The 490,778-nt window shown below is 43.7% G+C and overlaps 7 protein-coding genes, 2 long non-coding RNA genes and 1 pseudogene across 14 annotated transcripts in view; 2 read left to right on the forward strand and 8 right to left on the reverse strand.

Moving 5' to 3' along the window:
- Window positions 1–28,056: 28,056 nt before the first annotated feature.
- Window positions 28,057–28,237, reverse strand: LOC138773607 (U2 spliceosomal RNA; annotated as a pseudogene).
- Window positions 28,238–37,983: 9,746 nt separating this feature from the next.
- LOC138772691 (deoxynucleoside triphosphate triphosphohydrolase SAMHD1-like) lies at window positions 37,984–88,240 on the forward strand. Its single transcript, XM_069953269.1, has 15 exons — window positions 37,984–38,070; window positions 46,489–46,649; window positions 47,867–47,982; window positions 48,582–48,652; window positions 50,092–50,265; window positions 52,029–52,129; window positions 64,037–64,145; window positions 66,470–66,561; window positions 70,450–70,568; window positions 74,512–74,651; window positions 75,511–75,588; window positions 79,873–79,977; window positions 83,125–83,238; window positions 85,870–85,896; window positions 87,984–88,240. The coding sequence occupies exons 1-15, from the start codon at window positions 38,020–38,022 to the stop codon at window positions 87,993–87,995; spliced, it is 1,470 nt and encodes a 489-aa protein (XP_069809370.1). The 5' UTR covers window positions 37,984–38,019; the 3' UTR covers window positions 87,996–88,240.
- On the reverse strand, window positions 51,379–115,947 carry ERGIC3 (ERGIC and golgi 3). Of its 3 annotated transcripts, XR_011359799.1 has the most exons (15): window positions 115,809–115,947; window positions 111,533–111,603; window positions 110,753–110,840; window positions 110,017–110,136; window positions 107,483–107,579; window positions 107,239–107,404; window positions 107,097–107,154; window positions 103,785–103,816; window positions 102,760–102,856; window positions 102,237–102,301; window positions 100,182–100,318; window positions 100,038–100,093; window positions 98,742–98,885; window positions 95,876–95,948; window positions 51,379–51,393 (listed from the first exon to the last, which is right to left on the reverse strand). XR_011359799.1 is itself a non-coding variant. In XM_069953271.1 (13 exons), exons 1-13 carry the CDS (start codon window positions 115,894–115,896, stop codon window positions 98,815–98,817), a joined length of 1,146 nt encoding a protein of 381 aa, XP_069809372.1. In that variant the 5' UTR covers window positions 115,897–115,947; the 3' UTR covers window positions 98,565–98,814. The 3 variants fall into 3 exon arrangements, 2 of the variants coding, with proteins under 2 accessions (XP_069809372.1, XP_069809371.1); XM_069953271.1 differs by lacking the exons at window positions 51,379–51,393; window positions 95,876–95,948 and having other exon boundaries at window positions 98,565–98,885; XM_069953270.1 differs by lacking the exons at window positions 51,379–51,393; window positions 95,876–95,948; window positions 98,742–98,885 and adding an exon at window positions 98,937–99,558 and having other exon boundaries at window positions 115,809–115,945.
- Window positions 115,948–122,389: 6,442 nt separating this feature from the next.
- On the reverse strand, window positions 122,390–163,047 carry LOC138772999 (CMP-N-acetylneuraminate-beta-galactosamide-alpha-2,3-sialyltransferase 2-like). Of its 3 annotated transcripts, none has more exons than XM_069953857.1 (7): window positions 162,959–163,047; window positions 148,078–148,890; window positions 146,398–146,591; window positions 138,384–138,563; window positions 137,857–137,902; window positions 136,666–136,785; window positions 122,390–122,604 (listed from the first exon to the last, which is right to left on the reverse strand). In XM_069953857.1, the coding sequence occupies exons 2-7, from the start codon at window positions 148,369–148,371 to the stop codon at window positions 122,437–122,439; spliced, it is 1,002 nt and encodes a 333-aa protein (XP_069809958.1). In that variant the 5' UTR covers window positions 148,372–148,890; window positions 162,959–163,047; the 3' UTR covers window positions 122,390–122,436. The 3 variants fall into 3 exon arrangements, with proteins under 3 accessions (XP_069809958.1, XP_069809957.1, XP_069809959.1); XM_069953856.1 differs by lacking the exon at window positions 162,959–163,047 and adding an exon at window positions 159,224–159,286; XM_069953858.1 differs by lacking the exon at window positions 162,959–163,047 and adding an exon at window positions 149,616–149,637.
- A 34,396-nt stretch (window positions 163,048–197,443) lies between these two features.
- On the reverse strand, window positions 197,444–322,548 carry LOC138773000 (arf-GAP with SH3 domain, ANK repeat and PH domain-containing protein 2-like). The gene is made up of 28 exons (XM_069953859.1): window positions 322,106–322,548; window positions 270,431–270,503; window positions 253,240–253,385; window positions 247,493–247,567; window positions 244,440–244,489; window positions 243,216–243,345; window positions 242,924–243,009; window positions 241,411–241,486; window positions 238,609–238,695; window positions 229,212–229,312; window positions 223,962–224,031; window positions 223,018–223,105; window positions 218,179–218,227; window positions 217,329–217,492; window positions 215,909–216,042; window positions 214,882–214,973; window positions 214,160–214,346; window positions 213,394–213,479; window positions 212,832–212,947; window positions 210,274–210,341; window positions 208,469–208,576; window positions 206,211–206,436; window positions 203,571–203,729; window positions 203,311–203,377; window positions 201,416–201,471; window positions 200,970–201,115; window positions 198,584–198,706; window positions 197,444–197,880 (listed from the first exon to the last, which is right to left on the reverse strand). Exons 1-28 carry the CDS (start codon window positions 322,367–322,369, stop codon window positions 197,806–197,808), a joined length of 3,102 nt encoding a protein of 1,033 aa, XP_069809960.1. The 5' UTR covers window positions 322,370–322,548; the 3' UTR covers window positions 197,444–197,805.
- A 9,558-nt stretch (window positions 322,549–332,106) lies between these two features.
- LOC138773029 (uncharacterized) lies at window positions 332,107–333,194 on the reverse strand. Its single transcript, XR_011359870.1, has 5 exons — window positions 333,170–333,194; window positions 333,034–333,066; window positions 332,503–332,541; window positions 332,343–332,387; window positions 332,107–332,147 (listed from the first exon to the last, which is right to left on the reverse strand). It is a non-coding gene; the product is annotated as an uncharacterized lncRNA (long non-coding RNA).
- A 1,105-nt stretch (window positions 333,195–334,299) lies between these two features.
- Window positions 334,300–406,538, forward strand: LOC138772637 (uncharacterized). Its single transcript, XR_011359791.1, has 4 exons — window positions 334,300–334,506; window positions 344,709–344,783; window positions 405,228–405,335; window positions 406,458–406,538. It is a non-coding gene; the product is annotated as an uncharacterized lncRNA (long non-coding RNA).
- On the reverse strand, window positions 382,661–421,182 carry LOC138772635 (fer-1-like protein 4). Its single transcript, XM_069953166.1, has 34 exons — window positions 421,099–421,182; window positions 420,792–420,975; window positions 420,316–420,502; window positions 418,862–419,229; window positions 418,617–418,725; window positions 416,797–416,998; window positions 415,713–415,833; window positions 415,397–415,497; window positions 414,142–414,229; window positions 413,723–413,839; window positions 412,295–412,447; window positions 411,513–411,696; window positions 410,196–410,320; window positions 409,968–410,102; window positions 408,390–408,590; window positions 407,846–407,959; window positions 406,375–406,536; window positions 405,188–405,356; window positions 404,306–404,403; window positions 403,427–403,552; window positions 401,553–401,601; window positions 400,268–400,365; window positions 399,456–399,587; window positions 399,268–399,378; window positions 398,780–398,907; window positions 396,575–396,745; window positions 395,706–395,860; window positions 395,023–395,198; window positions 392,659–392,744; window positions 392,375–392,473; window positions 387,819–388,060; window positions 385,762–386,045; window positions 384,393–384,493; window positions 382,661–383,094 (listed from the first exon to the last, which is right to left on the reverse strand). Exons 1-34 carry the CDS (start codon window positions 421,143–421,145, stop codon window positions 382,914–382,916), a joined length of 5,004 nt encoding a protein of 1,667 aa, XP_069809267.1. The 5' UTR covers window positions 421,146–421,182; the 3' UTR covers window positions 382,661–382,913.
- Window positions 421,183–423,927: 2,745 nt separating this feature from the next.
- LOC138771802 (fer-1-like protein 4) lies at window positions 423,928–454,531 on the reverse strand. The gene is made up of 11 exons (XM_069951809.1): window positions 454,453–454,531; window positions 443,170–443,225; window positions 438,296–438,384; window positions 435,306–435,405; window positions 430,933–431,024; window positions 430,409–430,450; window positions 429,055–429,213; window positions 428,908–428,965; window positions 425,765–425,896; window positions 425,348–425,410; window positions 423,928–424,023 (listed from the first exon to the last, which is right to left on the reverse strand). Exons 1-11 carry the CDS (start codon window positions 454,529–454,531, stop codon window positions 423,928–423,930), a joined length of 966 nt encoding a protein of 321 aa, XP_069807910.1.
- Window positions 454,532–463,347: 8,816 nt separating this feature from the next.
- The window catches only part of CPNE1 (copine 1), a 33,523-nt gene continuing 6,092 nt past the window's right edge, over window positions 463,348–490,778 (reverse strand). Inside the window, exons 2-16 of one of the 2 annotated variants that reach the window (XM_069953167.1) lie at window positions 483,523–483,651; window positions 482,027–482,206; window positions 480,151–480,225; window positions 479,294–479,365; window positions 475,254–475,337; window positions 474,097–474,186; window positions 473,052–473,150; window positions 472,297–472,383; window positions 471,900–471,959; window positions 470,012–470,145; window positions 469,130–469,184; window positions 467,397–467,448; window positions 466,581–466,714; window positions 466,049–466,285; window positions 463,348–464,213 (exon numbers count right to left, since the gene is read on the reverse strand). In XM_069953167.1, coding sequence (XP_069809268.1) covers window positions 464,097–464,213; window positions 466,049–466,285; window positions 466,581–466,714; window positions 467,397–467,448; window positions 469,130–469,184; window positions 470,012–470,145; window positions 471,900–471,959; window positions 472,297–472,383; window positions 473,052–473,150; window positions 474,097–474,186; window positions 475,254–475,337; window positions 479,294–479,365; window positions 480,151–480,225; window positions 482,027–482,206; window positions 483,523–483,651 — 1,605 coding nt within the window. In that variant the 3' untranslated portion in view covers window positions 463,348–464,096. Of the gene's footprint in view, window positions 464,214–466,048; window positions 466,286–466,580; window positions 466,715–467,396; window positions 467,449–469,129; window positions 469,185–470,011; window positions 470,146–471,899; window positions 471,960–472,296; window positions 472,384–473,051; window positions 473,151–473,194; window positions 473,291–474,096; window positions 474,187–475,253; window positions 475,338–479,293; window positions 479,366–480,150; window positions 480,226–482,026; window positions 482,207–483,522; window positions 483,652–490,778 lie in introns of both variants that reach the window. The other variant, XM_069953169.1, reaches the window with a different exon arrangement.

Below are 490,778 nucleotides of genomic sequence, written 5' to 3' on the forward strand. Positions count from 1 at the left end.
AACGTGGCACAGTATAGTGGTGTGCCTGGGGCATTGTATGGAGCAAAAGGGGAATTGTGCCTCTGTACAGCCTACATACATATGCCAAAGAGCTTTAAAGCAGAGATGGAGGATCCTGTGGCCATCCAGCTGTTGCAAAACTACAGTTTCCTATTATGCCTGGACAGCTAAATTCAAAGCTCTGGCTGTCCAGGCATGATGGGAATTGTAGTCTTGCAACAGCTGGATGGATAAAGGTTCCCAATTCTTACTTTAAAGTGTAACCTAAGTCTTCTGTGCTAGATTATATACCACAATAAGTATTATCAGGTGGATCTACAGCTGTAGCTCATTCATATGTCCCAATGTAGAACATCCTGTACTTTTTTTTTATTTTTTGTATGGCTTAATATGTGTGTGGTAATGGCATATTGTGTACAATCTTGTTGTTGATGTTGTAAAATTGCGCTTTTCTGCAGTAACTTAACTATAAACCTTCTACCTGTACCTCTATAGAAATATATAGAATTTATATTTGTTATAACAGTTTACAGAGGAAATGGACTCCTAAAATGTTGGTTCTCTTCTATGACTTTATATTGAAACAAAGACATTTGATTGTAGCCAAATAAAACGAGGCCCTTTACCAAACCATATGCGTGCTGTTTGCTTTCTATTCTTTTGGCCTATGGGTAATAGAGATAATGGAAGCTAGCATTGTGTTTCTGGCACTGCCCGTTCAAACATCTGCTGGAAGTAATGATCATTGGCTGTATGGGGTGGTCTGGAGCTAGTGCAGTGCTCTGGCTGCACCAGGAGGAGTGTCGGCTATGAAAAATGCAGTTCCCAGAGCCAGGCAGTGGGGTGTTGGTGCCAGATTTAAAACGTTAGATTTCAGGTTCCCTTCTACTGCAGCATTGCTTCTACATTGAAGAGGAGTACTCCTGCAAAATGCTCTACTGAGACTGAATCTACCACCTAGGGTGGCATAAAGGGATTTTCTATCCCTGGCCTCCTTTTTGGGGGGGGGGGGGGAGAGAATCATTTCCTCTACTGTGGGGAGAAATCAAAATCTCATGCAATTTTGGGTGGTCTTGGAACTGTCGTATTTGCAGTTCATGAAAACATTCAAAATATTTAAGGGGTACTCCACTTAAAAAACCCCACCCATAATCTAAACTTGTGTGTAATAGGTTTCTATTACATTAATTGGGCCATTTTGTCTGCATCACATCATTAAGTGCTTTCTGGTCCACTCTATCTCCACCCTTCTGAGGCCAAAGTCACATGATCTGTCTCTTCTGTTGCCAGGCAAGCTGTAACTCCTCATCTGTAACCCCTCCCACTACTAACATCACACCGCTTGGTGAGCATCTGGCCAAGGGACAGGGAAACACAACAGTGACAGCCTCCTGAGCAGTATAGGGGAAAGGAAACAGTAGGTGCATTCACATGTAAAGGATCTGCAGCAGATTTGCTTTGAATCTGCTACTTCAAATCCGTGCCATGAAATCTGCTGCCCATCCTAAATGTGTGAACACACCCTTAGATGGATAGATATTTTGTTTATAGTGTACAGCAGAATAGAAAAACAGGAAAGAGCAACAGCAACCTACAAGTGCCAAGACTTGCCACACTTCCTCCTGTGTACACACGATAAAATCCTCTTCTGTTGTTTTTTTTTTTTTTTTTAAATGAGGTAAGCAGCAGTCTATTTTATTAGTGTGCCATCTCACCAAGCTGAGCAATGGCCTCTTTTGGACTTGCATTAGGCCTACAAACAAGGTATTCACCCACAGTAGATGAGTGGCATGTAAGCCAACAGTAGGTAGCCACACACCCCATGTAACGCAATGCAAACAGTAGACAGTACTCTTAACACCTCTGTTCACATAACGCAGTTTGCACGCCACTGTGGCTAAAATACAGACAAAAACTGGAAAGTGCAACAGCAACCTTCAAGTTCCAGGACTTACCGTTAACGCACATACTCTCTCCAGTGTACACACGATAAAAACCTGTTCTAACAATTATGGTTTATTGAAGTGTGAAGCAGATACTACAAGATGAGGCCCATACTTGGCAGCTGCTCTGGGATGCAGTGCATGCTGGGAAATTTCTGGCCGGCAATATCTTTGATATAGACCGGCTTTTAGAAAAACTTGTAACTTAGGCTGCGTTTACACAGAGATTTATCTGACAGATTTTGGAAGTCAAAGCCAGGAACAGACTAAACAGAGAACAATTCCTAAAGGGAAGACAGATTTTCCCTATTTTTAAGTCCATTTCTGGCTCTGGCTCTGGCTCCAAAAATCTGTCAGATAAATCTGTGTAAAAGCACCTTTAGCAATGGCTGCAACTAGAAAGACTGGCGACAGTTCAAAATAGTTAGGGATCTTGGTAAGATGAGCTAGGTTTGGAAACTGACGGCTGCATTTAAAATGCTCCTTTGCCACTTTCCTGGTGTCTAGTGGCCACACGATCCCCGCATCTGTTCCCGGCCGGGGTCTGCGCCATAATGGCGCTAATCCCGGCTCAGCACTCTATTGCTTTTGGCTGCAGCAGCCGAACGCAGTAGAGTGCCTATCTCATGGATCTATGCAGTATATCTATACTGCATAGATCTCTGAGAGATCAGAGCAGTCATACTAGGAGTCCCCCTAATAAGTTTGAATCGCCCCCCTTTCCCCATTTTATAAATAAAAATAAACAAGCATATTTGGTATTGCCGTGCACGTAATCGCCTGAACTATTAAATTATGACATTTCCGATCTCGTGTGGTAAATGGCATAAGCGCAAAAAAATTCCAAAGTGCAAAATTGCGCATTTTTGTTTGCATCAAATCCAGAAAAATTCTAATAAGCTATCAAGGTACCGTTAAAGTACAGACAATGGCGCAAAAAAGACACCGTAACCAGCCCCATCGACCAAAGGATAAAAGCGCTATAAGCATGGTAATAGAGCGATTTTTAAAGGAACATTAATTATTTTAAAAGGTTTACATTTTTTAAAAGCCATCAAATAAAATTAATTATGCAAGTTAAATATCGCTATAATCGTAACAACTTGAACATGTATAACCCTAGAGCAAACTCTGTAAATACAAATACTCCCCAAATTGAGAAAATGCGTGTTTTTTTTTTTTTTTTCAATTTCATCACACGTTAAATTTTTTTTTTTTTTCAGGTTAAATGTTTGTTTGGACCAATTGGAAATGTATTTGCAGAATTATACCCCTAGAGAGCAAATTTAGAGGTCTCTGTGTCTTATTAAAATGCCCACTAGCTTTTTAGCTGGTGCTTCCTTAACCCCTCAACGACATCGGGCGTAAACTTACGCCCTCGCGCCCTGGTACTTAACGCATCAGGGCGTAAGTTTACGCCCGATGTTTCCCCGATCGCTGCGTGTTCGCACACAGCGATTGGGGAAGATGGCCTGCTATAAATCATACCAGGCCATCTTAGCTTCTTGGCACGGGGGGTGGTTAACACCCCCCGTGCTTACGATCGCCGCTATTGGCTGATCAATTCAGATCAGCCAATAGCGGCGATCGGAACCTTTCCAGGTCATCGATGACCCGGAAAAAAAATGGCGGTCGGTGCTGTCCGAGGACGGCACCGACCGCCATTACTGTAAAAAGTAATGGTGGTCACGGTGCCACCGGCCCGGACGGCCGTTTACGGCGATCAGGCTGGTGGCATGGCGATCAGTCCCACAAAATAAAAAATACCTGCCCTGGACCCCCTCAGCTAGGTAGCTATTTGTACATTACTCACCTGTCCCGGGGTCCTGATCTTCCGGGTTCGCGGCGTCCTCCGTCATTCCGTTCGGCCTTTGGCTCTTTCCGGCGGTCCCCATTGGCTTTTATCGGTTTTTTTCGGCTCCAGCCTCGTCTTTTTCCGGATTTTGCGCTCTGCTGCACTCTAGCGGCTGATATGTGTAATACACTTATCAGCAGCTACAGGGATGTTTAGAATGTTAAAGTTTTTTTTTTTTTTTTTTTCTATTTTCCGCACCCTATCGCCACTGAGTGTTGATCAGCATTGCACGAAAGTGCGCTGCTAATCAGCAACTCCTCCTTTTTGGCGTAGGGTGTTTTTTTTTTTTTCTATATTCTACTGCCACGGTCTGCTGATAAGTGCCGCACATAAGTGCGGCATTTATCAGCAACTCCTTTGTTGGCGTAGGTTTTTTTTTTTATACTTACTGTAAAAAAAAACAGTAAAAAAACACTACATTACACCACACTACATTGAATAAAGTTTGACACTACACAACTACATACCCCATATACCAATCCCCGTATAAAGATGACCCCCAGGGTGTTTTTGGCATCAGAGGGATACGTTATTATTGCCTCCGACACCGAAACAGCCAGTGAGGATGAATGGGGGGGGGGATTCTTCTTTCCTCATCATCCAGTGACGTGTCTGGGGGGTACGCTACCTCCCAGACACGTCTTTTCCGCTAGTACCGTCCCAATAAGAGATGACGGTATGGTGTGAAATTCTACAAACTCTGTGAGCGTATCTCAGGGTACGGGTACGTGCACACTGCAGAATGGCGAAGGATAACCCTTTGTGCATTCCGCAGCTGGCACCCGCCGGTGGACTGATGTGGGCGCATGTCTCTACCCGTGTCATAGACTCCATTCTATGCACGGGCGGATTCCATCGTCCATCCAAAGAATGAATACGTTGGACGGAGAGCGGAATCCGCCCGTGCATAGAATGGAGTCTATGACACGGGTAGAGACATGCTCCCACATCAGTCCACCGGCGGGTGCCAACTGTGGAATGCACGAAGGGCTATCTGTCGCGATTCCGTAGTGTGCATGTACCCTTAGAGTGTATGTAGGAAGGGACACCCGAATGCAGCAGCCCCCCCCCCCCCCCCCCCCATCCTCGGAATAAGTGGGAAGATCGTCCGGGAACTGATCTTCCCACTGCTGGATAAAGGTTACCACCACCTGTACGGGGATAACTTTTATACCAGCAGCCCCTCTTCCGGTCCGTCACTGCCCGAGCTACTGTAGCTTGCGGCACAATCCGAAAATATCAGAAGTAGTAATAGAGCCCTAATATATAGCAGCCATGGAGCGGACTCAGCACTTCTGGATATAAAGGACCCCATATCGCACCAGGGCAACATTTTCCAGGTGACGTCCCCCACACTGGAGAACGGGAGACCCCAGAAGAAGTGCAGAATGTGGCGTAAAAGAGGGATCAAGAAGGTCACCTGTCCTGATCCCCCCCGGCCTCTGCATACTGGATCGCTCCAAGGCGTACCACACATCATTGGGGTTCTACATTATCTAAATTCTGTCCCTTATTCCTATTTCAGGGGTCACGTTGATCCGGGGATTATTCTGATCGCCATGATGGAGTCGGGAAGGATTTTTTCCTCTGTGATGAGGCTACTGTCGTCAGTTTGATGGACACCTGTCATTTTCAACCTTATAAACTAATAATTCGCCTAATACCCCCAAATAAATTAGAATTGTCCCTTTTCCCCAGCTAAATAGGTATGGCCGCCATTCCCATTAGAGGATGCCATGATGCAATTACAAAGCCTCTGTGCGGCCAGGACAGTAGAAACCCCCCACAAGTGACCCCATTCTGGAAACTATACCCGATAAGAAATCTAACAAGGGGGGCAGTGGGGATATGGCCCCCTGGTGACGGCCACATTAAGGATGTGAAAATGAAAAAAATGGTATTTTTTATTTTCTCGGCACATGTTCTACGTAAGTGCCCGTCACCAGTGGGGTCCATATCCCCGCTGCCCCCCTTGTTAGATTCCTTATGGGGTGTAGTTTCCAGAATGGGGTCACTTGTGGGGGGTTTCTACTGACCTGGCAGCACAGAAGCTTTGTAATTGCGACATGGCCTCCATCCTCCATTCCAGCCTCTAAATGGCGCCTTGTCCCTTTGGTGGCTTGCCCTGTGCCCATATGGCACATTATGCCCACATGTGGGGTATTTTCGTACTCAGGGGAAACTACCCTACACGTTTTGTGTTCATTTTCTTTTTTTAACCCCTTATGGAAATGGAAAAAATCAAGGCTAGACCAACATTTAGTGTAATTTTTGTAAAATTTTTACTCTAAATCATTAATCTTGTCATGATTTTTTCATTTTCACAAGGGGCTAAAAGATAAAAAAAACACTAAATGTGTAGCGCAATTTCCCCTGAGTATGGAAATACCCCACATGTGGACATAAAGCGCCATGCGGGCGCAGGGTAAGCCTCCGAAGGGAAGGAGCGCTATTTGGTTTTTGAAGGCTGGATTTGGATGGAATGAATTTCGAGAGCCATGTTGCATCCAAAAGGCTCCTGTGTTGCTAAGACAGTTGAACCCCCCCACAAGTGACCCCATTATGGAAACTACACCCCTCAGGGAATGTAACAAGGGGTGTAGTGAGCATATGGACCCCACTGGTGACGGGCACAAATGTGGAACAATGTGGCAAGAAAATGAAATATTACATTTTTTACACTATAATGTTGGTTTAGCCTTGAATTTTTCATTTTCACAAGGGGTTAAAAGAGGGGGAAAAAAAAACAAAATGTGTAGAGCAATTTCCCCCGAGTCCGTAAATACCCCACATGTGGACATAAAGCGCCATGTGGGCGCAGGGCAAGCCTCCCAAGGGAAAGAGCGCCATTTGGATTTTGGAGGTTGGATTTGGCTAGAATGGATGATGAACGCCATGTCGCATTTACAGAGCCCTCTTGCTGCCAAAACACTGGAAACCCCCCACAAGTGACCCCATTCTGGAAACTACACCCCTCAAGGAATCTAACAAGGGGTGCAGTGAGGATATGGACCCCTTGATGACGGGCACATTTGTGCCATGAAAGTGAAAAAATTAAAATTTTCCCTTTCACGTCACATTGTTCCACATTTGTGCCCGTCACCAGTGGGGTCCATATGCTCACTGCACCCCTTGTTAGATTCCTTGAGGGGTGTAGTTTCCAGAATGGGGTCATTTGTGGGGGGTTTCTACTGTCCTGGCAGCACGAGGGCTCTGTAAATGCGACATGGCCCTTGAAATTCAGCTTCCAAAAGCCAATTGGCGCTCCTTCCCTTTGGAGGCTCGTCCTGCGCCCGCTTGGCACTTTATCGCCACATGTGGGGTATTTCCGTATTTGGGAGAAACTGCGCTACACATTTTGTGTCTTTTTTTTCCTCTTATCCCTTTAAGAAAATGAAAAATTAAAGGCTAGAACAACATTTTAGTGTAAAAAATAAATTTTTCTTTTTTCACGCCAAAATCTGTGAAGCACCTGTGGGGTCCAAATGCTCACCGCACCCCTTGTTACATTCCTTGAGGGGTGTAGTTTTCTAAATGGTGTCCCTTTAGGGGTGTTTTTTAGGTTTTGGCACCCCAGAGCCTCTGCCAACCTGAAGGGGTACAGTCAGAAATGACCAAATATAACGGAGCCATTGAAATTCACTAGGCGCTCCTTTATATCTGAGGCTTGTGGTTGTGTCAAATACGCCACATATGGGTTATTTCTATAAACTGCAGAAACTGGGCAATCAATATTGGGGTGCATTTCTCTGGTAATAGGTTTATAATTATGAAAGATATTGGATTACAATAAAATCTCTGCACAGAAAATTAAAATTTTCAAATTTCTTACATACTTAGCTTTTATTTCTGTGACTCCACTAAAGGGTTAAAAAACTTTCTGGATGTGCTTTTGCAGAGTGTGGGGGGTGCAGTTTCTGAAATGGGGTGCTTTGTGGGGCTTTCTAACATACAGTCCCCTCAAATACACTTTAACCCCTAGACGACCCTGGACGTAGGGTTACGTCATGGAAGTCTGTCCCCAGACGACCCATGACGTAACCTTACGTCCTGGGTGTTTTTCCCGCTATGAAGCGCGCTCCGGAGCTCACCGGTAATGACACGCTGCAGCGATCGCGCTGCCGCGTGTCATTAACCCTTTAAGTGTAAGTGACAGGGGGAGTCCCCTGTCACTTACCGATCGGGACCCCCGCAGTGTGACTGCGGGGGTCCCGATCGTTGAAACTGACTGCCGGAGGTCTCTTACCTGCCTCCGTGCGGTCCGATCGGCGATCTGCTACACTGAGCCTGCACAGGCAGGCTCAATGAGCAGATCGCCGATAACACTGATCAATGCTATGTCTATGGCATAGCATTCATCAGTGTAGAAATCAAAGTACTGTATGTAGGTAGAAGTCCCCCAAAGGGACTTCAATAGTGTAAAAAAAAAAAAAAAAAGTTCAAAACACACACACACTACCCCAAAACCCCTCCCCCAATAAAAGTCTAAATCACCCCCCTATCCCATTATATAAATAAAACATATAAAAATGAATAAATAGATAAACATATAATATACCGTAGCGTGCGTAATTGTCCGATCTATTAAAATATAACAAGCGTCATTGCGACCGGTAAACGGCGTACACGAAAAGAGGGGAAAAGTGCGCAGATTACCGATTTTATGTTACATTATATATTTTAAAAAAATCAATAAAAAGTGATCAAAACGTCCGATCTTCACAAATATGGTATTATTAAAAACTAGAGATCATGGCGGAAAAAATGACACCCCATACAGCCCCGTAGGTGAAAAACTAAAACTGTTATAAGCGTCACAATAGTCCCATTATATTAATATTTAATTGCCAAAAAAAAGGATTTCATAAAAAAATACATATATAACATTAGAGAATCTGTGTAACCTGCATATGGTTGTGTTCGGGCTGACCTATAGAGTAATAGTATCATGTCGCTGTTACCATATAGTGCATTACGTTGACACAGGAACCCCCCAAACGTTACCATATTGCATTCTTATTTACGATTTCACCTATTTATATCTTCATAAATAATATATTTGGGTTCCGTCATACATGTTATGGTAAAATGAATGACGCCATTACACAGTACAACTATTCCTGTAAAAAACAAGCCCTCACATGGCCCTGTAGATAGAAAACTGAGAGTGCTAGAGCTCTTAGAAGGGGAGGAGGGAAAAACGAAAGCACTAAGATCAAAATTTGCGCGGTCCACTGGGTCATTTTGGGCCTGGTCCTCAAAGGGTTAAACCTGAACAGGTCCCTAAAAATATCTGATTTTGAAATTTTACTGAAAATTTAGAAATTTGCTGCTAATGTTTTAAGCTTTCTATTGTCTAAAAAAAATGAAAGATCGTTTAATAAATGCCGCCAACATAAAGTAGGCATGTTGCTAATGCTATTTAATATATAATTTATGTGGTATAACAACTTTCTGTATAAGCAGAAAAGTTTCAAAGTTGGAAAAATGCAATTTTTCACGTTATTTTGGATTTTTTCATAAAGATTTGTTATAAGTATCGACTCCATTTTACCAGAAACGTGAAGTACAATATGTCACGAGAAAATAATCTCAGAATCAGCAAGATAGGTAAAAGCATCCCGAAGTTTTTAATGAATAAAATGACACAGGTCAAATTCATAAAATTTGCCTCGGTCCTTAAGGCCATTTTAGGCCCGGTCCTTAAGGGGTTAAAGTGATCCTGTCGCCCCCTTTCTGTATGAGGACTCTACACAGCTGTAAAGCCGAAATTCTGCAGTTTTCATACCTTACTTTATAATAGATGTTTTGGTGCTTTATCCAGTAAAAAATGCTTTTTATCATTGATGGATTGTGCCACCTGGGCACCTCCATTACATCATCACTGTCTAGGTCCCTGCCCCATCAGTGGCCATTGGAATTGGCCGACCTAGAGGGGTGGGGCCTAGACCTTTAGGTCGACCCGTTCCAATGGCCACTGAGGGGGTTGGGCCTAGACGGTGATGACTTCACGGAGGGTGGGGCTAAGTGGTGCTGTGGTTGTGAAGCCCCGCCCAGGTGGCAGAATCCACCAATGATAAAAAAGATTCCTTGGTGCTTGGTCCACTGAAAAATCCATTATAAAATAAGGTATGAAAACTGCAGAATTTAGGCTTCTCAGCTGTTTAGAGAAGGACTCATGCAGAAAGGGGGGAACAGTGTCACTTTAAATCTAATCAGCCGGGAAGAAGCAACTAACCTGCTGATATGTCCCTATAGGGCACAGGGCACTTAGGATGAAGATTTATTTAATATGCTAATGAGCTAAGTTTTAGTACACCTGGGTTGGACTACTGCCCTCAGTACACAGATACACCCCTGGCCCGCCTCAGATCGGTGTACTGAGAGCAGCAGTCCCGCCCCCAGTGCTCTAAAATGTCTAATTAGCATATCAAATAACCTGCAGATACCCCGAAAACTGCAACTAAGATGAAGGTAAGAAATTTACCTTCATCCTCAGTGTCCCTTGCCCTATAGGGACATAGCAGCTGCTGTTTCCCTTTAAAGCGATGCTGTCGTTTGCTGTAACCTTTGTGTCAGAAGTTACTGATCCCAATAGGTCTCACCCACAATACCTGCTACAATCACAAGATACAGTTGCCAACCCGCCCCTACCTGCTTTATCTCAAGATTGCACCAGGTCTCAGGAGAGAGATCTGAGACTGTCATTAGCATTTGTCTGAGGACATGTCAAAAGTATGCAGTACCACTATTTGCACTGGGTAGATAGCTATTTAACCCCTTCAAGACAGAGCCCTTTGATTCACGGATGTCTGGGTCAAATGAATGCAATGTTCCTTCTCGCCTTTTAAGAGCCATAGCGCTTTTATTTTTCCACCTACAGGGCTGGTTGGAGTAATTTTTTGCACCATGATCTCTAGTTTTTATTAATATCATATTGGTGTAACAGAAAAATTTTGATCGCTTTTTATTAATTTTTTTCTGATATATAATTTATTAAAATCAGCAATCCTGGTGTTTTTTTTTTTTTTCTCATTTACGCCGTTCACCATGCCGGAACAATAATGTTATATTTTAATAGATCGGACAATTTTGCACGCTACAATATGCAATATGTTTATTTTATTTCTTTTATATTTTTATTTTTATAATGGGCAAGGGGATATTTTAACCCCTTAAGGACCGGGCCAATTTCGATTTTTGCGTTTTTGTTTTTTCCTCCTTGTGCATCAAAGGCCATAGCACTTGCATTTTTCCACCTAGAAACCCACATGAGCCCTTATTTTTTGCGTCACTAATTGTACTTTGCAATGACAGGCTGAATTTTTGCATAAAGTACACTGCGAAACCAGAAAAAAATTCAAAGTGTGGTGAAATTGAAAAAAAAAAAGCATTTTGTTTATTTGAGGGAAATGTGTTTTTACGCCATTCGCCCTGGGGTAAAACTGACTTGTTATACACGTTCCTCAAGTCGTTACGATTAAAACGATATATAACATGTATAACTTATATTGTATCTGATGGCCTGTAAAAAATTCAAACCATTGTCAACAAATATACGTCACTTAAAACCGCTCCATTCCCAGGCTTATAGCGCTTTTATCCTTTGGTCTATAGGTCTGTGTCAGGTGTAATTTTTTGCGCCATGATGTGATCTTTCTATCGGTACCTTGATTGCGCATATACGACTTTTTGATCGCTTTTTATTACAATTTTTCTGGATTTGATGCGACCAAAAATGCGCAATTTTGCACTTTGGGATTTTTTTGCGCTTACGCCGTTCACCGTGCGAGATCAGGAGTGTGATTAATTAATAGTTTGGGCGATTACGCACGCGGCGATAGCAAACATGTTTGTTTATTTATTTACTTTTATTTATAACCTGGGAAAAGGGGGGTGATTCTGACTTTTATTAGGGGAGGGGGCTTTTTATTGACAACACTTTATATATATTTTTTACACATATACTAGAAGCCCCCCTGGGGGACTTCTAGTATATACACTCTGATCTCTCATTGAGATCTCTGCAGCATAGATATGCTGCAGAGATCCATGAGATCGGCACTCGTTTGCTTTCGGCTGCTGCAGCCGGAAACAAACGAGTGCCGAGCCGGGGACGGCGCCATCTTGGAGCGGTCCCCGGCCGGCTTCAGAAACGGAGATCACTCCTCCGGGATAACATCCCGGAGGAGCGATCTCCGCCACTAGACACCAGGGAGACGCTGGATCCGGCAATCGGATGCAGCTGTCATGTTTGACAGCTGCATCTGATTACTGTATTAGCGGGCACGGCGATCGGACCGTGCCCGCTAATACCTACGGTCCCGGGCTACATGCGGCACCCGGGACCGCCATTAGATTGCATGTACTGATCTATGCTATGCCATGCTATGCATAGATCAGTGTTATCAGCAATCTATGCATAGAGCCTGCCTGAGAGCAGACTATATTCATAGATTGCCGATCCGACAGAACGGAGGTAAGGGAGTTACCCCCGCCTGTCGGCACAAGTACTTCAGTGACAGATGCTTGTTCTCAAGGCTGTACAATCTGTGCAGGTCCTGCAGCACCAATCGTCCCTGTCGGTCCCTTTAATTAATCTTTTCTGGATGCACGCTGGGTCGCCCACGTTCCCCAAGTGGGTATAGTATGATCATGCAAGAGAGGTCCAACAGCATCCACGGTTAAATTTCCAAACCTTTATTGGTGTCCAAGTCACATAGATACGACGTTTCGACCTCTGCTGAGGTCTTTGTCAAGTATACAGAACCCTGGTGACAACAGACTTAAATGATACAATAGTGTGTAGCCCTCCACCAATGAGAGACATGCAGAGGAGTGGTCTGGCTGATACAGTTAGAGCTAAAACATGGTAGAATGATCCAGAGCCATGAACAGATGTAACACGGGTAAAGTGATAATAACATATACAACGAAATAATGAACAGAGTTACCTCTCGGTAGATGCCCTAGTACCTGTAAATGATCCCAGTAAATGTTCCAAACCGGGGTTTCTCAGGAGCATGAGGAGGAGGGAATGCTGCTGCCACGAGGAGAAGCCCGGAAGTGCCGTGCTGGTTCATTATTTCGTTGTATATGTTATTATCACTTTACCCGTGTTACATCTGTTCATGGCTCTGGATCATTCTACCATGTTTTAGCTCTAACTGCATCAGCCAGACCACTCCTCCGCATGTCTCTCATTGGTGGAGGGCTACACACTATTGTATCATTTAAGTCTGTTGTCACCAGGGTTCTGTATACTTGACAAAGACCTCAGCAGAGGTCGAAACGTCGTATCTATGTGACTTGGACACCAATAAAGGTTTAGATGCTTGTTCTGTCACTGAGTACCTTAAACGCTGTGATCGCTATAGATCGCGGCGTTTAGGGGGTTAATGAGACGCAGCTGCCTCTCATTACCTCCGGCCCCGAACACACTGATGCAAGCGGGACTGCTCTCACTGCAGTGGTCCTGCACACATCAGTAAGCCCCTCAGTCAGGAACGTGTATATACATTCCTACTGCAGGGGGTATGTGCAGTAGGCACGCAGGGCCGGCGTCAGCACCTGGCATACTCGGGCAAGTGCCGGAGCCCACGGCCGCCCAAGGGGCCCCCGACACTTGCCCAAGCAGTGAGCCAGACGCCCGCCGCATCACCGAGCCCCGGGGGAGCGAGTGCTGCCGACACCAAGTCCGGGGGAGGGCTGGAGGGGCTGGGGAAGGACCTGTGGTGACGTCATAAGAAGGCGGGACTGAAAACGGGAGAGGCTACATATGGATGAAGGACCTGTGGTGACGTAATAAGGGGGCGGGCTGAGAACGTGAGAGGCTGTATATGGATGAAGAACCTGTGATCATTGTCATGTGACATGAGGAGGCGGGGCTCACTAATACCTTCCCTCTGTATGCTGTGAGTTTTAGTCCTTCTCTTATATCTCCTTCTGTAATGGCCTCTGATCTCCAATAATAACAGGCTGTCCATGCTGGTAGTTGTAGTTCTCTTCATATCTCCTCCTGTAATGTCCTCTGATCTCCCATAATAACAGGCTGTCCATGCTGGGAGTTGTAGTCCTCTTATATCTCCTCCTGTGATGTCCTCTAATCTCCCATAATAACAGGCTGTCCATGCTGGGAGTTGTAGTACTCCTCTTAAATCTCCTCCTGTAATGTCCTTTGATATCCCATAATAACAGGTTGGACACACTGGGAGTTGTAGTCCTATTAAATCTCCTCCTGTAATGTCCTCTGATCTCCCATAATAACAGGCTTGACACGCTGGGAGTTGTAGTCCTATTATATCTCCTTCTGTAATGTCCTCTGATATCCCATAATAACAGGCTGGACATGCTGGGAGTTGTAGTTCCCCCTGGTATACCTCATGTAATGTCTCTTATTGTAACTCCATTCTAGCCTGCTCTATGGTAAAGAAGCTAGAATACAGACTCCAGGGGGACGACCTCCTTCTAGCAACTCCATTCTAGTCCATTCTAGCATGGATGCACTCTCACCAGCAGGCGCAGAGCGATGACGTCATCACGCCTGCTGGTGGATCCACAAGGTGCACACAAGGGAGAAGAGGACCCGCCCCCCGCCCGGATTAGTGAGTATGTTTTATTTTTTATTTTCTTGTGCTAAGGGAGATCAGGGGGCATTTCTATGGGGCAGAGCAGGGGGCATTGCTATGGGGCAGAGCAGGGGGCATTACTATGGGGCAGAGCAGGGGGCATTACTATGGGGCAGAGCAGGGGGCATTACTATGGGGCAGAGCAGGGGGCATTATTACTATATGGGGGGCACAGCACGGGACCCACAAACCTCCTTATTTTACTGCACATGACACCAAACAGTGGAGTTACTACTGTATGGGAGTCTATGGGTGGGAAAAAGGGAAGGAAGTTGCTGGAAAAGTGCGGAGTCTAACATGTTTGTCTGACAGGTCCCGAAGAGATGAATTGTAGCTGGAAGAAATCATCATGGAGGTCTGGGCCAGATGGAGAGGAAACGGAGAGCGATCGCCTCAGATCAAAGAAGACGTCACCTGTGAGTTACTGAATTACGTTTTTTTTTCGATATTTTGTCAAACTTTATTTGGAAGGTGTGCCCCGAGGTGTGCTATACAAAGGGGCCCGCTGAGGCCCTTTTGCCCAAGGGCCCGAAAAAACCTGGAGCCGGCCCTGTAGGCACGTATATATACGGATTACTGATAGGACATGTTAAAGAGGCTATAACTAGGTGATTTTAACTCCTTCCCGTCAGGAGAAGGCTATGCTTTAGCTCTCATATCTTACCATCAATATAGCTCTTGACAGCTGTCCAGCATGTATATACTTGTGTTCTAAGTACACAGTGCTTCCTCTACAGTGAAATCCATTCTCTCCTTTCCATTTAGTCTTCATAATCAGCAGCAATTCCTTGCTTAGAATAAGGGCTTTTTTATGTAACCCGTTCTTTTTGGTCACCCTCCTGCAATTTCTTTCATTTCTGCTAACACTGAGCCCTGCAAACACAATGCCTCAACAACCCCTTCTCTCTCCACATCCAATCTAATGTAGTTTATCGTAGTTTCATCACCCAGCACAATGGCAGCCTATTCAGTCCAGTACTAGGTTAGGGTGGGTTCACACTACGGGTTAATTCAAAACTGTGAATTTTACACAGGAAATAAATCAAGATTGATTCAATAATTAAATATGTGGTATAAAATCAAACACAGGCTATTAATGTGATATGACCTAAGTTGTGGTTTTCTGAATGTCCAAAGTGGTAGACACATCTACCAATATGCGCCCCAAGTTTATGCCACAGAAAAGGCGCAGATTTTTGCCTTTTCCATGGTGTGAGCCCTGCTCGCCTGATGGGTGGGAATGGGGGCTGCGGAAAAGAAGGGTGGAGGAATGGCCTTCTGATGTGCCTTATTAAACATGGCGTAAACTATTGCAGAAATCTAAACCTGCTTTGAAGTAGGTATAGATTTCTTCACCTGCCATGCGGCAGGTGCAGGTTCCGTGGGATTTACTAAGAGGCATAAATTCGGCGGGATAACCCATTGGTCCTATGTAAATTACTTCTAAATTTTCCACCTAGAGTGATGAATTTTTTTAAGTGTACCTGTCGTTATAACTTTCAAAATCTAAATCAACAGTAGATGTAATATAAAGCAAGTTTGCAATTTTCCTTTTTTTTAATTTTTTTTTTTAGTTATGCCTTAAAACAAATCTTTACTTACTTGTGTTCAGATCCAGTTTCCTAAAGGCAGCTTTTAAAAAAAAAAAATTTGGGGGGAAAAATAACAATAAATAAATTAACAACCATCTCCTCAGCAGAGGAGTAACATATAAGTTACAAAGACACAATCCTTTTCAAATACCGATTATTCCAATAACTTTTCGCCCAATCTTAAGGCAGCTTTTTAGTTTTGTATTGGTTAAAAAAAGAGACTAAACACACAGGGGGGGGGGGGAGATTTATCAAACATGGTGTAAAGTGAGACTGGCTCAGTCGCCCCTAGCAACCAATCAGATTCCACCTCTCATTTTCCAAAGAGTCTGTGAGGAATGAAAGGTGGAATCTGATTGGTTGCTAGGGGCAACTGAGCCAGTTTCACTTTACACCATGTTTGATATATCTCCCCCAGGAAGTCCTTTGTTTCCCAGGTCATCTGCGCTCACAGAGAAGGCAGTCTTAGGGTACAAACCCACTTGACGTATTTGCTGCGTGAATCAGTGTTAAAAATAAGCAGGCAAAACGCAGGTTGGCTTTATACGATTGTTCTGCGTTAAAATACGCAATTGCGTATTTTTGAAGCGTGAAGCTTGTTGTTAGCAAAGCATCAGTTGTTAACAACCTGTGCGAAAATCGCATGTAGCTTTATGCTTCAAAAATACGCAATTGCGTATTTTAACTCAGAACAATTGTATAAAGCCAACCTGCATTTTGCCTGCTTATTTTTAAGACTGATTCACGCAGCAAATACGTCAAGTGGGTTTGTACCCTAACAAACGAATTATGCATAAAGATTCGATGGGATATCAATGTCTTATGTTTCTATTCTCAATTCATTTTAAATGCAAAATGTTAAATTATAATCAATTTAAAATACTATTTATATTGTAAATTACTAGAACTTATGTTCATGGTACTAAATGTGGAACAAGATATTAATTTCAAATTTTATGTTTTACATAGTGTCAAAATGGAGCGTGGCAATGATGATTTTTTGCGCGAATTCATTGAAATTTACCGATCTTTCCCATGCCTATGGAAAATCAAAAGTCCTGATTATTGCAACCGATCAAAGAAAAGTGCAGCTTTTCAGGCCCTTGTAGAATTTTCTAACAAAAAGTACCCCTTGGCAGACATTAAATTTGTGAAGGGCAAAATTCAAAATCTACGGACTGTGTACAAAAAAGAGTTAAAAAAAAAATGGAATCTTCAAAAAAGTCAGGGTCTGGCACCGATGAAATTTATACACCTCGTCTATGGTACTTTGAATTGCTGTCTTTCACTAAAGATCAAGAAATTCCACGAAATGTATCAACCATCATAGGGGATGAAAGCAGCGGGTTGACAAATAGCCCAGAAATTACAGAGTCTACACTCGACACTGTAAGTAATTTAAAACATTAATGTTCGGCGATGTTGTCTTTCATTATTTTATTTTTTGCACAATCAACTGGGTTATGTTTGAAAAAGCATTGCTTGCTTTCTTGGACACTTTCTATGATAGCCATTCTCAGTATTTGACCTTGAACTTAAAATTAGTCTTATAATTTAAATTAAATTACATAATAATTTATTATAGAGTAACATTATTGTATTGTTCTCTTCAAAGTCAACAAGTGAAACTCCAGATCAAGAGGACACATCGAGAGTTGTAATGAACTCAACAACAGCCAATGTTGAAAGGGCTGCACTGCCCACCACCTCTGTACTTGCTCGGAAGAAAAAACAAAGGCAGAGTTTTGATAAGGCGAATGAATTAATTACAGCTGCCAACAATCTTGCTGCACAACCAAATGATGAGTTCAATGCCATTGGCATGAATTTGGCAGCAAAAATGCGTCGCAAGATTGTAGAACAGCTTACAACATTTAACTTGATCATTGCAAAGCAGGAGGTAACAGAAGAGGCGGAGTAAAAAAAAAAAAAAAAACACCTATATTATCATCCGTCATAGTTTATATGTATTGAGCTTTCTGTAAAAGTACCAGTCAGAGATCTCCTATTGCAGTGACAAGACAGTTCCCCATTCCAGTATCTTGTATTTACAGGTAAGTATTAAGACAACGGTTACAAACGAAACATTGCAGGACTTATGGTGCGTTTACATAGAGAGATTCATCTGACAGATTTTGGAAGCCAAAGCCAGAAAAGAGGAGAAATCTGGGTCTTTCCTCAGACCTGAGTCTGTTCCTGCCTTTGGCTTCACAAATTTCTCAGATAAATAAACACACCATAATTCAATCAGATACATAAAAAATCAGATATATAAAAAATATATCTCAGCAGCTGAGTTTATCAGCTGAGCAGCTGATGACGTGGCCGCGTCATCAGCCGCTCAGCCGCGATTGGCTGAGCACAGTTATGCTCAGCCAATCGCGGCTGAGCTTCGGATGACGCTGCAGGCGGCCGGCACTCGGGAAGATCCGCCGGCCGCCTGAAGAAGACGTCACTGCTGAGGATCGGAGACCGTGGTCGGCACGTGACAGGTGAGTATAGCGCACCACACTTCCGGGTACACGGGTGGGGGTGGTGGGACACGGAGAAGGGGGCCATTCTCAGACATAACATACATTACAAAGTTGTATAACTTTGTAATGTGTGTTATTCTGTGAATAATTTTTTAGCACCGGACAACCCCTTTAAGTTCAATGGACTTTTCAATTAAAGACACACCCAAAGGCCAGTTAATAACCAAACTAGAATAATGTACCAACAGCCGTCATTGCACTGACAGGCGGCCAGATAGCTAAATGACATCCATCATTTTAGACTCAAAACAATGGACACCATTTTAAACGGAAATGAAAAAACTTTGTGTGAACATAGCCAAAGAGTGTTAAATATAGACTGGCGTAAACTGCCCACAGCAGCCAATTACAGCTCAGCTTTCATTTCACCAAAGCTGAAAGCTGAGCTGTGATTGGATGCTATGGGCAATTTACACCAGTGTATATTTACACCCTTTCATAAATCTCCCCCTAGTACATGTGTACATATAGATATTCTAGGTATCAGTGTGTGTTGGTATAGATATATATGCTGTTTTTGCGTTAGTTTCTATATGTACATGTACTAGTGGTCAGCTGTTAAATGTGGCTTTGATAGTAAGTATATATCCAGGACATGGTATAGCGTTACAATCTGGATATATATTATACTGTGTGTATGTGTGTGTGTTTATAGTATATGTATAGTGTCTTTTTATCTTTGTTATTAGCAAAGTAGTTTTATATATATCTGTGAGGGTTGTACGTTACTCCTTTGGTGTGTATATATAACACAGCGTAAGCGGCCTGTACAGGAAACAAAGGTACTGGACCAAAGGGATTAAATATCCACAGCCCAATATCCCTTTATTACCCCCTTGCCGGACCACCCCTTCTAATGATAATGAATGAATGGAGTGGGCTGGCCAGGGGCAGGCTGGATTGGTGCTTAGAGGGCCATATCCCCACCCCCAGTGCTCCAAACATCCTAACTACACACCAGATTAAATTGAAAAGTGCACGGAAACGGTGCCGAGGAGTAAGGTAAAAGACAGATCTTCATCCTCATTGCTTTCGTCTAACTTGCAATGGATTCCCCTTACGGTCTACGTTTAAAATTAGGGACCTACTGTCATTAACTTTATAAGAGGAAACATTCTCAAATAGTAGTTTGCACTTCTGAGACAGAATGTTTGGGATCAGTAAGAGACAGTAACACTTAATCAGCATATAATACTATTTTATGATAACAACCTACCTGTATGCCATGTATGCCTTTATTCTGCCTTATCCTTTTTGCAGTGGTTGCAAAACCACTTGTTAACACATTTTTCTTAATAAACTATTATGATTTATGTTAATTCTTAGAGTGTAAGAATTATTATTATTTTTTAATAAGAGCATTACTAACATGGTAACCTTACAGTAAAACACTCACTAAAGGGGTTTCAAGGGGGCGGAGAGAAAGAAATGGAAGCAGAAAGGAGGCGCTGGTGAGGAGAAAAAATACTTGTTGAATGGCCCATCTGCAGAAGGAGGTCCAACCTAGGGAGGTTAGTTAAAGGGTGAAGAAGGAAACTAACTCTGTGGGGGTATAGATGGGATCTTAGCAACCCGGTAGGTATCCATAGGCTGTATCCATGTTTTCCAGGCAGCCCTTGGGCAGCATCAATCTTCTCCAGCCACCAGGAGTCAAATGCTGAGAATGCTCAGAATTTCCGACAATTTTACACCAAAGCATACAGTCCCTGACAGAAATTTTGTCGCTTATCCATGTTGTGGGAACAAAAGCTAATAACCTGACTTAAAATTCATCCATTGGTTTTAGAAATGGCTCATATGAAAGCTGAAACCCTCCCAAATTAGTTTTTTTTAACGAAAATAATTTGCTTCACTGCTGAAATATTTATTGTTTAACCCCTTAAGGGTGTTCAGAGAGGGGCTGTGCAGCGACCCCTGCTTTGAACTGCCGCAATCCTGGGTGCTATATGCAGCCCGGGACCACGGCAGTTAGAGGGGAAGGTCCGATCGCCATGTCCGCTAATTAGCCTTTTAAATGCAGTTGACAAAGTTGACAGTTGCATTTAAAATGCTTCTTTTCCCCTTCCCTGATGTCCTGCATCTTTACCGGGCCGGGGTCTGCGACGTAATGGCGATGATCCCAGCTCTGCATTCTATTGCTCTCAGCTGCAGCAGCCGAGAGCAATAGAACACTGATCTCATCGATCTATGCAGTATATCTATATATCTATATTGCATAGATCTCAATGAGAGATCAGAGTAGTCATACTAGAAGTCCCCCAGGGAGAATAACCCTAACTCCAGGGGGGAATAACCCCAACCCCAGGGGGACTTAAGCCCCCTCCCCTAAAAAAAGTCTGAATCACCCCCCTTTCCCCATTTTATAAATAAAAATAAATAAACATGTTTTGTATCACCGCGTGCGTAATGGCCAGAACTATTAATTTTTTACAATCCTGATCTCTCGCTGTAAATGGCGTAAGTGCAAAAAAATTCCAAAGTGCAAAATTGCTCATTTTTGGTCACATGAAATACAGAAAAATACAGATAGAAAACTATAGAAAATACAGATCATGGTGCAAAAAAATGACACCTCTCAGGGCCCCATAGACCAAAGGATAAAAGCGCTATAAGCGCTGGTTTCGCAGTGTACTTTATGCAAAAATTAAGCCTGCCATTGCAAAGTAAAATTAGTGGCACAAAAAAGAAGGGCTCATGTGGATCTCTAGGTGAAAAATTGCAAGTGCTATGGTGTTTTATGCACAAGGAGGAAAAAACAAAAGTGCAAAAATGGAAATTGGGTTAATGAACACAGGTCAGATTTTGGCAAGACAAAAGTTTTGTCGCCCACAGAAAGTAATGTGAAAATCAAACAAATAATTCACTTCTAATACAAAGCAATGTTTCATAACATTGTGAATGAAGTTGTGCTGCTATTAGAGCCATTTTTAATATTTTGTGTGACTTCCATGAGCTTGAAAGACGGCATCCATGCGTTTCTACAATGATTCATACAACGTATTGATGAAGTCATCAGGAATAGCAAAGAATGCAGTCTTACATGCCTCCCAGAGGTCATCAAGATTCTTTTGGTTTTGTCTTCCAAGCTTCCTCTTTCATCCTACCCCAAACATGTTGAATGATGTTCATGTCTGGTGACCGGGCCAGCACCTTGATCTTCTTTGCCTTGAGGAACTTTGATGTAGACATGGATGTATGAGATGGAGAACCATCCTGCTGCCAAATTTTTAACCCTTTCATGATTGGTAATGTAAGAGGTAGCTAATATCATGTTTCCCCTAAAAAAAAGACGCTCTTAAAATAAGACACCCCTAATACTCTACCCTAAAGCGTAAAGTAAGGCACCTCCCCTGAAAATAAGGCATCCCCTACCCTAAATTAGGGCACCCCTGAAAGTAAGGCCACCCGCCGCCACCCAGGACTCACTTAATCCCCTCGCGGAGCTTCACTGCCAGCGTCGCAAGCAGCTTGTTCCATGACCCCCCAACGTCCTCCACGTGTCCCGTTTCACAATGGCACCGCACATCCCACCGGCACCCGGGATGTCTTATTTCTCTCCCCCTGGTCGGGGGAAGAGAAATAAGATTTTCTCCGAAAATAAGACATAGGGGGAGATTTATCAAACTGGTATAAAGTAGAATTGTCTTAGTTGCCCAACCAGATTCCACCTTTCATTTTTCAAAGAACCTGTGAGGAGAGAAAGGTGGAATCTGACAATTCTACTTTACACCAGTTTGATAAATCTCCCCCATAGTGCCTATTTTGGAGTAAAAATTAATATAAGGCACTGTCTTATTTTCGGGGAAACACAGTACTTCTTGATATTTTAAGCTATTGATATTGCCTTACAACTTGCAAATATTGTGCACCCCCCATACTGAATGTAACCCCAGACCATGATCTTTCCACCACCCAACTTTACTGTTTTCTGGGTGTATCTTGGATCCATTTGGGCTCCAGAAGGTCTCCTGCAGTATTTGCAGCGGCTGTGGTGTAATTCAAGTGGAGATTCACCTGGAAAATCCCCCTTCTGCCACTTTTCCAGCGTCCAACCGTTTAGCAGGATGTGGGCCTTGGCAAATTCCACACGGTTTTTACTTCCCTTTTGTTTAGTGCTCGCTTCTAGGCACTGATTACACCTCGGAGGCCATTTCCAGACAGAATCCTACAAACTGTTCTAGTTGACTCAGGGACTTGAGGTGACCAGACCTGTTGGAGCTCGGCTGCAGTGGAAGAGGGTCTGGCTTTTGATTTTCAAACCAACAAACATTCCTCCTGAGCTGTTGTCTTGCGGGGTCTGCCGGACCTGGGCTTGTCAAAAACATCTCCAGTCTCTTCAAATCTCTTTTTAATTCTTTGTACTTTACGCTGAGACACATTAAAAGGTGGCAACCACCTCGGCAGTGGATCTGGTCTTCAGCCTCTTGATAATCCAGGCTTTGGTCGCAGGGTGGATTTTTGGCATGGTGTCAGAGGTCAAGTTGCAGTTCCAGTGAAGGCCTGGGGTGCTGGAGTACTTTTTATACACACCCAGTAATTTTTCAATCAATTAGTGAGCGCAGGTGAGGCTGTAAACTAGAACGAGGTGCATTATATGACAAGGCAACAAAATTTTTGTCTTGCCAAAATCTGACCTTTCTGTGTTCATTAACCCCTTCACGTCAGCCATCTGTATATATACGTTCCTATTGCACATGCCCCGTGCAGTAGGAATGTACATATACGTTCCTGACTTGAGGGGGCTTTGTGATGAGAACGGGATCGCTGCAGGGACAGCGATCCCGCTCTCATCTGTGTACAGCACCGGAGATAATGAGGATCAGCTGCGATTCCGCAGCTGACCCCCATTAACCCCTTAGTGACCGCCGAAACGGCGGTCACTAATGGGCCGGTGCCGCCGCTGTATTTCATTTCCCCCCACCGTGGATGAAATAAGTAAAAATCAGACCCCAGATCAGCCCCCTAGTGCCCCAGTCACTAACCCCCCCTCCCGCGGCGGCCATCGGATCCAAGATGGCCGCGGCGATCACTGTGAACAGACTAATGTCTGTTCACAGTGATCAAAAAAGAAAAATGAATGAAAGCCCCATGCTCTCCGCCACCGGAGAGCATGGGGCAGTCATCGGGACCCCCCCTGTGGGGTCCCGGTACAAGCGATCAGCGGTATATACTATATACTGCTGATGGCTTGTGCCATGTGCCGCCGGCACTTTTTATCCCCTGTCACCATGAATGATTGGTGACAGGGGATAAAAAGTGATGTAGCCCCCCCCCACCCCCCAACTTCTTCAGCAAAATCTGCATTGAAAAAGCTAATTGGCGCTCCTTTCCTTCTGAGCCCTGCTGTGTGCCCATGCAGTGGTTTATGCTCACATATGAGGTACCTTTTTACTCAGGAGAACCTGCGTTACAAATTTTGGGGTACTTTTTTTCTCTTTTTCCTCGTGAAATTGAAAAATTTCAAACTAAACGAACATATTATTGGAAAAAATTAGAGTTTTTCATTTTTACTGTCTAATTTTGAATACTTTCCTCTAACACCTGTGGGGTCAAATTGCTCATCCTACCCGAAAATGAATTCTTTGAGGGCTGTACTTTCCAAAATGGGGTGACTTATGGGTTTTTTCTCTCTGCTGACACTACAGGGGCTCTGCAAATGCACCTGGCGCTCGGAAACTTCTTCAGCAAAATCTGCAATGGAAAAGCTAATTGGCGCTCCCTTCCTTCTGAGCCCTGCTGTGTGCCCATGCAGTGGTTTACGCCCACATATGGGGTACCGTAGTACTCAAGAGAACCCGTGTTACAAATTTTGGTGTGCTTTTTCTCTCATGTTCCTTTTGAAAATGAGAAACTTTAATCTAAATGTATATATTATTGGAAAATTTTAATTTTTCATTTTTTTACGGCCTAATGGTGAATACTTTCCTCCAGCCCATGTAGGGTTAAAATGCTCATTATACCCCTAGATTAATTCTTTAAGGTGTCTAGTTTCCAAAATGGGGTCACTTATGGGGGTTTCCAGTATACAAACCTCCTAAATCAACTTAAAATAAGAACTGGTCCCTAAAAAAATCAGTTTTGGAAACTTTCACGAAAATGTGGTAATTTGCTGATAAATTTCTAAGCCCCGTAACACCCTAAAAAAGTAAAATATGTTTATGAAATGAAGCCTGAATAAAGAGGACATATTGGTAATGTGACTTAGTAACTAATTTATGTAATACAACTTTCTTTTTTTAGAAGCAGAGAATTTCAAAGTTCATAAAATGCTAATTTTTTCAATTTTTCATGATATTTTGATGTTTTTCACAAAAAACACACAAAGTAGTGACCAAATTTTGTCACTAATATAAAGTGCCATATGTGACGAAAAAACAATCTCAGAATCGCTAGCATACGTTACAGCATCACTGAGCTATAAGCGCATAAAGTGAGACAGGTCAGATTTTGAAAAATGAGCCTGGTCTTTTAGGTGCAAATAGGCTTGGTCTTGAAGGGGTTAAATAATCAATATTTCAGTAGTGAAGCAAATTTTTTTTGTTTTATTCATTTGGGAGGGTTTCAGCTTTCATATCAGTCATTTCTAAAACTGATGGATGAATATCAAGTGCGGTTATTAGCTTTGGTTTCCACAACATGGATAAGCAACAGAACTGCTATCAGGGACTGTACCCTTAAATTCGAATGATTTAGCAATTTTTTTTTTGCATGAACATTGGCCCTTAAAGCAAATGTACCATCAGGTACATTCGCTTTTACCTGACCCACGGATAGATCAGCATCGGCGCAGGAAAGCTGGTGCCGAGGTCCATTTTTGAACCGCGGCCCGGTTCCCGTGTACGGCACCATTCTATACAAGGATTCTAATGGAGCCGCGTCATAGAGGGGCGGGGGATTCCTCCCACTGGGGGCGGCCCGGCCCGCCTCCAGTGCTTCAGCCCCACGGTTCAAAAAATGGACCGCAGCACCAGCTTCCCTGCGCTGGCGCCGATCTATCAGTGGGTCAGGTGAAAGCGAATGTTCCTGAAGATGTCTCTTTGGTGCAGACTTTTCATCTGTAAAGTGCAAGATCCTAGCATACGAAAGGTGATAGCCAGGTTGGGTAAAGAGAAGCCAAATATACAGTTTATGCCATTATTAGGGGCATTGATTTATTTCTTCACCTAAAAACCACATACAGTCATCTGAATAGAGATAAAAGGGGATATTGCACATTGGGCTACTGCTGGCAAAACATAGTACTTCTGGGTAACCCAATATGAAAGTATGTAAGTTCAGCTTTAGAACTTGTGTTACAGTGTTACATAGTCTCCTGATGTTTATAATAGGTCATCTATCTTAACTAATTATTTTGTTTAGATGGAAAGACATGTTTGAACTTGATTCCTCTAAGGACATAAAGAACCATTAAGCCTGTAATTTTGAGACCACGTTGTCCTCATTTTTCAGATGTTGATAGTCTTATAAGAAAGCAGAATACTTATGTAGTTTAAACTTATTTGTGGGTTATGGTTTTTCTTTTTATTATGTCCATAAAAATGGGGGATAAGAAAATTTGTACAATAAAATGTCACATTACGTATAGTCACATTAAATAAACTGAAAATCTCACAGATATATTTGCTGAATATTTTCCCAACATAGTAATAAGGTGCAATTAAAGGATAACAAATAACTAGCGATGAACCTTCGGCATTGGACAGACGAAGGTGTTAGATGCAGCTCTAGGGGAGTCCTGGAAATTTCCTGACATGGTGGCTCTCCCTCTATCTGCCCCACCCACATTTTTCATGCGTTATATTTTATTGCGATTCACCTTTTGGGTTGATTTTGAGATTTTACATATATCTATTCTACTGTTATAGGAGAGGAATAAGGAAGAACGGTGGTGGGAGTAAAGAAGTAGTTAGAGGGGAATTTCAGTGCTAAAAAATATTATTTATATATTATTATTTATACAAAGTTATATCATTTTGGAATGGCTCTCTATTACTGTTCTGACCTGCTTCACCCTCTTCCCACTCCCATTGTCACCAGCCTCACCACCATTTTGTGATAAAAATGTTTAAGCTAAAAGCTGGTAAAACTTCCATCACTTAGTTAGGCCAGCGCTAAGTCATCTGTCAACACATGTCGCTGCTTGCTCAGCTCTGATTGGCTGATCAAGCTTTAAGCCTGGAGGTGCGGGGTGTGAGCGGGAGTTTATTCAGAAAAAAGTTTGAGACATCATGGGAGATCAGCACCATATGCTGTGCTGCCAAACCAGGAAGCAAAGAAGTACTGAAGGCACTGATGCCCAGGCTGTGTGTGGACCATATCATAATGATTTACATGTATAGCTTGTACATTGATTATCTATATTAATGGAACATGGACTGTGATATATGCTTTTTTCTGTATTTGAGAATTGATAATACTTCTACTTGAGCAGTGCATTTTCCACCTCTAGCCCCCCTTTGTGTGTTAGCAGTTGCAGACCATCATTCATGACATTTATATTTTTATGTTTTTACCAAATAAAGCTTTCAATTGTTTGGTACTTATGGAGTGGTCCAGTTCTCTATTATTGGTGGTATAGTTTATAGTTAGTTAATGGTGTAAACAGTGATACATTTTTTAAATATTTTTAGATTTTAAATATTTTTCGTCATACAAACCTGAGAAACACTGCTAAAAACGTTCCAATACAATGAACTACATAAAATTATCCCCCCCTCTCAAAATGTACAGTTGCATTTTATTTTTAATTTCACCTTACAATATTGGTTCTGTTTCATAGTATATTTTATGGTAATATGAAAGATGTTATTAAGTACAATTGGTCCCACAATCCCACAAATGGCTGTGTAGGTAAGTTATAGCTCAAAGTAAAAATGGAAACCCCAAAATGAAGATTTCCTGCATCATTAAAGTGACACTGTCACCCCCCTTTCTGAGGACTTCTCTACACCGCTATAAATGCTGCAGTTTTCATACCTTACTTTATAATAGATTTCTTGGTGCTTGGTCCAGTGAAAAAAAGATTTTTTTATCGTCAACGGATTGTGCCACCCAGGTGGAGCTTCATGACCACTGTGCCACTTTGCCCTGCCCCCTCAGTGACGTCATCAGTGTCTAAGCCCCGCCTCCCCTGTAGCCATTGGAATAAACCAACCTAGAGGTCTATGCCCACCACCTTTAGGTCGGCCGATTCAAATGGCGGGCCGGGGCCTAGGCAGCAATGACATCACGGAGGGCAGGGCCTACAGATATGATGTGAGCAGAGATATGGGGCACCACAACCCTTAAGCCTCACCCCTACAGCAGTGTCCACCAACAAAAACATGCGGTTTTGAAGGGAGAGTCCACAAAGAAATCCTTTATACAGTAAGATATGAAATGTCCATAATATAAGCTTAAGGGTGCTTAGAACTCCTGATATGGAAAGAGGGGTAACAATATCAATTGTAACACAAATGCAACACTTTTGTGCTCATAAACCCTCACATTTTTATGATTATTTTTTTTTTGTGCACTGAACCTGGAAACACTGCAATACAAGGCCAATGTCTGAAGAGGACAGAGCAAGGTCTTTTTCCATCGCCCTGCTCTAAAAATCCATTTAATATATGGTCCTCAGATAGAGGACGTATCAGATATTAAACTGATACTACACTTGATCTTAGACATAAGGCTAAGAAGTGATGGGAGTCCTGTTTTGATAAAAATATTATAATCCTCTATGCAATAAATTTCAATTTCATATGTATTCTGTTTTCTTGATAAGCAACACCTGTCAACTCCAGTACAGTGCGATCGTGTAATTATGGGCTGGAAGGTTCTGACTGTCCTTTGAGGAATCAAGATAAAACATGTCTTTCCATCAAAGCATATAAACAATGAAGATACCTTCCTATTATAAACATTATTCTACGTGAACGATCAAATCTTCAAAACATCATAACTAGATACTGTAACAAGCTCACAAAGTGAACAAGGCTGCAGTGTCCCAGGGTACAGCAGTTATTGAAAAAAAAAAATTGGGGTGTCTACCCAGTATGCAGCATACTGGGGTTAGTGAATCGGCAACATGATCATAGGGCCCAAGGCTCCTTTTTTGCTTGTGGTTGGAGTAAAGGTTAGCCTGTCTGCTCCCATCCCATTGAACAACTAATATAGTGCAAATTGCTATTATTAAAAAAAGTTAATGGCTAGATAGAAAGGTGTCAGAGTATGACAATTTCTTTTGCATTACTTGGACAGCCAAGTGTCTTTGTTGCTTACCTACAGAAAAGAGGGCCCCCAACTTGTACCCCTGCTGCACACCACAAAAACATGGTGTGAAAAGGTTATTTCCATTAAGCTTAGTCTAATGTTCCATTGTGTAGTCTATGTAAATGATGCTATAACTCAAAAGGGTTAATATAATCAGGTAGATTTCAGAAGCAAGTAAACAAGCCTTATTGCAGAACGGCTTGCAACATTTTCATTGCAAAGCAGGAGGTAACAGCAGGGGCGGAGTTAAAAAAAACAAAAACAAACCCTATATTTATTATTATCCGTCATAGTTTATATGTATTGAGCTTTCTGTAAAAGTACCAGTCAGAGATCTCCTATTGCATGACAGAAAGTTCCCAGTTCCAGTATTTACAGGTATTAAGAAAACTGTTACAAAGGGAACATTGCAAGACTAATTCAATCAGGTAAACCGTATTGTGCCATGTAGTTAGCTCATTGGCTTCCATCAACATTGTTGGCTGCTTTTTTTTTTTTTTCCACAAAAATTTTACCAGGTCATAATCCATATGGGTAGTGCCTATTAGATTTAATTGTGTGTGTAATTAAAAATATTTTCTTTTACTGTATTGTAGTATAAACCTTGGAATTCCTCTACAGCCTACCCTGCAAATCATTCTTCTGATACTACACAGGTATGTATAGACATTAATCCCATTATATTCTCATATCCTCTTACCCCGTATTTGCAAAATAGGTGAAAGACTTTGCTATTTTAATTTTTGTCTATATTTCTCATTACAAATTAAGCACTAACTATTTACTAGAGGGAGGAGTTAGGGCACATTAATGGATGCTACGAAGCATGAAGCTGTGAACCAGCATCGGGAACTCCTGGCATCATGTATCATTTTTACATCACTACCGTAGTGACACAGCCGCACGGCTGTGTAATGTTTTACTACTTTTCCCCTAGTCCTTTTAGCAGCATTGTAGTGGAGTTTTTTTGATGATGGAATTTTTAATGAGACAATTGTAGGGATGATCTGCACTACAGTCTATGCGGAGATACCTATAACGTCTGTATAGGTGGGGAGTATGTGGTGGTGCCAGCTATATATAAAGTTCCTCCTGCACATAAACACAATAGAAGATCGTTGAAGCGCACACTTGCGCGAAACAGTCTGTAACCTGCACCCTGCTGGTGTCTGCTCGTGTAATGTTCACGTTTAGTAAATAAAGAACTTGTATCGGATTGGTGAGTGCGACTTTCTATTCTTCTGTTGTGTTTGTGTAAGAGGAATTTTTAATGACTAAGCCATACTGTAAAAGGAACCACAAATCTCCATCCCCTTGTATAATTTTATTGAAAACAGGCTGCCTGGGATAAAAGGGAAAGTCTTCTGCTGCTGAATGGGCTAAGGGAAAACATATTTAAATTCGTCTATACACCCTTCACCTTGTGTTTAAACTGACATGTTATCTATATTCCTCAAGCCAGTACAATTACAACAATAGGCAATTTATATAACCTTAAAATGTTGTTTTATAATTAGCGTATCTAACTCTCATTTATACTTGATACGATTATTAATTCATTCATAAAACATTAGTGATTATATTTTATCTTGCCTTACCTAAAAGTGTCTAGCCTTGAGGGCCTTTTTGAAATATTATTTATCCTAATATTATATGTCCAGGGTATAGAAGACTGTTAAGTGTTACCTCGGCAGACAATCCCTATTCTTTACAGTTGAATTCACGCAAACTATCTTTTGGTATTTTAAAGACACTATTACAGAGTTTGTTCCACAGGACTGGTGCATAGCTAATGTGGTACCAATATTCAAGAAGGGGTCAAAGAGTGATCCTGGAAACTATAGGCCTGTAAGTCTAACATCTATAGTGGGTAAAGTATTTGATGGATTTGTAAGAGATGCTATACTGGAGCATGTTAATAAAAATAATCTTATAATGCAGCACCAGCATGGATCGATCCTGTCAGATTAATCTGATCGGCTTCTATGAGGAGGTCAGTTATAGACTGGATCCGGGGGAGGCTGTGGACGTTGTGTATCTGGACTTTTCAAAGGCATTGGATACTGTGCTGCATGAAAGGTTGGTCCATAAAATGAGGATGCTGGGACTAGGGGAAAATATATGTAAATGGGTAAGTAACTGGCTTATTAATAGGAAACAGAGGATGGTTATCGATCGAACATACTGAGATTGGGTCACAATTCCTAGTGAGGTATCGCAGGGCACAGTATTGGGATCACTTTTTAATATGTTTATTAAAGGGGTTGCCCGGTATTCAGCATTGTTAAATATATTGCAGCTGGTGCATATAGAACATTAAACATTTTATGCTTACCTGCCCGCACTCATCTGGTGTCGCCAGTGTCCCCCGCTGGCTGCAGATTCTCCACTTCCGAGATGAACTCATCTGGGGAGTGACAGTCTGCTCAGCCAATCACTGGCTGCAGGGCTGTCCTGTCTCAGTCATTGATTGGCTGAGGGGGCTGTCACTCCCGAGATGACTCTGTCTCAGAAGAGGAGGCTCTGCGGTCAGCGAGTAACACCAGCAACACCAGAGGATTACACTGGGGGAGCGTGAACAGTTAAGCATAACATGTTTTAAGGTTTATATGCACCAGCAGTGATATATTAAAGCGTAACTGTCATATTTTTTTTTTTTTATTGCAGAAATCGGTAGTATAAGCGATTTTAAGAAACTCTGTAATAGGTTTTATTAGCCAAAAAAGCCTCTTTTTGTACTCTAAAAGCAATTCCCCGGCCTCCCCCCCTGACTTCTGTGCATTATCAGGCAAATCCGTCTTCATTACAGAGAAGCCAGTAAAGACAGGCTCTGCTCTCTCCATTCTATCCTTATGGAGGTGGGAGGGGCCGAGGGAGATGAGGGAGCAGGAAGAGGTGACATGAAGGTCAGCTGTTTGAAGACTCTCTGGGCACCTAAAAGGCTGGATTCAGGGGTCAGAAAGGTCAGTGGTTATCTAGGAACTTACTGAGAGAAGATTGCAGGGTGTTGTGCTGTGCAAAACTCCTCCATGCTCATTTACTCCTCTCAGCCCCTCTCCATAGCCACATAATGGGCACAGAAATCCTGCTTCTTCTGAAGTGACAGGGAAGCTAGGGAAACTGCTCTTTCAGTACAGAAGGAAACTGTTTTGGTTAATAAAACCTATTACAGAGTTTCTTAAAATCACTTGTACTGTTGATATTTAATGTTTAAAAAAAAAATGACCCTGAAATGACGGTTACGCTTTAACCCTTTGAGGACCAGACCCAAAATGACCCAGTGGACCGCGCAAATTTTGATCTTAGTGTTTTCGTTTTTCCCTCCTCCCCTTCTAAGAGCTTTACCACTTTCAATTTTCTATCTACAAGCCATGTAATGGCTTGTTTTTTATGTAATGGCGTCTTTCATTCTACAATAACATGTATGAAGGAATTCCAAAATTATTATTTATGAAGATATAAATTGGTGAAATCGTAAAAAAGAATGCAATATGGTAACTTTTGGAGGGTTCCTGTGTCTACGTAATGCACTATATGGTAAAAGCGACGTGATACTATTACTCTATAGGTCAGTCTGAACACAACCATATGCAGGTTACACAGATTCTCTAATGTTATATATATATATATATATATATATATATATATATATATATATATATTTTAATGAAATCCTTTTTTTCGGCAATTAATTAATAATATAATGGGCCTATTGTGACGCTTATAACAGTTTTATTTTTTCACCTACGGGGCTGTATGTGGTGTCATTTTCTCCGCCATGATCTCTAGTTTTTATTAATACCATATTTGTGAAGATCGGACGTTTTGATCACTTTTTATTATTTTTTTTTTTATATATAATGTAACATGAAATCGGTAATCTGCGCATTTTATTCCCTCTTCGTGTATGCCGTTTGCAATGACGCTTGTTATATTTTAATAGATCGGACAATTACGCACGAGACGGTATATTATATGTTTATTTGTTTATTTATTTTTATATGTTTTATTTATATAATGGGAAAGGGGGGTGATTTAAGCTTTTATTGGGGGGAGGGGCTTTGGGGTAGTGTAATAGTGATTTTTACTTTTTTTTTTAAATACATTTTAAGTCCCTTTGGGAGACTTGTACATACATTTCTTTCATTTTCTACACTGATCATTGATCCATGTTATCGGCGATCTCCTGAAGGCTCAGTGAAGCAGATCGCCGATCGGACCGCACAGAGGAAGGTGAGAGACCTCCGGCGGTCCATTTCAACGAACGGGACCCCCGCAGTCACACTGCGGGGGTCCCGATCGGTAAGTGACAGGGGACTCTTCTGTCACTTACACTTAAACACCGCGGCCACGCTTCATAGCGGGAGAAACACCCAGGATGTCCTGAACTACTCACAACTAGACTAGATGGAGCAGGTGGTCTTTTCCTGCTGACAGTCTTCTATGTTTCTAGAAACACTGCTTACAATGCCAGATACCTGTGATACAGAGGTCATCCATAGTGATATAGAGAGGTCACACATAGTAATATAGAGGGGTCACTGTGGGTGTGGGGGCATGCCATAGCACACACACACAGTCTGCTGCAGTCATAGCACACACACACAGCCTGCCGCAGCCATGGCGCGCACACACACACACAGCCTGCCGCAGCCATAGCACACACACAGCCTGCCGCAGCCATAGCGCGCACACACATACACACACACACACACACAGCTGCAGCCATAGAACACTGAAGAAACACACCACATTGAGGACAGAGGTTACTGCTACACTACTTAGGTCTTCTCCTTCCTATATTACACAGGATATCTTCATATTACACTGCTGCTCATATACAGTCATCCAGGAAGAGAACAGCACAGATCTCCCCCCCCCCCCCCCACAATGGACTTTTCCAGCTCAGAAACAAGCTGTTAAATAGTGACTGACAACTTTTCCTCGACCACCCTTATCTAATAGGGCCAATGTCCTATTAGAATGTTGCTCATAATATATATTGATGAGCAAAACTTATAAAATTCATATTAAAACTCAATTTTAAATTGTTCTAAGATTTTTTTTTAAAGCTGGTACATTTTTTCCAACTCTGACTCCAGCCAAAACTAGTTCTGACTCTGACTCCACAGCCCTGGTTACAGCTATGAAGAGATTACCTCCACAGTCCTGTCCCCTGATGCAAGCTCCAGCCTGAAGTGGATCTGCTATGATTTGGAAGGTGAGGGAGACTTCCTGGGTCAGAGTACAGTAGTGTAGACCCCGCTATGCAAACCATGCTCCGCCCCCACTCGCGCTCCCACTAAGTATAGGGAGCTCTTAAACCAAAGCAATGCTCTTAAAGCAAGTTACAATTTTGAAAAACTGTGAGCTCCTCCTGCAAAGCGCTGTCAATTCAAGCTACTCTTAAACCGAGGTACCACTGTGTGTGTGTGTGTATATTTAAATAGATATCACATATACAAAATCAACAAAAACATAGGGGGAGGTTTATCAAAGGGTGTAAAATATAGACTGGTGTAAACTGCTCCCAGGAACCAATCACAGCTCCTCTTTCATTTTACCAGAGCTGAGAACTGAGGCGTGATAGGTTGCTATGAGCAGTTTACACCCTTTGATAAATCTCCCCCTTAGTGTTCTCACTTAGTGTAATATTCATGATCTAAAGTCCATATTTCTCATAAAGTGATAAACAAAAAATTCAATGTCCAGCATAGAACTGGTTGTCTGGTGGTCACTAACCCACTCATAACTCAAACATATCCTGCTGTCAGGCATCACCATGCTGTATAATGTTTGTAAATAAAGGTACTGTGCATGTATGGAAAAAGTTCTCATGACATGACTCAGTTAAAGTTCATACTGGGTTCCCTATGTTGTTGTATCGCGCATGCACATAGATGTTGCGTGTCATCTGCCTGCCATCTTGGAGTAGGGAAAATCTACTCTTTTGTGCCAGTCATCCATCATAGGAATGGACTATAAATGCATCTATGGCAGTGATGGGCAACCTTTTGAGCTTATTGTGTCAGTTTTCGGCAAAAAAACGCGTATAACTCGGTTGGTGTGTCACTTCGCAAAAAAACACCATAATTTTGCGATATTTATAGTTTAAATAACTATTAATAATAATTATTACTATTATAATAATTACTGTGTGAAATAAACTAAAAACCACAAACACATACTACCCCACCTGACCTCCATCCTTTCACATACACTACCCCCACCTGACCTCCATCCTTCCACATACACTACCCCACCTGACCTCCATCCCTCCCCATACACTACCCCACCTGACCTACATCCCTCCCCATACACTACCCCACCTGACCTCCATCCCTCTCCATACACTACCCCACCTGAACTCCATCCCTCCCCATACACTACCCCACCTGACCTACATCCCTCTCCATACACTACCCCACCTGACCCCCATCCCTCCCCACACACTACCCCACCTGACCCTTCTACATACACTACCCCACCTGACCCCCATCCTCACACACAATACCCCACCTGACCCTCATCCCCACCCACACACCTGACCCCCGGAACGGTCAGCTACAGCCCCGCCCCCTGGAACCGGTGCTGACAGTGACGTAGCTTCCATAGAGGCAGGGAAGGCGGTTGCTATGGGTCCCTTGGAGGGAGGGGGCCCAGGGATGCACAAGGAAGATAAGAGCCTCCTGTGTCCTTTTGCTTAACCCCTTATGCACTGCAGTGTGTAAGTGACCCAGTGTTCTCTTACATGCTGCAACACAAAAAAGGGTTAATAAGCTCAAGACAATTAGCTCTTTGCCTCACTACTCTGATAACCTCTGACCTCTGTTCTCTGAGCTCCTGCAGAGGTCAGGGGTTATCATCAGTGCAGAGTAGTGAAGCAGAGAGCTAATTGTCTTCTGTATTAACCCTTTTTAGTGTTGCAGCATGTAAGAGAACACTGGGTCACTTACACACTGCAGTAAATAAGGGGTTAAGCAAAAGGTAGTCTGCTCCTGAACCTATGTATATAACCATGAGGCTCCTAATATGCTGTTATAGTTAAATACAGTGGATGTACAGAACAAGCAGACATTGGCTTTCTGCTCTGCCAGTCACTGTTGTGGCTGCACCCAGGATTCTGCCACTGGCCACAAGAGAATTTTTTTTGGCCACATCACCGTGTGTGTGTATATATATATATATATATATATATATATATATATATATATATGAAGGGGAGGGGGGGCCCCATTAATCCTAGCTACGCCCCTGCCTCCGGACCCACGCTGGCAGGTATAGCCTCCCCCCGGAACCCGCATGGACGTCAGCTACAGATCCTCCAGGCATTACTAAGTGGGCATTACTGGGGACTTTTTTTTAGGAGTTTGGCATGCTGGTGCTAGTTTTTTTTAAAACTCAACTTTAATAACTAGTGTTGTGCAGTCAGTAAAAAAAAAAGGATTTGCAGAAATTTTTTGCGTATTGTGCGGGAGGACTCTATGGACTTGAAAACAATACTGAACGTGTGAATAAGGCCTAACAGGTAGGTATCTTTGCCTTGTCTCTGTGATAATGCGTCTTTGGAAAAAATTATTTTTATTTGGGCTGACTTTAACAGAAGCAGGTCTGTGTCACTAACTGTGCCCGCCCCACTCTCCGACCACAGCTTTGTCTTCAGGCTGTCCCTGCCTCCTCCAGGAGTGATTGACAGCTGGCTCGTAGCCGAAGATAAGCAGGCTGTCTGTCATTCCTGGAGGAGGCAGGGGTGGCCTCTTTTAATAAGTAACAAAAAAAGCTACCCCTAAAATATAGCTTCTGTTGTTGAATGCACAAGGGAAAAAGTTATTGTCGCCCCTACACAATCTGTCAAAAGTTAATTCAAATGGCAGGACCACTTTAAGGGTGCATTCACACATAGTGTGCTCGCAGTAAATTCCACGCTGCAAGTTTCACATAAAATTTGCTGCGATACTTGGTACGATTACAGTCTATGGCCCTGCATTCTTGCAGCAGATTTTCATTCAGTTGCGAGAATGAAGTGACGCCCCTCTTAACTATTTTTAACTGCAGTGGAGTTAAAAAAATAATAATCAGCCCATCTCTACCTTCTTGTTATCTCCCAGATGTGCTCCTGCTTTAGGGCCCTATTCCACCGGACGAATATCGTTCAGATTATCGTTAAATCGTTCGAATCTAAACGATAATCGTTCGCTTGAAATGCAGTTAACGATTAACGACCGAACGAGAAATCGTTGATCGCTTTATAAGACCTGGACCTATTTTTATCGTTGCTTGTTCGCGAATCGTTCGCATTGAATAAGACATCGTTCGGTCGTTCGCCATAGATACGAACGCAATTGCGAAGGAATAGCGAAGAAAAACGATCGCAATTACGATCATAAGTAACGACTATCGTTCCATGGAAATGAGTGAACGTTTTCAGGTCTTTCGCAATAGCGGTCGTTTGAGATCGTTAATCGTTAACTAATATGCAAACGATAATCGTCTGGTGGAATAGGGCCCTTAGTCTTCGGGTCCTGGCTCACTGACAGCCCACTCAGCCAATCACTGGCTGGGACAGGACAGCGCACTGATTGGCAGAGCGGGCCGCCAGGGAGCCAGGAGCCAGAGACTGAAGAAGGAGCACACTGGGGGAACATGGGAAAAGTAAGCATTGTTTATTTAATATTTTTAACCCCACAGTAGTTAAATAGGTAACACGGCCGTACATAGCTGAAATGAAAATCTGCTGAGAAAATGCAGGGCTGAAACTTGCAGCGTGAAATCCGCTGCAAACTTACTATGTGTAAATTCACCCTAAGAAGAAACTGGAAGCGATGGCAATGTGTTAATATAATCATATAAATACTAAAAGCAAACAAACTAGTTTTGGAACAGTGTTTGACAAAACAAAAGGTAAGCGTCAAACAAAAGGTGGAGTCAACAGGTATAAAAGCTTCTATTCCATCAACATAGTTGTTGGTTCCAGTATCTTGTATACACTGGTAAGCATCCTAGCAACCCTCACTAAGACAATATTACAGATGAAAGGGAATGCACAATGCACAGGTTTTCATCAATATTACCATTAACCATTACCATAAAAATTTAACCAGGTCATAATCTAGAGAGAGGGTAATTTAAAGGGTCTTGTCTGTAATAAAATGTATTTTTTTTTTCTTTTCTAGTTCTCTAGGATCAAACTTGGAATTTCTCTACAGCTTCCAAATGGCAGAAGAAAATCCTCAATCCTCAAGTTCTCCATCTGTAATGACAAAGGTATGGCTAGATATTAATGCTCAGCTTATACTGTTATACCCTTGCAGATAGCAGGTTCCTACTCATGGTGGGTTTTTAGGAGATCTCTACAGTATAGTGTGAATAGTTCGGCTACTGTTGAGCCGCTAGTTAAGTAGAGTTTTAGTCTATAGTTGTTTACTAAGTTTGGAGGTCTGGAGAATGAAATATGAGGGTATGACGAAAGTAGAAGGAGAGGGAGGTTTGGGACTGCCTGATTTCCGATTATACTTTCTGGCTGGAGTTGCCCATAAGATGGGTCGTTGGAAAGATTCCCCAATCATTCCTTTTTTATTGAATAAACACTATAATCATGTAGAGGATTTTTTTGTTTGGTTGGAGGCGGGTCCCTGTAATGTCAGGAATTTGGGACACTACACATTTGTGGGATTATATGAGAAAACATGGAAAGCCCTTAAAAATATTTGTGGAATTAAGGGCAGCCTAGACTTTACAACTATTTGGGATCATGTGAATTTTAGGGATGTATCAGTTAATAAAGGGCTGGCACAATTTTGGGTGAATAAAAAGATAACAAGGGTAGCCCAAATCTGTAAAGAAGGGAAAATGTTGACTTTTGAGGAGTTACAGGGGAAATATAATTTATTAGAAGCACATAGGTTTTTTTATGTACAATTTCACTATGCTATACGTAATATTAGGAACACAGAATGGAAAAAAAATGGACACTCACGAGTTAATAGAATTGATTCACAATGGAATAGATGGTAGAAGTAGAGGAGTACTTCCTAAGATTTACAGGTTGTTGTTAAAGGAGAGGGTTCTTCCACAGTTACAGAAGGTGAGGGGTAGATGGGAATCCGCACTAGGGGATATTCATGATACACTATGGGGAACAATATAAGTTATTCTACTGGCTTTATATAACCCCTAAAAGGTTAATTACATATGGGAAAGATGAAGTAAAGTGTAAGAAATGCCAGGAGGTTGGTGTGGATTTATTTCATTTATTATGGGGATGCACTGAGATTATCAAGCTGTGGGATAGAACCTTGGAACATATTGATCATACACTCCAAAGTAAGATAAGACCCAGCCTCTCAGTGGGAGGATTGGTGGATGATGGGACTCGTAATACATTAATTAATAAATTGTTGGGATGCGTGAGGGTCGTAATTGTTAAGAAATGGGTAGAGGAAAAGCCTCCCGATGTTCGAGAGTGGCTGTCTCTGACCTATAAGATCAAAGAATACGAACGACTGCTGGCTATTAAATCATCCAAAGCAACTATGAGATGGAATAAGATATGGGGAAAGTGGATTTAAGGTTTTTTTTTTTTTTTTTTCTCTCCACGATTTCTTCCAGGGGGGTGGGGGGTTGGGTGAAAATGCTGAAATATTGTTTTTATGATGGGTGTTGTATTTTTGGATATGCAACACTAATTTTGTCTACTTTGGAAAAATAAATAAATGAATGAATATAAAAAAAAAAAAAAAAAAAAAAAAAAAGAAGTTTGGAGGTCTTCTCTCCACACATTCCTATTGCTATGTACATTTAACCGTTCTCTCTGACCACAATGTGCGACACAGGGATGCAAGCATTTCTGGAGGAAAATACAGAAAAAGGAGTGGACTCATTGCAGACATAATTGTTTACTCTTATAGTTATATATGATGCCTTTGTATGCGCTGGTTATCCTGGAATTGTACCTTGTAACCTCTCTCTAATGCTTATATGTCTTTTTGTCCGTAATGCAATGAGTTGGATAATAAAAAGATATCTGATTTAAAAAAAAAAAAAAAGATATTAATACTCAGATATTCTGCTGTCCTCTCACCTTATGGTTTACCCCACAGCCCATGTACAGAGCAGGATTTTACCTCTACTCTCAAGGCAGTTTTAGAAATTTAAGGGCTTGGAACTTAATGCTTTATTACAGAAGAGAGAACGGGTGAAGGAATATTTGTTTTTGTTATTTGATTGACAAACAAACCAGTGTAATGCATTGTACAGTGGTACCTCGGTTTAAGAGTAACTTGAACTGAGAGTGTTTTGCAAGAAGAGCTCACAGACATTCAAAATTGTGACTTGGTTTAAGAGTATTGCTTTGGTGTAAGAGCTCCCTGTACAGGGTGGGAGGAGGAGTGGGGGAGGGACATGGTCTGCACATGGTGGGTCTACAGCCCTGTACTCTGACCCAGGAAGTCTCCCTTACCTTCCAAATCATAGCAGATCCACTTCAGGCTGAAGCTGCACTTACAGTCATGGCCAAAAGTTTTGAGAATGATACAAATATTAATTTTTACAAATTCTACTGCTTTAGTTTTCAAAATGCCAATTTGCATATACTCCAGAATGTTATAAAGAGTGATCAGCTTAACAACAATTACTTGCAAAGTCAATATTTGCCTAGAAAATTAACTTTATCCCCCAAAACACATTTCAACATCATTGCAGCCCTGCCTTAAAAAGGACCAGCTAACATCGTTTCAGTGATTGCTCCTTTAACACAGGTGTGGGTGTTGATGAGGACAGGGCTGGAGATCAATCTGTCATGATTTAGTAAGAATGACACAACTGGACACTTTAAAAGGAGGCTGGTGCTTGGCATCATTGTTTCTCTTCTGTTAACCATGGTTATCTCTAAAGAAATATGTGCAGTCATCATTGCACTGCACAAAAATGGCCTACAGGGAAGAGTGTCGCAGCTAGAAAGATTGCACCTCAGTCAACAATCTATTGCATCATCAAGAACTTCAAGGAGAGAGGTTACATTGTTGCCAAAAAGGCTCCAGGGCGCCCAAGAAAGACCAGCAAGAGCCAGGACAGTCTCTTAAAATTGTTTCAGCTGCGGGATCGGGCTACCATCAGTGCAGAGCTTGCTCAGGAATGGCAGCAGGCAGGTGCGAGTGCATCTGCATGCACTGTGAGGCGGAGGCTCTTGGAGCAAGGCCTGGTCTCAAGGAGGGCAGCAAAGAAGCCACTTCTCTCCAGAAAAAACATCAAGGACAGACTGATATTCTGCAAAAGGTGCAGGGAGTGGACTGCTGAGGACTGGGGAAAAGTCATTTTCTCTGATGAATCCCCTTTCCGATTGTTTGGGACATCTGGAAAACAGCTTATTTGGAGAAGACGAGGTGAGCGCTACCACCAGTCTTGTCTCATGCCAACTGTAAAGCATCCTGAAACCATTCACGTGTGGGGTTGCTTCTCAGCCACGGGAATCTGCTCTCACAGTCTTGCCTAAAAACACAGCCATTAATAAAGAACGGTACCAGAATGTCCTCCAAGAGCAACTTCTCCCAACCGTCCAAGAGCAGTTTGGCGATCAACAATGCCTTTTCCAGCATGATGGAGCACCTTGCCATAAAGCAAAGGTGATAACTAAATGGCTCAGGGAACAAAACAGAGATTTTGGGTCCATGGCCTGGAAGCTTCCCAGATCTTAATCCCATTGAGAACTTGTGGTCAATCATCAAGAGACAGGTGGACAAACAAAAAACAACAAATTCTGACAAAATGCAAGCATTGATTGTGGATGTATGGACTGCTATCAGTCAGGATTTGGTCCAGAAGTTGATTGAGAGCAGCCGGGGAGAATTGCAGAGGTCCTGAAGAAGGGACAACACTGCAAATATTGACTTGCTGCATTAACTCACTCTGTCAATATAAGCTTTTGTTACTCATAATATGATTGCAATTATATTTCTGTATGTGATAAAAACATCTGACAAACACACATAAAAACCAGAGGGCAGCAGGTCATGTGAAAATATAATATTTTTGCCATTCTCAAAACTTTTGGCCATGACTGTACACTTGGCCATTCACACTGCTGTATAGAATAGTTTCTGTCACTCTGTGATTCTCACGTCCTGATTAGTCCAGACTGAACACCCCCTACCTTTCCCATTGCTGTCATGTGACTGCACAGAGCTCTGACAGCAGCCCTGCTTCTCTATTCTAGGATATTGTACTACACTTATTCTAGCCTATTGTATCTATAAACTGCTGCTGTTTTTTCATTCTTCATGCACTTACTATACATTATACACCACATGCTGTTTGCTATACTGTACAATGAAAGCATCTAGGGACAGTTTTTAATTTTTAATTTTTTTTTGTGTAACAACAAACAAAGAACAAAAAGTCATACTTTCCGTATGCAACAATCAAAATCACAAAATCCTAAAGAACTTGAACATGCCAATAAAGAGAGCCATCTTTTACTTTTCTGGTTTGTGTCTTTTTATGGTTCTGTATATCCCTTTGTGTCCGATTTTGTTTAGGAGATACCTGCCCACGCTTGCAATGGGTTTCGACAAGTTATTAATAGGGTTTTCTTTAAGTATACACCTCGTTCCAACCTTATCACTAGGTTCATTCTATGTTTTAACTCTACTATGGTGGGCAGTTGGGTCTGAATCCATTTGGAGGCTATAGTTTTCCTAGCCTGGTATAGTAGACGTTGCACCCATATTAGGGTATAATCGTCCAGGCTTAAATTGTCTAGTATTCCTAGAATACATTGTTTTGGGTGTGGATTTATGGCTACCCCAAATACTTTCCTAATGAGATCCAATATCTCTTTCCAGTAGGACTCAAGCTCCCTCCAGTTCCAGAGCATGTGTAAAATATGCGCCTCACTTTCCCCACATCGTGGGCATAAGGAGTCAGATCTATATCCAATTTTACATAATACCAACGGGGTACGGTACACACGATGCACTAGAAAGAGCTGGGGTACACGTTGTGGCTCACACAGAGAGAGCATAGGCATTAAAGAAAGCAACTCACTCCACTGCTTGTCGTCAAATGCCCCAACCTCATCCGTCCATTTTTCCCTAACTGACAAGGGAGTCTCCGTAACGTTGGCAGCAAAAAGGGTATCATATATAGTAGATATAGTGCCTCTTAGCGTACCTCTGTTCACTTTCTCTACTAACAAAGTATGTGTCACAATATGTAATGGTGAGGACGCACGCTGTGTCTGGAGAGCGTGGCGTAATTGTAAGTATTGGAAGAACATACTGTTGGTGAGTAGAAAATCCTCTTTCAGTTTCTCAAATACTACCATCACGCCTTCTTTCCAGACTTGATCTATATAATGTATACTCTTTTTAGCCCATGGGGAGAAGACTTCTAATCTAAAAATGTCTGGGAAATCTGGGTTGTTCCATAAAGGAGAAAATATATTGAGGCCCGGAACTCCCAACAGTGTCTTTACTTTATCCCAAACTTTTGAAGTTAAGACTTGGAGCTTAGGAAAGTGGGCTACCATGGGGTCTTGCCTATATAATGACAAAATTCTGCAGGGGTGACCTGACTGAAGAGGACTTGGTAAAATAACCCGTACTCGTGATTTGGAGAAATACTGCTTATTGCCAGTAGAGGTCAAAGAGTGCCAGGACTGGGAACACAGGCCCCCGGCCTATACAACCAGGGAACAGCTAACCCCTCAAGATTACCCAAGTAGGCCAAGCGAAGATCAATGGAGTCCAGGGCTTTATATGCACTTTGCTTCTTTGTGGATAGTGCAAACAGTAGAACAGGGGTGTCAAACTCAAATACACAGTGGGCCAAAATGAAAAAATTGGACAAAGTTGCGGGCCAACCTTGATAATTATTAAAGCGCGAATGCCGCAGTGCTGGCACTGTCAGAGCAGCGTGCTTTGTTCCTGGCACTGTCAGTGGTGCACTATGATAAATGACATGATAAATTGCTATGCAGTAAGGTAGAAGACGGAACTCCAGACAGTGAGTGGTGCTCGTGGTAGGAAAAGGTCCCACACAGTATAGTAGATAAATCCCGGCACTCACGCCGAAACGCGTCCTCTCATGTACCTGCTTTGTTCACTTAAATTAAGAAGTGTTATTCAACTGTGAGTGCTGGGATTTATATATGATAAATTGCTATGACATGATTAAACCCCAACCCAAATAATAGCCAATACCCCAAAAATTGCCTCACATATTAACTGGCACTTCAAATAGTGCCCATATAGTAGCCAGCCCTCCCCAATAGTCTCATATAGTAGCCAGCCCTCTCCCATAGTCTTATATAGTAGCCAGCCCTCTCCCATAGTCTCTTATATATTAGCCAGCCCTCTCCCATAGTCTCTTATATATTAGCCAGCCCTCTCCCATAGTCTCTCATATAGTAGCCAGAACCTCCCCATAGTCTCTTGCATAGTAGCCAGCCCTCCCTCGGTGTCTCATATAGTAGCCAGCCCTCCCTAACAATCTCATATAGTATCCAGCCCTCCCCAATTGTCTCATATAGTAGCCATGGCAGGCCAGATGTAACCCTTTGCACATTCCGCAGCTGGCACCCGCCGGTGGACTGATGCGGGCGCGCGCGGGCGTCTCCACATGTGTCAGACTCCATTCTATGCATGCGAGGATTCTGTCCTCCATACAAAGAATGAACGTGTTCATTCTTTGGACGGACAACGGAATCCGCCCGTGCATAGTATGGAGTCTATGACACTGGCAGAGACGCGCGCACCCGCATCAGTCCACCGGCGGGTGCCAGCTGCGGGATGCACGAAGGGTTATCCTTTGCCATCCCGCAGTGTGCATGTACCCTAAATCTGTAAGTGTACCCACGCCTAGGTGAATATTCATCATCACTGGATGATGAGGAGGAGGATGAATGGAAGAAAAAGGGATCCCCCCATTCATCCTCACTGGCTGTTTCGGTGTTGGAGGCAATAATAGCGTATGCCTCCCCCGACGAAAAAAACCCTACACCAAAAAGGAGTAGTTGCTGATTCGAAGAGGACGCCGTGTGACCCAGAAGACATCGCTCCGGACGCCTGGATCAGCTGAGGTGTTCAGAGCCGGTATTTAACTTTTTTGGGACACTTATGGGGACCGTGGCACTGTGGCCACCATTATTTTAACAGTAATGGCGGTTGGTGCTGTCTCGGACAGCACCGACCGCCATTGCTTTCCGGGTCATCGATGACCCGGAAAGCTAATGATCGCCGCTATTTGCTGATCTGAACTGATCAGCCAATATCAGCAACGTCGGCACGGGGGTGTTAACCAGACACTCCAGACTTAAAGGGGAACTCCAGCAAAAAAAAAATGTTTTCCCTTATAGAAACATAGAACTGTGCAGAGCAGGAAAGGTTTTTTTTTATGGGGATTTGCTACTTCTTTTGATGACCAGTTGTGGCAGCAGACAGCACTGTGTCAGACTGGAAAGAATACACCACTTCCTGCAGGGCATACAGCAGCTGATAAGTAATTAAAGGGGTAGTGTGGCGCTAAGCAATTATTCACATAATAACACACATTACAAAGTTATACAACTTTGTAATGTGTGTTATGTCTGTGAATGGCCCCCTTCCCCGTGTTCCCCCCACCCCCACGCTAGACCCGGAAGTGTAGTGCATTATACTCACCTGATTCGTGTCGACCCCCATCCGCCATCTTGTGTCAATGACGTTGTCTTCGGGAGGCCGGCATGAGGACGCAGCAGAGGGGGGCCGGCATGAGGGACGGCTGGGTCGGTCCGATTGGCCGGAGTGCCGAAGACGACGTCATTGACATAAGATGGTGGACGGGGGTCAACACGAATCAGGTGAGTATAATGCACTACACTTCCGGGTCTGGCGTGGGTGGGGGGGGAACACGGGGAAGGGGTCCATTAACAGACATAACACACATTACAAAGTTGTATAACTTTGTAATGTGTGTTATTTTGTGAATAATTGCTTATCGCCGCACTACCCCTTTAAAGGCTGGAGATTTTTAAATAGAAGTAAATTACAAATCTATATAGCTTTTTGACACCAGCGGATTTAAACAATTTATTTTTTTTTGCTGGGATTCCCCTTCTTTCAGAATTGCTGCTGCTCCTGCTCCCTAATGCAGTCATGGAAGTGGAAAGTGAGCCCCAAGGGTCACCCTGCCAATCTCTTTGTGCTGGAGCCGCATCATGCTGGTAGGCTATGACCAACTCCCTGCACAGTGATTGGCGGTAAGAATACTGTCATTTTGTTGTGGAGCCAGGGGTATACCAATGTTGCCAGCCACTATTCATGCCTCTGCTTGAATCTGTATAATGCGGCTGCCGCTGTGTAAGCATGCCAGCAGGTACTGTGTCATTTGCTCATAGAACTCGATGTGCCTGTCTTCCCCACTGTCCACCGAATACTGCCATGGTATGCTGGGGTCATCCTCCTCCTCTGTGTTCTCCAGCTTCTGATGCTCCTCTTACGTCCTTTCCACAGACAATAGAGACATTGGTGTCATAAGATTCTGGGCATGTAGCTCCTCGTCATCCTCCACATGCTCCTCCTCCACCTAACCAGCGCTCATTTACATTACTGATCAGACCGCCTTCGGCCCGTCTAATGGGGCCCTAAAACCTAGATTTTTTTATTTTATTTTGTATTATTGTATTAACATTCTAATTTTCCATTTTAGGTCTTCAATGATCCAGTACATGGACATATTGAACTTCACCCCTTGTTGGTGCGCATCATAGACACTCCACAGTTCCAGCGCCTGCGAAATATTAAACAGCTTGGCGGCACTTACTACGTGTTCCCTGGAGCTTCCCACAACAGATTTGAGCACTCCATTGGGTATGTGATTATCTTTATTTGTCCTTCCTTTTTTAGATAGTGTTCTTCATGATGAACACTGACTTAGGCTAGGTTCACACTGCGTTTTCATATCCATTTCAGTGTATCCGTTTTAGAACGTTTCATTTTAACATACATAAAAATGTGGTAAACCACATCTTTGTGTGCTTAAAAAAAATTTAAAATCAGTTTTTCATTAGTTTTTTTTTTTTTTTTTATAAAGTAAGCCAATGGAGAACTGATGCTGCGGCATGGCAAACAACTACACCTATTTTTGTAATTGGACAGCAAAAACAGCCTAGCCTTATTGTTTCTGTCAGCAAAGGTTGAGTTGGGATCTTGTTTTTTGTGGTTTATTTACTATGGGCCACATGTATCATCCGGCGAACGGATGATTTTCGGCGGAAAGTGACGATTTGCGTATTTTTTTATACGCAAATGGCCGATTTGCGAATAAAATATTTGCAAATCGGCACTTTCCGCCGAGTACGCCAGTGGGCGGAAAAGGGGCGGAAAGTGGGCGGAACGGAGGGCGCGGACTCAGAGTCCGCGCGATTTACCATCCGTTCTGCCAAAATGTACGCCGAAAACCTACTCCAGTCCTCAGCTGGCGTAGGTTTTCGGCGGTGCGCAACGGCGCGCACGGGATTTATGTAGAGGCAGTCCGCCTCTACATAAATCTCCGTAGCGCCGGAGCTGCGGGGGCATTTTTACGTCCGGCGTAAAAAACGCCGGACTTAATAAATGCCTCCCTATGTGCTTTTCTCATATAAAGACAAGGTTCTGGCGTCTGTGCTAGCTTGTAGTGCTATACTGCTATTGCCATCTATGGAGAAAAACTTGTTTTTGGCAAAAAAAAAAAAGTGCAGCGTGCTACAATTGTGCCCCAGAAAAAACAATACCTATATGTAAGCTTTATGCGTTTAATTCTCTCATTCCTATCCCTGCTTTATTGATACTCAGTTGGAAGCTGAGCCCTAAGTGGAAATAGTAATGGGAGAGGAAGTGAAGAGGAGCTTGGGAAACTTGCACAGAAAAATAAGTATAACAGCCAGTCTAGGGCTCAGCTAAAAACTAGACATATAGAGGTGAAGCAGGAGACAGGGGGACAATGTATGGTAACACTGTGGTCCCAGATACTGATACTGCTTTATACTTTCTGATGGCTGATGGATATAGATTGCTGTTGCTGATATTTTCTTCATTTGTCTGCACAGTGTCGCCTACCTGGCTGGATGCCTTGTACAGGCCTTACGTGATAGACAGCCAGAACTCGGAATAGACGCTCAAGATATATTGTGTGTCCAGATTGCAGGCCTATGCCATGACTTGGGTAAATATGCACTTAAAGTGATCCTGTCACCCCCTTTCTATATATGGACTTCTCTCCACAGCTGTAAAGCCTAAATCCTGCAGTTTTCATATCTTACTTTCTAATACATTTATTATTTATAGATTTATATTCTTGGTGCTTGTTCTGGTAAAAAATGCTTTTTATTGTTGGCGGATTGTGCCACCTGGGTGGGGCTTCACGAACCCTGTGCCACCCACATCAGCGCCATAGGTTCCACCCGTCTGTGACGTCATAAGCATCTAGGCACCACCCCCTTGGTGGCCAATGGAATGGGCTGGCTTAGACAGCGATGATGTCACAGGGGTGCCAATGTGGGCAAAGCAAAAGGCAAGACGGTTGTGAAGCCCCGCCCAGGTGGCACATTCCACCGACGATACAAAGCGTTTTTCACTGATCCAAGCACAAAGGAATTATAAATTAAGGTATAAAAACTGCAGAATTTAGGCTTTACAGCTGAATAGAGAAATCCTCATACAGAAAGGGGGGGGGGACAGTGTGACTTTAAGTAAACCTTTGTTTCCAAGTGAATGAGTGAAAAATGTCACAAGGCCTATTTTTTTTTTTTTTTTTTGTTTCAGGTCATGGACCATTTTCTCATATGTTTGATGGAAAATTCATGCCTCTGGCTTGTCCGCAGAAGAAGTTTGAGGTAAGTTACCGCTGATTGCCTTCTATACTTGCTGACTGTTGCCAACTAATTATGCAGTAGAGAAAGCATGTCCAACTCTGGCCATGGTACTATTATTGATTTCCTAGAGCTGGCCCGCCGATAGGACGCCACAGCTAATTATAATATGGGCCATCCAGACTACCTATATTATATCCTTCTGCGGGCAGCATTAGGCCTGCAGCCTAGAAATGAGTTATGATAAAGGCAGTACCACGTCCTAGCACTGTCAGTGTGGTGACATTATAACACACACTTCCAGTGCCACGTGCTTCCTGCAGCCGTAAGAGCTAGGAAAGGTAAGTCTGGCCCATTTGCCTACAGGGGAGAAGCAAACTTCCATGTTGGGTCACTAATGGGGGAGGTATGTACTATTTGGGGCACTATTATGGGAATAAACTACTATATGGGGCAAATAATAGAGTAACTATTATGTGGGGGCAACTACTTTATAGGGCAGTATTAGGGGGGTACTATTAAAGCAACTAATACTGCATTGGCTACAGAAGGAGCCATTATTACCTTTTTGGTCACTATGCATGGGGAGCTTGTATATAGGTGGGTGAACTATAGACATGATATGGGGGGCGGGAGTTATGTGAATAGCCCAGGGGCCCATGGTACAGTTAATCCTCCAATGGCATCCAAGTCACTGCCGTATGTACCACCCATGATGCTAGATGCTTCCTGCCATGGAGGAGCCAGCATACTAGGCCGCATCCCAGCCATCCCCATAAGACACCAGTACCTGTGGCAGTCACTTGGACGCTTCTTTGACAGTGTCAGGAACACTGCACGTCTGCTTCAATAAATATCAAGGTTGATCATGCAGGTCATGTAGACAGGAGGATCCCCAACCTGTTATTTTACTTTCTGCTGCTACCAAGCTCCACATTTTTTGCTTCTGTGTTTGTTTTTTGTTAGTATTCTTTTCCTATATGTTTCCTTCTTTTTTTTTGTTCTATGTTAGGATAGGAGGTGGGATATATATATATTTTTTTTTAGAAAAATAGAAGAAACAGCAGCAGAACAAAGAAGGGGTTATAATAAGCAAGAAGCCAATTGCCGCTGAAGCCTTAATTTACCCTTCAGGGACAGTGAGGAACTTCTGGAGAATGTAGTACACAGACTCTTCCTTTGTTCTGCACATAGCACTAGCTAAGCCGAGCCCCCACTTCCTGTATTCCATCCTGGTCCCTCTACTGCTATAGATGAAATTTCCCTAAGATGCTGTTTAAAGTAGTTTGCAGGGAATTGAGACACCTAGTGGCCAAGAATTTGCAGCTGTTTCTCTGACGTTAGAAATTATTTAAGTTGATGAAGTGAGTTACAAATACGCTACACAGATCACGGAGGCCATCAAATGGAGGGAAGTTGATGGATAAAACAGTGATCATTTATTTCAATACTAATTTACATAGCATGAAGAAGCTTCCGTAAAGATGTTTGACCACCTTATTAAATCCAACAATCTGGAGGCAGAAATGGAAAAATATGGCCTGGTCTTAAAAAAGGACATACCATTTATAAAGGAGCTGATAATCGGACCTCCTAAAGAGGAGACACATAGCAATTCCAGTGCAAACAAGAACTCTGTAAGTATTACATGCATAAGATTATTTTTTTAAAGAGTCAGAAAAGGATTGCAATCACCCAGCATTTTAAGGCTCCTGAGTAATCTATACTATTTGGAAGAATCATGATAAGCAATATAATAATTAGGGTAAGACCAGGGCTACTGACCAAGAGCCAGAATGGGGAAGCAGCCGCCCTTTTTGGGACAAGTGCACCAACATTACTTGAGTGAGTATGGTTATCTAACACTATATTCTAGGGATATTTCAGGTTCAGTATTGCAATAGCACTGTGAGATCTAGCTGGGCCACTCTGTGTATATGAGTGTCTAAGGACTGTTTGTCCCATAGTATGTTGTGGGGTTATTTTAACCATATTTAGTAAAAGTTCTGTTTTAATGCTGACACACCTTTACTAAATCTTTATAATATATATATATATATATATATATATATATATATATATATATATATATATTATATTAGGGATGGTCCGAACCTGCCGAGGTTCGGGTTCTTACGAACCCGAACTCTCGGCAATGATTCCCGCTGTCTTCCACCTCCGTGGGCAGAGTGGATACCGCCAGAGGACCGCCTGGAAAACTGGGATACAGCCATAATATATATATTTATATATATATATATATATATATATATATATATATATATATATATATATATATACATACATGTATACAAGTATTAATCCCGCTCAAAGATAGAAGTCTGGGAACTGTGAATATTTATTTTATTTTCTACAAAATAAAAAAATTTGACAAACCTATAGCAGACATCAAATAGTGCACATTCACTGTCTCTTGGACAGAGAGCTAAACATAGAGAAAGAGAGACTTCAGGAAACAAGATCTATATTACTAGGGGATATCTTGGGGAACATCCTCCAAAATAGCTAACAGGCAAAACTTAGGATGAGTTAGTTTATACACCCCATACACCCTGTAAATTAGACCCAAGGCCCCCTTTGTATGACCTTAATGGTTTTACAGTGCACACAGACAGCCCATGTAGTGTCATCTGTGGGCCGCCCACAATCACAGTATTAGTTCTGAAGGTTGGGCATTAGTTTTGTTTTCTGCCTCTGTTTCTTTTTCCATTGATGCTGTCCATATATCCTCCCATAACAATAGGCTATAAGTAAAAAAAATAATAATAATATTAATTGTGAGTCTTGTTACCTGTATGGCATTAAAGGGGTACTTCACTAAAATGTTTCTGTTTCAAATGAACTAGTGTCAGAAATTTGTAATTTACTTCTATTAAAAAAAAAAAAAAAATCACAAATCTTCCACTACTTATCAGCTTCCCCATAGAAAACCTCTCCTGCTCTGGACAGTTCCTGACATGGACAGAGGTGTCACATTGAAAAGAATACACCACTTCCTGCAGGACATATATCAGCTAATAAGTATGGGAAGAATAGAGGTTTTTTTAATTGAAGTAAATTACAAACCTCTGGCACCTGTTGATTTGAAAGAATTTTTTTTTTTTTTTGCTGAACTATCCCTTTACACACCCATGAAGGAGCCATCAGCCACATTCCAACCTCATCATGCACAATGAAGGAATATTCTCATTTTAAAAATTTTGAACACAAAAAAAACCTTTATAATACATTTTCGCCACAGATGGAAAATAGATGCAGCGTCTGACCTAAGACTGTCACCCATTGGTCCCATTTGCAGACTACTGTGCCCATTCAAGTAACTATTTCTAAGTTTCTACCATTACGTATTCCCATTACAAACTCCAATCTTTACTTACAGTGGCCGTATAAAGGTCGTCCGGAAGACAAAAGATTTCTTTATGAGGTTGTGGCCAACAAATCTAATGGAATTGATGTGGATAAATGGGACTACTTTGCCAGGTAATTATTGTCTTTAATACATTTTTCAATCTCTCAGAAGAGCTCATCCAGGAGCAGAGTGTTATGTACCTTTTATTTAGTGTTTGGCGAATAGGATTTGTTTCAACCTTTTTAGGCTAGATACACACAGGACCGATCCACAGTGGATTTCATGCTGCAAATTCGCAGCTGCAGCTGCTGAGTATCCCTTCACTGTCACTTTCAATACAATTACATACTCACAATAGAATTTTCATCCAGGTGTAAGTATGTAAAAGGCAGCCCCCTTAACCCGCCGCAGGGGCTGTAGATCCATCTTGTGTGAATCTAGCCTTAAGGGAAAAAAAAATATCAATCTGTTTAATCACTTAAGGTGTACCTGTCACAATGACCACTTCTGGATCATAGTAACCTACTTAACAAGGTTAAAAAAAAAAAAAAAAAGACAAAGGTCCATCAAGTTCAACCTAGAGAAACCCCTCTGTGTTGATCCATAGAAAGGCAAAACCCCTATAAGGCAGATGCCAATTGCCCCAACACAGGGAAAAACTTCCTTCCCGACTCCAAATGGCAATCAGAATAATCCCTGGATCAACATATCACCAGAAATCTAATGCCCATAACTTAAAGAAGTTTGGAGTGATTGACACTACGACTCCCATCCTTCATCGGGGAACTTGTGAAAGACTGACGTCTGAATCTTCCACACATCCTGCCTTTGATGAGTGATACTGTTTGCTGATTTCCTAGCCGAGTTTCTCGGATCACCAGACGGGCAGCGGGCGATACCCTAAACTCCTACCAAGCATCTGGCGGTGTCAGGCTCGTAGCACAACTGCCGAAGGTGAGCAGTACCAATTCATTTGGTATATCTTACATATAGCACTGCAGATTCACACGATGTGCGCCGGGCGCTGTGTTTTCTCTTTTCCTAGAATGCCCATAACTTGTAATATTATATTTTTCAATAAAAGCATCCAGGCCTCCCTTGTACTTATTTAACCTCTTAAGGACATAGGACGTATGCGTACGTCATATGTCCTCACTTGCACTTCAAAGCGGGGCCGCGCGGCGGCCCCGCTTTGGAGTGCCGCGATCATGGGTGCCGCGAGTAGCCCGGGACCGCTGCTATTAGCGGGCACGGTCTGATCGCCGTGCCCGCTAATTAGCTAATCGGATGCAGCTGTCAAAGTTGACAGCTGCCTCCGATTACCGGAGGCAACGTTTCCCTGGGGTCTAGTGGGGGAGATTGCTCCTCCGGGACCTTGTCCCGGAGGAGCGATCTTCGTTACTGATGCCGGCCGGGGACGCGTCCAAGATGGCGCCGTCCTCGGCTCGGCACTCGTTCGTTTTCGGCTGCAGCAGCCGAAAGCAAACGAGTGCCGATCTCATGGATCTCTGCAGCATATCTATGCTGCAGAGATCTCAATGAGAGATCCAAGTGTATATACTAGAAGTCCCCCAGGGGGGCTTCTAGTATATGTGTAAAAAAAAAAAAAAAAAGTGTTGTTTATAGTAAAAAGCCCCCTCCCCTAATAAAAGTCTGAATCACCCCCCTTTTCCCAGGTTTTAAATAAAAGTAAACAAATAAATAAATAAATAAACAAACATGTTTGCTATCGCCGCGTGCGTAATCGCCCGAACTATTAATTAATCACATTCCTGATCTCGTACGGTAAACGGCGTCAGCGCAAAAAAAATCCCAAAGTGCAAAATTGCGCATTTTTGGTCGCATCAAATCCAGAAAAAATGTAATATAAAGCGATCAAAAAGTCGTATATGCGCAATCAAGGTACCGATAGAAAGAACACATCATGGCGCAAAAAATGACACCTCGCACAGCCCCATAGACCAAAGGATAAAAGCGCTATAAGCCTGGGAATGGAGCGATTTTAAGGAACGTATATTGGTTAACAACGGTTTGAATTTTTTACAGGCCATCAGATACAATATAAGTTATACATGTTATATATCGTTTTAATCGTAACGACTTGAGGAACATGCATAACAAGTCAGTTTTACCCCAGGGCGAATGGCGTAAAAACACATTTCCCCCAAATAAAAGAAATGCGTTTTTTTTTTCAATTTCACCACACTTTGAATTTTTTTCTGGTTTCGCAGTGTACTTTATGCAAAATTTCAGCCTGTAATTGCAAAGTACAATTAGTGACGCAAAAAATAAGGGGTCATGTGGGTTTCTAGGTGGAAAAATGCAAGTGCTATGACCTTTTAAACACAAGGAGGAAAAACCGAAAATGTAAAAACGAAAATGGGCCATGTCCTTAAAGGGTTAATGAATCAGTCATGACAACATCATGTGGCAGAGAGTTTCACAGTCTTACCGCTCGTACAGTGGAGAATCCACGTCTGTGCTGGTGGTGAAATCTTCTTTCCTCTAGAGGATGCCCCCTTGTCATGGAAACAGGTCTAGGTGTAACAAAGCTCTGTTAATTCAGAGGTTTGGGTCTTCATGGATCAGGAGATGCCAAGAGACTGTAATGAGCATGACTCAGATTGGATCCAAAGGGGGTTGCATGTATTATGGTCTCATTGCGTTTCTGTATCTTTGGTGACCTTAACATCTGGATTAACAGAGCATCTCGTCGCTGATCCAGAAGCGGACCATTGTGACAGGTGCAATTTAACAGTTGCAATAACACTGGAAAAACATTCCCAAAAATGTCACAGTGCCCATGCAAGTGCTGCGTAATAGTTTGTTTCTGCTTACTCTGCTCATGTACCTCTTGTATGGTTTCTTCAGGCGGTGCATGGTACTGCAGGGTTGTTTTATTCAAGTTAATTGCAAAGGACTGCAATACCTTACAATTTACAATTTGTCTTAGGGGAGAAATACAATTATCCACTTTTATCTATACACTAAAGCATATAGTGCTACTGTCTTAGGCTAAGTTTTTAGCAACGGACAGTGTTATACTGCCGGCTGCCGAGTCATTCCTGCAGCCGATACTGTTGTATCGGCTGCAGGAACATTATTTTTTTTACAGTAGACTTGCGGGCACCGTTGGGTGTGCCCGCAAATCAATTTACCAGGTACTATAATGTTAAAGGGATTGGCCACTTTATAGTAAAATTGCTCAGTGTACAGTATTAGTAACTGTACTCACTGTATATACTGACAGCAGCTCCCTGTGTACTCACTGTATATACTGACAGCAGCTCCCTGTGTACTCACTGTATATACTCACAGCAGCTCCGTGTGTACTCACTGTATATACTGACAGCAGCTCCCTGTGTACCTCATAGAGCTAGAATCAGACTCCCCTCCTCCAGGCTGGGCTGCCCTGCTCTGTGGTGTTTTGGTCCATAAGATTGCTTATATGGAGGAGAATGTGACCATGCCCCGCCACCCAGTGTCTACCACTGAGCCTGTATATGTCTATGGAGGATGCAGGGGACAGGGCCTGGTCACATGCTCCTCCATATCCGCCATTTTATGGACTGAGACAAAACAGAGCAGTGCTGTGCTGCCTGGTGAAGGGGGGGGGGGGGGTCTGATTTTTGCTCTATGAGGTACACAGGGCGCTGCTGTCAGTATATACTGTACAGTGAGTACACTTACTAATACTTTGTACTGACCTATTTTACTATAAAGTGGCCAACCCCTTTAAGTACAGCTGCTGGCAGTGAACAGCATCTGGAAATAATAGGCATGTTCCTTATTTTAATCCCTTAGCGTCCCATGATGTACCTGGTATGTCATGGTGATGCGGGGGTAGTTCAGAGAGGGGTCCCACCGGGACCCCGCTCTGAACGGCGACGCTCCCCTCTGTTATCTGTAGCCGGGGAGCGCCTCTATTAGCCGGCGTGGGTCCTGTTGCCGCACCGGCTAACTAAGCATTTCAATGCAGCAGTCAAATCTGACAGCTGCATTGAAATGCTTTATGTTTCATGTCCCTGGTGTCTAGTGGGTCGGATCTGTCCCCCGTTATCGCATTGCGGGGGGAGGTCGTTCTTCTGGCTGGGCCCGGATTCAGCGTCGCAATGATGCTTATCCTGGCTCGGCAATATATTGCTCTGGTCTGCAGCAGGCCAGTGCAATGGATCACCGATCTTATGGATCTTTGCTGTGTATATACACAGCATTAATCTCTATGAGAGATCAATGCTGTGTATATAGAAGCCCCCCAAGGGGACTTCTAGTTAATGTAAAAAAGTGTTTTTATTAAAAAATCCCCTCCCCTAAAAAAAAGTCCAAATCATCCCCCTTTTCCCATTTTATAAATATAAATAACATGTTTACGCACGTGGGGATAGCAATCGCCCAATTACGTTATCTTATTCCTGATCTCGCAGGTAAACAGCGTAAGCACAAAAAAATTCCAAAGTGCAAAATTGCGCATTTTTGGTTGCATCAAATTCAGAAAAATTTTTATAAAAAGAGATCAAAACGTTGCATATGCTTAATCAAAGTACCAATAGAAAATACATATCATGGCGCAAAAAATGACAGCTCAAACAGCCCCATAGACCAAAGGATAAAAGCGTTATAAGGATGGAAATAGAGCAATTTTAAACACATTTTTTTTTTAAGGTTTTAATTTTTTAAAAGCCGTCAAATAATATAAAAGATATGCACTGATGTGAGGAACATAGATAACATGTCAGTTTTACCATACGGCGAATGGCGTAAATGCAAAACTCCCTGAAATCAACAAATTCTTTTTTTTTTTTCAATTTGACAGCGCAAATGATTTTTTTTCTGGTTTTGCAGCATATTTTATGGAAAAATAATGCCTGTCATTGCAAATTACAATTGGTTTTGCAAAAAATAAGAGCTTATATGGGTCTCTAGGTGAAAAAATGCAAGCGCTATGGCCTTTTAAACAAAGTGGAAAAGTCCAAAAACGAAAATTGGCTTTGACCTTAAGGGGTTAATGCTAGTGATGAGCGAGCATGCTCGTCCGAGCTTGGTACTCGGTCGAGGATTAGGGTACTCGATGGTACTTGTTACTCGGACGAGCATCTCGCGATACTTGAGAAAATCTATGCTGTTTCCTGTAAGTTTGGGCACTATTTCTCATCCTACGATCACGTGGGACCCATACATGTCGATAGCAGCGATTGGTTGGCCAGATCAGATGACCCTGCCATATAAAACTCGGCGCCAGTGTTGCTCGCTTCAGACATATGGTGGAAGAGATTAGGGACAGAGCTGCTGCTTCTCAGGGAGAGCATCAGTGTAGGATTTAGCATTCCAGTAGGCAGGGTATACTATCAATACAAACAAACAGCCCTTGTAAGGGCTTTAAATCGTTTTTTAATAGTATTACTACAGACTGCTGGCTGGGACTTGCAGTGCTGCTACCACGATTTCACCAGCACACTGTGATGATCGGCTTCTGGCAGAAAGGGGACATTAGGTGTTGCATACAGACCCCTAAGAAGTACTCAGTGTACTATTTTTTTTTTTATTTTGTGGCTGGTGGTGCTGCTATACTACATTGTATTGCTGGGATTTGTAGTACACCTGCATATAACTTCACTGCTTATAGTAAGGGGGTGTCACAGAGTGTGTATACTGTAGGTGCAGCTACTATCAGATTGTATCCCACAGCCCCCCAAAACTAGTGGGACCACAAGTATTTTTTCTGATTTCTGTATTTCATATGCAAGGCCTATCTAAGTTCTCAACTGCTTGCACAGAGTAAAGGTGGTGTCACGGAGTGTGTATAGGTCCAGCCACTACTGGATTGTATCCCACAGCCCCCAAAACTAGTGGGTACTACATTGTGTTGCTGGGATTTGTAGTACACCTGCATAGAACTTCACTGCTCATTGTAAGGGGGAGTCACGGAGTGTTTATAGGTCCAGCCACTACCAGATTGTATTCCACAGTCCCCCAAAACTAGTGGGTACTACATTGTATTGCTGGGATTTGTAGTACACCTGCATAGAACTTCACTGCTCATTGTAAGGGGGTGCCACAGAGTGTGTATAGGTCCAGCCACTACCGGATTGTATCCCACAGTCCCCCAAAACTAGTGGGACCACAAGTATTTTTCCTGATTTCTGTATTTCATACGCAAGGCATATCTAAGTTCCATACTGTGCAGTGTCCATAAAATGGTGAACCCCCCAGGGTAAGGGTTGAGGACGAGGCCGTGGGGTTCCAAGTGATGCTGTTGCCAGAGGCCGTGGTTCAGGGCAGGGTGACACAGCAGCACCTGTTGAGGAGGGAGCAGTGGCACACCGCAGACGTCCACTCCCTAGCTTCTTTGCCCAACTAACGGGGTCTCATGGTAGACCGATTATTGAAACCGCAGCATTGTGAACAGGTGATCACATGGATAGCAGATAATGTGTCCAGTAACTTATCCACCACCCAGTCTTCCACACAGTCCACCCACGCTACCCAAGGGAGTGGAACCCTTGATCCATTAGCTCAGCCTCCTTCCCCACAGCCTGGCCCCTCCAGGTAAAGAAGGGATTCAGATCCACCACCACCACCATGCTCCCAGGAACTCTTTTCTGGACCCTTCCCTGAGTCTGAGCAACCGGAGCAGTCGATCTGTTCCGATGCCCAAAATATGGAGGTCATGCAGTCAGTGGGTGATGAGAGTGGGGACTTGCAAGCGGGGTTGGAAGAGGTGTCTGATGATGACGATGAGACCCGGTTGTCAGACAGTGAGGTTGTTGTCATGGATGTAACTCAAAGTAAGGGGGAGAGTGAGGAAATGGAGGAAGAGCTGGTGGATGAGGACTAGGTGACTGACCTGAGCTGGGTGGACAAGCCTAGTGAAGACCGTGCTTCTGAGGGGGAGGCAAGTTCACCCGCAGGACCGGTTGGAAGAGGAAGAGTGGTGGGCAGAGGGAGAAGCAGGGGCAGAGCGCGTAGATCAGTAACTGTTTCACGGAGTCAAACTCCCGTGGCCAGGTCTAGATGTTCCCAAGTCTGGAGGTTTTTTTAAAGAAACTGCGGATGACCGATTGACTGTAGTGTGCAACGTGTGCCACACCAGGATCAGCAGGGGAGCCACCACTACCAGCATGCGCAGGAATATGAGTGCCAAACAGCCCACTCAGTAGAACCAAGGCCGTTCAGTGACTGCAAGTCTCACCCCTGCTCCTTCCGCTGTGTCACGTGCTGCCTGTCAGTCCCCCCGCCCAGGCCCCAGGCACGAGCGCCTCCTGCCCTACACACACCCCTTCACCTCCACTATGCTCCACACCCTCCAGCAAGGTGTCCAAGCGCAGCGTTCAACTGTCCCTGCAGCAGACCTTTGAACGGAAGCGCCACTCACCCGCATGCACAAGCCCTAAATGTGCACATGCTGAGCTTGGAGATGCTGCCCTATCGGCTGGTAGAGACAGAGGCTTTTAGGAACCTCATGGCGGTGGCTGTCCCTCGGTACTGTCCCCAGCCACCACTACTTTTTCACGGTGTGCCGTCCCAGCCCTACACCAGCACGTGTCAGATAACATCATCCATGCCCTGACCAACACGGTCAGCGACAAGGTCCACCTAACCACGGACACGTGGACAAGTGCTGGCGCGCAGGGACACTATATCTCCATGACGGCACATTGGGTCAACTTGGTGGAGGCTGGGACAGAGTCTGACCCTGGTTCCGCTCATGTGCTGCCCACACTGAGGATTACGGGGTCTACCTCGGTTGCGGTCTCTCATGAGTTGTACACCTCTTTCTCCTCCTCTTCTTCCTCTCTATTACCCTCCACGAGCATGTTGCCTCCATTTCGTAGCGCTAGCTGCATCAGCAGAGCGGTAGGTAAGCGCCAACAGGCGCTGTTGGAACTGCTGAGCTTAGGCGACAAGAGGCACACGGCCCAGGAGCTGTTGCAGGGCATCACGGTGCAGTTCGATTTTTGGCTCGCACCACGGAGCCTCAAACCAGGCATGGTTGTGTGTGACAACGGGCGGAACCTGGTGGCGGCTCTGCAACTCGGCAGCCTCACACATGTACCATGCCTGGCCCATGTGTTCAACCTAGTCGTGCAGCGGTTCCTTAAGACCTACCCCAATTTGGCTGACTTGCTCACCAAGGTGCGGCGCATCTGTGCGCATTTCCGCAAGTCAACCACGGATGCTGCCACCCTTAGGGCAGTGCAAAGGCGCTTGCAACTGCCGGCTCACAGACTGCTGTGCGACGTGCCCACAAGGTGGAATTCCACCTTTCAGATGGTAGCCAGGGTTTACCAGCAACGCCGAGCCATTGTGGAATGCCAGATGTCAACCTCAGTGCAAAGCGGTAGTCAGGTCAGTCAGCTACCTCAAATCTACAATGAGAAGTGGACGTGGATGTCTGCTATCTGTCAGGTACTGTGCCCCTTTGAGGGGTCAACACAGATGGTCAGCGGCGATGCCGCCATCATCAGCCTCACCATCCCGCTGCTGTGTCTGCTTCAAACCTCCCTGCTCAGCCTGAAGTCTGACACTTTGCCTTCATCTCAGGAGACGGGTGAAGAACAGCCGCCGCTAGATAGCCAGACCACCCTGATGTCAGTTTCTCACCACGGAGTAGAAGATGAGGAGGATGAAGAAGAGCAGGAAGAGGAGCAGACTGCTGCCGCCACTGAAGAGGGTACCCATGCTCAATCCTTAGTTGTTGAGCGTGTATGGCCTGAAGAGGAGGAATTGGTGGAGGAGAAGGAGGAAATTGAGGTAAGTGAGGAGAGGGAGTTCTTGTGTGTTGGGACCCTGGCGCACATGGCTGACTTTGTTAGGCTGTCTTTGTGATCCTTGGGTTAAAATTTTTTTTTTTACAACAGATTACTGGGTGTTCACCCTCCTGGACCCTCAGAACAAACAGAACTTTTCCACTCTCATTCCTGCCGAGGAACGCAGTATGAGAGTGAACCAATATCAACAGGCCCTGGTGCAGAAGCTGAAAATGTACTTTCCATCTGACACTACTAGCGCCAGAGAACGTAGTTCTGTGGGCCAAAGGGTGTGTCAAGGGGCAGGGGAACACTCTCCAAGGCCTTTGACAGTTTCATGGCACCCCAGCAAGACTATGTCAACCGTCCCCAGTGTAGACAGAGTAGGGGGGAACCTTGAGGGAGTACCTTGCTGGCCATACCGTCCTTCCCGATCACTCTGCTACCTACGTGGCCCGAACTGGTTCTTTACGCCTTGGAGGTGCTGTGCTGCCCTGCCGCTAGCGTGTTGTCAGAGCGGGTCTTCAGTGCTGCTGGTGCCATCATCACTGATAAGCGCACCCGCCTGTCAACTAGCAGCGATGACAGGCTGACGTTTATAAAAATGAACAAAGCCTGCATTTCACCTGAATTCAACTGTCCACCCGGGGAAAGCAGCCCAACATAAGGATTATTGGTATCTCCTCTCCTCCTCTTCCTTCAATTCTCAGCCAACAGCCAAGTCTTCTTCCACCATGCAGTGTCTGGCATAATTATTGGGAGGCTCAATTGCTTCCTCACTCACTTCTAATGGTTTTCTGTGTCATCACTGCCATGCTCTGACGTCACACTACGTCCACAGAGGAGCGGGTTCGTGTCCACTAAATATCCCAGCCCCTGGACTCACTACAATTTTTGGGTGGGCTCACTTGCTTCCTCACTCACTTTTAATGGTTCTCTGTGTGCTCAATGCCATGCTGTGTCTGGCCTAATTTTTGGGATGCTCACTGCCATGCTGTGTCTGGTATAATTTTCGGAAGGCTCACTTGCTTCCTCACTCACTTTTAATGGTTCTCTGTGTGCTCACTTCCATAAGAGGAGCCTGTGGAGCCTCATTGAAGAGTCTCAAAACACAGGACTAGCCAGATATCCCTCCGGGAAGGACCCAGCCAAGGGGCAGCTCCTGTTAGGAAACCACCATATTAAGTGGCCCTATAAGTCAATGTAATGACAAGGGATGAACCAAGGCTAGGTAACCATCCACATACAGCTGTTTTGGGGTGTTGCCCCTCATCAGTGTGGAGCAGAAATCTGGCTAGGTGGGACCAATGCCTAGTAGAGCCATAAGAGAAACAGATAGCTGAACTCAGGGAGACCAGCCAAACGACAACACCGCCGGCTGCTAGTGAAAGCGCTCAATGCAGTGAAGTCCTAGGTGCATTGCCCCCTGGCAAACATGAATATGCAAAAGAGCAATGAGGCTCCACGGGCTCCTCTTTGGCATATTCATGTTTCCGAGGGGGCAATGCACCTAGGACTTCACTGCATTGAGCGCTTTCACTAGCAGCCGGCGGTGTTGTCGTTTGGCTGGTCTCCCTCAGTTCAGCAATCTGTTTCTCTTATGGCTCTACTAGGCATTGCTCCCACCTTGCCAGAATCCTGCTCCACACTGATGAGGGGCAACACCCCGAAACAGCTGTATGTGGATGTTTACCTAGCCTTGGTTTATCCCTAATCTATCATTGACTTATAGAGCCACTTAATATGGTGGTTTTGGTGGTTTCCTAACAGGAGCTGCCCCTTGGCTGGGTCCTTCCCGGAGGGATATCTGGCTAGTCCTGTGTTTAGAGACTGTTCAATGAGGCTCCACGGGCTCCTCTTTTGCATATTCATATTTCCCAGGGGGCAATGCACCTAGGACTTCACTGCATGGAGCGCTTTCACTAGCAGCCGGCGGTGTTGTTGTTTGGCTGGTCTCCCTGAGTTCAGCAATCTGCTCAGTTCCATGCTAGGTCTGGTATAATTTTTGGAAGGCTCACTGGCTACCGCTTCTACCTTGTTCACTCTGTCCTCACCGCCATGTTGTGTCAGGCTGAATTTTTTGGTGGTTCATGATATGATACCTGTTTTAATGGTTCCCTGTGTTCTCACTGCCATGCTGTGTCAGGCTAAGTTTTTGGGTGGTCCATATGCCTACCTCTGTTTTAAATAGGCTGTTGCACAGAATTAGGCATAATGGTGCCATTAGGCAGCCTCATAGGCATGCATACATGCTGCCCCTGCTGTTTCCTGTCCATTTCCGTTGTGTTTCCATGAATTTCTGAGGTTGACAGGTTTTCACACGACAAGAGATGAGCGAACCGGGTTCAGGTTCGAGTCCATCCGAACCCGAACGATCGGCATTTGATTAGCTGGGGCTGCTGAAGTTGGATAAAGCTCTAAGTTTGTCTGGAAAACATGGATACAGCCAATGACTATGTCCATGTTTTCTACATAGCCTTAGGGCTTTACCCAACTTCAGCAGCCACCGCTAATCAAATGCCGAATGTTCGGGTTCAGATGGACTCCAGCATGCTCCAGGTTCGCTCATCTCTACACACGACCTTCCCTCTACCGAACTTGGGTCCCCTGAAAAAATGCTAGAGTCTCCCATTGACTTCAATGGGGTTCGTTACTCGAAACGAGCACTCTAGTATCGGGAAATACTCGTCTTGAAAAACGAGCACCCGAGCATTTTAGTACTCGCTCATCACTAGTTAATGCCAGTTCTACAGAACAGACATTAAAATAACAGAGTGTGAACACAGCGGGCGGCATTGTATTAAATTAAATGCAATGCCAGCCCCGCAGAAAAGAACGGGCACTGATTTCATTGCAAACAGCTCCCGTTCTTAAAAAAAAATAATAATAATAATCGTTGCGTGAACATAGCCCTATAGGTATATAAAAATGAACACATATTTACCTTTACATTTTAAGTATCAATTCATTTAAACTTTAAATTTAAAGGTAAATATGTGTTATGTGTTCATTTTACACCCTCTCAGAGTGCATAATAAAATTGTATATATGTATTGTATTTATTTATTATATATGAATGCATTTATCCTGCTGTAAGATGCACTGTACTTGCATATGGATTCCATGGATGCTATGTATTTTTACTTTGCATGTATTGTACGGAGCATTTTATATGTGTACAATGTGTATGCAAATGTTATAATGAACCATTTCAGGCTGTGAGGATATGTATTAGCTGGCATAGCTGTCCATATTTCTAATTTATATTTTACATCCACTTCTGTTTGTCAGGGACTGCCACCATCTAGGTATCCAAAACAACTTTGATTATAATCGGTTTCTGAAGTTTGCCAGAGTTTGTGAGGTCGAGAATGAGAAACACCTATGCACTAGAGAGAAGGTAAGGTTTTTTTTTTTTATCTTTTTACAAAATCTAGGCATCATTGTTGGAGTGAGAAATGCAGGTTTTTGTCAGGAGCCTAAAACTTAAAACTGGCTACTATGACGTCTTCCCTACTCAGGAGCACTGAATCCTCCCCTTCGTTCCACTCTTCCAGTACTTATCAGTTGCTGCATGTCCTGCAAGAAGTGGTGTATTCTTTCCAGTCTGACACAGCGCTCTCTGCTACCACCTCTGTCCATGTCAGGAACTGTCCAGAGCAGCAGCAAATCCTCATTGAAAAATACACTACTTCCTGCAGGACATCCAGCAGCTGATAAGTACTGAAAGACTGGGGATTTTTGAATAGAAGTAAATTAAAAATCTCTGGCACCAGTTAATTTGAAAGAATTTTTTTTTGTTGCTGCTGGAGTACCGCTTTAGGGTGCCTCCACACCTAGCGACTCGCAGCGGTCGGGTAGGTCCTGGCAGATCACTTTCACTACATACACGCAGCGATCTGAACGACCGCTGCGGGTATGTAATTCTGCCGGCCCCTTAACCCCTCCAGCTGCCGCCCGGCTCCTGCTCCGCTCCGCATACATTACCTCTCCTCGTTGCACGGGTCCCAGCGTACTGCTCTCCCGCCCGGCCAATCAGTGTATTGCCCAGCCGCAGCCACTGATTGGCCGGGCGGGAGAGCAGTATGCCGGGACCCGTGCAGCGAGGAGAGGTAATGTATACAGCGAAGTGGGAGCGGGAGCTGAAGGGGTTAAGGGGCCGGCAGAATTACATACATGCAGTGGTCGTTCAGACCGCTGCGTGTATGTAGTGAAAGTGATCTGCCAGGACCTACTCGACTCGAGCGCTACAAAAACATGGCCACTTTTCTCCCTACTGTTGCCTCCAGTTCAGGTGTGGTTTGCAATTAAGCTCCATTTACTTCAATGGAACAGAGTTTCAATCCCCACCCAAACTGGAGACAACAGTAGGGGGAAAGTGGCCATGTTTTTGTAGCGCTGGATAACCCCTTTAATCATATTTGCTTCTTGAGAACTAACATTATGGGGGAGATTTATCAAAGGGTGTAAAATTTAGACGGGTGCAAACTGGCCACAGCAACCAATCACAGCTCCTCTTTCCTTTCACCAGAGCTGGAAGCTGAGGTGTAATTGGTCGCTGTGGCCAGTTTGCACCAGTCTAAATTTTACACCCGTTGATAAATCTCCCCCTGTGTCTGCAGAAACCCACCTCCCCTACAACTACAGATGGCAAAAGATTTTGACATTTTACATGTTCACATTCCACCAGTCGTCACCTAAATTTCAATTATTTTTTTAATAGCGACAAAAAGGGTGTTAAAAGCGGACAGCATGAAAGTGACACTGTTACCCCTTTCTGGATGAGGACTTCTGTACACAGCTGTAAAGCCTAAATCCTGCAGTTTTCCTACCTTACTTTATAATAGATTTCTTGGTGCTTGGTCTAGTAAAAAAAAATGCCTTTTATCCTTGGTTGTACCACCTGGGCAGGGCTTCACGACACGCCACTTCGCCCCGCCCACACCGCCGCCTTAGGCCCCGCTCCTCAGTGAAAGGGGGGGGGGCAGGATCACTTTAAACCTAAACTTGAATAATGTGCCAACAGCCGTCATTGGAATGATGACTGCCAAAGTATGCTAAACAATGGCTGTTATTTTAGACTCACAACAATGATCGTTGAAAATCATTGTGTGAACATAGGGGGTGGTTTATCAACCAATCACATTTCACCTTTCATTTTCCAAAGAGTCTGTGAGGAATGAAAGGTGGAATCTGATTGGTTGCTAGGGGCAACTGAGCCAGTTTCACTTTACACCATGTTTGATAAATCTCCCACATAGTCTGTAAGACTTTACAAAAGCAGTGCTGTTCTGCCAAGTCTAAGGCTATGTACACACAGTGTACTTTTAAAGACAAGAATGGCTGTTGTGGCTTTAAAATAATACACTGCATTGCACTCTATTGGAAACAATGGCCGTTATTCACACACTGTTTTGCTGCCGGTAATGCAGGAACAATCCCATTCTGTCCACACAACGTATGGCCATACATTGCATGGACATTAATGATTAACTCATGATTAACCCAAATGTGGCCGCAATCCAAATAAAATAAAATGATGTTCCTGCAGCTGATATGGTAATATCAACCCTCCAGCTCCACAAGAAAGGGGTTGAGTGGCATCTCTACACAATGGTCATCAACATGTACAGTATTATCCGTGCATATGCAATAATACATACACTATAATATTGTTTCTCCATTTCATAACCTTGTACCCCCCCCCTCTTCTCTCCTTTGCAGGAAGCTGGGAATATATACAATTTATTTTACACACGTAATTATCTTCATCGACAGGCGTACCAGCACAGAGTTGCCAACATCATTGAAACAATGTAAGGCTGGTTACTATAACCTAAATATTCTAGAACAGAGAGTGTAATAAAAGAAAGCATCACAACCATTTGTATTCGCTTAAAGTGACTCTGTACCCACAATCTGACCCCCCCCCCCCCCCCCAAACCACTTGTACCTTCGGAAAGCTGCTTTTAATCCAAGATCTGTCCTGTGGTCTGTTCGGTAGGTGATGCAGTTATTGTCCTAAAAAACAACCTTTAAACCTACAACACCGTGCCCTTTGGCTGTGGCTTGGTTTGTTTATGCATTAGGCTGGCACAACCTCTCCGTCCCTCTTCCCCGCCCTCTTCACCATTTTTCCTATTCCTCTGCAGTGAAAACTACACAGGTGCCTTAACGATCCAGACCATGTTCAGTATTCACACAGGTGGAGAATAGTAGGCAATCTGCCTGAAGCAGATGAGGAGGGCGGGGAGGAGGGACAGAGAGGGTGTGCCAGCCTAATGCATACACAATCTAGGGCACGGGGCTGCCAGTTTAAAGGTGGCTTTTTAGGACAATAACTGCATCACCTGCCGAACGGACCCCAGGACAGATCTTGGATTAAAAGCAGCTATCCGAAGGTACAAGCAGTTTGGGGGGGACAGATTGTGGGTACAGAGTCGCTTTAAGTAGATGTAGTAGTGTAATAGAGAACTCTTATGTAGCGGAGCTGAATTTTTAAGGGGTTACGTAGCCTTGTAAAACGGATTGTGAATCCTTAGCTCAGTGCTGGAAGTCGAACCCTGTATATCAAGTCATGTCAGGGAAGGCTGGGCTCTCTTTGATTCTTGATGTAGCACTGACAGCATCACTTTAAGTTAATACTTTCCTAATGAGCCATTCTAATGCTGCGTTTACACGAAACGATGATTGGCCCGATCGTAGGATTACCGATGTCGGAGTAATGATTTTTTTTTCAGAACGATCAGCGTTTAGACGGTACGATACATCGTACGGAAAATTCGTTTTGCGATCTCTTAAGCCTATCTCGCACATAGGAAAAATTGGTGAACGATTGTTTACACGAAACGATCTGCGAATTTTTTGCAAACGACTATTTTAGAACATGTAAGATTAAAATGAACGTTTTCTCATTCGTTGTTCGATCGTTCACTGCGTTTACACGTACGATTATCGTTCGAATTCAATCATTATTGTGCAAATTTGCATGATAATCGTTCCGTGTAAACGCAGCATTAGGTGTTTATCAGACAGCATTCCAGATATGGTTGGGTTTCCAACTAGTAATAGTTGCAAATGATTTGATTATAACGTCAAATAATAAATCTCTTGTCGAGAGATAAATGACTGCTTCATGATAAGTTAATTTGACTCCATCCAGACAGTGGTCCTTGTCCCTGAAGAATACCTTATTGTTGAGGATCTCCTTTTTAATAATTTAATTGCTGCCTAAGAGCCCTTTTACACAGAAATTTATCTGACAGATTTTTGAAGGTGAGAACAAATCATTAAGAAAAGACTGAGATTTCTCCTCTCTTTAAATCCATTCCTGGCTTTGGCTTCAAAAATCTGTCAGAAAATCTGTGTGTGTAAAAGGACCCTTACACTTTCACTAAGTGTTGGCCACATAAATGTTTGCCCAACAGTTATCTCTCTGTCTTCCCATGCACAGCATGTGTTCCTTAAAGGGGTTAATATAGCGCTACAAAAACATGGCCACTTTCTTCTAGAGACAGCCGCACTCTTGTCTCCAGCTTGGGCGGGGTTTTGCTGCTCAGTTCCATTGAAGTGAATGGCGCTTAATTGCAAGAGTCGTGTTGTCTCTGAAAGAAAGTGGCCATGTTTTTGTAGCACTGGATAACCCCTTAAGGAGGGGTAAGCTGTGTTAGACACTATTAGACATGCCTTTTTTAAGTAAAAACTAGTGATGAGTGAGTAGTAAAATGCTCGGTACTCGAGATGAATATTTCCCGATACTCGGGTGCTCGTTTCAAGTAACGAACCCCATTGAAGTCAATGGAAAACGCGAGCATTTTTGCAGGGGACCCAAGCTTGGCCCAGAGAAGGTTGTGTGAAAACCTGTCAACCTCAGAAAATGATGGAAACACCACGGAAATGGACAGGAAACAGGCTGCCTATTTGCACCATTACGCCAAATTCTGGGCATCTTGGTCTGGGTCAGCACTGGTGGTCAATAGTGCTGACCCAGACCAAGATGGGCAAGGCACATGCGACCAAGGTCAAAGGCCAGATATTGTTCAGACTAGTTTTTGGAGGTTGTCCTTTTGAGTCTGTGTGTAAGTGGTGCTTTATGGTGTATAGCACCTCTTAAACAGGACAATGAGAAGTGAGGTTGGATATGGCTGCAACCCTGTAGACTGGCTGCAGATGACAACAGATACTGGTCAGACTGTTTTTTGGAGTTAGTTGTATGGAGTTTGTGTGTAAGTTGTGCTTTATGGTGTATGCCACCTCTTAAACAGGATGATGAGCAGTGAGTTTCTATGTAGGTGTACTACAAATCACAGCAATACAATGTACTACAGCAGCAGCACCAGCCACAAAAAAAATAAAAAAAAATAGTACTGAGGACTTCTTTGGGGTCTGTATGTAACACCTGCTGTCCCCTTTCTGCCAGCAGCCGATCACCACAGTGTGCTGCTAAAATCGTGGTAGCTGCACTGCAAGTCACAGCCAGAAGTCTGGCGTAATACAAAAAAAAACAACCTATTTTAAGCCCTTACAAGGGCTGTTGGGTTCTTTCATAGTATTCCCTCCCTAACAAGCAGCAGCTCTGTCCCTAATCTCTTCCAGCATGCATGTGAAGCGAGCACCGCTGGCCCAGATTCTTATATGCCCAGGTCATCTGATCTGGCCAACCAATCGCTGCTATTGACATGTATGGGTCCCACGTGATCGCAGGATGTACCAAAGAGTCTCCTGCATGTTTATTGGCTGAGAAATTGCGCCCAAACTTGAAGGAAAAGGATGATGCCATTTTCTCAAGTATCGCGAGATGCTCGTCCGAGCATCGAGCACCTTCAAGTACTTTAATACTCGAAGGAGTACCGAGCTCTGATGAGCATGCTCGCTCATCACTAGCAAAAAACCAACAGGCCCAGCACTTCTCTCCAACTCTCCCATAACATCTGTCAAGAGAGAGTCAGAAGGCCCCCTACAAAGTTGCCTTTTAGGGCTCTGTTACATGGAGCAATAATGCTCAGAATCAGGTCGATTATAGCTCAGTGTAATAGAGAAAACAATCATCCAATGACAATGATCATCAGCTGATCATGTGATTTTGGTCCTGGTCTAAAATTATCGTCTGCCAACCGTGCATTACTATGTGCAATAGCTATGCACAGCCGACGGCTGATGATTGTAGTATAAAAAAAGAAACTTTATACACTACCTCTCCACGCTCCCAGTGGTTTTCTGCCTCCTGCTTGCTTCCTGGAGCAACCGCGCGCTGTAGCTTAAGAGCGGGTCTGTGAACTGACAGGCCAATCACTGTCCACGGCAGTCCCGCCAGTGATTGGCTGAGCAGCCTGACAGCTCAGACTGCTCTGAAGGTGCACGGCGGCTCTAGGAAGCAAGCAGAAGGCAGAAAAACACTGGGAGCGTGGAGAGGTACGTATACAGTTTAAGGGCAAGAGCTGCAGGGACATTGCTAACAATATATATACACAACACTTGCTAAACGATTGAGCCATGTAAAAGGCTCAATAAGTTAGCTCAGATCAAGCAGATCGACGCTCGCTTATAGGAGGCATTGAGCCTTTTATTACATCCCTTGGTCGTGTGAGTTGGTTCTGTTGAAAAGTTGGGAAGACCGAAGTAGGAGTAAATAAAAGTTTCCAAAGAGGAAAGCCATAAGATGAAAGTTTTGTTTTGCTTTTACTTAGTGTTTCTTTTTGGTTCAGGATTTCAGATGCTTTCTTGGCAGCTGATCCACACATAAAGATAGAAGGAAAATCAAAAGATAAGCCGTGTACAATCTCTGAATCAGTGGAGGACATGGTCGCCTATGCCAAGCTTACAGGTGAGTTTGTATGTGAAAATCGGTAATGTTTCCCACAGGGACCAGAGTGGAACTGCTAACATCTGGTAATAGTACATTGTTATGTGGCCATTTGTGCCAAATGCATTCTAGAGGTTTTCCTCTGAAGTAAGAATGGAACTGTAGTTTTTATCTAGTTAATACTGTTACGTAGTATTTCTTTTCCTTTTTTTTTTCCAATATAATTTATTAAATTTTTTAGTAATATATGAATCAAAGTATACAGTGAGTCCAAGAAGTATTTGATCCCTTGCTGATTTTCTTTGTTTGCCCACTAATCAAGACATGATCATTCTATACTTTTAATGGTAGATGTATTCTTACATGGAGAGACATAATATTAAAAAGAAAATCCAGAAAATAAATCTAGGGAATATATATTAATTGATTTGTATTTCATGGAGTGAAATAAGTATTTGATCCCTTAGTATTCATTAGCAGTTCTGGCTTTTACAGACCAGTTAGACACTCCCAATCAACTTGTTACCTGACCTGAAGCCGCCTGTTCTCACTAATCACTTGTGTGTAAAACAACTGTCCACAGAATCAGACAGATCACACAGATTTCAAGTCTCCAACATGGGTAAAACCAATGAGCTGTCACAGGACCTCAGAGTCAGAATTGTTGACCTTCACAAAGCTGGAATGGGCTACAAAAAGATTAGTAAGGTGTTGGATGTGAAAGTAACAACTATTGGTGCAATTATCAGAAAGTTTAAAGAGTATAACATGACAATCAACAGACCTCTGCCCGGTGCTCCAAAGAAGATTTCGCCTCGTGGGGTGGCAATGATGCTGAGAACAGTCAGAAATCGTCCTGCAACCACTCGGCAGGAGTTAGCAAATGACCTGAAGGCAGCTGGGACCACAGTTTGCAAGGAAACAATTGGCAACACTTTGCGCAACAATGGATTCACATCCTGCAGTGCCCGAAAGGTGCCCCTGCTGAAGAGAGCACATGTGGAGGCGCGCCTCAAGTATGCCAATGATCATTTGAAAGATGAACCAAGTTATTGGGAGAAGGTTTTGTGGTCAGATGAGACCAAAATTTAACTTTTTGGCCTCAACTCCACCCGCCATGTGTGGAGGAAGAAAAATGCTGCCTATGACCCCAAGAACACTGTGCCCACCGTCAAGCATGGAGGTGGAAGCATAATGTTTTGGGGGTGTTTCTCTGCCAAGGGTACAGGGCTACTTCACCGCATCACTGGGAAGATGGATGGAGCCATGTACCGCACAATCCTGAGGGACAACCTCCTCCCCTCTGCCAGGGTTCTGAAAATGGGCCGTGGTTGGGTCTTCCAACATGATAACGACCCTAAACATACAGCAAAGGCAACAAAGAATTGGCTCAAGAAAAATCACATTAAGGTCATGGAGTGGCCCAGCCAGTCGCCAGACCTCAATCCGATGGAAAATCTATGGAGGGAGCTGAAGGTGAGAGTTGCCAAGCGACAGCCCACCAACCTTCATGATTTAGAGAGAATCTGCAAAGAAGAGTGGGCCAGAATTCCCCCTGGTGTGTGTGCTAAACTTGTGGTTAACTACAACAAACGTCTCACCGCTGTGCTTGCAAACAAAGGCTTTGCCACTAAGTATTGAGTGTGTTTGGCAAGAGGGATCAAATACTTATTTTCCTCATTGAAATACAAATTATTTAAAATATATTCTTTAAAATTATAATCTGGATTTTTTTTCTTGATATTCTGTCTCTCCATGTTAGAATATATCTACCATTAAAAGTGCTGAAGGATAGTGTCTATTAGTGGGCAAACAGAGAAAATCAGCAAGGGATCAAATACTTCTTTGACTCACTGTATGTACAAAGCAAGGGATACATACATATCTGAGTATCACACAAATACAAAGTATTTCTTAACCCTGCTATGTAACCAACAAAATATAATATAATACTTGGAAGTATATTAGAAGCTGTACACATGTGGGAAAAAATGGTAGTGGAACTGGGTGCACACTGCTTAAAGGGATTTTCCTTGGCTGGTTTGATCAGCCATTTTGCTGCATGAATAATACATCGCTCGTACAGTGTGGCCACATGATTAACCATGCCTTGGGTAGGGACTGCAAGCGAGCACCAATCTCACTAATAGGCGCTTGTTTGCCACATGTCATGTAGTGGAGCCAATGGGGCAAAGCTACCATCTGTGGGATTATGACTGAATGCCTCCAAGTCAGAATCCCCCCTAAAAATGACATCTTCTCTGATTGGAGTCGTTCACTTTTCTTTTCTTCCCCATCTGGCCCGGCTATCATGAAGATGTCTCCTGACCACAACTCATATACGCTGAATCTGCCAAACATTTTAGGCTCCTCACTATCCTCCCCTGTATACAAAGTCCCCATCTGTAGTGCTTACTCTCTGCGCCCCCATATGGTATACATAACCCCTTTGTGACCTCATATAGTTTATGTAGGCCTTCTTATATGTGCCCCCATATGGTGTTTATATGCTCCCCTATGTGCCCAGATTACTTTTTATATGTACCTCTGTGCCCCATATGCTTTTATGCCCCCTCTGTGCCCCATATGCTTTTATGCCCCCTCTGTTCCCCATGTGCTTTTATGCCCCCTCTGTTCCCCATGTGCTTTTATGCCCCCTCTGTGCCCCATATGCTTTTATGCCCCCTCTGTGCCCCATATGCTTTTATGTCCCCCCTGAGCTCCCATATACTTTTCTGCCCCCTCTGTGCAGCTTGCGGCACATACCGGCTGCGGCTTTATACCAGAGAAAATAAAATTTAATCTCCTCTCTGCCTGTCAGCATGCTCGGTGGGGATGATTGACAGAGAGGGGCCAGGATTGGGATTAAACTTAATTTTCTCCCTTACAAAGCCGCTGCTGCAGCCGCGGCTCGTACTTGCACAGCAGCTTTATACAGTGATGCATGGACAAATCAGCTCAATTGGGCTGATTGATCGCCTTTTTAAAGGGAACCAATGAAAAAAAAAAGCATTTAAAAAATACAAATTAGAGGGGCCGGCTGTACCATTTTAAAAATGACAAAGAGCTTAAAAAATTGTGTAAAAACATAATAAAAGCCGCACAAAAATCACAATGAAAGGCAGGTGGTCACAGAAAAAAGAAGAAAAATCCTCCCAAATTCTTAAAATTTATAAATGCAACAACAACAACAACAACAACGACGATGTGAGAGTTCTGAATCAATTCTTACATCTGTATACACAAAAGAAGAGGGGGCCATTGCTGGTAACATGTCATGTAATGTACTGAACTGTCTCACTGTAGATATGGTCCAAGATTAATTAAAGGGGTAGTGCAGCGCTAAACATTTACAAAATAACACACATTACAAAGTTATACAACTTTGTAATGTGTGTTATGTAAGTGAATGGCCTCCTTCCCCGGGTTCCCCCACCCACCCCGGAAGTGTGGTGCATTATACTGACAGCATTCGTGTCGACCCCCGGCTGCCATCTTGGGACAATGACTTAGTCTTTGGGAGGCCAGCCCCCCTCTGGCGCGTCATCAGCTGCTCAGCCGCGATTGGCTGAGCATAACTCTTAGAGATGTCGTCATTGTCCCAAGATGGCGGGCAGGGGTCGACACGAATGCGGTGAGTGTAATCCAATATTCTTAGCATATTAATAAAATATTCTTAGCATATTAAAAAAAAAAAAAAGAGCAAATTGCACAAACAAATTCACCTGAAATCCCCGAAATCTAAGATGATTTTTCGGGGTAAGAAAGTAGTCTTATACGCCGGAAAATACGGTATGTCTTTTTTTTTTTTTCAACCGTATTAACTATACATAACTAACTTTTTAAAATCAGATTTGTAAACCATAGAAACAACCTTTTTTGTGCCTGTACCCTCAGGAGATACCTCTTAGGATTGAAAAACCCAGACTTACAGTGAAATCTTCTTCCTTCTATCCCTTCCCAGATAATATTTTTGACCAGATTTTATACTCCAGTGATCCTAATCTGTCTACAGCCAGAGAAATTTTAGAGAATGTACAGTGCCGGAAACTTTATAAGTTCGTGGGAGAGACAAAACCAACAAAACATACCAACATGAAGCTGGTGAGATCTCAATGTGTATTTGCCTTTCTCATTACATTAATGTCTTTTATCAGTTTTGTTCAACCAGTCTATGTGTTACAGAATGAATATGACAAATTACAAGGTGACCTGGCAAACTTCACCCCTCAGCTTCATATGGATAATGTAATAAAAGATAATCCGATCAACAATGGTTTTCAAATCAACTGGTGCCAGAAAGTTATACAAATTTGTAATTTTTTTCTAATTAAACATATCCAGTCTTCCAGAACCTTTCAGGTGCTGCATGTCCTGCAGCAAATGGTGTATTCTTTCCAGTCTGACACAGTGCTCTCTGCTGCCACCTCTGTCCATGTCAGGAACTGCCCAGAGCAGGAGAGGTTTTCTATGGGGATTTGCTGCTGCTTTTCTGGACAGTTCCTGACATGGACAGAGGTGGCAGCAGAGAGCACTGTGTCAGACTGAAAAGAAAACATTTCCTGTAGGACATACAGCAGCTGATAAGTATGGGAAAACTTAAGAATGTTAAATAGAAGTAAATTACAAATCTGTATAATTTTTTAAAACCAGTTGATTTAAAAGAAAAAGATTTTTGCTGGAGTACCCCTTTAAAATGAAAACAAGTGCTTCCCCAGCATGTGTGACACAAACGTGTGTCGTCAGAGGTTTAGGGCTAACAGTGGACCTTCAAAAGGGGTCTTTTTTGCCTATGTAAGACATGTTCAAATGCTTCATTTTGCTTTTCAAATACACGAAGGGTAAAAGCACATGGGCCACTGGTGACTGGCTGGTGCATTCCAAAACTCCACCCTAAATTAATAAAATAAATTGGATGCAAAAAGCGGACATTGTATTTGATAATGATCTCCTCTGTTCACAGGAAGATTGTCACAAACTAAAAGAAGACCTGGCAAATTTAAGTGGGAACAAGCTTCAAGCAGAAGATTTCAGAGTGGATGTAAGCCTTCATTTTTTAGTTTTGTAAAGTTTATTTATTTTTTGCTTAAAGAGAGTGCAATCATCACAAAGCTCATTATAAATGTTTACCCATTGTGGGTGGAGCTGTTTTAGGGCTTGAGGGCACAGCATTTTCTTTTATTTATTTATTTATTTTACAGGAGTGTTTTGTGTTTTGGGCCTTTGCATTTACTGTGCGGTATAAATAACATGTTAAGGCTATGTTCGCACACAGTAATTTTGCAAAGTATTTTGATTAGTATTTTGCAACCAAAACCAGGAGGGGATTGAAAATCACACACTGTTGAAATTGAGTGGATGGCTGTCAGTTAATGGCAAACAATTGCCGTTATTTTAAAACAACGGCCATTGTTTTAAAATAACGGTTGTCATTAAGAGACGGCCATCCATGCAATTTCAACAGTGTGTTTTTCAATCCCCTCCTGGTTTTGACTGCAAAATACTGACTAAAATACTTTAGCAAAAATACTGTATAGGAACATAGCCTTAGCCTAAAGGATTTTTCTCTTTGAAAAAGTAAGTAGTCTAAAAATTGGGTAAAAAGAAAGTGAACCTTTTCTCATTGAACATATTACCTCTGCTTCAGTGTCAGGTGAACAATGTACACTGCATAATTGAAGAGGTTGTGCCTGGAGTGATAGTGAATTACCATTTCCAGCCTGTACACAGTTTATTAAAAATAGCAAAAAAGTCTTTAGTAGAGATGAGCAAATATGATTCGATCAAGATGGTATTCGATCAAATATTGCGGTATTCGAAAGATTCGAATTCAAACGAGTACTGTGACGAATACGCGGGTAACATTCGAAAGCCCTCCCATCACACTTGGCGCTTTTTTAAATCCAACGACCATGCAGGGAGGCCGTGAGGGACCCCGGGAGTACACACGCAGCGCGAAAACGGCGTCTACCCTCATTGGATGGCTGAACCACATGACCTCAAATATTTAATACTTGGCTCCCGCCTCTCGACTGCAGATGCGCTTTCAACCTAGCCAAGGGAGAGATCTTGCAGCAGGGAGAGATAGGTTTTTAGTAGTGATTTGGTTAGGCAGGCTTACTATAGAATTTAAAAGTCCTTTTTAGGCATAAGAAATAGATGATATAACAGCAGCAGGTGTATTTATTCCAGTACCCTGTATGTACAAGTGACTTAAAGTGTCCCTGGTTTAGCCTACTAAGGGCACATTATACATATTGTTCCAGTAGCCCAGTAAAAGGCACGTCATACATACTGTTCCAGTAACAGTCATACAGCATGATGCGTGATACGCGCAAATAACATGACGCTCTACGGACGCACATTGGAATCATGTATGTAACGCTGCGCAAGAAATACGAATGAAATGTGTGAACATTGCCGTAAACAGTTGTAAAGTGTTCGTAAATATTTTTCCTCCCAAATGCGGAGAGTGGCATTATACTGCGATTTTGGGGTGTTGGGTGCACCCAGGCATGCTCCCCCTGATGTCCCAGTGTCATTCCGGAGGTGTTGGCATCGTCTAGGGAGGTTTCATGGGGGACTTGGTGACCTCCAAGTGGTCAAATTTTGATTTCAAAGTGTCGCAAATATTTTTCCCATAGACTATAATGGGATCGAATATTCGTTCGAATAGTCGAATCTCGGTGCCTATTCGATTCTAATTCTCGAAAGTTGAATATTTCACTACTCGCTCATCTCTAGTCTTTAGCTTTATTCTGTTGGTCAGTTTTATTTTTTCATCAATGGTGCATTGTGAGGGCTTGTAGTTTGGTAGCTCTGGCCTTTCTGGTACAATTTTGGTGCACTTATGAAAGCCATGTCTTTTACTTTTTGTCGAGACAGAATAAACAAAACTATTCAACAATATTTTTAGTTTTATTACTTATTTATTTTAACCCATTCATGTCACAGCTAATTTTAGTTTCTGATTTTTTTTTTAACACGAGGAAAGAGGAAAAAACTATAGCGCTTTCATTTCTTCACCTACAGACCCAGACGAGTCCCAGTCCCAGATGAATATTTATTTTTAGTGACACCCATTATACTTTCTCATGATATGCTTAAGTTTTCCATAAAATCTGCTGTAAAATTGGAAAAAAAAAAAACTTTTATGCTGTTCACAATGTTGTAAAACTGACATGGTACTGTATCTCGTTCCCCAAATTAATACAATTATAGTGATAAGCTTATCTAGTTATAACTTATATCACTTTTATTTTAATGCTTTTAAAATATTAAAACCTTAAAAAAAAAAAAACTGAATGTGTTTAGAATTGCTCTATTACCATTCTTTATTTTTTTTTTTTTTTTTTTTTTGGTATATGGGGCTTTTTGAGGTTTTATGTTTGCGCCACAATCTGTACTTTCTATTGGTAACTTCCTTACGTATATGTAACATTTTTATCACTTTTTTAAAAAAATTTTCTGTATTTAAGGTGACCAAAAAGCTGCAATTTTGCATTTAGTGGGTTTTTGTTGCGGTAACATCATTTCCTGTGTAAGATCACTAGTACGATAATGTAATAGTTTGGGCCATTCTGCACAGAGCGATATCAAATTTTTTTACAATTAATTTAATTTTTATTTATAAAATGCGAAAAGGTAGGTGATTTAAACTTTAGTTATGGTATGGGATTTTTATTAATAAAAAAATTCTATAATAACTGCACTGATCTCTCAGAGATCAGTGCTCGACTACTATGAGTTGCTGAAGCCCATAGTAAATGATTGCCAAGCCAGGATCAGCGTCCTAGTGGTGCCTAGTCCCAGCCTGGGCAAAAGGACTGTTCGTCCCTCAGTGATCGTGGTGATCACGCACATGGGGGGGGGCCCTCTTACTGGCACAGAGTAACTGTACGTCATGGTGCCAGAAGGTGGTACCATTCACCACAAAGGATAAACAACATATTAGCTTCATGTAAACTCATCAGTAGCTTCCAATCACAGTGTTGCAGAAGGCACTGATGGGATGATAAAAGGAGCCTCCTCCCTTTGTCTAAAGGCCCTATTACACAAAGCAGCAGACTGCCACTATCTCCTATGGGCTGCCCAGACGACCGCCCAGGCAGCCCCCCCCCCCCCCCCCCCCCGCACTTACCCGTTCGATGTCGGCGCCTGTAACGGCACCAGCAGCGAGCGGGGAACGAAAGGCAAGTGAGTGCTGACCTGACAGGTCAACGCTCACGTGCTCCTTTGAATTGCCTGCCCCTTGTAATAGGGCCTTAAAGGGATAGTGCGGCGTTTCAAAATTATTCACTAAGGGTACAAACCCACTTGACGTATTTGCTGCGTGAATCAGTCTTAAAAATAAGCAGGCAAAACGCAGGTTGGCTTTATACAATTGTTCTGCGTTAAAATACGCAATTGCGTATTTTTGAAGTGTGAAGCTACATGGGTTTTTTGCACAGGTTGTTAACAACTGATGCTTTGCTAACAACAAGCTTCACGCTTCAAAAATACGCAATTGTGTATTTTAACGCATTCAAAAATACGCAATTGCGTATTTTAACGCAGAACAATTGTATAAAGCTAACCTGCGTTTTGCCTGCTTATTTTTAAGACTGATTCACGCAGCAAATACGTCAAATGGGTTTGTACCCTTAATAACACACTTTGTAATGTGTGCTATGTTCGTGAATGGCCCCCTTCCCCGTGTCCCCCACCATCAGAAGTGTGATGCACTATACTCACCTGATTCGTGTCGACCCCGGCCGCCATCTTGGGACAATGACGTCATCTTCGGTAGGCCGACCGGACCGTTCTAGCCGCCCCCCCCCCCTCTGCCGCGTCATCAGATGCTCAGCCACGATTGGCTGAGGATAACTAAGCTCAGCCAATCGCGGCTGAGCAGCTGATGACACAGCAGAGGGGGGCCGGCATGAGGGACGGCTGGAGCCTCCCGAAGATGACGTCATTGTCCCAAGATGGCGGCCCGGGTCGACACAAATCGAGTATAGTGCATTACACTTCTGGGGGTGGGGGGGACACAGGGAAGGGGGGCATTCACTAACATAACACATATTACAAAGTTGTATAACTTTGTAATGTGTGTTATTTAGTGAATAATTTTGAAACTCCGCACTACCCCTTTAACCACTTAGATGGCATGGTCATTGTAGGTTGTATTAAACAGCCAACCTCTGTCATTGCAGAAGACTGTCTGCTGTAATATACAACCCCTGCCCATCTGCGCAAAGAGGCTAATTATATTGTTGAGTATACACTATTCCCATCTGTGGTTTCTAGGATGTGTGATCTGTGTTTGTGCTCTTTATTAATACAGATCATTAATATGAATTACGGAATGAAAGATAAGGATCCGGTTGAAAATGTGTTCTTTTACAAGAAGTCTGATCCAACAAAGACTGAACAAATCCAAAAGGATGAGGTAGGACTGTAGTCCTGATGTTGTTTTTTCATTCTTAGGCCAGTTTCACACACAGTATCGCAGCAGATTTCACAGTTTGTTTCAATCAGCCCTATAGACAGGCAAATGCTCAGTTGCTGCTACGTTCTAAACCCTACAGAGTAATGATGGGACCGAGACTTTTCTACTGATCTGTGAAGGTTTCTGTGATTTCTCTCCTATTCTGTGAAAAGGTGATAAATGTGCATTGGTGGACAGACTCTTTTAGAGTTCTTCTGCCCTCTGCTCGCTTTCAGAAGCCGCTGTTATAGCTTCAAACTGGGTCTCTGAACTTACAGGCCGCTCAGCCAATCAGTGGCCAAGATGGGACTGCCATGGTCAGTGATTGGCTGAGCAGCCTGTCAGTTTAAAGACCCACTCTGAGGCTATAACAGCGGCTTCAGAAAGCGAGCAGAGGGCAGAAGAACTCCGGGGACCGGGGAGACGTAATGTATACAGTTTTATTTATTTTTTTTAGACCCTTTTTTTAATAAGATAAACATACGAATGGGACTGAGCTTCCTGTGCATATTTACGGGGAGTTTAGTCAACACCTACTTTAAATCTATTAAACGAGAATATGAGATTATAACATGAAGTGATGTCACTACCCTTTAATATTTTTGTTGCATTGCCTAAAGCTTAGTTACTGTATATACTTTCAGTGTACATTATATCCCAATGGACACCAATTAATTGATAGTGATATAGTGCTACTGAAGCACAGTAGGTAGGACCTGGCACCACTGACCGCTACACAACTTTATTAGGCATTAAAGTGTCGCTGTTATAACTTTCAAAATCTAAAATCAACAGTAGATGTGAAATGTGCAAGTTTGCCATTTACATTTATTATATTTTTTTAGTTATTCTTTAAAACAAAGCTATAATAAAGCAAATACACCTTTTTTTTAAGGTGGCTTTTTAGTTTTGTGCTGGTCTGTACAGTACAGAATGTCACAGGTCAATGGGGGAGATTTATCAAACTGGTGTAAAGTAGAATTGTCTTAGTTGCCCCTAGCAACCAATCAGATTCCACCTTTAATTTTCCAAAGAATCTGCAAGAAATGAAAGGTGGAATCTGATTGGTTGCTAGGGGCAACTAAGACAATTCTACTTTACACCAGTTTGATGAATCTCCCGCCAATGTGTGTCAATCATATGGCTGTGAGCGCTCAATGAATAAAAAAACAAAAAAAAAAAAAAAACTGAACACAGGAAGTGTCAGCTCTATATCACGTTCAGAGCTCAAGTGTGAAGGAGGAAACACTAAGGGGGAGATTTATCAAACATGGTGTAAAGTGAAACTGGCTGAGTTGCCCCTAGCAACCAATCAGATTCCACCTTTCATTCCTCACAGACTCTTTGGAAAATGAAAGGTGGAATCTGATTGGTTGCTAGGGGCAACTGAGCCAGTTTCACTTTACACCATGTTTGATAACTCTCACCCTAAGAGCCCTATTACACCAAAAAATGTCTGACAGATATCTGACAAATTTTTTCAGCCAAAGTCAGGAAAGTACTATAAACAGAGAACAGGTTGTAAAGATAAAACAGATTTCAACTCTTTTCAAATCCACTCCTGGCTTTGGCTGAAAAAAATTTGTAAGATAATCTGTCAGACATTTTTTGGTGTAATAGGGCCTTAAAGCGTAACTGTCTTTTTTTATTGCAGAAATCAGTAGTATAAACAATTTTAACCCCTTCCCTTCGCAGGACGTACCGGCACATCCTGCAGGGGGTGGGGAGGTTCAGAGAGGGGCCGCAATCTCAGCTACTTACTGCAGCACGGGACTGTGGCTATTAGCGGGTGCCACCGATTGGCCGCGCCCCCTAATTAGGACAGTTAGATGCAGCTGTCAAACATTTTTTCTAGATCAAATGTATTGATCGCTTTTTATTTTTTTTTTATACAAAAAAAAAAGCAATCTGCGTATTTTTACAGCTTTTTTTCACGCCGTTCACCGTGCGGGAATAATAATGTTTTATTTTAATAGATCGGACGATAACACATGCTACAGAATATAATATGTTAATTAACTTTATTACTTTCTATGTGTTTTATGTATGAAATGGGAAGGGGGGTGATTTACACTTTTATTGGGGGAGGGGCTTTGGGGCACTTTTTAAAACTTTTATTTATTAATTTATTTTCACTTTTATAGTTCCCTTAGGGAACTATCACTTACATACAATAGATCAGTAACACTGATCCCTGCTATGCCATAGCATTGCAGGGATCAGTGTTATCTGCGATCTTCTGATAGATGCTCCGGTCACTTATACTTAAACGCGGCAATCGCGGTGTTTAAGGGGTTAATGGCAGGGGCCGCGCAATCGCAACGGCCCGCCATTGAGATTGAGGGCCTGGCTGCAGATAGCAGCCTGTCCTCACCAGCTATGGGGCGGGCTCAGCTCGTGAGCTCGCTCTATAGCCCAGGACCGCGCCAGGGCGTACATTTACATCCTCCTGCGATAAGGCCCAGGCAGTGAGGGTGTAAATGTATGCCCTTTGTCGTTAAGGGGTTATTACAACTTTAAAAATAAAGGTAAACTTGGTTTATAGAATATAAAACTAAAAAATATTTATATATAACAAATATTATACAAGAAGACCAAAACCAAGGCTTACAGCTGAAATTCATAGTTTAATTTTCACATAAAAATTAAAAATCACATCTCACATAAAAACAAGTTACCAAAAGGTTATGAGAAAAATGGCGTCCTACAAACACACTGCTTTAGATCATGGAATAAAAATATAAAATCCTCTGTTGTCTGGAGTCAATACGTATGTTGCTGTCTCTAATGCATCATAGCATGACACCCAAAATTGGACTAAAAATTGTTTAATTCCGGCCGCTATCTCTAGACACATCTAAAAAATACAATCTAAACCGATCATATTGACTCACCCATGGCAGTGTGGTAGTGCTTGGGGTCAATATAGGTTTTATAAAAGAGGCTTTTTATTGGAGATTTTTTAGTGGGTTTATAAGGATACAGGGGTAAAGGAATAGACCCCTTGGTGACAATTTATTGCCGATACCCATTGGAACGTGTGTTTCTAATTATATATAACAAATCACTGTATAAATAATATACACTCACACATATTTGCATTTATAGGTTTCACTCTTTCTCCCAAAACATTTCGCAGAGCAGTTCATCCGTGTCTACTGTACACAATTGGATGATGACAGTCTGAAAGTTGCGAAATATTGTTTTGAGGAATGGCGCAAGGTATTGTTCAGACAGTAGTTTAATGCATTATTTTAACTAAGGTTGAAGTTTTGTTGTTACGAATCTAAGGCTGGGTTCACACTTCGTTTTGGCAATCCGTTTTCTTCATCAGTTTTTGCAAAAAATCAGATGAAAAACGGATGCATTTGTGTGCATCAGTTTTGATCCGTTTTTTCATCGCATTCCACTATAAAAAGAACGGATCAAAACGCATCTTTTTTTTTTAATGTACACAAGGTCCGCTACGTTTTTTTTAAAAAAGGGATGTGTTTTGATCCTTTTTTATATTGGAAGTCAATGGGAAAAGGGATCAAAACATTAACACAAATGCATCTGTTTTTAATGGTTTTTTTTGCAAAAACGAATGAAAAAGACGGATTGCAAATATATCTATAAACATGTACTCATGCACTAAATAACGGAACAAAACAAACAACAAATATATGTTCAAATAATAGGATATTGATAATACAGTTTCATTAAAAAAAATTCAGAAAGCCTTACTATTTTAATTATTAATAAAATTCTGTAAGAAAGTTTGAAATTATAGATATATAATTCACTAATATACTGTTATCACTGATAGTACTGGCTTCAGTGTGCATTTGCGTGTAGCATGCAGCCACGATAGTGGGGAAAAAAAGGTCAGCTCACCCTCGGGACAGTGTGAACTGGGTCCTGTCCTTGAAGCACAGCAGGAGGGGAAAGCGGGCCGACTCCCGTATTTAAGGTAGTTGTAGAGATATGGAAAAATCCTCCAAAAATAAGTTAAAATCAGAAAGTCTTTATTGGGAACATGCAATACAAAATAAAAAACATTGATGTTCAAGGGAAAAAATGCCAACATGTTTTGGACTATGCGTCCTTACTCATGGGTAGGGTAACAAGGTATGAGTAACATGTTATATTGTATATGTATATTATATAGTATATGTACAAGTGCAACAAATTAGCACCATCACATGGCATCAGGAGGAGGATATCCTTTTTTGCATCTCTAATTAACATTCTAGAGGGGGATGGGCATATCTCTCCCCCTCCTGATGACATGTGATGGTGCTAATTTGTTGCACTTGTACATATACTATATAACATGTTGCTCATACCTTGTTACCCTAGCCATGAGTAAGGACGCATAGTTTCAAGGGCTGCATGAGCAATACAAGGATCATTCATACAGCCCATCTGCTCGATTTCTAGATCTCACTGATCAGCGCTTGTTTGCGGCCCCCAAGGCCAAGAAACCTCTACAACTAAAAGGACCATTACTTACGTGGCAAAACAAAGCACATAAATACTAAATGACATATACGTATCAAACTTTGGTGCACAAGTGGACAAAAATGTGGCACATGAGGAATAGTTAATTTGCCCCTATGGAGGGCTTTAAACATATGGGGGGACTTTTACTAAGGAGTGTAATTTGTGTGACTATTATAATGGGGATTGGTGTATATTTTGTTCCAATATCTTGTAACTGATTTATTAAAATGTAGCACTGCCACGGTGAATGCATCTAAGTAAAAAAAAGTCACAAAAACTAAAAAAAAAAATTGTGCAAACAAATTCACCTGGTACTGATCAGATGTTGGCCTGCACCAGTTTTTGTGACTTTTTAAAAAGTCGCAAATGAGAAATTGGGCGCAAATCCCGGATTATGTGAATCTTAGGGTGAATACTCAAAACAGGCAGATTAATTAAAAAAAAAAATAAAAAAAAGTTGCATCTAGAAAATATTCACCTGTTGAATACCGGTTCATAAATAGGACTTAGACCAAAAATTTCCCCCATGGTTTTTACAGTCATTCGGGCCAAAAATGATTCCAAAGATACTAGAATCGCAACTAATCCCCTCTCATCATGGCTACAAAAGCATACAAGACACACTTCTGAACCTTATATACAAAAATATTTTCATTTTTTCTATTTATTATAAAGTTGACATTCATTTAAAAAATAAACATTATAAAACTCTTTATCCTTCGCTACTAATATTAATCTAACAGATGTGTTAACGGGAACCTGACACATCAGTCCCTCCTCATCATTAGGAATGTCCCTGGGACATTTTCTCCTATTCATCACTTGTGTGAACACGGCACATGGGCTGGATGTTAAGGCAATGTTCAATGTGCAATGTTCAAACAGGTGAAGAATAGGAGAAAATGTTCCAGGGGCATTCCTAATGATGAGGGGGGCGGGGAGGATGGACCGAGGGGTGTCTCAATCCTAATGCACAGACACTCTAGGCCACGCCAATTTGACACCGGGCTGCCAGTTTAAAAGTAGTTTTTTAAGACAATAACTGCATCATCTGCCAAACAGACCCCAGGACGGATCTTGGATTAAAAGCAGCTATCCAAAAGTACAAGTGGTTTTTGAGGGTCAGATTGTGGATACAGAATTGCTTTAAGTGTGTTCTAAAATAAGAGGCACCCACATGGTGCCCTGGTGTTTCCCCCCCCCCCCCAACATAGGGGCTATATTTGTTTACTTCACATAAATGTATATTAGATACATTTGATTACATTAGTAGAACTTAAATATAAACTTGAATGTTTTGAATGCTATTAAAAAAAAAATATATAATTTTCATAAAAATCACAAAACCTTGTATATATGTTTCCCCAGGAGAATAAAAGCTGCGGCAAACCATCGGTAAGTGAAAAATGGTTACTTACTTTTCTTCCGGATCAGGTGCAGATATATAATATATATATATATATATATATATATATATATATATATATATATATATATAATGCATTCCAAAAAAGTCGGAGATATGACCGTTTCACGCTGTAGCGCATCATCTGGCGCAAAATGAACATGTCATCATGGCGCTGTTTAAAACTCAGCAGTGGTCATGCCTATGCAAATAGTATAATTTAGAACAGACAACTTTTACAAATATTTACACACACATGCCATCACCATATTAAAAGGTGTAAATATTTACAAGAACGCAATCATTTCGTTTCTATCATTAGGTCCAAGTGTGTTTATTGCCCCCTGTACGGATAAATCCAGGCCGCTTCTTTTCTCAACAGTGTTTTGTAACAATCTCCCCCACCCTCCTTGGGGCTGTTATTGTTAAAAACAGACACATTACCACTATTCATTTCCCTAACATGAGATATCAATCTCTAAATCTCTATTTCTAGAAGTTCTCTAAGGGTATAAACCCACACACCGTATATGCAGCGTATTTACTGCTGCGATACGCAGCAAACTCGCAGCAAACTCGCAGCAAAATCACAGCAAAATCGCAGCAGATTAGATCTAAATAACTGAACACAGCATCAAATCTGTACCAACAAATCTGCTGCGTATTTGTTGCATATCTGCTGCATATACGGTGTGTGGGTTTATACCCTAAATCTGGTTTGTGAGTCACGTATGGTCTTACCTATATAAAAAAGACCCACACACACAGGATAGCATAGACCAAAAAACTAGATTTACATGTAAAGAACGGTCTTATTTTCACATCTAAAGTTACCTTGCAGAAGATTTTTCTTAAGCCAATTTTTGTGGAGATGAGGGCGCACGTGCCCACGTCTCCACCTGTCCTCCCTTCCCTGCTGCAAACTGTACCCGAATTAAAATTCCAGTTTCTCGGTGAGTGCCCGTATCTTTTTCTACGATTTCCAAATCAAAAGCTACAAATTGTTCCTGTGTCCCTGACCAATAGACAAAAATATTGTCCATAATTCTTAGAAATGTAACAATGAACTTAGAAATTTTTGAGTAAAAATATGTATTTACTGCAGATAATTTATTTACTAAGAAAATATTAGCTAGGGAACAAGCTACAGGGGTCCCCATTGCCATCCCAGATACTGGTTTATACCATTTTCCTCCAAGCATGAAAGCATAAACTCAAGTGCCTCTCCCACAAAATGACTAAAGGACTCAGTTTTCTCCGTTTCTCGGAGAACCTCCAGGATCACCTGTACACACGCATCATGTGGGATGCAGCTGTACAGGCTCTCCACATCAATGGAGACTAGGGATTAACCCTCCTGCCACACAATGTCCTCTATGGCTCTCAAAAATTCCCCAGTATCTTTTAGATATGTCGGAATGCTACTGAGGATTGGGCGTAACAGCCAATCCAGGTACTTCAAAATTCCCTCAGTCACTGAGCCGATCCCTGTCACAATGGGGCAGCCAAGAGACTGGCTCAGTGATTAATGTATATTGTTTATATATTACTTTTTTTTTTTCCTTTCAAATCAACTTGTGTCAGAAAGTTACAGATTTGTAATTTTCTTCTATTTAAAAATCTCAAGTATTCCAGTACTTATCAGCTGCTGTATGTACTGCAGCAAATGTTTTATTTTCCAGCCTGACACAGTGCTCTCTGCTGACATTTCTGGGCAATATAGGAACTGTCCAGAGCAGCAGCAAATCCCCATAGAAAACCTCTCCTGCTCTGGACAGTTCCTGACATGGACAGAGGTGGCAGCAGAGAGCACTGTGTCACACTGGAAAGAATACATCACTTCCTGCAGGACATACAGCAGCTGATAAGTACTGGAAGACTGGAGATTTTTTAAATAGAAGTATATTACAAGTCTATATAACTTTCTGACACCAGTTGATTTGAAAGAAAAAAAAAAAGATTTTCGCTGGACAACCCCTTTAAGAGAAAGCAGAAGTAAATAAAATATTTTTTTACATTTATTTTCATTTTGTAATAAATAGAAAAAGATATTTAATGTGTTTTTTTATTTTTAAAGGAAACGCAGTAGAGCTGCATACCGGAAATTTTCTAAATACACACATGGAGACCTTGGAGCAAATGTTAGGAAGCCAAATCCTTCTTGTGTTGTAAATCGTATAAGAGAAGCTTTTCCTGATCCAGATGAAGACTATGAGGGTTTTAGAGGGAAGGAAGACTTTCCTGCTTAGGACATGACTTAAAGGGAATGTGTCACCTAATCTTTATTTTTTTTTATCTAGAGGTGAAATGTATTCTTCATATTTGTTATTAGAGATAAGCGAACCTAGAGCATGCTTGAGTCGATCTTAACCCGAACTTTCGGCATTTGATTAGCTGGGGCTGCTGAACTTGGATAAAGCTCTAAGGTTGTCTGGAAAACATGGATACAGCCAATGACTATATCCATGTTTTCCACATAGCCTTAGGGCTTTATCCAACTTCAGCAGCCACCGCTAATCAAATGCCGAAAGTTCGGGTTCGGATCGACTCAAGCATGCTCCAGGTTCACTCATCTCCATTATGTATTTTTGGAAAATATTTTTTGTTTATTGCCTTGTCAGGAAATATGAAAAATTAAATACAAACTTTTCTTATTTCCCACCCTTGACCAACAGAGGGAGCTAACATGGTAAACTGGTGAAGGCAAGCAACATGTAACTTGACTGCTGCAAATTTAAGCCTTGCCCCTCCTGCTGGTGAGGGGGTGGATATTGAAGCCAGAGGTCACTTACTTCCCAGGCTCCAGCCCCGGGTCCCGGATGGCGCTGCCCTGTACTCCATTCCCGCGGCAGTTCCCTGGTTAAAGCTGCTGCTTGAGACGTGACATCTCAAGGCAGCTCTGCCATTCAGTGGCCGTGGAGGGACTCCGCTACGGCCGCTGAATGGCAGAGCTGCCTTGAGACGTCTCAAGCCGCAGCTTTAACCAGGAAGAGGCCGCGGGATGGATGTACGGGGCGTTGCGATACGGGAGTCGGCACTGGAACCGGGAAGGTAAGTGACCTCCAGCTTCAATTTTCACCCCCTTCCCAGCAATCCCTCAAAATACCCCTCGGCTCAGAGTACCCCTTTAAGGCAAATTATCAACTGCATTTGGCAGATTAATGACCATTATGGCCAATAATCGCTTCATGTTATAATTTGCAACGGTCAGCCGACATGCACAATGTCAGCTGATCGTTGCCTTTCAACATGTTGAAAGAATGACAGCATAGTAACAATCTGCTGTCATCGCTTCTCATTACAGGAGCAGCGGCAGCAGACCGCCGCTGTGTCATAAGGGCTCCATCTCGGCTCCCCCTGCACGTACCCGCTTACTGCTGGCGCGTGTAATAGTGGCCTATTACAGGTCTATTGAGGTCTATGCACAGGGAGCTGCCATAAAGCAACAGTGTAAGTGTGGTGCAGGCCCCATTACACAGATGCTATTACAAATGGCAGCCCCCAGTGCAGCACATTGATGATTACATAAAAAGGAACTAGAACACTGATAAAAGTTTAACAATTTTTTGAAGCATTGCTGTGACAGAAATTATAGTGAAAATGTGAAAAAGTGACATATTCCCTTTAAGATATGTAGACTCAGGTTTAGTGATGAGCGAAACTCGAGCATGCTTGGATTTTTTCTGAACCCGAGTGTGCAGCATATGATTACCAGTGGGTGCAGCCTGGAAAACATGAATATAGCCTATGGCCATGTCCACACAACGGGCGTGAGTTATAAAATACATACATTGTATGTGAATGAATGGAATCCCGGCCAGAGCATATACACATAGTATACGCTCCGGCCTATGACTGTTTCCATGTTTTCTAGGACTTCCTAGCTGCATGCAGCATGCAGCTTCTTCAGCCACTGGTAATCAAATGCTGCACACTCGGGTTTAGCCAAACCCAAGCGCCTCATCACTACTTGTTTTTCATTCCATTAAATAGTTTCTATAATAACTGATTGTGTGTATATTAGGGCTGGGCGGTATACCGTCAAAATACCGATACCGTCACTGGCGTCGGTTAACCGACCTCAACTCTGCCAGGACGGTATCTGCGGTATTTCACCCCCTCACCCGGCGGCCGCATGCTCTGCATCCCTCAGATCTCTCTCCCTGATCCTCCGATTCACCTCCCAATACCAGCCAGGGCACACATATGCAAGGTATGGAAGATCCTGCTGCGGGGGGCTGAAGATGAAGAGACTGACAGGCTGCGCACAGGCGTGCTGTGTGCTCAGCGCTGCTGCTGCCGCCGGCGGCTCATTTCTCCTAGCTTCTTTGAAAGCTGCACCGTGTGCCCTGCCCCCCCCTCTCCCGTACATGAAGTGGCTGCAGGAGGTAAGCTATAGGTCGGCATATCCTCGCTCCCATGGGCACCGCACTCTCTCCCGCACAGGAATCCTCGTCGCCCGTTATCTTTTGCTGGTAGCAGCCATGCGTGACGCTCAGCCCGGGACACAGATACATGTGCTACATCACTGAGTGACAGGGGCCGAGGATTCCTGTCGGGGGTGCGGGGGTGGGTGAAGAGAGAGAGAGAGAGCGGTGCTCGGGGGAGCACGGAGGTGCCGACCCATACCTGACCCCAACTGTGTGTGTGTGTGTGGGGGGGGGGGGAGATGGGGGGGACAGAACAGCATGTGACAGTGACTGGGGGTAGAGAGATGGATAGATAGGAGGTAGATAAAGAGATAGATAGGAGATAAATAGATAGGAGTCCTATCTCTCTCTCTCTCTCCTCTCTATCTATCTCCTCTCTATCTATCTATCTATCTATCTATCTATCTCCTCTCTATCTATCTATCTATCTCCTCTCTATCTATCTATCTATCTCCTCTCTATCTATCTATCTATCTCCTCTCTATCTATCTATCTCCTCTCTATCTATCTCCTATCTATCTCCTCTCTATCTATCTATCTCTCTCTCTCTCTCTCTATCTCCTATCTGTCTATCTATCTATCTATCTCCTTCCTATCTGTCTGTCTATGCTGTATAGATAGATAGATATAGCTAACAATATAGGCAACACACTAAACGAACTGTGGGTGCCAGCAGACGAATCCCAGACCTTGGACCAAGTCAGCTTGTAAAAAAATACTCTGCAGCACTCTGATGGTAATACAAACGTGAAAATGTGAATTTATTCCATATAACAATGTGCAGCAAACTTCACAAGTAATATATGACATTTTGGTGTCTCCTATGCCATTTTCAAGTGCCACTTGAAAATGGCGTAGGAGATGCCAAAACATTGTATTACTTTTGAAGTTTGTTGCACATTGTTATATGGAATAAATTCACGTTTGTATTACCTTTGGAAAATAGGGTTTTCAAAAGGGGTGTGGCTTTTAAAAGGGGCGTGTCATAATTATCGTTCAATTTATCGTCACCGCGACGACATGTACGATAAACCGCGATATTCATTTAGGCCATTATCGCCCAGCCCTAGTGTATATTTATATATTTTATATATTATATATATATATACATATATACATACACACACATATATTTCAAATTAAATTTCTTTCTATAATTGCAAGTGTATTTTAATATTTTAACATTATAACATTTTTAGTTAATATTGTTTAGGTTAAAGGGCAACCTTTTAAGTATACATACACACACACACACTATCTACAATAATAACTATTGTATGTCACTTACTAGAATATAGGCCTTGCACTGCAGCAGATTGACATGTATTACCCAATGCTCCCCATAGTCATCATTATTTTTTTTTTTTTTACAATGACGAACCCCTTTAATTCTTGGAGAATATTTTTGGTATCACCGTAACAACACCCGCAATAACCATGTGGTGGCTGTAGAAAATTCAAAGTTAGAAAAATGCTAATTTAGGTATTCTGTTTTCATGAAGCAGGCATTTTTCACAAGAAAAATTAATGTATATTGAAATTTACCACTTACCTAAAGTACAATGTCACATAAAAAAAAAAATCTCAGTAACATGGATAAGTTATAGCATCATGGAGCTATAACCACATAAAGTCACACAGGTCTGATTTAAGAAATGGGCTCTGGCCAATATTAGATTGGGCCTGAAACGGTTAAATAGAAGCAATTGCTAATTGGCAAATGTCCAACTGTAGTGGTACGTATATGTATTACCAATTCTACAAAAAGGGCATGACAGGACACCACAGTGCACAATAACATTCAAGCTTTATAAATTCATAGAAGCAAATATTGATAATTATAAAATCCACTAAAAACAGAGATTTAAAAAGAAAAAAGGTGGGAGTACTGGGTACACGATTTAAAACTATGCATAAAAAGGTCTAAGAAGGTTGTTGTCAGAGATAGCGAAGCAGTCCTGGGACATGCACCGTGGGTGCGGGTGGCTACTGTGGTGCTGTGTATGTAAACCCCTGGTTAACAGGTTCACTGCACTAATTCTTCATCTATTGTTTTCTTATGTTCAAATCCTGATTGTGTTTACTTTTTCTTAGATTAAAGAGATGCAAGCGTCTAATGGTGCGTTTACACAGAGATTTATCTGACAGATTTTGGAAGCCAAAGCCAGGAATGGATTTGTGAAGAGGAGATCTCAATCTTTCCTTTATGACCTGTTCATAGTCTGTTCCTGGCTTTGGCTTCATAATGCACACAGGTTTACGTGTATCATTTGATGGTTGTATACTTTTTTTTTTTATAATTATAAATTGTTACCTCTATGAAATAATAAAGCTTTTCAATCTAATCTGCATTGTGTTGTGTCATTTTTGTAGGATTGTGTATTTTTGTATTGGTTGGCTGTAGGCCCAAAAATATATTCTGATTTGTGTATAGATTTTGTAAATCAGCTTTCCTAACGAAAGAAGCTAGGTGTAAGGGGCAGGTTACACATTTCTGATGCCACGATTTTCTTGACCACATTGCCCAGCTCCAGGTTCTGTCTACTCTTAAAAAAAATAAATAAATAAATATGTTTTTCCTTATAGGAGAAACCTTTTTTCAAATCAACTGGTGCCAGAGATTTGTAGTTTACATCTATTAAAAAATATCAAGCCTTCCAGTACTTATCAGCTGCTGTATGTCCTGCAGGAAGTGTGTATTCTTTCTGTAGTCTGGAGAGCAGGGGAGGTCTTCTATGAGGATTTGCTACTGCTCTGGACAGTTTCTGACATAGACAGAGGTGGCAGCAGAGAGCGGAGAGAATACCACTTCCTGCAGGACAAACAGCAGCTGATAAGTACTGGAAGACTGGAGACTTGTTAATAGAAGTAAATTATAAATCTCTGTCACTTTCTGACACCACTTTTTTGGTAAACAACCCCTTTAAGGCTTCCCCCCCCCCCCCCCCCCCCCCCCCCCCAACGTTCCATGGATTATGGATTATCAGAACTCCTAGTATCATGTATCCCTCCGAAACAGTTTAACCCCATAAGGACACAGACATTTTTAATTTTTAAATATTTGTTTTTTTTCCTCCTCTGGTTTAAAAGGCCATAGCGCTTGCATTTTGTCACTTACAGACCCACATGAGCCCTTATTTTTGCAATTCCAATTGTACTTTTCAATGACAAAGAATTTTTCCATAAAATATGCTGCAAAACTGGAGGAAAAAAACTTGTGCAGTGAAACTAGAAAAAAAAAACAAAACAAACAAACAGCTTTTTGGGGGGTTTCGTGTTTACTCCGTTTGCCCTGTGGTAAAACTGACACATTATCTATTGTTTATTAAGTCAGGACACTTACGATAGGCAACATATATAACTTCTTCTATTTGCTGACCCATAGTAAACAATTGCTGAGCCAGGATCATTCCTAGAGATGAGAGAATTTACATTACAAACAAAGTGAAGTGCTTTGTTTGATCGGCAGTCGGCCTATACGCCGGCTGCCTTTAATCTCCCTGCCGCTCCTCCCCGGGTGCTTGGGAAAGCTGGATCCGGTCCTGGGAAACTTCTCGCAGTTTTCAAGGATTAGATTCTGCTTTTCCAGGCACCTGGTGTGAAGCAGCAGAGATCAAAGGCAGACATTGTATAGACCGACTGCCGAGCAAACAAAGCACTTCACTTCGTTTGTAATGTAAAATCTATAATTCGTGCCATAGTGTCACTGAGGCCCGACATGGCCATTGGACCAACACTGATAGTGTTTTAAAGGAGTAGTGCGGCAATTTACTTTTTCTTCTTAATTAAAACACATTACAAGGTTATACAACTTTGTAATGTGAGTCAATAAGCTGTCTACTAACCTAATGCCCTTGTGGATCATGACAGCAGGCACCCTGTTCCATTGCCCCCATGCACCATATGCCCATCCCACTGCACTACGTCCTAATGTCCTGTTTGTATGCTGAGGGGGGAGGCCGGGGAACAGAAATAAGACCCCCTCCGAAAATATGACATGGTGCCTCTTTGGGAAGAAAAATTCATTTAAGGCATTGTCTTATTTTCGGGGTATATAGGGGGTATGGTTAATGGGCACCAAGCCCAGATGGACAATGAAATCCCTTCTTTCCTTTCCATTTAGTCCTGATAGTCAGCAGCAGTTCACTGCTTAGATCAGGGGTGAGGAACCTCCTGCCCTCCACATGCAGCTGCAAAAATATCTGTGAGTGTGGCGGCTGCTTAGTTTAAGGCCCTCAAATGATTTTATATATGTCCAAATGGCCCTGGTTTACTGTAGTTTCCTCACCCAGCACAGTGCACTCTCTCTAGTACTATGTCATAGCAGGGAGGAGTAGGTGATGCCTGGTGGTGTTTTTGACAGTACTGCTGGCAAACAGCCCAGCTCTGGTCTCACCTACTGAACTTGAGAACATGAGATGTAACCGTGCGTCATGTAGAAGATTCCCAGAGGCGCAACAGCAGTAAGAGCCAAATAAATATCACCTGTCACCATTAAGGGTTAATGTAGGAAAACCATGATGGTTTTTAATAGAGATGAGGGCAAAAGGTGCATGCTCGAGTCTGATTACCGATGGCTGAAGTAGTAGGATGCAGCCCTAGGGAGTCCCGGAAAACATGGATACAGCCTATAACAGGGATGGGGACCTCCAGCTGTTGCAAAAGTACAATTCCCTTCATGCCTGGTCAGCCAAAGCCTAGGGCTGCATACAAGTTCTTCAGCCACTGGGAATCAAATGCCAAACAATCAGACTTGAGCATGTTCCAGCTGCGCTCATCTCTAGTTTTTAAAACACATTTTGGAAGTACAAATGTGCTTTAATTCAATTTTTTTGTCAAAATAGCAAGCAGACATATTTGTGCATTGACAGGCACTGGCTCCATTGATTTCAAAGACCCGAACATAGGGTCATTTTATGGACCTAAAAGAGTTTTGACTTGTCCCCAAAAGCAGAACACACAGTAGTGTCCTTTTCTACAAACTCAGGGTAATCAGTGGGGGTAATGGTATATCTGCTAAGAATGAATGTTTACCGTCAGGTCAGTCAGATATGCAGCCAGTGAGGAGTAAGAATGGGTTACACCACACTCAGAGAGTAGCGTCCCTGAATACACTTAAAGAGAGAGAGAGAGAGAGAGAGAGAGAGAGAGAGAGAGAGAGAGAGAGAGAGAGAGAGAGAGAGAGCGAGCGAGCGAGCGAGCGAGAGAGAGAGCGAGCGAGAGAGAGAGAGAAGACCTTCCCATTCTTTAGGACTCTTTTTCACACCATGTTTTTTTTTTTGTGTCCTGGTTGTGTTTATGTCAGGTGACTTTCCGATTGTGCCCCAAAATAAACATTGCATGCTGCATTTTAAATTTTTTATTACTGGGTTCTGCTCTATGGAATAATGCATTGGGAAACCCAAACGGAAAAGAAAATGTGTAAAGCAAACAGGTTAGAGTAGTTACACAGGTTCTTCATTAGTAATAACAGTGTCTGGTATTGCTCCGCACCATATCGGTATGTAGTCCGGTATATTGTGATAAATGAAAAGGTTACCTGGTTGTTGTACGGTACAAAATCTGATGCTACTTGCTGGGATCATCTAGGGAAGCAAAGGACTGCAGAACAGCTGTAGAAGAAATGTAGACACTAACAAAGAGCCTGCAAGCTATCGTAAACAGCGGACTTTCAATACTCGGACATTTTCAGCTATCCTTTGGATTATTGAGGCAACTACTATAACATATTAGGACCTCAAAAGGTGGCGCATACTGTTATGGGTGGGTTCACCCAGTTTTCCTCCTAGGTTTATCATGTACAAAGGGCTCCCAATGTAGATACAATGGGAGAGATTTATGGCACAGTCTTATAGTAGGATTCTCTTTGTTGCCCATATCAACTAATCACAGCTCAGCTTTCATTTCTCATATTGCTCTAGTAAAATGAAAGCTGAGCTGATGATTCTCCCCCTAAATGTCTCCATTGGGCTTTTTTTGGCCTCTGTCTGAATGAGGTATGGAATCACTAGTACACAATAGTTGCTGGTGCAATTCCCATAGACAGAACCGCAGAGAAATGATTACTATGATTACAAGTGACACTCGATGGTATCTGTCACAGCCTCCGTTGAGTGAATGCCATGAACTATTAATCATATATGTTAAACAGATGCCAATAAAGCCTTTTACACAGGCTGATTATCGGCCAGGGGGTTGTGAGATACTCTCCTGCAGACGATAATGGGCCTGTGTAAAAGTGACAGCAAGCAATTGAGGTGCAGGAAAATGACTAATCCTCGGCTGATCAGGCTTTAAAAATGTATCGCTATCGGCCACACATCTCCCTGTGTAAACAGGGTAATGTGAGGCAGAAATTTTTTTCTATCCGCTGGCTGAAAGCTTGACATAATCTCACTCACTGCTATTTTCAATAGAACCTATGACATTCACAAGTCTTCATTATACCTGATTAAAGACATAGACTTACGCTATTACACGCACCAGCAGCGAGCGGGTAAGAGCAAGGGGGCCACAGGGAGCTGCCCAGGTGATCGCTAGGGGGCATTATTATATGGGGGGGGGGGGGGGTTGTACACTGCAGGGGCCGTTATTACTATAGATGGGTGGGGGGTGCATAGCAGGAGGCATTATTGCTGTGTGGGGGTGCACAGTAGGTGGGATTATTACTATGTTGGTGGGGGACACAGTAGGAGGCATTATTACTATGGGGGCACAGTAGGAGGCATTATTACTATGGGGGCACAGAAGGAGGCATTATTACTATGTTTGTGGGGGACACAGCAGGAGGCATTATTAGTATATTGTGGGTACAGAAGGGGACGTTAATACTATATGGGGCAACCAACATACCAATTCACTTTACTGCATACAACACCAAACGGCAGAATTACTACTGTATGAGAGCCTATAGGTAGGAAGGTGAAGGAAATGTGCAGAGCCTGAAATGTTTGCCTGGCAGGTTCTGAAGAGATGAACTGTAGCTGCAAGAAAACTTTCTGGTGGGATGAAGATAAAAAAAGGAAAATGACACCTCATATTTAAGACAACATCACCTGCAAGTCACTAAATGAAGTTTTTTGTAAATGATTATTTGGTGGGGGTGTCCTGAGGTGGAAAAGTTTGGCAAACACTCTTGTATCACCACCCTCCCCACCAGAACTAAGTATATTAGTCTGCACCTCGAAATCCATTTCAATCTGTCATGTGGCTCTATGGGAAAATTAATTGCCCACCCGTGGTCTAAAGTGCCATTTTCAGAGATCCGGAACTCTGCTCTGCAGCAGCTCAAACATTGCTTCAGTTTTGCCTGGAGTGTTCCCTTATTATGGTTGTCCTGAAAGCCCCAAACCTGGTACATTTTTTGAGCAAACAAACCAGCAGCTGTAGTTCAAGACAGTGACAAGTACATGGCAGAAACACATTGAGACAGATTTATCAGTGACAGATCACATAGATCACCTTTTATTTCCTTACTCCACCTCTTGCTTGGTTCCTTTAGAACACAGAGCCAAGTAAATGGTGTAAGCCATTAATAAATCTGATGCTTTTCCCTTCTGTTTCCATCTATCAGGCCTTGGAGCTAACAGCAGAATTGGCGTCTGACTAAAGTCAGAACTAGCAGAAGGGTTACTAAAAGATTTAGTGTATATGAAAACTTTTTCGTAGCTGATATCAGGGATAGGGATCCTACAGCCCTCCAGCTGTTGTAAAACTACAATTTACAACAGCAAGAGGGCCACAGGTCCCCCACCCCTGGCTTATATCTTAAAGGGTCAGTTCACACGTACCCTATCACAGCGGATTTAACACTGCTAGTTTCTCGCTTTGAAATCTGCTGCAATACTGATTACTATTAAAGTTTATTGCACTCCATTCTTGCTGCAAATTCTTTTTTCCGCTGTGATAATGGTGTCCATAGGCTTGTAATTGTACTGCTGGTACAGTAAAAGAAAACCAATAAAGCAGCCATACTTATCAGTATGCAGTCCCATAATGCCCTCTGGCTCCGGTGCCAGCTCCAGCCCCCTGCTCAGTGATGGCACAGTATTCCAGCAGCACAATTTTTTTAGGTTTTACCAGCCTATGGAGTGCCATAAACTTCAATAGTATTTGCTATCACAGCAGATTTCACAGCAAAACTTGCAGCATGAAATCTGCTGCGATATAGTATGTGTGAATTGACCCACAGTACCTGTCACTAAAAGCAACTTTTGACATCTCATCAGACATGTATAAAGTTATTGATCACAGCGAGTCTCAGTAGACATCAATAAATTTTTACATTTCTGATGACATGTTCAGCTGGGCTGTCAGATGTGTAAATGTTAGTAACACTTTAAAGAACAAAGAGGAACCTAAGATTAGCTTGCATATGTATGAAACCATGTGATGTAAGCACATACCTGTAATAGGAGACATGAATCTGATGCCGGACACAGGCGAGGCTGACATAACTTTGTTTTTAGCACAGTTTGCCTAGTGTCTATGATATCCACCTAGGTTCTCTATAACAAAGCGGCTTTGCTGACACACGAGAAGTAAGAGCCCTGTTGCAAACATTACATATAAGCAAAAAATAACCAGATCCATACACCAACTTAAAAGAAACATTCATTCTGTTAATTTAATGGCTGTACAGTAACAATGAGATCCACAATCACAGTCCCCTCAGTGTTGTAAGTCATCGGTTTAAAAAACTATGGTATATCTGGTTTGATATGAATAGATGCTTCTTGTAACCCACTGAAAAAAATAGCAGGTGCACAGAGCAGTCGCCAAACCCAAGGCAGAGGTAGCTGTTCTCAGAGGGGTCGGATAAGACAACAAGCTTATCATCCACCAAAGACGTCACCGGGGAGAACTGCGGTCACCTCACCCTTGGTGTAGCAGCAGTGAGGGATAAAACAAGAGAAGACCCCACCATCGATACAGAATGAGCCGGCTGTAAGCTGCCTCAGTTCATTGTATGTTAGGCGTAAAATATTTCCGTGGGAAACAACGCAGGCTCCAGCTAAAGGCGTTTAAAATCTGTTTCATGGTGTTTTTCCCAGAAAGACAACACGTCCCCTTCCCAATTTCCATTGTGCAGATATCCCAGTCTCTGGCCTGGAGATAGTAGGTAGTGTTTTTTTTCCACCCATTATGTGGTTTTCCCGAGTTCAATTTTCTTCTGAATGGCACGTGTGGAGTGGTAGATGAGCGAATCAATAAGTCCTGCAACTGTGTTATAAAGAGTTAGACATCAGAAGAGACAATACACAGTGCCTGTCCATGTATAGCAGGGATGGGGAACCTTCGGCCCTTCAGCTGGAGAAAAACTACAATTCCTGTTGTGCGTGCACAGTCAAAGCCTTAGCTTTGGGGTTCCCCATCCCTGATGTAGAGAATGTAATAACATCCATAACAGACTTCAGATTACAGATGGTAAATTTGAAGTTGACCAGTCAAAGTTCACTAACCCAATCAGCTGCTGGAAGTTTGGGTATTAATGGATACAACCAAGCCAGGTTGTTACTGTGCACGAACCCCGTTCTGATCTAATTGGGCTCAAGCACAGTGTTGATCCAGTGTGGTCATATCCATAGATACCTGAACTTCTGGTGGCCAAATGGAATTCACGCCAACTGGGTCAGATACGGTTTAACTAGTAGCTGTATTCATCAACTGTTTGGTGTACGACCAAAGAAAGTGGAACCTACCTGTAAACACTCCTCCGATAATGGCACACACTCCAGTAAGAAAGTGGGTAAATGATCTAGAATAAAGAAAAAATATAAGCGTGAATTCTAGAAAGAACACATCATATTACAGGGCAGAAAGAAGCCTCAGTGATGGTTTCTCACCTGTGCTTTTCTGTGAGTTTTACCATCATAGGCGACAGCTCATAAAGGACGAAAACGCCTGGTAAACCCTGATCACCAATCAAACCGTTCGCTATCTTCTCATGTCTGGTGACCGAAAACTGATTGGTGCGTAATACCTGGAAGAGAGTAAATATTATAAGTAAACATGTTATAAGGGCAAGAAGGCACATGTATGTAAATTAATCGCTCGCTGATCGGCATGATGTCAACACCGTATACCCCTGCTGATCCCTACACCGTGACGGAGCTGGAGATAGATGGCTCTATTCCCCGCTTAGTGGGCAGGCCTGGTTCCTGCAGCTCAACTACTCTACACAGTGAATAAGACAAACTTCTTCAAGGCTTTAGCTTTGGCTGTCCAGGCATGACGGAATTGTAGTTTTGCAACAGCTGGAGAGCCAAAGGTTCCCAGTCCCTGATTTAGAAAGACTGTCTATCCTTAAATACCATTTTTTATCTAATCACAACCCTTTTGTGCTTTATGTTTTTTTTTATTTTACATTATAGTCCCTACATACATTAAAAAAAAAAAAAAAAAAAAAAATACACCATGCCATCTACTTTCAGGCAACACTGTAGAGAGCTTACTGCTTTATACATTGATGTCAATAGCACAGCATGTTGTAGGGTAGTGATCCCCAAGCTCTGCTGACAGTCTTGCAAGTTGTTGTTTTGCAACAGCTAGAGAGGAGCAGGTTAGGGATGGCTATTGTATGGTCTTGGGCTCCCTCTAGTGGTGGATACTTTTCAAGGAGGAAACTATAGTCCTGCATTGACATAAATGGCTGCAGCCCTTAAAGCGACTCTGTACCCACAATCTGACCCCCCCCCCCCCCCCAAATCACTTGTACCTTCGGATAGCTGCTTTTAATCCAAGATCTGTCCTGGGGTCCGTTCGGCAGGTGATACAGTTATTGTCCTAAAAAACTACTTTTAAACTTGCAGCCCGTGCCAAACGGGAGTATCTGTGCCCTAACTGCACCACCCCTCCCTCCCTCCTCCCCACCCTCTTCATCATTACGAATGCCACTGAAACATTTTCTCCATGCCGAACATTGCACAAGTCCTTAACGATCCAGCCCATGTGGGGAATAGTAGGCAATCTGCCTGGAGCATTCCTAATGATGAGGGTGGTGGGGAGGAGGGACGGAGGGGTGGTTCAAAGTTAGGGCACAGATACTCCAGTTTGGCACAGGGCTGCAAGTTTAAAAGTTGTCTTCTAGGACAATAACTGCATCACCTGCCGAACGGACCGCAGGACAGATCTTGGATTAAAAGCAGCTATCCGAGGGTACAAGTGGTTTGGGGGATCAGGTTGTGGGTACAGAGTCGCTTTAACAGGAAAAACCCTGCATGCAAGTCAGAGATCTGATATTCTTTACTACCCCTTTATCCACATTCTGTCTATAGACCCAACTAAACACGGACTTCAACCTACTTCTACTAGGTCCTCTGCAGACAGACCAAGTCAACACTCGAGCATCCTGGTTGGTCATGGAGGCCAATGCTAAATTTAATAGTGAATCATAGGGGGAATTTATAAATGGCTTTTGTGTAAGTTTTGTTGAAAAGTTTTCAATGATTTTCTACCAATAGCTTCCACAAAAAATGTGCAACTTTTAATGGATTCTGTGTAAAAACAGAGTCAAGCAAGTGACTTTTTAACGCCTGTTTTCTAGTGAAATGCATTGAGAACCTCCCGCCCATGTTACTAAACCAGAGGCTGCTGCAACCACAGAAATGCCTGTGTGGCTTATGGTCACTTCTGTGAAAAACAAGAATTACAGGGCAGATCACACTTTGGGAAGCACTGCTGCAGAGAGTTAAATAAGGGAATAATCTGAATATCACAGGCTGTATCCATGTGTTCATGGACTCCCTAGAGTAGCATCCAACTTCTTCGGCTACTGGTAATCAAATGCTGAACGATCAGACTATAGCATGCTCCAGTTCTCATCTCTACTCTGGAGTTCCATCCTACAAGTATCACAATACATCTACTTTGTATCAGGAGGAGCAGCCCGCTTTTCTTACCTCTCCATCTACTTTCACATATACTGTTGGCACTATCTTCACAAAGTACTGGAACATCATAGATGCTGTAAGAAAGGCGAAGATAAATTATCAATTCCTTCAAAACATTCTGACGTCATAACAGGAGTTACACTTTGATAGGAGGTTTCGCTTGACTTTTCTATACCGAGTGGGTTCACAGCCTTGCCCTGTCTAACATTTTCAAAATGGCAGCCCTGGTTAAAAGGGGTTATCCAGCACTACAAAAACATGGCCACTTTCTTCCAGAGACAGCACCTCTCTTGTCTCCAGCTTGAGCGGTGTTTTGCTGCTCAGTTCCATTGAAGTGAATGGAGCTTAATTGCAAACCGCACCTGAACTGGAGACAAGAGTTGTGTTCTCCCTGAAAGAAAGTGGCCATGTTTTTGTAGCACTGGATAACCCCTTTAAATATCTGGGAAGCCCATAGACACTACTGTGACAAAAACAGTAATGGAAAGCGATGGCAATGATGAGGAGATGACCCATAAGAAGGTTTACTTACCCTGTAAAGCAGACACACTTGTCCCATCAAGAGGATTCACTAGACCTGGATAGTCTCTACCAAAGGAGAGATGTTTAATATGATGCGTCATATTAATCTATGGAGGGGAAATTGTTTATGATTAGGCTCATTCATTTCAGAAAATACGTCTGAAAAGGGTGTTACTGTGATTTTTTTTTTGTAGCACTACATTAACTTTAACTATTAAGGCTATGTTCACACATGGCGTTTAATTAACATTATGCTGTATTGCCATGATTTTGGCACTATTTTGCAGCAAAATTGCAGCAAAAATAAGGCTATTACGCAATTTGTGGCAAAACTGCATAATTAAAATGCCATGCCATTGCAGACTGCAAACAAGATTAGGTAGCTTTCCTATGTGCCAAGGAAACTACGTCGCCAGGTGTTCACCAAAGACTGTGCGATGTTACAGAAAGTCAAGGCAATATTACACCATCATTAGCAAATGTGGTTTCAGCAGCATCCATTCATCACAATGTGGAAACACGGCCTAAGTTTTGATTGGTAGAGGTCTGGGTGTTGAAACCCCCACTGATCCCTTAAGCTAATATATCTGTAAGGATTTAGAGCCAAGGATGAAACAGTTCCCTTACAAGAATACCTTATTATCCAAACGCAGGTACTATACAAAACTATGGTAACACAGGATGAGCGAATTTACAGTAATAGCCAAGTGCTTCACTAGTCTCGGCGTCTGCTTGTCAGCCGGCTGCCTCTGAACTCCAGGATGCTTTGCTCCCCATCCCTGGAAAAGCTGGATCGAGTCCTAGGAAACTTTTCCCAGTTTCCCAGGACTGGATCCAGCTTTTCCTGCCACCTAAAGCAGAGCGGCACTAAATTCAAAGGCAGCCGGCTGACACCGAGACTAAGGAGGCACTTCACTATTACTGTAAATTCACTCATCTCTAAAACACACGTGCAGATTTCAAGCCTGTGCTTAGTATGAATGCACAAAAATGTACTATATTCTGTATACAAGTCTATAGAAGAACAGAACTTACATTGTCAAGTCCAAAGCTTTGCAGGTCGTGGACTGTTGAAGAAATAAAAGCAAATAAAATGAGCACATTTATAATACATAATACATAAGTCTATGCTTCAGGTGTAGCTTATATCAGCAGTGAGGAATTGTTTGTTCACAGGGTTCTTAATCAGAAACGTGTTAGGCCGCCTTTAATTTTTGGTGCTATTTTTTCCCAGCTAACTCAGGTAGGGAAAGTACAGAGTAAGGGTACTATTAAATCGTCCCTATCCGGCCGATTATCATTCCGTTTAATAAACACAGCGATCATCGGCTGATTGTTGTCATCGGCTGATCGTTCATACAGGTTTGGACCTATAATTGTCGGGCACCGACATCGCTATGTGTAACAGCATTGCGCGGCCGGCGGCTGACAATATGCAAAGAAGAATACATTACCTATCCATGCTGGAGGGCTCCTCTTCCTCTGTGCTTCTCCCCGGGTCCAGCACGCTCAAGCGTCAGAGCGGCCTGTTTCAGTTGACAGACCGCTCAGCCAATCACAGGCCGGGACCGCCACAGCCAGTGATTGGCTGAGCAGCCTGTCAGCTGAGACAGGCCGCTCTGAACCTGGGGCGCGGGACCCAGGGAGAAGCAGAGCACCAGAGGAGCCCTGCAGCATGGATAGGTAATGTATACAGTTTAAGCGAGGGCTGCAAGGATATTGGTAACAATGTCCCTGCAGCGCTTGATAAATGATTATCGGCGCTCGTTTACAGTTATTATTGGACCCCCATCGGCCTGTGTAATACCACCCTTAGGCGACATTCACACGTTCCATAGTTTTGTCCATTACTGCAGTTCCGCAATTACGGACAAATTTAGATCCCATTGTTTTTAATTGGGCTCTTTGCACGGTCCGGATATTTACGGATCAGTAAAAATGACTGACAAGCTCTAGTACTTGTTCTGTATTTGCAACACAAATTCTCCCAATGAAGTAGCAAAAAAAAAAAAAAAAAAAAAAAAAAAAAAAAAAAAAAAAAAAAGTTCTGCTTCTCACTTTTCCCCCTACTGTTGTCTCCAGTTCAGGTGCAGTTTGCAATTAAGCTCCATTTACTTCAATGGAACTGAGCTTCAAAACCTGCACCCAAACTGGAGACAACAGTAGGGGGAAAGTGGCCATGTTTTTGTAGCACTGGATAACCCCTTTAAACAGAGAAGGAAACTATGTAGATAGTAGGAATATTTCATCCAGGCTCAGACCTATTCAAGTATATAAGGCTGAGCTAGAACACCAGACACAGCTCAGGAATAGCACAGGCGCCATTTTTAGATAAAAGGCAGCCTCGTTTCTGAAATATCAGGCATCCCCTTGTTACACTTGTTGAGGCTCACAATCCAGCTCACCAGATACACAATACATGACAAAGTAAAAATATACAAATGGACTGACTAATTTTACACCAACTTCATAAAACTTATACGAGACACTGTAACCTGGTGGACTATGTGGACTGAGAGAATAAAAACCACAATACAGCAACACACAACAAGCACAACTGTTATCAGTGTAGAAGCAAAGTATACAAGAGAGAAGAACTTACTCTCAACAGCGTGTACTGCACAATGGAGAAGGCAGGAAGAGAAGAGAGAAATGGATTCTTTATTATACAGCGGCACCTGCTAGCAACACACAGAGCTCTCCCACAATGTACTGGTTTAGGCCGGGGGCGGGGGGTCTCTATGAATATCCAGAGCCCTATATCATACCTCGACTTACTTTCATAATAAAAGCAGGGATGGGGAACCTTCAGCCCTCCAGCTGTTGTAAAACTACAATTTCCGTCTACAATTACTTGGTCTTCCTCTGATAAGTCAACACACCGGCACCTTTACATATTATAGTCTAGCATGCAGGTAAGGACAGTGCCATGTCCGTGCAGACACACGTAGACCATATAGTCTAAGAAATCTTCCTTTAGAGCAGGGATGGGGAACCTTTGGCCCTCCAGCTGTTGCAAAACTACAATTCCCATCATGCCTGGACAGGCAACGCTTTAGCTGTCTAGGTAAGACGGGAATTGTAGGTTTGCAACAGCTGGACGGCCGCAGGTTCCCCATCCCTGTAATAGAGCATCACATTTCTGAGGTAATTATAATTTCTTCTAGGTATGATAAATCCATTCTATGAAATTTTATGACAATGCCATTCAGTTTTCTAGTGCTCTGTAGTATGGAACCGTAGGGACTGCTGTGGGGTCTCTCCAGGAACGATTACGGAAAGAGTCACTATCATTTATACGTTTTTGACATGTCAGAGGAACACGTAAAAAGTTTTTGGCCAGAGTCTGGGCGCTACTAGGCCTATTTTCACAGCAAGGAGATCAGCACTTTTTCTTGCTCATTCTAGTGACCAGTTGGGAGGGGAGGGGAGAAGTGTTTTTTAGTAACACTTTAAAAAGGTACAAGCGGTCATTTGGAAATAGAGCAGGTTGCTGATTTTATCCTCCACCTGCTTTTTTTAGTGTGTGTCAGAATGATGACAGAAGAGGGCTATGCCAAGGGGGGGGAAATCATCTCTGAGGCGTACATGGTTACTAGAGATGAGCGCACCTGGAGTCCGATTGTTCGGCATTTGATTACTGAAGAAGTTGGGTGCAGCCCTAATGGAGTCCTGGAACACTTGGATACAGACTATGGCATCAAACTTTTTCAGCCACCAGGAATGAAATCAGACTCAAGCATGCTCCAGTTGTGCTCACCTCTAGTGGATACTTATATGTGACTATGGCAAAGGAAAAGTACTAACTAAGCTCTTTCAGCATCTAACAGATACACTGTCTATTCTGACTAGTGATTTTCTTCTTTTTTTTTTTTTTTCTAGAACTATGAGTTTGGAAGAAATACTTCATTTTAAAAGGGGAAACCCTGACGAAATATAGCAGAAAATTTTATAGAAAATTAAAAAAAAAAAAAAAACATTTTCCCCACAAATAAAATTGCAAGACACTCACACTGCAAACAATATAGACACAACAGGCGCAAGTTACACAGAGAGTGAAAAAGTAAACGAAATGCAAGCATGCACATGAAATCCAAGTTGCATAACTTTATGTAAACCTTTTCTAAAAACAAGAAGAAGATGCCCCTATTCTCCCAGCCCACATAGTCTTCTTGTGTAGCTTCCTGCTTAACCTATTACTGTGCTGTAGACATTCAACCATGCAGTATATGTGTCATATGCACTTGGATCTAAAGAAGTGTGATCCATAACTGAACTGCAACCACAAGATGAATGACCTGAAGAAAAACTCTACTCATCTCTTTCCCTAAGGGTGACGATGCTTACCGTGAACATGTGACTGCTGGAAACTTTTTCCAGGGGCAAAATGAAAGTTTCCAGCCACCTGTACGGAAAGAGAAGTTAGCTAAGTCACTGCCTTCCAGATATGAATACCAAAGTGGTGAATGAAATCAGGAACAGACATTACCTTGTTGACTTCTAAGAACCCATAGACTTCGCACCCCTCATTCTTCTGCTCCTGCATCCTTTGGCTGAACCCTTCCCGTTTACACTGTTCTATCGAGTCTGGCGTTTTAAAGGCCCATCCTTTCCTCCGGTAAGCCTCTCGCACATCATCACATGTGTTACAACACCTGCAGGGGATAAGGTGTTATGCAAGAAAAAAAAAACATCAAACAAGCAATAAATATAAAAATATTCTACACAAATACCTGATATCTTCGGTTTCGGCACCATAGCAACTTTCACAGCGATTTGGATCTAATGTTTTTGGATCAAATATTACATGTTCTTCTACTTGTCCCATATCTGAAAAACACCAAATATTCATTCCAATGCTTTAACAGATTTTGCCAAGTTGTTTAGTAAAATCAAGAGTACAGAACACGTCATTTACACATTAGGAGTGCCACAGGAGCATGCTTGAGTCCAATCGTGCAGCATATGATTACTGGTGGCTGAAGAAGTTGGATGCAGCCCTAGGGAGTCCTGGACAACATGGATACAACCATAGGCCATAGATTGTATTCATGTTTTCCCTGGACTCCCTAGGGCTGCATCTAACTTCTTCAGCCACTGATCAGACTAGACCATGCTCCAGTTGCGCTCATCTCTAGTGATCACTAGAAGCCCGACTGCCAGGAACAGAGGTCCCTTACTGTTCCTTGTAAAAAGAGCAGTAACACTATTCTATAGCACTACCAGGGACTTACAGTGATAGCCTAGAACTATACCAGTCAGTCCCATAGCAAGGGGCAAAGTGTTACCTCCATTCTGTTATTTAGAGCAGTGCACAATTAATGAATATTTTAAGTGGGCCAACCCATGTTTAGACATGTAGTCATCACATGGAGATGTGGAGGGATTGCTATAATGACTGAAAAAAATTCTACTGTTTTGTAAAGGTTCCCACTGAACAGAGTAATAGGGAAGTCCGGCCTGTATTATGGTCATTTTTTTTTTCAATCATTCATTAAGGGTGCCTTCACACGTACCGGATCCGCAGCGGATTTCACGCTGCGAGTTTACAGCCAAATCCGCTGCGGATTCATGTAGTGTGAAAGTCTATGGGGGTTACATATCCGCAGTGGAATATTCATTCGACAGTGGATATGTAAGCCGGCCCCTTTAACCCCCCACAGCCCCTGGCCCGGAGCATACATTACCTGCTTGGTGCCGCGCTGTGTGAGGCTCCCAGCTCCCGTCGGTCCCCAACAGCCAATCAGTACTGCCGGGAGCCTCACACACAGCTGTGGCACCGAGCAGGTAATGTATGCTCCGGGCTGGGGGCTGCAGGGGGTTAAAGGGGCCGGGTCACATACTGGCAGCAGAATGAAAATTCCGCTGCAGGTATGTGACCCATTAACTTCACACTACCAGTGAAATCCGCTGTGGATCCGGTATGTGTGAAGGCACCCTAAAGAACACTACGCAGCCAGGGCCGTCTTAACAGCATTATGGGCCCCTGGGCAGAGGTGCGAATTGGGCCCCCCCCCCCCCCAACCGCCGCCATCAAATCCCCCACATCTCTGCATATAGTGCCCCCCCCATAGTAGTCAATTCCCCCATATAGTACCCCCCATAGTAGCCAGTGCCCCGTACCACATAGTAGCCAGTACCCCCCATAGTAGCCAGTACCCCCCATAGTAGCCAGTACCCCCCATAGTAGCCAGTGCTCCCCATAGTAGCCAGTGCCCCCATAGTAGCCAGTGCCCCCCATAGTAGCCAGTGCCCCCCATAGTAGCCAGTGCCCCCCATAGTAGCCAGTGCCCCCCATAGTAGCCAGTGCCCCCCATAGTAGCCAGTGCCCCCCATAGTAGCCAGTGCTCCCCATAGTAGCCAGTGCCCCCCATAGTAGCCAGTGACCCCCAAAACAACAAACCAGTTACTCACCCGTCCGGCGGCCCCAGCAGCTGATGTCTCCCGTCAGCGCGCACTCCCGACATCCTCCGGCACAGGCAGCGGGGTACAGAGAGACTGCCTGTGCCGGAAGTGACCTGCTGCATGACACATCCAGGACACAGGCAGCGTCTCTGTACCCCGCAGCCTGTGCCGGAGGATGTCGGGAGTGGCGCGCTGCCGGAAGAGGAGCTGCTGGGGCCGGCGGACGGGTGAGTACCTGGACTGCCCGCCCCTTCTATCGCCGCTTGGCTGAGCCTATCAGAAGCCCAGGAAAGTGCTGCTCATTGCACTTTCCTGGGCTTCTGATCGGCTGAGCTGAGAAGCGACAGAAGGGGCGGGTGGGCGGGCGGAGGTGGTCGCTCAGGGCCGCTCACTATGCATATGCTTAGTGAGCGGCAATACAGGGGGCGGGCGGGACGGCTTCCTTGCGGTGCTCAGCACTGCTTGGAAGCAGTCTTCGCTTTATAGGACGCACTTAGTTTTATAAGTGCGTCTTATAAAGCAAAAAAATACAGGTGTGTCCCAGAGGGCAGGGGGCCCCCTAGGATGCAAGGGCCCCCGGGCAGCCGCCTACCCTGCCCAATGGGTAAGACGGCCCTGTACGCAGCTACTTTCACATAGTGGTGTGTGTGGCTGCTGGTCAGTGTTTTGCACCTGTGTGACCTCCAGCATTTCGCATAGTGGTTTGTATACATCCTGCTGGGTACTGGTCTTGCCCTTGTATTTCTAAGCACGGCCCTTTTTCAGCCAATGATTTATTCACAAATATTTTTCTGACAGCTTTTAACGTTTCACATTGATAACTGCAGCGCATTCGTACATCATAGATCCCAGAGGCATTTACCGTGCTTCTCGGCTTCTAAAGTCACCGGCTTTCCATCCTTATCCAGCCTCTGCTTGAACAGATTGTGCTCCACATCCAGCTGCTGCTCCCCAGCTACATCCATAGCATCTATGCTCAGATCTGTCATAGAAACAAAAGTCACTAAATCAGGGGGAAAAAAGTGCACAGTGCAAAACAGTAAAGTACCTGGCAGCACTTGGCCTTACATGACTAATCTCATACATAGATACAAATATCATACATGAATACCACTAAGTAACTGTCACAATCAAATTCAAGCATGTGATGATCCTTTATCTGGGCAAATCTTAATGATGAACTATCCACAGGACAGCTCGCCAATCACTGATCAGCAGGGTGCCGACACACGGCATAAGTGAGCGGCTGTATGCAACTATCGAGTGATCATTTATGCAGCCCTTCACTTCTGACAACTGCCCCATGTCAAATGTCTTTCCCACTAGTTCCAGATTGTATAAATTTGATCAGCACTCGTATTAAGGTGGCCATATACCTTCAATAACTGACTCCCTGTTCAATCTCCAGCACAGCTCTGGCTGCAGCTTCTCTCTCTCAGAACAAAGGGGTTGTGCTGTGATTTTCCATCACACCCGACCGCTGTCTACATGGACATCATCTGCCAGTGGTCGGTCAGTAGATGCCCCAAACAGCTTATACCAAACAATCCGATAGAGCAAATTACATAATAACCTAAAGTACAGGAAAATTTACTCACAGGCGCAAGGCATATGTGGAAATACAATATCGATGTTAATCTTTAACTTGTCTCCTCTAGATTTGTCGACAAATAATTCTGGGTAGACCTGAAAAGCAACAAAAGGGTTTTTTTTTTTTTTTACAGAAAACGACAAAAAAAAAAACCAAAAAAAACAATTGAGGAAACAATTTCCTGCAGGGAAAACAAAGTGCCAGATGCCACAGGTACTTCATGTCCTGACATTTTAACTAGAGACGAGTGAAGCACGCGTCATCAAGATTTCTACATGGCAGCATACTTCAAATTTGAATCCCGCTGTTTGGGTTTACCTTTTAATTACCAAGCAAGTAAATGGGTGTTCAAGCCTTACAACATTCATGACTTTTTGTATCAACTTTACAAGGCTGGAAAACCTATTAGCGTGTTGTACTATTTGTAGCAGTACGGCAGCATTGTCCCATTTAAATGAATAGGGTAACACAGCAGTGCCCTCCACACTAGCTGCTAATAGTACAGCAATGCAGATATAAAGAGCGCCCGCTCTGCACCGCTGTCAGTGTTCTCATAACATCTGATGATGTCCCGTTCCCACAGGACACGGCTGGTCAGCGGAGAGTTTATGCTGAACGGAATCACTGACAGCAGTGCAGCTCAGGAAGCAGCAGCTGCGGCAGGTAAACTGACATGTCCCCACAGCCCTGGCAGCATGGCTAAGTAAGACTCCAGAACAAAGAACAATAGCGAGTTGTAGTTTCTTGCAATGCAGGAAGTAACAGGCAGACACCTGAATGCACTTACTTCTTTAGTGAGAAAATACTGGAGCTCAGAGAAAAATAATATCAGCATTATAAGTCCACTAATCACCGTAACTAGAAGAAAACAGAAGGAGGAAAAGGTTATTTCAGCAACATACAAGGAGTACGTGATCACACAGTGTTATGTCCAGTCCGGACCTGACAAACATTTCTGACACTTATACGTCCAGAGTCTGCACCAAATCCAAAGCAAGGTCCATGTGTTACATACAGATTATATTGTGGATGTTACAGCAGAATTCACCCTGACACATGTTCAGCACATACACATCATCATTTGGCATACACTTATGCACTGACGTATATATATGTTTGTTTTTTTGGTCAACTATATGGAATGGCACAGTACGTGGTTACATTGTGTATGTGTTACAACCTTCTGTCTGAAATATCTTCACAAGACACAAATCTATGTGGAAAGATGATTGTTAGAGCTGCAGAGACGGATGAAACAGCTGCTGCTTCTCTAGACTTTGTTCCTTGCAGCCAAAAGTATAAGCAGGGCTACAGAGAGAGTTGGTCGTGTAACACACAGATTGTGCAACATTGCCTCTGGGGGAGCTGGGCAATGACACAATTTATTTATTTTTTGCAAAATCGCAAATACGATTTTCAAAATAAATTCTGCTGTCCTGCAGGGGGTCGCTCAGGATGTGCTGGACCCAGAGGAGGTGCCAACCCATGTCAGCTACAAGGTGCTATAAGGAGACAACACGCCGCTGCTACTACTATCCGCAAAGACCGCTGCCTCCTCATCTGGCACCAACTTCAAATAGCCACAGCACCTGCCACTCCCCACCACCACCAACAGCCTGGCGGGACTGAGGGGGAAAAATCTCCAGGCCACCACCGCCACCTACAGCCTCCTGGCACTACCCGCTGCAGGGGACAACTCTCCAGGCCACCACCGCCACCTACAGCCTCCTGGCACTACCCGCTGCAGGGGACAACTCTCCAGGCCACCACCGCCACCTACAGCCTCCTGGCACTACCCACTGCAGGGGACAACTCTCCAGGCCACCACCGCCACCTACAGCCTCCTGGCACTACCCACTGCAGGGGACAACTCTCCAGGCCACCACCGCCACCTACAGCCTCCCGGCACTACCCACTGCAGGGACACCGCCGACAGATTGCCAGTTACTCAGGGCGACACTTCTTCATATATATAGTGGCATCGGGGCAAGAGGGGAGCGGGTTTATATACAGCACAGTGTACATGAAGGAGACTGCCACAGTATATATAGACTTTGGCATAATATACACAGATGGCACTGATGCTGGTTATACAGACACTGCCATAGTATACAGATATTGGCAGCTCCCATCTCCTTGCCTACAATGTGTGAGTCACAAAGAAAGATAGAGTCTAAAGGAAACAAATGGTTAAACGCCACGAGTACAGCAGCTCCCCGCTCCATGGCTGTGTGTTTGCTGTCTGTGCGGCCATTATGTACTCAGCCTCCTCGCTCCACATACAGTGATCCTGGAACCTGACACAGGCTATGGGGGGAGGGGGTCTGAGCTGCATGTGGGAGGCTGATGATAACAGCGGCCAATCACAGCAGCCAATCACAGCACAGATTTAACATTCTAACCTAAACTACAATAATGAAAGCAAGGACCTGATTGGCTGTCGGGAAATACTAAGTGACCTGCCTGCATGAGATCTGGCTGTGTGTGGTGCAGCTTGTTACCAGGCGGCTATTGGTTTCATACTGGAGCTGCCCAGAAATCACAGCAATGGATAAAAGTACGGTATTAGAAAATTTAAAGGGGCAGCACAGAATTGTTATATTGTTTACCTATCATACATAGTACAGTGGTCTATTTAGTGACATGATTGTATACACAGGCTCCTGATATTACTGTATACACGTAAAGGGCCCCAAATATTGTATTATATATAGTGCAGGGCTCCTGATATTCCTGTAAACATAGTGCAGGGCTCCTGATATTACTGTATGCACAGTGCAGGGCTGCTGATATTGTATTATATAGATTATATATTATATATATTATATTATGACCTTACTGTATACATGCTCCTGATATTCCTGTATACACAGTACAGGGCTCCTATCAGTGTCCTTACTGTATACATGCTCCTGACATTGCTGCATACACAGTGCAGGGCTCCCGACATTGCTGCATACACAGTGCAGGGCTCCCGACATTGCTGCATACACAGTGCAGGGCTCCCGACATTGCTGCATACACAGTGCAGGGCTCCCGACATTGCTGCATACACAGTGCAGGGCTCCCGACATTGCTGCATACACAGTGCAGGGCTCCCGACATTGCTGCATACACAGTGCAGGGCTTCCGACATTGCTGCATACACAGTGCAGGGCTCCCGACATTGCTGCATACACAGTGCAGGGCTCCCGACATTGCTGCATACACAGTGCAGGGCTCCCGACATTGCTGCATACACAGTGCAGGGCTCCCGACATTGCTGCATACACAGTGCAGGGCTCCCGACATTGCTGCATACACAGTGCAGGGCTCCCGACATTGCTGCATACACAGTGCAGGGCTCCCGACATTGCTGCATACACAGTGCAGGGCTCCCGACATTGCTGCATACACAGTGCAGGGCTCCCGACATTGCTGCATACACAGTGCAGGGCTCCCGACATTGCTGCATACACAGTGCAGGGCTCCCGACATTGCTGCATACACAGTGCAGGGCTCCCGACATTGCTGCATACACAGTGCAGGGCTCCCGACATTGCTGCATACACAGTGCAGGGCTCCCGACATTGCTGCATACACAGTGCAGGGCTCCCGACATTGCTGCATACACAGTGCAGGGCTCCCGACATTGCTGCATACACAGTGCAGGGCTCCCGACATTGCTGCATACACAGTGCAGGGCTCCTGACATTGCTGCATACACAGTGCAGGGCTCCTGACATTGCTGCATACACAGTGCAGGGCTCCTGATATTGGAGTATACACAGTGCAGGGCTCCTGATATTGGAGTATACACAGTGCAGGGCTCCTGACATTGATATATACACAGTGCAGGGCTCCTGACATTGCTGCATACACAGTGCAGGGCTCCTGACATTGCTGCATACACAGTGCAGGGCTCCTGACATTGATATATACACAGTGCAGGGCTCCTGATATTGGAGTATACACAGTGCAGGGCTCCTGATATTAGAGTATACACAGTGCAGGGCTCCTGATATTGCTGTATACTCAGTGCAGGGCTCCTGATATTGCTGTATACACAGTACAGGGCTCCTGATATTGCTGCATACACAGTGCAGGGCTCCTGATATTGCTGCATACACAGTGCAGGGCTCCTGATATTGCTGCATACACAGTGCAGGGCTCCTGATATTGCTGCATACACAGTGCAGGGCTCCTGATATTGGAGTATACACAGTGCAGGGCTCCTGATATTGCTGTATACTCAGTGCAGGGCTCCTGATATTGGAGTATACACAGTGCAGGGCTCCTGATATTGCTGTATACTCAGTGCAGGGCTCCTGATATTGGAGTATACACAGTGCAGGGCTCCTGATATTGGAGTATACACAGTGCAGGGCTCCTGATATTGATATATACACAGTGCAGGGCTCCTGATATTGCTGCATACACAGTGCAGGGCTCCTGACATTGCTGTATACACAGTGCAGGGCTCCTGATATTGCTGTATACTCAGTGCAGGGCTCCTGATATTGCTGTATACTCAGTGCAGGGCTCCTGATATTGCTGTATACACAGTACAGGGCTCCTGATATTGATGTATACACAGTGCAGGGCTCCTGATATTGCTGTATACTCAGTGCAGGGCTCCTGATATTGATGTATACACAGTGCAGGGCTCCTGATATTGCTGTATACTCAGTGCAGGGCTCCTGATATTGGTGTATACACAGTGCAGGGCTCCTGATATTGCTGTATACACAGTGCAGGGCTCCTGATATTGATGTATACTCAGTGCAGGGCTCCTGATATTGCTGTATACACAGTGCAGGGCTCCTGATATTGCTGTATACACAGTGCAGGGCTCCTGATATTGCTGTATACTCAGTGCAGGGCTCCTGATATTGCTGTATACTCAGTGCAGGGCTCCTGATATTGCTGTATACACAGTGCAGGGCTCCTGATATTGCTGTATACTCAGTGCAGGGCTCCTGTCAGTGTGCACAGCTGTCAGTAGTCCCCCTGTCTGCCGACTGTCCGGAGCTCTGCCCTCTCTCTGCTCCCCCCCTCTTCTCCGTACCCAGCCCCGTCCTCACCCACAGCTCCGCCGCACGTCTTCACCCTGAAATCTTCCAATGTTTTGGGATAAGCGTCAAATTGCCGGAGCCGGTGAAACGCCTCCATCTTCTCCACCGGAAGCAGACAGCCGCCTCACAACTTCCGGGTCCATTTACCATACGTCCTAATTCCATTGGTCAGACGGACAACCAATGAGGCGGAAGCTTTGATATGACGCATGCGCACTTGGAGGAAACCAGCCTGAGGGCTCAAAGTTGATACGTCACCAGTCTTACAGGACGGTGACTGGAGCGCATGCGCATCTTTGCTTCGTTTTGACGAAAATCCTGGCTATGGTGCCACCTGGTGGCTAAGATGAGAATCATCGTCTGTGATTTTTGACAAACAATAAATAATAAAAACCTACAAATAATATTGCGATAAAAAAGAAGTCTTAAGTGACCCCAATTTGCAGGAACTCGAACATACATAATTATATCTGACCCTACTCCTCTCCCTCTTCCTTCAATAGTGTACAATTGTCTTATAATTACCACATACAGCTACCCACTAAGAACTTGTTCACACAGTGGGATTTTACATCAGAAATACCTGCTGTGGAATCTGAAATAAAATTTGGAAGTGTTTCTCCCTCAGACGTTCTCATTTAATGGAGCTAATCCACTGTGAAGCTCCCAGTGTGGTTTTCTGTGAGGAGACTGTATGAGAACTGGATTGTTAAAGGGAATCTGTCAGCTGCAATTCACATTACAAACTGCTGATACTGTTAGATAGGAGCTGGTACCTTTCCTATATCTGTCTGTGCTTCCAGACTGTAGACATGCCTTTATTTTATAGTATGGTCCAGGACATACCTCCCAACTTATGCCCAGATGAAAGAGGGACAGTCACGGCAATGTGCCATGCCCCATAGCCACGCCCCCTGTAGCCACGCCCCTCATAACCGCATCACCTGTTACCATTAAATAAGAAACAAATAATATCACCAGATCTTCACCACATAGTGACTTATCCCCCCTTATACCATTACTACATAACATCCACTATACACAGAGCAGTACTCTCCCTCAGCACTGACCATATAGCGGTAGATGAGGCCGTACACCTGCTGACCTTATAGGTGATTGTATTGCAGGTATTCGGTGACTCACAGGGGACTAAGGGACACAGTATGTCCCTTAGAAGGCCCCTATGTTGTATGCCTCTTAGTATCCCTTTAGTATACCCCTCAGTACCCTCTTAGTATGCCCCTCAGTACCCTCTTAGTATGCCCCTCAGTACCCTCTTAGTATGTCCCTTAGTACCCCCTTAGTATGCCCCTCAGTACCCTCTTAGTATGTCCCTTAGTACCCCCTTAGTATACCCCTCAGTACCCTCTTAGTATACCCCTCAGTACCCTCTTAGTATGTCCCTTAGTACCCCCTTAGTATACCCCTCAGTACCCTCTTAGTATGCCCCTCAGTACCCTCTTAGTATACCCCTCAGTACCCTCTTAGTATACCCCTCAGTACCCTCTTAGTATGCCCCTCAGTACCCCCTTAGTATACCCCTCAGTACCCTCTTAGTATGCCCCTCAGTACCCCCTTAGTATACCCCTCAGTACCCTCTTAGTATACCCCTCAGTACCCTCTTAGTATGTCCCTTAGTACCCCCTTAGTATACCCCTCAGTACCCTCTTAGTATGCCCCTCAGTACCCTCTTAGTATGCCCCTCAGTACCCTCTTAGTACCCCCTTAGTATGCCCCTTAGTACCTTCTTAGTACCCCCCTTAGTATGCCCTTTAGTACCCCCTTAGTATGCCCTTTAGTACCCCCTTAGTATGCTCCTTAGTACCCCTCTTAGTACCCCCTTAGTATGCCCTTTAGTACCCCCTTAGTATGCTCCTTAGTACCCCTCTTAGTACCCCCTTAGTATGCCCCTTAGTACCTTCTTAGTACCCCCCTTAGTATGCCCTTTAGTACCCCCTTAGTATGCCCTTTAGTACCCCCTTAGTATGCTCCTTAGTACCCCTCTTAGTACCCCCTTAGTATGCCCCTTAGTACCTTCTTAGTACCCCCTTAGTATGCCCTTAAGTACCCCCTTAGTATGCCCTTTAGTACCCCCTTAGTATGTCCCTTAGTACCTTCTTAGTATGCTCCTTAGTACCCCCTTAGTATGTCCCTTAGTACCCCCTTAGTATGCCCTTAAGTACCCCCTTAGTATGCCCTTAAGTACCCCCTTAATATGCCCCTTACTACTCAATCTCGTGGAGCTTCTGGTGCAGGCTTCCATAGCTGCCAACAGTATGACCCAGTAAGCCCCGCCCCCGGCGCAGTAAGCCCCGCCCCCGGCACCCACCGCAGGGCTAATTAACCAGCAGAGTACACAGGGCCAGAGGAGGAGAGACGCCATGGACAACTGGAAATATGGTAAGAGACTGACCCATTGTACTTACCATATTTCCTGTTGTCCATGGCGTCTCTCCTCCTCTGGCCCGTTGTATTCTGCTGGTTAGTTAGCCGTGGGGTGGGTGCAGGGGGCGGGGCTTATCGCGATGGGGGCGGGGCTTACCGGGTCATACCTGTTGGCAGCTATGGGCTTCCTCTTCCAGCTCCACGGCGCCTGCACTCTTCTCACATCATCTGAGCCAATCAGGAAAGGAGTGCGGGCGCCGCGGGGCTGGAAGAGAAAGCCTGCACCAGAAGCCTGTGCATCACCTCCTCAGCGTCAGGAGGGACATACGCCCGGCCAGTAGGTGTCGCTGTGAGCGCTCATTAGGAGCGCTCACAGTGTAAGGGCTGCAGCTGCCGGTACGAACGCCGGGGCCCGGCCGGGGTGGGGGACAGCGGGACACATGGGGGCCGTTCCGGGACAGCGGGACATGACCCCAAAACCGGGACTGTCCCGCTGGATCCGGGACGGTTGGGAGGTATGGTCCAGGAGCTCAGGCCCCGGACCTATTATAATCCACTATTGCCCATACCTGACCCTGACCCCACACACTTACACAAGACCCTAGGGCGAGGAGCTCTGTGCATCCCCTATGTAATAGATGCCCCCTATGTAGTGGCTTCCCTGATCCTCCTACTTCAGCCACCACTCCCCATCCTCCAGCATCATCACCCCAGAATCACTCCCCTCAGCAGCATCACTACCCGCATCCTCCAGCATCCCCCCTCATGTTCCAGAATCTCTCCCCTCATCCTCCAGCATCATCCCCCCCATCCTCAATCATTACTCCCCTCAGCATCCCCCCTATCCTCCAGCACCCCCCATCATCCAGCATCATAACCCCCCCCCCCCCCCATGCTGCAGGATCACTCCCCTCATCCTCCATCATTACTCCCCTCATCAGCATCACACCCCCAGTGATAGATTAATAAAAAAAACTCACCTCCCACATGCTCCCCATCACTGCAGGTCGCCCTTCACTGCTCTCCTCTCGTCTGACTCAGGCAGCATCTGTAACACACGCTGCCTGTGATGGAAGAAAGAACAGGGGACAGCAGTGACAGGGGAGCATATGGAGCCCCCATTTTAGCACACTCACTGGCCCTGTGGCTGCACATCACTAGGGGGCTTGGGAACGCCTCTTTGACTCTTTGTACCAGAGAATAAAAGCATTTTTCTACATCCTGGAAGCACAGACGGATACATGAAAGGTACCATGTATCTCCATGTCCTAACAGCATCTAACAGTGTCAGCAGTTTGGAACATAAATCGCAGCTGACAGCTGGTTAAGCTGTTAAGCTGGTTTAACGCTATGTTATGTATGGTCTGTCACAGTCATACTGTATACCCATAACTGATGCGTCATACATAGGGTCCTTATACTGCCCAGTACACATATTTTACTTGTTCCAGCTCAATGGAATAGTGCAGAAGTCTGTGCTATTCCACCTAGTGCACCCCAACAGATGAGACCCAAACAGTAGCCAAAATGGCCCTCTCTTATACCAAGACCTGTCTCATTTTTAATTTAAAGTGCACCTGTGGTGAGTTTCTCTGTTCATCCAGAAGTTCAGGTCTCCATGGATACAAACACGCAATGAGACCGTAATGGGCGCACCCCCCATTGGACCCAATTGAGGTTATACATGTCTCTAAAGACAATCCAAGTCCTGGAGAGGTGTATGACCACACGGGCCAACCACCCAAGTGGCATCTCAGCCTGGCCACCACTCTCATAGCTGAGACTGGTGGTCGGGAGACTAGGCAAAGAGCTATCAACACTACAGAGACACAATGGGGCCAAACTTAAAGGGGTCCACTTACTGTGCCCGGGGTGCCGAGGAGGACGGTATGTCCTTTACCTTCATCCTCAGCGCCATTCCTGTGCTGTTGGCTGTAGAATCCACGTCCCAGAGCATTGTTATGAGCACTGCCCTACCCCTAAACCGGCCCACCAGCTCCATTGAATATCATTAGAGGGAGTGGCCTGCCTCTGCGCTTTGGGGGCGGGGCAGGCTCCTACCGGTGCTCCGGGCCGAGAAGTAAACATAGGAACGGCGCTGAGGGGGAAGGTAAGAGATATACCTAACAAAAGTTTGTGATGGAAATACCCCTTTCAAGGGAGCCTGTGACTGGAAAATGCCATCTAATCTATCAGTATAATGGTATAGAGCAGGAAGAGCTGAATAGAATGATATACTGTATATCTGTGTGGGAAAATATTCAGTATAACTTGTCATCTATTTATTCAATCAATAAATGACAATATACTGAATACGTTTCCCACACAGATATATATCATTCAATTCAGCTCTTTCTGCTCTATAAGATTATGCTGATAGATTAGATGGCATTTTCCAGTCACAGGCTCCCTTTAACTGCTGACATGATACCACATCCAATCAGATACCAATCAATCAGAAGTTATACCCACTTCGGTGTAGGTTGCAACTAAAAGGGGTACTCCAGTGAATTTTTTTTTTCTAAATCAACTGGTAAGCATTTGTAAATGACTCCTGTTTAAAAATCTCCAGTATTCCTGTACTTAACAGCTGCTGTAAGTCCTGCAGGAAGTAGGGTATTCTCTCCAGTCTGACACTGTGTCCTGTGCTGCAACCTCTGTCCATGTCAGTTGACATCAAACCAAAAATTTAGCTTTGGTTGTCCCCGGCTGTGCCCTAGAATTAAAGTGCTGCGGCAGTATGAGCTTTGTGCTGCTTTGGCTCTCATTGGCCTTTGACGTCTTCCTCATGAAGTAACAATTTTGGAGTGTACTGTCTCCGTACGAGTGCGACTAATGGTGGTTTTACACGGAAGGATTTATCGTTCGAATTTGCACGATAACGATCGAATTCGAACGATAATTATTTTATTTTGATCTTTCAACATGTTCTCAAATCGTCATTGCAAAAAATTCGCAGATCGTTCAGTGTAAACTTTTTTCAACGATTTCACCTATGTGTGCGATAGGCTTAAGCGATCGCAAAACCATTGCATAACGATTTTTCCGTACGATGTATTGTTCTGTCTAAACGCTGATCGTTATAAAAAAAAACATAGTTCATTCAAAATCGTTAATCGGGCGAATTATCGCTCCGTGTAAAACCACCATAAGTCTTATATCACTTGTCTAAAGGTAAAACTGTCAGGTGTCACACTCTGGGATGATGGGTGCCTGACCCCAATATCACCACTTGGTGTCTCACTCTTCCCGGTTTGTCAAAGCACAGCTGAAGGAAAAGGGTTTGTTTTCTGTTCACTGCTTCATCCAATCACAGGTGCAGGTACCTCACACACTGTCCTCCTATTACACTTCTACCTTATCCTTTCTCCAGTATGTTCCCCACCAATAGGAGGTTAGACCTGGTCACTCAAATATAAGTGAGTTAGCTCCTGGTGGAAGGGTCCTGTTGTAAGTAGTGGAGTTGGTGTGAGACAAAGAGACACAGTTTTTTATGGAGAGAGAGACTCCCTGCTAAACACAAAGGTGGGGTAACTGTCAACTGGGTCAACCTTGCCTACGCCTGGGAAATTTCTTACTAAATCAGGACAATCTAAAGCTAAGGAATTAATCCTCAGTGGGACAAAGGGCCTAAGCCGAAGTATCCCACTGGCACATGCTCACCCTCCCATACCAATGGGCATTGAGGGGGTGGGGCCTGTGTGCGATGACGTCACAGATGGGTGTGGCCAATGTGGAACTGTGGGCAGGGCTAAGTGGCGCTACTGTTGTGATGCCCCGCCCACCTAGGACAATCTGCAGATGATTAAAGATCCCTTTTACTTGAACAAGCACCATGACGTATGATATAAAATAAGGTATGAAAACCGCTAAATTTACCCTTTACACCTGTGTAGAAAAGTCATAATGCAAAAAGGGGGTGACAGTGTCACTGTAAGTAAAAGTCATTCCCTGTTTAAGTGTTGGGCTCATTTTTCTGCCGCCCCTGAACCCACACATTGTGCTACCCTTACAAAGCGCAGTGCCAGTGTGTCTGGGGGTGGGTAACGCCACTCCTGGCCACCATGACAAGTGCCCCAGAGGAAACACCAGAGCCCTCCTGCTGTTTGCCACCTTAGTGCCCCGGACCACGGCAGGACCGCCTCAACAAAATAAACCACAACAGGCACAAAATACATCATGAGAAGATTTTTTTCTTATATATTATCAAAGTAGAAAACATAATATCTTTTCATGACCGTAGAGAAAAACATTATTTGTAGAATTTCAGTCTTCCTTCCTGGGCCAGGGCGGCTATGAGTTTGGACTCAAATTCTGCATTGTGAACACCAGTCCATTTGAAAGCTCCGGCAAATCTGTTGTTCTCCCAGTAGTGGTGCCAGTTTCCTTTCTGGTCTGCACCGAAACCAAATACTGATATCTATAAAAAACCAACACAAGGCAATTACTGGCCAGATCAATCCCGCTACCTCCATTATTTACTGTGCGATATGTCGGCTTGATTTACCATGTATCAAATACAAAGGTAGTTCTTATTGTCAGGAACATCTACTATCAAGCGGATAACGTAACTGTTTACTTTGTAGGGTATGGCAATATATTAATATCCGGGTATGAAGAAACATTGAAACAGTAGAAAATCCCCATAGAAAACCTCTCCTGCTCTGAACAGTTCCAGACATGGACAGAGGTGGCAGCAGAGAGCACTGTGTCAGACTGAAGAATACACCACTTCCTGCAGGACATACGGCAGGAATATGGCTTATTATGATTTTGAATTGACTTAACTCCTTAACGACATGGGGCGTAAGTGTACGCCCCCGCAGGGTGGGCTTTAACGCAAACGGGCGTACACTTACGCCCGATGTTTTCCCCGATCCCACACACAGCGGTCGGGGAAGATGGCCTGCTATGATGTATAGCAGGCCATCCCTGCTTGTCGGCATGGGGGGTGATTAACCCCCCCCCCCCCCCGTGCCGACGATCGCTGCTATATGCTGATCAATACAGATCAGCATATAGCAGCTAAATTCAGCTTTCCGGGTCATCGGTGACCCGGAAAGCAATGGTGATTGGTGCTATCCGAGACAGCACCAATCGCCATCAGTGTCCTGGGGAAAGATGGCGCCGATGCCACCCCCACGATCGCCGTGATAGGCCGGCCAGTACCGGCCGGCCCATCACGGCGATCAAACTGTTAAAAAGCAGTGTCGCCGGGTTCTGCACCCCTCAGCTAGGTAGCTGAGGGGTGCAGAACAGGTAAGTGTTGTGCAGGTGTACCATACTTACCTGATCTGGGCGTCCGGAGCGAAGATCTGCGGTCCGCGCCGTCCTCGCGTCTTCGTCGCGTCGCTTCCGGGTTTCGTCGGGTCCAGCGCCGTCTAACTTCAGAAATATTCGGAAATGTTTGGCTCTTCGGATTCGGCATGCCTCGGAAGTCTTCGGAAGCGTCGCTCTACTGCCCCCTAGCGGCTGATCAGTGAATATTATTCACTGATCAGTTGCTTTGGGTTGAAGTTTTTTTTTTTTTTTTTCCTTTTTATGTGCTGATCAGCATGGCGTAGGGGCGTTTTTCCCCCGTATATCCTACCGCCACTGGCTGCTGATAAGTGCAGCATTTATCATCAGCTCCTTTCTTGGCGTAGGGATAATTTTTCTTACTGTCAAAAAAACGTAAAGAACACTACACTACACCACACTACATGAAATAAAGTTTTACACTACATTACACATTTACATACCCTATATACTAGTCCCGGTATAAAGATGGCCCCCAGGGTGTTTTCGGTGTCGGACGCATATGTTATTATTGCCTCGGACAAGAAATAGCCAGTGAGGATGAATGGGGGGATCCTTTTTCCCTCCATTCATCCTCATCCTCATCATCCAGTGACGTGTCTGGGGGTAGCGTAGCGTACGCTGCCCCCCAGACACGTCTTTTCCGCCAGTACCGTCCCAATAAGAGATGACGGTATGCAGGGGCGTAACTAGAAATGGCTGGGCCCCATAGCAAACTTTTGATTGGGCCCCCCCCCCCCGCCCGCCCCCTCTCGATCGACCACTACGCCATCAACACACTCAGCTCTACACAGGTCCTGTACACCATATAAATTACAGTAGTTATATCAGGTGACTTACAGGGGATGTCTTCTCTGAGTTCTTCCCTTTTCATTTTCTTCTCCATCTCCTTCTCCGAGCCACAAATCCACAGAATCTGCCAGAAAAACATATTAGTCTCCTCACACTGGCACCATCCTCATCTCTCTATACTGCACATCTGCATTGGCCCCTTTACACCCTCATTTAGTGGGAAGGCTGACTCTATGTGATCCCATTTTAGTATATGGCCCTCCTCTCTGTCGCCCCTCCTTATAAATAGCCCCCTTATCTTGCCCCCCTTATAGAAGCCCCCCATGCTGTCCCCCTTATAGATGCCCCCCATGTTGTCCCCTAATAGATGGTCCCCTATGTTGCCCCCCCTATAGATGGCCCCTCCTATGTTGTCCTCTTATAGATGGCCCCCTCTCCCCCTATATTGTCCCTTTATAGATGTTCCCCTCTCCCCCAATGTTGTCCCTTTATAATATCCCTCTCCCCTATGTTGTGCTCCTCTCCCCTATGTTGTGCTCCTCTCCCCTATGTTGTCCCCTTATAGATGGCCCCCTCTCCCCTATGTTGCCACCCCCTTATAGATGTCCCTCTCCCCCCCTTCCTTATAGATGTCCCTCTCCCCCCCTTCCTTATAGATGTCCCTCTCCCCCCCTTCCTTATAGATGTCCCTCCTCTCCCCCCTTCCTTATAGATGCCCCCTTCTCCCTCCCTTATAGATGGCCCTCTCTCCCCCATTCCTTATAGATGTCTCCCTCTCCCCCCCTTCCTTATAGATGCCCTCCTCTCCCCCCCTTCCTTATAGATTCCCCCTTCTCCCTCCCTTATAAATGTCCCCCTCTCCCCCCTCCCTTATAGATGCCCTCCTCTCCCCCCCTTCCTTATAGATGTCCCCCTCTTCTCCCCATCCCCCTTATAGATGCCCTCTTCTCCCCATCCCCCATATAGATGGCCCTCTCTCCCCCCTTCCTTATAGATGCCCCCTTCTCCCTCCCTTATAGATGTCCCCCTCTCCCCCCTTCCTTATAGATGTCTCCCTCTCCCCCCCTTCCTTATAGATGTCCCCCTCTTCCCCTTCCTTATAGATGCCCTCCTCTCCCCCCCTTCCTTATAGATGCCCCCTTCTCCCTCCCTTCCTTATAGATGCCCCCTTCTCCCTCCCTTATAGATGTCCCTCTCCCCCCCTTCCTTATAGATGTCCCCCTCTCCCCCTTCCTTATAGATGTCTCCCTCTCCCCCCCTTCCTTATAGATGCCCTCTTCTCCCCCCCCCCTTCCTTATAGATGTCCCCCTCTCCCCCCTTCCTTATAGATGTCTCCCTCTCCCCCCCTTCCTTATAGATGCCCTCCTCTCCCCCCTTCCTTATAGATGTCCCCCTCTTCTCCCCATCCCCCTTATAGATGCCCTCTTCTCCCCATCCCCCTTATAGATGGCCCTCTCTCCCCCCTTCCTTATAGATGCCCCCTTCTCCCTCCCTTATAGATGTCCCCCTCTCCCCCCTCCCTTATAGATGCCCCCTCTCCCCCCTTCCTTATAGATGTCTCCCTCTCCCCCCATTCCTTATAGATGCCCTCCTCTCCCCCCCTTCCTTATAGATGTCCCCCTCTCCCCCCCTTCCTTATAGATGCCCTCTTCTCCCCATCCCCCTTATAGATGGCCCTCTCTCCCCCCTTCCTTATAGATGCCCCCTTCTCCCTCCCTTATAGATGTCCTCCTCTCCCCCCTTCCTTATAGATGTCTCCCTCTCCCCCCCTTCCTTATAGATGCCCTCCTCTCCCCCCCTTCCTTATAGATGCCCTCCTCTCCCCCCCTTCCTTATAGATGCCCTCCTCTCCCCCCCTTCCTTATAGATGTCTCCCTCTCCCCCCTTCCTTATAGATGTCTCCCTCTCCCCCCTTCCTTATAGATGCCCTCCTCTCCCCCCTTCCTTATAGATGTCTCCCTCTCCCCCCCTTCCTTATAGATGTCCCCCTCTCCCCCCCCTTCCTTATAGATGTCCCCCTCTCCCCCCTTCCTTATAGATGTCCCCCTCTCCCCCCCTTCCTTATAGATGTCCCCCTCTCCCCCCTTCCTTATAGATGTCCCCCTCTCCCCCCCCCTTCCTTATAGATGACCCCCTCCCCCCCCCTTCCTTATAGATGCCCCCTTCTCCCTCCCTTATAAATGTCCCCCTCTCCCCCCTTCCTTATAGATGTCCCCCTCTCCCCCCCCTTCCTTATAGATGCCCCCTTCTCCCTCCCTTATAAATGTCCCCCTCTCCCCCCTTCCTTATAGATGCCCCCTCTCCCCCCTTCCTTATAGATGTCCCCCTCTCCCCCCTTCCTTATAAATGTCCCCCTCTCCCCCCTTCCTTATAGATGTCTCCCTCTCCCCCCCTTCCTTATAGATGCCCTCCCCTCCTCTCCCCCCCCCCCTTCCTTATAGATGCCCTCCCCTCCTCTCCCCCCCCCCTTCCTTATAGATGTCCCCCTCTTCTCCCCATCCCCCTTATAGATGGCCCTCTCTCCCCCCCTTCCTTATAGATGCCCTCCTCTCCCCCCCCCTTCCTTATAGATGTCCCCCTCTTCTCCCCATCCCCCTTATAGATGCCCTCTTCTCCCCATCCCCCTTCTCTCTCCCCCCCCGGAAAGCAGGTTTAAAAAAAAAAAAAACAAACTCACCTTACAACGCGCTCCCCCGTCGAGCCTTCTTCCTGTCAGTCCCCCGTCTGTCCCCCGTCTGATGCACGGCTGCCGGGGGTGTCGCATCCTATCCCCGGCAGCGCGCGTATCATAGAGCTCTCTGTGGGCTTGTGCTGCGGCCGCGACTTCCGGCACACAGAGAGCTCTATGATACGCGCGCTGTCGGGGATAGGACGCGACACCCCCGGCAGCCGCGCATCAGACGGGTGGACTGACAGGAGCGATGTCGGTCGATCACATGCTCCTCCTGGCCCAGTGACTACTTTTCCCTATGGTTGGGGAAAGGAGTCGCCGGGTCAGGAGGAGCACGGGACCCGCGTCACGGGCCCCCTGATGCGGCGGGGCCCCGTAGCAGCCGCTATGGCTGCTACGGCGGTAGTTCCGCCAGTGACGGTATGGCGTGAAATTCTACAAACTCTGTGAGCGTACCTCAGGGTACACTTACAGATTTAGGGTACGTGCACACTGCGGAATGGCGAAGGATAACCCTTTGTGCATTCCGCAGCTGGCACCCACCGGCGGACTGATGCGGGCGCGTGTCTCCCCCCGTGTCACAGACTCCGTTCTACGCACGGGCGGATTCCGTCGTCCGTTCAAAGAATGAACACATTGGACGGAGAGCGGAATCCGCCCGTGCATAGAGTGGAGTCTATGACACGTGTGGAAACACGCGCCCGCATCAGTCCGCCGGTGGGTGCCAGCTGCGGAATGCACAAAGGGTTATCCTTTGCCATTCCGCAGTGTGCACGTACCCTTAGAGTGTATGTAGGAAGGGACACCCGAATCCAGCCCCCAGATGCCCCCTCCCCCCCCCCCCCCATCCTCGGAGTTAGTGGGGAGATCATTCAGGAACTGATCTTCCCACTGCTGGATAAAGGTCACCACCTGTACGGGGATAACTTTTATACCAGCACCCCCTCTTCTGGTCCCTCGCTGCCCAAGCTACTGTAGCTTGCGGCACGATCCGTAAATATCAGAAGCAGTAATAGAGCCCTAATATTTAGCAGCCATGGAGCGGACCCAGCACTTCTGGATATGAAGGACCCCGTATCGCACCAGGGCAACATTTTCCAGGTGACGTCCCCCACACTGGAGAACAGGAGACCCCAGAAGAAGTGCAGAGTGTGGCGTAACAGGGGGATCAGGAAGGACACCATTTTCCAGTGTGACACCTGTCCTGATCACCCCGGCCTCTGCATACTGGATCGCTTCCAGGCGTACCACACGTCACTGGGGTTCTACATTATCTAAATTCTGTCCCTTATTCCTATTTCAGGGGTCACGTTGATCCGGGGATTATTCTGATCGCCATTATGGAGTCGGGAAGGATTTTTTCCTCTGTGATGAGGCTACTGTCGTCAGTTTGATGGACACCTGTCATTTTTAACCTTATAAACTAATAATTGGCCTAATACCCCCAAATAAATTAGAATTGTCCCTTTTCCCCAGCTAAGTAGGTATGGCCGCCATTCCCATTAGAGGATGCCATGATGCAATTACAAAGCCTCTGTGCGGCCAGGACAGTAGAACCCCCCCACAAGTGACCCCATTCTGGAAACTACACCCGATAAGGAATCTAACGAGGGGGGCAGTGGGGATATGGCCCCCTGGTGACGGGCACATTTGTGGCGTGAAAATGAAAAAAAAAAAATAATTTTATTTTCACGGCACATGTTCCACATATGTGCCCGTCACCAGTGGGGTCCATATGCTCACTGTACCCCCTTGTTGGATTCCTTATGGGGTGTAGTTTCCAGAATGGGGTCACTTGTGGGGGGGTTCTACTGTCCTGGCAGCACAGGAGCTTTTTAATTGCGACATGACCTCCATCCTCCATTCCAGCCTCTAAATGGCGCTCTGTCCCTTTGGTGGCTTGCCCTGTGCCCATATGGCACATTATGCCCACATGTGGGGTATTTCATACTCTACCCTACACGTTTTGTGTTCACTTTCTTTTTTAACCCCTTGTGGAAAAGGAAAAAAATCAAGGCTAGACCAACATTTAGTGTAAAAAATGTTTAATTTTTACACTAAATCAATGATCTTGTCTTGATTTTTTCATTTTCACAAGGGGTTAAAAGATAAAATGTGTAGAGCAATTGCCCCTGAGTACGGAAATACCCCACATGTGGACATAAAGCGCCATGCGGGTGCAGGGTAAGCCTCCAAAGGGAAGGAGCGCCATTTGGTTTTTGGAGGCTGGATTTGGCTGGAATGGATTTCGAGGGCCATGTTGCATTTAAAAGGCCCCTGTGTTGCCAAGACAGTTGAAGCCCCCCACAAGTGACCCCATTATGGAAACTACACCCCTCAGGGAATGTAACAAGGGGTGTAGTGAGCATATGGACCCCACTGGTGACGGGCACAAATGTGGAACAATATGGCATGAAAATGAAATATTATATTTTTTACACTATAATGTTGGTTTAGCCTTAAATTTTTCATTTTCACAAGAGGTTAAAAGACAAAAAAAAACACACACAATGTGTAGAGCAATTTCCCCCGAGTCCGTAAATACCCCACATGTGGACATAAAGCGCCATGTGGGCGCAGGGCAAGCCTCCAAAGGGAAGGAGCGCCATTTGGATTTTGGAAGTTGGATTTGGCTAGAATGGATGATGAACGCCATGTCGCATTTACAGAGCCCTCGTGCTGCCAAAACACTGGAAATCCCCCACAAGTGACCTCATTCTGGAAACTACACCCCTCAAGGAATCTAACAAGGGGTGCAGTGAGGATATGGACCCCTTGATGACGGGCACATTTGTGCCGTGAAAGTGAAAAAATGAAAATTTTCACTTTCACGTCACATTGTTTCACATTTGTGCCGGTCACCAGTTGGGTCCATATCCTTATTGCACCCCTTGTTAGATTCCTTGAGGGGTGTAGTTTCCAGAATGAGGTCACTTGTGGGGGGTTTCCAGTGTTTTAGCAGCACGAGGGCTCTGTAAATGCGACATTACCCTTGAAATCCATTCCAGTAAAATCCAGCTTGCAAAAGCCAATTGGTGCTCCTTCCCTTTGGAGGCTCGTCCTGCGCCCGCTTGGCACTTTATGTCCACATGTGGGGTATTTCTGTACTCGGGAGAAACTGCGCTACAGGTTTGGTGTTTTTTTTTTCTTTTATCCCCTTGTAAAAATGAAAAATGAAGGCTAGAACAACATTTTAGTGTAAAAAATAGAATTTTTCCTTTTTTACACCACATTGTTCTGAAAATCTGTGAAGCACCTGTGGGGTCCAGATGCTCACCGCACCCCTTGTTACATTCCTTGAGGGGTGCAGTTTTCTAAATGGTGTGCCTTTAGGGGTGTTTTTTATGTTTTGGCACCCCAGAGCCTCTGCCAACCTGAAGTGGTACAGTCAAAAATGACCAAATATAACGGAAGCGTTGAAATTAACTAGGCGCTCCTTTATATCTGAGGCTTGTGGTTGCGTCAAATAGCGCATTAGGGCCACATATGGGTTATTTCTATAAACTGCGGAAACGGGGCAATCAATATTGGGGTGCATTTCTCTGGTAATAAGTTTATAAATATGAAAAATATTGGATTACAATAAAATCTCTGCACAGAAAATAAAAATTTTCAAATTTCTTACACACTTAGCTTTTATTTCTGTGACTCCCCTAAAGGGTTAAAACACTTTCTGGATGTGCTTTTGCAGAGTTTGGGGGGTGCAGTTTCTGAAATGGGGTGCTTTGTGGGGCTTTCTAACATACAGTCCCCTCAAATACACTTTAAACCTGAACAGGTCCCTAAAAATATCTGATTTTGAAATTTTACTGAAAATTTGGAAAATTGCTGCTAATGTTTTACACTTTCTATTGTCTAAAAAAAATGAAATATAGTTTAATAAATGCCGCCAACATAAAGTAGACATTTTGCTAATGCTATTTAATATATAAATTTTGTGGCATAACCATTTTCTGTATAAGCAGAAAGGTTTCAAAGTTGGAAAAATGCATTTTTCACAATTTTTCACGTTATTTTGGTGTTTTTCATAAAGATTCGTTATGAGTATCGACTCCAATTTACTAGAAATGTAAAGTACAATATGTCACGAGAAAATCTCAGAATCGGCTGGATAGGTAAAAGCATCCCGAAGTTATTAATGAATAGTGACACAGGTCATATTCATAAAATTTGTCTCTGTCCTTAAGGCCATTTCAGGCTCTGTCCTTAAGGGGTTAAAGGGGTATTTCACTCAAACATAACTTTTGATATGTGGCTGCCCATGGCCTTCCATACTAGTTATCTATTCAATCTCCTTCCCCCAGTTCTGAGCTGCTGTAGACAAAAAAATCTCTGTGTGAGCTTTTCTCTCAGTCTCCCCCTCCTCCCCCCTCCCTTCCTAGATGACTGATGTACAAAAATCCCTGGCAGGCTTCATCTGCAACTTTGTAACTTCTGTGTAATGCTGGGAGGGTTAATCTGAGGTCAACTTGCTAATAAGCTTATTGTGATTATCCCTCCCAGCATTACAAAGTCGCAGATAGGGACCTGTTTGCAAGAGCCATCTTGGAAGAGAGGGAGGAGGAGGGGGAAACGGATTGGTGATCGGGATGGCCCTGGTACTACTCCCATATCATCTGCTCATACTATGAGCAGATGATGGGAGGAGTAGTACAGTGTATATGTGTCCAGCACCGAGCAGGGAGGGAGGGGGGAGGTAGTTAGATGCACAGGCACCTTTATCTCTCCCTGCTCTGTGCCTTCCAAATGTATTGATTGAATACATTTATGGAATACTTTGGGGAGCAAGGACACTTGCTCCCCAAAGTATTCCATAATGTATTCAATCAATAAGGCATAGTGTACATACATTACATACACTTCTATAGGCACAATACAGTGCCATAGACTTCTATATATAGTGCGCCCCCTGCTGGACACTCCATTGGAATTACAACTGATTCGTGACGTCACCGTTTTTTACTGAATCTGAACCCTCACTGATCTACTAAATTAAGGGAAATAGCCGTATATGTGCATTTCCCATAATTAATATACATTAAGAATTTGTCTAACTTTCCATAAGTAATAAAATATAAAGAATACGTTTTGGCCGAACTTCTCCTTTAACCTTTAGGTTACAAACCCACTTGCCGGATCTGCAGCGAGTCTCCATGCTGCGTTTTTGCAGCGAGACTCGCTGCAGATCCTGGCCCTATACTTTCAATAGCAGAGAAACTCGCAGCAGGGATGTACATCCCTGCTGCGATTTTGTCTGCAGCCCGCCCCATTAACCCCCCGGCCGCCGGACATTATACATTACCGGGTCCCCGTTCCTGCTTGCTTCGGGGCTCCCGGTGTCTTCACGGCCCACCCGGCCAATCAGTGCGCTGCGGCGGGGCAGCGCACTTATTGGCCGGGCGGAACGTGTCGGGAGCCGCCGAAGCAAGCAGGAGCGGGGACCTGGTAATGTATATCCTGCCCGCCCCCCTGCAGCCCCGATCGCCCCGCAGCCCCCGGCCGCACGATCGCCCCCAGCCCCCGGCCGCACGATCGCCTGCAGCCCCCCAGCCCCCGGGCGCACGATCGCCCGCAGCTCCGCAGCCCCCGGCCGCATGATCGCCCGCAGCCCCCAGCCCCGCAGCCAGGGCCGCCGATAGGGCAGTACAACTGGTACTGCCGTATGGGGCCCGGACCCTAAGAGACACGGGGGGGGCCCGGCGGGCCCGCCGGCCGCCGCCCCCCGACCGCTACGCTAGGGGGGCCCGCACGGCCCCCCCTTGCCAACTGTTTTTGAGCATCCCGAAAAGCTGCGGCCGCGCAGCTTCTCGGGATGCACTGATCGCTTTAATGTTCCGCCCGCACAGCGGGCGGAACATCAAAGCTATCAGAATACAGGAGAAGGACCTGTCAGCGTCCTCCTCCTGTATTCTCTCCCATAGGCTGCCGGCACTTCATACCAGCAGCCTATGGGAGGCCGGGCCGTGGTCATGTGCCCCTCCGGCAGGCGTGATGATGTGACGTCATCACGTCTGCCGGAAGTCCCGTCCCTGCGGCTCGCAAGATGGAGCCCGAAGAGGAGGAGGAAGAGTTGCTGCCTGCACAGCGCGGATTAGGTGAGTAGGATGTTTGTTTTTTTTAGGGGCACCTCTGGGGGCATTATTAGTGTATGGGGGCACCTCTGGGGGCATTATTGGTCTACGGGGGCACCTCTGGGGGCATTATTAGTGTATGGGGGCACCTCTGGGGGCATTATTAGTGTATGGGGGCACCTCTGGGGGCATTATTAGTGTATGGGGGCACCTCTGGGGGCATTATTGGTGTATGGGGGCATTATTGGTGTATGGGGGCACCTCTGGGGGCATTATTAGTATATGGGGCCACCTCTGGGGGCATTATTGGTGTATGGGGGCATTATTAGTGTATGGGGGCACCTCTGGGGGCATTATTAGTATATGGGGCCACCTCTGGGGGCATTATTGGTGTATGGGGGCACCTCTGGGGGCATTATTAGTATATGGGGGCACCTCTGGGGGCATTATTGGTATATGGGGGCACCTCTGGGGGCATTATTGGTGTATGGGGGCACCTCTGGGGGCATTATTGGTATATGGGGGCACCTCTGGGGGCATTATTAGTGTATGGGCGCACCTCTGGGGGCATTATTAGTGTATGGGCGCACCTCTGGGGGCATTATTAGCTCATGGGGGAACCTCTGGGGGCATTATTAGTATATGGGGGGCACCTCTGGGGGCATTATTAGTTCATGGGGGCACCTCTGGGGGCATTATTAGTTCATGGGGGCACCTTTGGGGGCATTATTAGTATATGGGGGCACCTTTGGGGGCATTATTAGTATATGGGGGCACCTTTGGGGGCATTATTAGTATATGGGGGCACCTCTGGGGGCATTATTAGTATATGGGGGCACCTCTGGGGGCATTATTAGTATATGGGGCCACCTCTGGGGGCATTATTAGTATATGGGGGCACCTCTGGGGGCATTATTAGCTCATGGGGGAACCTCTGGGGGCATTATTAGTATATGGGGGCACCTCTGGGGGCATTATTAACTCATGGGGGCATCTCTGGGGGCATTATTAGTGCATGGGGGTACCTCTGGGGGCATTATTAGTTCATGGGGGCCACCTCTAGGGGCATTATTAGCTCATGGGGGCACAGCTGGGAATCCTACATACAGGGGGCACAGCAGGGGATCCTACATACAGGGGGCACAGCAGGGGATCCTACATACAGGGGGCATCCCACACAGCGCAGTTACTATGGGAGCCTACAGGGGGGAGAAAGGAAAGGAAGTTGCTAGAAATGTGCGGAGCCTAAATTGTTTGTCTCGCAGGTTCTAAGGGGATGAAACGTATCTGGAAGGAATCATCATGGAGGTCTGGGCCGGATGGAGAGGAAAAGGGAAAGTGACGCCTCAGATCAAAGAAGACGTCACCTGTGAGTCACTGTATGACACTTTTCTTATTTTGTAGAACATCATTTAGTAGGGGTGCCCCGAGGTGACAGCTACTACATTATCTGTACTCAGAGATATCACTGTGTTATCTGTTGTGTTACATAGGACTGCAGGTGACTACTACATTATCTGTACTCAGAGATATCACTGTGTTATCTGTAGTGTTACATAGGACTGCAGGTGACAGCTACTACATTATCTGTACTCAAGAGATATCACTGTGTTATCTGTGGTGTTACATAGGACTGCAGGTGACTACTACATTATCTGTACTCAGAGATATCACTGTGTTATCTGTGGTGTTACATAGGACTGCAGGTGACATCTACATTATCTGTACTCAGAGGGATATCACTGTGTTATCTGTGGTGTTACATAGGACTGCAGGTGACATCTACTACATGATCTATACTCAGAGGTATCACTGTGTTATCTGTGCTGTTACATAGGACTGCAGGTGAAATCTACTACATTATCTGTACTCAGAGATACCACTGTGTTATGTGGTGTTACATAGGACTGCAGGTGATATCAGGTGATTTCTCCAGGTTGCAGAAGTTCAAACTTCATCGTGCCCTGGTGTGCTGGTGTCTGTATGTGTGTATACATGTGTGCTGGTGTCTGTATACATGTGTGCTGGTGTCTGTGTGTGAGATCAATTCTAGAGAACTGGCACATATACCCCATTTTCCCCAGTGGCTTAAAATGTAACCTCTGTTATACAGTTATAAAATTGTAGAAATTAAATGTGAACAAGGTGCAATTCAAATAGACACTTACTTGTATAGCTGCCTCTTGTGCTCTGTATGCAGTGCATTATATTCACCCTTGCAACGTACCATTTATAGCGTGTCTACAAGCCCAGCGGGGCTCATTATGATGGAGACTAAAACTTATACAAGAGTGGGGTAGGGGTTCCCCTGTATTCAGAATGCTGCTGAGTGCTCGGCAATGCCCCATCTGGGATTATTGAATTTCGAGGGTCTATGCAGAGCAGGATAAAGACACCTCTGCTGCACAAACAGGATCTCCTAGAAAGCGTTCTCACCGCCATGTATTCGCTATCACTGGCTTGGGTGAGCTAAACTAGTCTGCCTGGGGGGGGGGGGGTGATTTGTATATGCTCACTAACATGGAACAGCCTCATTATATTAGCCTTATCAACATATTCTATGTTAGTGAGCATACCGGGGGGGGGGGATATTGGTGAACATATACAAATCAAACAGCCCCCCCCAGACCCTCGAAATTCAATAACCCCAAACGGGGCATTGCCTAGTACTCGACAGCATTCTGAATACAGGGGAACCCCTACCCCACTCTTGTATAAGTTTTAGTCTCCATCATAATGAGCCCCGCTGGGCTTGTAGACACGCTATAAATTGTACGTTGCAGGGGTGAATATAATGCACTGCATACAGAGCCCAAGAGGCAGCTATACAAGTAAGTGTCTATTTGAATTGCACCTTGTTCACATTTAATTTCTACAATTTTATAACTGTATAACAGAGGTTACATTTTAAGCCACTGGGGAAAATGGGGAATATGAGCCAGTTCTTTAAAATTGATCTGAACCAAATTATACCTCCCAGCAAGGCGTGGGGCAAACACACAATTTTTTTTTTTTTTTTATTAATGTGGGGGGCCCAGACACTTTGGTTGTATGGGGCCCCGAAATTCCTGATGGCGGCCCTGCCCGCAGCCCCCGGCTGCACGATCGCCCGCTGGGGGGGCTGTGATGCTGGGGGCGATCGTGAGGTCGGGGGCTGCAGGGCTGGGGGCGATCGTGCGGCCGGTGGCTGCGGGCGATGGTGCGGTCGGGGGCTGCGGGGCTGGGGGCGATCGTGCGGCCGGGGGCGATATACATTACCAGGTCCCCGCTCCTGCTTGCTTCAGCGGCTCCCGGCACGTTCCGCCCAGCCAATCAGTGCGCTGCCCCGCCGCAGCGCACTGATTGGCCGGGCGGGCCGTGAAGACACCGGGAGCTCCGAAGCAAGCAGGAACGGGGACCCGGTAATGTATAATGTCCGGCGGCCGGGGGGTTAATGGGGCGGGCTGCAGACAAAATCGCAGCAGGGATGTACATCCCTGCTGCGAGTTTCTCTGCTATTGAAAGTATAGGGCCAGGATCTGCAGCGAGTCTCGCTGCAAAAACGCAGCAAGGTGACTCGCTGCAGATCCAGCAAGTGGGTTTGTAACCTTAATATAGATATTAAAAAGAAGAAATCCTAAAAAGGGGTTTATAGTACGGTGTACTTACATCATCACATATATGTAATGCAAAGAAGAGTGCCAGCATCCCAGTAGACGGATACTTCCCATGATGATTGGTCCAGTTATCATGGATGTATTTGAAAAAAGCCGGGTTAAATATTAATACCTGAAAGAAACATATACATTAATGTACTATATACACTCACATATCTACACGTTCAGCTTATTTTGTATTGATCCAGTAAAGACAATAGATATCCCTGTAACTCATCCTGCCATCTTGTGGCTTAGGGCTAACTGAAATGCAAACGATTCGTTCAACAATCCAAAAATAGCATAGGCATCAATAAAGAACTCTGTATAAGTAAGGAAGGGGTTAAACAGTTAACTCTCCCTCCACACACAACTCCCCAGGTGGCTGCAAACCTACTGGTGCTGGTACTAATACTGGCTGCCTGAAACAGGTAGTGGTGAAGGGGTTAATCAAGGGTCAGAGGGAAGCAGCGGTGACACGGATGGGCACCAGAGGAGAGCCGGAAGAGTTGATCAGGTGGCAGTGGGTTCAATTGAGAGGGCTTTCTACCCAGTACTGTATCAGGATGGGGACACAGGGGGCTAGGATTAAGAAATTTTACTAAGTCAAAAGTTTTTTTTTTTTTTAATTATTAGCTCGTCTTGCAAAACACTCTCCGACCAAGTTACTTGTAATCCAAGGCTTCACTGTACGTTTGAGCCATTGAAAGCAATGGTGGCAGTGCCTCTCTGTGGTTATTCTGATGCATCTGTGCCAGCAACTTGGCAAAACAACTCCTTTATATTCTCCCATTGAGGTATCTAATGGACACATTAAAGGGGTTCCTGTTGGAAAACATAATAAACATGTTATACTTACCTCTCCACACTCCTCTGGCATCTCCGATGTCCCCCACCGAATACAACCGCCACTTACGAGATGAACTCACCTCACTCAGGAGTGACGGCCTGCTTAGCCGCAAAGATGTCCCATCTCCGTCAGTGATTGGCTAAGTGGGCTGTCAATCCTGAGATGACATTGTCTCATAAGTGGTGTCGGCTGCAGTCAGCGGGGCTCACTGAAGACGCCAGGGGAGTGTGGAGAGGTAAGTATAACATGTTTAGTGTGTTTTCCAACAAGGCAGCATTATGTATAAAAATATTATATAAAATTTTTTGAAAATGTTAAATATAAATTAAAAAAAAAAAATTAAAAAAAGCTCACCTTCTCTTTATCCGTCTGAATAAACTGCTTCACTCTTGTGTATGTACTGAAAGGAGAAAACAAAAAAGACAAATTACCAATTCTAAAATGTACAAAACCTAAGACGTTAGATGTTTGGTACCATCTTTATACCATCCCCAACCCCAGGGACTGCTGCGCAGTGGCGGTGGGGGAGCAAGAAAGGAGAGTATCGTTTTTTTTTCTTGTAATCCCACCTGTCTGAGCGGAACTATGCTTAAAAATGACTCCCTGGAATATTATTAAATGAGAAAAACAGAATGAGAAAAGGGTGTATGGGACTCTCCCGAACAAGACATATGGTGTTGGTGGCGATAGGGTTGGGCATGATGGAAAATGAACGACCGACCCCTTTGTTCTGTGAGACATAAGCCACAGTCAGAGGCTCCAGTCATTAGTACCTGGAGAGGTCAATCTTATAGGCTTTTTATATAGGCTTCATATACATGTAATAGCATGTAATAATGGTCGCCTATATACCGATTTGTCTTGCCTGTATGATTACTTACAACTTTATGTCTCCAGTCGAGAGGGCACTTGTAATCCACTTTAAGTCTTGGATCTTGAAAGGGACCAGGACCAGGTGAACTCCATGAGGAAGATGCACAGCACTTTCCGGGTACATGAAATGGTGGGTAGTTCTGGAGCCAACATCCGCCTCAAAGCCAGAGGTGCGAGCCCCATTCATCCTATTCAGAGATTAAACAGGAGATGTAATGTAAATGCCAGGATTTATAAAAGTAGTAAAAATACTAAAAAAAAGCAACTTTGCTTGCTGTAAGCTACAATTTTTTGTGAGTCGATTCTTTTTTTTCTTCTATAAACAGGTAGGTGATTATTTAGTGAATTTGTTTTCTTTAACAGGGCAATGCAGAAAAGAAAATATGTCCTCAAATCAACTGGTGCCAGAACGTTATTAGATTTGTAAATTAATTTAAAAATCTGCAGTCTTCCAGTACTTATCAGCTGCTGTATGTCCTGCAGGAAGGGGTGTATTCTTTCCAATCTGACATAGTGCTCTCTGCTGCCACCTCTGTCCATTTCAGGAACTGTCCAGAGCAGTAGCAAATCCCCATAGAAAACCTCTCCTGCTCTGGACAGTTCCTGACATGGACAGAGGTGGCAGCAGAGAGCACTGTGTCACACTGGAAAGCATACACCACTTCCTGCAGGACATACAGCAGCTGATAAGTACAGGAAGACTGCAAATTTTCTAATAGAAGTAAATAACAAATATATATAACTTTCTGACACAAGTTTTTTTTTTTCCTGCTGAAGTACACCTTTAGGCTGGGTTCACACTATGTATATTTGAGGCTGTATTTGGTCCTCATGTCAGGTCCTCATAGCAACCAAAACCAGGAGTGGATTGAAAACACAGAAAGGCTCTGTCCACACAATGTTGAAATTGAGTGGATGGCCGCCATATAACAGTAAATAACGGCCATTATTTCAATATAACAGCCGTTGTTTTAAAATAACAGCAAATATTTGCCATTAAATGGCGGCCATCCACTCAATTTCAACATTGTGTGGACAGAGCCTTTCTGTGTTTTCAATCCATTCCTTGTTTTGGTTGCTATACAGCCTCAAACATACAGCCTCAAATATACGTAGTGTGAACATAGCCTTAAAGTGACTGTACCATCAGGCTGAAGCACAGGAGGCGGGCCGACCTACCCCCAGTGGGAGGAAACCCCCGCCCCTCTATGATACTGATCCATTGATTCTAATAGAGCCGCGTCATAGAGGGGAGGGGGTTTTCTCCCACTGGGGGTAGGTCGGCCCGCCTCCTGTGCTTCTGCCTGGGCCTGACTGTACAGTCACTTTACAGAGTTTATCTAGTGTTAGAAAAACATGGCAGCTTTCTTCCACTCCTTTCTCCAGTTCAGGTGTTGTTTCCATTTAGGCTCCATTCACTTCAATTGCAAATTCAGTTGCAAAACCTGCCCCAAACTGGAGACACAAAAGGTTCTGTCTCTGAAAGAAGGCGGCCATGTTTTTCTAATGCTGGATAACCCCTTTAATGAGTAATTGGACAATTTAAAGAAAACTCGGCCCAAACAAGAGATTTGTGAATTCACATAATGAGAAGGATATTAAATTGCCTTCAATAATAAAATCCAGTATGGAGTGTGGCAAATTAGGTTGGTTGTTCCCAGGCAGCTGGATGTAAAAACTGGTGCAATAAACCAAAAGAGAAGGTTATAAATAAAGCTAGATCATGGAAGACATCAGTAGGTAGAGATGGAGAATTCTGAGCAATAGAAAATGACAAACAAGTAAGTGAACAAAACAAAGTGAGAAATAGAAAAAGTCAAACAAAAAACAGCGCTAAGACCTAAACAGAAAAAAAAACAAGGTTACAGGTATAACAAAGCGATCACAGAGTGTGGAGAAGTGGATGGGAGTGATACTCAATGATAAATCATCTGCATTGTTTGGGAAGAAGATACTGGAACTTTTTTCAGGACAACTGTACAAACAGTATTAAAGTGGTACTCCGGGCAAGAGACAATTTTATCAGAGTTTTCTGAAAATCATAAAGTACACTTACCTCCCTGGCTCCCGTGCCACTGTTGATTTCTTACTGCTCTGGTCTGCTGTTGGCCCGCTTCCAGGTCCTGAGGTTGTGATGCTGGAGGCCCTTCCAGCCAATTAGTGAAAGAGGTGGGACACTGCTATAGCTGCTGATTGGCTGGGTGGGCCTGCAACATCACAGCCCCAGGACCGAGGCATGTCCGAACGGCGGCATGAGGAGGTTAGATAGCAGCGGTGGTGCAGAAGCCAGGGAGGTAAGTATGCTTTATGATTTTTACAAAACTTCCATTTTCCAGAGAACCCCTTTAAAGCTTATTTTTTAGACAGTTACTTTCTCACTTTTAAACATTGTTTTGTGTTATTTCTGTGATTTTTTTATTTGCTACAAATTTTTAAAAAAATAAAAACAAGCGGAGTGACTAATTTTACTATACTGACTACCTTTTTATTTTTTCAGTGGTAAAACTCTCCGTGAACACACCTCAGCCTCTGTGTCTGTCCTTAATGTGGTGACAACAGATTCTAAAGCTTAGTGCAAATACAGTGACTCATAGATAGATCACCATTAGTCTCTTCATCAGGGGAATTTCCTTCTCCCAGGTTTGATAGACAATCCATTGTGCGGAATACATGCTGCAGGAAACACTCCTTTCCAGTAGAGGAAATGACAGAAGTGGATGTTTGTCATCTGCAAATACATCACTTCCTAGCAATGCCGGAGTGAAGAGGTCAGCTGGAATTTTTTTTTTTAAAGTGTCACTGTTGTTTAAATTTTAGTACAGGCGATTTTACAAAACTTTGTAATTCAGTTTTTAGAGAAAGCTATTTGAAGCTCTTCACCCTGTCTTTATGGTTTTTTATAGAGTGGGGAGGGGTTGAGGGAGATGAGGCACCAAAACAGGACAACAAAGAGTTAATTTACAGCTACATCACCAGGCTATCTCCTCTGACATCAGCACTGACCTCTCTGGCCTCTGAATACTGGCTTTCACACAGGTCCCACTGTGTAATCCTTTGTTCTCTTCTCTCTGCTGTCGACTAATCTCCCCCCTCCCCTCTCCATAGGTTACACTGGGCTCGACTGATGTAAAAGAGTCGAGATTTCCTGATAATGAGCAGTAGAAAGGAGGGAGGAGGAGGGGGGGGGACCTGGGGAAAGGCTTTTTGAATGCAGATAATGGCATATTTGCCTAATAAACCCAATACAAAGTTTCTTAAAAACGCCCGGACTATTGATTTCTCCAAAAAAACTGATAGTGACACTTTAAAATTTTGGAAAATATTGGTCGTGGACTTTGTATATAGACGTTCTCTTTGGCAGGGACACCATTAATGGGAGAATACTCTGTTTACTCCAGCACTTTATTTAATAAGGTTGTTGCCAGAACATTAGGGTGGAGCGCCAAATATCCTTCTTGCTTGTTTAAAGTGTACCCGTCATCAAAAATAACTTGGCATGTCAAAAATGACTGATCACAGCAGGTCTCCTGTAAATCAGGAGATATAGCCAGGGAGAGAGAGAGCGGCAGCCAGGCGATCCATTCCCCAGCCAGCCACAAATTCCGGCAATGTAGTTTCATAGACTATTCCACGGGCCGACTGTGAGGAGCAAACGAGCGCTGTCAGCTAATACACGTGGTGGCAGCAAGCAGGTGAGTGCGGGGGGGCTGCCCGGGTGATCGTTCCGTGGAATAGGGCCTTTACATTGTGGGAATTGGCTGTTACAGAGATATACGGCTGGCGAGTGAATGACACGGCTGCAGCACTTTCTCCACAGCTATATCTCCTACTCTGATCATTGTCTTTTGACATGCTAAAGTTAGTTTTGATGTCATGCACTATTTAAAGGGATACTCCAGCTATTTTTTTTTTTTTTTAATCTACTGGAAGTTATATAGATTTGTAAATTAATTTTATTTAAAAATCTACAGTCTTTGCTGTTGCAAAACTACAATTCCCATCATGCCTGGGTAGCCAAATCTTTAGCCGTCCAGGCATGATGGGAATTGTATTTTTGCAACAGCTGGGGAGCAGCAGTTTGACAACCCTGGGATACACAGTACTCTGCAGTTCATCTTTAGTGTGCTGGCTACAGTAAATGGCCCATGGTAAGATTAACAATTCCTTCCTACATCTTATTATCTATTCAGTCTCCTTCATCCAGTTCTGAGCTGCTGCTTTCTGCTGAAGACACAAAAACCTGTGTGTGAGCTTTTCTGTCTCCCCCCTCCTCCTCCCTCCCTTTTGAGATGGCTGACAGTTGCTATCTGCAACATTGTAGCTTCTTTGTAATGCTGGGAAGGATAATCACAGTGAATTCATCAGCAACTTGACCTCAGACTAACCCTCCCCACATTACAAAGAAGCTACAAAGTTGCAGATAAAGCCAGTCAGGGACTTGTTTACAGGGGAGGAGGAGGAGACAGAGAGAAAAGCTAACACAGATGTTTGTGACTTCAGCAGAAAGCAGCAGCTAAGAACTGGGGGAAGGAGACTGAATAGATAACAACAAGAATAACATAGTAATAATAACATAGTATACGCTCCGGCCGGGATCTCTCGCGGTGTCGTAGAAAACTGACATGTCAGTTCTCTGTGGCTGCTATTCAGTGAATAGCGTCCGCAGAAAACCCTGTCAGTGCACACTATAGAGCGAGAGGCTCCGTCCGCACGCTCCATTGTGTGCTGTGGGGAGTTCTGATGCGGGTGTGCACGGGTACGCCTGCAAAGATCATGTGGTCGGGACTACCGGGACCGGATGATCTTTTCAGAGACGGGCCCTTCTGTGACCTGGGCAGGTCACGGAATGGCCGGTCTCTTACATAGTCTGCACATGGCCTTAGAGTGCATTCACATGTACAGGATCTGCAGCAGATTTGATGGCCCAGATTAGATTCAAAGCAAATCTGCAACTTCAGATCTGCTTCAGATCTGGTACATGTGAACACACTCTTAAAGAGGTAGTTCACCATTTTTTTCCTTTCAGATCAACTGGTACCAGAAAGTGCCAGAGATTTGTAATCTCAAGTCTTCCATTACTTATCAGCTGCTGTATGCCCTGCAGGAAGTGGTGTATTCTCTCCAGTCTGACACAGTGCTCTCTGCTACCACCTGTGTCCATGTTAGGTACTGTCCAGAGCAGTAGCAAATCCCTGTAGGACTGGAACTGGAAAGAATACATCACTTCCTGCAGGACATACAGCAGCTTATAAGTACTGTTTTTTTTTAATAGAAGTGAATTACAAATTTCTGGCACCAGTTGATTTGAAAGTAGTTTTTTTTTAATTAACAACCCCTTTTATATTGTAGATATACCCAAAATGATCCTACACACAGACTTGGTTTCACTGCATAACATTCAATATTCTTCTAGCTGCTACTTGGCAACAGACTGCTTGACATTGCAGACCTAAAAATCTATGCTGTACAGCAGCCAAATTCTCATACTGATTACTTTTTTGCTTTGTGCAGGGAGATCATGGATATCTTATGCAGATCCAGATCCCCAATTCGTTCCGGGACCGCACTTGTAATCCAAATCCACTCTTAAACCAAAGCAAATTTTCCCATAAGAAATTATAGAAATGCAGACAATTAGTTCCACACCCCAAAAATAATGATTATTCAGAATAACATGTAAAACAGATTAAACAAACATTTATAAAGCTGGATATGTGATATATAAGTTACTGTGCAGTATAGCAGCATGTGGTAAATAACGTATAGTAACTGTATAACCCTGATAACACAGCAGCTGGATATGTGATATATAAGTTACTGTACAGTACAGCAATCAGCATGTGGTAAATAACGTATAGTAACTGTATAACCCTGATAACACAGCAGCTGGATATGTGATATATAAGTTACTGTACAGTACAGCAATCAGCATGTGGTAAATAACGTATAGTAACTGTATAACCCTGATAACACAGCAGCTGGATATGTGATATATAAGTTACTGTACAGTACAGCAATCAGCATGTGGTGTATAATGTATAGTAACTGTATAACCCTGATAACACAGCAGCTGGATATGTGATATATAAGTTACTGTACAGTATAGCAGCATGTGGTGTATAATGTATAGTAACTGTATAACCCTGATAACACTGCAGCTGGATATGTGATATATAAGTTACTGTACAGTATAGCAATCAGCATGTGGTATATAATGTATAGTAACTGTATAACCCTGATAACACAGCAGCTGGATATGTGATATATAAGTTACTGTACAGTATAGCAGCATGTGGTGTATAATGTATAGTAACTGTATAACCCTGATAACACAGCAGCTGGATATGTGATATATAAGTTACTGTACAGTATAGCAATCAGCATGTGGTATATAATGTATAGTAACTGTATAACCCTGATAACACAGCAGATGGATATGTGATATATAAGTTACTGTACAGTATAGCAATCAGCATGTGGTATATAATGTATAGTAACTGTATAACTCTGATAACACAGCAGATGGATATGTGATATATAAGTTACTGTACAGTATAGCAATCAGCATGTGGTGTATAATGTATAGTAACTGTATAACCCTGATAACACAGCAACTGGATATGTGATATATAAGTTACTGTACAGTATAGCAATCAGCATGTGGTGTATAATACATAGTAACTGTATAACCCTGATAACACAGCAACTGGATATGTGATATATAAGTTACTGTACAGTATAGCAATCAGCATGTGGTGTATAATGTATAAAAAGTACATAAGAATAATAAAAAAAAAAAACAGCAACAGTTTGTAGATACAGGATGGAGCTGCAGATCCCCATAATGCAGTAGCGTAGTACAAAAGGCTAGAATAGAGAATCAGGGCTGCTGTCAGAGGTCTGTGTGGTCACATGAGAGCAGTGGGGGAGAGGGGGTGTTCAGTATGGACCAATCAGGAAGTGAGAATCACAGAGCTGTGCAGGAGGACAGTGACAGAAACTTTTCTATACAGCAGTGTGAATGGCTGAGTGTAAGTGCAGGCACATTATAGCAGCAGTGTGTATAGCTGAGTGTAAGTGCAGGCACATTATAGCAGCAGTGTGTATAGCTGAGTGTGAGTGCAGGCACATTATAGCAGCAGTGTGTATAGCTGAGTGTGAGTGCAGGCACATTATAGTAGGAATGGAGAGGATGGAAAACACAAGGACTGACATAGGCTGTAGGAAAGAATGAGCAGGGTATAGGGTGAGCATATGCATGCAGCACTCTCTGTCCGGAGAGGGGTTAAAGCTATGGAGTGATTACCTCCACAGTCCTGTCCCCTGATGTAAGCCCCTGCCTGGAGTGGATCAGCTATGATTTGGAAGGTGAGGGAGGCTTCCTGGATCAGAGTGCAGTGCTATAGACCCCACTCTGAACCGCCGCCATCCTGGGTGCTATCTGCAGCCGGGACTGCGGCAATTAGCAGGCAGGGTCCAATCGCCATGCCCGCTTATTAGCCTTTTAAATGCAGCTGTCAACTTGCAGGTTTTCCCTATCCCTGGTGTCTGGTGGTGGTGGTGGTGGTGGGGAAAGACCCCCCCCCCCTCCACAACGCGATTATGGAGGAGCAATCCCTGCATCTTTACCCGGCCGGGGTCTGCTTCATAATGGCGCTGATCCTGGCCTGGCATTCTATTGTTCTCGGCTGCAGCAGCCGAGAGAAATAGAACACTGATCTTCTTTTTTAAAAGGTTTTAATTTTTTTTAAAGTCAGATAAAAAGAAAAAAAAACAAACCGCAAAGATGGAAATTAGCCCGGTCCTGAAGGGGTTAAATCCCTTATAACAAAATAGAAAAAAAATATTGCACACTACAACCTGCAGGAAAAGTCCGGCCACCAAAATTTACAAAGCGCAGGAAATTAACCAGACACTGAAATACACTAAAAAAGGGTGATGTGTTTGTTTTAGAACTAATACATGGATCACTATATAATTTGTGTGTATATATAATCATAGGAAAATGAAGAACTACACTACCTTATTATGAAATTATGTGAATTAATTTTCTCCCCATGATGTGCTCCTCTCAGATTACCGGAGTTCCCCACAACAGCACAGCTCCTGCACGGCCTGTTGTACTGTTCTTCGTAGGGGCTCCCGCTCGGAATGACCTTGAACAGTTCCTCTAGCACTCCTGGGAGGTGAGTCGCATTGTTTGATCCTTGAAGTTTCTAGAAAATATTTAAAATTATAAATATACAAACCAGAAAATAAATTCGGGAAATAATTTGACAATTAAAATGGGTTGATCGATATTTTACTAAACAGACAGGAATTAATTTGTTTTTAGGGTGCCTTTACACGTACCGGATTTCACACTGCAAGTTTGCAGCAAAATTCGCTGTGTATCCTGGTATAGTGAAGGTCTATGGGGTCACATACCCGCAGCGGGATTTTCATTCCGCTACGGATATTTGACCGGGCCCCTTTGAACCCCCGCATCCCTGGCGCGGAGCATACATTACTTGCTGGGCGCCGTGGCTGTGTGTAAGGCTCCTGGCTCCTGTTGGTCCCCATCAGCCAATCAGTGCATGGCAGGCTGCGGGCGGCCGGGGGTTAAAGGGGCCGAGTCATGTCTGCAGCGGAATGAAAATCCCTCTGCGGGTATGTAACCCCATAGAACTTCACTATACCAGGATCCGCAGTGGATTTCGCTGCAAACTCGCAGTGTGAAATCCGCTGCGGATCCGGTACGTGTGAAGCTACCCTAAAGGAGAAGCCCAGATAGGGAAATTTTTTTCAAACTTGCCAAGGAGGGGATGGGTTAAAAAAAAAAAAAAAAAAAAAAAGGAAGCAGCCGATCCCTGGTTGCTTCCTGGTGTAGAGACGGGAATTTGGACTCAGCTACAGCCTCTGACTGGCTGAGCGGGCCTGGAATATCACATCCCAATTCCCATCTCTACACCAGGAAGTGGTGGGGCCCGGAGCGGCGGACTGCGTCATCTGTGCTGGAACCGGACAGGTAAGTGCACATTATTTTTTTCACTCACTCCCTCCCCAGAAAGTTTAACAAAAATGTCTCTGCCCGGACTTCACCTTTAAAAGGAACACTCCAGCTTGTACTGATACACTGTAATGTACCTAGTTTGTGGTAACACCAATGGGAGACTCTCTATGTCCTGCTAGGTCCTGTACTAGCCATATCACAGTATCCGTTTTCATTGAGCTTTCCTCTAATGCAGGCACTAACACATCAACTCTGTCATCTTCTTTATTCCCCATGGAGCACACATATAAATAATGGTAATGATTGGAGATAAGCGGAGTCCAGTCCTTTGACATTTGAGATTCGGTGGCTGGAGAAGCCTGAAAAACACGGATACAGCCTATGGGGGAGATTTATCAAACATGGTGTAAAGTGAAACTGGCTCAGTCGCCCCTAGCAACCAATCAGATTCCACCTTTCATTCCTCACAGACTCTTTGGAAAATGAAAGGTGGAATCTGATTGGTTGCTAGGGGCAACTGAGCCAGTTTCACTTTACACCATGTTTGATAAATCTCCCCTTATGGCCGTTTTCAGGACTCTCTAGTGCTGCATCCAACTTCTTCAGCCACCAGTAATCGAACGCCCAATGATAAGGCTCAAGCATGCTCGCGTTGCTCTTATCCCTACTCCTCATATATAAAACCATTCTCAGTTCTCATTTATACTCACCAGCCACCATTTCAAAACGTGGTCGGGTATGACCTGATCCCTTCTTACTAGTAAAGGCTCAACGGATCCATTGAAATGTTGCTCAAACCAAGGAGAGCTCAGGGGCTTTGGCTTGCACCGTCCGCACATACATACATTGGCATCAAAAGCGTCAACAGGATCCACTGGACTGGAGTTGTCCGGACAGAAATAGATGAAATAGATCAAGAAGGCGACGGCACATAACAGAGACGGAATCCATACTGTCCTTTTCTGGTGGGTGAATCGGTACTGCCAACGAACACAGTGCATCATAGGACCCAGAAGAGCTCTCCGATTCCAGGAACCTTTAAAACATTTGCATCATACCATAACATAACCCCCATGAATAGGGGGCGACCTGCCAGGGATGACTTGATGGACTTAATACTTTTCTTGAAAAGTATCTGGGATGACACTCCACCTAACATAAGTACCGCAAGTACTGCTTGGGTGGAAAATATTGACTTATCCTTATGAGAAGCTTGAACATTATGCAAGAGCTTGAATGAATGAACATTCCATTGTAGGCCAAAAAAACGAAAGAAAAAAACAAAACGCAACTTATTCCATATTACCTGTATATGGAAAAACTTCAAAAAGATTCAAAAAAGTATTGAATGGCTTATGCAGTAAGTAGACACATAGTACTGGACTGGGATTCCGTATAGTGATAGGCTTCAGTCTTTGATAGGGATTTCTATAGTGGTCCCAAATCCTTTAGCAGAAAAGAATTTCCATGTCCTGAATTCAGATCCTTCATAGCTGAATGTGGAAGAGATTTCTACGGAACGCCTTAAAAAAAAAAAAAAAAAATAATAATCAAGACCTATCATTAGTAAAGGGTGTAATCATGGAAATGAAGACAGACGGACGGGAATGTTGTGGAAACACGCGGGATGATCATAGTCATAAAAAAGGCTTCCTTTATTAAACAGTATTATATAAGAAAAGTAATGGAGAATGAAAGACGGATACCTGGGCATTGGGGAATTAAAGGAGTACTCACTTTTTCTTTGAATTCAACTGGTGTCAGAAAGTTATATAGATTTGTAATTTACTTCTATTTAAAAATCTCAAGTCTTCCTGTACTTATCAGCTGATGTATGTCCTGCAAGAAGTGGTGTATTCTTTCCAGTCTGATACAGTGCTCTCTGCTGCCACCTCTGTCCATGTCAGGAACTGTCCAGAGCAGCAGCAAATCCCCATAGAAAACCTCTCCTGCTCCGGACAGAGGTAATAGCAGAGAGCACTGTGTCAAACTGGAAAGAATACACCACTTCCTGCAGGACATACAGCAGCTGATAAGCACTGGAATATTTGAGATTTTTAAATAGAAGTAAATTACAAATCTACTGTATATAAAGCTTTCACCACCACCAGGTAATATGTTTTTTTTTCTCTCGCTGGAGTACCCCTTTAAAAAAATAGAAGAAGAAATTGTCTAGTTTACAAAACCCATATACCCTGTTATCACATTCTTTCTACAATGAGCCTCACTCCGACTGCGGAGAACCTACCACATGTGCATTATATGGAAAGCCCTCGAAATTGATGAAAGGACAAAGGAGGAAATGTCCACACTCTTGTCCTCTTGAAGTTTTCTCTGTGTTCCAGAGTGGGATGTAACCTCTTACATATCTACAGCAGGATATAATGTTGCTTTGTTAGCCGAAATATTCAGTGAAAACATATTGAAGTATGGACAGCTTATCAATAAGGAGTACTCAGGCTAAATAAACGGGTGTAAGAAAGTTATAATAGATTTGTTTTTTGTTTCTATTTAAAAATATCCAGTCTTTCAGTACTTATCAGCTGCTGTATGCCCTGCAGAAAGTGGTGTATTCTTTCCAGTCTGACACAGTGCTCTCTGCTGCCACCTCTGTCCATGTCAGGAACTGTCTTCTATGGGGATTTGCTCTGGACAGTTCCTGACATGGACAGAGGTGGCAGCAGAGAGCACTGTGTCAGACTGGAAAGAATACACGAATACACCACTTCCTGCAGGACATACAGCAGCTGCAGTTTTTTAAAAAATAGAATTATAAATTTCTGTCTTCAATTGATTTGAACACTTTTTTTTTTGCTTGACTGGTGTGGTATCATGCATGTTTATCGAACCAAGGGGACAAGCGTCCCTGTTCTGGTGAATGGGCGGGGTGGGGGTGGGAGGCTCCACTAATCAGACACTCATCCTCTATTCTTCAGTTATGGAGCGTTTACACAGACAGATTTATCTGTCAGATTTTGGAAGCCAAAGCCAGGAATGGATTTGAGAAGAGAAGAAATCTCAGTCTTTCCTTTATGACCTGTTGCCTGTTTAGTCTGTTCCTGGCTTTGGCTTCAAAAACCTGTCAGATAAATCTCTCTGTGTAAACGCACCATTAGGGGGTAAGTTTGTTTTATAAGCAGACCCCTATACAGACTATGCACATCAACTTTTGCATGGAGCTGTAATAGAGCTCTCTACAGACGGCTTCTCCTATACCTCTATAGGCCCCAGATTGTATAATTATACCATTCCCCGACCATCATGTATGTACGGGAGCATGACTAAGGTCTGACTAAAGGAGGCCGACTCCATGCTCTGCCCTACAGGCCCCTTCACCATTCTCCCCATTTCTTCCATCCTCCCCAGAAGTGGAGGAGAAGATCGTTCTGACACAACGTGGGAGGACAGAGCTGGGTCATGTTCTCTACATTCCCGGCATCCTGTTATTAAGTACAATTTATGGGGCTGTTCCACATAACATTCTAGAAGTTTTGGACATGGCAGCTTTGCCAAAGGAAAATTAAAGAATTAGGAGAAGGGAAAGAAAAACGATGTTCGGAGTAATAGAGTAACATATTAGATATTTCCTTGCGGGATACTGACTGTACTGCCATGATGATAACCGGTTAGGCTCCACCGCTATGTAACCTGTATAGGCAACCTAAGGGGGGTCATCCACACAGCAGTGTCAGACTGGGGTATCTGTGGCCCACCAGAGGAAATGATCCTGGGGGCCACCAATGAAGAACCAGTGAGAATCAACATGTCAGTCAGTGTTAGTGCAGGTTCTAAAGCTGGGGGCCCACCGGAGGATTGTCTGGTCCTCTGCTGGGCCAGTCCGACACTGTGTGCACTGTCCATATATATGGATGACATGCTACGGGACTGACAAGATCATCATTCATAATGATGCCGGGAGTTCTGAAACTGTTTAAATCTTTGCACAACTATACTGACAGTCAGTACAGTAGCGCAAAGATTTAAAGTGTCACGGATATATATATATATATATATATATATATATATATATGCATGCAAAAATCAATAGTACAGCCGATTTTAAGAAACTTTGTAATTGGGGTTTTTAGGCAAATCTGCATTCAAAAAGACTTTCCCCAGGTCCCCCCTCATCTCTCTCATTCACTGCTCATTATCAGGAAATCTCGACTCTCTTACATCAGCCGAGCCCTGTGTAACCTATGGGGAGGGGAGGGGGAGGAGGAAGATTAGTCACCAGCAGAGAACAAAGGATTACACAGTGGGAGCTGTGTGAAGGCTGGTATTCAGAGGTCAGGGCTGACTGCAGAGGAGATAGCCAGTGATGTAGCTGTAAATTAACTCTTTGTTGTCTTGTTTTGGTGCCTCATCTCCCTCCACCCCTCCCCTCTCCATAGAGAACCATGAAGACAGGGGGGGAGAGCTTCAAACTGCTTTTTCATGATAAAATTGCATTTTTCAGCTAATAAACCCGATTACAAAGTTTCTTAAATTCACCTGTATTATTGATTTCTGCAAAAAAATAAAATTAAATTAAATGACAGTGACACTTTAAACTGCTTCAGAGCTTCTGGCATTGTCAGGAATCATGATGCCGGGAGTTCCAAATTTCAGTCCTTTGTGCATCTTTCATGCATGGACACTAAATGCGGAGAACGTGACTACTCCCTAAGGTAAATCTGGAAGATTTATTCATCTTCCAAACTGCTAACACTGATAGATGGGTGTCAGGCCAGAGAGTCACATGGCACTTTTTATATATCCATCTGTGCTTGCAGAATGTAGAAAAATGCTTTTATTCTTTGGTCTAGGAAGAAAAAGGTGTCCCTGAGCTCCTGAAGTGCGAAGACCTGTAATACCTCCTCGCTCCACCTCCCATCCCTATTCTCGCTTGTTACTTAGCTTCCAGCTGACGGAAGTCTGAAGATTAAATCTTTAAAATCAACTGGATTCAGAAAGTTGTAGAGAATTAAAAATATCAAGTCATCCAGTACTTATCAGCTGCTGTACGTCCTGCAGGAAGTGACGTCTTCTATCCAGTCTGACACAGTGCTGCCACCTCTGTCCATGTCAGGAACTGGCCAGAGCAGGAGAGGTTTTCTATGGGGATTTGCTGCTGCTCTGGACACTTCCTGACATGGACAGAGGTGGCAGCAGAGAGCGCTGTGTCAGACTGGAAAGAATACACCACTTCCTGCAGGACATACAGCAGCTGATAAGCACTGGAAGACTTGAGATTTTTAAAAAGAAGTAATTTACAAATCTGTATAACTTTCTGACACCAGTTGAAAAATGTTTTGTTTTGTTTTTTTACTAGAGTATCCCTTTAAAGTATTTTTTATTAAGCAGAAATCTGCAGTGATATGGGGATTTTGATCCATTTTTTTAATATCTAATATGGCCTGTGTATATATCTTACTGTGCGGCATTGTTTATGTGGCCTTTGAGAAGACAGGTAGAGTTTTCGCTGACTGTGTATGAAAGTAAATGGGATTGCTGGCAGGGACAGTATGTCTAAGAGACGTCTGGAAAATAAAAAATCCCCCGGGGTATAACTCTAGTGGAATAGCTTTACAACACTAATGCATCAAGTGCTGAGAAATCCCATCAGCCAGATGGAGGGAAATACTTTGTCACCTAAAAATATGGAAGTTTTTATTTATGATTTGATATTGTTCTGATTGCCGGAGTAATAGCAGGAATATCAGAAACCCCACTGCAGCCTGGGTCTTGGATTCCTAATAATCCTTCGCCTGTCCAGGCGTGATGGGAATTGTAGTTTTGCAATCGCCATAGGGCCGAGGTTCCCCATCCCTGCCATAAATAATAGATATCAGGGTGATACATGTATCCATGGTTTCCTGGCAGCTTTAGGGCTGCATCCAACTTCCCCAGCCTCTTTGAGTCAAATGCTGAGCGTTCCGGTTTGGAGAACGTTGCCAAATGCCAGCAGTTTGGAAAGTGCGCTCAGCTCGTGATTTCTTCCAAAATATCACCCACCAAATGATGGCTCCAACCAACACAATGTATTATCCATCGAAGTTGTCTAACTGTTCTCCTTTTCCCCCACTGCCACAGTTCAAAAAGGTGCCTCGTCCTCACTTGACCCAGGAAGTGCCCACTGTCACTGGCCGAGACAAGTCACTACTACACCACCCAATCTCTGGCCAAGATTAGTCACTGCTGCGCCCAATCACTGTCCGAGACAAGTCACTGCTGCACCAATCACTGGCTGAGACAAGTCACTGCTGCACCAATCGCTGGCTGAGACAACTCACTGCTGCACCAATCACCGGCTGAGACAAGTCAATGCTGCACCCACTCACCGGCTGAGACAACTCACTGCTCCACCAATCACTGCCCGAGACAACTCACTGCTCCACCAATCACTGCTCGAGACAACTCACTGCTCCACCAATCACTGCCCGAGACAACTCACTGCTCCACCAATCACTGCCCGAGACAACTCACTGCTCCACCAATCACTGCCCGAGACAAGTCACTGCTCCACCAATCACTGCCCGAGACAAGTCACTGCTGCACCAATCACCGGCCGAGACAAGTCACTGCTGCACCAATCACCGGCCGAGACAAGTCACTGCTGCACCAATCACCGGCCGAGACAAGTCACTGCTCCACCAATCACCGGCCGAGACAAGTCACTGCTGCACCAATCACCGGCCGAGACAAGTCACTGCTGCACCAATCACCAACTGAGACAAGTCACTGCTGCACCAATCACTGGCTGAGACAAGTCACTGCTGCACCAATCACCGGCCGAGACAAGTCACTGCTGCACCAATCGCCAACTGAGACAAGTCACTGCTGCGCCCAATCACTGTCCGAGACAAGTCACTGCTGCACCAATCACTGGCTGAGACAAGTCACTGCTGCACCGGTTTGGAGAACGTTGCCAAATGCCAGCAGTTTGGAAAGTGCGCTCAGCTCGTGATTTCTTCCAAAATATCACCCACCAAATGATGGCCCCAACCAACACAATGTATTATCCATCGAAGTTGTCTAACTGTTCTCCTTTTCCCCCACTGCCACAGTTCAAAAAGGTGCCTCGTCCTCACTTGACCCAGGAAGTGCCCACTGTCACTGGCCGAGACAAGTCACTACTACACCACCCAATCTCTGGCCAAGATTAGTCACTGCTGCGCCCAATCACTGTCCGAGACAAGTCACTGCTGCACCAATCGCTGGCTGAGACAAGTCACTGCTGCACCAATCGCTGGCTGAGACAAGTCACTGCTGCACCCACTCACCGGCTGAGACAACTCACTGCTCCACCAATCACTGCCCGAGACAACTCACTGCTCCACCAATCACTGCTCGAGACAACTCACTGCTCCACCAATCACTGCCCGAGACAACTCACTGCTCCACCAATCACTGCCCGAGACAACTCACTGCTCCACCAATCACTGCCCGAGACAACTCACTGCTCCACCAATCACTGCCCGAGACAAGTCACTGCTGCACCAATCACCGGCCGAGACAAGTCACTGCTGCACCAATCACCGGCCGAGACAAGTCACTGCTGCACCAATCACCGGCCGAGACAAGTCACTGCTGCACCAATCACCGGCCGAGACAAGTCACTGCTGCACCAATCACCGGCCGAGACAAGTCACTGCTGCACCAATCACCGGCCGAGACAAGTCACTGCTGCACCAATCACCAACTGAGACAAGTCACTGCTGCACCAATCACTGGCTGAGACAAGTCACTGCTGCACCAATCACCGGCCGAGACAAGTCACTGCTGCACCAATCGCCAACTGAGACAAGTCACTGCTGCGCCCAATCACTGTCCGAGACAAGTCACTGCTGCACCAATCACTGGCTGAGACAAGTCACTGCTGCACCAATCACCGGCCGAGACAAGTCACTGCTGCACCAATCACTGGCTGAGACAAGTCACTGCTGCACCAATCACCGGCCGAGACAAGTCACTGCTGCACCAATCACCAACTGAGACAGGTCACTGCTGCACCAATCACTGGCTGAGACAAGTCACTGCTGCACCAATCACTGTCTGAGACAGGTCACTGCTGCGTCCAATCACCGGCTGAGACAAGTCACTGCTGCACCAATCACCGGCTGAGACAGGTCACTGCTGCACCCAATCACCGGCTGAGACAAGTGACTGCTGCACCAATCACCAGCTGAGACAAGTCACTGCTGCACCAATCACTGGCTGAGACAAGTCACTGCTGCACCAATCGCTGGCTGAGACAAGTCACTGCTGCACCAATCAATGGCTGTTCAGGCACTTCCTTACGTCGAGACAGGCACCAGCAAGTGGTGAGCATAGGGGACCTGACATAGTCCACACAATAGTTACAGGGGATTTTTTATTTTATTTGTCTTATTCCACATTTAAAAGGTAGTTGTTTCATCACAGACATAGACTCATTGGATATAGAACACTGCAGGAAATATTACATGGTGTCACTTGTGTTTACCAATTTGACTGGCTTCCTTATAGACTATAGACTGTGGGGGTCCCAGGCATGAGACATTCTGACTATGACAGTGTTTCTTAAATTCAGTCCCTAGGTCCTGTTTTAAGGATTTCCTTGCTAGGTGATATCATTATAGTTAATGCATCAGGTATCACTATGGGTGTTCTTTATATGGGATATCCTCAAATCATCACCTGTTGGGGTCCTTGAGGACTGGCGTCGAGAATCACTGTACTATGACGTCTGTCTGTCCTAATATAGTACATAGAGAAGCTGGGACTGTCTGGTCTGTCTGTGCAATAGGTTATATAGAGAAGCTGGGACTGTCTGGTCTGTGTGTGCTATAGGTTATATACAGTAGATAGGACTGTCTGGTCTGTCTGTGCTATAGGTTATATACAGTAGATAGGACTGTCTGGTCTGTCTGTGCTATAGGTTATATACAGTAGATAGGACTGTCTGGTCTGTCTGTGCTATAGGTTATATAGAGAAGCTGGGACTGTCTGGTCTGTCTGTGCTATAGGTTATATAGAGAAGCTGGGACTGTCTGGTCTGTCTGTGCTATAGGTTATATACAGTGATAGGACTGTCTGGTCTGTCTGTGCTATAGGTTATATACAGTAGATAGGACTGTCTGGTCTGTCTGTGCTATAGGTTATATAGAGAAGCTGGGACTGTCTGGTCTGTCTGTGCTATAGGTTATATAGAGAAGCTGGGACTGTCTGGTCTGTCTGTGCTATAGGTTATATACAGTGATAGGACTGTCTGGTCTGTCTGTGCTATAGGTTATATAGAGAAGCTGGGACTGTCTGGTCTGTCTGTGCTATAGGTTATATACAGTAGATAGGACTGTCTGGTCTGTCTGTGCTATAGGTTATATACAGTAGCTGGGACTGGTTTGAATGTGAGGCCTTCCTTGGAGACTGATCACATGGACTCTGCATATTCAGTCCTGCATTTCTGCACTGTAGCCTATCACTGCTAATGCAGTCGGTTACAGAGTTAGAACAAATCTTCTGCTCAGTTATTTAACTGCTATTTATATATTCCCTGGAGAAACTCCGCAGCCAAAGCAAACAGATAGAATGAGATCCCTTTATACTGGGGAATCCCAAGACCATTCACCTGTTTACTAGCATGCTGCAAAACACACATATCTCATCATACATATATCATAAACATCATATATACATCATAGACACATCATACATATATCAGAGATACATCTTACACATATACACACACACATCACACAGACACATCATACATATATCAGACATTATCATACATATATCAGAGACATATACATATACACACACATCACACATACAGACATCATACATATCAGGGACACATTATACATTTATCAGAGATATTATACATACATCAGAGATACATCTTACATATATCAGACATCATACATATATCAGACACATCATACATATATTATACCCACATCATACATATAGCATACACATCATACATATATTATACCCACATCATACATCAAACATCATAGATATAGCATACACATCATACATAGATCATAGGCATAATACATATAATCACACACACATCATACATATATCAGAGATATCATACATCATACACATCCTACATATATTACACACATACATAAGAGACACATCATACATATATCAGACATCATAAATATATCATACACACATCACACACACATCAGACACATCCGACATATATTATACATACATCAGAGACACATCATACATATATCATACACACATCATATATATATCAGACATCATGCATATATTACACACACATCATACATATATTATATATACACACACACACAATACATATATTATACACACACACATCATACATATATTATACACACACACATCATACATATATCACAGACAGTATCGGACAGTACAGGATCAGTACTGAATAGAAAGTTGAACTTAATTCCTCACATCCTTCTTACCTCAGCCCAAATCCTATAACAGAAAGCTGCGGAGCTTTAATATAACTCAGTAAACAGCAGCTGGGGTCACTGTGGTCGCCCGTCACAACCCGTGTTACTAAACTAACAACAAAAACACCTAAAAGTAATCATCATTCTATTTTGTCAGCAAAGCTCCCTATCTATAGGCCGGGCCGTGTCCCTGCAGAAGCACCTGAGCCATGGCGGGCCGCAGCCAAACCGCTGGGGTCTGGAAATCCTGGAAAAATGGCCGCACACACAGAAGGGTGGACTGTGAGGAAGGAACGCTGAGGGGACAGAGCTGAGGCCTGGACATTCATATACAGCAAGGTTACTAAGGTTAGAATAGGATCTGCAGCAGATTTGATGCTACAGATTCAAGGCAAATCCAATCTGGACCATGAAATATGCTGCGGATCTGCTGCAGATTCTAATCTGCACCATCAAATCTGCTGCAGATCCTGTAGGTGTGAGTGCACCCTAAAGGGGTATTCCAAGTGAGTGCAGACCCCTTCCCAGATTTATAAGTACAGGGACCAATGGAGCATTGGGTCAGCTAGTGCCACATTCATTCTCTATGAAGCAACCAGCCATAGACTAGGGCGAAAATAGATAATGAGTTGAGCAGGACCGACCCACCGCTCCATTTAGCAGAGAGAGAATCAGGTCCCCATTCTTGGGGGTCCCAAAGGTCAGACAGCTATCAGACCCCCACCTTGTGGATAGGGGGGTGCACTTTTAGCAACTGCAATATCCCTTCCATTCTCGTTTCTGTGGCCAGTAGTGGCAGCAAGACCCCGAGACACGCAATCTATATGTAAAAATGACAGCACCTTACGGCTGTGTTCACACATGCAGTAACAAAATGAAAAAGTTCAGTCTTCCAGTACTTATCAGCTGCTGTATGTCCTGCAGGAAGTGGTGTATTCTCTCCAGTCTGACACAGCGCTCTCTGCTGCCACCTCTGTCCATGTCAGGGACTGTCCTGATCAGGAGAGGTTTTCTATGCTGCTCTGGATAGTTCCTGACATGGACAGAGGTGGCAGCAGAGAGCACTGTGTCAGACCACTTCCTGCAGGACATACAGCAGCTGATAAGTACTCCAAGACTTTTTTAAATAGAAGTAAATTACAAATCTATATAAAACTTTCTGAAACCAGTTGATATGAAAGAAAAAAAAAAGAGTACCACTTTAAATTATCAGATTATAAAAGGGAATAAAAAAAATAAAAATAAAAAAAAAGCAGAGAAGAATATTCTGGAAGAAGAAAGGCAGATGGCACGGTGCCCTGTAACCACTGGCAGAGCGGTCGACATTACTGAGCAATGAGGTTACCATATCTTACATCTAAGCTGAGGCTGAGGCATGTCCCTGCAGCCACTTGCTGGATCCTAATAATCGGGACAGACAAGGACTAACCTGCTCTGTGCACGTGTACATCTGCCAGTCCTGGTGCGGTGCCGTAAAGCCTTCACCCCCCCCCCCTGCCCCCCCAGAGGTGCCCGGCACCAGGGATGCCAGCCTGCCAGCCTCCTGCCACAGCACCTCCACAAAGTGGCCAATCTATCATGAAGAATAATCCGGAGGAATGGAAAGTCTTCTCAGGAATGTGTAGCCTAAGGGAGGAAAATACAGTAACCTGATCAGCGGTTTCTGATCTCAACTTGTGTCGTAATGAGAAGAAGTCCCGTGCCAGCGGAGGAGGATTTATAAGCCGGCTATTAGAAGAGAGGAAGCGGAGCCCTGCACTATTCTGCCTGCACAGCTGTAGGTGCTGACTGTTCCTGGAGGGGAAGGGGGGCGCTGTTACTCCGCAGGATCCTTCTCCCCAAACTCATTCACTTTACCAATAAATATTCTCCCGTTTTGCGTCGCTTCTTAACCTATAACAAATCATAACAACACACCATCCAATACCCTTGCTCCCCTCCAATGTAACCTTAAAAGGGGTACTCCGGCGAAAATGTTTTTCTTTCTGGTTTCAGAAAGTTATATAGATTTGTAATTTACTTCTATTTAAAAATCTCAAGTCTTCCAGTACTTATCAGCTGCTGTATGTCCTGCATGAAGTGGTGTATTCTTTCCAGTCTGACACAGTGCTCTCTGCTGCCACCTCTGTCCACATCAGGAACTTTCCTATGGGGATTTGCTGCTGCTGCTCTGAACAGTTCCTGACATGGACAGAGGGGGCAGCAGAGAGCACTGTGTCAGACTCTCATCCACACATCAGCAGCGGATGTTGTGTTGGACGTGAGGAAGCTTTATTATAGCGTTTCCCAATTAACTTTAATGAGGAAGTCGAAAACTGCAATAAATATGTAGGTATGTACAGGAACAGGAACCCCCACTGATCCTTGGGCTCCCTGCTCCTGTATTATAGTCAGCTGCGATGCATACATCACCCCTCACTTAGGATACTTCACAGGATATGGGGCAATATGTTTTGCAGCATTTTTTGCTTTGCATTTTTTTTTTCCTTTCAAATTGCCTGGTGTCAAAAAGTTATATAGATTTGTAATTTATTTCTATTTAAAAATCTCCAGTCTTCCAGTACTTATCAGCTGCTGTATGTCCTGCAGGAAGTGGTGTATTCTTTCCAGTCTGGCACAGTGCTCTCTGTTGCCACCTCTGTCCATATCAGGAACTGTCCAGAGCAGGAGAGGTTTTCTATGGGGATTTGCTACTGCTCTGGCCAGTTCCTGACATGGACAGAGGTGGCAGCAGAGAGCACTGTGTCAGAATACACCACTTCCTGCAGGACATACAGCAGCTGATAAGTACTTTAAGACTGGATATTTTTTAATACAAGTAGATTACAAATTTCTGGCACCAGTTGATTTGAAAGTTGTTTTTTTTTGCTGGAGTACCCCTTTAATAGTGACATTTGTTTTTGGGTCCATATTAGCTGCCGTTACCCACAAGTCGGCATCAGACTCCATGAGAAGTGTCGCTATACACCAGAGCGAACAAGCAGAACATGACCGGAAAAGCAGCATCACAGAAGCCAAATGATACAGGAAGCGACTACACAGCTGACACAATGTACAACAGAGTAAAGTAGATTGTGCATAAACAATTAACAAGCACATGAATAATAGAAGGTGTGTAAAAGCAGGGACACTTCAGAGGGAGCGCTTAGTGAAGCTGGCCCTGCGTTACTTACAACAAAACGGGTGGTGTAAGAGAAAAAAAGTGTGAACTATACGGCACTATTTTATTCTGAACTAACCCTTTAAGCGGAGTTCATACTTGTCATACAATATGTCAAAAATGCAGGACACTATGATGAAAGCTCTATTTTTAAGATCTTAAAACCCCTCCTGGACCACATTAATTCAGTCGTTAAAATTGAAAAATTTGTGGGGTTACTGGGGGAGCAGGACGAAGTGACAATCTGGCCCTATCGGGCACATTCCTGGTGGGCCGCTTCATATGTCGGTCAGTATTATGAGCCAAAACCAAGGTGGAAATCTTTATCAATATCATTGTCAGTTCCACCCTTGGTTTTGGCTTAAAATAAATAAATAAAAAGGTCACCAGTAGAGATGAGTGGACCCCAATCCATGTTTTTCAGGACTCTGTAGGGCGGCATCCAACTTCTTCAGCCACCGGTAATCAAATGCAGAGCGTTCAGGTTCGGATGACCCCAAGCGGCTCAAGGTTCGCTCATCTCTAGTCGCCAGGTTGTGGTGCTAACTACTGAGCTTACAAATATAAATGTATCAGAACCAGATTACATGGCTACAAACACTACAACATTCCCCGTCACAGGACTACAGAGACCAACAGTATCCAGCCGCCAGTCAGCTACATGCTGCATCAAGTGAAAAAAAAAACAAAAAACAACCTTCAGGAAAGCGAAGAAACAAACGTGACGAGAAATCAATAACGGGAGAGTGATTCATCAAGTGACAGTGACATTTACAAAAAAAACAAAAAAACAAAAACACTTTCCCCACGGCATGTGGAAACATTCGGGTCTTAGTAATTTCCACATTAACTATTTTTAAAGGGGCTTCAAAGAATTAAAAAAAAAAATTATTTAACTGTTTTCTTAATGCAAATGGTTCATCTATACAAGGCATTCACCTATATACTGTTTGCAGCTCCACACTATGTTTTTGAAACCGTATTTTTCATCCATTTTTGCAAAAAACAGATGGAAAAACAGATGCAATTTCATTTTGATCCATCTAGCAGTTGACTTCCATTATTTAAAAAAAAAAAAAAAACAGCTCAAAACGCATCATTTTTGTTTGTTTTTTACATACACAAAAAGGTACTGGACCTTATTTTTGTGTACTTTAAAAATAAAAACATGCGTTTTGAAAAACAAATTTTTTATAATGAAGTTATGCAAATGCAACAGTTTTTACACACACACACACACACATATATATATATATTTTTTATTTTTTTTTTATCAAAAACGGATTGCAAAATGTAGTGTGAACCCAGCCTAAGGCTCTATGTTTTCACTATGGAATTTAATCAAAAATACTCTTCAGCGCTCTTCTTGCCATCTTCAATTTCCAGGATCCCATTGGGGCCTTATAGAAAGAAAACAAAAAAAAGAATCCACCCAAACTGTTAAAATAAAAAAAAGTCATCCAGGATTACAAAAAGCACAGCTACTTTCTTGCAAAAACAGCACCACCCCTGTTCTCAGGTTGTCTGTGGTATTACAATTCACTTCAATGTAACTGAGCTGCAATACCCACATCCAAGACTGAGGACAAGTGTGGTGCTGTTTTTGGGAGAAAGTGGCCATGTTTTTCTAAGCACATTCAACCCCTTTAAACCCGTGGGAACTGAAGGTCCGTTAATTCCTCCTGTTGTTTTTGCAGCACAGCAAAATAAAATAAATTACATTCCTATTGATTAAATCTGCCTCTACCCCCGCCGTATCAGCTTTTCACCTAATTGTGCGAGTCATCACAGCAGAACACATTCGCTGACTCGGCCGTACACATAGAAACAAAGAATAACCTTGCAACGTCCCAACACTGCAAACCAACAACATTAAAGGGAACATAAAAAAACCCATAAAGGTCATGTGACTATGCGGGAGGCAGGTGTTGGGAGGGGGGAGTACGGTCACCTATTAAAGTTATTAAATTCTAACAATCCCAAGAAAGTTTGAATGTTACTTACTGGAAGAAGCAACGCAGAGATGACTTCTGCCACAGGATACTGTAAGGTGGAGATAAGGGGAGAACAGTTTCTACCGCAGCTCATTAGCAGAGCAGTAATGCACCGTCACACAGTAACCCCGCCGGCTGCACTGCCTAACTAAGCCCTCAACCTGCAGAACGGAACATGGACTGTCAATGAAGCAGCCAGCGAGGAGGAGCCGGGGGACTCATTCACACATATTTTATACATGGGGGTTTTACATCTTAAAAACTGCATTATTTCCCCAAAATTTTGAGGTTTATTTGCATTTATTTTCTAAACAATACCTGATTCGCACTATATCATAGTGACATGTAAAAAAAAAATTGTATCAGTGTGAGTCCTGGTGCTCAGACCCCTGAAGATCACTAGAAAAGGGGGGGCGAGCGGGTACTAGTGATGGAATCTGCTGGAATTTATCTGAGTGGATTACGTAGTGTGAACCCACCCATAAAGGGGCACAGTGTGTGTAGCCTTCATCTCCACTCTAAACAGCTGTGTGCAGTTAGAATGGTAGTCTATGGGACTTTCCGTTTAAAAGGGGAACTCCAGGTTCCAGAGTTACATATCTATCTCATTTGTTTGGGTTTTTTTTTGTTCTCTATTGTGTTTCTGTACTTCCTGGTTGAGCAGTTCCCAGAATGCAGTACTGATTCCAGAATGCAATGCTTTCCCTCAGCTGTTCATCACAGTCCACAGTCCTTGCAGCAGCAGCTTCTGGCCGGTCAGGGATGGTGAATCACTTAGGGGATTGGGGGATCCAGCCCCGCCTCCTGTGACATCACGCCCTGCCCCCTGTCTGCATCATCAGCCTGTGCTCAGCAAACACACAGAATGTGAGACAGAGACATGGAAGATTTGTCTCTTAAGGGGGAGAGCAGTGGGAGCAGGAGGCAATGTGGATTGGCACAGAGGACATTTTTCTTCACTTCCTGGATTTCTATCAGCTACCAGTGTGGCAGAACCGTACAGATACGGTAATACATTATATTATGAACAGCTGTACAGCAAGCCCCATAGACACAGGAAAAATAGAATGGAGCTGACCCTACTGACATCTATGGAAAAAAATTCTAAGCTTTTACAGAGGTCAGTGATCAGGCAGGGGAGGAGGTGAGTGGCCATGTGTATTTGTGTATGGCCTGATCCTATCTTGTCTATTAGTGTCAGCTTCCACTACAATCCTGTCTTACATAATAAGGAAGTGACTGCAGAAATGTATTCTGTGCAAAACACAATGTGGCAGCTTATTATTAAAGTGTCACTGTGTTTTGTTTTTTTTGCAGAAATCAATAGTCCAGGTGATTTTAAGAAACTTTGTAATTGGGTTTATTAGGCAAATCTGCCATTATCTGCATTCAAAAAGACTTTCCCCAGACCCCCCGCCCCCCTCCTCTCTCTCATTCACTGCTGATTATCAGGAAATCTCCACTCTTTTACATCAGTCGAGCCCTGTGTAATCTATGGAGAGGGGAGGGGGGAGGAGGGAGATTAGTCACCAGTGGGACTGTGGGGGTCCCGATCGTTGAAACGGACCGCTAGAGGTCTCTCACCTGCCTCCGTGCGGTCCGATCGGCGATCTGGTCACTGAGCCTGCACAGGCAGGCTCAATGAGCAGATCGCCGATAACACTGATCAATGCTATGCCTATGGCATAGCAATGATCAGTATGAATAATAAAAGTAATGAATGTACAAGTCCCCCAAAGGGACTTAAAATGCATTAGAAAAAAGTTAAAATCACTAACACACTACCCCAAAGCCCCTCCCCCAATAAAAGTTGAAATCACCCCTATTTCCCATTATATAAATAAATAAACATATAATATACCGTAGCGTGCGTAATTGTCTGATTAAAATATAAGCGTCATTGCGAACGTTTAACGGCGTAGACGAAAAGAGGGAAAAAAGTGCGCGGATTACTGATTTAATGTTACATTATATTTTTAAAAAAATTATAAAAAGTGATCAAAACGTCCGATCTTCACAAATATGGTATTAATAAAAACTAGAGATCATGGCGGAAAAAATGACACCACATACAGCCCCGTAGGTAAAAAACTAGAACCGTTATAAGCGTCACAATAGGCCCATTTTATCAATAATTGGGGGAAAAAAAGGATTTCATTAAAAAAAAATATATAACATTAGAGAATCTGTGTAACCTGCATATGGTTGTGTTCGGGCTGACCTATAGAATAATAGTGTCATGTCGCTGTTACCATATAGTGCATTACGTAGACACAGGAACCCCCCAAACGTTACCATATTGCATTCTTTTTTACGATTTCACCTATTTATATCTTCATAAATAATATATTTGGGATTCCATCATACATGTTATGGTAAAATGAAAGACGCCATTACAAAATACAACTATGCACAAGCCAAAAAGACAGAAATGGCTGCACATCGCACCCATGGCTGACACGAAAGCTTATTCAGCTACATTTAAAACCAACATCAGAAGTTAGTATATAATTTGGCCAAACCATATTGCCTCATGTATCACGTGCAGGTCTTCTGATACATATGAGTCCCTAACCAAAAAACATCACTGTGCCGGTCAGCGACCACAATCCCCGCAAAGCGTGCGCAAGCAGAGAAGGGGGGCCACAGAATGGCCCTGCAACCCCATTGTCACAGGACCAGACCCTAAAGGGCCCCCCCATACCCCGCAGGCACCACCGGCGGATAAAGTGGACGCCAAGCAACTCAAGTGTGAATAAGCTCTTCCCTCTCTCCATTCCTCTGCAGGTAGAATGGGAGAATACTAGGAGATCCTCCCCTTATGTACACAGGTGCTTCCTGCTAATTTGGATCACATGGGTCTTACAAAGCACGAGTGCTAACCACAATGAAAAAAGGGACAGAATACTTGGCGTCCCCTTTTTCCTCCCTTTAGGGGGGGCCCTTTAGGGTCTGGTCCTGTGACAATGGGGTTGCAGGGCCATTCCGTGGCCCCCCTTCTCTGCTTGCACACGTTTTGCGGGGATTGTGGTCGCTGACCGGCACAGTGATGTTTTTTGGTTAGGGACTCATGTGTATCAGAAGACCTGCATGTGGTACATGAGGCAATATGGTTTGGCCAAATTATATACTAACTTCTGATGTTGGTTTTAAATGTAGCTGAATAGGCTTTCGTGTCAGCCATGGGTGCGATGTGCAGCCATTTCTGTCTTTTTGGCTTGTGCAAAATACAACTATTCCTGTAAAAAAAAAGCGCTTACATGGCTTGTAGATAAAAAACTGAAAGTGCTAGAGCTCTTAGAAGGGGAGGAGGGGAAAACGAAAACACTAAAGATTAAAATTTTCACAGTCCACTGGGTCATTTTGGCCTGGTCTTCAAAGGGTTAAAATATAGCTAGTAAATTAGAAAATTTGAGGAAAAGTAACAAACAAGACAAACAAAAAGAAATTCTAAAGATGAAACAATGGTTGGAAAAGTGCACATAAGTCATCTAGTGGAATAAGATGGGCCTCTGGGCAGGGCACAAATTCTTTCTTGTGATCGTTCTGCTTAGTCATGTTGCTGTTTTATCAGCATATTCTGTCCTCATCCAGGCCTGGTAACCACAGTAATATATACAGTACTGCACTGTAAAGATAACCCCGTCATGATAGCGTCCACAATAGGAGCACGCTGTACGTTCTTAGGGCCCGTTAAAGCAGATCGAATGGCCTTAGTGATGGAGCCTGGACTGCAATTTTCTATTAAGTGAGACACCTAGCAGCGAAATGTATGGCACAAATGTATTTCACATAAAAAAAAAAAAATTATATATAGTCAAATACAAAGATGTAGAATCACCTCCCCTGATTAAAAGGGGTACTCCGGTAAAAAAATCTCTCTCTTTCAAATCAACTGGTTTCAAAAAGTTATATAGATTTGTAATTTACTTCTATTTTAAAATCTCCAGTCTTCCAGTACTTATCAGCTCCTGTATGTCCTGCAGGAAGTGGTGTATTCCTTCCAGTCTGACACAGTGCTCTCTGCTGCCACCTCTGTCCATGTCAGGAAGTGTCCAGAGCAGGAGAGGTTTTCTATGGGGATTTGCTGCTGTTCTGGACAGTTCCTGACATGGACAGAGGTGGCAGCAGAGAGCACTGTGTCAGAATGGAACAAATACACCACTTCCTGCAGGACATACAGCAGCTGACTGGTGATTTTTAAATAGAAGTAAATTACAAATCTATAAAACTTTCTGAAACCAGTTGATTTAAAAGAAGAAAAAAAAAATCTCACCAGAGTAACCCGAATTTTCCGGGGTATAAGACGACTTTTTAACCCCGAAACATCGGGGTTAAAGACGGGGGTCGTCTTATACGTCGGGTATGGTTGCCCCATACGGTGGGGGGGGCTCAAAAATTGCCCCATCCCTATTGTATGGGGCGACCACTATAAAAAAAACAAAAAAACCTTTAACTCACCTGGGGCCCATCTCGGCCTCTGCACGCCACCCGTACTGTTCCTGCCGCAAGTCAGGGGTCGTCTTTTAAGCCCAGTCGCCTTATACGCCGGAAAATACGGTATTTGGAACGACAGTGCCCATTTAAAGCAACTGATATGAAAGATTTCCTATTTTTGAATGTAAATGTTATCATGTCTATAGTAAGACAGCGGGCACAGGCACTCCGGCGTGAGAGGTCCGCTGGGGTGCAGCAAAAGATCTGTTACATTCTAATTGTATCCTGTTAAATACTATCTTCCTGCTCACTTAGCATTCCATTTGTCTTTTCCCTTAGGGCTTGCTAATAAATGTTTCACAGTTGCCCTAAATAGACGGCCGTGGTTTACTCATGACTGCCACACGACAGACTAAAATATTTGCAGAGCTTTATTCACTAGCGCTGTACATACACAGCCGTGTCCAGATGCCCAGTATAAGTGTATGTCAGGCTGTGGTCACAAAGGAGGGTGAATCACTGCTCTAATATAGAAGTGGTAAAAGTACTGAGTCCGGTCATAGAATATTGCAGCCTTTTACTATTGAGAAGCTTAAAGGGAATCTGTCACTAGGTTTATTCCACCTTAAATGAGGGCAGCATAAACTAGTGACAGAAATCCTGAACAGATCGGTGTATTACTTACTGTATATCACCTGGTTCACCTGTTCTCCTAATATGCAGGAGAATAGGATTCTTGCCACACCCCTTCTCCCTCCAGCTGCTGATTGACAGTTCTGGCACCAGTTGATTTGAAACTTAAAAAAAATTCTAAACCACCCCTTTAACAGCTTCACCATCCTATGCTACCAGGAAAGGAATTAAAATAAATAAATATTGATAGCCTACCCACAAGATAGACTTTCAACATGTGAAGGCCAACTCCTTGTTGACTCCACTCCCTGTAAAGCCTCAGCTACCATTCACTTGAATAGGAACCAAGGCCGCAGTACCCCAGTGTCGCCACTACACAGGAAATGGCGCCAACTGCTTGCAGCTCCATTGTCTGTAGTGCAGGCACCAAACAGCCAATCGGTGAAGGGTGCTGGGTTATCCATAGTTTTATGGGTATTAGATATAAGCTCCTAGTCACCCTAGAGCAGGGATGGGGAAGCTTCGGCCCTCCAACTGTTGCAGAACTACAATTCCCATCATGCCTGGAAAGCCAAAGCTTTCCCCATCCTTGATTTAGAGCATTATGGATATTACCATTAATGCTTTCACTACCATAAACCTCTCCAAATATTAAAGGGGTCCTCCGATTAAAACTTACTTGTCCTCTGTCCTGTGGATATGGGTCAAGTAAGAGATCACAGGGGTCTGACCTCCGTATCACCTGCGATCTTCACTCTATTCACTCTCTATGAAGCCGCCGGGGAGAGCAGAGTAAAGCACTCTGCTCTTTCTGGTGGCTCCATAGGGAATGAATAGAGCTGAAGGTCACGTGCCGATCCACATCCGTATTAATAACAAAAAGGAGCCAGGTCCTCAATCTAGAGATCCCTGGGGGCATGGAGTTCGGACCCCTCCGCAGTCTCTTACTTGTCCCCTATCCTGTGGTAGGGGACAAGTATGTTTTTATTGGAGAACCCCTTTAAGCATTGTCTCTGAAACTGCTTTGAACCTGTTTGTAGAAAACAAGACATCGATTACCTCCTCATCCTCTCATGATGATCACAGAACATCTATAGCTCCCATTTGTGAGCATTGCTGGCTGAACGTAGAGGATAGCTCTTCCTATGTTATATGAGGCTATATAGTCATAGTGGACTTTTTCCCATAGTGGATTTCGCTGCAGACAACTGCACAAAACAGCTGGAAAAGGGGAAGTGAAAAAACATTGACAAAGTATTTTAGATGAAATCAGCAACCTTGGACTTTGTTAAAGGAGAAACACTTTAAAAATTACAAACTAGCATCTTTTTTGGCCTTTTTGTGGCCGTCTTTTTAGATGGCCGTCATTTTGGTGACAAAACGTGGTAGTTTTATGCAAAAAAAAAAAAAAATCTACTTACCTCCCTGGCTCCAGCAATGGTGTCAGCATTTTACTGCTTTGATCTCCGGTGTTCAGACGATTCCCGATCTTGAGAAGGGGCTTGACATGTGACATGGCCATTCAGTGACTATAGGGGTGTCCCACCTCTAAAGGGCTGAGCAGGTCTGCCATCTCAAGTCCTGTCTCAGACCAGGAAGCAGTTGCAACAGCAGCAGTGCAGGAGCCAGGGAGGTAAGTGGATATTTTAATTTATTTTTTTCACCCACCCCTCCTGGCCGTTTTGAAAATATGGGTCAAGGCCAGAGTTCTCCTTTAAAAACCTCAGTCCTCTATGAAAGAGTCACTAACTAAACAGGTCTGAGACATATGGCACCTCACATCATATTGTATGTGAATTGAGGAAGTGTATCTGTAGATATGCACTTTCAACAGGACCCATGGACTGTATATTAAAATTTCTTTTAAATCAGCTGGTTTAAGAATGTTATATAGATTTGTAATTTACTTTTATTTAAAAATCTCCAGCCTTCCAGTACTTATCAGCTGCTGTATGTCCTGCAGGAAGTGGTGTATTATTTCCAGTCTGACACAGTGCTCTCTGCTGCCATCTCTGTCCATGTCAGGAACTGTCCAGAGCAGCAGCAAATCCCCATAGAAAACCTCTCCTGCTCTGGACAGTTCCTGACATGGACAGAGGTGGCAGCAGAGAGCACTGTGTCAGACTGGAAAGAATACAGTGTGGTGTATGGCACCCTACTAATGAGAACATACCCTTATAGGGAGAGGCCCAAAATAAAAGAGTTAATGGAACTCTACCAGCAAGCAATCAATAACCATAGAAAGTATACGGGAATGTCTATATACACCACGTTCACCGCTTATCAGTCCAGGGATGGAATCCTGCTGTAGATAAAACCTTGGCCTGCCTTGCATCTGCTCATCCATTTGTATGTGACACAAAGGAATTCACTTTGTTGCGTATGAACTAGATCACCCGCCAAGAGTTTGGAGAAAGCCGTATGCAAATGTATGAGACCCGGACATTTCTGCAACAAATGTACGGAACGAAATAGCTGAAAAAAAATCAGACTTGTGAGAACCACTGGCATCAGGGGAAACAGCCGGGAGACCCTTATAAACATCATATAGTTGACAAACCCTGATGAAATCTTAGTGTGTACAGTCTGACGGTCTAGGAATATACCAAAATATATAACAGTAACTCACCCTGTTTGATAAATTCTTTAGACGTCGTTGTATAACTATATAGGGCCCTATTCCACGGGGGCAATTATCGATTCTATCAAATTTGTAATCACTTTAGTACACGTCATTGCCTGCACTGAAACAGTGGTCCCCCTGGCAGTAACTGGAAAACAATCTGGATTAGTGATACTTCTTGAATGCAACTTCTAAAATAAAATGGCACTCAGTGATCGCCACTGATCATGGAACAGTGCAAACCTTCTAAGACTATGTTCACACAACGTAAGCTCCATGGGAATCACGGCTGTTGTTACATTGACCGTGATTCCCACGGAACTTACGTAGTGCTGCCTTCTGAGGGAATCCCGTCCGGAGTGTATACACTCCGGCCGGGATGCCTAGTGGCGCAGTGAAAAAACGGACATGTCAGTTTTCTGTGGCCGCTATTCATTGAATATCTGCCGCAGAAAACTCTGTCAGTGCACACAGTGGAGCAAGCGGCACACAATGGAGCAAGCGGCTCCATCCGCTTGCTCCATTGTGTGGAGTGGGGAATTCTGATGCGCCCGCATCAGAACTAAGCGGCGCTAAAGATCATCTGGTACCGCAGGGGATGATCTTTTCTAAAACCGGCCGTTCCATGTCCCGGCCGGGTAACGGAGCAGCCGGTCTCATACTAAATCAACGATCATTGCCTGCAATTACACTGAACGATTATTGTTTAAATTCGAACGATTTAACGATTGTTCGCACGATAATCGTCCCATGTAATAGGGCCCTAAGTGTGAACCTAGCCTAAAAATGTATGTCAACTGTGTAATAGCCGCCAGGGTCTATGCACTTAGGGTCCTATTAGATAAAGCGAATTTTAGTTTTCACCGATTAACGATTGTAAACGTGAGCTTTTGGGAACAAGCTGAAATCACTCACCATAATACATGGACGGTTGCCGTCAATTACGATCGCAATTACGATCCTTCGTATACTCGTATTATCACTTAAATTCGACTGATCTAACGATTTTTTCCCACAATAATCTCTCTGTGTAATACGGCCCTTAAGACCCTATTACCCATAGCGATTATCGTGTAAATATTCACTATGACGATCGATCTCTAGTGAATACTAGTGATTAAGTAGTGGATATTTATGAGGTTATTACATTCACCGATAACCGTTATGAACGGTCATTTTTATACGGCCACTAATCGTTCCTCAGGACAACCCACACAGCATGTTTTATCGGCAAACGACTTATTAGACGCACAGATATGCGAATGATCGGCAAACTAACAACAATAACTTTTCTATATGTTGAAGACAACGACTAACAACTTTTTGTTCACTGCTTGATCTTCGGCCGTTATTACTCGGGCAGATAATCGCTCTTTTTCAGCCATTATAGCAAATTTTTAAATGATAATCGATCTGTGTAATAGGGCCTTAAAGGGGTAGTCCACCAAATTTTTTTTTTCTTTTAAATCACCTGGTGCCAAAAACTTATATAGGTTCGTAAATTATTTCTTTTCAAAACAAAAAAACTTTCAACAGGACCCATAGACTGTATATTAAGATTTATTTTAAATCAGCTGGTTGAAGAATGTTATATGGATTTGTAATTTACTTCTATTTAAAAATCTCCAGTCTTCCTGTACTTATCTGCTGCTGTATGTCTTGCAGGAAGTGGTGTATTCTTCCAAGTCTGACACAGTTCTCTCTGCTGCCACCTCTGTCCATGTCAGGAATTTCCAAAGCAGCAGCAAATCCCCATAGAAAACCTCTCCTGCTCTCTGGACTGGAAAAAATACACCCACTTCCTGCAGGACATTCAGCAGCTGATAAGTACTGGAAGACTGGAGTTTTTTTTTGTTCTTTTTTTTTAATAGAAATATATTACAAATCTCTGGCACTTTATGGCACCAGTTGATTTGAAAGAATTTTTTTTTTTGTCAACAATCCCTTTAACAGTCCCACTGACCACAGGGACCATATCCCTGACCACCATGATTGCTTTATAATTGTAACAATAACCACCAGCCACATATGTGACCTCTAGTACTGACTTCTGCCCTGAGACAATCTCAACCCTCTAGTAGTGTGGTTTATAGAAGCCTACGTCCCTTTCAAAACATGCTCGAAAATCAAGGTTTACTTTAAGAATCACTTAAAATTTCAAGTGCACATGACTTTTTTTTTTTGTACTTCTACGACAGCCCCAACCTTTTGGGCAGGGGTAGGGAACCTTGGCTCTCCAGCTGTTGCAAAACTACAACTCCCATCATGCCTGGACAGCCTTCGGCTGTCCAGGCATGATGGGAGTTGTAGTTTTGCAACAGCTGGAGAGCCAAGGTTCCCTACCCCTGCTTTAAGGGGGGAAAGAAAAGCGGATTATATAGGCAAAGTAGCAATTATAGCTATTACTCCGGCATCCTCTCCCATGCAATGTGCTTTCATGTACAATCACATACAATCACATCTGTCTGGTCTTGCCATAGCCATAGAAACGGCATAAAAAGAAGCTTAAACATGTTCTCGCCTAATAAAATCCATGCTATTCAAACAAATGCCAAGCACTAAGTATAGACTGCATCCCACCCAGCACATTGTATAGCTGCTACACCCTGAAGCCGTGAGTTCTGCTGTGTATATTACCTTGGGGTGGGGTGAGGGGGTCTCCGGCACATCAGCAGAAAACCTGCAGATATCCCTTCTGTTTTGCAGAGTAACGAGGCGGCTGAGTGTTACATGTGAACTGTGTGTAGGAGAGCAGTGCTTACATCCTTGCTGGAACCTCCCCCACAGTCAGACAGGAAACATCAGCATAGTTAGCAGATGTTTTGCTAGCTGGAGTGTGGCGGGTAATGAACTTGCTACATACAGTCACGAAAGCCTATGTAACGGTCAGATGGCGGGGCGTATCGCCGGCTCTACAGCTGCTGACCGAAAGCAGAAACACAGAAAACATCCGGACATATGGGAACGTATAATGTTGTATAAAATAAATCGTGTTATCGAACAGAGAGGGTGAAGTGTGTTACCTATTAAAAATATTTTATATCATATAAAATATTATTTTAATTATTATTATTATTAACAACCATAATAATAACAATAACAATTAAAATCGTGCGAAGTGAATCTGACGAATTTGCCTTGCAAATTCGCTAAACATGGCGGCAGCAATAGCAAACGCACATTTTTTTCTTAGGGCCCTATTCCACCGGACGATTATCGTTCAGATTATCGTTAAATCGTTCGAATCTAAACGATAATCGGTCGGTTGAAATGCAGTTAACGATTAACGACCGAACGAGAAATCGTTGATCGCTTTATAAGACCTGGACCTAATTTTATCGTTGCTCGTTCGCAAAGCGTTTGCAAATCGTTCGCAGTAGATACGAACGCAATAGCGAAGAAAAAACGATCGCAAATTACGATCATAAGTAACGATTATCGTTCCATGGAAATGAGTGAACGTTTTCAGGTATTTCGCAATAGCGGTCGTTTGAGATCGTTAACGATTATGCGAACGATAATCGTCTGGTGGAATAGGGCCCTTACACTTACAGTTGCGAACATTACGCAGTTACGTACATCACAAGATAAACGTTCGCATGTTTGAAAATGATTGTTACAACCGATCTGATCCTCGGACGAATTGCTCGTATCGGCGAACACGGACAATTAGCGGCATGTTCGTACAAACAAACGAACATGTTTTTAATGAAGTTCGTTTGTATGCAATTTACGAACATTTTCAAATTCGTGCGAATGTTCGCAAAACGAATTTCCGAGTGATTCGCTCATCTCTAATAACAATAATAATAATAAACACCATAACAACAACAACTATTATTATTACAATATTAAAAATAAAGGAAAACGTCAGATTTCAACAAACGGACTTGTGTTCCATATCAAAGACTATATTGGGCCACTCATTATGGAGCCTGGTTGGTCTCTCCAGGCAGAAGGGCCTGTATGTGTTTTATTATTCACGTCTTTTACATTGCCCTCCAGCTTTTGCAAAACTACAGTTCCCATCATGCCTGGACAGTCAAACCAGACATGCTGGGAATTGTAGTTTTTCAACAGCTGGAGGGCCAAAGGTTCCCCATCCCTGTCAGACAGACTCCCTAAGCTCTCCCGTTAATGATGAGGCAGTTTGCTCTAGAACTGCTTTGCCTGATCACAGAGAGAACCAATTGTTCACATTCTTAGGGTGGGTTCATACCACGGAATTCTCTCGGACAATGTCCGCGGAATTCCGCAGTATGACACGTCACTTCTTTCGGCGGATAGCGGAATATGCCGGCCCATAGAATGGAGTCTATGGAGCTGGCGGAAAGGCGCACGGACATACTGCGGAATTCCGCGGACATTGTCCGTGAGAATTCCGCGGTATGAACCCACCCTTACAGCAGCACAGTCCTCTCTGTCCCCTCCCTGCTCTCTTCCTGTGATCAGTGTAATCCAGGTTCTACTTGGATCTGGAGATCTTAAAGGGAATGTATCCCCCCATAGACTTGTTTTAACTGAATACATACATATACTGGAACATTTTCTTTTTTTCTTATCTGTTTCTATTCTTTGTAATTTTTTTTTGTAGTACATTATTATGGGGGCAGCCATCTTGCCAGAGCTGTTTTTAGCAGCATCTAGTGACCTTCTTTACGGCACACCTCATGAACATGTGGCTCTGTGGGATTTTTTCACAGGGGAGGGGGTTGAGTTATGAACAGCAGCTATTGTGTGCACCTCTATTATCTATATACTATACTATACTATATTATCCATTATCACCTGTCCCTGTCCTCCTGTCTGTGTTATCTATATACTGGTTTCTCCCGTCACTGCCCTCCTATCTTTTATCTATATACTGGTGTCACCTGTCACTGTGCTCCTGTCTGTGTTATCTATATACTGGTGTCACCTGTTACTATCCTCCTGTCTGTGATATCTATATACTGGTGTCACCTGTCACTGTGCTCCTGTCTGTTATCTATATACTGGTGTCACCTGTTACTTTCCTCCTCTCTGTGTTATCTATATATGTTGGTGTCAACTGTCTTTGTCCTTCTGTCTGTGTTGAGGACACTGCTGGGAAATGATCTGTACAGAACAAGTCATCTTAAGTTTTAAGCCTAGTGGCCAAAATGAAAACTGCATGGTTTCATTTTTTTTAATAATAGATATAAAAATGAATTAAAAAACAAACAAAAAAAAACACCAACCATAAAAACCTGATGTAAACAATAGGTCATTCTCTGAAACGTCCACACTCATTAGTGGGAAGGTGGTGCAGTTCCTTTTTCTATGCATTGTATCTTGGAAGATCGCCTGAGTAAGGGTTTCTGTACTTCCTGTCAGCCGGCTGATAATAAAGCACATACAGTATTCCGGTTCTCTGTGTAACATGCCCACCTTTGTGTACCAACCTGACAAAAAAATCAGCAGCCTCAACCCGTTCTTCAGTTTCCATTAAGTCTCTCTGCTCTATCTATCTATCTATCTATCTATCTATCTATCTATCTATCCATCTATCCATCTATCTCTCATCTATCTATCTATCTATCTCCTATCTATCTATCTATCTATCTATCTATCTCCTATCTATCTATCTATCTATCTATCTATCTCCTATCTATCTATCTCCTATCTATCTCCTATCTATCTATCTCCTATCTATCTATCTATCTATCTCCTATCTATCTATCTATCTATCTATCTCCTATCTATCTATCTCCTATCTATCTATCTCCTATCTATCTATCTATCTATCTCCTATCTATCTATCTATCTCCTATCTATCTATCTATCTATCTATCTATCTATCTATCTCCTATCTATTATCTATCTATCTATCTATCTCCCATCTATCTATCTCCTATCTATCTATCTATCTATCTCCTATCTATCTATCCATCTCTCATCACTTTGAGTCGGTTCCCTACTCCAGCTCTGTAAGAAATCGCCATTAGCAGAATAAACAATCGCCACTTGACTTTGAAGAAAAGAACTATAGTTTAGCAAACAACTACCCATCCTATTCTTATACATCCTGCCAACTAACAAGGAATGTAGTAATAGATATAGATACTATGATATTTAAAGGGGTTGTCCAGTGAAAATCTTTTTCTTTCAAATCAACTGATATCAGAAAGTTTTAAAGATTTGTAATTTACTTCTATTAAAAAATCTCAAGTCTTCCCATACTTATTAGCTGCTGTATGTCATGCAGGAAATGTTTTTATTTCCAGTCTGATACAGTGCTCTCTGCTGACATCTCTGGCCGAGACAGGAACTCTGTCTTGGTTTTATAAGACTCCCCATAGAAAACCTTTCCTGCTCTGGACAGTCTTGGCCAAAGATGTCAGCAGAGAGCACTGTGTCAGACTAAAAAAAAAACAAAAAAAAAAAAACCATTTCCTGCAGGACATACAGCAGCTAATAAGTATGGGAAGACTTGATATATTTTTTAATAGAAGTAAACTACAAATCGATATAACTTACTGACACCAGTTGGATTTGAAAGAGGAAGATTTTCTCTAGACAACCCCTTTAACCCCTGCCCAGCCACACATATACTGGGCATGCTCCCATCTGCTCATAGACTTATTAATAGAGATGAGGGAGCTGAGCCTCCCGAACACAGATTCATTCCGAACTTTGCAAAGTTCAGACAGGTTCGGGAAGAGCGGAGGCACGTATCAAAATCAAAGAAACAAACAAACAAAAAAAGTTATTCTCACCTGTGAGCGCTTCCCCAGGGTCCCCCGGTCCAGTCCCGTTGTCTTCTCCGGTGAAGGCCCACTTAGCCAATCCCAGGCTGACGTGGATTGGACAGCTTCACAGCCTGTGATTGGTGGAGCAGGCTGTCACTCTTGTCTCTAGAGGGACAGCCCACTCAGCCAATCACGGGCCATAGTGCTGTACTGTCCCAGTGATCCTGTGATTACCTAGGGGGTGTCACCCCTGAAAAAAAGAGTCACAGCCTGCTTGGCCAATCACAGGTAGCGGTGCTGTCCTGCCCCAGTCAGCTTGTGATTGGCTGAACGGGCCTTTAACGGAGAAGACCACGGGATCGGACTGGATAAGAAGGACCTTGGGGGAAGTGGGGACATGCAAGTATAATTAGTGGGTCATTAACGTTCTGTTGGGCACGGACCCGAACTTTACATGAAAGTTCGGCGAAACGGCTGAACTTTTGACAAGTTCTCTCATCTCTAATCATTACATTCTTATAGATACAAGCAATGTCACTGACTATATCGTAAGAATGTAAGATGTACACGAGCCAAAAAAAAACGGCTACTATGCTAAAACGTTTATCGTTAACCCTTAGAGGACCGGGCCAATTTAAAGTTTAGCGTTTTCGTTTTTTCCTCCTTGTGCTTAAAAGGCCATAGCACTTGCATTTTTTCACCTAGAAACCCGCATGAGCCCTTATTTTTTGCGCCACTAATTGTACTTTGCAATGACGGGCTGAATTTATGAATAAAGTACACTGCGAAACCAGGAAAAAATCCAATGTGTGGTAAAGTTGAAAAACAAAAACGCATTTTTTTTATTTTGTTTTTTTTTGTTTTTACGCCGTTCGCCTTGGGGTAAAACTGTCTTGCATGTTCCTCAAGTCGGTACGATTACAACGATATTTAACATGTATAACTTTTATTTTATTTAATGGCTTTTAAAAAATTCAACCCATTGTTTACAAATATACGTTCCTTTAAAATCGCTCCATTCCCAGGCTTATAGCGCTTTTTTCGTTTGGTCTATGGGGCTGTGTGAGGTGTCATTTTTTGCGCCATAATGTTTACTTTCTATCAGTACCTTGAATGCACATATGGGACTTTCTGATCGCTTTTTATTACAATTTTTCTGGATTTGATGCGACCAAAAATTTAGCACTTTGGGATTTTTTTGCGCTTATGTCATTTACCGTGCGAGATCAGGAATGTGATTAATAGTTCGGTCGATCACGCACGCGGCGATAGCAAACATGTTTATTTATTTATATTTATAGCTTTGGAAAAGGGGGGTGATTTAAACTTATTGGGGGAGGTTTTTAAAAAAAATGTATCACTTTTTTTTTTTTACACTTACACAAGAGGCCCCCCTGGGATTAGGGTTATTCCCCCCTGGGGTTAGGGTTATTTCCCCCTGGGGTTAGGGTTATTCCCCCTGGGGGACTTCTAGTATACGTACACTGATCTCTCATAAAGATCTATGCAGTATAGTAATACTGCATAGATCAATGAAATAGGCACTCTATTGCTTTTGGCTGCTGCAGCCGAAATCAATAGAGTGCCAAGCCGGGATCAGCACCATTACGGCACAGACCCCGGCCCAGGTCAGAAGCAGGGATCGCCCCTCCGTGATTGCATCGTGGGGGGGGGGGGCAATCCCCCCACTAGACACCAGGGAATGGCTGCAGTTAGTATTCAGATGCAGCTGTCAACTTTGACAGCTGCATCTGAATACTTAATTAGCAGGCAGTGTGATCGCCTGCTAATAGCCGCTAATAGCTACAAGCGGCACCCGGGACCGTGGCGGTTCAGAGCGGAGTTGCTGCGCAGCCCTGCTCTGAACTCCCCTAACAACGCCAGGACGTATGGGTATGCCCTGGGTCGTCTAGGTGTTAAAGGGACCCTGTTACCAAGACAATGCTATGTAATCTATCATGTTATAGGGCAGAAAGAGCTGAGCAGATTGATATATAACTTTGGGGGAAAAGATTCTGTATAACTTGTTGACTGAAATCCTTGATCATTCTGTGATTAGGAGTCCAGTGGGCGGAGTCACTCAATGGACTGGACTCTTTATCATGGAAACATTAGAGATTTCACCCAATAAATTACAAGTTCTACTGAATCTTTTCCCATAAAGATTTATATTAACCTGCTGAGCTCTTTCTGCTCTATAACATGATGCCGATAGCTTAGGTAGCATTTTCATGGTGACGGGTTCCCTTTAAGGCAACTATGGCTAGGTTCTTACAGTGTGTAGTATATGATCACTATTTTTAGGCCAATACAGCATAATAAATATTCACATATGGTAGCTCTGTGTACAGGCTCAGTATATGTAATGTAGCTCGCTTTCCGCTTCTGACTCACGCTCAGCACTAAATCGCTTTGGTGCCATGGTTTCATCCGCAATCTAAACAGTGAACGGAATCGCAGACATGAGCTCCCAAATTTGGAATCTTTGTATGAAAACCAGACTGAAGAGTAATGTAAATGTATGGGGGGAGACTAGCCATGGTGTAAACACTTGACAAATCTTAAAGTGCAGATTTAAAGGTAAAGGCCCCAGGTCCCCTCTCTTACCGCCCAAAATCACCCCAGTCTGGAGTTCTCCTTTAAAGAGGTTGTTGTAACAAAACTTGGGCCAGATTCACACATACCAGATCCGCAGCGGATTTCACCCTGTGAATTTGCATCGAAATCCGCTGCCTAACCCTTGCCTGTTTGATTGACATGCCACTGCGAGTATTAAGTGACAGCCCCGTTAACCCCTTGCTGGCCGGAACATGCTGTACCTGCTCCACCTTCTGGCTTGCTTCGGGGGTTCCCAGTGTCTGGACGACCCCCTCAGCCAATCAGTGATTGCGGAGGGTCAGCGCACTGATTGCCTGGGCTGTTAGTCTTTTACAGTCCAGTAAGACCGTTAGTAGCACTGCCCCGCCCCCAGAGTGCTGACCCACTCCCGCCGGCTGCCAAGGGCCTCCAAGTCCTATCGGCAAGGAGCGGAGCGGCGCACTTGGCTTACCCCGCCATGGTGAGCCTCTGCCGGCTACCGCCAAGCGCCGCAATTAAATGTGTAAGGAGTTAATTATTTAGACATGTTAATATGCTTGGGTGCGTTGTTAGGACGTAGTCCCAAGGCTATAGTTTCCATGGTCAATGAGATATCCACAGAGCAGAAGGTATTGACTTTTGCACCTATCTCGGTCCATACGGAGAAGACTGGAGATTTTTAATACAATTAATTTACGGATCTGTATACCTTCTGGACACCAGTTGATTTTGAAAAAAATACATAAATGAATACATTTTCAGGAGTACCCCTTTAACCCTTGTCTTCACATAATAGGGATAATTTTCTTGGACTACATTGAATATTTCCGTAAGTCTAAGTTTCCATACTGGCTAACAATAGGTAGAGTTTTCTTCCACCTGTAATGTTATTTGGCTCCTTATGAAATTGACCCCATGGGGGAGATTTATTGAACATGGTGTAAAGTGGAATTGGCCCAGTTGCCCCTAGCAACCAATCAGATTCCACCTTTCATTTTCCAAAGAGTCTGTGAGGAATGAAAGGTGGAATCTGATTGGTTGCTAGGGGCAACTGGGCCTGTTTCACTTTACACCATGTTTGATAAATCTCCCCACATGTGTACATCTGAGACAATGATATGGGAACCATTGTGGACTGGAACTGACACAGTGCTCTCTGCTGCCACCTCTGTCCATGTCAGGAACTGTCCAGAGCAGTAACAAATCCCCATAGAAAACCTCTCCTGCTCTGGACAGTTCCTGACATGGACAGAGGTGGCAGCAGAGAGCAGTGAGATATGAGATTGGGAACCATTGATTACAGGGACTGGTGTGTATGGTTCAGCACTGCAGAATCCACAAATAATACATGAGGATGACAGAGGACACTTACACAAATATTGAATGAGTTCAGGACATGGACAAAAATAACCATCGCTCTATATATTTATATCCATATTGAATAAATCTGTGATTCGCCCAGCTGGAAATAAAGCAATGAACAGTGAACACAATGCAGGTGCTGGAGATATCACAGAGCGCAGGGTCCCAAATATAGGACAGGCGGCTTATTACATATGCAGACATAAAAATAGCAGCGTGTACCGCTCAGCTGTGTAACACACGTCACGTACTGTGCATAGAGAGCCGCACAGATGAACAGGATCAGATGGCACATATAGTCATGTGACTCTCTCAGAAGCGGAGGAAGCTTGGTTATCGATAGTCGTGATTCATTCCCCAAGCTTGATTCTTAGTTAAGATTGACAGGAAGACGGGTGGCGTGAGTTACAATGGCCGATGAAAGCTTGACGGATATAGTATTAGTGTTCCTTTCCCGATTTCTGATCTGGGCTAATGAGACGTAATGACGACTTTCGCCCCCAAAGGAAATGACACAGATTTAGAGATTAAAAAATATATTTAACCTATTTTTAGTAATTTAGGAAGGGGCCTGATTGACAATAATAAGCTATACTCACCTCTCTGGCTCCCGTGCTGCTGCTGGTATTATACTGCTCTGTCCTTGCTGTTCATCCACTTCTGGGGAACTTCTGACATTGTGCTGGGGAATGATTTATAGTACACGAGTATAGATAGGTATATGATGGAAGAAGGGGTTACTGATGGACTGGCTTTGCAAGGTTCTACATGAGCAGAAATGAAAGCAGCTACACCACAGTAAGGAAGGTGTTATGCTATTCAAGGGAGTACAATGATTGATGCTATTATAGTAAGGGTGCACGGTGTTGGTATAGCACTATTATATCTAGGGAGCACAGTGTGTATAGTACTATTATATTTAGGGGGCACAGTGTGTATAGTACTATTATATTTAGGGGGCACAGTGTGTATAGTACTATTATATTTAGAGGGCACAGTGTGTATAGCACTATTATATTTAGAGGGCACAGTGTGTATAGCACTATTATATTTAGGAGGCACAGTGTGTATAGCACTATTATATTTAGGAGGTACAGTGTGTATAGTACTATTATATCTAGGGAGCACAGTGTTTGTATAGCACTATTATACTGTATCTAGGGAGCACAGTGTGTATAGTACTATTATATCTAGGGAGCACAGTGTGTATAGTACTATTATATCTAGGGAGCACAGTGTGTATAGTACTATTATATCTAGGGAGCACAGTGTGTATAGTACTATTATATCTAGGGAGCACAGTGTGTATAGTACTATTATATTTAGAGGGCACAGTGTGTATAGTACTATTATATTTAGGGGGCACAGTGTGTATAGTACTATTATATCTAGGGAGCACAGTGTGTATAGTACTATTATATCTAGGGAGCACAGTGTGTATAGTACTATTATATTTAGAGGGCACAGTGTGTATAGTACTATTATATCTAAGGAGCACAGTGTTTGTATAGCACTATTATACTGTATCTAGGGAGCACAGTGTGTGTAGCACTATTGTATTTAGGAGGTACAGTATGCGGTGTAGCACTATTATATTTAGGAGGTACAGTATGCGGTGTAGCACTATTATATTTAGGGGCACAGTGTGTATAGCACTATTATATTTAGGAGGTACAGTGTGTATAGCACTATTATATTTAGGAGGTACAGTGTGTATAGCACTATTATATTTAGGAGGTACAGTGTGTATAGTACTATTATATTTAGGAGGTACAGTGTGTATAGCACTATTATATTTAGGGGCACAGTGTGTATAGTACTATTATATCTAGGGAGCACAGTGTGTATAGCACTATTATATTTAGGGGCACAGTGTGTATAGTACTATTATATCTAGGGAGCACAGTGTGTATAGCACTATTATATTTAGGGGCACAGTGTGTATAGTACTATTATATCTAGGGAGCACAGTGTGTATAGTACTATTATATCTAGGGTGCAGTGTGTGTATAGTACTATTATATTTAGGGGCACAGTGTGTATAGTACTATTATATCTAGGGAGCACAGTGTGTATAGCACTATTATATTTAGGGGCACAGTGTGTATAGTACTATTATATCTAGGGAGCACAGTGTGTATAGTACTATTATATCTATGGTGCAGTGTGTGTATAGTACTATTATATTTAGGGGCACAGTGTGTATAGTACTATTATATCTAGGGAGCACAGTGTGTATAGCACTATTATATTTAGGGGCACAGTGTGTATAGTACTATTATATCTAGGGAGCACAGTGTGTATAGTACTATTATATTTAGGGGCACAGTGTGTATAGTACTATTATATCTAGGGAGCACAGTGTGTATAGTACTATTATATTTAGGAGGCACAGTGTGTATAGTACTATTATATCTAGGGAGCACAGTGTGTATAGTACTATTATATTTAGGGGGCACAGTGTGTATAGTACTATTATATATAGGGTGCAGTGTGTGTATAGCACTATTATACTGTATCTAGGGAGCACAGTGTGTGTAGCACTATTATATTTAGGAGGTACAGTATGCGGTGTAGCACTATTATATTTAGGAGGTACAGTGTGTATAGCACTATTATATTTAGGAGGTACAGTGTGTATAGCACTATTATATTTAGGAGGTACAGTGTGTATAGTACTATTATATTTAGGAGGTACAGTGTGTATAGTACTATTATATTTAGGAGGTACAGTGTGTATAGCACTATTATATCTAGGGAGCACAGTGTGTATAGTACTATTATATCTAGGGAGCACAGTGTGTATAGCACTATTATATTTAGGGGCACAGTGTGTATAGTACTATTATATCTAGGGAGCACAGTGTGTATAGCACTATTATATTTAGGGGCACAGTGTGTATAGCACTATTATATTTTGGGGGGCACAGTACAGGCGTACAGGGTTCAGCCTTCAGCCCTTTATGTCAGTTAGTGAAGGCAGTAAGAGGTGGCAAAGGGAGGAGGCATGCATACTGTGGCTCAGCATCACGTCTGTGGTACTTCCAAGGAAAAACACAATTTTATAACTATGCAAATGGCCATCAGCAAAGACAAAGGCATCATTTGTAGAGATGAGCACAACTCGAGTATGCTTAAGTCCATCTAAACCTGGAAGTCTCTGCATTTGATTATCGGTGGCTGAAGAAGTTGGATGCAGTCCTAGGGAGACGCTATCAACAAGAATACAGCCATAGGTTCTAACCATGTTTCTCAGAAGTCCCTGGGGCTGCATCCAACAGTATGCAAATGCCAAGACTTCCAGGATTCGAGCATGCTTGAGTTGCGCTCTCTCTACCATCTATCTACCCTTTAAATTTTTTAAAATTTTCTCCAGAGTGCCCCTTTGAGATTTTTTTTCCTGAAACTTCTACAAGTGAATGAGACATTCATAGCATTACCAGTTACGTCCAGTAGAGGGCAGCAGAAGGCCATGGCTGCACCAGAAGGATTCTGTCTGGATTTTCACACATTTTAACATAGTTCTAACAGAATCCTTTGGCATCATTTCATGGCAGAGGTTGGTATTCATCTCACTGACCCTAAAATTATCTCACTTGTGCCCAAAATGTACAGACCTCTGTCCCCGTGGCCATTGTGATACACAGCTCCAAGGCTGAGCAATGGAAGAAAGGAAATCTATCTGTCCTGGACTTTCTTTATCCATTGAACAGTTAGTCTAGGAATATTGTATTAAAGGGGTACGCCAATCAGATGGTGTCAGAAAGTTATATAGATTTGTAATTTACTTCTATTGAAAAATCTCCAGTCTTCCAATACTTATCAGCTGCTGTATGTCCTGCAGGAGTGGTGTATTCTTTCCAGTATGACACAGTGCTCTCTGCTGCCACCTCTGTCCATGTCAGGAACTGTCCAGAGCAGCAGCAAATCACCATAGAAAAACTCTCCGGCTCTTCAGACTGGAAAGAATACTTCACTTCATGTAGGACATACAGCAGCTGATAAGTACTGGAAGACTGGAGATTTTTTAATAGAAATAAATTTTAAATCTCTCACATTTTCTGGCACCAGTTGATTTGAAAGATTTTTTTTTTTTTGCTTTAGTAACCCTTGGTGTAATAATCTTGAACACATGGGTGGGAGTGGAAAAGACATTCTTGAACATCCTTAAAGCCCATCGTTAGTCTAGTGAATGTATTCCTGACATGAAGGGTTAACACTACAGACATAACAGCATCCTGGCCTCATTCCTAGAAGTAACAGGTGCTGCTGCCACTTTTACAGATCATATGCTTGAAAACTGTATACTGCTACTGCCACCTAGTGGCCAGATAGATGAACGGCTGCATTGGTTTTAGCAGTTTGGAACTGCAGCTAGCACCATAAGGGAGTATGGAGCTGTGTTTCCACAATTACCATCCAAATGCAGTTTAAAGGGGTTATCCAGCGCTACAAAAAATGGCCACGTTTACCCCCTCCAGATTGGGTGGGGTTTCAAACTCAGTTCCATTGAAGTAAATGGAGCTTAATTGCAAACCGCACCTGACCTGGAGACAAGACAGGGGGAAAAGTGGCCATGTTTTTTAGGCACTGGATAACCCCTTTAACCCTTCCACCCCCATCATTTCTTCCTCAGTAGCCGCACAATGCCAATAATACTGGTAACTTTACTATTGGGGAGAAAATGAGGACAGAGTTTTGACCACAAACAGAACACAAAATCTGAGGCTTTCATCACTTTTTTGAGGCGGTTTTTACAGCTTTTTTTTAGCAGTTTTTCTGCTGTTTTTTTTGGAAAATGGCGACTACAGGTGAGCCAAAGCCAGGAGTGGATCCGAGAGGTGGGAGACATAAAAGTGCTTCCTTTATATTACCCATTACTTTGAATCTACTTCTGATTTTGGCTCAAGAACAGCAATGGCACACAACAAAAAACAGCACGTTTTGTTTATTTGCCAGTTTATCCCGTCTTTCTTCATTGCGAGATATGCAATTATTTGATCGTGTGATTCCAGGATTTTTATTGAAAAATTAGGTGGAAAAATGCCAGCATGCCATAGATATGGTTTTCCTTTCCAGTCTGACACAGTGCTCTCTGCTGCCACCTCTGTCCAGAGCAGGAGAGGTTTTCTATGGGGATTTGCTGCTGCTCTGGACAGTTCCTGACATGGACAGAGGTGGCAGCAGAGAGCACTGTGTCAGACTGGAATGAATACACCACTTCCTGCAGGGCATACAGCGGCTGATAACTACTGGAAGTAATAGAAGTAAATTACAAATCTGTATAACTTTCTGACACTAGGCAATTAAAAAAATAAAAAATTCCACCGGAGTATTGCCTTTAATCTTTTTTAATTTATATAGAAAACAATATTCCTAGAGTGTGTTGCATTGTTACCATTGTCTATATTTCATAATAACACTTTACTGATTTAGACATTAAGACAAAAAAAAAAAAAAAACATGAAAAATACAGGAAAAAGGCATCAATTCACGATTTAAAAAAAAAAAAAAAAAACACAAAAAAACCCCAAATGGACAGACCCTCTAAAACAATGCTTCTCAATTCCAGTCCTCAGGCCTCACCAACAGGTCATGTTTTGAGGATTTCCCATACAAAGAACAGCTGTGATTATATACTAATTAATACTAAGGAAATCCTCAAAACATGACCTGTTGGTGAGGCCTGAGGACTGGAATTGAGAAGCACTGATCTAAAAGTTACAGGTGTTATCCATCATTAGAAAAACAGCCCAGCTACTTCCTTCCAAACACAGCACCACCACTGTGAAAGATCTCCCACATACAGGACCCAGGTAGGGCAGTCAGGCTGTGTGTGGTATTATGGCTCCATTTACTTCAATGGAACTGTGCTGCAATACTGCACTAAAACTGAAAACAGGTGTGGCGCTATTCCTGTAAAACAAGCTAGATTTTTCTCATCCAATTGTAACTAGTTCTGTCTCTGATTTTTCAGAAGCCTTTTGAAAAATTAAATGGGGGAAGAGTTATCAAAACTACTATTTGTGTGTGTTATCTGGACAGATTTCAATAGCCGATAACATATATATATATATATATATATATATATATATATATATATATATATATATATATATATATATATGTCACAGCAATGGTGTTCATGGCTCCATGTATTTCAATGTCACATTACAGGTGTAACCTCACTCACCTCTCCTGGTCTACACACTGCAGGATCCTGCTGCACTCCGCTCTGATTAGAAGCAGGTGTGAGAAGATGGGAGGAGGCAAAAGACTAAACTTTGGTCCACACCTACTAAGGCTGGGTTCACACTGTGTTTTTTAAAATCATTTTTATTATACTACATGATATTATTATTATTATTATTATTATTATTATTTCAGGTGTAAAGATCACAGATTTTGGGTAACTTTTATTCCAGGGTTTTGAGGCCTGAATTTATTTAGGAGTTTAGGATACAACTGTATTCAAGGGTCTGGGATATGGGTTTATTTTATATTACTATAGAGCAGACCTGGGCATTGTATGGCCCGCTCTGACCGGCCTGGGGCGCGGACACACACTCACCCACCCTCATCCTGCATCACGTAGACCCCCAGCATTCGTTCGCTGGGAGAATGTTAGCTGGGGTACTATGCCAGACCAGGTAAACAGCAGGCACTGACGCTTCCCGGGGGTCAGCTGTGTGTGTCCTATTTAATGTCAGCTCAATTTAATGGATGTTACTTTTTGATAATTCCCCTTTAATACAGAGTCTAGTAAAGAGCACTGGGGGCGGGACTAACACTCAATGGTGGGCATTATCAGTGGTCTGTGGCAGTATCTGACATATTTTTGAAGCCAAAGCCAGGAACAGACTATAAACAGAGAACGGGTCATAAAGGAAAGATTGAGATACTCCTCTTCTCAAATTTATTCCTGGCTTTGGCTTCAAAAATCTGTCAGATAAAAAAAAGTCAGATAAATCTCATCCAACTGCAGATTTGAGCATGTTTCAGTTCTTCTCTACTAACAATTTAATCCAGAGTATAGAAGTTGAAAGTCTAGGAATTTACAGATGTACAAAATACAAAAAAAATAGGAATGAAAATAATGCAGATACTGTTATAAATGTATATATTTTCATTCACTTCTTTGGGTTTGTTCACACTGACTAAATCAGGCGGAATTCTGCGGTGGAACTTTCCATGTCACTTCTTTGAGCGGAGAGCAGCGACAGCAGAGGAGCGCATGCTCTCCCTAATGCTACTTTTACACGGAACGATTATTGGGCGAAATTTCGCGATAACGATCGCATTGAGCGATAATTGTTCCGTGTAAACGCAGCAAACGATCGAGTGATTAGCTTAAAATCGTTCATTTTGATCTTTGAACATGTTAATAAATCGTCGTAAAAAAATTCGCAGATCGTTCCGTGTAAACAGTCGTTCACTGTTTTTACCTATGTGTGAGATAGTCTTAAACGATCGCAAAACGAATTTTCTGTACGATGTATCGTTCCGTCTAAACGCTGATCGTTATAAAAAAAAAAAACGTTACTTCGAAAGACTGGGATCTATCCTATTTTAAATCCATTCCTGGCTTTGGCTTCCAAAATCTGTCAGATAATCTTTCTGTGTAAACGCACCCTAAGTAACGATTTTTTTTATAACGATCAGCGTTTATGGTGCGTTTACACAGACAGATTTATCTGACAGATCTTTGAAGCCAAAGCCAGGAACAGACTATAAAGAGGGATCAGGTCATAAAGGAAAGACTGAGATTTCCCCTGTTTTCAAATCCATTCCTGGCTTTGGCTTCAAAGATCTGTCAGATAAATCTGTCTGTGTAAATGCACCATTAGATGGAACGATATATCGTATAGAAAATTTGTTTTGCGATCGTTTAAGCCTATCTCACACATGGGTAAAATCAGTGAACGACTGTTTACACGGAACGATCTGCGAATTTTTTGCGAACGACGAACGACAATTTAAGAACATGTTGAAAGATCAAAATGAACGATTTCTCGCTCGTCGTTTGATCGTTCGCTGCGTTTACATGTACGATTATGGTTCGAATTCGATCGTTATCGTGCAAATTCGCACGATAATCGTTCCGTGTAAACCTAGCATAAGGGTCCATTTACATAGAAAGATTATCTGCCAAAGATTTGAAACCAAAGCCAAAAACAGACTATAAAGGAAAGGAAAGCCTGAGATTTCTCCTCTTTTCAAATCCATTCCTGGCTTTGGCTTCCAATCTTTGGCAGATAATCTGTCAGATAATCTTTTGTAAAATCTGGCAGCCAGCAGGGGAATCTGTCAGCTGTAATTCACATTCCAAACTGCTGACACTGGTATACGGTGTCACTTATCCCGGCATGATGCGCGATATACTCTGGTGTCCGGCGCTGAGCGGCTCTTTCAGAAGTTTCACAGTGAAAAGATGGGAGTCGTAGTCTTAATCTTCTCCAACTGCTTTATTGTGATGACGTAAAATAATACAATACGTTTCGAGGAAAGATAATTATCTTCATCACCAATTATCTGATGAAGAGGCACGTTCCTCGAATCGTATTGTATTATGGTGCGTTTACACGTAACGATTATCGTACGAATTTGCGCCATAACGATCGAATTCGAACGATAATCGTACGTGTGAACGCAGCGAACGATCATACGACGAACGATACATCGCGCATTTTGATCTTTCAACATGTTATCAAATCATCGTTCGCAAAAAATTCGCAAATCGCAAGTCGTTCGCCGATTTAACCAATGTGTGAGATAGGCTTAAGCGTTCGCAAAACAATCGCACAACGAATTTTCCGAACGATATATCGTACCGTCTAAATGCTGCTCGTTATGAAAAAAAAATCGTTACTCCGACATCGTTAATCGTACGATCGGGCCAATTATCGTCACGTGTAAACACAGCATTATTTTACGTCATCACAATAAAGCAGTTGGAGAAGATCAAGACTACGACTCCCATCTTTTCACTGTGAAACTTCTGAAAGAGCCGCTCAGCGCCGGACACCAGAGTATATCACGCATCTTGCCGGGATAAGTGACACCGTATACCAATTCTTCTGACCGACTTCGTAGGACCCTCTGTTGGGCAGCGGACGATTAAAGCATCTGGCGGTGTCGGGCTCATAGCACGACCCGCGAAGGTGAGCAGCACCAATTCATTAATATATTGAGCATTAGGGCCCTATTCCACCGGACGATTATCGTTCAGATTATCGTTAAATCGTTTGAATCGAAACGATAATCGTTCGGTTGAAATGCAGTTAACGATTAACGACCGAACGAGAAATCGTTGATCGTTTTATAAGACCTGGACCTATTTTTATCGTTGCTTGTTTGCAAAACGTTCGCAAATCGTTCGCATTGAATAAGACGTTGTTCGGTCGTTCACAATAGATACGAACGCAATAGCGAAGAAATAGCGGAGAAAAAACGATCGCAATTACGATCATAAGTAACGATTATCGTTCCATGGAAATGAGTGAACGTTTTCAGGTCTTTCGCAATAGCGGTCGTTTGAGATCGTTAATCGTTAACGATCATGCAAACGATAATCATCCGGTGGAATAGGGCCCTTAAGGCCCTATTCCACGGGTCGTTTAGAGGAGCAATATCGTTCATATTCGGCCGATATCGACCGCTACGAACGATATTCGTCCCGTGGAATAGAGTGCAACGATCAGCCGACATCGTTCATGTCGGCTGATCGTTGCAGTCGCTTGTTTTTCAACATGTTGAAAAACAAGCGACTGATATAGCAGCGATCTGCTGCCGTCGCTCCGTTGAATAGGAGCATCGGCAGCAGGCGCTGCTGTATCCTATGGGCTGCCCGGACGATCAGCGATCCCCCGGGCAGCCCCCCAGCAGCTCCCCGCCGCCCCCTCCCGCACTCACCCGCTCGCTGACGCCGCGTTGAATAGCCGCGGCAGCGAGCGGGGAACGAGGAGCAAACTAGCGCTAATAGCGCTCGTTTGCTCCTTCAAACGACTCGTGGAATAGGGGCATTAGGTCAAGGAGACACAAGGTACCCTATCATATATCCGTCTGTGCTTCCAGAACATAGAAAAATGCTTTAATTCTCCTCTAGTGAAAATGTTAAACAGGCTTCCCCAATCTCCAGAAGTCAAGCGAGTTGTAATGCCTCATCTCCCCCCCTCCCATCCCTGCTTGATTGACAGTCAGCTGGATGCTGAGCCCGAACAGGGTCAGGGATAGGATGAGGGTGAGAGAAGGAGAGGGGAGGAATGGAACTTTAGACCAATGTATAGATATTCTGGTGTAACATCCGTGCCCATGTGGGGTTCAGCATCCGCCTCTGTCCATTAGATATGGTAGAGGATGGGCTACTGACAGTGATTTTGTACATTTATTATACTTTGTCTTGCACTGGTCTGCACATTGCTTTATTCCATTCTTTGCTGGGTTGGATTCTGAGCTGCAGACGGTTAGTTCCTTCCTCGCTCCTATTCCTTCCTTACCAGTCTGTGATCTGTGTGGTCTGGATGTCAGAGGAGCGGGTCCAATCACAATAGTGGCTGCTTTCCTTATTATCTTGTTGCCGTCCGCAGTCGGGGATCTTTGTGAAAAGTGGCACAGCTGGCGTAGTAATGGCAAATTTTTGTAGAAACCATGAGCTTGTTTAAAAATTTGCAAATTTTTCATGCCCAAAAAAAAACAAAACAGCATATCTGTATGTTTTACAGTTTGACTCCATGTGCACTCGGATGTGGTGAGGCTGGGACCCACATTCATAAAATGGATGCGTATGTGAAAGCTGTCTTAGGCTGGGTTCACACTGTGTTAGTGCACTCCCTTTTCATCATCCGTTTTATGCAAAAAAAAAAAAAAAAAAGTATGCAAAACAGACAAAAAATGGACGCATTTATGTGCATCCATTTTAAGGGTACAAACACACTGGGAGAATCCGCAGGGAGACCTGTTGTGGATCCCTGCCCTGTGCACTCAATGGCAGACAAACTCGCAGCAGGATGGACATCCCGCAGTGAGTTTGTCGGCAGCCCGCCCCATTAACCATGTATACATCGTCTCCAGCTTACTTTGGGGCTCCCGGCGTCTTCACGTCCCACTCAGCCAATCAGTGCGCTGCGGCGGGGCAGCGCACTGATGGGACGTGCTGGGAACCCTCAAAGCAAGCCAGAGCGAGGAGAAGGTGATGTATACGCTCTGGCGGCGGGGGGGTTAACAGGGCGGGCTGCTGACAATCTCACAGTGGGATGTCCATCCCAGGGCAGGGATCCGCAGCAGGTCTCCCCTGCGAATATGCAGCAAGAAATATGCTGCGGATTCACCCAGTGTGTTTGTACCCTAAACTGTTTTTCTATTGACTTCCATTATAAAAAAAATAAATAAAAAATAACAGCTCAAATCGCATCAGTTTTTTTTTAGCATACACAAAACAGAGGTCGACCGCCTTTTGTGTAAGCTAAAAAAAAAAAAATGAGTTTTGATCTGTTTTTTTTTATAATTAAAGTCAATGAAAAAATGGATCAAAACAGATGTACACAAATGTGTCCATTTTTTAGCATAAAACTGATGAAAGAACCGCACTGCAAAAACGCAGTGTGAACCCAGCCTAAGGAGGCTTACACCTTAAATCAATTGTATACAGATCTATTTTACAGACCATTCTCTTCCTATCAATTGACCTCAGAGACGTGACCTACTAGCAGTCAGATGGAGCGCACAAATTCATTGATACAATCAGTAGTTTATTGATTTATTTTTTCTTGGCAAGATAAACATTTTTGCATAAATAGAGATATGTATATATTACATATATAACCTGATCTATCTGCACAGGGTTATTTACAGCGGCTAGATTGGACACAGAAGGGAATTATTACAGGGTCATTATATTTTCATACAACTCCGTCTTATATCTTCATAGAGACATCACACGCACAAACACAACCTGGAAACATAGGTAGGCTGGATGGAGGGAAATCACTTTATTTCTTCTTCTTTTCCTTACATGTAGTACACCGTGACTCTGTCTATGTAGGCCGTCATGAAATCCGCCATTTATGCTTTCAATCATCAGCTACATTATTCACTAGAGATGAGCGCAACTGGAGCAGGCTGGAGTCCGATCATGCTGGTGGCGGAAGAAGTTGGATGCAGCCCTGGAATACATGGATACAGACATAGGCCATAGGATGTATCCACCAGGACTCCCCGGGGCGGCATCCAACTTCTTCAGTCGAATTGTGTACGATCGGACTCAAGCATGCTCCAGCTGGGCTCATCTTTAACAAAATCCATTAACCCTCCGTATTGCCAAACCCATTGAGGATTATATTAGAAGAATAGTTGGTAAGTGCTCAACCCCATAGAAATAGTAGTAGAAGGCCATAAATGTGACAGACAAATGATGAGAATAACTATTTGTGAGATGTAGTGGTCCCCAAAAATAAATAGAATGAAATATTAACATTGGTTTATTGGGAATTATTGTAAATGCTTTGGGTAATAAATGTGTAAACCCCCTCCCCATTATTGCTATGGACCGGGAGACTCACTAAGGGCCCTATTACACAGAAAGATTATCTGCCAAAGATTTGAAGCCAAAGCCAGAAATGGATTTGAAAGAGGAGAAATCTTAGGATTTCCTTTATGACCTGATCTCTGTTTATAGTCTGTTCCTGGCTTTGGCTTCAAATCTTTGGCAGATAACTGTCAGATAATCTTTCTGTGTAAATGAACCCTAAGGGCCCTATTACATGGCGGGATAATTGTCCAGCGATCATTGGCTGATCGTGTCTTTTGGTCCTGACCTAAATTCATTGGCCACAAACACCTGTAATAGTCGATGGCTTATGACTGTGTAAAAGAAAAGAATAAACTGTATACATTACCTCCCCACGGTCCCAGTGTTCTTCTTTCCTCTGCTCGCTTCCTGGAGCCGCCGCTGTAGCTTCAGAGCAGGTCTCTAAACTGACAGGCTGCTCAGCCAATCACAGGCCACAGCCGTCCTGTCTTGGCCAGTGATTGGCTGAGCGGCCTGTCAGTTCAGAGACCGGTCTGAAACTACAACGGTGGCTCCGGGAAGCGAGCAGAGGAAAGAAGAACACTGGGACCGTGGCGAGGTAATGTATACAGTTTAAATAATATATAGTTCGGCATCTTTGTCCAACAATACTTACTACCAATTTACTTGATGTGGGATTTACAGTAAGCACTGCAACTTACACCCAGCAAGGAGTCAGCATAACTACTTAAAGGGAAAGGACTTTATTAGGGATAGAAACCAATGAACAACCCTGATCTTCAGGCCGGACTGTTTTTTGGGGGGTTCGTGGATGATGAAGGGGCTGGAGTCATGTAAGACCACAGGTATTCAAATATAAGTATAAAAAGATGGTCGCACCACTACTGATATAAGATGGTTTATCGAATAGTACAGGGGTAGGGAACCTTGGCTCTCCAGCTGTTGCAAAACTACAACTCCCATCATGCCTGGACAGCCAAAGCTAAAGCTTTGGCTGTCCAGGCATGATGGGAGTTGTAGTTTTGCAACAGCTGGAGAGCCAAGGTCCCCTACCCCTGAAATAGAACTTACTTGTGATTGTCATTTATGGTGATGTTTATAGACTTGATGATGGTGATTTTTATTTTTTTAGTTGTTCTATCTAGCCAAAACCAAACGAAATCTTCTAATAATCCTCTTATTTTGGATCCCTCTCTGGTTTTGCCTGAAAATAACACATCACCATACTAACCCTGGATGAGATTAACTAACGCAACTGGAGCATGCTCGAATTCAATTGTCCGGCATTTGATTACCGGTGGCTGAAGAAGTTGGATGCCATCCTAGGGAGTCTTGGTGGATACAGTCTATGGCCTATGGCTGTATCCATGTTTTCCATAGAGCTGCATCCACCAGTATTAAAATGCCGAACAATTGGATTCAAGCATGCTGGAGTCTCTAAATGTTACTTCATTCTAATGCTGGGCACGTCCTCCCATAGACCAGAGTGGGTCAGCGACTGATGAATCGGCCACCTCTCTAGACTGTTTGTACTTGTGTTTTAAGCCTAGACAAATCCTATCTTGCCATACTCTAGGTCAGAATGTTGGCAATTGTTTTGTGCACGCCCCCTTTCTGTCCATATCCCACCCCTTTTATGATAAACCCCGCCCCTTTTTCAGGTTAGGCTCAGGTTTGTTTGTTTTTTTACACTTTATTTACTAAATATAATACAGGTATATACAAAAACAATAATAAAAAAAAACAAGTAAAAACTTAATTTAGGTTGGATTTACAGTCACTGGCACCCCCATTAACTGCTAGAAAATCACCTCCTCTTGTCCGGAGCTTTTAAGGACCTTCTGGATTATCTCTAGAGCACGGCTGAGGGAGTGTACGACACAGTTTAGATTTAGACTAGACAGTCTAGAAACATCCCAGTGGCTCAGTTTAAAAATCCAGCACATCTAGACTGTCTTGGCTCGCACTATTAGCTGGCTGATTTATTTATTTTTTTTAAATCAACTGGTGTCAGTAAGTTATACATCTTTGTAAATCACTTCTATTAAAAAATCTCCAGTCTTCTTGTACTTATCAGCTGCTGTATGTCCTGCAGGAAGTGGTGTACTATTTCCAGTCTGACACAGTACTCTCTGCTGCCAACTCTGTCCATGTCAGGAACTGTCCAGCGCATAGAAAACCTGTATACCTTTCTGATACCAGTTGATTTGAATTTTTTTTCCCCTCTGTAGTATCCCTTTAAGGATTTAAGCCATGCTTACTTTTTGGCACGACACACCACCTTGTCAGACGAGGTGCAAAAGTAGGAGTATTTTTTTTTCATCCCCCCCCCCCCCCCCACACAGATGCAAGGCACAGCCAACATCTATAAAACTCTGATGGCCTTTTGGAAGGAAAAAAAAAAAAAAAAAGATTATGCTATAAGAGCCCTTATCAATGATTATTAGGTGTCCCCCCCCCCCTACTCCTTTTCACCAGACTGGGGAAAGCGGCTTCCTGATGGGACACTGTGAATGTAGACGTATGGCTTAAATGTAAGAGAGCTGTCCATGGGGAGTAAATCCCATAACTATTACCTGATGTTGGGGATGTGTCAGCGTGTCTATCTGTGTAATAATGGCCTGTTTGGGTTCGGAACTGGTTTTCAGACCTGAACGTTCGGCATTTGACTCCTGGTGGCTGGAGAAGTTGGATGTTGCCCTAGGGCTGCCAGGAACACATGGATACAACTTATGGCCTATGACTGTATCCATGATTTCCAGGACTCCCTAGGGCTGCATGCAACTTCTCCAATCACTGGGGAGTCAAATGCCAAACATTTAGATTCGGAGACCAGTGCTGAACACAAACAGTTTGGCATCTCCACTTAAAGGAAAAGTCTGTACATTTTTAAAATACAGCAGAAAAGGGGAATTGAATAGCAAGTACGAACTTACCTCTCCCCATTCCTGTGTTGAGCGGTAGGACCGGCCTCAGGACCCCTGCCACTCAGCCAATCAGTCACTGGAGTGGCGCCCCGTCCCGGTCACTGACTGGCTGAGCGGCCATTCTATCAGCCGGGTCTGGACTTGTGCAGAGCCGGAGATCCCGGTCTGGGTCCTGAGGCCGGTCCCACCGCAGGCACGGGGAGAGGTAAGATTGGTTAGGACTTATTATCAAATTTCCCCCCTGCCTCTGCCGACTTTAAAAATGGCCGGACTTCTCCTTTAATACTACGATTGAGCTTTTAACCACTAGAAATATATAAAAGGCTTAAATTATGGAATCATATATGCTTCATATACATGATGGAAAAAAAAAAAAAAAAAGAGGTGGTTCCTGCCACCATTGTACTGAACACACACACAGATAGATAGAGATTTTATATATATATATATATATATATATATATATATATATATATATATATATATATATATATATATATATATATATATATATATATAAAAGACCTTGTATAGACAAAGCTGAGGCAACGACATGAAGGGTGCCGGCTGTATAAGCTGGAAATGGGGTCTGGTCCTCAGTGTGTCTGTCTGATGACTATGACCTATGGGCTTTCCCCTATCGGAGCCACAACCGCCCCACCACAGCGTGGAATATATAGATAGTAGTAGTAGTAGCGGCTAAGCAGACACAATAAGAATATGTTATAAAAATGACACAAAGCTATCTGCATTACAAGGCACAGCACAAGCATAATATGCATGTCTATTTAACCCCTTCATCTCTCACTTACACAGAGAGTCACAGATTTGGCAATGATGGTGCCGTTCCATTTTATTGGAAATCCATAGACCAGAATCCATTGACCTATGCGGTTGAATTTGTTCCCAAACATTCGCCGCGTTCTCAGCTTCCCACCAGTCCGTATAGAGACATATGGGCGTCTCAATATTATATATACAACAGAATTCCTTCCCCTTCCTGGTTCTTCTGTACATGTAATGCCCTCGGGATTGTGCTTTTTTCTTCTTCTTTTTTTTTTTTTAGTCAGTCAAGATATGCACAAAGGATGCTGGGAAAACACCTCTTCTGTGTAGCTGTCCATCAATGTAGCCGCTCTAGGAAAGAATGAGAAGCGAGTGTTAAATTGTGACGCAAAGCAAATTTGGTAGGGAATTATTGACAGCTGTTCTAGGCTAATTCCAATGAGTTCTTGCTATCCCCTTTTATTAAGGGGTACTCCGGCGAATTACTTCTTCTTTCAAATCAACTGAAGTCAGAAAGTTTCATAGATTTGTATTTAAAAATCTAAAGTCATCCAGTACTTATCAGCTGCTGTATGTGGTGTATTCTTTCCAGTCTGACACAGTGCTCTCTGCTGCCACCTCTGTCCATGTCAGGAACTATCCAGAGCAGTAGCAAATCCCCATAGAAAACCTCTCCTGCTCTGGACAGTTCCTGACATGGACAGAGGTGGCAGCAGAGAGCACAGTGTCAGACTGGAAAGGATACACCACTTCCTGCAGGGCATACAGCAGCTGATAAGTACTGGAAGACTGGAGATTTTTAAATAGAGCTAAATTACAAATCTGTTTAACTTTCTGCCACCAGTTATTTTAAAGGATAAGATTTTCATCGGAGTACCCCTTTACTACCTTCGTAACTAATTGTAGTTAGTACCACCCTTTATCTACAAACTTTGTTGTACCGAATAAAAATAACTACACTGTAAAATCACCCAATATTCCAACAATCAGTGGGGGGGGGGGGGTTGCTGCGCACAAACCCCAATGAAGACTTGGTAAGTGATTAGATACTCACCCACCAGTTCTGATCCTCCTCTTCGGTGACTACAATAATTTCTCCTATACTAAACGTCAGCTCATCTTCTCTATCTGCAGTGCAGTCAAAGAGGGCCTTCACCCGACGGAGCTTTGGCTTGCTCTTAAAAAAAAGAGAGAAACAGTACAGAGGATTAGGCCGTTCAAGGATGAGCTCATATCAAGAAGGAAAAGACTGAATTTAGGTAAATATTTATTGACAGGGATTAGAGATGAGCGAACCGGGTTCGGGTTTGAGTCGATCCGAACCCGAACGTTCGGCATATGATTAGCTGGGGCTGCTGAAGTTGGATAAAGCTCTAAGGTTGTCTGGAAAACATGGATACAGCCAATGACTATATCCATGTTTTCCACATAGCCTTAGGGCTTTATCCAACTTCAGCAGCCACCACTAATCAAATGCCGAACGCATTTTTGGGTTCGGATCGACTCGAGCATGCTCCAGGTTCACTCATCTCTAACAAGGATCCATTTAAAGGGAACCCATCAGTCTCATCCTGCCTGGCACCTTCTCCGTGCCCCACCAGCCATGACTGATATCTCCCTATACCAAAACAGGAAGAGCTCAATCAATCAAGGTAAGAATAAACCACTGGAGACCGCCCAATAACTTGTGGTTCAGACAGCATGAAAGTGAGGACAGTTTCCCTTTAAATTATAAGACACTGCACAGGCTTACATATCTAAGTTTCCAGATCTTTACCTAAATCTTTACCCCTTCCCCCGTACAGGATTTTTGGCAAGTTTTTAACTCCTCACATTTGAAGAGTTATAACCCTTTAATTTTTCCATATAATGAGCCATATTAGGGCCAATAGGCCTTTTTAAAGATATATTTCTTGGTCGAAATTGGGAAAAAACTGCAGTTCTGCAACTATTAAAGAAATCCGGTGGATTATAAAACCCTGCAGGCGGCAGGGGTGAAATTGATTACAAGTAGTAACTTACCTCTCCCCGTGCCCGCTGGACCTACGCCGGAAGGCATTTCCCCCAAGTTGTGATAATGGGAAAATGCCCGTCCTGGCGGATGGACTGGCTACTCAGCCAACCAGTGAGTAGAGCAGCATCCCGCACCAGCCACTGATTGGCTGAGCGGCCAGTCCATCAACCGGGCCATGAAGTGTCAGTTCTAGAGGTCCCGGAGCCTGGCGGGGGTCCCGTGTCCGGTCCTGCCGCTTACAGCCATAAGTTAGTACTTGTAATCAATTTCCTCCCTGCCGGCTGCTGGATTTTATAATCCGCCGGACTTCTCCTTTAGGGATTCTGCTCCAACATTGTTAACTTTGCAATAAAACTGATATGTTATCTTTATTCTGTAGATCAGTACAATTACAGTTATAACAAAATTATATACTTTTTGCTCTTTTTTTTTTACTACTGTAACTTTAACAAATTAAAACTTAAAAAAAAAAAAAAACAGACACGGTTTTGAGTTGCTACATTTTGAGGAGAAGTCCTGCGAGAATTTTTATTAAAGTATTGTATTGCCCCAAAAGTTATACAAATCCCCAATATACACTTATTACGGGAAATGCTTATAAAGGGCTTTTTTTCCCTGCACTTACTACTGCATCAAGACTTCACTTCCTGGATAGCATGGTGATGTCACTTCCTGGATACCATGGTGATGTCACTTCCTGGATACCATGGTGATGTCACTTCCTGGATAGCATGGTGATGTCACTTCCTGGATAACATGGTGATGTCACTTCCTGGATAACATGGTGATGTCACTTCCTGGATAACATGGTGATGTCACTTCCTGGATAACATGGTGATGTCACGACCCGACTCCCAGAGCTGTGCGGGCTGTGGCTGCTGGAGAGGATGATGGCAGAGGGACACAGGGCACTGGAGGGACACTGAGCATCCCCCTGCCATCATCCTCTCCAGCAGCCACAGCCTGCACAGCTCTAGGAGTCGGAGCGTGACATCACCATGTTATCCAGGAAGTGACATCACCATGTTACCCAGGAAGTGACATCACCATGTTATCCAGTAAGTGAAGCCTTGATGCAGCAGTAAGTGCAGGGAAAAAAACACTTTATAAGCATTTCCCGTATTACGTGTATATTGGTGATTTGTATAACTTTTGGGGGGTAATACAATACTTTAATTAAAATTCTCGCCGGACTTCTCCTTTAAGAGGTTACCACTAACCCATCATTAATAAAAACTTCTGATACAACAGTTTTATTGGTCCGATCCTGAAAACAAAACAGGAGAAGTCCTAACTTGGCGCATTCTCTTTCCACTGTATCACATGACCTGGACTCCCAATGCAAATTTATTGAGGCGTCTTGGGCCTTCAATACCTGACCACTCCTAACGCATAAATATAAAGCAGCTTAACCAGAGACGCTCACCAGGCTCATCCTTCGCGGCATGGGAAGAGGGGGCTCCTGGCTGGTTGGGACATGGTAGAGCTCTTGCACAGATGATCCTGGAGACATATTACTCTGAGTTGATCTTTGGTTTCCTGGTTTTGAATATCCTTCTGTTCTGTAATCAACTAAAAAAGAGAAAGCGAGACATTGGGCTAGAACATATTGAACAAAGCATATGAAGTATATCTGAGGAAGGCATTTCATGATATAGAATTTTCATGTGATTAGTAGAATAAGATGACACCAGGGGCATAGCCACCATAATGGCAGACCACCCTACTAATGCACTAACAGCCATAAGAGAACCCCCCCCCCCCCCCCGTACACATACTTTCCTGGCAATGCACAGTCACCCGGTGTTCAATCCCCCAGCTCCCTGGCGCTACGTATCTGGATAAAACATACGCTATAAAGATAACATGTACCTTTTGGTGGGATTTCTGGCACTTCATGAAGACTGCCAAGTTTTGGAGATCCGATGCTGTAGGGTACAAAGACAAACAATATCACAATATAGGCCTACTAAATGCTAAAGAGATTATGTATATGTGCTATTCTGTATGTGTGAATGGACTCATAAAAGTTATTACAGATACCTGGATAGGTAAAAAACGCTAGATTATGGGGTCTAACTAATTGCTTCAGGCCATCTTCAGCAGCCTATAGCAATGGAGTGTAGATAAGATCGATCAATGCAGTACCTATGTACTGCATTGATCTTTATGAAAAATCATACACACTACAAATAAGTGTAAAAAAATGTAACTGTGCAAATATTTTTTTTTTCGGTTTTGCAGCATATATTTTATGGTAAAATTAAGAAAATGAAGTCCTTATATGGGTCTTTAGGTGAAAAAATGAAAGCCATTTGGCTGTTGAAACAAGAGGAGGGTTAAATAAAAGCACAAAAACAAAAATTAAAGGGGTTATCCAGCGCTACAAAAACATGGCCACTTTCTTTCAGAGAGAACACAACTCTTGTCTCCAGTTCAGGTGCGGTTTGCAATTAAGCTCCATTCACCTCAATGGAACTGAGCAGCAAAACCCCGCCCAAGCTGGAGACAAGAGTGGGGCTGTCTGTGGAAGAAAATGGCCATGTTTTTGTAGCGCTGGATAACCCCTTTAACTACGGTTAAAGAGTCATTTAAATGTCACTTTTCAGAAATCAGTATCAATAGTACAAACGATTTTAAGAAACTCTATTATAGATTTTATTAAGCAAAAAAAACTCTTTCTGTACTCAAAATGCTGTTTTGCAGCCTACCCCCTGACTTCAGAAGAAGCAGCTTTTCTCTGTCCATTATGGTCTATAAAGGGGGGAGGGGTTGAGGGGGATGAGTGAGCACAGAGAGGTTAAAGGCAGCCCTGCAAAACACTACATCTTGCAATCTTTTCTCACTAAGCTCCCAGATGAGCACTGACCTTTCTGACCTGTGAATCCAGCGTTTTATGTGCTCAGACAGTCTCCAAACTGTACAGCTGCTTCTCTGCTCTCCCTGCTAACTCATCCCCCTCGACCCCTTCCCCCTTTATCAGTTATAATGGACTCAGCAAACCTGTCTTCACTTTGATAATGCACAGATAGGAAGTGAGGGGGTGGAGAGGCTGGAAAACAGCTTTTTGAGTACAGAAAGAGGCTTCTTTTGCCTAATATAACCTATTATAGAAATACTCAAAATCCCTTGTACTAACATTTTTATTAAAGTATTGTATTGCCTCCCCAAAAGTTATACAAATCACCAATATACACTTATTATAGGAAATGCTTATAAAGTGCTTTTTTCCCTGCACTTACTACTGCATCAAGGCTTCACTTCCTGGATAACATGGTGATGTCACTTCCTGGATAACATGGTGATGTCACTTCCTGGAAAAAATGGTGATGTCACGCCCCGACTCCCAGAGCTGTGCGGGCTGTGGCTGCAGGAGAGGATGATGGCAGGCGGACACTGAGGGACACAGGGCACTGGAGGGACACTGAGCATCCCCCTGCCATCATCCTCTCCAGCAGCCACAGCCCGCACAGCTCTGGGAGTCGGTTCGTGACATCACTATGTTATCCAGGAAGTGACAACACCATGTTATCCAGGAAATGACATCACCATGTTATCCAGGAAGTGAAGCCTTGATGCAGTAGTAAGTGCAGGGAAAAAAAGCCCTTTACAAGCATTTCCCGTAATAAGTGTATATTGGTGATTTGTATAATTTTTGGGGGGCAATACAATACTTTAATAAAAATTTTGACGGACTTCTCCTTTAAGCTCATAGAACAATAAACCAACCCATAATGCATATATTATGATACAGAACAGTTATTCACCTTGGTCTCCTAGATACAACTTCTGACTGGAGAAACTTGGAGGGAGAAGTGCAACACGAGCCATAATCTGGAATATGAAGACAATATTAGACTATTCTACCTTGGAGAACACTACACATGCGTTTCTGGGTGGTTATAGCGTACATGAGCATGAAGACCACTAGAGATGAGCGCAACGTGAGCATGCTCCCATGTATCCGAATGCATCCAAATATCATAGTGTTCCAGTATTATAGACTCAACAGCCTAACTCCCCTTACCAAAGTGATGGCTGCTCTGACTGGAGGGGCTGTGGGGTATGACGGGTGCAGGCTCTGAAAGTGCCCTCTTGTGCTTTGTAGTCAATGGAGGTGTAGCAGGCAGCTTTTTGGGGACAGGTGAGGGACTGGCGGGGGGAGGAGGTGGCGGTACGTTGGGTGCTGAGAAAAAAAACAATAGGAATGCATTGAATTTGTGTTCGTATACAATACTCTCTAATTTAACAATGACAAACATGGTGGATTACTCTAAAGCAGGGATGGGGAAGCTTCGGCCCTCCAGCTGGTGCAAAACTACAATGCCCATCATACCCAGGCATGATGGGCATTGTAGTTTTGCAACAGCTGGAGGGGTGAAGCTTCCCCATCCCAGCTCTAAGGAGTATATTTAACTCCATTTATAACAATTTACTTGCTTTAAAAGGGGTTGTCCAGCAAATATCTTTTTCTTTCAAATCAACTGATATCAGAAAGTTATATAGATTTGTAATTTACTTCTATTAAAAAATCTCAGGTCTTCCCATACTTATTAGCTACTGTACGTCCTGCAGGATTTTTTTTTTTTTATTTTCAGTCTGAGAAGGTGCTCTCTACTGACATCTCTGGCCGACACAGGAACTGTCCAGAGCAGGAAAGGTTTTCTATGGGGATTCAAAGAAAACCGAGACAGGCCAGAGAGGTCAGCAGAGGGCACTGTGTCAGACTGAAATTAAAACAACATTTCCTGCAGGACATACAGCAGCTAATAATATGGGAAGATCTGAGATTTTTTTTAATAGAAGTAAATTACAAATCTATATAACTTTCTGATATCAGTTGATTTGAAAGAAAAAGATTTTTCGCTGGACAATCCCTTTAAGCCAGTGACATATACAAGAGGAGGACTATAAACAAGAGTCAAACTCCATAATAGTGCTTGGTGTTTGTCTCCTCCTCCCATTTCACGACCATTGGGCCAATTTTCCTGAACAAAAAAAAAAATCAGAACTGACAACACCTAGGAGTAGGCCTTTCTCGCCATGAGCCCCATAGCAATGCATAGCCTGCCTATGTGCTATGTAGGCACTTGCTTGGAGGCCAGGTCCATATAGTGCTGGGCACACCCAGAGAGAATGGCCGTAGTTTGCTGGTTACAATTGTTTTCTTTATCAGACACCCTGGTTATCTGTTATTCACCTCATCCATTTCCAGTGCCACATTTGGGCAAGAGTGGCAGCCGCTACTCCGTATACTGCAGAGGGATAATATCAAGAGACGAGCGAACCTTGAGCATGCTCGGGTTTATCCTGGGATTTGAACATCTGTGGCTGAAGAAGTTGGATGCAGCCCTAGGGAGTCCTGGAAAACATGGCTACAGCCTATGGCCTATGACTGTATCTACGACTTCCAGGACTCCTTAGGACTGCATCCACCGGCAATCAGATGCAGAACACTTGGGTCCGGACAGACCTAAACGTGCTTGAGGTTCCCTCAACTCTAATAATAACACAGCATTGTTGCCTGAGGTTGTAGTTCTTTCCTGTTCTAGTGCTTCTTCCTTGAGCTATGGTTACTGATTTGACTCCTGATTGACCCTGATCCTCACCTAAAAGGTCCTCAACAGCTTCAGTCATCAGTATGAGGGGTGTGGGGGCCTCCTGAGACTCAACGACAGATTATGTTGGTGGAGATAGGGGTCAGCCATGATTAAATTTCATTGCCCAACGTTGAACGTTTGTTTGTATGGGGAGGACAGGAGAGATCACTGTGGCTGCTATTAAAGGGGTACTTCTTTTTCTTTCAAATCAACTAGTTTTAGAAAGTTATATAGATTTGTAATTTATTTCTATTTAAAAATCTGAAGTCTTCCCATGAAGTCTTCTAATCAGCTGCTGTATGTCCTGCAGGAAGTGGAAAGAATATTTCCAGTCTGACACAGTGTTTTCTGCTGCCACCTCTGTCCATGACAGGAAGTGTCCAGAGCAGCAGCAAATCCCCATAGAAAAACTTTGCTCTGGACAGTTCCTGTCTTGGACAGAGATGGCAGCAGAGAGCGCTGTGTCAGACTGGAAAGAATACACCACTTTCTGCAGGACATACAGCAGCTGATAAGTACTGGAAGACTGGACATTTTTAAATAGAAGTAAAATTACAAATCTGTGTAACTTTCTGACACCATTTGATTTGAAAGGAAAAGATTTTCATCGGAGTACCCCTTTAAAGGTCTATAGGCACCTTTAGTCTTGTTCCTCTATATGCCTCTGCCTAAAGGCCTTGGATTGCCCATCTGGTAGCTATTGTTTCATTCCCGATTCTGACTCTTGGCTCTTTTCCCGACTATGCCCCCATCTTGTCTATGCTGCCAATCCCTGAGTATTCTGGAGACCACAATCTGTAACAAAAGTCCGTAACTCCTTGAAGACTAAGGGAAAAGATATAGGGACCCTTAGACTTTGCACTCCGGTCTAACCACCACTAAACATATCCTTTTATATCTGTTATAATTCAAAAAAATTTCATACAGTCAACTGCACTGAGAGTGATAAAGTTGCACTATAAGGGGGAACCCTTCTTCATAGTAACAGCATGCATGCAGAGCTGCTCAGCCATCCATAGCCTTCATACCTACCTATCTATACATGCGGTCATTAGAGGTGTACATACCTCTAATGGGATTGCGGGGAGGCAGTGGAGGAGTGAAGGGAGCGGTTGGTGTCGGGGGAGTTTCCATGCCACTTTGTCCCACACCTACATCATAGCGGGAATCCTGAGACACCTGAGATGCTCGCCTTAAAAACGCCAAGGAGGGTCCCCTCTCTGAGAACTGTGCGCTGGGCGACTGGAAGCAGCTGTATGGCCGCAGAGACCGCTCCTTCTTAACAGGGCCCAGCTAAAAAGGGGATAAAAATGCTTCATAAGTGTACATATAGTCCATTTAGGTGTATATAAGTGTACATATAGTGCAAAAAAGTGTATATACAGTGCATATAAGTGTACATATAGTCCATATAACTGTACCTATAGTGCATGTAACTGTACCTATAGTGCATGTAACTGTACCTATAGTGCATATAACTGTACCTATAGTGCATATAACTGTACCTATAGTGCATATAACTGTACCTATAGTGCATATAACTGTACCTATAGTGCATATAACTGTACCTATAGTGCATATAAGTGTACATATAGTCCATATAAGTGTACATATAGTGCATATAACTGTACCTATAGTGCATATAACTGTACCTATAGTGCATATAAGTGTACATATAGGGGGAGGTTTATCAAGCTGGTATAAAGTAGGACTGGCTTAGTTGCCCCTAGCAACCACAGATTCCACCTTTCATTCCTGATTGGTTGCTAGGGGCAACTAAGCCAGACTTTATAGCAGTTTGATCAATCTCCCCCATAGTGCATATAAGTGTACATATAGGGGGAGATTTATCACATATGGTGTAAAGTGAAACTGGCTCAGTTGCCCCTAGCAACCAATCAGATTCCACCTTTCATTCCTCACAGACTCTTTGGAAAATGAAAGGTGGAATCTGATTGGTTTCACTTTACACTATGTTTGAAAAATCTCCTCCATAGTACATATAAGTGTACATATAGTGCATGGAATGGCTTCCCACCCCAGTCACTGACTGGCTGAGCAGCACGTCCATCAGCCTTGTGTCAGCACCAGAGATTCCGAAGCCTGGTGGGGGTCCGAAGCAAGTCCTGCCGCTTACCGCAGGCATAGGGAGGGGTAAGTTCCTATTTCCTAATCAAATTCCTGCCTGCTCCTGCTGACTGCCAAATTTTAAAATTCGCCAGACTTCTCCTTTAACCCCTTAAGGACCGGGCCAATTGTCACTTTTGCGTTTTTGTTTTTTCCTCCTCGCCTTCTAAGACCCATAACTCTTATTTCTCCACCTACAGGGCCATGTGAGGTCTTTTTTTTTTTCGTTTTGCTTCGTTTTTTTTTTTCAGGAACAGGTGTACATTATAATGGCGTCTTTCAATCTGCCATAACATGAATGACGGAACCCCCAAAATATCATTTATGGGGTGAATTTGGGTCAAAAAATGAGAATCTACAAATTTTGGGAGCTTCCATGTTTACGGTAAAACTGGCATTTTTTTCTTTATTCTGTAGGTCGGTTTGAACACGGCGATATGCATGGTTACTAGGTTTTCTTACATTTTACTAATTTTATTAGCAGTAAACCTTTTTTTTTTGCAAATAGGTATATTTAAAATGGCCCCATTGCGACTCTTATAGCGCTTTTATTTTTTCACCTACGGGGTCGTATGGGGTGTCAATTTTTGCACCATGATCTCTAGTTTTTATTATTTTCTAGATTGGACGTATTGATCGTTTTTTATTACTTTTTTTATACATAAAATGTCATTTAAAAAAAGCGTTTTTTACCGCTTTTTGTTCACCCTGTTTACCGTGCGGGAATAGTATTGTTTTATTTTATTGGACCAGACAATTACCATTGAGGGTGAAGGCCTGGCTGCTGAGCTCAGTTCAGAGCGCGGCCCCCCGGCAGGGCGTACATGTACGCCCTGATGCGCTAAGTCCCGGTGGCGGGGGTATACATGTAATACATATGGCCACTAGGTGTCTCCCTTCCTGTCACACTGCACTTCATGCTCCCTCTGTGCTGATATTTGGTCTTTTCTCTGTTAAAAAAACAAACAAAAAAAACATAGAAAATGTATATTGCAAATCTGCTTGTGATCACAACCACTGGTGATTTCTTTGAGAAAAAAAAAAAAAGCAACAGGTACGCCTTTATTCATTCTCAGATCAGGAACCTAACTAATGGTATTAACATGTGTGGCCTATACCCAGCAGTGACAGACACCACCAGTAATGCTAAACTGCAATGCGTTATTGATGGACGATCTTTGAGTCTTACGCTTCTTACCTTCTCATCGAGATCGTCATCACTTTCATACATGTCGTCCTCACGCAGCCGCCACTCGTACTCCACATGGACTCGCATGTTAAACTGATTGTTCTGGGCTTGGAGAAGCTGAAGAAAGGAAACAATATGGAGGAAAAAACATGAAGCTGGGTGACCCTTCAATTTGGCCTCTTCAAGCAAATCAGCTCAATACTATTGGGCTTATTACTGGGGTCCCCTTAAACAGACATTATAGGTCAACAAAGCATATCCTTTAAAACATACTGTTTTCTATATAGTGTAACACTGAGGCTGTTTTTTTTTTTGTTTTTTGTTTTTTAGGTCCTGATTTTTTCATTCTTTTTGTTTTAAATGGCTGCATTTGTGTGCATCCATGTTTCCATTGACTTCCATTATAAAAAAGGTTATGCTTAGACTGAAAATCTTTAAAAACGACGATAGTTTGTTTTCTGCGTCACTACTTATGATTGAGGAACATAAAGTGGAGCAGAAAATCACCGGGACGGCACCAGCGATTGGCTGAGCGGTCTGTCACTTCATACACTGCAGGGAGCAGGCCGAAGCTACTGGACATCAGGGAGTGCGGACAGGTACGTATTTTTTATCATTTTCTTTACAGATTCATCATCTGTCGGCCGCGCATCATTATTACACGTAGCGATACACAGTTGGCGGACAATGATTTTAGATCAGGACCAAAAATTACTACACAGAGCGATGATCTGCAGAATTGGCCTGATTTGGCAGATTATCGCTCCATCTAATAGGGCCCTTAATGTGCATAAAGCTTAAGGCGACAGATGGAAATACGAGCTATATCTCCTGATTCAGAGAAGCCATATTGTATACTGCTTTCACTTCAGTCAGCAAAAAGCTGCTGGCAAGCCTACTCCATGTCTGAAGAGGTTCTCCTGAGACCCAATCTAGGCAGCTGTAATGGGCTGGATCAATGGAGTGGTTACAAGTGCTACTTTTGATCAGCGCGGAGACCCTCCAAAATTGCTAGAAAGAAGCGCCTGGCTGGGCGTTTTATTGCCGGAAACGATCTCCATAGATTTACCATGCAGTCCCTGTTCTGCAACAGAATGGATGAGGCGGTGATGAGGGGAATGAAGCGCACAGCCGCACACTTTTCCCAGCTCTATCTATCAATCAGTGGACGTCTTAGGACTGACATCTTAGCTGATCACAGACATGCCAAAAGTTTTTTTTTTTAAAGTCACAGTAAATGGTTAAAGCAAATGTATCATCAGGTATATTAATTTTTTTTTGTACATAAACCCGCTGGCGCAGTGATCCTGGTGGCTCCGTTCTTTTAAAAAAATACAGCACCCCCCAGGGTAATGATATACCCTCCCCTTAGTGGCATGTCTTCTGTTTATTCTAATGGAGGTGCGTCACAGAGGGGATGTATTTCCTGCAGGAAGTGGTATTATTTCCAGTCTGGAGAGCAGGAGAGATTTTCTATGGGGATTTGCTGCTGCTCTAGGCAGTTCCTGACATGGACAGAGGTGGCAGCAGAGAGAACTGTGTCAGACTGGAAAGAATACACCAGGACATACAGCAGCTGATAAGTACAGGAAGACTGGAGGTAAATTACAAATCTGTATAACTTTCTGACACCATCCAATTGGAGTACCCCTTTAATACAATATTCCTAGACTACCTGGAAACCTACATCAGAAGAGATGACAATGATTTTTCTCATCTTAGAGAATATAAATGTGTGCCATCCCCGCTCCATACACCCCTCTCTAGCTAGATTAATACCAGTTACATATGTGTGACCATTTTAATTTTCCTACCAAATCTTCACAGAGAGAATGCTTGAGGCGTCTGGCAATATCCAGCGCGGTTTCCCCAGCTTCATTTTCTGCAAAAGGAAAAAAAAAAACAGAAAAAAAACCCTGAGAAATGAAACGGAGCGAGGAGCAGAGAGGGTGATAGCCGAGCCGAGGAGGTGAGCCAAGCTATCGCCCTGCCTGGCATCCGAGGCATCAAAGCGGAGAAAATCACATTCTGACCATTTCATTCTTAGTAATCTGAGTGGAACTGATGTATTTGGGATGGAAATTGTTATCCAATCTAACTTCAGTTATTCTATCGCCCTCGAGGTAGGAGGCTAGAAAAGAATAAAAGCAAAAAAATAAAAAAAATTATCGGGTAATGTAAAGATCTAAAATGTCGTCCTGACCTGAAAGTCACCCAATTGGCACTTTATCTTGTGCATTGATCCCTATTCCTTCTGTCAGAGCCTATGATATCTGGCAGATAGATAACAGGTGCTGTTTTTTTTATTTGGAATTTAAAAAAAAAAAACAAAAAAAAAAAAACAGGGGTCTTGACCGTAAGCAGTTTTGCAATGTAAATCAGTGTTATACAACATTCTCCTAGGTGTCTCCCTTCCTGTCACACTGTGCTCCACGCTCCCTCCGTGCAGATACTTAGTCTTTTCTCTGTTCAAAAAAAAGAGACCAAACACAGGAAGTCCCTGTCCTTTGTGCTCACAGACAAGGCTTGGTATTGATTGACAGCCATTACTGAGCAGGACAAGTCTTCACTGTGCATGTGTACAGCTGATGCACATCCACATTCAGTAGCAGAGAATCCTGGGGGGTCTCGCATTGTACGGTCAGCTCTCCTGTCACACCGCACCAAAACCTCTGTAGCCACACAGTGAGATTATACTGACTGAATTGATACATAACACAGAGCATTGTCTCCAGGTAAGCTGCAGAGCTGATAATAGAATGAGTAATAGGTAATAATATAATTAGCCTAAGTTATTGTCATGCATGACTGACAGGTGTCTTTCCTCATGTGAGCGGCAAAGGACGGGGACTTCCTGTGTTTGGTCTCTTTTTTTTTGACCAGAGAAAAGACCAAATATCAGCACGGAGGGAGCAGGGAGCGCAGGAAGGGAGACATCTAGTGGCCATAAGTAGAACACTGATTTAAAATGTAAACCAAAAGTGTAGAGTATATTGCAAAACTGCTGATTTATAAAAGGAAAAAAAAAATTCATGACAGTGCCTCATTACATTACTTTGTATTTGAGCCCTCTTTATAGTGAGACACTAGGTAAGTAAAATTCTGTATTGGGTGGAGACCGGCTATTCAGCTAGGCCCTGAAGGACCTTTCACACTGGCCGATTGTCGGCAGGCAGGAACACTCACTGACGATAATTGGCAATCAGTCAACAAAGGAGAATTCTTTAGTTCTTCATCAGTAGGTCCATTTACACAGAAAGATTATTTAGCAGATTATCTGCCAAAGATTTGAAGCCAAAGCCAGAAACAGACTACAAACAGAGATCAGGTCATACAGGAAAGCCTGAGATTTTTCCTCTTTTCAAATCCATTCCTGGCTTCGGCTTCAAATCTTTGGATAATCTGTCAGATAATCTTTCTGTGTAAATGGACCCTAATGCTAAGTTTACACGAGGCGATTACGTACGATTAACGATTTCGAAGTAACGATTTTTTTTTATAACGATCAGCGTTTAGACAGTATGATATATCGTACGGAAAAATCATTTTGCGATTGTGCGCCCACAGCCCGGCCCGCCCCCTCGCCCCGATCGCCACCCCACCGCCGCTCCGATCACCCCCACTGCCGCGGCCAAGAGCATACGTTACCTGCTCCGCGCAGCAGGTCTTCCGACATCCCTGGCTCCCCTCTTCAGCGCATTGATTGACTGAAGAGATGAGCCGGGAATTTCAAACGGCTCCCCTTCAGCCAATCAGTGCGTTGAAGAGGGGAGCCAGGGATGTCGAAGACCTGCTGTGCGGACCAGGTAACGTATGCTCTTGGCCGCGGCGGTGGGGGCGATCGGAGCAGCGGTGGGGGGGGCCATCGGAGCGGTGGGGGCGATCGAAGCGGCGGGGGGGCGTTCGGAGCGGGGGTGGCAATCGGAGCGGCGGCGATGATCGGAGCGGTGTGGGACGATCGGAGCGGCGCAGGGGGCTGCGGTTGACCGTGGGGCCGGCCTGCGGATGAGCGGGGGGCCGGGCGGCCGAACTATTGCGCGACGACTGTTTAAATGGAACGATCTGCGAATTTTTTGCGATCGGCGAACGACAATTTATGAACATGTTAAAAGATCAAAATGAATGATTTTTCGATCGTTTGCCGCGTTTACACGTACGATTATCGATCGAATTCGTTATCGCGAAAATTCGCCCGATAATCGTTTCATGTAAACGTAGCATAAGGTGCAGCCAACTGATTGGCCCTAGTAAATTACTGCTGATGGGAGATACATCATGTAACAGGCACCCTATGCTTATAGCACAGCTCCACTAGTGATCTCAACCCAGGATGAGGATTCAGGCCTGCTACTGGTTATAACTCGGCACTCACTTATCTTGACATTGACTTTAGCTCTCAGGAAGAGTTTCATGCTCTCAGTTTTGTTGTATAAGCTGCAGTAGTGAAGAGCGGTGTTGCCTCGGACAGTCTGCCTCACTAGATTTCCACTATAGAAGAAAAAAAAAATTAAAATAGTTCATATAAATATACAAACAGCATATAAAACATGCACACTCTATTAAAGGGGCACTCTGGAGGATTTTTTTTAATCAACTAGTGTCAGATTTGTAATTTACTTTTTTTTTTCAAAATCTCCAGTCTTCCAGTACTTATCAGCTGCTGTATGTCCTGCATGAAGTGGTGTATTCTTTCCAGGCTGACACAGTGCTCTCTGCTGCCATGTCAGGAACTGTCCAGAGCAGGAGAGGTTTTCGATGGGGATTTGCTGCTGCTGCAGGACATACAGCAGCTGATAAGTACTGGAAGACTTGAGATTTTTAAATGTAAGCAATTACATCTGTAAAAGTTTCTGACACCAGTTGAGTAAAAAAAAACAAAACAGAGTACCCTTTAAGACTAAACATACTCTCTTAAATTATAGACAACTGCTTACCTGTTGTGTACCAAAAAATCTACAATATGTAATGAAGTTCGGTCTGACAATAACACTGCCAAATGCAAAATGGTCTCGCCAGCCTCCTACATAAGGAAAAAAAACATAGGAAGCCAGTAAGCAACAATACTCATCCGTAGCAATACATTTATTGCATTCAGAAAATCTTCAGACCCTTTCACCCTTTTTTCTAACTCTTTCTCCACCAATAAGAGGTTAGACCCAGCCACCCCTATAAAAGGTTAGTTAGTTCCTGGTGGGAGGTCTTGTCTTTAGTAAGACACAACTACAGTTTTTCCAGGCCTTCAAGTCCAGATGCACAGCTAAGTCCAAAGGTGCGGTAACTGTCACTTGGGTCAACCTTGCCTGAAATCCTTCTTAAAAATCAGGACAATTTCGAAAAGTCAAGGGATTTGTCCTCAGTAGGACAAAGTTCCTAAGCCGAAGTATCCTACTGGTAACTGCTCGACTTCCTTGGGTAATCTTGAGGAGTTAGTTTTGCCCAGTTGTTCAAGCCTGGGACCCACGCATTGTGCTACCCTTTCAAGTGATAGTACCCGTGTGTCCGGGGATGGGTAACACCACTTCTGACCACCGTGACAAGTACCCCAGAGAAAAAAAAAAAAGGAAGTCCACCTGCTGTATACCATCTAAGCACCCAGGGCCACGGCATATCTGCTAATGTTACTAGTACCTAACTATGGATGGATCTTTGAAATAATTTTTCCGTTCACCGTTCTCCCAACATTCTGTAAACAACACTTACCTGTGCTGGTTGGGGTATTGGCTGTGACAAATCCACCTTTTCTGCATAGGCCTGGATCAGTGCATACACATCCTTAAACCTGACAGCATCTTGAAGATCATGTAGCCGTGTCAGTGGGTGTACGTTGCTTCTTTTTGTATATGTCCAGTGCACATACTTGGAGTTAATGAAATCTTTTCTAGTCGTCCTATTAAATACAGCAAAAAAAACTAAAATTAATAAAGTTTCCTAAACTAAAGGATGTCATAAAGCAATAAAATAATTGTGGAAGAATAAAATAAGAAGACAGTACTCATCTGCTGCTGATCTCCTGCCCATGCCAGTCACCACCTCTTAATACTTCCTGTTCTCCGTGATAACACACAGGAAATTCTCACTCAGCCAATCATTGGCTACTCAGCTGACATTGATTGGTTGAGAAGTAATTTCTAGTGTCATGAGACAGGAAGTGATGAGAAGCAGGATCCAGCACTGTTGGAGCAGGAGGTAAGTATTACTTTTTTTTGCCCAGCTTAAAACATAAAAAAGTCATATTGTTTTCCTTTCAAACTTCTGCTGTGTATTTTTCACAATTTTTTGCCACATATTTTGTCTCAGTTTTGGATGCAAATTAGGACCAATTGAATATAGTTAGTCTAAACCCAAGATTTCAGGGATTGGTTCTGCCTGTAATAGATGCTATATTACTTATTCCAAGGTGTTTAAGCCCAATATATACTCACATGGCACTGTCTATAGTGGGTTTGATCGCCGGAGACGGGAGATTGGCCTCGACAATGTCATTGAATCCGGAGTTACCAACATTTTTGGCTAGCTGTAAAGACACCATGGTCAAAGTGAGAAAAGTGATCAGCATGGTGGAACAGCATGGTCTCCATCTTAGGGGCAGATGCATCAATGTCTTTGCCTAATTCAGGCCATCAAAAAATGTCCCCTTGCGCAAAAATTGTGCAACTTTTTAAAGTTTTGTGTCCCGTTCACCATGTGGGCAGGAAGGGGGCATGGCATTATTTATTCACATTTTTATCTCGTAAAATGTAAGCTAAAAAACACGCAAAGTCGGAGCGGGCTTAGATCTCCTAGCGTGCGCCTCTCGATAAATCCAGCTGTGAGAACGGGAGGAAATTTAAAATTAGAGTGACTCAAAAAACAAAAACAAACCATGGCTCTTGATGCATTTGCCCCTAAGGGCCCTATTCCACTGGACGATTATCGTTCGCATAATCGTTAACGATAAACGATCCAAACGACCGCTATTACGAAAGACCTGAAATCGTTCACCTATTTACATGGAACGATAATCGTTACTTATGATCGTTCTTGCAGTCGTCTTGTTGTCGCTATTGCGTCCGTCACTACTGCGAACGACCGAACAACTTATTCAATGCGAACGATTTGCGAACGAGCAACAATAAAAATAGGTCCAGGTCTTAAACGATCAACAATTTCTCGTTCGGTCGTTAGTCGTTAACTGCTATTCAACCGAACGATTATGGTTTAGATTTGAACGATTTAACGATAATCTGAACGATAATCGTCCGGTGGAATAGGACCCTAACACTTTTCGGCGAACAATCTAAATGCCTCAGAGTAATATTTTATAATATATCAAATTCATAAGATACCGGACACAATATGGGACAGTTATAAAAACATAAGGAAAGAAAATTACATTTTCAAAAAGACTGAACAAAAAATATTTTCCGGTTTTAGGATCTACAAAAAATTCCGGAAAGTGTTTGTTCTTACCAAGAGCTCTGAGGTTCCAAGCTTGTCGAGGGAGAGGGACTGAATACGGGAGTGATGGACACCAAGTTCTCGATGGACCCCAGAACATTCGATACAAGTCAGGATCCCCAGATTTATAGACAACCAAGTTGGATCTGATGAGCGAATGTATAAAAATCAGTCATGTAGTATATAGATGTAACTAAACACATAAATATCCAAACATTTCTGAAAAAACATAAGTGATTGTATATTCTGCCTGTTATTCATAGGCATATAGCAGGGATAGGCAACTTTCAGCCCTCCAGCCATTGCAAAACTACAATTCCCATCGTGCCTGGACAGCCAAAGCTAAAGCTTTGGCTGTCCAGGCATGATGGGAGTTGTAGTTTTGCAACAGCTGGAGGTTCCCCATTCCTGACATATATAGAGAAGGGACTGATCTTCATGGCGATGGTCCAAGCCACCACTTCATGACTCGAATTGTCTCTTCAGCAAATTTTTGTGTTTGTGGTAAGTAGTACATACTAGAGAAAGGGGCAGAGAACACCACTTCATATTAGCCACATCTCCATATTGGCCATGTAAAAGCTGCAGGTGTTAAAGAGGTATTCCAGTGAAAAAAACTCAGAAAGGTCAGAAAGGTATATAGATTTGAAAATGACTTTTAAAAATCCCCAGTCTTTTGGTACTTATCAGCTGCTGTATGTCCTGCATTAAGTGGTGTATTCTTTCCAGTCTGACACAGTGCTCTCTGCTGCCTCCTCTGTCCATGTCAGGAACTGTACAGAGCAGCAGCAAATCCCCATAGAAAACCTCTCCTGCTCTGGACAGTTCCTGACATGGACAGAGGTGGCAGCAGAGAGCACTGTGTCAGACTGGAAAGAATACACCCCTTCCTGCAGGACATCCGGCAGCTAATAAGTACTGGAAGAACCTTTATATGTTGCTTCCCTTATATAAACAGAATAAATATCTTATCCGTACAGCCTGCTCAGCCAATCCGTGATCGTGGCTCTGAACTTTCTCTGTGATTGGCTGAGCGGGCTGTCACTGCCGAGATGAGTTTGTCACGGAACTGGTGGCGGTCAGGACAGGATGGGTAGAGTGTGCAGAGGTTTTTAAAGGGGTTATCCAGCGTTAGAAAAACATGTCCGCTTTCTTCCAGAGACAGCGCCGCTCTTGTCTTCAGTTTGGGTGCAGGTTTTGCAACTCCGTTCCATTGAAAGGAATGCTTAAGCTTAATTGCAAACTGCACCTGAACTGGAGACAAGAGTGGTGCTGTCTCTGGAAGAAAGTGGCCATTTTTTTCTAATGCTGGATAGCCCCTTTAAGTGCTAGAGTACCCCTTTAAACATACATATTTCAAAGTTATAATAAGGGACAATATTTCCTCAGATACTGATAACTGTATATCTTATGATTCTATATGACCTCTCACCTGGAGCTCCACAGTCGCAGCACACGCTATTCCCAGGCATCCGTGTGATATCTTCTATAATGGCTTTGGTGAGATCTTCTATACTGTTTTCCTCACTGGGACGAACTTCATGGAAAGCCATGTTGAGAGCTTCCTGCTTGCTGTTAGTTAGTACAGAGATCCATCTGTAACATAGAAGGTATACATCGAGTTATTCCACAGACTGACCTGAAACCAGGACCAACTCACGTCTGTCCCAACTGGTGGACCTCAATGAGACAATCATGACATGTCCTCAAGAGTGAGAGACCCTTGGTGTAACCGCTTGCCGCTTTGGTCAAGAGATCAGGTCTGAACGGAGAAGCCCCCTCAGTATTTTTAATAGGAAATACAGTGACATTTCTTTAAAAAAATTGACCCAAAACTGCATTGAAACATGGTCTTCAAGGGATGAAAATAGCCATGATGCATAACCTATGGTGGATTGAAAGCCACTAGTGTTAAGCGGAGATGGCGATCGTTTGGGTTCAGCAAAGTTCGCAGAACCTGAATGTTTGGCATTTGTCTCCCCATGGCGGCAGAAGTTGGATGCAGAACTAGGGAGTCCCGAAAAACATGGATGCAGCCTATGGCCTATGACTGTATCCATGTTTTCCAGGACTCCCTAGGGCTGCATCCAACTTCGCCAGCCCCCCGTAATCAAATGCCGAATGCCAATGCCAAAGAGGTGGTCTTCTGGAGAGGTTTCAGCTTGCTCAACCCCTTTACCATAAATTCCTATATCCATTTTTCGCCTGAAAGTTGGACAACGCATCCTCAAGTCTTTCCAACCAGACGTCCACAAGTCTGTAAAGTTAAAACTTCTACTTACGCAATACACTCCTGATCATCATCAGCCAAGAAATGGTATGTCCGGTTATCTGGAATGAAGAACATTGGACTGTTTACACTCTGTACACCAATACAATAGAATATTAGTAAATGTTGCATAAAGATCCTCTATAACAATGCAAATTTAGGCATCACACTGGGCCTGTCCAAAGCCGGGTGACAATATATATCAGAGATTATGAGACATGAGCGGTACTGGAGCATGTGAGAGTCCCATTGTTCGGCATTTGATTACCAGTGGTTGAAGTTGGAAAACATTGATACAGCCATAGGCTATATCCATGTTTTCCAGGACTCCTTAGTAATGAGGAGTGACCACCCCGATGTTCGTTTCGGATCCCGAACAAAAAAAAAAAAATGATCATGATCATGAATATTCAAGAACAAATAAACATCATACCGTAGAAGCGTACGCTTTTCCTGTGTGTTCGTTTTTTGTTCGTGAATTTGCATTAATTTGCATACAGATTGCGTACGTTCTGGTCTAGGGTTACACACATGCGTACAGATTATCAAGCGCAAATCGTAAGTTACGCAATGGCATACGTTCGCAAATTCGAATAAGATCACTATAACCATTCCGTACGTCAAACAAAGGAACCTATTACTCGGGACGATTACCACAGGAAAAATCGTTATATCGTTCGAATTTAAACGATAATCGTCCTGTGTAATTGAAGGCAACGATCGGAAAATCGTTCGTAGGTCGTTGATTTAGAGCTAAACCTAAAATTACCGTTAATCGTTCGCTGTAATTCCACATTCGTTCGCTCACGTTCCGCATTTGTTCACTAATCGCTCAGTGTAATTGCACATTGTTCATTGCTTTGCTGGGATCAGAAGGAATAAACGACCATAGTAACGATCATAACTAACGACAGTGGCGTAGCTACCATGAAGGCAGGGCACGCAGCCGCGGGGGGGCCCGGGCCACAGGGGGGCCCGGGCCCCCCAGGGCAAAGCATGGCCTGCCTTCATGATGCTACCACATGCATCTCAGGACACCGCCAACCCCCACCGTTAGCGGTGTATAAGAGCATCACCGGCGCTGTCCCCTTTCCAGGCTTCCCGGAGCCAGCACTCGGCTTCGTCCAGCCCACCTCTGACAACCGCCCCCTCCGCGTCCCGCCAATCAGAGCGCCCCCCCCTCCCCCGGTGTAGCGTGTCGGCGCGGCCCCAGCGCCGCCACAGATCCTGGTCCCTGTCATCCCTCGGCGCCCCCCCCCCTCAACAAGGGAGTAGTTTCCTGGAGCCCCCCAGATGGTGTTTCAGGGCCGCCCGTGACCCCCGTTCTCCCCCTCCTTCTGGACGAGAGCTCAGACCAGACAGCACAGGACCAGAAGAGGAGCTGCCAGAGCAGGAACCAGGTCAGGTAAGATTCCCCACAGAAAACTATAAACCCCACCATGTCCTGCTAATAGTTCATGGTGGGAGTTGTAGTTTTGTAACCTGTTGCTGTCACTGTTGCAGAACTACAATCCCCATCAAGCCCTATTGGCAGAACATAAAGGGAGTTGTAGTTCTGCAATGGATAAGAGGATGACTCAGTATCGAGGGGGGAGCATGGCACAGTTATATACAGGACTACATCTCCCAGCATGGTGTGTGGTAGTATACAGGACTACATCTCCCAGCATGCTGTGTGTGGTAGTATACAGGACTACATCTCCCAGCATGGTGTGTGGTAATATACAGGACTACATCCCCAGCATGGTGTGTGGTAATATACAGGACTACATCCCCAGCATGGTGTGTGGGGTAATATACAGGACTACATCTCCCAGCATTGTGTGTGGGGTAATATACAGGACTACATCTCCCAGCATGGTGTGTGGGGTAATATACAGGACTACATCTCCCAGCATTGTGTGTGGGGTAATATACAGGACTACATCTCCCAGCATGGTGTGTGGTAATATACAGGACTACATCTCCCAGCATGGTGTGTAGGGTAATATACAGGACTACATCTCCCAGCATGGTGTGTGGGGTAATATACAGGACTACATCTCCCAGCATAGTGTGTGGTAATATACAGGACTACATCCCCAGCATGGTGTGTAGGGTAATATACAGGACTACATCTCCCAGCATAGTGTGGGGTAATATACAGGACTACATCCCCAGCATGGTGTGTGGTAATATACAGGACTACATCCCCAGCATGGTGTGTAGGGTAATATACAGGACTACATCTCCCAGCATAGTGTGGGGTAATATACAGGACTACATCCCCAGCATGGTGTGTGGTAATATACAGGACTACATCCCCAGCATGGTGTGTGGGGTAATATACAGGACTACATCTCCCAGCATTGTGTGTGGGGTAATATACAGGACTACATCTCCCAGCATAGTGTGGGGTAATATACAGGACTACATCTCCCAGCATTGTGTGTGGGGTAATATACAGGACTACATCTCCCAGCATAGTGTGTGGTAATATACAGGACTACATCTCCCAGCATGGTGTGTAGGGTAATATACAGGACTACATCTCCCAGCATGGTGTGTGGGGTAATATACAGGACTACATCTCCCAGCATAGTGTGTGGTAATATACAGGACTACATCCCCAGCATGGTGTGTAGGGTAATATACAGGACTACATCTCCCAGCATAGTGTGGGGTAATATACAGGACTACATCCCCAGCATGGTGTGTGGGGTAATATACAGGACTACATCTCCCAGCATTGTGTGTGGGGTAATATACAGGACTACATCTCTCAGCATGGTGTGTGTGTGGTTATTTGCAGGTTTTAATAGGAGTTGTAGTTCACACACTTAAGATGATGGCACAGTACATGAGGGGGAGATGGTAGCACAATACACAAGGGATAGCCAGCACCACAGTGCTCCGCCTTCATGGCGGCTCACAACACGTCGCATGGCAGAGAGGGTTTCTTTTGTGGCCAGAGGCAGCTGTGCACCTCCAGCCACAAGAGCTCCCAAACCTACCCCCTCCCCCCCATATACATACTCACTTTGCCCGTCGCAGCATTCCTTTATTCTCCCAGCCCCATGGTGCACAAGTGGCACGCCGGGGAACTGTGCCAGGCCAGGTGAGTGTGTGTCTGGCAGGTGAGTGGGGGGGGGGCCCATAAAGTTTTTTGCTATGGGGCCCCATGAATCCTAGTTACGCCCCTGACTAACGACCATCGTTCTGTGTAATATGGTGAACGATTTCAGGTTAATGATAAACAATCTTGTTTGCGATCATTTATCGTTAGTCGTCAATCGTTACAAATCGCTCCCTGTAATAGGACCCTTTGTACAAACATACGAACATGTTCGCTCATCACTACTCCCTAGGGCCGCATCCAAATTCTTCACCCACCGGTAATCAAATACTGAATGATGGGACACGAGCATGCTCCAGCACCGCTCATCTCTAGCACTTCCCAATGCTGACATGTTTGGTGATTATGTTTTACTAGCGACATTGTCATCTTTCTAAGTATTGTTATAGCTATTGTTCCTAAATAGTCACAAGTTGTCATCATGTCAGTTGTCACCTGTGAATTAACTTCTCAGAATCTGATCATTCTATTAGCAGGTCCAGTCAGTAAGCACACTGCTTACTGACTGGACCTGCAAGTGACGACTAATATCCTCACACTTCTAGCTGGTCCTTATGCAAAATTGGTCACTACAATAAACCAGACAAATAGGATCTATATAGACCATGAATACTAGGTAAGTAACTAACTAAGTAAGTAAGTAAGTAATAAAAGCTGCAGAAGTGGTCATCCCAACATACATCTGTATCATTATAGTATGGCCTAAATACTTGCACATCTTATACCCAAGCTTTTAAAGTAAAGTATTAAATGATTACATCCTCAGCCTGATTTAAAGGGGTAGTTCACCCTCCCATAAAAATTCTTTCAAATCAAGTGCCAGAGATTTGAAATTTAAAATGTCTATTAAAAAATCTCCAGTCTTCCAGTACTTATCAGCTGCTGTAATCCCTGCAGGAAGTGGTGTATTCTTTCCAGTCTGACACAGTGCTCTCTGCTGCCACCTCTGTCCATGGCAGGAACTGTCCAGAGCAGGAGAGGTTTTCTATGGGGATTTGCTACTGCTCTGGACAGTTCCTGACATGGACAGAGGTGGCAGCAGAGAGCGCTGTGTCAGACTGAAAAGAATACACCACTTCCTGCTGGAGATACAGCAGCTGATAAGTACTGGAAAATTGGGAAAACATTTTTTAACAGAAGTTATTTAGTTGATTACTAAGACATTGATTACTAAGAAGACATTAGTTGATTTCTAAACCATTTTTGTTCTCTGGAGTACCCCTTCAACATGTAAAATTTAAAGAAACACTGTTTTGCCCTTTTTTAAAACCTATTTTTAAAATTATTTAATGCTTTAATAATTACTGCAATTTCAACTTACAACTTCCCTTCATTTGTTGGTACATTATAACTCTTACCACAGAAAAAAATCTTGGCCACTAGGTGCCTGCAAGAAGAGTGATAGAAAGCTTTAACTATGTATCTGCAATATGTGTGAGGGTCTATACTGTGCCTGAAAGGTAAATCAATGTTTCCCTCTCAGCAGCAGTTCAATGCTTGGCATAACACCTTCCTTGCTGTGCTGCTGCTGTTTCTTTCCTTTCTGCTTCCACAGCATCTTGCCAACCCAGTGCACCAGTAATCCATTGACAAGACAGCCATGTCATGCCATAGCAGAGGTGTATCTCTGACCTTTAATTTTGCTTATCCTTATCTAAAGAAGTGAGTGATCTATATGGGAAGTGAAAACAAATAAACAGCTCCTAATAACTTCTTTAATAAGTGGAGGAGACATACGGGATATCAGGTCAAAGCATTTCTTGTCTTCCATATTGGGCTTCACTTGGCACGTCAAAAGGTTTAGTTTAGCTGGTTGTCTATTAGGCTGCAAAAAATAGAGAAACCATCATATAACCTTATTGTATATTACATTGTAGGAATAGTGTCGATAATTAGATCGAATCTCGAACAATCTCACCCGAACCCTCGAAATTCAATTACCGCTGTCTGAAGAGGTGGCATGCAGCCCTAGGAAGTCCTGGAAAACATGGATCCTAAGGAAGCCTTAGGGCTGCATCCAGCTTCTCCAGACACCGGTAATCAAATGCTGCACGCTCGGGTTTGGACAACATTCGCTCATCTCTATGGATAATACATAGGTGGTCCTTGTAGGCCTTCAATTTTCATTTTATTAAGTATTTTTTAAGTATTAAGTACTTTTGCCGCCCAGAGCTGACCATCTCTCAGCAAAAGTCACCTTCACTAGATAGAACGCTCGGCACTACTAGCCCGATTCCAAAGCGCTGGATCAGTGTGTATATAGAACAGTGGAGGACCATTTAACTTCTGAACCTTGCGGTGGTGCTCAACATGTAAGAGAATAGTCCCAAAGTAAGTTCACTAGTAGAAGAAATGTGGCACTCACCCTCACTAGCGGGTGACGATGGTTTCGTGCACACACCTGTGCACACCTGATCAGGCCAAGAGGAAACAAGTCACAGGTGTGAGCGCGAAACGATTGTCGCCCGCTAGTCCGCATCTTAGTACCAGCTTGGAATAAACTTTCTTTTATCTGCATGAAGAAAGGGTGAGTGCCACATTTCTTCTACTAGTGAACCCACATTCAATTTGCATCCTCCCCCTCCACCAGTGCCCAAGGATACCCCAGATATCTTGAGTCTATCAATTCCACTAGTATCCATGTAGGAACCAACTATTACAATGAATAAGTCCATTTATACCGTTCCATGAGCAATGATCAAGAAACAGTTCTTGACGGAGCATTTCCTCTTCTGCCAAACCTTCCTGAGCCTGAAAAATAAAGCGATATAGAAAGTTGTTATAATCACGATACTAATCTACAGGGCTAAACTTAAAGGAGAAGTCCTTGTGGGGGAGGGGGCTTGTGTAAAAAAAAACACTACGGGTAGGGGGTGGGTTGCAGTTGAAATATATATGCTTACCGGTTTACGAACCCACACTGCATCGCAACACAGAGCTCCTGCGCCCAGCCGGCTGTCATCTTCTCCCTTGTTCCGAGTACGTCATGCCCTAGGATCCACGTCACAGACTGGGTGGGATTTAGCCCGCTCAGCCAATCAGTGACTGCAGCGATGTCCCGCCCTAGTCACTGACTGGCTAAGCAGGGCATCCCTCAGCTGGGGCATGAAAAAGCCAGCGGGGAGCTCAAAAGACAGACGGCCGGGTCCAGCAGCGGGACATGGCGCTGCATGGCCTCGGGGACCATGTTGCATGTTGCCCTCTTCCCCCTGCCTGTAGCGTTTTTTTTTATTCCCGGCCAGACATCTCCTTTAATATAAAAACAGGTCCTGATGACACACTTCTTTTTTTTCTATGTAAATTTCCATTTATTTATTTATTTATATATATATTTTTTTTTTATGGCAATTTCTATATTCCACCCTTATGGGCCATCTCTTTGAGCTGAAAAATGATGCATTTGAGATCTGAAAGAGTTCTGACTGGAAAAAGATTAACATCCAGAATTGTTACAGACAGAAAATTTAGTGCAAGGGACTTCTGTCTGTGCCAGAAAGCTAGTTTTTATGGATTATAGTTTTTAAAAGTCTAAAAATCATCAAAATAGTCTAATACGTTTTTTAAAAAAGTTAAAAAATGGCACACATACTAAAGAGAGGCTGATAAAACACTCCAAAGGGTATCTAAGTGTCCCAAAATACTGAGTAAGAACATAGCCTGATATCGCCATTATAAATAACACAGGATCTACCACTAACTACAGCTGCTGGCCACAGCTACCCCCGTCACTGTAACCTCTGCATAGGTCACAGAGCGTGCCTAAAATAATCTCCCATAGAAGTCAATTAATCCCTAATGTTCACAGTCTCCTATGTCAAGGTGGTGGCTGTAAAGCGTCACTTCCAACCAGGGGCGGATTAACTTTACTATAGGCCCCGGGCTGTTCACCAATCCTGGGCCCCCCCACCCCACTGTAACTATGGCAGCACTAGCCTGGCGTTCATAGTACAGGACAGATAATGCCATGATGTCCTGATTTGTGCAAAATTGCCATAAAAAACAGTGATTTTTTGCAAATTATGGCGGAAGTGTAGCCAGGAGACAGTACACCACGGAAAGTATAAGTCTTTTTGGGTGGTCATGGGCCCCCCAGGAGCTGAGGGCCCCGGGCTGCCGCCCGAAACGCCCCTATTATAATCCACTACTGCTTCCAACTGGTCCACGGATGTGGCGTCCCATCAGCTCTTAGGTTTAGTGCCGGTTAGTGCAAAGCACAGTGCACAATGCCAGGAACGGCCAGGGGGGAAGGTTTGGTGCTGGCAAAGCTCAGTCTATTGCACTGTTCTATACTAAAGCCCCACCAGAACCCCCCACTCAGATCGGCATTAAAAACTTAGAGCTGACATGACACTGACTGCGAGACCCTAAGCGATGTGGAAAATTCAGGACTCGAGGGGAACTGCAACGGGTATGATGCTGTCTGGCCGATAATGGTCAGGGCAAGTACATGACAGGTCCGCTGCTGGTCTATAACCTCACCACCATACAGCCAAGTCCGCATACCCCCATCGACCATGGAATATTGGACTTGTCTGAAGCAAACAGCAAAAAGGTTGGGGACCCCTTGTGCCTTAAAGCACATCTCTGAATCCTGTTAACAGCAGCTCTGACAAGATGGCAGCCCTCAATCATGTACAAGAAATTAAAATTATAATCACTTAATCCTATGCCCCATTTGCTGTCAACATTTGGCCCAGTTGCCATAAACATAACAAAAGCAACACTTTTCTACCCATAAATCCCAAAATGCCTTGCTCCCAGACACTGTCCACAATAAAAAAAAAAAAATGGTAATGATCCCGTTTACATCCTATAGGTCAGGGGTAGGGAACCTTGGCTCTCTAGCTGTTGCAAAACTACAACTCCTTTCATGCCTGGACAGCCAAAGCTTTAGCTTTGGCTGTCCAGGCATGATGGGAGATGTAGTTTTGCAACAACTGGAGAGCCAAGTCCCCCCTCCCCCCCCGCTATAGGTTATAGCTGGGAGGCTTCACATACACATTACTGCTCTCTCTATGTGACAAAATTAATTGTAACTAATAGCCGCCACTCCTAATAGCCACGCTTTGTGCTGCAGGCAGCAGACGGGACTGAACACCATACATTATACTAAAGTCTACTTCTGGGTTCCTGCCGCGGAGGCAGAAGTCTTAGGAAACCATTATCTTTATTGCTGCCCAGTTTTCCCTGTCAGTCCGGTGGTATTTTGCATTAGCGGTATAGTGATGATTGCACGCGTTTTGGCCGTCCGCCAGGCGACTATTGAGAATTATTTCCTTTATCCCCCACTTCGCTCCATTGTATACACATACAATACTATATGTGCTAAGGGAGCCATTCTATTTCCGCCCATAGATGCAACCATTAGTAGCTGGCGGTTACTGACACAGATCTATCAGCAGCTACACATGGTTAGTTTCTCATATTTATCAAGTTACTCCCAAAGCAAGACCTACCCCGAGAATAGGACCTGGCGGCATTTTGCAGCTTTTTGGAGTAGGTGTGAAATATAAGACCTGCTCCAATAATAAGCCCAGGTTATAGTCAGCTGACCAGATCCCTTACACTGGGTGCTGAGCATCAGCCAATCAGGGACAGACTTGTTATGCTCCGCCCCCACCTGCTCAACACAAGCTGCAGGGGAGGCAAGAGGGGTAAGAAGATGCACAGTTGGGGTCAGTGAATATGGGGTTATGGAGGGTGTGTGGGCAACTACAGAGGGGGGGGGAGGTATATTGAATTGAGAAACAAATATAGAGGGGGGAGGTATACAGCGAGGCAGAGGGGGGAGGTATACAGTATGGGGGAACAACTACAGAGGGGGAAGGTATACAGTATGGGGGAACAACTACAGAGGGGGAAGGTATACAGTATGGGGGAACAACTACAGAGGGGGAAGGTATACAGTATGGGGGAACAACTACAGAGGGGGAAGGTATACAGTATGGGGGAACAACTACAGAGGGGGAGGTATACAGTATGGGGGAATAACTACGGGGGGGGTATATAGTATGGGGGAACAACTACAGAGGAAGGATGTACAGTATACAGTATGGGGGAACATTACATAGTGGGGAGGTATACAGTATGGGGGAACAACTACAGAGGAAGGATGTATACAGTATGGGGGAACAACTACGGGGGGCAGGTATATAGTATGGGGGAACAACTACAGAGGAAGGATGTATACAGTATGGGGGAACAACTATAGAGGGGGAGGTAGGTATACAGTATGGGGGAACAACTACAGAGGGGGAGGTATACAGTATGGGGGAACAACTACAGAGGGGGAGGAATACAGTATGGGGGAACAACTACAGAGAGGGAGGTATACAGTATGGGGGAACAACTACAGAGGGGGAGGTATACAGTATGGGGGAATAACTACGGGGGGGGGGGGGGTATATAGTATGGGGGAACAACTACAGAGGAAGGATGTACAGTATACAGTATGGGGGAACATTACATAGTGGGGAGGTATACAGTATGGGGGAACAACTACAGAGGAAGGATGTATACAGTATGGGGGAACAACTACGGGGGGCAGGTATATAGTATGGGGGAACAACTACAGAGGAAGGATGTATACAGTATGGGGGAACAACTAAAGAGGGGGAGGAATACAGTATGGGGGAACCACTACAGAGGGGGAGGTATACAGTATGGGGGAATAACTACGGGGGGGGGGGGGGGGGAGTTTACAGTATGGGGGAACAACTACAGAGGAAGGATGTATACAGTATGGGGGAACAACTACAGAGGGGGAGGGAGGTATACAGTATGGGGGAACAACTACAGAGGAAGGATGTATACAATATGGGGGAACAACTACAGAGGGGGAGGGAGGTATACAGTATGGGGGAACAACTACAGAGGGGGAGTCATACAGTATGGGGGAACAACTACAGAGGGGGGAGGTATATAGTATGGGGGAACAACTACAGAGGGGGAGGTATACAGTATGGGGGAACCACTACAGCAGGGATTTATATGGTATAGGGACAACCTGCAGAGGGGCAAGGTATATAGTATGGGGGAACAACTACAGAGGGGGGAGGTATACAGTATGGGGGAGCAACTACAGAGGGGGGAGGTATACAGTATGGAGGCCTTACTGCAGAAGAGGAATGTATACAGTATGGGGGAACAACTAAGAGAGAGGGGAGGGAGGTAAACAGTATGGGGGGCTTAGTGCAGGGAAGGGGTATACAGTATGGGGGGGGGGGCAGAATTACAGAGAACTAGCAGAGAGGGGAGGTATACCGTATGGAGGCCTAACTACAGTACAAGGGAACTTCTAGTAGGACATACAGTATTGGTGGCTAACTACCATATAGGGTGGGGATACAGTGTAGGGGTACACTGAGTTTCTCAGAAAATAAGACCTACCTGAAAATAAGCCCTAGCCCATTTCAAAGAAAAAAAAAATATATAAGACCCTGTCTTATTTTCAGACAAACACAGTATCTGCATATGGAACATTTTCAGCTTATTGAAATAACACAATAAAAAACACCAAAAAGACTATATATATATATATATATAAGCAAAAACCTTGCGGCTGCTATTAAACATCTGCCTTGGACCACTGCAAACCGGCCATTAAGCCTCAGTGCAAAGTCACAAGCCATTAATTTCCGCTGACCAGGACAATCTATGCGGCTCAGGACCCGGCTGCTAAGAAAACCAAATAGCTTGTAGCACAGAACGCGGCAATGACTGCTACCCCAGCAGATGGTAACCCGCAGTGATGAAGCCGATCTATCATGTCCGTGTAATCTCTAGATGATCAAGCAGAACGGTACAGAACAACATCAGCCTTACCATCAAGCACTAACCACTTCTGCTCTATTTCTAATCAGAATAAGGAAGCAGTCGGATCGCCCGTTATTTATCACATTGTCTACGATAACAATAGGCAGGACACGTACCCGTCACTCTTCTTAAACAAGTATCCATGTTTCTCGGTGCCGTACTGCATGTTGCCTTGCAGCTGATGCATGCTGTACACAATCTGCTTACTGATCGAATCCTGTAGGGAAGAATACATTTTTTAAATAAAAATTTAAATTTTTTTTTTTTTTTTAAGTTCTTCTCTCTAAAGACGTTAAACTGTCATTGTTGCTTTTGCTTTTTATTCCCAGCAATTCCTTTCAGGCAGAGCTGAGGGTTCACTAGGGAGTTTTCTTTGACAGTTATGATCGGCCTAAATCCCCGGAACAATGATTATAGTATCTGCGCTCGTATATACAGGACAGAGGATGATGGGAGACGATATGCTATTCTAACCAGGCAGCCATGTATTTTATTACAATGTAAGAACCTATTGTTTTGAAGGAAGAGGCCATAAGACCTAGTGCGGCAGCTTATACTTACAGAATAGATTGCTCTATAAGTTATGTTACTATCTCCTAAATGGACGACCTACCCTGTTACAGCTTATTCACATATAGCTAATATAGCTTATTCACATATAGCTGTTATAGCTTATTCACATATAAATAATATAGCTTATTCACATATAGCTGTTACAGCTTATTCACATATAGCTGTTATAGCTTATTCACATATAGCTGTTATAGCTTATACACATATAGCTGTTATAGCTTATTCACATATAGCTAATATAGCTTATTCACATATAGCTAATATAGCTTATTCACATATAAGTAATATAGCTTATTCACATATAGCTGTTATAGCTTATACACATATAGCTGTTATAGCTTATACACATATAGCTGTTATAGCTTATTCACATATAGCTGTTATAGCTTATACACATATAGCTGTTATAGCTTATTCACATATAGCTGTTATAGCTTATTCACATATAGCTGTTATAGCTTATACACATATAGCTAATATAGCTTATTCACATATAGCTGTTATAGCTTATTCACATATAAGTAATATAGCTTATTCACATATAGGTAATATAGCTTATTCACATATAGCTGTTATAGCTTATACACATATAGCTGTTATAGCTTATTCACATATAGCTGTTATAGCTTATTCACATATAGCTGTTATAGCTTATTCACATATAGCTGTTATAGCTTATTCACATATAGCTGTTATAGCTTATACACATATAGCTGTTATAGCTTATTCACATATAGCTGTTATAGCTTATTCACATATAGCTGTTATAGCTTATTCACATATAGGTAATATAGCTTATTCACATATAGCTGTTATAGCTTATTCACAGAGTTCCCCCTTTCTGTGTTGAACGATCATTAAATGACTCGAGTAGCGAACCCCATCAAAATCAATGGAAGACTCAAGCATTTAACCAGCTGCCTCCTGCTTGGTAGAACGGAGGGTGTCTGGTTCACTTTCAATGTGTCTTGCAGAAAGGGACTGCAATTTTCTATCTAATTTTTGTATATTTTGTGTAAACGAAATATACGAAAATTAGAAAAAAAAACCCTCCAACGTTATCCCGGCAATTGACGGAATACAACTGGAGTCCTAAAGTGTCTTGCAGTAACTTTATATTTGTACACTTCGTCCCTTGAGAAAGGATGTGTAAAGGAAATATATGAAATAACTAGGTTTATTCCACCTTAAATGAGGGCAGCATAAACTAGTGACAGAAATGCTGAAGAGATCGGTGTATTACTTACATCATTCTGTTCAGCGGTATCCATGTTTTTGAGGATTATATAAGGTCTTCCCTTGTAGTCTCTCCATTCCATTGGAACAACAGAGCTTTATTGAACTATTTTCTGACCACCCAAGACTATGTTACATGGGCGCTATTGGCCAAATGGGCCAAAATGATCCGCGACAAATGAGTATTGGCTCAATCCACATCTGATCCTATCTTCTATGCAGGTTTAAATAATCCTAGTTAGTCTACCAGACTTCCCCATACAAGACGTGTGGCTGACAATGATGAAAGTGGAGGGCCACACAAACAATGCAGTCATTGTTCATCTGGCCTTGTCTGCACAATAATCGAGTCATGTATAAAGGCCCTATTCCACGGGTCATTTAGAGGAGCAATATCGTTCGTATTCGGCCGATAATGGCCGCTACGAACGATATTCGTCCAGTGGAATAGAGTGCAACGATCAGCCGACATTGATCGTTGCAGTCGCTTTTTTTTCAACATGTTGAAAAACAAGCTACTGATATAGCAGCGATCTGCTGCCGTCGCTCCGTTGAATAGGACCGTCGGCAGCAGATGCGGCTATATCCTATGGGCTGCCCGGACGATCAGCGATCCCCCGGGCAGCCCCCCCAGCAGCTCCCCGCCGCCCCCTCCCGCACTCACCCGCTCGCTGAAGCTGCGTTGAATAGCGGCGGCAGCGAGCGGGGAACGAGGAGCAAACGAGCGCTAATAGCGCTCGTTTGCTCCTCCAAACGACTCGTGGAATAGGGGCAAAAGTTCCTTAGATATGTGCCTAGATAGGAACTCTTATTTGGTGAGGGGTCTACCCATCTAAAAAGTCTGTTACTCTCTGGGGGGAAGACAAATTATGAGTGATTATGATGGCCTTCAGGTGCACACAATGGAGTTTAGGGATAAGCGCAACTGGAGCATGCGCCATTCCAATCGTTTAGCATTTGACGACTGAAGAAGTTAGATGCAGCCCTAGGGAGTCGTGGAAAACATGACTACAGCCATAGGCTATATCCAGGACTTCCTAGGGTTGCATCCAACTTCTTTAGCCACCAGTAATCAAATGCTGAACAATCGGACTCGAGCATACGCTGGTTTTGCTCATCCCTAGGGAGAGCAATTGAAGACCGTGTATAGGGGAAGTAGTGAAGATTCTCAGAGCGACCATTCAGATTCCAGCTCTCGCTTATAGGGCTTTGGGTGGACAAAGTACACTGGACTCTCAGAGCGCCCCCGCCATACATACCATAGCTGGCTGACAGACATTATCCATTCACGACATAACATTGGTAATTAACGTGTCAGAGCCGCTCTCCTTTCAGCACCATCCTGGAAGAATTGATCCTCCTCTATAAATACTATTAGTGAGGAGACTGGTTAATGGCAGATTAAATGACCCATTAATGTTCCCCTTTCATGCCGCCCTTGTAAAATAATTACTTTTTTTTGAAGGCTTCTATCCCCATTTTAATTACTAGAAAAATAATTTGCACCATTTAAGTGTTTGTCGGAATGAGTCAGTCTAATTGCATTTTACCTATTAACAGTGCAGATCTGTATTTGTCATACTTAAAGGGGCTCGGTTAGGAGGCTGGAACTAGGATAATACGGTGTATGGTGCTATTTGTAAATTTAAAGTAAATGTTTTCTTGTACATTATCTTCTTCTAAGGGTCTATTCACACGTCAGTATATTTTTCCAATCCGCAAATTTCAGTCAGTATACAATCCGCAAATTCAGGCTGGGTTCACACTATGTATATTTGAGGCTGTATTTGGTCCTCATGTCAGGTCCTCATAGCAACCAAAACCAGGAGTGGATTGAAAACACAGAAAGGATCTGTTCACACAATGTTGAAATTGAGTGGATGGCCGCCATATAACAGTAAATAACGGCCATTATTTCAATACCACAGCCGTTGTTTTAAAATAACAGCAAATATTTGCCATTAAATGATGGCCATCCACTCAATTACAACATTATGTGAACAGAGCCTTTCTGTGTTTTCAATCCACTCCTGGTTTTGGTTGCTATACAGCCTCACAAATACAGCCTCAAATATACATAGTGTGAACCTAGCCTTAGTCCGTATTGCATCCGTATTGCATCCGTATTGCTTCAGTAAAATACAGACCCCATAGAGTTGTATTGGATGTGTCAGTTACTGTCCGTACTAGGGTCTGTCCTTTTTTTTTTGCGGAACGGATTGCAGCCCAGTACACAACACGGATGTGTGTATAGGTCCATTGAAATACATTGGTCCTATATTATTGCGGATCCGCAATTAAGGACATGAACAGGACGTATGAATAGAGCCTAAGATAGGCACCTAAGGAGTACAGTAAATAGAGAGAAGCGCAACTGGAGAATGCTCAATCATTTGGCATTAGACTGCCGGTGGCTGAAGAAGTTGGATGCAGTCCTAAGGCTGCCTGGAAAACATGGATACAGCCATAATCCATAGGCTGCATCCATGTTTTCCCGGACTCCTAAGGGCTGCATCCAACTTCTTCAGTCATCAGTAATCAAATGCCGAACGATCGGATTTAAAGGGAATCTGTCAGCACTTGGACCCAATCTGAAGTGCTAACAGTGTGATACAGATGACAGTGCCCTAGCAGACATCGTACCCTTTGTATATCTGTCCCCGAAGGAGATTCAGCACAATCTTTGTTTTCTTATAGTAAAGAGTCAAAGAGGAGTTGTGACTTTGCGTTTGTGCTGCAGTCTGGCACTCCTCACCACTTCTTCCTCCTCTCTCTTCTCTACGAATAAATATTCTGACTTGGTCTCTAGCACGAGCATCGGTGATATCAAAGGCCGGGCGCATCCTCCATCCTTAACCTGTGCAGGAGCGGTAGACGGGAACAGCGACTAAAGCCAATTCCCTCAGCGGCTCCTTCCGGCTATAACGCCTGCGCAAGTTAAGGATGCAGTACACACCTGGCCCTTGAAATCAATGGCGCGCACGTTGGTGGCCAAGACAGAATATTTATAGAGAAGAGGGAGAATGAGGAGTGGTGAAGTGTGTTGGAGTGTGGCACAAATGCTGAGCCACAACTTCTCTTTGACTCTTCTTTACTATAAGAAAATAAAGACTGTGCTGAATCTCTTCCATGGACAGCTATACAAAAAGTCCTGTGTCTGCTAGGGCACTGTCATCTGTATTACACTGTTAGCACCTCGGGTCAGGTCCAGGTGCTGACAGATTCCCTTTAAATGACAGCACAAACAATACAGGTATCGTTGGTGTGGCCCACCACTCGATCAGTTGTCGAGTGTAAAGGCACCACAAGCAATTGTCGATCTAGCTGATCTGCACTTGTTTGCTTCTGTAGACGGAAGCAAATCAGGCTGTCTAAAAGGACCTGTAGTAGTACCGTCTCTGCCTTTGTTGTACATATGGAGGCATAATCCTTTATTTAGAATTTACGCCATTATTTCACATAAGCCGCAGCAGCTCAGGAAACATACGGCGTCATTTCACAGCTGACCGCACTGTTGACCCACTCTTTTATAAGGCGTGACTAACGTGTTGTACCATCCTATAAAATCCACAAAAGACGTAAAATTATAGAGAAAGCTAAACAAATTATAATAGGCATCCTCAGTTAAAAATCAGTCAACGTATTAGAATAATAAAAAGGCATAAAACATCTCCCGTCATCTGATGTCACGCATACACGTATACAGCAGACGCTCTGCCGGCTCTAAGCCAATGAAATGCAATAATCCAGATCAGTTCTGTCTGGGAGACAAATATTGACTTTTTTTCTGTAAATACGCGGAGCCGTTGTTGCAAAATGTCATTTTTTGATATTTACGAATAAAACGTCAACGAGAGGAGAAATGAAAGGAAAAAAAATCGATGAACTTACTCTTCTGAACTTTGGAAAGCAAAGGGAGAGAAGGAGGACACAATGATGAATATTGGAAGAGAAAACAACAGATTCAGATAAATCGGGGGAAGGGAAACTTGACTCACCAGCTCTTGCAAAACTATAACGATGGGAGTTGTAGTTTTGCAACAGCTGGAGAGCCAAAGTTCTTTACCCCTGAGATAAACACTAGTCCACAATGAGTGACAGTGCCCCCCCTATATATTCTAGTAGGGCTCTGTTCACACTGTCACCAAGGCTTCCTTTGTACAGAGTCTGTATACTCACTGTATATACTGACAGCAGCTCCCTGTGTACTCACTGTATATACTGACAGCAGCTCTCTGCGTACTCACTGTATATACTGACAGCAGCTCCCTGTGTACTCACTGTATATACTGACAGCAGCTCCCTGTGTACTCACTGTATATACTGACAGCAGCTCCCTGTGTACTCACTGTATATACTGACAGCAACTCCCTGTGTACTCACTGTATATACTGACAGCAGCTCCCTGTGTACTCACTGTATATACTGACAGCAGCTCCCTGTGTACTCTCTGTATATACTGACAGCAGCTCCCTGTGTACTCACTGTATATACTGACAGCAGCTTCCTGTGTACTCACTGTATATACTGACAGCAGCTCCCTGTGTACCCACTGTATATACTGACAGCAGCTCCCTGTGTACTCACTGTATATACTGACAGCAGCTCCCTGTGTACTCACTGTATATACTGACAGCAGCTCCCTGTGTACTCACTGTATATACTGACAGCAGCTCTCTGTGTACTCACTGTATATACTGACAGCAACTCCCTGTGTACTCAGGGAGCTGCTGTCAGTATATACAGTGAGTACACAGGGAGCTGCTGTCAGTATATATAGCAAGTACAGTTATTAACACTGAGCAATTTTACTATATCCTTTTAACAGGATATTCAACTTTCTTCTGACCCAAAACAATATACTAAACAGATCCATGACTTTCTATTGAACCTTATGACAATCTTTCTACTGTAAGTAACCAATATTGATGCAGCCCTGACATTACCGCTCAGATTGCTAGAAGACTTTGTTGTCTTGGCTCTGAATTGCTATTTATATGAATGGTGATTGTCATGCATAAATGTCAATGCAGGGTTTTATCACCAACACCTCGGGAGCGTTGGCACATCTCATTGACAAGGTTGATAGGTTTCTATCCTTGTGGTTGGTAAAGCTCAAAAGGCAGAGAAACAAGTCTGTGACATCTCCTCGGCCCTGCTAATACTAACCTCACTGTGGATTTGTGCCTGTTCGGAATCTTACATTACAGAATTACACCCCCTTCACTTTCATACATCTATGGCTTGTAGAGTAAAAACCATAATGTAGTACTTAAGTCCTTAAAGGGAATGTGTCATCAGAATTTTTTTTCTAATTTTCCATCTAGATTATAAAATAATCCTGAGATCTTGCAGTTTTCATTCTCACCACTGGGGCTAAAACTAAGCTGAGACTTCCTGTTGTGTCTGTGGTGATAAGAGGAGGCTGCTGTTAAGTGATCTGTATAGGATTGCAGCATCATGTGACACCATTAGAGGAGACAACAGCAGCTCCCTGTGGAATGACCTTTTCAAAGGTTACAGAGCGCGCTCAGTAATGTTTCACATTCATCTCAAGAAGACAGAGTCAGTGTATTATTGTCTATGTCCTGGAGTCTTGCTGTAAAGCATGTCACTAAATGCTGTCCCAGAACAGCCCAGGCAATATGGCCGCCCCCATAGTAATGTACAAAAAGTGAAATTAAAGAAATTAAAGTCGGAAAATAGAAACAGGTTAGAATAAAATAAGAAGTTTTAGTATCTGACTTTAATCTGTAAAAGAAAATTTAGGTGACACATTCCCTTTAAATAACAGCAGAGTCTCGATTCTTATGCCAATGCCCTCATACCAGGGGTGGGGAACCTTCAGTCTCCTAACAGATGCACAACTATTTCCCTTTGGCAGTTCAGGCATAATGGGAATTGTAGTTCTGCAACTGCCCATTGAGTTTCATAGACCAAACATGGTTAACTAGTGACTTTCCAATTGCAGATTTTAATTTTGCAGGACTGAACAGCACGTTCTGCTCCGCTACACAAGTCTCACAAAATGACGGTATATGTTCGGAAATGGACCAAATATACTCACTTAGCCATAAAATTAAATATGCTCAGTACAATAAACTCAATGGTACGCCTGTTAATGTATGATGGCATCCCTTTCCGGCAGGTTGTTGATATATTTACCAGGCGTATGAGGAAACACTGTTGCTGAAGGCTTCCCGAGGACAAGCATATCACATTTGAATTTTTGCATCTCAAATATGAACACAAGTTCCAGCCTGACTGTGGATTTAATGACCTGTGGTCACGCCAGGACTTGCAGATACTGTATATAAGCAAAACCGGTAATAGGCCAGTCTGCGGGGAGCATTCACACTGAGAAGACTGTCCCTGAGCGTCAGTGTGCGATAGTGAATAACTCATTACATCTAGGTCTTCATCTTTAGAACATAGATAATAGATATAGGTTTTATGGACAATAAAGAATGGTCCCTCAACATAAGATATTAATTGGTTCCAGGAGAACCGTTGTGTGTTGAGACCATTGTCTGTTGGGACCATTGTCTGTTGGGACCATTGTCTGTTGGGACCATTGCCTGTTGGGACCATTGCCTGTTGGGACCATTGCCTGTTGGGACCATTGCCTGTTGGGACCATTGCCTGTTGGGACCATTGCCTGTTGGGACCATTGCCTGTTGGGACCATTGCCTGTTGGGACCATTGTCTGGTGGGACCACTGCCTGTTGGGACCATTGCCTGTTGGGACCATTGCCTGTTGGGACCATTGCCTGTTGGGACCATTGCCTGTTGGGACCATTGCCTGTTGGGACCATTGCCTGTTGGGACCATTGCCTGTTGGGACCATTGCCTGTTGGGACCATTGCCTGTTGGGACCATTGCCTGTTGGGACCATTGCCTGTTGGGACCATTGCCTGTTGGGACCATTGTCTGTTGGGACCATTGTCTGTTGGGACCATTGCCTGTTGGGACCATTGCCTGTTGGGACCACTGCCTGTTGGGACCACTGTCTGTTGGGACCATTGCCTGTTGGGACCATTGTCTGTTGGGACCACTGTCTGTTGAGACCAAAACTCTATGGAAAACTGGTATTTTTTTCTGAAACCCCCAAAATGTCATCCCAAAATGACAATAAAAAAATTGAAGATTTAAAGGAAAATAAGCAGATAATTAATATGGACAAAGCAATTCCTTATATACAACAGTCAGAAAGATCAACTAGAGACCGTAAATTACTTTCTATGTAGAGGACCGGAGCGGTTTTAGGGTCCAGTACAGATCACAGGGTCCCAAAAAAATAAATCAAAGCCGCCCTCACCTGGTGCCCAAAGGAGCAGCTCATCCTGGCACAGGTACAGAGCAGCACAGGACATGTAGTATCACATTGTACTATAGGGAGGCTCTACTACAGCCAACCAATACATGCACTTCACTAATACTGGGGGTTTACTAGTAAAATGGCCACTGTGAGGGATGGGGAACCTTCAGCTGTCCAGCTGTTGCAAAACTACAATTCCCATCATGCCTGGACAGCAAAAGCTTCGCTTTTGCTGTCCAGGCATGATGGGAATTGTAGTTTTGCAACAGCTGGAGGACCGAAGGTTCCCCATCCAAGAACTAGGAAGGCAGAATAGGTGACTATAGGTGTTATCCTATATATGAGATCCAACTACAGTGATAAGGAAAATAAGGGATTCATTTTACCTCTTTGGGTTCGACCTGCAGCGTGGGCTTCAGCATATCCCGCAGAGAACAGAGCTGCTTCTTCTCCTCCTCCTGCCGGCTCTTGACCTGACATTAACACGCACACAAGTGACAGCATTAGGAGACACTCCGTGTCAGGTCACTATTTTCTTTAATAATCTTACAAGGACTCCTTTTACCGCTAAACGTTACAGCTATCCCCCCTTTCCCGCCCACGGGGGCACAGGCAGCTCCCTCGCCGCTCAGATATGTCAGCTATCCCAGATACATACGAGTCATCAGTTCTCAGCAATAGTCCATGGAGACAATAAAATGTTGAGCCCGCTGTGTGTATAGCTGTCACATTCACATCAGCATTGTTTTATCTATGGGTGTGAATGTCCACCTATAGGCCGCAGTAACTAATCACTAGGACAGGGCTAGGGTGTGTGACTACAGCTCAGAGGATCATAATTCTGCCTTATACATGGTTCTCTGCGCCCCTGCGTGCTTTACACTACAGCTCTCCTTGTTCTTACTAAATTCTATGTGATAACGCCCCCCCATATACATTAGTGAAGTGTTAAGTATGAAGGCCTCGAGATTTAAAGGGGTACTCTGGACAGAATTTTTTTTCCCAATCAACTGGTTTCATAAAGTTATGTAGACTTCTAATTTACTTCAATTAAAAAATCTCCAGTCTTCCAGTACTTATCATCTGCTGTATGTTCTGCAGGAAGTGGCATATTCTTTCCAGTCTGACACAGTGCTCTCTGCTGCCACCTCTGTCCATGTCATGAACTGTCCAGAGCAGGAGCAAATCCCAATAGAAAACCTCTCCTGCTCTCCAGACTGGGAAAAATACCACTTCCTGCACAACATAACAGCTGATAAGTACTGGAAGACTTGAGATTTTTTTTTAGAAGAAGTAAATTACAAATCTCTGGCACCAGTTGATTTGAATTTTTTTTCTATGGTAATCAACCCTTCTGCTGCTCTGCACAGTTCCTGACATGGACAGAGGTGGCAGCAGAGAGCACTGTGTCAGACTGGAAAGAAGACACCACTTCCTGCAGGGCATTCAGCAGCTGGTAAGTACTGGAAGACTGGAGATTTTTTAAATAGAAGTAATTTACAAATCTGTATAACTTTTTGACACCAGTTGATTTAAAAACAATTGTTTTCTCTGAAGAACCCCTTTAATAAAAAATCTAAGAAGTTTAGCCAAGGCAGTACAGCTCAGAATATACATTATTACTACCCAATGGAATTATTTTGACTCTACATGAGTGAGGGTACTATTGCACGGAACTATCGGCCGATTATCGCTCCGTGTAATAAGTACAACGATCAGCCGATGACAAGGATCATCGGCTGATCGTTGATATAGATGTGAACCTATAATTGTCGGGCGTGAACGCGCATCTCTATGTGTAATAGCAGTGCACGGCCAGCGACTGACGTTTTACATTACCTATCCAGGCTGCAGGGCTCCTCTTGTGGTCTTCTTCTCACTGGGTCCCGCGCTCCAGCTTCAGAGCGGCCTGTCTGAGCTGACAGGCCGCTCAGCCAATTACAGGCCAGGACTGCAGTTGCCAGTGATTGGCTGAGCGGCCTGTCAGCTGAGACAGGCCACTCTAAGCTGGAGCGCGGGGAGAAGAAGAGAGCAAGAGGAGCCCTGCAGCATGGATAGGTAATGTATAAAGTAAAAGCAAGGGCTGCAAGGACATCGGTAACGATGTCCCTGCAGCCCTTGTTAAACGATTATCGGGCCGTGTAATAGGCAGATCGGCGCTCGTTTACAGTTATTATTGGGCCTCCATTGGCCAGTGTAATAACACCCTAAGGGTATACATTGGAAGTGTATAACAATACTAATATAATTAATGGTGAAAAGGGGGATGTCTGTTTGATGATAAAGCATGGGGCCTGAAATGTCAGCGCTAAGGATGATACATGTCACAGAGGCAGCCGGATGGCGCACAGACCTTGAGTTCACCTGCAGCCGTCTGCGTCTGGACAATCTCAGGGGAAGGAGAGGGATGAGCTAATTACTGTACGAGAAGGACGGACTGTGTGGTGAGGAGAAGCGGCGGCTGGGTGGTCAGACTGATGTATCCACCGACTAATGTTTCATCCTCCACAGTGTTATACAGTGGAGCTCACTGCTGCTGACTGACCCAAAGATTAGATAAACTAACTTCCCATAGTCAGTATATGATTTCATAAAGAGAATAGATACATCAGCCTGAAACCCTTATAAAATAGCCAAAGATGTAAAGATTTCCCCCTTATATGTCTCATTATGGGACCTCTTAAAAGGGGTTGTTCACCATTTTTTTTTCTTTCAAATCAACTGGTGCCAGAAAGTGGCAGAGATTTGTAATTTACTTCTATTAAAAAAATTCCAGTCTTCCAGTACTTTTCAGCTGCTGTATGTCCTGCAGGAGTGGTGTATTCTTTCCAGTCTGACACAGTGCTCTCTGCTGCCACCTCTGTCCATGTCAGGAACTGTCCAGAGCAGCAGCAAATCCCAATAGAAAACCTCTTCTGCTCTGCACAGTTCCTGACATGGACAGAAGTGGCAGCAGAGAGCAGTGTGTCAGACTGGAAAGAATACATTACTTCCTGCAGGACATACAGCAGCTAATAAGTACTTGAAGACTTAAGATTTTTAAATAGTAATTTACAAATCTATATAACTTTCGGACACTAGTTAATTTGAAATTTTAAAACAAATCGCTAATATACCCCTTTAACAGTAATTCTGATATTGAGGATGAAGCTGGAAAAAAAAGTGAAAATAATCAAGAAAATACTTACAACTTGCAATTCAGCAGTCAGGCCCTCAATGTAGGATTTCAGTTTTTCGGTAGCTTGCAAACATTCCTGCAGAAAGCTACAAATAAGTCATTATTCTGGGGTCATATCACCACTTTGATGTATACATGCGAGGGACTGCTCGGTGCACATGCAATTACTAAATGCAGTCATTACACGGCCGCTGCCTCCTCAACGGCCGTGACTCAAGAGCACTTTTATCTCAGCCTACTTTTACATGACAGGCTTTATTTATCAGGAAGCCTCTCCTACTGAGCGACAGTATCTGCTCTCATGGCAAAAGAGCCAGCACTTGTACATCTGAGAGAGTCCCTGTTCTTAGGTCTCTATGTGCCGCCTTCTGTAGATTTCTAAAAATAAATGCTGCTTGGAAGGCGAACACGATTACAGTCTACTTTATTTATTTATTCTATTATTTATTTATTTCATTATTTATTTATTCTATTATTTATATTATTTATTTATTCTATTATTTATTCTATTTATTTCATTATTTATTTATTCTATAATTTATATTATTTATTCTATTATTTATTCTATTATTTAATCTATTATTTATTCTATTATTTATTTCATTATTTATTCTATTATTTATTTCATTATTTATTCTATTATTTATTCTATTTATTTCATTATTTATTTATTCTATAATTTATATTATTTATTCTATTATTTAATCTAATATTTAATCTATTATTTATCCTACTATTTATTTTATCATTTATTCTATTATTTATTTTATTTATTCTATTATTTATTTTATTTATTCTATTATTTATTTTATTATTTATTCATTCTATCATTTATTTATTTTTAAACAGAATTCTAAAAGTTTGACTTGCAGCTATAGGGGCCCGTTTACACTACGGAATCGGCACAGAGATTCCGCTCGGAACCCCTGCCTGCAGACTCCGCAACGAATCCCGCCTGCTCTCTCTTTCAAAAGGAAGGCCTCGCGTGCCCCTGCTCTCTGGGCCTCTCAGCTCAAAGAATTGACATGAGTCCACAGACGAGAATTCCAAGCGGAATCTCCGCACCAATTACGTAGTGTGATCAGGCCCTAATGCAATGACATACACATGGTTGGGTTCACACTACTTTTTATTTCATCCTTTCATTCATACGTTTTGCAGATTAAAAAAGGACAAAAAATGCATTTCTGTGCATCTCTTTTGATCCGTTTTCCCATTGACTTCCATTATAAAAAAAAAACGGATCAAAAAACGCATCCTTTTCTTTTTAAACATACACAACCTTATTTTTGTGTACGTTTAAAAAAATAAGAAAAAAAGGTATGCGTTTTCATTTTTTTAAAATTTTTTTATAATGGAAATCAATGGAAAAAAGGATGCACAAAAATGGAGCTGTTTTTCCATTCGTAGTGTGAACCCAGGCTAACATATATCTAACCGTTTGCCGCACTACTGACATCTCACAAACATCTCTATACACGGAGGTGGGGACGCGGGAGGTATATAAATCACTGGGATCTTACTTGCACTGGGAGGCGTAATGCTTGATCAGGTTCTGTAACAGGTCCACACCTTTTTTGCTTTTGATCTCATTGACTTTGATCAGATACTAAAAAAAAAAATAAAAAAAATTCATGTAGTTTAGATCAGGGATGGGAAACCTTCAGCTTGTAAAACTACAGTTGCCGGGTATCAGATATTTCCTGCACAGAATTACTGTATAATACTGTTACTGGTGAGAACAAAGCGGGGAGCACTGGATGCATAGAACATATGGTGAAATACTAGTATACTAATAGTAGTATAGCCACTCACTTCACACATCTGTAATTGGAACATCCTACGCTCTTTTTCCAGCTCTTCTGCGATTTCTCCTCCCGCCACCTCGTTCCTCACCATCCCGTACTGTTTGGCCAGCTCTCTTTTCTCCTTCTCAATTTTAGTGCTAACAAAAACACAAAATTCTAATGAAATCAATGTAACGTTTAGGAAATCTGCCAAGTGGAATAAAGATCAACAGGAAGATGGGATCAGCCGGCTGCACAAAGTTGAATAAAGATTCTTGTTCAAAGAGCCGGGTACACTGAGGCTATAATCACATATGCAGGTGTTTTTTTTTTGTTGTTGTTTTTTCCAGCTAAACTAGTAGTGGATCCAGAAAAAGGAAGACCCAAATTCGTTTCTTAAAGGGATACTCAGGGTAAAAAAAATATTATTTTTCCAAATCAACTGGTACTAGAAAGTTATACAAATTTTGTAAATTACTTCTATTTAGAAATCTCCAGTCTTCTAGGTACTGTATATCCTGCAGGAAGTGGTGTATTCTTTCCAGTCTGACACAGTGCTCTCTGCTGCCACCTCTGTCCATGTCAGGAACTGTTCAGAGCAGTAGCAAATCCCCATAGAAAACCTCTCCTGCCCTGGACAGTTCCTGATATGGACAGAGGTGGCAGCAGAGAGCACTGTGTCAGACTGGAGAGAATACATAACTTCCTCCAGGACATACAGTACTTATCAGCTGCTGTATGTCCCAGAGCTGCTGTATTGCCCAGAGCAGGAGAGGTTTTCTATGGGAATTTTCTCCTGCTCTGGACAGTTCCTGACATGGACAGAAAGAAAGCACTGTGTCAGACTGGAAAGAATACATCACTTCCTGCATGACATACAGCAGCTGGTGAGTACTGGAAGATTTGAAATTTTTTTATAGAGGTAAATTACAAATCTCTGGCACTAGCTGTGACCAGTTTTTTTCCATCATAACCTCAGGGTCTAAGACAAGAATGGGGAACTGTTGGCCCTTCTGCTGTTGCAAAACTTTGGCGGTCCAGGCATGAAGGTAATTGTAGTTTTGCAACAGCTGGATGGTCAAAGGTTCCCCACCCCTGGTCTAAGCTGTGTATACTGAACCTATAGTCACTATGTGATGACTCCTCCCACACACAGTAAGTTTATACGATTTACCGTTTTCTTTTTAAAAAACAGAGATCAAAGACACAAAAATTTCTGTTAGCAAAACTGAACATTAATGCTTCAACTTACAATTTATTTTCATAATCCTTCCAAGCTTTATCAAACGGTTTCTTTAAGTCCTGTGAATAAAAACAAAGTAGATCAATGTTCTATGCACTTTAAGGCTATGTTCACACAACGTATGTGTTGTAGAAATTTATACAGCACACACGTTGTATGTGAAAGCATAGGATCCCAGCCGGAGCGTATACACATAGGGAGAGATTTATCCAACATGGTGTAAAGTGAAACTGGCTCAGTTGCCCCTAGCAACCAATCAGATTCCACCTTTCATTCCTCACAGACTCTTTGGAAAATGAAAGGTGGAATCTGATTGGTTGCTAGGGGCGACTGAGCCAGTTTTACTTTACACCATGTTTGATAAATCTCCCTCAAAGTGTACACACCGGCCGGGATCACTAGCTGCGCCGCAAGAAACTGAAAACCCTGTCAGTACACACAATGTGCAGCAGGGAATTTGGATGCAGACGCGCACTGATGTGCCTGCATCCGAATTCAACAGCAGTAAAGATCATCCGGCCGAGACAATCTTTTCTGACACCGGCCGTTCCGTGACCAGACCGGATCACAGAACAACCGCGCTCTTACGCCATGTAAGAATGGCCTAAGGCTATGTTCACACACAGTATTTTGGTCAGTATTTTGCAACCAAAACCAGGAGTGGATTGGTAACACAGACAGGCTATGTTCTCACACTCTTGAAATGTAGTGGATGGCCGTCATTTAATAGCAAATAATTGGCGTTATTTTGAAACATCGTGTTATAAAATAACGGCCATCCACTACATTTCAACAGTGTGTGAATATAGCCTTTCTGTATTTTCAATCCACTCCTGGTTTTTGTTGCAAAATTCTGACCAAAATATTGAGCAAAAATACTGTGTGTGACCCCAGCCTAAGGCCATGTTTCCACACAGTATTTTTGCTCAGTATTTTGCACCCAAAACCAGAGGTGGATTGGAAACACAGAAAGGCTATGTTCACACACTGTTAAATTGTAGTGGATGGCCGTCATTTATCGGAAAATAACAGCCGTTGTTGTAAAGAAACGGTAATTATTTGCCGTTAAATGACGGCCATCCACTCAATTTTAACAGTGTGGGAACATAGTATTTCTGTGTTTCCAATCCATTCCTGGTTTTGGGTGCAAAATACTGAGCAAAAACCTCAGTCGCTTCTGGTCTAATCTAATTCTCATTTGTCCAATAAAGATTTTTTTTATTCGGATTATATGTGGGACGGGCAGACTTCATGTCTGTCTCGCTCTTTTTTTGTACTACTTATCTGCAATGTTCAGGTCTATGTACCTCATGACATGTTCCCACGTTCAGGATTTTTTGGAAGTATTAAAGCCAATGCGGGAATAAATTTTACAAGAAGTCTCAGGTCTTTCCAACGTTCTCCAAACCTGGATGCTCGGTATCTGACTCCAAGCATCTGCAGAAGTCAGATGCCGACCTAGAGAGTCTATGGCTGTATCCATGTTTTGCAGGACTCCCTTGGGCTGCATCCAACTTCTTCCGCCGTGGGGAGTCAAATACTGAGCATTTGGGTTAGGAGAATGTTGCTGAACTCAAACAGTTTGGCCTCTCCACTCCAATTGTCCTCCATTCATGAACTGTTTCTGGCTTTGGCTCCAAAACCTGAAAGTGGGAAATCATCCTGCCAGTCGCGGCATCTTGAAGCAAGCAGCTTTATTCTTAGGGGTCATTCACACGTTCCTTGCACAGTTCACAACTACACGCAATGTGCTACAGGACAGACTTCGCAACTCCCAGCTTCATCATTCATTATGATAATGCCAGGAGTTTAAATCTGTGCCAGTACATTAGCATGAACATTTAAAAGGAGAAGATCAGCGAAAATTTTTATTAAAGTATTGTATTGCCCCCCAAAAGTTATACAAATCACCAATATACCCTTATTATGGGAAATGCTTATAAAGTGCTTTTTTTCCCTGCACTAACTACTGCATCAAGGCTTCACTTCCTGGATAACATGGTGAGGTCACTTCCTGGATAACATGGTGAGGTCACCTCCTGGATAACATGGTGATGTCACCTCCTGGATAACATGGTGATGTCACCTCCTGGATAACATGGTGATGTCACCTCCTGGATAACATGGTGATGTCACCTCCTGGATAACATGGTGATGTCACCTCCTGGATAACATGGTGATGTCACTTCCTGGATAACATGGTGATGTCACTTCCTGGATAACATGGTGATGTCACTTCCTGGATAACATGGTGATGTCACTTCCTGGATAACATGGTGATGTCACTTCCTGGATAACATGGTGATGTCACTTCCTGGATAACATGGTGATGTCACTTCCTGGATAACATGGTGATGTCACAACCTGACTCCCAGAGCTGTGCAGGCTGTGGCTGCTGGAGAGGATGATGGCAAAGGGATGCTTAGTGTCCCTCCAGTGCCCTGTGTCCCTCAGTGTCCCCTGCCATCATCCTCTCCAGCAGCCACAGCCCGCACAGCTCTGGGAGTCGGGTTGTGACCTCACCATGTTATCCAGGAAGTGACCTCACCATGTTATCCAGGAAGTGACCTCACCATGTTATCCAGGAAGTGACCTCACCATGTTATCCAGGAAGTGAAGCCTTGATGCAAATAATAAAATTTTTCGCCAAACTTCTCCTTTAATGTATCTTGGCGCTCCCAGCATCAATATGAATGATCATAGGAATTCTGAAGCCCACTACGTAGCACACCCTCTGTAATTGCCGACCGTGCATGGAACGTGTGAACGGCCCCTTAATTAAGGAACGTGCAATTCTGTGTCCTCTCCGTTCTCAATTCGAGATACCGAGATAATAATAGCATAAATGTAGGCTACAATGTTTTACATCTCTACTCCAGGTATCTGGTGAGATGACTCAGTATTTAGCAGAACACACTCCGTATACCAGTTCATTGTATACGGCCATTGTCTCAGCCATTGGTTTCCTCATTCAGGTCCATAATTACCACCCAATAACGTGACTCACAGACGTTAGAAGACAAGAGGAACAATGGCGGCAGCGTCACTTCTCCGATACTCACCCCTTTCACCTCCTTCAGATCTCCTTTGACCAGCGAGTTTAGAAAGTAATTAATGTTGTGATTAAAACTCTGCAGCTGTGAGAGACAAATAGACAAATTAATGAGTGCCGGGCAAGTCAAGCGGATAATTCCTCACATAGATGGTAAGCCCTAGTCAGCAATCTCACAGTGAATATATTACACATCTAGATGCATCTGATATTCCATCTATTCATGTCACAGAATCATCCTCGTCGCAGCTTGTCTCCTGTGGCCGCAGACATTATCTCTTTATAAAGTGATGACTGGGAGATCCGGGGAGGACGGAAAGCCGAGGCAACAAACAGAATAATACATGATAATGTAACCTTTTAATACCAATCATTATGACACAAGTGTGTAATATGTGCGATCATAAGATGATGAATGTCCACTCAAAAAAAAAAAAAAATTATAGTTGGTAATCGGCATATAAAAATGAACCATACTTCCCTGCCCTGATCCCCCACTGTTGCTCCCAGTCACTGCTCGTCACCGCTGCTTCCTGGTTCCTGTGATTGGTTGACCCTAAAAGGAACTGCCTGTTGAGCCAATCACTGACAAGGGCGGGTCACCACTGCAGCCAAATGGCAGCTGTGAAGGATCAGGACATGTGAGTATGGCATTCTTTTGTATTTTTATGACACCATGTACCAATTGCAATAGATTTGCTGGTATTGGATAGCATTGTACAGAATTATCATACGGTCACCTGAGGTCATTAAGCTCAGGGTCTGGTTAGGACACTTGGCTATAAAAGAGTAAAAAAAAAAAAAAAAGTGCACATATAAAACTGAGATAAGGGCTTGTATACATCAAGTATGGGACAAACATATTGGATATACATTGTATTAACTAAAAAGGGTATGATAAAGGGGTATTTCAGTGAAACATTTTGATATGTTGCTGTCCATGGTGAGATGAACAATTTATTCCATACTTGTTATTGTCTATTCAGTCTCCTTTTACTAGTTCTGAGCTGCTGCTTTCTACTGAAAACACAAAAATCTGTGTGTGAGCCTCTCTGTCTCCCCCTCCTCCCCCCTCCCTTCTGAGAAGGCTGATGTAAACAAGTCCCTATCTGCAAAGTAGTAGCAACTCTGTAAAGCTAGGAGGGATAATAACAGTGAGTTCATCAGTGACTTGCTCTCAGATTAACCCTGACAGCATTACAAAGAAGTTAAAAAGTTGCAGATAGGGACTTGTTTACATCAGTCATCTATCTGCAAGATTGTGGCTTCTTTGTAATGCTGAGAGGGATATTCTGAGGTCAAGATGCTGATGAACTCACTGTGATTATCCCACCCAGCATTACAAAGTTGCCATCTCAGAAGGGGGAAAGGGGAGACAGAGAGAAAAGCTCACACACAGTTTTTTGTATCTTCAGCAGAAAGCAGCAGCTCAGAACTGGGGGAAGGAGACTGAATAGATAACAAGTATGGGAAGAATTGTTAGTCTCACCATGGGCAGCAACATATCAAAAGTTATGTTTGTGTGGAATAACTCTTGAGGCCAGATTCACGCATACTGGATCCGCAGTGGATTTCACGCTGCGAATTTGCAGAGAAATCCGCTGTGGATCCCTTGCCTGTTAGTTTCTATAAGAATCAATACTCACAGTCGCCCCCTTACTGCTCCGGATGGTGGGGGGTAATAGGGCAGCATTTACATTCTCACAGTGGGATGACAATCCCGCTGCGAGTATAGATTGTTATAGAAACTAACAGGCAAGGGATCCGCAGCAGATCCGCTACGTGTGAATCTGGCCTGAATGTAACCCTTTCCTTTCTGTGATACTGACGCAGTTCCTTTCTGCTCACACAGAACCTTGCACACCCAGTACATAAGTAACCCCTTCTCCCTCCACATGCTATCTAGTTTTCTAATGTGTAAATCAGCTCAGAATAATGGCCTATTCAGTCCAGTGCAGTATGTCATGGTATAGCAGAGGGGAGTGTGCGCTGTGCTGTGACAGCCCAGCTCTGGTCCTGCTTCCTGAAGAGGAGAGTAAGAGAAATAGCTGCATCATACCATGGGGCATAGGGGGCGCTCTATAAGACCAGTAAGCACTAGAATCACCTGTCACCACCAATGGTAATCTTTTTAAATCATCAATGTGATTAAAAATCTCTTGAATTGAAAGGTACACTTTAAAGGACAATTGTTAAACAAAAATCATGGCTCCCGTTTCACAAGCCTGTACCTGTGAGACTCTGTATGATCTGAATCGCCCTGTGCCGGTTATGTTTTCAGGGTTACATCATTGAGGATAGTGGTCATGCCCTATACTATCACCTCTATGGTAGTGAGTTATGGGGTATACATGCCCTATACTATCACCTCTATGGTAGTGAGTTATGGGGTATACATGGTGGCCTATACCATCAGCTCTATGGTAGTGAGTTATGGGGTATACATGGCGGCCTATACCATCAGCTCTATGGTAGTTAGTTATGGGGTATACATGGCCTATACTATCAGCTCTATGATAGTGAGTTATGGGGTATACATGGCGGTCTATACTATCAGCTCTATGGTAGTAAGTTATGGGGTATACATGGCGGCCTATACTATCAGCTCTATGGTAGTGAGTTATGGGGTATACATGGCGGTCTATACTATCAGCTCTATGGTAGTAAGTTATGGGGTATACATGGCGGCCTATACTATCAGCTCTATGGTAGTGAGTTATGGGGTATACATGCCCTATACTATCACCTCTATGGTAGTGAGTTATGGGGTATACATGGCGGCCTATACCATCAGCTCTATGGTAGTGAGTTATGGGGTATACATGGAGGCCTATACCATCAGCTCTATGGTAGTGAGTTATGGGGTATACATGGCGGCCTATACCATCAGCTCTATGGTAGTGAGTTATGGGGTATACATGGAGGCCTATACCATCAGCTCTATGGTAGTGAGTTATGGGGTATACATGGCGGCCTATACCATCAGCTCTATGGTAGTGAGTTATGGGGTATATATGGCGGCCTATACTATCAGCTCTATGGTTATGAGTTATGGAGTATACATAGCGGTCTATACCATCATCTCTATGGTTGTGAGTTATGGGGTATACATGCCCTATACTATCATCTCTATGGTTGTGAGTTATGGGGTATACATGGTGGCCTATACTATCAGCTCTATGGCTATGAGTTATTATGGGGTATACATGCCCTATACTATCACCTCTATGGTAATGAGCTATGGGGTATACATGCCCTATACTATCAGCTCTATGGGGTATACATGGCGGCCTATACTATCAGCTCTATGGCTATGAGTTATTATGGGGTATACATGCTCTATACTATCAGCTCTATGGGGTATACATGGCGGCCTATACTATCAGCTCTATGGTATATACATGCCCTTTGGATCCTGCAGTTTGTCCTCTGGATCACAGACAGACTCACTCGTAGCATGTAAATCTCCATTTACTTGGACTGGGTGTAATATGAGAGGTGGTAGTGGGAAAATAATAATGTCCGGTCAGAATGTGGAATGTTTTAATATTCTATTCTATTCTATGCATATTCTATCTTATTATGATGTCTTGTTTATTCTCCCTGAGACTCTGTCTCTATTCTATATTATATCTTATTATATTTGGACTCCCGCTGCCTTTTCTATTGTTCTTCTATTTCTTTTTTTGTACCATTCTGCATATAGGGAACCGCATTGCTTATGCTGCTTGGTTGATCTCTGTTTGTTTCTATTACGCTTCAATAAACTTGCTCTGTTTGACACAAAGTAGTCGTATGAGATATGCAAAAGAACAGAATAAAGCGTGATATGGGGCAAGCCTGAGTTATCAGCGGATGAATATAAATATATATATTATTTTTTTTTATTTTTTTTTTTAAAGAAACTAACAGCTGGTTAGAAGCATCAAACCTGAACCTGCTGATTTGTTTCTGTGCTGCATGTAGTTACATCCCTATGATGTAAAACTGCAAAACTACAATTCCCATCATGCCTGGACAGCCTTTGGCTGTCCAGGCATGATGGGAATTGTAGTTTTGCAACAGCTGGAGGGCCGAAGGTTACCAATTCCTGCATTAAAGGAAATTTAATGTCTCTAGGTTCAGCCAGTCATCCTCTCTATAGGGGTGACTGCAAAAAAAAGGAGAGATTAAAGGAGTACTCCAGCTATTTTATTCTTTAAATTCAGAAAGTTTTAAAGATTTGAAAATTACATCTATTTAAAAATCTCCAGTCTTCCAGTACTTATCAGCTGCTGTATGTCCTGCACAAAGTGGTGTATTGTTTCCAGTCTGACACAGTGCTCTCTGCTGCCACCTCTGTCCATGTTAGGAACTGTCCAGAGCAGCAGCAAATCCCCATAGAAAACCTCTCCTGCTGTGAACATTTCCTGACATGGACAGAGGTGGCAGCAGAGAGCACTGTGTCAGACTGGAAAGAATACACTACTTCCTGCAGGACATACAGCAGCTGGCAAGTAGCGGAAGACTTGTATTTACAAATCTGTATAACTTTCTGAAACCTATTGATTTAAAAAAAAAAAATGCTGGAGTACCCCTTTAAGAATGCCAAGTTTTGTTTTTTTTTTAAAGGTTTTTTTTTTCCCCCTTGTATAATTTTGTTTTTCTTTTATCACAGGCGGAGTTAATTAAAGGATAGCACTTAGTCTTCCAGTCATTTTTGCATTCATTCCTCAGTTAAAAGGAATATTAATTAATGTGAGTTGTGAGTGTGTAAAGAACAGTGCTGAGATCCATGAACAATGCTGTGGAGTATTCCAGAACAACATAACCATGGCTGATGTAATAGCACGCTGGGCCCCATGGGATTAAAATAACTTCACACAAGTGTAATCTGGCCATATTGCCGTTCCTGTATTGTGGCTGCGGGGCCCGGGCTGGAAACTGATGGCGACCTATGATGCAGTCGATTTCAGTCATTGCACCTGCAACCGAGCCTGGGATTGCAGCCATCACACGGACAAAGAAAGGTGATAATATTGCACAATTCCGCATACAAAAACTAAGGTCTTTTATTCACCAGAGTCACCAACCCAGACCTGTTGCTATCCTGTAATTAAAGGGGTACTCCGTTAAAAATTGTTTTCAAATTAAATGGTCTCAGAAGGCTATAAAGATTTGTAAATTACTTCTATTTAAAAATCTCCAGTCTTCCCATACTTATCAGCTGCTGTAGGTCCTGCAGAAGGTGGTGTATTCTTTCCCATCTGCACAGTGCTCTCTGCTGCCACCTCTGTCCATGTCAGCAACTGTCCAGAGCAGCAGCAAATCCCCATAGAAAACCTCTCCTGCTCTGGACAGTTCCAGACATGGACAGAGGTGGCAGCAGAGAGCACTGTGTCAGCTAAAGTAATTTACAAATCTGTATAAGTTTCTAATACCAGTTGATTTGAAGACTATTTTTTTAACCAGAGTACCGCTTAAAAAAAAAAAAAAAAAAAAAAAAAATATAATAATAATAATATATAAATAAATAATAATATTATTAATAATAATATATTTAATATATATATTTTTAAATAATAATATTTTATACGGTTATGTTATATTACATCACACAGATCTATGGATTTTTTGTAATAAGTTGAATTCCTGCTACAAGTAGCATTCTGCAGACATAAAAGCTGTATCGCCCTGCCACATATCAGCCGCCCGGTATTACATCAGTATATCGGTATTACATCAGTATATCGGTATTACAGAAGCAATGCTACATACCACATTTTTCATAGGCGTCAACAATTCCTTAGAAAGCTCAGCAAAAGCATTGAAGGCATTGCTCAGGGCTTCTTCTCCATTGTCCCGGCAGTTTAATGATAGCTTTTCCAGCGTGGCGATATAAACCTCTAGATGTGAGATATGTTCTGAAAGAAGAAGATATGAAATAATGTAATCCCTTCCTGTAACAGAACAATAATGCACAATAGGGACATGTACACGCTCAGCATTTACCCCACAGTAGACCCTCCGTGTACACATGGCTCGGCAGAGATCACAGTGCCTCTAGGACTCCATGTCCATCTATTGTGGATCTTTTCCCCCGTCACAATATGTATCCTTCTATGCAGAGCAGGGATTGGGAACCTTGAGCAATCCAGATGTTTGCAAAACTACGATTCCCATCATGCTAAAGCTTTGGCTGTCCAGGCATGATGGGAGTTGTAGTTTTGGAGGGCGGAAGGTTCCCCATCCCTGATGTAGAACGTGGGCATCTGCTGATCCATCACCACAATGACTCGACACCCATTGTTAGAAGAAATTGGAATAGGCAATAAACTGCTCAAATGTGACAGTCACTTCTCCCTACGAGGTACTTAGCCATTCCCATGGAAGTAATAGGCTGCTTCATCCCAGACTGTAACCATAGCCTGCGGAGGGGGAACCGCATTACTAAATCAGGTGACATTTGTAGCGGAGGACATTTAGTGGACTTGGAGTACCTGACCAACACTTATCACATTCCGCGCAGGGACCACTATGAAGAGTTACAGCCGAGACCCCGTTTCTACATTTCCGATAACTGAGAATCTGACTAAATCAGTTTATGAATCACAAATTGGGGGAGGTAAAGAGGGAGGCGAGGAGATCTCTAGAGCATCTGCTGCGGTAATGGAGGATAACCCAACACTGCACTTCATACGTAAATGGGAAACTGACTTGGGTAGAACACTCACATCAGAACAATAGTCTGCCACGTTTCAGTATGTTACTAAAACTTCTCACTGCATTGGCCGCCTAGAATCCTCCAGAAAATTAGTGTATAGCTGGTACAGGACAATGCTAAGTTATGTCATCTTGACATGTTAACGATTGTCATAGTGTATAATTTGAAAATAAATAAAACTTTAAAGTGTACCTGTTTAATTTTTAGTAATTTTAGAAATCAATAGTCCAGGCGATTTTAAGAAACTTTGTAATTGGGTTTATTAGCCGAAAAATGCATTTTTATCATGAAAAAGCAGTTTGAAGCTCTCCCCCCTGTCTTCATGGTTCTCTTATGGAGAGAGATGAGGCACCAAAACAGGACAACAAAGAGTTAATTTACAGCTACATCACTGGGCTATCTCCTCTGAAGTCAGCACTGACCTCTGAATAGAAGCTTTCACACAGCTCCTCATGTATAATCCTTTGTTCTCTGCTGCCGACTAATCTCCCTCCTTCCTCCTCCATAGAACAGACAGGGGCATGTCTGATGCAACAAGACAAGATTTCCTGATAATGAGCAGTGGATGAGAGAGAGGAGGGAGGGGGGGATCTAAAGAAAGGCTTTTTGAATGCAGATAATGGCATTTTTGCCTAATAAACCCAATTACAAAGTTTGTTAAAATCGCCTGGACTATTGATTTCTGCAAAAAAATAAATAAAATACGACAGTGACACTGAGTAAAAAAAACTAAATAAACAAAATTACTCAAATGTATTATTTTACATCACCACAATCGGCTACATAGGTTACATAAACCCTATATAGTAGATGTTCCTTCACACATCCTTACCTAACAAATGTTGGTTTGCATAAAACTGAGATAGATGGAAGGGACTATGATTAGAATATGAGACTACATAGGGTCCTATACAGTGCTAAGGACTAAGGTGAGGGTAAACCTTGCCTACATCTGGGATGACTAATTCTTCTATCAGGTCAGGACGTTTCTACAGCTGTGGGTTCATCTGCAGTGGAGCAAATGCTGCCCGAACCACCGTGGCCTCCATTTGCCAGCATTGATGGATCGATATCTCTCTATGCCCAAACTGGTAGAGATCTATCAAATCAAGGCTGTAGGGGCGAGGAGACCACCCTGATTACTTGTGGTTCGGGCAGCATGAAAGTGATGACCTATTCTGTTTATGACTCACTGACCCCATTATCTAACAGATCAGGCCCTGGGGAGACAAATCAAATCACTTGAACAGTAAATAGGAGTCAAAATGCATCGAAACGAAAGGTATTTTACCGTCTTCACCGGAGCGGAATCTAAGGAGGGTTATTTATAGGAGTCTTGTAATGTCACTGAGTTTATTCGCTCAAGGATGGCTATAACAATGTACCATCAGACATGGGGGGCTGGCCTGTTCAGTAGACATGAGTAAACTTGCTGAAAGGTCCAGGAGAAGTCCGTCAATTTAAAAAATTCACAGCCGGAAGAATAAACAGGCTGAGCGGGCTTTCCAATAACTGGGTTGTGACATTACAGCCAATGCAGATCCTGGAGCCTGGCAGCGGTCCTGAAGCGGCAAGCCAGCACGGCAAAGGCACAGGAAGAGGTGAGCAGTGATTGTTTACTACTGTGAATTTTTTTTTAAATTGATTTTTTCTATGAAGAGACTCTGTCAGTAGGGTTATGCTTTCCTATCTCAGGGAAGCATAAACTAGTGACAGAGAAGCTGAACAGAATGATGTATCACTTACATTGTTCTGTGCAGCTGATCTAGAGATCTCCTCTTGAATAACATGGACAATAAGCAGTCCTATCCATTACATGCGTGAGCCCAGTAGTCCTGGATATTCATGAGAAGCAGAAAACTCCGCCCACCAGCTGCTGATTGGCAGTTATCTATCCATGCTGTGTATAGGCAGTAAACCGTCAATCAGCAGCTGGAGGAGAGGGGAAGGGGTGAGGCAAGAATCCTATTCTCCTGCATATTAGGAGAACGGCTGAACAGAATGATGTAAGTAATACACAAATCTGTTTATGCTGCTTTTATTTAAAGCTGGAATAAACCTAGTGACAGATTCCCTTTAAGATTTACACAAACCCAGGCAATCGTCAGTGTAATGCCCCTGCCTGAAGGTGGACGCAGCCCAAGGACTGCCTGGAGAAGAGAGACACAGCCATAGGCCATACCCTGTATCCATGTTTTCCAGACAATCCTAGGGCTGCATCCACCTTCTCCAGGTTCTCTCTACTGTTGAGTAGTGCCTACAGAAACTACATACTGCATAATACTATATACATGACCACTTATATATAACTATATAATATGCACAGCACCAGCTCCTTTAGAGGCATACATACTGGTAAGCTAAAACCATCATCTTCAGGCATTAAAAATACACAAGCGTTCTAATCTGACACCAACTATTCAAAAAGTACAGAAGAAACACCAGCGAAGTCCCCTGATGCTTACAACAAGCCTCCCAACCAGATGGTGAGACGCATACGCATCTAACATAATGGAGTTCTCATGTTCATTGAGAAGGCTGATAAGTTTTTTGATTGATCTTCTTACTCCTCAGGTGTGACAACAGAGAAGTGTTACCACGGCTGCTTACTGCTCAGTAAATGTGCTGATAATTCTATATAGAAGATTTCCAGGCTATACTATTCTCAGGCAATCTCTTCCTGTCCCGCACGTCCTCGTTCTCCTACTAGATCCAGTTCACACAGGCCGATTATCAGCTGAGGGAGCATTTTTAGGAACACCTAGGGTGGTATTACACGGAACAATTATCGTTAGAAAAATTGTTATCGTTCGGATTTGAACAAATAATCGCTAAGTGTAATAGCAGACAACGATTATACGACCAACGAGAAATCGTTTCAGATCGTTTATGGTTTATTGTTGATCGTCAAAAAATCCTGACAACTGGTGTGAGTAAAAAGGCTAGCGATAACGGTCCTATAAGACAGGCCGACGAAGGCCCAATCAATAATGTAGATAAGCGCCGATCTGCCTATTACACGACTTTATAACCGTTGGCGATGTCCATGCAGCCCATGCTCTAAGGGTACTATTATACAAAGCGATTTTTCAACGATCAACCATTAACCATAAACGATCTGAAACTACCGCAAATCGTTTGCCCAATTACACGGAACGATGATTGTTACTTGCGATCATTCTTGTGGTTGTCTTGTCGTCGCTACTGTGTTTGCTGCTACTGTGAACGACCGAACGACGATTTGCTAAAGATCAACGATAAAAATAGGTCCAAATTCTATCAAACGACCAATGATTTCTCGTTGGTCGATTAATCGTTGTCTGTTATAACACTAAAAGATAATCATTCCAATCCAAAAGATAAACGATAATTGTCCCGTGTAATAGGGCCCTAAACTGTTCACACATCACCTCTCCGCCCCTGGTCTTCTCCCGCCCTCTGCTCACTTCCCAGCACCACCTGCTGCCGCTTCTCTGAGCTGACAGGCCACTAAGCCAATCACTGGCCACGACCGCTCTGAAGCTGCAGCTGCGGGAACGGGAAGCGAGCAGAGGGCAGGAGAAGACCATGGGCGGAGAGGCAATTTGTGAACTGTTAGCTGGTGGTCGCACATCGGCACATCAGCCGTTATTACACATAGCAAAGCGCGGTCGGTGATAATTTGCGCAATCGAACGATTAACAATTTAGAAGTAACAATGTGTTTTTTTATAACGGTCAGTGTTTAGATGGAACAACAAATCATTTGAAAAAATCGTTATTACGATCGTTTTAAGATCACTTAAGCCCATATCACACATAGGGTGAATCGTTGAAAGACTATTTAGATGAACCAATCTGCGAACGACCGACGACTATTTTAGAACATGTTGAAAGATCATGATGAACGATTTATCGCTCGTCGCTTGATTGTACACAGCATTTACACGAGCCGATTATCACTCAAATGTGATCGTTATCGCGAAAATTTTAACGATAACCGCTGTGTGTAAAGGGACCATAAGTGTTCAGGAGAACGAGCCAGAAGTTTGTGGTGAGATGCATTTCTCTCCACTTTCAACCTGGACGGCCCATAGATTTAAGGCCCCATTACAAAAAGTGATTATCTGCAGCTACAGCTGATAATAGTCTTGTGTAATAGAAGACAACGATCAGCCAACATGCACGATGTCAGCTGATCGTTAGCTTTCAACATGTTGAAAAATGAAAGATCCCGATGGCAGTGATCTGCTGCTGTTGCTCTGTTTAATAGGAGCGGGCTGCCGCTACCTTCTATTGGCTGCCTGGACGATCTAGCGATTACCTGGGCAGCACCTTGGATCCCTTACCTACTCCCTGCCGGCATGTGTAATAGCAAGCGCTGACCTGACAGGTTGTGAAGGCCCAGTAAAAAAAAAACAACAACTTCTGATCACCAAGATCAGCGCTTGTCATCAGAAGCCCAGAAGAAGAAGTACGGCAAGTGACCCCCAGCTCTATACTTTCCTATGGAGGTGCCGGAGAGAGCTGAATGCAGCCATCTTCCAGCTTCCTCAGCTGTTTCCAGCATCTCCATAGGAATGTATAGAGACGGGGGGCACGTGCCGTACCAGGGGCTCTATTTATGACACAGAAGGCAGGGGCCAATACGGAGATTGGAGGGGGGGTACAGAGACTGGACCCCCATGATCGCTTAAGTTTCCCCTATCCTGTGTATAGAGGAAAAGTTTTTCTGGACTATCTCTTTAAAGCTTCCCTTATGTATGCTGTCCATTTTGATATTACTAGTCACTCCACTGGCCTGTTTAGTTTAGTGCCCCAGTATATATATATATATATATATATATATATATATATATATATATATATATATATATATATACACACACACATACATACATACACACATACATATATACACATACATACATATATATATTATATGTATATACATATATATACACACACACACACTTGTCTGCAACAGTGCATGGTTGCCAATATTTACCGAGCCAACTGACATCACTTCCAGCATTTTGGTTTTTTTTTTGTTTTTTTTTTGCTGTTACTAAAGACCAAATGGCCTTAGTGACTGAGCTTGGGCTTCAGCTTTCCGGAAAGTGAGACACCTAGTGGCCGAATGTAGTAGCACTGTATTAAATATAGAAAACAGGCAAAACTATAAAAGATGTAGTATATCACCTCCCCTGCTGATGTAACATTATGTATTAGTCATGACCAGTATAAGCAGATTCCCTTCCATGTAATACAGCCAGGTGTGAGATTGGACTGAGCTGTATTCTGCGGCAGAACAAAGAACCCAAACACATGGCCAAGGTCAAAAAGAAGCTCGGTGAAGAGAATAACAAGAAGGTCTTAAACAGATGGTATGTCCTCCAGAGTCCTGAACTCAGCATCATCAAGACTATATGGGATTACCTACGGAGACAGACGCGTGTGAGACCTACAGAGACAGACGCGTGTGAGACAGTCTGCAGAAGAATTATAGGAAACAATTGAACTGTCAAAGCAAGACCGAAACCTCACAACAGCCTGAAACGGCAACAATTGGCTACTGATACGGAATTAAAGGGGGACTCTGGTAAAAAAAAAAATAGTTTTAAAAAAAATATGTCAGAAAGTTATACAAATTTGTAATTTACTTCTATTAAAAACCTCCAGTCTTCCAGTACTTATCAGCTGCTGTATGTCCTGCAGGAAGAGGTGTATTCTTTCTCTGCTGCCACCTCTGTCCATGTCAGGAACTGTCCAGAGCAGGAGAGGTTTTCTATGGGGATTTGCTGCTGCTCTGGACAGTTATTTTCTCTGTGTTCCCCTTTATTTATTGGTTAACCATAGTCCACAATATACATGAACAATTTCCATTGATTTACCCAACTATTAGAATGCCGTTCTAATTGGAAGACTGATGATTATGTAAATGAAGGCTAGTCGTTTTCGCAGACAATATCTAGATAAGGAAAATCATTTCGGATTGGGATTAATGCTTTGCATAGTGGCAGGGAAATAAGCTTATTAAGTGCAAAGATTGCTGAGCTGCTGCAATTTCCATTCTCTGAACTTTATAATTAACATACTTTCTATATACTTTATAAAACTTCGTGTCTGGGTAATAGTTCAGCAGGAATGTGTATATTATACAATGCAAATTGGGTTCTTGTCAGGAAACTTAGTAGGGAGATTTATCAAACATGGTGTAAAGTGAAACTGGCTCCGTTGCCCCTAGCAACCAATCAGATTCCACCTTTCATTCCTCACAGACTCTTTGGAAAATGAAAGGTGGAATCTGATTGGTTGCTAGGGGCAACAGAGCCAGTTTCACTTTACACCATGTTTGATAAATCTCCCCCTAGATGACAGGCCCGCAGCAGGGATGGGAAACCTGCGGCCCTCCAACGGTTGCAAAACTACAATTCCCATCATGCCTGGACAGCCAAAGCTTCGCTTTGGCTGTCCAGGCATGATGGGAATTGTAGTTTTGCAACTGCTGGACGGCCGCAGGTTCCCCATCCCTGTTCCACAGAAATGTATTATGATCTACCAAAAAAAACTCAGTACCATTGAAGTGAATGGAGCCTTATTACAAAACCCCACCCAAACTGGAGACAAGTGCAATGCTGTTTTTGGAAGAAGGCAGCCATGTTTTTCTAATCCTGAACCACCCCTTTAAAAGGGGTACTCCAGTGAAAATCTTTTTCTTTCAAATCAACTGGTTTCACAAAGTTATATACATCTGTAATTTTCTTCTATTTAAAAATCTCAAGTCTTCCAGTACTTATCAGCTGCTGTATGTCCTGCAGGAAGTGGTGTACTCTTTCCAGTCTGACACAGCGCTCTCTGCTGCCACCTCTGCCCGTGTCAGGAACTGTCCAGAGCAGCAGCAAATCCCCATAGAAAACCTCTCCTGCTCCTGCACGGACAGAGGTGGCAGCAGAGCACTGTGTCAGACTGGAAGACTGGAGATTTTTAAATAGAAGTAAATTACAAATATGTATAACTTTCTGACACCAGTTGATTTAAGAACAATTAGTTTTAACCAAATTACCCCTTTGAAGCGATTCTGTACCCACAATCTGACCCCCCCCCCCCCCCCCCCCCCCAAACCACTTGTGACGTCGGATAGCTGCTTTTAATCCAAGATCTGTCCTGGGGTCCGTTCGGCAGGTGATGCAGTTATTGTCGTAAAAAACAACTTTTAAACTGGCAGCCCTGTGCCCAATGGGCGTGGCCTAGGTTGTGTATGCATTAGGCTGGCACAACCTCTCTGTCCGTCCTTCCCCCCCCATCATCATTATGATAGATTGCCTCCTATGTCAGCCCGGCACATGGGCTGGATCGTTAAGACACCTGTGCAATGTTCAGCATGGAGAAAATGTTCCAGTGGCATTCCTAATAATGAAGAGGGTGGGGAGGAGGGACGGAGGGGTGTTGCAAAGTTAGGGCACAGATATTCTAAGCCCCGGCCGTAGGGCACGGAGTTGTACATTTAAAAGTCCGAAGGTACAAGTGGTTTGGGGGGGACAGATTGTGAGTACGGAGTCGCTTTAACCTGAGCCACTTTCCATAGTGTAAGGGGTAACCTGACTTACTAGAGAAGATCTGCACACACACACACACACACACACACACACACAGCCTAGATCTTGCATAGGCAATAAAGAGTCACTGTCGTGTTTTGTTTTTTACAGAAATCAATAGTCCAGGCGATTTTAACCCCTTAAGGACCGGGCCTGAAATGGCCTTAAGGACCGGAGCAAATTTTATGAATATGACCAGTGTCACTTTATTCATTAATAACTTCGGGATGCTTTTACCTATCCGGCTGATTCTGAGATTGTTTTCTCGTGACATATTGTACTTCGCATTTCTTGTAAATTGGAGTCGATACTTATAACGAATCTTTATGAAAAAAACCAAAATAGCGTGAAAAATTGTGAAAAAATGCATTTTTCCAACTTTAAAACTTTTCTGCTTATACAGAAAGTGGTTATACCACATAAATTATATATTAAATAGCATTAGCAACATGTCTACTTTATGTTGGCTGCATTTATTAAACTATATTTCATTTTCATTTGAGGGGACTGTGTGTTAGAAAGCCCAACGAAGCACCCCATTTCAGAAACTGCACCCCCTAAACTCTGCAAAAGCACATCCAGAAAGTTTTTTAACCCTTTAGGGGAGTCACAGAAATAAAAGCTAATAGTGTAAGAAATTTGAAAATTTTAATTTTCTGTGCAGAGATTTTATTGTAATCCAATATTTTTCATAATTATAAACCTATTACCAGAGAAATGCACCCCAATATTGATTGCCCCGTTTCTGCAGTTTATAGAAATACCCCATATGTGGCCCTATTGCGCTATTTGACACAACCACAAGCCTCAGATATAAGTGAGCGCCTAGTGCATTTCAATGGCTTCGTTATATTTGGTCATTTTTGACCGTACCACTTCAGGTTGGCAGAGGCTCTGGGGTGCCAAAACCTAAAAAACACCCCTAAAGGGACACTATTTAGAAAACTACACCCCTCAAGGAATGTAACAAGGGGTGCGGTGAGCATTTGGACCCCACAGGTGCTTCACAGATTTTCCGAACAATGTGGTGTAAAAAAGACTAAAGTATTTTTTCCACTAAAAAGTTGTTCTAGCCTTCAATTTTTCATTTTCACAAAGGGATAAAAGGAAAAAAAAAAAAACACAAAATGTGTAGCGCAGTTTCTCCCGAGTACAGAAATACCCCACATGTGGCGATAAAGTGCCAAGGGGGCGCAGGACGAGCCTCCAAAGGGAAGGAGCGCCAATTGGCTTTTGGAAGCTGGATTTTACTGGAATGGATTTCAAGGGCCATGTCGCATTTACAGAGCCCTCGTGCTGCCAAGACACTGGAAACCCCCCACAAGTGACCCCATTCTGGAAACTACACCCCTCAAGGAATCTAACAAGGGGGGCAGTGAGCATATGGACCCCACTGGTGACGGGCACAAATGTGGAAAAATGTGACGTGAAAGTGAAAATTTTCATTTTTTTACTTTCACGACACAAATGTGCCAGTCATCAAGGGGTCCATATCCTCACTGCACCCCTTGTTAGATTCCTTGAGGGGTGCAGTTTCCAGAATGGGGTCACTTGTGGGGGGTTTCCAGTGTTTTGGCAGCACGAGTGCTCTGTAAATGCGACATGGCGTTCATCATCCATTCTAGCCAAATCCAACCTCTAAAATCCAAATGGCGCTCCTTCCCTTCGGAGGCTTGCCCTGCACCCACATGGCGCTTTATGTCCACATGTGGGGTATTAACGGACTCGGGGGAAATTGCTCTACACATTTTATGTTTTTTTTTCTCTTTTAACCCCTTGTGAAAATGATAAATTCAAGGTTAAACCAACATTATAGTGTAAAAAATTTAATATTTCATTTTCACGTCACATTGTTCCACATTTGTGCCCGTCACCAGTGGGGTCCATATGCTGACTACACCCCTTGTTACATTCCTTGAGGGGTGTAGTTTCCATAATAGGGTCACTTGTGGGGGGTTTCAACTGTCTTGGCAACACAGGGGCCTTTTGAATGCAACATGGCCCCTCGAAATCCATTCCATCCAAATCCAGCCCGGCTCATTTTCACGTCCCAAATGTGGCCGTCACTAGGGGGCCATATACCCGCTGCCCCCCTTGTTAGATTCCTTATGGGGTGAAGTTTCCAGAATGGGGTCACTTGTGGGGGGTTTCTAATTTATTTGGGGGTATTAGGCCAATTATTGGTTTATAAGGTTGAAAATGACAGGTGTCCATCAAATTCAACCTGTGTTGATCCAGAGGAAGGCAAAAAACCCTTGTAAGGCAGACGACAGTAGCCTCATCACAGGGGAAAAATTCCTTCCCGACTCCATATTGGCGATCAGAATAATCCCTGGATCAACGTGACCCCTAAAATAGGAATAAGGGACAGAATTTAGATAATGTAGAACCCCAATGACGTGTAGTGCGCCTTGGAGCGATCCAGTATGCAGAGGCCGGGGCGATCAGGACAGGCGTCACACTGGTAAATGGTGTCCTTCCTGATCCCCCTGTTACGCCACACTCTGCACTTCTTCTGGGGTCTCCTGTTTTCCAGTGTGGGGGACGTCACCTGGAAAATGTTGTCCTGGTGCAATACGGGGTCCTTCATATCCAGAAGCGCTGGGTCCCCTCCATGGCTGCTAAATATTAGGGCTCTATTACTACTTCTGATAGCTACAGTAGTTCGGGCAGCGAGGGACCGGAAGAGGGGGCGCTGGTATAAAAGTTATCCCCGTACAGGTGGTGACCTTTATCCAGCAATGGGAAGATCAGTTCCCGAACGATAGGGATTGGTATATGGGGTATGTAGTGGTGTAGTGTAAAACTTTATTCAATGTAGTGTAGTGTAGTGTGGTGTAATGTAGTGTTTTTTTACGTGTTCTTTACAGTAAGTATAAAAAAAAAACCTACGCCAAAAATGGTGTTGCTGAGAAATGCTGCACTTATGTGCGGCACTTATCAGCAGACCGTGGCAGTAGGATATAGAAAAAAAACACCCTACGCCAAAAAGGAGGAGTTGCTGATTAGCAGCGCACTTTCGTGCGATGCTAATCAACACTCAGCGGCGATAGGGTGCGGAAAATAGAAAAAAAAAAAATTGGAAAAAAAAAATAAATATTTTTACTACATTCTGAACATCCCTATAGTGGCTGATACGTGTATTACACTTATCAGCCGCTAGGGGGCAGCAGAGCGCAAGATCCGAAAAAAGACGACGCTGGAGCCGGAAAAATACGAAAAAAGACGACGCTGGAGCCGAAACAAGCCGATCGGGACATCACGGAAGAAGCCGAAGACCCGACAAGAAGAAGAGGACGCCGGGAACCCGGAAGACGCCGATCAGGACCCCGGGACAGGTGAGTAATGTACAAATACCTGCTCTGGACCCCTCAGCTACCTAGCTGAGGGGTACGGAGCAGGTATTTATTACTTGTGGGGACTGTGATCGCCGTGAACGGCCGGCCGGCAACGGCTGGCCGTTCACGGCGATCGGGACGGTGGTACCGTGACCACCATTACTTTTTACAGTAATGGCGGTCGGTGCCGTCCTCAGACAGCACCGACCGCCATTTTCTTCCGGGTCATCGGGCCACCGATGGCCTGGAAAGGTTCCGATCGCCGCTATGGGCTGATCAGCCAATAGCGGCGATCGTCGGCATGGGGGGGGTTAACAACCCTCCATGCCGACAGGGAGAGATGGCCTGCTATGTATTATAGCAGGGTATCTCCCCCGATCGGGACCCGGCCGGCCGCGGCGCCCTCTTAAAGGACCCGCGTACCGTTACATCATGGGTCCTTAAGTGACAGTGATCCATGACGTACCGGTACGACATGGGTCCTAAAGAGGTTAAGAAACTTTGTAATTGGGTTTATAAGGCAAATATGCCATTATTTGCATTCAAAAAGACTTTCCCCAGGTCCCCCCTCTCCTCCTCTCATCCACTGCTCATTATCAGGAAATCTCGACTCTTTTACATCAGTTGGGCCCTGTGTAATCTATGGAGAGGGGAGGGGGGAGGAGGGAGATTAGTCGCCAGCAAAGAACAAAGGATTACACAGTGGGACCTGTGTGAAAGCCAGTATTCAGAGGTCAGAGAGGTCAGTGCTGACTTCAGAGCAGATAGCCTGGTGATGTAGCTGTAAATTAACTCTTTGTTGTCCTGTTTTAGTGCCTCATCTCCCTCCACCCCTCCCCTCTCCATAGAAAATCATGAAGACAGGGGGGAGAGCTTCAAACTGCTTTTTCATGATAAAAATGCATTTTTCGGCTAATAAACCAAATTACAAAGTTTCTTAAAATCGCCTGTACTATTGATTTCTGCAGAAAAAAATTAAACGACAGTGACACTTTAAGTTCTGCAGAGCAACTATTCAAGTTTCAGAACTTCTGAAAAGTTATTAGCAAGAAGCTTAAGAAGCTGGAAGTTGCTTCAGACCTTACATGCACTCACATCTGCGACCAGGCAATGCTCCAACTATTGCTCAGCAGTTATAATTCCCTGAGAACATGCAGAACATTACAGCAGTCACTTTAGGTATCAAATCCATTCTACTTAATAGGACTTAGTATAGGCAATGCCGCTGACTGCAGCACCATCTCTAATGCAGGTATAGAAGCAATGCTGACAAGGTGGCGGGCATGCAGGATGCCCTGTCCAAGGTGCTGAAGCCATTACAAGCCGGGGACGCCAGCGTGTAGGTGGTTGTTGTTTGGAGGGTTTTTTTTTTTTTTTTTTTTTTAAGTAAGTTAATAAAAGAGATGCAGATGGCACTCGCTCATGAGAGTCTGAAACATAATGATCTGGCATCTGTTCTGCAGCCCCAGTGGCAGATGTTACTGTTCTGTTGAATTGCTACTGAAGTATATAAATACGGGTGCTCATAATATGCGGCGTATATGAGAGATAGACAGACAGCTATTGGGGCTCAGGTGGGTATATTATATCATGTACAGGTGCAGTCTACACAGAATTGGAATAGATTGTTTTTATGTTATGTATGGAGATCAGAGGAGAGACATCATTAAAGGGTATTTAGAGTTGTTGTTTTTTTTAAACATATGCTCAGCCTGGAGAAAAAAAAACTTAAAGGGGTACTCCAGCGAAACAATTTAGCAAATCAACTGGTGGCACAGATTTGTAATTTACTTCTATATATATATATAAAAAAAAATCTACAGCCTTCCAGTACTTATCAGCTGATTTATGTTCTGCAGGAAGTGGTGTATTCTTTCCAGGCTGATACAATGTTCTCTGCTGCCACCTCTGTCCGTGTCAGGAACTGTCCAGAGCAGTAGCAAATCCCCATAGGAAACCTCTCCTGTGTCAGCCTGGAGAGAATATATACCACTGCCTGGCACTTTCTGATGCCAGTTAATAAAAAAAAATCATTGGAATACCCCTTTAAATTGCTGTTGTTTTCCAGGAGCTATTCCCAATACACCAGGGGTAGGGAACCTTCAGCCCTCCAACTGTTGCAAAATTACAACTCCCATCATGCCTGGACAGCTGAACCTTTAGCATTACAAAGTGCTTCTTGTTCTCTATAATGTTCCCTCAAGTTACAATAGCTGAATGGCAGAGCTGCCTTGAAATGCCACGTTTCAAGCCGCAGCTCAGACCAGGAAGCGGCAGCCGGACGGGAGAACGGGTGGCACGATCCGGGACCCGGCGCTGGAACCGGGGAGGTAAGTGACAGGCGGCGTCTATATCCACCGCCTACCCGGCCATACACTAAAAATAACACCAGCCCGAAGTCCCCCTTTAATCTCAGAGTAGATGAAATCTCTACTGCTTAGGAATTGGGTTTATTAATATATGAATTTTCAGACCTCAACTTAAAGTGTTTTAAAGGGAATTGTTCAAATATACATGGACCATAAATCCCGAAGGTACAGCAGCTTCTTATCCATCTTTTTAATCCCACAAATCTGAAAGGACTGCTAAACATATATAGAAAACCTGCCAACAGTGTAGACAATATTCACACCTTGAAAAGGCATTTACAAATCTCTTAGGACCAGAACACATTTATATGAGGATCCATTGTAAAATTTAAGTGCAAATTGATTTTTTCTTTACATGTATTTCACAGAGACCAGAGTAATGTGAGGATCACTATTAACCATCGCCTGCCTTCATGTACATCAGCAATCCGGTAAGAGCGCTATACAGGCAATGTGCCCACTCTGTGGAGTGACATCTCGCAGACCCTTGCTACCTCGGACAGTGACAGAAAGCGTCTTGGATATCACTTTCTGATTATTGGGATGTTCATCTTATAATACTCCCACCAACCAGAAGAATAAAGGGGCTAAACCAGTGCTGCGGCCCCTTCAAACTCTTTCCTTGTCCTGCAACATTCACGGCCACTCGCTACGCATGGAACTACATCACCACGCCATTCAAGTCAATCAGGGAAAGTAGGTTGGTGGATCACAAGAAATACGTGTAACATACTCTACATGTTCAAAACAGTATATGGTGGCACTGTCCAAAAATCCTCTCTTTGCAGAGAATATTTACATATTTACCCTCCATTTCTGGATTCCATAAATTTTACTATGAATTTAACTATGAATTTGTTAAGAATTTAAAATATGTTTAAAAATTTACAAGATCTATCTTTATTCATTCACAAACAGGACAAAAATATACAAACTTAAAAACAAGTTGGATGCAGAAGAATACCCTGCAAGAAGAGAGGAAGTGGTTGCCATATTATCATGCAATGTCCAGTAGCACAATGGATATTGCATGCCGACATGGTTTCGCATTTGAGATGATTGGGATACCGCATACACCCCCACTCATCTTTGAATTGTACCTTGTAAGATGACAATGCCCTAGGAGTAAAGGAAAAGTCCAGCACCAGTGTAGCGGATAAAATTATTAACGTCCTTCTTTATTTTCAAAACTTCACATAACAGGAAACAAAAATGCGATTGTTAACAATCGCATGTTTGTTTCCTGTTATGTGAAGTTTTGAAAATAAAGAAGGACGTTAATAATTTTATCCGCTACACTGGTGCTGGACTTTTCCTTTGCATTTACTGCCCTGGCTTCGGGCTTTGCCGCGCACCGTGAGTGGACAAAGCAGGTGAGCTGACCTCAATCAGCATTTGTAATGCCCTAGGAGTAGAGAGCTGGGGAATGAGGATAGACAGCATCTTTCCAGCTCCCTGGACCCTTTTAATGGGCTGAATGTAGTCAGCTAGTAGCTATCTTTTCTAAAGTGCAGCAAACGACGCTTTAGCATTCAAATGCAAAAACGTATATATGTTTGACTATGTTCGAGCTATTAAAATTCATGGGCCTATGTTTGGGTATGTGGTATCCCATTTTAACAGGATTATACAAACTCTGCAATGGGGGGAAGGGGGCACCACGAGAAGATAAACCCCCATCATTTTTGGCTCTATTCCCTATATTTAGGTCTAATGAGGATGATTTAAAGCAATTCTCAGCCTGTTCCTAGACTGCAGAAAGTCTTCCCTGACTGACATCTCTCTAATAATTACACTGACACAGTACCGGCATCTGCACAGTCAGTAAAGGCAACAAGCTGCTGGCTCTCCAATGACCTAAAAAAAACCAAAAAAGCCTCCTCTCCAGCACAGTGCACTGCTGGGCATGCTGTATGCTATCATTTCTATCCATCACATCATCTAACTCTCCCTGCCCCCGTGCAGGCACAGCAAGCAGTGAGAGAAATGGGCACAGCAGGGCACAACGGCAAGCTCCAGAGTGTAAGCCTTGTCTGACAAGATATGAAAGGACATCAGCAATAACATATCTCACACACCACCTGCCAATGAATGGGAAGAGACAGGATATTGTATTCCTCCATAACAAAGCACGGCTATGTTTGCGAGAAGGCCAGATAAGTGAAGCTCTCAGTTCATGATCAATGTCATATACAACTGGAAGGAAATAATAAAAATCCTCGCTCTCGCATTCTTTGTATCCAGAAATCCCCATCACCCACTATATAAAAGCTGCTGTATTAGCTATAAAGTACAATATATAAGCCCATAGCGCCCAAGTCACTCAGTAACAATGATTATCCTCATACAAAGACTAGCTAAATCTGGACTATTGTTACATATCGCAAAGAAACCACCATTAAAGGGGGACTCCGGTGAAATGTGTTTTTTTTTCTCTTCAAAATCAAATGGTGTCGGAAAATTATATAGATTTGTAATTGACTTTTATTTGAAAGTCTCCAGTCTTCGAGTACTTATCAGCTGCTGTATACCTTGCAGGAAGTGGTGTATTCTTTCCAGTGTGACACAGTGCTCTCTGCTGCCACCTCTGTCCATGTCAGGAACTGTCCAGGAAATCCCCGTGGAAAACCTCTCCTGCTCTGGACAGTTCCTGGCATGGACAGAGGTGGCAGCAGAGAGCACTGTGTCACAATGGAAAGAATAAATCACTTCCTGCAGGGCATACAGCAGCTGATAAGTACTGGAAGACCGGAGATTTTTAAATAGAAGTAAATTACAAATCTATATAACTTTCTGACTCAAGCTGCTCCAGTTACGCTCATTTCTGCATACTAACAATCTAATAATATAGATACCCCATAGTTCAACATCCAAATGGTATCCCTGGATTAACAGGATTAATCAGAAAGTCATACATTGAGCATATATCATGTGAAAATATTATTTAGTATTTCGAGCCCACCTTCGCCGGCACTGTTCTTAGCTTTGGCGGCTTTCTTCATCTTGTTGAGAACTGTCCGGTCATTGTCCAATGCCTACAAAAAAAAAATAAAAAAAATTACACCAGGTTACGATTATGAGCTACTTGATATATCACTGATCTACAAGATAAAGTGGTGGTCAACTCAAAACACTAGTGAGTGTGAGCGGATCTGACGAACTGTACAGGTTCTGAAACATTCTCTGCACCTGAACACTCAGCATTTGACTCCGGGATCTGGAGAAGTTGATTGCCGCCCTAGGGCTGCCAAGAAAACATGGATACTGCCATAGGCTCACAGTATTCAGCCCACAAACTGTCCAGAGCAGGAGAGGTTTTCTATGAGGATTTGCTGCTGCTCTGGACAGTTCCTGACATGGACAGAGGTGGCAGCAGAGAGCACTGTGTCAGACTGGAAAGAATACAGCACTTCCTGCAGGACATACAGCAGCTGATAAGTACTGGAAGAGTGGAGATTTTAAATAGAAGTAAATTTTAAAAAAAAATTTTAAAGTTGATTTGAAACCAGTTTTTTTAATATATCCATAAATTTATGCAACTGGAATACACCGTGTAGGGGAGGTTCCAGATCAGGGATGGGGAACCTTCGGCCCTCCAGCTGTTGCAAAACTACAATTTCCATCATTCCTGGACAGCCAAAGCTTTAGCACTAGGGGCATGATGGGAACTGTGGCTGATGATTCCCAATCTCTGATATAGATGTTGTTAGGACACCAGCTGCAGAACAGGGACATGTGCCAAGTATTCCAGTACTTATCAACTGCTGTATGCCCTGCAGGAAGTGGTGTATTCTTTCCACTCTGACACAGTGCTCTCTGCTGCCACCTCAGGAACTGTTCAGAGCAGGAGAGGTTTTCTTTTTTTTCTTTTCTTTTTTGTTGTTTCTGCTACCTACAGTTAATAGGGTTTTGCTATGAGGATTTGCTACTGCTCTGGACAGTTCCTGACATGGACAGAGGTGGCAGCAGAGAGCATTGTGTCAGACTGGAAAGAATACACCACTTTCTTCAGCTGATAAGTACGGGAAGACTGGAGATTTTTAAATAGAAGTAAATGACAAATCTATATAACTTTCTGACACCAGCTGATATAAAAACTATTTTTCCCCTCTAGGGTACCCCTTCAAAACAAAATGAGGTCACTTCTTCTATGCCCTCCAATATTCATCCACCAGATAACACCAGGGGAGTAAATAATGGACAGCCGGATTTTATTATACCTTATCCCTAGAGATGTGGAAGCCGCTTACGACCACTCTCCATTAAAAATCTATTTGTCAGAGGGAATTGGGAGAGAGAGTTGTCGGCCGAGACAGCGTGCTACCAGCGGCTATGTAACATGTAGGGAAAGCTTCAGACAAACAATGGAAGCTATAGCCTGTTAGACGTCTAATGTCAGTCAGCCTGGTCTGCAGTCCCATGTGCATTAAGCTTTTGTAGTAATAAACAGGATGATGGGTAATCCGCGTCTCTAAAGCCAGAATGACCTTTTACAATAGGTTATTTCACACACACTATATATATATATATATATATATATATATATATATATATATATATATATATATATATATATATATATATATACACAGAATAGATCCTTATATAGCGCCCACTGCAGGGTGTTAATGGGCCCAGGTCTCAAGGCACAGAAATGTGAAAATTCTCAACACTTCCTGTTGTGCCCACTGGGAGCCTGGCAGCAGAACAGTATATCTGGGGGGATGGGCACACCAAGCAGACTGGGTAAATATCAGCGTTGATGCAATTAAAGTCATCCTTTTGGGAGTCCCAATCCAATAAGTGGCCCGCTCTGGATTCCTGTGCCTGAGTCACTGCAGAAGCACCAGACAGAATTCACATTAACCTATCCATTGCTGATAGCCGCTCTGTAATGGGCACAAGCTGGAAAAATCCCTCAATGTGTTCACATTCATATAAAAGTATTAGTTTATAACTCCGAATTAGAATCGCTATCTTACTGATGAAATCACAGGGCCATCATTCCTTCCAAATAATAATTTATCAGCAACTTGTTCCAGTCCTATGGGCTCCAGGAAAACTTAGCTGTGGGCTATACCAGTGGGGTAGCTACCATGGAGGCAGACCATGCGACTGCTATGGGGCCCCCAACAGCAAAACATGTGGTCTGTCTCCCTGATACTAGCGGGTGGCACCTCAAAAAGAAAGTGGCTCCCCACAACAGTGACAGGATCAGACACTGCCATTAGTGGCGGCCTGCACCTCCCACCCTCCCGTCATTACCCTTCCAGACAGAAACGGGAGCAGGCACTGCTCACTGGTGCCATCCGCCACCTGTACCTCCTGTTGGCAACCCAACATCCCTCACCTGCACCGCACTACTCCAGCCCCCTACTTCACCCAACAGAGACGCTGCCTGGCACCATCACCTTTCAGGTCATGAGAGAATATGCATGGGTGGGGGGACCTTGTATAGGATTCATGGGGCCCCTTACAATTTCTTGCTATGGGGCCTCATAAATCCTAGCTACGCCCCTGGGCTATACAGATATGTTTTCACCCCCCAAACCACCCCACATACAGCAATACAGCTACCAAATATTACCACTATACAAGGGACACATTATTACCATATACTTACAATATTACCACTATACAAGGGAGAAATAAAACCCATCACATCATGACATATCGAGGCTAACAAGACCACCACATAGGGATTAAATAGTAATATGTTATTGTTGTATAAATAACAAATAAAAAAGACCAATATTGCCAATTAAACACAAAAATCAACCCCCCCAATACAGTTACCATAGTGGTAAATACTTGCTCTACACAGGCATTGCAGACTATATAACTGAGCACAGTGCAGGTAAATCCAGTGACTCACAGGTAATGTCGTCTCTCAATTTGGCTCAGACCACTATGGATTTCTTCCAGCCATGACTCGTGTACTCAGAATTTGACAGACATCTTTCACTCCCTCACTCCAGAACTCTCTCCTCCTTTTCCCCATCTGTGTACAAACCTGACGCCCATAAAGACCTAGTGCAAGCATAAGGAACTTTTGGCTCTCCAGCTATTGCAAAACTACAATGCCCATTATGCCCGGACAGCCAAAGCTGGAGGGCCTTGATGATAATAATGCCTCCCTTGGTGTAACAGTAAAAGTAGTCCCCACACCATAATAGTGCCCTTATTGGTTACAGTTATGGTGCCTCAGATACTCTTTTGTATCCTAACATAACAGCACTATGTACAGAAACAACGTTAGTCCTTTGTGCACTCACATAGTGATCACGGTAATGTCTTTAAGTGGGTGACACTCCCACTCCACATCCACAGATATAGCTCAAACATGGCTCGCATGGGGATCTATCCCTTTCACTTGAGACCCAGTTGCAATAACCCCCCTTGTTACATGCAACTGCCCGACAAAGCCTTTAAATTATATTAAATAGTGAATGTTCCATCAGGTACAATTGCTTTCAGTGTTGCACATGAATAGAATGGCACTGGTGCGCTGAGGATGAAGGTTTCTTACATTCATCCTTGGCACGGCTTCAATGCTATTTCCAGTTTCACCCCTATGCTAATGAGTCATTTTAGTGCACTGGGGGCGAAGATGTCACCCCAGTGCACTAGTCCACCCCTGGCTACTAAACAGGAGATGGACTGCCTGGGGGGAGAGGTGGTGCACTGGGGTAACAGTCTTGCCCCCTGTGCCCTAAAAGGATTCACTAGCCAAGGTTAAACTAGAAATAGCACTAGAAACAGTGCTGAGGATCAAGGTAAGAAAATTACCTTCATCCTCAGCGCCCTATAGGGACATGTCAGCGGGTTAGATAGTTCTCTCGCTTTAATAAATTAGGGAACTGCATAACCACCAATCCCTTCAGACCGTGTAAGATGTGTCAACGCGAGGAGGAAGTGAAGGTCTTTATGAAGACAATTCCTGCTGCAGACAATGGTCGTCCCTGAAGTCTTCATCAGGGAGGAGCCCGCACTGCAGAGTCATCGAGGACATAGTGATACATCTGCACCCACGGTATCAGACATAGGAACGGCCCATAATACAGGGGAGAAGCAACAATCATATTACAAGTACAGTATGAAATACTTCCTGCAGCGAGAAGCTAGTGTCATGGCACAGATTTATTATGGAAGGATCCCGCACAGAGCCCTTACACTGATACAGTCCTATTATGGAAGGATCCCGCACAGAGCCCTTACACTGATACAGATCTACTATAGAAGGATCCTGCACAGGACTCTTACACTGATACAGATCTACTATAGAAGGATCCTGCACAGGACTCTTACACTGATACAGTCCTATTATGGAAGAACCCCGCACAGGGCCCTTACACTGATACAGTTCTATTATACAGGGATCCCGCACAGGGCCCTTACACTGATACAGTTCTATTATGGAAGAATCCCGCACAGGGCCCTTACATGGATACAGTTCTATTATGGAAGAATCACGCACAGGGCCCTTACACTGATACAGTTCTATTATGGAAGAATCCCGCACAGGGCCCTTACATGGATACAGTTCTATTATGGAAGGATCCCGCACATAGCCCTTACATGGATACAGTTCTATTATGGAAGGATCCCGCACAGAGCCCTTACACTAATACAGTTCTATTATGGAAGGATCCCGCACAGGGCCCTTACACTAATACAGTTCTATTATAGAGGGATCCCGCACAGGGCCCTTACACTAATACACTGATGGTGCGTGGAGGGACAATTATCAGTGTGGCTTAATACAGGTTCAATTATTTTATAGATCATAGATGAGCTGGAAGGATCAGGAGCGTCGTCCTATTATCTTATTATATATTATTATTATATATTATATTATATTATATTATCTGGGATATGATATATAATGCAGGATCACCCGAAATGCCTGGTATCCAAATGGTTTACTGCAGGAAATATCTGTAGATATCAGCATAGTCTGAATAAAAGGATATAGCTATAAATAAGCTTATTCCTGCTGTGTAAGGATATGGGCTCATACAAACAGACAGATTACATTGTTTCTTGGCGAGGAATAGCATTTAAAGGGGAACTTGCTGATAGTTCCCTATTGCACAGAAGACACAGAGGAGGATAAGTCTCTTACAATTACATATGTCTCTTATAATTAAAAGGGGTGAATTTTAGAACTTCCACTACTTATCAGCTGCTGTATGTCCTGCAGGAAGTGGTGTGTTCTCTCCAGTCTGACACAGTGTTCTCTGCTGCCACCTCTGTCCATGTCAGGAACTGTCCAGAGCAGCAGCAAATCCCCATAGAAAACCTCTCCTGCTCTGGACAGTTCCTGACATGGACAGAGGTGGCAGCAGAGAGCACTGTGTCAGACTGGAAAGAATACACCACTTCCTGCCGCACATACAGCAGCTGATAAGTACTGGAAGACCTGAAAAAGATTTTTAGTTTTTTTGCTGGACTACCCCTTTAATATGTGATCTTAGAAAGTATAGCTTCACCTAATGCAGCAGAGTGACTATTTATCACAGTGCAGGATCAACTATATCGCTAGGTTAACCTAAGCACTTGTCACTGCACTGTCCCATCAACAGCTATAGCAGGGATGGGGAACCTTCAGCCCTCCAGCTGTTGCAAATGACAATTCAATTCCCATCATGCTTTAGCCGTCCTGGCATGATGGGAATTGTAGTTTTGCAACAGCTGGAAGGCCGCAGGTTCCCCATCTCTGGTCTATAGCCTTCCCTACACTCTATTCTAGTTACAATATACAGAACATTTTCCTACTATTATATAGAAAAATTTTCTATGTCAGTAAGTCTGATAATGAGTAAGGAAAGGTTCACATGACACTTGTGGCCTCTTTGGCAGAGACATTGGCAAAATGTAAAAATAGGAAGCCGATGTACCTGTGCCCGGAGAACCACCGCCCTCATTAGTTTCAAAGGCTCCAATGTAGATGGCTCAGGTCATTTCCTACATGCATGCAAAGTTTTGACTGAAAAGCATCTATTTCAAGACTTTTGAGTTTAAAGGGGAACTCCGGTGAAAAATGTTTTCGTTCAGATCAACTGGTTTTAGAAAGTTCTATAGATTTGTAATTTTTTTTTTTTATTTAAAAATCTCCAGTCTTCCAGTACTTATCAGCTGCTGTATGTCCTGCAGGAAGTAGTGTATTCTCTCCAGTCTGACACAGTGCTCTCTGCTGCCACCTCTGTCCATGTCAGGAACTGTGCAGAGCAGGAGAGGTTTTCTATGGAGAATTGCTCCTGCTCTGGAAAACTCCTGACATGGACGGAGGTGGCAGCAGAGAGCACGGTGTCAGGCCGGAAAGAATGCACCACTTTCTGCAGGACATACAGCAGCTGATAAGTATTGGAAGACTGGAGATTTTTAAATAGAAGTAAATTTGAAATCTATAGAACTTTCTGACACCATTTTAAAAAGTTTTTTTTTTTTTATGTGGGGGTGGTCTGAAAGAATACAGCCAGTATACGTTATATACAGCGCCCTGAAAATCTATACCATGCATGTGGTCTGGATAAGATGGTGGTCGCCATGGAGCACTTTGTCTAGAGCACATTACTAAGAATAATTGTTTAGTTTGCAGGATATAATGCATAGTATACAAATAATTAAATAGATATGGAGGCTCATGTGGAGGTTATTCGTAATGAGGGAATAATATTGAGCCTATTACTCACAGCCAAACCGGCAGCAAAGCAAAAGCCTCGGCCTAGGATTGGGAGAATGTATTCAAGACTAAAGCAATAAATGGTATGGGGCCCCATGAATCCTGTACCAACCCCTCCCCTCCTGTCTGCGTGGGGGGGGGGGGGGTGAGCCAACAGTGCCGCCCACTAGTACCATTGAGGTAGACCTTGTGTTTTGCTGTCCCCCCCTTCCCCTTGGGCCCCATAGCAGTTGCGTGGTCTGCTTCCATGGTAGCCATATCACTGTCGTCAAGACCTTATGATAATGGTCAAATACGGGAAAGATTATTGTGCTGTGTACTTGGAAAAAAAAAAAAACACTCTAGGAAGCAGCTTTTCTGTGCCGATTATCAGCAATAAGCGTTGCTAGAAACCAGTGTTGAGCGAGCACGTAAATGCTGGAGAGCTTAACTTGAGGCTTGAGCATTAAAGGGGTATGCCGCTCAAACATATATTTAGATATGTTGCTGCCCATGGTGAGACTAACAATTCTTCCATACTTATCTATTGAGTCTTCTTCCCCCAGTTCTCAGCTGCTGCTTTCTTCTAAAGACACAAAAATCTGTGTGTGAGCATTTCTCTCTGTCTCCAACCGCCGGAAGGATTAATCACAGGGAGTACACCAGTGGCGTGCACGGGAACTGGGCCGTGGTTCAAAAAAAGGCTGCGGCACCAGCATCCCCCTGCCAGCCTCAGTCTATTCATGTAAAAATCATATGTATATTACATATATGTTACAGGGAGAGGAAGGGAAAGGGAGGACATGATGGAAACCTTTATATATAATACAGGAGGAAGAAGGGAAAGGGAGGACATGATGGAAACCTTTATATATAATACAGGAGGAAGAAGGGAAAGGGAGGACATGATGGAAACCTTTATATATGTTACAGAAGGGAAGAAGGGAAAGGGAGGACAAGATGGAAACCTTTATATATGTTACAGGAGGAAGAAGGGAAAGGGAGGACATGATGGAAACCTTTATACAGTATATGTTACAGGAGGAAGAAGGGAAAGGGGGGACATGATGGAAACCTTTATATATGTTACAGGAGGAAGAAGGGAAAGGGAGGACATGATGGAAACCTTTATATATGTTACAGGAGGAAGAAGGAAAAGAGAGGACATGATGGAAACCTTCATATATGTTACAGTGGGAAGAAGGGAAAGGGGGGACATGATGGAAACCTTTATATATGTTACAGGAGGAAGAAGGGAAGGGAGGGACATGATGGAAACCTTTATATATGTTACAGGAGGAAGAAGGGAAAGGGGGGACATGATGGAAACCTTTATACAGTATATGTTACAGGAGGAAGAAGGGAAAGGGGGGACATGATGGAAACCTTTATATATGTTACAGGAGGAAGAAGGGAAAGAGAGGACATGATGGAAACCTTTATACAGTATATGTTACAGGAGGAAGAAGGGAAAGGGGGGACATGATGGAAACCTTTATATATGTTACAGGAGGAAGAAGGAAAAGGGGGGACATGATGGAAACCTTTATATATGTTACAGGGGGAAGAAGGGAAAGGGAAGACATGATGGAAACCTTTATATATGTTACAGGAGGGAAGAAGGGAAAGGGGGACGTGATGGAAACTTTTATATATAATACAGGAGGAAGAAGGGAAAGGGGAGACATGATGGAAACCTTTATATATGTTACAGGAGGAAGAAGGGAAAGGGGGACATAATGGAAACCTTTATATAGGTTATAGGAGGAAGAAGAGAAATGAGGGACATGATGGAAACCTTTATATATGTTACAGGAGGAGGAAGAAGGGAAAGGGGGGGGGCATGATGGAAACCTTTAAATATGTTACAAGAGGAAGAAGGGAAATGGGGACATGATGGAAACCTTTATATATGTTACAGGAGGAAGAAGGGAAAGGAAGGACATGATGGAAACCTTTATATATGTTACAGGAGGAAGAAGGGAAAGGAAGGACATGATGGAAACCTTTATATATGTTACAGGAGGAAGAAGGGAAATGGGGACATGATGGAAACCTTTATATATGTTACAGGAGGAAGAAGGGAAAGGGGGGACATGATGGAAACCTTTATATATGTTACAGGGGGAAGAAGGGAAAGGGAGGACATGATGGAAACCTTTATATATGTTACAGGAGGAAGAAGGGAAAGAAGGGACATGATGGAAACCTTCATATATGTTACAGGGGGAAGAAGGGAAAGGGGGACATGATGGAAACCTTTATATATGTTACAGGAGGAAGAAGGGAAAGGGGGACATGATGGGAACCTTTATATATGTTATAGGAGGAAGAAGGGAAAGGGGGGACATGATAGAAACCTTTATATATGTTACAGGAGGAAGAAGGGAAAGGGGGACATGATGGAAACCTTTATATATGTTACAGGAGGAAGAAGGGAAAGGGGGACATGATGGGAACCTTTATATATGTTATAGGAGGAAGAAGGGAAAGGGGGGACATGATAGAAACCTTTATATATGTTACAGGAGGAAGAAGGGAAAGGGGGACATGATGGAAACCTTTATATATGTTACAGGGGGAAGAAGGGAAAGGGGGGGCATGATGGAAACCTTCATATATGTTACAGGAGGAAGAAGGGAAAGGGAGGACATGATGGAAACCTTTATATATGTTACAGGGGGAAGAAGGGAAAGGGGGGGCATGATGGAAACCTTTATATATGTTACAGGACTGCATAGGGGTCAGGAGGGAAGAGTTTGTAGCAAACAACTGAACTCAATACCAAGAGGACACAGTGAGAGGTTATTGGGAGAAAGATCAGAAGCAACGTGAGAAAATATTACTGTACTGAAAGAGTAGTAGATACTGAAACAAACTTCCAGCAGGTGTGGTTGGTAAATCTACAATAACAGAATGTAATCCTGGTATATACATATATCTATCCTAGGATAAAAAGAAAGCGAATAATAGAAGGGCGGACTAGATGGACCAAAGCTGGTTAACGGACTTTAACGGCCTAAACGTTGTCTCCTAACGACCAAGTTTGTTTTTGAGATGAGACTAATGGGCCAGTGGCAGGTATATAGCGGTATATAGCGGTGATGGATCCCAGAAGCCTGATCTGAACGGGGCCTGTACAGCATTTCTGCCGAAAACCAAGTGGATTACTAAGAATAGTCGGCCGCTTGTACGTGTTTGTAAAAGAGAACTCTCTAGGAAGACTCTGCGGCAAGTAGAAAGGTTCCTTTGTGAAGGATCCATACCGAACAAAGCAAATTAACTCAGCAGAAGTCAGGAGCGGAGAGTAATTGCTATTTGCTTTCCAAGGCTTTCTCATTATTATTCGGATTTTGGTTACCATGGAAACCGCTTCCTCCAGCTGCCGAGCTCTTCCCTAAATGATTGACACGGCGCTTTTATGAATGTTTACAGAAGGTATATATATATGCGAGAGCACCGACTCCATCCAGGGCTGGAAGACGTGCAGGTTCTGCCTTTGTATCTTATAGAGGGGGTGGAAGATTTAGTCGACATGTGCTAGAGCAGGGGTGGGGAACCTGCGGCCCTCCGGCTGTTGCAAAACTACAATTCCCATCATGCCTGGACAGCCGAAGGCTGTCCAGGCATGATGGGAATTGTAGTTTTGCAACAGCCGGAGGGCCGCAAGTTCCCCATTCCAAGCAATGGTGGACGGAAAAATGGATGAAAAACAGATGCGTGTGTGCATCCGTTTTTCCATCGGATTATAAAAAAATAAAAAAAAAAACAGATCAACCTCATTTTTTCGTCCGTAAAAAAAAAAAAAAAAAAAAAGAATCCGCTTCGATCCGTTTTTTTTTAATATATGGAATTCAATGTAAAAATGGATCAAAACGGATGCACACACATGCATCCGCTTTTTCCATCCGGATTGCAAAAATGTAGTGTGAACCCAGCCTAACTGAAAAGACAACGTTGCTTCGGGGCCTAAGGGTGCGTTCACACCTAAAGGATCCGCAGCAGATTTGATGGTGCAGATTTGATGCGGTGTTCAGTTATTTAAATGAAATCTGCTGCGGATCTGCTGCAGATCCGCAGCAGAAAATCAGTTGCGAATTCGATAAGTGTGAACGTACCCCTAAGGGTGCGTTCACACCTACAGGATCCGCAGCAGATTTGATGCTGTGTTCAGTTATTTAAATGAAATCTGCTGCGGATCTGCAGCAGAAAATAAGCTGCGGATCCGGTAAGTGTGAACATAACCTAAAGGAAAACCTGTACCCATTGTAAGTCTATAGTTATAATGGAGACACGTAGATGCGGTTGTGTCCACTCAGCGGCCTTTTAGGCTAGAACTATGTAAATTTTCGTCATGCAGTATAAAAAACACAATGTTGCATAAACAAACATTTAACCAAGAGCCTCATTGTTTTTGTGGAAGTTTTTTTTTTAGTAGTTGGGGGGGGGGGGGGGGGAGGGCTGCTTTTAACTATTTTCCTGTCTGTAGTGGGTCTGTATCTTGCTGTTGCGGTGAGCTGTTGCATTTTTTTGTGTTTTTGTGTGTTTGCAACTTCAGCCATAGCAACGTGCTCCTGCCTAGTGTGAATGGTGTTCTAGGAGAGCCGACCAATTTTTTTTTCTTTCTATAAACGAATAGTGTTTGCATTGCGCCACGTTAGAAACTTTATCTCATGTGACCAAAGCATTAAAGGAGTACTCCAGTGGGGGAAAAAAATCTTTCAAATCAACTGGTGTCAGAAAGTTAGATAAATTAGAAATTTACTTCCAGTACTTATCAGCTGCTGTATGTCCTGCAGGAAGTGGTGTATTCTTTCCAGTCTGACACAGTGCTCTCTGCTGCCACCTCTGTCCATGTCAGGAACTGTCCAGAGCAGCAGCAAATCCCCATAGAAAACCTCTCTTGCTCTGGACAGTTCCTGACATGGACAGAGGTGGCAGCAGAGAGCGCTGTGTCAGACTGAAAATGACACACCACTTCCTGCAGGACATACAGCAGCTGAAGTACTGAAAGGCTTGACATTTTTAAATAGAAGTAAATTACAAATCTATATAACTTTCTGAAAACAGTTGATTAAAAAGAAAAAGATTTTCGGCGCAGTACCCCTTTAAATTGTGAAACATGAAGTGAAAGGAATTCATGGTTCTGTCCGGTTACACAAGCTCCGAATTTGATCATGTGATCTAGCCTGACACTCCTGTTTCTGAGTCACACATAATATAAAGTTACATAATTTTTTTTTTTTTTAAAGCCTCTCACTGTCTTAAAGGGAAGCACTGGAAGAACTAGAATACAGTGGCACCTTAGATTACGAGCATAATTCGTTCCAGGACCGCGCTTGTAATCCAAATCCACTCTTAAACCAAAGCAAATTTTCCCATAAGAAATCACTGATATGCAGACAATTGGTTCCACACCCCAAAAATAATGATTTTTTTTATTCTGAATAAAAGTTATTGCACAGTATAGCAATCATCATGTGGTCAATAATGGTAAGTGCATAAACCTGGAAAAACAGCAACAGTACAACAGCATAGAATAGAGAAGCAGGGTTGCTGTCAGAGGTCTGTGTGGTCACATGACAGCAATGGGGAAGGGTGGGGGGGTTTCAGCCTGGACAAATCAGGAAGTGAGAATCACAGAGCTGTGCAGGAGGACAGTGACAGAAACTTTATATACAGCAGTGTGAATGACTGAGTGTAAGTGCAGGCAGATTATAGCAGCAGTGTGTATAGCTAAGTGTAAGTGGCACATTACAGCAGCAGTGTGTATAGCTGAGTGTGAGTGCAGGCACATTATAGCAGCAGTGTGTATAGCTGAGTGTGAGTGCAGGCACATTATAGCAGCAGTGTGTATAGCTGAGTGAGTGCAGGCACATTATAGCAGCAGTGTGTATAGCTGAGTGTGAGTGCAGGCACATTATAGCAGCAGTGTGTATAGCTGAGTGTGAGTGCAGGCACATTATAGCAGCAGTGTGTATAGCTGAGTGAGTGCAGGCACATTATAGCAGCAGTGTGTATAGCTGAGTGAGTGCAGGCACATTATAGCAGCAGTGTGTATAGCTGAGTGAGTGCAGGCACATTATAGCAGCAGTGTGTATAGCTGAGTGAGTGCAGGCACATTATAGCAGCAGTGTGTATAGCTGAGTGAGTGCAGGCACATTATAGCAGCAGTGTGTATAGCTGAGTGTGAGTGCAGGCACATTATAGCAGCAGTGTGTATAGCTGAGTGTGAGTGCAGGCACATTACAGCAGGAATAGAGAGGATAGAAAACACAAGGGCGGACAGAGACTGCAGGGAACAGGAAGGAATGAGCAGGACATATATAGACACATACATGCAGCGCTCTCTGTCTGGGGAGAGAGGGGTTACAGCTATGGAGAGATAACCTCCACAGTCCTGTCCCCTGCTGCAAGCCCCAGCCTGAAGTGGATCTGCTATGATTTGGAAGGTGAGGGAGACTCCCTGGGTCAGAGTACTGGGCTGTAGACCCCGCTATGCAGACCATGCCCATCCCCCACTCCCCCTCCCACCCAGTACAGGGAGCTCTTACACCAAAGCAATGCTCTTAAATCAAGTTACAATTTAAAAAAAACTGTGAGCTCTTCTTGTAAAACGCTCTTAATCCAAGTTACTCTTAAACCAAGGTACCCCTGTCTCTCGCTCTCTTTAAATATATATATATAGAGAGAGATAGAGGGATGGATATATATATATATATATATATATATATATATATATATATATATATGTGTGTGTGTCGTGCTTAAAGTATGAGGAAGCCATCAGAGCACTAAAGCCGGAAACCCCCTTTAAATGCTACCAGGGTCCCATTTTATTCTATCTTTAGTTGCTAAGGAGTTAAAATAATGAAGCACCCTGTAGTATAAATAGCAGCACATATAAATGACTAACAGAAGTGTTTCCGGTCCTATAATAGAGCAGGTGCAGGGCAATGATACAGTCACAGCCATACATGCAATTCCCTCATCTATAATATAAGGTTCCTATAGAGTAAATGGTCAGGAAATTATCAGAAAATGAGAAAGTAGATGAGAGGCTCGTGAGGTCTTCTATGTGGGAAATGACTAAAAACGAACTGTAAAAGATCTAGCAACAAAACAACAGGGCAACAGATGGCGGAAAATCAGGGAGAGCGCGGCTTGCTGCGGAATTCTGGAAGAGAACAGGAGGAGCCTTTCCAGCGACATTTGTGGGAAACTGCCTGTCATGAAAAGGGAAAATCATTCGAAAGGAGCATCGCAGCTCAGGTCCTCCATCACATACATTGTGTGTGTATATATATATATATATATATATATATATATATATATATATATATATATTGTGTGTCAACTATCACACCAGTAGGAAGCAATGTATGTACAATATGTGTCCATGCATTGGAAAGATAAGGGCCATATTACATAGTATTATTATCGTTCGAAAAATCGTTAGAGCGTTCGGATAATCGTTTTGTGTAATAGCAGACGACTAAACGACCAACGAGTAGCATTGGTCGTTTGATAGAATTTATCGTCATTGATTGTTTGCAAATCGTTCGGTGTAATAAAAAGGCATAGCTGAAACGTACGCAATAGCGACGACAAAACGACCGCAAGAACGATCATAAGTAACGAACATCGTTCCGTGTCAATGGGGCGAATTAATTCGGGTCATTTGCCATAGCAGTCGTTTGAGATCGTTTCTCATCAAAAAAATCGCTTGGTGTATACGGATCACGTCACACCTTTTGTATATGCTGAAGAATTCTCCTCAAGAACAGCGGTCCCTCATGTTAAAGGGGTTTTTCACACCCAACTGCTGCCATAAAGTGCTAGAGATTCTTAATTTACTTCTTAAATAAAAACACAAGTCTTCCAGTACTTATCAGCTGCTGTTAGCCCTGCAGGAAGTGGTGTATTCTTTCCAGTCTGACACAGTGCTCTCTGCTGCCACCTCTGTCCATGTCAGGAAGTGTCCAGAGCAGCAGCAAATCCCCATAGAAAACCTCTCCTGTTCTCCAGACTGGAAAGAATACACCACTTCCTGCAGGACATACAGCAGCTGATAAGTGCTTGAAGACTGGAGATTTTTTATAGAAGTAAATTACAAATCTTTGGTACCAGATGATTTTAAAGATTTTTTTTTTTTTGTGAACAACCCCTTAAGGCTACGGCACACTGCAGCAGACAGGTTACCGCAGCGGAAACTTATCTGCCGCAGTGTGCCATAGCCTGTCTATGGGGGAGAGCGGGCTCCTCCACTGCCGCTGCTCTCCCATTGACAGGCTATGGCACACTGAGGCAGGTGCGGAATTGCGTCTGATTTAGTGTGAACATACCCCTAAATCTAGCCAACAAACCTTTCAAAACATTTCCAAAAAAGTCAGTGACCCAGACATAGCCGACCGGCACCTTACAGGGATGTGTGACAAGTTTATCTAATCTGGGCTCTAGCGTTGAGAGAGCCGGTCTTGACAGCATACCACCGGAGTTCTAATGTTTCTTGCAGTAAAGTATTGTATTTTTTTTAAGGGACAAAATATACAAAAATGACAATGAAAAAAATCCAATTCTCTGCTGCAAGACACTGAAGGTGAACCAGACACCCTCTGCTTGTTAGATTTCTAAAGCACTGTAATTTAGTCTTGTACTTGCATGCCTTGGTCTCAAATATAAGGAGTAGTCAATAGAGATAACCACAACTTTCTGGAATTTGATTTCCGGTGTCTGAAGAAGTTGGATGCAGCCCTAGGGAGTCCTGGAAAATATGGATACAGCCATAAACCATAGGTCATATTCATGGATTTCTGGACTCTTTAGGGCTGCATCCAACTTCTTCAGCCACTGGTAAACAAATGCCAAACGATCGGACTCGGGCACGCTCACGTTGCGCTCATCTCTGTTGACTAGCTTTTATATTTGAGACAAAAGCATGCAAATACAAGACAAAAAGATACTCTTTTGGAAGTATATTCAAGTATTTATCATCTCTAGTAATCTAATATCTATACAGAAGTCAGCAAAAAAAAAAAAAAAAAAAATTATATACACACATTATAGATCTTAATTTTGTAAAAAAAATTTTAAATGATTAAATTAATAAATTTTTGTAATAATTTTAAGACTATAGGCATACCAATTTCTGTGTAATGTCAAAACCTTGTGTGACCCATTGTTATGCTATGTTCACACACAGTAGGTCCAAAAAATGTAAAAAAAAAAAAAAAAAAAAAAAAAAAAAAGATGAAAAAGAAGTTTGATGTAAAAACAAAAAAAAAAAAAAAAAAAAATCGACTATGGTTCTCAGGCTAACAATACAACAACAAAATAAGCAAGTACTGTCCCTAAAGACCCCCCTTCTGTCCTTAATGACCCCCCTTGAGTACAGGGGGGGGATGCAGGGGGATGAGCGGGTAATAATGTGTGAATGAAGACTTATCCTGCAGCGTCATTAGGAGCAAACAACTTAAAAAGCACAAAATCTGGTGCACTCGCCAATTCAAACAAACCCATCATCACACCGTGGGGCTTCCGGATTTTTAAAATAATACATCTGGAATATAGGACATTCTCGCGGCGTTCCATTTAATTAGCCCGGGACGCTGCCTCGCTTACTTATTGTGAGTGCCAAGCTCAATAAAACTTAAAATAATCTACTCCCACTCCAATCATGAGAATACAGATGCATTCGTTTCGGAGTTCTGTAGGAATAAAAATTTCCAGCAGAGAAAACAATGACACGTGGGAGGCCGCACGATGACAAACATATTGGCAAAATAGAACTGGAGTCGTAATTAGAAAATTTGCATCCTACAAATGTGTCATTAATTACCCTCTAAATTCTATCCAAACTTTTTGTTTTACCCTAAGACCCTCTGCGGTACCAGATAGCAAATCCCTCTTCTTATTGTTAAAGGGCACATACATGGGTGATGATGGAGGTCTGACTCCCAGTATCCATCCTGACCGGCCATATAAAGGAGCCACAGCGCTTCCATGTGACGGGATGATGTTGTAATACCTTGCACCACCACTAGGTGGAGTACAAACCATCCTGAAACCAATGTAAGCATTGAGGGTGCAACAGTGCCTGCATGGCCCCTTTCAAATATATACAGTAATTCCCCCACTCTTCTAGGTCAGACCTCCACAGATCAAACATTGATTGACTTCCAATTTTAAAACCCTTATAAACTCTTCAAGGGGCACTCCAGCTAATAGTTTTTTTTTCTTTCAAATCAATTGGTGTCAGAAAGTTAGAGATTTTTAATTTACTTTTATTTAAAAATCTTCAGTCTTCCAGTACTCATCAGCTGCTGTATGTCCTGCAGGAAGCGGTGTATTGTTTCCAATCTGACACAGTGCTCTCCGCTACCACCTCTGTCCATGTCAGGAACTGTCCAGAGCAGCAGAGGTTTTCAAAGGCCGCTCATCAGCCTCATTTCTATTCATTTCTCGCTGCCTCGCTGACTGGTTGAGCACACCTCACATGTCATGACCCGCTCAGACCAGGAAGTGGCCGGGAACCCCGCGACTGGATCGGCGGTAAGCGGCCACCAACGCTGGAGCGGGGGAGGTAAGAGCACTTTATTTCTTTTATCCTCTACCTCACAAGCACTTGTCTGGCCAGACTTCTCCTTTAACATATCTTGCCATATTATTAAAGACACCTTACATAAGGATACATAGCATGGGCTACGCCTGGTGTTTGCCGCCACATCTTCAGTCTCTTATAATGCAGGATGCGGCAGGCCGGGGACGTGCCCTCAGCAATCGCATGATTAGATGACGCAGTCCTGACAAAACCGAGAAAACGCTTGGACTGCATAATTTATCACCTATCACCTAGAACATGGCAGGCTGTACTAATTACACAGGAACAGGCTCAGGCTTTGACAGGCTGGGACAAAGGATCATCTCGCTCGGCAGAGGGAGTTTATTTTCTGATGGCTGGCGCATTCATCCAGGAACAGCCTCAAAAATCAATGTATTAAACGCCCAGACAAAGGGGGCTGCCGATCGATAGCGTCTTGTGTGATCTGCGGCAGATAGAACGTACTGTCAGCGGCCGGCTGTATTTCTCCCCAGAGCAGAACAAGTGTCAGCTAAGTGCAGTGGCGTTATTTCATAGGATTGTACTATGATCAGCGACCTCACAGGCTGTGCCAGGCTGCTGGGCTATGGGAAAGATCACTGCTACATTCTCATATGCACAAAAAATAAAAAATAATAATAGTAATTGTCTGGGTAATACTTATCCGACTTGCCCTTGTATAGCTTGCATTTAAGAAAAAGAAAAATTTAAATCCTTTTTTACCTTTGCATTTCAATTTTTTCCCCTTAAAGGGGTAGTTCGACAAATTAAAATAAATAAATTCTTACAAGTTAACTGGTGCCAGAAAGTGGCAGAGATTTGTAATAAAAAAAAAAAAAACATCTTTCAGTATTTATTAGCTGCTGTATGTCCTGCAGGAAGTGGTGTATTCTCTCCAGTCTGACACAGTGCTCTCTGCTGCCACCTCTGTCCATGTCAGGAACTGTCCAGAGCAGCAGCAAATCCCCATAGAAAACTTCTCCTGCTCTCCAGACTGGAAAGAATACACCACTTCCTGCAGGACATACAGCAGCTGATAAGTAGTGGAAGACTTGAGATGTTTTAAAAGAAATAAATTACAAATCTCTGGCACCAATCGAAAGATTTTTTTTTTTTTTTTTTTTGCTGAACTACCGCTTTAAGGTTCTAAGGCAGGAATGGGGAACCTTTGGTCCTCCAGCTGTTGCAAAACTACAATTCCCATTTTACGATAGTGATTATCTTAAAAAAAAATTGCGAAACTGCAAGCAATAAATCGTTACTCATATTCTTTCAACATGTCCTAAAATCGTTTCTGGTCGTTTGTTGATATTTCACAGATGGGTTTATACAAACAAACAGGCGATTACACATTCACCCTGGTGTGTGGGTTGGCCTTAAAGGCATGAACGATCTGTCAATGGATATTAAAGCGATCAAAATAACTCATTTTTGAAGTGATTTATTTAATTGTGTAAACAATAATTATTGTCTCGAACCACAAACAGTCACTAATGACCTCCAATACATTGTTTAAGAGTTTTATCTGCTCGAGTAAAAGGACCATAAAAATAATGTAGCTCTGAAATGTGAAAGAGGTGTGGCTAGGGCATGGCCACACCTCTATAAACATTCAGAGCAGTAATAAAATGCCTTTTTTTTGTCATATTGCAGCCTCATACAACCACAAAAAAATGCTGAAGATTTAATTGCTTATAAAGATAAATGCAGTACATGTGTTTTGCATTGATCTCGTCAGTCAATCAGAGGCCTACCGCAACAGTAGTTCTGTCACAGCAGACGCAGAGGCCTGGATAAGGTCTTGGAGGAGCTAATGAGACCCTGAACCACTACTGAAGATATAGTGTAACCACCACTAAAGGCACTGCAATATATCAGACAGCATAAACGCAACAGGGCTCCTCCTGCACGCTGCAGCTTCAGAGCGGCCTGTCTCAGCTGACAGACCGCTCAGCCAATCACTGCCCAGGTCCGTAGCGGCCAGTAATGTGCTCAGACAGGCCGCTCTGGAGCTGCAGCACGCGGAACCCTGTGAGAAGCAGATCGCAGGAGGAGCCCTGGACCATGGATAGGTAATGTATAGAGTTTAAGCAAGGGCTTCAGGGACAACGGTAACAATGTCCATGCAGCCCTTGTTAAACGATTATCGGGCCGTGTAATGCTGCGTTTACACGGAGCGACAATTCGCCCGATTGTACGATTAACGATTTCGAAGTAACAATTTTATTTTTTGTAACGATCAGCATTTAGACGGAACGATATATCGCACGGAAAAATAGTTTTACGATCGCTTAAGCCTATCTCGCACATAGGTTAAATCGGTGAATGACTGTTTACATGGAACGATCTGCGAATTTTTTTGCAAACGACAATTTAAGAACATGTTGTAACATCAAAATGAACAATTTCTCCCTCGTCGTTTGATTGTTCGCTGCATTTAAATAATCGATTATCGTTCGAATTCAATCGTTATGGTGCAAATTCGAACGATAATCGTTCTGTGAAAACGCAGCATAATAGGCCCAGTAAACGAGCGCTGATCTAGCAGATCGACGCTCGTTTACAGTTATTATTGGGCCCCCATCGGCCCGTGTAATAAGACCCTAACTGGCTCAGTAGACCTCACTCATGACGACTCGGGTCTCCGCTCAGACTATCAAGCAGCCGGGAACCTGAGCAGTGGTATGCGGCCACCAGCGCTGGAGCACGGGAGGTAAGAGCATGATATTTCTTTTATCCTCCCCAGCACTTGCTAAGAAAAAAAAAAAAAGGGTTCGATTGGGCTTCTCCTTTAAGGAAATCATGGCCAGAGCGAAAACCATCTAGCCACTGGACGTCAACTGCCAAGTGTTCGGGTTCGGAGAACTTTGCGGAACCCGAAGAGTTAGGGCCCTATTCCACCGGACGATTATCGTTCAGATTATCGTTAAATCGTTCGAATCTAAACAATAATAGTTCGGTTGAAATGTAGTTAAGGATTAACGACCGAACGAGAAATCGTTGATTGCTTTATAAGACCTGGACCTATTTTTATCGTTGCTCGTTCGCAAAACGTTCGCATTAAATAAGACATCGTTCGGTCGTTTGCAATAGATAGGAACGCAATAGCGAATAAATAGCAAAGGAAAACGATCGCAATTACGATCATAAGTAACGATTATCGTTCCATGGAAATGAGTGAACGTTTTCAGGTCTTTCGCAATAGCGGTCGTTTGGGATCGTTAATCGTTAACGACTATGCAAACGATAATCGTCCAGTGGAATAGGGCCCTTAGATTATCTGACAGATTATCTGCTAAAGATTTGAAGCCAAAGCCAGGACTGGATTTGAAAAGTGGAGAAATCTCAGGCTTTCCTTTATGACCTGTTCCCTGTTTATAGTCTGTTCCTGGTTTTGGCTTCAAATCTTTGGCAGATAATCTTTCTGTGTAAAAGGGCTCTTAGGCAAGTCTGTTCAACACTATTGCTAATGATTCTTTAACAGAGATGAGCGAACCTGGAGCATGCTCGAGTCGATCCGAACCCGAACGTTCGGCATTTGATTAGCGGTGGCTGCTGAAGTTGGATAAAGCCCTAAGGCTATGTGGAAATCATGGACATAGTCATTGGCTGTATATATGTTTTCCAGACAACCTTAGAGCTTTATCCAAGTTCAGCAGCCACCGCTAATCAAATGCCGATGGTTCGGGTTCGAATTGACTCGAACCCGACCCCAGTTCACTCATCTCTATTCTTTAAGCATCCTACTGCACCAATCAAAACCAATGGTAAACTGGCTGTAAGCTGACTACAAATACATGTCTCCACCGTCATGTCTGGTAACATCACAATAACCTATTCGGTATTCCTTGGGCTTGTAAAATGCCTGCAAGCACAGTATACGGGACAAGGGCATGTTATTGAAGCTGATGCTGCGTTCCTTCCAATGAAAGGTCCCCAGTCACTACTGGCCTCTCATTAAAAAGCATTTAACAAATATTTGAGACAAACGCTTGTAGCTCAAAGCCGATCGGAGATTTGTTACACAAAGATTAGAGAACTGAACATATTCTGCCTGGAGCTAAACCGTCATGAAAAAAAGGAAAAATCTAATGAGGAGCGTCCAAATGGGAACAAGGTTTACGGGTTTAATTTGGTAAAGTCGGAGAATTGTGGGACATGACACGAGCAATGGGCATGCATTCAAACGCACATAGATTTTTTTATTAACTCTCTCTACATAAACAGCGCAAACCCACATCCCCCATTAATCATTGTGTTGTTGTAGGATGAGGAGAGTCTTTCTTCATTTGTCTTTTCAACATCAAAGTAGGAAATAAAAAGTGGCACAAATTTGTTGTAGCCATGCACAAAAACCATCTCCCTAGGACAGGGATGGGGAACAGTCGGTCCTCCACCCGTTGTAAAAATATAATTCCCATCAAGCCTGGACGGCAAAAGCTCCAAATCTGTGGTTCAGCAAAAAAAACAATAAAGTGCAGCCATACTTACCTGTTCATGCTCCTCCTGACCCCCTCCAGCGTCGGCTCTGGTCCCCTGCTTAGTGACAGCCCTCTCAGCCAAACACTGGCTGTGGCGAGAGTGCAGTGATTGGCTGAGCGGGCTGTCACTGAATGGGGGACAAGAGCCGGTGCTGGAGGGGGTTAGGAGGAGCAAGGACAGGTAAGTACAGCTGCACTTTATTGTTTTTTCCTATAGCATCTTGTTAAATTGTATTTGTTCTGTTCTTTGTATATTTTGTTTAAACATACCTTCAAGGGATGAAATATACAAAGATTTAGAAAGTAAAAAAATGCAATAGGCTGGTCAGGCACCTTCCACTCTGCCAAGCAGGGGGCACCTGGTTAAATGCTAGAGTCTTCCATCGATTTTATGAAGTTCATTACTTAAAGGGGTTATCAAGCGCTACAGAAACATGGCCACTTTTCCCCCTATTGTTGTCTCCAGATTGGGTGGGGTTTCAAACTCAGTTCCATTGAAGTAAATGGAGTTTAATTGCAAACCACACCTGAACTGGAGACAAGAAAGGGGCAAAGTGGCCATGTTTTTGTAGCGCTGGATAACCCCTTTAAGTTCAGCACTTGAGCACTGAAAAATGCTTGACTCGAGTAACAGGCACTCAAGCATTTATGTACTCGCTCAATACTAGATTTCATGCATTGGTAAGCGCTGCACAAAAACATCAAGAGTGTCGAAATAAGATTATTGGTTAAACTAGTCTGAAAAGGTTCCGGAAACTACCCTAGATGCTATCCGATAACAAATACGATAATAAAGGATGATCCGGACCATTGGTCCCCTATCATATGGCTTACTAGAATTCAAAAAGTATAGGCACTGTTGTGTACTAATGGAAACAGGAATTTCCTAAGAATACAATAATTTGGTACTAGATTAGAAGTTTTTATCACCATTTACAATAGGTATGGTGACAGTTTCCCTCACTCTGCACAGGTCATAGAGTCGGTGTCTCACCTCCCAGCACAACACAGTAACACAGTCACAATACTACACTCCCGGGTTTGAATCCCCCCATAGGTCCAAAGCCCTCCACCATGCACAGGTCACAGACCATGCCTACAAAACTTTCCCACAGAAGTTGAAGTCAGTTTCGGACTGTAAATAGTGATAAGCGAACTATTAAATGCGCTGACCGCGATCGGGTAAGAGCAGGGTCCGGGAGAGCTGCAGGAGGGGCTCCCCAAAAGATCACTAGATCATCCATGGAGCCCATAGGAGATAGCCGCAGTCTGCGGCCGCCGCTCCTGTGGCAGCGTCATTATCAGACTTTTTTTTTGCAACATATTGAAAGACAATGATCAGCCGACATCGTGCATGTTACATTAGCTATTACAACAAGTGATTTTCTGCTGTAACGGACCATTATCAGCCAAATACGGCCAATAATTGCTTGGTGTAATAGGGCCTTAAAGTAGCAGTTGAAAAAAAAAAATTTATTTGCCCCCCCCCCAGCTGCGCACTGGTGTGTATACTCACTAGCAGTGATCAGTGTTCTGTGGCGCAGCTTCTCTCCAGTCCCGTGGCGCTGTTCAAATCGAGCGCACGTTCACGTCACCCGCTCCTGTGATTCGCTTCTGTCTCCTGTTAATCGAAGGCCGTAAGTCACGCTTTCCAATACATTCTCTATGGAAGAGCGTGACTTCCGGCCTTCAGAATAGAGGTCACAGGAGCGGGTGACGTGAACGCGCGCTGGATCTGAACAGTGCCGCGGGACTGGAGAGAAGCCACGCCACAGAACACTGATCACTGCTGGTAAGTATACGCATCAGCCCAAAGCAGGGGGGAGGGGCAAATAATTTTTTTTTTTGTGAACTGCTTCTTTAAGGTTTACTTATTACTGACATTTGAAAACTTAAACACCACTTACTCTCACTTCATTTCATTGGTGGACAGTGCTGACTAGGCGGGGCTTCATAGCAGTCGGCCCCGCCTAGTCAACACTGTCCACCAATGAAATTAAGTGTTTTTAGAGCAGAAAGAAGACACAGACAAGTTTTATACAGGTATAATCTAAGCTGGACGGTGCGGAGAACCACACAGAGAGTAATGGGGGATGACAGTATCATTTTAACAATAACTATTTACAAAAATCTGTAATAGACCTCAACTCTAGACATTAGCATATTGTATCTCTTGTTTTCCCCGATCCTACTAATATGGTGGCTGTACAGAGCAGAGAGTGATCTGACTGAGCTCCATTTTATGGTCCCTTTCCTCCATTAAACACCCACATAGGACACCGTGCCAATTCTGTACATAATGCATATGATGCTGCTCGATTAGATCTTAGAACGCTTAGGTTATAGTCTTAGACTGAACATAGCGCTCTTCCAGCAATACATTTTATTTTTATACACCGTGGTAAGCCTCGCCAGTTACCTCTTAGGGTCAGATTCTATGATTTAAAAGCTCGGTAGGAGTTGAGGTTTAAAAAAAATAAATCTCTCAAATGTTCCAAACTGCACATTCCCAGAGCTGAAATCTTCACTTTACAGGAGTTTTTCAGCACTTAGCGTCGCTAATGGACCCAATGTATTTTACTGCACGCTCAGATTCCTCAGACAGAGAGGGTTCCTTTTTATATCCGGCTCACCAAGGGGCAAGAAAGGGTTGTTGGTTTCTTTAATGGGGTTAAAGCCGACTTCAAACTCTACAGGAAAGGCATAATAGTGTATATTAAAGGGAAGGTCTCATCAGGAAATGACATGTTTTTATGTTAAACAGATTTTTAAAGATTTTCTTTAATTCCATTTTTTATCTATATTAGAAAATAATTCTAAAACCTTGCAGTTTTCATTTTCACCACTGGGGCTAAAACTAAGCTGAGACTTCCTGTTGTGTCTGTGGTGATAAGAAGAGGCTGCTGTAAAGTAATCTGTACAGCATTGCAGCATCATGTGACATCAGTAGATGAGGAGACAACAACAGCTCCCTGTGGCATGACCTTTTGAAAGGTCACAGAGCGCGTTGTCTACTGCCGTCTATGTCCATGAGTCTTGCTGCAAAGCATGTCACTTAATGTGGTTAAAAACAGCTGACGCAAGATGGCAGCCTCCATAACAATGTACAAGAAGTGAAATAAAAGATTACAATCAGAAAATAGAAAAAGATTAGAATAAAAAGAAGTAGTTTTAGTATCTGATTCTAATCAGTAAAAGAAAATCTACACCTTGGGGCTCGGTTCACACGTTGTAAGAGTGCGGCTGTATTTGCGGCTGTAATTGTGCGGCGGTATTTTTGGTGGTTCGTGTGTATGCTTGGAAGTATAGGATATGCGGCTGCACAGTGCACACTATGTATGAATCTACGGCCCTATCGTAAACGGACCCGTAAAAAATGAACAAGACCATTGTTTGCGGCTGAATATGCGGCCGTGGATTGACAGGCGGTCCGTACGGAGTACTTAAAAAATAGCCGGCAATGATGCCGAATGCCGATGCCTCTAATAGTTAATATATTAAATTAATCAAACACATTTTCTTTGTAATCAAGACACTTTCGTTGATCAATAATTTATTTCTAACGAATCCATCATTTTGCAATTAAATATACTGTTAAAAAAAAATAGATATATAAATAAATGTATATTTATCTATATATTTATTTTTTGACAGTATATTGAATTGCACAATGATGGATTCGTTAGAAATAAATTATTGACCAACGAAACTGAATTTATTTCAACGAAAATGTGTTTTCTTAATTAAATATTAATTAGTACAGGAAGCTCTATAAGCCGTTAATTCATATGCCGGCAATAGAGCATTCTGTACTAATCATCACTTTACTTTAATGAAAACATCAAATGTTTCTTCTAATTATGTTATCACAATAGCATTATTAGAAGAAACATTTAGAATTATATGTGCGCTCAGCTGATTGGCTGTTCGGCTGAGCGCACATATAATAAGCCGGTCCGCAGTACAGTGACTTCATTGTGCTGCGGACCAGCGAAGAGGACACATCGGGGTGAGTATAGAGCTCTCCCCACCCCCTCCCCAGCACTGCACCCCTCCCAGCAAGGAAGGGGGGTCACTTAACCCCTTCCTTGCTGGGATGGGTGCAGTCTGACATCAGTCTGGCCCCCAAGGGGTTAAGGGGGATGCAATACATCCTCCCTTAACCCCTTGGGGCCAGACTATAAGCAGCGATCTGTAAAGATGCTGCATACTGTAAGGTGCACAACACCGCTCACAATGATGGGTGTTGTGCTCCTGTTTGTGTGTTTTTTGTGTGTTTCTCCCTTTTTGTTTTTCAGATATCGGTATCCTGGGGATTACGTCGGATTCCGTGGACTACGTCGATGACCAGCGTTTTTTGACTGTTTTTTTTAATAAAATGGTCAATGAGGGGTGTGGGGGTGTTTTTATTTGAATAAAAAAATTTGTAAACTTGTGTCTTGTCTTTATTTCTTTACTTTATAGACTTAGTAGTGGAAGCCGTCTAATAGACGGAATCCATTACTAGGTTGGGGCCTAGTGTTAGCCGGTATAAAATGGCTAACACTAACCCCCTATTATTACCCCAGTACCCAATGCCACCAGGGGTACTGGGAAGAGTCGGGTGCCAGTGGTCCCGGAGCGTCAAAATTGGTGCTCCTGGACCGGGCGGCAGCAGGCTGGTAAGATTTAGGCTGGGGAGGGCCTAAACCAATGGCTCTTCCCACCCTGATGTTACCAGGCTGCTGTCGTTTGGTTTTTAACCCGGCTGGTTATTAAAATAGGGGGGACCCTATGCGTTTTTTTTTTTTAAATAAATAAATAATTAAAAAAAAACGCATAGGGTCCCCCCTATTTTTATAACCAGCCGGGTTAAAAACCAAACGACAGCAGCCTGGTAACACCAGGGTGGGAAGAGCCATTGGTTTAGGCCCTCCCCAGCCTAAATCTTACCAGCCTGCTGCCGCCCGGTCCAGGAGCGCCAATTTTGACGCTCCGGGACCACTGGCACCCGGCTCTTCCCAGTACCCCTGGTGGCATTGGGTACTGGGGTAATAATAGGGGGTTAGTGTTAGCCATTTTATACCGGCTAACACTAGGCCCCGACTTAGTAATGGATTCCGTCTATTAGACGGCTTCCACTACTAAGTCTATAAAGTAAAGAAATAAAGACAAGACACAAGTTTACAAATTTTTTTATTCAAATAAAAACACCCCCACACCCCTCATTGACCATTTTATTAAAAAAAAACAGTCAAAAAACGCTGGTCATCGACGTAGTCCACGGAATCCGACGTAATCCCCAGGATACCGATATCTGAAAAACAAAAAGGGAGAAACACACAAAAAACACACAAACAGGAGCACAACACCCATCATTGTGAGCGGTGTTGTGCTCCTTACAGTATGCAGCATCTTTACAGATCGCTGCTTATAGTCTGGCCCCCAAGGGGTTAAGGGAGGATGTATTGCATCCCCCTTAACCCCCTGGGGGCCAGACTGATGTCAGACTGCACCCATTCCAGCAAGGAAGGGGTTAAGTGACCCCCCTTCCTTGCTGGGAGGGGTGCAGTGCTGGGGAGGGGGTGGGGAGAGCTCTATACTCACCCCGATGTGTCCTCTTCGCTGGTCCGCAGCACAATGAAGTCACTGTGCTGCGGACCGGCTCATTATATGTGCGATCAGCCAATCAGCTGAGCGCACATATAATTCTAAATGTTTCTTCTAATAATGCTATTGTCATAACATAATTAGAAGAAACATTTGATGTTTTCATTAAAGTTAAGTGATGATTAGTACAGAATGCTCTATTGCCGGCATATGAATTACCGGCTTATGGAGCTTCCTGTACTAATTAATATTTAATTAAGAAAACACATTTTCGTTTAAATAAATTCAGTTTCGTTGGTCAATAATTTATTTCTAACGAATCCATCATTGTGCAATTCAATATACTGTCAAAAAATAAATATATATATAAATATACATTTATTTATATATATATTTATTTTAACAGTATATTTAATTGCAAAATGATGGAATCATTTACATTTAATTATTGAACAATAAAAGGGACTTTATTACAAAGAAAATGTGTTTTATTAATTCAATATATTAACCATGAGAGACATCGGCATTAGTGCAGAGGATCGCAAACCCCGGTAATAGCAATTCATGTAAACTGTTTCCCTGCTTTCCCAGATGCATCCAGAGGTGTTTGCATCACTTTCTTAACATTTTATTTGTTATTTTTAGTTGAACCAGATTTCCAAGTAAATGACCGTATGTTTTGAGCCGCATGTCTATTTTTTCCCACGGCAGTAGTTTCACCCGCACATTTACAGCCGCATAAAAAATACAGCCGCACAGTTACAGCGTGTGAACCCAGCCTTAAGGATACGTTAACACGTACCAGATCTGCAGCGGATCCCTCCCCAGTTAACTCTATGGGCAGACAAACTTGCAGCAGCATGCACATCCCGTTGCGAGTTTGTCCACAGCCCGCCCTATTAACCCCACTGTCGCCAGAGCCTATACGTCACCTGGTCCCCGCTCCAGCTTGCTTTGGGGCTACCGGTGTTCATGGGGCAGGGCACTGATTGGCCAAGCGGGACGTGCCGAGAACCCCCGAAGAGAGGACCAGGTGAAGTATAGGCTCCGTCGATGGGGGGGGTTTAATAGGGCGGGCTGCGGACAAACTCGCAGCGGGATGTGCATCCTGCTGCGAGTTTGTCTGCCCATAGAGATTACTGGGCAGGGATCCGCAGCGAGAAATGCGCTGCGGATCCGGTAGGTGTGAACCCTAAAAAAGCAGAAAAAAAAAATTCCATGACATCCATATGGCAGCACACAAAATGTTGTGCTGCCTTGGGACTTTTGATAAGTACATTTTAACCACTCTCTCTATACAAGGCTATGAATAAGTCAGAAAATGTAAAATCTTGTTTTTACAGTATGTCACAAATGAACCTCGTGACAACTGTGACCCATGGAGGTGCAGTGTCCCAGTACAGGAAAAGTCCTATATATTATAGTACTGGAACGGATTATTGGCCACTGCAAAGAGCTCAGCTTATATTGCGCCCCCAGTGTTGAAGTTTGGTATTATTCTCTGTATTTCTCGTATTCTCTTATGTATATTGATTTGCATATGTCTCCATGTCACATGGTGTGGTGATGCAAATGGCCTAGTGTCTCCACTATCTCACAGACATACTCCGGTCCAGTCCTGACCAGTCTCATCCTCAAGATTCTCCCTTCTATTCAAGATCTGGGTGCCGTTCTCCAGTCGCTATCTTCTTCTCATCCTCAACAGCAAGTATTCTCTATCATTCCACCCAGCATCGTTCTCAGGGAACTACTACCTTCATCCTCCGTTAAGATTCCTCTCACCCAAAGTGACACTATCACACTACGGCCTATTGCAGCATCACCCATTTGCTCAGTTATATCCAAGTTAACCTATTCCTGGTTGCATCCAGAGAGACTGTTGCTATTGACAACCTCTGTGTTAATAAACGCACAACTCCCGTTGTTTCTGAACCCCGGCATTGGTCTAGTTATTGGTGCCTTGACTGAGGGCAACGAAGAATTGTCCTGGGGTCCCGCTTGCTCAAGTCCCCGTGGTCTAGCCCTGCACCCTCGTGCCAATACCGTGACCATAACATCTAACAGTGGCAGCCCGGGTACCGCTAACATCTACCTCCCCATCGGGTTACTCCAGAGGCATGGTGTTAGACGTCAGAAGCAGAACCTACAAGTCCTGTCAAGGCATGGTTTCCATGAACTTGTTTTTCCAGAACAGCCCATTTTTAATAGAGAAGAGCAAACTTACAGTAATGCTAAGCAGCTGAATACCGGTGGCTGGAGAAGATGGATGCAGCGCTAGGACTGCCTGGAAAACATGGATACAGCTTATAGCCATGTTTGAATCAGCCCATGTAATAGGGGCTTAAAGGGGTTGTCCAGCGAAAATCTTTTTCTTTCAAATCAACTGATTTCAGAAAGTTATATAGATTTGTAATTTACTTCCATTACAAAATCTCAAGTCTTGCCATACTTATTAGCTGCTGTATGTCATGCAGGAATTGTTAGATTTTCAGTCTGACACAGTGCTCTCTGCTGACATCTCCAGAGCAGGAGAGGTTTTCTATGGGGATTCATAGAAAACCGAGACAGAGTTCCTGCCTCAGCCAGAGATGTCAGCAGAGAGCACGGTGTCAGACTGATAATAAAACACTTCCTGCATGACATACAGCAGCTATTAAGTATGGGAATACTTGAGATTTTTTTAATAGAAGTAAATTACAAATCTATACAACTTTCTGACACCAGTTGATTTGAAAGAAAAAGATTTTCGCTGGACAACCCCTTTAAAGAGACTCTGAACCCACAATCTGACCCCCTCAAACCACTTGTACCATCAGATAGCTGCTTTTAATCCAGGATCTGTCCTGGGGTCCGTTCAGCAGGTGATGCAGTTATTGTTCTAAAAACAACTTTTAAACTTGCAGCCTTGTGTCAAACGGCCGTGGCCTAGAGTGTCTGTGCCCTAACTTTGCACCACCCCTCTGTCCCTCCTCCCCACCCTCCTCATCATTAGGAATGCCACTGGCAGGATTTTTCCTATTCCTCTGCAGTGAACACTACACAGGTGCCTTAACGATCCAGCCCATGTGCCGTGCTGACACAGCTGATGAATAGGAGACAATCTTCCTGGGGCATTCCTAATGATGAAGAGGGCGGGGAGGAGGGACGAAGAGGGTGTGCCAGCCTAATGCACAGACACTCTAGGCCACGTTTGACACTAGGCTGCAAGTTTAAAAGTTGTTTTTTAGGACAATAACTGCATCACCTGCCGAACGGACCCCAGGACAGATCTTGGAATAAAAGCAGCTATCCGAAGGTATAAGTGGTTTGGGGGGGTACAGATTGTGGGTACAGAGTCACTTTAAGCAATGCTTCATTGTTACTCTCCCCTGCCTCCTGTCAGTCAGCTGAGGCCGGACTTCTCCTTTAAGGAATTTACAATTACATTAGGAATCAATACGGCTATTAAATAGCAATCAAATAAAAAATGATTGGAAACAAAAAAAATCAACATATTACTTTCTGAAATACAGTAAATATTTCACAGAGAAACTCCCTTCATGCAAACCACTTTAACAGGAACTGTTACCCTTAGTTCCCCATTATTTACACCATAACAACACTTGAGAAACAGCTCGTTTCTTCTGAAGAATATAAGAATATAGCTTCAGGTCTTACAAGACGTTTCAGCATTACACATTACCTCTAGACAACTTCCCCATTATCCTTCACAAGGACTCACTCTACAAGATTCAAGACTAGAGTATACATACATACATTATATATATATATATATATATATATATATATATATATATATATATATATATATATATATATATATTGGTTCAAAAGTAGGTGGACAGTACATGTAATAGGGGTATGAAGGGGGAGATTTATCCAACATGACGTAAAGTGAAACTGGCCCAGTTGCCCCTAGCAACCAATCAGATTCCACTTTTCATTTTCCAAAGAGTCTGTGAGGAATGAAAGGTGTAATCTGATTGGTTGCTAGGGGCAACTGAGCCAGTTTCACTTTACACCATGTTTGATAAATCTCCCCCTTCATAACCCTTTTACACATACTGTCCACCTACTAAAACTTTTAAACCTATTGGTTATGCAGATTTATTAATTACTATTTCTACGAAATAAATACAAATTTATTTGACAGAAAAAAAACTAAACCTAGGATCTTCTAGCCCTCAGATATCAATTTTCACGTTGTGAACCCAACGTATTGAAGATGAAAAGCAATGTTATTCAGCAAAAGCATATATTGTTTTTGTAATTAATTATTTTGTATAATTTATTTAACTCATTCTGGGCTTAGGAGTCCAGTGGGTGGGGCCTTATATACATGAATGTAGGAAAAGTTGTTAATCAATGGGTAGGACCACCCACTGGGCTCCAAAGTCCTGAATGAGAAGGGATTTAGAGGGGTTATAAACGGCCTCCATTTTTCCATGTAAGTGGTTAAAGCTGAGTTGCAATACCGCATACAGCCTGTGAAGAGGGGTGGCGCTGTTTTTTCTAAAAAAAGTAGCTGAATATTTTCTAATAAGACAATACATCAATCTGCTTAGCATCTCCTTCTCTAGAACATGCTTCTGGCAATTAAACCACACGTTCATCCATTAAACCACATGTTCAAAGGTTTGCTTTGATAGTCATCCATACATGACACTTGTACTGTCTGCTGAATCAGCAGCACTGCTAGATCTCCACAGATGCGGTGAAACCTGATGCATAACCTAGATTTTTTTTCTCATGTTATTTTTCTCTAACCGGTTTCTATTTTCTCATTGTAATTTTTTTCCATACATTGTTATGCGGGCTGTCACTTTGCCTGAGCTAGTTTACCAGCAATAAGTGATATACATTACAGAAAGACCTAGGGACCAAAAGACACAATAGACAGGACCTGCCCCATTCAGGTGAATGAAGAAGGCTTCTGGCTGTCCTCAGTTACCTTTATAAGGGTGACGCTGGTGATCACCTGTCACTGTCCTCCTGTCTGTGTTATCCATATACTGCTGTCTCCCGTCACTGTCCTCCTGTCTATGTTATCTATATACTGCTGTCACCCGTCACTGTCCTCCTGTCTGTGTTATCTATATACTGGTGTTACCTGTCACTGTACTCCTGTGATATCTATATACTGCTGTCACCTGTCACTGTTCTCCTGTCTGTGTTATCTATATACTGGTGTCGCTTGTCACTGTGCTCCTGTTTTATCTATATACTGTTGTCACCTGTCACTGTCCTCTATATACTCCTGTCACCTGTCACTGTCCTATTGTATGTGTTATCTATATACTGCTAACAACCCATCACTGTTCTCCTGTCTGTGTTATCTATATACTGCTATCACCCATCACTGTACTCCTGTCTGTGTTATCTATATACTAGTGTCACCTGTCACTGTTCTCCTGTCTGTTTTATCCATATACTGGAGTCACCTGTCACTGTCCTTCTGTCTGTTTTATCCATATACTGGTGTCACCTGTCACTGTCCTCCTGTCTGTTATCTATATACTGGTGTCACCTGTCACTGTCCTCCTGTCTGTTATCTATATACTGGTGTCACCTGTCACTGTCCTCCTGTCTGTTATCTATATACTGGTGTCACCTGTCACTGTCCTCCTGTCTGTTATCTATATACTGGTGTCACCTGTCACTGTACTCCTGTCTATGATGCTAAGGAGGACACTGCTAACATTAACAATAATAATGTCCTGACATAGTGCTGCTCCTCTTGTACACAGCCCAGCCTATCCTGGCAAATCATCTAAAAAGACAGATATGATTTAAAGGGATACTCCAGTGACCCCCCCCCCCCCAACCCAAATCAACTAGTACCAAAAAGTTACATAAATTGTGCTCTCTGCCGCCACCTCTGTCCATGTCAGGAACTGTCAAGAGCTTTTTCTATGGGGATTTGCTGCTGCTCTGGACAGTTCCTGACATGGACAGAGGTGGCAGCAAAAAGCACTGTGTCAGACTGGAAAGAATACACCACTTCCTGCGGGACATACAGCAGCTGATAAGTACTGGAAGACTGGAAATTTTTAAGTAGAAGTAAATTACATATCTATATAACTTTCTGGTACAAGTTGGTTGTTGTCAGTAGAGTACTGTACCTTTACCACGCACTTCGGTGGATTCACATCAAATACAGGCGAGGCACCTAAAAACCATATACCTAACCTGGCAAACACGGTACTGCACAGTTCTCAGCTGCATGGCACTAGTACTCAAACAACGTGTCATCCCAACAAACCATTGATGACATGCAAAAAAAAAAAAAATTATAATATCTCTCTCTCTCTCTCTCTCTCTCTATATATCTATATATATATATCTATATCTATATAATTGAGCAAGGGTTTAAAATGCTAAAAATAACAACTGTAAAGGCCTAAAACATTGTTCATGGGCAGAAATAAGAACGGGCGGTCGCTGCGGTTTAGTTAGAATTAAAGTGAAGAATTAAAGGTGCTGGAAGAGAACACGTTAATTGGCTATAATGGAAGGAAGAAGAAGAGGTCAGAGTTGTGACGGCACGCAATGCCCTATTACAGCGAAGCTTCTCAAGCTCCATAACAAGGAATAGTCTATGGTAATGCGATTAGAAGAATGTGAGCATCTCACTATGGGGACCACTAGCCCTGGAGGACATCATTACGGCAATGTCATACAGAGGGCAGCAGTGCAGCAACTTCCTCACTCAACTTCGGGCTAAATAAGTCACGCCAGATCTGTTGCAGAGATCCATGCGCTTTATTTGTTCCATCAATGTTTGGCGTCCGAACAGAATCAATGGACCTGAGCGCTTATCGATTCTGTCGGACCCTAAATTGCCCGGCTCAGGGGGGCAGAGAATTAAATCAAAGAAACAAAAAACGGTAAAACACAATGGAATCGGTTATGAAGGAGCTAATTACATTCGCAATTTGCAGAACATGACGGTCAGGGCGACTTAAAAGAAAGGAAGGGAAGAAACAACAACAACAACGACGCACGTTCTAGTCTGGATTTACTGCACAGTCAACCAAAATTGATCAAATGAAATAATCTGTGTTTTTGGCAAGCGGAGAATTTTTATTGTGCGCTCAGTGATGTGCACCGTGCAGACTCATTAACGGAACCGGAGACGGGCAAAGGGCGATTGTTTCTGCTGTGTGGAAATGGGCAAGACAACTGTACTGAGGAACACGGGCCATAGGATCATCGGGGGTGAGGGGGGGGGGGGGGGGTCGGGGGTCACCCATTAGATCCTAGACCTACTTTCTGGTTGGCTTTCTCTAAGCTCTAAAGGGAACTTGTCACATGATCTCAGTGTCCTTAGCCGCCACCTTTGGTGATCTAGCGCTGGCGAGTAGTTATATAAAAAGGTATATAAAGTCAGTATATAAAGTCCGTTTCCACACAATGAGCTAAATTTTCATTCTAGAACCTAGAACTAGTAAAAGGTACCATTGTTTTTTTGTTTAGTTTTTTTACACAAGAGTCTATCAGTGCCGGTGCGGGGATGCCAGTGGCGCTGTCTTTTTTTTTTTTTTTTTTTAACTCCACACAGTTCCTGTGGTCAGCGCTGTTCTTTAGCTGTGCACTGGCCCTATGCACTGGGGGTAAGTTTACAAAGTTTTAGGGTGAGTTCACACTGCAATTTCCCTCCTGTCAATTTCAATGAGATTACATACTCTCAACAGGATTGTCATCCCGCTGTGAGTATGCAAAAGGCAGCCCCCATAAACCCCCCCCCCCCCAATGGTCCACGCCCTGGCTTGCTTCGGTGGTTCCCGGCATTGGGACATCCCACTCAGCCAAATCAGTGGCTGCGGCAGGGCAGCGTACTGATTGGCTGAGCGGGATGTCCAGATGCCGGAAACCCCCGGAGCGCAGACCCGTAAATGTATGTACCGGACCACGGGGTTAAGGGGGCTGACTTTCACATACTCGCAGCTTTAACTTCTTCCATAGTAATAAAGCATGGGAATCAAATACCGAGTGATCAAGGTTTCGTAAACCCGAACTCTCATCTGTACACACTACGGTGAAGCTCTATTTTTCTAAATATTAGTGAAAAATTCTGAACAATACCAATGTACCAAGACATATTACCTCACGCCAAGCGGCACTTCCTCCCCTCCTTACTACATCAAAAAGGGGGAAGTTGTGAAAGAAGGAAACGTATTGCAAAAATATAAAACGTATATCCAGCAAAAAGATCCTTCTGCAAGTATAAGTATTCCATAGTGATAATCATCTATAATGGGCGAACAGCTGCGTAATCACAAAATACAACTCTGCTGGCTACATGGACGATGACCCTACGATGACACCAGTAAAGATAATGACGGCCGAGCCAACCTCTGCTTATAGGGGGCAATGGTGGCTGCTATAGCGAGAACTTACATATGAACACACTGAAGATCACATATACATGTCTAAATAACGTGCAGATAACCATAAGTGTGATCGCAGTGACATGATGGAAACCATAAAAGGTCAAAGGGAAAGTTGTATAAAAACATTATTACAGTAAGATCAGGACAGAACATAAAGTGTGGGTGGGGCTTAACATGTGCTATGTGCAGGAGACAATTGGAGATAGTCTGGGCTGTGTAGCTGCAAGTTGAGCCAGTCTGTCTGCTGAAGATGATCCGCACTGTTCCTGAAAGATCAATCAAGGCTTTTCTATCATCACTGCTGTACTTTGCTCTCCTACTGCTGTATGTTCACAGCAACAGCTTGTTCAGTGCACTTGTCACTATGTCGGGATATATAGAGGAGAGTATGTGCTGTGATTAGACAGAGAAATAAGAAAAAAAAGGAAATTCAGTCAGCAAGCAGCAGCAAGACATTGGAGCAGAGCGGAGAGGTATGCATTGGCTCTTTATTATTTTCTATATATATGCAGCTATATAGCAGATCTTTACTTTGTCCCAATAACCTTTAAGTTTATGGCTGGGTTCACACTACGTATATTTCAGTCAGTATTGTGGTCCTCATATTGCAACCAAAACCAGGAGGGGATTAAAAACACAGAAAGGATCTGTTCACACAATGGTGAAATTGAGTGGATGGCCGCCATTTAATGGCAAATATTTGCTGTTATTTTAAAACAACGGCTGTTGTATTGAAATAATGGCCGTTATTTACTGTTATATGGCGGCCATCCACTCAATTTCACCATTGTGTGATCAGATCCTTTCTGTGTTTTTAATCCACTCCTGGTTTTGGTTGCAATACTGACTGAAATATACTGACTGAAATATACGTAGTGTGAACGCAGCCTATGGCTGCGTTTTATGTCTCAATAAAAAGTGTATACAAGGCCTTAAAGGGAATGTGTCACCCTGAAATCTTGCAGTGCTCATTCTCACCACTAGAGTTAAGACTAAGCTGAGACTTCCTGTTGTGTCTGTGGTGATAAGAGGAGGCTGCTGTAAAGTGATCTGTACAGCATTACGTGACACCAGTAGATAGAGGAGACAATAGCAGCTCGTTGTGGAATGACCTCTCCACAGCACGCGCGCCGGCTTCTGACCAGGATATCTCCATTAGAAAAACATGACCGCTTTCTTCCACAGACAGCACCACTCTTGTCCCCAGTTTGGGTGCAGGTTTTGCAACTCTGTTCCATTGAAGTGAATGGAGCTTAAACTACAAACCACACCTGAACTGGAGACAATAGTCATGTTGTTTAACGCTAGATAACCCCTTTAAAACAGAACCAGCAACCAACTTTGTGCTGCGCTCTCTAACAGTAGTGACATAGATTTCATGGGAGTATGGATATGTTGTAGTTTGGCCATTGGTTGCAGCTAACAGTGAACTAGGTGTGAGACATGTTCCTGAGCTGCAGGTGACCCTCACATACCTGCAAAAAAACAAACTGCAACAGCAACCTACAGGTGCAAGAGCGCCCCCGGCATACACACGGCCCCCCGCGTACCTTCCTCCCTATTGGCAGCTGTCTCTATCTCTATGTATAGGAAGAAACATGTCAATCACCTGCAGAGTGCCAGGGGGTCATGTAGCTTATAAATATCCTAGACTCTTGTGGGTTAAAAGGAGAAGTTTAATGACTTTTGGAAAAAGCAGGAGCGGGGGGGGGGGGGGACATGATAACCATGCGACATGGAGAGAAAGGAACTGCTGCACATCACACCTATGGCTGATACTTATGCCGCTAGGCTATGTTTAAACACCAACGCCAGGATGTTGGTATATAATTTGATCAAACCATATTGCCCCATGTACCATGTGCCGGTTTCCTGGTTCACACGGGTCCCTACGCTGACTTCACACTGTCAGTCAGCGACCGCCAACCTCGCAAAGCGTGCACATGCAGGGAAGGGAGGCCATGGAATGGCCCCGCAACCCCAATGTCACAGGACCAAACCCAAAGTGCCCCACCAAAACCCTGTGAGCACAGGTGTATCCTGCTAATTTGGGTCATGTGGGTCTTATGAAAGGGAGTGCCAGACGCTCAGAAAAGGGAGAAAAATAAAATGCGACATGGAGAGAAAGGAGCGGTTGCACAACACACTTATGGCTGTTACTAATGCCGCTAGGCTATGTTTAAAAACCAACGCCAGGATGTTGGTATATAATTTGATCAAACCATATTGCCCCATGGACCACGTGCAGGTCTCCTGGTTCACATGGGTCCCTACGCTGACTCCACACTGTGTCGATCAGCGACCGCCAACCCCACAAAGTGTGCACATGCAGGGAAGGGAGCCCATGGGGCAGCCGTCTCCGCCGGTGGTGCCGGCTGGGTTATGGGGGGCATTTTGGGTTTGGTCCTGAGACATTGGGGTTGCGGGGCCAGTCCATGGCCTCCCTTCCCTGCATGTGCACGCTTTGCAGGGTTGGTGGTCGCTGACCGACACAGTGTGGAGTTAGCGTAGGGACCCATGTGAACCAGGAGATCGGCACATGGTACATGGGGCAATATGGTTTGATCAAATTATATATTAATATCCTGGCGTTGGTTTTTAAACATAGCCTAGCGGCATAAGTATCAGCCTTAGGCGTGATGTGCAGCAGCTCCTTTCTCTCCATGGGACATGATAACCATCACTACTCACCCATCCCTGTGCTGGTCCAGCACCGGATTGCCGCCACCCTCCCGGATCATCTCAGCCAACATCGCAACCTGGCTGATTGAAAGCCTGCTCAGCCAGTCAGTGATAAGGGCAGGACGCCGCTCCAGTCACTGATTGGCTGAGCGGGCTGTCCATCAGCCGAGATGGACATTTTCTCCCGAGTCATGACGTCATCACAATTCGGGGGAAAATGCTTTCTGGCAGGGGTCCAGATCCGGTGGTGCGGCGCTTCAGGGCACAGGTGAGGTGAGTAGCTCTCTGTTATTATGTTCCCCCCTGCCGGCTGACAGTTTTTTTTTTATATTGCTGGACTTCCCCTTTAAGCCATATGAATTCATATTAACACATTGTTAAAATAAATGCGTCGGACACATACTGAAAGGACGGCATGACGCAGGTGAGAGGTTCCCTTTAAACCCGACAATCACAAGTGTAAGTCCCATTCAGTGTAATGTAAGTACAAGAAATGTAATTGAAGAGGTGACCGCGTTAGCAGCAGATTGTATTTCCTCGCCCGTCTTCATGGCTTTGGCGCACAATCAGAAAAGATGTTAGAGCAGCAGGATTCGTACGCACATTTATTCTCCATACAAGGAGCTTTGTAGCTCTATCAGATGTACAGAAACAGACCAAGGGAATAGCGGATCTCAAAGATGACCTGGTTTCGGGGGAAGGGGGGGTGGGTCAGGCTCTGAAACGGTAACAATCGAAACCCATTCATTTCTTGAGACGAGGATAAAATGCTTGGAACGTCTCATACTGAGTGCGGTGAGAAAAAGCCGATGAGGAGAAGTTATTTTTATATATGAAAGGAAGGCTTAGCCCCAGTCAACACCTGCGTGAAGGCTGGATTGGCATATAACGCAATGTAAGACACCGTGCGGTGCGAATTCCTATTCTTTGGCCCTGCAGCTGTTGCAAAACTACAATTCCCAGCATGCCTGGACAGCCAAAGGCTGTCCAGGCATGCTGGGAATTGTAGTTTTGCAACAGCTGGAGGGTCGAAGGTTTCCCATCCCCGATCTTAGGGTCTTTGAGTCATCTTAGGCTCAAAAAGAACATCAATTGCAGTAAGTTTTTGGTATAAGTTGTCACAGTTTTTATCAAACATGGTGTAAAGTGAAACAGGCCCAGTTGCCCCTAGCAACCAATCAGATTCCACCTTTCATTCCTCACAGACTCTTTGGAAAATGAAAAGTGGAATCTGATTGGTTGCTAGGGGCAACTGAGCCAGTTTCACTTTACACCATGTTTGATAAATCTTCCCCTTTGTGTGGTCATGGCCTATATGTGAAATTTTGATCAAATGTGTAGCTCAAATACATATATACAGTGCTATACAGGAAGATTATATCCTCCTATTCAGCTCGTGACATGGACAGAGGTGGTAGCAGAGAGCACTGTGTCAGACTGGAAAGAATACACCACTTCCTGCAGGGCATACAGCAGCTGATAAGTACTGAAAGACTGGAGATTTTTCAATAGAAGTAAATTACAAATCTGTATAACTTTCTGAAACCAGTTGATTTGAAAGAAAAAGATTTTCGTCCTGTACAGCCATGGACCCATCCCAGAATGGAAAAAAAATAATTTTGTTTTTGATTACTGCAATAATTCAGGTTTTGAACGTTAAAAACTTTGTTGGATGCCACAAACAATACTGACTAAAACACGATCACGTAAGATGGACTTACGGCTCTATGTTATAGCCATACAACAACGTACTGATCAATGTTCTTAAAGGGGTACTCCAGTGAAAAATCTTTTTCTTTCAAATCAGCTGGCTTCAGAAAGTTATACAGATTTGTAATTTACTTCTTAAAAACTACTTAAAAATCTCCAGTCTTCCAGTACTTATCACCTGCTGTATGTCCTGCAGTCCAGTCTGACACAGTGCTCTCTGCTGCCACCTCTGTCCATGTCAGAAACTGTCCAGAGCAGGAGAGGGTTTTTTTTTTAAATGGGGGATTTTCAACCACTCTGGACAGTTCCTGACATGGACAGAGGTGGCAGCAGAGAGCACTGTGTCAGACTGGAAATAATACACCATTTCCTGAAGGACATACAGCAGCTGATAAGTACTGGAAGACTGGAGATTTTTAAATAGAAGTAAATTACAAATCTGTATAACTTTCTGAAACCAGTTGATTTAAAAGAAAGATTTTCACCGGAGTACCCCTTTAAGAATATTGATCAGTATGTTGCTGTATGCCCTTACATAAAATGGAGCCGAAACGCGTTGCTAGATAATACATTTTTTTTATTTTTTACCAAGTCCGTCTTACGTGATCGTGTTTGTAGCGTCCTATACATGCGAATACGTCTGCACCTGGCTCATATAAAGGGTTCCCGGTCCCAGACAGTTCCAGCTGGGAAATTCTGTGCACCTGCATCTTCTCATCTCTTGTGACCCAGAAGCGGTGTGCTGTGAGCGTTGGATAGAGTTGCGCCTATATCGAGCACAACCGACCCAGGTGAGCGTGCGTCCATCGGATTCTAGCGCTCTTAGTATTGCTAATATGACTACATCAGAAGGAGCCCCTGCTTTCTATTCTTTGCCTCACATAGATTTCTCCATCCCTCTAAATCAGCGGCCGTCGTATGATGGAGAAATGGGGCTTTCCAAATAGGAATAAAAATTCGGACTTCCCATTTTTACCATTCTGCACCAATACACGTTCCAGAAATAGCAAAAACCCATTTGCAGAAGTGTTTCCCAACTGGGCGCTCTTATTAGTCAATCGAGCACATTAAAAAGTTTCACATTGCTTCCCTGCCCCATCTCTCTGCCCGGACAGGGGGCTTACACAGAGGGATTTCCCTGCTCCCCATGTTCAGGCGGATTGTTTTTGTCTGTAAATGTCAGTGGTTTTGCATGTAGTCTTCCCCTTTTCTTGTAATGACTCTTGTACAACGAAAAGGCAAAAAAAAAAAAAAAATCTTTAAAACTATCAATACGAAAGAGCAAACAAGTCAGATGCGGCGTGAATAGAAAGTGTTTGCTCAGAGCTATTTCTGCCTGTCAGCAGAAACAACGCTGTGTGCCTTGATTTCACATTGAGTGAATGTATTGAGTACCTATACCATACTGTAAGCCCCCCCCCTTTACAAGTCCATGGTAGTTTTTACGGTCAAGAAACATTTTGGAGGCTTCAGAAAAGATCTTAAAAAAAAAAAAGCATACTCACCTGCTGTTCGGCTAAATCAGTGTTCCCGTCAGGTTTTTCCTCCTTTGTTCTGGCTCTTCAAGCTCATGAGTGACATCACAAGTATGACTGACAGGCCCGGGAGCCAATGACTCCTTGCCCTGTCAAACAGTGTGCCATATTAAACTGTATGCGCTTCTGAACTGAATTCTAGATGCCCCCATAGGGTTCTATGGGGCATCCGTGCAGGAATTCCGAATCATTATACTACGTCTTTAAAGCGACTCTGTACCCACAATCTGTCCCCCCCAAACCCCTTGTACCTTCGGATAGCTGCTTTTAATCCAAGATCTGTCCTGGGGTCCGTTCGGCAGGTGATGCAGTTATTGTCCTAAAAAACAACTTTTTAAACTTGCAGCCCTGTGCCCAACGGCCGGGGCTTAGATTGTGTATGCATTAGGCTGGCACAACCTCTCCGTCCCTCCTCCCCGCCCTCCTCATCATTAGGAATGCTCCAGGCAGATTGTCTCCTATTGATCAGCTGTGTGAATACTGAACATGGGCTGGATCGTTAAGGCACCTGTGCAATGTTCAGACAGGAGAAAATGTTCCAGTGACATTCCTAATGATGAAGAGGGTGGGGAGGAGGGACGGAGGGGTGGTGCAAAGTTAGGGCACAGATAATCTAAGCCCCGGCCGTAGGGCACGGGGCTGCAAGTTTAAAAGTTGTTTTTTTAGGACAATAACTGCATCACCTGCCGAACGGACCCCAGGACAGATCTTGGATTAAAAGCAGCTATCCGAAGGTACAAGTGGTTTGGGGGGCAGATTGTGGGTACAGAGTCACTTTAATTTCTGAGCCTATTTTCCAGCATGGACACCTTTCAGGAATAATCCTGAAAGGTATCCGTGCCCAATCGAACCCTATGGGTCAGGAAATCGGACCAGATATATTCCTGTCATGTAAATGGCCTTAGGGGTGTAATACATGTGTTTATGAAGGCGTGATCAATATTGTAAACGATCTGCCAGATCGGCGCTCATTTACTGGGCTTATTACAAAGCCTGATAATCATTTAGCAAGGGCTGCACGGACATTGTTAGCGATGTCCATGCTGTACTTGCTCAAACAGTTCATACATTACCTCTCCACGTTCCTGGTGTTCTAATGCGCTCTGCACATGTCCCGGCACCACGGCTGCAGCTTCACAACGGCCTGTCTGAGCTGACAGGCCGCTCAGCCAATCACTGGCTGGGACCGCCACGTTGTTGGGACACATACAGAGTTTAGTAACTGTTAGAGTGGTAATAATGGTTTGTTGAATTGTCAGCTGTCGGCCGCACATCACTATTACACATAGCAATGCCTGGTTTGTGGCCGATGATTTTAGGTCTGGACCTAAAGAAACGATCAGCTGATGATCGTTTCATTGGCTTATGGTTGTCTCTATGTAATAGGGCCCCAGGGCAAGGATGGTGAAATTTAAGCCCTCCAGCTGTTGCAAAACTACAATTCCCATCATGCCTGGACAGACAAGACTAAAGCTTTAGCTGTCCAGACATGATGGGAATTGTAAATTTGCAACAGCTGGAGGGCCGAAGGTTCCCTATCCCTGCTGTAAGGGAACGATAGGTACATAACCTGCAATAGGTGGTTATCAGTCCTGGCCTAAACGGTCACAGGCGGACCTATAACGTGGCCGTTCTAAACAATTACGAGTAGTAGGAAGGATAATCAGCGGCCATAGTAACAAAGCAATCAGTACTGACAATGAAAACGTCTCTGATTGGTTGGGACATTTATTGGGCCTGCTTAAGAAATGTTCTCCCTCGCTTGTTAATGCCGCATTCAAACAAATGGAGATTGATTTTTACTGCGAATGGAACAATATCACTAGGGGAAAATTATTCCAATCATAGTAAAATACATCTTATTTTAAATAGTTTTGGATTGCCCAGCAGATTTGTCCGCCCGGGCGCTCCACTTACTACTCTAATATGTCTTTTATAAATGCGGTTTGGAAGTGGTAGGAAAAAAAGCACTTTGCTACTGAGCACTGTAATCAAAAGGAAGCCTATGGCCGTATTCATGTTTACCAGGGATGCATCCAACTCCTCCAGCCACCGGGGGGGTCAAACAACAAGCGTTTGGGGCTTTGCTCATCTGGTAATCACATGACTGATCATGTGAATAGTTATGTAAGGAGATGAAAACATGAATAAAAATAACTCCTCCACTACCAACCAATCAACAGTCATGCTGGCACCGGCTATGTCTGTATATTGCTGAGGCTTAAGGAAAACAGAAAAAAATTATACCTACCTAACCCTGGTCCTCCGTAAGGTCTAGCTGCAACCAGTGTTCATCTCCTACCAGTCCTCCAATGCTCCTGTCATTGGCTGCAACAGTGTCTCATCTCAGATAGTGATTGGCTGAGCAGTCAGGTTCTGCTCTGAACTCAGAAGCAGGCAGATTTTAAGTGGAGGGAGCCGTAGCTGCAGGGGACCTGGGGAAGGTAAGTATTTTTTTTTTTTTTTTTGGGGGGGGGGGGGGTTCCAATTGTTCTTAAGTCCCAGCTATATATGATTTTTTTAAAAAAAAATGGCAGAACACTTTAAAGGGGTTGTCCAGCGAAAATCTTTTTCTTTCAAATCAACTGATATCAGAATGTTATATAGATTTGTAATTTACTTCTATTAAAAAATCTCAAGTCTTCCCTTATTAGCTACTATATGTCATACAGGAAGTGTTGTTTTATTTTCAGTCTGACACAGTGCTCTCTGACGCCACCTCTGGCCGAGACAGGAACTGTCCAGAGCAGAAGAGGTTTTCTATGGGGATTCATAGAAAACCGAGACAAAGTTCCTGTCTCGGCCAGAGATGTTAGCAGAGAGCATTATGTTAGATCGAGAATAAAACAACATTTCCTGCAGGACATACAGCAGCTGATAAATACTTGAAGACTTGAGATTTTTTAATAGAAGTAAATGACAAATCTATATAGCTTTCTGACACCAGTTGATTTAAAATGATTTTTGCTGGACAACCCCTTTAAGTGGAGGGAGCTGCAGGGGACCTGGGGGGTAAGTATTGTTTTTTTTTTTCCAAATTTTTCTACGGTCCCTGCTATATATGATTTAAAAAATGGCAGAACACTTTAAGGCCCCCATACTGGCTGACTATGTAATGTGTATGGAGGTCTTCTGACTTTCCTATAACAGATGATGTCGGGGGAAGAGAAGGAGTGGGTATGTTGAATTTCAACTGCCTGATCCTTTTGTTCTTTGGGCGATAAGCCACCTTCAGAGGAACCACCAGATTCCCATTCTGAGTATGAGTATGGACCGATCAGGAGAGATACTCTCCTACTTTTCCTCCTTCCCATAATCCCAGACCACCTGTACACCACTCATGCAATAGGGGATTTCTATCGCTAGTGTCATATCATGACTGATTTATTAATAAATCCTCAGTCCCCAACCATGTTCGGTCTCTAGTTAACAAAGATACAATAAGAAGCAATAACAGTTGGTTGTGGGTGGAAAAGGCACGATCTCAAATGAACAGACGCAGATGGAAACATTATTCATGACACCCTAACAGCATGTTTAGATACATTATAGTTGCATGCAAATCTGTCATCTGGCGTCATCCGCTATGGTTTAGCTATTAAGGTGGAACGCTGAGCAGTATACATGTTTACGGGTCAATTTAATGCCACTAAAATACATATGTAGCGCGAATGGCTGCGTGGTGCTATGTTATTACCTGACTGGGATTCTCATAGACGTTTACCATTCAAGAAACAAGGAAGGGATGTTCCTCTATCTCCAGAACACAATCCGCTCCCACATGCTTCTCGGTACAAAATACATTACTGTCAATCATGACTGCACTACTTACCGCATCCTCTACATCCTATATAACAGATGTATATTTACAAACCTGATCACTTAATAAATAAACACAAATATTATGGAATCTAGTCAATAATGATACTCTAGCCTTTAGCTTTTATCAGAGACTCCACCCAAAAAAATAAGACGTCACGACCCGGGTCCCCGCTCAAACCAGGAAGTGACCAGATGACCGGGGACCCAGTGCTGGGGGGGGGAGGTGCAGGTTGTTATGTTCAGCCACCTGCTCCCTGGCTCCATTGGAAAGGAAAAGACCGACCCCAGACTTCTCCTGTACAGGGTACCTGTTGCTACTACTTACAATATCTAAATCAACAGGGGGTGTGAAATAATGTATGTTTGCAATTTACATTATTATTATTATTTTTAATAACAGAACTATACTTACTGTATCCAGGTCCAGTCTCCTGAAGGCAGCTATATAACAGCAATACTTACTGTATCCAGGTCCAGTCTCCTGAAGGCAGCTATATAACAGCTATACTTACTGTATCCAGGTCCAGTCTCCTGAAGGCAGCTATATAACAGCTATACTTACTGTATCCAGGTCCAGTCTCCTGAAGGCAGCTATATAACAGCTATACTTACTGTATCCAGGTCCAGTCTCCTGAAGGCTGCTATATAACAAAGCTATACTCCTGAAAGCAGCAATACTTACTATTATCCAGGTCCAATGTCCTAAAAGTAGCTTTTTAGCCTTCTGCTGGTTGAAAAAAAAAAAAGATTAAATGGAAGAAAGTTCTGGCTCAATGCTTCCATCAATCAAACTGTTTTCTATGTGTGAGCACAGATGACCGGGACTTCCTGCGTTTGGTCTCTTTTTTTTCAACAAGTACAAGAATGGACCTGGAGAGAAGTAAGTATCAATGTTATACAGCAGCCATCAGGAGACTGGACCTGGATACAGTAAGTATAGCTTTTATATAGCTGCCTTAAGGAGACTGGACCTGGATACAATAAGTATAGCTTTTATATAGCTGCCTTAAGGAGACTGGACCTGGATACAGTAAGTATAGCTGTTATATAGCTGCCTTCAGGAGACGTGACCTGGATACAGTAAGTATAGCTGTTATATAGCAATCTTAAGGAGACTGGACCTGGATACAGTAAGTATAGCTGTTATATAGCAGCCTTTAGAAGACAGGACCTGGATACAAGCAAGTATAGCTCTTATATAGCAGGATAACTTATAAAAAAAAAAATAATAATAATGATGAATGTACATTGCAAACATGCTTTCTATCACCTCCTCCGCTCATTTACATTCAATAAGTTGTAAGGACAGGGACCATTTAAAATGGAAGAGAGTAAGAATTTTGGGACTTTTAATACAACTGTGATTGATACAGCTGACACAAATCCATAAATCAAACCGTAAAGAGCCTAGCCAGCAATTTCAGGCTACAGTAAATATATCAACATCGACAGAGCCGGCCACAAACTATTGTTGCAGTCTAGCTGGCCCTAAATCCCCCATATACTATAAACGCACACGCAGCTTATCAGTATATACATGTTAACCTTAGTAGTGATGCTGGGATAACTATGAGATTGACGACAGTCTATCCAAGACCTTTTTTTTTTTTTTTTTAAACCCAGAGAAAGTGTGTGTATTATGTCCAACCATTTCAACAATGATGGGGGGAATCTTCTGCTCTTCAGCTGTTGCAAAACTACAATTCCCATCATGCCCTGACAGCCAAATCTTTTGTTGGCATGATGGGAATTGTAGTTTTGCAACATCCGGAGGTCTGAAGGTTCTCCATCCCTGGTATATACAGAACCCTGGCCATCGCTATTTACGCTGAGCACCCCTCCTACTGCAGTTTTCCTATGCTTTAGTTACACAGCGGTTTGTAGGCGAACTTGCCAAAGTGGTTCATTCTCAGTGAGTCACCGTCTGAGTCCGTATACAGGCAGAGATATACTGTACTTAACGCTAGGCGTCAATTAGTAATAACTGCTAATTGTCATGCAGAACTGCGGGAAAAGTGACAAACCCATGGAGAAAGGCGAGAAAAAAGATTAACTGTAACGTTACCACATACTGGTATTACAGATCGGGTCTTAGGTATCTGAACTGCTTAAAGTGAATGTACCATCAGGCCTGGGATGAAGCACTGGAGGTGGGCCGACCCACCTCCAGTGGGAGGAACCCCCCCCCCCCCCCCGTCCCTTTATAACGCAGCTCCATTAGAATCAATGGAGCCATATTTTAGAGGGGCACGGGTCTCCTCCCACTGGGGGTGGGTCGGCCCGCCTCCAGTGCTTCATCCCAGGCCTGATGGTACATTCACTTTAAGAGAGAAGCGGCCTTGTTGCCGACTCAATGTATATATGGCATTAGCAAGGCCTTAAAGGGGTATTCCTCTCGGGTAAAATACGTGTTTAATCATTCCCCTTCCTGGAGACTAACAATTTGTTCCATACTAGCCATTATCTATTCAGTCTCCTTCCCCCAATTCTAAGCTGCTGTGTGAGCTTTTCTCTCTGTCTTCTCCTCCCATACAAGACAACTCAAGGCTGGCTGTTTTTGCTCTCTGTAATGCCAGGGGCATTAAAGGGGTGCTCCCGGCTGGGGGGCTTTTTTGCGTATGGCAGGGGAAGAGGTGGATGAGGGCAATGACGTCCTCTTAGCTCCGCGGTTCCAGCACCGTGTCCCGTATCGCGTCGCTCCAGTCTGCGATGCCTGGCCGCTTCCTGGTTTCTTATGCGGGCTTCAGACATGACGTTTTAAGTCCGCTTGGCCAGTCAGTGGCCAGTCATCCCGCCTCTGCTACTGACTGGCTGAGCGGACTTGAAACGTCACGTCTCAAGCCCCTGCAGAGACCAAAAAGTACCCCTTTAATCAGAGTTAAGTCATGAGCAAATTTTCAGTCTTACAGTACTTATCAGCTGCTGTACATCCTGCAGGAAGTGGTGTATTCGTTCCAGTCTGCAGAGCAGGAATTTTCTAGGGGATTTGCTATTGCTCCCAGTTCCTGACTTGGACAGAGGTGGCAGCAGAGAGCACTGTGTCAGACTGTAAAGAATACACCATTTCCTTCAGGACATACAGCAGCTGATAAGTGCTTGGGATTTTTTTTAATAGAAGTAAATAACAAATCTCTGGCACCAGTTGATTTAAAATAAAAAGAATTTTGTGAACTAACCCTTTAAGTCTTCCATAGGACTGTACAGATGAAATGATGCTTTTTTTTTTTTTTACAGTTTTAAAGCAAATGTAGCATCAGTACATTCACTTTAAGTTCTGCACATAAATAGGAAGGTGCTGGCGCAGGGTCATAGAATCCTTGTAAATCTCCATTTCCTCTTTTCTGGTCTATGACTCCTCCCCAGTATTGCACCATGTTGCACCATGCAAACCGACAAATAAGTATGAAACGGTGACTGGTGACTTTAAAGGGAACCTGTCATCCCGGCAGCCGGGGTGAAGCCCGTCCGCCCCCTGGCATTCAGGGTGACAGGTCCCCTTTAATGTTTAAACCAGAGAACCACTGGTTGTCACCGCACATTATGGCACATGGAAGCTTCCATAGACTATGGGTGCATTCACACTTACCTTGTTCGCTGTGAATTTATTGCTGTGCAAATCAAAGCAACTAAGGCTGGGTTCACACTGCATTTTTGCAATCCGTTTTTTTCCATCTGTTTTAGGCAAAAATAACGGGTGCATTTGTGTGCATCAGTTTTTCCATCGAAACACATCCGTTTTTTTTAGTGTGTATAAAAAAAGGGGTCGACCACTATGTATGCTAAAAAAAAGCAGATGCATTGTCCTCTTTTTTTTATAATGGAATTCAATGGAAAAACGGAGGCACACACACGCATCTGTTTTTTTTTCATCCGTTTTATGCACAAAACGGATGGAAAAATAACAATGGATTGCAAAAACACAGTGTGAACCAAGCCGAAATGATGGAACGCAGCATCTGCAGCAAATGCGGTAGCTGTGACTGTACACACAACTGAGATTTAGACTGTTTTCTGCCGACCATCGGCGACTTTCTGCGGCACTGACATAGATCGATCTGTCAAAAACGTTTCTGGTCATTGTTTGGCGCTGTGGTTTAAAGTTCATGCCAAATGAGATTCTCCATTTCAGTGCAAATCCAGACCTGGTTGCAAAACTACAATTCCCATCATGTCTGGACAGCCAAAGGCTGTCTAGGCATGATAGGAATTGTAGTTTTGCAACAGCCGGAGGGCAGAAGGTTCCTAAGGGGCCTATTCCACGATAATCGGGCGAATCAGCCCAAATTGGCCGATTATCGCTCCGTGGAATAAAAACAACGATCAGCCAATGACAGCAATCATCGGCTGATCGTTGATATAGGTTTGAACCTATCATTGTCGGGCGCCGACCGCGCATGGCTATGTGTAATAGCGATGCGTGGCCGCGACTGACAATTTACATTACCTATCCAGGCTGCAGGGCTCCTCTTGCAGTCTTCTTCTCCCCGGGTCCCGCACGCTCCAGTGATTGGCTGAGCGGCCTGTCAGCTGAGACAGGCCGCTCTGAAGCTGGAGGGACCCATGTAGACGGAAGGGACCAATCTTTCTCAAGAGAGTGACTACCAAGAGTCATTGTCAATATCCAGCTAGCAATCTGAATACAGCCCAGTAGCTCTAACAGATAATTTGCTATCCTACAAAATTCCCATGTGGCTCATGACAGTAATACAAAGTGGAGCCTAGATAAATAAGGATGACAGTGCATGATGGTCCAGTTGGCCAGATACTGTAACTGCATTTAAATGCTCCTGTAAATTTTGGGAATTTTTTGCAATTTACCAATTAAACCATCCAAAACCCAGCTTTAGGCTATGTTCACACAACATACTTTTTATTAGAGATGACCGAACCGGGTTCGAGTCGATCCGAACCTGAACGTTCGGTGTTTGATTAGCGGTGGCTGCTGAACTTGGATAAAGCTCTAAGGTTGTCTGGAAAACATGGATACAGCCAATGACTATATCCATGATTTCCACATAGCCTTAGGGCTTTATCCAACTTCAGCAGCCACCGCTAATCAAATGCCGAAAGTTCGGGTTCGGATCGACTTGAGCATGCTCCAGGTTCGCTCATCTCTACTTTTTATGAAAAAAAAAACCAGCCGTTTTCAATTAAAACAACGGACGTTCTTTTCAAAGTGGAACAGGTTGCATTGAAGTCAATGCAAAACAATAGCCGTTGTTCACACAATGGATTCATCAACGGCTGTTGAAATAATTGACAAGTCAATTATTTCCGGCCTTTGTACACTGATTTCAATGCAACAACTTCTGTTTGACGCTGAATACAACTGCCGTTGTTTCTGAGTGCCAAACAACGGCCATTGTCCGTACCTTGTGTGAACAAAGCCTTAGGTTACATCTACATGTTCCGTAGTTTTTCAGGACCGTATACCATGTCTGCAACGTTTGTCCACAATCCGCCAAAGATTTGTCTATAACGCACCCATATTGCATCCAAATTTTTTTTGCAGATCAGCAAAAAAATAAATAAAAAATAAAAAGGAAAGTGATAGTCAAATAAATGGGAACGGTTTAAAATGACTACTCATCCGTATTTTTTTTTTACAGATTTGTAGACGTTACAGACATTTCTTCTGTAAACATTACAAACGCTCCCATTGACTTCTATGGGAGAAGCCGTACCGCAGTCATTTTGGATCTGTAAAACTACGCACAATGTGAACAAGCCCCATTGAAACCAATGGGCCCTAAATTACAGACAAAAGTAGAGAATGTATGACTGTAGCCTGACAGCGTTCTAGAACCAACCAGGTGCAACAGGATCACGTTATACGGATAGTTGTTTTTTTTTTTTAACAAACGGGTGAAGCAGATTCCCTTACAATGAATACATCCGTCACTTCTAAAGTAATTCAAGCATCAATAATCCGTAATGTACACCAGCAACACCGAATCATTAGAGTTTATGGCTTTTACTACCCGACGTATTTCTCAGTCCCCTGAGGATTTCCTTATCACCTGCAATCAATAGCATAGCCCAAAGTTTTAACCCTTTAAACAAAAAAAAAAAAAACACCAATCTAGAAGTTTTTCCTGCATCTATTCATGAAGTATGAACAAGGACTAGAAGGACTCCATAACTAGCAGAGAGCCACTTACCTCTTCTATACTGCTGACTGTGTTCCTGCAGCTGCTCATCCTGGTGGTGAAGGAAGAGGTGGTGGGGGAGCTGTGGTCCTCCAGGGTCTCCATGATAAACTCATTGACAGTGATGAGATCAGGCATGGTGCTGATGGGTAAGAGGGCACCCAACAGGAGCAGAGGGGATGCACTATAGGGAGTTTGCTGGGGGTTTATATAGCAGGAGAAGGATCCTCTGTGTTTGCCAGTTTGCACTGCAAGGGGAGTGTGTGTGGGTTGCATATGCCTGAATGAGGGGTTCCTAATATTACTAGCAATAAACCCCACTCTCTTCAGCTAGATGCCCAGGTAGAGGTGAGTGCACAGGCCCCCTTGGAGTGTATGGATGGAGGATAGGAGGATCAGCTGGAGGATAGGAAGATCAGCTGGATTGGATCTGCTGCCTGTTCTGCTGCTGCAGCTTCTCCCTCTCAATGTGCAAGTGAATGAAAGGGGAACTGAGGCGCGCATGCGCAGATGAGGCCAAGGGGGGCTCCAGGAGAGTGGGTAGGAGCTGAGAGAGAATTGATGGGGGTTGGAGAGGACATCCACTGAATAGGGATGGAGAGGAGAGAGACTTGGGGTTGTGGAGAGGAGGGAGGGGAGGTTGGAGAAGAGGATAAGAACATTTGTTATATACCAGCAGAGGAGGAGGAAGAGGAAGAGAAGTGCATGAAACTCTGGCAATAAGGGTGATGGGACCTGGGCAGCAGATCTTATATCTATATAGAGTCCTAGAAGAAGGAAGTAACAGAAGTAGCAATACCCTGATACTGTAGCAGCTGAAATGTTATAATAACTACAAATGTTATAATAAATAATTACAATTCAGTGCATGTGGATGGGGTTGTTTCTGCAAGACAGGGATGGGGAAGCTTGGCTGCACAGCTGTTGCAAAACTACAACTCCCATCATGCCTGGACAGCCTTCGGCTGTCCAGGCATGATGGGAGTTGTAGTTTTGCAACAGCTAGAGCCAAGGTTCTCTACCCCTGCTATAGAGTGCGGATGGTCGATAATCCAATGGTCGCCAATCCACTAGATGACAGACACCAGTAGTATGAGGCTGGGGCTTTATGGCCGTTCTTGGGCGTGTTACCTCTTCACTCATACAAGGTGCAGTTACTGAAAATCCACCCTGGTATGCATTCAAAATACACCTGTATCAAGCCAGTCTTGGGCCATGTTCACACTACGTATTTTTACAATAAACAGCAGCCGTTATTGCAAGTTGCCACAATGGCCGCTGTTTATTGACATTGGGCGATTACATTGTAGTGTATAGAACGCTGGCCGTAGCGTGTACACGCTGTATACACTACAGCCGTGGTTCAGAAAAACTTATATGTCTATTTTGTACGGCCGCTATTCAGTGAACAGCGACCTTACAAGATAGCCTGTGCTCACAGTGTAAAGTACGGCTCCCGACCATACTTTACATTGTGGTCCATGGCTAATTGGAGCGCTGGTACACCTGAATGGCTGTCTACTAGAGAGGAGCGAATTTACAGTGCTAGCTAGTGCTCGGCTGCTGCCTCTGAACTCTGTGCCGCTCTGGGTGCCTGGAAAAGCTGGATGCACAAGTTTATTCAGGGTTTCCAGGCACCCAGAGCAAAACGCTTCGCTAACACTTGTAAATTTGCTCATCCCTACTGTCCACAACTCAATTCGCTCATCCCTACTGTCTATTAAACATGTGAATGCAGCCATAGGCTTGGCCCATTCTAGATATATGTTGTGTGATCTACTGCGAGTCCTGCTAAATAAACATATATCTATGGGTAGTACATGAGCTTGGCCACTAGCTGACTATGTTCGGACCATAAAAGACACCTATCAGTCCTTTTAAATTGGGGCCAAAGAGCTTCAGTTAAAAAGGATTCTCCACAATATAAAAATCAGAGCTGCTCTTTTGCATACACAGCGCCACCGCTATCCATGGGGGTATTTGTGGTATTACATTTTGGCTCAGTTCACTTAACCTCTTAGGGTACAAACACACACAGCAGATACGCAGCAGATACGCAGCAGATATGCAGCAGATACGCAGCAGATTTGATACTGTGTTCAGTTATTTAGATCTAATCTGCTGCGTATCTGCTGCGTATCTGCTGCGTATCGCAGCAGTAAATACGCAGCGTATAAGCCGTGTGTGTTTGTACCCTTAAGGACGGAGCCAATTTTCTTTTTTTGCGTTTTCGCTTTTTCCTCGTGTTTAAAAGGCCATAGCATTTTTTCACCTAGAGACCCACATGGGCCCTTATTTTTTGCGTCACTAATTCTATTTCGCAATGACAGGCTGAATTTTTGCATAAAATATGCTGCGAAACCAGAAAAAAATTTTTCTTTAGGGATTTTTCATTCTCAAAAATACATGTTTCTCAAGTTGTTACGATTAAATCGATATGTAACATGTATAACTTTTATATTATTTGATGGCTTTTAAAAAAATAAAACCTTCTACAGCAAAAAAAGTTCCCTAAAACCGCTCCATTCCCAGGCTTATAACGCTTTTATCCTTTGGTCTATGGGGCTGTGTCAGGTGTCATTTTCTGCGCCATGATGTGTTCTTTCTTTCGGTACCTTGATTGCGCATATACGACTTTTTGATCACTTTTCATTACAATGTTTCTTGATTTGATGTGACCAAAAATGCATCACTTTTGCACCTTGGCGGGTTTTTGCACTTACGCTGTATACCGTTCAGGTATATTAGGTAGATCAGGAATGTGATAAATTAATAGTTCGCGCGATTACGCACGTGACGATACCAAACATGTTTGTTTATTAATTTATTATTGAAGGAATCCCCCTCCGCGATAGCATCGTGGGGGGGGAATCCGCCACTAGACACCAGGGATGGGCTGCATTTAACACTGTAATGCTGCGTTTACACGGAACGATTATTGTGCGAATTTACACGATAATGATTAAATTTGAACGATAATCATACGTTTAAACGCAACGAACGATCGAACAACGAACGAGAAATCGTTCATTTTGATCTTTGAACATGTTATTAAATCGTCGGTCGCAAAAATTTGCGGATCGTTCCGTGTAAACAGTCGTTCACCCATTTTACCTATGTGCGAAATAGGCTTAAGCGATTGCAAAACGAATTTTCCGTACGATATATCGTTCCGTCTAAATGCTGATCGTTATAAAAAAATCTTTACTTCGAAGTCGTTGATCGTACAATCGGGCAAATTATCCCTTCGTGTAAACCCAGCATTAGATGCAGCTGTTATGTTTGACAGCTGCATCCAACGGTGTTAATTAGCGGGAGCGGCGATCGGACCCGCTAATAGCTGAGGTCCCGTGCTGCAGATAGCAGTCGGGATCGCGGCGCGGCCCCCCCTCTGAACACCTCTTGGGGACATGTGACGTACGTACGGGTACGGCATATGTCCCTAAGAGGTTAAAGGGGTTGTTCAGCCCTTTAAGCCTCTGAATCTGCTGCATGTGAATATCCCCCAAGGGCACATCTACAAGCACCGTGTTTACTAAAGATTTGATGCTGTGTAAATCAATGTTACTAAATGGTTGAACACGACATACGCAGTACATGTGAATGGACACTAAGAAAGTCAATCAGCCTGTTCAATTCTAGGCACCTCCCGCAGATCATTACTACCCAGTCTGGAAGGTGCTGCAGTGTGTTTCTTCTGGATTGGGAAGTATCTGGCAGTGAGTATACAGCTGAGTGAGTGCACCGCCCAATGATGTGTGTGTGTGCTGCACCCTGGATCCTAGCAGTGCCAGATAGTGACTCCTTACATGAGATTACATCTCTGCACAGTTCCTGACTCCATCTTCTTATAGAGACCAGAATAGTCACTAGATCCATTGTTGGCCGCATTAATCTCAGGCTTTCCTAGGACCAGAAAATAAAAGGTACGTGGAGGCAGGAGGGACCCAAATCTGCAGTGATCAGCTGATCACCACTATGACCCTCAATGAAAAACTTCCATATTTCACAGTGTGAACCTAGCCCTGAGCTTCCTTCAGGTACAAACCAATTTAACATGTCAATTCTTTGGACAGAAAGTGGATCCTCTGTATAACATTCCACATGGATTCAGCTTGGAATTCCTCAGTGTAAGTGTACCCTAAAAGCGTGCGTGCACATTACGGAATCTGCACATATGACCCGACGCAGATTATGCCCCTCTTTCCCGTGCGTATCTCCGCCTGTGCCATAGGCTCCATTCTATCGCCAGGCGGATTCTGCCATTTGCCGATAGAATTGACAAGTCAATTCTTTCGGCAAACGGTGGAATCCGCCCTGGCCATAGAATGGAATCAATGGCACGGGCGGAGTGGGCACTAGCGATGGAATCCGTGGCGGGTCATACGGGCGGATTCCGTAGTGTGCATGCACCCTAAGGGTGGGTTCACATTGAGGAATTCTCGCGGATAAACTCCGCAGAATTCCGCTGGCTGTACACTCTCACTGACGCGCGCCTTTCCGCCGGCTCCAATAGACACCATTCTATGGGCTGGCTGATTCCGCATTCCGCCTAAAGAATTGACATGTCACTTTCGGCGGAATCAGCCATCCCATAGAATGGTGTCTATGGAGCCGGCGAAAAAGCGCGTGTCCGTAAGCGCGTACGGACGGCGGATTTCCGCGGAGTTTATCCGCGAAAATTCCTCAATGTGAACCCATCCTAACAGTAAAATTGCACAATGCAGGGTTCAAAGAACTACTAGAGTCTATGTTCACTCAACAAATTTTCAATGAACAATATTATACTTTCACGGCGGTCGTTGCAGGGACAGCTGTTGGGTCATTATTCAAGTTTAGGTTTGATGATGGTTGCTTTTAATTTGGGTGGGGCTATTTTTTAAAGTCCATTGAATTTTGTTGAAAAGACGGTGAAAGGACAAAAACGTGGTCATGGTTATGCTCCCACTTCGGGAACATATCAAGTAAAAGTGGCCATCTTGTAAAAGTTAATATTCCATCACAGGCACAGGGATTCCAGTGATCCGGTCCTTATTTCAAAACGCAGCACTGTGGGCTATGGTTACACCAAGAGGTGCCAGGCCTGCCCTCAGTGCTCCAAGCCGGGCCAGTGCTCAAGCAGAAAACGGGGCCAAGCATAGGGACCGGGTGGTGTTTTGAAGGACTGAGATCTCTGCACCAAAAAAATGTCTGTACCTGTGATAGTACATTCACTTTAAATAGCCTGTAACTGTGATTATGAGACGGCCGCCTTCCCTGATATGTTCTCAAAGTGGGAGCGTAGCCACGAACATTAATTTGACGGCCATTATTCTATACATTGTGTGACCAACGGCCATTGTTTTTATTGAATTCAATGGGAATCATTGAAGAATGAAAACAACAGCAAAATTGGTGGCCGTTATTTAATGAAAAAAGACATAACCTTGTGTGAACATAGCCTGAGGGGGATATCAGAGTGTTACAAAACCAATGTGAGAAAACAATGTGCAGGATTCTGATATGATGGATGACACATCTACAATGCTTGAATGCAGCATTTCTATCATATTTTTTGTGACCTCCGTCTGGAATCTTTGTGTCTCTATGAATTGTGCTTGTACTGTGTTCTCCTGCCTAACGTATAGTGTAACCATGGTGTCTAATGTGGAATCTTACAGCAGAATATTTAGTGATTGCTTCGCAACTAGTATAGGAACTACAGTATAGTCATGGGATCAGTACAGCCCCCGGGCATTCTCCTCAATAGGAACCTAATGCTAAATTTAGGCCAGAATCACACACCGCAGTTTTTTTTTTTATTTATTTGGTTTCAGTGAAGTGGATTCAAATGAGATGGAAAATATAAAGGGAGCTCTTGTACTTCTCTTTTCTGTTGGATGCTCTTCTGGTTTTGGCACAAGAAAAATACAAGGTCAACCCCCAAAGATGGCGGGAACTAAAGACCTGAATGTAGTGAACTGGACACTTTCACTATGCTAGTATTTTGGTCAGTATTTTGCATCTGTGTTTATAAGTGGCACCTAGAAAGGATATGTTCTCAATGGTCAGATTGACTCTGAATGACTAATCTGTAGTGAAATCTGTAGTGTACCTTTTTATAAGGTTCTGCCTATGGTAAGACTAACAATTCCTTCCATACTTGTTACTATCTATTCAGTCTCCTTTCTGCTTTCTGCTGAAGACACAAAAATCTGTGTGTGTGAGCTTTTCTCTCCGTCTCCCCCTCTTCTCCCCTCCCTTCTGAGACAGCTAATGTAAACAAGTCTCTGGCAGGCTGTATCTGCAACATTGTAGCTTCTTTGTAATGCCGTGGTTCAGTAGTTTCTAACTTTTTTCTTCGCCGCATCGACCCCTCAGTCCAGCATAAATTTTGTGTCAATGCGTCGTCATAATTCAAAGCTGGGGGCTGGCCTAATGTCTGTCCCCTGGCTAGGCCAGCCCCCTGATCCGACTCTGTAGATGACATAGCTTGCCCGGCCCCTATTCGCCAAGCAAGCTAGAAACCACATGGCCACTGTCATCCAATGATAGGGTAGGGCGAAAGAAAGGAGGAGGTTTGAGCTGTTGTGGGTGTGTAGAGGGGGAGGCCAGTGACGCGCCCTTTACCAAGGGATTTGTAGTAATTTGGCCCCAGACTGAGCGGTGAGATCGGCAGGGTCGGGCCTCCGGTCATGCAACAGACTCCTTTAGAAGACAACTCTGGTGTCTTTTCTGGCAATTAAAACACATTACAAAGTTATATAACTTGTTGTTATATATGTTTTAACAAGCCTCCTATACCCCTTCCCTATTGCCCCTCCTCCAGAAGTATCAAAACACATATTTACCTGATCCCTGTCAACCATGGCATCTCACAGAGGGAGGCTGGCCCCCTGTGCCACCTTGTCAGATGACTCACAGGTTGCTCAGATGTGGAAGGAGAAGACGCTGACGGGAGCTCCAGGGAAATTTGAACGAAGTGAGGGTGAGTATAGAAACAGGGCAGTATTGGCAGCACTGCCGTCAGGGGCCCCGCCATGCTTCCCACACTGCACTTGTGTTGGTTAGAAGACCTGTTCACAGTGCGTGCCTGTGCTAAACCTGGGGGCTGCTGCAGAGGGAGGCCGGCCCCCGAAGAGTGCCGGGGGAGGGGCCCAGGATTTTAATTTAATTTAAAAAATTGATCCCTGCAAGGTAGCCGCAAGTGCAGGGGATTCCTGTCAATATGATGGGAATCCCCCTTCTTTACAGGGTTCGGATTTCCGTCATTATGCCAGAAATTTCTGCTCCTGTTCCCGGACACCTAGTTGACAGTCAATCCCCCTGATTTTGTTCAGATACCAATCAATGTTGGAGTACCGAACAAAACTTCAGGGGGAAATTCAGTTCGAATACCGAATTGTTTGAACACTGAGGTATTATCGCAGTTTTATTCAGTATGGGTATATAGCAGCATTATTCTGTCACAGTGTGGTGTTCACATCTAGGCATGATGGGGCAGTATTATTTGTCTCTTGTGGTTGCTGCTGCTGCAGAGACTGTTCAGTGTATCCATCCCTGTGTGAACAGACCCTTGGCTTATATGCTTCTCTGCTGTTTTAAATAAAAATGCAGCAAATGTCCTATAATTTTTCACAACATATCCTGCCACGCCTGTCCAGAGGTTTCCTATGGGAATTTGCTGCTGCTCTGGACAGTTGCTGCTGATGGTTCAGGAGGAGTCACCGCTGCTTTGTGTAATAGGAGAGACGGCAGCAGACCGCTGTTATCTACTATGGGCAGCCCCCCCCCATGATTGCGTGTAATAGCACCGACAGCGAGTAGGGAACGAGGAGCAAGTGAGCACTGACCCGATAGGTTGTTTTTGCTTGCTCCTAAATATCGGGCTGTGTAATACAGCTCCATGAGTGACGGGTCTCCCGGCAGCCGCCAACCCTCCTGCCCAATGGGAGAGACGACCCTGTCCCTTCCCTGTTTTAGATGATCTGACTAATTTTAATATGAGCAGCAATAATGCAGGTAACACAAGATACAGCTGAAGATAAAGATTTATTAATAACCAATTGTTATTGGGGAACTCCGGTTAAGTAAGGTTTAACCTCAGCATGAATTCCAGAGCGAATGAAGTACAGGTGTATGTACCCGGTCTGTCGGTCATCATTCGTGGGCCGATGCTGTGTGCTTGCCAGCCGATGTATATTCAGCAGTATAAGCAGTGCCTGCCAGATGCGGAGAGGAGGAGGCCAGGTATGGTAAGATGGTAATGCCAGATGTTATAGATGGTAATGCCAGATGTTATAGATGGTAATGCCAGATGGTATAGGTGGTAATGCCAGATGGTATAGGTGGTAATGCCAGATGTTATAGATGGTAATGCCAGATGGTAGATGGTAATGCCAGATGTTATAGATGGTAATGCCAGATGTTATAGATGGTAATGCCAGATGGTAGATGGTAATGCCAGATGTTAGATGGTAATGCCAGATGGTAGATGGTAATTCCAGATGGTAGATGGTACAGATGGATGGAAATAATACAAGGTGGTAATGCCAGATGTTTTAAACGTGCCAGATGGTGATGCCAGGTCGTAATAATGTGCCAGATGGTGATGCCAGATCTTAATAATGTGCCAGATGGTGATGCCAGGTCGTAATGCCAGATGGTAAAAATCTTTCTGCTTTCTATAAATCTGTATGGAGCAGAGAGACACCAAACAATGATGTTAAGCAAACAGCTATTGTGAACAGCACATTACAACCCAGTATTAAAGTATAAACACTATAAGGCCTCGTTCACACACAGTATATTTTCATTAAACAAAGGCCCTTGTTTGCATTGAACTCTATGGAATCCCGGCCAGAGTGGATACCCTCTGTATACACTCTGGCCGGGATTCCATGCGGCCGCACAGAAAACTGACATGTCTATTTTGTGCGGCCGATATTCATTGAATAGCGGCCACAGAAAATTGACTGTGCAGACAATGTAAAGTATGGCTCCAGTCGCACTTTACTTTGTCAGCTATGGTGAATTGGAACGCCGGCACACCCCAATCTGTCCGCATTCCAGTTCAAAAGAAGGGATGTTCATCCGGCCGGTACTGCAGTACCGGTCTGGGTGCACTTCACAGACAGCGTCCGTTCCATGACACAGCCGTGTCACAGAACGGCCACTGTAATACAAAGTGTGAATGTGGCCTAACTCTGTAAGTGTAGGACAATGTGCTGGGCTTAAACCCCTTTTACACAGGCCGATTATTGGCAAACAGTTTTGCTAAAAATGTTCGGCCGATAATCGACGCGTGTAAAGGTTTCAGTGATCAGCCAAGGAGCGGGAAAATGCCCACTCAGTGGCTGATCTTATCTCATGTGTGGGTGGTAAAATCTATCACTATTTTTGACATTTCTAAGCAGTAGGTAAGGGCAGCATTGTGTGGAATGGCTACAGAAGGATCTTGTATACTCACGGTTTAGACCACGGTGACTGGATCGCAGCAGCAGAAGAATGATCTTATCCTAAGGAATAACAAGAAGAAAGTGTGTTCAGACAGGTTTTGTATCAGTCTCTCCCCTTGGGGCAGTAAGGTGTCTATATGGTGGTGTGATCTATAATGTGTCTTTATGTTAGTGTATTGCATCTCTCTACTTACATAGCCAGCCTCCTCGCCCTCTTCAGAGCTCGCCTCGACTTCCTCTCCTCTCTCCGCTCCTTCTTCAGCTCTTTTGCTATATCCTTCTCAGTCTCCTCCCTATTGTACATAAAACATATATCATGTTATATGTAACTATATAAAGACTGGGAGACATTATCCCAGTCTCTAGCACCAATGTAAGAGGATCAAACAGTGTGATGACTGATAGAAAAGTACGGGGTCTTACCTGATGGTCTCCAGTGCGGGCTGCCAGGTGTTCTTCCTAAAGCCGTCACTGGTAGAGAACAGAACTGGTTAGGATAACATAACATAAATGGAATCTACAGAAAATATTCAGATGTTTAGATTATTTTCCCTTCTACAAGAAAGACTCCACCATACCTGAAAGCAGGAGGGGCCGAACGGACCAAGGAGAGCCATCTGCAAGAGAAGACAGAAGAAGAAACACATTGGCAAGTCTTCCACAACTAGTGATACATAGAACTACCCACAATACCCAGGAGATAAGTGGCCATGGGGTATAAGGTGATAGGGGGCCATGGGGTATTAGGTGATAGGGGGCCATGGGGTATAAGGAGATAAATAGCCATGGGGGAGAGGGGGGTTGATACTCACGCCTCATCAGGTCCTTCATCCTGATCAACCTTGAAATTGTCAATCCTGTTATAGAGGAAAAAAGAGAATGATGATTAGTAATCTCTTTTAGCAGCTATATAGGGTTATCTATAGAAAATATTCAGATGTTTGGAATTTTACAAGGAAGACTCCACCATACCTGAGAACCTGAGGATATGGCGGTACAACCAACAGCCATCTGCAGGAGAAACCAGAATAAGAAACATATTAACAAGTCTTCTACAAGTGATACATAGAACTTCTCATATTTATTTCAGGAAGTGGTCATGGGGTATAAGGAGATACGTGGCCATGGGTATAAGGAGATAAGTGTCCATGGGTATGAGGCGATAAGTGACCATGGGTATAAGGAGATAAGTGGCTATAGGGTATGGGGAGATAAGTGGCAAAAGGGAAGGGGTATTAGGAGATACGTGGCCATGGGGGTATAAGCATATAGTGACCATGGGGCCTAAAGAGATAAGTGGCCATAGGGGATATGGAATTAAGCGGCCATGCACAGCATCATTATTTACTTACATGGTCACAGAGTAACCAGTAAGGCACAGTGCATGGCTGTTTACTGTAGTGGAGCCTGGACACCTATCACAATGAGGCAGGGCATTTTGTTGTCACCATACGTGGTGGTGGTATATGTGTGTGTGTGTGTGGGGGGGGGGGTCATACTCACAACTCATCAGGGTCCTCAACCCATTCATCAATCCTGTTATAGGGAAAAGAAGACAATGAGAATTGGTAATCTGTAATAGCAGCTCAGGCAACAATGGCGCAGCCAAACCGTACAATGAGAATAAAAAATTACTTACCAAGGTTCTGGTTCTGAATCCTCAACTATAAAAAAAAAAAAAAACAGATGAGATTTACTGAGTTGTTCAATATAAGTAAAAACACCCAATCCCTCCCCCATGTTGGTTGTAAAATCCTATTGTTTACATAGCGAACAAATGGGGAGTGTGGAGGATGGTGGATGGCAGGGGGTAAGAGGCAGGATGGCGGGTGACGGAGGATGGTGGAGGTGGGGTGGTGTAGGATGGCGGGGGGTAAGAGGGTGGCAGGATGGCGGGTGACGATGGATGGTGGGGGTGGGGCGGTGTAGGATGGCGGGGGTAAGAGCGTGGCAGGATGGCGGGTACGATGGATGGCGGGGGGTAAGAGGGTGGCAGGATGGCGGGTGACGATGGATGGTGGGGGTGGGGCGGTGTAGGATGGCGGGGGGTAAGAGGGTGGCAGAATGGCGGGTACGATGGATGGCGGGGGTAAGAGGGTGGCAGGATGGCGGGTGACAATAGATGGTGGGGGGTAAGAGGGTGGCAGGATGGCGGGTGACGATAGATGGTGGGGGTGGGGCGGTGTAGGATGGCGGGGGGCGAAGGGTGACGGTGATACTTACAGCGCAAGTCGCACTTTGTAGACCATTTCTGTAACAATAAAACAGGGTAAAGCAAGAGTTAGTATCATTGGAAGATTTCAGATGTTACTCCTGAGATAAATAGATAGATATAATTATTTTTTTTTTTTAACAAACAACTTGCAGCACAGCAGTAACAGAGGGAGACCAGCAGGGGGCAGCACCAGAAACACACAGCAGTAACATAGGGAGACCAGCAGGGGGCAGCACCACAAACACACAGCAGTAACAGAGGGAGACCAGCAGGGGGCAGCACCACAAACACACAGCAGTAACAGAGGGAGACCAGCAGGTGGCAGCACCAGAAACACACAGCAGTAACAGAGGGAGACCAGCAGGGGGCAGCACCAGAAACACACAGCAGGTACCTTGCTGGAGATTTATGGCTCTATCTTACAGTAAGATTCTCCTTGTTGCCCGCAGCAGCCAATCACAGCTCAGCTTTCATTTCTCACATTGCTCTGATCAAAAAGGAAAGCTGAGCTGTGATTGGTTGCTATGGGAGCTCTGGTTGCTAGGGGCAGTGTGAAGCATCTTCCTATAGGACGGCAGGATAAATCTCCCCAATCTCTAATCTATCAAGAGACATAGAGAGTGTGACAGTGTGAACAGGCCCTTACCTTTAAAGACATCGTGATGCTCTGTTATAAAACAAGACAACCTGAGGAAGAGAGAAGAAATGTTATTAGTGCGGCTTCTTGGGGTTTCTATGGATCTAGCGGATCACTCCCCAATGTGAGTTCTCTATAGTGTGAGATTTGGGGGACACCAGGCTTGGGGGGCGCAGAGGACGGAGCATAGGGTGGGGGAGGGGAGGGGGAGATACTTACACTACAACTCCTACTCCAACTCTGAAGAATTCCGAGATCAGCGGCGCCTTATCATTCATGTATGTCATCATGTGTGGTGATGTCACTCTGTGATGTCATAAAGAAAGCAGACAGCCAATCAGATACCAGATCATTGCTAGGTGTAATTTACATATGGAAAGATAGATAGATAGATAGATAGATAATAAATAGACAGATGATTGATAGATACATAGATTACATAGGAGATAGATAGGTAGGAGATAGCGGGAGATCTATGAACGGGATTTTTCTAGATGTGATCTATTTCTGCTTTGGCATGAATAGACTGGTCTATTTAAAGTGCAATTTACTATCAGGGATAAGCCTGGTCTATTTACTATCAGGGATAAGCCTGGTCTATTTACTATCAGGGATAAGCCTGGTCTATTTACTATCAGGGATAAGCCTGGTCTATTTTCTGTGGTGCTGATTTGTTTGTCTCAGAATCGTCTCCATGGCCCTGGTTCGCTTCCTAGGTAATGAGCATTTTCTTCTCCCTTTCTTTTTCAGATACCGACATACAGAGGATTACGTTGGATTCGTTCGGACTACGTCAATGACCAACGGACTTTACTGTTCAACCCCAGTACCCAATGCCACCAGGGGTACTGGGAAGAGCCGGGTGCCAGTGGTCCTGGAGCATTTAAATTGGCGCTCCTGGACTGGGCGGCAGCAGGCTGGTAAGATTAGACTGGGGACGGCCAAAAACAATGGCCCTTCTCACCCTGGTATTACTAGGCTGCTGTTGTTTGGTTTTTACCCGGCTGGTTATGGAAAAGAGGGGGAACCCTACGCATTTTTTTTGCTTTTAAATAAATAAATAGGCCCCGACTTAGTAATGGATTCCGTCTATCAGACAGCTTCCACTACAAAGTCTGTAAAGTAATGAAAGAACACACAACACACCTAGAAATTAGTTTTTTATTCAAATAAAAACACCCCACACCCCTCGTTGACCATTTTATTTAACAGTAAAGTCCTCCGGTCATCGACGTAGTCCAAACGAATCTGACGCAATCCTCTGCATGCCTATATCTGAAAAACAAAAAGAAAAACACAAGCAAAAACAAACAGCAAGTAAGGGGTTAAGACCCTGGGAGCCAGACTGTAACTCCTGTGCCTATGCTGGAGGTCACCTAGCTTTCCCAGCATCCTCTAAGGTTAACCCTTACAGGATCCTGGGAAAGCTGGGTGACCTCCAGCATGGGCATGGTAGTTACAGTCTGGCTCCCAAGGACTTAACCCCCTGGGGACCAGACTGTTCTGACACTGCATCTGCACCAGCAAGGAAGGGGGTTAAGTGTCCCCTCCCTTGCTGGGGTAGATGCAGTGCGCTCTCCATGGGGAGGGGGGGTTTGATGTTAGGGGCTGGGGGTTAGCTGCTGCCTCTTCCTCGGCAGTTGCCAGCAGTCCCGTAATGTCCCGGTAACCCCCTCCCCCTGGATCGCCTGCGGCCAATACAGGGGATGGGATACAGTAAGCCAGGACATACCGGGACTGCTGGCAACTGCCGAGGAAGACTCAGCAGGTAACCCCCCGCCCCTACCATCAACCCCCCCCCCCATGAAGAGCTCACTGCATCCGCCCCAGCAAGGAAGGGGGCCCTTAACCCTCTTCCTTGCTGGTGCAGGTGCAGTGCCAGAACAGTCTGGCCCCTGGGAGCCAGACTAACTTCTGTGCCGGGATTTCAAATTTCCCGCTCAGAAGCAGACTGCTTTCTGCTTCTGGGTGGGAATTCCCTGGATTCCCTGCTCCTGTACTGTAAGGAGGGGTGCACTATCCACCCCTCCTTACTGTACAGCCCCAGAGGGTTAGTAGTGATGCTGCTGCATCACTACTTAACCCCTTACACTCTGTGGACCGGGTGCACTGCACCCGACCCACAGGGCATACTGGCTCCACATTATAGGTGGTGAAATACACCACCTCTAGTGTGAAGTCAGTCTGCGACCCATGTGCGCCATTTTTTAGTTAGTCGCACGTGATAAATCATGCCTACTTTCAGCGTAAGCTGAGGTAGGCATGATTTGTGTTTGTCAGGAAAAGTCGCAAAAGTTTGCGACTTTTCCACTCCATAAAAATGGCATAAATTTTTGATGAATCTCCCCAATAGAGTGGTTACTGTGCAAAGCAGGAGTAGATGGAGTAAGTTTATGCAAATACTACAAGCAGTGGCGGTCTTTGGCACCAAGCACCACAAGCGATCGCTTGGGGCCCCCAACATCCAGGGGGCCCCCACGCCCCGCTCTTGTGCTCAATACCGCTGGACAGGGCCGCTGCCCCGCTCGCTGCTGCCATCTGAACTGTAACTATGAGCGCTCATAGTTACATGCTGCAGCACTGACAGGGCGGGAGACATTGGCTCCCTTCCTGTCAGTCACTCTTGTGGCCGCAGGAAGGGTTTTCCCTGCGGTCACAAGTGGCAGCTTTGTCCTTGTGGTGCCGGCGCTCCAGTGACATCACTGGAGCATCGGCGCCAGGACAAGGGGAGTGCAGCCTCTTGTGATCGCAGGGAAAACCCTTGCCGCCACAAGAGTGAAGAGAAGAGGAGACGCCCGGACCCAGGTGAGTATAAGTGTTTGTTTTATTGTGTTGTATACTATATGGGAGGGGGAGCACACAGGGGTCTGTTTAATTGGGGAGCGCACATTGGGGGTCTATATAAATGGGGGGAGCACACAGGGGGGGCTATATAACAGGGGGAGCACACAGGGGGGCTATAGACTACTGGGGCTTCACAGAGGGGTCTATATACTACTAGGGGCAGAACACAGGGGGTCTATATACTACTTGGGGCAGCAGAATGGGGTCTATATACAACTTGGAGAGCACACAGGAGGTCTATATCCAAATGGGGGAGCACACAGGGGGGCTATATACTACTGGGGGAGCACACAGGGGTCTATATACTACTGGTGGGGCACACAGGGGGTCTATATACTACTGGGGGAACATACAGGGGGTCTATATACTACTTGTGAGGCCAGGGGTGATTCTAGCCTCTCTGCTGCCCGAGGCGAACTATAGAATGACGCCCCCCCCCCCCCCCCGTCAATCCGCCCACATTATAATCCACTACTGCCCCCCCCACTGCTGTCCCCAATAAACATAATGTTTGGTCCCTTGCTGCACAGAGGATGTCAGGAGAGGAGGGGGCTGACTTTATAGGAGAGGTCCCAGCAGCACAGAGGATGTCAGGAGAGGAGGGGGCTAATCCTATAGGAGAGGTCCCAGCAGCACAGAGGCTGTCAGGAGATGAGGGTGCTAATCCTATAGGAGAAGTCCCAGCAGCACAGAGGATGTCAGGAGAGGAGGGTGCTGATCTTTTAGGAGATGGTCCCCCTCTTCCCCCCTTATAGATGGTCCCCCTCTTCCCCCCCTTATAGATGGTCCCCCTCCCCCCCTTATACATGGTCCCCCTCTTCCCCCTCCCTTATAGATGGTCCCCCCCCTTATAGATGGTCCCCCTCTTTCCCCCCTCCCTTATAGATGGCCCCCCCTTATAGATGGTCCCCCTCTTTCCCCCCTCCCTTATAGATGGTCCCCTTCCCCCCCCCCCTATAGATGGTCCCCCTCTTCCCTCTCCCCCTCCCTTATAGATGGTCCCCCCCCTTATAGATCGTCCCCCTCCCTTATAGATGGTCCCCCTCTTTCCCCCCTCCCTTATAGATGGTCCCCTTCCCCCCCCTATAGATAGTCCCCCTCTTCCCTCTCCCCCTCCCTTATAGATGGCCCCCCCCCTTATAGATGGCCCCCCCTTATAGATGGTCCCCCTCTTTCCCCCCTCCCTTATAGATGGCCCCCCCCTTATAGATGGTCCCCCTCTTTCCCCCCTCCCTTATAGATGGTCCCCTTCCCCCCCCTATAGATGGTCCCCCTCTTCCCTCTCCCTTATAGATGGTCCCCCCCCCCTTATAGATGGTCCCCCTCTTTCCCCCCTCCCTTATAGATGGTCCCCTTCCCCCCCCCTATAGATGGTCCCCCTCTTCCCTCTCCCTTATAGATGGCCCCCCCCCTTATAGATGGTCCCCCTCTTTCCCCCCTCCCTTATAGATGGTCCCCTTCCCCCCCCCTATAGATAGTCCCCCTCTTCCCTCTCCCCCTCCCTTATAGATCGTCCCCCTCTTCCCTCTCCCCCTCCCTTATAGATCGTCCCCCCCCCTTATAGATGGTCCCCCTCTTTCCCCCCTCCCTTATAGATGGTCCCCTTCTCCCCCCTATAGATAGTCCCCCTCTTCCCTCTCCCCCTCCCTTATAGATCGTCCCCCTCTTTCCCCCCTCCCTTATAGATGGTCCCCCTCTCCCCCCCCCCCCTGCACAGCAGATAAAACAAAAAACAGCACACAACTCACCTGCCCTCCGTTGCCCCGTCGAGCCTCTCTGGTCTGGTCCCGGCTGATGTGCGGCTGCCCGGGGTGTCCCGTCCTGTCCCCGGCAGCGCGCGCATCACAGATCTCCCCATGCGCCTGCGGCTGTGACTTCCGGCGCACGGGGAGCTCTCTGATGCGCGCGCTGCCGGGGACAGGACGGGACACCTCCGGCAGCCGCGCATCACCCGGGGGACTAAAGGCTGCATTCCCACGTTCCGTGATCCTGACGGATCACGGACGTGGAATGCATGTACTGGAGCCCCCCCGCCCCCGGGCAGTATCTGTAATGAGATGCTGGGAGCGGGGGGGACTGTATTCATAAGCGCCGCACTGTAGTATCAGCATCGCGCGGCTGATTTAGTACAGCGCGGCGCTTATGAATACAGTCTCCCCCGCTCACAGCATCTCATTACAGATACTGCCCGGGGGCGGGGGGGCTCCAGTACATGGTACAGTCAGTGGCGGATTATAATGTGGGCGGCCGCCGAACCGCTCATATTATAATCTGCCACTGAATGCCGCCCCCATGGTGACAGCTAGTGGCGCCGCCTGAGGCAGACGATTCAGGTCGCCTCATGATTGCGGCGCCCCTGTGTGAGGCACACAGGTGGTCTATATATAACTGGTGGAGCACACAAGGGGTCTATATAATACTGGTGGGGCACACAGGGGGTCTTTATACTACTGGGGGAACCACACAGGGGGTTTATATACTACTGGAGGAGCACACAGTGGTCTATATCCAAGTGGGGGAGCACACAGGAGGTCTATATCCAAGTGGGGAAGCACACAGGGGGGCTAAATACCCCTGAGGGAGCACACAGGGGGCCTATATACTAGTGGGGGATCACACAGGGGGTATATACAACTGGGGGCAGCACACACGGGGTCTATATACAACTGGGGCAGCACACAGGAAGTCTATATACTTCTGGGGGAGCACACGGGGGGGGGCTATATATAACTGGGGGAACACACAAGGGTCTATATACTACTGGGGGAAGCAAACAAGGTCTATATACTACTGGGGCAGGACACATGGGGTATATACTATTGGGGGCAGCACACAAGGAGTATATATTACTGGCGGTAGCGCACAAGGGGTATATACTACTGGGGGCAACACACAGCGGTCTATTGTTTTGGAACGCGTGTCGAGGGGGGGCCCCAGACATAACTTCGCTTGGGGCCCCAGAAATGCCAAGACCGCCCCTGGCTACAAGACAGGAGCAGGTACCCAGCAGTTTGTTTTGAGGTGCAATGTATGCTGTGAGATGTAGTTTCCTGTCCTAGCGCCATGATATAAAATCCCTTCAAGAAATTCTGGGCCACTCTTCTTTTACTGTTTTACTGTAATTTAACTAGAACTGCCTGCAGAGTTTAAAAAATAAAATAAAAAAGTTTCTAAATCAATTGATATCAGAAGGTTATATAGATTTGTAATTTACTTCTATTTAACAGTGTTCAGTCTTCCAATACTTTTCAGCTTCTGTATATCATGCAGGAAGTGGTGTATCCTATCCAGTCTGACACAGTGCTCTCTGCTGCCACCTCTGTACATGTCGGGAACTGTCCAGAGCAGGAGAGGTTTTCTATGAGGATTTGCTGCTGCTCTGGACAGTTCCTGACATGGACAGAGGTGGCAGCAGAGAGCGCTGTGTCAGACTGGAAATAATACACCACTTCCTGCAGGACCTACAGCAGCTGATAAGTACTGGAAGACTGGAGATTTTTAAATGTAAGTAATTTATAAATCTGTATAACTTCTGACACCTGTTGATTTAAAAAAAAAAATTCTCTGGAGTACCCTTTTAAAGGAGCTATTCTTCCAGAAAGAGCAGAAAACCTGTCCTTAGTAGCTAATGCAGTAACTTATTCTTTCTATAGACCCAACAGAGAACATGATGAGACTGTTTAAAGTAAATGAAAGAGTAAAATGGCAGATGAACTTTTGTTATAGAGGTGTTTGGAAACACCAGGGTTACAGGAGCGGGGATTCCTTTCCTAATGAGGGGAATCCCTGCTCTAACTAGATGTTCCCTGCGGCAGAGACAGAGAGGCAGGAGCGGGCGGCTGTTTGAACTTGCTGTGCTGCCCTTGCTTCTCCGCTTTTTACAGTAAGTAGTGGTGCAAAATGTACTGCACCTTACTGATGGGGGGGAGGGGGGAGCTGCCCGGGTGATCGCTTGATTGTCCCACATCCATATAAAATGACTACTTTGGGGGCTCCACCGGGGGTCGGGTGGGCTCTGTCCCAGCATCTGGGGCGACAGGTCCTCTTTAAAGTGTCACTGTCGTTTACATTTTTTTGGCAGAAATCAATAGTCCAGGCGATATTAAGAAACTTTGTAATTGGGTTTATAAGCTGAAAAATGCATTTTTATCATGAAAAGCTCTCCCCCCTGTCTTCATGGTTCTCTATGGAGAGGGAAGGGGTGGAGGGAGATGAGGCACCAAAACAGGACAACAAAGAGTTAATTTACAGCTACATCACCAAGCTATCTCCTCTCACAGTCAGCACTGACCTCTCTGACCTCTGAATACCAGCTTTCACACAGTTCCCACTGTGTAATCCTTTGGTCTCTGCTGGCGACTAATCTCCCTCCTCCCCCCTCCCCTCTCCATAGGTTAGACAGGGCCCGATTATATATATGGCTGTTTCATGGAATGGTAATATTTATAGTGGGTTGTTAAAATAATATAATATAAAAAAAAAAAAAATCTAACCCAAGCAGCTTATTCTATGAAGACGTAACAAAAAAAACAAAAAAAGAAAGAAGAAAGCCTTTAGTTATGCGGAATGAAGTGAAACAGTGTAAATAATGTGTTTTTTTTAGATCTCGGCTTCTCCATATGCTTTGCTAAACCTCCTCCGAATAAATCTGTCACTCACCGCTATAATCATACCACTTACAAAAATAGTCTTCAAACAATGAGTAAAATGTCACTTTTCCCGCAGCATCTGTCTATGGTTTTTAGTTGCACCGGATGGAAGCGTTTCTCCCTTTCCTTTGCCCCATGCGAGGTTGCGGCACTCACCAGGTGCCAGTCACTTGTTTCAGTGTGTTGTGGCCCATGTCCTCTAAGTGGCACGGTGCCATGAATTATTCTAAACCTGGCAGACACCTCAGTGACGTTTTTAAATGGATTCCTAATTATCCTCCTGATGCGTGTTCTGAATTTTCATGCTATTTTGTTAAATAGCTCCTTGAAGGGTTTCTGTATGAACGCCAAGAGGGAATGTACTGGAAGCCGATGGTTTGGCCTCATAGGCGTTGGTAATGAGGTGGCGGATTTTTCATACAGTAGTAAATTACATTTTAATAGAGAGATATAGTTTTAGTGTAAAGTGCACAGTCAAATGTTGTACAGACATATAATCAGCATACAGTTGGTTAAAGGGGTACTCCGGCGAAAGTAGCGCTGGATAACCCCTTGAAATGCTTAAAGGGGTTGTCCGGCGATAAAAAATTATTCACAGAATAACACACATTACAAAGTTATACAACTTTGTAATGTATGTTATGTCTGTGAATGGCCCCCTTCCCCGTGTTTCCCCCCACCCACGCTAGACCCGGAAGTGTGGTGCATTATACTCACCGCATCTCGTGTCGTTCTTGGTCTCCGATCCTCAGCAGTGACGTCTTCTTCGGGAGACCGGCGTGGCCGCGTCATCAGCCGCTCATCAGCGATTGGCTGAGCACAGTTATGCTCAGCCAATCGCGGCTGAGCTTCGGATGACGCTGCAGAGGGCGGCCAGCACTCGGGAAGATCCGCTGGCCGCCCGAAGAAGACGTCACTGCTGAGGATCGGAGACCGTGGTCGGCACGTGACAGGTATGTATAGCGCACCACACTTCCGGGTACACGGGTGGGGGGGGTGGGACACGGGGAAGGGGGCCATTCACAGACATAACATACATTACAAAGTTGTATAACTTTGTAATGTGTGTTATTCTGTGAATAATTTTTTATCGCCGGACAACCCCTTTAAACACTTATATTCAGTAGTAGCGGGCAGCAATATATGGAAGGGAGAGTCTAATGTCACACTACTTTCCTCTATTAGGCTATGTTCCCACAATGTCTTTTTTTTAGGTGAAAAAAATGGCCGTTTTTTCCGTAGTCATGATCATTGACAGTCGTCATTATAAAAAAAAATGGCTGTTTTTTCCCCCCCTAAATAGACATTGTGGGAACATAGCGTAATATGTAATAGTGGTCGAAGATTTAAAGGGTTTTCCAGGACTAGAAAAACATGGCCGCTTTTCTTCCAGAAACATTACCACTCCTGTCCTGAGTTTGGGGGCAGTTTTGTAGCTCTCTTTTCCATTAAAGTGAATGGAGCTGAGTTGTATAAACTGTGCAGCTGCTTGACTCCATTTTTTTCCCCTTTGGGTAGATGCAACTCCATATAACATGATGCTGCCATTAATACACAATTCTGTACATTCAGTGTTCCCCCGATAAGTCACATGTACACATAACAGTATCCCTTTTTAAAAGTTGCTAAAAACATGTCCTTACTGTACCCCTCACAATAAACGCAGTATGTTAAATTAAAGGGGTACTCCAGAAAAAAATGTTTTAAAGTCAACTGGTACCAGAAAGTGTTATTTGTAAAATACTTTAAGGGTGCCTTCACACCTACCGGATCCGCAGCAGATTTGACTAAATGAGTGAACACAGCATTAAATCCTCACTGTAAAATCTGCTGCGGATCCGGTGTGTGTGAAAGCACCCTAAATTAAAAAAAATCTCCAGTCTTCCAGTATTTATCAGCTGATGTACGCCCTGTAGGAAGTGGTGTATTCTCTTCAGTCCGACACAATCAAAAACCTGCGCGTGGTACATGAGGCAATATGGTTTGATAAAATTATATACTAACTTCTGATGTTGTTTTTTAAATGTAGCTGAACAAGCTTTCGTGTCAACCATGGGTGCGATGTGCAGCCATTTCTGTCTTTTTGGCTTGTGCTTTTTTTTTTTTTTTTTTATTTGCAGAAATCAATAGTAGAGGCAATTTTAAAAAACTTTGTAATTGGGTTTATTAGGCAAATATGCCATTATCTGCATTCAAAAAGCCTTTTCCCAGCTGCTCATTATCAGAAAATCTCGACTCTTTTACATCAGTCGAGCCCTGTGTAACCTATGGAGAGGGGAGGGAAATTAGTCACCAGCAGAGAACAAAGGATTACACAGCAGGACCTGTGTGAAAGCCGGTATACAGAGGTCAGAGAGGTCAGTGCTGACTTCAGAGGAAATAGCTCAGTGATGTACCTGTAAATTAACTCTTTGTTGTCATGTTTTGGTGCCTCATCTCCCTCCACCCCTCCCCTCTCCATAAGAGAACCATGAAGACAGGGGGAGAGCTTCAAGCTGCTTTTTCATGATAAAAATGCATTTTTCGGCTAATAAACCCAACTACAAAGTTTCTTAAAATCATCTGTACTATTGATTTCTGCAAAATAAAATTTAAGTGGCAGTGACACTTTTAGATACTGCACCTTCGCAGCCAGCTGGGCGTAAGCTTTGGCTGACCAGGCATGATGGGAATTGTAGTTTTGCAACAGTTGGGGGGGCTTTACGGTAATGGTGCAGCTCTCTGTTATACCATTATCAGTCTATCCAGTTGTATCTTTACTTTACAGAATAAGAGATTCCTTTATGCCATTTATTTCAGTAACTATTAGCATCATGTTTGTTTTCCTCTACAGAAAATCTATTGGATGAACAGTGAAATGTCCAGATGATATTGTGCTGTCTATTCAAGGGGAAATGCAGGAAGAGAGGTAGGAGCGGTATCTAGTATATAATAGCTTCTTTCCGGCCCCGTGTATTGTACACATAATGCAATGGTAATTGAATGTGTTAACACAATTGAAGACTTTCTCATTGCATTTCGGTGAGTGGATATACATATTCCTAGAACAGCTCTAAGGACCACATTGCAGTTATGCATCTAGAATATTCACAATTGTTACCAGTGGTTTTCAATACGACGGTTCTTTCCTAATCCGTCAATCTTCTGCCAATGTTTTATAACGGTACTGATATTATACTGATACTAGGATAAAGATGATAGAGGGTCCGACCTCTCAGTGTGGCCCAGACCGCCATGAAGACTACTTCCAACCATCACTCATCTGTAGAGATGAGAGAACCGAATTTCACAAACCGAGATTCGTTACGAAGTTTGTAAAAAAAAGTTCGGTTTATTACGGAACCAAAGATGGCGGCCGCATAATTTAATACATATAAAAAAATTAAAAAAATAGCCTATGCTTACCTGTTTGCGCTCCCCCAGTGTCCTCCTACAGGTCTGTGTATACTTACTTATCACAGCATGTTTTTGTTTCAATGTTCCTGTTTTACATTTCCAACAGCAACAATGGAAAGAAAGTTTTCGTGTGGTTTGTTTAAAGGGAATGTGTCTTGTTCTTTTATTATAATCTGTTTCTATTTTCTGACTGTAACTTCAATCTTTGTATATTGTTATGGGGGCGTCCATCTTGCCAGGGCTGTTCTTAACAGCACTTAGTGACATGCTTTACAGTACACCTCATGGACATAGACGACAATAGACAGACTCTGTCCCCTTGAGATGTGTATAATCAGTTTTTATTCAACATTTTTCAATAAAACATAAAATAAAATATAGGTACAAAGAAGAGTCTTACTCAACAGACATAGGACTCAAAGTTTACATAGCACAATAAACCCAAATTCGCGGAAGGTAATAGACGGAGTGATAGGGGCTCACTCAAAACTGCATAGCGTCCATATGTAGTGATATGCCCAAGGGGTAGGCACACATCCAATGAGTCCCATAGCCCCCATAACAACTGAACGCTGAGAACTGCGACACACAAGAGGAGCATCCCATATAACAAAAACATTCCAGCTTCCAGCGAAAAAACTTATCAGAAACGGAGAACATTAGAGGTACAAAGAGAAATGTACCATTAGAGGGGTGAACAGGGAAGGCGAGGAAGGGAAGACGGGAAGGGGGGGGGAGGGGGGGGGGGGAGGGGTATTTGCCCTGACCAAGGGGGCCACCTCCCCACGGGGGAGAGAGCGGTGGATAACTAAATAGGCATCTCAGGAGGTACCCCATCAGAAAACAGTGCCTGAAAGGCGGGAGAATCCCGAAACAACAGCCAGGACAACCATACCGTCTTATATCGTTTGTTGCATCCCGAGGCTTCAGCAGACAATTCCTCCATACGATGAAGGTGTGACATTTCGGCCTGCCACTCCGCCAGGGTAGGGACCTGCGTGGAGCGCCAATGGCGAGGAATAACTGTCCGTGCTGCAGACAGACAGAAACGCAGGATACTCTTTTTCTGTCGGCCTATAGCACCGGGGAGTATAGAGAGAAGCGCCACTTGAGGCGTCCTAGGTGCCGATTGCCCCGAGATCGCCCGGTAAGCATCAAAGACACCTGACCAGAACGAGGTTAGCCTGTCACACCCCCACCATACGTGTAGCATAGTGCCCTTCTCATTGCTGCACCGCCAACAAAGGTCTGACACAGACGGTATCATGGAATGAACTCTGGTTGGGACCCGGTACCATCGGGAAAGAACTTTGTAGTTCCGTTCCTGAGCGGAACAAGCCGTGGACAATTTATGTGTAAAGATGCATGCTTTCAGCCTGTCCTCTGGGGTGATTATGGCCGACAAGTCCTTCTCCCATGCGGCCCAGAACGCAGGGGGGTCATCCTCCCCGTCCTGCTGAAGGAGGCGGTATATCACAGAGATGGAGTGCTCAGGAGGAGAGTCCAAAAGGAACAGGGATTCAAAGGAAGTAGGGGTAGAAGATACAGAGCTGTGGCCCCCACGAGGGCCAAGGTACGAGCTAAGCTGAGAATATTCGAGCCAAGATAGGTTGGTGGAACCGGCACGCGTCTGCAAATCCCCAAGGGGGGGTAGGGGGTTGCCCTCAAGCACTACTCCAAGGCTAGGGTTGTCCCTGGCCTTCCAGAGCAAAAACGTGTCCTTCCTGTACGCCGGGGGGAAGTCAGGATTATGGAATAAAGGAGTGAGCGGGCTGAAGGGTCTGGACAAAATGTTACTACGTACCAGACGACGCCATAGGGTAACCGCCACCCTCGGTAAGAGGGAGTCCGCAGAGAACGGGGAGGGGACGGAAAGGGGGAGCCAAGAGACATTAGACAGGGGGTAAGGGACCTCTTGTTGATCAAGCCTGACCCATTGCTTTGAAGCAGCATTGTACCTCCAATCCAGCAGGCGCTGAAGGACCGCAGCCCTGTGATACATGCGAAGGTCGGGTAATCCCACCCCCCCGTCCGACTTATGCCTAGACAGTGTGGCATATTTGATCCTTGGGCGTGAACTGTTCCAGATAAACTTGAGGAATGCTGTACGCAGTTGGCGAAAAAAAATGGCGGGAGGCATGATAGGGATAGTCTGGAATATGTATAGGAACCTGGGAAGGATGTCCATTTTTATGACATTGATTCTACCAAACCAGGATAGGGGTCTCTTATTATAAGTCAGGAGGTCCTTTAGTGTGCGGACTAAGAGGGGTTGGTAGTTAAGAGAATACAGGCGGGAAAGATCAGCAGACACATTTACTCCAAGGTAAGTGAGATGGTCCCTGCGCCATTTAAAGGGGAAATTTTGCGCGATGGAGGAGGCAGTATTGGTAGGGAGGGAAATGTTCAGCACTTCAGATTTTGTGTAGTTTACCTTAAAGTTAGACACCTTACTAAAACGTTGGAACTCAGAAATAATAGACGGGAAGGAGACATGAGGTTGGGTAACACACAGGAGGAGGTCATCTGCATATAGGGCGGCCTTATACTGGGTCCCCTGCAGCGAGAGCCCGTGGATGCTAGGGTTGTCTCGTATGGCTGTCGCTAGGTGCTCCATAACCAAAACATACAGGAGGGGGGATAAAGGGCACCCCTGTCTTGTGCCGTTGGATACAGAAATAGGAGCAGATAATGCCCCATTGACCCGCACTCTTGCCGTGGGACCCGCGTACAACGACAGGATTCTGCTGAGGAAGCGAGGGCCAACACCAACCTGCCGCAAAGCGGCCTGGAGAAAACCCCAATGAACCCGATCAAAGGCCTTCTCTGCGTCTACCGAGAGGAGGCAGAATGGTAAGGCCCGGGATTTGGCCTTTGCTATGAGAGCCAGAATCTTGTTGGTGTTGTCCCTCGCCTCCCGCCCCTGTACAAATCCAACTTGGTCCGTGTGCGTAATCCCAGGCAAGAGCGGTGTCAGGCGGTTGGCTAAGGTTTTGGAGAACAATTTAATATCGACATTAATAAGCGATATGGGTCTGTAATTGGTAACCTGTGTGTGGTCCTTACCCGGTTTAGGCAAGACACTAATATGAGCCTCCAGGGATTGAGGCACCCAGCAAGAGCCATCCGAGACAGAATTGAATACTTTCATCATAAAGGGAGTGAGAAGACTACTAAAGGTTTTGTAAAAGGAGGGGGTGAATCCGTCAGGGCCAGGGCATTTACCGGCTGGGGTGTTCTTAATGGCAAACCGTATTTCCTGCTCCGATATGTCCTCCTCTAGTGTCTCCACCTCCTCTGAGTTCAGCACAGGTAGGGCCGTGTCAGAGATATAGTCCTGAATATCAGGGGAGACCACATCCGTAGCTACATGGGTGGGGGAAATGTTATAGAGCTGAGAATAGTAGGCGTGGAAAGCACTAAGAATATCTGCCGGGTTTTGGGAGTCCGTACCATCGGGTCGTTGGATACGATGTAGGCATGTCCCTGCCGCGGATGTATGAGGCGAGCTAATGGACGTCCACACTTATCGGAGTGGTCATAAAGAAAGCGGCGATACTGCAGACGTTGGTAGGTATATTTCTGATCTAGAAGTGCCTTCAAATCGTCTTTCAGTTTGACCAGTTCCGCATAAGTGGTGGAGGAAAGTGTGCGTTTATGTGAAGTTTCCAACGTATGTATACGTTGGAGAAGGGAGGCAATTTTAGAGGCCTTATCGCGCTTCAGTCTTGTGCCATGCTTTATGAATGTGCCGCGCAAAACGCATTTCATAGCCTCCCACTGTGTGGGAAGTGGAGTGGAGTCAGAGGCGTGTGTGTGGAGAAAAGATGCAATGGTCTTTTCAATGTCAGCCACACAGGCCAGATCTTTCAGGAGGTGTTCATTAAGCTTCCAGGACCAAGAAGGGTTGATATGATTAGGGAGTGAAAGAGAAAGATAGATGGGGGCATGGTCGGAAAATAGAATGTCGCCCACAGAAGCGGATGGTTGCCAGGTCAGGGCATGCTGGCTAATCAGGAAATAGTCTATGCGACTATAGGACATGTGCGAAGGGGAGTAGTATGTATAATCTCTACCTTGGGGATGCAGAGCGCGCCATACGTCCACCAACTGAAGTCCATGCAGATCGCGTTTAAGAGCGCGTAGCCGTCGTGGGGGGACAGCGCACCTACCAGCAGACGTGTCCATAATCGGATCCAAGGGGAGATTGAAGTCTCCTCCAATGAGCAGAATCCCCTCTGTGAATTGAGAAAGAACGGTTAGAAAGGCACGACAGGCAATAGTCTGGTTCAGGTTGGGAGAATACCAGTTGGCAATCGTGTATGTGACAGAGCCTATCTTCAGTTTTAGGATCAAATATCTCCCTTGTTCATCTATGCGGGAGTCAAGGATGGTACCTGGCAAAGATCTATGTAGGGCGATGGAGACCCCCCGAGCCCGGGCATCCGGATTCGGGCTATGGTACCATTGGGTGTAGTATTTATCCCTAATGGCTGGAACGTGCTGACTTTTAAAGTGAGTTTCCTGTAACAGTATTACCTGCATTTTCTTTTTATGCATATGATACAGTATTTGTGACCTCTTCTGGGGTGTATTGAATCCCCGTACATTTAGTGAACAAATATTTAAGGTCGACATCCCTGGTCAGGGCAAGGGGAGGGCTGAGGAAGGGTAAAGTGAGAGGAAAGGATGGGGGGTAGCTAGGAAAGGAAGGGGGGAACAGAGACGAGGAAAAGCAGGGAGAAAAAGTGAGGGAAGGGAGGGGGGAAAGGGGGAAGAAATAAAAGCAAGTGGAAAAACCCAAACAGGAGGAGGGTAAGCTCCACAGAGGGGGAAGGTAGAGTGGAACCAAACTACTCGTGTACCCTAGAGGTACGGATCCCTGTAAGAACGGGACTGACCAGGTGGGAGTGCTCCCCCCGGTCCCCCATAACCCAATGTCATAACGTGAAAGAACGACCAACCTAAAACCCTATAACAGTACTCCAGTCCCCCCCCCCCCCCTCTAAACTGCATAGTATGACAAATAGTCCCCTTGGCAGATGACAAATTGTAATAAAACAAAAACATGGTGGTGACGATACCCTCGTCCAGGCGCCAGACCCCACACCCAGACTATCCCAAATGCGGGAGGCCCTGAAGGCATACTCTACAAGCTATATATGTAGGGGGTCGGCACGTGGAAGAGGGAGCGTCAGCATAAAATAGATACCACAGAATAGATACATAACCAGAACCTAACCGTGAGTCTAGCCAAGGGCATAACGTATGGGGGGGGCGTAGACAGTTAGTGAAAAGACTTAAGGCACAAATATAAGACAACTAAGCCGAGGGAGGACTTTGTCTCGGAGAAGAGGTAGGACCCCTCTGTTGCGGAGGGTGGGTGTTCCTCCTGGTGCCACCTCTTCTTCTCCTCGAGGACCGCTGCGGCCGCGGCGGAAGGGCGATCGGAGGGCCAGTGGGGAGTTCCGGCCAATCCTGGATCGTGATCTCTGGAAGATCAAGGGCTTCCCGAAAGCGTAATAAGTCTCGGGGATGGCTTAGAGAGAGACCCCGACCATCTCTCCGCACCTGTAGACGAAACGGGAATCCCCAAGAGTAGGCAATATTGCGGCTGCGAAGAACCTCCAACAGGGGGCGGAACGCTCTGCGTTTTTGTAAGGTGAGGCGGGAGAGATCAGGGAGTATTTGTATGTCCCGGCCATCATACCGAATAGGACCCGCATCTCTCAATTTGAATAGGATAGCCTCCTTCTGCTGATAACGGTGCACTCTACATATGACATCCCTAGGGTTAGCCGGGTCGGAGGACCGGGGCCCTAAGGATCTGTGGGCTCTGTCCAATTCCAACCGTGCGTCTGGTGAAGCGCCTAGAACAAAGTTGAAGAGAGATTGCAAGGTAGAGTCCAGGTCTCGTGGCGCAACCGACTCAGGTAAACCCCGCACTCTCAAATTATTCCGACGCCCCCTGTTCTCCAGATCGTCCAGGGCATCGTAGAGGAGTTGTAATTGGTAAGAGTGTTCAGAAAGGAGGTGGTCGTGGTCAGTGGCTCTAGTGGATAATGCATCCGTCATGTTGACATTAGCGGTCACCTGTTGCTCAAGAAGCTGGACGTCAGTCCGTAAGGTAGTAATATCAGCCCTGCAAGAAGTCTCAAGGCGAGTAACAAACGCCTCCATATCATTCTTCGTAGGAATGGTGTGTAGGTGAGCCCGGAGGTCCTTTAATTCCCTGAGGACATCCAGGAAAGAAGTCTCCATCTGAGACGGACAGGCCTGTCCTGGTACCTGTGCCCCTGCCCGAGCAGTCATATCAGGGGGGATGAGGGGGGAAACAGGCAGAGAAGGGCAACGGTCCCCCACCAGGACGTCTAACAACAGGACCTGGTCCTCCTGGTCACCAAAGAGTTCCTGGCTACACTCCGGAGGGGGTGTCAGAACGCTTTCCACTGAAGATGCAGAGCGCAGCGGAGAGGAGGAGATAGAGGCCTGCGGCCTAGGGAACAATAATCCATCCACTGAGTGGGGCATAGGGGGGATAACCTGCCCTTGCGGGGCTGTGGAGTCCCCTGCTGCTCCCTGAGGGATATTGTGAGGGGCCCAGTTATTCTCCTCGGCGGCAACGTCCGCAGACAGCCCAGAGCACTGGCTGAGTATCAATACACCCTCACCTTCTGTGGCGTGCACCTGGGCCCTAACCACGCTAGCATAGGTGGCCCCTGTGAATGCTGGTTGTGCAGGCCGGAGGGGTGGATAATCCTCATCGTCCGAGGCCCACCGCACGCACTCACCCCCAACGTTCATCTGGTGGCCCGGGGAAGGTGGGAGAGGCGTGATGGCGTCAGATTGTGCCGGGGAGGGAGCCGGATCCCCAGAGGATAGTGCGGGCAAGATGGCGGCCGCGCCACGTGGGGAGGAGGCTATGGGGGCTAAAGTGCCTACCGGAGCCGATCGCAGTGTCCGTACGGCCTCCAGTCTGCCAGCGGGTGTTCCGGCTGTACCGGAGACGGGCTGTGAACCCCCGGCCTCGGGGTGAGGTGCTGCGGCCGGAGCAGGTAATCCGGTTAGGGCGGCTGGCGGCGCCATTACTGCAGGAGGCGGCTGCGAACCCCGAGAGGGAAAGAAGCTGGTGATGTCTTGATTAGCCGGCACCGGAGCAGTGGTGGGGTGCTTCCTGGTGTTCTGCTTCCCCCTCATCGTTCCAGAAGGCAGGTGGTCGTTCTGGGAGCTGTGTTAGGTGGGTTTGTGAGGAGACCGGGCAGGAGCTCTGAACACACGCGTCCTCACTCCTCCATAGCCAGGCCCCGCCCCCCCCTGTCCCCTTGAGATGAATGTGAAACATTACTGAGGGCGCTCTGTGACCTGTAAAGAGGTCATTCCACAGGGAGCTGCTATTGTCTTCTCTATCTACTAGTGTCACATGACGCTGCAATGCTGTACAGATCACTTTACAGCAGCCTCCTCTTATCACCACAGACACAACAGGAAGTCTCAACTTGGGTTTAGCCCCAGTGGTGAGAATATGAACTGCAAGATGTCAGGATTATTTTATAATATAGATAGAAATATTTCACAAAAAATGCTTAAAAAAATGTTTTAAAAATAGTGTATATATATATATATATATATATATATATAATATGATAGATCATTTTTTGATAATACATTTCCTTTAAGGTTCAGTTCAGACAAACCCTAAACTAAACCCTAAGCTAAACTAACCTTTTGAAAAGTTTTGCTCATCTCTTTTCGTCTCTACGAATCTGCTAAACATTAGAGATGATCGAACAGGGCCGAGGTTCAGGTTCATACGAACTTGAACCATCGGTATTTGACTCCCACTGCCTTCCCGTTCCGTGGGGAAGGTGGAGACAGCCCGAGTCCCACCTGGAAAACAGGAAAACAACCTATGGCCCAGGCTGTATCCCATCTGAGCGATAATCGGCTCTTGTAAACACAGCGAACGATCAAACGACGAGCGAGAAATCGTTCATTTTGATCTTTCAACATGTTCTCAAATCGTCGTTGGTCGTTCGATAAAAATTCGCAGATCGCTTCGTGTAAACGATTCACCCTATGTGTGAGATGGCCTTAAGCGATCTTAAAACGATAGCAATAACGATTTTTCTAATGAATTTTCTGACGATTTTCTAAGGATTTATTCGTCTAAATGCTGATCCTTATATAAATTCCAAATAGTTGCTTCAAAATCTTTAAATGATCTTGTAAATCTTGTAAACGCAGCATTAGATAGATGCCCCGGTAGGTACATAATCCCTTCTCCGCTTTAATTAGGGACAATCCTAATGTTCCTTTAAGAGATTTATACAGAAAATACAAGTTTGATTGGGTACAAGGATATACAGTTATAGTGATTTCATTAGTGTTATATAATCGAGAATAAGCTGAGTGCCTGGTCCTGGCGAGTTTATAGATGTGAATAGGCACAGATGTGTGTGAGCGGTGCGAGTCTGCAGCAGGATACAGGATGTCAGGCCAGGCTGGAGGGGGTGGATTAGCACTTTGGCAGCAGCTACAGCCACAAGGAAACGATTGCTGAGAATGAGGCAAAGGTGAAGCTGCAGTGAACGGCCATAATATGATGAACGAGGAAATAAAGGCCGACCTGTGGCCAACCACAAATATAAGTAAGGGGATTGTGATATGATTTATAATTATGATGAGTAGTACAAAAACAACCCGAGAATTAGCTGAGCTCGGGCGGCTCTTATGCTGCGTTAAACGATAATTGGCCCGATCGTACGATTAATGATGTCGGAGGAACGATTTTTTTTTTTTCATAACGATCAGTGTTTAGACGATACGATATATCATACGGAAATTCGTTTTGTGATCGCTTAAAGCCTATCTCACACATTGGTTAAATCGGCGAACGACTGTTCACACGGAACGATCTGCGAATTTTTTGCGAACGATCAACGACGTTTTGAGAACTTGTTCAAAGATCAAAATGAACGATTTCTCGCTTGGCGTTTGATCGTTCGCTGCGTTTACACGTACGATTATCGTTAAAATTTGCACGATAATCGTTAAGTGTAAACGCAGCATTAGACTGGGCAGTTTAATTGCAGTTTTTACTGCACCTTCAAACCCAAAACCAGGTGTGGATCGTAATGAATTAGATAATATAAAGAACAGATGTGACTTATACTTACACTACTGGTATAGAATGGATTTTAAAAGAAAAAAAAAAAAAAAAAAAGAGTAGAAGTATCTGCAGTATCCCAGAACCTGTGTGCCACTGAGATATATGTATGTGTATGGACGTAGGTCGGTACTGATGTGGTGTGTATTACAGGGTATTGGACAAAGGTGTATACTGCATTTTAGCCACTAGATGGCACTAACTGTTTCTTCTACTGGGAGCATATACTGAAGGATGCTAAAGGGGTTAACCCTTTGAGGATCAAGGAGGATTTAATGTACACAAAAACTTAGCAGACCCTACTTTTGTGTACGTTAAAAAAAACTGATCCATTTTGATCCGGGTTTTTTTACAATTAAAGTCAATGGAAAAACAAACGCATCCGTTTATTTCATCCATTTTTTTGCAAAACAGCTTGCAAAAACGTAGTGTGAACCCAGCCTAACTGCCATACAGGAGGGAGATAATCAAAACTTTTGCTCATTTTATGGCTGTCTTCATTTTGGTGCCGAAACACTGCTGCATTATACAAATTACGAACGTAATTGGCATAAGACGCCCATCTTCTGGCACCAATATCATGGCCGTTCAAAAAGACAGCTGTAACCTCCATGACCTAATACTGTGTGCACACAGCCTCACCTTGTAGGAAAAGTAGAGAGGATGGAGGGTCCAATCAGAGGTACCTCACTGTGGATCTGATCCATGATAATCTACAGGTAACCCTGTCACATGTCGTCTATGCGTTTTGTGCATGAAGTCTGCACTTTAGGCGGGGTATGAGGGTGGATTTGCTTACTGCACGCTATGACATTACCTGTGTCCGTGAACTCCATATTAAGTACCAATTGTAGGTTTCTTCCATGATGAGACTTCAGAGATGATGAATTACCTCACAACACGCCACAGACCGTGCATCAGCTAGAGCGGCCACAGGTTACCTCACAGGATGATACCGCCATAAATAATACATCGTGCCACAAAGACCGTCCAGTATACAGCTTATGGCCTTTCATCACATAATGCTGGAGGGATCGCCTATTAATTTCTAGTAGTATAATGACCATTGATCACCTCACTATGCTGCATTGACAATATATTACCTTATGTTATGTTACCGTGCATTACCTCATATACAGTGTCCATGCGTTATATATGAATATACACTCCCGGCCACTTTATTAGGTACACCTGTCCAACTGCACGTTACCACTTAATTTCTAATCAGCCAATCACATGGCGGCAACTCAGTGCATTTAGGCATGTAGACATGGTCAAGAAAATCTCCTGCAGTTTAAACCGATCATCAATATGGGGAAGAAAGGTGATTTGAGGCCTTTGAACGTGGCATGGTTGTTGGTGCCAGAAGGGCTGGTCTGAGTATTTCAGAAACTGCTGATCTACTGGGATTTTCATGCACAACCATCTCTAGGGTTTACAGAGAATGGTCCGAAAAAGAAAAAACATCCAGTAAGCGGCAGTTCTGTGGGCGGAAATGCCTTGTTGATGCCAGAGGTCAGAGGAGAATGGGCAGACTGGTTCGAGCTGATAGAAAGGCAACAGTGACTTAAATAGCCAACCGTTACAACCAAGGTAGGCAGAAGAGCATCTCTGAACGCACAGTACGGCCAACTTTGAGGCAGATGGGCTACAGCAGCAGAAGACCACACCGGGTGCCACTCCGCTCAGCTAAGAACAGGAAACTGAGGCTACAATTTGCACAAGCTCATCAAAATTGGACAGTAGAAGACTGGAAAAACGTTGCCTGGTCTGATGAGTCTCGATTTCTGCTGCGACATTCGGATGGTAGGGTCAGAATTTGGCGTCAACAACATGAAAGCATGGATCCATCCTGCCTTGTATCAACGGTTCAGGCTGGTGGAGGGGGTATCATGGTGTGGGGAATATTTTCTTGGCACTCTTTGGGCCCCTTGGTACCAATTGAGCATCGTTGCAACGCCACAGCCTACCTGAGTATTGTTGCTGACCATGTCCATCCCTTTATGACCACAATGTACCCAACATCTGATGGCTACATTCAGCAGGATAATGCGCCATGTCATAAAGCTAGAATCATCTCCGACTGGTTTCTTGAACATGACAATGAGTTCACTGTACTCCAATGGCCTCCACAGTCACCAGATCTCAATCCAATAGAGCATCTTTGGGATGTGGTGGAACGGGAGATTGGCATCATGGATGTGCAGCCGACAAATCTGCGGCAACTGTGTGATGCTGCAGCGAGCCGGGGTAACGGGAAGAGAGTGAGGGGAGTGAGGAGAGGATGATGGTGATGGTAGTCCTGGATCTCTCCCAACACTCTACTTTCTTCTTGGAGGGTCTTCCAGGAAACATTTTCAAGGTGTTGGTTAGTTTTGGTAGGCCTGGCATTTTGACTCTGTGCAACCACAGTTGTTTTCTGATGAGCAAAACGGGTGTAGAATGCGGGCATTTCGACTTCTTCCCACTCATCTTCCAGTGTACTGGGTGGTTCCTCACCTGTTGGTAGGCGGGATAAGGCATCGGCATTGATGTTGACCTTGCCAGAGCGGTACTTCACAGTAAATTGATAGTTTGCCAACCTTGAGGCCCAGCGTTGTTCCAACGCTCCAAGTCTTGCCGTGTTGAGATGTGCCAATGGATTATTGTCAGTGAAGACAGTGAAGGTTGTCACTGCTAAGTAATCCTTAAACTTCTCGGTCACTGCCCATACGAGTGCTAAGAACTCCAGTTTGAAAGAACTGTAATTCTGGTCGTTCTTCTCTGCACCTCGCAGACCTCTACTTGCGTAGGCAATGACTCTTTCTTTCCCATCTTGCACTTGGGACAAGACTGCTCCGAGGCCTAGGTAACTGGCATCGGTGTACAAGCGGAATGGAAGCTGGTAGTCAGGGTAAGCTAAGATAGGAGGCTGGGTCAGAAGTCTCTTAAGAGTCTGGAAGGCAGTCTCCTGCCGGTCAGTCCAGATGATGGGCAACTTCTTTTTACGAACTTGAGGCGGATGCCCTCTCAGTAGTTCTTGCAACGGTTCGGAAATGTGGGCAAACTGTGGTATGAATCTTCTGTAGTACCCTGCGAATCCGAGAAAACTCCTCACTTCCTTAACAGTGGTTGGTGTAGGCCAGTCTTGAACTGCTGAGATCTTTTCTGAATCAGGTTTCACTCCTTCTGCACTCACTATGTGGCCCAAGTACTTCACCTGTGGTTTGAGGAGGTGGCATTTTGATGGCTTAATCTTCAGCCCATGCTGGATTAGAACTTGGAAAACTTCTGCGAGATGTTCGAGATGTTCTTCATAAGTCTTGGAATAGACTATCACGTCATCCAAATAAAGTAGAACGCTCTCAAAGTTCTTATGTCCAAGGCATCGCTCCATCAGCCTCTGGAACGTAGCTGGGGCATTACACAGCCCAAAAGGCATGCTGGTAAACTCGTAGAGACCCATTGGGGTGGTAAAAGCGGTCTTCTCCTGATCCTCTGGTGCCACTGGTACCTGCCAGTATCCACTGGTGAGGTCCAGGGTAGAAAAGTAAACAGCTTTCCCTAGAGCTGTGAGGGACTCCTCGATGCGTGGAAGTGGGTAGGCATCCTTGTGGGTCACACTATTGAGTTTGCGGTAATCCACGCAAAAACGGATGGTTCCATCTTTTTTCCTTACCAACACAAGGGGTGCTGCCCAAGGACTCTGGCTATCTTTGACAACGTTTGAATCCTTCATGTCTTGCAAAAGCTTCTTGACTGACTGGTGCATAGCAGGTGGTAGAGGCCTATGCCGCTCCTTGATTGGCGGATGGTCTCCAGTTTGAATGGTGTGTTGCAGCAAAGTGGTTTTGCCGAAGTCCAGTGGATGTTGACTGAAAGCTTGTTGATACTGGCATGCAATGTTCAGTACGCCTTTTAGTTGCGCAGCTGGCGTAGCAGGATCACCAATATCAAGTTGGGTCCACCAGGGTTCCTGGGGCCTCTGCTCTGCACTGTCCATGACTCGAGCAGTCTGACAGCAGGTTGCTGCTTTACTACTGACAATGTCTTCAAATGTGACTTGGGAGAGCTTTGCAACAGCGTAGAACTTGGGAAGAGTAGCTGGACTGTCACCAACATTGACTAGACGAACTGGCACTCGCCCTTGAGACACAGTAACTAGGCTTCTGGCGGCCTTCACTAGCGCTCGCTCCTTGATGTCAATGGGTTCTAAGAGAGCTTGATAGTCCTCTCCTCCAACACCAGGGCGTGCTCGGCACCAAAGTACAGTTTCTGCATTAGGTTGTAAAAGTACAGGTTTGGAATCACAAATACGTACTCTGCAGATGTCTCCAGATCCACTGCTGAACTTTTGTTGTGCGCTGATATTCTTTATGGCGCTCTGAATTCCCTTCTGGGTAGGTGGTGATGCTGTGGACAGAGATGCATGCAACAACTCAAGAATTTCCCCAAAACAATTTTTCATTACATTCATCCCCAACACAACAGGTGGAAACTCATGATCCTCAACTGAAGTCACAATAACACCTTGCCTGGGTAACATGAGATGATTAACCTGAATGGTAGGTTCCCAGTAGCCTTGATGGGGAATATGGTGACCAGAACTGCCAATAACATTGAGCCAGGGTTCAGGGGGATGAATTAAGTTGCACACGTCCCAGTACTGTTCATATTCACTTTTCTGAAAAGTAGTCACTTGAGACCCAGTATCAATAAGAGCCTCAAAGGGTACCCCATTTAGATAGATAGTTACTCTCGGGCAGGACGAGATGTACCTAGGGCCCCAGAGCGGTTCTCGAGGTGGACCTTGATCTGCTGATCCCGAGGGGCGGTCCTCGCCCTCGGGGATGTGTAGTTTAACTGAAAGCAGGTGTCAGCAGAGTGTCCATATTTGTGGCAATAACGACAAATAGGCTTGGGACGACTTGCCTTCTCTGGTGCAGTCCTTGCAGGTGGACCCTTGTAGACAGGAGGTGATGCATCTGGAAAACTCCTGACAGGGGTCTCAGGAACACTGGACGGCTGAGGGTGAGTAGTGAGGTCATCTAGACGTCTACATAGAGTCTCAACAGTCTTGGCCAAGGAAGTCAGTTGCTCCTGCAACCGGGAAACAGCATCAGATGCAGGGGCTTGCGCAGCCTGGATCACGGGTGGAGCACCTGTGGAAGGAAGCAAAGAGACAGGAACAGCAGGTCTCATGGCAGCAGCTGGATGGCCTGCCAGGTTGGAAGGCTCTTGATGTCGCCCCCTCTCTAGCACTCGAACAGCCATTCTTCTGAATTCCTGGAAAGGGAGAGTAGGGTGCTGCTCAGCAAGCATTCTCAGTTGGCCTTGGATGTGTTCGGAGTAGGCTCCCTCAATGAAGCGCTCTAACAAAGTTCTGTCTGCATGAGCCTCCCCAGAGGGTTCTGCTTGGATAATGGCTCCCATAGATTCTTGGAGAGAATAAGCATAGTCTCTGAGTGATTCTCCAGGTTTCTGTCGTCTCTCAAAGAACCTCATCTGTAACTCTGACAATGAGCGTGCTTCAAACTCAGACTGTAGTTTAGCAAATATGTCTTTTACTGTCTTCCTCTCAGTAGGAGACCATGACTTTATCTCTTTAAGGGCAGGTCCCTCTAATTGTCCCATCAACATTTCTACTTGCTGCTCTTGGGATAAAGGATACATCCTGAAGGTGGCCATCATTTGTTCTCTGAATCCTCTAAGAGTATTAGCATCTCCACGGTAACGGGGCAGCCAGGGAGCCCCCATGTAGTAGGGTAGAGTGAGAGGCATTGGGCCTGTAGCGGTAGTGGCTTTAGGCCCAGGAGAGTCACTGTCACTTGAAGAACTGGACATTTTAGCACCTTTTCCGTGCTTCTGCAGATATATGATACTGTCTCTTTAAGAGCACACACAGCGGGATCACTGCCGCCGACCGGATAATCTCTAATGCACAGTCGCTCACACACCACAGCGATTGCTGACAGGAACAGTATGTAGACTCACTTGTTGTGATGGTTAGGCAGCAGCAGGAGCCTAAGATGGAGGTAGTCCCCGTTACGGAGCGTCTGCGCGGCAACTGTCACTTCCGGGTTCAGGCTGTGGCGCAGCAAACAATTGTGGTGCTTTAACCCCTACAGGACTGGAACAAAGTCTCTTACAATGCAAGAACAGTTTAATGGCAGGCTTTCAGGCAGATAATGTACACTCACAGTCTATGGAGATGCAGGGTTCCCCCTCTTTTGCGGTTAGCACACACTTGAGGGCAGTTTTCTCACAGCTGAGGTATCGGTACTTTGTGACAGGCACACAGCCTATCCTGTTCGTGACGCCAAAAGAGAACTTGCAGCGAGCCTGGCTAATGGGAAGAGAGTGAGGGGAATGAGGAGAGGATGATGGTGATGGTAGTCTCTCCTGAGCGTGGCACTGAGCTCCTCTGTGAGGGGATGCACTGAGGGCTGCAGAGGGAGAGTGTGCTATACCTGCAGGATGGCTGGAACTTGTCACGGTCACAGGTGGGCACAAGGGCTTCTGCAGGTACAGGGGGACTCTCTGGCGCTTCCCGGGTATCTCTCTCTCTTCTGTGGCTGCTGCAGCGGTTTCTGTAGGGGGGCTGCACCCGTGTGTAAGGTAGTCGGTGGTGTGGACTTGTAGTTCCCCCGGGGCCAACCCCAAAATACTGCTGCCTGGTAATATGGCCCTTGATGGTGGTGTGGTGCAGGTGGACCAGACAACAGGGAGACAAGGAGGGAGGCAGTGTAACAACAACTCCTTTACTGTAAGACTTGCAGGTGTTATACAGTCCTTTAGCATACAGTGGTGAATACTGGCGGCTTTGACTGGGTTACTGTACTGATGGAGAGTCTGGTGGTGTGTGGAATGCTGATGGGCGCTGTGACCCTGTGGATCTCTTCCCCCAATGGTGCTTGAGTCTGTTATCCCTCTCAGTCTGCTAGGGAGCTTCCTGCTTCCGTTACTGGGCCGGGCCTTAGGCCACAACTTTCAGGTCCCAGAGGTATCCAGGGGTCCTAGTCAATCTTACCCCCCGAATGTCAGGAAGATGGGTGCCGAGGCTAAGTTAACTCGGCTCCCTCCTACAGCCAAGTCTCTCCACTGGGTGTCTGTCTTTAGGATTCCCACTGACTGTATATGTGCTGGCCCTTTCCTGAGGGGGCACCTGACAAACTGTCTCTCAAGGTCTCTCTTTCTCTCACCTCCAGCTGTCTGTTCTCTTGCTGCTCTGTGTAAGATCTTTCTCCTTGCTCCCCTCAGCAGCTTCTCTCTCTGTGGTGATCTCCTGAGGTGATGTTATACCCTCTACAGCTGGTCACTTGTCTCCTGTCTCTTGTCTCAGCTTGTCTCAGCTAAACACTGCAACAGCTAGCCTTATATAGGGGGCCTATCTGCATAACCACACCCCCTTCTAGCAACTTCCAAGCTTACCACACTACCTAAGCAGTTCCCACTAAGGTCAGTAGATGTCGCTGTTGTGTGGCGTGCAGTGTAAGCATGTAACCCATCTCTGCCTGCCAGTTACTGGTACAGAGAAATACACAGAATAGTTGCACATAAAACATGTTAACTCCTAAAATAGACAATAAACTGCTTGTAGACAGGTGCCATCCTCAGCCCAGCCACAGGAACCATGCTCTGGTATACTACAATGCCATCATGTCAATATGGACCAAAATCTCTGAGGAAGCTTCCAGCACCTTGTTGTATCTATGCCACGAAGAATTGAGGCAGTTCTGAAGGCAAAAGGGGGTCCAACCTGTTACTAGCATGGTGTACCTAATAAAGTGGCCAGTGAGTGTACAGTGTCCATGCGTTATATATGAATATATGTAAGGGAATACAAGAAGAATATTTTACCTCACATAACACCATAACAAGCTGTCATTGCCTCAAATGATGCTGAAGCCATCACTGATGATATTTTACCTCACAAATTAGTGGCGCTCGACTGGTCACGTACTAAGGTGTTACTGGTGATGCCACTTCTGTGGTGGTTGGTCGGTTCTGTTCTGCAGCTCAGCCAGGGATGGTATTGTCGTGAGGCCAGTGCTAGTCCAGCACACAGGTTTGATGTTGGTACCTGCTTTGTGTTATGGCTGGCTGCACTCCCCAAAATGGTCGGTGACCTGCCAGGTTGTGATGGGTCCCTTGGACTCTTGTCACGGTAGTCCTAAGTGGCTATTGACCCACCTGGACTATCGGTACCGCCACACCCGGAAAGGGGAAAAATGACCCAAGGTGGCTGGTGTGTATAGGTGCTGGTGCAGAGGAAGAGATGACTGAGTCCCAGTGATGAAAAAATACAACAGCTTTACTGTACACTCTCTTGATAATACTCTTTGGCAGCAAATAGATAAATCTTTGTACAGACTTCAGTGCTTAAACTCAGTTGTGCTGCGGAGATGCTTGGAGGCGTAGAATAGAGTAGAAGTAGTTGTAATGGTGATTGAAGAGTTGGAAACAGAGGAGAGCAGTTTGTGAATGGAGTCCCAACCCAATGTAGTACTGTGCTCTGCCGGAACTTGAAGAGACACTTGACAGTGAGAGATACTTGTACCCATGTATAGACTATCGTCTCACCACCTTCTGCCCTACAGTGTCGAGCTTCCAGTCCTAATAGGGTGAAACAAGCCCCAGCCGTGGTTATCTAGGTGAAGCTAAGTGTCTGAGTCTTCCCGGTTACCTGCACTGGGAGATAGACTACGTAGACCCTCTTGGTAACTTTGTTCTATCCAGAATAGTTTCTCTGGTATATCGGGATATTGCCCTGCACTTTTTAGACTGGTTCACGGTGTGGACCAGGATTATACTGAACTCTTCTCCCTTGGTAGTGTCTAGCACTGCATAGTAGATAGGCTGAAAGAACGAAGTGTCTCTAGTCGCATCTGGATACACTTGTCTCTTAGACTCAGACTAGACTCAACTGAACTGTCCCGGACAGGGGACCTGGAGGAACCAGGCCCTGTCTTGGCTATAGCAGAGATATCTGCTATGTGTGTTCTTCTCCCACGAGAATCTGGGTAAGACTGACTCTATACCTCCTCCCACCAAGTAACTTCCTACAGGGATTATGTAAGGGACCCTGTGAGTGGTACAAAGGAATGTGTGCAAAGAAAAGAAAAAAAAATGGTAAGCTAGAAGGAAAGAGCATCTCCCATAGGTCAATAAATAGTACACATAAAACAGTTACCCTTTGTTGGCTTCAGCTGTGCAATACATTAGAGCCTACATATAAAATTCTGACATCTTGTGGTGAAATTATAAAATACCTTCATCACCACTTAACCGAGAGTAAGAAACTTTTGCGACAGGTGTAAGGAACATGAAACACCTGTGGTGGGACACCACAAATTGTACACTGACCATTCATTGCCTCAAATAGATCAACAGGGACCATCATTTATAGCATTTGTGGCTACAATGACCGTCCATTACCTCATATGTTTCTATAGTGACCATTGGTTACTTCACGTGGACGTGCATAACCTCATATACTACAATAGTTACCATTTGTTACATAAACGGGTAGTCTAGCGATTTCTTTTCCCCTTCGAATCAACTGGTCTCACAAAGTTATACAGATTTGTAATTTACTTCTGCTTAAAACTCCAGTACTTATCAGCTGCTGTATGTCCTGCAGGAAGTGGTGTATTCTTTCCAGTCTGACACAGTGCTCTCTGCTGCCACCTCTGTCCATGTCAGGAACTGTGCAGAGCAGGAGAGGTTTTCTATGGGGATTTGCTGCTGCTCTGGATAGTTCCTGACATGGACAGAGGTGGCAGCAGAGAGCACTGTGTCAGACTGGAAAGAATACACCACCAGGGCATACAGCAGCTGATAAGACGAATCTAACCTGCTAATATGTCCACATTGCGCAGGAGGCACCGAGGATAGAGGTATACCTCTTACCTTCATCCTTGGCGCCGTTCCCTTGCACTTAATTGTTTACTCCACAGTCCGCTACGACTTTTAAGTTCACTGCACCGGCACCATAGCGGCAATCCCCTGTCCATGTCAGGAACTTTCTACAGCAGGAGAGGTTTTCTATGGGGATTTGCCGCTGCTCTAGACACTTCCAGACATGGACAGAGGTGGCAGCAGAGAGCACTGTGTCAGACTAGAAAGAATGCACCAATTCCTGCAGGACATACAGCAGCTGATAAGTACTGGAAGACTTGAGTAAATCTGTATAAAATCCTTCTGAAACCAGTTGATTTGAAAGAAAAAGATTTTCGCCGGAATTATTTTCTAACCCCTGGTATATTTCTCTTGCATAGAGTGCGGACGGACCTCCACAGTATGGATATCTGCATTTCACGCTGTTAAAGACAATGTTAAATAGCCCCATCTCTCATTAGATTAAATATTTGTCGGCGATATCCCAGCAGGGATAGAGTTAAGCGGCCATCTGACCTACTTTTATTTTCCAGTTGCAGTAAATATAATGAAGCCGGCTCCTTAACTCTATCATTAACGGAGTGTGAGTGTAGGTTGGCTGGTGTAGCATGCAATGGCTGTCATGCTGGATGACAGGATGTCTAGAGAATATTACTGTTCTTATCGAGTTTCTGCAGCTGGTGCTGGAGGTCTGACAAGATCACAGATAGCAGAAGCCGTTAGCAGGAAAGATTAGAGAGCCGCAATGGAAGGACATTGTGTGCGGGTATTAGAAATGAAGAATATTCACCACACGTGAAGCCAACTCCCACCGCGTGCTCGCGGCCGGCCTTTTCTTGGGACTACGAATATCCATTTAGAGGTTTAGGCTTATCAAGGATAATGTCGGCCGTGATTTAGGGTCATTAAATACCAGCAAATAAAAGTTACCAAAAAAAAAGAGCTTAGTAATATGGATTTATTAATGCCGCCCTAGGGAGTCCGGGAAAATATGGATACAACCTATGGCCTATGGCTGCATCCAACTTCTTCAGTATTTAAATGCCGAACAATTGCTTGGGTTGCGCTCATCTCTACTGATCATCGTACGGGCTACATGGTTATACTTGTTGCTGTAAAACTGCGTTCTGACCGTAAAACCCTTTAAGCATCACAAAAAAATTGGCTTCTTAAAGGAGAAGTCTGGTGAAAAATTTTATTAAACTATTGTATTGCCCCTCAAAAGTTATACAAATCCCCAATATACACTTATGGGAAATGCTTATAAACTGCTTTTTCCCTGCACTTACTACTGCATCAAGACTTCACTTCCTGGATAACATGGTGATGTCACTTCCTGGGTAACATGGTGATGTCACTTCCTGGATAAAATTGTGATGTCACGACTCGACTCCCAGAGCTGTGCGGGCTGTGGCTGCTGGAGAGGATGATGGTGGGGGACACTGAGGGACACAGGGCACTGGAGGGGCACTGAGCATCCCTCTGCCATCATCCTCTCCAGCAGCCACAGCCAGCACAGCTCTGGGAGTTGGGTCGTGACATCACCATGTTATCCAGGAAGTGACATCACCATGTTATCCAGGAAGAGAAATAAACAAGAAAAAGGCCCGGCACCTCGTGTGATACCTTCAGGTGGTGGATAAAAAATGAGGAAGAAATGCAGGCTGCTCACCTTGTTGCCCCTTGGGCTTTATGCGTATCACCCCTCACCAGCCGTGGGGGTACTGGAGCCTGGTGGTCCATACGATGGTAGTGGGTCTGGCTAGGATGTATGAGGGCTGCTAAAGCTGATCGTACTATGAACGGGATGCTCCCATAAGGGGCCGGTGAGGCATGAATAGTTATAAAATAAAATAAAAAAGAAAACAAACAGTACTTTTGTTCAGCGCTGCCCAGAAGGAATCATCCAAAAATCGCCAATAGAATAGAAAATGAAATTTATTTGTAAAATAGCACTGGTATAAACTGCTATTTTAAAAATAAATTTCATTTTCTATTCTATTGGCGATTTTTGGATGATTCCTTCTGGCCAGCGCTGAACAAAAGTACTGTTTGTTTTCTTTTTTATTTTATAACTATTCATGTTATCCAGGAAGTGACATCACCATGTTATCCAGGAAGTGACATCACCATGTTATCCAGGAAGTGACATCACCATGTTATCCAGGAAGTGACATCACCATGTTATCCAGGAAGTGACATCACCATGTTATCCAGAAAGTGACATCACCATGTTATCTAGAAAGTGACATCACCATGTTATCTAGAAAGTGACATCACCATGTTATCTAGAAAGTGACATCACCATGTTATCTAGAAAGTGACATCACCATGTTATCTAGAAAGTGACATCACCATGTTATCTAGAAAGTGACATCACCATGTTATCTAGAAAGTGACATCACCATGTTATCTAGAAAGTGACATCACCATGTTATCTAGAAAGTGACATCACCATGTTATCTAGAAAGTGACATCACCATGTTATCTAGAAAGTGACATCACCATGTTATCTAGAAAGTGACATCACCATGTTATCTAGAAAGTGACATCACCATGTTATCTAGAAAGTGACATCACCATGTTATCTAGGAAGTGACATCACCACGTTATCTAGGAAGTCACATCACCACGTTATCTAGAAAGTGACATTACCATGTTATCCAGGAAGTGAAGCTTTGATGCAGTAATAAGTGTAGGGAAAAACACTTTATAAGCATTTCCCGTAATAAGTGTATATTGGTGATTTGTATAACTATTGGGGGGCAATACAATACTTTAATAAAAATTTTCGACAGACTTCTCCCTTAAGTTGGTTGCATAATCTCCAGCAACCTTGTTTCCTATAGAGACACAATGAGGTTGCAGTAATACTGTTTTATCCCAAATCCAAATAATCTTAAAGGGGTACTCCAGAGGGATTTTTTTTTATCAATTGGTTTTAGTTATACAGATGGTAAATTACTTCTATTTAAAAATCTCCAGTCTTCCAGTACTTATCAGCTGCTGTATGTCCCACAAGAAGTGGTGCTCTGTACAGTTCCTGACATGGACAGAGGTAGCAGCACAGAGCACTGTGTCAGACTGAAGAGACCACACCACTTCCTGCAGGACATACAGCAGCTGATAAGTACTGGAAGATGTGAGACGAATGAAGCAGTGGTCAGCGAGCTTCGTCCTGCCTGTAGCTTTGATTAGGGACAGCAGTGTGCATGTATTGATTCAGATTTTTTTTTGTGTATTTTTTCTTCGTTATTGCATTCAATCTTCTAAAAGAATTAGCATGCTGGGAATTTTAAAAAAGCAAAACAAAAAAAAACATATTTTCTGTCTATGGATGAGATTGTATTATGGCCACAGCCCTGTTCTAGGGACTTTTCCTGACAGAAGCATAGGGATGGATGACCCTGTCAGCGCGGGCTGTTCCTGATTATAATTGGTAAGCTGGTGCAGCAATTCCATAATGCACTGTTGCAGCTTCATGGTTCGGCCTTTTGCTCACACAGTATTTCAGCACATTTAACAGTCCATTAATATCCATTTCAAATCTCAAAAAAAACGCCAATACAGCGCATGGTGTTTTTTTTCATGCTATTGCATTTTTGGGGGCGTTTTCTTACTTTACTACTGTATTAGACAGATTACAAAGCTTGGGGTTAGTTAGTTTAGAAAAAAGACCTCTTAGGGGCGATCTGATCACAATGTACAAATGTACAGAGATCTTTGTAGTGATCTCCTTATTCCTAGGTCTGTAACCATGACAAGGGGGCATCCGGATTCTTTACTGTAAGAGCAGTGAGACTGTGGAACTCTCTGCCACATGATGTTGTCATGGCTGATTCATTATATACACACCTAATCTAGCAAAAAAACTTTCCAGTAGTGAAATAGTTAATCAACAAAACCTAAATAAAATAACCTACACAATGATTAACAAAACAATATTGTACACAAAAAAAGTCTTTATTTTTCAATCAATTCAATTAGTAAAATCCCAAAAATACACAATACACTTCACTGGGATGTGCACAGATACATAGAAAAATAGCCAGGGGCACACACTTGGTTACCGGGGCTCAGCATCATTGTTATTGTAAGGAGTATGTATATAAATATTACACAAAATGAGGTTACCCATAGTCACAAAGGTAAATTGGTCATATATGGGGGAATCTTTTAATCACAATAGGGGACACAATACAGATCCTATATAAATATAAATAAATTCACTAACCCACACATATATAGTATTGGTGACAGGTAAAAAGTGTACTGATAATAAGCAAAAAAAGTTAGACCAGAAGCCAAATTATATTAAGGATCAAACCGAGCCTCTGATGCCTCGTTTCACCGCACCGTCGGGGTCCCTGGATCGCCCGACGTGTTTCGCTACACACTTCATCAGGAGCGCCTGAAGAATGAACATGTCCATTCTTCAGCACAGAGAGAGGAGGTGTGCGAGCCTCCCATAGACTGTCGTTATGACATGGATATGCAAAAGAAGAGCCCGTGGAGCCTCATTGAAGAGTCTCAAATTACAGAACTAGTCAGATATCCATCTGGTAAGGACCCAGACAAGGGGCGGCTCCTGTAAGGAAACCACCAAAAACACCATGTTATGTGGCCCTATAAGTCATTGTATTGATATGGGAAAACCAAGGCCAGGTATCCATCCACAGACAGCTGTTTCGGGGTGTTGCCCCTCATCAGTGTGGAGCAGGATTCTGGCATTCCTCACAGACTCTTTGGAAAATGAAAGGTGGAATCTGATTGGTTGCTAGGGGCAACTGAGCCAGTTTCACTTTACACCATGTTTGATAAATCTCCCCCTAAATGAATAAAATAACATCTATTCATGCAAGGCCTGTTCTTGATTGTAGGAAACATTCAGGACGAGGGGTAGAAACCTTTCCCACTGCATGGAAGACCAAGACAAAGAAAAACAAAAAGTCCAAAACCCAATATTCAAATGTATCATTAAAAAAAAAAATAAATACCCAATGCGATAATTGGTAATTTTGTCATGTACCCTGCCTTCAAAAATGTAATTTAAAGGGAAGAAACCATTGCCACCAACTAGCTTGGTGTAAACCAATAAAAGTGTACAGGTAGGCTGCCATCTTACTGTGCATAGTGAGACAGCCATCAATCATACATGGCTACCTTACAGCGCTGGCATCCGTGGCATACCGCTAACATCAGTGTCTGTCAGTGCTTTATGGCGTCCTCAGAGGGGGCTGTATAAATGGGCTCCGGGGTTCCCTTTAAATAACAGGAACGTTAGGTATGCCCATTTAATCACTGTCAGGAAACGATGCGATTGTGGTCGCCGTGATTTAAAAAGATTCTATATCCATCATAAAATCCAATATATCTTTTAAGAAAAAGTCGATCCTGAGACATTGATTTCCCCGGAGGTAGAAAAGATGGATGCTTCTGTTATTGGACGGACAATATCTTGTCTGTTCCCCGCTGAGGATTTAAAAGTATCTGGAGAAGGGAACATTATACGGAGAGGGATAATGAGAATGTCAAAAGGCAGGATGGCAACTCAAACGGAGAACAAATGTTTGAAGAGATGTTTAAATCTTTAGTTAATTGTTACATGAGCGTGACTAATGGATCCTTTCATCTCTCATCTGTGCAGAACACTCAGTAGGTGTATTCTAGTGCGAAAGAAGAACATAGAACATGCATAAGGCTGGTATCACATATACCGTAGCAGTGTTCAGAAAAAGGATTCTATAGCAAATCCCCATAGAAAACCTCTCCTGCTCTGGACAGTTCTTGACATGGACAGAGGTGGCACCAGAGAGCACTGTGTCAGACTGGAGAGAATACACCACTTCCTGCAGGGCATGGAAAGCCTAAATGGGTATTCCACTCAAACATAACTTTTCATATGTTGTTGCTCATGGTGAGACTAACAATTCCTTCCATACTTGTTATTATTTATTCAGTCTCCTTCCCCCAGTTCTCAGCTGCTGCTTTCTGCTGAAGACACAAAAACTGTGTGAGCTTTTTTCTCTGTCTCCCCCTCCTCTCCCCTCCCTTCTGAGATGATTTATGTAAACAAGTCCCTGACTGGCTTTATCTGCAACATTGTAGCTTTTTGTAATGAGGTCAAGTTGCTAATGAACTCACTGTGATTAGCTCCCTCAGCATTACAAAGAAGCTACAATGTTTCAGATAAAGCATGCAAGGTACTTGTTACATCGGCTATCTCAGAATGAAGGGGGGAGGAGGAGGAGGGAGAGAAAAAAGCTCACTCAGCGTTTTTGTGTCTTCAGTGGAAAGCAGCAGCTCAGAACTGGGGGAAGGGGACTGAATAGATAATAACAAGTATGAAGGGACTTATTAGTCTCACCATGGGCAGTAACATATCAAAAGTTATGTTTGAGTGGAATACCCATTAAATTTTTTTCTTAAATAAAATTATTTAGGCTGCACTCACACATTTCGTGAAGCTGTCTGTGATCAAGTTCAATTTTATAGCCCATTGCTTTCTATTGGTTTATTCACATGTTCTGTTTTTTTTCACGAATCCGTTCCATGAAAAAATAGGACATGTCATAACTCGGATGAGATCACGGCACAGATTCCCCCTTAGAAGTCTAAGAGATCCGTGTTTTTCACATGTTGCACCGAGCTGACATCCGTGCAGTCCGTGAAAACCACAGATGTGATGTAATCAATGTCATTTAAAATGCTTTAAACAGATCCGTGAAAAACACGAACACGGATGCAAAACGGATGTAAACAAGGACAGTTCTGCGCGGATCACAGAGGTAGCTAAGGGAGTACAGTCACGGCCCAGGAAAAACACTGAACGTGTGAATGCAGCCTTACTGATAACTATCTGAAACCAGTTGATTTGAATAAATAAATAATAGTTTATAGCCCTTTAATGTTAATGTTCTGCCCACCACTAGGCTCTGAAAAACACTGCGCCAGTCCTACCAGTCTAACCCTAGGAACCAAGTTTCTTCAAATTTTAAAGTGTCCCTCTAGGCATACTCCCTGCCCCATAAGGGTGTAGAGGGATGCAACTACACGCTAGAATAGGGCCAGTGCAGAATATTTGTTGGCTATGGGACAGATAACCCCACCCAGTGATGTCAGGCAGGGCCGGAGACTATTCCTGGGAGGGACACTTTTAGATTAAATTCACTTGTACTCACAGGAAGCATCTGGCTGCTGCAGGAAAAATAGGAAAATGCTTAAAAACCGCTACAGTTTCAGGTATTTTGGGTTTGTTTTCCCTTGTTTTTTGCATGCATCATAGGCCGACATGTATACTGGAAGCTGATGCAATTTGCTCTATTGTTTTCAATGGGAATACCTGCAGCTGTTTACATTATTTATCTGTTTATTCATTTATTTATTCACTTATTTTTGCACACGTTTTACAGAGAGATATAGTTTAATCAAATTTATTATGAAAAATAGGAGTAGGTTCCCTTTTCTGCCATTTAATACTGTGCCAAATGTATTGAGGCACGTCCCCTTCAATAAATATGGAGGATATACCACCATCTTCTTAAAGGAGAATTCCGGCCATTTCTAAAATCCGGCAGCCAGTGGTAAGTGGCAGGACCGGCCTCGGGAACTCCACCGGGCTCTGGGATCTCCTGCGCTGCCAACGTCACAACTCCAGTCTCTGATTGGTTGAGCAACCAGTCCATCAGCTTAAACAGGCCTTTTCCCCCTTGTTGTGATGTCATCACAATTCAGGGAGAAAATGCCTTTTGGCGGGGGTCCCGGGGCTGGTCCTATAAGTGGGCCTACCTGCAGGGGGATATCTACATGGGGGGGGGGTACCTATACGGGCATACTCTTTACTGGGGGGAACTACTTCCAGTGGGACTACCTACAGGGACATACGTACATGGGGGGCTGCCTGCGGGGAGATACCTACTTGGGGGATATTATTTACTGGGAAGGGTGCAATTACCAGGGGGATTACCTACTAGGGGGGTACCTACATTGGGGGGCTACCTATAGGGGGATTCCCTACTCTTTACTGGGGTTACTGACTACCTTCCAAAGGGCGGCTTACATGGTGGATAAACACCCCCTTTGAGTCACTGGATATTAAACACCCGCGTACAACCGATATCTACCAATATATAGTCACTGTATAGGGAAATAGTGGTCTTAGTATAGATTTCATTCAGTACCAGTATGGCGGTAATGGCAGTGGTCATGGCATAGTGGTCACGTATACTGCTGTTATTGGTCATACTGGTCTTGGCATACAATGGCAGCGTAATGGATGGCATTCTAACACATTTCATCTACGACTTGTGATTTACACTGCGGAGACCTGGTGCGGTGACATTAGCCCTGTATTTTTACATATAAATTTAGATTACTCTAATTATTTGAAGGTAGCGGTGATATGTTAGAGAACGACTTCTATATAGGGAATTACAGCAAGATAATCTATATGGGTATTGATCTCACATTTACACGTGTGGGTAACGCTTGACCTGAAATGCCACATTACGATATAATATTCTTCACCATGGTCTCATTCATCACAATTAGGTTTTCTGCCCAAACAGGCTGAGCGCACATCCTGGCCGTGTCTTACATGAGCGCTCATTGATCAGATCTCCGTGTTTCTCCAGGTGTAATGAGCCTTGCATTCAATTGCTTTTTATTTACTTGCACACCAACAGATATGTCGATTTTCTTGGAACCATTTATCACAGCCCCACGCCCCTTCTGAATACACTATTCACGCCATCGGAAGAAGATTTTGCCTATTCTTTTACCATTGCTATGTGTGGAAAAAAATGATAACCGTGTCAGACTGGCCCACCAGAGGACCGGAGGATCTTCCGGTGGGCCCCTAGCTTTAGAACCTGCACTAAAACACTAACTGACGTGTCGTATCTCACTGGTTCTTCATTGGTGGCCCCCAGGATCATACCCTCTGGCCTCAGATATTTTTAAATAGAAGTAAATTACAAATCTGTATAACTTTTTTTTATAAAACCAGTTGATTTGTAAGAAAAAGATTTTTGATGGAGTACACCTTTAATTAAAGTGACTCTGTACCCACAATCTGACCCCCAAACCACTTGTACCTTCGGATAGCTGCTTTTAATCCAAGATTTGCCCTGTGGTCCGTTCGGCAGGTGATGCAGTTATTGTCCTTAAAAACTACTTTTAAATTTGAAGCCCGTGCCAAACGGTAGTATCTGTGCCCTAACTGCACCACTCCTCCGTCCCTCCTCCCTACCCTCTTCTTCATCATTAGGAATGCCACTGAAACATTTTCTCCTGTCTGAACATTGCACAGGTGCCTTAATGATCCAGCCCATGTGCCGGGCTGCCACAGGTGGGGAATAGGAGGCAATCTGCCTGGAGCATTCCTAATGATGAGGAGGGCGGGGAGGAACAGAGAGGTTGTGCAAAGTCAGGGCACAGATACTCCTGTTGGGCAGAGGGCTTCAAGTTTAAAAGTTGTTTTTTAGGACAATAACTGCATCACCTGCGGACCCCAGGACAGATCTTGGATTAAAAGCAGCGATCCGAAGGTACAAGTGGTTTAGGGGGGGGGGGGGGGGGAGATTGTGGGTACAGAGTCGCTTTAAATCATAGTTAATTCAAAATTAAATTTTTTTTTTAAATTCATATCAATATTTGATTTAACGCCTTTCCATGTTGATGTACTGCAATACATCAGCTTCAAAGATGGCCTCATACCACCAGTCTATGAAGCAGTGGGGGATTATAATCTGAATGGTTTGGGTAGTCACTCAATACCTGATGCTCCTCGGACGGGGGCTTCGCTAGCCAAGGTGCCCATCGTCTTACTTGTAAATGTTTGTTTTTTTTCTTTTAATCAAGCTGTATTATTCCGGTGGAAAGTGGCCACTAAGTATTATCTTCCTTTCCCAATTCCTCTTCAGCTTCAGGCGCTGCTGCTCTTGGTCCTGGCACACAACATCCTGACGCTGTCAGGTTATGATGCTGTGTGTAGTGGGGCCTGAAGAATCTGGGAGCAAGAAGAGCGATTTTTTCTTGTCTGACCTGTTGTCTGCAATAATTTAAAGGGCTGTCCTGGTATTTGCATTCGGTATTGGGGTCTAATCTAGGGTCTGAATTAATTTAAGTACCTGGTTTAGGGTCTAAATTAATTTAGGGATCTACTACAGCGATTTTTTTTTTCTTTCAGATCAATTAGTGTCAGTTATACAGATTTGTAATTTACTTAAATTCAAAAATCTCCAGTCTTCCAGTACTTATCAGCTGCTGTATGTCCTGCAGGAAGTGGTGTATTCTTCCCAGTCTGACACAGTGCTCTCTGCTGCCACCTCTGTCCATGTCAGGAACTGTCCAGAGTGGGAGAGTTTTTCTATGGGGATTTGATACTGCTCTGGACAGTTCCTGACATGGACAGAGGTGGCAGCAGAGAAAACTTCAGACTCTCAGACTGAAGAGAGTACACCACTTCCTGCAGAACATACAGTACATCAGCTGATATGTACTGGAAGACAGTAGGATTTGTAAAGAGAAATAAATTACAAATCAATATAATTTTGGACACCAGTTGATGTCAAAGAAAAAAAACTCTTAATCGGAGTACCCCTTTAAATTCTTAAATATCTGTTAAATATCTGTTGTGGGGCTTGAATTTGCTTAGAGATTTGTCCTGGGATCAGATTAATCTAGGAGGACTGAATTATAAACAATTATTTATAAGTCAAAAGTGCAGTTGAGATCCAGAAAAAAATGACTTTTCCTCCTCTTTTCCCCCTTCCTCCTTTCAATCACTACTAGAATCCAGAACAGAGGAGACAATTTGCTCCCACACACAGTACTGGTGACTCCTTAGTGTTCCTGAACTAAAATACTCTCCCACCCCCACAATGAGCAGTGCTGTTCTTTTTTCTTTAGGCCTGCAGCCTTTGATAGACTAGAGCCCTAGAATGATGAGTACAATGATGTTATCTGCTTCATGGTGGCCTGCCTCATTATAGTATTTATAGGGGTATTCCACTGAAACATAACTTTACATATGTTGCTGTGCATGGTGAGACCAACAATTCCTTCCATACTATTGTTATTTATTCAGTCTCCTTCCCCCAGTTCTGAGCTGCTGCTTTCTGTTGAATAAACAAAAATCTGTGTGTGCAGATACAGACAGCCAAGGATTTGTTTACATTAGCTGTCTCAGAAGGGAGGGGGAAAGAGGGGGAGACAGAGAGAAAATCTCAGGGTAGGTGGCTGCCTGGGGACCCATGGGTCATAGGAGATTGGTAATCAGAGCTGTGACTGGTATACAGTGATACGAGACTGGTGATATAAGTAGTATGATGATAATGAAGGGACAGGAGAATAAAGGGGTAGTAGTATGAAGATGAAGGGGTAGTAGTATGATGATGGAGGGGCAGGAGGATGATGAAGGAAGTAGTATGATGATGGAGGGACTGGATGATGAAGGGGTAGTAGTATGATGATGGAGGGACAGGATGATGAAGGGGGTAGTAGTATGATGATGGAGGGGGAGGAGAATGACGACGGGTGTAGTAGTATGATGATAGAGGAACAGAATGATGAAGGGAGTAGTAGTATGATGTATGAACAGGATGATGAAGGGGGTAGTAGTATGATGTATGAACAGGATGATGGAGGGTAGTAGTATGATGTATGAACAGGATGATGAAGGGGGTAGTAGTATGATGTATGAACAGGATGATGAAGGGGGTAGTAGTATGATGTATGAACAGGATGATGAAGGGGGTAGTAGTATGATGTATGAACAGGATGATGAAAGGGGTAGTAGTATGATGTATGAACAGGATGATGAAGAGGGTAGTAGTATGATCAGGCCCGCTTCTGCCATGAGGCGGAATGAGTATTCCGCCTCAGGCGGCAGATTCTGCGCTCCTGCAGGGGGCGGCAGACAGCAGCCCTGCAGCCGCTTGCCTGTCCTGTCATCAGCGCTCACCACTGTACCCCGCCGGGCTCCCGCGCCGTCAGCCAGCATCTCCCTTTGCCCTTCAGCCTGTGGTGAGTGTCAGCGAGGGCTGCAGTCGGATCGGTGCGCGCGGGAGCGCCGGGGGGGGGGGGGGTATTCCTATAAGGGCTGCATTCCCATGTCGAGGAATGCCTGTAACCGGAGTCTCCCCCGCCCGGACAGCATCTGATAAGATGCTGAGAGCGGGGGAGAACTGTACTGATACGTGCGATGCTGTAATGAATCAGCCGCGCGTGGTGCTGTCATTACAGCGCGGCACATATCAATAGAGTTCTCCCCCGCTCTCAGCATCTTATCAGATGCTGTCCGGGCGGGGGAGACTCCGGTTACAGGCATTCCTCGACATGGGAATGCAGCCCTTATAGGAATACCCCCCCCGCCCCCCCCCCCCCCGGCGCTCCCGCGCGCACCGATCCGACTGCAGCCCTCGCCGACACTCACCACAGGCTGAAGGGCAAAGGGAGATGCTGGCTGACGGGAGCCCGGCGGGGTACAGTGGTGAATGAGTGGTGGTGGTGGTGGTGGGGGGGGAGGCAGGGGGGGGTCGCTAGTGTGGGGCGGCCGCCTGAGGTTTGCCTCAGGCGGCAGAGACCACAGAAACGGCCCTGAGTATGATGTATGAACAGGATGATGAAGGGGGTAGTAGTATGATGTATGAACAGGATGATGAAGAGGGTAGTAGTATGATGTATGAACAGGATGATGAAGGGGGTAGTAGTATGATGTATGAACAGGATGATGAAGGGGGTAGTAGTATGATGTATGAACAGGATGATGAAGGGGGTAGTAGTATGATGTATGAACAGGATGATGAAGGGGTAGTAATATGATGATGGAGGGGCAGGATGATGACAGCGGGGATAGTAGTATGATGATATGGGGTGCAGCTACATCATATTGGCACAAACTACCAGTATATTCAGTCAGTAGAGTGCTAGCTCTGGACCACAGGCTGCATGCCGCTCTGAGGGTGACCTTGCCTGCCAAAGGTTTAGTGTCATCCACAGCAGCCATGTTACCCACTACAACTGTATTACTTCCCGCTGAGCTGTGTATCTAAGCCCATCAACTGTGATACCATCTGCTTACCCACTGTATCTCATCCTATCATGTGATACTGTCTGCTCAACTGTGTATCTCATCCTACCCAGTATAATATTGTCTACCGTATTGCTGTTTCTAATCCTATCATATTATACTGTGTGCTGGTGATTTGATAGTGGGGTGTATAATATACCGGGGACCTAATATTGGGGTGTGTAATATACTGGGGACCTGATATTGGGGTGTGTAGTATATTGGGGACCTAATAGTGGGGTGTATAATATTCTGGGGACCTGATAGTTGGGTGTATAATATACTGGGGACCTGATAGTTGGGTGTATAATATACTGGGGACCTGAGAGTGGGGTGTATAATATACTGGGGCCCTGATAGTTGGGTATATAATATACTGGGGACTTAATAGCGGGCGGTGTAATATACTGGGGACCTGATAGTTGGGTGCATAATATACTGGGGACCTGATAGTTGGGTGTATAATATACTGGGGACCTGATAGTGGGGTGTATAATATACTGGGGACCTGATAGTTGGGTGTATAATATACTGGGGACCTGATAGTTGGGTGTATAATATACTGGGGACCTGAGAGTGGTGTGTGTAAGATACTGGGGACCTAATGTTGGGTGTATAATAAACATAGGACCTGGGGTGTGCAATGCTCCTTTTGTGACAAACCACACCCTCGATAGACCGCACACCCACTTAGACCACACCCACAATAAGCCACACCCCCTTCTTGTCAATGCTAAAGTGTCCCTGGAATAAAATTTCAAATGTTGGCAACTATGCATGTTTTATCCCTGTGTAATGTACAATACAGTACGAGCCATGTTGTTTTCCCTCTCTAGCTATGTATGAGCCATGTTGTTGCACCTGGTTAAGGAGGGAAAGGGGGGCAGGAGGAAATCATGGCAGCCAGCTTCCAAATAAGCGGGTGAGCCCTTTTTTCTGAAACCATTCAAGACGACACATCCCATACATTCAATATCTAAACATTTCCTCTTCTATTTATTATTCACATATATTTATTAGAATATTTACGCTCGTATACATTTTATTATTTTACATTCGTATTACATTATAGTCAAATTTACAGAACTTTTTATTTTTTATAAAATATGTATACCTAAAGTAAGGAAGGGAATTCCAGTTCCCCTCTATTACGTGTATTATAAATTATAAGTCATTTATTTGTTTTTTTTATAGAAGCTAGAAGCAGCCTGTATGTTGTGCTGGGACACACATCTGTATTTACAAAATGATTTAATAAGAAACTGTACTCACCTGCCCCTGATCCCATGCTGCTCTCCTTCCCAAAGCATAGAAAATGCCCACTCAGCCAATCACTGGGTGGAAAAGGTCACAGATTTATTTTTTTCAGTGATTGGCTAATTGGGGAGTTTCTATAGTATGTGTTAGGATGAAATGCAGAAAGCACTCGGCACTGGAGCAGTGGAAGGTAAGTACGGTGTTTTTTTTTATCATTACATCATGAGCACTTTTTAACATTAAAATAATCATTCAGATCCCTTTACATTTCTTTTTTGCTATCACAAATCAAGTGGCGACGTCTATTAGTATACTTTTAGATCACTCCTCAAACCTTGGTCATACACATTATTGTGTGATCATATTATATGAGGACCTCCTGAGAAGGATTGCATAGCTGGATATAAGTTGCCCCATATACTTGTTCATAGGAGCGATAAGCTGCCATTAGTGGCTTCTAGTAGTGACTAGTGTGGAGTGAGCATGCTCGGTTGAGCATAGTGCATCAGGGTGCTTGGGTAAAGGTAACCATAAACGTCAATTGCTGGAAGAGTTCAAATAAAAAAGTATAACATTTTTTGTTTTAAGGGACAAAATATATGAAAATTTTTATAAATAAAATTGTAATGGCTTAATTAGGTACCCTTTATTCTGCCGAGCAAGGGGCACCTGATAGATGCTCAAGTCTCCCATTGATTTAATGGGGTTCGGTACCTGAGCATTTGAGTGCTTGCTCAACACTAGTAGTGCCCCCTCATAGAAACCACATGCATACTCATCCTGATGAAGAGACGGCAGTGACCAAAAAAGCTTTCAGTCATCAGATACTATGTTAGACCAGCTTGACCATTTCCAGCAGAATTTCCCCTTGGTCACCAATGTTACTGTGATGTGCTGAGAGTGGGGTCTGCAGGTTCACAAGGGGGAGACAGCTAACCCCGCGTCATGGGCGTCACAATAACAGCATAGGCTACCTTCAAAATAAGTAAACTGTATGCAAAAATAAACAGGACCAATGAGTAAACCAAAGGGATGTAGTGTATTTAAAGTACACAACCACAATATAGAGGCAGCCTTCGCTATAAATGTGTAAATTTGAAGAAGGATAAGCTTTAAAATATAACTTTTATTTCTATTAGTAAAATAGGTATCCAAAATAATTCAAAAGGTATATACAAAAGACAACAAAATTCTCCTTGAAGTATATGTATATACTGTCACACAAACCCCACCAATATGATTGTGGGAAGCTCTGACTAATGAGACCAAAAAGTATTATCACCATAAGTCCCTGTTCGCACAGTCAGTCTTGTGTACAGTCATATAATGAATGGTAAATACGGTTTCCTAATGCCCAAAGATACCGACAGGCAGGTGCCTCAAAGGTATATATATCGGTAGGGCTATAACCAACCGTTTTCCACAATCTAGGACAAGAAAGTCACAACCATAATGCCAAATTGTCTGGCCCTGTCACCTGGCTATATATGACAATCGAGTCCCCTGTGCATATCACAACACCTAGCCCACAAAGGGCTAGGTGTTGTGATATGCACAGGGGACTCGATTGTCATATATAGCCAGGTGACAGGGCCAGACAATTTGGCATTATGGTTGTGACTTTCTTGTCCTAGATTGTGGAAAACGGTTGGTTATAGCCCTACCGATATATATACCTTTGAGGCACCTGCCTGTCGGTATCTTTGGGCATTAGGAAACCGTATTTACCATTCATTATATGACTGTACACAAGACTGACTGTGCGAACAGGGACTTATGGTGATAATACTTTTTGGTCTCATTAGTCAGAGCTTCCCACAATCATATTGGTGGGGTTTGTGTGACAGTATATACATATACTTCAAGGAGAATTTTGTTGTCTTTTGTATATACCTTTTGAATTATTTTGGATACCTATTTTACTAATAGAAATAAAAGTTATATTTTAAAGCTTATCCTTCTTCAAATTTACACAATGAGTAAACCAGACAGAAATGAACAGGATATCATTTTCACAGTTAAAGGGGTACTCTGGCGGGAAAAAAATCTTTCAAATCAATTTGTGTCAGAAAGTGCCAGAGATTTGTAATTTTACATCTATTAAAAAAAAATCTCCAGTCTATCAGAAAGTTATATAGATTTGAAAATCAATTCTATTTAAAAATCTCCAGTACTTATCAGCTACTGTATGTCCTGCAGGAAGTGTTGTATTCTTTTCAGTCTGACACAGTGCTCTCTGCTGCCACCTCTGTCCATGTCAGGAACTGTCCAGAGCAGCAGCAAATCCTCATAGAAAACGTCTCCTGCTCTGGACAGTTCCTGACATGGACAGAGGTTGCAGCAGAGAGAACTGTGTCAGACTGGAAAGAATACACCACTTCCTGCAGGGCATACAGTAGCTGATAAGTACTGGAAGACTGGAGATTTTTTTAATAGACATAAATTAGTAATCTCTGGCACTTTCTGACACCAGTTGATTTGAAAGATTTTTTCCCCCGCTGGAGTACCCCTTTAAGGCTAGGATTATAAAAAAAATACATTAGCTACTGCTATTGGTCCGGAGTATCAGGAGATTGTAGACTTTGATCCATGGACTGAATATGCCATGTTCATTTATTGGATTATTAAAATACCTGAACTATATATATACAGTGCTTTAATTATAATAAAAAAATATGACTATGCGGATATGGAGAGAAATACGTCAGCTGCCAGGATCCATCGGGCCAGAGATGTATATGTGTGTATATATGTATATATCCTAATATCACAGGGAGGTTTTGTGACTGTCATGTAATTCTGCCTGGCATACTGCAGATGGCGCTGGCACTGCATGTTGTGCTGTTATATCTGTGGGGTTACATAGTCTTATAGGCTGTGTGTAAGCAGCTCACGTGCACTTATATCATGAAAGGGGAAGCTGCGGCCCTCCAGCTGCTGCTATACTACCATTCCCTTTATGCATTGAGAGCCAAAGCACATACTAATTTCCATTGGCTTATTATTATGCATATACTACATGTTACAATTAAAGGGATCTGTCACATTGGAAGCTGGAAGTACATAGATATATTGTTTTATGGAAAATATTCAGGAAAACTCCTCACTTATTCATGTAATTCCTCTGCCCGTTCTGGGCTAAGTAGTCAGGTGGGTGGTCCTGCTCAAGAGATTCACAGCTGTGTGTATGTGTATGTATAGAGAGCTGACAATCACTGGGTAGAACCACCCACTTGACTACTCATTCCAAATAGTCAAGTGGGCAGTCCTACTGAGTGATTGACAGCTATTTGTGTGAGAGTTGTCAGTCATTGGATAATGTAATCAAGTGGGTGGTCCTGCTCAGAGACTTACTGCTGTGTATGTGTATGCAGAGAGAGCTAATCATTGGAGAGAACCACCCACTTGACTACTTTACTCATTCAAGTGGGCGGTTCCACCCAGTGATTGTTGACTCTCTTTACATGCACATACACACAGTTGTGAGTCCCTGATTAGGACCTCCCACTTGACTATTTATCCCAGAATGAGTAGAGGTTTACATAAATAAATGAAAGAGTATACAGAATATTTTCCCACAAAGCTATATATCAATCTGCTATATAACATGGTGCCTTTTGAATGGACTGTATTTTTATTATTCAGGACAATCAGGTCTCTAAAGTGTATACTCATACCTACAGACCTAAATTAACGGGGTTCTGCGGTGATTTTTTTTTCTTAGAAATCATCTGGTATCAGAAAGTTATATAGATTTGTAAATCAATTCTATTTAAAAAATATCCAGTACTTATCAGCTACTGTATGTCCTGCAGGAAGTGTTGTATTCTCTCCAGTCTGACACAGTGCTCTCTGCTGCCACCTCTGTCCATGTCAGGATTTGTCCAGAGCAGGAGAGGTTTTCTATAGGGATTTTCTACAGCTCTGGACAGTTCCTGACATGGACAGAGGTGGCAGCAGAGAGCACTGTGTCAGGCCGGAAAGAATACACCACTTCCTGCAGGACATACAGCAGCTGATAAGTACTGGAAGACTGGAGATTTTTAAATAGAATTTGCTGGAGTACCCCTTTAATCCTCGTTTAGCAGTGGACATAGCCCTTCTTCCATTCTTCAAGGTGAAATATGGACCATTTGGGGCAGATTATTGTCTTGGCCCCACTCGCGGCGGTGTGATGATATATACACATACCCCACATCTCTTGTGTATAAGATAATTCTGAGCAGTCTATACATCATACAGTCCGATAATTTACATCCTCTCATTGCTTATCCATTAATAATCTTCTGACTGATGTATCCGGGCATGGTGTACAGAATGAGGACCAAGAAGACGGTGAGAATGGCTATAATCAGCAGAGCAATGATATACTTCTTATATTTCTTCCAGATGAAGAAGACAAATGTTTTCAGCGGGTTCACAAACCAGTTAAAAGATGTTTTTGGACGGCTGTAAAAGAAAAATATAACGTGTAAGAAAGCGATCAATAACGGCCAACAGGGGACGTCGAACAGCCTGGCTGAACTCTATAAGGCAAAAGCTTTCTGCTTCATTGTGTTCTTGGAGAGCCGAGCTCTTCACACGTCATTGCTTAGATGCTTTTCACTTATTAGCTGGGAACGTTCAGAACAGATTCACATTACACATATACATTGATCTGGTGTACCCCAATATGTCAGGCCGCTTAATTATTGAAATACCCTGTAGACTGCACAATCCTAGAAAAATATATATATTAAAGGGGTACAAAAGTTATACAGATTTGTAATTTATCTCTATTTAAAAATTTCCAGTCTTCCAGTACTTATCAGCTGCTGTATGTCCTACAGGAAGTGGTGTATTCTTTCCAGTCTCTGCTGCCATCTCTGTCCATGTCAGGAACTGCTCAGAGCAGTAGCAAATCCCTATTGAAAACCTCAGTTCCTGACATGGACAGAGGTGGCAGCAGAGAGCACTGTGTCAGACTGGAAAGAATACACCACTTCCTGCAGGACATACAGCAGCCGATAAGTACTGGAAGACTGGAGATTTTTAGGGTAAATTCACACGGGCGTCTCGCACAAGAAATCCGCAGCTAATCCGCAATACACATATTATTCTTATTATTAATATGTGTATTGCGGATTAGCTGCGGTTTAGCTGCGTATTTCTTATGCGAGACGCCCGTGTGAATTTACCCTTAAAGAGATTTATAAATCTGTATAACGTGACACCAGTTGATCTGACAACATTTTTTTCTCCGAAGAGATCCCTTTAAGCAGGATTCCTATACAGTGGTATCGTTTGCAGGCCTCTGTTGGATGAATTGGATGAAGTTTTTCCTACAGGTTAATAATTTTCCCCTTAAAGGGGTTATCCAGGATTAAAAAGATGAATAAATAAAAAACATACACCACACCTGTCCTCAGGCTGTATGTGATATTACAACTCATGGCAATTGAACTGAGCTGCAGTACAACATGCAAAGTAAGGACAAGAGTGGCACTGTTTGATGTCCCATTGAAATGTATTAGAGCTTAGCTGCAGTAACCCAGCATGGCCACTAGGCAGTGAACAGCGCCAAATGTTTCCTGCTCTGTCAACTGTAGATGGGAAACAGCTGGTTGGCAGAGGTGTCAGGTATTAGCACCCATGCTCATCAAATATTGATGTTTTAATGTTTAATAATGATATATTTTCCAGGAAATATAAGAATCATGATTGGGGAACAAAATAATTAAAAAGGGGGTCAATGAGAAATGTCTTACTTAGGCTTATCCAGAGGTTCTGGTTCCTTGCGTCCTAATCCCACCGGGCTCTTTTCTGCCTCCTCCACTGTCAGCAGCTGAAATTCTGCTTCCACTTTCCCCTATAGAAAAACAACCACAATGAACCTAAATAAGCATTATACGTAGAAAGCAGAGAAACTTCTAGACAAGACCACACGGTTGAGTTCAGCTCCAGATCGTCATAAAAGTATGAAATCTAGAAAACTGCTTTTGACCTCTGTCTGAACTGGCCATAAAGTGTTCCTGGGGAAAAAAAGATAGAAGAATCTAAAAATAAGCTCTGGAATAGAAGCTTAAACCAAGGGTCAGTGCACAATGGTGGCTATGTATATCTTATGAATAATACATTTAAGATGCAATGATAGCACTTAATCTTATACAATATCTTATTGCATTTCATCCTGTAATAGATTGAAGGAGAAGTGAAAATTTTTATTAAAGTATTGTATTGCCCCCAAAAAGTTATACAAATCACCAATATACACTTATTACAGGAAATGCTTTATAAAGAGCTTTTTTCCCTGCATTTACTACTGCATCAAGGCTTCACTTACTGGATAACATGGTGATGTCACTTCCTGGATAACATGGTGATGTCACTTCCTGGATAACATGGTGATGTCACTTCCTGGATAACATGGTGATGTCATTTCCTGGATAACATGGTGATGTCACAACCCGACTCCCAGAGCTGTGCGGGCTGTGGCTGCTGGAGAGGATGATGGCAGGGGGATGCTCAGTGTCCCTCCAGTGTCCTGTGTCCCTCAGTGTCCCCCTGCCATCATCCTCTCCAGCAGCCACAGCCCGCACAGCTCTGGGAGTCGGGTTGTGACATCACCATGTTATCCAGGAAATGACCTCACCATGTTATCCAGGAAGTGACATCACCATGTTATCTAGGAAGTGACATCACCATGTTATCTAGGAAGTGACATCACCATGTTATCCAGGAAGTGACATCACCATGTTATCCAGGAAGTGACATCACCATGTTATCCAGGAAGTGACATCACCATGTTATCCAGGAAGTGACATCACCATGTTATCCAGGAAGTGACATCACCATGTTATCCAGGAAGTGAAGCCTTGATGTAGTAGTAAGTGCAGGGAAAAAAAGCACTTTATAAGCCTTTCCGTAATAAGTGTATATTGGGGATTTGTTGGGGGGAAATACAATACTTTAATAAAAATTTTCCCCTGACTTCTCCTTTAAAACTTCACACACTCACACTCACACACTAACTATATATATATGTATATATATATATATATATATATATATATAAAATATTTTTTTTGTTCTATATTCTTTACTTCTTTTTTCATGTATTTTCTGTATCTCACTTACTGCCAGGATGTATATATTTCCGCTTGAATCGCTGTACTGCACGTCTTCCAGTTTTACATTTTTTCTTCTTTTCTTTTTCTTCTTCTTTTTATCCTTGGCCTCTCTTTCCTCTCTCTCCTCATCTTCTTCGCTCTTGAGTTTGACGAAAGGCCACCACCCTTTCATCCGCTTGTTTCTGAAGAGAGAGAAGCGCGGCGTGGCTTTGTCTTTAGCCATTTTGATGGTGCACTGTCCGGATGTTTTGGCTCCTCGCACCATATCATTTAATCTCAGTTCAATGGAACCTGCAACAAGATGATTGGATTTTTGTGAAACCTCAAAAACTGTGGAACATTAGTTATTTTTGTGCTCAGTGCTTATTATTATTATTATTATTTTTCTTTTTTGCTTTTTACTTTACAGTTGCTTCAGACCGGGGACTGCAATTTTGAATCATACTGCTGCAAAGGGGTATTCCAGCCTATCTTAGTATTTCACTCAAACATAACTTTTGATATGTTGCTGCCCATGGTGAGACTAACAATTCCTCCCATACTTGTTATTATCTATTCATCCTCCTTCCCTCAATTCTGAGCTGCTACTTTCTGCTGAAGACACACAAATCTGTGTTTGAGCTTTTCTCTCTGTCTCCCCCTCCTCCCCCCTCCCTTTTGAGACAGCTGATGTAAACAAGTCCCTGACTGGCTGTATCTGCAACATTTTAGCTTCTTTGTAATACTGGAAGGGATAATCACAGTGAGTTCATCAGCAACTTGATCTCAGAATATCCCTTCCAGCATAAGGCTATGTTCGCACAATGTTTTTTCATCTCTGTTTAAAAGGACGTCCGTCATTTTGAATCTAAAATAATGGATGTTATTTAGCTGTCTGGCCTCCCCAGTGCAATGACGGCTCCTGGTACATTATACTAGTTGGGTTACTAATTGACCTTTGGATGCGGCTTAATTGAAGAGTCCATTGAATTTAATAGTAAAAACGGATAAAGAACGGTGAGAAAAGAAAAACTGTGTGTGAACAACTAATAAAAAAACATCTGGTGTTTGCAAAAGACGTCTGAAAATAATAATCATGTTCATTATTTTGACGTCCACAGCAAAAACGTCTTTTATTCAATGCATTGTGTGCATTGGACGTCCGTATTCCCATTGACTTCAATGCATTGCCATTCCAGTCAGTGAAATCGCGGCAAAAACTGACCTTATTTTAAATATCAAAATCGGCAGCCTTTTCTTTATTTTTGACGTTGTGTGAACATAACCTTACAAAGAAACTACAAAGTTGAAGATAAAGTCTGCCAGGTACTTGTTTACATTAGCCGTCTCAGAAGGGAGGGGGGAGGAGGGGGAGACAGAGAGAAAAGCTCAAACACCGATTTTTGTGTTTTCAGCAGAAAGTAGCAGCTCAGAATTGAGGGAAGGAGGCTGAATAGATAATAACAAGTATGGGAGGAATTGTTAGTCTCATCATGGGCAGCAACATATCAAAAGTTATTTTTGAGTGGAATACCCCTTTTCATCACCCCCAGGATATGAAGTAAGTGACCATAGGTGATCTAACCGGAGCCCCCGGGGTCAGTAGTCTACTGTTGCAATGGAGTGGAGGTCATGCATTGATGTGCATTAATGCTTCATTTATGGAAGCTGCTGGAGACAGCCAAGCACTGTACTCATCAAGATAAGCCAAGCACTGTACTCAGTCAAAAAAGTTTGGTCTATAATAATTAAAATGGAGGAGCAGTGTGCATGTGCGAGCACCGCTATATTCCAATGGGATACTCAGGACTCCATTGGGGATAAGCAATTATAGGCTGGAATACCCTATTTATCATGGCATGTAACGAATATTCTTGTGGTCCCACATAACATTGATTCCAGAAGTTTAGTTGTGGGTTAGAAGCAACCCTGTCAAAGAGGTTTTTTTTTTTTGCTTAAAGCGGTTGCCCAGGATGAGAAAAGTGTTGCTTTACAAAAAGTTTAGTATTAATACGAAATAAATTAGAAGTAGGTGAACTCATAAACCAATTAACTAATATGGAAAAGTTAAAAAAGGCGACGTACCTAAGAAGTCATTGGCAGATATTCTATCGTAATCCCAGACTTGGAGGGCGAGTACGGCCGGCTCCCGGAATTCTGACTCCTCTAAGGAAAAGATTGACTCTTTCTTTTTGTATGTGATCTCTTTCTCAGTGGGAAGATAGTCAAACCGATACACAAACCTCCAGTTGAAATTTCCTTCACCGGTGAGGGAGTTGAAATGCACATCGGTCTCCTGCTTTTCACCATCTAAGCCTCTTATCCAGCTATAAAAGAGATGAGTTTATATGATAATTAGAGATGAGCGAACCTGGAGCAGCTGGAGTCCATCCCAACCCGAACGTTCGGCATTTGATTAGCGGTGGCTGCTGAAGTTGGATAAAGCCCTAAGGCTATGTGGAAATCATGGATATAGTCATTGGCTGTATCCATGTTTTCCAGACAACCTGAGAGCTTTATCCAACTTCAGCAGCCCCAGCTAATCATCATAATCGGGTTCGGATGGACTTGATATCATCTGTAATGATAATACCAGTATGGTGGCTTATTTGTTTCCTTTATCAGTCTTTGGCTAACAATATTAAAGGGGTACTCTAAAAATGTAAAACGAATATGTACGTACCAACAAATCTCTCCCCCCCCCCCCCACCCAAACTGCTGGTACCATTGCATTGACAGCTGAGTCCTGGGGTCCACATCTCTACTGGTGCCAGTACTTGACTGTCAAAGAGGCGTGGCATAGAGGAACTGTGCCCTAGGCCTGCAATGCCTCTCTCTTCTCTTTTCTTTGACACAGTACTGCTGGAATAAAAGTAATTTTTTAAGCAAGTACCGGCACAAGGAGAGAATCGGACCCCGGGACCGGACATGGATTGTCGCAGGCAATGCAATGGTACTGGAAAGGTGTGGGCTTGTCAGTGCCTATAGATTAGCTTTAAGATTTTTTATATAAGGGTTCGTTCACACTGAGGAAAACAGGCGGAAATTCCGAGCGGAATTCCTGCCGTGAAATAAGCTCGGAATCCCGTCTGCCTCAATATCTCAATGTTATGAGCCTCCGCTCTCTGTCAAAGAATTGACATGATTTATACATAACATTAAGACAGTGAGGCAGACAGGCATTCCGCTCACAATTACCGCCTGTTTTCCTCAGTGTGAACGCACCCTACAGCTGGAGCAGCTGTCAAAAAGAAAAAAGTGTTACTTACCTGCCCCAGTCCCCCACAGGTTCCACTGCAGCTCCCTTCAGTTTCCCGCTGCTCTTCTATTCTCCCTGCTTCAAGATGACGTGTCGACACAGGACTTGCCACTTGCCAATCAGCACTCACTAGCCAAGATGGGCTACCACTGTGGCTAGTGAATGGCTAAGTGGGCAGGTTCTGACATTTCATCTCAGATGTAAGAAAACTAGTTGGAACCGCAGCGGGACCAGCAGGGGACTGGGGTAGGTAAGTATCGCTTTAAAAAAAAAAATACAACAGCATTCTAAAAAAAATATTTAAATTCCACATGTCCACCATTAATATATATATAGTTGTTGAGCGATAATACAGATCAGTAGACGAAAGATGTGCCTCGCAGGAACTTGGTTAAGCAGTAGATCTTTTCACAAGCTGATAAGCAATTCTAATAATAACTGAATGTAAATGTAGCTCTAGGCTGTAATAAAAGTAATTCACGATCACTGCAAGACCATTGAAGCCATGTATTTACAGAGCTACCTATGGGGAATAAATTAATTCAAAGAAACAACCTGCTTCTTAAAGGGAGCCTGTCTGGTTAGGTATGCTGCCCTCCATGTCTGTGGCTTATGCCAGTATATACTGTAAATGACAGGCTCATACACTTGGATAGCATAGCATGTGATTAGTGCTGCAAGAGAAGATTCACCGGGGTTCAGGACCTGCAGTTTAACTATAACACACATATTCCTGCATAGAGAGCTCCTTATTTCAAAAAAACAATGCCACGAAGCTATGGTTATTATTTATTAACTGTTTTTGCAAAATATGGCTTTTTTTTTGTTTAAACCTGTTAACACAGTTTTATATTCTCCTCAAAATTAGGATCATATTTAGCTTCTATTTTACTGTGTCCATCAACCCACTGGTGCCATCCGTTTAATGACAGTAAGTCCTTCCCAGTCATGTCTTTTAAAATGCACACGATGCCTTGGTTAGGGTAAAAAATTATCTTTTCATCTGCAGAAGTCGAGTCAATGTGGCGTGGCCTAGAGTGTCTGTGCCCTAGGACTGCGACACCTTGTCTAAACAGTGCGCATCTGCCTTAACGATCCGAAGCAGCACATGTGCACTGTTTACACAAGCAATGAATAGGGAAACTCCCACCAGGGGTATTTCCAATGATGAGGAGGGCAGGGAGGAAGAAAGTAGAGGTGTTGCAGGCCTAGGGCACAGACACTCTAGGCGACGGCACATTGACTCAGCTGTTGCGGATTAAAAGATTTTTTTACCCTAACCAAGGCATCAAACGCATTTTAGGGCTATGTTCACACTACGTAAAAGTACGGCCGTACTTTTGGCGCGGTGGAAGAATGCCTTACTTTCAATGGGATCCCGGCCGGAGCGTATACACATCGTATGCGCTCCGGCCGGGATCCCATACGGGGCCGGAAATAACTGACATGTCAGTTTTCTGTCAGTTCACACTATGAAGCGAGCAGCTCCGGACGCTTGCTTCATAGTGTGCAGGGGGAAGCTCTGATGCGCCCGTATCAGAGCTCTGCGGCCGGACAGATCCCCTGGCCGGTACTTAAAGCGACTCTGTACCCACAATCTGACCCCCCCAAACTGCTTGTACCTTCGGATAGCTGCTTTTATTCCAAGATCTGTCCTGGGGTCCGTTCGGCGGGGGATGCAGTTATTGTCATAAAAACAACTTTTAATCCTGCAACGCTGTGTCCAACGGCCGGGGCTTACATTTGTATATGCATTAGGCTGGCACCACCTCTCCGTCCTTCCTCCCCACCCTCCTCATCATTAGAAATGATCCAGGAACATTTACTGCTGTTTGAGCTTTGCACAGGTGTCTTAACGATCCAGCCCATGTTCATTATACACACAGGTGGGGAATAGGAAGCAATCTGCCTGGAGCATTCCTAATGATGAGGAGGGACAGAGAGGGTGTGCCAGCCTAATGCATATACAAATGTAAGCCCCGGCCGTTAGACACAGCGCTGCAGGATTAAAAGTTGTTTTTATGACAATAACTGCATCCCCTGCCGAACGGACCCCAGGACAGATCTTGGATTAAAAGCAGCTATCCGAAGGTACAAGGGGTTTGGGGGGTCAGATTGTGGGTACAGAGTCACTTTAAGTACCAGCCGCGATGATCTGGGCAGAGACCGGCCGTTCCGTGAGCGGACGGATGTTCACGTTGTGTGAACATAGCCTGAAAGACATGACCGGGAAGGACTTTGGATACAATATGGCTTTAAGGTAGTGCATAGAGGTGAGCACAATTTGAGCATGCTCGATTATGATAGTTCAGTATTTGAATACTGATGGCTGAAGAACTTGAATGCACCCCTAGGGAGTCCTGAAAAGACACGGATATAACCCATGACCTATGGCTGTATTCATGTTGTCCCAGACTTCCTAGGGCTGCATCTAGCTTCTTCAGCCACTGGTATTCAAATGCCAAAGGATCACACTTGAGCATGGTTGAGTTGCGCTCATCTCTGGTAATGCATTATTTTAGCCAATTGTACAACTGTCTTGAATTTATAAATATAAGTTGGCATTGGCCATTTACAACAGCTGAAGCAGAGCAATCCATGGTGTCACTGAGAGACTTGAAAAGTGCCAATCGGGAAAAGTGCACCGAAACATCTCAATGATAGATGCATATAGGGGTTGTCCAGGGAGATGATGATGGCTGAAGCTTTCAGGAATTCCACATAACAACATCAGAGACATTGTGCAGCTATCAGACATCACATGCGGGCGGGATATGCCCCCTCCACATCTTGGAAGGCTTATTTCTGAGACAGGGAATTGGTGGACTAAGCTCCAGGGAGCTCAAGCTGTCTTCTACTCCCCGGATTATTTTATATGTAAAGGGGCACTCCAGCAAAAAAACAAGTCATAAAGATTTGTACTTTGCTTTTATTTAAATATCTACAGTCTTTCAGTACTTATCAGCTGCTGTATGTCCTGCAGAGAGTGGTGTTATCTTCCCAGTCTGATACAGCGCTCTCTGCTGCCACCTCTTTCCATGTCAACAACTGTCCAAAGCAAGAGAGGTTTTCTATGGGGATTTGCTGCTGCTATGGACAGTTCCTAAGATGGACAGAGGTGGCAGCAGAGAGCGCTGTGGCAAACTGGAAAGAATACACCACTTCCTGCAGGACATACAGCAGCTGATAAGTACTGGAAGACTTGAGATGTTTAAATAGAAGTAATTTACAAATCTGTATAACTTTCTGACACCAGTTCATAAAAAAATAAAAATAAAAAATTTCTGCGCGCCCCTTAAGTTTTACATTTCCCCCTTCATGGCAAGTAGTTATTGTACAACAGGCAGCAATATTCAAAAGTGAATCTGAACACTGTACATACCCTTTGACATAGATATCACTTGAAGGCTCCCCAGTAAATGGATTGACATCATCTAGAATGACATCATCGGTATTCCAAATAATGACACGTAGCTCATAACTACAAAAAAGAAGTTCTTGTAATTAGGCGAGTGATCTACACAAAATACACGTCTCATGGCTACATTTCTGTTTCTCAGGCAGAACTTTATGTTTTTAGATTTTTACCATGAAAAGATAATCTAAATATTTATCCATTCATCAACATTGGTGGAAAATATGATGACAGATATTGGTCATACTTACCTAACGGGCTCCCGTGGTTTGATGTTCACCGGTGGGGGGGCAGGAACATCATTAGGGAACATGTCAATCCACATGTGAAGAGACCCCTGTAGGATAAAAAGAAATCTGGTGATCACATGCTATGTAATATTACACCGAGGTTTACAATAAATAATATGGATAAATTAGCCAAAGACAGGTTATTAATTCACTAAATAGACTTGTTTGTGTAAAGAGGATTTTTTTTTAACTAAGTAGGCTATTGGCTTGGTAAAAGGGGTACTCCGGCGAAAATCTTTTTCTATCAAACCAACTGGTTTCAAAAAGTTATATAGATTTGTAATTTACTTCTATTTAAAATACTCAAGTCTTTCAATACTTATCAGCTGCTGGATGTCCTGCAGGAATTGTTGTATTCTTTCCAGTCTGACACATTTCACTCTGCTGCCACCTCTGTCCATGTCAGGAACTGTCCAAAGCAGTAGAAAATACCTATAAAAAATCTCTCCTGCTCTGGACAGTTCCTGACATGGACAGAGGTGGCAGCAGAGAGCACTGTGTCAGACTGGAAAGAATACAGGACATACAGCAGCTGATAAGTACTGGAAGACTGGAGATTTTTAAACAAAAATAAACTACAAATCTGTAATAACTTTCTAAAAACCTGTTGATCTGAAAGAAAAAACTTTTACTGGAGAACAACTTTAAGATAGATTGGAACGATTGCAATGCGTGCAACCCTTAAAGGGGTACTCCAGTGATTTTTATATATTACTGTCCTTGCATACAACATAATGAACATGCTTTTCTTACCTCACCACGCTCCCCTGGGATTCTCCTGTGCTGTCTTCAGATCCCCCGCTAAACACTCCGGCTCTTACTTTTAAGGCGGACCTGTCTCGGCAGTGATGACTAATCACTGGCCATGCGAGACAGGTCCAGCTTGGAAGTGGAAGCAGAAATGTTCAGCAAGGGGCCCGGAAGATGCCACAGAAGGACCTCAGGCGAGCGTGGTCATTATGGTATATGCAAGGACTGCAATATTTAAAAAGTTTTAAATGGCCGGAGGACTCCTTTAAAGGGAATCTTTTTTTGCTGCAATTTTTATTTCAATCTGATGACACTGGCAGCTTTTAGAGCAAGGAGACACATGGTACCTTCCATATATCTGTCTGTGCTTCCAGAAAGTAGAAAAGAGATTTTATCCTATAGTACAGTCATAGAGGCTTTCCTTGGCTCCTGACTCCTCCCATACATGACCCCGCTTGGGACTTGGCTTCTAGGTGTCAGTCAAGCAGGGAGGGGAGAGAGGAGACATTCCAGCATGCAGTTATTCAAAAGCTTGGGAAAGTCCCTGTGTATTATACAAGACCATTTTCTATATTCTGGAAGCACAGCTGAATATATGGAAGGTACCATGTGTCTCCTTGTCCTAACATTTATTTATTAATGTTAGCAGAAGTACAGCTGACAGATTCCCTTTAAAGGGGTTGTTCACAAAAAAATTTTTCTTTTAGATCAACTGGTGCCATAAAGTGCCAGGGATTTCACTTCTATTAAAAAATCTTAAGTCTTCCAGTACTTATCAGCTGCTGTGTGTCCTGCAGGAAGTGGTGTTTTCTTTCCTGTCTGACACAGTGCTCTCTGTTGTCACCTCTGTCCATGTCAGGAACTGTCCAGAGCAGCAGCAAATCCCCATAGAAAACCTCTCCTGCTCTCCAGAGTGGAAATAATACAACTTCCTGCTGGGCATACAGCAGCTGATAAGTACTGGAAGGCTTGAGATTTTTTAATAGAAGTAAATTACAAATCTCTGGCACTTTATGTCAGCAGTTGATTTGAAAGAAAACATTTTTGGATGTACAACCCCTTTAACTTATATCACTGTTAGACACACATTGCCAGTTTACACAGTCACGTATTGATGCTCATTCTGATTACTTGGTCTTTTAATCGTGTCCAGAACAATAAAAAAATCTTCATAGAAAACCTCTCCTGCTCTGGACAGTTCCTGGCATGGACAGAGGTGGCAGCAGAGAGCACTGTGTCAGACTGGAAAGAAAACACCACTTCCTGCAGGGCATACAGCAGCTGATAAGTATTGAAAGATTGGAGATTTTAAATAGAAGTAAATTACTAATCTTTGGCACTTTCTGACACCAGTTGATTTGAAGGATTTTTTTTTTATGCTGGAGTACCCCTTTAAATAGTAAATTAGCACATCCAAAGTGTGGAAGGACAAAACAGTAGGAAAAGAGAGGAACCCCAGCTATACCTGACATATGTTTTGCACGTGAGGGCTTTACATTGTCATCTAAATGAGTCTTTATGAATTGTAATAATTTGACAAAGCCAAACAACATAGGTTTGCATCCAGCTGGTTACCTGTCCCAGTCCTGGGCTCTCCGGGTTGTTCAAGGTTCTCACTTCTACATGTTCCGGGACTAGCCTGGTACCGTACTCCGGCATCTCATCCCAGTGCTGAAGAACATGGAGTGCTTTATGTTCATCGTAAGCGGACAGCAGCTCATCTTCTTGGTTCTTATCTTTTGTGAAGGCATCTAAAAAAAAAATGGATAGATATAAATATATATAGATATAATTGTGATCATGCATAGGTGTGGTTTTGCTTGCACATGATGATTTCTAACCTGCTGTATGTCCTGCAGGAAGTGGCGTATTCTTTCCAGTCTGGCACAGTGCTCTCTGGTGCCACCTCTGTCCATGTCAGGAACTGTCCAGAGCAGGAGAGGTTTTCTATTTCAGATTTGCTGACATGGACAGAGGTGGCAGCAGAGAGCGCTGTGTCAGACTGGAAAGAATACACCACTTCCTGCAGGACACGCAGCAGCTGATATGTACTAGAAGATGTGAGCATTTTATTGCCTGATTATAGATCTTGTCAGGGTGGAATGTTCTGTGACTCTGGGGTCGCGGTCGCAGCCACCTGCGAGCCACAATGCGGCATCGGGCACTTGTATAAGTGACACAGTGCTGGTGGTTGCTGGTCAGGAATCTGTGGGCAGCCCCGGCCTTATTTTTTATGTCAGCCTTTCCCATTGTCTTACCTTCAGGGAATGTCTCACTGGGAATCTTGAAGATCTTGTTATTCACTTTGACTTCCTCTCTTCTATATTCTGGAGCGGGTAGATTGTGCTTCTTACATAAGGAGCTTAGAATCTGTGTAGGTTTGAAGGCGTCTCTCCATGCATTGTAACCCTCTCTGTAGGGGAAAAACATTTTAAAGGGGTTGTTCAAGCTCAGAAAAACATGGCACCTCTCCTGTTCTCCGTTTGGGTGTGGTATTGCAGTTCAGTTTCTACTGAAGTGAATAGAGCTAAATTGTAATACCACACACAACCTGGAGACAGGGGTGGCGCTGTTTTTTTTTACCTATTGTGAAAATTCTTTTTTAAGAAATTGACGGTAGTTGGGATCGCAAGCAGTTTTGCAATATACTTGCTTTATTTTTTTTGTAAGTTTATTATGTTTAAATCACTATTATACATATGGCCACTAGGTGTCTCCCTTCATGGGCTCCATGCTCCCTCTGTGCTGATTTTTGGTCTTTTCTCTGTTCTAAAAAGAGACCAAACACAGGAAGTCCCCGTCCTTTGCCGCTCACACATAGAGAGACCCCTGTCCATTATGCAGGTTGTATATCAGCTGAGGGCAATAACTTAGACTAGTTATATTATTACCTATTACTAATTCTATTATCAGCTCTGCAGCTTACCAGGAGACCATGCTCTTTGTTATGTAACAATTCAGTCAGTATAATGCCACTGTGTGGTTACAGAGGTCTTGGTGCTGTGTGACAGGAGAGCTGACCGTACAATGCAAGTAACCCCAGGATTCTCTGCTACTGGATGTGGATGTGCAGCAGCAATGGACTGTCACTATGTAAAGATGAATGACACGCTTCCTTCATACTCACACGTCGTATTGCAGAGCTAGGCCACAGTTTGGCCGGTGATTACTGTAGAAGCGATTTTCCAGATCCAACTTGGTCTCCCCAATCAAATCATCTGATCCAATAATGTCGTGATCAAAGATGGAAATGGTCAGTTCTGATTCTAATGGGAAGGAGATGGTGAATTCAAACACTCTGCATGAAACGAAAAGGAGAAAAATCGAGTTAAAAGTTCTGCCCCTTGTACTAAGGCCGTAAGCAAATCCTAGTACAATGGAAAGAAGAACGGGATTTATTTTTTATCTTCAATTTGATAACCCTGGAGGGTCATGTAGAATCTTTTTTACACCACCCTCTGCTTGAACAACTGTAAAATTCTTAATAAATTTTCTTTGTTATTTGTGAGTTGACCACGTCGGCAGCAAGTGGTTTTAAAGGGGTTATCCAGGATTAGCAAAACAAGGCCACTTTCTTCCAGAAACAGCACCTTACTTGTCCTCATTTGGGTGTAGATTTTGCAGCTCAGGTCCATTGAAGTGAATGGAGCTGAGCTGTAATACCACACACAACCTGAGCACAGGGGGTGCTGTTTTTGCAATAAAGTGGCTGTGCGTTTTCTAATTCTGGATAATCTCTCTCGCTTCCATTCTCCCTCACTCTCTCCTTCTCTCTCTCTTTCTCTCTCTTTCTTTCTCTCTCGCTCTCTTTCTCTTTTATTCTCTCACGTTCTCTCTCTCATTCTCTCTCTTGTTGTCTCTCTCATTCTCTCTCTTGTTGTCTCACTCGTTCTCTCTCTCTCTTTCTCTCTCTTTTTCTTTCTGGTTCTCTCTCACACATTCTCTCTCTTTCACTCTCTCTCTCGTTGTCTCACTCTCTCTCATCTCTCTGTCACTCGTTCTCTGTCTTGTTCTCTCTCACGTGTTCTCTCACTCTCTCCTCTCTCTTTCTCGTTATCTCACTCTCATTCGTCTCACTTTCTCTCGTTCTCGCTCTCTCGTTCACTCTCACTCTTTTGTTCTCTCTCTCGTCTCACTCTCTCTTGTTCTCACTCTCTCGCTCTCATTCTCTCTCTCATTGTCTTTCCCTCTCTCTATCGCTCTCTCTCTCTTGTTCTCGCTCTCTGTCTTTCTCTCTTTCTCTCTTGTTCTCTCTCATGTGTTCTCTCTCACTCTCGTTCTCGGTCTCTCTCGTTTTCTTTCTCTTTGTCTCACTCTCTCTTGTTCTCACTCTCTCACTCTCATTCTCTCTCTCTTGTTGTCTCTCTCGTTTTCTTTCTTTCTCTCACTCGTTCTCTCTCTCTCTTTCTCTTTTTCTTTCTGGTTCTCTCTCACACATTCTCTCTCTTTCACTCTCGTTGTCTCACTCTCTCGTCTCTCTCACTCTCTCTCATCTCTCTGTCACTCGTTCTCTCTCTTGTTCTCTCTCACGTGTTCTCTCACTCTCTCCTCTCTCTTTCTCGTTATCTCACTCTCACTCGTCTCACTTTCTCTCATTCTCTCACTCTCTCGTTCTCGCTCTCTCGTTCACTCTCTCACTCTTTTGTTCTCTCTCTCGTCTCACTCTCTCTTGTTCTCACTCTCTCGCTCTCATTCTCTCTCATTGTCTTTCCCTCTCTCTATAGCTCTCTCTCTTGTTCTCGCTCTCTGTCTTTCTCTCTCTTTCTCTCTTGTTCTCTCTCTCATGTGTTCTCTCTCACTCTCGTTCTCGGTCTCTCGTTTTCTTTCTCTTTGTCTCACTCTCTCTTGTTCTCACTCTCTCGCTCTCATTCTCTCTCTCTCTCTCATTGTCTTTCCCTCTCTCTATCGCTCTCTCTCTCTTGTTCTCGCTCTCTGTCTTTCTCTCTCTTTCTCTCTTGTTCTCTCTCTCATGTGTTCTCTCTCACTCTCGTTCTCGGTCTCTCTCGTTTTCTTTCTCTTTGTCTCACTCTCTCTTGTTCTCACTCTCTCGCTCTCATTCTCTCTCTCTCTCATTGTCTTTCCCTCTCTCTATCGCTCTCTCTCTCTTGTTCTCGCTCTCTGTCTTTCTCTCTCTTTCTCTCTTGTTCTCTCTCTCATGTGTTCTCTCTCACTCTCGTTCTCGGTCTCGTTTTCTTTCTCTTTGTCTCACTCTCTCTTGTTCTCTCTCTTTCGTCTCTCTCTCTCTCTCTCTCTCTCTCTCTCTCTCTCTGTCACTAATCCTTCTCCTGAATGCCATAGAATATAGCAGTACCTTCAGTTAAGCATTACTTACTCTCCAAACACTGGATTCAGCTGCTTGGGAATGTATCTCTCTTTACTGTCCATCGTCTGTTCTCCGACTTTTACTACGACATATGGATCCGCCTTCCCGTTTGGATCGGCCGGGGATAAATTTGTTGCCTATAATGAACCACTGAATGTGAGTTACACCTATACAGACATCTCCCAGAATGCTGCCACACACAGCTGATCGCCAGATGAGTATGGCCGCATGCTCTCTAGTTTCCAGGACTAGAGATGAGCGTTATTGGACCGTGCTCAAGTCTGATCATTCAACATTTGGTTACCGGTGGTTGAAGAAGTTGGATGCAGCCCTAGGGAGTCTGGGAAAACATGGATACAACCAAAGGCCATAGGATATATTTAACCTCTTCAGCCACCGGTAATCACATGCTGAACGATCGGACGTGAGCATGCTCCGGTTGCGCTCATCTCTACCATTTATCATTAGGAAGCTCTTTAATATCCAAATATTCTTACTTTTACAATGTAAATTCTCACGAGCACTTTGACTGGCCGGTTCCTCGGCACACCCTTCATAATCTGGAATTCATCAGTGGCCTCACTCGAAGGGTAGATATAGAAGGAACCCTGGGAGACAGAGACAAGAAGTCATGAAGATCTTGTATTCCAAAACCAGTCATATACTGACCAAGAGTAAAATCTACCTTATACTTTCCCATGAAGTTATCTTCATCATTGCCGTCTTCATCATCCAGCGCCTTGCCCCGATGCAGAGGAAATACATATAACCAATCTTCAAACCCATCAAACTCTTTCTCAAGTTCTTCTTTATAAATCTGCCGCAAAATCACTCGGTTATTAAAGGGGAACTTTCGGCTAGTAACACTAATCTAACCTGCTAATGGCTCCCTAACTACACACGGGACGCAGAGGATAAGATTCCTAATTTACTTTTATTAAAACATCTCCAGTCTTCCAGTACTTATCAGCTGCTGTATGTCCTGCAGGAAGTGGTGTATTCTTTCCAATCTGACACAGTGCTCTCTGCTGCCACCTCTGTCCATGTCAGGGACTGTCCAGAGCAGCAGAGGGTTTTCTATGGGGATTTGCTACTGGTCTGGACAGTTCCTGACATGGACAGAGGTGGCAGCAGAGAGCACTGTGTCAGACTGGAAAGAATACACCACCTCCTGCAGGACATACAGCAGCTGATAAGGGTTAGAAGACTGTTTTTTTCATAGTAAATTACAAATCTCAGGCACTTTCTGGCAGCAGTTGATTTGAAAGAAAATACATTTTGCTAGAGTTCCCCTTTAAGGGTTCAGTTCAGAACTTGTAAAAAGTATGCTCATCTCTATACATGGTCCTAGAAGTATACACCCTATGTGTAGACACTGCTGTATCTGCTTATATGTTACCAAAATGGCTGGCAGAGATGATAAAACTTCTGTATTAGTCAGTGATGCATGGCCGCTTTGTTCTTTCCAATGTAATCCATATCAGTGCCATAACATACCTTTAAAGTGGAGATGACTTTCCTCTTTGGTTTCACAATCTCTACTTCTACTATTTCTTCCTCGCCTGCAGCATCCAAGGATTGTATATTCACTCCATCTACATATATAATACAATGTACAATATATATCATTTATAGGATAAATCTACATAGGATGAACAAAAGAGTGACTTTTCAGATTACAGTGTTAAAGGGGTACTCCAGCGAAAATCTTTTTCAAATCATCTAGTATCAAAAAGTTATATAAATTTGTAATTTACTTCTATTAAAAAAATGTCAAGTCTTCCCATATGTATCAGCTGCTATATGTCATGCAGGAAATGTTTTATTTTCAGTCTGACACAGTGCTCTCTGCTGCCACCTCTGGCCGAGACAGGAAATGTCCAGAGTAGGAGAGGCTTTTTATGGGAATCCCCATAGAAAACTTCTGCTCTGGACAGTTCCTGACAAGGACAGAGGTGGCAGCACAGAGCACTGTGTCAGACTGAAAATAAAACAACATTCCCTGCAGGACGTACAGCAGCTGATAAGTATGGGAAGACTTTAGATTTTTTAATAGAAGTAAATTACAAATCTATATAACTTTCTGACACCAGCTGATTTGAAAGAAAAAGATTTTCGCTGGACAACCCCTTTAACTGTCCTGTCAGGTATTGGGGTCTCAATACCGTGCTCAGTGTTTAGTACTATAGCAGAAACTGTAAAATCTATGATCTCCATTGCAGGGGTGCCAGTAGGTGACAGAGGGAGCTTTCTTGTTTTTCTAAATAATCAGTTCCACAGTCACCACTGACCTCTCAATCCTCTTAAAGGGAACCTGTCACTATGAAAATGCTACATAAGCTATCACCATCATGTTATAGAGCAGAAGGAGCTGAGCGGATTGATATATATTTTTATGAGAAAAGATTCAGTATAACTTTATTGATTGAAATCTCTGATGTTTCCATGCTATTGAGTGACTCCGCCCACTGGACTGCATACCATATAATGATCAACATGTTACAAGTTATACTGAATCTTTTCCCATAAAGTTATATATCAATCTGCTCAGTTCTTCCTGCTCTATAGCATGATGCCGATAGATTAGATAGCATTGTCTTGGAGACAGGTTCCCTTTAAATAGTCAGTCCATTACAGTCAAGCTGCAGAGGGCTGCTTCTGTGTCATGTATCATTATCAGATAAGGTAATCCATGGTGTATGTGTATATTATTGTGTCTTCAAGAATAAATGCCCTACAATACCATAGTGTGTAAATTGTGTAGGTTTCATAGGTATCTTACCTCCACCTTCCTCATTTTCAGCTTCTTCATCCTCTTCAGCACTTTGCAACTAAAATAAATTGATTGATTCGTTATATATCAGTAATATACGTTCCACTATATAAGAGGCTTTTCTAGAATATACTCTGGTGTATGATTCCTGATAATGATACCTGTAATCTCTAACCAATAATCCCCATGCAGGTTTACCTCTAGATCAGAGCGGGGCAATGAGGACCAGGGTTAAGACAGTCCTGAAGTTCCCAACAAACATTGATAGCAGGAAAGAGGCCATGTCTCCGGTCACTGCTGACACTTAAAGTGATACTGTCACCCCTGTTTCTTTTGCTTCATTTTATTGTTGGACAGTGTCAACTAGGCGGGGCTTCATGTCCTGGCTGGTGAGTATAACTGTCATGAAGCCCCGCCTAGATGACATTGTCCACCGATAAAATGAAGAATTTTTAGAGCAGAAATAAGACACAGACAAGTGTTATACAGGTGGTGTGGTGTGCCCCCAAGGTGTTGTATTGAAGGATCGGCCGGTCACTTGCTAGATGGTAGAGTGTGACGCCAGTTCTATGGTGGTTGGCCGAGATACAGCTGGGCCTAGTGATGATATATCGTGACGCCAGTGCCTGTTAGGTGTCATGGCTCGCCTGATTTTAGTTTATAGGGCCGGTTGTACCTTGTTTCCATGTGGACAGTGACCTGCTGGGCTGCTATGGGGTCCCTTGGGTTGTTATTACGGTTGACTGGAGTGGTGTAGTGACCCTCCCGGACTATCGGTACTGCCACCCACAGATAGGGGAGATGTCCCAAGGATGTGGTGTACACTGTGTTGATGTGAGGAGAAGAATCATTTATCATAAATAATCTCTGGTTTGCTGTAAAAGTACTTGTGTGCAGCAGAAAATACAACTTTCTCTTGACAGGGTACGTTTCTCTTGAGAAAGCACTTGATAAGACACTTGATAATACACTTAGTAGAACACTTGATAATACAGGATCCAGTTCTGTGATAGGAGTATAGTGAGAAGTATAGTCATGCCGACCAATTTGGGTGTAGAAAGATACAAAGAATCAGAGGAGCAGAGAGGAGGATGTTGTGAGACTCCCAACCCAAGTAGTACTGTGCTCTGCCGGGATGTTGGAGGATGAGGTAGAAGAATACTTAGAAGAAGAGAATACTTTGTGCCCGTGTTTTGACCTTTGGGTCTTTGCACACCCTTATGCCCACCAGTGTCGGGTGACCTGTCCTATGAGGGTGACACAAGGCCCCAGACCTTGTTGCCTGGGATGAGCGGACTGCTGAGGTTTCCCTGCTGACAACCGCGCTGCGAGATAGAGTTCCTAGGCTCTTAGCAACTTTGCTCTATCCGGATCAGTTCCTAGCTTACTGCTGTCTGTGGATACTGTCCTGTACTGTGACTCTCCTAGTCCACGGCGTGGGTTGAGATGATCTCTGACTTGTCCTCTCCTGTGAGGGTTCTAACACTGCATAGTTGTGTGTAGAATAGACTAAGAAGAAACTGCTAGCTGTGTCATGTCTTGCTTCCTACCCATACATTGATCTGACTAAGACTGAACTTAAGGGAGGGGGACCTCCGTCCTGGTACCTACTCCATAAGTGGGACTTGGTGAGATGGGGTAAGTATCCGGGGCTCTAGCCGGGGGTCGGACGGCCTTCACCCCGGGACAGGGGTGACAAGTTCCCTTTAATATGTGGTAATAATAATAATAACAATTATACAATTCCTATTATAACCTTTAGCTGTCCAGGCATGATGGAAATTGTAGTTCTGTAACACCCGGAGGGCCGCCGTGTGACACTCCTGTTTTAGATAACTCTTCTTCCCTAAATCCACCTATTCTGTGCAGACACCGGCACTTACTTGATCTGCTAGTTCTTTCAGAGACTCGTAGTATTTTGTCCACCAGTCCAGCTCTTCCGGGTCCGGACGCTCTTCCTCTAGTTCTTCCTCTTTGCTAATTACTTTTCCCAAACTCTTCAAAGGGTCCTTCAATATGTAGCAAAAATTAGCATATAATAATAATATCAGCAAATGGATACTGTATACTTCTACTAGGTCTAGTGAAATAGTCGTAATTGTGTTTGTATATATTCTGTGAATATTCGTGATTGCGTTTGTATCCATACACTGTGAGCGATGAGTATTTAGGCTATGTTCACACACCGTATATTTTCGTAAAATCACAAACGTTGTACAACAGCCGTGATTTATACGGAAATATACGATCATTGCTGCCTAGGAATCGCGGCCGGAGCGTATACACATAGTATACACTCCAGTCGGGATCTCTTGCGGTGCCCCAAACAACTGACATGTCAGTTTTCTGCGGCCACTATTCAGTGAATAGTGAGGACCTCGGCATGAGACAGGCACCCGGAAGCTTGACAGGAAGAATCCATTCAAAGACCCACCGGGGGAAGGGGGTTCTGAGCCTGCCGGGAGGGAGATGCTTACACAGGATTAACCCTACACCTCCCTCCCTACCTGGACAGCATGCAGTGTGGCCAGTGCTGTGTCCAGGTAGGGTTTCCACATGCTTTTTGCGCGTGGGACTGGTTCCCAGACACCACTTCTGGGTTTGGGCTGGTGGAGGCCCCCTAGTGGTGGAGGCCCCTGGGCACGTGCCCCTTGTGCCCTCCCTTTAATCCGGCCCTGGTTACATCTATGAATGTCTGAGACCACCCTATACTCCTCTGAGACATTTATATGCACAGTTCTAATCTGGGGGTCCAACAATACCTTTACTAGGTTGAGGGGGTTGAATCTGCCATCCTTGTCATCCTGCTCCATGTTGAGAACCACTGGTGGAGGAGGCAACCGAGGAAAGATTCTCTTCTCTGCAAACGTACAAAATCCTAATGTTCATATTTAGTTAAATGTAATATAGAATTCTGGGTATAAACCTAGAATGTAGCCTTTCTGATGTGTCTTTATTGCTACAGCCTTAAAGGAGAACTCTGGCGAAAAGTAAAAATCTATTATGTTAAATAAAGAATTTATACTTACCCATCCCTGTTCCCCCATAATGCAGCCTCTAGTTTTCTCTCCTGTGTCGCCAAAACCCGCCAGGAACTAACCAGTCAGTGATTGTAGAGGTGTCCCGTCTTAGTCACTGACTAGCTGAGGGGGCATCTCTGAGTCGGGTTGTGATGTTACAGCACCGGTAGCAACAGGAGGCCGATTGGAGTCTGTGAGCAGTGATCCTGTGCTGCAAGGAGCACGAGGGTGGGTAAGTATGACTTCTTTATTATTTTACCACCCGCCCTGGATTTTTATTTTTCAACTGAGTTCTCCTTTGAATTAAAGCAATGATCATTCACAGTTATCCTACAGAGACATAATGAATTTTAAGCAAAGATAAAGATAACATTAAAAGGTGGCTAAAACTATCAGTGGGGGTCCTGCTGCTGACCAGCACTGTGCCCCCTCAATTCTGCTCCGTTCTCCCAGCAAAGCTAGCGGTGTATTGTTCTAATGAAGGTGAGATTTTATGTAACTCCATATACTATTCGCTCTTTCCTAGGAGAACTGAAGGGGCACAGCGGTCAGTCAGATGCTCCTGCTCCTTCATCAGGAGTCATATCTTTAGATTTTCACAACATGTCATCATGTCATCCTTACGCTTGGGTTTAGCTTCCGCTTCTTCGTTCATCTCTTCCAGTTCCTTTGGTGCAAACTTCATCAGATGAGACACCACTGCCGATCCGACCATAACCGAGCGGCCAAATGCACGCTTCTCCACCACGAAGATACTCAGAGGCGGATGGAGGTAGACTTGTTCTGGAAGTTCCTGTGAATTAATTGATAGTATCCCCTTATGGATTATGCTAGATATGGGGTCATGAGTCGTGCTATATATGGGGTCATGGGTCGTGCTATATATGAGGTCCTGGGTCATGCTATATACGTATAGATTGTAATAATTTAGAGAAGGGCTGGGCACCACCAAATTCTATTATGTAGTGGCAGATGGGGTGCTACATGTGAAAATAACATAGAAAATATTGGGTTAAAGTATATAAAAATAGCTATCACAGGTTATAAAAAAAAGTAAAAAACATGTAATGACAGTGAAAATAACTTTTATGGCGCATACAGCAAAGTAATATTATGGAATATACTACATCTGGACTCTCAACATAATGAAGCGACATGATCTAGCAGCAATAGTCATTGGGTGTTAACTTCTTTTTAAAAATCTCCAGTCTTCCAGTACTTATCGGCTGCTGTATGTCCTACAGGAAGTGGTGTATTCTTTCCAGTCTGACACAGTGCTCTCTGCTGCCACCTCTGTCCATGTCAGGAACTGTCCAGAGCAGGAGAGGTTTTCTATGGGGATTTGCTACTGCACCGGACAGTTCCTGATATTTGGCAGCAGAGAGCACTGTGTCAGACTGGAAAGAATCCACCACTTCCAAACTTTTAATTTCTCCAGAGTACCCCTTAAAGTTTTATAAGGGCTTATGGTTCTCTGACAATACATTTAGGTTGACATACATTTGCTCTGTCTATCATTATTGATAAACACAGTAAAAGTCTAAGGCTAGGTTCACACTATGTAAAAATTACGTCTGTCTTCCATAATATTGGCCGTCATTAAGAAATTAGCATCTGTCTTTTTTTTTTAAATAACAGATGTTATTTGCACATAGACGGCCGTCATTTTTACATGGTTTGAACCTAGCCTTAGACAGAGAGATGGGTAGGTTGTCCAGTTGAGGATATATACAAAACACAGAATTACTGCTTCTCTGCACAGGATTGGCCCCATTCTCTATAATAATCACCATAATAATTTTTCTACTCACCACGTTCACACACTTCACAAGTTCAGTGAAATTAGGGAATTCTTTGTAACTCAATATAATCTCAGATTCCACCATTTTTCCAGCACATTCAATCCGCACCTGAGGCTGCTCCACTTCAAATAAGTTTATTCTACGTAAATCTCGAAGTCCCCAGAAAAGAACCTGTAAGTACAAGCGTATAAATAATTCAGGTGTATGATTAAAAAAAAGTGTTTCTATGGAAAAAAAATGAGAGGGAATGTATCAATGTTTTTTGTGTAGGCTTTGGTGTAAACTTGTGGAGCGATCACTTATTTGTTCAAAATTTTTCTTGTTAAGCCCTCCCACTATTACAAAGCAGCTACAAAGTTGCAGATAAAGCCTGTCAGGGATTTGTTTACAGAAGGGATGGGGGAGGAGGGGGAGACAGAGAGAAAAGACAGACAGATTTTTGTGTCTTCAGCAGAAAGCAGTAGCTCAGAACTAGGGGAAGAAGACTAAATAGATAACAGCAAATATGGAAGGAATTAGTATTCTCACCATGGGCAGCAACATATGAAAAGTTATGTTTGAGTGGGATACCCCTTTAATACTTGAGACCGATGTGTTGAAAATGCAAACAGGCCTGTATTGTATAGCTGAAATATTAGTTTTCATTATGTGATTTGCTCTAGATGTTCTATAATACAATGCCCCTATAATAGAGTATATGAATAACCATCCAATACAGTGCCTTATTACCACCAGTGCCCTGGGAATATAGAGGACTAAGGCCTTATGCATACATCAGGGAAATCTATCTGGATTTTCTTCTCAGGAAATCTGGATACATTTCCTGACCCATAGGGTTCTATTGGGCACAGACACCCTTCAGGATTTTTCCTGAAGGGTGTCTATACTGGACATTTCCTTTATTTTTACAGAATTCTGGCATGGATACCCTATAGAGCTCAATTCCATAAAGCTCCGGATGGGCATCCAAAAACTGTCCGGAATTCTGGATGTGCTGCTTGCCAGGCCACTATTATCATCTGGGAAAATACTGGCTGATGCTGCACCTGGCCCTTTAACTGTATGCATTTCCAATCAGGAGCGCATATATATATAAATGTGACACTGTATTTGACAGGGCAAGGAGCCGTTGGCTCCCGGCACTGTCAATTACTCTTCTGGCTGGAGGCAGCATTGTACCTCTGGCCAAAAGCAGCCATGCACTCCTCCAGCTCTGTGGCGCAGGGGTGATGATGATGATGGAAGTTCCAAGGTCCAGTCCATAGTATATAGCCTGTAATGTATAGGGAGCATATATTAATAGGATCTTACAGAAAGAAAATATTTCCAAAGAAATTTCCAGCAGCTACCTTTCCATTGATATGCGAGGGATCCTAGATGCAATGTCTGTCTCCGGCCATCTTGGCCCCTTTAGCAATCACAGGTTTTGTCCTGCTCAAACCAAGTATTACAGAAGGGATACAATGAATGGAGTATATACCTCTATTCTGAACTCCTTAAGGACTGGACGTATTCCTTCTGGAATGATGTAGCGCTCCATTGTTTCATCTATATACTCAGGTTCTCTTGGTTTCACATAGTCAGGTAGAGCTGGCTACAGTGATTTAATAAAGAGGTCATTAAAGTCTCTAAACGTTATGTTTCTGTACAATATACATTATATTTATATTATATGTTTTAAATCCACTTGAATAAGCAATGTAGAAACAAGCTATACCTGTTGCTTACTGATTATACTTTATAATATTTAAAGTGACCATGTCCCCTTAAAATCATTTGACGTGTCGTACAGACAGCAAAAGTTACTCCCACTGATTTTTAGAGGTGGGAGAAGAACCTGGCTGAGTGCTTCTCTCCCTGACATACTGCACTGTTTATAGATCCTGTTTCCTCCAGCAAGACAGATGAGGCGGTGAGCTGGGGAGTGAAGCGCTTAGTTGTGTGCTTCTTCCTGGTTCTAGTGTAGGTCTGAACAGTCAGACCCCGACCTTTTAAAAATCAGTTCAGTTCTATGACATACATACCTCTCTCATATATGTTCTGTTTTCAAGCTCGATAAGTTCAAATGTCGCTATTAACTCTCCGGCAGCCACGTTACCCCTCATGATATCAAAGAACTGCAAGGATGGTTGGGTGTATTTAGGACCTGCTTCTTCATTCTCCTCCTCATCTAACAGTGTTACTATAGGAGTGGCAAAGGCGTTACCCAGAAAGTCCGGTGCCCCCTAAAAAATTGTAGAAAGGTTATCTTGGAAATCGTAATTTAGTGTATTTTAGAAAATAAAGGTCTAAATAAGAACAATGTGAACTCTATAGTTGATAAAGAATATTGCACTGATTGTTTTAAAGCTTAAAGGAGTTGTCCAGTGTGGGGGCACTTTTTGGGGGGGACCGGGAAGGAGGTGGCTGAAATAAAAGACGTTCACTCACCTCCCCGGTTCCAGCGGCGGCTCACTCATCGCGGCGCTCCGGTCCCCGGTTCCCGGCCGCTTCCGGGTGTCTGACGCCGCCCGAGACGCTACGTCTCAGGGCCGCTCAGCCACTCAGTGAAGGAGGCGGGATCTGTGTGAAGGTCCACCAAAATGAGGGCAGCTGATAAGTACTGGAAGACTGGAAATAGAAGTCATTTATAAATTTGTGTAGCCTTCTAATACCAGTTGATTTGAAAAAAAAATAAAAAATTCTTCTGAATACCACCAAACATTCCTGTGTATGGAGAGGATGGGCAGCAGGCAGTCAATTTAACTAAAGGCCAGAAAATCTTTTGGCTGTCAAGTTATTAAAGGGCCTTAAAGGGAATCTGTCACTAGGTTTATTCCACCCAAATGAGGGCAGCATAAACTAGTGACAGAAATGCTTAACAGATCGGTGTATTACTTACATCATTCTGTACAGCCGTTCTCCTAATATGCAGGAGAATAGGATTCTTGCCACACCCCCTCCCCCACCCTCCAGCTGCTGACTGACAGTTTACTGTCTTTACTCAGCATGGATAGATAACTGCCAATCAGCAGCTCGTGGGCAGAGTTTTCTGCTTCTCATGAATATCCAGGACTACTGGGCTCATGCACATAATGGAGAGGGCTGGTTATTGTCCATGTTATTCAGGAGGAGATCTCTGGATCAGCTGCACAGAACAATGTATGTGATACATCATTCTGTTCAGCTTCTCTGTCACTAGTTTATTCTACTCTTAGAAAGGACAGCAGAATCCTACTGACAGAGTCTCTTTAAGTCTACAAGATGACACTTCCGGTTCTAAAATCTTATCATCATTACAATCGGATTACAATCGAATGTGACACCAAAACAGAAAAGCCAGGATCAAGCCAATCACAATAGGTGATGATCACAGCTTCCTGCCTGAAAAACTCTCCAGTAAAATCAATTTAGTCACGTCTGTTGCTCCCTATGTTCATGCAGCTGCCGTAAAGCATGTCTCTAAATGCTGTTAACGAAGCAGAGCAGCATCTTGGACAATATGGCTACCTCCATAATAATGTACATAAAAACAATAAGAAAATTAGTCAGAAAATAAAAACATTTTAGAAAAAAACACCATATGTGACTCTTTACGGGTAATATTATTATGTTATACTTACAAATTTATCTTGGTCGTAAATATTAATAATGATGAGTGGAGGGTCATTCTTCAAGTCAACCTTATTCCCGTCCATGAGGAGATTGTCAAAAATCAGCAATTCATTCCACTTTGGCGCTAGAGTCTCAACAATCACCTAAAGAGGACGATATAGGACTCAGATGGTCTTCACAGATTTCTAGTTGATTTTTATAAAAATGTAATTTTTTAAAAAAGTATAAATTGCTACCTGAGTAGTCTGACATGAGTTACCAAAAACGACTCTAGCAAATGGATCGGACAAACCATTGTCATCTGCAGGGAGAATGCTGCGGGCCTGGTAGATGTGAGCTCGTAACTGGAAATAGCGGTAATCTGGAATGAGGTAAGAGAGATGGAAAAACAACTACACAACTAAAGACAGATTATATATATATGTATATATATATATACACACACACACACATATACAGCGTGGTACAAAAGTAGGTGGACAGTATGTGTAATGGGGTTATGAAGGGGGAGATTTATCAAACATGGTGCAAAGTGAAACAGGCCCAGTTGCCCCTAGCAACCAATCAGATTCCACCTTTAATTCCTCACAGACTCTTTGGAAAATGAAAGGTGGAATCCGATTGGTTGCTAGGGGCAACTGAGCCAGTTTCGCTTTACACCATGTTTGATAAATCTCCCCCAAATTCATAACCCTCTTACCCATACTGCCCACCTACTTTTAGACCATGCTGTGTGTGTGTGTGTGTATATATATATATATATATATATATATATGCATAATTCTGCCCTGTCAATTGTAGCACCGCATTCTTTAACTTGTAAAGTAGGAGATTGTGGTGGGGGGTCCGACCTCTGTACCCCCCGGCAATCTCTATACTGGCCCCTGGCTTCTGTATTATGAATAGAGCCATGGGTACGGCACATGACCCGCGGCTCTATTCATTCCTATAGAGTCGACGGAAAGAGCCAAGTACAGCGCTCTTCTGGCTCTTTCAGTCACTCCATAGGAATGAATAGAGCCGCGGGTCATGTGCCGTACCCATGGCTCTATTCATAATACAGAAGCTGAGGGCCCGATACAGAGATCGCCGGGGGATACAAATTCCTCTTTGACTATATGTGCTCCTTATTAGGAGCGCATACAGTGAAAGGGCCAAGTGCAGCACCGGGCAGTACTTGCTCGGGTGCTGAGGCTGGCCTGGGATGCCGGATTCCATCTAGTTTCCTGATGTGTATCCAGAGCTGTGCGCAATTCCAGATGCTCCCATGGACTTCTATGGGGGCATCCGTGACGGTGTTTCAGACTAACATAGGACAAGATCTTTTTCCTGACCTATTTTCCGTAACTGAACACCTCTGAAGGATGTCTGTTCATACAAGCCTATGGGTCTGAAATTTATCAGGATTGCCTTATAAGAATTGCAGATAAATTTACCAAACGTGTGCATGAGGGCTGACATAACGTTTTCTTCCCCTATGTCAGGAAACACTCATAGTTAGCGACATACACCTTACTTATTAGTCCTGATTTGTACTGCATCTCTCCTCTTACCATCTCTCCGCAGCAGGACGGGTGGATTGGGGGTGGGATGTTCCACTAGTTGGCCATTTCTTTCATACAAGAGCTTGTAATCTTCCGGTAGATCTGTTATGCTGTTTTTTGTGTACTTAGTCACACCGAGCCAGAGATAGATTTCAGCTTTAGCAAACACTTCTCCACTGTATGATCCTGGGATCTGAACACAGTTACGGTAGTACAATAGTTAGTTCCATATTCAGTGACCCATATACGTATACCCAATACTTTGCCAATTTTTTTTTCTCTTTCAAATCAACTGGTATCAGAAGGTTATACAGATTTGTAATTTATTTCTATTTAAAAATCTCCAGTCTTCCAGTACTTATCAGCTGCTGTATGTCATGCAGGAAGTGGTTTATTATTTCCAGTCTGACACAGTGCTCTCTGCTGCCACCTCTGTCCATGTCAGGAACTGTCCAGGGCAGGAGCAAATCCCCATAGAAAACCTCTCCTGCTCTGGACAGTTTCTGACATGGACAGAAGTGGCAGCAGAGAGCGCTGTGTCAGACTGAACAGAATACATCACTTCCTGCAGGACAAAGGTGGCATGTTGGAATAATTTTCCATATGGGTTATTGCTTCTAGATTACATGTGATAGGACGGTGATCCAGGAATTTTTCTCCCTTTGATGGGACAATTGGTATCTGCCTCATGAGGGTTTTTGCCTTCCTCTGGATCAACACAGTAGGGTTGTAGGTCTTTTCTTCAACCTTATTAACTATGTAACTATGTACATTCTGAGTAATTTTTTCACCTTGAAATAGACTGTAGAGATCTTGCCACAGTCCTTCCCTTTCTCTTCTTCTACCACCGAGTAGAGTATATTCTGAGCTGGGATTCGTGCATAGGCCACTCTCTTGTTATTGCTGAACATCCAGACGAGCACATCTGGAAGTGTGCACTGTGGCTGGAAAACAAAGAGACGATACTGTGTCACCCTCCAGCTATAGTAGTAGTATATAGCAGTAGTCATGCTAGCAGAAGGTGGACTGCGTGTGCAGGGCAAATACAGGAAATTATTACTTTTATCATATATATATAACCGAGCTGTGTACAGGATGGGAGATGGTGGTGCACTGACTGTACTACTACTGTACTGTATATGCACTCCAGCAGTATTATACAGTATCTAGGCTGCGTTCACACTACGTATATTTCAGTCAGTATATGTATATTTCAGTCAGTATATTTCAGTCAGTATTGTGGTCTTCATATTGCAACCAAAACCAGGAGTGGATTAAAAACACAGAAAGGATCTGTTCACACAATGTTGAATTGAATGTTGAATGTCTGGAAGGGGGGGGGGGGGGGGGGGGGGGGGAGGGAGGGAGGGGGGGGCAGCCGGCCGGCCCCCAATGTGACAATCTCCCCTTTGTGAGGGTATGTCCACACTACAGAATCCAGGACGATCACCAGCCACGGTTTCCACAGCTCTCCCCCGCTCTTGGTCACACGCATCTCTGCTGGTCCCATAGGCTTTAATCTATGGTTTGGTAGTTGCCGCCGTCTGCCCAAAGAATGAGTGGGTTCATTCTTCGGGCAGACGGCGGAATGTGGCAAACCATAGAATGAAGCCTATGGGACCAGCGAAGATGTGCGTGGCCGAGAGCGGGGGCGACCTGTGGAATCCGTGGCGGGTGATCTGCTGAGTTTTCGTAGTGTGGACATACCCTGATACAGATACATTGATTTTAATGGACCTGTGTCACAGAGGGGAGATTGTCACACTGGGGGACAGCGGGCCTGCCCCTCAGTGCTTCATGCCGGGCTGATGCTCAGGAACAGACCGGGGCGGAACTGGGCGACGGTTCAAAAAAAGGACCGCACCATCGCCATCCCTGTGTAGGCGCCAGTACATTCGCTTTAACTACACATTATATTAGCATGTTGCACCTTTGCATTTTAGTTTTCCATGAACACAACCAATGTTCGAGAAGTCTAATTCTTACATAATGCAATGCTAATAAGCCATAACGATGACAATCCACAGGATTGGTCGTACAGCTGTACAAATATTTTGCTGCAGTGTAAAATCAATATGAGCTTCAACGCCGCAAATCTCTGAGTAAACTTCCATGGGCGACACCAATAGCTCACACACCACTCGTAGGTTCAGTCTACACTAAAAGTTCAAGTAGTTTAAAGCTGGGACCCAACACCGTGGTATAAGGACTAGTTGTACCTCTTTGGCCAAGAATCGAACTTTTGCCAGAATCTTCTTTGCATCGTTAATCTTCTCCTTCACGTTGAGTTTGGTCACTTTCCGACTGGCTCTCAGGGCTTGTTTAGCATAGAGGATCTAAGCGGAGAATGGTGGAAGGGAATAACATAGAACAGTATGTGTCAGTGATTGGATCTTAATGAAACATGGCGGTAAAATCCAGTTAAAGGGGAAAAGTTAACAGTGCAACATCAATATAAAATGCTGCAAAATACATCTGTTTTTAGTGCTGAACTGATACATAGCCATATGGTAAAAGTTGTGTTAAATTTATATGTGTATATATAATCTTTTTTTTTTTTTGGGGGGGGGTCCACTTCACTTCCTTAGCGCCCATTCATATACTGTGAAATGCCTTTCAATGTCTAAACCAGACTTACGATGTTGCGGGGAAGAGATTTCATCCTGCATTGATCTAGGTTGTTGGGTCGAGCCATGGTTCTTTTTCCAGCATTGAGAGAGTATTGCCTGCAAATAAGATATTGACAACACATTGGGTATCAAAATTACCCATTTAATCGAAACCTGCAGCACTGATGTCAACTGGTAGAGATGAGCGTGACCATGTTGAGAGTCCGATCGTTCGGCATTTGAATACTGGTGGCTGAAGAAGTTGGATGCAGCCCTAAGGAGTCCTGGAAAACATGGACACAGCCATAGGCCATAGGTAGTAGCCATGTTTTCCAGGACTCCCTAGGGCTACATCCAACTTCTCCAGCTACTGATAATAAAGTTGAATGACCAGACTTGAATATGTTAAGTCACGCTCATCTCTATTAACCAACTTTTTGGCAAAAGTAATAGAGCTCATAGACTTACTGATATATACTTTTATATAGTAGTTTTATAATGTGTCCAGTAGTAGGGGAGGGAATGTCTTTGTTTTCTTATGTAGTGTTGGTAATGCTTCTTTGTGTCACCATATAAAAGAATTTCTCATGATAATAGATCATAGAACATATTCTTAGGGCCCTATTACATGTAGTGATGTAAAGGAGGAAGCAAACACCGACCTGTCAGATCAGTGCTCTCTCCCTCCTCATTCCTCGCTCGCTATCGGTGCTATTACAGGGAGGAGCGGGGAGGGGGCGCCAAGCAGCAGAAGGGGCAGCCCGGACAATCTTTAGCGCCAGGGCAGCACATTCAAGTTAGCAACGGTCTTCCGCCATCGCCACCTATTACATGGAATGACGGGCAGCAGACCGTCGATATCGTAATCGGGATTATTCAACCTGTTTTAAGACCACAATCGGCGGACAAGGTGCATGTAGGCTGATCGTGGTGTTAAAACAGGCGATATTCCCACTAGCTGGAACGGCTAGTAAGTATGGCCGATAATCGTTTGGTGTAATACGGTCCTTACATTGTATTAATCTCTCTTAAAATTTATTTCCTAATAAAACCACCACAAGAATGTTATAATAATCATAGAAAATTGGTACGACAGCACAGGAAGACCAAAGTACAAATAAAAAAATATATCTGAAAGATGTGTACTCGCCTGACCCAGCAGCAGGGGATCAGAGCAGCTGAGTACACTTTTTTTTTTATACCCTGCACATTAAAAGATGTCACCAGTCAACCCCTTTAAATCATCAAATAAGAAAACCTATATTTCATACTTTAAAAAGTTACCTGCAACCAGCAACAAACTCCTCGAGAACATGTTTCAGACGAGTTTCTGGGTTTGATTTAGGCCTTCTTGTTAATTTCTCCACCTCATCGAGTCCATGTTCCTGCAAAGATTTCATACAGACTTAGCCTATGTTCACACAACATCCTTTTTTGTCAATTTTAAAACCAAAATATAGCTGTAATTTTGCAGAATACAGCGCATGCAAGTGTATATGGGTGAGAGAGTGGAGCTACTCGATGACTGAGCCCTGATATTGTAGACTGTTTAGGCAGTATGTATTGTGTATAGGATATAATGTTGGGTTATTATACTTACCAGACGCTCAGCAATCTTTACTATCCAGTTAGAATTGTACAACCTCCAGCTGTGGTCCTCCCAGTAGCTCCACACATGTACACAGGGTCTGTCATTCACCATTGGTATATAGTAGTAAGAACTGCAAACAGAGAAGTCGATTATGCCGCGGCATGATATTTCCTGTGTGTTTGATACCATACATTATTTATTACAGTACACACATATCTCCTATGATCTATTAATATATTGTCCTCTATATATATAACCAGGGGGCATAATCTACATTTAGAGGAGTGAAGGTCTTTACAGCAGCGCATAAGGTGAATCTTTACTGTAAGAGCATTGAGACTATGGAGGTCTCTGCCAGAGGAAGTGGCCATGGTGAACTCACTAAAGGAGTTTCAAAGGGGACTGGATACACTTCTGGTGTGTAATAACATTGCAGGTTATTGTTAAAGGAGAAGTCCGAGCGGGGACAATTTTTTTTTAATGACAAATATTTTATTGAAAAATTTTCAATCTGGTAGGGACAACTTTTTTCAAACTTGCTGGGGAGGGACTGAGTGAAAAAAAAATTATGCGTACTTACCTCCCTGGCTCCAGCACTGGTTCCAGCTGTCCTCAGTTCTGATCCCCGGTCCCTGGCTGCTTTCTGATGTAGAGACGAAACCTAGGATGTGACATATTGGGCCCGCTCAGCCAGAAAGCAGCAGAGGTGAGACACCCAAAGTCCCGTCCCTACATCAGGAAGTGGCCAGGGATCAGCGTCCAGAGCAGTGGACAGCTGGAATCAGCGTCCAGAGCCAGGGAGGTAAGTGCGCATTATTTTTTTAACCCACCCCCTCTTGGAAAGTGTGAGAAAAATGTCCCTGCGCAAACTTCTCTTTTAATAGTCTGGGGTCAGTGATTAGTGTTGAGCGAACTTGCTGGACAGTTTGGGTCCGGCACCACTCTCCGAACCTTAATGCTCAGCATTTGGCTCTTGCAGAAGATTTAGGAAATAGTAAAGTAAGGATAAGAAAAAATAATAATTTGGGCTTTTTTGACTATAATAAATGGTTTAGCATAGATTTGGATAGTATGTATTATAGAGTTATAGTACTCGTCTGGCTCTGTACGTTCCGGCCTCTTCGCAGGGGTTACAGACTTGCTGCCATGCTCACTACTCGTCGGGTCCTCCTCAAGATCCACACTGAGGTCATCTTCTGAGCTTGCTTCCAGGAGACCCTGACGCTCCTCTGGGACGGAATCGCCTTTCTTTTTAGATGATTTTGTGATTGTTTCTACAATTTTTCCATAGTTCCCTATGCAATAAAAATAAATATACAAATAAGGTACATTACTGACTATACAGGGTGTCTTAAGATTAAAGAGAAACTATCAGTAGGTTAGAGGAATCTAACCTGCTGATATGTTCCTATTGCATAGGAGACCATTCTTGTGCAGTTAGCAATGTAATCCCTGGTCCAGAGCACCATTAGGAGCACTGCCCTGCCCCATATTGCTGAGCCGGCCCACCCGCTGCATTAACTATCATCACAAGGAGCGGGCTGGAACCGTGCTCTGTGGGCGAGGCAGTGCTCCTAACGGTGCTCTGGACCCAAATTACACTACTAACAGCACAAGAATGGCGCCGAGGAGGAAGGTAAGAGACATAACTTCCTCTTTGGCGTCTCCTGTGCAATAGGGACATATCAGCAGGTTAGATCCATCTAACTTGCTCATAGTCCCCCTTTAAGAAAACACTAATGTTCATATAAAATAAAAGCAGCTTGGCAGATGGCAGTAACATTTTAAACACAAGTTGCAGGGAAAAAGAGAAAACTTGTTTGGCTATTTCAACAACATGGTAGTCATCATGGAAGCTGCCATCTAGCTGGTGCTAGATGGTATGCATATATAAACTTTTTTTATTTTTGAAAAAATGACCAGGCAGCTGGTCAACATAAAAAAAAACAATACTTACCTTCCTCACTCCCCCTGTTGCCACTGTCGCCCAATAGTGTCTAACTTCAGCCACATGTTGACCCCGATCCTGAGAGTGCTGTGCACTGGGATCTGGGCTCCGTGCCAACAGTGACAGCTTTAGCTGTCCGGACAAGATGAAATTGTAGTTTTGCAATAGCTGGAGGTCTGCAAGTTTGACGTCTGTGGTCTAGTTCAGTGCTTCTCAATTCCAGTCCTCATGGCCATCAACATGTCATTTTAAGGGTAGCTTCACACGTACCGGATCCGCAGCAGATTTCACGCTGCAAATTTTCATTCCACTGCTAGTATGTGACCCGGCCCCTTTAACCCCCCGCTGTCTGCAGCCCCCCGGCCCGGAGCATACATTACCTGCTCAGCAGTGGCTGTGTGTGAGGCTCCCGGCTCGCCCTTGCTCCCCATTAGCCAATCAGTGCACAGCAGCACTGATTGGCTGATGGGGAGCGAGGGGAGCTGGGAGCCTTACACACAGCCGCGGCGCCGAGCAGGTAATGTATGACCCAGGCTGGCGGGGGGTTAAAGGGGTCAGTTTACATATCCGAAGTGGAATGGAAATTCCGCACATGGATCCGCAGCGGATTTCGCTGCAAACTTGCAGCGTGAAATCCGCTGAGGATGTGGTACGTGTGAAGCTACCCTTAGAGGATTTCCTTAGTATTTCACAGGTGATATGATTATAGTCAGTGCATCAGGTATTATCACAGGTGTTCTTTGTATGGAATCTCCTCAAAACATGACCTGTTGGTGGACCATGAGGACTGGAATTGAGAAGCACTGGTCCAGATGACCAGAAATGAAATTAAGCCTGGCGACTACTATTGAAAATGTGCCAGGCACCTGGAGAAATTTGGGGCAACCCCCCCCCCCCCCCCCCCCAAAAAAAAAAACAACAACCTGGGATAGCAGTGGCCGCCGTTAGATTAGTTTTGGACTTACCTATCGAAACTTCAAATTTCACAGGCTTATTCCCAATACTTTGGTCAACCATTGTAACTTCGAACAGCACTCCGAATAGAAGGAATTCTTCCTTGACGCCTAAAGCATTCTACAGAACAATGGACACAAAAATGATCACCGAAAAGAAAAATATCATTTTATGTTATTGAGAAATGCAAATTCTTCGATTGCGAACTGTTTTTCTGTATGACGAAGAAGCTTGGATACATGGCTGGTATACCTACCTCTGGCAGGGGGAAAATATCATCCACTTCCACTGTGACGGCATTAGGCTGCTCATTGTTCTCTTCATCTTCTGCACCTTCAGCACTCTCAGCAGCTACGTTTTCCTTCTCTTTTTCCTTCAATTTTTTGCTTTTTTTCTTTATTTTTATCTTACGGAATGCATCTTTGACAGCCTGAAGCGGTTTCTTCTCCTGAATGTTGTTGTTGGTAAAAATCTCTAGAGTCACAGCCACTAGAATGCGACCTCGATAGAATATTCCTTCGCCAAGACCTTCGTTGAGATCCTTGTGTACGTCCCTCAAGGTGTAATTTTGCGGAGAACCATAAAGGTTGACCCACGCTGGTCCAAAAGTTGGGTTAAAGCCAGCTAAAAATAAGATGTTGCAGGTTTTAGTACACACAGTTGAGAGGTTGATATGTTCAGGTTAATGAAAAATGTATTGCTTAATTCCTTTTTTTGGTGGTTTAACCCATTGATGAGATGGGAAAATGTAAATTTTTGCTTTTTAATTTTTCACTCCTTAGTGTTGAGCGGTGATGCTGAACTGTTTGGGTTTAGCAATGTTCTCTGAACCCAAAACACTTGGCAATTGACTCCCCAGCCATAGGCTGTATCCATGTTGTTCAGGACTGTTGCGTGAAGATGTTTTCCAGTAGTGTTGAGCAAAGAGGCCAAACTGTTTGGGTTCACAAATATTCTCTGAACCCAAAAACTCATAATTCGACTCCCCAACCACAGGCTGTATCTATGTTGTCCACGACTGTTGAGCGGAGATGTTTTCCAGTAGTGTGGAGCATAGATGCTGCACTGTTTGGGTTCAGCAACGTTCTCTAAACCCAAACACTCAGCATTTGACTCCCAAGCCATAGGCTGTATCCATGTTGTCCAGGACTGAGCGAAGATGTTTTCCAGTAGTGTTGAGCTGAGATGCCGAAATGTTCAGGTTTGGCAGTGTTCTCTAAACCCAAAAACTCTGACTCCCCGTGACTGCAAAAGTTGGATGCATCCTTGGATATATCGAATGCTGAGTGTTCATGTTCAGAGAACGTTGCCAAACCTGAACAATTTGACTTCTACATCACACTACTGGAAAACATCTCCGCTCAACAGTCCTGGAAAACACTAGATACATCCTATAGCTGGGGAGCCAAATGCCAAGTATTTGGATTTGGAGAATGTTGCAGAACCCCAACAGTCCGGCATCTCCGCTCAACACAACTGGAAAACATCTTCGCTCAACAGTCCTGTAAAACATAGATACAGCCTATGGCTAGGAAGTCAAATGTTGAGCATTTGGGTTTGAAGAACAACGGCAAACCCAAACATTTTGGCATCTTCGCTCAACACTACTCTTTGACTTTGACGAACCATAACTCTTTTATTTCTCCATTACTACTTAGCCTCAATAATAATCACAAAGTTTAAAAAATTCCTCAACCTATGTAGTCTCACCATTTTTGCTTGGGTCGGATATTTGCTGAAGGTCGATAAAATGAGTGGCCAAAGCAACATCTCCAATATGAGCATCATCTAAGATCTGAATCTTCATTTTACGGAAGAGAGGTGGGAAAAGCTCGATGAAACTAATCTGTTCATTCCATTCCGGCACATTGGTGTCACTTTCTACAGATGTCTCTCCCTAAAAGGTAAAAAAAAGGTTATATGAAATTGAGGGATGTTGGATCATTTGGCATTTGAATACCGATAGCTGACAAAGCTGGATGCCATAGGCTGCATGAAAAACGTGGGTACAGCCATGGGCTGTATCCATGTTTTCCCAGACTCCTTAGGACTGCATCCAACTTTGTCAGCCAAATGAGTGGACTCGAGCATGGTCCTACTTTTTCAGCCACCAGTATTCAAATGCCAATCGGACTTGAGCTTGCTTGGGTTGCGTTAATCTCTATCGTGAACACAACGTTATATACCTGCTGCCCCGCAAATGTGACTTGGACATAGGGATCAATGAACACTTTTTTCTCTCCCATCATTTTAGAGAAGCTTCCCATAATGCCGTCATTCATACTGGGCAATCCTTCTGCTTTGTAGATTTTGACACTTATCCTTGACCACGGTCTCTCAGCTGGAATCCTTTTGGGAAGCAGCAAGTTCCTGATGGGAATGTAAAGTATAATATAGCATAGGTTATCCTCTGAAGTTATCAGGCTGAGCTGCCATGCTTGATCAACATATAAAAAAGTGAGGGGAACAAAAAAATGTAAGATTGACCCTTACTTTTCCACGTCCTCGTTCTGGCCACTGGTGGTTGGAGGAGCGTTCATGGAATCCCCCCTGGTTACCACAGACAGGTTGCATTTTACAAAGCCCTTAATGCCGGCTCTGGTGTCTTTCGGGTCGGTGATTACTGCCCATTTTGAAAGAAATCTGTGATCTGGAAGGAGAAAAAAAGAATGTGGGTTATTAGATGTTCTGTAATAAAGGGAGACATTGGGGGAGATTTATCAAACTGGTGTAACGTAGAATTGTCTCAGTTGCCCCTAGCAACCAATCAGATTCCACCTTTCATTTTTCAAAGAGTCTGTGAGGAATAGAAAGTGGAATCTGATTGGTTGCTAGGGGCAACTAAGACAACTATGACCCAGAATACTATTGCTAATACACAAGAATTATGATTCCAATGGGTATGAAAAGGGGGAGACTCTGTATAACAAGGAATCTTAGTTTTAGGTGTGCTAAAGATCAATTAGACAGTTAGGGTCCTATTCCACGGGCCGAGGAGGGCCCGATCAACTTTGTAAACGAGCGCCAATCTGCTAGATCGGCGCTCGTTTACTGGGCCTATTACAGAGCCCGATAATTGTTTAGCGAGGGGTGCAGGGACATTGTTACCGATGTCCTTGCAGCCCTTGTTTCATACATTACCTGTCCAGGCGCAGGTCTTCTCCTTCTCTCCCGATCCCGCTCTGCAGCAGCTTCAGAGCAGCCTGTCTGAACTGACAGACCGCTCAGCCAATCACTGGCCGCAACGGTCCCTGCGAGTGATTGGCTGAGTGGTCTGTCAGCTCCACATAGCGATGTGCGGGTGGCGACCGATGATTTTAGGTTTGAACCTAAATGAATGATCAGCCGATGACACGGTCATCGGCTGATCCTTCTCTCTATTCCACGGAGCGATAATGGTCCGAATCGGGCCGATTCAGCCGATTATCACTCCGTGGAATAGGCCCCTTAGGGTACATTTACACAGAAAGATTATCTGACAGATTATCTGCCAAAGATTTGAAGCCAACGCCAGGAATGGATATGAAAAGAGGAGAAATCTCAGGCTTTCCCTTATGACCTGATCTCTGTTTATAGTCTGTTTCTGGATTTGGCTTCAAATCTTTGGCAGATAATCTGTCAGATAATCTTTCTGTGTAAATGGATACTTAGTAAATCTGGGCCATTGACTCCTAGGAACACTTATTAGCATTTAAATGATCTTAAAGAAGGCCTCTATCAGAAGAGCATATAAATGTTTTATGTTTTAAGTGTAATTTGCACTTAAAGGGGTGCTACAGAGGAAAAAGTCGTTTTAGATCAACTGGTGTCTTAAAGTCTTTAAATTACTAGTATTAAAAAAATGCAAAATTTCTAGTACTTACAAACTGCTGTATGTCTGCAGGAAGTGATGTATTCATTCCAGTCTGACACAGCGCTCTCTGCTGCCACCTCTGTCCATGTCAGGAACTGTCTAGAGCAGCAGCAAATCCCCATAGAAAACCTCTCCTGTTCTGAACAGTTTCTGACATGTACAGAGGTGGCAGCAGAGAGCACTGTGTCAGACTAGAAAGAATATGTCACTTTCTGCAGGACATCCAGCAGCTGATAAGTACTGGAAGACTGGAGATTTTTAAATGGAAGTAATTTACAAATCTGTATAACTTTCTGACACCAACAGATTAAAAAGCTTTTTTCTCCGGAGTCCCCTCTGTAAAAATTAGTACTAGAAGTTAAAGGCCCACAGCAGGAATAATTTGTGACTGCCTTGGTCCAAAAAGATGGAGGGCTGTAGCCACAATGTGCTAATGGTAATCAAAGAAAAGATTGCAAAGGAGAAACCGGTCTCCTAATTATGGTGCTAGGTTTTACAACCAAGGACAAAAGAGCTTGGAGTTTGGGCCAGTTCCCAACTCATTGGCAATACAGTTCCTTTTACAGAGGGAAAACTAGGATGAGTGATGGATGCCATACTATTACATATAAATTGTATAACATGCTAATCTATGCGTAAATGATTCCAGATACTTTTTAAAAAGCATCCCAGCGTATCTAATAATATATACTGAACGGACATCTCTGTTTGACAGAGCTTTACTGATGTACATGTTAAAGGGGTTTTCCACCCAAACATAACTTTTGATATGTTGCTGCCCATGGTGAGACTAACAGTTCTTTCCATACTTGTTATTATCTATTCAGTCTCCTTCCCCCAGTTCTGAGCTGCTGCTTTCTGCTGAACACACAAAAATCTGCATGTGAGCTTTTCTCTCTGTCTCTTCCGCCTCCCCCCCCTTCCTTCTGAGACATCTGATGTAAACAAGTCCTTGGAAGGCTTTATCTGCAACTTTGTAATGCTGGGAGGATTAATCACAAGTTCATTACCAACTTGACCTCAGATTAGCCCTCCCAGCATTACAAAGAAGCTACAAAGTTGCAGATAAAGCCTGCGAGGGACTTGTTTACATCAGCCGTCTCAGAAGGGAGGAGGGGCAGACAGAGAGAAAAGCTCACACACAGATTTTTGTGTCTTCAGAGGAAAGCAGCAGCTGGGAACTGGGGGAAGGAGACTGAATAGATAATAAGTATGGAAGGAATTAGGCAGCAACATATTAAAACTTATATTTGAATACCCCATGTCAATTCTTTACAAGGAGAGCGGCGCAAGCCCTCCCATAGACCAATTATGGGACACGGAGGCAGGCGGGATCTCTCCGCCGGGGAATTCTGCCCAGTGTGAACATACCCTTAGAGCACAAGAAACCTAATGAGTCTTTAGGACATGTGAACAAAGTAACTAAAAAAATGGAGACGTGTAATATCAGTAGTTGCATCCACAGCATCTCATTCTGTACCTGGTTGGTTATAGACGGTTCCTGCATCAATCTTAAATGTTCCAAGACGTGTGCCGAAAATCGGAATTTTCTTGGCATGAACAACCTGCACAGTGAACATATTGTTATCCACATTATCCTAGTGCTTGGCTAAAACATATATTTATTATACTGCATTATGGCTACATGTATATATATTGCAACCAAAACCAGGAGTAGACTGAAATCCCAGAAAGGCTATGTTCACACACTGTTGAAATTTAGTGGATGGCCGCCGTTTAATGGCAAATAATTGGCGTTGTTTTAAAACATCGGCCATTGTTATGAAATTATTTGCCAATAAATGGCGGCCATTCACTAATTTTCAACAGTGTGTAAACAGCTTTTCTGTGTCTTCAATCTACTCCTGGTTTTGGTGGCAATATGAGGACCACAATACTGAGCAATAATACAGCCTTAGGCTATGTTCACACTACGTAAAAGTACGGCTGTTGTTGCCATCGGCAACAACGGCCGTACTTTTTGCGGAGCGCAACACAACCTTATCTGGTATGGGATCCCGGCCGAAGCCTATACACATTGTATAGGCTCCGGCCGGGATACCATACGAGGCCGCAAATAACTGACATGTCAGTTTTCTGCGGCCGGAATTCAGTTCACACAGTGTCAGTTCACACAGTGAAGCCAGCGGCTCTGTCTGCTTGCTTCACTGTGTGCCACGGGAAGCTCTGATGCAGGTGCGCTGATGCGCCTGCATCAGAGCTCTGCGGCCGGACGGATCATGATGATCCGGGCACAGACCGGCCATTCTGTGACCCGGCTGGGGTCACGGAACGGCCGGTCTGATACGTAGTGTGAACATAGCCTTACGCCATGTTCACACATCATATTTTTTTCTAAAAGTACTGCTGTTGTTGCAATCGGTAACAATGGCCATACTTTTTATGAAAATATATGTAGCTTTGCCTTCTATGGAATCCCGTCCGGAGTGTATACACATGGCATACGCTCCGGCCGGGATTTCTTGTGGCGCCATAGAAAATTGACATGTCAGTTTTCTGCGGCCACTATTCAGTGAATAGCGGCTGCAGAAAACCCTGTCAGTGCTCACAATGGAGCGTGCGGCTCTGGCCGCTTGCTCCATTGTGTGCTGTGGGGAGCTCTGATGCGGGCACCCGCATCAGAACTCTGCGGCCCTAAAGATCATCCCAACCAGTACTGCAGTACTGGCCGGGTTGATCTTTTCTGAGACCCGACGTTCCGTGACCCAGCCACGTCACGGAACGGCCGGTTTCTTACATTGTGTGAACATAGCCTAACTTTGATTTTAAAAAAAAACTTATGAAGTCAGTGTTAAAAACTCTAGATGTTAAATGAATCTATTGCCTACAGTACATTGAATCAATAATCTTTATTTAAAAAATACTTACAGCTATCTCTATGATTTTATCGAACACAAGTTCACGGGGTTCAAGAAACTCAAACGTAAAATACTGGAAGAAGAAAAAATGATGAAATCTAAAAGTCATATAACGTTTATAAACAATTAGCTTCTCAGTTAGTACTACAGGTGAGCAAGAACATCTAACCGACCAACTATTTTTGTATTGTGTTGGGTACAGCCATTCAGACTATGGGAGCCTTTACACTGACAGATTATCTGACAGATCATTGAAGCCAAAGCCAGGAACAGACTACAAACAGAGAACAGGTCATAAAGGAAAGACTGAGATTTCTCCTCTTTTCAGATCCATTCCTGACTTTGGCTTCAATATTGTCAAATAAATCTGTCTGTGTAAAGGCAGCCTATGTTGGTGCCATATAAGATAACAAGACGTCCCAGTTACCTGATTATAATAGGGGCAGTTAGTGGATTTCTGGGTCACTGTGTGTCTCTTCTCATCCCCAACCTTCACGTGAACCACTGGATCAATGTTCACTCCTACAAGTTTCTGAGCTTGTATGATTGTAACTGCAATCTATGGAGAGATGTTATAATATTCATTGATTTCCTTCAGACACACACTAATTCTGGAAAGGGTACTTCAGCGATTTTTTTTTTTCTTTCAAATCAACTAGTGTCAATACGTTTTATAGATTTGTAATTTACTTCTACTTAAAAATCTCCAGTCTTCTTGTACTTATCAGCTGCAGTACGTCCTGCAGTGTATGTCTGACACAGTGCTCTCTGCTGCCACCTCTGTCCATGTCAGGAACTGTCCAGAGCAGGAGAGGTTTTCTCTGGGGATTTGCTGCTGCTCTGGACAGTTCCTGACATGGACAGAGGTGGCAGCAGAGAGCACTGTGTCAGACTGGAAAGAATACATCTCTTCCTGCAATGGAAGTACTGAATGAATCCTGGCACCACCAGAGACATGCTATAATATGTATTGATCAACTTTCCATTAGTAAAAATACACAGGACACATTTCGGCAACATGGCATACATGATGTCAGCTGGCTCACTTATATATCAAAAAGTCCATCATAGCATTTAGAAAAAACAAAGGGCGACAGCGCTCCATGGCGAGGATCAGAAGGGCAAGGTGAAAAAGGGATAGGGGTGCACGGCAACCCTCACCTGATGTGGTTGTGCAAAGGGAGGCACAACACTCTGCAGCGTATATATCAAGGACCGCAGCCACTCCCGATATCCAACAGGAAACAATGATGCAAACAACCTCCAACTCCAGACTACACGGATTATGGGGCGCAGGTCCAACTTGAGATCGAGGCACAGTGAGTAATAAAAATATATATTTTATTGTGGAGACTCAACGCGTTTCGGAACCGCACCGGTTCCTTTCTCAAGAGTCATGATACTGATAAAACAGAACAGCACTATATATCACAAACCAAGATGACATTAAAAGGGGAGGAGGACTCAGACCCTCCCACTTCAATCAACACAGACACCTGTAACACCAATAAAGAAAGGCATATGGCTATATACTACATTGCATTAAAATACAATAATATATAAGAAGAGTATATAAAACGAATATGTATATAAATAAAAATAATATGTGTAGAAAATGTATAAAAAAAAAATAAAAAAAAAAAAATTTAAAAAAATTTCTTATAAAAAAAATTTTTTATTTTTTTTTTTTTCTTTCTCCTTTCCTTTTCTTATATTTATATATATATATTTAAAAATAAGTATATAAAGTTAAAAAATTATACCTTCGTATTTTCTTTCTCCTTGAGACACTAGAAAATACGAAGGTATAATTTTTTAACTTTATATACTTATTTTTAAATATATATATATAAATATAAGAAAAGGAAAGGAGAAAGAAAAAAATAAAAAAATAAAATACATTTTCTACACATATTATTATTTTTATTTATATACATATTCGTTTTATATACTCTTCTTATATATTATTGTATTTTAATGCAATGTAGTATATAGCCATATGCCTTTCTTTATTGGTGTTACAGGTGTCTGTGTTGATTGAAGTGGGAGGGTCTGAGTCCTCCTCCCCTTTTAATGTCATCTTGGTTTGTGATATATAGTGCTGTTCTGTTTTATCAGTATCATGACTCTTGAGAAAGGAACCGGTGCGGTTCCGAAACGCGTTGAGTCTCCACAATAAAATATATATTTTTATTACTCACTGTGCCTCGATCTCAAGTTGGACCTGCGCCCCATAATCCGTGTAGTCTGGAGTTGGAGGTTGTTTGCATCATCATAGCATTTGACATGGAGATGTGTCCACTGACATAATTATTAAATGTGCAACATGTTAAAGGGGAACGCCAGGTAGAGGTAAAAAAAATTAAACTTCTGCAGAACCATAAAGCATTACTTACCTGTCTATCCCAGTTTTGAAACTACCAAAAATCCATTTGTTTGGGGGTTTTTTGCTCTGTATTGTGTTTCTGTCTTTCCTGGTTTAGCATTTCCCAGAATGCAATGCTTTCCCTCATCTGACCATCACAGCTCCCACCCATTACAATCAGTAAAATTAATGCTGCATCTGCTTCTGGCCGGTCAGAGATGGTGAATCACTCAGGGGATTGGGGGATCCAGCCCCGCCTCCTGTGACATCACGCCCTGCCCCCTGTCTGTATCATCAGCAAACACACACAATGTGAGACAGAGACATGGAAGATTTGTCTCCTAAGGGGGGGAGAGCAGAAGGAGCAGGGGACAATGTGAATTGGCACAGAGGCCATATTATTTCACTTGCATGATTTCTATCAGCTATCGGTGTGACAGAACCGTACAGGTACAGTAATACATTGTATAGACACATCTATATAACTTTTAATGTACTTTTAATAGAAAAAACAAGTTTTTCTTATCCGGAGTGCCCCTTTAACTATTTCAGTCCCATCAGGCCTCAGGTGCAGGTGTAGTCAATAGGCATGACTTAATCCTTTTGGGGTCCATTGACGGCACCTGATGGGGTATATATTCAATAAATATTGAAGCATGACTTCAGGGAGTGCCGGGATTCATTCATGGACTATGTGACTAGGATTCTATTAATTTCCTCATGCAGGGTGGCTCTTACTACAGAGCGCCATCTACTCCTTTACTGATAAGTACTGGTAGACTGGAGATTTTTAAAAAAGAAGTAATTTACAGATCTCTGTAACTTTATGACACAGTTGATTTGAAGAAAAAAAAAATACATTTTCGCTGGAGTACCCCATAAAAAAAAAAAATAAAAAAAAAAAGTACTCACCTTTTCCACTTTACCTCCATTCCAGCACAACTCAGTCCCACTGTACAGCACTTGGTTTCGACACAAGGGTGTGCCTGCTCAGCCAATCACTGGCAGCAGCAGGGCCATATCTCAGACAGTACAGGCTCTTCCTTGTGTCGAGACCAGACTGGGCTTCGTCAGGGCAGCAACACTGGGGGGAAAGGCACAGGTGAGTACTTTTTTTCCCCCTAGCCATCACACATATCCCTTTAATGTCAAAGCTTTGAGAATAAGATAGTAGAGAATAGCAAACACTATTATAATCCCCATACCTGGAAGTTTCTCGGTTTAGGATTGACTGTAAAATCTCGTACTGGAAAGGTGCCGCGACTGTAGAAGAGCAGAAGAATATAAAGTGACTAAATACAAGTATTATAGCAGTCTGGTGCTGCACTCTGGGTCTCTGCATAAAGTAATACCTCAATACAGGAGTAAAGCTGATCCCGGAAATTTCTAATTCCGCCTCGTCATAGGAATCGTCGTCATCATCGTCATCCTCAGAACCTTTTACTAGTTTCTTTCCTATGCGTCTGGCATCAATGTCCTTCTTGCGAGCCTCCTCTTCTTTATTATCCTCACTGGGAAGAAGAGGTAGAGTCCTTTATCCTTTACCAGCTTTAACACAGGCATCAACTTTTATTTACTATAACAAGGTCATAGATTGGTCAACAAGGTCAACAATATCTAGGTCATATATTGAGCTAATGATATAAGGAAAATCAGCAGGTTAGAAGCATGTAACACCCTGATATGTCCCTATATTGCACAGGGCGCTGAGGATAAAGGGAAGCTTCTTACCTTCATCCTCAGTGCAGTTTTCTTGTATTTTGTGGTTTGATTTTGTGGATTGATTGCCAGCCCACCCCTTCTAATGAAAATTCATCTGGTGCTTTGCCATTATGAGTGCCAGTATTATGGTACACTCTGATCAAATATTTTCTGAAGAACCTTATTTTAAAAAAATCTTTACAACAGGTTTTTCATCATGTGTACGCTGGAGCATGCGCCGCGGTAAGTCCTGGCACTTGCAGGTTGATGTTGCACTTTCCTATTTTTTGAGCGACGGAACTTCGTTACTGCAGAGTGTCAGATAGATATTCATTAGAAGAGGCAGGCTGGCTGAGGTGGATTGATCCCTGTTAGTGTACCTGATTGTCTCCCCCGTTAGTGTACCCGACTGTTGCCCCTGTTAGTGTACCTGATTGTCGCCCCTGTTAGTGAACCTAATTGTCGCCCCTGTTAGTGTACCCAATCGTCGCCCCTGTTAGTGTACCCAATTGTCGCCCCTATTAGTGTACCTGATTGTCGTCCCTTTTAGTGTACCCGATTGTCGCCCCTGTTACTGTACCTGATTGTCACTCCCTTTAGTATACCTGATAGTTTCTCCCATTAGTGCACCTGATTGTCACTCCTGTCAGTGTACCTTATTGTTGCTCCTGTTAGTGTAAGTGATCGTCGCCCCTGTTACTGTGCCTGATTGTTGCTCTAATTAGTTTACCTGATAGTTGAAAATATTTTTTCCCTATTTCCCTCCACTAAAACCTTGGTGCGGCTTATAAAGCAAAAAATACAGTACAGCATATGAATGGCCCATACAAGAAATATGGGGAAAAGATATATTCTATATAAGATATATAATTCATCAATCCATCATATACCCCTTCCCGTCATCCATCAGCTGGGTGATGGACGTGTGTCTTTTTCAGCCATAATAACTCTGACCATGACTATGTGCAAGCAGAATTTTGTTACCCAGGTTATCACTGTACTTACTCCTCATCTTGAAAGTCCGGGTTTCGAATAATCAATTCTGAGCTGTTAAAACATAATAAATGTGATTAATTATAATATTATAATATGGGCCAGAGCAGCCATCATCTTATAACATGACATTTGGCTGCGACGTAGTTCTATACAAGCTATAAACTTCTGTCTGCCACTGGTTATCAGTCCAACATAGTGCTCTCTGCTGCCACCACTGTCCATGTCATGAACTGTCCAAAGCAGGAAAGGTTTCCTATGGGGATTTGCTGCTGCTCTGGACAGTTCCTGTCATGGACAGAGGTGGCAGCAGAGAGCACTGTGTCAGGATAACCCCTTTAAACATGTGTTCTTCTGTAGCCTGTTAGGCATCTATTCTCCACTGTGTACATTGTACTGCATACATCTTACATGCTAGTGTCTATATTAGCCGGTCCTGCCCTGGACCGTATAACCAGCACTCATTGTCCCTTCAGTTTGCAGGTCTCTCTACTCATTCCAATGACAGCATCCATTAGGTTTAAAGAAAATCTCACCCATCTTCCACTGTAGAAGAGAAGCCGTCTCCATTCCATATGCGAACGGCACCGTGTGCAGGCAGATAGCGGATAACCAATTCAGCCTTAATCTGTAGTCAGAGGAGAGCAAGGAAAATGGTCATGTTATATAGAAGAATTATCATTTACACCAGTCATGTCAAACTCTGGCCCGCGGAGCCATTATTTGTGGCCCGCCAGGCAATTAAGAGTTTGAATTACATCTGGCCCGCCATGGCTACTATAAATTAGACTATGGGGCAGAGCTGGCTACTATATGAGACTATTAGGGAGGGCTGGCTACTATATGAGACTATTGGGGAGGGCTGGCTACTATATAAGAGACTATAGGGGAGGGCTGGCTACTATATAGGAGACTATGGGGAGGGTTGGCTACTATATGAGACTACTGGGGAGGGTTGGCTACTATATGAGACTACTGGGGAGGCCTGGCTACTATATAAGAGACTATGGGGGAGGGCTGGCTACTATATGAGACTATTGGGGAAGGCTGGCTACTATATGAGACTATTGGGGAGGGCTGGCTAATATATAAGAGACTATGGGGAGGGCTGGCTACCATATGAGACTATTGGGGAGGGCTGGCTACTATATGAGACTATTGAGGAGGGCTGGCTGCTATATGAGACTATTGGGGAGGGCTGGCTACTATATAAGAGACTATGGGGAGGGTTGGCTACTCTATGAGACTACAGGGGAGGGCTGGCTACTATATGAGACTACTGGGGAGGGCTGGCTACTATATAAGAGACTATGGGGGAGGGCTGGCTACTCTATGAGACTACAGGGGAGGGCTGGCTACTATATGAGACTACTGGGGAGGGCTGGCTACTATATAAGAGACTATGGGGGAGGGCTGGTTACTGTATGAGACTACAGGGGAGAGCTGGCTACTATATAATACTATTAGGGAGGGCTGGCCACTGTAAAAGAGACTATAGGGAGGGCTGGCTACTATATAATACTATTAGGGAGGGCTGGCTACTATATAATACTATTAGGGAGGGCTGGCTACTGTAAAAGAGACAATAGGGAGGGCTGGCTACTATATGACACTATGGGGAGGAGTGGCTACTGTAAAAGAGACTATTGGGGAGGGCTGGCTACTATATGAGACTATAGGGGAGGGCTGGCTACTATATAATACTATTAGGTATGGCTGGCTACCATATGAGACTACAGGGGAGGGCTGTCTACTATATAAGAGACTATGGGGAGGGCTGGCTACTATATGAGACTATTAGGGAGGGCTGGCTACTATATAATACTATTAGGGAGGGCTGGCTACTATATGAGACTACAGGGGAGGGCTGGTTACTGTATAAGAGACTATGGGGAGGGCTGGCTACTATATGAGACTATTAGGGAGGGCTGGCTACTATATAATACTATTGGGGAGCGCTGGCTACTATATGAGACTACTGGGGAGAGCTGGCTACTATATGATACTATTGGGGAGGGCTGGGTACTATATAGGACACTTGGGGGGCTGGCTACTATTTAGGCACTTATTTGGGCACTACTGGGAGGACTGGCTACTATGTCGGGCAATTTTGGTTGGGTTGGCTACAACATGGGGCAATATTGGGGGGGTTGGCTATTACAAGGGTTTGGGTTTAATCATATCATTTATCATAGTGCACAGTGCTGGGAGACTCACACCACTGACAGTGCCAGGACCGCCGCACGCTGCGATTACAGTGCCAGGACCGCCGCACGCTACTCTGACAGTGCCAGGACCGCCGCACGCTACTCTGACAGTGCCAGGACCGCCGCACGCTGCTATTACAGTGCCAGGACCGCCGCACGCTACTCTGACAGTGCCAGGACCGCCGCATTCGCGTTTCAATTATTATCAAGGCTGGCCCGCGACTTTGTCCAATTTTTTAGTTTTGGCCCACTGTGTATTTGAGTTTGACACCCCTGATTTACACCGTTACAGTCTATGAGAAGAGAACGGTATAAAAATACAGAAAAAGTCTGTGGTTCTTAAACACTGCTCATCAATATGCTTCTACTGTATGTACGTTCCATCATTGTATCTTTTGGATATGTATGTTCTGTCTCTGTATATATTGGATATGTATGTTCTGTCTCTGTATATATTGGATATGTATGTTCTGTCTCTGTATATATTGGATATGTATGTTCTGTCTCTGTATATATTGGATATGTATGTTCTGTCTCTGTATATATTGGATATCTATGTTCTGTCTCTGTATATATTGGATATCTATGTTCTGTCTCTGTATATATTGGATGTGTATGTTCCGTCTCTGTATCTTGTGGATATGTATGTTCCGTCTCTGTATCTTGTGGATATGTATGTTTTGTCTCTGTATATTCTGGATATGTATCTTCAGTCTCTGTATATTCTGGATATGTAACTTCAGTCTCTGTATCTTTTGGATATGTATGTTCTGTCTCTGTATCTTGTGGATATGTATGTTCTGTCTCTGTATCTTGTGGATATGTATGTTCTGTCTCTGTATCTTGTGGATATGTATGTTCTGTCTCTGTATCTTGTGGATATGTATGTTCTGTCTCTGTATCTTGTGGATATGTATGTTCTGTCTCTGTATATTCTGGATATGTGTCTTCAGTCTCTGTATCTTTTGGATATGTATGTTCAGTCTCTGTATATTCTGGATATGTATGTTCTGTCTCTGTATATTCTGGATATGTATGTTCTGTCTCTGTATATTCTGGATATGTGTCTTCAGTCTCTGTATATTTTGGATATGTATGTTCTGTCTCTGTATATTCTGGATATGTATGTTCTGTCTCTGTATATTCTGGATATGTATGTTCAGTCTCTGTATATTCTGGATATGTATGTTCTGTCTCTGTATATTTTGGATATGTATGTTCTGTCTGTATATTCTGGATATGTATGTTTTGTCTCTGTATCTTCTGCATATGTATGTTCTGTCTCTGTATATTCTGGATATGTATGTTCAGTCTCTGTATATTCTGGATATGTATGTTCAGTCTCTGTATATTCTGGATATGTATGTTCTGTCTCTGTATATTTTGGATATGTATGTTCTGTCTCTGTATATTCTGGATATGTATGTTCTGTCTCTGTATCTTGTGGATATGTATGTTCTGTCTCTGTATCTTGTGGATATGTATGTTCTGTCTCTGTATATTCTGGATATGTATGTTCTGTCTCTGTATATTTTGGATATGTATGTTCTGTCTCTGTATCTTCTGGATATGTATGTTCTGTCTCTGTATATTTTGGATATGTATGTTTTGTCTCTGTATCTTCTGAGGAAGCGGCCAGACTAGACAAACAGGTAAGAAAGAATCTTGTGCAGTGTTCATACGTCATGACATCTTTGTGTGACAATACTGTTGTTTGCTGTTATCAGCTTTATGCTTCTCGCCTCTCTTTATATATATATATACTGCGCAGGAATAATCATAAACCACAATAAAACCAGCACAGGAAAAAGCTCATAAAAGCACATTGGGCACGGGGCAGGTAAGAGATGGTGGGGCGGCTGTGTGCAAGTGAGAAGCCGATCTATGATGAGTCATGAGACCTTGTTATTAGTCATCAGAGAAAGAGAAGGTCACCAGGGCTTTGTCTGCAAGACATGATCCACCATTTCTGCTATTTAACTCCTTACGAGATGTCACCTCACCTGCATACCTGAATACAGCGAGCTCTTCCAAAACTTTCAACTGGTGTCCGAAAGTTATACAGATTAGTAATTTACTTCTAATTAAAAATTTCCAGTCTTCCAGTACTTGTCAGCTGCTGCATGTCCTACAGGAAGTGGTGTATTCTTTCCAGTCTTACACAATGCTCTCTGCTGCCACCTCTGTCCATGTCAGGAACTGTCCAGAGCAGAAGAGATTTTCTATGGGGATTTGCTGCTGCTCTGGACAGTTCCTGACATGGACAGAGGTGGCAGCAGAGAGCACTGTGTCAGACTGGAAAGAATACACCACTTCCTGCAGAACATACAGCAGCTGATAAGTACTGGAAAACTGGAGATTTTTATATAGAAGTAAATTACAAATCTGTAAGACTTACTGACACCAGTTGATTTGAAAGATTTCTCCTTTAAAGTGAGCCCAAAGTGCCAAATTTAACAAGACTGGCCAACATGCTAATATGTATGGGGGCCTTCTGACTCTCCTTTCAACTGTTGGTGGGAAGAAGGATCAGGCATTTTGATTTTCAATGCCCAATCCTTTTGTTGTTCATAAAGTTATTGCTGAGGAGTCAAGTCCAGATAAGTATGGGAAAACCATGATCTGGTTGCTGTATGACACATGTTCCATGCATGAAGCCGATGCTATTGATACAAGAAGTGTCTGACATCGCCGGCTCCTACCCCAGTGACGCTGTAGTTCTTGTCCACCAGAGCTTCGGTAAGGATGAGCTGTCCTGTCGTTGGGAGATGTTGAAGACTGATTATCAATTTCCCCAATAATCTAGAACAGAGAAGCAGGGATGTCACAGTTTATTGTTCCGGCAATTATATCTACTAAATAAATAGATACAATATACACATGGAATTCTGAAATATTACTATTCTTTAGAGCAGGGGTACTCAACAACTTTTAGTGAAGGTCCACTTACCGGGGTCTATTGTCAGGTGAAGGTCCGAGCTGAACATCAGTAGGAAACGTGTTTTGTTACTTTGTCACAAACGTTCAACTATTTATATACAGAATTGCTGCTTATTATCGGGAAAATTGGTATTTTTTTCTCTCTCACCAGGCCTTTGATATTAGGTACAAAGGGGGTGACAGCCCTGGTAGTATATAGCCCCCCTGTTGCTCCCCCAGTAGTGTATAGCCCCCCCTGTGCGCTCTCCCTCAGTAGTATATAGCCCCCTGTTGCTCCCCCAGTAGTATATAGCCCCCCTGTGCGCTCTCCCCCTGTAGTATATAGCCCCCTGTGAGCTCCCCCCAGTAGTATATAGCCTCCCCGTGCGCTCTCCCCCTGTAGAATATAGCCCTCTGTGAGCTCCCCCCAGTAGTATATAGCCGCCCTGTGCGCTCTCCCCCTGTAGTATATAGCCCCTGTGCGCTGTCCCCCAGTAGTATATAGCCCCCTGTGAGCTCCCCCCAGTAGTATATAGCCCCCCTGTGCTCTCCCCTGTAGTATATAGCCCCCTGTGAGCTCCCCCCAGTAGTATATAGCCCCCGTGAGCTCCCCCCAAGTAGTATATAGCCCCCCTGTGAGCTCCCCCTGTAGTATATAGCCCCCTGTAAGCTCCCCCTGTAGTATATAGCCCCCCGTGCGCTGTCCCCCTGTAGTATATAGCCCCCTGTGAGCTCCCCCCAGTAGTATATAGCACCCCTGTGCTCTCCCCCCAGTAGTATATAGCCCCCTGTGAGGTCCCCCCCAATAGTATATAGCCCCCCTTGTGCTTTCCCCCTGTAGTATATAGCCCCTGTGAGGTCCCCCCTGTAGTATATAACCCCCTGTGCGCTCCCCCCAGTAGTATATAGCCCCCTCAGTAGTATATAGCCCCCTGTGAGGTCCCCCTGTAGTATATAGCCCCCTGTGCGCTCCCCCCAGTAGTATATAGCCCCCTCAGTAGTATATAGCCCCCTGTGAGGTCCCCCCTGTAGTATATAGCCCCCTGTGAGGTCCCCCCTGTAGTATATAGCCCCCTGTGCGCTCCCCCCAGTAGTATATAGCCCCCTCAGTAGTATATAGCCCCCTGTGAGGTCCCCCCTGTAGTATATAGTCCACCTGTGCGCTCTCCCCTTGTAGATGCCCCCCAGACAGAAAAAAAAATAACAAAAACAACTCACCTAGCACCTCGTTCCCTGCTGCGGCTGTCTTCTTCTCTTCCCGTCGGTCCGGGCCCCGGCTGATACGCGCTCTGTAGGGATGTCCCGGGAATTCCCCAGCAGAGCGCGCATCAGTGACCTCAGCGTACGCCGCCGGCCTGCACTTCCGGGAAGGACAGGCCGGCAGCGTACACTGAGGTCTGTGGTGCGCGCGCTGCTGGGGAATCCCCGGGACATCGCCAGAGAGCGCGTATCAGCCGGGGGCCGGACCGACACTGCCCCCAGCCCCACAGGCGTACTGCAACCTAAGGACAGTATGCCTATGGGACGGGAGGCAGTGCGGTGGGGAGCGAGACGGACCGGATCCGGGGCGGTTAGGAGGTCTGACCAGGGGTCCGGACAGCTGGCCCCGCGGTCCGGGTTCGGACCGCGGTCCGCCAGTTGAGGACCCCTGCTTTAGAGGATATCACAACACCAATGGATGGCTAGACTCAAAAACCAGACTTCACCTTTAGCAGTGCCCTTTCCTTGATCATAATAATCACTCTCAGTACTCAGATACCCCCAGGACTTATGGCAGGGCAGACTAGGCTAACCAGTCAGCAGTTGGGTAAGGAAATCATACAAGCAGGTATCCGTGTCAGAAGCAGTACTACATAGAAATAACTCAGGTGACAGTAAGCAATGGTAATAGTTTGCAGGACGGTTCAGATGAAGGACAAACATTAGACAGGGGTGGGAAATAATAGAGAGATAGGACAACACAAAGGCCAGATTCACATTGTTGAGCGGCCTTCTCGAAAGTGTGTCTGGGTTTGGCTGGACACTATGGCAGCCTACCGTTGTATCCACAATTTCCAAGACTCCCAACCTCACCAGACGCCGGGAGTTGAATGCCGAGCATTCGTGTTCAGAGAAGTTGCCGAACCCGGATACTTTCGGGAATTTTGCTCCACAATACTCCTAAACAGGTAAATCTCTGCGCTACTGTACCCTTCCCCCGTTGGCCTAAATTGATAGATCTCTTCCTATACCCAAACATGGAAAGGTCTATTAGCTACGGTTTGTAGGGCAGGGAGAAGAGACTGAAGACCGCCATGATGGTTTAGGCAGCATGAAAGTCAGGACAGGAATTCTTCATCCAAGCCAGTCTAATCGTTTTGGTTAAATCTATTTAAAGGGCATTTCCAATTAAAACTTTCATGTCTCCTACCCCAAGGATAGAGGACAAGTAAGAAATCACGGGGGATCCGACTTCCATGCCCCCCAGGAATCTCTAGATCGGCCCTGACTCCTTTGTTTTGAATAGAGTCACGGGTACGGCAGTAACCTGCGGCTCTATTCATTCTCTATGGAGCCGCAGGAGAGAGCAGAGTACAGCACTTGGCTCTTTCTGGCAGCTTCTCAGAGAAAGTATAGAGCCGCAGGTCATGTGCCAAGGAGTTGGGGCTGATCTGGAGATTGCCAGGGAGTACGGAACTCGAACCCCCTGCGATTTCTGACTTGTCTCCTATCCTGTGGACACTCGCTTTAACATTCTCCTATGTGGTAGACATACAGTATAACGTAGAAGTACCTGTTAGTGAAAACTTTGCTGCAATTGTAAACTTTCAGAGTAAGAACTTCTTCAGATACACCTTTGTTATAGTGCGGCCATCGAAAATGCTGCATAGAAATATACAAAACATAATGCACATATAATACATACACAATAGATGTAAAAAAAAAAAAAATAAATAAATAAATAAAGGTCAGTAACAGAGCAGCGGCCTAAGAGGAGCTACTATGGGGTCAACAGACCAGTGTCCTGTAATACAGAAAATAGCTACATTTTATTCCAGAGCCCAAATTATTCATCCATAGAAGTTAGAAACACAACCAGCCTGCAAGTAGAGCTTCATGTTGTGCCATTCCATACTATACCATTATACTATACTATACTATACTATATCACTATACTATACCATTATACTATACTATACTATATCACTATACTATATCACTATACTATATCACTATACTATACTATATTACTATACTATATCACTATACTATACTATATCACTATACTATACTATATCACTATACTATACTATATCACTATACTATATCACTATACTATACTATATCACTATACTATACTATATCACTATACTATACTATACTATATCACTATACTATACTATATTACTATACTATATCACTATACTATATCACTATACTATACTATATCACTATACTATACTATATCACTATACTATATCACTATACTATACTATATCACTATACTATACTATATCACTATACTATACTATACTATATCACTATACTATATCATTATACTATACTATACCATTTTACTATACTATACTATATCACTATACTATACTATATCACTATACTATACTATACTATATCACTATACTATATCATTATACTATACTATACTATATCACTATACTATACTATATCACTATACTATACTATATCACTATACTATACTATACTATATTACTATACTATATCACTATACTATACTATATCACTATACTATACTATATTACTATACTATACTATATCACTATACTATACTATATCACTATACTATATCACTATACTATACTATATCACTATACTATACTATATCACTATACTATACTATATTACTATACTATACTATATCACTATACTATACTATATCACTATACTATATCATTATACTATACTATATCACTATACTATATCACTATACTATACTATATTACTATACTATACTATATCACTATACTATACTATATCACTATACTATATCATTATACTATACTATATCACTATACTATACTATATCACTATACTATACTATATCACTATACTATACTATATCACTATACTATACTATACTATATCACTATACTATATCATTATACTATACTATACTATATCACTATACTATACTATATCACTATACTATACTATATTACTATACTATACTATATCACTATACTATACTATAACACTATACTATATCACTATACTATACTATATCACTATACTATACTATATTACTATACTATACTATATCACTATACTATACTATATCACTATACTATATCACTATACTATACTATATCACTATACTATACTATATCACTATACTATACTATATTACTATACTATACTATATCACTATACTATACTATATCACTATACTATATCATTATACTATACTATATCACTATACTATATCACTATACTATACTATATTACTATACTATACTATATCACTATACTATACTATATCACTATACTATATCATTATACTATACTATATCACTATACTATACTATATCACTATACTATACTATATCACTATACTATACTATATCACTATACTATACTATATCATTATACTATACTATATCACTATACTATATCACTATACTATACTATATCACTATACTATACTATATCATTATACTATACTATATCACTATACTATACTATATCACTATACTATACTATACTATATCACTATACTATATCACTATACTATATCACTATACTATACTATATCATTATACTATATCACTATACTATACTATATCACTATACTATATCACTATACTATATCACTATACTATACTATACTATATCACTATACTATATCACTATACTATATCACTATACTATACTATATCATTATACTATATCACTATACTATACTATATCACTATACTATATCATTATACTATACTATATCATTATACTATACTATATCACTATACTATATCATTATACTATACTATATCACTATACTATATCATTATACTATACTATATCACTATACTATATCATTATACTATACTATATCACTATACTATATCACTATACTTTACTATATCATTATACTATACTATATCACTTTACTATACTATACTATATCACTATACTATATCACTATACTATATCATTATACTATACTATATCACTATACTCTATAATTTTAGTTGTATTGAGGCAATTACTATTACTATTTCTATAGACTTTCCTGTGGTGGCAATCGTAACATGGTATGTTTAAACAGTCAGAGAATCTGACAGATCATTGAAGCCAAAGCCAGAAACAGACTATAAACCGAGAACAGGTCATAAAGGAAAGACTGAGATTTTTTTTTCTCAAATCCGTTCCTGGCTTTGCCTTCAAAAATCTGTCAGATAATCTTTCTATCTAAACGCACCATAAATAATGTGCAATATTGAGTATTACAGAAACAGTACTGAAATCATCTAGAAAGTTATAGAGATTTGTAAATTAATTCTATTTTAAGATTTTCAGTTTTCCAGTACTTATCAGCTGCTGTATGTCCTGCAGGAAGTGGGGTATTCTTTCCAGTCTGACACGGTGCTCTCTGCTGCCAACTCTGTCCAGAGTAGGAGCAAACCCCCTCAGAAACTGCTCTGGACAGCAGAGAGCACTGTGTCAGACTGGGGAGAATACACCACTTCCTGCAGGACATACAGCAGCTGATAAGTACTAGGAGACTGGAGATTTTTACATAGAAGTAATTTACAAATCTGTATAACTTTCTGATTTCACTTTTATTAAGGGGTACTCTCCGGAGTATCCCTTTAAACCCATATGAAATAGCAAGTTCCAGCACTATATAATCCCTCTAGTAGTAGTGCATAGAATTGGCTGGCGATCCAATGTGTATGTGGGCCTTCCTAATGACAGGTTAAGATCAGACATGTTGGATGTTGTGGCCATGGGGATGCTGCCCTATTTTACTAAAATAAGCGGGACCTTTTAGAGCTGGATAGATCGCTGTTGGCCGAACAAGGGTTTACACAACGTCCATGACGGTACAAGGAATGCTGCTGGAGGCTATTGTAGTTATACAGAGCTGTCATTCCTGACCTACCCACTAAACAAATAAACCAATACAACCTGAAACCATCACAATCCACAGCTCAAAGGGAAAACTTGTCAAAGATTTGTTTCGTTGGCACAAAAGTGTCATATGACATTTATCCTTAAAGGGGTCGTCTGGGCATCAAAAAATGTATAAGTGGCTGGGGGCAGGGATAGAATAAAAAAAATAAAAAAACTGTACTTACCTATCCCGATCCCACTGTGCTAATGGTTTGCTTTCCTCTCAGCTACTTCCTGGCTGCTGAAGACACATTGTTCCCGCAGATCTGCCCTGCTCAGCCAATCACTGGCTCCGGTAGTGTCCTGCCTCAGTCAGTGATTAGCTCGGAAGTAGATGAGTGGACCAGTGTAGTGTCCCACTACGTGTTTTCTTTTCTTCTCTTACACTTTGGTATAACTGTATCTCTCTAGTGTCACAGGTTAGGACAGGGAGTTGCTGTTCCTTACTCTAACCACTAGATGTCACACTCTCACAGCACAGCTGCAGATAAACTAGGGCTAGCTACACACACTCTCTGGTCTCTTTAGTCTACACTTCCTGAAGTTATTCATTTTAGTTTGAGAGAGAGGAGAGCAGATCTGTTTTTTGCTAAGCTAGCTACCCAACCACTATGGGTTTGCTACACCAGACCCCTAGGGAAACCAAAGACAAGGGAGGAGGATGGACTAGCAAAACAGGACAGTTGACCACCTTAGAAAAGGGACAGACAAGCTCAAGACTGATCCTGAAGTAGAGCACAGTGCAAGTTCAGCCGCTCTCTACTGACAAGCGCTCAGCTGTAGTGACTCTTTTTGCACTAAGTACTTGAGCACTGTTTGTAGCTGTCTGCACTTTTTTTTTACGTTTTAATATATTTTTATTATTATTTTTATTTTTTTGTAATAATTTATTTTCATACGGAAAGGGACAGCATCCAACATACAAAAGACAACAATAATTCCAAACAAAAGAACAGAAAAAGTTTTTTTTTAAAGTGGTAGCGTCATCTCTACCGTCTCACCTGCGCCTACACTCCACATCTCACACCTGTCCTAACCAAGGTCTGGTTGGTGAAAAACCAATGATACCTACTTCTAAGCCAATGGCTTAATAAATTGTGTTTTTCCTACAAGCTTGAATTGTAGAGTCTGTACTGAGCTTCAGCATGCACGCCCTCTCCCTCTCTGCCCTGCATCATTTATATACAGGGTCTGGCTTTCAGCACTTAGTCATGTACATCAATCATACAGCTCAGAGAGGGAGAAGGCGCGCATGCTGCAGCTCAGCACAGACTCTACAACATCATTTTATAACATCAGCTAAATAAAAGGTATACTATATCTGACCGATCATTTATCAGCCATCTGTCCATGTCCGCAGCTCTGAGCCATCTGACAGATTCCCTTTAATGTTAAATCTCTGAGCACATTTGGTGACTGTTTATGTTCCTGATGACTGAAGGTTTCACTGTTTCGGCTCCATCTTACACAGTGACAATACAAAGCATTTGCTGTAAGTGTGGCCATTTGGAGACATACCTCTTTAAATTCGGCAATAGATCCGGCATTGAGTTTTTTCGTCTTGAGAGTGTAACCTTTAGGAAAGAAAAAAAAGAAGAACTAGTAATACAGCTGTCACGAGTATAAAAATAATACAATATAAAGGAACAGAGTGACACTAAAAACTATGTGTGAGCTTTTCTCTCTGTCTCCCCCTCCTCACCCCTCCCTTCTGAGACAGCTGATGTAAACAAGTCCCTGGCTGGCTTTATCTGCAACATTGTAGCTTCTTTGTAATGCTGAGGTCAAGTTGTTACTTGAACTTACTGTGATTAACTCTCCCAGCATTACAAAGAAGCTACAATGTAGCACATACAGGCAGCCAGGGACTTGTTTACATCAGCCGTCTCAAAAGGGGGGGGGAGGGGGAGACAGAGAGAAAAGGTCATACACAGATTTTTGTGTCTTCAGCAGAAAGCAGCAGCTCAGAACTGGGGAAAGGAGACTGAATAGTTAATAACAAATATGGAAGGAATTATTAGTCTCACCATGGGCAGCAACATATGACAAGGTATGTTTGAGCAGAATACCCCTTTAAGTTTATGTAACCCCTCTAAAGTCTTAGCAGCCATTGCAGGTATTTTATTGTATGCAGATAGGAAGTAAAGCTGAGGTCTGACAACTCTGTTTCTGTGTAGGAAAACACGATATCTGTTCAGGGAAGAAAAGACAAGGAGGGAGGGAGATTAGTCGCCAGCAGAGAACAAAGGATTACGCAGCGGGAACTGTGTGAAAGCGGTATTCAGAGGTCAGAGAGGTCAGTGCTGAGTTCAGAGGAGATAGTCTGGTGATGTAGCTGTAAATTAACTCTTTGTTGTCCTGCTTTGGTGCTTCATCTCCCTCAACCCCTCCCCTCTCCATAGAGAACCATGATGACAGGGTGGAGAGCTTCAAACTGCTTTCTCATGATAAAAATGCATTTTCGGCTAATAAACCCAAGTAAAAAGTTTCTTAAAATCGCCTGTACTATTGATTTCTGCAAGAAAAAAAAAAAATTAAAACAGCAGTGACACTTTAAGTACAAAGCTTGCAGATGCTGTCCGTAATCCCAGCAATCATGGAACTTCATCTCATTTAATTCAGTAAAGCCGTTAAGGATCATGGGAGTTCTTCCTATACTGGATGAGAGGATCATTATCTGCTTCTGCCTCCGATTTTAATTACAGTTACAAACCTGACTCATCCGTAAGATCTTCCCTAATGTTCCATGCCGCGCGGGCACGATTCTTAAGGAAACAATGACGCCCCGAGCTATACCATCAATCACAGGAGTTCTGTGGCCGCTGAGGAGCTGGAATGAGCAAATGTTTTATAAACTTATACAGCCGTATCTAACGGACTATATACATAGCGGCACAAGGATAGCCACCGCCGTCCAGAAGGTCAGACTTTAAAGGGGTAATAGAAGTAAATTACAAATCTATATAACTTTTCTAAAAACAGTTGATTTAAAAGAAAAAGATTTTCGTCGGAGTACCCCTTTAAATACTCAAATCCCCTATTGATTTCAATGGGGCTCGTTATTTAAATTGAGCATTCAAGTATTACGGAGATGCAGCTGTAGAACAGTGAGGTATTGTGGTGTGAGCCCCCCGGTGATATTGTGTCGGAGGATTGGCCGGTCACTTGCTAGGTGGTGAGGTGTGACTCCACACCGGGGGTGGTTGGCCGAGATACAGCCTGACCTCCATGTGTTAATTTGTGACGCCAGTGCAGGGTAGGCACCCAGGTGTGATGGCACGTCTGCTTTTATTTGAGGAGGCCAGTTGTACCTTTTTCCCCAGTGTCCTGCCGGGCTGCTACTGGGTCCCTTGGGTTAGTGTAGTCACGGATGGCCAGAGCGGTGTAGTGACCCTCCCGGACTATCGGAACTGCCACCCACAGAAATGGGAAATGTCCCAAGGTTGCTGTGTGTGCTGTGTCAGTGTAAGGCGAAAGATCACAGAGTCTCTTTATCATAAATAAGGCTGTTTTTACTGAGGAATACGTGCTTGCAGCAGGTTACAAAGTGACGTTTCTCTTGATAAAAGACTTGATAGCACTTATAGGTAAATACTTGACAATGTAGCAACCAAATCTGTAACAGGAATATATTGTTGACTGAGTAGCGTGATGAGTCATACAGAGAAGCAGAGTAGCAGAGAGGAGGATGCAGTAAGAGTCTCAACCCAAGTAGTACTGTGCTCTGCCGGGATGTTGGATGATGAGGTAGAATAGTGCTTAGAAGAAGAATAGAACACCTGTGCCCGTGTATTGACCTGTTAGTTTTCACACCACCTTATACCCACTAGATTTGGCTGAACCATCCTAGAGGGTGACACAAGGCCCCAGACCTTGTTTCCTGGGATAAACGGAATGCTGAGGGTTCCCTGCTGACAACCGCGCTGCGAGATAGAGTTCTTAGGCTCCTAGTAACTTTGCTCTATCCGGATCAGTTCCTAGCTTACTGCTGTCTGTGGATACTGTCCTGCTCTGTGACTCTCCAAGTCCTCGGCGTGGGTTGAGGTTGTCTCTGACTTGTCCTCTCTTGAAAGGGGTTTAACACTGCATAGTGTTGTGTAGCATCACTGAGAAGAAAACTGTTAGCTGTGTCTAACTAAGACTGAACCTGGCAAAGGGCCAGGGCCCAGAGAGGACCACCGTAGAGAGCTGTGTAGCTTGCTTCATTCCTCTACAATGTCCAACACGAAAGACTCCTACAATTCCTCTACCCATGTGACTTCCTTCCTCAGGGCATCTAAAGTGCGCTGTTAGTGGGTGAAGAGTGCAATAGAAGTAAAGAGAGAGGTGATAAGAGTAAGAACAGATTCCTATTGGTTCGCAGATCCATGTGACATACAAACAATAACCCTTTACACACTTCAGCTGTGCAGCATCTGAATACATAAATCTAATACAGCGACATTTAGTGGCAAAACTTTATCACTACCTTCATCACCACTTCTATACAATAAGTACAGGCGTTTTCGAAGGGTATAGCAACACCCGTGGTAGGACACCACAGTTGGCATCAGCAAATGACAGTGTCTAAGGGGGTAAGGAGAGTGTGTGACAGTCCAAGTGGGTCCTGCACAGCTCATTGTTACCCTGTTTCCACCTTTTTACAACTTTGTATGTAAAGTTAATAGAGCCCAAAAATTAAACACAAGTGGTTACAGAAGTTTACTTAACGCTGGGAACTGCGCCACATGAATTGCCAAATGATGCAGCAGGACGGCCAGATATCACACCCAGATGAGTGTGACAGAAGTGCAACCGAGTGTAGGAGCTATTGCACAATGAGATTTTCTGGTTGGATAAAAGCTAGAAAATGAGCCCAAAATGGTAAACCTATTAGATTACATCAGGATGACCCTCCATTCCTCCATTTTTGATATGTTGCTGCCCATGGTGAGACTAACAATTCCTCCCATACTTGTTATTATCTATTCAGTCTCCTTCCCCCAATCAGCTGCTGCTTTTTGCTGAAGACACCGAAATATTTCTATCTCCCCTCTCTTCTAAGACAGCTAATGTAAGTCCCTGGCAGGCTTTATCTGCAACATTGTAGCTTCTTTGTAATGCTGGAAGGGTTATTCTCAGGTCAAGTCGCTGATAAACTCACTGTAATTAATCCTCCCGGCATTACAAAGAAGTTACAATGTTGCAGATAACGCATGCCAGGGACTTGTTTACATCAGCTGTCTCAGAAGGGAGGGGGGAGGAGGGGGAGACAGAGAGAAAATCTTACATGCAGATTTTTGTGTCTTTATTAAAAAGCAGCAGCTCAGAACTGGGGGAAGGAAACTGAATAGATAATAACAAGTATGGAAGGAATTGTTAGTCTCACCATGGGCAGCAACATATGATAAATTATGTTGGTGTGGAATACCCCTTTAACTGCATCTGTATTTTTTTAATATATGATGTAATATGTTTTTTTTTTTTAGTTCATATTACAGACACAAATCCTGGTTTCTATGGTTATACCTATCCCTCTTTGTGGTTACCTTTGCAGCCTTGCTGTTATTTCCTCCATGTATCGGTATGCAGCTATCTGAAACATGACCTCTCTTAGTAGACAGTAAGAAAATGTCAGAGAAAGCCCTGTCAGCCCCCGCTGGATTTTCTTTACTGGATGAATCACGTAAGAAGAACGTAAGAACCTTCACCAGGAAACAGGAGAAATCTCAGACAGGTATCAGGTAATGAAGCCGGGGGTGAGATTCAGCAGGTGCTTCATGCAGACCTCAAACTCTTTTATGTATTCTTCACTAATGTTCAAACATTGGAACAACCCGCACTGCGCACATAGACCAGGATATATATATATATATATATATATATATATATATTACATATGTCATTCTATATCTATCCTGCATGTTATATTGTTCAACACGAAGATCATAGAGCAGGAATGGGGAACCTTGGCTCTCCAGCTTTTTCAAAACTACAACTCCCATCATGTCATCATGTAAAACTACCACTCCATGCATGATGGGAGTTGTAGTTTTGCAACAGCTGGAGAGCCCAGGATCCCTACCCCTATCATAGAACAAAGCCTACTACTATAGCTACAGGTTGGGTGCACATAGTTATTATTCTCTTTTGAGAAAATAAAAGCAGCTATGTCTAGTTCTAAGGAATACAGAGTGCAGGGCTATGAGTTATTATTTGATGATACTGTTCTGCTTGTAGAATATAATGTAATCCTATAGCACTAGCTGCTATACTGCTGAGGAACAACTGTTTTAAGGGATATTCCCATCTTGGCTATAGTTATACTTGTAGGACTTGTAAAGTTATATATTTTATATATATTTAAAAATATCCTGCCTTCCATTACTTATCAGCTGCTGTATGTCCTGCAGGAAGTGGTGTATTCTTTCCAGTCTGACACAGTGCTCTCTGCTGCCACCTCTGTCCATGTCAGGAACTGTCCAGAGCAGGAGAGGTTTTCTATGGGGATTTGCTGCTGCTATGGACAGAGGTGGCAGCAGAGAGTGTGGTGACCGTCCCGCCGGTGAGCAGGGACGGACGGCCGGTCACGGGTTAGATGGAACAGCTCTGGCTGGTGGTGGTTTGGCGTGACGCCAGTGCCGGTTGGGCACACAGGTATGGTGGCACACCTGCTTTTATTTTACTGGGCAGACTATACCTTGTTCCCCTGTGGTCCGTGACCTGCCGGCTGTTGCGGGGTCCCTTGGGTACTTATCACGGTGGTCCGGAGTGGAGTGGTGACCCACCCTGACTATTGAAAAAACAAATGTGAACAGTGCTCCATGGTGTAATGTCTGCAACAAAGTAGAGCAATGCAAGAGAGTAGATAGGAGACCCTGATGTAGTTGTGCAAATGCAAGGCACAACTCTCAGTAGTAGCATGTGTATGAACCGCAGCCACTCCCAGGAACCAAACTGGTTGCTAAAAATGAACAATTCCTCCACTCCAAACCCTGGATAAATTCAGGCGCAGGTCCAAGATAGGCAATAAAAGTATTCGGTAAAATGAAAAAACATATGTATTAAAACCACAACGCGTTTCGAAGTCGTGCCGACTACTTCATCAAGTGTCTAGTACAAAATACATCCTAAGATGTATAAAAAGGTGTGCACATGCCCAGAACAAGCAAGGCACAGGTGACGTCTAATTGCATGCATAATGAGTATAATGAGTTATAATTGACATATGCAGACCAACATACAAAGCACATAAAAAAAAAAAAAAAAAAAAAAAAAAGTTATTTATATTAAAAAAATATATATATATATTTTTTAAAAACTTTTTGCCTATCTGGTATTCTCAATTGTTTCATTCAATCCCTGTGGTGTAGAATTCTAGAATTTTAGATACCAAACCTGACTCTGTGCGAACAGGTATAGGTGAAGTGGGTTCGGCAAGGTGTCAGCACAATCGGTGTTTGTGCTGCGAATGGATGCCAGCGAACCCAGTTACTACAATTAAATCCAGAACTACAGGGTAATCGTATGTAATACGCAGCAAACTTAGGGCCCTTTTACACGGAAAGATTATCTGCCAAAGATTTGAAGCCAAAGCCAGGAATAGACTATAAACAGAGATCAGGTCATAAAGGAGAGACCGAGATTTTTCCTCTTTTCAAATCCATTCCTGGTTTTGGCTTCAAATCTTTGGCAGATAATCTGTCAGATAATCTTTCCGTGTAAAAGGGCCCTTACTTGTGCGACTCAGTTTGTGGTATATTTACTTGAATGCAGCTGCTGTCTACAATACGTGGGCCGTCCCGTATGAACAAACACAGGTCCAATATAAAAAAGCTTTTCTTTTTCACAGTGTATCGAAATATTTTTTTTTTGTCATCAGAGTAATCCTACAGGTTTAGTACTTACCATACCAGAGCAGATCCCAGAAGACCGTCCCAATAGATACAGACAACTGATAAATCGGGAATCCTACTGGATTTTTAAATTCTACACCCTTACACCACAGAGATTGAATGAAACAATTGAGAATACCAGATAGGCAAAAAGTTTTAAAATAAATAAATATATTTTAATATAAGTAACTTTTTTTTTTTATGTGCTGTGTATGTTGGTCTGCATATGTTAATTATAATTGTGTCCATCTGTTCATTTTACCTAATACTTTTATTGCCTATCTTGGACCTGCACTTGAATTTACCCAAGGTTTGGAGTGGAGGAATTGTTCATTTTTAGCACCCGGACTATTAGTACTGCCACCCACAGAAAGGGGAGATGACCTAAGGAAGGTTTATTTGCTGTGTCGGTGCTGAGCGAAGAATCACAGAGTCTCTTTATCATAAATATGATCTTGTTTACTCTGAAGATACTTGAGGTAGGCAGCAGATAATACAGCTTTGCCTTGTTACACTTGATAAGTTGCTGAATACTTTAGAGTCCAGATCTGTACTGAGAGTAGAAGGAGTGATACAGTCGTGCTAACTGAGTTGCGTGATGAGAGGTAGAAAAGAGGATCAGAAGAGTAGAGAGGAGGATGTCGAGAGAGTCCCAACCCAAGTAGTACTGTGCTCTGCTGGAACTTCAGAGGTAGAAATAGAAGAATACTTAAGAGTAGAGAGACTACTTGTGCCCATGTTTTGACTCTTTGGTCTTTGCACCACCTATTGCCCACCAGTGTCGAGTGACCCGTCCTAGAGGGTGACACAAGCCCCTACACCTTATTACGTGGGATGAGCGGTATGCTGAGGGTTTCCTGCTTACACCGGCGCTGCGAGATAGAGTGCATAGGCTTCTAGCAACTTTGCTCTATCCAGATCAGTTCCTTACTTCTTTATGGATACTTTTCCGCACTGTGTTCCTCTTTGTCTACGGCGTGAGTTAGGATGATCCCTGACTTGTCCTTTCTAGTAGTAGCTTAAAACTGCATAGTGTGGAGTACAGTTACTTGAAGAGAAACTGGGTCTAGATAGTGTAAGTTGTGGTTTAGACGGACAGCACACATGAGGACCTGGCAGGAGCCAGGGCCCAACTTGACTGTTGTAGGGAGCATTCTAGCTTGCATCCTTCCCCTACAGAATCCAAAGGCAAAAGACCCTACACTTCCTCTACCCATGTGACTTCCTTCCTACAGCATGTGTAAACTGTGCTGTGAGTGGTTGAGGAGTGCCTGTGTAAAAGTAAAGAGATAGATGATAGGTGAGAAGAAGAAAGAACTTTCATTGGTGCACAGACCTATGTGGTACATAAACAAAGCAATAACCCTTTGGGTACTACAGCTGTGCAATATCTAGATATACATACTTGCAATAATGACATCTTGTGGCAAAATTCTGGTACTACTACATTACCACTTACTCTTAAAAGTACAGGCTTTTACGAAGGGTGTAACCAGAAGCAACACCCGTGGTGGGATACCACAATAGCACTTTGTCAGACTGGAGAAAATACACCACTTCCTGCAGGACATACAGCAGCTGGAAGTACTGTAAGACTGGAGATTTTTTAATAGAAGTAAATTACAAATCTATAGAACTTTGGCATCAGTTGATTTGAAAGAAAAAAAACTTTTTGGTAAACAAACCCTTTAAGGACAAATTTAATCCTTTCATTGGGCAGGATACACACAGTCATCTGCTCAGCCATGCTTCTCTGATCTGACAGACAGAACCACCAGCGCAGGGCAATGAGTTTTCTTCAGTTCTCCCTGATAATGTTATAATTGGGCTCCCATCATGTCTAATCTGTTTGGTGTAAAGCGATGCGGCGCTGATGTCGTCCGCACGCGTCCATAATTAATTCTGTGTGTTTAGCCGCAGATCTTTTGATCCTGTAAGCCGAGCAATTAGCCGCAGATCACGCAGAGCCGCGCGCCTTCCTTCTCACCGCCAGTACATTTATTAGCAAATCATCACAGGTTTGGGCAAGGTAACCAGGCGGAAGGAACAGTGATTGAAGTGAACGTCCAACTAATTATCCATTCGGATGAGTAAATATTATCATGTACACAATGTAACGCTATGGAGAGATGTAACGATTTCTCCAAGATCAAAGAACAAAGATGCAAGAAGACATATCCGGATGATCAAAGACGTCATTGCTGTCAGATTGGTGGGGACCTGTCTCCCTACAGAAGGAATAGGGAACCATCGGCCCTCCAGCTGTTGCAAAACTACAATTCCCATCATGCCTGGGCAGCCGAAGCTAAAGCTTCGGCTGCCCAGGCATGATGGGAATTGTAGTTTTGCTATAGCTGGAGGGCCGACAGTTCCCCTTCTCTGGCCTACAACACCATGATCAGCCAATCAGCGGGGCTGCAACACTCCATCACATGACACATACACAGCTTAAAGGGGTTATCCAGTGCTACAAAAACATGGCCACTTTTCCCCCTCTCTTGTCTCCAGATTGGGTGTGGTTTCAAGCTCAGTTCCATTAAAGTAAATGGAGCTTAATTGCAAATCACACCTGACCTGGAGACACGAGAGGGGGAAAAGTGGCCATGTTTTTGTAGCGCTGGATAACCCCTTTAAGTTTGCATTGCAGGGACTGTTTACCTGTTTATCAATACTTTGGAATACCTTAAAGGGGTACTCTGGAAAAAAAATGTTTTCAATCAACTGGTGCCAGAAAGTTACACAGATTTGTAATTTAATTCTATTAAAAAATATCAAGTCTTCCACTACTTATCAGCTGCTGGATGTCCTGCAGGAAGTGTTGTATTCTTTCCAGTCTGACACAGTGCTCTCTGCTGCCACCTCTGTCTATGTCAGGAAATGTCCAGAGTAGCAGCAAATCCCCATAGAAAACATCTCCTGCTCTAGACAGTTCCTGACATGGACAGAGGTGGCAGCAGAGAGCACTGTGTCAGACTGGAGAGAATACGCCACTCCCTGCAGGACATGCAGCAGCTGATAAGTACTTTAAGACTTTAAAGACTTTTCCCTCTAAACAAAAACTGAATACACTGTAGCAGCAAATCATTTTGGATTATTCTAAACTAGTGTATAAATCAGTGACTGTAAGAATGTCGGCGGCATATAGTTACATAGTTAGAAAGTTTCTGGCATACAGAGCATCCAACTAGGGGAAGGGGGAGAATGGGAATGATGGGAAGGGAAGCATCTGGATACTGTGACTCTTCTGGCTGAACAATCACCTTAAAGGGAACATATCATCAGTAAGTGACTTGCTTTTTTTAAGTTAAAATATTTTTTTTTAAGACTTTTGCGTTTTTTTGTTTGTTTTTCTAATTTTCTATTTTATCTATATTGTTAAATAATTGTTACTAGACCAAAGTTTGTGAAAGTACCTGGCCAGGTGCAGGGATCAGCTGGGAGCCGTGGCAAGTGACCAAGCAATGACAACAGCCAGTGCAGCACCTCCAATACTTACAAAGCCCAAAAGCTCTATGAGTAAGGTGTAATGACTGAAACGCGTCACGTCGCCTGTTCACATGTATGTCCTGTCCCTATGCTGTATTTAACATGGATTAAATAATGTGGATTTTTGGATTTTGCAAGTATTCACCATGCTGGACTTAAGATAGATAGATAGATAGATAGATAGATAGATAGATAGATAGATAGATAGATAGATAGATAGATAGATAGGAGATAGATAGGAGATAGATAGATAGATAGATAGATAGATAGATAGATAGGAGATAGATAGGAGATAGATAGATGATAGGAGATAGATAGGAGATAGATAGATAGATAGGAGATAGATAGATAGATAGATAGATAGATAGGAGATAGATAGATAGATAGATAGATAGATAGATAGATAGATAGATAGATAGATAGATAGATAGATAGGAGATAGATAGGAGATAGATAGGAGATAGATAGATAGATAGATAGATAGATAGGATATAGATAGATAGATAGATAGGATATAGATAGATAGATAGATCGATAGATAGGAGATAGATAGATAGATAGATAGATAGATAGATAGGAGATAGATAGATAGATAGGAGATAGATAGGAGATAGATAGGAGATAGATAGGAGATAGATAGGAGATAGATAGGAGATAGATAGATGATAGGAGATAGATAGGAGATAGATAGATAGATAGATAGGAGATAGATAGATAGATAGATAGATAGATAGATAGATAGATAGATAGGAGATAGATAGATAGATAGATAGGAGATAGATAGGAGATAGATAGGAGATAGATAGGAGATAGATAGGAGATAGATAGGAGATAGATAGGAGATAGATAGGAGATAGATAGGAGATAGATAGGAGATAGATAGATAGGAGATAGATAGATAGATAGATAGATAGGATATAGATAGATAGATAGATAGATAGATAGATAGATAGATAGATAGATAGATAGGAGATAGATAGATAGGAGATAGATAGATAGGAGATAGATAGGAGATAGATAGGAGATAGATAGGAGATAGATAGGAGATAGATAGATAGGAGATAGATTGATAGATAGATAGGAGATAGATAGATAGATAGATAGATAGATAGATAGATAGATTGCTGTCAATCATTCAGTAACAGATCTCAGTCAGCCTCTCCCCTGCCCTGTCTGTCTGATAACAGTGAGTAATAGCTTGCATTTAGAATATACCCTAACATTTTCTTGCCAGACCGACCTGTGGCCTTTATATTTTTTAAAATAGACTTTTTAAAATCTTTAAAACTTAATAAATTAAAAAAATATCTGTAAAAGTCTAGAAATAAGTAAATGATAGAAATAAAGATTTTTCCATAGAATATGGAGGCAATAGAGTAGTTGGTAACATTGACCCCTTCCCTGACATGTATATAGTATATAGTATAGGGCTGGGACTTACCTCTGAAGCAGACGGTGGCCTGTCTCTCGTGTTTTCCGGGGAGGTTGGTGACCCGCATGAGGCTGACGTTAAGGGCCATGGTTATAGTTCTAACATATATAGGTCCACAATGTAGCTTATGGTGGTCTCATTCCAGCTTTGAGGGGTATAGTGTATAGCCTGTGTCCTCCCACCCCAAGCAGCTATGCCCTGGTCACATACTGGCTCTACAAGTTCCTCATTACACTGTATACCTGCCGAGCAGGTTCCACACACCTCATTCATGGGCCGCCCGCCTCGCACCTCCTCACATTGCTTTCTAAAATACACAGATCCACAAGGAGTCTTATCACTCTGCTGCCGGCTATTTATAGGTCTCTAAATAGATTCCCTTCCTTTAGTATTCCTGAATTATGTCTTTTATGTGCTACAATCCAGTTCTGTGTTTCTAGCCCCCCCTTAAAGGAATACTCCGGGGGAAACAAAATTGATTTCAAATGAAAGTTAAATTTGTAAATTCTCAAGTTTTCCAGTACCTATCAGCTGTTGTATGTCCTGCAGGAAGTGGTGTATTCTTTGCAGTCTGACACAGTGCTTTCTGCTGCCACCTCTGTCCATGTCAGGAAATGTCCAGAGCAGCAGCAAATCCCCATAGAAAACCTCTCCTGCTCTGGACAGTTCCTGACATGGACAGAGGTGGCAGCAGAGAGCACTGTGTCAGACTGGAGAGAATACACCACTTCCTGCAGCTGATAAATAATGGAAGACTTGAGATTATTAAATAGTAAATTACAAATCTGTATAATTTTCTGGCACCAGCTGATGTTTTTTGTTTCACCGGAGTACCCCTTTAATTAAAAAGATGTTCCAGTCCAGTGAGACACAAGCTAGGCTCATAGTAATATCAAAAAGGTGAAACTTATTATTCATATCCCCCCACTACAATCCAGCAATGTACGGATCAAATATTTCAAGTTCTAGCACTCTCTAGATCTAGTACATACTATACCAGCACAGTCCTTATTGATCAGTCATGTCCTGTAATATTTAGCTGTAATAAGAATTCTGTATTTATATAGGACCAACCTATTCTGCAGCATGTACAGATGCAAACAATAGAAGCCGTATGAAAGTGACTCCCAGCTATTCTGTGAATGTTTAATATCCAGTAAATAAAGAGAATTCTTGTGCAGGTGTGCAGTGGGCGGAGCTATGATACCTATAGTTACTATATATACCTGTATTTACTATGTAGGAGCTGAGTCCATAAAACTGCAGGCTGAGTAAACATTAAATCCTTGTTACAATATACATTGAGTGTGCCTGCCCTATTACTACAGTATAACTAATGGGATAGGTTCCCTATGGGGGGAAAGTAACAATGATATACCGGGTTTCCCCCAAAATAAAGCAGGGTCTTTTCCATTAAAAAACAAAAATTTGGAGATTATTTTTGAGGTAGGTCTTCGGATCCACTGAAATCTCCGTCATCTATATAACTTTCTGACACCATTTGATTGAGAGAAAAAAAAATTCCCCTCCGGAGTACCCCTTTATAATTGGCCCTATTCGATCCTGTCTAGGTTTAGCAACAAGTTAAGAACATGAAGAACCTATGACTGGATTCCACCTGTGGCATTGTAATTCCCATTGAGGCAATTGTAGTTTTGCAACTGCTGGAGGGCCACCAGATTGACTTCTCTGCCTTACAGCATGTTTACAAATGTGTCCCATACAAAGAATAAGGTCTGGGGATGTTCATTGCCTCTATGTCCATGAGACCTGCCAGAAAGCATGTTTAAAGGGGGGCTATCAGGAGGTCAGATGAAACTAACCTGCTGCTAGCCCCCTAGTGGGCATGGGGCATTGAGAATTAGAGTATGTCTCTTACCTTCTTCCTCAGCGCCGTTCCTTTGCTGTCAGTTGTGCCTTGTAAGCCATTAGGAGCTCTGGGGGTGTGGCTATCTCCACTCCAAGCACCAATCCACCCCCCTTCATTGATAATCATTAGAGGGGCGTGGTCACTGCATGGCAATCAGCTCCCCCGCCATCCCGTCCCCTCTAATGATTATCAATACATATCGGTGCTTGGTGGGGCTGTGGCCACGCCCCGGTTCTTTTAACGGCTTTCTAAGCACAATAAACAGCGCGGGAACGGTACTAAGGATGAAGGTAAGAGACATACCTTCATCCTCAGCATACCGTGCCCACTAAGGAGCTATCAGCAGGTCAGATTCATCTCCGCTTTAAAACAGTTTAGCCAAGATGGCACTCACCCCATATTAGAAAAAAAGAACATGTCCCAGTCTCTGACTGTAATCAGTGAAAACAAAGGAAGGCCATACATTCCCTTTAATGGAGAAGCCGGGGAGGAGGTGGGTGAACAAAACAACATGCACTTACCTCCCTGGCTCCAGCACTGGGGTCAGCTGTTCTTCTCTCCAGTTACCAATCCCGCATAGTGGAGACCTGGGACGTGATGTGTCAGGCCCACTTAGCCAGTCAGCAGCCAAGGCAGGCCCGACACATCACATCTCAGGACCCCGCTCAGACAAGGAAGCAGTCAAGGACCGGAGCAGAGGACAGCAGGAGCCAGGGAGGTAAGTGCATGTTATTATGTTTATCCACCTCCTCCCCGGCTGTTTTGAAGAAAAAAAAAAAAAGTCTGAGCCTGGACGTCTCCTTTAACTGTGTCAAAGTCCATGAGGTCAGTTGCAATGTACATGATCAAGTGTAGTCATCCAACCCGATTTACCGGTTCTGAATAATCCTTATCACATCTTGTTTCAGCTCAGTAACATGAGCAACACAGTCATCTGATAAATCTCCCCCTTTATGTGTATTTTATAGCTTCCTAATTGGGGATAGTGACTGGTCCAGAAGAGAAAACTGGTGTAAAGTCCATTATGATCCAACAGCCAGGCGACTTCTAACGGCCATGCAATTGGACGTATTTCCGTGTTGCCTCTGGCCGGTTCCAGTACTCGCCTCTGTACATATATTTCCGCTTTTACCTCTAAGACCTTTCTAGTATCACACCCATAGAGCTGATCGTCAGCAAATAGTGCCTGACACTCTCCCACAAGTGCATAGCTATAGACACGCCAAGGTCTACAAAGAAATACAACCTTGCATCGCGATACTCTATAGAAGTGGAAATGCTTCTTAAAGGGACACTAAGCATAAAGTGTATGATTCTTTCATTGTCCGTGAGACGGAATACTCCCTGTGTCCTGCAGGATACTAGACGAAATGTATTCAGATGTATAGTGCAGTGAGTCAACATTGACTGTAATAGACCATATGTAATCTACCAGTCACTACGTGTTATCTGTTGATCGGGGTGGATTACACTGTATGACAGGTAAGGGAAGTAAGCAGGGTCACATTGAACCCTACAAGTGGTCGCGTCTCTATTTTCTTGTAACACAACTTATAAACTATAAACTTATCTTAGCCATAATGTAGTGGGACCCACACAGTACAACCTGGCGATCTGCGACCCTCGTCATGGCCAAAATTCCTGTGTAGCCCCTCTGCCTACACAGCATAAGGGTCCTGTACAAGAACAATATATGGGCCCTTATTTCTTTCTAACAATCCACCAGTAATAGCGATTTATGACTCTCGGCAGTGACTGCCTGCTCAGCCAATCACTGTCGGATGAGGGACAGTGCCGCGACCAGGGATTGGCTGAGCAGGCAGTCACAGCCGAGAGGAGTCTGTCTTGGAAGTAGCAGCCACAGCACTCAGTGATGGGACTTGAAGATGCCCTTTAGAGCGTATCTGTCATGGTTCAGGCCACTCAACTTCTTCCTGCACACATAGATATTTCCACAACAACCTGAACTTCTGCAGGAGGAAGTTTATGAACCATGACAGGTCCTGTTTTAAGCCAACAGTGTTCTGTGCACAGGTTGCACACAGTGGCGGATTATAATGTGAGCGGTTTGGGTGGTCACCCGAGGCTCCTAAGGGGGACCATGGCCATCCAAACCGCCCACATTATCTGTGGCACTGTACATCACTCAGGGGCCCATCAGAGGATCCCCCAATGGGCCCCTCAGTCATGTGCTGCACTGCACAGCTGTTTCTGTAATCTGGAACCCCAACACTCCTGTTTTTTTTTTTTTTTATTTCAATGGTTTATATATATATATATATATATATATATATATATATATATATATATACACATACATATATACACACATACCTTTCCATTTTACTATTTAAATTAATTGGTCTCACCACTAGGTTTAAAAGAAGATGAGACTTCCTTTTCCCCTCCCAGTGAAGTTATCTCTTCAAAAGTCATAGAGCGTACCCAGTAAGGTCAATGGTCCTGTCTATTGTTGCCTATGTCCATGGGGCTTGCTGTAAAGCGTATCTATAAATGTTGTTTTATTAGCTCAGGCAAGATGGCCGCCCCCATAATAATGTACAAACATAAATTCAATAAAAATTTAGCCAGAAAATAGAAAGAGAAAAAAAAAAAAAACCATGGATCTGTGTCTCGCCATACTTCGTAAAGAGACAATTTAGGTAGAAACACTATGTAGTGTTGTCATTTAGGCTTCCTGTAAGTCCTATAGGGGCCCTATACAGTTTGTATCACACCAGTATAAGACCCCATTGGGTATAGCACCACATGCAGAGCACCATCCAACATAATGCCAGTCCTCTATAATCTCAATATAACAGCTAATGGATGGGAAGTTATAGGAGAAAAGGTGTTTTACCTATTTTACTGTGGGTGAGCAGCGCCCCCTAGCTTCACAATGATGAAATAATCTTATTTACAGTGAATGAGGACCACATCACTGAGGACCACAAAGTACAAGGAGACTGTATCAGGTCTCTGCACTGTGGTGATGGCCGCACTACTTATCCAGCTGCTTCAGTTATAGATGAGGGAATAAAGACGACAATGGAACCAAGACAATAGATGCCCACAAGTAAAAAAAAAAAATCATATCTTTAATCACTTTAGGATTTCGGAAGCATTTTTATAGTTAATAATAGTTGAGTCTTTCAAAGCACTTTACAAAAAATATCTTTACATTTAAATGGTCTATACAAAACGCTAGTATCAATTCATCTGTGTTTCCTTACACAGCCAATAAAAGTGAAAGGCGCCTGTATATAAAGAAGAAGCGGCCAAGAGGCTGCTGGGCAGTTAGGGGGGGGGCAGTGTATGTTGTTGCCTGGGTGCCTGGAAAATCTGAATCTAGTCCTGGGAAACTTCTCCCAGGACTGGATCCAGCTTTCCAGGCAAACAGAGCAGCACAGACTTCAAAGGCAGCAGGCTGATAAGCAAAATGCAGAGCTAACAAAGCCACTAACCACTATAGAATGAGTGGTGATCAGAAGAACCAGTAGTGGAGAGGCCGCCATGCTGTGCTATAGCGACAGGCAGATTTCCACCAGGTCCTGTGCAGGACAATACCCTGCTCTGTATAGTGCTGTGCAGCAATGCTTGGTCTGGGATTTAAGAACTTTAGTCTCTGGAGTAGGAGTACCCTTTTAAGGGCTTTATCTCACTTGGGGACCTGTGAAATGGGGGTATCTGCCTAATTGTGAAGGACTTGTTTCATGGGAGAAATAACCTAACTACTGATGAACTACTTACCCAACCCCACCCCAGCTCCCCAAACCACTGTTACTGTGCAGGCCATCAAAGGAGGTACTATTTGGGGTGCAGTGGGTGGGAAAAGATAGGGAATGTCTTATAAAAATGTAGCACTTGTAGAGATGTTAGTCTGGCAAGTTCTTTAGATAAGAGTCATGGTTGGAAGAAATGTTTGTGGGCATTTGGGCCACAAATCCTAGAAGACACCCCTGCGGGTTTCTGGATCTAACTGCACTGTGGTCACTTATATGGTGTGCAGAACCTGTTTAGAGCTAGGAAGGATCACAATTATATAGGGGGGATATTGGTCTGTGTATGGTGGTTTTTATTCATTACTGAATGGTGGTATTATCTAGTCACTGTGGGGGTAATGGCAGTGGTCACGGTGTGGTAGAATCATTTGTCCCTTGTATAATGGTATTATTAGTGACATTGGGCTGTGTATAGGGGTAATCGGTAGATGTACTCCTGTCCAAAATTATAACCAGTATTTGTGTATAAGCCAAAAATTCCATTCTTCTTGCATAGACTCTGCATAAAAGACAGACAATATTCAGATTTTTATATACTTTATTTGGCATCTCTCTGAAAAATAAAAAATACCACAAAACCAATAATCAGGATACTACAAAATAATTAAAAAAAAAAAAGTGATGATTCTACTCGCCTAGTTTATAGCCAGACCAGAGTATAAAGTGAAGAACACGATACAAGAACTGCTGCACGTTACAGAAATGGGAATATAACAAAAAGGGAAAAATGGCAAGAACTATACAAATGGACTTAATAACTACAAGGAATAGTAAGAACAATTATCATTTTCTTGTAAAAGTTAAAGTGCTATTCCCATCTTAAAGGGGTCATCCAGGATTAGAAACGGCACCACCCCGGTCCTCAGGTTGTGTGCGGTATTACAATTCAGTTCAATTCACTTCAATGGAACTGAGCTGCAAAATCCCCACACCAAAACGGAGGACAGGAGAGGTGCTGTTTCTGGAAGAAAGCGGCCGCATTATTCCAAGTCTGGATAATAACATTTAGAAGGGAACACACCCTTTTATTTAACAGCAAAAAAGGCACAAAGCATACCTGAAAAGTGCAGAAAGAGTAGCATTAATAAAGCTCTATAACTTGGAAGGCAATAAAAAGGCACATATTAATACAGGCTGATGCATAGTAAACTACGGCATTACAGAAGGTATCATCTAACCCTATTAAAGCAAAAACAAGCCACCATCTCCCACCGGTGAGATTCAGCGCCAGGGCCATAGACTGTCTCCATGTTTTCCAGAACTCTTTAGGGCTGCATCTACCTTCTTCAGCTCCTGGGGTTTGCACGTACTCGAACTTAGCAGTAAGGTCGCTCATCTCTGGTCATTGTTAAATGCTGAGGGTTTCCTGGGCCGATCATGGATAGAGATCCATAGAGAAGTAGAAGTGAATCCCATTGTACAGCGCGTGAAAGACCATTTGGTAGAGACGAGCGAAACTGGAGCATGCTAGAGTCCAATCGTTCGGCATTTGATTACCGGTGGCTGCAGAAGTTGAATGCCGCCCTAGGAAGTCCTGGAAAACAAGGATATAACCTACGGCTGTATCCATGTTTCCAGGACTCCATAGGGCTGCATCCAGCTTCTTCAGCCACCGGTAATCAAATGCTGAATGATCAGAATAGAGTTTCTCCAGTTGCGCTGATCTCCACCATTTGGCCGAAATGCTGCTTTGTGTGCTTGTACATCACTTGGTCCACGGATAAAAGATTTTTATTGGATTCTTATGATTTTCTTCTACTTCAGCACATCGGGGCTTTGTAACAGTTCCATGGAACTACATTGTGATCAAGCAAAACTTGTTCCCATTTATAAAGGAGGGTTTCATTGCTTCCCACTTTGACAGCGATCCCTCCATCTGGGCGGCCATCATGCATAATACAAGAGTTTTCTCAACTACTAATAATCACAGGCACATTCCATTAAAAAAAAAAATATATATATATATATATATATATATATATATATATATATATTTATTTATGTATATTAGCATATATATATCTATATCTATATCTATATCTATATCTATATCAATGTTATAGTCCAGTCTGAACAAGTGTGTATAGCAGGAGATGCTGTCACTGGGGGTCATTCACACAGCGCAGGGATTGCAGCAGGACCACCACATTAATGGATGGATACAATGGGGGAGATTTATCAAACATGGTGTAAAGTGAAACTGTCTCAGTTGCCCCTAGCAACCAATCAGATTCCACCTTTCATTCCTCACAGACTCTGTGGAAAATGAAAGGTGGAATCTGATTGGTTGCTAGGGGCGGCTGAGCCATTTTCCCTTTACACATACTGTCCACCTACTTTTGGACCACAAATATATCTATATAATTATTATATATATATATATATATATATATATATATATATATATATATATATATATATATATATATAATATATATATATAAAATATATATAAGTCTCCGGGACACGTCATAACTCTCTATAGTGACTTTAAAGGTTACATAAAATATGCTGGAGATAAACTGTTTGTTTCAGTAAGGGTGCGTTCACACCTACAGGATCTGCAGCAGATCTGCAGTAGCTTTAATGCTTTGTTCAGTTATTTAAATGAAATCTGCTGCAGATCCTGTAGGTGTGAACGCACCATAAAGCAATTTTTTTGAACAACATCATAACCCGCCCCCCCCCCCCCCACACACACACCTAAACCACTGGTGCCGTCCTTTTCATACAACTGTTTCTTTAATCCACAAAAGTGGAGTCAAAGAGGCGGGGCCTAAAACGGCCATGCCCTAGGCCTGTGATGCCTCTCAGTTCTTTGTCCCCACCATTTTTGATCCACGCCAGCCCAAACCTCGTTGCAGCGGCGCAGGGTTGGGCTAGCGCCAACGGAGATGATTCAGCCCAGGAGCGTATGAAAGAAGGTGGCCGGAGAGAAGAACAGAGGTATCGCAGGATGCTCTATGCCCCGCCCCTTTGACCTCGTTCCTCCAACTTAAAAGAGCTGTTTTATGTAAAGGATGGCACCAGGAGATACTGTGCGGTACTAGTGGCTTGGAGGCATGCATTTCCTAAAACTGCTGCCGCTGCATTGTGTTGGTAGGTATCCCTTAAAGCAGTATTCTGCTGAAACATAACTTTTCTTATGTTACTGCCCATGGTGAGTCTAACAATTCGTTTCCACAGTCCTCAGCTGCTGCTTTTTGCTAAAGACACAAAAATCTATATGTGAGCTTTTCTCTCTGTCTCCTCTCTGAGACAGATGATGTAAACAAGTCCCCGACTGGCTTTATCTGCAACTTTTTAGCTTTGTTGTAATGCTGGGAGGGTTATTCTGGGGTCAAGTTGCTAATGAACTGTGAGTAATCCTCCCAGAAGTACAAAGAAGCTACAAAGTTGCAGATAAAGACTGTCAGGGACTTGTTTACATCAGCCGTCTCAGAAGCGAGGGGAAGAGAAAAAGCTCACACACAGATTTTTGTGTTTTCAGCAGAAAGCAGCAGCTGAGAACTGGGGGAAGGAAACTGAATAGATGATAACAAGTATGGAAGGAAGTGTTAGTCTCAACATGGACAGCAACATATCAAAAGTTATGTTTGAGTGAAATACCCCTTTATTAGCTGTGTCACATCATTTCTCCTGAGCTTTTGCCTAGTCTAGAAAAGACTCTCTATGTTGATAATAAATCACTGTAGCCGTCACCTGATATATACCATACATCCAACTCTCTTTGCATAAAATAAACCCAAAGAAGCCAATAACCCAGAACATGTCCTCGACCAAATGAAAAAGCAGAAGCAAGATGGCAGGACTTCAGTGTTATCGATTGTCCATAGGAAAGTCCATTGGTTGGCTGAAGACCGTCCTGCCACACCAGACAGAGAACGGACGAATAACAGATGATACCCTGAAATAGAGTCCTGTAATACAGATGATGAAAGTGATGAATCCTGTAACTTCTTCAGGTTGTAGCAGCACCTTGTGTGGGGTTATCCATCTTCCTATGCGGTTTTTTGCTGGGGAGGATTCACAGGGGGCATTCCCAAAACCTTGAAATAAGTGACCAGCTGCTTCGGGATCTCAGCAAGTACGGCCTGAGTCAGTGCCTCACGGGGGGCCTGGAAGGAGGAGGAAACAGTCAGTATACAGGGTACATTACTAACAGCACTGCCTGTACAGATACTGGAAGAAGTCGCAGTAGCGAAACGTATGTCAGGTCCTGGACCTGGGATTCTCCACTTATTACTATCGCTCACTGGCAGGCTGGGTGTAGGAGGGTCTCCATGATGTTGGAGCTGGCTCTCCTGCATTGTCTCTGCTCCTTGCTCTTTCCCTCTTACTAATATCCTTATTGCATTAGCTGGACTGTTACCATTTTTTGCACTTTATTTCTGTTTCCAGGTCCTCTTTGTCCGGCTATTCAGGGGAATACTGCATAGTGAGTATATGGTTATTTAGTTGCAGGTATGTCCTGGGGTCCTTTCTTTTGCTGCATGTGGGTTCTTTTATGTCCGGTCTGAAACTTTTTTAGGGTGCCTTCACACCTACCGTAACGCAGTAGAAAATCCGCTGCAGATCCGCAGCAGATTTAACTAAATGAATGAACACAGCATTAAATACGCACTGTCAAATCTGCTGCGGATCCCAACAGATTTGTAAGTGCGGATTTGATGCTGTGTTCATTGTTGGTGTTTTATGTAATATTGTGCGTTGGGATACTTTATAAGTCTGGGTTTGTTTGTTTTTTATTTATCAGAGATGTCTGTGTTGTAGTATAAAAACTAACAGGGCCCCTTTTAGAAAGGGATATGGGCCCTATTACACCAAGCAGCTATCAGCCATATTCAGGCGATTATTATCCGATAATCACTTGGTGTAATAGCTAGTGTTAAAAGGCAACGTTCAGCTGACATGCACAATGTCGGCTGATTCTTGTCTTTTAACCTGTTGAAAAAAATTACAATGATAACAATGTCCTGCTGGCCATTGCTCCATGCAATAGGAGTAAGGGCGGCAGACCGCCGCTATCTCCTATGAGCCCTCCCACAGCTCCCCATGGCTTCCACGCTCTTACTCGCTTGCTGTTGGTGCATGTAATAGCTCCGGCAGCAAGTGGAGAACGAGGAACAAGTGAGCGCTGATCTGACAGGTCAGCGATCGCTTGCTCCTCCAGATAGGCCTGTGTAACAGGGCCTTAAGGGTCCTATTACATGGGCCAACGGCAGCCCGATCAATACTGAAAACATCTGCTAGATCGGTGCTCATTTCCTGGGCCTGTTACACAGCCCGATATTCATTTAGCAAGGGCTGCACACACAGTTACTGATGTCCGTGCAGCCTTTGGCCAAACATTTAGTACAATACCGGTCCACGCTTCCGGTCTTCTCCACTCTGCTCCCTCCCTGGTCCCACATGCCGCAGCTTCAGAGTGGCCCGTCTCAGCTGACAGGCCGCTAAGCCAATCACTGGCTGGGACTACCAGTGATTGTGGTGGTCCCGGCCAGCGATTGGCTGAGCTGCCTGTCAGCTCAGACAGGCCACTCTAAAGCTGCAGCCACGGGATTGGGACGCAGGCAGAGAACAGGAAAAGACAGGAAGCCTGGACAGCTAATGTAAACAGTTTGTTGTCTCCTTTACACAGAGAGATAATCGGCCGAATTGACTGACTGATCGTTTCTTTAGGCTCTGACCTAATATCATCGGGCTTCGTGAAATAGGGCCAAACAGCTATCGCTGCCGATTCAGAGGTAGGCCGAGGTATACCACCCCAACAGAGGCCCAAAGAACCCATCAGATCAATGGAGGCTTATGGCATCATTTAGCGCACATGGCACATACATGATCATCTGAACATGGTGGTAGACATAAGCACTGCAAAACTAAATGAATAAAACTAGATGCAAATGGTAAAAAGAGCTGCAATAAATATAGGGTCGGACAGCGCTCAACTCACGTTTTGGAATTGTCGGAATGGCACAAACTGGACGATGTCTCTGGCGGCAGGTTCTCCGCTGGAAGATTTCAGAACTCCATTGTCTCCATCAAGGAACTCCATGGCTTTAAAGTCTGCGCTTCCTACACCGATGATGATGATGGACATTGGGAGCTTAGAGGCTTGGACAATGGCGTTTCTGGTGTCATTAAGGTCAGTGATCTCCCCATCAGTGATGATCAGGAGGACAAAGTATTGCTGCAAACATGGGGGGAAACAATTCAGAGTTTGGGTACGTTCACACTACAGAATCCAGACGGAAAACTTGTGTATTCCGCAGCTTGCAGTCGCTCACGGACTCTATGGATGGGCGAAAATGCGCGCGGCCGCCAGACTTTATTCTATGCACGGGCAGATTCGGCCGTCAGTCCAAAGAATGGAGTCTATGGCCGTCAGAGTCCGTGAGTGAGTGCAAGCTGCGGAATCCGCAACGGGTTTTCAGTCGGGATTTACAAAATATTTCTAAAATAGTTATATCATCAAATAAACTTACAGATGCGGTTTTCTGCTGCGCCACGGCCGACGCAAACCTGGTCACATGGTTGATGATGGGAGAGAAGTTTGTTGGGCCATAGAGACGGACCTGAGGCAAAGCCTGGCGGTATGCATCCACTATGCCTTGTATGCCTGATGATAGAAATACATTACTTAATAAAACTACTTAGAGTGTTAAAAGGTATACTCCAGTGGGAAAAATGAATTTATAGCAACTTGTGTCAGAAAGTTATACAGATTTGTAAATTATTTCTATGTAAAAATCTCCAGTCTTCCAGTACTTATCTGCTGCTGTATGTCCTGCAGGAAGTGGTGTATTCTTTCCAGTCTGACACAGTGCTCTCTGCTGCCACCTCTGTCCAGAGCAGTAGCAAATCCCCATAGAAAACCTCTACTGCTCTGGACAGTTCCTGACATGGACAGAGGTGGCAGCAGAGAGCACTGTGTCAGACTGGAAAGAATACACCACTTCCTGCAGCACATACAGCAGCAGATAACTTTCTGATACCAGTTGAAACAATTTTTCCCCATTTTTTAAATGTATTCTGGGAGTGTTTGCCGTCCCTTGGATAAATCTAACCACAAAGAAAATAAGGATCCTTTTACACACACATTTATCTGACAGATTTCTGAAGCCAAAGCCAAGAACAGACTATAAACAAAGAACCGATCATACAGAAAAGACCGAGATTTCTCCTCTTTTCAAATCCATTCCTGGCTTTGGTTTAAAAAATCTGTCAGATAAATCTCTCTGTGTAAAAGGACCCTAACCATCGATTCAAGTTATTGTGGCATAATGCTTCAGGCATCTTACCTGCACAATAAGGATTGCTGGGGTTGAAGTTCAAGGCAAATTCATGAGACACCTGGGAAATAAGAGCAGTTTTTAGTCTTTTTAGAAATTTAGCAAAAAAAAATATTATATAATATAATATAATATAATATATATATATATATATATATATATATATATATATATATATATACATACATACATACATACATACATACACATATACACACACACACACACCTTAACAGAACAAAAGACGCAAGGTACCAAATTTATTAAAATTGTGTATCTTAATAGATTAATGCATTTTATAGTGTCTCTAAACCATAGCCCTCTATATAGACACTTTTTTATTGCCTCATTCTCCATTTAAAGACTAGAAGCATCATGGAAAAGGGGGTTAACTACAATCCTAGGGACATCACTGGGTGTTAACTACAAAACTAGGAGCATCAAGGGGGGTTTAACTACTATACAAGGAGTATCACTGGAAGGGTTAACACAATACTAGGGGCATTGGGGGGGGGGGGCCACAATACTTTGCCTTGCCCTGGGTGCTGCCAACCCATGCGCTACACTACTGCTACACATAGTATAACTTAGGGCTGGGCGATTAATCGAATTCATCCGAATAATTTGCCTAGATTTTTAGAATCGATTCAATTTCTTTGAAAATCGTAAATTCAATTTTCAAAGGAACAAAAAAAAATGCACTCCAACCTGCAGGGGGAGCAGTGGCGCTCCGGGCAAACTGCTCCTCCTGCAGGTCCGAGCAGGACCGCCCGCCCACACCCGGAGAACCGCAAAAGCCGCCCTACCAAACACACACCCACCTACATGATCATCGCCCGCCTGCATCCAGAGCACCGCAGCCGCCGCCGCCCGCACCCGGAGCACCAGAGCAACGCTGCCGCCCACACCCAGAGCACCGCAGCCGCCGTCCATACTGTATTGTGTGGTGCTAGTCAGTACTGCAAGACTACTCTACTACTACCCCCAATACTACTCCCCATACTAATCTACTACTACCCCCAATATTAATCCCCATACTACTCTACTACTACCTCCAATATTAATCCCCATACTACTCTACTACTACCCCCAATACTACTCCCCATACTAATCTACTACTACCTCCAATATTAATCCCCATACTACTCTACTACTACCCCCAATACTACTCCCCATACTAATCTACTACTACCCCCAATATTAATCCCCATACTACTCTACTACTACCCCCAATACTACTCCCCATACTAATCTACTACTACCTCCAATATTAATCCCCATACTACTCTACTACTACCCCCAATACTTCTGCCAATACTGCTCTACTGCTTGCACTACCATTGCTGCTGCTACTACTACTACCACCCCCAATACTGCTCTAATACTACTCCCAAAACAGCTCCCCTTATCTACTACTACACCCTTCATCTTCTATGCTTCTACACCCCTTATACACTATGCCTCCATTACTAGACCCTGCCTAAAATAAATAAATAAAAAAAAAATAGAGATTTACAAAATCGAGGGGGGGAAAAAATGTAAAAAAACTTTTTATTTTATTTTTTGGCCATATCACTCAGCCCTAGTATAACTATATGTGTATGGCCCCCAGATGACTTTATAAATCCTCAAATGGCCCTCAGCAGGAAAAAGGGGTTCCCCACCCCTGCAATAAACAATGGATAACTATAACTACCAATAACTTTGTAAAGAATATATAGTAGGTGACTAATCCCTCTCACCTGCCAGTTTGGTGGGACCTGGGCTCCAAACCCAAAAGCCGGGAACTGCTTGTCTCTAAAAATAAGAGAAATTACACAGAAATAGGTGAGGCACAAGAAGAGAGAGAGAGTGTGTGACACCCCTACACATAGAGAGAAGATACCCCTACACATAGAGAGAAGATACAGCTCTGTAAGACCAGACAGGTTATTCTAATGGTGGTTTTACACGGAACGATGTATCGTTCGAATTTGCCCGATAACGGTCGAATTGGAACGATAATCGTACATGTAAACGCAGTGAACGATCAAGCGACGAGCGAAAAATCGTTCATTTTAATCTTTCAACAAGTTCTCAAATAGTCGTTGATCGTTCGCAAAAAATTCGCAGATTGTTCAGTGTAAACAGTCTTTCAACGATTTCCCCTATGTGTGAGATAGGCTTAAGCGATCGCAAAACGAATATTTCGTACGATGTATCGTTCCGTGTAAACGCCAATCGTTAGAAAAAAAAAATTGTTCATTCAAAATCGTTAATCGTGCGATTGGGCGAATTATCGCTCCGTGTAAAACCACCATAAGGGCCCTATTCCACCGGACGATTAACGATCTCAAACGACCGCTATTGCGAAAGACCTTAAAACGTTCACTCATTTCCATGGAACAATAATCGTTACTTATGATCGTATTTGCGATCGTTTTCTCTTCGCTATTGCGTTCGTATCTACTGCGAACGACGTCTTATTCAATGCGAACGATTTGCGTACGTTTTGCGAATGAGCAACGATAAAAATAGGTCCAGGTCTTATAAAGCGATCAAAGATTTCTCGAGATTGTTAGGTGGAAATTCTCTATGGTATGGAGAGAAGGAAGATAATGATAAGCCATAGAAAAGAATCTTACGCGTCATAGTCCTGGATCACATTGCCCACACACCATATCGCTGTAAGATATTCATTGACACCATTGGGGCTGATGAAATGCAAGGAGTCTGGTGATCTGGGATCTCCATTGGAGCCTGTGAAATCAATTCCTACCTACAAATAGGAAATAAGAGCAAATATTGGGCCATGTGACACTATCACCAGTTTGATAAAAAAAAATAAAAAAATCTTCATAGTCTTGGATAACCTGAACATGTTTTCTTATAAAGGGTTAATAACAACACTTGCAAAAAAATTTAAAAAAAGTCCTAAAAGGGTTGTAGAGGATTAGAAAAGCCATGGCTGCTGTATTACAGCTCAGCTGCATTAAAGAGACTCTGTTGTGATTTTTTATTTATTTTTATTTTTTTTAAGAAATCAACAGGGGTTGTGATCGCAAGCAGCTTTGCAATATACTTATTTATTTAATTTTTTACATGTTTAAATCAATGTTATACAAATATGGCCACTAGGTGTCTCCCTTCCTTGGCTCCATTCTCCCTCCATGCTGATATTTGGTCTTTTCTCTGTTCGAAAAACAGAGACCAAACATAGGAAGTCCCCGTCCTTTGCCGCTCAAACAAGGAAAAAGACACCTGTCCGTCATGCAGGTTGTATATCAGCTGAGGGGAATTAACTTGGGCTACTTATATTATTATTACCTAGTACTAATTCTATTATCAGCTCTGCAGCTTACCAGGAGACAATGCTCTGGGTTATGTAACACGTCATTCAGTATAATGTCACTGTGTGGCTACAGAGGTTTTGGTGCTGTGTGACAGGAGAGCCGACCATACAATGCGAGCACCCCCAGGATCCTCTGCTACTAAATTTGTGCATACAGCAGCTGTACACATGTGCAGTGAGCACTTGTCCCACTCAGTGCACGCTCAGGAATGGCTGTGAATTAAAGGGGTTATCCAGTACAACAAAACATGGCCACTTTTCCCCCTCTCTTGTCTCCAGATTGGGTGGGGTTTGGAACTCAAGAGCTTAACTGCGAACCACACCTGAACTGGAGATAAGAGAGGGGGAAAAGTGGCCATGTTTTTGTAGTGCTGGATAACTTCTTTAATACCAAGCCATGTCTGTGAGCGGCAAAGGACGGGGACTTCCTGTGTTTGGTCTCTTTTATTCGAACAGAGAAAAGACCAAATATCAGCACATAAAGAGCATGAAGCGCAGTAAGGGAGACACCTAGTGGCCATGTGTGATGTTTATTTATAGAAAACTTAAAATAAAGAGTATATTGCAAACTGCTTATGATCACAACCCCTGTTGATTTCTTAAAAAAAAAAAACTTTTTACTACAGTGCTTCTTTAAGAGGGAACTCTTAAGAGTAGAATTACAATACCATACACATCCTATGGACAAAAAAAAAAAAAAAAAAAACAGCCATGTTTTCCTAATTTTGGACTCCCTTTTCAGGTGAACATGAACTGTATTGTTATTTATTTATTTTTAAATATTGAAAACAGAATGAATGGCATCAGTTTTCTGTTCTTTTTTAGATGGGCCAAGCCTATTTTCTATATAGGAGCACTGATCTCATAGATCAGTGCTCATAATGACACATGATAAACAACTGCTGGATCGTTCATATTGCCCCTTCACTTTAATCATTGTCTCCTGCATGATCTTTCATACAAGGAGGAAAATCACCATCAGCTGATCACTAGGCAGCACAATATGGGCCTATTTAGCCGACATTGCCTCGTGTAACATGTAACCTGTTCTCCTTTCTGTGCACACATACTGTATACCTTACACTGCCTATGATAGTGGACAATACAGACCAGCACCCTAAAACTTATGTGATCACATGAAATGGACATTAAAATAAAGCTCCAAGTGTTCTATTACTTACTGTGAAGTTGATTTGGCAACCACCCATGACATAATCCAAGAAGGAATACTCCACGTCTATCTAAAAAGAGAGAATATAGGTGCTAAAGGCCGATATACACAATATGTATACTTGGTGGTTGTGTAATATGTTTAGAGTTTTATTGCTTTTTTTTCTATAAAATATCTGGAAAGGCCTATTGTCTAATGCAGGGATGGAGAACCTTCGGCCCTCCAGCTGTAGCAAAACTACAATACCCATCATGCCTGGACAGCCGTTGGCTGTCCAGGCATGATGGGAATTGTAGTTTTGCAACAGCAGGAGGGCCAAAGGTTCCCCGTCCCTGCTCTAATGTGTTCAGTGTGGACTTATAGGTATTATTATAATCCCACGCAAACCACCTTAAAAATGTACTTACTTTGCAGCTCTTGACCCGCACAGTACCAGAGTTCTTATAACCCTTCTTCTTCTGCTTCTTCTGAGGATTAATGCATTCAAACTCCACCTACAAATGAAGATTCCAATGAGTTATGGGCCAGCCATTAAAAGACCCTCCAATATCCAACAGGCAAAAATCACAACATGCATTTTAGTAGCCGCATACACAAAACCAGCACCATCAGATTAAATAGTAATAAATATTCCCATGATAAAAGAGCAAAAAAAAAATTCTTGCAAATCAAGTGGTGCCAGAAAGTTATATAAATTACTTCTATTTAAAAAAAAAAAAACTCCAGTCTTCCAGTACTTATCAGCTGCTGTATATCCTGCAGGAAGTGGTGTGTTCTTTCCAGTCTGACAAAGCGCTCTCTGCTGCCAACTCTGTCCATGTCAGGAACTGTCCAGAGCAGGAAAGGTGATGGAGATTTGCTGCTGCTCTGGACAGTTCCTGACATGGACAGAGGTGGCAGAGAGCACAGTGTCAGACTGGAGACAATACATCACTTCCTGCAGGCCATACAGCAGCTGATAAGTACTAGAAGACTGGATATTTTTTTAAATGAAAATACAAAATCTGACACTAGTGAATTTGAAAGAAATTTTGCTGGAGTAACCCTTTAAGTCAATCAGAGAAATAATCAGATTGGTCATTGGCTCGGAAAATAGAAGGAAATAAAAAAGGAAGAAGTTATTGGGGAGTGATCAGTAAAAAAAACATGAAACAGCGCTCACCGGAGAACTTCCTCCTGCCTTCTGCAGCTGAGACAAGTTAGTCTCAAATATCCCTATCAAGTCATGAGAGCCATCGCTATCATAATCAGTACAGTGCACCTAGAGGAAGAGAGGTACGCAGTGAGAAAAGGTTATGGGCTCACCGCTTGCTCCTGAGCTCCCATCAGCTTGGAGGTGACGCACTCGAATTCTCCTATGAGATCAGAGCTGGAGCTGTCATCGTGATCGCTAACTGAGACCTGACATTGAAACACACTGGTGAGCCCGGATACACATCACAGCACAACATCCTGTCTATACCAGGGACAGGGAACCTACCAGGTATCATGGGAACTGGAGTTTTGCAACAGCTGGAAAGCGGTAGGTTCCCCGTCCCTGGTCTACACTGATAACACCCATCATTATGGCACAAGGACAATTTACAGTTCTGCTTTGTATGAAGCCATAACATAGAAGTGCATGAAGTCACTATTGCTCTTCTCTATACCCAGGATAGTAGATTATGCAGGATTCCTCCAGAAAAATAAATAATAAAATTAGACTCCATGGGGGAGGGGGCACATTAATGAACGATGCGCCACTAAGGTATGCCTGGGAGAAGGCACGGATGTAACCCCTGCTTGCCCGATTTGGGGGTAGGTGGCGGCCTCCTCCTGCATCTTAGATGCCATGATGGGGAGGTTTATCAAACGGGTGTAAAGTAGACCTGGCTCAGTTGCCCCTAGCAACCGATCAGCTTTCACTTTTCATTCTTTAGATTCCTTGGAAAATGAAAGGTGGAAGCTGATAGAACTGGCTCCGTTGCCCCTAGCAACCTATCAGCTTCCAAGGAATCAAAAGAATGAAAGGTGGAATCTGAATCTGAGCCAGTTCTAATTTACACCCCTTGGATCAATTTCCCCCGACATATCCAAAATATGTGACACTTTTCTCAAAGAAGAAACTTGCAAAATATGCTCTGATGTGATCGCGCCCCCCTCAGAAGGTTCCACCCTCACAGCTAATCTCCATGACCCCGACAGTACTTTGTATTCCTGGTACTCACCTTGATGGGTTTGTTCATGTCTCCACCGCACAAACTTTGCAGGGAAACGCTGAACTTTTTCCAGCACGGATTGAGATTGTTCTTGATAACCTGTAGAAAACATAAGAGGACATTGCAGCAATATACAATGACTTAGGACCCTTTCGCACAAGCCAATTGCTAGAAACGATCCTTCAGCCGACAATTGGCCCGTGTAGAAGTGACAGCAATTGGTTGAGGATTGAGAAATTGGCAGATGATTGGCTGATCGCATCTTTTGATCACCCCTATAAATTACGGTTTACCGGCCGCACATCTCCCTGTGTAAACAGATGACGTACGGCCCATAGCAATGCAGTTAAAGGAGAAGTCCGGCGAAAAATTTTATTGAAGTATTGTATTAGCCCCCAAAAGTTATACAAATGACCAATATACACTTATTATGGGAAATGAACATAAAGTGTTTTTTTCCCTGCATTTACTCTTGCATCAAGGCTTCACTTCCTGGATAAAATGGTGATGTCACTTCCTGGATAACATGGGGATGTCACTTCCTGGATAACATGGTGATGTCACTTACTGGATAACATGGTGATGTCACGACCCGACTCCCAGAGCTGTGCAGGCTGTGGCTGCTGGAGAGGATGATGGCAGAGGGATGCTCAGTGTCCCTCCAGTGCCCTGTGTCCCTCAGTGTCCCCCTGCCATCATCCTCTCCAGCAGCCACAGCCTGCATAGCTCTGGGAGCCGGGTCGTGACATCACCATGTTATTCAGGAAGTGACATCACCATGGTATCCAGTAGTAAGTGCAGGGGAAAAAAAGCACTTTATAAGCATTTGTGTATAAGTGTATATTGGTGATTTGTATAAAACTCTTGGGGAAAAATACAATACTTTCATAAAAATTTTCGCCGGACTTTTCCTTTAAATGGATGCTCGAATGATACAGGGATCATTTGTGTGTCCCGGCCACTTGATTATTTGTGAAACAATCACTAATAGCACTGATCGTTGCTCGTTTGCTTCTGTAGACGGCCACCACCCCTTTCAGACCCTGTAAAAAAACATTATAGACCAGCTCAAAAGATGTGATCAGCCATGGAGTGGGCATTCTCCTGCTCCTTGGCTGATCGCTGAAATACAGGGTAGTAACAGAATGGAAGAAAAAGTATTGTACCTCTGATCTGTAAGCCAGCTGCCAGGACCCATCATCTCCTTGTTTGTACAGTTCCAGGAATGGATCAGACTTGCCAAGAAAATCCTACAGCAGGTGAACAAAGCAAAGGTTATAGGAAGAATACAATTATTACATAAAACACTGCAGGCAAATGTAATGAAGCAAACAGGGTTATTGAGTACTCCAGGGATAGGGAACCTACGGCCCTCCAGCTGTTGCAAAACTACAATTCCCATCATGCCTGTCCAGGCATGATGGGAATTGTAGTTTTGCAACAGCTGGAGTACATGTATACCAGTATATTTCCTTCCCCATTAGATACTACAAATAGATACAGATGACACCTGAGCCTGAACAAGCAGTGATGACCTTCTGGGTTAGGATATCATATATATAGAGCACATTATATAATACAAGGGGCTACCTGTAGTTTTATAGTCAGGACGCCATCACCCAGGTCTGTGCAGTAATAACCATCAATTGCATTTTAGACTGGTTTCCATTATTTATGTACAGGGAATGCACACACACCCATTGCTGGGCACTGGTCACACTGGGGGCTGGACGTGTGGTGTGCACCCGCGTGGGCGTTCAACCAGTCACTTGCCAGATGGTGATGTGTGACACCACTACTGTGGTGGTTGGTCAGAATACAGCTCAGCCTGTAATTGTACTGTTGTGACGCCAGTGTCAGTGGGGCACTCAGGTATGGTGGCACACCTGCTTTTATTTTAGGGAGGCTGGCTATATCCTTTCCCCTGTGGTCGGTGACCTGCCGGGCTATAAGGGGGCTTCTTGGGCTGTTGTCACGGTGGTCCAGAGTGGAGCCGTGACCCACCCGGACTATCGGCACCGCCACCGACAGAAAGGGGAGATGACCCAAGGATGTGGTGTTAACTGTGTAGGAACAATAATCACCGAGTCCTGTTACCATAAATAAATCTTATTTACTGTGAGAACACTTTTTACAATAAGAATGCAAACTCAGTATAGCATATATGTCCTTGTGCGTCTTATTAGATATATGTACTCTAACACACAGCGCTGGGTGTGAGGAAAAAGGAAAAAACAATTATCACTCTACAGGACTTTGGCACCATACCACCACGCAGCCCGGCGTACTCCATCTCTCTCCACGCATGCGCAAGATCTAGACCCGATAAAACGGAACGGCGTGCAGCGCCGAAGCGCACATCACTGTGACACCAAACAAGCGAGAGTTCACTTACAGCACGGAGCCGCCGCATTCAGCCGAAGCGCCTGTCAATTCCACTCCAAGCATGAACCACTCCAAGCAGGAGATCTGAGTCCACAGCGAGGAGCCGGTGAGCAGTGGTGACCAGCCACGTTAATCTATGAGAATATTTTGCATCCATGTGGATACTCTGAAAGGCTAAATGTTGCAACCACAGCCCAGAGCATAAAACAGACGGTATATCTTCATTTCATTGTTTATCAATCATCATCCAGTTTACACGACTGTTGATACTATCATGAACTCATGGGACAACGATGAGACCATGTTTACAATCATAGTGTGTTACCTCTTTTTATCGATTTAACACACACACAGCATACATATTTTTATATGTTTTTATACTTTTATCATCTGCATATTTTTATATTCTTGATCGAGTTTTTTGTCTTGTTTTTTCCTTTTTCCTCACACCCAGCGCTGTGTGTTAGAGTACATATATCTAATAAGACGCACAAAGACATATATGCTATACTGAGTTTGCATTTTTATTTGCACTATATCTGTTTTACTTATTTTACATATATTCATTGTATCTCTAATAAATATCTAATTTGAGGACCTTACCCCTCTCTCTTTTTACATTCAGCTTTTAGTCCTTATAGGGTATAGGACTCTCAAAGGGTAACCTCATTAGATACAAATCAGTAGAACTCACACCTCCCCTTCTATTCCTACTTTATACAATAGCTGATCATAGACTGTAGACTGAACAGAATCTGTGCTGAGAACTGCAGAACAGAAGAGCTGAACTGACTTGCTTGTGCGCTGAGAAGTAGAGTCAGGGGCGGTCTTGGCATTTCTGGGGCCCCAAGCGAAGTTATGTCTGGGGCCCCCCCTCGACTCGCGTTCCAAAACAATAGACCGCTGTGTGTTGCCCCCAGTAGTATATACCCCTTGTGCGCTACCGCCAGTAATATATACTCCTTCTGTGCTGCCCCCAATAGTATATACCCCTTGTGTCCTGCCCCCAGTAGTATATACCCCTTGTTTGCTTCCCCCAGTAGTATATAGACCCCTGTGTGTTCCCCCAGTTATATATAGCCCCCCCGTGTGCTCCCCCAGAAGTATATAGACCCCTGTGTGCTCCCCCAGTAGTATATAGCCCCCCTGTGTGCTCCCCCACTTGGATATAGACCTCCTGTGTGCTCTCCAAGTTGTATATAGACCCCATTCTGCTGCCCCAAGTAGTATATAGACCCCCTGTGTGCTGCCCCCAGTAGTATATAGACCCCTCTGTGAAGCCCCAGTAGTCTATAGCCCCCCTGTGTGCTCCCCCCATTTATATAGACCCCCGATGTGCGCTCCCCCAGTTAAAAAGACCCCTGTGTGCTCCCCCTCCCATATAGTATATAACACAATAAAACAAACACTTATACTCACCTGGGTCCGGGCGTCTCCTCTTCACTCTTGTGGCCGCAGGAAGGGTTTTCCCTGCGATCACAAGAGGCCGCACTCCCCTTGTCCTGGCGCAGATGCTCCAGTGATGCCACTTGTGACCGCAGGGAAAACCGTTCCTGCGGCCACAAGAGTGACTGACAGAAAGGGGGCCAATGTCTCCCGCCCTGTCAGTGCTACTGCATGTAACTATGAGCGCTCATTACAAGTGCTCATAGTTACAGTTCAGATGGCAGCAGCGAGCGGGGCAGCGACCCTGTCCAGCGGTCTTGAGCACAAGAGCGGGGCGTGGGGGCCCCCCTGGATGTTTGGGGCCCCAAGCGATCGCTTGGGGTGCTTGGTGCCAAAGACCGCCACTGAGTAGAGTGAGCTGAGAACAGTAGAGAGGAGTTTGTACTGAGAGTCCCAACCCAATGTAGACGTGTGCTCTGCCCAAACTTTAGAAGAAAAAGTATACTTGCGCCCGTGTTTCGACCTTTGTTGTCGTGTACCACCTGTTGCCCTACAGTGTCAGGTGAACAGTCCTACAAGGGTGACAAGCCCCAGACCTTGTTACCTGAGTTGAGCAGAGTGGTCAAGATTTCCTGGTGACTCCCGCACTACCCACAGTATGTAGGCTTCTAGCAACTTTGCTCTATCCAGATCAGTTCCTCTTGTTATCAGGTTACTGTCCTGCACTGTTAGAGATGTTCACGGCGTGGGTTGGGGTGATCTCTGACTTGTCCTCTCCTAAGTGACTTTGCACTGCATAGTGAGTAGAAGTGCTGCTTTCAAGAAACTGGTGTCTGCGTCTCCCATGTGCGTCTATCCACTGCCACCGACTAGACTACACTGGACACTGACGAGGTGGGGACCTGACAAAGCCAAAGCCCAGCTGGACTACAGCAGGGACCGTCCTATCTTGAGTCCTCTCTCCACCAAGACTTAGGTAAGACTCACTAAGTGTGGGTGTGTACTTCCTCTCCCCATGTGACGACTTCCTACAGGAGGTGTAATATCCCCTGTGAGTAGTGGAGAAGAAAGTATTGAGAAAGGAGCATAGAGATAGGTAGAGAAGAAAAGACGGCTCTCATTGGTGCACAGATTATAAAAAAACAATAACCCCTTAGTTACTACAGCTGTGCAATATACAAGTACAGTTACATACACTAGTGACATCTTGTGGTAAAACTTAGGTACTACTTCATTACCAATTTTTACTTGAAGTACAGACTTTTGCGAGGGGTGTAAAATACTAGTAACACCCGTGGTGGGACACCACAAATGCGCCTCTCCAGTATTGTATGAAATATTGCTTTAAATGATTGCAGTTTCATACATTTCCCTGTGTGAATGGGACATAACTGATGGAGGAGAAAAAGTACAAACAAAAACAATAGGCGGATACCTTTTTATCTAGATTCCTAGCCTCCACCTCAAGAATCACAACCCGAGTGTCCTTGATCTCCTCAGCGATGATCTAGCAGAAAAAGGAAAATCTCAGATTAGAGGAACAAAAAAACAAAACTGATCATTTTATAGTATGTAGAAATACTACAGAAAGGGGTGTTCTAATCTGCACATTTTGGGCATATTTACCGGGGTACTTAAGAGAAATAAAATAGTTTAACAATTTTTTTTTAAGTTATATAGATCTGTAAATTACTTCTATTTAAAAATGTCAAGTTTTTCAGAATTTATCAGCTGCTGTATGTCCTGCAGGAAGTGGTGTATTCTTTCCAGTCTGATACAGTGCTCTCTGCTGCCACCTCTGTCCATGTCAGGAACTGTCCAGAGCAGCAGCAAAACGCCATAGAAAACCTCTCCTGCTCTGGACAGTTCCTGACATGGACAGAGGTGGCAGCAGAGAGCACAGAGTGTCAGACTGGAAAGACTATATAGCTATATTATGGCTGCTGTCAGCAAGAGGGGATGCAGGTCCCTATATATGACCAGTTACACATTGCAAGAAATTAAATCAAAGTCAGATTTTAGCACAAAGGTGGAGATTTTATACTATATAATATAATGCACAAAGGTATTTTTATGTTCTTTTCTGTTTTTATCTGTAGTGTTCCATTAGGACATTAGACTACTGTGAGATAGACCAGTGCCAGAGTAAGAAGACATTGTGGTGACCCCTGACATGATGAAACATGCTGGGACAGCAGCCAGAAAAGCTTAGACGAGCTACAATCAAAGCACATAAAAGATTCACGTATCCATTGTCTGTGTGTATATACTGGTGTACTCCTCTATACTCACAGTTATTGTTCCCTTCCCGGCAGGTTTCCCCTTCTTCAGCTCCAGCATCCCCTTCAGCTTATGATTGGACACAACCTAAAAGCACATTACAAAAACATATATCACATGACTAATATTCTAACAAGTACGGCTAAGCAATTAGAGGGACAATCTGGCGACTGTCACGTTACCAAGATTTTTGTATGTATTCAATGACGGTAATCATTAAAAAACGATACAGAATTCCATTATAAAGGCTCAAAAAATTCTGTATTTTACATTGACTGCAAGCAGAGTATTGCGGCTATATGTAATTCCAGGGTTTTCGATGAATTAATATTCTTTGTACTACTTTGTATATTTGTACTAAAAGTCGTATTTGGTCTCTTTCTGTAAAAAACTTGATAAAACTAATAAAACCTTTAATATGACAAAAAACCACAAAACCAAAAATACACTGTACAAATGTAGCACTCCAATGATTTTCACAAGAAATAAGTAAAATCCTTTAAGGTTCACACGTACCGGATCCGCAGCGTATTTCACGATGTGAGTTTGAAGCAAAATCCGCTGCGGATCCTGTACCGGGAAGCTGAATAAGTCCTATACACGCTGCGTGTATGGGACCTGGCCCCTTTAATCCCAACCCCATTCCTGCTTGCTTCGGGGCGCCCGGTGTCTTCACGGCCCGCCCGGCCAATCAGTGCGCTGCGGCGGGGCAGTGCACTGATTGGCCGGGCGGAATGTGCCAGGAGCCGCCGAAGCAAGCAGGAGCCGGGATCAGGTAATGTATATCCTGCCCGCCCCCCCTGCAGCCCCGATCGCCCGCATGATCGCCCCCCGCACCCCCCGGCCGTACGATAGCCCCCCGCAGCCCCAATCGCCTCCAGCCCCCGACCGCACGATCGCCCCCAGCCGCGCGATCGGGGCTGCGGGGGGCGATCGTACGGCCGGGGGGTGATCATGCGGCCGGGGGGTGTGGGGGGGCTATCGTACGGCCAGGGGGTGCGGGGGGCGATCATGCGGCCGGGGCGATCGGGGCTGCGGGCAGGATATACATTACCAGGTCCCCGCTCCTGCTTGCTTCGGCGGCTCCCGCCACGTTCCGCCCGGCCAATCAGTGCACTGCCCCGCCGCAGTGCACTGATTGGCCGAGCGGGCCATGAAGACACCGGGAGCCCCGAAGCAAGCAGGAACGGGGACCCGGTAATGTACAATGTCCGGCGGCTAGGGGGTTAATGGGGAGGGCTGCAGACAAAATCGCAGCAGGGATGTGCATCCCTGCTGCGAGTTTCCCTGCTAATGAAAGTATAGGGCTGGGATCTGCAGCGAGTCTCGCTGCAAAAACGCAGCAAGGAGACTCGCTGCAGACCCGCCAAGTGGGTTTGTAGCCTTAATCAGTCATGGTCTGGGTGTTCAGACCCATAGGGGGAGATTTATCAAACTGGTGTAAAGTAGAGCTGGCTCTGTTGCCCCTAGCAACCAATCAGATTCCACTTCTCTTTCCTCACAGAGTCTTTGGAAAATGAGAGGTGGAATCTGATTGGTTGCTAGGGGCAACTGAGCCAGTTCTACTTTACACCAGTTTGATAAATATCCCCCATAGAGTTCATTAGAATGAGCTGCGAGAAGCACTCGGCTAAGCACTTTACTCCTTAGGTTGCTCCAATCTCGGCCTACCTGCAGGAGATGGTGTCCATAGACTTACAATGGAGCCTATCACCTGCAGCGAGAAGAAATTCCTGTGAGCTGAGGAGTGAAGCACTTAGCCAGGTGCTTCTCTTAGCTCTATCTAGCAATCTGTGCAGGTTAAACACCCAATACTTGATTGAGCAGATCAAAATGGCCAAAACCAATGATGCATTGTACAGATGATGTCATATACGGGACTACATACCTGACCAAGTGTGCACTCGAATCCTCCCAGATAGTCGTCGTCGTTCAGGTCCACAGACTTGTTGTCAATGTCATAAAGGCCGAACTTGATGCTCTGTACTTTCTCAAAGTGGTAGTCAATGACCGGCTTGGTGGAGAACTCCGGACTCTGACAGTTCTTCACTTTTTCTGTTCGAGCCAACTAGAGCGAAAGGAGGACAATATTAATTCTTTCATTTATAGCCAAGAGGATGGACTTTTTCTATGTGTAGCTGACTTCATAACTCTACTGTTCCCAGTTTTTTGCTGTTTGTTCAGCATCTGTACACAGCCTGTTCTGGTGACTTGCATTCATGTACAGTTATTAGTAATGTTCCCTGTGGTAACTCATAATTTTCCACCAATTATAGCACAGCAAGACCGCACATGGTTCACCATGAATGTTCATGGTTTTGCATTGTAGTTATTAGTCATGCAGTTTTCACACTGGGAAACGTGTTCTCCAGAATTAACAGAAAACATAGATACTTTCTTCTAAAAACAGCACCGCCCTGTCCTCAGGCTGTGCATAGTATTATAACTTCACTTCAAAGGAAGTGTGCTGCAATACCACATACAAACTGAAGAAAAGGGTGGCGCTGTCTCTGGAAAGAATTTTTTTTTATTTTTGTTGTTCTGAATACTGTCATTGACATACGCTTTTGACATATTGTCCAGATATGGTACAAGTTTGGATTGCATCGGGTCTCCTTAGATCTGTTGCGAGTTGCCTATCTTATATTCTATGGAGCGCAATATTGACAGCTGACTGGAGAGTGAAGTGCTCCGCTGATCGCTTCTTCCTTTTATAACTCGTGGTTGTAGCAGATCTGGACACTATGTCAAAAGTTTGGAGAAATGACAGTGAACTATATTACTATAGAATCCATCTCCTGCTGGATAGACGGGGAGAAATCAGGTAGTCGTGCTGCATGTAGTTCTACAAACCTGGAAACTGCAGGAATCTTGGAACTATATTAAACAAAGACTACAAGGTCAAGTTATGATTTTTTCTATGCAATTTCTACATATACTGCGCCCCCTGCTGGACCCTTCAGGTATAGACCGGGTCGTGATATCACATTTATTTAGAGAAATTGAAGCCTGCCTGATCTACTAAAATGAGGGAAATTGCACTATATGGGCACTTCCTATAATTAGTGTATATTAGAAATTTGTCTAACTTTGCTTATCTAATAACATAGTAAAAAATACATTTTGGCCGGAGTTGTCCTTTAAAAATTCTATTGAAAATAATGAGGCGGCCATTTGGCGTGTTTTTCAACACTTATTTTGGCGTAGGATGTAGGTCAATATAAGTGCCGAAAAAGCTTGTGTGAAGCCAACCTTGCAGAGTCTGCAGTTCAGGGGTCCCTATATAGAGGGGTCTATAATACCATCTAAGTTATCGCTGTTGAGACTCTCAGACACCTGTCCTGGTCACACGTACATTACAGGATATAGTAAGATTGATCGTACCTCTGACCATTTCCCATCACCGATGCTTTGTAGAACTACACATAGCGGATCAGACTTAGATCCAATATCCTTATCCAGGAGATCCGCACAGGAAATGGAGAGCTGGATCTTGGTGACGCACTGAGCCATCTGTAAGAGGAGGAAGACGCTGGTTATACTGAAGACCTCAAAGACTATATAAGTAAAGCTGACAAAATAGAGAACTCAGACTTTACACACACATATATATATATATATATCTATATATACACGGCACCATAGACTTACATTAGGAATCGGTGTTGGTCGAGTGCTCGTTCTAGTGATCGTAGGGATCTAAACACCTAGAATCGATTGATTGATTGACCGCCTGGTTACCCACAGGGCAGGGAACTATAACACAGGCCTATTTACTGGTCATCCCTTTACTCAGCGTTTCCCAACCGGGGTGCCGGTTGGGAAATGCGACACTGTCCCTTTAATATCCCTAGAAGCTGCGGCCGCGCAGCTTCTAGGGATATGCCGATGGATTGATGTTCCGCCCGCTCACATAGTGAGCGGGCGAAACATTCAATCGCGCACAATGTCAGAGCAGGACCTGTCAGCGTCCTGCTCTGACATTGACTCCCATAGGCCGCGGCACTTCATGCCAGCAGCCTATGGGAGGCCGGGACGTGACCTCTCCGGCAGGCGTGATGATGTGACGTCATCACGCCTGCCGGAGGTTCAGTCGCCGCGGCTCACAGGACGGAGCCTGAAGAGGAGGGAGAACACACAGCGCCGATTAGGTGAGTATGATGGTTTGTTGTTTTGTTTTTTTTAAAACTATTGGTGCATATTCTCATACTGCAGGGGGCATTATATGGGGGCATACTGCAGGGGGCATTATATGGGGGCATACTGCAGGGGGCATTATTATTATATGGGGCATACTGCAGGGGGCATTATTATTATATGGGGGCATACTGCAGGGGGCATTATTATTATATGGGGCATACTGCAGGGGGCATTATTATTATTATATGGGGGCATACTGCAGGGGGCATTATTATTATATGGGGCATACTGCAGGGGGCATTATTACTGTATGAGGGCAAAGCAGGGGGCACTTGTACTCTGGCCTCATGGCCATAGTACTTCTCATTGTACCCCTTTATACTGCAGTTATATGAGCCACATAATTATCAGCACCATATACTGTGGCTATACAGTGCACATCACCACAGTATATGGTGCTGATAATTATGTGCTCATATACGTGGGACTGTATGTATGAGTTTTCATGGGACTGTTATATTATATATATATATATATATATATATATATATATATATATATATATATATATGGGAATACATGGCACTGTATGTATGAGGTTACATGGGATTGTATATATGAGGGGGTTATCCTTTTTTATTTCACTTTTTTTAAAATGAATAATTTATTGAAAGGACCTCTGCCCGGCATATGTCACTCTTGAGGGCTTAAAAAGCAGCTCTTGTGGTGATAAGAAGCTGATTTAAAACCCCCAAGAGTGAACTCCGTGAACTATATGTATAATATGTACTGTTTTAGTGTCATTTTGTGCCATTTTGGTTGGTGGTGTGCCCCGGGATTTTTTAAGTATAAAAAGTGTGCCGCGGCTCAAAAAAGGTTGAAAATCACTGCCTTTACTAAATGCCCCCCACCCCCAGACGACTGATCAGGATACGACGCCAAGAGGAACCGGCCACAAAGAACGTTCCGACACCAGATATTGTCCTCAGACTACGAGAAGAGAAGTCTGTTTGCTGCATTGTTTTATGTAAGTTTGGAGAAGTATCTGTATCAATATACAATAGGATTATCAGGTGTATTATCACTATAAGCCTCAGCATCCACCAGTATAATAACCTGATTATTCTTCAATAGAGGAAGTGGAGAAACAAGATCTACTTCCCGCTATTTAGCCCAGATTAGGTTATTCTCCAAGATTCTGACAATAGTTGACCCCGGACCATTATGGAGGCGTTTGCCTATAGCATGAATAAATAGGCAATCAATGGGATATTTAAGTTAAGAGTTTCCGAGCAAACTGGGTCAGTTTGCGGAACAACCCGTGAAAGAAGAGCTCAAGAAGGGGAGAGCTGCGGCCCACCTGCCCCTTGGCTTGCTTTTGTTTTTTTAGTTGAATTTAGATTTTCTATTGGGGTTAAACAATTTATCAAATCTGAAATGGTCTCTGTTGTGTTCTGGTGACGATTAGTGTGGTCTGAGCTGCAAACGCCAGGCCCCATTTGGTCATGATAATTATTATGTTACAATTTTAAATAAAGTTATTTCATTTGAACAATTTTAAATAAAGATTTGTTAAATGCCTTAGGGTCTTGTGTCCTTTTTTTAATTCAATTAAGTTTCATGGTTATTGGTATATTGGTATGGGGTTAGAGGAAGTATGCATTACTTATTCATGGGCCATGACACCGGACGTTCCCCACAAATAGCTGGAAAGCTGCTAGGCCACATGCTCCAGAAGGGCTATACTAAGGGCCCTATTACACGGGACAATTATTGTGCGAAAAATTGTTATATCGTTCAAATTTAAACAGTAATTGTTCTGTGTAATTGCAGGCCATGATCAGAAAATCGTTCGTATGCCGTTGATTTAGATCTGAACCTAAAATTATCGTTAATCGTTTGCTGTAATTCCACATTCGTTCGCTCAATTTTTTCACTAATCCTTCAGTGTAATGGTGCGTTTACCCAGACAGATTTATCTGACAGATCTTTGAAGCCAAAGCCAGGAACAGACTATAAACAGGGAACAATAAGTCATCTTTATTACCTATTAGTAGAGATCACAAACTATTAAAAACAGGAAGTAAAATACACCCATCACTGGTTACAATAAGACTCCAAAATAGGGATGAAAAAAAAGCAGCAAATATAACAAGATAAATATTGGCCGATAGATAGATAGTGTAATCTCTGTATCAGAGTATAAAAGGTCAAAGTGCAGGTGCAATAAAAAATATATATAAGCATGAAACAAGTGAATAGCTGCTGCTCTCCAGGGTGGACGGGGTGTAGTACTTAGCCAGAGGAAGTCCTCTGGATGGAACACACTGGGTCCTACCCTGGAGAGCAGTAGCTATTCATTTGTTTCATTCATATATAAATTTTTTTTTTTTGATTGCACCTGCACTTTGACCTTTTATACTCTGATACAGAGATTGCATCTATTGTCATTATATACTGTATTCTGCTTTTTTCCCTCCTTATTTTGGGGGTAACACTGAGTCTTATTCTGACCAGCCAGAAGTGTATGTTTCTTCCTTTTTTAAGTGTTTTTAGTTGTTTTTGGTCTCTACTAATGTGTAAATAAAGATTATTCCATTTGTTAATACACTGAGGTGCACTTCAGCCTACATTGTCCAACATGCAAACTCACACATCTGTATGCTGGATGTATATAACAAACTGAACACTTTGGGGGTGTTCAAGACTGGTGTACTCGTCCGCCGGTCTTAAATTTTGCCCCGCCCCCAAATGCCTTGTCGGATTTACTAAGAGGTGCATTCCTTACTGAATCCGTCCCGACCTGCGCCACCCGTACAGAAATCTACACAATCTGTATAGTCTGGAGGAAAGGGGGACATGATCAAAACCTTTACATATGTTACAGGACTAAATAAGAAAAAACTGAACTCAAGAACCAGAGGACAGGACAAGAGGTTAGTTGGGAGAAAGATCAGAAGCAACATGAGAAAATATAACTTTACTGAAAGAGTAGTAGATGCTTGGAACAGACTTCCAGCAGATGTGGTTGGTAATTCTACAATAACTGAATGTAAACCTGCCTGGGATAATATAAGGGCAGATTAGATGGACCCTGTGTAGTGTAGTTTTTCACTATGATTTACGCCTACGAGTAAGTCAAGTGCGGGTGAAGGTGAACCAGGTACAAAGCAGGGGGAACCTAGTTAAAAGCTCAAGTCTCCTATTGATTTCAATGGCGTTCGTTACTCAAGCATTGAAGAATCCTTGACTCTAATAACAAGCACTCAAGCATTTTAGCTAAACATTTATGGATACATTTTTAAAAAAATTGTATCCTACTATCATATCATGTTATGCCTTCAGTTTGCTATTCTAATGTATCCGTGTAACGTTACCAGTAAACGAGTCTTACCAGCCCCATAATAATACTGCCCTGTGCATGCCAGCAGATCTGATGACAAGGTAGAACCTCCGCACCAGCGAGCGGTTATCTCCCCCCAGCACATTCTCCGGCCGTGACTAACGTCCACACACTGAGGCTCATTACTCCGCTTTGTATTTGGGATTACAGAAAGTATGTGAGCACAAGGTGCGGTGTGATGACAAAAAGGACGGACAATGAGAATCACCATCATTGTGATACACATGGCCGGCAGCACTATACACCTATGTGTCACCCCAGAGGCAGAAATACCAGTAACTATGGTGGATTATATACTCCTATGATGGTTTAATATGACTGCTACTGCTCATAGCAACCAAAGTCCTGGCGGAGAAACCCTTTTAAAGTGACTCTGTACCCACAATCTGACCCCCCTTAAACTGCTTGTACCTTCGGATAGCTGCTTTTAATCCAAGATCTGTCCTGGGGTCAGTTTGGCAGGTGATGCAGTTATTGTCCTAAAAAACAACTTTTAATCCAGCAGCGCTGTGTCTAACAGCCGGGGCTTACATTAGTATATGCATTAGGCTGGCACACCCTCTCTGTCCTTCCTCCCCACCCTCCTCATCATTAGGAATGCTCCAGGCAGATTGCTTCCTATTTCCCTGCTTCCTGTGTGTATAATGAACATGGGCTGGATCGTTAATAGAGATGAGCGAACCAGGTTCGGGTTTGAGTCCATTCGAACCCGAACAATCGGTATTTGATTAGCGGGGGCTGCTGAACTTGGATAAAGCTCTAAGGTTGTCTGGAAAACATGGATACAGCCAATGACTATATCCATGTTTTCCACATAGCCTTAGGGCTTTATCCAACTTCAGCAGCCACCGCTAATCAAATGCCAAATGTTAGGGTTCGGATGGACTCCAGCATGCTCCAGGTTCGCTCATCTCTAAACCTTTAATACACCTGTGCAAAGCTCAAACAGCAGTAAATGTTCCTGGAGCTTTCCTAATGAGGAGGAGGGTTGGGAGGAAGGACGGAGAGGTGGTGTCAGCCTAATGCATATACTAATGTAAGCCCCGGCCGTTAGACACAGCGCTGCCGGATTAAAAGTTGTTTTTAGGACAATAACTGCATCCCCTGCCGAACGGACCCCAGGACAGATCTTGGATTAAAAGCAGCTATCCGAAGGTACAAGGGGTTTGGGGGGGTCAGATTGTGGGTACAGAGTCGCTTTAATTCCCCTTGCTCCATGTAACAGGTTTCATGCATATTCTGATGCAGACGACCTGTGAACCTACCACAGAGGGTATGACACACATGGTGGATAGGCTATGGACTTCATTTCATGTGCAGGAACATTACAGTAGCAGCAAGGTGGGGGGATAAATAACAGCTGGCTGAATGATCGTCCGGCTGTCAGTTTTCTCTACCGCCCATCCTCCCCATACACAGGAACGTTGCACTCCTGTGTTATCCATGGGGTGGGGATGGGTAAGCTCTGGCTGCAGCTTACCCCTCCCTGAACAAAGGGGTCAGGCAGTAATTTTTCGTCACACCCAGCTGACCCTTATCTCCACCAACCTTATCTGTCGGTGGTCGTTCGGGAGATCCCCATACACCTTAGATAGACGACCCACCCACCAAAGGGAGCGGCAGGTAAAAACGACTAAAATATATGCTGTATTGGGAACTTTAGTTGTTCTTTTTTTGTTTGTTTTTACAGGTATTGACACAAACTACTAAGTAACTTTAGGCTACAAAATCTACTAAAAACAAAACAAAAGAACTGAGACCTTTAACATTAATAAAATTTGGCTACAAAAAAGTTAGTTGACATCATAGGATGCTTAAACAGTTACTGGTGCCAACTCCTGAGTCGGAGGTGTGTAATGTGTCACCACTTCCTCTGTGTGTGTGTGTAAGCGTGTGTGTGTGAGTGGTGGGGGGGGAACCTTTACATTTGCTCTAAAGCAAGCAAAAGAAATCTGCAACTACCACAGGAAAAATATGTGTTTGCAGTCTTAAACGTACCCCAAAGAATGTGTGTGTGACTAATTCTGTCATTCTGTGAATAATTCTGGATCCCCTGAAAGGTGAGAGGAAACCCATGGTGACGCCCAGAGCATATTTGTGTTGGCATAAAACTAACCTGAATAATTATACTATACAAGCAGCTGCATGTTGCTACACAGAGTCCCCTGGGACAACTAACTCCGGAGTCACAGGGACACAATGCCTATTGTCCTGCAGCCCATCCCAGCCTTGTGCAGGTCTACAATTTTGTCCCTGGTGTCCTTAGACAGCTCTTTGGTCTTGGCCAGTGCTGAGAGGTTGGAGTGTGATTGATTGAGTGTGTGAACAAATGTTTTATACAGGTAACAAGATCAAACAAGAAACAAGAAAACTTGCAAAATTGGCAGTGTATCAAATACTTATTTTCCCACTATTTGTATTGTAATGTTTTATAGACAACTACTAGGGGCCCTATTACGGCTATGTGCCGCTCGCACCGTACACGAGGCCTTGCACACGCAGCAATAGAGTTTTTTTTTGCACGTTGACAGTCCCTACCAATAGTACCAGCACGTCTGATATCAGAATAACCTGTTCATAATTGACAGGAGGAGATTTCTGGGAAAGATATTTTACATAAAGGATTACGCTACCGTGAGATTGTGACAATGGGCAAGAAAACCGGCAGAATTGTGGCCCGGTGATTTAATAAGTGCCCTCTGGCAATACATTCATTATATTAGCTACTATTAACAGGTATCCTATTTGTCGCATCTATCGCAGTACCAGTGACGGAGACCTGTTCATCTCTATCCCACACCTTATTCAGATCAGGAGAAACCGGTCTGACAAGTCAGCTTTATAATGAGGAATATACCAAGTGCTGATCAGTCGCTGCACCGGATAGTCACACGTGGCTGTATTCACACAGCGCAGATTTCCTAATGAATAATCAAAATCATTTAGGATGTGGAGACCCCACCATGCACTTCTCCCGGCTCTACCTAATAACCGGTGGAGGTCTGAACACCCAGTTAAAAACTTTTTTTTTTTTTTTTTAAATGACAGACACTTAAAGTGGTGCTTCACTTTAAGTAGTGGCTAGTCCAGGTGCTGC

This window comes from Dendropsophus ebraccatus, chromosome 14 (genome assembly GCF_027789765.1).
Source record: "Dendropsophus ebraccatus isolate aDenEbr1 chromosome 14, aDenEbr1.pat, whole genome shotgun sequence".
Taxonomy (NCBI): Eukaryota; Metazoa; Chordata; class Amphibia; order Anura; family Hylidae; genus Dendropsophus; species Dendropsophus ebraccatus.

Coding starts and splice junctions, on each gene's coding strand:
- LOC138772691 (XM_069953269.1), top strand. CDS start 38,020: ATGGCAGAAGAAAATCCTCAATCCTCAAGTTCTCCATCTGTAATGACA. Junction 64,146..66,469: donor ACCTATGCACTAGAGAGAAG/GTAAGGTTTTTT, acceptor TCTCCTTTGCAG/GAAGCTGGGAATATATACAA. Junction 74,652..75,510: donor AACATACCAACATGAAGCTG/GTGAGATCTCAA, acceptor CTCTGTTCACAG/GAAGATTGTCACAAACTAAA.
- ERGIC3 (XM_069953270.1), bottom strand. CDS start 115,896: ATGGAGGCGTTTCACCGGCTCCGGCAATTTGACGCTTATCCCAAAACA. Junction 102,857..103,784: donor AAAGCTTTGGACTTGACAAT/GTAAGTTCTGTT, acceptor TCCCCTCCATAG/ATTAATATGACGCATCATAT. Junction 100,319..102,236: donor ATGTGAAAGTAGATGGAGAG/GTAAGAAAAGCG, acceptor ACTCTCTTCCAG/GTATTACGCACCAATCAGTT.
- LOC138772635 (XM_069953166.1), bottom strand. CDS start 421,145: ATGAACGCTCCTCCAACCACCAGTGGCCAGAACGAGGACGTGGAAAA. Junction 416,999..418,616: donor GAAATTTGAAGTTTCGATAG/GTAAGTCCAAAA, acceptor TTTATTGCATAG/GGAACTATGGAAAAATTGTA. Junction 383,095..384,392: donor GAACCTCTGGATAAGCCTAA/GTAAGACATTTC, acceptor TTTCTTTTACAG/CCGTCCAAAAACATCTTTTA.
- LOC138772999 (XM_069953857.1), bottom strand. CDS start 148,371: ATGATGCACTGTGTTCGTTGGCAGTACCGATTCACCCACCAGAAAAGG. Junction 138,564..146,397: donor TCACATAATTTCATAATAAG/GTAGTGTAGTTC, acceptor ATCTCTGAATAG/GATGAATGGGGCTCGCACCT. Junction 136,786..137,856: donor TTCAGACGGATAAAGAGAAG/GTGAGCTTTTTT, acceptor TGTTTCTTTCAG/GTATTAATATTTAACCCGGC.
- LOC138771802 (XM_069951809.1), bottom strand. CDS start 454,531: ATGGCCCTTAACGTCAGCCTCATGCGGGTCACCAACCTCCCCGGAAAA. Junction 430,451..430,932: donor TCTTCTACAGTGGAAGATGG/GTGAGATTTTCT, acceptor ATGTTTTAACAG/CTCAGAATTGATTATTCGAA. Junction 429,214..430,408: donor CCGGACTTTCAAGATGAGGA/GTAAGTACAGTG, acceptor TCTTCTTCCCAG/TGAGGATAATAAAGAAGAGG.
- LOC138773000 (XM_069953859.1), bottom strand. CDS start 322,369: ATGCAACCCACACACACTCCCCTTGCAGTGCAAACTGGCAAACACAGA. Junction 229,313..238,608: donor TGCAGGTCGAACCCAAAGAG/GTAAAATGAATC, acceptor TCTTCCCTACAG/GATTCGATCAGTAAGCAGAT. Junction 218,228..223,017: donor ATGCTTTGACCTGATATCCC/GTATGTCTCCTC, acceptor TCTTCATTCCAG/ATAACCGGACATACCATTTC.